This window comes from Chlamydotis macqueenii, chromosome Z (genome assembly GCF_036417535.1).
Source record: "Chlamydotis macqueenii isolate bChlMac1 chromosome Z, bChlMac1.mat, whole genome shotgun sequence".
NCBI lineage: Eukaryota > Metazoa > Chordata > Aves > Otidiformes > Otididae > Chlamydotis > Chlamydotis macqueenii.
In genome coordinates this window covers 1,147,264-1,723,979 of record NC_141593.1, presented here as the reverse complement: position 1 = coordinate 1,723,979, position 576,716 = coordinate 1,147,264, and the positions used below count along the sequence as shown (strand labels likewise).

General features: G+C 45.4%; 6 protein-coding genes, 1 long non-coding RNA gene and 3 other non-coding genes across 21 annotated transcripts; 2 read left to right on the top strand and 8 right to left on the bottom strand.

Annotated features, from left to right (window-relative positions):
* The first annotated feature begins 28,899 nt into the window (after window positions 1-28,899).
* CTIF (cap binding complex dependent translation initiation factor) lies at window positions 28,900-174,635 on the top strand. Of its 4 annotated transcripts, none has more exons than XM_086770332.1 (14): window positions 28,900-29,082; window positions 29,671-29,758; window positions 59,589-59,801; window positions 63,862-63,945; window positions 73,526-73,648; window positions 77,661-77,734; window positions 78,631-78,735; window positions 82,347-82,422; window positions 108,100-108,176; window positions 131,621-132,062; window positions 133,854-134,153; window positions 153,110-153,265; window positions 168,130-168,183; window positions 170,085-174,635. In XM_086770332.1, exons 3-14 carry the CDS (start codon window positions 59,622-59,624, stop codon window positions 170,298-170,300), a joined length of 1,887 nt encoding a protein of 628 aa, XP_086626458.1. In that variant the 5' UTR covers window positions 28,900-29,082; window positions 29,671-29,758; window positions 59,589-59,621; the 3' UTR covers window positions 170,301-174,635. The 4 variants fall into 4 exon arrangements, with proteins under 4 accessions (XP_086626458.1, XP_086626456.1, XP_086626457.1 ...); XM_086770330.1 differs by having other exon boundaries at window positions 133,824-134,153; XM_086770331.1 differs by lacking the exon at window positions 29,671-29,758 and having other exon boundaries at window positions 133,824-134,153.
* LOC147596227 (uncharacterized) lies at window positions 172,730-177,014 on the bottom strand. The gene is made up of 2 exons (XR_015261431.1): window positions 175,693-177,014; window positions 172,730-175,503 (listed from the first exon to the last, which is right to left on the bottom strand). It is a non-coding gene; the product is annotated as an uncharacterized LOC147596227 (long non-coding RNA).
* A 17,971-nt stretch (window positions 177,015-194,985) lies between these two features.
* On the bottom strand, window positions 194,986-222,753 carry SMAD7 (SMAD family member 7). Of its 4 annotated transcripts, none has more exons than XM_086771033.1 (5): window positions 222,258-222,753; window positions 221,733-222,147; window positions 221,124-221,177; window positions 216,006-216,080; window positions 194,986-196,914 (listed from the first exon to the last, which is right to left on the bottom strand). In XM_086771033.1, exons 1-5 carry the CDS (start codon window positions 222,372-222,374, stop codon window positions 196,376-196,378), a joined length of 1,200 nt encoding a protein of 399 aa, XP_086627159.1. In that variant the 5' UTR covers window positions 222,375-222,753; the 3' UTR covers window positions 194,986-196,375. The 4 variants fall into 4 exon arrangements, with proteins under 4 accessions (XP_086627159.1, XP_086627160.1, XP_086627161.1 ...); XM_086771034.1 differs by having other exon boundaries at window positions 216,006-216,077; XM_086771035.1 differs by having other exon boundaries at window positions 221,733-222,394.
* Window positions 222,754-260,183: 37,430 nt separating this feature from the next.
* On the bottom strand, window positions 260,184-471,189 carry DYM (dymeclin). Of its 5 annotated transcripts, XM_086770006.1 has the most exons (20): window positions 470,936-471,189; window positions 468,019-468,085; window positions 458,801-458,976; window positions 449,132-449,184; window positions 448,368-448,461; window positions 446,918-447,051; window positions 439,897-439,969; window positions 430,226-430,318; window positions 428,410-428,535; window positions 426,934-427,076; window positions 388,013-388,195; window positions 383,811-383,989; window positions 378,211-378,336; window positions 367,510-367,623; window positions 366,067-366,161; window positions 348,821-348,985; window positions 324,445-324,547; window positions 301,796-301,978; window positions 293,240-293,353; window positions 260,184-261,282 (listed from the first exon to the last, which is right to left on the bottom strand). In XM_086770006.1, exons 3-20 carry the CDS (start codon window positions 458,935-458,937, stop codon window positions 261,133-261,135), a joined length of 2,265 nt encoding a protein of 754 aa, XP_086626132.1. In that variant the 5' UTR covers window positions 458,938-458,976; window positions 468,019-468,085; window positions 470,936-471,189; the 3' UTR covers window positions 260,184-261,132. The 5 variants fall into 5 exon arrangements, with proteins under 5 accessions (XP_086626132.1, XP_086626131.1, XP_086626133.1 ...); XM_086770005.1 differs by lacking the exon at window positions 468,019-468,085; XM_086770007.1 differs by lacking the exons at window positions 430,226-430,318; window positions 468,019-468,085 and having other exon boundaries at window positions 470,936-471,188.
* A 1,697-nt stretch (window positions 471,190-472,886) lies between these two features.
* CZH18orf32 (chromosome Z C18orf32 homolog) lies at window positions 472,887-478,122 on the bottom strand. 2 transcript variants are annotated; one of them, XM_086770369.1, is made up of 3 exons: window positions 477,999-478,122; window positions 476,089-476,341; window positions 472,887-475,590 (listed from the first exon to the last, which is right to left on the bottom strand). In XM_086770369.1, exons 2-3 carry the CDS (start codon window positions 476,314-476,316, stop codon window positions 475,516-475,518), a joined length of 303 nt encoding a protein of 100 aa, XP_086626495.1. In that variant the 5' UTR covers window positions 476,317-476,341; window positions 477,999-478,122; the 3' UTR covers window positions 472,887-475,515. The 2 variants fall into 2 exon arrangements, with proteins under 2 accessions (XP_086626495.1, XP_086626494.1); XM_086770368.1 differs by lacking the exon at window positions 477,999-478,122 and adding an exon at window positions 477,723-477,796.
* RPL17 (ribosomal protein L17) lies at window positions 478,088-481,000 on the bottom strand. Its single transcript, XM_010119279.2, has 6 exons — window positions 480,872-481,000; window positions 480,725-480,765; window positions 479,535-479,669; window positions 479,126-479,224; window positions 478,515-478,706; window positions 478,088-478,179 (listed from the first exon to the last, which is right to left on the bottom strand). Exons 1-6 carry the CDS (start codon window positions 480,909-480,911, stop codon window positions 478,132-478,134), a joined length of 555 nt encoding a protein of 184 aa, XP_010117581.1. The 5' UTR covers window positions 480,912-481,000; the 3' UTR covers window positions 478,088-478,131.
* LOC147596223 (small nucleolar RNA SNORD58) lies at window positions 478,371-478,442 on the bottom strand. Its single transcript, XR_015261528.1, has one exon. It is a non-coding gene; the product is annotated as a small nucleolar RNA SNORD58 (small nucleolar RNA).
* Window positions 478,816-478,883, bottom strand: LOC147596222 (small nucleolar RNA SNORD58). Its single transcript, XR_015261537.1, has one exon. It is a non-coding gene; the product is annotated as a small nucleolar RNA SNORD58 (small nucleolar RNA).
* Window positions 481,001-481,029: 29 nt separating the features above from the next.
* LOC147596221 (small nucleolar RNA SNORD58) lies at window positions 481,030-481,098 on the bottom strand. Its single transcript, XR_015261527.1, has one exon. It is a non-coding gene; the product is annotated as a small nucleolar RNA SNORD58 (small nucleolar RNA).
* Window positions 481,099-495,893: 14,795 nt separating this feature from the next.
* LIPG (lipase G, endothelial type) lies at window positions 495,894-505,545 on the top strand. Its single transcript, XM_086770247.1, has 10 exons — window positions 495,894-496,023; window positions 496,135-496,331; window positions 497,095-497,274; window positions 497,930-498,041; window positions 499,256-499,480; window positions 499,936-500,178; window positions 500,672-500,792; window positions 501,344-501,562; window positions 502,402-502,494; window positions 504,049-505,545. Exons 1-10 carry the CDS (start codon window positions 495,924-495,926, stop codon window positions 504,068-504,070), a joined length of 1,512 nt encoding a protein of 503 aa, XP_086626373.1. The 5' UTR covers window positions 495,894-495,923; the 3' UTR covers window positions 504,071-505,545.
* Window positions 505,546-576,716: the final 71,171 nt, after the last annotated feature.

Below are 576,716 nucleotides of genomic sequence, written 5' to 3'. Positions count from 1 at the left end.
AAAATGTACAGCCGGAGGGCTGGTGTGGTTAGCAGCAGCATGGAAAGAATACAGAATTGCACTCCCTCTCGTGGCTTTGCTCTGCCCTAGAGAGAGCAGAAGACCCTAAAGACCCTTCATCATGCTTACAGAGCATACCCATGGCCAGCGCAAGTCCCCAGCATATCCAGAGTCATCAGCACAACAGCGCTTAGGGCACCGGTAATTCAACTTATAGTTTCGTCAAACTGTAATTGTTTGGGCAATTTTTTTTTTTTCCATGCCAGATGTCTGCCTTTAGGCTGAAGCTCTCTGGAAACTTTCAGCCAAACTATTTTGACCATTTCCAAGAATGAGGGGAAAGCACAGTGTTTTGCCCAGATTTTGAAAATAAATAATTCCGTGAAACTGCTGTAAGAGAGAAAAGCCTCCATGTATTGAAGAAAGACCGTAAAATTTGGTCCTGCTGTCAAAAAGTGCCCTTTGTCGCTTCCAGGAAAGTTTGTTTAATTTTTGAATTAGTTATAAGCTCTGCAAATCATGGTTTGCGTGTGCTCAACAGATCCGGTCACAGATTAACAGCTCTGTTCTCCGAGGACTCTCAGCAGCAGGGACACTCCAGCCCAGGGCTGCAGAAGGCTTGAGTATGAAACGACTGCTTCCAGCTCTGGAAATAAGGGCTGGAGAAGTGAGGAAAGCTGGGGAGAGCGCAGCTGTTCAGAGATGAGTGTGGTCAGAAATGAGCAGGATAGACCGAGGTGGCCTACAAAGAATAATAAAGAAGCTCCCATGAGAGGTACAGGACCAGGCACCCTCTCCTTGCTCCTCCATAAATGCTTCCCCTTGGTGGCAGGGACAGGAAGGGCTGGTGTCCTCAAGATTGGGTCACCTCCTGAGCTAAGCAACCTTCCCATGCAGGAAGAGTTTCTTCTCATAGCTGCTACGGGGACAGGAGTAAGCGATTCAGAGTTTGGTTGCCGTGCCGTCATCCCAGAGGCAATTTCTGAGGGAAAGCAGGGATGCCTCCAGAGCATGTCTAGAGGACTTCAACTGGCGTGTGATGGAGATGCGCTGACTGATCTGGGATGTCCATGGGAGCGTTTGCCATCCGGAGACGCAATGGAGCTCTGGGCTGCTCCTCCCGGCACCCCGCCTCTGACTTCTAAATCTTGCCCTGGGTGTCTGGACACAGCCCCACAGCGTGCCCCATAGACTGGGGAGCAGATAGCATCTGACTCTCTCTTGTCCTGGCAAGAAGATTGTCTTCCTTTGTAACGCTGCAATCCAGATGCCAAAAAGGGCCCCTTTGCCATCCCATGGAGGCAAGGTTGTTGAGAGCGGAGGCGTTGACACACACTGCCCTGGGGGCAAATGGCACGGAGCGGCAGCCCTAGTTCAAGAGGCTGTCTGAGTTTAGCAATAGTCTCTTGTTCCCAGGCTCCGGGCCAGGGTAAATTGGCTGCAGCGTACTTTGGGAATGAGGATTTTGCCTCTGGGAGAAAAGGAGCTTAGCGCAACTCTGCCGAGAGTCCCTCTTAGAGCTCATCCGGGCAAAGGAACGGGTGCCAGTTCCTCAGATGGGCTTGCTGCTGGCCTTCCCTGGGCGTAGCAAAAGCTGCCGGTAGCAGGCACAACCGAGAAATACAGGTGTGGGGGCAGGACCGCGCAGAGAGGCAGGAGGGGCCTGTGGATTTAAGATTTAATTTGCTTATATGAAGTAGCCTGAGTTGGTTGAGTGGCATCTCCCCGATGGGGAGGAGAGGAAGACAGAGACTAGGATGACTACTCTCTCCGTGCTCCGAGCTTTGCGAACGCAAGCCCGTGTTCCCCACCCTGCCAAGTATTTTAATGCATCACGCGGTGGTGGATGAGGCGGGAGCCTGGTGAGGTCTGCTCTAGCTGAGAGGTCCTGGGGGCTTCTCTGTTGGCTCCATACAGCTGCTTTGCCCAGGAGTCCTTCAGGCTTCAGGATTGCTTTCCCTGCCAGAGGAAGAGTAAACTGGAATAGGCACAACAACCGGAGTCTCATGACCTGCATGGCTCCCATCCTTGCTGGAGAGGATGGTCCATGGGCCTCTGTGTTGCCTAAATAAGGGTCTCCTGTGTTAGCTGAGATGTTTGAGGCCATCTCTGGCTTTGCCTTCAGCCACCACTCCATGACATGACTCCAGTGAGCCTTGTGTCAAGCCCACCAGGCTCCATCTACAGAACCTAGAGCATCTCCCATGGCAATGGAGACCTATGTTCAGGCAACTGAATTGAGCCCTTCACGTTCATGCTGCACACAGGTTGACCTGAGACTTGCCATTTCTGCTGCTCGCCTCGGCAGTGACTCTCGGGCTCTCCATTGTGGTGGGTATGTTCAGCCACTCCTTCCCAGAGAGCTCCAGAGCTCGGGCAGGGCAGATGATGGCCCCAGGATCCAGGTTAGGGAGCAGAACAAGCCTTGTTTTTCTCCCTGGACCTTGACCTCCCTTGCACACAGATCAGACATCCCCAATTCCTACTTGAGATGCAGGAAGCCAGCAGGATAGAGAAAAAAAAAAAATCTCTTAATGGGTTTTACTTAAAGCAGGTTTATGTATTCAAATTACATATACCTTTAAAAATAGAGGATTACAACTTCTTGAAAGTCCTCAGCTTATTACACTCCATTAAATTTCCTTAATTATGAAATTTGCAAATGCTACCAGATCAGTAGAGCACTCACAGTCAAGGCAAAGCCCATGTAGCCCTGGTTTCTTGAGGAACTAATGCACCTTCTGACAGGAGCCACCTTTTCCGCAGATGCAGTGAGACTTTGTACTTCATTTCCATCTTCCGGCCTAACTCACCTCGATGACTTCTTCATCCAGGATTCCAAAGATAATCGGCTGTTGAAATAAGCAACAAAGTGCATTTGACTCCTCCAGGAATAAAAAAAAAAAAAAAAAAAGAGGTGTGAAAATCCACTAGTTCTAAAAACCTTGTTTCTGGTCACTGCGTATCTCTGTCAAGCCAGGTCACTGACAAACGGACTTTCTTTATTTAAGTTAGTTTTAAACAAACTGATGTTTCCCTATGAACCCGAGACATTTAGGCTTCATCCGTGAGGGCTCTGGCTGTGTCCATGCTCTTAGACTCTCTCATCCTTCAACACAGGGTGGTCCTCCACAAACTGCATGCTGGGGTGCGGGTTCCAGGTCCCTGAGAATAAATTTGAATAAACTCATTAATAATACATTTGCCCACTGCATTGTAGTTAAATTCCTGTAAATTCTGTGATTTGGTACAGACAAGTAAATACATGTGCAACATCCATTGTTCTATAATGTAAAACACTGAAGTATTAAAACTCTGAAAAACGGGTATTCATTTCTATGGTGACCTAAATATTTGTTTCTGTCCTAGAGTCGCAGCGAAATAGAGCCGGGAGCGACCTCGGCTGTTCGGCTTATCCATTCCCTATGCCCAGGACAAGGCTGGCTGTGATTTCTGGCCCAGTGTCCATCCTGTGCGTTATTACCAGTCTCCAGTGATGGATATTCCACGACCTCCGCTTCGATCACATACCCACCTACTAACCAAGATCTAGCAAAATCTTATATTTAGTTGGAAATCAGCATATTTTAATAGTTACTAGTAAATGTCCTGGGGAAAAAAAAAATAATTCTCATTGCCAAACTAAAAATAATGTTTTCAGACACGACCGCATTTGAAAATTTAGGTAGTTTGATTGAAAATGTTCTGGCCACCAGACCTCATCCCCAAAACCCCTTACTCTTTATTTTTAACCTAGATTGGTTCGCTGATCTGCCTTAGTGTCCGGACTGAAGAGCACAGAGGGATGTAGTGAGGAGTTGGGGTGAGGAGAGCAGAGATTTTTTAAGCTGGCGTTGCTGCAAGGGTGAAAGTCCTTGTGCATCATCCTGCTGCTGCTTCCCTCGACTCTCCCTTGACACAGCAGATCACCTGGCTTCACCAGACAGCGGAGACAAGCTGCCAGGGACGAGCTCAGGGTCTCCTTTTGTACAATCATAACAAAGCATTTTGCTTTTCAAACGCTTATCTGACCCAACGGGAATAATTTGCGAAGGAATCCTGACTACACTGGCCATTCAGTTCGTTATCTTTACGATCCTGTCCCTAAAAGCACTTAATGGTTAATAAACCTTAAGGAAATACAGTCTTACAGGCAAATGTTTTGGCTGAGCATCTGCTTCAATACTGGAAGGCGCCAGTCTTTTGTCTCTTTAATTGTCTTTTTGACCTTTTCAGAACACAGACGTTCACGTTAGCCGTAGGACAGCTGCACAGAACTGGTGACACTGAACCCCTGGCTACGCGTCCTCTACAGATGCTCTTGCTCCACAGCTATTTTGATGCTAACCTTTCCGCAGGTTCTGTTATTCAGCCCAGAAAGGCTCTTTCAAAACCCCAAGGAATTGTCCTGGCATTTCCAAAATGTCCACCGGGAGGCCCAGTGGCAGTTTGGAAGAAATCCTAGTTTTGTGATGCCAACTCTTCAACCCGTGTCAGGATGTGACTGGGAATTCATTTGCATACATGAAAATGTTGCAGAAGAGAGCTCGGCATTGCTGCACCACGTTTGTAGAAGACCCTCAGTCCCAAGTGAGATGGTGTGTGTGAGCAGAGCTGGGCTACACCTATAGCACAAGGAGAAGAGCTTCAGAGACCAGCCTAATGCCATCTTAGTCCGAGCTTGAGCGTTTGCAGCAAAGACAGTGGGCAAACCTAATCCTGAGACCAGGTCTGGATGTGTGCTTAGCTAACCGTGTCATCATGGCTTGAGCAGCTGCTCGTGTGAGCTGCCTTAGCCGGCTTGGAGGAGATGATGAGACCATGGGGATGATGAGACCAAGTTGAGCAGGTGACTAACAGGCAGCAGGGAGGTGCTGGAGGGGTCTGTGCTGGACCATCTCTTGCAGATTAATGTACAAGCTACTCCTTGTAGCTTGTAGCTTTCAAAATACTGTCACAGGGACGCTGTGCGTTTTTACTTAGTAACCCATGGGTTAGAGCACCCATCTTGAAGTGCTTGAGGAAACCTGGAAGACCCTTTCCCAGCTTTGAGGAGACGAGCCATCTGGCAAGTTATTCTGAACTGGGGCTTGTTCAGCTTCTTTCTCTGTTTTGTATAAAATAATTAACTGGTGGAGGGAGACAGGGAGAACATGTGAGTTTACAGCTCATTGCCTAGGCATTTATCTAGAAGGGGAAGACCTGGTCCCTGCTCTTAAGATCATTTAAGTTAAACAGAAAATGGCGCATGACTCCACAGACTGCCCAAGGACCTTCTTTGTACCCAAAGGAAACCAGGAAGTTAAACCAAGACTAACGAGGAGAGTTGAGCGTGGAGTTTCCAGGTCAACAGTGGCCTCCTTGGTGTCCCTGCCCAGGGATCCTTGAAGCCTAGAGACCACTTATCTCAGCTGTGGACCTCGGGCCCTAAGTCTTCTCATGGATTGAACATCATCAGTGCTGCCAGGTGTTTCAAAAGTACCTGCCACCTTGACATCTAAATAGAAGTGGTAAAACTAATGCCTGTTAATGGCAGATTCCTTCCTCAGGAATGGAGACATGCCCCTATTTTTGCCCACTTTCTATGTTTTTTAATGTGAAAGGCCCTGGAGGAAAGGTTTGCCCTTATTATGGACGTGATTTAGCTGGAGTTGCCTCCTGGCCTTCCACCAGTGATATGTCATGGCAATGCGAGCCCTCAGTGGTGTGTTTAGAGAGCCTTTGTTCTTGTGTTCGGTGAATTGATCTCCATCTGAGAAGGTATCACTCACTGTCAGAACTGAAAAAACAGCCCGTGAAAAAGAAAAAGAGCAGCCTGACTTCAAAGGGCCGTGGTTCTTTTCTTGTGGCCTCTCCTAACCTTCGTGCAGCTGAAAAACTTGTTTGACCCAATTCATCTAAGGCCTCCTTCTTCCCCTCCAACAGACAAAGACGCACAAACAATAAGCGCATTCAGGTGCAGAAGAGGGAGGGAAACCCAGAGACCCAGGCAAGGCTCCCGCCCCGCACGCCCTGTTCCCACAGATAAGCACAAAGGCGGAGGAGTGACAGGTTATCTTGGGCAGAACCAGCTACGTGCGAGGTCTCCTTGAAGTCAGCGGTGTGCGCGGAGAGATGCTATCTTTTATAAACTGGTAGAGTCAGAAAAACTAGGTGAGCTCTCAGGCGTACAAACCCTTCTTCAGACCAGGGAAATAGCTGGGCCACCTGAAGCCAGGAGGTGCATGAGATGTTCTAGGAGGGACAGAGGAGGGTAGAAGGTGGGGAGAGGTAAGCAGCTGGCTAGGACAACTCTGAGCTAAGTGTCTGGTGGGTTGGCTTCGCATAAATAGTCTAAGGTAGACCTTATAGTGACCTTGCAGTGCTTAAAAGGGGCCTACAGGAAAGACGGGCAGGGACCCTCTATCAGGGATTGTAGTGATAGGACAAGGCATAACAGTTTTAAACTGAAAGAGAAGAGATTTAGATTAGACATAAGGAAGAAATTCTTCACTGTGGTAGAGCACTGGCCCAGGTTGCCCAGAAAAGCTGTGGATGCCCCATCCCTGGAAGTGTTCAAGATCAGGTTGGATTGGGCTGTGAGCAAACTCGTCTGGTGGAAGGTGTTGGAACTGGACGGTCTTTAAGGTCCCTTCCACCCCAAACCATTCTATGATCTATGATGTTTAAGTGAGTCTCTTTTTTTGGACCAATCCAGCTCCTGACTCACTACGTGACATCTCATCTCTGACTGGCATGTGGCCAAGGCTGGGACCGCAGCAGCAACCCCTTCCTTCAGCTTCAGCTGCCATGAAAAGGTCCTTCAAGGTCCTTACTGGGCATTGACAGGGTGCCTGGGCTGGCAGCTGTGACCTTGGAGGTTTCCAACGCCTGATAATGTTCTCAGGAGAGTTATGTCCGCAGCAGAGGTACCAAACCACTCCCGAGCAGGACTGACTGCAGCGGGCAGCTCTTTCTCCCAGCAGGAGCATGACCTCATACAGAGAAGATCTCTGAATATTTTTTTTTTCCTATTTCTATTTTTAAATGTGCTCCAAGCTAAAATCCTCAGGAGTTTGTTTTGTTTTTTTTTTCTCCAGTGATGCATGTGCCTTCATACCCTCAAGCTGGTATTAATTCACTGCTTCCTCCCCCTGTTTTCCAAGAGAAATGTCTTAACATTTGCAAAAAGCAACTATTGTTTTTGCACTTCAGAAATGTGAACATGTCACTGTAGCAATTATCTCTTAAACTTAACTAAACAACCCTAATGCTGTTAAGCTTAATAGGAGGCTTGTCACCTCTGAGCGCTTTTTGCCTTATTAATGACTCATTGTGAAGCACGTTATCGCCGGTGTCGCTTTCTCAGTCCTGCTTCACTGCAGTTGGATGTAGCACTACATCAGTGCAACCCGTTCTCAGCCAGGGATGTGCCCGGTGAGGCACAAACGGCTCTGCAAGTTCTTTGTTGGATGTTGACGATAAGATGCAAATAGAAGACCAGATAAAACCGGCCGGTGGATAGCAGCCTGGGTACCACATGCCAGGTGCCTAAGAGGGCTTGGTGGTTGGTTCAACACAGCCAGGAATGGACTGAGAGCGCGGTAAGTGGTTTGAGTTTGAAGATAATGCTGCTGGGAAGAAGGCCAAGAGATAAAACCAGCGTGGAAACTGAACACCTTGAGCTTTGAGGTGGTTCTTTAAAGCTGATTGAAGTGAGTAGAAGTCTGCACTGCCTCTGAACACCATCACTTTGTGACCCACATCGAGGAACTTCTCCCTGCTGTCACACACAGCATGTGTGAACACAACAAATACAACTCCACGTAGCCTGGACCAGGCTGGTACCTCTCATCACCAATAAATCACTGTGTCTGAGGACAGTTACAGCTTCTCAGCTGTGGTAGGACATCATTAAGCTTCTCTAGTTAGCTCTGCTCGCATTCTCACCTGCCTTATTTCAAACATAGCTACCCCACATCTATCAAGATATCCCACCTAGGTGTTCCTGTTTAAACGGTGGTGGTACCAGAAAGGGCTGGAGGACGAGGTGAGGGCAGCTATCCTCTTTTCAAATGGTGTCTACCATGAGTAAGGTTTAGGAAAGCGATGCACGGATTTATCTGTCGTGGTAGGAGGTGGTGACAGTCCTTGCGTCTGTCGCCTGAAGGTTTCCCTTGACTCCTGATAATCTGAAGTGTTATAACTCGTAACTCCTATCAGGCACTTCCAGAATAGCCAGGGTGGGAAGACCTCCCTCAGCAAGCTCCCAGCTCTCAGGCTTCTGAAAGAGAAATAATCTCCCGCTGAGACACTTCGCTCTAGTGGCCAAGAGGTTTGGGAAGTGGCATTCATCTCAGCAGGGCTTCCAAAACCTGAGCATCAGCATGAACGGCACAGAAAGGTGTCTTTGAGCAGTTCCCACCAGCAGAAGGCATTAAACGCCCTCAAAGCCAGCACAGGCATCCCGGGCCAGCCTCTGGGACAGGCAGGATATCATTTGTTTCTTAGTGAGCCTTTACCCAAGGTCCGGATGATGACTCTGAGATCCTCACGCCCAGTCCGATTCCACACCAGGAATATAGCTTATATTCCTAAGCTGTATATCATGGCACATTTCTCCTGACACCCTGCGAGTGCGCAGGTTAGTGCTGCTCTGCCGGGCTGAGCAAAGGGTTCTAAATATATTAGGGAAGGAGAAAGATCTGGGATGGCTTCCAATTTTAACCTAGGTCACGTTGGCGAGTGCTGGTGTGCAGCGCGAGGTTATTGTGCACAGCATCTTTCGTGCCAGCTGTGTTCCAGCTGCGTGTGGTGTTTCTGTAGAATGGGAAAGGGTGACAGAAACAAGAAGCCTGGGAGATACCTAAAATTTTGCCATGGGTGTGTTGTGTAACTCAGGATCTTTGTCCCTCTGGTTATTTTTCTAGCACAAAAACAAAAAACAAAAAACAAAAAAAAACCTCAAACCCAAGCCGTGTTATTTACCTGTCTCAAATGGTAGACTGGGGCATAATGTTTTTCAAAGAGCTCAGAGCTTTGGGCCCTTGGATTCATCCTAGCAGATGATTTTCCCATTAGGAGGCAGCCAAATGCTCCAGGGAAACACAGACTGCTGGAAACGGCACCGGCATTCCGGATTTACCCAAGTCTCTTGATGATGCATCCCTGAGAAGAGCTCTCCTCCTAGCCACAAGAAAGGGCTGGGAAAGTCTAGGCAAGGCCAAGGACTGGAGGTGAGAGACATCACAGATGAAGGCTTGAAATCCCCCCTCTGGCAGGGGTGACTCTGTGCAGCTGTCTCCATGGGAAATGGAAGAGAACCGGGACTTCTAATTGCAGCCCTGGACTGGAGGAGGAGACCTAGGAGGAGAAAAAAAAAAAAAAAGAGGAATAAAGCAGAGATGCATAATCTGAGACACAGGCTGAGGAGAAGGCTCAGCGGGGACAAAAAAAAAAAAGCAGAAGGAGATTTTACTCTTGTTGGGGTTCAGGAGCCTCTTAAGGCTGCGGCAGCTTCCTCATTTCTGCAGTGAGGCGGTGGAGAGCCCCCTGCTCCCCTGAGAGCCGGTGAAGGGTGAAATCTGGGTGAAAAAGCAGCAGGTTGCTATAAATTACCTCTCCATCTTTCCAGGCTCGGTGACCGAGAGCTGTGCTGGGGTCTCGCTTAAACCTGATAAATGGGGTGTTGGAAAGGATGCTGGGAGCATCCTGGTGCTCCGTAGGGATGTGTTTTCCTGGGATTACTCATTTATGGTGAGGCAGAAGGTAGCATAAGGGTTAAACTTGCCTTCCTAAAGAAACTCCATCTTCTGCCTGCCTCCCTCTCTAAAGCTATGAGATATATGTCAGGCTGGCGAAGGGTTAGAAGTCCCAAAGACACACTTAACGCCTTAGGTGGAAATAAGGCACTGGGTAGAAGAGAAAGACCTTTACAGAGTCCCAGCGAAGGGAAAGCCGTCAGGGGAGGTCCCTGAAACATCGGTAAGGCAGAAGGGTGCTGTGGAAGTCCTTGGCCGCAGGACGAGCATCGGGCCGGGTCTGCGCCCGGGCAGGCAGCTGTGCCGCGCTAATCTGGTTCTCTGAGGCCACCCGTAGTTACTGATGTGCTTTGTCAGGAGAGCGGGCAATGTTTTGTCTGCTTGCTTTTATCTGTAGCTGCCTTGGGTCAGCAAAACCACTCAGACAGTAGCGTCATGAGACTTGCATCTCCAGATCTAATCAGCCGTCTCGGAGCCATCCCCTATGCAGAGAGCTCGCGCGCGTACTCAGTGATTTCTCCCTTCTCCCCAGCTCGTCTTGCTGATGCCTCCACCTTCTCCTGATGGTCCCAGCTGGTGGCTCTAGTAGTCTGGAGATCTCCAAACCTGGTGCTCAGGGTCTGCTCTTGGAATCATCTTAGCCTCGGCCCAAGGCTTTGCAAGTGAACTGGGGCCTGAACATTGAGGTGGAGGTGCTCACCCTTGATGGGGCATCTGTACCTCACTCCTGCCCTCTTGCACTGCCTGCATCGGGAGATCCAGGCAGAAGAGCACAGCTCTTCCCATTCTTTGGAAACCCACAGGCTTTCCTTTGCCATGTGAAGAAATTAGAGTTGTAGAATCATGGAATGATTTGGGTGGGAAGGGACTGTTAAAGGCCACCCAGCCCAACCCCCCTGCAAGGAGCAGGGACATCTCCAACCAGATCAGGTTGCTCACAGCCACATCCAGCCTGGCCTGGAATGTTTCCAGGGATGGGGCACCCACCACCTCTCTGGGCAACCTGGGACAGTGTGCCACCAAGTTAGTTGTCATTAATGCACCACAAGTGCTAGGGGGGACAGAAACCTTCTGTGGATTTGTCCCCAAGTCAGACCATGCCTGAAATGACTGCCTGGCCTTTGGAGCAGCTGGCATGCAGGAAAGCTGGTTGTTCATGTTCAGTGCCAAAACCGTGCTCCAGGAGACTGCTCCGGGTCTCCCAAGGCTGGCTGGAGGAGCAGGATAATGGCAGGGATGTCAGACATCAGTTATCCTTTCACTCCGTCCCCAAACAGAGGTTGAAAAATCAATGTCGCAAGCCACAGCTGGAGCAGGGCCGGGTGGGCTCTCCGAACTGAAGCACACGTTTGGTCTAGAAATCATCTGACAGCGTCTTGCAAAACTTCCAGGATTTCATGGGCTGGACTCGAACAGAAATGCCACAGGCAGCACTGCCAACCCCAAGCATTCAAATATCGTGAGTCAGCCTCACCCCCCCCGCCCCTCAGCTCCTCCAAGTCTTCTTTCCTTTCTGGTTTTTTTTTTTTTTAACTGTGAGGTTAAACTTGGTTCATATTTTCCAGGTTCCTCCGCTCCTCTTTTCCCCTGCCTTTTAGGAGAGCTAGAAACATAACTGTTTTTCAGATGAAGTGGGTATTTCTACAAGGAAGAGGAGATGCGATGCTCCAAACCCCTGGAGCAGGGCCCTGAGTGACATTGTTAGGTGACTTCTGATCAATTTGGGCGATTTGGCAGCGCTTCAGTCTGGCTCCTGGTTTAATTGCCTGCAGTTCCTGCCTTGTCATTAACACCAGAGGTCAAGGTACTGGCAGGAGTTCTGTGATTCACGGATTCGTGCTTAGCTTATGAAAACACCCCTGCCTCTGCCTCCGAGCGAGCTCTCCTTGTTCACCCAGCTGTTACAGCTGTTCTCCCCCGTCCTGAGCTCCTTCGGCTCCCTCTGCTCTTCCTCGCCTTATCCAATGCCTCTGCTCAAGCACGCGTTCGGCTGGCGACACACTGGCTGCAGCACCAACCAGGCATCCAAAAGGCTCATTAAAATCAGAATATTTTAATAAATTCAGTGCAGGATATGTTTTTCTTCCTCTGAAGCTTTCAGGAGAAACGAAGCAGAGAGGACAGCAGGTGAGAAGAGTCCAGGGAGCATGCAGACAGTTCTCTGAGCAAAGAAAGTGGACTTGTGCATCAAACACTGCATGCGAGTCCACCGAATCCTGCAGCATCTCTCGGCTGCATGAAACGCGCCACGCCTGCACCTGGGGCATCTGCAGCCTGCGTTTGTACAGCAGACCGTAAAACCAGCTTCATCCCAGGGATGGTTCACTCTTCTTATATGGAACTTGATGGGGGATATTTGTGACTCCTTAAGGAAGACAAAAAAAAAAAAAAAGAAAAAGTTCTGGTCATTGGTCATCCTCAGACTTCCCTGAACATTGGGGTTTGGGGCTGAGGATTTCCTCAAAAGCATGGTTGCTCCTTATGACTTGCTCCAAGCCCTGTTCGAGTCTTTTTACCCGCAAATACTTAACTCCCTGCTGATAACACAACAGGAAAACGTTCCTGCAAAGGGATAGAATTTGGGTAAACAGCATTTAGCATTACTCTTTTGTTATACCTGGATTATTGAAGGGCTGACTTGCAAACACCGCCTGCTCTGCACCAAAAACTGTTGGTGGGACTCGCAGGAAGCCGTAACTCTTGATGTTTTGAGCAGCGTTGCACTCTTGGCTGTCACAGCTCGCAAGAGCTGAAGGGTCCGCAAGGTCCGGGGTGCTGGACCATGTTGCCCAAAGGGTGATGTGTTGGGGTGCAGCGATGGGAGGGTGCTGCCTGCCATGGGTTTGGTGCCTGGCAGAGGGATGGGTGGCTGCAGACAGGCAGTCTCTGGCACCCCTCTGTGGCCACCTGCACAATCACAGGGACCCTGGCAAGCGGAGAAGACAGGGAAATATTTCTGACGGGTCTAGAGATGAGGTTAAATCCTATCTTGTCGAGCCAGCAAGTTCCTGTGAAGCCGCCTTGTCCTCCACACAGTGAGCGGGCTTTTGGGTTTCAGTGTGACACTGGCTGCTGCGGGTCGCAGATGGGCGCTGCGGGGGGAAAGCTCTGCATAGGGCTGAGACCCCCGCTCCCAACCAAGGTCAGGTGGTTGCTGAGGCCTTCCAGTCCCCTTCCAGTCCCCTTCCAGCCTGCTCCCATGGCGCCTGGCTCGCAGGCAGGGTGCTCCCGCACGGTGCCCCGAGAAACAAGGTGCTCCTTCCACCCTCGTCCATCTGGCCTCCATCTTACCCTGGTGTCTAACCCAGCCCTCTCGTTACATTTGCTCCCCAGGCTAACTTAATTTCCATTCCTCAGGAACTGAGGAAAAGTGGATTTTTCCCCAACCCTATTTTCTAATGCTCTTCATGCCTCTTGGGAGAGGTGGGGAAGTGCTCAGAGGGGTTAGACCCACCTTGCAGAGGTGCCAGGGTTGGAAGCAGGAGCCAGATTTCTTGCCTCTGGACAAGTGATGACCATAGCCTGGAGCACAGCTGGACCTCACAAACACCCATCCCTCCTGGTCCATGTGCTTTTGGGTTGCTGGGTGGATGTGCAGGAACCCAGAAGAGGTCTCCTGGGCCAGATCCTCCCTGGTACAGAGCTGCATCGCTGGGATGTGGCCAGCTGCTCTGGCAGGGAGTGTAGATACAGCCCTGGACTTCCTCCTGTGTGTGGAAGAGCTTCCTCGTGTCCCACCAGACCATCATAGCTGAGTCCAGTTTTTAGCTTGCTGGTAGAGTCCTGTACTTTAAAATTACAATGATTTGAAATGAGCTGCAGCCCCAATTATATCTCACAGCACTTTCTCCACTGCTGATGACATTCGGGGAAGTGGAACAGGTCTCAGGCTATGCGCATGAAGCTGTAAGACAGAGAGCAGGGAAGATACAGTCACATATGGGTGTGGAGATTGCCTCTGGAGAACAAAATACATGTTGCTTCCAGTGGAAGAACAAGACAGCATCCAAAGGAGGTCAAGGAGCAAGTTAAACCAAACTTTAAAGTATCACCTTGCAAAGATGCAGCTATGGGACTTGCTGCTGCATGTTGTCTCTGCTTTTTCATCTCCAGCCCTGGGTTCAGGAAGGCCCTGAGCTGTGTTCCTGGAGGAAAGGGTGGTTAGAAGAAACTGAGTTGGGAGCTACATCTGATTCAGACCTTCAGCTCCTTGGCTGCTGGAAGCTGCGTCGCTCCTTACCGTGGTGTTCCCGGTAGCTTTTCCCCAAGCAGTCTCCATCCAAAAAAAATGGTGTACAGGGTTATAATGGTATCATACATGTCCCCGCAGCAGGGACAGGGCTTGCTCCACCACCAGGCTTACCCCAGGTCTGGAGTGGATCTGACCACAGTTGCACTTGGAGGGATCTCCTAAGGATGTCTTCAGCCTCAAGCTGCCTTTGGGCAGGGGGAAACAACCCCCAAACTGCTCTAGGCCCTAAAATCTCAGCACCCTCGGCAGCCGGCACCTCCAGTCCAGCTGCCAAACGGCTTTGCCAGGAAGCCGGTGGCAAACCCAACCTGCCATAGGTGGGACAGGAACAGGCGCTGTGGGCTTTTCTGGTGCCCCCATCGCCATCATCAGCCAGAGCTTTCTACCTGCAGAGTGTTTCCTTCCCCAAAGCAGAGCTGCCTGATAAGGGTCCGAGCAAGAAATCTTAATTCTTTGTACATGAACTCTGCCGGGATGATCTGGCAGCAAGGTGACAGAGGGACCCATTGACCTTCCGAGATGGTCAGCCACATCTCCAACCAGATCAGGTTGCTCAGAGCCCTGCACAGCCTTGCCTAAACCATCCCCCATGGCACTGCAGGAGAAGATGCCCCACGTGGACTGGGGTGGGAAGGGTCACCTCACTGGAAGTGGGTGTGTGGGTGGGGTGGCAGGTAAGGCTGTCCCCCCGCAACCCACAGGCTGTGGGGGAGGCCTGGTGGGAAAGGGAAGATGGTGGGGTGGGCTGGGAGTGGGCTGTGCGGGCAGCCAGTCAAGGGGATGAGGGCAGAGGTTCAGGGGGTGCAAAGAAGCGTTGGGGGGGTACAGGCAGGGGGGTCGAGATTGTGTGGGCAGGGACTCAAGGCATGCAGGCAGGGGTTAGGTGGTGCAGACAGAGGTTTGGGATGTGCAGGCAGGGGTTTGGGGGTGCTGGAAGGGTTTCAGAGGGTGCTGGCAGGGAGTTGAGAGAGTGAGAGCAGGGGTTCAGGGGGTGCAGACAGGGGTGCAGGGGTGCAGGCAGGGGTTCGGGTGGGTGTGGGAAGGGGTTCAGGGGGTGCAGGCAGGGGTTGAGGGGTGTAGGCAGAGGGACAGGTGGTGCACGTAGGGGCTCAGCGGGTGCACGTAGGTGCTCAGGGGGTGCGGTCGAGGGCTGAGGGCAGGGGTTTGGGTGGGTGCGGGCAGGGGCGCAGGGGGTGCAGACAGAGGTTAAAGGGTTGCGGATAGAGGGTTGAGCGGGTGCGAGCAGGGGTTTGGGGGGTGCAGGCAGTGATTCGAGTGGGTGGAGGCAGGAGGGCTGGCAGGGGCTCAGGGGGTGCAGGCAGAGGCTCAAGGGGTGCGGATAGGGGGTCGAGGAGGTGGGGGCAGGGGTTTGGGTGGGTGCGGGCACGGGCTCCGGGGGTGGGGGCAGAGGCGCCGCCCGCAGTCCGCCCCCCGCCGCCACCAGGTGGCGCCGCAGTGCCACCGCCCGTCGCTGCCGGGAGGGGCGGGGCGGGAAGCGGGAGGGGTGGATACTGGGGTGGGGGAGATCGGGGGGGGGCGCACTGGGATGGGGGCACCGGCATGGGGGAGGTCGGGATGGGGGCACCGGGGAGGGAGTGCTGGGATGGAGGTACCGGGGTGGGAGTGGTGGGCTGAGGAGCACTGGAATGTGGGATACCAGGATGTGGGATATCGTGATGGGGGCACTGGGATGGAGGTGCCAGGCTGAGGAGCACCAGGATGTGCGAAGTCGGGATGTGGGATATCAGGATGGGAGCACTGAGATGGGAGCAGTGGAATAGCAGCATCGGGATGGGAGTGTCAGGCTGAGGAGCAGTGAGATGTGGGATATTGGGAGATGGGATACTCGGACAGGGGTACCGGGACGGGAGCACCAGGATGGGAGTGTCAAGCTGAGGAGCACTGGGCTGTGGGATATTGTGATGCTGGATATCACGATAGGGGTACTAAGATGGGGGCACCAGGATGGGAGGACCAAGATGGGAGCACCAGGATGGAGGTTCTGGGATAAGATTGCTGGCATGAGGGCTCCAGGATGGGAGCACCAGGATGGGTGTGCTGGGATGGGAGCACCGGGATGGGAGTGCCAGGCTGAGGAGCACCAGGATGTGGGATAACGAGATGAGAAAGGAGGGTACTGGGATGGGGACGAGCATGTAGCAGGTACTAGGATGCGGGAGGGTACCTGGGTGCAGCCACACCAGAATGCAGGAACACTGAGATGGGATGTACCAGGATGCAAGCACACCAGGATGCAGGAACACTGGCATGGGGAGGATTACAGAGGTGCAGGAGTGCCAGGGTGTGGAGCATCAAAATGGGGAGGGCTGCTGGGATACAAGAACTCAGGGATGGGGAAGCTCCAGTAAGCCCACATGGAATTTGGGGCTGCCCAGCACCTCTAACCTCTGCAGAAGAGTCTCCTGGCTCCAAATAATAACTTATTTTGTTATGCCGGGACCTGAGACACATTGTTGGTTTGGTGCTGCAAACAAGGGGCAAGTGAGTTGGAAACACTGAGATTCCAAATGCATGGGATGAGACGGGATGGGATGAAGAAGGCAGCTGCTACGGCCGGCTCCAGCCTGGGCAGTGGTCCTGCTGCAGCCGAGCCCCCCAAGAGCCTGGGAGCACTGGCTACTGCAGGGTGGGCTGGCAAGGAGCAGAGCAGCCGATCCCACTGAGAGCAGTCCCATATGGCCACCAATGATGGGAAAATGCTCTGGGATGCTCCTGCAGCTTCGCACCAAAGAAAACCCAGTAATAAGCTTTAGACATAGCTCTTCCCTCATCAGGTTGGAAACAGTCATGACTTTTGACGGTCTCAGTAGGTTGGCAAGACACAGACAGGTGCACATCTGTGGATTTAACCATTGCATGACGACAAAGCAAGCAGGAGCACCCTGGCTTCAGGTTAACGTTCTAGACCAGGATGGAAATACGGCCTTAACTCCTAAATATAAAACACAGTTTGACTGAAGTAGCAGGTTAAGATCTTTCCTAAAACCAAGGTATTTCGGATGGGAGCTAAGTATTTAGCTTAATATCCATTTGTCTGGTTTAAACAGTATCTGTTGGGGCAGCAGAGCGTGTTTGCTGCTGACATTGCTGCAGAAGGCTGGACCCGAGCTGGCTCAGCCCTGGGCCAGGGTTTGAAGCTCCCAGGTCTAACGGCTTCCTTAGCAGACAGAGAGAACGTGTTCCTGCCTTCAGTAAGGACACCATTTCAGAGCTGAAAAAGCTGGAAAGCGCACCATCCTTTTTTATTCCAAGACTGAGAGGGTTGAACATGAGATCTGGTTATTAGGAATTCCTGAAGGACACGTCATTCAAGATCATTCAAAGAAGAGATCATTCTATTCAGTGTAGTAGCTAATGACGACCTCTCCTGAAGGCATCACTTTGCTTGGTGATCTTTTTTTCTTATATCTAGCATATGTATTAAATATTATCTCATATATAGATATTTTAATTCTACATTTAATTGCTTTTTTAATCCCATCTTCTGTTCGGGGACAGACTCATGGAGAAGCATGGACTTTTTACTTAAAATAAAATACTCTTCTTCCTACTCTCTTAACTATTCAGGGTTAAGAATCTGAATACTGAAGCTTTTTTTTTCTCTATCTTTCCCTTTCCTGAATTTCTATCCCCCTAACTTGTAGGTAGGATAAACAATAAACCTTGGGCTTTGGGCTTTGGGCTTGATCTGAGTGTAAAGCATTTGGAAATGACCGTGCAATAGTGCTGCTGTTAACATAGTTGGGGGGTCCGGGCATTTGGGATGTGAAAGGATTCAGCTGACTTAGTGCGTGTCAAATCCTACAGCTTGGTGAGGTCAAAGGGGCAGGGAGCTTCGCGGCAGGCAAAGAACAGAGGAGGTTCGTAGGCGTTTAATCCCGGGTCTCCGCAGGGAGAGGCTCATTCCTGCCGAAGGAGGAGCCTACTTCTCTCTACTGACCCCCACCTGATGCCCAAATTAGAGCTTGGGCATCTCCTCAGGAGAGTTTCTCACCCTGCCCAAGGCTGTGAGAAATGCATTTCCAATATGAGATTTATCTCTCTGCCCTCCCAAATCCAAAAGAAAAATGTCCTGATGTCCACTCCTCACTTCACCACTGCTGGCGACTTCAGTTGGACACAGGATGGGTATGGGAGTGATGGCAACAACATCTGCGTGAGGAAAGGGAGCCAGGCAGGGATGCGATACCATGTGTTACTGCAGGCTGGGGATGGTGAGGGTCTCCAAGAGACACGGTCGAATGGTCTAAGAGAAATGGCCTAATAAATTGTCTGCTTCAGTAGCATTCATGGAGAAATGTGGCTCCAGGTTAGTTTCCTGAAAGCCCGGATAAACGCACCAGGAATTGTATTTCTGCCTGGGTGTCCTCAGGCCAGACAGTGAACGGGAATAACCCACGTCAGCAAACACCTCCATCTCATGAGCAGTACACGTCCAGGAACAAGCTGTGCAGTACAGCCGCAGGGGAAGAAGACAACTCCTCTCCTCTCAGCGCCTGTTTCAGGACCTGAGTCGGGTTGCTCTGGGGCTTGGCTGCTGCCGGCAAAGGCTCTGATGTGGGAAAAGAGCTGGGAAGAAGAGGCTACTGGTATGTCAGGGTCACGGTAGTGAGAACCTATTCTCATCGTGGTCACAAGCATTCCTATAATTTGTTCTCCACGTGACCAACTATCGCGTGAAACCTATAGAAAGCCAACAAAATATCAGCTGTTCCTCTTGATAGCTCAGAGGCAGAAACCCAGCTCTGTTTGACTACGCTTTATGTAAACTGTGCTGCCACGTTTCACCTGCCATGAACTGCAACAGGAGCCCAGGGCAGCGGTTTCAAAGGCTGACGCCTGCTTTGTCTGCGCCGGCATTCAAAGCCGTTGGATGTGGTGTGAGACGTGGTGCTGCTGGGGCAGGAGAGGCAGCCAGTTCCCTGCTCTCGTCTCAAATAGGTGGTGATCTTAAGAGGAGGGAAAGGGATGGGGAGAGATGGGGCTCTGGGTCTGCAAGACACATGCTGGACATGGAATTAGTTAATGAGTCCAGTGGGACCAAGGAGGAGCTCCTTAGTTTCATCCTTGGCGGAGGAATTGCTCCCTCGTGACAAAAAAAAAAAAGAGGTTTGCTGCTCTGAGATGTCCTTCTATGATCCCCATATTTTAAGAGGAATTATGTATTCTCATTATTATGGGGAATAACATATCCCCATATATTATGCGGAAGTATATACTCCGGTTATTATGGGGAAGAATTGTATTCCCATATATTATGTGGATGTGGTTTATCAGCACCTCTGCCAAACCCTCTGACCCCATGGGAGTCAAGCAACAGAAAGAAAAGACATGCACGTGTAATAATTCCATGCGAAATAGAAACCTTCCTGTAGATGTTGGAAGTATCTTAGCTACTTGGAGCCATCAGCTACACAATCTGATCTCCAAGCTTGGAGCACTGTGGGGGATGTTGGTACTCCCAGTGCCTGAGATCTGGCTGATGGATAAATCCTTTGCAAAGAGCCCGTTTAATTCATACAAACTCAAAACTATTAAAAACCAAAGCTCTCCTCTCTGCAGATAGAGTTATTTACCTTCACATGGTTTATCTCCAGTGACCTTGGTTGGCTGGTGCGCTCACAGGGTGGGCACAGCCCCGTCGCAATCAGGGATGCCACAAGGTTTGACACTTCCCTTTGCACCCAAATAATTTATCCGGGATTTCTGAGGTGATGTCTGCATGTGGATATTTCCCAAGGCGAGCAGGAGTAGACTTGCTGAGCTCAAGCCCAGAAGGGACACTCTCCTCTGATGCCCTCTCTTACGCAGCCCAAACGACCGCACCCAGTAATCCCCATACAATGTCCACCATTTTCTTCAAGCCCTAGCACACTATTTTAGAAGCCTCTATTAAATACGCACAGAAAAAAAAAAGAAAGAACTCTGATTAAAGACTTCAGCTGATGAGGAATCCACCACAGCCCCAGGTCCCACGCCCTTCATTACCTTTGCTGTTAAACGCTTGCAAATATATTTGTCCATCTTTCATGTCTTGCCATGCATTCCTGTATTTCTTGTAATTTCTCATCAATTATAATTGCTGTGTCCTGCAGAGAATGACTAGAAGGAGACTTATTCAGGGCAATCTTTGCAGCAAAGTTCAGCCCTTTCTGAAGTCAAACTCCTCCTAGGAGAATATGTCACTTGGGAGAGGTGACCAGGCTGTTTTTTTTCTTTAAAACTGAAGAAAATCATTTCTCATCACCTTGCCCTCCCATAATTTATAGCATGACTCTGGCAACATCCAATGCCTTTTTCAACAATTTGCTAGAACCTAGAAATAAATCAAATAGATCATTAAGAAAGGATTTTACCTGGTGGGGTTGCCAAGTGCCTCATAAATGCTCAGACCTGGAGCAGGAGAGAAGTTGGGCAAGATGATCATTGTAGGTCACTTCGAACTGAATTGCCCTATTCTAGAACCCAAAATCTCATGTTTTTCTGGAAGATGCTGAGGATTTGGAGGTACTTGGCTTTGCAATACTCTGCTTCTCCAAATGGCTCACAAACTTCATGGACTTCTAATCAATAAGGTTCTTCTCCACTCTAGGACCTGAAAGATGCTAACCAAGGTTTGAATCTTCTATGGCTACAACTGTCCGCACTTCAGCCCATGTGAATGAAGCCCAGCTAGGAAACACGTGTTTATTACACAGAAATTAAACATTATCTACTGGAAGTCATATTATCTGGAGTCCAAAAGCAGGTCTTTCATGATTACTTTCCTTTCAAGGAAGCAATTTCTCTCTGTGGAGTGCACTTAATTGTGTTGCTAGCCTTTTTTAATTAGGATAATTTAGAAATCAAGTTAAATTAAACATTTTATTTCAGCAGTAGAAGAAAAGAGGACACTGGAATAGCTGCTGACTGTGTCTGTTCATCCCTGGTCTAGCTCTGAAGGCCTGCTGACATTTCTTCATAGGAGTGAAGCTAAGGAGAGATGAACTCCTCATCTTCCCTGATTTTACTGTCAGTTCTGAAACAAAGGGAATTTCCTCACTCAACTTATGGAGGAAACATAGGGAAACGTTTCCTTGAGTCCCATCCCTAGGGAAAACAGTCCAATCCTGGTACACAGGAAAGCCAAGGTGCTGTTGGACCATCTCTAACCCAGCTGGGTTAGAGAACCATCATCACATACTGATGTATTAGAAAACAAAGTTTACTTTACAGCCAAAGCTCTGAAAAAAAAAGCTTGCATGTTTTTAATAGCATTTGGGTTATTTTTTAGGAAAAAAAAAAACATGGACAATTTGAGAACCTGTAGCAAACTGGGATGTGGCCTTCAGTGCTCCCATGAGGGATGTCCCAGAGAAAGACGTCCCTCCCCAGCAAGTAGGGTTGACAGGAGCTGACTTCTCATCTGAGCTGGGAAACCCAATGAAATATTTAGCAACCGTGTGAGTCCAAACACCCTAAGGACAGCTGTGGGTCTGATTTGATTTGCAGCTCTCTTGTGGCACTGGACCTTCAGCTGGCTTTCTTTTTTTTTTTACCAGAAACCTGGGAAATAGGCAAGGTGGTGCTGGTGATGGAGGGAGAGGCAGGAGAGAGGATGGGCATGGGATGAGCATTCCTTGAGCATGAATTTCCAGGGTCAGAAAGCCCTGGGGTTGACGGATTTCCCATTAGCAATCTGGAGCTCATCCATTGTCCTTTGCTGATGGGGGGAAGCTGATGAGGAAGGGGTAGCAGGAGATGAAGGCTCCTGCTGATTGTCAAATTCCAGGCAAATCCCAGCCCAGCACCCTGGAAGCCACCCAACAGGTGGCTGGAGTTCCTCCAGTCAGTGCAAATGGGGTGTTCTGAGGAGATTTGGGTAAACCAATCCAATTTACCTAAACCATGATATGTTTATGAACTGCTGAGGTTCTGGTCGTTCAGTGCCCTGAGTGAAGGACAGGGGTGACAAGTGTTGGTCAGACCCAGGTGAAAAGCTCTTTCGTTATTTCTGTTATTTCAGACTTTGCGTGCTGTGTATTTTGAGGCCAAAATTTTAGAATTTTTGCTCTTAAACAGACGAATCTTTAACCAGTGGCTACCCTGGGGACAATTAACTTCTCTTGAGCAGGTCAGTAGGTACCTTCATGCTGTTGGTTATTCTGCGGCTGTAGATTTCCTTCTCATGTGTACATGCTATCCTGTGTGTATACGAAGATATCAATAGCATGTATACATTTCTATCCCAGTGTGGTTAATCTAAATCTGCCCCCTCTGATTCCTGAAGGTAAACAATAAAACATCTGCCATACGCCCAGCACGCTTCTGGTCTGATACTCTTATCTCTTTTTTTTCCCCCTGTCAAAAACAGAAGCGCCTCAAGCCCCTTTTTTTGTTACAACTTTTGCAGCAAGTAGGGAATTTCTTTCTTTCCCAGCCACCTTACTGGTGTACAGTGGGGTACCAGCCCTTGGCAGCTGCTAGGGAAGGGAGGAGAGGACTTCAGCCGGGAATATTTTTACCAAAGCAATGTGATAAGAAGCAAAAGCCACGTGAAGATAAGCTTGTTTGTTTTATTAGCAGACCAAGGATAAATCGTGGGCGCTTGTCATTGCTCCGCCTGATCTGCTGGCACGCGGAAACCACACGCTGCCTTGTCCGGAATAGGGTTTTATTGTGTGGTTAAGGACTATCGTTTCATAGTGTGGAGGTGCCGAGTGGGAAAAAAAGAGGATGAAAGACTCAGGTGCTCTGAGACATCACACCTTCTTGGTGGAGGTAGGTGTTTAAGTCCTTCCCCTCAAAGGAACGGAGTCTGAGCGACCCTGATGGTTTCTCAATTGCACATAATCCATAAATTATACTTATCTGACAAAAATATACATATTTTCGAACCTCACCCATGGTGAGCTGGAGTGCTGTTCGCTGCCAACCCTCCTTCCTGTTTGTGGTGGCTCTGCTGGTAGCTGGAGATGAGAGAGGATTTTGGAGGAAAAGGAGGATCTCCATGCCAGGAGGTGAGTCAGGGCCAAGAAAGGCACCATTAGAAGATGCGTGGGAGATAACAGAGGGTGCAGGAAGGTGACTGCAGATCATATGGGCTCCCAGGAACCAGAAAAGCAAGAAGCTGGGCTGCTGGTGTGAGCAGGTGTGTCATGAAAGGCTCCTCAGTAGGTTCCATGCTCTTCCCCACCAGATCCCAGAGTAACCCAGGGTCAGGCAAGGAAGATGCCGCCACCCTGAAGGAGATGAGGCACAGGACTGTGACACCCTGAGAGACTTCTGATTTTCCCCAAGAGGAAGACTTCCTCCTAGGACTTTGTCCTGAGTACCAGAGACAGATATTCAAAGAGTCCTTCTCAGTCCTTGCGAATCTTGGGCTGCTGGCAGCTCTACAAACCCTGGTGATGATTTACACCTGGTGAAAGCTCACAAAGTACTTTACCAACAGGGTAAGTAGAGCTGTACCCATTTCAGAGGAGGAAAACTGAAGCCAAGAACTCAAGTCTTTCATCTATCAGCATCATTGGCAGAGCCCAGGACATCCAAACCCAAGTCCACTGAGTCAAGCTGCCTTCCACCCCTCTCCAGCCAAGGGCTGGGCTACCAGCACCATGGCAGTATGTGCCCTGGCTCTAGTAGAGCCCGCTTGTATAGTGCGGTCCTCCCAGCTCGATGCAGTGCTCAGTCTGTTCTCTTCCTCCTTATTTCTAATGAAAAGCACACCCAGGACCAGAGTGCTAGCTCTCCAGCTTGCCTAAAGCATGGCTTTCCTCTAAAGGCTCTTAGTTTTACTCTACTTCTTGCTGCTTCCTCATTCCAGGTAGTCTTTTGGGGCTATAGCTTGCTTAAAAGACAACAGTGTCAATAAAATTGCCTGCACGTGATATAGTACTGAGTGATGAAATGGGCAAGTCATAGAATCATAAAATCATAGAATCATAAAAACATAGAACCATACAATCATGGAATGGTTTGGGTTGGAAGGGACCTTTAAAGGCCATCTGGTCCAACCCCCCTGCAAGAAGCTGCTGCTGTCCTCCATCCATTGGCCTGGATTTTCAACACCTCTCAACCTAATGTCAGTGAAATTCCCCTGGTTTTACTCCCGCATCACCGATTAATGACTCCCTCCTGCTGCACCCCTCTGAGCAGCATCACAATCCTCTGATGCAATTAATATCCACAATAAGGGATTACGGAAAAAAAAAATCCCATTTGCAACCAGAGGAAGAAAGACCTGTTTCTGGGTTACTGGAATATTTCCTAGTTGGCTGTGCATCTGCAAAGTGTGCTTGGCAATGGTTAATTTGAATTTGTTCTCCAGCAAACACAGAGTTAATGATGTCCCTGTCAGAGATGCTTTCTGTCACCCTGAGGAGGCATCTGACAAGATCTGCCTTGCCTGGTGCGGAAGCACATCCTTCATCCCCCATCCCAAAGTTCTTGTGATGCCTCTGTCAGCTTTCGGCTTGGCCTCCTCAGCAACTTGACCTCTGCAAACACCCATATGCTCTCTTGGGGCTAGAATAGTGGCAATCTTTTAAACTGGTTATTTGTTCTTACCTGGGTAATCATACTTCCCATTTCTAAGGCCTGTTTAATCCAGAGATGTAGTTGTGAATTAAATCAGGGGAGGCAAGTAACGAATTATGTCCAGGTAGCCCCATTACACAGCTAAGTTATGTAAAATACGGGAAATTAGGGATATTATTTTAAGCAACATGGGAAGTGAAGGAGAAAATCCAAATGTTCTGAGTTGCATCTTCTCATCTGCAGCACGGAAAGCTGCATCACAGCTGGGTTTCAACCCATCTGCAGCAAAGCAGCCTTCATAAGCCCATCTATTCAGGAGCCAGGACCCATCCTGATCCAGATCTCCGCCGAATACCACTGAATCCAGCCTTGACTTGAAAACAGCCTTGGCACCGATCGCTGCGCTGGATACAAATGCCCTTCTAAAAATAACTGAGAAGTGGGGGAAGGAGCCTGTCCCCGCTCTCAGCATTTCAAAACCAGCTTCTCCTTTTGCCATAGGAAGCATTACTTCACCCGTGGGTACTCAGCTTTGAAATTTTATTTATATACATTTACATGAGTCTCGACAGCTTTGTGCTGTCTCTTTTGCCACCAACGTCCTGGCTGGCCATGTTCATGTCCCATCACCTCCGTTTTTCTCTGCCTTTGCAGCCAGGCTCCCTCACCCCACAAGATTTGGGTGGAGGAGGAACCGCTGGAGCCCCACGTCCAGTGCTGCCGGGCCCCACAGGCACGGACAGACGTCTCCGCGCTCAGGAAGGAGGGTTGAGCCGCTCACTCAGGCTCTGTCGGGACAGGAATAAAGACCGTGTCTGTCTCCAGTCCTTGCTTCTACAGTAGGTCTATTATTTGGGGTTTTAAAGGAGGTCTATTTGCTTTCAACTCAACTGCAGCTCAGACAGAATAATGATCTCTCTGATTCTGGCAAGAAGATCGTTGACCCAACGATTTCAAGGGTTTCTTTTCCTGCAGGAGTCTCTGATGGAGCACCTAAGGACTTGATGGTCACAATGGCATTTGGCGGGTTACTTCTTAGGAACCTGCGGAGGCATCACCGTGTCTCCATCCAGGGAGACATCCCCACCATCCCACCCATGCCAGAAGTACTTGAGGAAGAAGAAAGGAATTCCCTTCCTCTTTAGTTTATTTTTTCAGTACCGATCTGTATGTATAACTGAGCTTTCCGCACAGGGGATGTACAATTTGAGAAGAACACAGTATATCAAATTTTGCCTTCAGCTACACTCTGTGAAGCCAGGATTTGCTCCAAGCTAGCAAGGGAGGGCCAAGCTGCCAGCACACCGCAGCTACGAGCAAGGTACTTAGTAAATATTCTATATTTCCCTTTCGAAGCAGCAGGTTCCCATCATTTCTAAGCCATTTTAAAGGGTATTGCCAGGGCGAGGGCAGAGTTTGGCACAGCACCTCTTCAGCTGCAGTTTGTGCTCTCAAATATCTTCGTGTCCCCGGCTGCCCTTTCCGTCCCTTGCTCTTTTCCTGGGACAGAGCTCTTGATGCTGGAGCGTTTCCCACTGGCAGAGATCCACCAGTTCCCGCTGAATTCAGAGAGAGTTTAGGGAGGCATGTTCAATGCTTTCCCGGATCCTGTTCGAGTCCCAGCATCTTATGGACTCTGTGCTTGGCAGCAAAAGAAGCCAGGCAGCCTGCCTCCATTCCCCCTGCTACAGTGATGGAGGAACTCCCCCGATGCCTCACCACCTCCCTAAATACACGCTTTTAATAAGGAGCCAATTTAATTTCCCAAGCACTGAGTCATCTCTTGTTATTACCTGGTGTACGGTACCCAGAACAGCAGCCACAGCATCTTTTCCTTGAAAGAAGGATGTTTGTCTTCCCTCCTCCAGCCCCAGCTTTTCACAACTCCTCTCTTTTTTTTTTTTTTTTCTTTTAAGCAGAAACCCTCTCCTTTCCCAAATTCCCTGATTTCTAAGCTATGATGGGATTAAGCCAGAAGCAGGGACAAAAGGAAGAGGCCGAGCTGCATCAGAGGGGCTGAAGCACCAGACTGGAGAGGAGCGGGGTTGTACCCGCATGGGGACGGGACCAGCAGCTCCACTTTGCTCTTTGGACCTGGAGAAAAGGCCCCGACTATCGTAAAGCTGCACTTTCTTCCTGCTGGGACAGGTTAATAATGAACACCGCGACCGGCATGGCCGTGGAGCTTCAAACTGACGCGAGGAAGGGAGTGAGATGCATCTTTTTCTGTGTCGCATGCTGATGCTGCCCAGCACCCATCCCACGTGCCACGTTCCCTGGGTTTTCCTTCAGTCATCCCGGTCCAAATTCCCCTCTGCCTACCAGAGGAATGAACCCAGCTCTCTCCCATGCACCTGCAGACACCGTGCTCTGCAGGATTTTCCCCCTGCAAAATCTCAGGCTGGAAGTTGTGAGCCCTGATCCAGTGCTCATCTGTGCTCCTGAACAAGAGCACCCAGTCCCCAGCCACCGGCCTGCTTCCAGCAAGGGTGGAGGTGAGCGCCCAGTGGCATTTTGCGATGTCACCAGGTTAGGTATGCCTTGAGCAGCCTGGGACAAGAGCAGGATGCTTGGAGAGGTCCCACCATGTGAGTCCAGGACCTGACGTGTCCACCCAGAAGAAGGACTTTACACATGCCAACACGGTCATATCGTTAGAACCATAGAATTGCAGAACAGTCTGGGTTGGAAGGGACCTTCAAAGGCCATCCAGTCCAACCCCCCTGCAAGGAGCAGGGACATCTCCAACCAGACCAGGTTGCTCAGAGCCCTGGCCAACCTGGCCTGGAATGTTTCCAGGGATGGGGCATCCACCACCTCCCTGGGCAACCTGGGCCAGTGCCTCGCCATCCTCAGCATAAAAAATTTCTTCCTTAAATCTAATCTAAACTTCCCCTCTTCCAGTTTAAAGCCATTACCCCTTGTCCTATCGTGACATGCCCTTGTGAAAAGTCCCTCCCCAGTCTTCTCATAAGCTGAGATGAATCGTTATCGGGCTAAAGCTGCCAATCCAAATTGCACTGGTGTTTAAAAAAATGCTCATTAATGCAAAAGCGGATCCTACCACTTTTTTCCCCAGCCCTGCTCTCATACTCCAGGACCATTCTGGGGAAATCCTGATCCTGGGGGCTCTCGGGGAGCTGGAGGGGATGCGGGAGCTGAGCTGCGGAAACGGGATGCGGGCAGAGCTGTTGTCTGCGCTGGTGAGCTCTGCGCGGCAGCTCAGCCTTCGCCGGAGCGATGCCCTTGGTGCTCGGCTTAATAATTAAACTGTAGTATGATCATAGATAAAAATACGAAAATCCAGGCGGTTCCCCTTTCTTAAAATATGACAAATTAAAAAAAAAAAAAAAAAAGAAATACCTGGAGCTAAATTAACAATGTGCTCTTCCAATTATAGCCACCTCCAGTGAATATAAGGTTGTCATGGCAACCTGCCCAGCAAACGATACGGCTGAAAATAAAGCACAGCAGGGAGGCAGATCTTTTGAATCCGATTTTTCCGTCCAAGTAGAATTAAGGTTTCTTTGGGGGCCTGCTCTTCCAGTGAATTTATGGCCACGGTTCTTCTGTCGGTGTCCGTTAGCGTGATGCGTTTATCCGGGTGGATGTTAGGGAAGGAGTCGGCGGAGGGGAACAAAGAATCCGTGTCTAGAAATAAAGTTAGCTGTGGAATATCACCCAAACAGGCAGGAAAAGGGGAGGATTTGGCGGGTTGATAGTTTGAAGGCCCTGGTGAAAGCAGAAGGTGGTTTAAACCGCGTGTAGGAGCATTTCCATGTGGATTTGGGCAGGCCTGAAGGGGCTCAGTGGGCCGAGATGGGTGTTTAAAAGCTGCTGAAATTATGGTTTTTACATTTCTGGCCCCAGTTTTGTGTGTTTATATGGAAATGCTTGCTTTACAGGGAAACCCTTGCAGCTTCTTTTGAGCTCAGCTTAGCCCCCCTCCCCGTAAAGCCAGGACGGAGGCCGCTGAACCAGGAGGAGGAGGAGGAATGGGAAGGGATGATTTTTTCAGGCTAAATCCCGAAGGATCCAGCTTGGCTGACCAGGGAGAAATGAGAATTACAGTGTTCAACGTGGAGAAAAGGGGAAAAAAAAAAACAAACAAAAAAAAAACCAAAAACACGCCACAAAAGCTGCTTTGAAAGAGGAGGGGGTTTAGCAGCCGGTCCCACCGGGGTGGGCGGTCCCAGCGGTGTGAGAGGGGGCTGTGTGTTTGGGGGGAGCCGGCCCCGCTCCCCACTTGGCGCGGCCAGGCCGGGCGGCGGGGCCGGGACTACATCTCCCGTCAGGGCCGGCGCTGGCGGAGGAGGCGGCGGCGGGGGCCGGGCGGGGTGAGGCTGCGCCGGGCGCGTCACTCCCCGGCCGGCCCGGCCCGTCCCTCCGCCGGAGCCGGGTGTCCCCGCACGGGCGGGCGGTTCCCCGCGTGTGTGTGTGTGTGTCCCCCCCACCCGCTTCCCGCACCCACCCCTCCCGCACACCCGGCCCTTCCTTCACCTCAGCGCCGAGCCCATGAGGCTCCCGGCGGGGCTCTGACACCGCAGCACGGTAAGGCCGGGGACGGCGCGGGGGGGGGGGCCATGACACAGCAGCCGGTGCGGCGGCGGGTGGCGGGGGGGGGGCGGGGGGTCTGGGGGGGGTCACGTCCCACCTTTTGTCTCCCTCAGAAATAATAATAATAAAAAAAAAACCCCACGCGTGGGTGCGGTCTGGGTTGCAAGCAGCGTGGCCGACTGGGCCGCCGTGGGGTTCGGGGTTTTAATTTTACAGATGAAGCCGGGACGGGGGTTCGGGTTTCATGAGCGGCCTCGTCCCGTGTGATTATTTTATTTTGTTTTATTTTTTTTCCCCTCCCTGACAATTTGTGTCCCTCTCCCCCCCCCGATATTTCCCTCTCTTCGCAGAGGCCGGCGGCGGGAAGGGCGGTAGCGGGGTCCGGGGTACGGTGCTCGGCCTCTGGAAGCTTCCCCGAGCGTTTCGTTAGCCCTGACCCTACCGTCCCCCTCAGCGAGCACCCCACAGCCAAAATAAAATTAAAAAAAAAAAAAAAAAAAAGACAGAGGGAAACCCATGGAATGCGAGCTCTCGGCTGGTTCCTGTCATAATTAGCGTCGTTCATCGTTATCCCCTTTGCAGCAAAGCCGGCGGTGGCGGTGGTTCGTGCCCAGCGAAGCGTCGGGGTGGGAGGATGAGAGCGGCGGCGGTGGCGTGAGCAGGCACGAAGGTACCGCTTGGTTCAACCCTGAGCGTCTTCCCATCCCCGGGTGGGATGTCCGTGGCTGTGTGGTCCGGAGGTAGGAGCATCTCCCCTCTCCTGGGAGATGCTTTCCCCATCCTTGACGCAGGGTTGGGTTGGAGTGTAGCTAGCAAGGGCTCACCAGGGACTAAATTTTGTTGTTTTATGATTACTGTTTTCCTGCAGAGTCTCTCTGGCTGCATGTGGTCTCGGGGACCGTGGGTGACAGTAGGGAACAACAGATGTTAGTGGCAGCGGAGAGCCAGCAGTTGCAGGATATTTTTTGCCACAGCTGCCCCCAAAAATGCCATATGTCTGGAGGCACAGTTGCTGGGTGTCCCTGGTGTCCCAGTGCCCCAAAACTCAATCCTTGGAGTTGTTTTTCCATAAAATGAGACTAAGATTCATCTACTGGGGCTGCTGCGTCTGTCGGGCTCCTCTGGAGGGGGTGAGTCCCCCCACCAGTAAGACCCCATGCTGGATGAGGTAGCAATCCCATTGGATTGGCAAGGTGCAAGTGCTGTTTCCCAGCACGAGGAGATGTAGTGGGTCCCCTGAAATAGGCTGTTTCCACGTGTCTGTCAGTGCCACCTTCGCTCCCACTCTAGTCACCCATGCTACTCTTCCTCCAGCACGCAGGCAGGTACAGGATGAAACTTGAAGTTGCAGCCTTGTTACCAGAAAGAGATGAGAGGAAGCAGCCTTGTTACCAGAAATGAAAGAGGTGGGAGGAGGCAGAAGATACACTGAGCTTCCAAGTTGTTTTTCTCAATGCAAACATACCAAAATAAGAGCAGGTGATTTAGTAGTCCCTCCTTTCCGAAATCTAGGAAGGCTTTTTGATGGTGGACCGTCCTCTGAGCATCCAGACGCTAGCAGGGGAGGTGGCACACGGGATGGAAAGGGAAGCATCCCTTTCCACTTACAGCTTGTGTGACCCTGACAAGCAAATATTCACATTTTGTCTCCAGCAAGTGGGGGAAAAAAAAAAAACCCAATATTTTATTGTGTCGTTCCATCTTATTTTTCCCTGTAAGGACTGTAAAGGCTTTGGTCTGCGCTTGCTGACCATGGGGTCCGAGAGCAAAACCTTGCGCTGGATTTTATTCCCTCGAGCCTTGAGTAAAATCTATAGGCTGTGGTTTCTCTGTGTTAAGTGTGTTACCTTTGGCAGAGACCCGGCCGGTGTCTGTTTTGGGAGGCTCAGGCTGTGCTTGGATGTAAAGCTCTTGCCCTCTGAGCTCTGTCCGAGCCCTCCTTGCGAAGTGGATTCTGCGTCGGAGAGCTCTGGGAATTTAAGGTGTTGTGGTTCAAGTGCCGTGGGACTTGTCCAGCTCTTGGGAAGCATGTTTTTTTTTATCATTTGTAAATCTTATGTTGCTTTTAAAGGAAAGCAGAGGAGCGGCGGTTGTGTGATGAAGGTAATGTAGGGAAGCGACTTGTTGCAAGTGAGCCAGAGGGTAAAGCCCAGCACCTAGGAGCTCCCCAGCCAACGAGAAACCAGAGAAACCGTTTGTGGAGGTGAATTGAACACCAGTTCTGCCTTTGCAGGGGAATTTGGGAGAGGAGTGAGCTACCTGAGGGGCTTGGCTGGCTTTGACACCTTTGTTACCATAGCTGAGTCAGCCTCGCGCGCAAAGGCACTGGGAATGGTCTAGGGAGGGTTTCTGAGCACCGTGAAAAATAACGTGCAAAGCATGAAAACATCCATCATAGTTTTTAGCCCTTGATCCATACTGTGGAAGGGAAGATGATGAGATGCTGAGCTTCATCTCCAGATGTCCCTGCTTCAGCACTTGGTCTTGGAAGAGAAAAATACTCTTTCTTTGCTCTGTGAGCATTCTCACTTTGAGATGAAGTGCTCCATGAGTTCAGTCTACCGTAGCCTCCTGGTGAGGAGAAATTTTGCTATGCTGACTCTCCCCTTCCTTCTCCTTTCGTGTGTCTCCTGTTTCTCCTCGCAACTGTCCTTGCCACTGCTTGGTCTTTTCCCAGCAGGAGTGATGTGAAATTGTGCTAGTTATCACCGGTTGAGTTTTTGCCCGCAGGTCTCCGCAGAGCAGCAAGAAAACCCTCCTGAACCTTATTTAATTTCATGTTCTTGCTGCTCAACGGAGTCTTTGGGGTCCTGTATATTTCTGAGGAGCTATATGTAAAAGTACAGCAAGACCCTATGGTTTCTCTGGAAGCTGGGAACAGCAGATGGGCTGCTTCAGGAGCTGTTTGGGGCACATTTTGCATATTGCTTGACTGTTTCTGCTAAAATATGGAGCAATTAAATGTTGTTAGTGATTTCATCGTTCTTCAGTTTGGCAGAAGTATTGAGATATTTACATTACACATGCCATTGTTAAGTTTCAGAGTTAACAGTCTGCTGCTCTGTTTGTCGTAGGTCGTGGTCTTGATCAGGTTAGGGGAAGGACAGCTGTTCCTGTCTGAAAAATCTGGAGGCATTGAGGCTTCTGGCTGAGTAATCTCCATAAATGCTTTGGGATGTTCTTGTGAAACTCTTCGGCAAAGGTGCCATTCTGCTACCTGAGTATAATTAGCGCATTACTGAGTCATCTGAAATAAAGGGCTGGTGTAGCTAACCGATAATTTTCTGTTTGTTTGAGAGACTGGCTATTTTATTTTTATTTATTTATATATATGTATGTTCATATATGTCATTTACAATGTGGGTACCATGCTGGTCATCCTAAGAGAAATATGTTTCTGGCTCAGTTCAGGCTGAAATAGGGATGACATTCAGTCATCTCAAAACTGTCCTGCTGAAGAGAGAGGTTTTCTTTCTTCCACATCTGCTTTGGGCTGTGCCATGGTGGGTCCTGGCTTGCAGGACTCTGCATTATCATTGTCAGTCTTCTGCAATGTAGAGGTACCCAAACTGGCCAGGAATGGGGGCAGTGTCTCTATAATGGGCCTGAGATCTTTCCTTTTCCAAGTTAGCTTTCAGAGACTACTTTGAGGCAGTCCATGGACCTCTGAGGCTTTAGAGACACAGATTTTCCTTCAGAAAAGCCATTGCTCCCGTCTCCTCTCCTACAGAGACAACCCTCAGCCTCCCCCATCCCCCAGGCATGTAGCAGTCATGATACAGAAGAAGAAAAACCTGGTTTCTTAGGTGGCAGGAGAAGCTGTGGTGACAGAACGAAACTTCTGCCTCTGCTATCTCTGCAGGACCAAATCCTGCCATGCCTGTCAGCTGCAGAGTATTTCATAACATGCAGCAATTTATCGAGGGCGTCTCCTCTGTGGCCACCAGCACTAGCTCAGCTTTACCTTCTTCTCCAGTGTGGTTGTGTCCACCACGATACTGGGTGGGCGTGGAAGTCATCTATGTCTCTCAGGTGGCAGGACGGAAAGGGTTGTTGGTGAGATGAGGTGTCTGTGGTGGGGATGGAGAGCGGAAGTGGATGTTTGTGTGGTGAACCCCATCTTTTGGTGTCACATCATGCGTGGGTGGCCTGAGGATGCCCGCAGGTGCCCACAAGTTTCTTGTTTCTCACCAGCGATTTTAACCGGCCTTAATGCAAAACAACCCCAGCCAACCTTCCCCCTCCCTCTGGAGCTGGCCTGGCTCGCTGGGACTGGTTTGTACAGGCTGTGTCACCCTGGGAAGGCTTCACCGCCGCTGGAGCCTGCCCCACGCTGAAGAGGAAGATACAGGAGACACGCAGCTGCCGCCAGCTTCCCCAGCCACCTGCGACAGGGACCTGTTAACGGGGTTTGTGATTAATTCTGAAAAATGCTTTTGAATTCATGAAATCCCGGAGGAGCTGTGTTGCTTGGCTTGCGTTCACCAGGACCTTGGGAGAAGCTGGTGTTCACAACCAAGCTGTCACTGTCCCTCTGCCGCTGGTTGCGTTGGGTGGTATCTGGCACAGGAGGCAAGCAGCTGGGTTGGTGTGGCAAGGGTGGCTGCGGCGTGGCAGCACGGCACGCTGCAGCAGGCTGGGTCCCTGCAATCAGTTGTACCGTGTCATGCGTCAGGGGTGGCACCTGGTCCATCCTCAGGTTAGCGCTGAGAAGGTCTTCTGCCGATAAGTAGGCATGATCCCAAGTGTTTAGCATCATCTGGTGAAATCTCTCAAGTCTCTCTTTGCAAGCACGATGCTTTCAAGCCAGAACAGCAATGCATTGCAGATGTTTCAGAGGTCTCGGCCATCACAAGCACTGAGCGTTGCATTTGTGAAGCCAGAGCTTTGCCAACAGCGTGGAGCCGGTTGCGGGTGGCACAGCTTTGGGCAAGATCAGAGCTGGGGCAACTGCTTTGCAGAGCTGGGCTTGCCCGTGACCGTGGCTGTGAGCTGCTCCTTCTGCTACATGATTGTTGTGGTTTTGTTTAGTGAGGGGGGGCCTAAGGTGGCAGCTTGTGTAAAAAGCTGCTGGAAGTTGTTTCCCCTTTGCCCAGTGGACTCGGCCGGGCCTAGGGCGGGCCTGCTGCTGGCCTGGGCTGAGCCAATTGGTAGCAGAATGTCCCGTGATAACACCTCTGTGATAACGTATTTAAGAAGGGGAAAACAGAAAAAAAAAGAGAAGAGAAGATGTGAAGAAGCTGAGTGGGGGCAGAGAGGGGGAGGCGCGAGCCTCGTGGGCCTTGCAGGCCTCACCCTCTGGCCTCCCGCCGGGCAGCCGACTGGGCCCGACTCGGCCCGGCCCGGCTGCAAGAAGTGGAGAGGAGATGAGAAGTGAATGAGATGTAAAAAGGATCCTGAGAGGCGTCTGCCAGCCTGTTGTGAAGAACTTTTCTTGTGAGAGGAACGGCTGCAGACGCCAAGGTCAGTGCAGAAGGAGGGGGAGGAGTAACGCGGCTCCTGGCCAAGATTCCCCTGAAGCCTGTGGTGACGACCATGGTGGAGCAGGTTGTCCCCCTGCAGCCCATGGAGGCCCACGGAGGAGCAGAGATCCACCTGCAGCCCGTGGAGGACTCCACGCCGGGGCAGGTGGAGGCCTGAAGGAGGCTGTGGCCTGTGGAGGCCCTGCTGGGGCAGCCGTGGAAGAGATGACCCATGCCAGAGCAGTTTCACGAAGGACTGTGGCCCACGGGAGGGACCCCACGCTGGAGCAGAGGAGGAATGTGAGGAGTTCTTCCCCCGACGATGACGCAGCGGCATAAAACAACGCGTGATGAACTGACTGCAACCCCCATTCCCTTTCCCCCCTTGTGCTACTGAGGGCGGGGGGGGAAGGTGGCAGAGATAATGTTAAGCCCAGGAAGAGGGAGGGGTGGGGGGAGGTTATCTTGTTCCCTCGTTCTCCTGCTTTGGTTTTAGTAATAAATGAATAGTTTTCCCCAAGTCAAGTCTGTTTTGCCCGTAACGGTAACTTTAAGGATTTCTCCCTGTCCTTATCTCAAACCTCGAGTGGTTTTTCTTATATTATCTCTCCCTGTTCCCTCGGAGGGTGGGGGGAGCGAGAGAGAGACTGCGCACTCTGGTCCCGAGTGGGGCTGAACTACGACAATGATTGTTCTGGTTTTATTTATTGAGGGGGGGCTATGATCCGTGGAGACATCATTCTGGGGCCACCAGCTTCTGCAGATGGCTTTGAGGGATGTTCAGGTCTGCAAAAACACATCTTAGTGTTTGCTAATGGGGGATCTTACAGGAATAATTATGGGGTGAATTTTAAATGATTTTTTTTTTGTCCTGCAGAGAAGTGTGCGCTCTGGTCACTAGTGAGACCATGGTGTAGTCTAAGTCCAACCAAGCCCGCCCGAAGCAGTGGTCTGCAAATGCTGTTTTGCTTTTGGGTGCTGGCCAAAAGCTCTCCCTCTATCACCCAGGCAGAAGCAAACCCCTTGGGTCAGGGGACTCCTGGGCACCATGTTCAGCTGCAATGAAGCCAGAGGGAATTTTAATACTATGCCATCAAAAATACCATGTTGGGTGTTTGGGCAAGAGAGGAAAAGAAAGCAGGAAGGGTTGTGGTTGTCAGCTGGAGTTTAATAACAGAAAAATGTTTTACGTTCAAGAGGTTGTTTGTTTTGCATGGTGAGAAGAGACAAAGTGGATGCTTGCGCCCGTGGGAGCCATATTCCTTTAAATCAGGGCATATTGGTGATCCAAGAAATGCTGCTTCCCAGCCAGGCGATGGGCTTGGAGGCATTTTTGGTTACGTTTTTCTCTGGCTTAGGAAGGTGGGCTGGCAGTCTTCAAACTTGCAGCAGTAATTTTTGCAGCTGGATGCTTCACAGCAAGACGTGTTTATTTTTCTTGCCATGTGCTTATTTCGTCATTGCGAGCTAGTAGAGGAGTTAGGTGGTGTTTTAAGGGTCCGCAGGGTCTCACCATGACGGCTACAGATGCCTTTAGAGGAAGAGGAGGCCATGGATGTGGATGAAGAGGCTGAAGAGCTGCAGGAGACCTGCTGTGACGAGGTGATGGATGGCTTTCTCTGATGGCTTTTTCCCCCATCTTTTGGGATCAGCAGTTTCTTACATCCCGACGGCAGCTCTGAAATGAAACACACACTTCTGGAAAGCTCTTCTGGTGAACGATGAGTTTTCCATCCCTGCTCTGTCCGTCCCTGTGCCGGCCTGGCGCAGGCAGAGGAGCGTTTTTTTCCTGCCTGTGAGGATTCTCGTAGCCCTATGGAGCACTTGATTGTCAGCAAAACTGCAGCATCCTTCCCCACTCAGATGCTTTTAATGCAAAGGTTCAGCCCAGGGTGCTGATCCCTCTCCCTCCCTCCCAGATTTCGGAGCATCTGCAGAGCACACATCATCTTTCTCAGAATTGGCTCCGAGAAAGGATATTTGCACAGCTTTTTTTTAAAATATATTTTCATTATATGGGGTGAAAGATTTATTTATTGACTGCAAACAGACACTTTGAAGCTACTTCTCTATATTTCTGTGCTTTTTTTTTTTAATTAACAGAAAGGAGGCTTATGCCTTCAGACTGGCTGTCACTTGCTATTTCTCCAGAAGCTCTTTTAACCCAGGGACTAATTTCGGCCAAATTTGACAGAGGAGTGCAGGTCTTAAAGATAAGAACTTACAGGCTGTCAGGAAGAGGGTGGAAAAGAGAAATCCAAATTTCTTTTTGTCTACAAGGAGAGGCTGCAGCAGTTGTGAGCTGAAATATGATCTGAGTGTAAGAGCGTCGGTTAACGCAGAAGTGGCTTTAGTAACTTACTAAATTTTCTTTAAGGAAATAACCCAAATTGTCTTGAATGTGGGGAAGAAGGCTGTAGGGATGCTGTCTGGCAGAGTGTGATGGGATGATGCTTGGTGACCTTTAAAGGTCCCTTCCAACCCAGACTATTCTATCCTGTGCTGCCGCGCTGTTGTCCCAGGACTTTGTGCTTCTGCATGGCCACCGAGCTTGCAGTGAAAGCTGGTGGCTGATTTCTCTCCAGAGCCTCCTGCCTGGCTGTACAGTTCAAAAGGATTTTCCAGCCTTGAGCTTATCTTTGCCACGTACCTGCTGGGCTGGATAATCAGGTATTATGCTGTTACTGCTCCTCATAGTGGTATTTCACATGCTGCCACCTAGAAGCTCACGTAGAGCGTTTGCACACCGGGGGATGGATAAAATCTGTCCCCAGAAGCTTGGCCAGGCTCTGCCCAAGGCTCGCTGCAGTTTCCCATCGAGACTGAGGTCGTGGCTGGCATCATCGCAGGAGGAGACAAGACAGCAGCGCAGTGGCTTTTTGGCGTCATCGATGGTCCGTGAACTTGCCTTGGAGCTGGAGCTGCTGTTAAAAGTGATTAGTGAACCTCCAGTTCCCAAAGGAGCCGGGGGTGAAGCTCTGCATCTCTCTGCTCCTGACAGCCTTTCTCATTACAGCTGCAGCGCAAGGCTGCCTTTTCTCTCCCTTCCCCTTCTGCCGTCACTATACGCACTTTAATTTTTTTTTTTTTTTTAACTGGGGATTCTCTTCCTTTTTTGTCGGCTTGGAGAATGATTTTTCCTTACGCTTCTCTCTATTTAGGGCTCTGGGGGAGGATGTGACTCAGCCTTTCCCCTACTCTAGTTTGCGCAGTCATCCCTTGCTGGTTTTGCCGACGTTTTCCTTGAGCACCTCTGGTTACGCTCGCTTCATTCAGCGGGAGCCTGCCTGCTTCCTCACTGTGCATTTCGTTGGGGAAGGGCATGGTGGGGGAGGATGAGCCGTCGGCAGGAGCTTTCCCTGTACCAGGAGGATAGTAACGCAGCGAGGAGGACGTGCTGCCAGACCTGCGGCAGCTCCAGGTCTCCTGCTCTGTTCCCCATCTGTGGGTGTGGACATCTGTGGAGAGACAGGCGAGTCCACCTAAATGACATTTTAGGGGCTAGCCTAGTCATACTATGAAAAATTTGATGAAATTTGATGGCACGGATTCACCAGGGAGAGGAGAGTGAAGATGACTCCAGTCACGCTGCCGACACCGCTGAAGGATGCCATGCTTGCCTGAGCACTGATGGGAGCGGTCTGCGTGGATGAGATGGATGGATGGTGATGCTCGCTCTGTACAGGACTGCTGCCAGCTTGCCTTTCACGGCAGAGCTGAACCAATTGCTAAATGCCGGGGAGGAGGCGTCACTTGCTCTCCATAGGGCTTTCAGACGCTGCGGCTGAGCGAGGGAGTCACTAAATCGTCTGCCACTCTAAGTGATACCAGGCATTTGGCGTACCACGTACTGTATTAAAAACAAGTGCATTATTTTCAGGTTAATTGTTCTCTTCTTCTGGAAGCCAGCACAGCTGTCTGCAAACTCTGCTTCTTTCTAAAGGGGAGAAGGGAAAATAAAAAGACGAGGAAACTTCCAAGCCCCCTAGAACTCTTCCTTTCCCCTTCCAAAACCCAAAGACTCAAGCCCTGAAAGCAATTTTGATCTGGTCAGGAAATTCCAACATGCGCCAAATATTCTTTTGTTTTATGAAGTTGTTGGAGTAGGAATTATCTTTATCTCAAAATATTCTTCTCTCAAATGTTATCTTCTCTCGAATTATTACTCTTGGGAGTAATAATTTGTATGGGATGAGATCCTTGCTGGGGAGATCTTGCCTCCATGGTCAAAGTCCTGTGCCTTTGCCAACGGCTGGCTCTCCTGGGTGGTCTCTCAGCTCCTGGGTTGGCTATGGATGGGAGCAATGTCGTGAGTGTGTGTTGTGGAAGGATGGTGTTTCTCCACTAGCTTACGGTGATAGGGTTACCAGTGCTTCATAACAAATCCTCACTCTTGGTCTATGTGGTGTTTGGTAGAACATCTGTAACTCCAGACATTGCATTATCGAAGCTTGTATGCTGTGAGCAAGGACCTCTCTGCTGGTCACAAGTTTCAAGCTTTTTTTTTTGTGTAACACCTCCTTTGGCACCAAGGATTGTAGCTATTAATTACACACCTTCATTGTGCCAGGTGCTTCAGAAGAACTGAAAGGCAAGGCCTTTTGGCACAGTTGGTGGTGGTCTCATGTCATGGAATCAGTGCCGGCAGAGCTTTTAGTAGCTTGGTAATACTGTTTCTGCTCAGCAGAGTTAGACTGAGCTTCTGCAGTGTGGCTGGAGGACCTTTAGGGTACCTCTGAATACATAGGGGCTACCTGGGGGTCCTCATGGTTTCCTGATAGCAAAGGTATCTTGTTGAGTGCCCCAAAACAGGATCTTGACTAGCCCAAGATCTTGGGATAAGGAGCACAGAGCCCAGGACCCAGAAGTGATGTCTGGTCTTTATTGAGATCTCTGTTGAATCAAACCCATCCAGTTCAGCCAGATGTTTCTGGAGGTGTGGTAACCTTGCAGGAGGCTGGTTTCACTTGCCCCTCGTGTTGCTTACCTTCTCGAGGAGTTGTTTGCTGTGCAGAGGGTGTGGAAGAGGGCCCTGCCAACCATATACACACAGGGAAGGGGTCTGGTTGGAAAGATGAAGGAGGCACTTTGTAAGGTCTGGTAGTCAACAAACATGCTGGTACGCTGGTGGGGATGCTGGTAGTTAAGCTGTCTCTAGTAAGTAAATGTAAACTGTGAACATTTCCAGATATTTTAACGAGAAACTCCAGAAAATGAAGCCTATTGCTGCTTGTCATACCAATGTCCTATCACACTTCTCCTTCCTCGAGCTCCCTAGCCCTTGCCCTGGGCCAGCCCATTGCAGCAGGTGGACTGTGGGTGCCCATGGGACACTGCTTTGTCTTTTTGTGGAGTTCTGGCTGCTGTGAGGCACTACAAGCATTAAAGTCAAGTTTTATGGGAAGTGCTTTGAACTTGCTTCACGATGTTGATGGCTGAAGTTGTGAAAAAACTTGTAATTGAGGAGTTAATGGACATTTAGCAGCCAAGGTGAATTATTTGCATGGAAGTGTAGGGTGTGCTGGGAAGTCTGAAGTTGATCATCACCTACAAATGCATCAGTAGCCCAACTTGGGTTTTGCTTGTGTTGAGTCTGTAGGATGCGCTTCTTGTGTGAAGATTGGGTTTCACTGGTATCAGTCAATCAGTGAAGTACTTATGTCCTGAAGGACTTTGTGTATTGGTGGAGTACTCCGCAGTTGGCTGGTGGGAAAGGCTTACTGGTATCAACATGCCTTGCTGAGGGGCAGCTGTATGATTTGAAAGCATGAGGCTTCACAAGAGCATCTCCTGCCGTCCGTTGGTGTGTGGATTACCCTGAGCCATCCAGGGAGCTGATTTTGGCAAGTAAGAATCCTTGTGAGGTGTTTGCAAAGAAGCTGCTTAGAAAAAAATTTGGGGAGACCAGTGAAAGGAGTATCTACCTCCCCTGTTAACAAAACCAAGTGGTTTTTGGAAGGTGGGGGATTCAAGTCACCATCTAAAGCGAGACCCTGAAGCCCAAACAATAGGTGACAGGTTTCTGTCTTCTGGATTGAAGGTGGGGCCTAGTGTTGGACGGCCAAATTTGAGCCAGGTCATGGTTCTCGCATGGTACAGATGGGGCGGAAGAGAGGAGGAGGGGTCAGGGCGGTGAGCACATCCTCCTCTTTGGTTTCCCTTTCCTGTTTGCTTGGTCTGATGTCAAACATCTGGATGTGAGCTTGGTCCAGCTCCCGCTCTGGGGCTCTGGCTGGGGCTTCTTCAGCCCCTTGCGCCTTCAGGCTGCCAGGATGGGCAGAGCCGATGTTAAGCCATCCAGGGAGGAAGAGATGGATGCTGTAAAGCTACCGGTTCCCTTTTTACAGGGAAAAGTGCATACATACCCTGTACAGCACTTGTTGTGTGGGACCTTCCTCTTTGTGTCCCGGAGCAGAAGGCTTTGCTTGCTATGAGTGATGGCCACGTGTCTGAGCTTCACATCAACCTCTGTTACCTCTCCTGAAGATCAGCCTGGACTTCCAGGCCACTTGCTGCTGGGGATAAGTTTATTCTGGTTTTGATTAAGCTGGAGGTCAGACCTAGTGGCTTTGTCCTGGAATTCTGGGCTAAGGGAATGTCTCCCTAGGCAAAATCCTGGAGTTATTCTGGATTGAAGTAAGCTCTGGAGGTCCTCTGGTCCAGCCTTCTGCTCAGCGCAGGGTCAGTTTCTATGTCAAAGCCTCCTGCTGAGGTCCTCACCCAGCTGAATCTTGACGCTGTTCCCAAGAATGAAGACCCCACACCCCTGTTGCTCACAGCGAAGGAATTTTTTCTTCTATCCTATCAGAGTTTCCCACGCTGCAGCTCGCTACCAATCCTCAGACCTTGAGGTGAGCAACTGCTGTGGTTTGCAGCTGGAGAAAACTTTCTGCTACCAGTCTCATCCGTGTCCCTGATGTATTGCTGTTGGGTTTCTCAGCTCCTCAGGGACATCACCACTTTCCAGCAAGGCAGCAGCGTCTGTGTGCCTGTGTGCACTGAGAAGGCTTATCGCCAACTGACCTAATTATTGTAATCTCGCTTTTCCCTAGATAGTGCAGGTTTCCTTGGCTCTCAGGAGGCTTCCTGGGTTTCTCCAAGCTGCTGTTTGATTTCTCGTCTGTCTTTTAATAGTATTGTTCATTCACTCAAGCTAGGAAAAGCCAGAGAATCAGATTTGTAGCCAGATATAGTGCAATACCTCTGAACTGCTTTCCCTCCTCTGATGGCCATCCTTCTGGGTTTGGTGGCCCCAGCCTTTTTTTGTTCCCTATCCCATTTTTTTTATCCCCTGTCCCACTGTTTTGTTCCTTATCCCATTTTTTCTTCCCTCTGCCAGACCCCTCCTGCTGCCCTGTCCTCCCTGGTGTGGATGCTGCCTTCCCTACCTGCCCCCTTTCCTCTCCATGAAGGGTTTATTTGGGTACCAATATAGGCCAGTTACCTCTTAAAGGTGACAAATTCTTTTTTCAGCAAGGCAGGGATTTGCAGCACGTTAACAGGATTTAACAGCTACTCCAGCATAAAAAAAATAAAGCCCAGGCGAGAAAAAAACACAAAACCAACCCAACAACAAAACATTGCATCTTGGGGTGAGTTCCTTCCACTCATAAACTTAATTTTCTTCCTGAAAATTGAAGTTGGGAATTATCTCTGTGCTGTCTGAAAGCCTCTGCAGTCCCTGTCGGGCAGAGAATAACCTGATATAACTTGGTGCCTCCTTGCAGGACAGGGCTTACCGCTAAGCTTCTCGGTTAAACCACCTGATGGGATCAACAGAGGTTAGCAGCACTGCAGAGGGTTTGGAAAACAACAAGTCAGCAGCGTTATCCTAAAAACCTGGGGTTTTTATCTCTTTGTCCTGTACAAAATCCAGTTTGACTTGAAGGGGAGCAGGAGAGGATGCAGCAGGGCATCATCCGAGCATCAGTGAGGCTTTACCTGCCTTGGGGTTTCTGCAGCCCTGGATGTTATCTTGTGCGATGCCTGATAGTCTCCATAGAGTAAATATTTTCTCCTGGGGCAGAGAAGCCCATGCAGGAACTGGGAACAAGCCAAAGGAGAAGCATTTCTGCAAAGATAAAGCCCGAAAGGTCCAGCACTGGGGTTGTGCCCTGCATCGCACTTTGCCTGCAGAATTGGGGCTGCAGTAGTCCCCCCACTCTTTGAGGGGATGTGGGTTCCCATTTTCCTTATTTCCCTCTTCTTGAAAAAGAAAAAAATACATATGTGAACTTTCCTGAGGTTCCTATGACTTTCTAATATAAATGTGAATTACGGTAATATTTTAAATTAAGTTTTCTGTCCTGGAGCTCCATCCTTTGGGTGGGTAGCCCACGTTATCCTCAGGTATTCTGAATGTTCCTCAACATCAGCCCATAGAACCCGTAATTGATGCTAGCTGTATTTTTTTTTTTCCCCGGTTAATTAGCCTGTAGAAAAATCGTGGTAGTAAGGATAGTTGTGGGGGAATAAGAGGACTTTTAGCTGGAGTCAATCAGAGTAGATATTTTTATTTCATTAAAACAGGAGACAAAATAATGTCAAGTCAAAATCACTTTGTTCAATCCAAAGTGAAATTTGATTTTTAGTATTTTACACCATGATGGAGAGCTGTGGAAATTTAGCATACGTAAAAATCCTTTGTTTAAAAATACCAAACCCTAAAAAAAAAAACCCTAAAGAACTTTTTCCAACATTTTCTTCCTAGTGTTTTGGCTGTCTTGACTTGACCAAAACTATTTAAAATTCACCAAGCTGAAGCTGGCCTGCTAGCAAACAAGTGATTTTTAAAAAAAAATTATGATTATTTGATGGATTCAGCCTTTTGCTTCTTCAAAAGCGGATTCAGTTCCTCAGATGAATGCAGACAGGGGAGGTACGTGACCCTTGTCTCACACTGGAGGATTGTCTCCTCCTATTCCTGGTGCTGGAAAGCATTGGGTTTCTCCTGGATGTTGTGGACAGGTGGGGATTTCACCAGCAGCAGGGTGTCCCCATGGACCGGAGGTCCTCGGCAAGCACAGAGGTTCTTCAGGCTCCCTCTGGGAGGGAGAAGCCCTGAAGAAAACCCTAGTGGGAGTGGGAAAGCGTGCCCCCGGCCCTGACGTTTTGTGGTTATATTAGCATTGGTTGCGTCTTCCTCTGGAGTTTCCAAGTGCCTGCAGTAACTCAGGGCTAGGTGCAGAGTTTATTTTCTTGATCATTCGTATTATATAATTTATTCCAGAAGTGCCTTTTCCAGTCCTATGTTAAGCTCAGCTACTTCATTTATGCGTCATAAGGATCCCTCAGATGCCCTCATCTAACCTGCACTGTACAGGCACCCAAGAGCTGGCAACAATGGGCTTCCACCTGGAAGGTCTTTTGATGTGAGATACCATCTGGGTATATAGCATTATAGGGTCTCTTGATTAATCAAATTCTCCCTTACCTCTTTTCTTTTTCTCCCAAAGCTAGATAGTTTGGGCTCTTTATTGTGTTTCTGACATCAAAGGTATGTGAATAGTAGGCACGCTGCTGTGATATTTCTGCTGAAACTGCTGATGCTGCTCTCCTTTGCTGCAATTACAGTCCTCCCCTCAAGTTCTTGTTATGATTAACTTCAGGGCTGTTAATCCCTAGGGTGTAAGCAGAGGTTGGTTGATGCAGTGAGATGTGCAAGGGGACTGTCTCAGATGCTTACAGGGCTTTGCATGAGCTCCTTTGGTCCCTGCTGCCATATTCGGTGGGGTTGCCAGGTGGTGGAGGTCATCATGGGAAGACCTTAATGATGAACGTGAAGGAACTTTCAACAACAAACAAAACCAAAACTCAGTGTAAAACTAGTTTGTGGATGTGTTTCTGGGTTGTCCACGTGCCTGCAGGTCTCCCAGTTGCTGTGAGGGGGTCAGTCCTGAGCGTGGGTGGTGGGTTTTCCACTGCAATTGAGGTCTTGGGGTGGACACAACTGTCCTGAAAGATGGATCTGTTGGTCTTTGATGTCTGCAGGTGATCCTGGGTGCTCCGGTGTTTCCTTTTGGGTCAGGAGGCAAACTTCTCAAAATAAGTATTTCTGGCACTGTCCCTGGCTTGGCTGTGTTTGTGGAGGAAAAACTTCTCAGTGCCTTCTTGACTTGGTTTCATGAGCTGCTGAGTCTGACTCAATGCAGTCACCCTAGATGTGTTCTGAAAACTAAGGCCAAACTTCTAATGTTCATCAAAGACCCTATAGATCTGTAATGCTTTCCAGGCAGTAGCACCTTGAAGCTGCAGGAGCTCTTTCCTCTTCCCCAAGCTAGAAGGGAAAGCCAAGCATTTATGATAAATTCTAACAGGGCTTGTTGTGTTTTACAAGAGGGAGAAGCAAGGTACGGTGACTTGCTCGGAGGACCCAGCAGTACCTCCCAATCACACACGCAGTGTGTGACATGCTTGGGTCCCTGTTGGATGGAACACTTGGACACAAGGAGCAGCTTGAGGACATTTTGGGGTGAACTTGAGGTTCTTATCCACAGTACCCTGGCAGCAACGCTGAGGCTCAGCAGAGCATCCAAGACCTGGCGTTTGCAGAAGGGACTGACGTCAAGGATGCTGTCAGCAGGGCACATAGAGTTGGTGAATCCCAAGGCTGAACATTAGCTGTCTTGATCTGAGCCAGTCGTCTAGACTGTTGTTGCTGCTGATGGAGGTAAATAGACGCTCCCAAAGCTTGCTCGATCTCATGTTCATCTCAAAATAGGTCAGCTATCGTGTCCTGGAAGTACCTGTCTCTCCGTTTGCTTTTATTAATGAAAACCTCCCTGTCCTCTGCGTGCCCGCCGGGGCTCAGCCCAGTTGAGCTGCTTCATTTACCTCTTATTAATCAAACCCAGCAGTCCCCTGTGCCAGAAATGTAGCTGTGCAAATACTTGCAGCATCTTAACCCCCTGGGTTCGCCAGGCTGCTCTTGTTCCCATCCCCATCCCTTCCCATCCCTTATTTGCTGCAATTTAGGTGAAGGATAACCGAATGGGAAGAGGGGCTGCCTGGGAAAGGCTTTTGGGGAGGTGTCCGGCTGTGTTGCTGCTGCGGAGCATCCAGCAAGCAGAGCGATTCCAAAAAAATACACTTCAAGCCTCTAAAAGGAGGCTGGTGGCTGGCCAGTAACTCATCAAAATTCCTGTCTGGGGAGGTGCTTTGCTTGGTATTTGTGGGGCTGGTTGCTTGAGGGAGGCGTTATCCCAGTGAATTGGTTCAGGCTGTCTCATGAGCTGTTGGAAGGAGCTAAAAGCTGGGGATTGATCTGAGAGGAGGGTTCAGCCTGTGGGCTTGGTCCACATTGCTTGGAGCGAACCTTGGGAAGGGCCTGATTGCCACCCATCCAGGACTGAGAGCCACCTGCTGCTGGGGCTTTGGCCAGCGGGGTGGAATGGTATGTCCAGAGGGAACTGGAGCCCATCCCTGCAACGCAGCAGCATCCCTTGGCTTGGCAGGACCCTTCGTGGGTGCTGTGGTGTCTGTGCTGGGTCACATTCCTTCCTGGAGCAGCTGTCAGGAGCCTGGTGCAAAACCTGGGTCCGTCTGGGTATCAGACGTGCGCTCTGAATTGCTATCAAAAACTACGTGGGAGAACATGCAGGAGATCCTTGTGGGCTGAAAAACAGATTTAGGGTCTGCCAGAGCATCTTCCCAAGCTGTGAGAGCTGTTTTAGATGATGCTCTTTGCCCGCAGCAGTCTCAGGGAGCTGTGGGAGGTTTAATTTGAACGGTCCCTCTGGGTGGAGTGAGAATCACTTCTCCAAAATGCAGTCGCTTTGCTGGATGGAAACCCGCTGTCTGGACCATGGCCAGGAGCTAAGGAGGACACTGTGTTTAGCCCCAGGAAGGGAAAGCTTTGGCAACCGATTCAGTCCTGGGTCAAAAACCTGTCCTTAAAGGGTCGGATGCCTTGCTGGGACGTGTGTCAGGCTCTATACTTTCCAAAGCAGAAGGTTCAACAAGTAGGTAGGACATGGGAGATGCTGCTTGTAACTTCTTCCCCTGTCTTTGCAAGACATATTCTTATGTTGGAATATTTAAATCTGGAAGACGCCAGAAGCAGGGTCAGCAATCCTGGAAGTCTCAGCTCTCGCAATACTGATGTCCCCCTTCCTTGGCCAGCTCTGTGTCACGGTGGACTCGCTTGCGTGGTGTTGAACACCAGCCCCACAGAGTTCCCCGTCCCTTTGTGCTTCCCCAGGGCTTTGTTTGATTCCCAGCCTCTTATTTATTATTATTAGACCAGAAGTGTTATGAGGAAGGGACTTCTTTTGTGTGTACAGAATTGCCAGTTTCCCAAAGTATTGTTCTTTTCCACTAGAACATTTGGAAGATCTTGTCAATGGCAGTGCTGTGGCCACTGTTTGTATGGGAACAGAAAAGATCCATGACTGATGTTTTGGGGCGGTCATGGTATAAAAGCCAATCTGCTGCTTATTTTGTAACTTGAACATTTGAATGTGGTGGAGGAGCAGGGGTCCAGGATTCAGAGGCAGGTTTTGGAAATTTTATTTGTTTGTGGGTGTTGCTGAGTGGGGTTTTTTAGGTTTTTTTTTTAGCACTGAATGTAATCAGAGATTCATAAAATCTCTAAATATACTTATCTGTGCATGGAGTTGTTCAGATGAGTTTAACTAGCTCAGAGAGGGGCGTGGTAAGTTGTTTGTTTTTCTTTTCGCCTGCAAAATGGCAGAGTTTACAGAATGATTTTTCTTTCTAGTTCCAATTGAGCAGCTCATATTAGGCAGAAGGTACAGAGATTCCCATGAGTGCACCAGCCTTGGGTCGCAGGGAACTGTCTCTCCTTGAAATCTGCTCCTTGCTTCGCTCATGTAACCCGGGCCCAAGCATCACCGGATCCAAGGCTTCTGAGGATTGTTCCTGTTGGTTGGAGCAGCAGGAACAGAGGGATAATTTGCTTTTCTCTGATAGTGACTGATGTTGCAAAAGGCCTCTTGCTTCCTCAGTCCCATTTCATCTTTCAAAGACCTTGAATATGGGGGGTACCCGAGGCTCTCCTGCCCCCGTCCTTGTCACGCAGAAGAGCTTCATTTTCAAAAAGAGGAAAGCCATGAAGAAGGGAAGCAACTGGTGGCAATAGAGGGAAGATTCCATGAGGATGTGAACCTCGTGACATTCAACAAGTCCAAGTTCTACATCTAGGTCAGGGCAACACCTATATATCAATACAGGCTGGAGGCTGATGGGATTGAGAGCAGCCCTGCCAAGAAGGACTTGAGGGTACTGGTGAATGAAAATCTGTACATGACCCAGCAATGTGCGCTCAGAGTCCAGAAAGCCAACCCCATCCTGGGCTGCATCAGAAGCAGCGTGGGCAGCAGGGCGAGGGAGGGGATTCTGCCCCTCTGCTCCGCTCTGGTGAGACCCCCCTGCAGCACTGCGTCCAGCTCTGGAGCCCCCAACATCAGAAGGACGTGGAGCTGTTGGAGAGGGTCCAGAGGAGGCCACGCAGATGCTGAGAGGGCTGGAGCAGCTCTGCTGTGAGGCCAGGCTGAGAGAGCTGGGGCTGCTCAGCCTGGAGAAGAGGAGGCTCCGGGGAGACCTTCCAGCGCCCTTCCAGTGCCTCAAGGGGGCTGCAGGAAAGGTGGGGAGAAACTTTTTAACAGGGCCTGTTGTGACAGGACGAGGGGTGGTGGTTTTAAACTAAAAGAGGGGAGATTTAGACTGGATATAAGGAGAAATTTTTTATGATGAGGGTGGCTCAGGGTGGTGGGGTACTGTCCCAGGTTGCCCAGAGAGGCGGTGGATGCCCCATCCCTGGAAACATTCCAGGCCAGGTTGGCCGGGGCTGTGAGCAACCTGATGTGGTTGGAGATGTCCCTGCTCCTTGCAGGGGGGTTGGACTGGATGGGCTTTAACAGTCCCTTCCAACCCAAACCATCCTGTGATTCCCAGGAGGAGTGCATCAGCTGCCTCCTCCTAGCATAAAATCTCCACCATCCATTCAGAGTGGCAGCCCCAGCGTTTTGGCTGGCAGCTGAGTGTGTTCCACTGAATGCTGCTGAAAGCCGACGCACAGGTTCAAAAATGCTCTTTGCCAGCAAACTGTGGGCATGGTTTAACAGGGATTAAGCACCCTCTGCAGCTGCCCTGCTGCTGACCGGGGGATGCCGCTCCCACCTCATCCCTCCCAACCCATGGGATGAATTACTTCAGCGGGTTGACATCTCAACTTAGAGTTGGATGTGTCTCTTAGGATTATGGGGCTTTTCACCACCCAAGTGCCCATTATATTGCCTGGGTGCTTGGAAAGAAAAGATTTACTTTCTGATAATGGTTTCCCTTTGGTTATTTACAAAAGATGGTACGTAGCGGCCGGCGCTGGCACGCGAGCCCGTGGTCGAAACGTGCGATTGCAAAGTGTACGGATCAGCTGGTTATTATAATGCTTTTATTTAGGATGTGGGCTGTGCGCTCTGCCTGCAGAGTGCTGCCTGCACAGAGAGTTCTGCAGTCCTGGCTGCTGCTTCCATGGGAGCAGGGCTCATCCACTGGGATTGCGGAGGAGCTGGGCAAAATACAGGTGTTGGTTACCTGAGGATCGCTACCCGCTGCCTGCGTCGTAGCGGGGCACGCGTGTGTGCGTAGTACAAGTGTGCGAGCTCTTCTGGTGGGACAGCATCCTTCGTTCATGTTTTCTAGCGTGATTCCTTCAGCCATCATGTCCTACCCCGCCTGCCGGTGCGATGCTGTGTGCTCTTGGAGGAGAAGCAGCGCAGCTCTGAAGAGAACGTCGTGGAGCATGTGTGAAAGCTGCATTTTTTGCTGTTTCTCCAAATATTTTTATTTGGTGACATTTCCTTTGGAAACATGAAAAATAGCACAGATAAAGTCTAATGTGGGCTCTTGTTGCGTTTGCTTTTAGGAGAAGCAGGGGAGTGTGAAAATGGATTATATCTGACTTAAGTCACAGGCTATAGTATCAGTCGATGCGTAAACAGGTTATAAAACTCAGGCTGTTCTTGATTTAAAGCTTGGTGGTTGAGGGATTTTTATGACCTGTTCCAGGTCGTATTTCTACAAATGCTGATGTATTTCCATGGGTCAAATTTGTATAAAAATCAGGGGATGGGGAGCATGCTGTGCTGTTGTGCTGCAGCCAAACTGATGCTCCAGCAGACTCCTTGCTCTGGCATCAGACATAGTGGAGCACCCCACCGCAAAGTGGGAGCAACATCCGTCAGAGGCAGTGGTTTTATTAGCTGTATGCTGGTTTTTCCTTTCTTTTTCTTGGCAACATCCATCACAAACCAAAGGTAACATCTCCCCCTCCCCGGGCAAGAAAGCCCATCTGGTGGGAAACCGCTCCAACCACATGCACAGATTTGACACGCTAAAAGACTTTGTGTTTCTAAAGGTGACGCGGCTTTGGTTTTGTTTAAAAGAAAAAAAAACAAATCCACCTCCAAACTGCAAAAAAAATTCCTTATTTCAGTGAAGCAAACTGCATGATAAATTATTGTCTGGGTGAGAACGAGGGATTTCTGGCTTTCTGCTCATTCCTTACCCTTCCTTTCTGGATGACTGCATCAAGGCAGCTGTTTTGGGCTGAATTCTGTGGCCTTTTGCACTTGGTTGTCTTCTGACTCTCTTCTTTTTTGTTTTTTTTTTTCCCCTCATTTATTTCTGTGTTTATTTTAATGGCTTTGTTTTGATGTGCTGTGGTGTTCGCCCGCTCTGTGGCACGCCGAGCTCATGGATGGCACTGTGACGTGGCAGCTGTTGGGCTGCTGTCCTGTCGCTTGGGCTTTTCTGCATCACCAGGTACCAGAAAACAGAGCTGAGACTGGCAGGATGATGAAATATATAAACTACTCAGCCAGCCGTGGATGCATCAGTATCTGAAAAGCTGAAGGCTAGCTCCAGCAGCAGTCGCTCAATGTAGTTTTCAAACGTGTTTGCATTTTAATTAGAAAAGGATCAGATCCAGGATATAATAAATTGTATTGCTGTGCTTCTTGTTTTCCAATTTGGAACAATACCGGCTATGGAGCAGCAAATCCGAAAGGTAGATGTGATGCTTCATCCGTGCTCTTGGAGACATGGTAATACCTGGGTGGGAGGGAGTCATGGTTCATCTCCATTGCTTTCTTTTTCCATGGTAACTGTTCCTGCTGTTTACTGGATACAAAAGCTGGCCGCCATCCATAGAGATAAACTGCTCCTTTCATTCACTGAGATGCTCTCGCCACTTTAGGAAGATACATTGCTAATTACTTGTTGTTGGAAGTGGGCTGGATTAGGAGAGAGAAAATACTCGTGCTGAAGGAGGTCATTAAAAGGAGATGCTGGGAAGCAAGCCGGCTGCCTGCTGGCAGTGGCCGTGCTAATAGTCAGGAGTTCAAACCCCAAATGCAGGCGGTCAAAGGTCCTTCTGCCAGATCGTTATCTGGCAGACAGTTATTTGCAGAGTTAAAGCCTGCAGAGGGTTTCACCTGACCTGAAAGTGCTGATAAGAAGCAGGTAAGAAGTAGGAGAGTTGCCCTGCACCAGCTGGTCTGTACGGTCAAAGCTCCTCACCTCCCAGGTCTGGGGCTGAAGGGACCTCCTTCCCTGTGCGTGTTGGCGGTGGCTTCGGGAAGGCTAGTTTGGAGAAGACAGTGGGCAAGCAGCGATAGGGAGGTGATGATGGAGAGTTTGACCATGTCCCATACCTCTCTGTGCAGCCCAAGAGAGGCAGCAAGCAGAAGAGGGTGTCATCTGCATGAGAGGTGATGGCCAACAGGTCTTCACTGTAGGGAGTGAGTTTTGGAGCCTGCATAGAGATGTCAAAGTTGATGTTGATTGGTGAGGGGGCAGGATGTTGTTTCTGCTGGCTAGGGCTGGGCTGGTGCCTCTCCCTGGGTCTTGCTGGGGATCTCTTCAGTTTAGCTTTACCATCATCCCATGCAGGCACGGATGAATAAATCTATGGGCTGCTGGGGTCCTCAGTGCATGTCCCAGATGTCTCAGAGCAGCAGGGACCTCCTGGATCACAGCAGGCTGTGGGTGCAAACAGGCTTCCTTGACCATCTGCAGCTCTCCAGCTTGTGGGTGGCTGCAGGGTGGGGGCACCGCCACATTTCAGTCCTCCCTGTGGCAGCTGGCATCTGGACCAGGCTGCCCTTCTGGGATCGATTTTAAGCGCATTTGCTGTTATGCCTTAATGCTTTATTGCTCCCTACTTAGCTTAAACCTGTCCTGGTGGACTCCGAGGTCCTTCCATAACTTCCACTGTGCTTTCCTAGCTGCATACCCACCACAGGAGAAAGCAAGCATGACACCTCAGTCTTGGGGCAGTAACGCTGATTTTTAGGACTTTTTGTGATGCCTTGGAAGTCCCGGGTTTATTCTTGGAGAAGGAATGGTGCACTGATCGCGTGTCTGGTGCTGCATGCTTCGCTGCTGGCACTGGCAGGCAGAAGGGTCCTCTTGCAGAGGAGATGGTCCTCAGTTAACACTTGCCATGCTACCAAAATAGATGGGTATTTAAAGTTTATTTATTATAAACCCCCCAGGGAGAGCAAACACAAGAAGGACGCTGGAGAACCCGCCCCAAAAAACTCTGGAAGGAGGTGGCCACATCGGTATGTGAAGAATTTTCACCACGGCTGCCTTTTATAGGAAGCATCTCTCGTTCCTAGCAAAACCCAGGATGATAAATCCCGTATGACAAGAAAAAGGCTTTCAGTGCTCTGTCAGGGTAGCTCTGGAGCCTGTCACAGCCTGTCTGTGAGCTGCGTGCTGCCCAGCGGCTGGCCTGCGCTGGCATTTTTGGAGAGTAAAGCTTCAGCAGAGAGAGGCTGCTCTGCATTCCTCCTGCCCTACATTTCATTTGCGAAGGAGCAGAGGATTGGCTTGGGAACTTCAGCGCTTAACTGGAGGATAAGTAAGGAAGAGACACTGATTTTCCAACTAGGATGCCTTAAGTGAGTCATTTAAGCCCATATCTAAACAGCTGAGGCCAGGTGGTTGGAAAGATGGGCTGGGCGCTTGCCGTTTACTGGGATTGGGTGGTCGCTGGACCTTTTGATTACTGAACTTTAATTCAGGTGCCTAAATCTGGAGAAGCCTGCTGACAAGCACTGCATGAAGCAGTTCTCCCTGAACTCTGTGTTTTTGAGATCTTTTCCAATCATCTCGCCTATCTGGTAGCATTGAGTATTAACTCCTGGTGGGGTAGTTGTGTGCTAAATCCGTTTCGGCTTTCTCTGTTTGGGTTCATGTGACAGCGTGGTGCTCCTGGTTCTCTTGTCTTTGAAGGCCACAACTGTAAAAGAAACCTGTTGTGTGACCAAATGCAGTCCCTTCACCCAGACTGCAGTGAGGTGATGGAAATGCATTGCTGTCCATGCATGTCTGTCGTTTCTCATGAGCTCACCTTTTCTTGTATCATTTTGGTTACAAGTTCCGCTGTGCTGTTGCCTCTCACCCGTCTTGCCCAAAATGGGTTCCTTTTCTATTGCTGCTCTTCACCTCTCAGACTTGCCACTTGGTTCCTCAAGTTCAGCAAGCCAAGAGCCTCTTTGGCAGAAGGGGAATGAATGCACAAATGTCATAAAAAATGATTGTTCTTACTGAGTTTATTTGCTGATTAAGCGTAAAACTGTATAATTGCCAGGAACTGTATAATCTTACTAAAGCAAGAACCCCATTTAGATCACTCTTTAAAATAACAGCTATTAATAATAATTATACATTACAGTAATGCTGATGATTACTAAGTTATAATAAGCAGTTTGCACATCTTTTGACTTTTTCTGCTGGTGATTCCTTGTTTTATATTCTTAGTAATAAGCACAGCACGGGCTTCGTTGGAAAGATTTGGAAGGTAGTTTTCAGACCCCCAAAGCTTATACACTGTGTGCCTTGACAGAGTAGGGGAAAGAGGGGGAAACAGGAAAAAAAATGTATACATTTGTGGTTGATCTCTATTAATTGTCATTCAGGACCGTATCTGGGGTGTGGCAGTCCTTGGTGGTAGGTGCTATGCCAACACAGATCCAAGTGCCACTCCCTGAAAAGCCGTCAAGAACATGCTCAGTTTGGGAAGACTTCAACTGCTTTGATGCTCAAATGTGGGTTTGGGTTTTTCTTTGAAAAACTTTTGTTTGTACATGTTTTGAAGGCAAGACGAGATGGGAAACCTGCTCCAGGCACAGAGGTTTCCTGACAGACAGCACCAAGAGCAGGACACCATCCAACCCATGCCGCCTTCCCAGCACAAAGGGTTAATTTTAGAAAAGGAGAGTAGGTTTAACATTATTCAGATACCAGCGTGGAGATTAAACCTTTGTGGATGGACTTGGATCAGTCAGAATCTAGGTGGCTGCTTCCCTTCCCAAGGTGCCTCCTGCCCAGGAGGAAGGGCCACCATTTGTGCTCCGAAATCTGTCGCTCTTGGAGGGCCAGGCTGCTTGAATGAAGAACCATCTTGCAGTAGCCAGCAAATGAGCATCTATAAACCTGTGATTGACTTGGTTTTGTTTTGTCAAGCATGTTTTATATGCATGCATCTCACTCTTGGTAGAATTAGTTAGAGCCAGAAATCAATTGGGTGACAGCTGAAAAAGCTCTGCCTTGAAAAAGCTTCTAGAGGATGGTGACTGGAACCACCCTCAGCTGAGTGTTAGGGCGTCTCTGGGCAGGCTGGTGGAAGTAGGGAAGGCATGATAACTGGGAAAGACTCATCTAAAATGGGAGACACTGCTCAGACTGAAGTATGGAAAGTAAGCTGAGAGAGCAGAGGAGGCTTTCTTAAAGTGATGAAGCGCTTGAACATCATCTTATTAAGTAAAAAAAATCATTCAGGTTGGAGAAGACTTCAAGAGGTCTCTAGTACAACGACTTGCCCCAAGCAGTGTCAGCATAAAGTTTGAATATTACCCCACCGCTGTAGTGGTCAGGCACCTGTGGTCCTAACCATGAACCCCAAAACAGGAAGGGAGTGTGTTCAGAAGGGGAATTCAAAGGACAAAAAATTCAGAAAACCCAGAGCTGGTCGCTACCAGGATGTGCCAGGAGATGCCACAAAGTCAAGATCTTCCTCTGCGTGTTGAGCCTCTTTATTGACACCCTGTGTTGGTGGCACATCGGCAGTGGCCCTGGCACTGCCGCCACATTGGGATGTCCATGTCAGGCTTCCAGTCTCTGTGTCATTACGTGATTTACAGCGACGCAGTGCAGACTAAGCGTATAAAGAAGATTATAGACCACAACTTGTTAGTCTTTTATCTTATTATAAGGGTTAGATGTCAACCAACTTGCTGTCCATGCCTGGATATGTGCTCTAGAGATCTTTGTGTGCAGTGATGATCATCAGGTGTGTAGGTGTGCAGGTGTAACTCATCAGCCTTAAAAGTAGGGGAGTTTTTTTTCCTGCTAAGTCCTGGTTTCCGAGAGAGAGGGGTGAAGGTACTGCAAGATGACTTGGTTTTAGTTTCCTACTGGAGATCCATAAATATCTCAGATATGTTGTTTATGCTCTTTTGCTGGACTTCAGACAAACCCATTTCCTTTCAGTCCACCATCTCTCCTGTTGCTAATCAGCAAAATGCTGTTTGGGCATGAAGTGAGCACCCCAAAAGTGGAATTGTATGTTAGCCCTTGCTCTGCTTTATGCTTTATCATGGGTGTTCAGGGGGAAGCATCCCTGGGGCAGAGCCCTAGCCTTGATTTTCACAGAATTACAGAATCACAGAATTATTATCAAGATTGGAAAAGACCTAAAAGATCATCCAGTCCAACCATCACCAATACTTCTCAGCTAAATCATATCCCTCAACACAACATCCAAACGTTTCTTGAACACCCCCATGGTCGGTGACTCCACCACCTCCCTGGGCAGTGCATTCCAGTGCCTGACCACCCTTTCCGAGAAGTAATATTTCCTAATGTCCAGCCTGAATCTCCCCTGGCGCAGCTTGAAACCATTGCCTCTAGTTGTATCACTGTCTACACGAGAGAAAAGGCCGACCCCTAGCTCACTACAACCTCCCTTCAGGAAGTTCTAGAGAGCTATAAGGTCTCCCCTGAGCCTCCTCTTCTCCAGACTGAACAATCCCAGCTCCCTCAGCCGCTCCTCATAAGGCCTGTGCTCCAGACCCCTCACCAGCTTCGTAGCCCTCCTCTGAACGCGTTCCAGGGCCTCAATGTCTTTCTTGCAGTGAGGGGCCCAAAACTGAACACAGTACTCGAGGTGCGGCCTCACCAGTGCCGAGTACAGGGGGACAATTACCTCCCTGTTCCTGCTAGTAACACTGTTTTTGATGCAAGCCAGGATGCCGTTGGCCCTCTTGGCCACCCGGGCACACTGTCGGCTCATGCTCAGCCGAGCATCAATCAGCACCCCCCGGTCCGTTTCCTCCACAGAGTCCTCCAGCCACTCCGCCCCAAGCCTACAGCGCTGCCTGGGGTTGTTGTGGCCGAAGTGCAGGACTCGGCATTTGGTCTTGTTGGACCTCATCCCATTGGCTTCAGCCCAGCTCTCCAGCCTGTCCAGATCCCTCTGGAGGGCCTCGCTACCCCCAGGCAGATCCACCCTCCCAGCCAATTTGGTGTCATCTGCGAACTTACTGAGGGTGCACTCAATGCCCTCATCCAGATCATCAATAAAGATATTGAAGAGGACAGGCCCCAGCACCGACCCCTGGGGAACACCACTTGTGACCGGTAGCCAGCTGGATTTAACTCCATTCACCACCACTCTCTGAGCCCGGCCCTCCAGCCAGCTCCTTACCCAGCCAAGAGCGTACCCATCCAAGCCATGGGCTGCCAGCTTCTGCAGGAGAATACCCTGGGAGACAGTGTCAAAGGCTTTGCTGAAGTCTGGGTAGATTTCCTCCAATGCCACCTTAAAAATAAAATAAAATAGGCAAAGAACCTTGATTTTGTGTTGCATGGCCCCAGGAGGTGGAGGATAGGCTCTGGCTCTGCTTGCTCCATCCCAAGCAATGCCACCTGTGCCAGCTGTCCCTTGCCTCACATGGTCACCTCCCCACATCATCATGCCCTCCAGGACTCATTGCAGCCACCTATTCTCCCAACTCTTTCTTCAGCGCTTTCTATTTAACAATTGGTGCTTTGCATTTGGTAATTGGCACTAATTAGCTAAAAAGGGAGAAGCATGCCCTTCTTCAGGGCTCCATGGTCTCTGGGGCGCCTCTTTTATTTTGTCTTCTCTACTTTTTTTTTTCTCCTTTTTAGTATGCCACATGAATTTTTTTGTCCAGGAGCTAATGTGTGATATTTATCTACATAATGAGCCTTTTTGACAGTCCGGGCACATTTGGGAATAATTCCTTGAGCAGATGAAATCCTTAGGCCAGAACTGCTCGTTCTCGGTGGTTTCCAAATGAAGCCACAATTGTTAAGAAGTGACAGATGAGAAATCGTTCAGGAGCTGGAAATTACACAAGCTGGGAACAGATTTTTTTTTTTCTTTCCTTCCGGATGGCATGTGACTCACTCTGAATTTGCTTGGTAATTTTATACTTGTCTCAAAACAGAGTGTAAATACCAGTTCCCAGTGAAGAAGAGGGTGATGGATGAAGTCTTGGAATCCTGCAGTAGTAGGAGCTCCTACTAATGACTCATACTCCCTCCCAATCAGAGCGAAGGAGGAGTATGAGTCCTACCACAAGACACTGGTTCAAAGCTTAGCTCGTGGGCAAACAGACCCAGCCCAGGTACAGGAGTTGATGGTTTCTTCTGTTCAAGGTGTGAATGGCCTTCAGCCATGGAGTAATAGGAAGGAGGAGTAGGCTTGGTCCAAGTGCCTGACTCCAGTGCCCAAAGGAGGCATATCAGCCCCTCAGAACAGTCCCATCTGCCACAGCAACAAGTCCTGGAGGTTTTACGTCGCATGGAAAACACTTGGATTTAATGTCTCTTCTTGTCCTTTTTGCTGCTGTGGGTTCAGCCCATATTTGCAAACTGAGCAGCTCCTGCTTGGGCCAGTACCTTGAGGATAGACCTCCCAGTGATGTGTTCAACCTGCAGCGCTTCACTCTGTGGCGATTGCCCATCCCAGCCCTGCTGGTCCTCGGTTTGAAGCGTGTACACGTGAAATCTGGCGTTTCCCCAGAGCATCCAGTTTATTGTGTGGGCACGGGCAGTGATTCAGCATCGTACAGCAGCCTGATGCACACTGACACGTGGGCCTTGCAGAGTGTCATCTGCAGGGACACCCCAGGCATGGGCAAGGGGAAAGGACCACGTGAGGGGGTGGTTTGAGTGGCGGCAGTCCCCTCCTCAGAGCAAACTCTCTACCCGTCCGTGCTTGCTTGGCCGGATGTGTGGTCCTCACGGGCTGGAAGCTCTTGTCTTGACTGTGTAATGTGCAGCCACTGTCAGATGCACAAGCTGTGGTTCCTTGCTCCAATCTGGGCTTTGGGAGTCTTGTAAACCTAAGTTTTGTTTGAAGAAGCAGCCGTGCCTGCTTTCATCAGGGTGAAGGTCTCCTGGTGCCGTTTCCATCTCAGGAGACTGCAGGAGGACCTCTCTGTGCCTTTTGCTTGCCTGTGGAGTGTACCTTTCATTTCTGTCCTTGGTGACGGTGTGGTTTGTTAAGCAGTTGCCCTGTTCTGTGCCAGAGAAGGTGGCGTTTCAGTGGCATGAAGGGGATGTCGTGTCTGTTGCTGTGAAACAAAGTTGGTGAACTTTCAGAGGTGGTGTCTGGGATGGATGCACTGGGTAGGTGCACGTAGCAATCACAGGAGCATCTGCCTGAACATCATTAGAGCTTCCCTTACTAGCAATGCTGCATGTGAGGTTTCGTCAGCTCTTCTTCGTTAGATGCACATCTTCAGATGATCTGGATGTCAGCTGCTGACCTCCTGATGTGTTTGTTCCCTGGTTAAGCAGGATTTGCTGAGGTTTTTAATTCACTGTATGGGTCAGAGGAAATGAAAGTGGTTTGAGTTTGGTCTCTTGCATCAGCTGGAGAGGTGTATGTGAGGTGTTCTATCCATTCTTATGGGGCATTGGAGAAGGGCTGGGGATGTAGAGGGATCCGGCTTTGTTTTGCAGCAGAACTCTTAATTCCTTGATGATCTGCGCCCTAAACGAGACTATCCTAATAGGGTTTGCAGCGTAAGCCCGTGGATAATGGCTTCTTATTCTGCTAGCCATAATCTGTGTATGTACATATTTAGGAAATGGCTGTGCTCCTGGAGCAGAAACTGGAGGGAGGGATAACTCGGGCTGTCAGGATGCTTGAGTGGCTGAATCAAGCTTTAAAACCAATTATTTGATTTGTATATACATCTGTTTGTATTTGCACAGCCTTCTCTTCCTCCTCTGCTCTGTATTTTGACTTTAACTAGTAAAAAGATGTTAAAAGCCTGCATACGGAACAGTCGGTGATTCAGGCTTCCGTCTCTGAAGGTCTGTGTCATGCCTGGGCTATCGGCCGGTTTTCCAGAGTCAGTTTGCATCCTGAGGATGCTGTATCTGAAAAGCATCGTGAAGCCCCTCTGTCTTATGTAGAGCCATTCTCCTGCAGTGAGCGAGAGGTTTTAAAAATAGATTCTGGCGTGATCTCTGTTTCACCTTCACGTGCAAACCTCCTCACTGGACCGTTTACAGTTGTGCTGTTGATTCAGCATTATTTTCTGCTGCCATCCTAGAGAAGCTTTTCAGTCATCCTCTTCCTCATACCCCTGTCCATCACCAGCAGCGTATCACCCTTATCCAGCACAGCTAATGCCCTGGACTTTTTAAATTATGCTTTTTAATTTTGATTTGTGCGTATGTCTGGAGGTTTTCAGTGGTTGGATTTTAAAAAGGAGGATAGGTAAAACGTCTGCAGTTCTCCTTAGGTGCAGGAATATTACAGAAATTGGACTTTTTTTTTGTTTGTTCATGCATGGAAACTCTAAATGTGACCACCTAGGATTATTATAAATGTTATTGGAAATGCAGATGTACAGCAAAAAGTATCCTGCCTGTTGTAACCAATAGCCTTTGGCTACTGTTTTTTTAACCTTTTTATAATTACCAGGACATAATTTCTTGCCTTTTTAAATTTTGCTTTCTCAGGCCCCCTCCATTCTCAGTGTCTGTCCTGAAGGGATGGAGAACTCATCAGTGGCATCAGCCTCCTCAGAGGCGGGGAGCAGCCGCTCTCAGGAGATCGAGGAGCTCGAGCGTTTCATCGACAGCTATGTCCTGGAATACCAAGTCCAGGGGCTGCTGACGGATAAAACGGAGGGGGATGGCGAGAGCGAGAAGACACAATCCCATGTCTCACAGGTAGGTGAAGAGCACACCATGGGGTGGGAGAGGGGCTGGAGGATGCTGGTGGCTTGTAGCCTGGGTCTGGGATGCATGTCCAGCTGAAGCAGCTTTTCAAACACTGGAGTGTAAAGCAGGATGTAATAAAAGACTGGATTTGGGGCAGCTTGCTTTTTCAGCGAGATATGAGGTCTCTAACCAGTTGGTAGAGGTGTCCTGCCAACTGGGTTTTATTTTTCCGTGGTCTCAAGGTGCATGCTTTATGACATCTCCTAGGTTCCCACTTATAAATGAAGAACATTTCATTTGTAAATGAAGGGTGGCTCTGTCCATCTGAAACAGCATGCTGCTTCTTTAGGGTGGAAAAATACTAAAGGGACTGGGAAGAGCTGCAGGGGCTGCAGTTGGGGAGTGATCAGTAGTGAAATATGCTCCCACCTATATGCACAGGGATGTCTGTGAAACAACCAAGACCAGAAGGTCCATCAAAAGCCGCAAATGCTCCTCGAAAGTGTGGGTTTTGTGGGTATTTTAGTACGTGTTTGCTTGTTTCGTGGTTGTTAAGTCAGAGAAGGAATATGCTCTGTTTCGAAGGATGTGAGTACCCAGCAAACAGAGAGGTGGTTTTAGGAGGAATGTGGTTTGGTGTTGTCATTAGGAATGGCATAGTCCCAGTTAGGCTTGTTCCTAAAATGGGCATTTAAGATCCAGCACAAGGAGAAATGAAATCTCCTGAACTGTTGTTCAGAGGAAAGTCATTTGTATTCTGGTGCCACAGTGTGCCAGGTGTGTGCTGAAGATGTGAAGGGGTAAGGAGCCCATGGTGCAGTGACCGGTCAGCTCCAGTCCATGCCCTTGGGCTTGCAAGGCTGCCATGGTTCTCTGTTTGTGATAGAGGTGCTTTCCTACCCTGCAGGAGTCCTGGTAGGATAAAATATTTAGGTTGGAGACCACTTACACACTGATTATGAGGAAGAAATAAGAATAATACGACTGAAGGGTAAGGATATGGCCATTGTTGGATAGCTGAGATGTGTTTGAGCTGCTAGAGGCATCTGCTGGTCTGGTTTGGGTTTTCATCTCTTTATGAGAGGTGCAAGGGAGACCAATCCCAAGCAGAGATCCCTGGGCCACTTCACATTAAGCCTTAACGGTAGCTTAACAGCTAACAACACTGCATGGCAAAGCCAAGCTGGGTATACTGTGATGGGGAGAAGATGAGAGTCCAGGCTGGTTTTATTCAGGACCATGACCTCCTTCAGCATGCAGAGAAGTTTTGTTGCAGGTCATTTTGTCTTTTGTTTCACACTGAAGGAAGAAATTCTTTACTGTGAGGGTGGTGAGGCACTGGCCCAGGTTGCCCAGAGAAGCGGTGGATGCCCCATCCCTGGAAGTGTTCAAGGCCGGGTTGGATGGGGCTCTGAGTGACCTGGTCTGGTGGAAGGTGTCCCTGCCCAAGGCAGGGGGATTGGAACTGCATGATCTTTAAGGTCGCTTCCAACCCAAACCAATCTGTGATTTCATGTATGAAGAATCCCATCCTTATCTGATATCAGCAGTATTTATCTGATTTAGCTGAGCTGTGTAGGTTTGCTGGATGTGAGGATCTGATCTGGAGCTTTGGATACTTCATATATCAGCTCCATGTAAAGAAATTACCGATCAAAGGGACTGTTTTAAGAATAGATTTTGCTGAAGAGGTCTTTTGCAATTTGAAGATCAAAGCTGTTGGAAGTGGGAGAAAATAAATTTAAAAATCGAATGATCCAAAGTACTTTATAGTGCATTTTTATAACCTAGGGCTGGAAAATGACTGTTTGAAGTGCTTTGGAGGGGCTTCGGGTCAAGCAGACAAGTGCCGCTTTGTTTTACATGTCAAGTTTAGAAATACTTTTGAATTAGAAATAAATTAGCAGTCAGAGTTCTACAACCACTTGCAGCCTGTCCACACCTCTGCCCATCTTCAGGACAAAAGCTGCTGATTCTTGTGGTGGCCCATGTACAATTTTTGCATTAAGATCCTCAGTTGCCCCAATCAAATCCATGTTCCAGTTGTGGAAATGGGATTTTAACTTTCTTCTGCCACCTACGTTGAAAAATAGGAGCTACCGGGGTTTTTTATGAGAGTACTAGGGAATCTGCCTTTAGAGATGGTCAGGTTTTATTTTAAAAGAAAAATGAAAAATAATGGAAGATCTGAATGTTGAACCCTTTAATTAGACCCCTTTAGGTGGCATCTCAAATTAAGCATCTAAATGTGGTTGTAGCCCAGACCGTTGATGTCTATGTGGAATTAGGATTTCTGTGTGAAACTCCAGCCGAATGCAGTTTTTCATATTTTTAGGACTGTACGTGGGACAATAAGTGAGGAAGGGCTTTAACATAGGTCACCTACTTTTATCAAGCTGTGTTGTAAGGGATGTGTTAGGAAGGAATTATCTGTTGTCTCCCAAGATACTCATTTTCCCACCCCAAATCTGTATAAGAAATAACTAGGCATTCTTATTTCTGGGTTTCTCTTCCTGATCACTTCTTATCAAAGCAAGCAATGATCTTGCTGCAGTAACCCTGGTGGAAGCCAGCCTGATGGAAGGTGACATGTTCCCTCTTAATGAGAGCTGGAGAAAAAAAGGATGGGTTTATGGTGAAGGCACTGGGCTGAGACCAAGAAAATTGTTTCTAGCTGCAAGGCTCTGCTGGCGACTTAATCTTTAACTTTAGGCAAGTTACTTAATCTCTCTGCGGTTCGCTTCCTTGTGGCTGTAATGTTTTCCCTGCCTGACAGAGGATAAATCTACTCCCTGATGCGTGAGAAGTGCTCAGATGGTACCACATCCCCAGATAAGTGTTCTCTGTGCTGGGGGAAGGAGAAAAAGGCACACTGTATGCTCCTCCATCCTCCGTGCCACTCTCAAAGGAGTTGAATCCATCCCCAGTCCAGAGAATCCCAGAGTGTGGACATTTCCATCATGGGGGTATCTCCAGCTTTGCTCCCACCACAAAAAAAAAAAAAAGAGGAAAGTCAAAGGGAAGAAGCAGTTTTATTTCACCTGTGGACATAGTAATAGGTAAGCTGTACTTTGAGACAACTTTCCAGACATGTGGTTGCACTCAAAATTGTTAAGGGAGATAAGCATAGGTCTAGCAGAAGGCTCTCAGGCGTAATAGCATTGTGAGCTTCTTCAAGTAGGTCAGCAGAGGTGGCAGGAGAGCAATGGGCAGCTCGTTAAAGAGCTCATTAAAGACAAGGCTGAGGTTTCCCATCTGATTGAGCTAGCATGGGCTTTCCAGTGAGGGCAAAAGCTGTGCAGGGATGGTGAGCAGTTCTAGCGGTGACTCTTCCTTGTATTTGTGGCCCCATCCGTACCTATCAAGAAGCTCTTCGGGCAAAAAGCCCCAAACGAGCCCAAATTGAGTAATTTGGTGGAGGCGCCTTGCTGTCAAACCCTGGGGGGAGAAGCAGGTTATATTCCCGAGCTGCTCGCCTCTGCCGTGGGCTGTGCTGTCCTGCTGACCTCCTGCTATGGCCAGGAAGTTCCCCGATGCCCGTGTCCTTCACCGTGGGGCAAAGCTGGTGTGACAGCAGGGCTGCTGTCTACAGCAGTGGGCAAGCCTGCCGCTGAGCTCTGTTTTCTGTTTTGTTTAAAATAAAACCACGAGTTTTTGGCAGCTCAGGACTCGTATCTGTCCCTGAAGCAAACAGAGTTGGGAAAAGCAGAAAATTCCCAGCTTTCCATGGAAGACTCCATGGAAAAGAGTAATTGAGTCAAGCTGTCCTGGTGTGTACCAGCGTAAACACTGTTGAAGTCTCCAGGGAAACACTGAGGATGGCTTTATTGCAAAACATAATTTCAGGTGCCTTCCTGCGATTGTTCCTGCATCGTCCTTCCACTCACCATCAGCGGGTGGAGCATTTCCAGGCCAAAGCCTTTGGGATCATCCTCAAAAGGCGGGGATGGGCTGCACGCGTACCGTGATGCCTGCGGCCAGACATTTGCTGTGCGCTGTGGACTGACGCAGCAGTTTTTCTCAGCCTGGCTATTATTTTACACAATCCCTTTTTTTATCCCTTTTACAGTGGACAGCGGATTGTAGCGAGCAGCTTGATGGCAGCTGTTCCCCATCCCGAGGGAAGGGCTCGTCGTCTCACGAACACAATCAGGTAGGGGTTGTGTTTAGCTCTTCCTCACCAAAGCTTTGCTTTTGTTCTTGTAGTGCCTTATCAGGCAGCACGGAGGCTGCCCATGCTGCCAGCTTTCCCTCTCCTATGGAAGGGGACACATGTCCCTCTGCTCGCTCACTGAAACCCTGGGAGATGGGCAACATCCCAACGTGCGGATGGGTGCTTTGGCCAGGAGCTTGTTGCTTTGCTATAAAGAGGAAGAAATATGAAATGTCCCTTTATTCCTAAGAGATCCTTATTGCAACTCGTACAAGGCACCTATGTTGACCATCGAAGCTGACTTGGAATTACAAGAGAGGGAGCTTTGTGTGGCTGTGCTTCTTGCTGATGTACTTGCTGGGGTAGGAGATGGGTGGTGGTGCAGGGAAGAGGATTGAATAGCTGAGGGGGTGAACTGGGAGGAGCAGCACAATTGCACATGCTGAGAGCCTGTCTTGGGTTTGCAATGCCAGAAGCCAGGTGTGAGTTGGTTTTGGGTGTCGTACGTGGTGTGAACATCAGTGAAGAGTATTTATCAAGCACTGCTGGCACTGCTGGAGGTTACTGTCCCACCTCTGTGCAAGCACTGGCATGGGTTTGACCATTGTCACCTGGTTGAGGAGCCGCTGTGCCACCATGAGACCATCACCCCTGTAAAAGCAGCACTTGCCGAAGGAGACCGAGCTGGCTGCAGGAAAGGGTGAAGTGGCATTTGCACTTGCTGGGGCTGATGGATGTCCCTCCTGGAAGATGGGGCTTCAGGCTGGTGGTTTTGGTGCTCTTACCCTGCTTGGTGTCCTCTCATGCATGGGATCCAGCCTCTGCCACAGGAAGAAGCCTGGGAGCCCTTTGCAGGGTGGTACAAGAGGCTGTGCCAGTCTAAGCAGTGCATATTGCAGCTCCCATTTTGGGCATGGCTTCTTCTTGCGCAGAGCCATACTGGAAGCTGCTGGGCTGCAGGATGGGGGCTCACGCATCCCCTCGCTGCCGTGTGCCTGGATGCAATGGTGCTGGGTGCTTCTATACAAACACCTGCATGGAACAAAGGCAGGATCTTGTTGTGTATGAAGGTGCATGCTGTGCGGAGATGCTGCTTCAGATCAACCTCTGAATGTGGCAGACGGAATTGTGGATTCAATTCGTTTTAGCTTTGATCTGCGCTGAAATATTCAGCAGCTTAACCCTGGCTGGGCTCCCTGCCACCGCCACAGCTGGCTGCTTAAAATTCAGCTGGGAGGCTGGCCGATTCCATCGAGCCTCCTTGGATCACTCGGGGTGTTAGCAGGAGCCGGTGTTTTCCCTGGGGTAGAAGGTCCCCAAGGGCTGAGCTGACGTGCCAGTCTCTGGTGGGTACCACAGGACGATGCAGGAGTCACACACAAGTGATGCTTTCCTGTCTCCAGTCAACGCAGCCCTGACATCTTCCATCTACCTTTGCTGTGCTCTTTTTTGTTTCAGCTTGTGGGGTTTTTATTGGTTGTTTGTTTTTTTTTTTCCTGGACGTTAAACCTGTTTGATCTCCTCCAGCACAGAGCTTATTTTCTATATACAGATAACATTCACTAATGCCCAAGTTATTTTCCCTGTGTTTGGGCTCTCTCCCACCCTGCAGCGGAGCTAATAATTATCTCTCTCCATGTTGGGCTTCCTTTAAAAGCAAATAACAAATTTTCCTTGGCATCAAAGAGGACCTGGAAGCTATTGTTCTTCTGTCCAGGCAAGTGTTTTTCCTGCTATTGCTGATCTATGAGTGAAACACTGCTGGTGAGAACTAGGTTCAGTTTATTACAATTTCTGGCTGTTGTTTTTTTACTAGTAGCTTTAAACATTAAAAAAAAAAATCGATAAGGTGTTTGTCTTGAATGTAAATTATCAGACCCTCTTCAAACCTGCTAAGGAAAAGGCTGGCTAATTATTTCCTAAGGGATGTTAAGGGTTTTTTTTTTTTGCAAATTTTACTGTATTTTGAGGGGTTTGTCCTGTCTTTCCTGTTTTATTTACAGCTGAGATTTCTGCATTGCCAGTTGTGCAGTAGGCGCCAGTCTTAGTTGAAAAATATTGGGATGTGAAATTTCTGCTGGCTTCAGCTGCTGCAAAAATGTGGGTTATGTATCGGTGGCAGTGATATGCCTCACACAGTTCTAACCTGACGATCAGAAAGGGCACTTCTACAGAAATTCAGATTAGTCCTGGAAGTATATTCAGCATCTGGTTCCTTTTCTGCGAAGGCACCGTAGTCCAGGGCCACATTTTTGAAAGCAGTTGGTTTCCTAAAGGTTATAGGGGAGCCTACAGTGAAGCTGACTTTCCCATGCCTGAAAATCCCCCTCTGCATCCCTAAGTACCTGATGCCTTTGAAATTCTTGTATCTAGAATCCAGCAAGATCAAGGCAAATAAAAGAAAGATTTTTGTGCGTGTGTGTATAGATGTATTATGTATTTATATAGATATTTATAATATGTGTGTATATAAGCATCCACAGGATGTTGTGTAAGTGTGGGACTGAGAGCAATTCCTGGATAATGTGCAATTTAAGAGCAATAATAAGGTGTCTTGATACAACCTGCGGTCCAGGATATTCCTGAATTGCTGTTTTTCACAGATTGTTTGGTATCTCTGGGAAAGACCACCCCATACTGGCCCTGCCCTTGCCCTTCTTGGTAAGATACCTGCTTAGCAGCTGTGAAAGCCCACGTGGAGCTCAGTGCCTGTAGACTGGCACTTGTGCATCCTGTATAAAGCAGTTGCTTCAAAATGGAGAAGATTCCCCATGGAAACTCTGGTTTTTCCAGTTCTCTGGGCAGGTGGCTGTGAGAAGATAGTTTGCTTATGGAAGATCCCATAACGTACATTTTGTGAACACCTGGTGTGCTGAGAGAATCCTAGTGTCATAATTATACTCAGCTCGTCTATAATTCTCCTTGTTTCCCACTGAGAACACTTTTCGTTTGCTGCGTGGCATTGCCGTGCTCTGCTGAGCCCTGCTGCCTTTGAGCGATGCTCCACAGAAGGTCTGCTAGCACCGCGTGAGCCTCTGGGGTGAAGGCCACTCCATCAATGTAGGCAAGATACTATCTGAGCACAGTGTTGCCTCTATAAATGAGGAAAGTTTAGATAATGGAATAATTTAAAATCTTATGTTTGGATTTTTTTTTATTTCTAAAAAGACCCAGTGGGAAGATTTTATATAATACTTTATTTGCATTCCCCTTGTGAGGCTGTTGGAAGTAGGAAGCTCTTTGATATATTTCTGAGAGCAATTCATTAAGTAGAAGACCTCTGGTATGGTATGTGTTTAGAGAGCCAGCAGAGCTCTTGGGACATGAAAGGCATGGCAGCAGCTCCATCCCAGGCTCCCCTTATGGAAATGGCATTAACAAAAACCAGAGCAACTCTGCGGGTTTGTCCCATTTCTCCAGGCGATGGGAGAGGAGGAGCTGAAAACCCTCCTTCCTGGCCAAGTCTGTCTCTTCCCCCATGGTGGCCGGCTGTTGCCCGTCATCACCAAACAAAAGCCTGTGTTACTGGCAGTAAATGGGACTGGAATTTATTTTACTGCTTATTTGCATGTCCCACCAGCTGCAGGAGGGACTTGTTGCATGGTTTGGTACCTCAGAGGCTTCTCCAGTTGATGGTCACATTGCCTTCCTACTGAGCAGTGACTGAGCAGGCAGGGTGTATGGATCACATCTGGATTATCCTACACTCTGCCGGTAGCACCCTTCTGCTGTCCTCCCCGAGGAGCCTGTGGTGGAAGAGATGATTGGGTTTGCCTTACCATTAAGCCAGCAGAAACAGCAACATGCCTGTGGCGGGCGGAGGTGGTGAGTTTTCACTCTTGGGCGTTGGTTGGAGAGGACTAGCTGGACGGGGTCAAGAGCATTCCAAGGGCTGCGCTGACAATTTAACAGTGTAAGATGTTGAGTGTCCTACCCTGCTTGGTAGCGTGGAGAGGTAGAGGGCTTTGCAAGGATTGTGTGCCATTGTCACCAAGAAAGTGGATGGGTGCTGCTTGCGAAGAGGCTGGCAGGATCTCCCAACCGAAGATGTAATTAATTTCCCTGTGCTGGTTAGGCAGCCCACATCGGGCTTTAATTACCCTTCCCTGGGTCTGGATCTGAAGCGCAGTGATTTTCTTCCTCAGTAAAACGTGAGGGATGATTCTGGGGGCGGTTTGGGGGTCCCCATCTCACTGATCCATTTGTTTTATAGCCCAGGGCCAGTTTGTACACTGAATTTGGTTGAGGTTGGCCACCACACTGGAGAGCTGTTGGGACAAGTGCGTGCTGATAGACGCTGCACTTACTTTTGTCTCATTTTCAAAAGAAGGAGCGAAAGTGAAAGACAGGGAGTTTCTTTGAGACTTTGCCAATGAGTATGGGTTGGTGTAGCTCTGCCTGTTGGAAGAAGAAATTAAATCTTTTAAGTGGGTTGACCTGCCCCTGATCAAAGAGCAGCTGTGAGAAAACCGGTCACTTAATGGTTTTCTGCCTCTAATTGCTGGGTGACACCTCTTCTGTGTAGTGAACTGAACACTGTTCAGTTACGGTCAGAGAGGACTACTGAGAAAGAAATTGAGTCCTTTAGCTAATACATAGGTTTAACTTTCTCTGGGACTTGTGTTTGAGATACACCTTGTGAAGCAGTACCACCCCTCATGAAGCAGACAGTTGCTTGGGTGTCTGAAGATCTGAGAGTCAAATGCTTCACAGCTTTGCTGCCTGATTTGGGAGAACTATTGCTGCGTATCAAGGATGGAGAAAGGTGTCTCCTAGGCATAGTGTCATTAGTGACTTATGTGGGAGGATGTCTCGTCACTCTCGGTTTCCATTTGTGTAGAGCAGACAGGGTGATGCCGGTCTGCCTGCTGAAAGGAGAGCTTCTCACACTGTGGTTTTGTGAACTTGCAGTAGCCAAGTTACCTTTGAGGTCTCCGTTCTTCTTCTAGAGTTGGTTGAATAGCTCAAGAAGTGCTAAAGCTCTTGGCTGGAAAGGGATGATGTGAGCCATTTCCTTCCAAGGCTTCAACAGGGGCTTGCTGCTGGGTTTCTGTGGCACGTCCTAAGTTCTTGGTGCTGTTCTGGGTGCTGTCAGTGCTCCTTCTTGTCTTCGTCCTTGTGCATAAACCTCACACATTGTTGGCTAATGCATCTCTTCTCATTTTGTCCAGGGGAAGCACAAATAACCAGACAGGTTGGCTCTTTCGTGGAGAGTCCAGACAGATTGTACGCTTAACCACCTACTTAGAAACCCATCAGGTCCTTTCCTGCATTGTGGCACAGGTATAAGTCAAACCTTACTTTTCCTGGTGGGAGAAGAGCTCCAAACGATGTTTGGTATCCCTTCTGCTGTGTCTTTACCAAAGCAGTGAGCAGGTACCGTACCAGAATGGAGAGGGCTGGGGAAGGTGGACATGGACCTGGGGAGGAAAGGAGCAGAGCCAAAGTGGCTGGGTTTTCTGCAAGGTATTTTTATAAGGGTAGGTTTTCTGGTTTTCTTAGAGCTTTATGCAATACACTGAGAAGAAAGAAGCTGGAAATTTGCCACTACTAAGATGTTTAGGGCAATCTTGTATTTTTTGTGAAAGGTGCTTTTAAAATTATTAAAATAATTGTTTTCCTATAAATAATTATTTTTCCATAGAAAAATTGGAATGGTTGTTCTAGATCAGATCTAGAGGAGCAGGGAGATTTTGCATTAAATACTTGGAGTCCTGTGTCAAAATTCTGCATAACTAGAAGATTTAGCTGCAGCATGAAGTGGGCATGTGAAAACCACCTCTGCTGCAGAAAAACCTAAAAAAGAACCTTTTTGTGGTAACTGTCTTCTCTTCTGACCAGGACAAGACTCAAGGTTTGGGAGTCATTTGAAGGACAACTCTACAGCTTAGTCTAGGGAGCTCCTTGTAGGTGCCGTGGTGGAACAGTTGTGAATGCTGGGGGACATCTCAGAGGCTCTTGTGTCATGAGAAGTCCTTTAGCTTTCCGTTGTCTTTCTTTTTCTTCTGGCCCACCTTTGGCTGTGAATGCTGTACATTGAATATCGAGATTTTTACATACAACTGAACATTGATGCCATCAAGAATCCACTGATGTCTTCAGGCCACTTAAACCCTGTGGCATTGCCATGCTCGGTCTGCCAACACAGCCAGCTTCACCCGTACTTATCGTCACTGAGGGGAACCATGTAGGTGGTCACCACATTTCCGTTCATTGCCTGTGCACTGGGGAAAGTGATCTCCTTTTTCGGCAAATGGGATTTTTAAACTTGCACTCTTGAGCTGGCAAAAGGGAGCAAGATTAGTTAGTTAATGCCTCAAAGAGCTAGCTGAGAAGGTGAAAATTGCAGTGTAAGTGAAACGTATGATTATTGCTAGTTAAAATGCAAATGTTAGGTTTGACAGCTAGTTTCCGAAGGATGGTGGCTGGCAGTTTTAATGTGCACAAGCCTTGCTGTTCCGAAGAGGATGCAGAGCTTGGCCAGAAAGATTGGCATGGATGAGAGCAGCTGGTGGGAATCAGTCTCTGGAGGGGGTGACATTTCCCTCCAAGCCCTAAAGTGTGGCTCAGAGGTCCCATCTCCTGCTGGTGAGTGTAGACTATGAATGGTAGGTGGATGAGCTCAGATAAGAGCTGGGAGCAAGAGTTCAAAGATTGTTTGGGGTGTTGGGAGACACTAGGGGAGTCTTGGTCTTTCGAGGGCACAGCAGAGAGTAATGGGGCCAGGTGGTGGGGGCTTAGGTTGGCAGGAGGCAAGGACACGGGGTGAAGAACTTTCTGCCATTACAGCTGTTTCTTCAGTTTCTGTCAGAGCTGTGGACAATTCTGTTGCTGCAACATGCTGAATTCGTTTAACAAGAGAGCTCTGTGGGAGACGTGTAGGTGGCCATGCTGTAGGACAGAGGATGAGCCGTGCCACTTCTCACCGCCGCAGAGCCTCGGCCTTCTGCTGCGGCCCAGCTGCCTGTATGGGTCTGGGATGGGGTTTTATGGTTTTTGCAGTGATGCTGGTGGAGGGGTTTTGTTGCTTGGGTGTTGTTTTTTAAGGAACTTGCCTACGCTCGCACGCTCCTCCAGCCTTGTCCATGAGGTTGGCATGAGCTTCCCTGCTCCTACAGAAAGGGAACCCTGCAGAGAGGGTTCATTTTAGCACAAAAAGGCTTCATTAGAGGACATAAAGCCACCAGACATGTCTGAGAGAATTTCTGCTGGGCGTATTTCTGTTCTGGAGATTTGAACTCCGATCAGTAAGGTGGCAATTAGTGAGAAATTTAGGTGAAATATTGAGCTTGGCTGTGCTGATGAGTTTGAACATCAGTGTGTTTAGGCCAATCTCAGTTGGGCTGTTTAAGTTTTGACAGAAGTTTCAATCATTTTTAGGTAAACAATTTTTATTTTTAAAATAATTTTGTTTTAAATATAAATATTAATAGGGTGTGATAAAGATAAGGAACATGAACAGGGAGAAGACCCCAGGCCATGAGTTAGAGCCAGGAGACAAGCTAATTTAGTGAAGGGGTACCTGTGATTTTTATCTAACTGGTTCGTGCCGTATCTGCTCGCTTGTCTCAGTGAGTTTGGACGTTGATGCATCGTGGTACCAATCTGCCTGTTTCTCACAAGGGTTTTACTGTGGCCGGCTGTGTTTCTGGAATTTGCATAACCTGGGGTTGTCTGCAGGCAACCATGACCAAAAGTTGGGTCAGCTGGGTATAAGTGAATGGTGTGATGGTTATTTTCAGTGTGCCTTTTGAAGCAAAGGGTGCATATGTTGACTTGGTCTCATTTGGCACAGAAGTTTTTCATACACAGATGAACAAGATGTTCATTAATTAATTCTTCAAACATGTAAGTGGTGAAGATTCATTTCTCCCAACTACCTTTTCAGTTGGTGCACATCTTTTCCCCCGTCAAATGAGATATTTCTCACTTCTCAGGATGCCTGCAAGACTGGCTCTTCCCCAAGGCTTCCCAAAGTGGCCACCTGCCTCTGTCTCACAAGTGGCATCGATCAAGTCTTTCTTCTTCCCTCCATGCCAATTTAACAACTCCTTTAACTTTGTGCCACTTGGTATTTCACAGCCATCGGGACATTCAGGTCCTGGTGTGATGAGGAGGGAACAAGGTGCTTTCTACTGTTCTTGTAACATGTAGTGAGAATAACCACAACCTCTCGAATTTCCTCTATATACAGCTTGGAAAACAGTTGACCTCCTCTTTTGAAGTCAGTACTGATTTTAGGCTATAGCAACTACAATATATTTGAGCTTGCTTGGTTTGAGGATGGAGAATGTGCAGCCAAAGCAATGCAGAAACCAGTTCTGATGTGTGTTGCTTCCGGTCCCTCCTGTTGGGTAAATACTTAGGTGTTTCATGTGCACTAAGGTCTGTACTTGACCACTGGGTAGCATCACCTTAGGGTCTGCTGTGCAGCTGTCTCCGTCCCAGGTGGCAGTGGTGGATCTAGGACCTTCTCTGTGCCCCCAGGTTAGTGTCCTGAACTTGGCCATTGTGTGCAAAGAGGAGTTCACACCTTGCTTTGCTGGTGAGTCCTTTTGGCTCTTGAAGTCCAAGGTGGCTCTATGCTTGTCTTAGCTGGTGGTGGTGTCCTCAGGGGATGTCTGAGACGTGAGAAGCCCCCTTTAAGTGTCAGCTCTCACACCAGTCCTGGAACACATGCTCCTCTTTGTATTTCCCAGATTTTCAGAGTACTTGAAAGAATTGAATATTCTATACTCTGTGATTTCATGTTTTTTTAATAGTCTTAGGGCACTTCAAATGTCTTTACCAAGCCTCTGAGCAAAGCTTTTGGAGCAATTACCCTGACAATATCCACCTTTTTCCCCAAGCACCTTACGTGGTGTTTGGGTAGATGGGGCTGGTTGTGTGAGTTATTCTGGTTTTCAGATGACTCATCTTGCCCTGAGGGCTGCCAGCTGAACAAGAAACCTGCCAGTTGCTTGGCAGCAGAACAAGTGTTAGGAGAAGAAAGAACGTTGGGGACAACTCCTTAATAGGCACAAATAGTCATTTGTGTAATTTGTCTCCTGGTGAACTCCCAAGCGTTTTCATGTATGTGAGTAGCTGGACTCTTAACGGTGGACTGGGCAGAGGGAAGAACTCACTGAGGAGTTGGTTTGGGCTTGGGAGGAGAATTGGAGAGAGAGAGATTACTTTATATATAAATTATGCGTATTCAGCAACCCTGCACTCTCTAAAACTGCTTTTATATCTATATAAAGCTAAATATATATATATAATTGCGTAATTAATCCTCATCAAGACAGAGGAGGTAAGTATTGTTCTTCCCCATGCTTAGACTAGTAAACTAGAGCACTACAGCCAAATCTTATCTTCATTGAAGCCTCCCACCGTGTCGTCCCTTTGCAGTGTGTAAATATGAGATGTTAAAGGACTCTGAGAAAACCCCTAAACCAGGGCATTGGGCATGGGCATGGTTTTGTAGGTGCTTGCGCATGTTGTCTGCAAGCTGGAGCTCTCCCGGCTCACCGTGTCGGTGGTTTCTGTGGCTGCGGAATGGCATTGCCCGTGACTAAAGCGAGCTGTTTGTTGTTTCCAGGAAGAGAGGGATCACAGCAGCAGTGAGAGCGCAGGATCCCGGCCGGGATCGGGCTCCACGTGTGGGTCTGGATCCAGGTCTGGCAGTCGCGGGAGAAGCAGCCAGTTCAGGCAACCGACCAAGGTATACCTGGTAGCGACGTGCTGAAGTCGTGTCCTTTGCTTGCTCTTTATCGGAAGCATCCTCCTAACAATGTGTTTTGTGTGTGTGTCTACACGTAGGGTGTGAGCACATGTCAATTATGAAGGACACCTCAGAGACTTATTTAACTCACGCATAATGTGTGACCTGACTGCTGAGGGCTGTAGCTGTTCTTCAGCCTCAGGAAGCCTGTTGAGTCTTGGAATTGCTCTACCTCTGCACACGTGAGCCCTGTGTGTGCCAGAAGTGGAGGACAGGATCTGGGAGATTTGGGGCCAGTGGACAAAGTCCTGGTCCGTTCATTCATCTCATCCAGCCTGGAGAGTTTAAGGAAATGGTCTGTCCTCCTGAGCTGTGCTGTGGTTGGGCGAGGACCCACAGAACCACGCCACTGCTGGAAAGTGATGGTCCTTTCTGGTCAGAACGAGATTCAACATATCCTTCTTTCTTTGAGCAGGGATAATACAGACATTTTGAGGAAGATAGTATTTTTCTTATGAAAAATTGAGGTTTTAGTAAACTGGCTTTTTTTTTTTCAACAAGAAAACCTTTAATGGAGCCTTTTCAGGTAGTTTGGTATCTATATATCTTTTTTTTTTTTTTTTCTACCAAAGTGCAGCCAGAGGTTGTAGGCAGCAGAGAGGAATGAAAAATAAGGGAATCTTCTGGAACATAGAACTAAAAAATGCTTAATAAGTAACATGACACAGAGTAATCCCTGAATTTATACCACGGACTGGAGCAACCACTTGACATTGTTCAATATTAATATTAAGCACAGTAGTGAGCTAACGCTGTTGCAATTGTGTGATGAAGATCATGGTTTTGTGTTTGTAGTGGTTTGCTGGAGGATGGTAATGACGACCGACGAGAGGAACCGGTGGGACGCTGAGCTGAGCTTTGAAAAGCTGTTGTGTGCATGCAAATGCTGACTTTGTGGGGAATTTGCTGAAGCTGCATGCATGGGTAAACAGTCAGAGTCCACGCGGCCAGTGGTGTGGTCCATCCCTGTGTTTGTGTGGGCAGCTGGAGGGGTTGGGCGGCGGTGGATGGAGATGATGTCTGCTTTCAGGGGCTGGAGGACAGAGGTTATGGACGTGCGTTTAAACCATACTGCGTGTAGGATCTGCTTTACCGGATCTCTGATCTCTCTGAGTATTGATGTTGTTCTTGTAAGTGTGTTCTTGTAAGTGTGTTCTCATTCCTAGTGGCTTAATTAATTTTCAGCAGGACTAACCCCTCCGCAGTGAAAATTATTATCTAAAGCAAAGAGTTGGGTCATGGAGAGCTTCAAGTTAAAACTGCTTACAGTTATAATTGCGATCCTGGGGGAACTGACAGCAAGTTACTTCTTTTCTTGAATACTGGCAATTTATTTTTTTTCTTTGTCCTTGAACTTGAGAATTGGCTTTTTAAAAGACTTATTATCAAGTCTTGGTACCGTGCTGTATTTTAGTAAGCACCCTGCAGCAGAGGCTCACTTGGGCAGCAAGCGCTCTCCCTGTGTGAGTCAAGACAGAAACTTATTATAAAGACAGGTTGTTGAAGACTGAAAGGACATCTCAAAATTACCATAGTGACTTATGACTTCATTACAAGGTGCATTATTGTTTGGCCCCAAAGCCATCTTAATGGAGTCTGGCTAAGGCTTCGAATGTCTCCCAGAGGTCATGGAGACATCGTCTAGGAGGACCAGGAGTTGCAGCGCGGTTTGGGTGGGAGCATTCAACCGCTACCTAGATGTTTGCACTTATCTGACCTCCTGCACCACCTGAACCATCACTGTAATTTCCCCTAATTGCCAGGACTGGTGCCAGGGCTGACACGCCCGTGCTCACCTGTGAAGCATCGTTAAGCTGATGTGCCGAGGAGATGTGGGGGAGTTGGATGGGACAGCTTGTGCTGCCTCCGCTTGCGCCGCGGATTAGGAAGTGTCGGTGTCAAGGCTCTCCATTCATTTCCAAACAGATTTCAGGGCAAACATTGGAGGGTAATTGCTAGGCATTTGATTTCAGGGCTCAGAAAAGGACTCTTCAGAAATCCTATACTGAGCTGAATTTGGGCAACAATTTTAGGATGCAACCTGTTGCATTAGGAACCCATGTTATCTTAAATTTTTGCTATTTAGTATCTTAGTAGCTGGTTTATCTCAGCCTCATTGCAATTGCTTGCATGTTCCCAGTCTTCATCCTTGAACCCAAATACTTTATGCTTAGGGAATCCTATTGTAGGTGGCTCATTGGCAGGTTCTTGAAATATCCCATGTCCATAGGAAACGGAAAGAGAAATGGATCTGTCTGCAGGAAGAGGTATCTCTTCTTTGGGTGATAGCTATAAAGACCTGCACATGTGTATTTTCATTATACTGCATGAGAGTTCTTCTAGTCATTTAGAAAACTAATTTACCTCCCTGGTGGAATAAAATTTTGCCTACATTTGCCTAAAATAAAAAGCTCAGCTTCCGTAGTTGAGAATTTTATATATTTCTGGTGCTTCATTCCTATGAAGAGACATGTTGACCTGCAAATCCCCGGAGGTTAAAATCGTAATGCATAGGCCCCTTGGAGGAGACAGAAAAGGAGCAATGTGGCTGTGTTTGGAGAACCTGGTGTCTGAACTGGTCGTTGTGCTGGGAATGGCTGCAAAGAGTGGCCATCTGTAGTGTGCACTGAGGATGCGCGTCACGCTCATTGGGAAAAGATGGCTCACTTTCTGGGCAGATGGAGGTCTGGGAGTTCATTAAGAAATGGTCACATTTTTTATAAGTTTTTAGTGTCTTGGTTATATTACTAGTATTTGAAAATGGCAGAAGTTTATAGGATGGGGAATGTATGAAAGCCATGTTCTCCAGCGTTTGTGTCACCAGAGCGGGATCATTTGGGCTGAAATACTTAAATAATCTGAATATATGTAAGATTATGAATAGTCTGAGTGTGCAAGAAATGTTGGGGGAAAATTGGTGATATGGAATTCCCTGTTTGTAATGCATTTATGTGTCCATCCCATATAAGTCTGAGTAAAGTCTGATTTCTTGAGTAGTCCAGGCAAAATCCAACCTGCTTTACTTCTTCACCTGTAACAGTGGGAGAGGACAGCCCTCTTTCTGTGGGGAGGACACGTGTGGGCTGAAAGTTGTAAAGGGGCGATGAAAGATGAGTGTGAGGTCTTTGCTTTAGCCAAAAAGCAGCTGCACAGCAAAATTCAAGGTGCTCTGCAGTTTGCTGGAGGTTTCTCATAATTCCCACCTGATTATACTGTGGTGCTTTTGCTTCTCAGGGGAAGGAACTGTCGCTTTAGTGTTGGTTGGACATATACCAAAATCACCATGTGAACTAATTTGCTGGTGTGCATGGCAGAAGTAGCGTGGTGCAGAGTTCTGGCATCCTCTGTTGTTAGAGCAGTAAGTCATGCCACCATGATCCTTCAAGAAGCAGAATGGCTTTCCCCATCCTTACTGGTGACAGCAGGCTCTGGTAGCTGCTGGTGGAGTATCTCCATCGTTGGAGATATTCAGAAACCGTTTGGATGTGATCTTGGACATCTGGTCCTACTTGAACAGGAGAGCTGGACCAGATGAGCTTCAGAGGTCCCTTCCCGCCTCAACTAGTCTGTGACTCTGAGGCTCAGTGTCTTCACAGCTGGGATGTCAGCCTGTTCACTGGACTGTGTAGGGTCTTGGAGGTTGTAGACAGTGGGGCAGGAGGACAGGGCTGGAGTCAGAGCTGAGCCTATGTGTTGTCTGCTCCGTGTTGTCCACAGCTTTGTATCCCCAAGGCTGAAACTGTGTCACTTCTTGCCTTCATGGTGCACTTTTGCTGTGGGCAAGGGGACTCTGCGTTGCAGTGAGCGTGGATTCTTACAGGAGAGGAGGAGCCCATGTGCAGAGCCGGGACTCCTCCGTGGCTAGCGGCAGGAGAGGCTGTGCCGGGCTGTGCCGTGGTCTGGATAGCGCCGCATGCCTTCCAGTGAGTAACCGCCTTTCCCTCCCTCCTAGAATGGCAACAAGGAGAGCTCCCTTGATATGCTGGGCACGGACATCTGGGCTGCCAACACCTTTGACTCCTTCAGGTAAGCCGGTTTTAAAATACTTTAAGAGAGAGACAGACTGTGCCCTCTCTTAGCCTTTGCCCATATGTCTGTCCTACTGGCACCCAGGTGCCAGCAAGTACTTTGCCAATACTCACGTTGCTGCTTCTCCTCCTCATCCTCCTTTAGCTCGTGGCACTGAGCACAATCAATCTACTTAAAGCATCCTACGTGCTTAGGAGAGGCCGCTGGATGGGTTTGCAGTCCAAACATCTGAAAGCAGTGCTGATAGGATTACTTGTGGTCATCTGTGAGCTGCACAAGCAAGACTTGAGGCAGCTCTGAGCTGAGGATTTTTCTCTTCCATTAACTGGCAATGCAATAATGCATTGGCTTTGCAGCTGTTGGGAAGAGCTCTTCAGCTGCTGCTTCAGTGCAGGGAAAGTGGTGAAATATGCTTTCTGTCCAGTTTCTGTCTCTGTGCCTGGAGCACTGCAAGAGCCTGCAGGGACTGAGATCCCACCTGGGACTTGCATCAGGCCATTGGAGTGGGCAGATTGTGCAGGACAAGACAGAACATCTCCATTCCATGGACCAGACCACTACCTGTTGCAGTATCCCCTTGGTACGGAGAACAAGTGTAGCTAGTAAGGGATGTGCTGAACTATGCTGCATCATACATCAAGATTATGGGTTTAGAGCAAGCAACAGGAGCTCAGCATCTCCAAAAAAAGTCAGAAGAAATAAAAAAAAAATGTGATGCAGCAGCGTGAAGGTTGGAGGCCCATGACCATGTGCTTTGCGACAGAGAGTGGTGCCTCCAGAAGTACCAGCTTTCCTCATCTGCAGGCTCTGATGTGCCCTCTCCTCTTCAGCTTGTTGGTGTTTAATTGGTAGTGGACTTTCTTTCTTTGTCTTTCCCTGTTTTTCTCTTCTAGTGGAGCAACGTGGGACTTGCAGCCTGAAAAACTAGATTTCACCCAGTTTCACAGGAAGCTGCGAAACACCTCCAAACACCCACTGCCTCATATAGACAGAGAAGGGTGAGTGCCGTGTGTGTGAAACCGTGCTTTCCAGCGACGTCTCTAACTTCTCCCTTGCAGATGGAATGCTAGCTTGGTGGCATGGCTCATGTAGCAGACATGGGAAAGAGCACTGGACCACGTCATGATCAGTCTGTCTGGCTCCTTTGTCATCCATTTCTGGGCTGCAGCAGAGCTGCTTGCTGTATTTTACGTTGCTTGGTAGAGTTCAGTCTTTAAATCATGCTGGATCCAAGCCTCCTGGATCCAAGCCTCCTAGATGTAAACGTCTCTGAATACTGGAGGAAAGATCAGTTTAGTGCTGGTCCTAGTTACAGTTCCCACGAGTGACAAGGCTTCTGCTCTTCTCCCCAGCAAGGGCGAAGAGAGCGTCAACATGCTGCCTGTAGATCTGAGTGTTCCTCCCCTAGATGCTAGCCATGAAACTGTGAAAACATTAAACAACTGCTTTTGGTGGCGACAGCCTCCAGGGACTTCCACAGTACTGCTGCATTCCTCTTTGGTTGTCGGCTGATCAAGCCACATAAATGCATACTGGCACCAAGTGGTTCACCGATGCTGCTTAGGTGGACATCACCATTTCTCTGCAGATTGAGAAACAATCATAGTTTGGTTTTTCACCTCCTTATCATTTCATCCTGGTGCTTAACACACTGGCAGTGCTATTCAAGGCTGCAGGCACTATTACCTGTCCTGTTAGCCCAAATTGTGACAAGGCTTCAACTCATCCCTGATGCAACTCACTGCAAATCTCTGCTGAAGGAAAAAAATGAGTAAGAAGTCCCATAGCCACATTTCATCCAGTCCTTTTTTTTTTGTCATTTTTTCCTAGTCATTAATCATTTCCTGCCAATAGAGGAAGGAAAAAAATCAGAACAGGCGTAAAAGATGGGGTTGAGAAGATTGCAGGTGACTTCTCATTGCCACCTTGCGTGTAGGGATGGAAATCCTCTTTCGAGTAAGTTTTTCTGTTGACAAGTTGGTTTTGACAGACCAATGCCATAGTTTTCACTGGGCGTGTCTTGTTTAGAAACAGCAGGCTAGCAATCCCATCCCAACCCAGGTTCAACATCTGCAGGAGGCTCCCACACTGTATAGTGACAGGCCGAGACTCACACAACTTTCTAAGACTATTTTCTGAGCTGTGTTTACTGCAGGTGTGTAAAGAGCAGTTTTTTGAATATTTGAAACAATGCTAAATTTCTAAGTCACTGAGCGCCTTAGTCATGTTTACTCCTATTTCTACAGATGGTTTTGAAAAAATGAGATGAGGAGCCCCATAAAATAAGTTACAGTATGCTCCCTCGTTGATGGCACTTACCAGATGATCCTACCAGCACCACCTGCTACCTATAGAGAGAATGCAGGAGGGTTTGCTTTACGGTATGCCTCTGGTTCCTGGTGTACTGTGCATGCCCAGGGTGCAAACTGGTAGAGAAGGCAGTATGGAGGTGAGATATTTAATCACTTCCAAATATTACAGCTGTAAAAATGGAATAAGAATTAGCGTATATGCAGAAAAGTTACGCAAATGTTGTCAGCACAATCAGTGCTGCTCCCAAAAGGCAGGTCGTATAAGTAACCTGCACTAGAATAGAGGAAGAATGGACAAAATTGTTTTTTTCTTTTTAACTCTTAAAGTTGTCTGCGTTGTGCATCCATCAGCTGTCCATGCCAAATCTGTGTGGAGCGTGATTCAGCTTGCCGAACCTCCAAGAATCTCCACCTGCTAGCTAGGCATTTTCCCTCTTGCTTGAGTGGAGTTTTTTAACATACTAGCTCTGCAATTAAAATTTTAGTAGGAAAAAAAGGGAAAGATGCTGTTCAGAGTGTGTTTTTACACTTTAAGTACCAAAGAGACCGTTTTGTTCCTGATCACTTGCCCAGGGTTGGCAATGTGGTTGCATTCAGTTGATTGACTTCAAGCATCTTCTGCTTGGCTGAAGTGCTTTCCTCCAGAAATAGATCCGATTTTATTTGAAGACACCAAGTTTGGTGTTACGCTGACTAGTCAAAGTGGAGTGGTTGTGGAAAACCAGGGAACTGTACCTCATTTCTGACCTGAGTGTCTCTGCCTTTAATTTCCAGCGTTAGCTCTTGCTGCGCTTTTGCTCTTCCAGTTCAAACAACTTTGTCTAGCTGATATTTTCTCTTCATTCCAGGTATCTACCAAGCCCATGTATCACTTTACTTTTTTCTGTCCTCTAAGAAATTTCTCAGCCACATCTTTGAAATGTGACTACCTGAGCTGCCTGCGGTCCTGCACTTCAGGCTCCGCCGTCCTGCCTGTAGAGGAGAGCTGCCTTCATCCCCCTAATCCCTACGTCCTCATCCCCTGCCTTTGTGCCACAGTTCAGCATTAGACGTTCACCCTGGGACAGTCCCCATCCCTTCCAGATAACCTTTTCCAACAATACGCTTGCCCGTTCTGTACCTGCAACTGATATTTGTCCCCAGATGTTTGACTTTATTTTCTCATATCTGTAATTTTTTTTTCATATATATGTGTGTTTTATATGTATACACACACACTGTATTTATGGCTTTGTAAGTCAAAGTCACTGTTCCATCTATGGCAGAAAGTAAATTGTTGAACACCTCTGATTTCCCATAAATTAGTTAGGGTGATAATTAAATTAAATATTCTCATTCAGCTTGCTGTTTTCTGAGCCTAGTTCTGAGCCAGGTGCTAAACACCTGCCATTTTTCTGGATCTTTTTTCCCCTGTTTGCTGTAATTCCACCAAGATCTGTTCTTCTCTGACTTCTAGGCACTGATTACCTGGGTCTGCTGCTATCAAGTTTCTGTCTAATATATGTTATTTAACAATATCTTGTCAGTAGTTGACAAAAAAAAATACAGTCATTCTTGCGTAATAAAAATAGGTTACCTCAATTGTTTATAAATGGAGAAGGATGATATTTATTGACCATTTTTAATTCTTCTGTATCATTACAAACTCTCTGCCTCCAGCTAGTAATTATTTTTGATTGGTTTTCTTTCCATTCTCCAAGAAAGTCCTTGAGCTTCCAGCTATGTATTTGCTCTGTCAGTGCTTGGCTTCCCACCCCGATTTTTTTTCTTTTCAAATTGTACGTTTGTGTTCGTATCAATTGCTGTTTGCTATCTGAGATGTATGCTTGTGCTTGTTTGCTGACACCTTTCTCAGCAGGAGAACAGGAGCTCCCATGGAGACCAACAAATGAGCACTGCTTCAAAGGAAACATTTTTCATTACATTTTTGTGTCCTCATTTTTTTTTTCCAGGTGAGCTGTGCTCTCAGGTTTGCTTGGTCTGGGAATTGAATCACCCAACACTACTGCTCGAGACTGCCTTTGGATTACTCACTACTGCTATTACCAAAAGCATTTGAGCTCTGCGGTAGAGAGTGCAGGTGGAGAGGACTGGGAAAAGCATTTAATTTTGTATTAATGGCTTTACACCTGCGTGGGAGTGTTTTGGAGGCACAGTTTACTCGCTTCAGAGAGCCTCTTTGTTTTTGTGAGGGTCCTTTGCAGTAAGAACTAATCTTCCTGATGTACCATAATAGAAAATTAACTTTGTTTCCAGCGAGGTTTCACTTAGTTTTGTTTGTTTTCTTCTTGCCACAGGCTTGGAAAAGGGAAATATGAGGATGGTGACAGCATCAACTTGAACGACATAGAGAAGGTCCTTCCAGTGTGGCAGGTGGGTGATGAGGACATCTGCTGCCCGCAGTACAGTGGAGACTGGCAGCTCCCTGCCTTACCTTTCCCTAGGAAACTCTCCCCAGAAGTGGGAAAGCCTGGGCTGGATGTGCTGAGCTATGGTTGTTAGGGGTTTGTGATGGAAAATTATGCCAGTGGTTTCAGCAAGCCTGGCTGTGAACCTTTGTGCTCGGTGAGGGCAGTTACCACAGAGACTTCCTTGGGAGGTGAAACATCGAGGACAGTATACATGTACATGCATATATATATATATACACACATACGTTGACATAAGGATCATATATTTTAGGAAAGGAGGTTGTGAAAAGCACCAAGCCTCCTGACAGCATCATACAGTTTTCCAGTTTCCAGAGCCCTAGTCCTCAAAGGAGCTGATTATCCTGGGCCAGGCAAGTTTCTGAAGACACTCGGCATGCTTTTGCTGAAGTCTCCTCTTTGCCTGCAGAGTGAAGGACGGAGACATCTCGTGCTGTGGCAGTGTTACCCTTTTCCATGCTGAGCAAAGAGCTTGCTGGGCTTCTTGCTCATGCATCATGTGAGGAAAAGCCTTGCTCATCCTGCAAACCATGTGATGATCTGCCTTACTATTTCTTTTGGGTGAGCTAGCTGACACTAAATACGCGAAACAGTGGAAAGAGTGGAGAAGCGTTGCTGACTTTGGCAGGGAGGAATGCTGCCTGCAGCTGCTTTCTGCTCAATCTCTTCCATGCTTGGTATGTCTGGACTTAGGTCACAGGCAGAAAACATCAGGGTCAGCTGACACAGACCCCAGTACTTCTGCAAAATAACATTATTTTCCCTGGGGAATAATTGGAAATGAGGGCTCGAACTATCTTTGGTACGAGGAGTGGACTTTCTTCTCTGGAGTTTAACTTCTTTTCTAATCAACAGCTATTAAATAAGCCAAGTCCTCCTGGTCTGGTTGACTTCTCATCCTGTTGTAACACCAGCTTCAGTCCCTTGACTCCAGTGAATTAATTCCAATATATACCTTAATATCTAGATTAATTGTTAGTGTGGCACCTCTAAGCTGGAAGACCTAGTGGGAATGCTGGATCTGGTGTTTTGTTTGTGCCTCTGGGCAGACTCGTGCAACGCTGAGTTATTTTGGAGACGCGCTTACCTCGGCATGTACAATCCTATGTGGCTGTGGGAACTAGGAGCCGGGTGGTTCTGGGGGAGGATTTATCTTGTTCGGTGTTGACAAGTGAAATACTTGCAGACAGCTGGTTTAATCCTGATATATCATTGTTAACTGGATTTGAATGTGATCGTGCAACGCCGACAGCGATTTTGCTCGTCTTTATTCCTTGTTTTAAATGACTCCGTGTGTGGGGGCATAAGGGAAAATATTTGTATGAGGCTATCGAAGAAAAATATTTCACCTTCTGTGGGGCTTTCCCACACTGCAGTTATGTTGGTGTCAGATCCTGAAGAAGTGGCTTTTCAGGTTGGAGATGCCTAAACGCTTGTTCTGTCTGTGTTTAAGAGCTCATGGGTTGCATACAGCAGCTGTGCGTGAACGGAGGGCCCGGTCCAAGCATCTTCCAGCGCATCTGGGCCGGTCTGAGCATCTTCCAGCGTGACTGGGCTGGTCTGGGCATCCTCCAGCACAACTCAGGTGCAAATGTTTTCCTGCTGAATGTGCTTCTGCAGCTATAGCAAGGTTAAGAGCACTGAGTTGGAGAGAGGTAGTAAGTCTTACTTGCAGGCTGGTTTGGAAAGTTAATGGTAAGATATGATGGACATAGGACATGAATCTAGAAGTAATTTTCAGTATACTTCTCTACAGAGAGACATAGTGACTTCCTCTAATGGGTTAAGCAGAATATTCTCAGTATCTGGATGTTAATATATATACTTGAGTTTTGCTGCTGGAATCTATCAATAGTATTTTAACAAAATATTGCAAGGAAAACCTATGATTATTTGGCAACTAAAAGGTGAAAAAATAAACTAAAACCAGAAGAAAGTCCTCCGAAGCCCTCTTTCTTCATAGCTGTCTGAGGGAAAAATGCTTGTTGCCAGCCTTTTGTTTTGAAATTGGAGAATATGTGCATCTGACTCCTTGGAGATGCTCTCGGCTGGCTTCCCGGCACGGCGCACTCTGCCATCTCGTGGACACGCACAGTCAGGCAAATGTGACTCTGCTTCCACGCTATGCACAATATCTTTGTGACCACTGGTGTTTTGAAGCTTCCTCCTGCCCCATCTTTTCAAAGCTCGTCTTGGGTGCTTATTTTTACTGGTGAATGGGCTTTGTTTTGAAAACTTCATGGCTAGGAGCTCATGAGGTCATTGCTTTGGCTCAGCTTGTGAGCCGTAACCTCTTCATCTCTCCTTACTCATAAGAGTCTCATCATATTTGGGCACAAATTCACCGAAGTGCTGCCAAAAAGTGACTTGGGAAGCAAATAATCTTTTGAAGATAAGTATTCCCCATTCATAAGATTTGCTTTTTATTGCACGCCGGGGAAGATCGGTTTTCTGCTACGTTAGAGAGGCGCGGCTCAGATGCAGAACCAGTCTTGATCATCCTCTCCGTTTTCACCTCAGCTGGTATGTTGGAGGGGGCCACATAACCATCTTAATGTCATGAAGACGTCATGGGGAAGGCTGGGTCGGTGCATTTTCCTTTTGCTCCCTTTGGCAAATGCTTGGAAAGGCTTTCAGTCTTGGATGTGTCACAGCCAGATGCCCTGGTCCTAGACAGGGTCTTCAGACTGCATGCCCTTTGGCAAACTCTACACTTACCAGAGAAAACAACCCAAGGGGTCATGTGCTTCAAGATGCTGCATGTCACGGGAACTTGCTGTGAGTGGTGGCAGTCTCAAGCGGAGAGTTTCTGGACTAGCATCTTGCAGTTGCTGGCTTTCAGGTTGCTGGACTTGTGCCTCCACGCTGGGCCCACTCTCCTCCGAATGGGGCATTTTAGGAGGTAGAAATTACGTGGCGCTTTTGAAAGAAGTACTGGGCTTTACTGGTGCTTCGAGATAAACTTGGAAGACAGCATTGATATAATTTGGTTTGGTGTCTTAATTGCCTCACAGCTCATCTCTTTCTGTTTCCTTACTGGTTTTTGACCCTTTTTGTCATGTGCTTGGAGTTAAAATAATCTACTTGTTTCTCTTCTGGCTACAGTTATCATCCAGCTTCCTTGTTGGATGAGAAACAAGGGAGCAGCTCCTTAGGAGAAAAGCAGACTCTGTAAGTTGTTCATGTTCCTCTTAGCACTGTTGTATTTCTGACTTTGTCCAAACAGACTTAGAAGTGCCAGGACTCCTGATCAGGCTGGGATCCTGCCAGAATTTAAGCACCTAACAGGCGTCCTTGCCCACTGTCCTTGGGAGCCCACCTCATTGACAAGTATCTTCAAGTCAGATCTTAAAATTCAGCGCAGAGATTGTGTGAATAAAAGTGGGACCTGTGCGTGGGCTGGTCACTTGGGGTTCCTCCCGTAAGAGAGGCATTGACACATTAGGGCATGATTTATTACATGTCAGTGCAGAGGTCTAGAGAAGGCTAGATGATTCCCATCTGAGGATACTCATGTCCTTTCCCTGTTGGCTCTGCAAGGAGCCCAGAGAGACCAGCTCACACGTGGACTTGTTCAGACGTGGTAGGTGCCTAAAGAGAGACAAAGCCAACCGAGGTGTCTAGGGGGAGAAGAGTGAATCATGGGCAAACATCCCCTCTGCTGTCACTCTCCATACGAAGGGAGGAGGTCAGCATCCAGGACTTGTTCCTGGACCCTACAGATGGCTGACCCTTCCAGGGTGATGGTGGCAGGGGGACAGGTCTCTTTGGACAGCTCTTTGGTAGGGTGGAGTTATTTACTGTCATCGTACAGAGTCCTCATCCTTTCCACATCCCATCCGCACTACAAGGTTGGACAGTTCTCGTTTTAGCCAGCCTAGATCCCTCCTCTTTCAGAGCCTCGGCCACAACAACGGGGGCCCTCTCTCAGCAGACTGTTCTGTGTTGATGGAGCTGGGTGGCCTCATGTCTGTGTCTAGCATCCTCTGTCATCTGGAGGGAGCAAACCGGTCCATGTGATGTGCCCCATGTGCTGTTTGTTCCTCATGCCACTCACCAGATCTAACCCTCACGTGCTTAACATGTCCACCAAACACTTAAGAACAAGTTGAGGTGGCTCCCTAGCAGCCCCAAAATAGGGGGATTTCTTCTCTCCCCACACCCCAGATCCCACTGAACTCCATCCAGAGCACGTAGGCATGGCACTGCTTTCAGAGGAGGTTTCTAGTCTAACAAGCTGACTTCCCATATCCCAAGGGTCTTTCCAATAGTGTAACTGCTAAAACCACTGTGGAAAGTCCCTGTCAAAGAGCCAAGGTTTACTTGAATATAGGTCGCAACGTATTGGGAGTCAGATCTCCACTGCTGAGTAAAATGCTTTTGTTTTGCCATGACTTCCAGTAAGATACGGCATTTCTGTGGCCTGGTTTTTGTGGCGTTTAACCCAACTGACAATGACCACCTCCTCAGGAGAGGGAGCCGTAGTCACCTGTAACCCTTTCAGCATCAGAGTTAAGGCCACCATTGACCAAGGATCGTTGCCATCTCCAGAGCACTGGAGAGGCGAGGTTTGGACTGAGGCTGGCTTATCTTCCGCGCAGGTTGTCAGCTCACAGATTCTTGCAAGGTTCAAGCCTGGGCTCTGGCAGTAGAGCGTAGTCGCTGTGAGCCCTGAACCAAGTTGTAAACCCCACTTTTTCTGTCAGATACGCAGCAAAGGGGAGACCTTTCAATGTGTTTTTCAGATTATGGTGATCTTCCATATTGTTTGATAGACTTACACACTGTACAAAGAAAACAGCAGGGAAATGGCCAAGAGCTTTGACATTTTTTGTTGTTGTTGTAGTATTGTTAGGGTTCAGAGCTGTTTTTTTATTGTAACAAGTGAGATGGACTTTTCCTTCTCAGGGGCTGATTTTGTTTTTATGGCTGTCAGCCAGTTCAAACAGACTTAGTGATGTTGGCTCATAATTCGTGGGGGTGTCTTCCCAACCTGGTGGGCACAGAGGTGCCTTTTTTATTGCAGTTCCTGGAGCTGGTAGGTCAGCTAGGCAGAGTTGAGGCTAGGCTGTTGTTTGGAGAATGGTGGAGCTGTAACGAGCTCCGTTGAGGATGGGAGGCATGGGGGGGCTCTTGCACCCCAGATGGGTCAGCTGGATTCAGAGACACGGGTTTGGGGTGTGCAAGGAGGGTCAGTGGAAAGAACAGGGATGGCTCACGTTGCAGCCGTGAAGGTTGGCCTGGTATTTGGTGGCCGAGGGGACAGGGCTGGTGGCAGAGGGGAGCCCTGCAGCACTAGAGGGCACTGCGGCCTCGCTGCACGGCCCTGAAACATGGCTCTGTGGAGAAGGAGCAAGAGACTTTTTCGAAAGGCTTTTTCCAAGCAGAAACCTCACCCTGCGGTGGCTGTGTCTCGCAGCCTCCTGCTGCTCTGCATCCCACTGCGGCCGCCTCGGGCTCAGAGTGCACGTCCAGCATAGATGACCCTGGGACGTGCAGAGGGAGAGGGTGTTTCTCTGCACCGGAGGCTGAATTTGCTTAGCATCGTGCATCATTGTGAGCCTCAAAGCAGACGGAGGCCTTGAGCAGAGCGGGATTAAAACTGGAGGTGTCTGTGAACACCCTCATTGTTGCCTTGACCAAGCACCGCAGCTTTTCGTGGAGGGGAGCTGGTGCCCGGGGGTTAGACATGCCCCACAGCCCAGGTCTCGCTCATTTGCATTGTGACATCTTCCCAACTCCTCTTGGAAATCCCACTTTTGCAAATGCAATCCTCAGTTCTGCGTATTTCCTATGAGATGCTCCAGCAGGGCTCAGTCTGAAGCCGTGCTCCTCACACCAGGGAGCGGCGCCACATGTGATGAGGGGGTCCTGCTTTTCTCCGAAAGATGCTGCTGCCCCCTCAAATGTAGGATGTTCCTCTGAACACTCACATTTGAGTTTGTTCATCTGTCCCTGCCCCCCACCTACCCTGTTGTCCCCACCTTAGGTTGCAAGACATCATCCTCAGCAGGAGGGAGATGAGGACCTTGATCGTGTCCACTGCTGGACTGTCTCTGTTCCTTAGACGTCAGTTTGCCATGGACTGGTTTGTGCTACCAAAAAAAAAGACAAATAATGCGGTTTTAGCTGCTTTGCAACTTTTCCTTGGGCCAGGCTGTGCGGCAGGGCTAGACTAGACTTACAAATAAGAGGTGGTGGGTTTTGGGTTTGTGGCCAGGGACCACGTGGAGATGAGAGAAGAGGATGGGAGAGCTGAATGGGAATGTCTGTTCCTGGCAGAACAATAAAGAAAGATCCTTTATTTTGCTTTTAAGGAGTTCACAAGTAGTGTTAGACCTGAGAACTGCAGTTTTCTGGGGAATTAACTGATTTGGATATGGGGACTGGTAAGGGGGTATAAATAACAACTCGATAGGCATTTGAGGCTCAAAAATGTCACCACATTTAGCTCTGGCTTAAGCACACTAGAGAACAACACAGGCTTTTCTCAGCCTTATAGTTGACTTCCCTTTCAAAAAGGTTTGCTTTTGTGCAGCCAAATAATATCCAAAGCAAGCCTGAAAGGTTTTGTTTAGTTTTTTTCCCAGTCCTTTCTATAGACTATAAGACACACCTCCCAAATCCTGCCAGAATTTTAACTTCTGAGTGGTGTTACATCTTTTTCTCCCTTGTTTTCCCAGAGGATTCATTAGAAATCTGAGAGGGCTTTTGCTACACTCCCTTGAATTCACTTAATATTTTCCTGAAGCTGGCTGGGGAGTAACAATGAAGTGAAAAAAATGTATTAAAAGTAGCAGAGAAAAAAAAAAAAATCCAGGTTTCTCAAGATCCCAGATAAAATCTCAATGTCTCTTTGGTCAAGCAACTATTTCTGCTGGCTTGGCTGTTTCCACATCCTAATCCCCTTCCCTGTTCTCCATGAAAAACCTGAATTTTTAATAAAATAAAGGGAAGGAAAGAATTTCTCTCTAAAAAAAAAAAGTAGACATACCACAAGACCAGAGAAGAGAAAAGTGCATACGTCCCCATTGGTGGAAGGACCTACAGAGCCTAGAAACACATCATGCTGTAAAAATCCTGCTAATGGGGGATGTCCTTGTCCCTCGTCTCACAAAATATGAGGTTAATGTTTCCTGTCACATTTAAAAATGTCTTCTTAACCAGAAGATATTCCCCCCCGCCCTTTCTGCTGCCTTTCCTCTGATGTTATGGAAATAGCAACCGATACAATAAATGAGACCAGAAGTTCTTAAAATGCGAATTTCCTGCCCGGAGGCAGCAGGTAAGTGAATCCCATCCAGCCTGGGGAGATGTATATATAGCTATGGGTGTAAATATAGGTATTTAGTGGCAGGATAAATGTTTATTGCAATCCAAGGTGGTTTGGTCAAAGATTGTCCTTTAAGTGGGAAATTTATTGCTGTACACGACGCCTGGATGTCTCTTCCGCGGGGAAAATTGAGACTGTTTATGAAGGGAATTAAATGATGTCCTCGCCTGCGGTAGCAGACCGAGCTCTGTAACCCAGAGGTCCTTTCTAGTCCCACGTTCATATTGTCCCTCATTTTATGGTTTCATAAATAGCTTTGGGTTTTTTGAAGATACTCCATGAACTTCTCTGCTGGCTCCAAAAATAGCAAGCACTCAGCTGTACACGCACTGGCATGGTCAGTGAAAGAAAACTCTGTGCCATCCCCAAAATGCCTTTGCTGGATGGTGGGGTTGAAGGATTTCATTGAGGCTCCTAGAAATAGTGAGGGGAACGTGGTCTCCATGCCTTCGGCCACATGGTGCTTCCCCGATGTCCATGTCTCCAAGGTTATTCTGCTCTGCCCTTCACCTGCTGGTAGTGCTGTGAAGAAACTTCTCATTGTTGGCTTGCTTTCTTTTTAATTCTTTTTTTTTTTTTAATTCCTGTAATGTATGAGCAGAGAAACCACTGGAGAATGATAAAGCTTCATTTCTTCCTGCTTTTGTGACCCACTTGATTATTTCATTTCTCATTGTATATTCTTTTGAGGTGCCTTGTCAGAACGGAAAGAAAATATGTATGCTTATAGGAACCATTTGTTTCCCTTCGACTGGGCAAAAAGAGGGGCAAAAGAAGACCTCTTGGCTGGGCAAAATAAGCAGGTATTGCACAAGTTAGGGATTGCTTCTGCTTGCTGGTCCTGGGGAGGGAGCCACTGACACTTGCTGCGTCGCACGCCTGTGAGTGACATTATTCCTTAAAGCTGTTGGGCTGCCTGTGCCTTCATTTGGCCATCCTCCCCCTTGGGGCTATGAATATATACATAAAACTGTGTTCCTGACATTTTTGTTGCTGAATATTTACTAGAGAAGAATAAAAAGGCTTGGGGTCAGTAGTTGCGTGGACGTGATTTGAAGCAGCAGCAGGAGAAACAAGATACTTTGTCTTTTGTTTCGTGGTTGCTTTGCAACAATAACTGGGACCAAAGACAGTTTTTGAGATTCAAATGTGAGGCAGAAATTTGCATTTGTAAGAATTCCAAAGAAAACGAGAGTCCAGGATCATCTCCAGGTTTCCAACCTGATGGTACCAGCAGGTCCTATCACTGCAGGTGGACCTCCTGGCGTGCCATGGCATGAAGGCAGTGGCCAGTCAACTCTAGCTGTTGGGCCAATGTTCGATGAAAACTTAGTTTTCAAAAAGTGGAGAGCTAGGGTGGGCTTTTTTAAAGCTTTCTTCTCATTCAAGTTCTTCCTGTCCATGCTGCTGGGTCCATAGAGCTTGTTCAGTGCAGACAATGCTGGGACACATTGAAGATGGAGGAGCTTCTGGGTTGCCTGAGGTTGTACAACCGACTCAACCTAAAGGCTATGGAGAACTAAGTGAGTGACCATGGGTCATGATTGGGCTTGCAGATGCAACCGGTGTGTTAAAAAAATCACGTCCTTGCATGCAAATTTTGATCTGGAAACCCAGCAATGGGTGTTAGTGCCTGGATTTCTAGGGTAAAGCTTCCACTAATAGACTTCTGCTTTATTTTGCTTTTGGTGCAAGTCAGCCCCGCGTGCCTTAAGGCATTGGGAGCCAGCGTGGTCCCCGTGCTTGCCTGCGGCATCACTGCCTGGCGCCGGCAACGTCCCAGCAAAACAGGTCACCGCCCCAGTGAGCAGAAAGGCAAGGAGACTAACTCATACTAAAATGGTATTTCAACCAGAAAAAGCAAAGGGGGTAAAAAAATACCCTGGCCATTAGTGTGTGAGCGGCCACCTTGTCGTGCAATCACAATATCGTTTTTCTATTTTATTTTTTTTTATGGTTGGCTTAACAATTAAAAGGCTACATTGCACTTTGGTTTTTCCAGTCTGCTGCATCGTGTGACCCCGGTGACTCCGAGTTAAGCCTCATTATATAATGGCGGGGTGTTTTTTTGGAAAACCTCCATTTAATCCTTTCAGAGCAGAATTTGCTGTTTTTGTTTTCTTTCATATCGTCGTCTCGCTTCCCCCCCGCCTACCCCTTCCCCGGCGGGCGCACGCTGGAGGCGTCAGTCTGGGAGCAGGGTCCTTTCTTCCTTTCTTTTTTTTTTTTTTTTCAAATCTGCAGAGAAAAGAAAAAAAAAAAGGTTTATTTTCGTTTGCTTGGGTTACAGCGCCTTTCCCCGCCATCAGAGGGAAGGACTACGTGATGTGCAGCAGGTATTTTGTGAATGGAGCACAACCCTGTGACTCCCCGTCGCTTGACCGAAGCGGGAGGCAGGGGAAGGAGAGAAACACAGAAAAAAAATAAAAACCACCACCCAGTGACTCCATCTGACTCGTTTTGGCTGGAAAACTTCTTCAGTGCCGTGGTTCTTAAGCCAGGAGGAAGCTTTCTTCTGGCCCAAGAACAATAAAGGGGTCAGCAGCCTGATCCTCCCTCCTACACCCTCTTCCTTCCATTGTGAGGGGTCTGTGCAAATATCCCAGGCTGCTTCTGCTGGGGCCTGAGGGACCTGAGCCGCACATGTGACATTAAAGAAAGACTGCGAACTCAGTAATCCTGAGCTGCAAGAGGAAAAAAAAAAAAAGGAAAAACAAAATGAAGTCTCTGGAGTGCTCCATTTCTGGTGTAGCGTTGCGCTTGGAGAAGGTACTGATGGGTGTTTCTCATGGTGTGGGGGGGAAATGTATCCCCTTACTATGCATAGGTGCTCCTCCGCAATGCTATGGTAGCATCTTCCCCAGCGTCTTCTCAACAAGTGACAAAATCCCCACAGCTTTTGTGTCTCACCAGCCCTTGAACTCCTCCATTTCTCTGATTGTCCAAGATGGGGGATTTCTGCTGCCCTTGTAGTGCATGTGCAAAACCTGCATGCTGCTGGTGTATGGTCTCCAGCAAGAATGGGGTTGAAGGAGGCACAACTGCTTGCCATGTTGTGCTTGCTTGAGGGATTGACCAGTTTTTGGCAGCGTCTAGGTTTTCAAGATGGCACCTTTCCTGATGTGTCTGCTGCTCCTCAGACACTTATCACAGACCGTGAAGATCTGGGCCAGCAATCCTTGGAGTAAAAATCTTGGGAGAAGTTCTGTGGGGCTTGATCTACAGTGGTGTGCCCACTGATCCTGTCCATCATCAAGGCAGCTTGCATCTGTCCACATGGATCAGAAGGCTCCTGTGGTTTCTGTGATGCTTCTTGTGAATCTAGAGCAGTCACAAAACTTGCAGACCACGCTGGATTCTGCCATTGTGAATGGTGATACTTTGTCCAGGTGTCAGCTAGCTAACCATGGCATTTGGTATCTGCTAGGCTAGATACCACCTACCTTCCCAAAGGAGAAGGTGGGACCTGTGGCCTTCTATGAGAAAGTGAGTTCAATTCCTTAAGCTGTACCGTGCACTGAAGACCCGATTCATTTGCCAGAGGGAGAGTGGATGATGCTCATCAAATTGTAGGAACCCACCTCTTTTTTTTTTTTTTCCTTTTTTTTTAACACAATAACCAGCTAATAACATGTGTGACCTCCTCTCACTCTGTTCCAGCTTGTTGGACCTTGGCACCAAGCAGTCGCATGAATCACAGTGGTGATTTTGCCGTAAGGCAGTTCCTGTCGTTATTATCTCCTTGCTGTGTCGATAACGCTTTGGTGGCGATGGTCAGGATTTCCTCGCACTACAGAGCTTTCCTGAAGATCAGCTCTGCGAGCAGTGGAGGAAATAGTCGTTACGAGATTGCTCTTGGCTGCTGAGAACTGGGTGGCCAACTTCAAATGTACGTGCGACCTGACATGATCTGAAGAGCACAGTGGCGACTCCTCTTTCCCCTCGTCCGTTTTGTCAGTGTAGGTGGGTGGGAACTTCTCTTCTGCAAATGCTCCAAGGGCTGAAGCAAGACCAGACCTGGCTATGGAGAACTATCAGAGACCAGGACCCTGGCAAGGGGGATGGGGAGAAGGGTCCCATGTCTTGCCTGAAATCCCAAGGGTGTGATGGGAACATTCTGTGGCCAGAGAGAAATTCAGGATCTCATGCCCACCCCTTGTACAGTGCCACAGTGTTGACACTGCACACACTACCAGGGTCCTTTAGTTGAAAGAAAAACTATTTTTAGTTCCATTTATAAATGCTTAGGCAAACATATTTGTTATTTAAATTTTTTTTTCTTTTTTTTTTTTTTTAAAAATGCCCATGTTTGAAAGTACAAGCAAGCTGCGAGTTCTTTCAGCTTTGATATTATGCTGCTTTTCTGGTACTGGAGGAGCTTTCTGATCTCTGTGTACAGCACCTAGCTCTGGGATTTCGGTGGTGTTTCCAAGCAGCATAGCTATGCAGGTAATAAAAGGTAATTACATGGGCTCTGTTGACCTTGGTGAAGGGCAGGTGAAGTGTGAGGGACTTCCAAGATACAGCTCCTTTGCTGCTCTTCCTTGTCCAGAAGAGGAAATTTTGCCCAGCTGCCCATGGCCAGCAAGGCCACAAAAAATATATCACAGGTAGCTCCAAAAGTTGCAATTGTATATCATGCTGGGAACCTGCTGTTGTTAGAGGTGGAGTTCCTTCACTGCTTGACCATCCTGCCGTTCCTGTCTGAAGTGAAAGCAGATCACCTTGTTTGGCTTCGTACTTGCCACTTCTTTTCATGGTGCAATTTGCGTACAAGACGGGGCTTGAATTTATTCTGCCAGTCCTCAGCTTCTGAGAGTCATAGGTTTGGGAAGGGCAAGGCTGCTGTGCAGCAGCTGATGCTCCTGCCCTTCTGGGAGGTCTAAGGTAGCTTTCCTGATGTGAGGTTGGATCAAAAGAGAGTGTGTTTTGGCAGCACAGAAGTCTTTCTGTATGTGTTGCAGTGAAAATTAATGATCTAGGTGCAGTTTGGATGGAGTTATCCAGGCATCCTTTACAGGTGCTTTTCCAAAGGTGCTGGATTATTTAGTGCCATTGCTACGCGTAGCACAGGCAGATCGGGTGCTCACGCCCTGATGGGAAGGACTGGCTGTTCAGGAGCAGATGATAATGCAGCAGAGGATGGTTTGAAGGAAGTTAAATGGGGACAGGTAAGGGATGACACTTGGTGACACTCCTGAAGTACACTATCAATCTGGGCAAGGTGCTGCTCCTTCATGAGAACAATCCTTCTTCTGGAGAAATCGACAGCAAATCTTCATTTTCTGTGTCCAGGTTTCCAATCTTCTGTTCTTCTGTTTTGTCTGTATCTTTGGAGTCTTGCCTGTGCCGCCTGCTTGGAGTGGTTGCCTCTCTGTGCCAAGAGGGCTTTTGCTCTGGCAGACCTGCACATGTGCCCACAGCCACCAAGGTCCTAACATGGGTAGATGCAATTGAAATAAACTAAAAAAGCTCATATGAAAGGGCGTGGAAGGCAAAAAAAAAAAAAAAAAAAGTCGTGCAGGGACCTCCAGCCCTTTAGAAGCTGAGTGGCCTCTTGGAAGATTTCCCGTTGGACGCTGCACTTCACTATGAGGGAGAGCGTGGTGGTTTCATGGATTTTGTGTTGCCACATGTCTTTTCTTCCCCTGCATGTCCACCGGAAGGCTTTTCAGATCTTCACACTTGCAGAGAGCCGCATCTAGAGGTTCAAGGAGCCTCCTGCCCCAGGAGATGAGGACTGTGGTAGCTGGGGGTTTCTGCTGGAGCTTTAAGGAGTCTCTCTGGGTTGAGAGCTGTGTACAGTAGGAACAGTCATCAACCTCATCTTACGTGCACCTTGTCTCACTGGTTAGGATCGTTTCCCCCGTGGAAACCATCAAGAATTTCCGTTATTTCCTTTCCTGAGGCTTTGTTTGGGTGGGGATTTCTGGAAGGTATTTCACAGGCAGGTGTAATTAAAGAAAGACATACTTTGCCTGGAGGCAGGACAAGGTTTCTTTAAAGCCAAGCCTTTAGCGTGGTGGCAAAACAGAAACCGTTTGTTGCCTGGTCCGATGGAGGAGAAAGGGGGCAGCTGATCAGCTGGGAATCATCCCAGTTAAATGCAGCACACTGGGGTTAAGGCCCTTATCCAGAAAATCCTTGAAATATGTGCTTAATTTTAAGTCCCCCTGACTTCAATCTGTTTACTCTTGTGCTTAACTTTAAGCATGTGCCTAAGTGCTCGGCTGGCTGGGGGCCAAGGCAAATAGCAGACTTAGGAGCAGATCCACATAAAGTCAGTGCTTTTACTGGACTGAAGTCCCACGGGACAGCGGATGCTATCACAGGTCTGGGGGTGATGGAAGGGGACAATGCTGCAAACCTCTAGCATATCCCAGCTCCTTTAGGTTATTTGGTGTGGGGTACCACGAACTTGGGACTGTGCTCACCTTACAGGGAGCATCCTAACAGTGTCGTCTCTAAACAGGTACTTTAATTTCAGTGTCTGTATTCGCTGTTCTGAAGGCATCAGCTTCACAGGTAATCTTGTGTATATCACAAACACAGTCTTGGAAATAAATATTTTTTTTTTCCTCTTAGTAAAGAGAGAGGAACATTTTAGTGGAGGAAAATAGCCTTGATTTTATCATCTGAAGAGGAAGGAGAGCACATTATATGCCCTGACTAATAAATCTTCAGAGGAATTCGTGTGGCTGCATTAACACTTACAACAAAAAGGACTCCTGTATTAGCACAAGCTTTTATAATGGCTTTATCTTCTTCTTTCCTGTTCCAAGCTAATTCCTAAAAGCCTTCTTTTAATCCCCCTTTTGCTCGTCCAGCCTGGACTTCTTAGGATGGCAACGGTTTGTTGTTTTTTTTTTTAATCTATGAATGACAGCACTCAAAGCTAATAATTGTAGGCGTGGCATGCATGAAAATGAAAAGCCACCATTGGAAAACAAGATCTGTGTTTTTTCGAAAACACCACTAGTAGGGGTTAAGGGAAATCTGCAGCTGGAACAAATACAGCACTCGTCTAACTTCCTCAATAACTCTACTGGGGGAGCGGGCAGTTGCCAGACGAAGGAAACGTGGTTAGCCATCAAGTCTTTGAATGCAGCTCCATTTCCCCCTCAACCCATGGAATTTATATTAACCTCAAGCTTTTCTTAGCTGGTGGGATTTTTTTTTTTTTTTTTCCATGAGGAAGAACCTTGCTTTTGTTGCTTCGGTTTGTTGGAGGAGCAGAAGAGACGGTTCTGCTGCTCACACGGCGTTCTTGCTGGCAAAAGGCCATGGACGTTAAATGAATAATTTTTGACGTTGATAAGGGGAGAAAGGCTGAGGCTGCCAAGCACAGAGACTCAGATGTCTGATGTCTTGATTTCGGGAAGGGCAGGCTTGAGCCCTCCCAGCTCTCCGGGTTGTCTCCAATCCCAGCAGAGAGGTAGGCAGGAGGAAGAACCTCATATGCCTTTAGCATCTTTACACAAGTGTAATGATATACGGTGAGCAAAGAGCAATATGCCAGTGAGGATGTCTGAAACCACTTTCCGTGAGGTAGTTGGCTACCTAGTTTAACCTATAGGTAGACCCATAGGAGAGCTACCCAGGTGAGCAAGGAGTGGAGCGTAGGAGACCTTGTTTTGCATCCCAGAGCTGCCGTAGGGTCCTTGCAGGACTTCAGAGCCACCGTGAAGACGTAACCATTAGCATCTGTAGGATGCTTGTGGCTGCAGTGCTGATGGTGGCAGGCAGGGGTGCTGGACGTAGAATGGACGAGGGGGATGTACTGGTTACCAAAATTGCCATTTCTCTTTAGTAGTGAGCAGTCTGACAGCCACTTCTGAGTTGCTCGTAATGTAGTGCATCTGTGGGTTTCCCATCGTGCCCCTTTCTGCTCGTTGGTTATGCCAGTCTTGGTGACCACTATCTCAGACTCTTCCCAGCTTCTGGAGCTGAGCCCGTCACATGGGCACAGTCCTACCAGCAAGAATGTCACTGAGGAAAGAAGAAAGGAGCTAAAAAGGCCCTAGTGTGGCCAGTAAGCAAGGTCTTTGGTGCTGGTTGCTTGGCACATGAAAATATCCAGCAGTTGAGTTGGTTTGTTGAGTTCTGTTGCTGGTTCTTCTTTGTCACCGCTTAGTTCTGATGAAACACCTGAGAGTGTGTCCTCTTGGCCAACATGAAGTGAATTGAAGGGACTTCATCCAGCTCTTGGCAGTCATCACAAAGGCAGCCGTAACTCATGCTTTCACCAGCAGAAAAGCTGATGTTTGAATGATGCCTGTGTCTCTGGAGTTGTCGTAGTTGAGATTCAACCTTTGCAAGACACGGGAGAGCGGGTACGGCTGTCTAGCTTCCTGTCCTGTAGCAACGTTGGATAAAAAATAGTTTCTAGGGTTGTTTTTTTTTTTTTTTTTGTGGAAATGCCAAATACATTTCCAAATGTCGTATTTGGAGACTACTGTAAAGCAACTACAAACATGCTTTTCTTACTCGTCCTCATTTTACTGTTCAAAGTAGTCCATGGTTCCCAGAGGTCTACGAAGCACCAGTGAAAAACCACCCATGTAATTAATATATGATTGATACTCTGTGGCAAGTGCCTCATGTTTTCTGTGCTTATCCCTGCATTAAAACCCGTTAGAGCAGGAGGGATCTTAGTGCTCGATGCGTAAAAGGAAAATCCTGGGAGGGAGCAGAGAGACATTCAAGAAGCAGTTTCTTCCACCCAGGTGCCAACTGCCAGTAACCTGGCAAGAAGAAAGTCAAGCTGTTGTGTTGCACAGCCCACACTCCTGAAAAGGAATGAGACTTTTCAAAGGGAAGAATGAAGCTTTTATAGGATTAAATTGGCATTTGCACATTAGGGTATTTTCCGAGCTGGGGTGCCTGTGACATGGGATCCTCATTTGCTCTCCCTGGGCGGGGCTAGACTAAGCAGAGACTTCAGAAAGGAGAAAAACTATTTCTTTGTGGGATAGTCCAGGGAAAATGTGTTGGCTGTGTCTTCAACGAATTGCAAATAGAAATATCTGTTGTGTGAAGATGTATATAGTACAATACAAAGACCCTGGAGAAGGAAAGGATGGTGATACTCTGCACAGCTTACTTCAGTCATGGAGGTCTACAAGAAGGTCCAGTGGTGGACCAAGATGGGCTGCAACCACCATGACCCCATTAAAGTTGATGGCGAAATTCCTTTTGTCTTGGTGGCACAAAGTATGGATTACAGTGATACAGATCATGGCAAAAAATGCTCGTTGACTTATTAACTATTGCCTGCGATCTTAGGGTGTTGCAAAACTTCATGCACTTGGAAGGCTTCCAACGGGAAGTGCCAAGCACTGAGCGGTGAGAAAGTTCTCCTAGCGCCTCTGGATTTACCCACATTGAAAGAAAAGAGAAGCCACCCCTTGTTAGTAAGGTTATGAAGTTATCACTCTGCAAATAAGGGGTTTCATCGCTGTTGGACTGTGCCAACTCCTGGGAGTTTGCTGGAGCTCCTATGGGCTGAAACTCCCATCCACGCAAGAGGATATGATTTGTGGGGGCTTGGTTCTGGGGGATTGCACAAATGCACATGACAAACGTGCAATCTTCTACTAATCATAAGGGTGAAATGAAAATACACTTGGATATAGCCCTCAACTTGTGCTGAGAGTGATGCTGAGGTTCGAAGTGAGCACACCCACCCCATCCTGTACTGACGCTGAGGATTGCACAAAGGTTCAACAGATCCTCCAGTTTAGAGAGAGACCTAGGCTCTGGTCCCAAACTCCCTGAACTCTTACGGGGTCTGTTTATAGGTCACCTTAAAAATTCATTGGGGAGATCCCTACTCTGTCTCCAGGTCACTCCCTTGCAACACCGTCCACCACGATGGCATGATGGGGGGATGTTGAAGGTGGACAGTGAATGGAGGGTCCACCTGCCTGCTTCATCTTAGCTGGAGAGGTATGGTCAGATGGCACATGGAGGTTCACAACCGGGGAGCGGTAGGCTTTGAAGGAGGCAATAGATGGGGGAAAAACAGACTGGGGAATGTGAAAAATATGGAGGAAAAGTGTACTTTAAAGAAATGCAGGGTCTCAGAGGGACTGAAGTAACTCAAGTTACAAATATTCCCATAGCAACCTCGTAACGCTGTAAGTCCCAGCTAAAGCAATTCCTCCCTCACCCCCAAACTAGCACAAGCCAAGCAAAGTGTAGGAAAAGCTTTTCAGAGCAGCCAGGGCAGCCCTTTCTCGGGATGAGCTTGGGCTACCTGGACAGACCGCAAACTAAATACCTGCTCGCAAATAATGTGGGTGATATTTATTCCCACTATGAGCTGAAAAAAGGCTCCCTTTTCCAGGGGAAAGCAAACCCAGGTGACCAACGCTATTTATTTAAATTATTCTTTAAATATTCTACATTTAAGGACTCCAAGCAATGGTGTGGTTGTATCTATATTTACTGGATAAATGTATTTATTTATGGGTGAGACGCTTTACTGCTGACAGTAGGGTTTGTTTTTAAGCCTGCCCGGGATAGAGGAAATACATACAAATAAACAATAAACCTAAATAACACTAAAATAACATCAGTTAAAACAATTAGAGTTACTTCCACTCGCACAGTATTGTTCCCATTTTGCTATAACATGGGAAAAAACTCCGTTTCCTAAATCAGCTTGCAAGCGATTTTGGTTTTGTGGATTCTTGTAACAAAAGGGGATTTCTTTTGTCTGTTATTTATACTCTTCCTATGGCACCGTGTGTCTGTGTCGGTGTGTCTGGAGCGCCCTGTTCCGATGCGACAGTGAGGGGAGCCCAGAGCAGCGTTTCCAGCTTGTCCTCATCTCGGTGGCTTAGCCAGGGCACGGTGGCACTAGCTGGGTTTTTCTTCCTGCCCAGCATGGTTGTACTGATGTGCACATATGTGTTTGCAGAGGCCGTTCCTCCTAGGAGACTTTGTCCTGGATTTTAAAGTTTTGTTATCTCTGAATTATGCGTAATTCAGGAGCTGTGGGGCTGAAAGTTAAAAATAGAACCTGGAAAACTCAGTAATCAGCAGAAGACATTGAGGAAGGTTCAGGGTACATTTCGCTTGGGATGCTTTGCCTAATTATTCTAATGCTTTAATTGCATTTGCATACTTCACCTCGCACAGGGAGTTTCATGCTGGGTTGTTCTGCCATTCTGTATGTCTTTTGTTTCATCCCAGAGCTAGCTGCAGAGGGATGAGGTGGAACAGCTTAGCTGCCACCAAGGATTTAATGCCATTTTAAATGCTGTCTTCCCTCTAGCTAAGTGTCTGTTCTCTGCAAGGAGCCGAGAGCAAATGGCAAGCAAAGGTGGTGGGAGGATGAGGGTCACTTCTTTGGGTCTGGGACTGCATGTGTAGAGTCTGTAATTCGTTAAAATGCCCACTGTTTCATGAGAGGAGACATATAAACTAGTGTTTTTAATGATAACTGAAGAGTGATATTTAACTGTGCAGTCATCCCCATCACAGCCATCACTCCTCTGTGCTCCCACCTTTTTTTGGGAAAAAAGTCTTCTCCAAGGTGCTCATCATCAAGGCACTCGTGCTGCAGCTACACGGTTGGCCTTTGCTGACGATGTACAATTTATGGTGTGCTTCCCAAAGATGCAGTTAATCAGGAAATCCTCCAAACTGGGACATCTACCAAGAAACAAATTCCTGTGCTTCCCATGTGAGGCATGTTGCGCCATACTGTGATTCATCGGGCAAGCACATCCTACTGCCAAGGTCCCACGGAGCATCCCTCCTCTGCCATGGGGCTTGTCGGGTGAGCAGTGGCAAAGCTGGGGGCGTTTTGCTCCTTTTCCAGCTTCTGAGTGGCTGGAAACTTAAATTATCTTTACCAATCCTGTAGTTTGATTTAGCCTTGGCTCCAGTGATGGAAGAAAGTGTCCTTGGAGGTGGCCAGGACCCACGTGTGCTCTGTTGTGGGTGAGAAGTGATGGGAAAGGCACAACCGTGGAGTGCTGTAAGGGTTTACCTGCCTTTTATCTCGGGTCAGGAGTATGTTTTAAAACTGTTGCACTTTCTATTCCATTGATGTTGAGCACCAACTGATTCCTTACACAGAAGCAACTATTATTATAAGTACCTTCCAGGAAAAATGAATAGCTTACAATTTGAAGGAACAAATTTATCACTTAAATTTTAACAGAGAGGAAATCATTTCCAAGCGGCTTCCTGACATTGTTTGGTATTCTTCCATGGCTTCCAAAGCAGGTCAAGGTTTTGGTTTGTGCCTCAGCCCTCTCCAGCTTTAAAGAGGTAAAAAATTCCCCTTGTATAAGAGAGGAGAGTGGGTGCCACGCCAGCACCATGGGAGTTCCTGGAAGGGGAAGAGGCAAGGGCAAGAAGCCTCCAAGGAGATGTCTCTGCTGGAAGAGCCTGCCGCACTTCTGTGTGTTGATACATGCTGGCCTTGGGTGGGTAGAGGTGGTGGGGACGATGCTGACGGGGAGGTAGCGGCACCTTCGCCACGTTGTTTGTGTGCGGTTGGGTGGCTGGGATGGTTGTACTGAGCATTGGCACATTCAGCCCCATAGGCATCAGGAATGTGGGACTGGCGTAATAAAGTTAAATGTATCTACAGCTCTGAGCTGTCCCAAACTTCCCTGCCACAGATGATCTGTCCTATAGGCAGATGAAGGCCTTATTGCAGGGTGTTGCAAGTTGCTGGGCTGATTTCTGCAGATCACTTCTGGAACCACAATATATTTATTTTTTTACACTCCCTCCAACCTTGGTATTTCTGTTGTCACCTTTGCGCAGGCAAATGGGGCGTCTCTGGGGCTGCCAAGAACCCAACCCCATCTCTCCCTTCCCACCCCCCAGAAAATAAATCCCACCCTGAACTTTGTGTGCAATAAAAGTCGGCGAAACTCCCAGTGCCTGCTGCAGACCTAATAACCTGTTTGTTCAGTTCAGGCCTTCTGCAACCATTTGTTTAAGATAAGCAAGGGTGGAGATGTTTCTTGAGGGCACAAAAGGCTCTTGAGATAAAGCTCATGCGGACTGATCCTGCGATACGGCCGGATCATTTCTTTTCCTTCTCTTATCACCCCAGCTTTGTTTTTTTCCATCAGTCCAGTTGCTTTTCCTGACCTTTCCTTCACTCTCAGGGTTTCAGTGCTGCTGTTTCCCATTCAGGCATCTTCACCTGCTTGACCATCATGGGCTGGCAGCGTTTCTGCTGCATGGACATCTACAGAACAGGCTGAATGAGTGGATGTGAGTGAAGACAGTCACTGTGTGGGGCAAAGTTCCACATCTGAAAGCCAGGCTGTGTTAACCAGACAGGAACACCATGAGGATGAAGGAATGAACCCCAGCCTCTCACAGCACCTTAGAATTTTACCAGGGCTTTGTGAAACAGCCATTAGTTTGGCCACCCCAGGCAACAGTTGCACTCAAGAAGTGCAGAAGTGGAGGAGAAGGAGGGAGGGTGCAGGCTGGTCTCAAATAAGACCATCCATTTTATAAGGCAGTTGTTTCTGGATGCTGAAGGAGTCTTTAGGGTTTGCTACTGAAGGGCGGTCACAGAAGGACCAGCAGCAGCAAAAACTCCACCTCATTTCTGCTTATCTCCTTGTGATTTGCCATGTGTTTTACCATCACCAGTAAAAGAGGCAAAGCTGGTGCCTCCCTCCAACTTCTTCAGCTGATGCTGCTGCACAGGAGCTGTGAGAAAAGTGATAGCAAAGCTCCTGCTTGTAGCAGGGTAGCTCTAAAACCAACCATTTCCTTCCTCTGGTCCTGCCCCTCTTCCTTGGGTCCCTCCCAGGCCGGTTGCCCGCAGGTTAGGGATGGCTCAGGAGAGGGGTGTTGCTGGGGAGGGATAGGTATCAGTGATGGCAGAGGCTCTTGGGTTGCTGCAGATTGCCAACAGGATCTTGAAAGCTTTTTAGTTGTTCTTTCATTAAACTTTGATGTAAATGGGTTTGGAGCAGCAGAGGGACAGCTGCTGGCTTTCTGGATTCCCGTGGGCAGGTGGACGGGGTTGAGGGTTGGGCAGACAGCTTCATTGGGAAGGTAAGGCACAAAGAGTGCACGTGAGTGTCAAACCTGCTCCCCTCTGCCATCTCTTTGTGGCAATTTCAGTAGATGAAGTATTTCCCTTGGTATATGCTAGCTGGCCATATGACAGTCACTTGGGCTTACCAGACATCACCTTCCCTTCTCCAAGAGCTACTTCCCCCGAAACATCTGAAAATGAATACGCACATCACAACATAGCTGATCTCTAGAGGACTGGCCTGGAGAGCAGGCTGGTCCTGAACGCCCCTTCTCTTCCAGAGCTGTTGGCCTTTCTTGTTACAGCATGCATGTTTGTGATTTAAACTTGACATATGCATACATGCATTAGAAGTCCCGTGGGCTTCTCAGGTTCCACTCCAGGCTTCCCACCATGTAAACCGCAGAGTGTTTTGCTCCAGAACTGAAAATGACCCCTATTAATGGTCCTTCCTGAGACCATGGGCTCCTTGTTCTTTGCTTTTCCCACACCCCTTGCTTCCGGAACCGGCAGCACTGAAATGTTGGTTTGTTATGTTTCTCGACCCACCTGTGAATAAACACTGAAGTAAAACCGATGTGGGAGAAGGACCAAATGCGGTTTTGCTGGCCACTGAAAAGTTGAAAACTGTGGGCACTTGGGCTCCCTGGTGTCTTCTGGTCCAGGCAGAAGTGGCAAACATCCTTCTTGCGTAGCTCTTCTTGTAGACCCATTGCCGACCAGAAGGTGGTCTTCTGTCTTGCAAGGCATTTCCCTTTGGCTCTGTTCAGTGGTTTCAGCTTCGTAAAGAGTGTGTCCACTGACAGATGGAAGAGCTGCATTTCAGATCCACCATGTCCTCAGTGAGCCAGCTCTATTGAAGGCACTTCCGCTGCGATCCTGCATGACCCATGGTGGAGAGCAGCCTGCAGACAAACCCAAGAGCCATGTCGTCAAGGTGCTCACCGTGCCCTTGGGACTCTGGCCCGTCCCCACCCACCCAGAACCCTTGGTCTTCTCTAGCCACTCCGCCCTTCTTGCAAGTTGCTGACGTTTCCTTTTACATCAGCTTGCTGCACAAAGAAAGTCAACTTTTCTCCCTTCCAAATTTAGCTCTGTTTAGGCACCAAAATAGACAAGAGTAGGGATTGGTGAATGTTTTTTTCCAAAACATTGTCTCAGGACTAGGACTAAGGAAGGGAACTACTTGGCTAAAGAAGGGAAATCCTTGATTTTCCTAATGGAGACACGAAGTTCTCTGTTCAGGCATGCGCACGCTCCTTGGATGAGGAGCCTTATTCATAAAAATATATAATGGTTTCGGTGGGAAGGGACCTTTAAAGGGCATCCAGTCCAACCCCTCCGCAAGGAGGAGGGACACCTCCAACCAGATCAGGTCATTCCCGTGTAATTAATCCACCTCTTAACCCGATGCTATCTGCTGCTGGTGGGAGAGGTCTGAGGAAGCACAGGGATGCTCCGCAAGGAGGGCATGCAGCAATACATATGGTTTCTAGTTGGAAAAAGCAGAAAGGCAGCTCCCAAGACTTAATAAGGACTTCGCATTGAGAAAATCGGTGCTTTAAGTCCTCGTGTTCTGCGGAGATGGTTTTATTTTTCCGAGTGATTGTATTTGCACATGTGTCTGCAATGCACCTTAAATTCTTCAAAATGCCCCAAGCTTCAGCCTGCTGTGGCAGTACAACGTTGGAAACAGTCTCACTGTGTGTTGTACTGTCTTTCGCCCAATTTCTTAAACTAGCATGGCTGATGTGATTGGGCTGTGTGTGTCTGTTGCCTCCCTTCCTTTTCTCATTTGCTTTGGTACCCATTGGCCAATTGCAAGGAAATTTTCAGAGAAGCAGAGATCTCTGACATATTAAGCTCCTCCTATGCATTCAGTGAAAATAAGTGATCGGGCAAATAAGAGGTGAGGAAGACACAAACCACAGCCCTCAGTAATGAAGGAAGTTCAGTATGATTCTAAGCTATTAGACATCAAAGATGCCACACAGAATTAACCATGAGGTGTTTGGCTGTAGGAGAAGCCAGTTAGATGGGTGTAACCCAACCCCAGCTTCAGGAGAGCAGGTTACCAGCTTTCCGTCCTCCCAAACTACGTCCTTTTATTCAAAGATGGACTATGTTTGAGCAGTGAGATGAGATCTACAGAGCATGAAGAGAGCTATTCCTGATGCTGGGTGCAGGGACGTGAGTAGAGAACCGTAGAACAATGTGCATCGCTGAGCAGATCCTCACTGGATGAGCAGATCTGCAAGAAGGCTCAGGCAACTTCATGTGATGAGGTACCGCTGCTAGGAGGGATTCTGTAGGATGCTATGGCTGGTGTGGCACCTCTGGGTGTTAAGGGTATTTTAGTGGAAGAGAAGGATAACTTGGTCTCCAAGAGTAGGTGCGACTCTTGAACATACTTTAATTCCTGTGCTAAACTGTATGATCATGGCACATCCAATTTTCTCTGGAAGAGTTAATCATAGAATCATAGAATCGTAGAATGGTTAGGGTTGGAAGGGACCTTCAAAGGTCATCTAGTCCAACCCCCCTGCAAGGAGCAGGGACATCTCCAAACAGATCAGGTTGCTCAGAGCCTCATCCAGCCTGGCCTTGAACATTTCCAGGGATGGGGCCTCCACCACCTTTCTGGGCAACCTGTTCCAGTGTTCTATAACTCGCATCGTAAAAAATTTTTTCCTAATTTCTAATCTAAATCTACCTCCCTCTATTTTAAAACCATTACCTCTCGTCCTAAGCTAATAGTGAAGAAGAAACTTAAAAAGGGAAGCTACCTTTTCAGGGAACACACTTGAAGACTGCAAACAAAGCAAGGTTTAAATGGGGATGTGCTAGCCAGCAGCAGAACTTACCTAGGGGCTTGGTGAGTTCTTTGTGGCTTGAAGTCTCAAAGAGCAAAGGTCGCCAGAGTAGAAGGCTCCAGCTGCCACGGGCGCTGTAGGGTTGCTGTAGTAGATGCCTCCTCTGGTCTGCAAGCCTAAATTCATTACCATTCCCAGCAAGCTTTCTCCTCTGTTGCGTCTTCCACCAGAGGAACTGAAAATACTGTTGTCTCAGTAACTGCTACTAAAATTAACTGTCGTTTTGAAGGCTCTTCAGGCAGAGAGAGAGGGACTTTTTTTTTAAGTTGACGTGTTATGTTGTCATGCCAGTGTGACAAAGCTACTGCTCAATGAGGCGGTTTCCCACGCAGCCCTTGCCCTTGCTCAGGCTGCTCCCTCGTGGCCCCTCGTGCGTGGTGATTCACCCGCAGCGGCTGGAGCTCGGAGGCTAAGATAGATCGCGATGGAAATAAAAGGAGCGACTTTTACAGGGCTTTTATTGCCAGCTGGGGAAGTACAGTACTACATAAATAAAATTCATTATGGTTATGACAGCTCTGTAGTCCCTGGAAAATAAATAATACTTTGCACTTATATAGTGCCTTTCATCCAGGAACCTCAGAGCTCTTTGCTCACATTAATGAAGCCTCACAATGCCCATAGTGGGATGGTAAACACAGCATCCTCCTTATCAGATGAACGTACCAAGTTGGAGAGTCGGCACCTTCAGTGGAGAGAGGATGAAGCAGCAGCTTGAGTTGCGCACAGCTCTTCCACTGATGTGACCAGGGCAAATCGTTTAATGTCCTTGTCATCTCACTTGTTTTCAGGAGGTACGTGCTACCCGTCCCTTCCCCGGGGTGGCCGGGTTGACTAACACGTGCTCATGATGTGGCCGTTGACTTGCTAACGGCGTGGGGGCACAGCCCCAGCAGGCCAGCCAGCCGTGGTTCCTGTTTGCTTACTCCAGTATCCTCAATTGCTGCTGAGCATCGTCCCTTTACAGACATTTTTGCAACTGAGTTTTAGATAAATAAATAAATAAGAAGGAGACAACTCCGTGAAAGTGGATGGTTTAGGTGCAACGGTGTCAGCGGTGTTGTGTGTGACATGGGTGAATGCCCTATAGTCGGTAGATATTGTAATCCACCAATATTTGCCCCGTGTGGTTTCTCCCCTGCAGAAATTGCAGATAACCCCGTTCCCTGCTCCTTGCACTGGCCCTGAGAGTGTACAACAACTCTGTGGTTTTCCAGACCTACTTTGATAGGGTCTGAGATGTTGTAAGGATGTTTGGATGGGAACTTGTTTCTTTTATCAGGCTCACACGTTGGGCATACAGCTCTATCTCACTCTGACCCCATCCGTATCGATCCTTCCTGTATCTTAGAGCTGATCGTTGCTTTTTCCTCTGTTTTCCAGGGCTACCATCCATTGCCTCATGAAGCTGAAATCGCACACACCAAAAAGCTGTTCAGAAGGAGGAGAAACGATCGGAGGTAGGTGACACCTCTCTTTTTAATCTTCTCTTCCTCGCTGCACGTCTTCCCCCTTCGTCTCATGGACTGTCTTGGGACAATATTGCTGTTTAGGAGCTGCCAGTATTGGGTTAATGCATAAACCTTTATTTGAGCACATTTTCCCCTGAAAATGCAGAGTCTGTCCATCCCCCTGGTTTCTCTTTTAAATCTGGAGAATGTCCTCCATAGCTCCAGGAGTATCTTAAGAAGGAATCTCCTCTTGCCCTTGTACTTATCCAAGCACAGCCAGATCCCCCTGCTTGTACTGGAAGAGGCAGCTGGCAAGGTATTATCTGTGAAAGCTTTGAGTCCTTGCAACTTGCTTCCTCTCTTTTGATGGAAATGCAAAATTTGCTGACTTTCAGGGTCATCTGCGAAGTGAGTATGGTTGAGAAGGGTTTGCAGTAAGCTTCAGACGCCTGTCTGCGTGAAGGAGGGAGTGTACTAAATAGGCAGCTGAGTTACTGTGGCATTGGTGATTTCAATCCATTGAGTTAATTTAATTGGGTCAGTTGGATATTTAATTGTGTAAATTGCATATTTAATTATATGAGGACATCTAAAGTCCTTGATAGGAGTCATGACTACGGTTAAATGTGAAAATAAGCAAGGAATTAGGGAGTCAGCAGTAGATACTGCTTTGTTTCTGCCAGTGTGTTCTGCTGTGTCTGAGGCAACGCAACCAGGGCAATAAAGCTTTACTAAAACCAGGCATTTGCAAGGTTGATGTTATTGAACAGGAGAAAAAGTGGCCAATTTTTTCTCCTAGGGTGATTTAAAATCTGTGTCTGAGCTGTGATGCCTCACAGGGGGATTTTCAGGTGAGTCCTAGAGACACCTGTAGTAGTAGTTGGAGTGTGTCCTCAAATCTCCCTGTTACTTCGTGATTCCTGAACAGCCGCGATGCAGTTAAGCCTGTGCTTAGTTTGATTTTCCCAGTTTTTACCAAGCAACCAAAAAACAGCTGAAAAGAGTTTACTTAGGCATCCTAGAAACATTCTTTTGTGGGCAGGGCTTTCGTCAGCAGCAAACTCCATTTTCTCCCCGCTTTGGGGCTCCCTCCTTTTTTCCTGTATGCAGTTTAAAAGACAATTTCATCTTGTGACTTAGGGAAAAAAAAAAAGGGCTTGTTTCAGCTCAGTTGCAGCCCTGTGATCACCAAAACATGGTTAAAACAAAGCTGAAGTCTGCTTGTGTTGCAAGAGCAAGCTGAGCAGGCTTCCTCACAGCGCTGGACTGGGGTCCCTGAGAAGTTGCAGCAGAGGTTGGAGCATCCTGCTCCCATCCTGGCTCACCGAGTGGGTCTTCCTCCACCATCCAAAGAGTGCATGATGCTACTGGAGAAGAGACCTGCAGAGCCAAGGGGTCTCCTGCCTGAAGCCCTATGCCCAAAGCTGCGCTGGACTGGAGCCATGGAACTGCATGTTGGTTCTTCCCTCCCACTCGGAAAACCAGCCAGTCCAAGGAATCTCACCAGCCATGTGTTTCTATTTCTTTTTCTTTCTGATCCCTTTAGATAAACCATCAGCAGATAGAAGCATTCAGCCCTCCAGGGCATCCCTGCCTCCTGCACAAATGGGAAGGAGAGATAGCGAAAGAAACTGCCTTGGGCTGAGGTTGGAAGATCGAAGGGTGAGATGCAGCCCAGACCACGTAGCTCTGGGATAACAGCCCGGGAGGAGAGACAGCAGCCTTAAAACCCAGTTGATAAACCATGTGGGAGGAAACATGGGACCATTTCAGCCCTAAGCACTTACGAATGAAATAAAATGGAAGGAGCAAAGGGTACGCAGTCCTGCCTGAGTCCTCCACGGACATCTGTGCTGGTGTCAAAGCTTAGATAGAAGAATGTACTTATTTTAATTGCAAAAAAAAGCTAAGAAGCCCGGGTTGAGGGAGCTGGAGTGAAAAAAACAGTCTCTTAAATAATTATTTAAGCAGAAAAGGTACGATCCCATCCCCTAGCCTTCAGTTGGGGACCTCAGCAGCCTCCCTCTCCCCATGCAACATGGTTTGATGCTGAGGAGCTTGAACCTAAACCGCATAAGCACTCAGGGTCCCCTCACCTCCACAGTGTGTTTAGAGCTAGGAGGGAAGGTTTAGTCCTTCTAGTGCCACTTGAGATGCCCTGGAGAGCATCTTGTTCTTGAAAAATGATTTAGAGCGGTAATTGAGGTCTCGGAATGGTTATTTAATGAGAAAAACATGGTAGAAATAGGGGAAAAAAGGGTAAAAATAGTGGGGAAAAAAAGAATAGAAAAAAAAAACCAGACTGCATTTGAGCACAAACAGGTTACAAAGCTGTTCACAGTTCATTGCGGTGCTATTACCTAAATGTCCCAGGCATCATTCTGGGGGAGAGAAGCTTCCTTTCAGAGCTGGTGGAGCCATACAGATGGTATAAACATCTCTCAGGATGAGATTTTATGGCCAGCAAAACAGTTGGGAATTACGGGCTTTTTGTTTTAAATCTCATCTGGATACAGAGAGACTCAAAATTGCAAGACTGTAGATGGAACATCAGAGGCAGCGAGGCTTGGGAGAGGCTGAGTGGAGCTGTTTGGTCGTGCATGGGTTGGGAGAGGGATTAGGAAGCTGCTCTGGATGCCCAAACCCAAGGGAAGAAGAGCTGATTTCTTAGAAGGGGATTGGCAGGAGCCAAGAGTGGGAGCAGAGTTGACATGCAGCGCATTTGCAAGAAGAAAAGGTGTTTTCCTGTTCTGTTGGTTAGAAGTAGGTGCGGGTTCGAAGCCCTGATGCAGTTGGGTCTGGTTTTTATCAGGCAGCTTTTCCCCTTCTCCCGATAGTGGTGAGCACTTGGCCTCAAGCATCGCCCTAGATCCCATAAGCAATGCCTGTCCGTGGTGCACCGACTCTCCCTGCTCAGGACCTGCCTCATCTGAGAAGGGTGATGCATCCCAGGTGACCATGGTGAGCATCCTGCTGCCATGTTGGGCATCCTCCTGTCTCTCTGGCTCCAAGGAGACCTTATAGTGGTCTTCCAGTACCTACAGGAAGCTGAGAAGAAAGACAGGGAGAAACCCTTTAGCAGGGCCTGTTGTGATAGGATGAAGGGTAATAGTTTTAAACTAGGGGGAGGTAGATTTAGACTGGATATAAGGAAGAAATTTTTTAAGCTAAGGATGGTGAGGCACTGGCCCAGGTTGCCCAGAGAGGTGGTGGATGCTCCATCCCTGGGAACATTCCAGGCCAGGTTGGCTGGGGCTCTGAGGAACCTGATGTGGTTGGAGATGTCCCTGCTCCTTGCAGGGGGGTTGGACTGGATGGCTCTTAACAGTCCCTTCCAACCCAAACCATTCCATGATTCTATGATGTTCAGGAGCAAACACTCGCAAGTGGACATCCAGCTTGGGTCTGGGAGTCAAGGCTGACCTCTGCGCAATTCTCAAGTCCAGCTGGCCTTGCCTTGTTGTAGCTGGCCTTCAGGTTGGCTGGTATTTTGTGTGATACAGCTGTTACAGAAGAGCTGATAAGGCAGATTGGTACCCAGAAATCTACCTGATTTTCCCGGCTGGTCTTTTAAACGATACTGGTTCCCCCCTGGAGTGTATGCAGGCTCCTCTCCCCTCCTTGATGGTGACATTTAGAAGGGGCTAGCGAAGCACCTTCTGTTTCTCATGCAAAACAATGCTGACGTCCAGCGTGCTATAAATAGCGTCCATCCCCGCTTCCTTCCTGTCACCTTTCCTCGGGAAATGCTGTCACCACGTTGTGGAGGAACGTGGCTCACCTACCCTGATGTCTCTGCTGTGCACCTTTCACTGCCATGGGGAGAAGCAACCCTATGGTCCTACAACCATAGTTCACTCCTTGCGTATACAATACATTTTTACATTCCACGAGTCATTTTGCCATGGGATGCATGCTTCCTTTGTTGCGTACTCTGGGATATGGGGCACAACGGACCCATTTCTCAAGTCCTCTCCTCCGACCCTTCCCAACCTGCTGCCTCTCTGCTAGCACAGCACAAGCTGTGCTGGGACATGGTCTCCTTGGGTAGGTGGGCTCTGAGTTTGGCCCCTTGTTTTTCAAAAAGTTCCCAAAAATGCCACTTCTTCAGTATCTGTTGAAGGATTGCAAGTCACCCTGATGCTGCACAGGGTTTCTCCAGTTCCCATGGCATCTTGGGGTGATGTTTTTTGGATGAAGGGCCCGACCAGCCAAGCCGCATGGCCTGGAGATGCGTGCACAGAGACTTCTACCAGCCTTGTAGGACTGACAAGAAATGTCGGCCAGTTTAGATCAGATTTACAAGGAATATAGGGAGTTATGGGTTGACAGGTGAGTTTGTAGGTACTTCTTGGTTTTCTGGTTAACAGAGTACTGAAATTGTTCTGTGTCACCTAAGGAAGGGGACAGTTTTGGTGAGGAGTAGGGAAATGTTACTGGGGAAGTCTTAAAAAGTTTGCGCTGTTGTAGTAACATGGGTTCAATCACATCTTGTTGGATTCAAAACTCAAATCATGCTGATCACCTTACCAAAAGGAAATCCTCATGTTTGAGTAGATGCTGGTTGGTATCTCATGGGGCTTTTAGTGGTCAGTCTATGGGACCAGAGAGGATGACAGAGGGAAGCACAGTCCCATGTCTTGCTTCTCCTGTTGGATGGGAGTTTAAGGGGGGGAAATTTCTGCACCTGGGGTATCCATCCTCCATAAAGCTCTTGTGTGGAGAGGAGGTGGAGCAGAAGTCTGTTTACACAGAGAGAAGGGAAGAAGGGACAGGAGCAAGGAGACCTGTGTGCTTTCCCCATCTCCCCTCAGCGTGCTCAAAATACCTGTGGCTTTTGACAACAGGATTACAGAAATGTCCCCAAGTTTTCTCTTGCGTTGTCCCAATTTGCTTCCTGCCGTTAACTTGGCTTCACACTTAAATGATCAAGAAAAAAACAGTCTGGATGATTTCTTCTTTTTTTTTGGTGTTGTTTTCTGGTTTTAATTAGATTCAGAGCTGGGGAAGGCAGAAATATCCTCCTTCCCTGGAGAGCCCCGGGTGGCTGTCAGGGACAGTTTCCTCTTCCTGAAGCAGGAGGGTTGTGTAAGTGCCGCTGACCCCTCCTGCTCGCGCCCACGCTGAAAACCAGGTTAGCTGAGGTGAGTGCACGCGGGTGGACACCCCAGTCCTGCCTCCTCACTCAGATCCCATCTCATCCTGATGGGCTGCCGTCTGGCTGAGGGACCTCCCAGGGCTCATCCCAGCTGGTCCGTGTGGTCCCAGCTGGGGTCTTGCACGGAGGCCAGCATGGTCCTGCATAGGGATGGCCCAAAGGACGGTCACAGCGGGCTCAGGGCCAGGCAGGGAATGTCCCAGATCCGCTGGCGCCTCCGCCAAAGAGCATAGGCAAGCTGTGATGTATTTCTTTCCCCATTATATTTGATTTTACAGACCCTCAGGGACACTCAGCCACCTACAGTGATTAGTTCAACTGATTAAGCTGCTTTTCCTCCTGTGGCAAACTCCTTTTGTGAAGGGTTTTCAATAGCCACGCTGCTCGGGACATTGTTCCTGTACAATTTCCTTTCAAAACACCATAAAGGGCACTCTACCACTTTACCCTGTCGTAAAACTTCTTAGGAATCAGCTTTGCCCTGCTTGCTGCTTCAAGGGCAAGATCTCTTTGTTCAGGGAGGAGGTCTGGGGTCGGGTGGGAGTTGCAGGACCACGTGATGCTGGAGTGAGAGGGAGCCATTACCAGGGGGGATTTGAGATGAGAAGTAAAGCAAATGTTTTCTGCTTTGGGTTTGTTTTTTTTTTTGCTGTTTGTTAATATGAGGATTCAGGGTTACCCAGGGAAATGAAGGACAAAATAAACTTGAAAGCCCAGAGAAGGAAATGCTGCTTCACATATGTCTGCTAGTTCAGCCTTGCCTGGCAGAGGCTGGGAGCGGATGTGGATGCTCTCGAGGTACTCGGGGGCAAACGGCACAGGGGGAGAAGGGTTATTTCTGATGAAGAAACAGGCTTCTACAAACAGTAAGCGGATAAAACTGGTCCTTTAGTTAAGACTGGAAATCAGAGGAAGGTCTGCCTTGATTGCCCCCAGGAGTAACAGATGTAGGGAACTGGAGAGGGTTCCAGTGGCATAAGGTCCTTCCTCCCCGTGTTTGTAGTTACTCCCATGCCCTCTCATGGGGCTGTTGGGTGGGTCCTTACAAAGGCCTGGTGTCACTGGGACCTGGTTATTTCATCAGCTGCACTTTGGGCAAGGCAGTGGTGGAGCGGGGCAGAGATGGTATCAGTGGGGGTCAAGCAGGAGCCTCTTCGACCTGCAGAGCCACGCTGGCCAGACACCCTGGCATCGCCTGGCCCTGCTGCCCTTCCTTCCAGGCGTCAAGAAGAAGGCTCTGCCAGGGGTCACAGCGCTGGGACCCGGCTCCCAAGAGGAGACTGTTGAGAACAAAGCCCACACCAGGCTCCCCGTTGAAGGAGTGGTCTTTGAATGATCAAAAAGCCACCTCTTGATGACCCACGGGCATCCGGCTGCGGGTGACTCAGCTGCGGGTGGAGTTGCTGAGTGGCACTACAGCTTCTTGTCAAGAGGGACCTCTTGGAGCTGAGATCTGGAGGTGGCTTGGCTCCATAAAGACACGTCACTGCCTTTGCGCCGTGCTCTGGGCTCAGCATGGCATGGGGCTGTAATAGTCCAACATCATCCCTATGGATGATGTACCTACAGGACACAAATGATCAAATAGCTCTGCAGAAGTTCACCTGAAGTTCAACCAAGTTTATATCTAGCAGCAGTCCTGGACTGGCTCATCTAAGAGCCACTTGCCTGCCCCAGCACCATCCCCAGAGCTGCACATGTAAGGTCTTCCAATTAGCCGAGTGGTCCATGTGAAACACCAGTAGCAGTAAGGTGGAGCAGTTGGTGTTTAGCATCCATCGGGGAGTTTGTTTTGCCTGTCACCCCTGTCTCCATCTGTGGCAGGCTGAGTAGGGGTTTTCCACCCAGCTGCTCTTGTTTCTGCCGTTGTGATCAGCGCTAAGCCCTTACGCGCTGAGGGTGTCAGTGAAAACGTGCCCAGCCATGAGTCACCCCCGAAGGCAGATGGTGCGGCTGCGATCCTGCCGGCAAAACACACCACGAAAGGCGATGCCGTTATTTACAGCTCCTTTCCCGACACTAGCAACGACTGAAAGGATTTTGCATTTCATGTGATGCAGGGAAAACGTACTTCTGTAAATATCGGAGCATTCTGTGGGCTCAACCTTCGATAAATAGATAAAAAGATAAATAATAAACATTTGTGAGTTCAACAGGACATGCTCCACAGGAGCAGGACTTCAGGAGATACGTATCCGTTACCGTTCTCCAGTTCTGCTCCATCCTCCTTGTGTGCCTAGCTAAAGGCACGGTGCGGAAGGGTTAAAAGATACTCATCTAAGCAAATTTAATCCTTTCCTTTCATTGTTCCTTTTTCTTAATGCCAGGAGGCAGTGGCAGCAGAGAGCCGGGTGCATTTCCCAGCTGCAGGGTTGCCACCTCTCTATTGAGAGGAGCTTTGTCATTACATAAAAACGCTACAACACAAGACTTTTTATTGCCTTTTTTTTTTTTTTTATGATCTTGGCGACTGAAGTGACCCCTGTCCTGTAGACTAAATTTAACCTGCCGAGCTGCCAGTAGACTTTATGGCATCAGGAGGCTTTTGCAGGTTGTTTTTCTCCATCTCTGCAGCTGATTGAAAGACTTTGTGTACCACCGGCAAAACATTTTACTGTTATGAAACCTTAATAGAAATCTAATGGCCTGCTGGATAAGCTCAGGGTCTTATGATGTTGCTTCACAGAAAGCAAAATAATTGCTCCAGCAAAAAATACAGGAGAACTCCAGCCTGTGCCTGTGGTGGAGGGACATCTGCTTTCATCAAAACTCAGCATTTATTAGGTGTCTTTCTCCTCTGTGGCAGCAGGGGCTGGGCTGGAGGACAGTGAGTTGTTGACACTGACAGCTCTTCATGCCTTTTCATAGAATCACAGGATGGTTTGGGTGGGAAGGGACCTTCAAAGCCCACCCAGCCCAACCCCCCTGCCAGGAGCAGGGACATCTCCAACCAGATCAGGTTGCTCAGAGCCCTGGCCAACCTGGCCTGGAATGTTTCCAGGGATGGGGCACCAGCCACTGCTCATTCTCGTGAGCATTAGGGAATGGGGAGCAGAAACTGATGGTGGCTGTATAACTAGGGAGAAGGTTAGCAAAAAACCTGCTTTTGTGTCCAAGGCCTTTGGGGTGACACAGGGGGGACCTCATTTTAGTTCTCGCCTTTACCAGAAGGAAGACTGCTGGGATTCACCTTCACGATCACAGGTGCTATTTCAGATGCCCTAGCATATCGTGAAATCCATGCAAGGAGCTAGCAGACACCAGACCTTGTGAAACCTGCACCAAAACGGGGTGGAAGCCAGACAAGATACCATGACGCATTGCCAGTGACACCACCACCTGAGTCCTGCCACGTGTGTCCATAACTAGGCTGACTATATATGAATGCGGTGCCAAAGTTCCCGTTATGTTCTGAGGGAATGCGGTCAGTGGAGTTTGGAAGACGGTTCATCCCAGCATGAAGCAGGTGTTTGGCCAGCGGAGTCTCTCCTCAGTCTCCACCACCTATGCTGGTTGGGCTGCCATGGAGTTTAGATCCCCACATCACATTTGGTCTCTGACATGGCAGACACCTAAAATCAGGCAATTTGAACCCACACTCTGCGTGATGCTGTGGAACCTCCTCCCTGTTCCTATGTTCTCGGTGCATTAGATACATCTTGCTGCTGTAAGCTGTTGAGGGAGCAGTTGTTCTGTACGCTAAGTGTGTATGCACAGGGCCTGAGAGCACCTTCTGCTCTGGTAAAAGCCCTGCACAAGACTGAACTGTGTGACCAACCCTACCACAATCCAATGCTGTGTGGAGAGGAGGGAGGATTCCCCTTCCCCTGGGACAAGGTGAGGATTCCTAAAGGTGGGAATCACAGGAGAGCCCTGAAAAGCTTCTCACTGAGATCTTCTGGCCCCCACATAACAAAAATCAGTCTGGCCATCTTCTGAGAACAGGTTTCCTTGCTTTATTGTGCCTTCTCATGTTGACCAGAACCAAGGAAGTCTGAAAAACAAAGAGCTGTGGGAGGAGCTGAGCCAAAACACCTCACACCAGAGGAAGCACTTAGGATGGGGATTTCTTTCTGGGCTCTCTTCAGCAAGAACAAAGACTTGAGACTGGGGACAAGCCTCAAGAGAATGGGCATGCCATTCTCTCCTGTCTCATGGAGGGGAAGTCTCTTCTCAGCTAAGCAAGGAAGGTTTCCACCAGGACATTCTCGCACATGCAGAGAGTGGCACCTTGGCATTTCTTGAGAAGGTTTGGGGGCAATAGTGTCCGCTTCAGACTATGCATGTATGTATTACTGGACGATGCACATGGCTGATCCCTCACCCACATTTAGTTCAACCCCTTGTTGAGGCTGCCTGACTTCTCTGGCCACAGCAAGCCCTCCTTACCCATCAGTTGGGTAGGTAGACCCTACCTAGATCAACCAGCCAAGCTGGCTTGGTGCTGCTACTTAGCAGGAGTTGACACCAGTCACTGGTGTTTCAGCAGCCTGGGTGAAGTGTGTAGCTGGCTTTTTTTTTTCCCTTGGTTTTTCATAAACAGGTGTAAACAGAACTGTTGTCGTCACAGGTGGAAGGGTTTAGTCTTGAGCCCCTTCAAGGCATTGCAAGCTCCTGCTACAACCCCTAACTTGTTTTCACTTCAGTTGACACTTTTCACTTTCTTCTAGAAGGGAGCTGGTGGGTGGATGCCCAGTTCATTGATCTGGTGTGTTCTAAGGCAGGAGCTGGCTGAACTGGAGGGTCTGAGAAGATGGTGGTATCTCAGAACGTGCATGATGGTGATGCTTTTGCCACTTACATTTCAGACAAAGTGTGAACTGACTCAGACCCTTGGGACCTGGTGGGATTTTGGGAGCTGGTTGAGAAGAGCTGTACGCTCCTGAGCTCTGCCTAAGTTGTTGTGGTGGATGTTTATGTGCTCCCTTAAATTTCATCCTAAATGTGGAGAGAAAAGAAGTATGTATGCCTAGGTGTGTCATGGGCGCATGAAATCATGAAAGGCTCAGGAATGGACCCTAAAGCAGTGTGGCTTGTAGTCCTGCCTGTGAATTGTAAAGCTGTTGTCTAGCTTCTGTTTAAAGGTCAGTATTACTTCATTTTCCATGAACATCTGCTCTTCTGCATTCATTATTGTCTATTTCTGACTTCTCAGGTGTCAACTTATTGTCCACTGTTTCATCTCTTATTAAAAAAAAATTGTTTTTCCTCTTGTTTATCCTCCTTATCTTTCACTCTCTGCTTAATGATACATATGTACATACATATATAACTGAGATACATACATATGTAACCAAGTTGTCCCAGCGTTTTGTTGTGCAAGATGTTTTCTCAGTGGGATTTTACCAGAAGTAAACTCTGCGCTCGTTCCTGCAAGCATCCTATGGGCAAGTCAAGAGGTTGGCATCGCAATGGCATATGTCCTCTTCAGGCCAGGTAGTTTTTGTGCTGGAAAGATTGCAAAGAAAAGCCCAGCCATCACTCGGGAGCGTGCCATGCAAGCTATTTATTTGAAAACTCCTTACAATAAGCTAATAGCCTGTATTCATGCAATTTTCACGCTGCCTTGAAAGGTTGCACTATTTCCAGAGCCGCTCCCATGCTGATCTATTCATGGCCAGTGTTAGGGCTCCTTTCACAAAAAAAAATTGTCGCAGGAATGGCCCTCACCCTGGATTTTAAGATTGTGGGTTATTTTGAGTGAAGGCAAAGGTGAACTTGTTTTGTGGATGACATGAACGTGTCATTTTTAAGGCTGTGAAATTTTCAAAAAGTCTTAGAAATCCGTTCTCAGAGGTCACCGGGACAACCGTCTCCTGCTGGGTGAGTGAATAGAAATGAGTTCATAATTACAGAGTGTAGTAGCGACACGTTTGCTTTTTCACTGGCTTAATTGAGGTTTTTCAGAAAGGAAGAGAACTTAAAACAATACAGAAATGTCTTTTGTTCTTCCAGGGCCATTTACTGAGGGCTTTGGAGTGAGAGAAGAGGATGTTTATTAAAGAGAGCAACAATATCAAGGCGTTATTTTAGTGCCGAAGTGCTGTTCCTAGCTGGAACAAAATGAAATGTTTTGGATGCACTGGGTACATGCTGAGAATGAGCATCGAGCAAAATGATTTGCAGTGCTTTCAGTGAACTCAACAAATGGTGCTGAAACAGAAGGAAGAGAGAGGAGGGGAAGGAATTGAAAACGTTGAAACGTTTTCAGTAGGCTTTCCAAATCAAATTAATTATGTTTAACGTGGGTCTGAACCCACGGAGCAGCATCTAGAAATCAGGTTTTCATCCTCCTCCTTATGGTCCTGTCTCCTCCTTGCCATGTAGACTCTTTGTGGGTGCAGAGGGAACATCCCAAATCCACCCAGGATGTCACGGCCGTTCATGCTGAGCAGGGTACAGAGGAGCTGAGTCAGCGTAATGGTGGCTGTGAAAAGCTGCTGTTTGTGGGAGAGCTCTTCCCCTGAGCAAACTCGGGACCAGTGATTTTTTTCCTTTTTAAGGACAAAAGTTGTGTCTGGTGGTGTACTTGCCTGCAATGATGAATAGCAGTGCTAGCATCTAGTTAAATCATCGTGTTTAGAGTGTAACAATGCAAAAAAACCTCTTCTAGGCAGCATAAAAAAACACCTAAGCAGAGATAATAGTCGCTGTCCTGCATAAGACTGGGAAACTTTGAACAAGTGGAGAAGGACAGGCCATGTTTTCAGGAACAACTGCACTAAAGGTGTGTCGCAGAAAGGAATCAGACTATCTCCAGTTGGAAGGATTCCATAAAGGTTGTGGAGTTCCACTCCCTGCTGCTTGCAGGACCAAAGCCAAAACATAGGACTAAGAAAGCTGTACCAGCTGAAACTGAGCATCCTGGAGAACAACGTGAAGAACTCTCTGTTGGACTACTGGTTCTTCACAATGAGGTTCCTCAAGGATTAGGTGTTCATATGCATGAAAGTCCCGAACAAAGGGTCGATACTTGCCCCTCCTGCCTGAGCAGACCTGGTGGTCACCGATGAACAGGGCATCAGCTGAGGGGTTGGTTACAGGCAATTTAGAGACAGATCATCGTTTCTTTCAGTTTGATTGTCCGCAACATCACTGGGAGTTCTTAGACTAAATTAATTCTCTGAACTGCACGTCCCCAGAGGACAATATTGTCTCGACAGTTTGTTCCTAAAAGGGCTCAGCTGGGTGATTGCGTTACTGCGGCTTAATGAATTATGGCACGTGAGCTGGTGTGGCGGTAATTGCCTGCGCGTGCCGAGTGCAGAGTGCCTCACACTGCAATCCCCCCACCCAGCTGGGAGATAACTCGCCACATCTTATGGTTGCCATGCCGTCCTGCATCAGCAGAGGGGCAGGAGTGTTTCATTTGCAAGTAGATGTGCAAGTGATTTGCTGGAGCTGGTTGGCAGGTCAGTAAGAGCAGGAGGAGAGGCGTGATGGGTCACACCAGACCACCTGGCTTGGTGACCAGCAATGGACACCAGGAGGAACCGGAGAAGAACAGGGTATGCATGTAACGCTGCTTCCCAGCAGTGCTCTTCTCTTCTTAACAGTTGGACTTGATGATTTTAAGGTTCCTTTCCAGCAGAAATGATTCTATGATTCTCCAGGAATTTACACTTTGCAGATCTGCAGGATCACATTTGCTCCCCTTTGTGCCCAGTAGCTCCTGATGTATTTTCCTTTTGTGACTTCGGCAATGTGCTTTTTGAACCCTTGTAAACTCCTGGTACTCACATCTCCCATAGCATAGCTCTGCAGTTTTACTGCGTGTTATATGAAGAAATACCTCCTTTTGCTTATTTTGAGCCATCCGTCTTTTCATGTCATGAGAGTTAAAGTGCTTACATGAGTGTGCCTGCACACTAAGTGCCCGTTGAGCACTACCTTAGCTCTTCAGATGTGTTCAGCAAAGTGGGAGTTGGCATTTAAAACAGGTTTGGCCGTTTTGAAAGCAAGACCATCAACAGAAGCATTCAGCAGTGTCTGCTCTGGGATCATAGAATCACAGACTGGCTTGGGTGGGAAGGGACCTTCAAAGGCCATCTGGTCCCTGCAAGGAGCAGGGACATCTCCAACCACATCAGGTTGCTCAGAGCCCCGGCCAACCTGGCCTGGAATGTTTCCAGGGATTGGGCAGCCACCACCTCTCTGGGAAACCTGGGACAGTGCTCCACCACCCTCAACGTAAAAAATTTCTTCTTTATATCTAGTCTGAATCTACTCTCTTTTCATTTAAAACTCTTGCCCCTTGTCCTGTCACAACAGACCTTGCTAAAAAGGTCTCTCCCCATCTTTCGTCTAAGCCCCCTTTAGGCACTGGAAGGCCGCTCTAAGGTCTCCCTGGAGCCAGGGGAGAAAAGCTGAACAGCCCCAGCTCTCCCAGCCTGGCCTCACAAGAAAGGTGCTCCAGCCCTCTGATCATTTTTGTGACCCTCCACCCAGGGCACCTTGGTCATCTGGGTTGTATTGTTGTTGCTTCAGTAGCTGATAATGTGACTTATTTATTTTTAATCAACCTGACAGGAAAGCCGTCATCGCGTGGGCAGACGTAGGGTGCTGTTGGGTCAATCTACTGTAGGAAATGTCACGGGGCAATGCCAGAGCTGTCTGCAGGGAAGACAGCCTGATATGAAACAACACTGCAGTGTTTTGTTGTCTGTCAGCCTGAAAGTGGTTTTTGGCAGAGTGTTGCTCTCAGCATCCCCCCTTTCCCTGTGAAGAAACTGAGGTAGAAAGGAGGGAAGGGGCTGTGGCTGGACTTTCCCCACCACAAACCTTGCAGTGAACCCGTGGCTACCATATCCTCGTATGTGCGAACCCCCTCACCCATGAGACTGTCCTTCAAGGCGACTCTTTTAGCGTCATGTAGTGCAAAACACAACCGTCTACGTGATGCTATTTCAGCCGGCCAGAATTGAGGGAAGGAAATATAGCGGCAGGTTCCTCCGCACTAGGAAACCGATCTGTTATTGAAATGGCTTTCTCTGTGGTGGAGTGTTTCCGGCATGGCTCCTCAGTTCTGGAAATGAGTTTATCCATTTACACGTTGTTTTCCAGCAGGAGTTCATGGAGGTGTTGTCAGCAGCCGGTTTCTGGAGTAAATACAAAGGGAGTAACTTGTTTCTTTCTCCTGCTTTCAATCCTCAAAATATAAATGTGCCGTTACTGGTGGTCGCTTGGAACCAGCACCAGGGGCTTTCCGCTGCCAGGTTGCTCCCCAAAGTTATCTGGCAACTGAACTGAGAGGTAAGAGCAAGCAGAGGCTGATGCTTTAAACAGGTAAAAAAAGAGATTTTTATAGCATCCCTGATGTCACATGAGGTCTTTCCAAGCAACCTGGCCCGTTTGAAGAAGCCCGGCAGCACTTCAGTGGTGTGGCTGCATGGTTTTAGTGGTGACTTCCAGTTTTTGGCCATGGCAAGTAATCACCCTCTCTGCAGGAGAGCATTTAGCTGGGGATGTTGGCCCCGGAAACCTGGGAGGGAGCAACATACTGAAGCTCTGCGGGGCCTCCTGGCATGGTTAGTGTGTGAAGAAGTTGCCAGCTCAAGTTATTTGGGCTCTTGTTGCAGAAACCATATTTCTGTCTGACCCCAGTTAGCAACTGATGTTTGCAAAATAAAGAAGTCAAGACACTGAAAATACTTTCCATTCCCACTCTTGTCTCAGCCAAAAATATTAGTATTAAAAATATTGCATCTATTATATGTAGCTAATATCTCTGCTGGCACGTAATTCACCCAGGGATTTTTCATCTCCATATTAAAAAAAAAAAATTAACTGCGCTCTATTTTTGGGTATTTGTTAACTGTTTTGTTTCCATTTATTCCGACTAAAGCCGCAGCAGTCTGTCTCCAAGGGAGCATCTGTGGGAAAGAGAGTCCCTAGATCGATTCGGAAGGTGCCAGGGTCACTAACAGGCATGAAGGCGCTGAGTATCTGCTCTTTCTCTGGTAATGTCTTTATTTAGCGTGACAGCCCTCGGGGCATGAGTGGACAACAGGCTTCTTTATTTTATTTAAACTAACATTGCTCCATCCATTCCCAGCGTTGTGCAGATGCTGTGGCTCATCGATTAAAGCCAGGGCTGCTGGTCCCCAAGCAGCAAGAGCAACAGAAGGTGACCCAGCTCTCTGCCTCCACCCCCCCCACCCCCAGGCAGCGTGTTCCCACCCAAACTGATGAGTGGAAACTCATCCAAGAGAAAGTAAGTTGTGGGAGTGGATCAGACCCTGGCACAGCTCAGCGCATCCATGCGAGCGTTAGGAGTAGCATGAGAGAGGAGGCAGGAATGGGGTCGAGAGGAGACAACTTTTCTTTTGACAGTGAGTCAGACCTGGGTGAACATTTGGGATACTGCTTGGGGTTGTCTCTGGGTTGCAGTAAGCTGACACTCAGATCAGTCCTAGCTCTAGGCTAAGTGCTGTAGCACCCTGAATCATTCTTAAAGAAGCTTATTTAACGTGTGTGATAAAGGCTTCTGGCACACTTAAGTCCACAGTATCTCCTATGCTCCTTGAATCGGCGTTTTACCACATCCCCATGTCGGAAGTAATTGCTTGCCATTGACTTTGGGTCAGCTCATGTGTCTGGACAGCTGTTAGGAGATCCTGTCAAATCTTGCCTTAACTCCTACAGGAAAGACATTTATTTCTTCACTAGAAAGCACTGGTATAAATAGGAGATGGAAAAAACCTAGGATGTCTCCTTGCTTGCAGGTCAAAGAGTCACCGAGGTCTAAAGGAAGACAGCTGAACAAAAAAGCAGCAGGTGGGGGCTCGTACGTACTATTTAGGATGTGTCGTGAGGCACAGGATGGTGGAGGGATGGTGGTGGGCTGTGTCTGTGCATCCTGGCGTGGGTTTAAAGTTTATATCTCTTGGAGGATTATCAGATCTCGGGATAACTGCTGAGCCGGGGTGTATTTTTAAAGGAGGCAGTCTGGAGTCTGCGATATAAGCTCTTTTATTGCATAGTAGTAAAAGGTGAATCTATATTCATTCGAGTCACATTCTTACCGGCAGTCCTGGATCTGTGTGTATTTGTACTCAGCAGATTTTTGGGAAACGTCGTGTACCGTCGTTGTGTCTTTTGGGTTTAAACTGTTTCCATGAAACTGGATTCAGTTCCTTGTCACTGTATTTCCCCATGGTTTTCATGTAGTTTTTTTGAGTCATGTTTACAGTACGCTAAGAATCCAAAACCATAATTCCAAGCAATGTAGTTTCTGCAGAAAACCATTTCCAAGCAATTTCTAGATGAAATCACTGCAGTGATTTCTACACCAGTCTGGGCAGTCACCCTTGAAGTCCAGGGGCTGTCTTCCTAACTGGTTGCCCGCTCTGTGCAACAAGGGCCTCCATCTGGCCATCCCTGATGATTTGTGGGAGATCCAGCAAAGCATTTAAAGAGCTGTTTTGAAGATATCTCACATGCCATCTGTACTTGGGATGTCTTTCCCAAGCTGGTGTTGCAAAACAGCTACTTAAATTCCTCCTGAAGATTCATTTCCATGAAGCTTGGAAGAAAATAGCTGACTCAGGCAGCCTCTGTAGCCAAGCGTTGCAGTATGTGAGGACTTTCGCTGGACTTCAGCAGTAGACAAGTTTGCTCTTCAGTGCTCTGCTGAGTCTGCGCCAATGGACTTTGTGCTGTGTCCTTTCAGCCCAGCAGTGTTGTCTCTGCTCCTGCAGCACAGCCTACAGAATGGGTGCTTATCTGGTGGCCCTGTGAGTGGGGTGTCCATCACTGTCGTGGGAGAAGTAGAGGACACTGATGGTGTGAAGTGATGCTGCAAGAAGGCGTAGAGAGGAAATCAGGTCTGGTTTTGTGTTTGGAAAGGCCAAATCAGTCAGCATCACGTAGCAGAAGGTAGTGCGTCCCGTGATGAACCATGCTTTGCGTCAATCCTGCACCCGTTTTTTGGATGTGTCATTGTGTGAGCACCTTGGTTGTCTCTGTGTGAAGCCCTTCAATTGTAGAATCACAGAACAGTTCGGGTGGGAAGGGACTGTTAAAGCCCACCCAGTCCAGCCCCCCTGCCAGGAGCAGGGACATCTCCAACCAGATCAGGTTGCTCACAGCCGCATCCAACCTGGCCTTGAATGTTTCCAGGGATGGGGCATCCACCACCTCTCTGGGCAACCTGGGCCAGTGCTCCACCACCCTCACCGTAAAATTCAGTGCTACTCTGTTGATTTATAGTGAGTCTAGTTATGTTGTAAAGGCCAAACAAAATCATCTCTAGCAAAGACAGACAGACATGATGTCCATACTCAAGGGAGGGTTGTCTGCAGCAGCTGCACCCCAAGACCAAGACAAGAAGAGTTGTTCCCAGGTAGACTGCTCATCTCAAAGTTTCGTAATGCATTTCCCAGCAGCCAGATGCTGTGTGCCTTATCAAAAAAACATCTCTGCCCTTATAGTGTTGTTCTTCTTGGCTGTGCTTGTCTTCTAGAGTTCATTGTATGTTTTCAAGGATGCATATGTATAAGACCTAAAGCACACGTCATGTCTCGGAGATGATTTTAGATCCTGATCACTACCATTTTGACAGGTGGATTTTTTGTGCTTCCGAAATGCCATGTCCATCCAGACGCGTGGGCTGGGTCTAGTGATTGGGATAGAAATTTAACCCTTGTGACAGAAAGGCATGAAAGAAGTGTGAATAATTTCATTTTTGTTTTCAGGAGTGAACATGACATCTTGTTCCCTTCTCATCTGAGAAAAATGCAAACAAAAATAAAAGTGGAGCCAAGCAAAACCAGTTTGAGAGAGAAAGCCAAAGGGAAAACACACAGAAGTCCTGTATTGTTCATCCTTGGAGCGAGTGGTTGTTGCTTTCTGTGGGGTTTTGAGGTTTTTGATTAAATTATGTGGAAGCATCAAGCTTATTTGAATGTTGCCCACTCTCAACGATAGCAAGGACAGAAAATGGCCGTGCCTGGGCTGTGTTGCTCCCCGCACCAAAGCAATGCTGAGTTATCGTTATACATGCATGTAAGACGTCAGAGTGCCTTTGACGGAGGTAGGCTTAGTGAGGAATACTTTTGGGGGAAGTCAGACCTCTTGAATAGAAATTCAGACCTTCCTCCTCACTATATTAATAGCAGTATTCCGGTTGACCTCTGAGGGCAGAATTAGACCTCCCAGTTTTAGATGCCGTAAAGTTTCACCAGCTTCTAACTGGGATCCTTCAAGCCATCAGGTTTGGACCACGATGTCCCTTAAGTGCCCCAAGCCAGCATTTTTGACCGCAGCAGCACTGCCATGGCCAAAGCCCTCCAGCAGCACCTGCTCAGGGGTGCCAGTCCTGTGGAGCCTCATCACCAAGGTGAAGCAGCTGATCTGGCTGGAATATGCTTAGTTCAGAATGAGTGGGCTGGAGAAATGGGTTTGTTCAGGGGATGTTTCAGAGCACTTTGCCTCTTCCTGCCCTTTCCCTTTTCAGGCTGAGTGTCCTGGGCAGCTAACTAGTACAGCAGGAGGCCACCAGTTACTATCCATCTCTGTGAATTTAACTCTTTCAGTGGTGACTCTAAGTGTTTTATTTAGTTTCCCTCCCTCTAAATGGAAAAATTACTGTGGGATTTTGAAGAGGAAGGTGGGAGAATGGTGGCCCTTTATCCCATAGAGCCAGCCCCACCAGTCCTCTCTTTGCAGGTGCAGTCACTGGGTGCCTTGAGGGTGCTCTGCTCCTCCACCTTTGGGGAGGTGCCACAGATAAGTGGGATTTGGGATCCTCATTAGAATGGAAGATCCCACAGAGCCCATTTCTGCAGCAGGTCTGAATCTGTCCCTTGTAACAGCAATTACTGATTAATCATAGGCATGATAGTAGCAAAGCTGATCATGACATGCTCCTGAGACTTAGCATCATATTCCTGAGCCTGCTCCTGGTACAGAGATTAGCTCCTGCCTGGCCAAAAGAAAGGATAGAGAGAAACTTTCTGTCCACAAATGTGATGAGGACTGGTTTTATTCACCAGAGGGATGAAGGGGGAGCAGAAGGTTTGACTTTGGCCACGGCACCACTCTTCTTTCCCAACTTCTTTCCTGAGTGGATACAAGTCCATATTAGTTGTTAATTGCTGGGTGGCCCTGGCCATGCCCACCAGGTATCAGGCTCTGCACAAAAGCAGGACAAAACCAGCATCCCTCCTCTGCGAGGAGCTTAGCGTGCCCAGAATGGTTTGTCCTGTGGGAGAGTCGCCTGGGATTGAGGACAAGCATGCTTTCCAGGCAGGTTCTTCAAAAGCAAGAGCCAAGATGTCCAGAGCACCCAGTCCCTGACCCCATGGACAGAATCTCAGTCTATTTGGCCATGTGGGATGCTTGGCATCACGGGGTAAATGTCTCAAGTGCCATTGGAGATGTAGCTCCTTACGTCTCAGTATTTGCAGGAATTGCCTAACCAGATCTCCGTGCAACCGCTGGGAGAATGTAACCCCACGTTGTCCTCTGGCTCTCTGCATGCCAGACAAGTGGTGGGGGCTCTGGGAAGACTTGTCTCGCTCGGGGGGATATGAGCAGAGCTGATGGGATGGAGCAACTGTGTTTTAGACCACAGCTGTCCACGTGTCTGGAGTTATTTTCCTCAGCCTTGTGCCTTCAAGCCCCTTTCCTTGGGAGCAAACGATGTGATAAAAACTTGCAGGAATCCTGTGTTTCCGAGCACGTAGGCTGGTAATCACTGAGACAGCTGAAGCCTTAGATTTGTTTGTGGAGGCTCCTCTGACAGAACAGACATTTGTCAGATCTAAATTCTGTTGAAAGGTATTTCATTTAGTTAATCAAATAAAAAAAAATCAGAGGAGAAGCAATAGCAGAAGTGATACCGTCCTATTTCCAGCTTGGCCACCCTGGCTGTCTCCCCTCGGATTTTAGTACTTCTGCAATTTCTTTGTGACTCTGAACGCCTCTTTAGTTTCCGCACTGACCGATGGCCAAATCCCCGGTCCCACTGAAGTCGGGGAATTTTGAGTTGAATCAGCATTTGACCTTTGAAGTGAACATAGTTATTTAATGCTAAATGGAGTGGAGAGGTAAGACACTGCTGTGCTGTCTGGATACTTTTTCTGGTAGCTGAAGTAGAGTCCTCTGCAAGGTGCCATGCCCTTACAGGAAAGCCTGAGCAGAGAGGGACAGCAGAAGGATTTCCTAATAGCTGTGACATTTTTCTGGGGTGAATTCTTCCTTTTCTCAGAGATGTTGTTGTGCGATTCAAGCTTCAGCTGTTCCTCCTTTCGGCACTGCAAGCCTAAAAAACCCTGGGCTGGGTGGTGCCTTTGGGTTCCTGCATGGTCTGGTTCCTGAAGCTCAGCAATTCACCCCAAGCTGCCGTCTTGGCACTGATGCTGCTGCCCTTGAGCAACCTCAAAGTTATTTCCATCAACTCAACCCACAGCGGGTGCATGTGGTGGGGAGGTCTGGTCCCCATCTTCCACCTTCCTGGGGGTCTGGATGTCCCCAGCACCTCGGTCACACCTGAGAGCAAGGATGGGACATCCCAACCTCCTTGGCTTTGTGATGCTGTGCAGTCAAAAAAAGTTTTGAGATCTGGGCCCCATTCTCACTGCTTTGGCACTTCTTCACTGCAGACTTCTATTTCTTCTTGGCTTTCCTTCTTCGCTGGGGTGTTCGGAAGATAAAAGCACACAAAGTCTTTGCCTGAATGCTGAATGATCGTCTAGACCCCTGCCTGCTGCCAAGTCACGGACGTTGCTTCGTGTTTGCCATTCTCCTTCCTTTGCCTTGTATTTCTTGCAATTTCTTTTTCCTAACTTATTTAACTCTGGTGTTTTCCATCCTGTGGTCAGTGACTGCAGAGCTTCGGTTGGTGTTTGCTCTGCCCCTTGCCATGGGGATGTTGCCTTTTAGCTGTTCTGTACAGGGACAGAGCTGCCTGCGCTTTCCCTGTCTCATTGCAAAACCCCCAAACTGAACAATCTTGCACATTCCACATCAGCTTAAGTAGTTTTTTTAATCTTAAACCTTTTTTTTTTTCTTTCACAGCCCTTAAACAGAAACAGCGTGGTTTTTAATATCATTATGTCTTTAAGAAAAAAATGTCCCTGTGTGTATTTCTTGCAGGAATTTACAGCAGAGCTTGGTTCCCAGCTAATTTCTAGGTCTTTTGCCTTACCTCTACTTAAATTAAAGCTGTGTCTGTGTGCATCTTTTACCATTTCTGTGCAATATTCGCAAATTAAATACAGTGGCAGCCTGTCTGGCTAATAACCCAGGAATAAAAATGCACCCAAACAGTTAAACTTACATGTTCAAGACGAGAAGAACAAAACCACAGAAAGCAAATGCGGAATTATATCAGCAAAACTCCTGCACGCTTAAGCCTGTGAGGGCTGAGTACTAGATAAAGAGTTTTAACTAACTTTTATTTTGACATTCCCCCCTTTTAATAAGTGTTGCTCTTTACAAAGCAGTTTATGTGATCGCGTTACTGAGAGGAAACAAAGAAATGCCAGGAAAAGTTGATGTGGAGAATCTGTACTCATAAAATGCTTGTAAGCTCCAGCAAACAGGAAAGCTTCCCCCATCTCCTTCGTTTTGTTTTTTATTCCCTGCCATTCAGCTAGCAGAAAAAAAAAAAAAAAAAAAAAAAAAAATACCACGTTGAATATCTCCAAAAACCGGATTTGGTGGTCTGGGACTAAACAAAAATTCCTTCCACTGCCACCACAAACAAGCCTCTTCGTCCTGCCTTGGCCAAACACGAGCCCTCGCTCTTTATGGTTAAGAGCCAGTTGGCCTTGGAAAATAGGTTTTAACTCCTGGGCATGCCAAGGAACACAGATTTGATGGGCAGATAGCTTTGGCAGGCAGGGCTGTAGACTGTTTAGCCGCTGACCATTGAAATATATTTGTGAATGGCCGCTTCCTTCGTCCAAACGTATTTAGCTGAGCGGTGCAGATGATGAAAATAAAATTAATTGCTATGTGACGGATTTAAAATAAATGCTGCTGTTTATCCGAATGGAGATGGGGGTTTGGGATGAGGCTGAGTGGGACGATTGTAACGGTTACAAAACCAGTGTGGATGCAGACCAATGTGGTGCCCACCGTGCTCACGGTTTCCCTGTTTTGGGGGATGATGCTGGGGAGATGTCCCTTGTGAACCTCCAGCGCCTTGTAAGGAGCAGGAGCCGAGCGTTAAAGCATCCCACGTGCTCTCGGAGCCAATACTGGGCGTTAAAAAGGCAGCAAGCAGGCAGGGAGCTGCTGTCATGCTTAGGACTAACCCTGCAGAGACCCAGGTGGAGGCAGCGAACGCCGGGACTATCTCCATCGTAACTGCGTCCTTGATAATGGCATGCCAGCTCAGCCTTCTCCAGTGGGTAGAGCCGGGCTGCAGCCCGTGTGGAAATCCAAAATGTCCGATGCTGCCAAAGCATTTCTTCTGTTTAACCGTTGTTTTTTCTGGGGACCCGCCATCTGAACTACCAGTTGCGGCCAGTACTCAGGGCCTTGCTCACCTCTTCGGAGTGGCTGTAGTCTTCCACACAAACCATTTCCAGGCAATTCCTCCTCTTTGTGCCTGTTGAATTTCCATATTATCCTCTTGAAGCTGTATTCACCTAACCTCCTGTACCGAGGTGATGATCCTGGCTCCCCATGCTGCCGGAGCTATGTGTGGGCCTCAGCTTCTTCATCCATTCAGGCATCCTCTCCCAGTGTAGCAACAACGAAGGACCTGCATAAAGAAAGGCCAAACACAAAACCACTTGGTGATTTGCTTTTTAGCTTTTTTCTCCCCATTTAGAAATACCTGATACACCTAAAATGGTGCACTGCAAGCCAATGCAGCAATATGCCGTGTTGGTACAGCAGAGGTGGCAAGCGAGAGGAGCAAGCGATGCTGCAGGCCAGGTGTATTAGGAGCTCCTTAGGCCTTCAGAAAAAAATATCTGCTGATATTTCTTACCTGCCTGACTTCCCACTGCTGAGCTAGGATTAACCAGGTCTTACCTGGTTTAGTGTAGTAGCATAGAAAACACAGGAACCCGGGAAAGATTTTCCTGGGATCCGAAGACATGTTATCTAACTGTTCATGAAAACTTTCAGATGAAATATGCCTGTTATTAAAAGAGATTTAGAGGCATGAGTTGGTACTAGGTTGTGTTAGATGCCAAGAAATTGGCTCCCCTTTTGTGGTAGGGAGACCTAGAGAGCACACCTGCCAAGGGCCAGTGTGTTTGGTGGGACAGATGTTCTGTTACCAAACAGGACCATGCAGGAAGGGCTATGCTAATGACTTCCTTTGACTTTCCAGGCGACAGCAAAGACTTCCCAGTGGGAACAAGTCTCAGCAGCACGTAGATCATCAGCAAGGTGGCACCAAACACAACAGGGACCACCAGAAACTCTACCAAGGAGGCCAGGCCCCTCACTCCTCAGGCAGGACAGGCCACCATGGCTACAGCCAGAATCGGAGATGGCATCACAACCAGAAGCACTCGCCCAACGACAAAGAAATGCACAGAAATGCCAAAGAGACTGAGAATTTGAAAATTGAGGACACCTCCATCTGCACGGTGCATATTCCTGTGGAGACACACCGGAGCCCAGAGGCCGTGGAGAAGCAGTCTCAACAGTACCTCCAGGAGTCTGAGACCAAGAGGAAAGACAGTATTCACGAGCGCATTGGGGAAAGACCGAAGATCAATCTGCTTCAGTCTTCCAAAGACAGGCTGCGGAGGAGACTAAAAGAAAAGGTACTATTTCCTAGGGGGACATTGAGTTTCCCTTTTTTCAAGAGTCTGGCTGTTGGCCATTCTCCATACAACGGGTGGGTTGGGCTTAAGGGACCTTTCCATGAATGCACCCAACTTATCTTAGTCTCCCAGTGTTAACACTTCTCTTGAAGTGTCTTCTGCCTCTTCAGGAGGCCTTTTGTTGCTATAGTGCTAGGGCTCTTAGCTCCTTTGTTGAGGTTGCTACCAGCCTGTGTTCTCCAAGAAGGACTGAGAACTCTTCTCCTCCCCATGCAAAGACCCTGGGGGAAGACTGGCGTATATGTGAGCTGTGAAAAGGTGCTCCTTTCCCGGGGGCTGATCTCAGTTGACTGGTTCTTGGTCTGCAGAGCTCATTGGCTTTGTAAAGATATCTAAAAAAGGCTAAATCTGCCTCCACAGTTACAGAGCTTTGACTTTTGAGTGCTGAATAGTTGGAGTCAGCTACTTAAAAGCTGATATCCATTTATCTGGGCCATGAATTGAAATGTCCTTATCTTTCCCCCTTCCTTCCACCAACCCAACAATAACAAAACTATTGCATGCAAGTGACAGAGGAAAAGTCCTTTTTGGAAACAATATTCAGCCTCAGGTTTCTGCGGAATTCAGAGATTGTATCTTCATTTGCTCCCTGTGAAACTCAGATTCTTTCTCTTGAGATTCTTTTGTCAGGCTGGAAAATGCATCCATGGGGCTATCTCCAGTGAGATTTCCAAAATGTGTAGCAAAAATAACCTGAACATATATGATTCCATGGGAGTGCATGTTGGAAATGTATACCTTCGAATGCATGTGCATTTACTATTTATGTATGTGACATGAGGGGGAGGAAGAGATTTTGTTAGTTATTTTTATATTCTTGAAAGCAATGGGAGTACCGCAGAGACTTTCAGAGTGTTCATTTTAATGCTCTCTCTGTGAATTTATGGTCTTATAAGAAAAACATCACATAAGCACCCATTCTTAGTGTTGTGGGTGTAGTCAACACAAGTGGTCTCCTGATGGGTGTTTTGGACAACTCCCAACTGCCAGTTGGCGTTGGAGTTGTCCGAAAAGTTGCTACAGGTTTGTATTGTACAGCACATTTTAAGATTGAACTAGAGGAGGAAAAAGGAGCAGACCGTAGCAAGCAGGGTGCACGCCTTACGCTGAGGGAGAGGGACAAATGCATAATTAAATGTTGAAAAGAAGCAATAAATTCTATGGTAGTGACGTGAAGTGAGAAGTGTAACAGTCAAGTGGTGGAAAAGTTGAGTTTTTGTAATGCCAGGATCACGTGATGTCTTTGATCTCAATTTAGATCTTTAAATATACATTAAAAAGTAGATATTTTTGTAGGGTTGTTATCTGAGCATTTTACAAACATCAGTGCACTTTCAAAATAGAAGCAAAAAAAAGTCTTTTATCAGCATGTTACAGACACCTCCAGAAACCTGTCCGAGGTGCCAAAGGCAGTCAGAGTGGTCAGACCTTGGCATCCTGGCTCAGGACCCTCAAGCACATCTTCTCCATGAGCTGAGGGGGAGGACTCTGGGATTGCATGCTGTGGGAAGTGGGGAAATTGAATATTTCTGGGTCGGAACTCATTCACTCCTGGTTTTCAGTGCTGAGATGAGACCATTGTGCCTGTAAAAGATGCTTTCATTTTTCTATGTCTGTTTATATGTTTCCCGAATCCCCTTCCCCCTTTGCTGTTTCTGGAAGGACAAGGGCTGATATATCTGTTTTTTCCTTGTGTAACAGACGCCTTGTCTTTCCCTTTTCACGGACCAGGACGAAGTCACAGTGGAAACCACCAATCCTGAAAAGAACAAAATGGACAAATTAATTGAAATCCTCAACAGCATGAGGAACAACAGCAGCGATGTTGACTCCAAGCTCACCACCTTCATGGAGGAGGCCCAGAACTCTACCAACTCAGAGGAGATGCTAGGGGAGATAGTCAAGACCATTTACCAGAAAGCAGTGACAGACCGCAGTTTTGCTTCCACAGCAGCCAAGCTCTGTGACAAAATGGCCCTCTTCATGGTAGAAGGAACCAAGTTTCGGAGTCTGCTTCTCAACATGTTGCAGGTAATGAGATAAAATTAGTTGGTCAGATGCCTGCAGCTTCGCCCCACCTGATCTTACCGTGCATTCGGACAGGAGCTGAGCTGTTACCAAATTCCTGTTGAACCCCGTTGATGAGAGGAGAAGTGTACCTGTAATTTTGTCTGTGTACATCTTTAATGGTTATCATAGATAACGTGGCACAGAGGGCATTGTCAAGTTGCTCTTTGTTCCCACTTCATGAGCCATACGTGGAATTATGGTATCTCACACCACAGCCCATCTGTGAAATGAATGTGAAGAGAAGTGAGCTCGAAGGGTCTTACAACTGAGGGTCTTTGCTGCTCTTTTCAGCTGAAGTCCATGTCAACACCAGAGATATCAAGTTACGTCACGGTCCTTGAGTAGGCTGTTGGTTGTGTCACCTGGCTGATGGGCTCGCTCCTGGTTTCTCATTGCAGCCCAGACAGAAATAATTTGTGTATTTGATAATTATTCTAAGTGACTTGTTTATTGGTATACGCAGCGCTAGTTGATTGTTCTGCTCCAAAACCATCAGCAACAGCAAAATTGGGGAGAAAAAAGCAGTGGCTCTAATAATTGGTTGGTGATAATGGTGAATGATGGGGAAACAGGACTGGATCACCTGCCCACGATCAGCTGTGGGGAGTGTGTTTTTCTGTACCACCACCATCTGTGGTGGGATTGCTTTCTGGGGAGGGTGCCGCATGGACCTTTGTCTTTCTGCCTCTCTGGAGACAGGACACGTAGAGCTGAAACCATGAATTCCCATCCTTAACTTAATACACGTTTCCATTTGGCTGTTCCCTCAAACACACGTGTCATGTGCGGCATGTGCAAGGCTCTTGTTTCATTTCTGTTCTCTGCACATGTTCGGTGCCCACCATCACTCTGGTTTTTGACACATTTTCTTGCTCTTGTCGGAGATTGTCCCTTAGATGCTGTACCTGGCTGGCTGTGCCTTGAGCAGGCTACGTAGGCTTTTGGGCAACACAGGAAGCAGGGGAAAAAGTTTCGAAAGAAAATAATGGAAATCAATATTTAATGTAACCTAAGATATTTCTGCCAAGTCCCTGGTCTGGTTTGGCCTCTTTCATTGTTCTGGGCACAGCATCTCTCCTTGCGCCTGCCACTGCTTTTCCACTCTCCCCTGGAAAGCCCTTGGGCAGCACACGTCTGCCCGTCGCATCTACCAAGCAGTGATTTTTTTCCTCATTGATTTATTTCCAAAGCTATTATAAAGCAGGAGGAGATGAATTGCAGTCAACATCAGTCCTAGATTTAGCAGCAAGGGGCTGGAGGGAGCTCTGCTTCCTCTGAGCATCCCACTGTTCGCATGCCAGGTCAACTTGCTTTCTTGTCCTGCCCCCACCTTTCCACCCCTACCAACAGACCCTACTAATTTATACTGCAGCACCATCTGCAGTAATAACTGGCTTCATATTCAGCTCTTCACAGAATGTAGGATAAATAATATATCTTATATCTCCAGAGATTCCCAAAGTGCTTCCCAGGAACTTGTAGCCGTCTCGGTGTGATGGCAGTGTGATGTCCGTTGTGGAAAGCTGGGAAGAAATGAAATGCGAAGAGCGAGCAGGGTGTGCGGGTGACTGATTTCATGTGCAAGAGCATAGTGAAATATGGAAAAGGGATTTGCTCAGCCCCAAACCGCATCTCTTTTCAAAATGTCTTGATGGAGCAAAAAGTGACAGATCACTTCAGGTCAAAAGCAAAGTGCTATGTGAAATTAAATAATTTAACATTTCCTTTCTGATAGTGAAGAATTTTTATTTTCTCCAAGCACAGGATGTTTTTCCAACCCAAATAATCGGATGCATTCACATGATTCATGAAATATTTCAGTCAGCCCAAAACTGGGATTTTTTTGTGATGCAGTTAGGCTTGATAGCCCTAGCTGGAGACAGACCCGGGTGTGAAGCACAAAAGACTCGTTGCAGCTGCCTTGATGTGAAAAAAAAGGGTTGATGATATTGATATATGATATATTATCAATATCACTGGAATAATATATGGATATTATGGAATAATATGGATAGCATGCTGATATTATGTGGGTAACTGATATATTAATATATCTATATGATATATTGATATAGGGTTGATGATACAATGTTGATCTATCAATATATGGAGATATATATCAATATCAATATGATATATTGATATATGGCTGATGATATAACATTCTTCAGGTCCAGTCCTGGCTCCTCCGCAATCAGATGTTTGCTAGGTCATCAGCCATTGCTAGATAATTTAGCATTAATTAAAAAAAAAACAAACGAAACTTTTAATACAACGCTTGCCCCAGAGCTGGATTTGTGTCTCTCTAGCACCTTTCAGACTAAGCTGATCCCCGGACGTAAGGAGCTCGGCTCGCCAGGCACCGGCGAGCTGGGGAATTACTCTGCCGGGGTGTGATAAATTGGGATCAACGTGATCAGCCCCCCCCCCAGCACTGCTGGCGCCTGAGGCCGGATCGCTCACCCCTCCATCTGCTCTCGGCAGATGCTCTTGTTTTGTAGGGGCTTGTTTGTCCCTTTCTCTCAGGACTGCGGTGGCAACGGCTCAGCCTCACCGGAGGATCTCATAAATTAATGCATTAACCCGCTGAGACACCCTGCCAGCATCCCGGTACCTATAGGCAGCATCCCTATACCTCACAGGACCTTAAAGGAAGCAGCAAGGGGTTTTCTCACACAAAGGCAATAAATGTGAGAAACTGGCTTTCTAACCTGGCTTCTCATGTATTTTCAGCTGTTGGCAGAGTGCTTGCGCTCAGAGGCTCCGCATGTTCGCGGCTTATCTGAGGGGACTTGTTTTGATCCCAAAACAGATGCCAGCACCGCGGCATGGGAATGCTGTCAGGTCATCCCCTTCTCCGCTCCTCTACAGAGCATCCCCCCGGCTGGCGTTGCACCATTTCAGGCTCTAAGGGGATCTATCAGAAAAACTCTAGTTTGAATTTATCCCTCACTCGGTGTTTTAGTCCCAAATCTTGCCTGAGTCATGAATTTGGGTGCTGCCAACCTTTTGGATGCTGAAGGGAGAGGCGGAAAGGGGAGTGAGCGGCTCTGGGAGATGCTGCTGTTTGGGGACCTGGCGCTGGGGGAGGTCAATTGGATTTGATTTTCTGCTCATGGAGTTCGGTACAAGGAGCAATTTCGGGCTACGGGAGCCCTTGGGCTGGGCCCGGGGAGCTTGGGCAGATGGAAGCGTGCAAGAACATCTAGGTGGACACCTATATAGTTTCTTCACCCCTCTAGAAATACCTTATTAATTAATAAATTGAAAGTAAATCTGTGAGAGGTTTCACTTACTGGCATGTCCAGGCTGCACTACTTTTTTTTTCTTTTGGTGGGGGGGATGTTAAGCAACGTGCCACAAACCCTTCACATGTAACATAAGTTGGAGTATTCTGCTGTTGAAATGGCCGTGCTCTTTATAGCGGAGCTGTGTCTGCATCTGAGCTATGCAGAGGCAAGTGTATTATTAGAGTGAACATCACTGGGGCTGTAACTGTACACTGCTCCCCTTAGCAACCGCGGCCAACAACACATCAAACAGAAGGCTGATACCTTCTTTTAATAAAAAAAAAAAAAAAAAAACGTACCGCACCACGAAATGAACATCTCCAGTGGAGCCCACTGCGGAGGCAGTGCCTGGTACGTCCCTGCCGTTGGAAGTGCCTTGGACCACTTCTGGTGGTCATGTCGACCACAGCCAGGAAGGCGGCCAAAAATCTGTTGTTGTCAGCCCAGGCAGAGGATGGAAGAGGAAAATTTAGGTTGAATCGCTTCTTGGGATGTAGATGTTGTGGCATTAGGTACTGGAGAATTGATTGATTCCCTTTGGTAAATCAGGGCACAAAGGGAAGTGTTTACTGTGCTGAACATGAGGATTTGGGAGGAATGAGCTGAAATCCCTCGTCTCCTGTAGGCTTCCTCTTTATTTGAGCGAGCAGCTTAAGCTTCCAGGGACAGCAGCCTTTCTGTGTGGTGAGAATAAAGACACCAAGGGGATACTGCGGAAAGTGAGACGTGGAAATAATACACACAGTTAATGCTGAAAGGGAGATTTTTTTTCTGCCGTAACGTGATTAATGTCTGAATCTTCAGCAGGAAACAGTTTGTAGTTTGACAGAGGTGGAGACAGGAGGATCTGAGCACTGCTGAAGAGTATCTGACCTGTGCCCCATGTCCAGCATTGACTGCAAAACCCATCGGCCCTCTTTCCATGGCTGTTTTTAATTTAATTTAGTCACAGATGGTCCAGTTCGTGCACAGAAAACACAGTGGTACCACTTGTCTTGGAAAAGGCATGGCCCAGGGGAGGTCAGAGAGGTTACTTCACTGAAAGATAGGGGAAAAGAACATCCCGAGGTCCCTGGAGCAAACCCCAAGGACAGAAATACGTGGGTTTACATGTTCAGCTCCATGGAGCAGCACCACATCCACCTCTTCAGTTTGTTCACGAGCCAAACATTGCTGCCTTTGGCTGCTCTTCCAGAAGAGTTTGATGAGCTCTTCGCAAAGCAAGGTGGTGATTCAACGGGGAAGGCCTCCTCAGCTCGAGCTGCTCCCCACCGCTCTTCTCAGGGGTTGAGGGACATCTAGGGGGTGAACCTCAGAGTTGATGGAGGAGCCCAGCACAGGCAGAGAAATAGCAAATGACACTGCTTTTGTGTAAACACCTTCATTTGGGGGTTTGCAGAAACTTGCAGAGCTTGGAAACCTTCTTCCTTGCATTTCTACGCTGATGTTGACAGCGCTCTCCTGGTTTTGTAAACCATGGTGGGACTCGCCAACGGAAGCCTCCTGCTAAATGCAGCTTTGGATGGGATTTATTTTGTGTGCACCCAGGGGATTCAAAGGCAATTCTAAATCCGTGCACACACATGTATGTGTTGTATATATACAGGCTTGGAGGGGGACGGGTAGCACAGCCCCATGGGTGACTCCGAGGAGCATCCTCAGCTCTCAAGCACGGAGAGGAGGAGGAGCGGGAAGGAGACGCATTCCCTCGTTTGCCCCTAGTTGTGTCTCTGAAGATGCTCTGTAATTCTGTAACAAAATATTTATTATTTTATTTGTATTATTATTTATTACTTTATTATTTTTAAAATTATGTGTTTCTGTTTCATCCTGTATTGCTTTGTTATTTTTAATAATTTTCTATTTTTATTATACTTCTTCAATTATTTTGCAGAGTCATCCAGGGCCAAGCGTAACCCTTGCAAGTGTCAGCAAGCGGGCAGGAGAGCGAGCCAGGGGAGCGGGTTGGCACCCCGCCCGCGCCGGCAGGTGAACGGCAGAGCCAGGCATTGTTACCCATGACTCTGGCCAAGCCATCGCCGTCTCCTCGTAGTAGTAACGCTCGCTCGCCTTTGCTCTTGAGCTTACGGGAGCCGCTGGCAGACCAGGTCCCACGCTGGTCTGTGAGTTATTGGAGAGCCCCGGATTGAATGTCGAGCTGCGTGCTTTGAACTTACCGCTTTTCCCAAGCGAAGGGGTGGCTGTAGGAGCCGTCTGGCTCTTTTGCAGCCTTTCCATGATGCGAGAACGTGGCAGGGGCAAGGCAGCACCGGGCATCACCTCTTTGGAGGCTGTTGGTGGGATGAAGTGGGGTTTAATGGAGGGCAGAAAGAGATTTAACCCAAGATCTGGGGTTTTATTGGAATGCAAAAATTAAAAAAAGGCAACAATTTCCCACTGATAGGAAGGAGGGGACGGGGACAGGAGCTGTGCCCCACAAGCATGGGGAGCCCTTCAAGCTGGAAAGAGCTGAGCCAGACCCCAGATTAAATCGACTGCTGGGTTACACTGCACATCAGTCCTCAGCTTGAGCCCAGGGCTGGGTTTCAGGGCTTGCAGCCCCTCAAGGAGTTGAATCGCAGCTGGAGGTGGCCACAGGGCCACTGTGCACCAGTGGGCATCACAGGGGATGCCAAGGAGGCCAAAGCCTTAATAGTTTCAAGAGTGGCGTATTTGACTTGAATTCAGTGTACTGGTAGGATTTTATATTGCAATGCTCAGGTATGTCATGAAACAATAGCCATCACCTCCTTTACTCCGTAAATAAGTTGTGTGTGGTTTCTTCTGGCTTCTTTTCTCCCTGGAGGGACCGAGGCTGTAAGGCCATGGTGGGGACTGGCCCCAGCTGCGGCGCATGGTGTTTCCTCAGGGGTGGTACTTGGTGTCCCATCATCTCCCTTGGCCAGTGGCTGCCCTATCTGAGCATCTTCCAGTGGTGGTGGGACCCAGCAGAGATTCCTCTTGGTCCTGCAGGCTGGTGGTGAGCGATATCAGGAGCATCCCTGGCTGAGCTGCTGCCTGCAAAAACCACGGCCAAGTTCAGACCAGGGGCGCTTTGGCGGGACACCCTCGCACACCCTGTGCATGGGCTGCAACACGGAGGCAACGGGGAGCAGAGGCTCCGCTGGGCTCTAGGTGGAGACTGCAGACTGCGCAGCCTGCCTGCAGCTCTGGGCCAGATCCAGGCAGCGGGCTGCCGGTAAGGTGGGCTGCTAGCTGCTCCCAGACATTGCTGGTGGGGGAGGATGTTCAGGGCGGCGCAAGGTCCCCCTGGGGCTTTAGTAGAAGAGGCAGGAAAAAAAAACAACTCAAAATCCATTTATCCATTGATTGAGAGGTGAGGAAATGCCTGAGGATACTCACTCCACCCACTGTGCTGGTGGCACTTCAGCATTGAGATCTCCTCAGACCAAGCTGGGTTGGCATCAGCTCCAACTCTCCGTTTCCTCCTCAAAGACTCAAATCCAACCCCAGGATGGGGGAGCACATTCCTACCAGCCCAGGGACTCCGCCAGCCTAAGGCACCCTCCTGCCAGACCATCTGCTCCTGCTTACTCCAGCATAAATCCGGCTCAGGCTGCTGCAGCAGCCCAGAGGTGGGGATTTCGGGGTGCTGTGAGGTTGGGAGATCCCTGCTGCCGAAAATCGCAGCCACCCTGCCATCCCCAGCCCTGACCTTAGCTGGTTCTCTTTGCCCTGCCTGATTTTTTGGAGGCTTCTCGGCACCTCTTGCAATGAAGATAAGCCCCACAGTCCATCACCCTGCCTGCGATCCATCCTACAGACCCCCACATCCCCCAGTCCCTTTGCTAAGGGACTGGCAGAGGAGCCTGCTGGAGAAACCAACGCCAGGGACGTCACCTCCTGAGCCAAGGCCAGGGCAGACACGGGTGTCAGCGTCAGCCCAGTGCTCAGGCTTTGGTGGAAGGGCAGTGGGGAGGGCAGCACCTCTTTTTCTTCCCTGGGAATGGAGGAAAACGGGATAGTTTGTGCTTTACCCATCCCTAGCATCGCTCGGCTGTGGGTGCATGGGATAGAGGGGATGCTCTTGTTCTTGTCAGCCAGGCTTTTGCAGGAAATCTCCTTTTTTTAAAGGATTTCTAGCGGAGCTGCAAGAATTTGTACCAAATTTAGTTTCTAACTGAGTGGGCTTGACTGATGTGCCCAAGCACAAGTGGATTTTGACTGATCTTTACAGCTGGCCTGCCATGGTGGCACCCTGGAGGGACGGTCCCACGGGCCTGCAGCGTGGGTGTCACAGCACGGGCACCCTCAGCATCCCGTGACCAGGCTCAGGCTCAGTTTTTTTTTCACCACTGGATGTGGGTATCATTTTGTACAGCCTCATTTTTTTCCTGCTGCTGACACTTCGATGAGCAAATACAAAATGATGACATGAAATGGCTTCGGTGGGAAGAGGTCCAAGAGCGAGGGAGCTGGAGGATACGTGGCAGGTGAGAAATGAGATGCTTGAGGAGCGTTTCAGGTCCCTGTTTCACACCTGGCTGGCAAACAGGGCTGATACCAATGCAAAACACAGCATCCAGGTCTTGAGGACAGGAGTAAACAAAGCGTGGCTGGATGATGCCGCGTGTCCTCTGGTCTCATCAGTGGTGCTGCCACCCATGAGGTCCCCCTCTCCTCCTTCACCAACCATCCAAAACCAGTGCTTCTTTCTCCCTTCCCAGTGAGAAATTCCTCCACTTTTCTTTCTTTCTTTCTTTTAATTACTATTGCTCTGCAAATTATTATTTTAACAAAGAAAGTGTGGGAGGAGCATCTCTGGCAGCGCTAGGAACCCAAACTCAGCAATATCGCCTCCAGTCCAGGAGCAGCAGGAACTGAAACCGCAGACAGTGAGAGCAGAGTGTGCACCAGCTAAGGAAAACAACGTCAGTCTGGAAAAACAAAACCTTGCCATTTCTGCTTCCTTAATAAGAATAAGGTGTGTTTCCCTGCATGTCTTAATTATTCCAGCTGGTGCCATCCGGTGTTTTTACACGGTGATGCTCACAGTCAGCCGCTATGCCAACATGCTGCAAAATCTGCCGTGGCAATCATGAGCATCCCTTTAGAGACTGAAAACAATTGGAGGGATCAAGGGAGTTTGCAGGTTCATGTTGTTTTCTGCAGCTCTTTTCTGTAAGTTTATTTTTTTCTGGTGCAGACAGGCAGCTTCAGAGGAATTGTAAGGCGTTCCGTACCTGTATGCTTCAGAGGACAAGCGGAAAAGACTAATGCGTCTTTTATATCCATTTATAAAAAGCAGCCAAATACATTTGCTTTAATAGAAGCTCCCTGGCTTCGTAGGATTTGTTAATATTAGCCCCTGAGGAAGATGTTCTGAGCTCTTTTGTGTAAGTAACATTTTTTTAGTGGACTGGTACTTCACCTCAAACTCCTGGCTTTTGGTGGTCACTTGTCCCCCATCACAGAGAGCCTGGAGCTGCATTTCCAACAGGGAATTTGGCACCAGTACCTGATGCCCTTCAGATGCTTGGCCACGGTGATGGGAGAGATGGAGTGAAAAGCAGCCGGAGGAGATAAGAGTGTTGTCAGCCCCTTTGCTTTCCAGCATATTTGCACAGCGGCGTTGAGTGCTGGGCCAGAGCCACCACCTCCCTGCAGACTAAACAGTTGCAATGTTTTCTCCCATGACCGAAAGAATTTAGAAAAGGGTCCCGATATGAAACTTTACACGAACTCTGGGTGCCACGAATATCTCTGGCTGGGAGTCTGTTAACTCCTCCAGTTCCCTCCTAACCCATGTGATTCAATCTCTGGGCAGAAGAAGGGAAAACCCTCAACAAATCTGGCTGTCTGCCTGCAGGACCCCCCTGTGCTCTCCCACCCACCACGTTTTCATGCATCCATCTTTCTTTTCTGTGCTTTCTTTTAAAGGAGAAAGCCAAGATATCTGGCAATAATGGAGCTCTGGAGTCCTCAGTTCAGGAAAGACATGGACCTGTTGGAGCAGGTCCAGAGGAGGCCGTGAAGATGATCAGAGGGCTGGAGCAGCTCTGCTGTGAGAGAGCTGGGGCTGTTCAGCCTGGAGAAGAGGAGGCTCCGGGGAGACCTGAGAGCGGCTCCCAGTGCCCAAAGGGGGCTGCAGGAAAGGTGGGGAGAGACTCTTCAGCAGGGCCTGGTGTGACAGGACAAGGGGTGATGGTTTTGAACTAGAAGAGGGGAGATCCAGACTGGATATAAGGAAGGAAATTTTTACCTTGAGTGTGGTGGAACGCTGTCCCAAGTTGGCCAGAGAGGTGGTTGATGCCCCATCCCTGGAAACATCCAAGGCCAAGTTGGCCGGGGCTCTGAGCAACCTGATCTGGTTGGAGATGTCCCTGCTCCTTGCGGGGCGGGGGGGTTGGACTGGATGGGCTTTGAAGGTCCCTTCCAGCCCAAACCATTCTATGATTCTGTAATGCCCCATGCCTCTTGGGCCTGTTTGTAGGTATCTGTGTGCACTGGGGTCCATTTGGAGGTTGTCTGCTTCCCTGCACCACCCAGCTCAGGGGCTTCCCCTTCAAGGGCAGTTTTTGGGGATGAGGGAAGCCACCGGAGCATTATTGATCCATCGATTCTGGCTCGCAGAGAAGTAGAGGTCAAGCTTCATTGTCTTGCACTCCACAGCCAGCTCAGCAGATTGATGGTCCCACCTCATGGTGAAGCACCACCAAATGCACACTCGCTAGAAAGATCTTAGCATCCCACAGAGAAAGCATCTTAATTCCAGCTCCTGGGCACCTAGGAGCATCCCTCCTAGGACTGAGCTGACGTAAACAAGGAACACCTGTGCAGAAAAGCTCCTGACAACAAACAGCATTAGGTGTCTGCTTTTTTTTCCCTTGCCTGGTTTCATTCATGCATGAGCAGGCTGACATTTCAGTGGCTGCAGCTTCATTTGAAATGCAAGTGGAGTTTCTCCCAGCTGCTGTGCCAGGATGAAGCAGCACCTTCCTCCGTGGCCACTTTTCCTCCTCTTATTTCCCTCTTTGCAAACTCTGCCTGTCCCTGTAGACTCCTCAGCACCTCCACTTTACAGAGAGGACACACTGCATCTGCAAAGCTGAGCATCTCCGGCTGTGGCATTTGCAAGCAGGATCCATCCATCAGCCTCCGTCGAGTCATTGCCCCACGTTGGCACTGGGCATGGGATGGGCATTTTTTCAGGCACAGAAGTGGTCTCTGAGCAGATGCTGGGGATGGTGTTGGAACTCTGACCTTGTCTGGATGTGAGGGAGGGCTTGAAAGCTGCCCGCCAAGCCATCCCCACCTGTATAAAACAGCCCCCATACACTTGTTTGGGGAATTTCTTCTGACCATCATGGTTTTACACTGAGCTCATGCTTTGGGGAACACGGCCCATGGGCTGAGAGATTTATATTGATATCTTTTTCCATGCAGTGCAGGTGCCAGAGCCGCTGCAGATTCTGAGATGGGCAGGGATCCACTGTGCTTGGTCCCCTCTCTTCCTACCACCTCCATGTAAGCAGGGACGGGATCGCTGACCCGGGAACAGGATGCTCTGGGAGACATGGATGCTTTACCTGCATCTCAGGGAACAGCTGCCCAAGAGAGGACTCACGGTGTCTCCCAACATCCAGAAGTAATTCAAGGTTTTCCCATGCATGCTCACAAAGGCAAAAGGCACATCATTACCTCAGTGTTCTGGTAGGATCGGGTTGTAACAAATATAGCGAGGATCTTCTGCAACACCCCAGAGGAGCAAGTCTGGTGTGAAGGCTCAGGAGCTGCCTCCTCCGGGTGTTACAGCCACGGGACATCTGCAGGGCTGGGTCAAACAGACACCCCAGCTGCTCTAACGACAACCCAGTAAGAAAATTAACTTATATTTCTTCATGGTCGCTTGTTTCTTCCCACCAGTCCCTCTCCACGGAAGAGGTACCATTGGTTCCCGATGTCCGTGTGCCTTGCCATCTGTCCGAGTCCCTTCGGTCGCTGTAGGGTCTGGCTGGGGCGAGCAATAACGTTTTGCTGCATGATTGTGTCTGGGTTCATGGAATAACAGAGCTCTGAAGTGTTGATAAACTGCTGTTATCCAGCTGAGCTGACATCCTGGCACCTGTTTGGGAATCCAGGAAGGTGCTGGATAGGAAGAGCAGCAATAAAAATTAAGTAATGAGAAAGACAACTCTGTCACCTAGGTACCGCTGGAGGAGGTGCTGGCAAACATCCTCTGGTGAAGCAACCGGAGCTTCCAGAGCATCCTGCTCTGTTTTTCAGAGTATTTCTCCTCTGTGCATTTTCCCACTTGAAATTAGTTGGAGAAATACTCCTCACAGCGAATGTATTCTGGTGGAAATGAGATTTGCTTCAATTTAGCAGTAAGCTTTGCTGACCTGTGAGACGCAGTATCTTCGCAGAACATGGCCCCATCTCAATTCTGATGTTTATCCTCCACGAGAGAAAAGGAGGAGACAACAGGAGACCAGGGCTTTTCCTTTGGGCTGCTCCTTCTCCCTGCTCTGCTTTCTCTGCTCTCAGAGGGTCATTAAAGAAGATATTTACACCAGGACAAAATGGTGTTTGCTGTTTGTGGTTTGCAGACCACACTTCATCCTCCCAGTCATCTCTGAGCTTCCACTGAGACAGTGCTCCAAGATCTCTAGCATCTGCTAGGTTAACAGCAATGCTGTTAACCAGAATCTTTAAGGCTGGAAAAGACCTCCAAGGTCATCAAGTCCAACCATCAACCCAACACCACCATGCCCGCTAAACCACGTCCTGGAGTGCCACGTTTACACGTTCTTTGAACACTTTCAGAGATGGTGCCTCCACCACTGCCCTGGGCAGCCTGTTCCAGTGCCTGACCACTCTTTCAGTACAGAAGTGTCTCCTGATATCCAACCTAAACCTCCCCTGCTGCAACTTGAGGCTCTTTCCTCTCGTTCTGCCACTTGTTACTTGGGAGAAGAGACCAACACCTGCCTCCCTACAATCTCCTTTAAGGTAGTTGTAGAGAGCAGTGAGGTCTCCCCTCAGCCTCCTCCATCATTATACCCCCAGCTGGGTGCTTTAAACCTCAGCTCGATCAATAATTAGCTGCTTGTACCTCTGCAGCCCCCGAGGAGCTCAGAGACATCGCTGGCTCAAGCCATGAGACACCCACGTTGAGTGGGTAATTGCTGTTGATCCCAGATTTAGAGCCAGACGGAGAGGTCATGGTGAGACTATGAGGCAGGAGGTTCAAATGAGCACCCACTTGGTCACCTTGGAGTGTTTGGAGACATGGGAAGTACCCACAGCTCCTGTTGGCTCTGGTTATCAGCTGCCTCAGTTACCCAGACCTAAGGAATTTAAAATTCATGGGTGTTCCTGATCCTGGGAGTTTGCTCAGCATCTCTTTTAGAAGAACCAGGAGTTTTCTGACCTTACTTTTGCCTTCCTGCCCAAATCCTTTTGAGAGGAATAAGCACTATTTGTGTCTGTCCGATGGCTGCGGGATCTTTGGTGATTTTTTCTTATAGAATTGGTCAGTGGCATTTAATGCAAGTTCTGTATCATCTGGTGGTCAGCTGATGGGTGTTAGGTGCCCACCACATGGTGGTCACAGTCCTGGTAACCTGGGCCTTCACTGTGTGATGCATTTTGGAGACCTCTGTGATTAGAAACGTTCAGAGAGCTTCATGAAACTGGGTCCACGCTGAAGGCCACCAGTAGGTTTTGCCACTCTTACCAAATCGAACAAATCCCCCCAAGAAGAAGCTGGTGCATGTTCATCTGACACAGATCCAGCTCGGAGGAAACTGAGTGATGAAAGACTGTGGGAGTGAAATGCCTCATGACTGGGTGAAGCTGGGACCTTTGCGAGGCTGGGCACAGGGTGTCATCTGTAATTTAAAAGCTTTATCTGCTTTAAATGTCAATTGCTCCTTTGTTAGAGTAATAATAATTGCCGTGATTTGCATGTCTCCGTCGCACACCCCAAAGCACATTGCAGAGGAAGATGAGTAAATCGTTCCCATTTGCCAGCTGGGAAATCAGAGTACAGAGGTGATGGGAGCCCACACAGGACTGGAAATAAATCTCAGTCTCCTGTGCTGTGGTTTCCCAGTCTTGCGTGGAAGCTGTTAGCTCAGAGCAGGTTTTCTATTATTGTCTTAGTCTGCTTTGTCTTACTGTCCCAGTGCTGACAATAGCATGGGCAGGGGTGGGGTGGTGAGATCTCGGTATGGTTCAGTCCTCGGGCAGTGTCAGCAGGGTGGAGGCAGAGAGGCCGGGAGTGTTGCTGCGAGTGGTTGGAGGAAGAGCAGAGCCCATGGAAGAGCTGATGGTCCCATCTCGTGCCCCACCATCTCGGGTGGTTGCTACAGCTAAGGAGCTTGTGTAGTGGTGTCCATGCGCTTCTCCAGGAGAGCGACAAAGGACGGATGCTGTCCCAGCCCCTACGCGCCCGCTCCTCCAGCCTGTTTTATTTCTCTCAGACCATTTCCAAAGAGCCATTTAAGGCACCAGCCTTTTGTAGCACATTGCCAGGGAGATCAAGTATTCAGCACAGCCTCTCTCAGCTTTTTATATAGCGCCCAGCACTGATACCTAAGCGTTATTTATTTCTTTTTACGCAGTATTTCTGACTCAGTATTTCCTGCCTTCTTGACAATGACTGAGTAAAGAGCAGAGCTGCCAGAGGAAGAGCACTGTGTTTACAGAGCAACAAGCCCAAATGTGTCTTTTTTTTTTCCATCAGAAGGTGGCGATGCTTAAATTAACTCTCATTTTTTTATCCTGCACTAAACTTTTGCCCTCTAACTTGTTGCTGACAGTCAACGGTGAGTTGGTAGGCCTAGATCTGGGGAAAAGTTATTAGGGACTTATCTTTAAAAAAAAAAGTGTGGTGAACCCCCAAGGGATGAATTTTCAGCTGCAACTGTCTGGACTGGAGCGAGGGCTTAGATCTGATGGCAAAATGTTAATTCTTGTCCCACTTGGCTCTGCTGCCCATGAAAAATGGCAGAGCATGGATTTCCCCTCTCTGCCATGGAGTGGCTGGTCTTCTAGCATGGTCCTGATCTTGGAGAGGTCTTGCATCTGGGCCAAGAAAGGACAGTGTTGCTTGAGCTGCATCTACACTGAGATGAGGAGTGGGCTTTCTCTTGGGTATGGGAGTGGAGAGCCCCAAGATAAAGGTGTTTTCTATTTCCATTGCTGGCAGGAGCTTCAGCCAAGCTTAGAAAGGGTCCAAGGGGGGATGTCAGAGAGTAGGCTGAGCCGTGACCCATCTCTGTCATGCCTGAACACGGGTCACCCTGACCATCACGTGATGAGGCCCAACATAGAATCATAATCATAGAATCATAGAATGGTTTGGGCTGGAAGGGACCTTCAAAGCCCATCCAGTCCAACTCCCCCCGCAAGGAGCAGGGACATCTCCAACCACATCAGGTTGCTCACAGCCCCATCCAACCTGGCCTGGAATGTTTCCAGGGATGGGGCGTCCACCGCCTCTCTGGGCAACCTGGACCAGTGTTCCACCACCCTCAGCATAAAAAATTTTTTCCTAATATCCAATCTGTATCTACCTCCCTCTATTTTAAAACCATTACCCCTTGTCCTATCACGACAGGCCCTACTGAAGAGTTTCTCCCCAGCTTCCCTGCAGCCCCTTTGGGCACTGGGAGCCGCTCTCAGGTCTCCCCGGAGCCTTCTCTTCTCCAGGCTGAACAGCCCCAGCTCTCTCAGCCTGGCCTCATAGGCTGAATATAATAACATGGTGAACATGCTTAGCCTTCAGGTTAATGCCCCAAACTTGTCCTGTATGAGACCTCTTTAGAGGTCCCCTTGGCATCCCCCCGCGTGGTTTCCCAATGAACTCTTCTCTCAAACCAGGCAGAGAAGGGAGGCCAACCCTGCTACTTGGTATAAATACATTTTATTTTAAACTATAGGTGCTGATGGAAGGTCATCCAGTAAAAGCGCCCAGATTATCTACAGGCTAGGGCACCCCCAAATTAGTAATACAATTTATGTTTAAAAATAAAACCAAACTGATGAAAGATAATTTGCTTACTGCCCTGACATCACCAGCTAGGCACGGGGCAAGCCACTCCACAGGTTATTTTTATATAACTCTGTGAGGCATTTCCAGAGCAAATAAAGTTCACTGGGCAGGGCAGTGACCCAACCGTCTGATTTCAGCACTCTTCAGCCTCCTCAAGGCTTCTCGTCAATGTTGCAGAGGTCTGTGGGTCAGGGCACGGCTCCATCAGATGTGCCCCGGGCAAGCGGGCCATGGGTTTTGTTCTCTGCTGAGCTTCTCTTCACTGATAGCCAGCTCTACCACGCTCTTTGTCTGGCTCATCTGTTTTGGTGGCACGCTCTTTGGAGAAGCGATTGAGTTGCTCTCCACATTCTCCTGGCGTGGTGGGTTGTGGGTCCTACTGGGACCACGGCCAACATGCATCCAGGTGAGTTGCACCTGTAACTCTGTTGACCGAATTACCAAGATGACAGCAGTGATCTCCTCAAACAGACACCCCAAGGGAGCTGGGACACGTCTGCATGGGTGGCGTTTGTGTCGGCCTTGCCCGTCTGTGCATGCCGTGGTGCTGGTCAAACCTGCTATCAGAAGGCCAAATTTAAGGACAGAGCTCCATGGGCCAACTTCCTTGTGTGCACTGTGATACTGGTGTAGCACTGCCCCGCAAGGCCAAAGCAGACGGGTATCTCAGGATGCTTCAGGAGAGCCCTGGTGCAGCACGTCCAGCTACCATAGAGGTTCAGCTCCTGGCAAGCCCAATTCTTGCCTGTGGGCAGGCATGGTCTGAAAAACATAATTCTAACATCTGGCAAGGTGCTTTTCCTGCTTTTTTAAATGAATCTGTATCACTCTCCCTTTTGCAGAGTACATGCAAACAATCTTCTGCTCCCAGGGAATTGCTCTGCTGGTATCTGCGAAATTTGGCCCAACCCAAGGCCACAAATGGAGCAAAATTATTGCCTCTGCGGTATCACGTTCTGGGTCAAAATCGCAGTGACCTCTGCATCCATCCACTGCCTCCATCCTTCATGGGGGTCTATCAAAGTCTACACAAGGTTTTTGTTGACTTGAGGGGGTTGGAAGAGAAACACAGTTTCTTTTATTTTGCAAGAGTCTTCTTCAGCTGCAAAGTTGGGGACAGAGTGTTCATTGATGTTCCTGCTGCGTGGCATCACCCACCGGGTGCCGTTGGATTAAAAAAAGAGGGTGCTGGGTGGTGGCATCCCTTCCTGCCCAGCTCCCATCCCAGGCCTGATGAGTTTGATTTGGTTTGGTGGTTGTTTTATGGAAAGTTTTTGTTTGGTTGGTTGGTTTTGTGGGGTTTTTTATGGAAAATATTTTTTTTAAGGGAAAATGTTGAAGAGTCAGTTTTCTCTCTTGCAAGGTTGCAGAGTGTGGTGATATGTTTGGAGCAGGAACAGGAAGGAGGAGACTTTCCTGCGGTGGTTTTTATTCTTTCTCAGTAACATGGGACTGCAGAACCCATGCGGTTATCTCGAGCTGTTAGGAGTTTCCCAGTGTACTCCAGGGATCCTGAAATACATCCCAGCTCCCAGATGCATCAGTGTAGACCTTCTCAGGCAGGACAGGAGGGTTGGTGGGGGTCATCCGGCCTGCGAGGGGCAGAACAAATCGAGGAGCAAAGTGGCATGCTGCATGAGATGCAGGAGGCAGCTCAGTGCCCGGGGTTGGAGAGGTCTGGGGGCATCAAGTAAGAGCCCCAGATTTCAATGGGTGTTTTTTGTCCCAAGGTGGAGGTGGCTGGTGGGTGACCTTATGAGTGGCCGAGGCTGGAGGTCCCCATCAGTGCAGACGAGAGGCACGGGACGCTCTCGCTTGTTTTTTTAATATCTCAATAGTTAGGAGGTCATTTCTCTTTGGCTTTTTTCTTATTAAAATTCAAGTGAAAACTCCAGAATGAGTAATTTGGTAACCCTGAGGTGATAACTTGAGCGGGCAAATAATTCTCTCCTCCATCACCGCCCAAGGACTGGCTTGATAATGAAAGGACGACCCCTGCAAACTCCCCCGGAGAGTCTGAAAAGACCCAACAGGATCTCCCCCCGGAGAGTCTGAAAAGACCCAACAGGATCTCCCCCCGGAGAGTCTGAAAAGACCCAACGTGGCTGCACGTTGACTTTGGAGTCGCAGACACAGTTGGGCAATTGCCTTATAGAAATGGGTGTAGAGAGGAATTACTCATCACAGTTTGGCTAATAAGTGCCTCGGTTATTTTACAAGTCTTTTTCCTGCATATGCAAATAGATTTTTTTTTTTCCTTTTGTAATAAAACATATAAATAGCTCCTGTCTTGGATCTTCTCTGCATACAATTGTGTCATGAAAATAATCATCCTGCTTTTGCGTGGCTTTCTTTAAGCAGCTGCTTTACTTACCTTTGTTTCAAAAGATCTTCCGTGAGTTGTCCGGGGCATGAGAGCCATCTTTGGTGTGGTGGCTTTTATATCTCCCTGGCTTCACAGAGTGCAGCTGCGGGTTGGAGCATTCGCAGCAGCAAAGCCCTTTGTCTCAGGCGCTAGGAATAAACTGAGATGAAAAAGATATAACATAATTTATTTAGTTGCTGGATTTCAAGTGTTGTGCAACCCACACTGGGAACACATGGTGTTGAGAATGAACTTGTCCTGTTCTTTAATTTTCCTCTACTTAGTGTCTACCAATTTTTAATACTGGGGAAAGATCACTATGGAGACAGACAAGCCAAGTCGCATGGGACATCTTGCAAGAAGCTCTGCAGCGTCGCTGAAGAGCCCAGGGAAACCCTCTTGGCTCTGAATGCGATGCACTCTCTTGTGCCATCCTCTAGAAGGGTTTTTATTTGCTTTCCTGTGTTGCCCCTTGCTCCTTGGCACACACTCCCAACACACACATCCCTTTTCCTATCCTTCCTTTCAGCAAAGCCCTTTTTCTCTCCCCAGCTGGAGGACTGATGGGGAGGCAGCTATCTCCCTGCGTGGGTCCTCCTGATCTTGCTCCATAAATCACGTCATTCAGTTAATCCTTGGTCATGGCAACCATCAGCTCAGGAGCAGGGTGACCTTTTAATGCCACGCTCAGGCTGCCCTGATCTTCTTCTGGTCGGGCAGGGAGCCAGCCTCAGCCGTAATTTCTTGAGACCCCAGGGAGCAACCAGGCCATTAGAACACTGGGTCTGCTGAAGATACTGGGGTGAATGGGCTGGGCAGGTCCATCTGGGCCACAAAGCCCCATGGCCACCAGCATTCATTGCGTTTCCCTTGCATTTTGTTTAACCTCTTTGTTGCTTGATTTGATCTTGGTTGTACAGATGGCAAAGAGTCCTTGTGTCTGTTTGAGGGGGAGGGCAGGGCACAGGGGACGCTGTCTAGTGCAAGCTGTGACAGTTATTGCAGGGGTTGGTGATATTTCTACAGTACCTGCTTTCTGGTGGCTTTGCTGTGTCGAAATTCCAGCCACTCCGCGTATGTTGAGTAATCTCCCTGCTGTTACTAAAGAGTCAGTCTGTCTCTCTTCCTCCCCCCACCCTGAGTTTCAATTTCCTCCTAATTCTCTCTCTAGACAGCCGTTGCCTCTCCCATGGCGATGCGGTTTTGCTGATGCAGCCTGTTGTCTCTGTCCCTCTTGCAGAAGGATTTCACCATGCGGGAGGAGTTGCAGCAGCGGGACGTGGAGCGCTGGCTGGGGTTCATCACCTTTCTCTGCGAAGTCTTCGGCACCATGAGGAGCAGCACCGGAGAACCCTTTCGAGTCCTTGTCTGCCCCATTTATACCTGCCTCAGGGAGGTAAATGCCTTCAGAGTTTGTCCTTCTCCACCCGTGGGGCAAGCCGTTGCGTTACAGTGCTGAGATGCCCATGGTTTGTAGATGTTCACTTTATGATTCCTACAGGTTTGCTTCACCAGCATGAACACTTCTCACCCCAAAAGTACCTACGTTTGCAGGGATGCTTGGCTTTTCCTACGTATTGTATTTCTGCTAACTAAAACTACGTGCTCCAAGCAAGACCCCTTCATCCAAGGGTTTGCAAAGCCCAGCAGTTGGGACTGCAAACCCAACATCTGGGTTTGCAGATCCCAATGTTGCAAAAATCCCCACCGAAGGAGCTTAAAAAGCTTCTTAACAGCATGTGAAGCCACCTAAATAGATGAGACAGAGGGGAAGAAAGAGGGAGAGAGCTGAGGTCCCATATGTCCTTACTCTCCACCTAGTGCAGCAGAAATCCAGCCCTGCCACCAGGGTTGGGGACATTTCAGAACCTGAGCTCCTGATGAGCTCGTTTCAGAGCCTGAGCTCCCCATGGTTCGGAGTGAGAGAGACCTCAGAGAGAGAAAAGGCAACTCAAGTGTTAACATTCAATAAAGCAGGAGAGGGCTTTCCCAAGTCCTGTTTTAAGGATGGTTTTGTCTCCTGCTGCTGTCTGTAGAAGACTTTCTCAGAAGAATCTGCTGCATTGCCCAGGGTTGGAGCTGTGAATCTCAAATTGTCAGTAGCGCTTCTGTCAGGCCTGAAATAACTTACTGTTAAATACGTTCTCCGCTAGACCTTGGGCAAGGAAAAGATAAAGAAACTGCTGGCGGTGACTTTTCCACGCATGGGAAGTTTTCTCTGAATGCAAGCACATAATAAACATTTTGTCTTCACAGTAATGTTGTGGGTAGGGTTCACAGACGGTGACTGCAGCAGTGGGAAAGAGCCCAGGCATCATGACGAGGCACACATATCTAGCACAGGAGGTGGGAGAGGATACTAAGAATAGCCTAACTTCCCCAAAATCTCTGCCCACAGCAGTATGTGTCACCTTATGGGGAAGATCTTGGCGTCTAGCAAAGTTGCCATTCCCCTCCGCTTCCCATCACAGCAGTGACACAACCCAGCCCTGGTTCTGCCAGGATTTTTCGCTGCCCACTCCTGTCTGTCCTCACCGTGCTGTCACAGTCCCTCTTGTCACCCTGCTGATACATGGGGACACAATGGAGATCTAGAGGTGCATGGAAGGACATTAATTTTGTCTATCAGGGATTTTTTTTGCTACAGGGCAGCTCCACAAAAAGCCGCCTTCTAATTATATCAAGACGACATACATAAATTTACTTCTTAAAAATACATCTCTGTTCCTTAACAGAACAGCTCTGTTCTTGTGATGGTGTTTGTCAGAGAAGAAGACCCTTAGCTTAGCTGACATGAGTAAGCCTGAGTCTCTCCTGCCCCAAAGTGGTTGATCTGTGACTGATTGCTCTGCAGGGTGGTGGCCTTGACTGACGCTGTTCCTCTTCGATGGCTCTGGGCTGGGTTTTTGCCTTGCCACCATTTTTTTGCCACCCTCAGGTAATCCTGTCACACAATTCAGGAGAATGAGACAGCCTATTTATCAGCAGTGATAGGTGCCAGGCTCTCAGATGGTTGCCAGAGCCAAAGCAAGGCTGTAGACACAGCTGAGGTGGTGGTGGCTCTTGCATCCACACCTAAGAAAGGACAGGGACATGTGCGCAGGCTGACCCTTCCAGGTGCTCCATGAGATGTTGGAAACTTCCGAGTAGTACAGGGTGCTCACCCCTTGGTGAGCTTCATGAAGCACATGGGCTGGTGTCCCAGGGCAGGAGGGGGCATCTGCATGGCCCAGATGGTTTACGACTAGCCAGCAGGCATGGGAGTTCCTTGCCTCAGGATGGGTTCAGAAGGTGTAGTGATTTTCTCTCCTTCCTGCTGATCAGCCTGTACGTCCCCATGTACAATCTTAGCCCCTCACTCCTTCTTCCGTGGGCATCCTCCAGCAGAGCCCCTCCGTGCTGCCCACAATCATACTTAGCTCCCTCTGCCTCCATCCACCCATCTCTTCACAATAAATCATTACCAGAGGAGAGATAACATCTCTCCCTCTGCCTGTCCTTTCAGCTCCTCCTGCTTTTTAGTTTCTCTGTCTTTTTTTTTTTTTTCTTCTTCCTTTTTCCTTTATAGCTTTGGCAGACTCAGCCAAAGGTCAGCGAGGGAGTGAGCAAGAGGAAGGGGAAAGTAGCCTGATGACCAAGGCAGGAACGTCTCTTCCCTTCCCCCTGCAAAGCTTCCTCTCTCCAGCTCTTTTCCTTTCCCCTCCAGTAACTGCTTATTAACACCATCATTAATTTGTGGAGCTGGGCTGGGTGAGAGGAAGCAAGGATGGCAGCAAGAACATCAGTGCTGGGTGGCCCAGGAGGAGCTGGGGATGTGGCTGGGGCATCACGTGGCAATGCTGCTGTTATTTATTGAGCTGTGTGGATGGGTTGGCTTTGTGGGCTGAAAAAAAAAAAATCCGGAGAGAAGTTCATTTCAGGCGAGGCTGGAGTGATAAATGCTGGGGTTTGCTGGCTAATGGAACCAACATTCATCACCATCCTCAGGGAAGCAGGCAGACCACTGTGTTTCGGCATCAGCCACAGGGATGAGTGTTTAATCATGGCAAAGGAAATTTGGGTCAGAGCTGCCACCTCACCTGGGTAGTGTTTTGGGAGCCAAGGGAGTGGCTGTGCCCCCTGGCATGAACAGGGTCCACGCTGATCCCCTGTCCACATCCTCCTCTGCATTTGTCACCTGAGCTGCCTGCTGAAAACAGGGTGGGGAGAGAAGGAAGTGCCTACCACCATGTCTGACGTGGTGACTGCCTCTCCCAGGAGCTGGATCGCCAAAGAATCAAAAAGTTTAATTCCCAGAACCGTTCTGAGGGTTTGGGGTGAGACTTGTGCAGGCAGAGAGTGTCTTCACGACAAGGTCTGGTTGGGTCAATGTTGGGATTTTAGGCGAAGAGGTGGTTTGCCAAGAGAAGTAAAAGATGAGTCCAACTCTTGTTAAAATGGTTTGGTGGAGCACAGTGAGTTTATGTGATGCGTTAGACTGAAACAGGTTTTTCTGCTTGGAGTAGTGTGCAGTTTAAGTTGGAGAAGGGAAATGGGATGCCCAAGCCCAGCCCAAAGGTCGGCATTGAAGATGGTTGGGGGTAAGGAGGTATTCTTACGGTGAGCAGAGGCGGCCCCTTTTGCGGATGAGAACCATTGCAGCCATCAAATCTGAGAAGTTTGGGAAAAGAATAACAAAGCAGAGAAGTTAAATAGAAATAAAAGAAAGAGCTTTCCTCCTATTCTTCTCTTGAGGCTTCAGGGAATCGAGGGCGAACTGGATGAGGGGATTGTTCTCAGGGAAAAGTTTTCCCCAGGGGTGGTTGTGGTGCAGTTAGGACACCACGGGCTTGGCCCTTGCATGCTTCCAGCCCTGGCTGTTCTCACATGGGACCAGTGGTGGCATCTGCCAGAATCACATTCCTCCACGCGTCTTTTATCTGCCTCCATGAAAACACTGTTAGCAGTTTTAAGATGTCCTGGCTCCCGCGCTTGATGGTCTAAGCAAGAGGGATGTTCCACTGTCTTCTCCCAGCTCTACAGCCCATGTGCGCTCAACTCTGGCCTTACTTTATTTCACAAAATCACATCAAATTTGTCCTTCTGCCTCTCTGGAATGGTGGGGAGTGAACATGCTGACGTCCTTGCTGCCCCAAAGCCTCTGCCCCATGCCCAGACATCGAGGACCTCATTCAGCCCCGCTCCAGCAGTACTTTGGGTTGCATATCCCCCAAAACCAACTAAAACCAGGAGAACAACCAAGGGACTTAGATTCGTGCAGGCTTGCCATCTATCTTTCTGTGGCCTTCAGCAGAGCCAGCAAAATGTAGAAAATGGGTTAAGACCAAGGACCAGAAAATGTCAGTTGAACCACCAGTGGGACAGGAGCACTTCAGAGCCCTGTGCCTGGTGCAGCAAGTGCCCCATGGCTACTGAAGACATAGAGATAATAAAATATATTCTATACCATCTATTATCACCACTTTTGCCTTCCCTAGCTCTTTCCTAAGCGTGGTTGGAGCTGGCTGTTCATCCAGCTCTGTGCTACCCATGGTGTGTCAATGGGGTTGGCATGGGCCAGCCCAGCTCGCTGCCCTCCCAACTTCATCCCCCAGTGCTGCTGGGGAGGAGTGTTAGGACTGGGTCCTGAGGGACCTAGCCCAGCTCTTTGCAATGACTGAGGTCTGCATGGAAGGAAGGGTCATAGCCAGCTTGGAGCCATGATCGTGCTCTGCAGAAGCCAGGGCAGATGAGTGGTGGTAGGAGCCTTGGCTCTTCTTGTGTCTCCATCTCATCCTCAGCAGATATCATTGGGACGCCAACCCAGGAGGTGCCTCTGAACCTGGGAGCTGTCACCTTCCTGCTAGCCTTCTGCCAGGAGGAGCCACTTCCAGCCAAGGTGGTTGGGGTCGGACGCTGCTTTGGATGCATTTATTTGTGTGATGCCATTCAGCAGTCAGACTTGGCTTTACAGCCAGGTAACCGGAGCAGTTGCCTATGGCAACAGAGCAAGGAGATGGAAAAACTGGCTTGCGGACCTAAAGCTGGAGAAGATGTCAGGTGACAATGTCACTGTGGTCCCCTCAAGGCACCTTGCCGATTGGGGTCCCACAAGCGCAAGCAACAAGGTGGGCTCTGCCCGCGCTCACCCCCCTCACAACCCTATCCCACCTCTTTACCGTGCCCCTGCGCTCCTCTTTTGTGCAGGACTTGGCATTGTTTCTTTTTAACTCCTGAGGTCCCTCTGGATGGCAGCTCCTCAAGCACATTCAGTGGTCCTCCTTCACTCAGTTTCAACTACAAACTTTGCAAGAGTGTACTCCTCACCTCCTCCTCGTCATGGATAAGGATGATAACTGGGCAAGTCCTGGGATAGACACCTCCCTACTCATCACTGGCCTCCAGTAACTGCAGCCCTCTGAGCCAAACCATGCAACCATTTTTTTACCTGTCTGATTGTCCACCCATGATGTCTTAGCTTGAGTACAAGGGGATTGGATTCCAAGGGTGACAGGGAGCAGCTTTGCTGCAGCACCGTCCCGCTCTCAACACCCGCGAGTACATTGGGCAGGACTGTTGAGGCAGGTTTGGAACAAAGCCCGGGAAGCAGCTCATCACAGAGAGACTAATTAAACTGCAGAACTCCTTCACGCAGGAGGCTGTGGCTGCAGGACCGATTCACCCCAGCTTGGAGGGGTTATTGCAGCTGGGGCTGGGCGGGTACCCTGGGGGTATCACCCTGAGTATCACCAGCCATTAGCAGTTCGTGGGCATTGACCTGACCCAAGACAGATGCTTTTATGATCTTATTGCCAACCCTGGGGACTGAGGGCAGCGCCCAGGAGCGCTGAATTAGCCCCACAGAGGCATCAGGGAGCAGAACTTGGCAGGCTGGCAGCGGGCAGGATGGTTGCTCCTCTGCAGGAGTTGTCTCCTACCTCCAGTCTGGTTGGTGGAGACGGTCCCATTTCAGCATCGTTTAAAATCTTGGCACACTCCCATCACTTCCCTGCCTTGGTGCGCACTGCTAACTGAAAGCCTCGGGGTGGTGGTGCAGGGAGGGTAAATACTCCTCGTCTAATTGCCTTTCCCCCACGTCTGAGTCTGCGGTGCAGCAAGTAGATGGGTATCCACTCCCATCCCTTCTCTTAGTGCCTGTTATCTCCTGGGGCCATGCTGTATAATTTAGCAAAATATTCTAACACGGTAATTAACGTCTGAACTTCAAGAGGGCACTGCCTTTTCACTGTCTCCTTCAGAGGAAGAGAGAGGAAAACCTTCCCAGCTGCAGGCAGATGAGCGAGGAGGGTGGTGCTGTTTGGAAAAGAAAATTGTATCTTTTAACATTGATTTTTTTTTTTAATCACTCTCACTTTTTAAAAAGCATCAGCCTTTTGAGGCAAAAAAAAAAAGGTCTTTGACAGTATAATGAGCTGCTAGGATTTTTAAGATTATTCTTCTAGTCAGAGATTGAGACAATCAAATGAGCAAAGGCACCAATGGGACAGATCCTGACCCCACACCACGCTTCCACCCAGGTAGTTCCATGAGGCCGGATCTGACCAGAGAACATAAGTCCTCTATGAAGAATGGGACTTACTTCCTCATAAAAGTCCTCTTCTGGTCCTCCCATCTGGTTCTGCAAAAATCAGTGATTTGATGTCCCATTCGGCGGGACTGGGACAAACTGGGAAGTGCTTTGTAGGGAGAAAGGATGGAGAAGGGATGAGGGGTGTGGGCATGCCAGGGAAGGAGGGAGAAAGAGGAGGCTGGAGGTCAAGGACATGGAAAGGAAGGAAAAATGGGGAGAGCAAACAAGCGTGGAAATTTGTGGGAATCCAGAAGAAGAGGATTTAAGACCTGAAAGAGCTGGGAGAAAACTCTGGGATTTGGAGCAAGCAGGGTACACGGATGTGTGAGGTGATGTGGACCTTCAGAGCCGTGGCAGGAGGTAGCGTGTGGGAGCAGGGGTCTGCAAAGAGGAGGGACAGGCGCGTGTCTGTCGGTAGGACCACACTCCCGATGGGGATGGATGTCCCCGTGGCTCTGTGCCTGCCATGCAATAAAAAAATAAAGAGCTGTGAAAAAAGCTGCCGCACACGCAGACCCGTTGTAGCTGCGCTGGCAAAAACCCTCCAGTGAATGCAGCTTGCATGGGGAAAAAAAAAAAAATCCCCTTAATCAGCATCATTTCAGTCAAAGGGCAGAGTTAAGGTGAAGGAGATCAGATGTTCTTTGGGAGCAGATGAGGACAGACCAAAGCGAGGTGGCCAGAGTGACGCCCTTGTGCCCAGCTGCTCTTTTGAGTGTTTTATATGCGGGAACATGTATTCTTGGAAAGCTAGGGGACTCGTTTAGTCCCAGCATTAAAATCTTAGTGGCGCATTTTAAATAGAGAAGGGGAAATGCTACCCTTGTTTCTCTGAGACCCATGGAGAAGGCAGAGGAAGCAATTAGGGCAGATAAAGAAACGAAGCCAGATACCATCGCACAGGATGGTCCCTCCTCGCGTGGCTTTGTTTTTGTCCTTCGCCCTCTGTACCAGGCATTGTTAGTTCCCAAAAATCCTTTCAATGGGATGTAAACACAACTATTTGTGTCTGCCGCCATGCGCTCTCTCCCTCTGCAGAGCCAGGAAAAGCGGAGAACGTCCGGCGAGCCAGGGTGGAGCCCGTCGCAATCAAGCGCGATGGTCTCGCCACTGTTTCTTTCCATGTTTTGTGTTTCCCTGGGACCCTTGGGATGAGATCACATCCTCCTCTCCCAGGGTTATTATGTCTTCGGCTGGGCAGGATGAAGCCGGCCGGCCGGGTGGCTCGGTCTCCCTGTGCGCACAGACTGGGTGGCTCTGTCCGTCTGTCTCACCCACCTTCAGGTCCTGAAGGTCCACCTCCCACCAGAGGATGTGTAACCACGAGGCTACTGTTGAATTGCAGTGTCTGGGTTGATGAGTGACCAGATTTTCTTCATCATTGTCTCCAGTAATTACCTCATAATGGTTTCCATCTTTGCAGGAATCTCTTCTGCTGTTCCAGATCCAGGGAGAGAGAGTCATGTTTCATGCTTTCCCTTGTCTACAGTGGAGAGGAGTAGGAGGAGTTTCCCATGACTGGGTACAAGGTTTTATTCATCTAGCCTTCAATTTGCCGTTCATGTCTCCAAGTTCTTCAGGAGTCTGACAAGGAGGATAACCAACATTTTGGTTTACTCAACGCAATAAACAAACTAATCTCTTCTTACCATCCTCCCAGGGAGTGTTGATTGGGTAATAGAACAGAAGTCTCCTCCTCAGCTGAGAGCAACGCATCACTGTAAAAGGATCAGGTTGTCCAAAATACATTAGGGAAAGTGCTTCCTCTGGACGCAACTCTCAGCGCAGCCATGCCAGCCTGAGCAGCTCCAGCCCCGAGCTCCTTCCCTGCTGTGCCATCTCCTCTGGGCAGCTGCTTCTGGGACCAGCAGTGACACATGCTGGTCGCCACTTCCAAATGGACCAGCAGAGCTACTGTCAGCATGTTCTCATCCAGGCTGAGACCAGGCCACCCTGGTCTTCCCAGGCCAGGGAACTGGGAAGAGGGACCCCTCCGTGGGATGCATGGGTTGGTGGCAACTTGTGCATCTTCAGTGGGCTTGAAGACTTCACCACAGCCTGCCTCTCCCAGCTCAGCTGGGTTTTTGGAGCCCAACAAATGTTTTGGAGCACAGCAGAGCCTATGCCTCGTGCAGAGACCAGCACAGGCAGCTCTATAAGGGAAAGCTTTTCCCCAAAACATTGTGTTTGGGCAACCTCTACATGAAATGGATTAACAGAGGAGATGCCACTGATGCCTGTGGACTTTAAAGGCTTTCTGTTTCCAAGTGCTTGCTTGTTTCTTCTCTAGGGAGAGGTCTCACCTGACTTCCCTAGCTCGATACTGCTTTAGATAGGGTGGCACTGGCACAGCTTGAGGGGGGCGGGATCAGCCCAGCTGACCTTCTGATGCCATGGGTCAAGGAGCTGATACTTCCAATGGAAGTAGATTGTAGAAATCCTGAAACTGGCCTTGCTGGTGGAGTGTTTTGTAATTACTTGTCCCCGACACGCTCATTTGCACTTTGCATTTTCCCCAGTCTTGGCTTTTTTCACCACCCCGTGCCTTGTGACAATAAGAAAAGTGAAGTTGTAGCAATTGTGTGGCTCAGAGAAGCGCGTGACTCTCCCCAGGCAGATCAGCCGGGCAGTCCCATGGATGTTATCTCAGGCATCTTCCTTAAAGACTTGCGACAGCAGGTCGATAAGGGGCTGCTGAAAAAGCAGAAAATTGCTATTGATGTCTTTCTGTGGAGAGCCTGTAAAGTGCAGCAGAACTGGCTTGTGCTCCCAGGAGGACCAATCTAGTAGACTGCAGGGCTTCCAGGAGGTTTTTGGGGCAGGAGCTCCCCAACTGTGGTCCATTAGACCACCAAGAGTGCCTGCAGAGCCATGTCAGGGGAACAGTGCCTTGACAGCACTTCTGGTTGTAGGAAATGATCATAGGACTGTAGAATCACAGGATGGTTTGGGTGGGAAGGGACTTTCAAAGCCCACCCAGTCCAACCCCCCTGCAAGGAGCAGGGACATCTCCAACCACATCAGGTTGCTCACAGCCCTGGCCAACCTGGCCTGGAATGTTTCCAGGGATGGGGCATCCACCGCCTCTCTGGGCAACCTGGGCCAGTACCTCACCACCCTCAGACTAAACAACGTCTTCCTTCTATCCAGTCTAAATCTACCTTCTCTTAGTTTAAATCCATTATCCCTTGTCCTATTGCAACACCCTGATAAAAAGTTTGTCCCCATCTTTCTGAAAAGCTCCCTTATAAGGGGGTCTCTGTGAGAGCTGCAGAGCTGGAACAGATCCACCTTGTTGAGGATAAAGTCCACCATGGCCCTTCCCAAGGGCTCCTCTGGTTAAAAACAGGACTGGGAAGCACCACCTCTCCCGCACCCTTTCAAGTACATTCTCCTTAAGCTCCAAGTGGCACGAGTAGCTGGTTTTTTTTCCTTCTTCCTAATCAAGACTTGTCTCTATTTCACCCGTTGCCTCATTTTATACCAGTGAGTTGGTTGCTACACCTGGATGATGCGTTTGCAACACGTGGGTTCCTCTGTGGTTGTGGTCCACACTCCCCAGGGGCGATACCAGCAGGCACCTCTTCGTGACCTACGTGTTAGATGAAAAGCATACCTGTGGGCAGGGACCGCAGAGCGGTTGCGAGGCTGGAGCTTCACGCCTGAAGCTGTCTGGATGTCCGTGCATGTTGCCATCTGGATGGATGAACTGGAGATGCCCGTCGGGGAACGGGGGCAAGCGGCATGTGGGCTGCGGTTGGTCCAACTTTCTCTAGGCCAACTTCCTCCCGACCTCTCCATGGCTCTGTGTGGATATTTTCAAGCTTTCTGTGTTTTCACGCTAGAGTCTTCACCAAAGCATCAGAAGACACTGCATGCGAAGAGGTAGTTTGTGGCAAGCATTGCTTATATGTCATTTTGCAAGTGATATCACGCACGATAATTAGTACTGTGCCTTGCAGGAGAAATATCGTTGCAACTGGAAAGGGTAATGTGTGTGTTGGGCTGTTCCCACTCTGTCTCCTGGAGAGAATTGCTGAAGAACGCAATTAAATCTCTGTGGTTTGGTGATAAGGGACAGTGGGGCAGGTTCTCCAGTCCTGCTCGTGGCGTGGGCACCCCTGAGAATACCAAGTAAGCACTTTAGCTTCTCAGCAGCCCAGGCGATCTCGGAAAGCAGATAATACACCCAGATATTTGTGGGTATGTGAATCCCATCACCTTAGCTGGTTTGCTTCTGGTGGTCTGCACCCCACATGCATGTGCATCCATTGGTCTTCAGGAGGTGGTTCTCTCTGTGATGAACCACAGCTGCAGTTTTGGGGCTTCTTTGCTCCCTCAAGGGCCATTGCTTGCCCACCCCCTGGGGCTTATGATACTGACCTCAGCAAAGATCATAGAATCATAGAATGGTTAGGGTTGGAAGGGACCTTCAAAGGTCATCTAGTCCAACCCCCCTGCAACCCCCAAGATGTAAAGAGCAGATTTTGGGGCCACAGAGGCCAGAGGATACTGGTCCCAGTAGCATACCACGGAAACCAGTTGCACTCCAGAGCCACTGCAGCTCCCCCACCAAACACCGCACTTCCAGGAATGGACCCTACAATTAATTTTGCCTTGCTTATGAAAATATTCAGCACCTGGAGCCCACTCGGGCATGCTGACCTTGCAGAGGACCTTGCCCAGTGCTCCATCTCTCACCAGGACACAGAAATTTGGAAGAGGAGGAGCCCAATATCTTCTACTACTCCGCAAAGCTGCTAGTCCAGCACTAGAAACAAAAGTTAGGAGTCTTTCGCAACTGAAAGGTTGGGTATTATACGACTGGCTGGGCAGATTCTGGCATGCAGCCTCCTCTCTTAGGAAATCAAGCAGACTCTTTGTCTGCTTTCCAGCAGCAACTGCTGCTTTCATTGCCCAGCTTCGCCCGATACGGGGGAAACCGGCTGGAGAGCAAAGGGAAGTTTTTCTCGCAGATGGCCCCAGCCCCCCGGGGACGATTACACGTTAAACCAAGAAGCGTGTGAGTCTCGGTTCACCTGCCCTGTCATCTGCCTCGTGCTTCTTTTTCATCTCCCTCGTCCACGTTCATAAGCCAGTTTGAGCCGTGTGGGAACCCAGTGGAGAGGGATGGGGTGGTGCTCGTGATGGGATTCGAGCAGATGCACGCAGCAGGGAGGAGCAGTTATGAATTAAATAAATAACAATTCCAATGTGGGAGTGCTGATTTAATAGATATAGCATGTTTAGGTTAAAATATTTTAAGTAAATGTGAATTAGATTGCAAACGATGAATGCAATTGGTTGGGTTCAGGTTTATGGTCCCGCAAGCGCCAGTACTTCAGGGCTGTGATTCCCCTGAAGGTCTCGAAGCGTTTGCACCATTTTTTCTTGCAGAGCTCTGAGGGCTGACACAGGGGTCCAACAGCTTTGGGAAACGCCGTGCTTTGAGGTGCCTGGTGCTTGCATGCGGGGAGCAGCCGTAGGTGAGCAGAGGTGGGGGGGATGGAGCACCCTTTGAGAAATGCATGCAGGATGAGCCCAGCAGTGTGCCCAGGTGGCCAAGAAGGCCAACAGCATCCTGGCTTGTATCAGGAACAGTGAGGCCAGCAGGAGCAGGGAAGTGATTGTCCCCTTGTACTCAGCACTGGTGAGGCTGAACCTCGAATACCGTGTGCAGTTTTGGGCCCCTCAGTACAAGAAGGACGTTGAGGTGCTGGAGTGTGTCCAGAGAAGGGCGATGAAGCTGGTGAGGGGTCTGGAGCACCAGTCTGATGAGGAGCGGCTGAGGGAACTGGGGTTGTTCAGTCTGGAGAAGAGGAGGCTGAGGGGAGACCTTACAGCTCTCTACAACTGCCTGAAAGGAGGGTGTAGGGAGGTGGGTGTTGGTCTCTTCTCTCAAGTAACAAGCGATAGGATGAGAGCTGTGGCAGGGGAGGTTTAGATTGGAGTGGTAAGGAGTGGTCAGGCACTGGACCAGGCTGCCCAGGGCAGCGGTGGAGTCACCATCCCTGGAGGTGTTCAAAGAACGTGTAGACGTGGCACTTCAGGACATGGTTTAGTGGGCATGGTGGTGTTAGGTTGATGATTAGACTTGATGATCTTGGAGGTCTCTTCCAACCTTAAAGATTCTGTGATTCTATGCGGGTAGCTGACAACCATCTCTGGCCATGGACTGGGACTCTGGCTCCCAGTGCACCAGTAGATCTGCCTGCTGGGCCCTGCTCTGCTGTGGAGGACCATGCGTGGGCTTTGTGGGCAGGTTGTGGGCCTCTCCAACCCACATATCGCAGGCAGAGGTTGAACTGTGACCCTTGGGACTGGTATCTCTTGGTGTCTTGATGGAGCAGTGAAGCACATGGTGCCTGGATGAGGTGGAGCACATGATGCCCTCATGGACAAGATGGAGCACATGCACTCTCCTTATTCAGCCAAGTCACATGAGATGAGCTGCAGGAGGGCAACATGAAGGTAGAGGGTGCCTGCCCAAGTCTGGGGGTGGGATCTGTTCTTTGTTTCATCATAGGTAGATAAGACTATTAGCCTCATCAGCCAACTATCTGAGCACTGGACAGTGACATTCATCCTCACAGCTACCTTTTGAGGTAGGGAAGCATGTCCCAACTCTGCGTGGGACTCTGGGTGGGAAGCTGGGACAAGGAAAGCCCAGGTGATGTTGCAGCCTTTCCCTGACCACGTTTTCCTGGCAGAGAGCAGGATCATCAAGGAGACCACGGCACAGGAAGGGCTAGCATTGGGCCACCACAGGTCCTTCCTACTCAATCCTAACTCCACTTTTCTTGCTTTATTTTTCACATTATGTTATTTAATACAGAACAGCAAAAATCGGAAAGGTGAATATATATTTAATTTGCATCCCTGTTTCATGCCCTGCATATCAGGTAAATACCCCAGGAGCAAATTTCTGGACTACTGCCTGTTTGTATTTGTCCCTAATTTTTTTTTCCCCTGTTATTGTTGGGTTTAAAATAATCTCATGGTTTTTTTGCGAAGAATCTTTGAACTGTTTGTGAGAACTTATCTCAGAGCGTGTGGCTTGGGCTTCACTAACATTTTCCAAACAACTCAGCAGAAAGATAAACTGGGAGGGGGGACCGCTGGATGTCTTCAAAACCCTAGCTGAACCTTTGGCTAATGTGAGATAAAAACCGATGGACCACATGCTCGTCGAGATGCTGTAAACATTGTCTTCAGAGCAAACAAACTGCTGTCTGCTGAAAACAGAAGAGGGTGAAGACAAAACTTTGAGAGCCATGATAATTCCTTGAATTACCTCTTTTTTTTCCTAGCTATTTTCCAGCAATTGTCGAGCTGGTAAACAAATAGACTTTTATTTGTAAAGCAAAGGAAATATGAAAAAATGAGAGTGGGAAGGAGAGATGATAAGGCTGAGAATGAAAATTGTTATTTTCGAGCACATTTAGTTGCGCTGAGCAATTTTTATGTGGGCAGTTTTAATTAGTCCAACCACTTCTCCGAAGTTTGCCTTTCCCCGATAAATTTCAGATACTAATTCAGCCAGTTTTCCCAAATTTTCTCCTTTTTCTCAGTGTTTAGTGCATGCAGTCAGCTCCACACTGCATGCAGGGATTAGCTCAGGGCCAACAGCGCTTGTTCCACCCAAGGCGATGGAGTGGAAGTGGCCAGAGCTTCGAGTGCTGCCTCATGGTACAGTGTTTTTCATAATGCTCCAGCCGACTTTGTTGTCTGAGAATCCCGTTGTTTTATCTACTTGAAACTGTACTTTCTCTTGTGGTTTTAGCAAAACACCTGAAACAGCATCTTTGTGCATGTGACAAAGTCGTAAAAGACTTGACAAAGTCGTAAAGACGAAAACAAAGAAAAATTTGTATTCTTGATCCCGTTTTGAGGGTCTTTGCTCGTGGTTTGTGGGGTGAGACATGATGAACTTCTACGCTTTGCCGTTACCAGGTAGAGCCGTTGACCTTCGCTGCACACCCGAAGTCTGAACCAAGCAGGGCAAGCGTCTTCCTTCACCATCCCTTGCCATGCAGAGCAACATTTTGGGTCTCTCTTGAAAGTTGTTCGTACTTACAAGCTCATATCTGTAATGCCACGTCCATGGAGAGCAGACCAAGGTTGGAGTTGGTGCACCTAAGACACTGTTGTTTCGCTGTATAATCAGTCTAGAAGGAGCCATATTAGTTATGGTGTATTGGACGTAACGTTTTCCCATCAGGTAATTTTGTGGCCGTTAGAAGTGTCCCCACGGGGATGGAGAGGTTCAGCGGTGGGTGGCTGCCCCTTGGGCAGAGCCCTTCCCTTCTAAACAGCCACTCCCAGTTCTGTGCCGCTCAAATGTTGTCATCTGATGGTGGTATTTAGCTGCCGTGTATGTGAAAGGAGTGCCTTCTCTCATTGTCTGCTGTGGGATAAAAAAAGTAATGTAATCTAAATAAAATTTATTCTGAAAGCTGTAAATCTAAATTATCTGTGTTCTGTCCTGCTTGCTGACTCTCAGCAGCTGGTGATACCCCATACCTCGTCTTTTGACATTGTTTATAATCTCTTTCCTCCCCTCTTTCTGATTTTCTGTCCTTTCCTCCTGGAAGTGGCAAAAGCCAAGCTGGATGAAGAGATGGAAGAAAGGTCGCAAGGAAGGAGGAGGTCACGCATTTCTCACCACCTCTGTCTTCTCTCTTTTGCAGTTGTTGCAATCTCAGGATGTGAAGGAAGACGCTGTGCTTTGCTGCTCCATGGAGGTAGGGAAGCACCTACACCAACCCACCCTGGTCCTCATTGCTTTGCCCCTTGTGTCCTTGGCTGTGCACATGCCGAGCAGCTATTAGATGATTCCAAACCCACCCAACCACGTTGCCTCTTTGCATTACAGAATCACAGGATGGTTTGGGTTGGAAGGGACCTTTCAAGGGCACTTGGTCCAACCCCCCTGCAAGGAGCAGGGACATCTCCAACCAGATCAGGTTGCTCACAGCCCCGGCCAACCTGGCCTTGAACGTTTCCAGGGATGGGGCATCCACCACCTCTTTGGGCAACCTGGGACAGTGCTCCACCACTCTCAGTATAAAAAAAAAGTCTTATGTCATGGTGAATTTCCCTTCTTTTAGTTTACAACCTTTACCCCTTGTCCTATCACAACAGGCCCTGCTGAACAGTCTCTCCCCATCTTTCTTCTAAGCCCCCTTCAGGCACTGGGGGCCGCTCTCAGGTCTCCCCAGAGCCTCCTCTTCTCCAGGCTGAACAGCCCCAGCTCTCTCAGCCTGGCCTCACAGCAGAGCTGCTCCAGCCCTATGATCATCTTCATGGCCTCCTCTAGACCTTCTCCAACAGGTCCATGTCTCTCCTGGGCTGAGGACCCAAGACCTGGACACAATACCGCAGTGGAGTAGATGGAAGACACCACCATGAGATAAGAGATGTGCCTTGAAACTCTCTCACTAGACTTTTGCTGCATGTAAATGGATGCAAAAAGTCTGGTAGCTGGGGTATCATCACAAAATTTTATCATCCTGGTTCCTTCAAACTTCACCCTACGTTTATTTTTTTAAAACAAAAACACTTGCCTTGGAGCAGAAGCTGCCCTGTGGCTCACAGGGAGAGATTTGCTGTGCTCAGCAACAGCTTAGCAGAGAAAGGCTGGTACAAATACTGCAGAGTTTCCTTAGTTTCACTTTTGGGAAGTGATTGTCCCATGGGTGTGGATGCTTTCCTTGCAGAGAGTGGTTGACATTCAGCAAAGCGCTAGGCAACCGAGGAGGAGAGTTTGAATTTTTAGGACTTTGGGAGCTATGTGTCGCAGCTCCACCACCTTTTGTGATGGTGGATGCATTGCTGTCCACTCCACGCTTGGACCTTCTCCTCTGTGGGACCACCTAGGGCTTATGCTGCTCTGTGGAGGCTCTCCAATGGAGTAATTGTTTTAAAAAACCCTTGGCTGTCCTCAGAGAAGTGGCAGGATGGGTATAAATGCAGATCTCGGCAGGGCGGGATGTGTTACGCATACAGGAGGGCTCAGCTTATTCTGATTAATGACTGGGAGGTGCTGACAGCCATGAATCAGCGAGTAAATGAAGGGCCAGGTAGAAGGCAGGAATACCACATCACAGCCTGCTCTTTGTTTTGACAATAGCATGATTTTTCGGTGGGATTTTTTTTTTTTGTATTTTTTTTCAAAAGCAATTCAGCCTTGCCGCCTTTGAAGTCAGTGGGAGCTGAACCATTCGCTCCTCCAGAAACCGGCGCAGATGCTTTTCAAAACCTCGCCCTTCGTGTTTTGCTCTTGGAGCCTGCTGCCGAGTGGTTTTGGTTTTCAAAAGCCACGATGCCTTTAACCTTGCCTGTTCGCCCCACCGCATCGAACAAGGGAGAACTGGAGGGGTGGAGGGTGTCTACAAAAGCCAGCACAGCATTTTAATGTCATAGAATCATAGAATGGTTTGGGTGGGAAGGGACCTTTAAAGGCCACCCAGTCCAACCCCCCTGCAAGGAGCAGGGACATCTCCAACCAGATCAGGTTGCTCAGAGCCCCGGCCAACCTGGCCTTGAACGTTTGCAGGGATGAGGCAGAATCATAGACTATCTCAATTTGGAAGGGACACATGGGGATCAGTATGCCGTGGTTGACCCCTTCTTCTCCTGACAGCTGCAGAGCACCGGCCGGCTGCTGGAGGAGCAGCTGCCCGAGATGATGACGGAGCTGTTGGCCATAGCACGCGACAAGATGCTGTGTCCTTCTGAGTCCATGCTGACACGATCCCTGCTGCTGGAGGTCATCGAGTTGCACGCCAACAACTGGAACCCCCTGACACCCACCATCACACAGTACTACAACAAGACCATCCAAAAACTGACGGCTTGAGGGGCAGAGCGAGGTGGGGTGGGAAGGGTTGAGAAGAAGACATGCACCTTCATGGGATCCAGCGAGAGGTTTTCCGATTTAAATCCCCCAGCAGACCAAACCCCAGCATGCTCGAGAATACGTTCGTGGGGTGGGGAGGGAGAAGCATGTTTCTTTTTCAGCCACGTCGCCAAGTGCCACCCCTCTTCCCCGCCGTGGTTTTGTTTTAGGGGTTTCTTTTTCTGAACTCATTGCTCAAGCAGCAGCAACGCATCCCGCCGGGTTATTGTTTGGCTTTCGAAAGAAGACAGAGAATTTGGGGGCGGGGGGGGCGAACCTAATCCAAGATGGGGCTAGTATTGTTTTCATGCCGTCCTCCTGCCTTGCCCCAGCCAACTGGCAGGAGACAGCAGGCAGCAGATGTCTCGGGAGGACAAAGCCAGACACACACTGCACCAGACGCTCATAATTGATGGCTTTTGTCGAGCGGGGTTTGCGCTAGGTTTCCCTCCCCCTCCTCTTGTCTGTGACTTTCTGTGTGTCCCCCTCCCCTACTCGCCACCCCTTCGAAAGCGGAGTGGAGAGTGGGATGATTTTCTTATTTGCACTGGGTTTTCTTTTTCTCGAGCATTTGTATTTCCTTCTTATTTTATTGTATTGTCGAACGGACAATTGCGAGCAGCTCGGAGACGGGGAAAGCAATGCCTTCATGTGAGCTGACTAATGGTTTACATGAAGATGCTGAAGCAGAAGGAATATTTTAAAGGAGTTCAAAAGCCACTGCATAAGTAACATAGCCACTGTTGTCTTGCCAGTAACCTCCTCGATGGATTGAGAAACACGTCCTCTGAGCTGGGAGCTCTAAGAAATAGGGGATTCTGCGGCTCTTGCTGTTAAAGCCGCCATCATCCTTCAGCCACTAAACTATAACCCGTTTTTTTTTTTTTTTTTTGTAATGTTATTTTTTTTTGTTTCCATTGAAGGAGTGCTTTATTGTAATTACTGTCATGGTTGTAATTATACATTTAAATCCAGGCCTGTTGTAATTGGGCCTAATAATGTACAGGGCAAGGGAGAAATGAAGGTTTGATATTTTTCTTTGGAGACTGGTAAAGAGAAGACAAGATGCGTATAGCAAAAAGGAGGAGAAAAAGAAGAGGAAAAAAGAGGCAAAGCCAAAAATAGAGGTTTTGAGCCTGGCTTATAACTAGCTGAATTTGCTATTCAGTGTTTCTAGGTGTACGGTGTACAGGAGCAGCTCTGTCCCATGGTCAGTGTAAGTGGCATCGTGTCCTCAAGGGATGGGTGATATGTTTGGAGGGGGAGAGCTTGCTCCCAAGTCCTTGGGTTGCTCTGGTATCACTGGGTTGCTCTGTGCTGGAGCATCCCTAGGGAGAGGGCATCGCGGCGGGGGTGATGGTTGAGATGCCGCCTGGATGAGGAAATGCCCAGAGGATACAAAGGGACACACCACACCGTTGCATCACTCCCTGAATCCTGAACATCGGGACTTGGTGGTATCATTATTTGCTTGCCTAGTGATGCTTTGACTTACTAAATCACTTCTGGTGCTTATTTTGGTGAAGCCTAATGGGGATGCAAGCTACCCTGTCCCATCTACGCAGTGGAAGAAGAGCCAAGGAAGGCACGTTGCCAGCAGCCCATCCTTTTTTCTTCCCATTATTCAGTTTACTTTCCTTTCCCGGTGATAAGAAGATAATTTATGCGAGGGCGCCAGCACACAGACCCTGGACCAGGCAGACTGGGTCTGAACTCATCAGCTCAAATCCATTTTTCCGAGCAAGATGTTGAATTTCTGGCTTGCAGAGAAGAGAGATTTCACCTCGACCTCTTTGGATGTGCAGTATGTTCTCGGGTGCCTTATGAATGTGTTGGTCTGTCCGCGATGGGGAGGAAGCTTTTGCTGCAAAATTGAAAGGGCAGAAGTTTTCAGCAGAAAATGCATTGCAGGAGGTGACAGTCCTGATGCTGCGGTTCAATATTATTTGAGTTTTCATTTGATTTCTGGTCCGCACATGGAGCAAGAGGAGAGAGCTGGAAATGGGAGCTTTAATTTTCCTGTCTACCCAGAAAGTAGAAAAATTATTGCTGGATGCACTGAACTTGTCTGGAAGAACTGGTTTCTGCTTCCTGGATTCGAGCTCCGGAGCTTCGCGTGGTGATGGTGCCTTGTATTGGGTCAGCTTCGTTAGTAGCAGTGGGGTTTGATAGTGTTAATGAGCAGCTGAACTTGATTAAGGCGACAAAGCCCATCAGTATTATGAGGCTCAGGGTTGTGCCTGTTGCTCTTGGCTTTGCCTGCTCCCTAATTTCTCAGGGAGCGGAGGAGAAGGGGATTTAACACCCATCACAGCATGCCCAGGCACAGCATCAGTCTTCTGGGAGAAGACCTGAAAACCAGTTATGTCTTGATTTTCTTTTTTTTAAAAAAAAACCAAGAAAAATCCTGTAACAGGGGCACAGCCTCGTGGGTTGGTGTGCCAGGGATCCTGCCGACAGCAATCCAGACCACCGCTCCAGTCCATGCAGCTTCTCCCTTCCCCTTCCCCCAGAATTTGCTCTCGGGATATAGTGAAAGAAGAAAAAAAAAAAAAATGAAAAGTCCAGAAAATTGGAGATTTTACTTCTAAAAACCTGAATTTTCACCCATCAGTGCATCAGGAGGTGTTCATGGGCAAAGTGTAAGCCACATGGCACTATTTCTGCTTAAGCTTTTCCCTACTCCTACCAGCTATGAGGATTTTTCCAGTTTTCCTGTCGGGGTGCAATCCTGCAACCCCACCAACCAGGCTTGGCCCATGACTTTCCCCTCCAACACCAGGATTTCTCCCACTGAAGAACTTTTATGTGAAATTTGTCAATTCTTAATGTGTTGCCATTTATCACGGTTATTAATGTGCATTCATCCAGCCATTAACTGCTTTCGTACATCAGTCGCTCTGTTGATAACATGAAAATCAAAATGTTGACCAAAAATGGGGTTCTCTCTCTGAAATTACGTACTGCAAGTGATATCTTCGTGAAGTAGGAAGGTGGTGGACACATGGCATCATTATACCGTGTTGGGAAAAGAGGTACCACAAGGTCATTTGATGGGGCAGGATGGGGAGCAGCACTGGGAAGTTTTGGGGATTCTTGGTGAGAGCACCTAGGGATGTCATCGAGTATTTCTTCTCTTTTTTTCTGGCTTTCTTTAGAAACAGTCGCCAAATTTTACACTGCGCATTTTTGAAGGTGCATCGCCGACAGCTGCATCTCCCCAAATTAGCCAGATTGAATCTTTGCTGCTCAATAAAAGTATCTGTGTGGGGTTTTAATACGTTTTCCCCATACGGCTACATCAGCAAAGGGGAAAATAACCTCCTCGGGCCAAATATGTGTGGGGCCAAACCTTGGGCTGGTGTAAAGGCTGAAGCATCCGTAGAGGAGCGATGCTCTGACCAACCGCCATGCCGGTGACCTTCGGACGCAGAGCAGATTTGCCAGCTCCCTGCCAGACTCCCCAGCATAAAACTCACCTCGTTCCCAGTGAAATTGTTTCCAAACTGGAGGTTTTTGTTACCCATCCAGTGATTTGCTCAGTTTCCGCATGAGGGATTTCTCCTCGGTTTGGAGAAGTCACGTGTATATGGAGGTGAAGTAAAAATGGGGAAAAAAAAAGGGAAAAGTAAGTTATTTGCTTAGTTCCCCTCCTCCCCAAAGGAGATTAATTAGTATCTATTCTTGGCATGATTGATGTCTTTGAAGGAAAACTTGTCAGAATAACTTACGATTTATTTTCATGCTTATTTTTATAACATCCCTCACTTGGAAGTCTCTCAGAATCTTAATTTTTTTTTTTTTTAAATTTGCTCGCTGGGTATTTTATGGCTTTACACTAATTTTGCTCTTCTTGTTGTTAGCTATTAGCCAGTCCCAGTGATACGCTCAGTATTTTTTCAGGAGAAACAACACTAAGGGTTGTGAAGTCCGCTGTTGATAGCCAAGAGAGCTGCGATGTCCTGCAGAACACAGAGGTAGTTGAACAATAGCAATTTTTTTTAAATGTATTTATTTGCATTTGAAAAAGCAACATTTTTAATTTAATCATATTTGTTAAAATAAGCGCTTTTAAAAAAAAAAATTAAAAAAAAAGGAAAAAGGTTTTGGGGAGAATAAAGACTAGATATTCGTACTAGAGAAAACACAAACCCATTGTTTTCAGCATTTCAGAGACTGTTAAAACAAGGGAGCTAATAACTCTTTGTGGCAATTCAGTCTTTGTTTATAGAACATCCAGACCCACTGTATGCTATAAAATGCATCATCTGAGTAATAAATGTTTAAAGCTTGACATTTCCCCATCTCTTTGTGGGTACATGCTATCGCTTGTGCTGGTCTGGGAGAGACCTTCCTTTTGTTTAGGATGGAAGAAAAACAAGATACGGGGGGAAAAAATATCCCTAACAGTTTTCCGCTTGGAAATGTAGCAGAGAGGCTGATCCTTCCCTCTGTGGGGATGGCGCAGCCCACGCTTCTGGTGCTGAGTCGGATCCTGCGCAATGCTGCGGCTCCGGTTGAGGTTGATCCCTCTTCCCATCAATCACTTCTCATGGGGGTAAGGGTGAAGTCGATGGGAGCAGTGCAAAGCGCTCCATGGATGATGGATTGAGCCCCTTTCCCAGCTCAACCACCACGGCCACCTGCTCCCTGGCCTCTGTCCCAAGGGAATTTCCCATCTATTTGTCTTGTACCTCTGCTGGTCCTGGATGTCTCTTCAAGGACCCCCCATTTATCACATCCATTTCACCCAACACTACACTATGGAGCAGCACTGAAGGCTTGCAAACCGCTCCATTCAACCTGCTAAAAAAAAAAAAAAAATTAGAAATCAGGTTTTCTAAGAATTCTTCTCTTGAAAACCCTTCTCTATCCCAAACCAATTAATTTTTGAGTAATTGAAATGCATGTGTTGGCCCAGGAAGCCGCACGGGTCACTGGAGCTGAGTGGTTTATGCCCGTGTGTCATCAAGCTCTGGACTGAAAATTGGAGGTGAAACGGTTCCTGCTTTTGAAGAAGTGTTCTTGTGAAATGCCCTACGTGACCATGTGCGTGTGCTTGAAGCTCACTGAAGTGCAGCCAAGCTCCAAAATAAATATAAAAAGAAGGCAGAAGAAGGTGGAGCCGTGGCAGAGGGATCCCCGCTGCTGGTTAGGGGCTCAGCTTAGAATCATAGAATCACAGGATGGTTTGGGTTGGAAGGGACCTTCAAAGGTCATCTAGTCCAACCCCCCTGCAAGGAGCAGGGACATCTCCAACCAGATCAGGTTGCTCAGAGCCTCATCCAGCCTGGCCTGGAATGTTTCCAGAGATGGGGCTTCCACCACCTTTCTGGGCAACCTGTTCCAGTACTTTATTGCTATATGGCCATGAATAAACAGATGAGATGTGAAAATGAGGTGTAGACCACTTGGAACTGGTGTGAGTCATCCAGTGTTCCATGCAAGCCCATATCTGCTTAGGGAAAGAGCCTTGGGTTCGTTAAATGCTTCCTGACAAGCTGCTGGCTTTCAGGATCATGTAGATCTATGGAAGGTAGGTGGCATGACCTACCAGGCAACGTTACGCGTGATGTGGGGCATCACCCGATCCATCCTTCTTCCCCAAGGCAGGACCCTTCCTGGGGGAGTTCCTCCAGCCTGCTCATTAAACCACTGGTGGTGGAGAGCAGTGCCTGTTCCCTCCCCAGAATGTCTTGTGATGGACAATGGGGTCATTCCTGGAAGTCTGCATAGAAATTAGAAATATATAAACCCTCTCTTTAGTCCGGATAATCACCAGACCTTGCCTTGGGTTATTTTGGTGATAAGAAAGGGAAAAAACAGTGAGCTGGCTCGTGCCATCTGCTGATGAATAGCTGACCCAGTAGGAACTGGTTTTGTCCTGTTACTTCTACTTACTCCTGACTCCTTCCTGTAACTTCTGTTGCTGCATCAGTGGGGTGGGAGAAAGTTTTGCAGCAAGGGAGACAAATGACTCTTGGTAAGTGAGGGATAAAGCCATCAAAATCTCTCCTCCAAAGACACCTTTTCCAAGGATCCATCCCTAAACATCCCTATCAACACCCTCAACCTACAGCCAGACTCTACAGCTCCAAGGTCTGCTGGAGCTGGAGTTTGGCTTGTTCCACCAAAACAAGGTTCTGAGTGTCTGGACCAGCTTCGGACAGAGGTGACCAACACCAGAGATGGGCTGGGAGCAGCCAAGTCAAGAGCAAGAAGTATCCCTGAGCCCCTGGGACCACCGAGATGTATTACATGAGAAAGCAGCCTGCAGTAAACACAAGATTTTTGGAGCAGATGGATGGGCATTGCTGCAGATCTGAAGCTTTCAAGATGGAGGAATATTCCTGTGAATCCCTCGTGGCTGCCGAAAACCCAGACAGCAGCAAATGCGACCTCATGAATCAGTAAATTTGCTTGTCTTTCCTAAAACACTGCAAACCTGCAAATAGCCGAGATCTTCTCCTCTTCCAGCAGGTCCGCTTCTAACGCTGAACAGTAAGTGTCTTTAAACGCTTGAGCTGGTGGCAAAAGGGGCAACAAAGATAAATTCTAAGTGGCAAAGCACATTCACACCTCGTGCAACAGTGTTGCTGCTGTGTTTGCAAGCTGAACTGTAGCTTAAGTGATTAATGCTTGGGGTGTGACAAGAACAATGATATTAAAACAATAGTGCACCTTACGGGACTCCATGACCTCTTCCTTTTAGACCCTGCGTTGTGATCGTTAATTATAAAGCTGGAGACTTGTGCGGCTATGTAAACGTGACTACTGAGCCTAGCTTTATGTCTGTCCCGCTCCTCAGGACTTCTCTGGATTAGTTCCTAGAGCCGGATTTCTGCAAAAAAAAAAAAATCCCATCCTTGGGCTAGGATTTAATGATTTAAACATTTTCAGAGATGCAGGCACCGCTTGTAATTCTTGGAGAGTTGCTCTGGTTACCCTCGCTGTTAGAGATGGGCGCAGGGTCTCAAGGATGGATGGTCCCAGGGCAGGCCACCAAAACGGAGCCTCCTTAGGGAGGTTTGGCTTCCTCCGCCCCGTGCAAGGCATCGCTCCCCTCAGAGCTGCAGCCTTCAAGGGGTGTTAGCGGCGTTACAAAGCCTTGGTGGATCTGATGCTAAGCCAATGGCTCATTCCATGCCAGGTCAAAGCCAGCTAACCATGTCCCACCAGTCATAGCCATGCCGGGGAATTAATGGGGAAAAAAATGCCAAGTCCCTCTCAAGAGAAACGCCGAGATTTCAAAATTCCGTTCTGTCCTAAATCGTCCGAGTTTTGTACCAAACAAAGCATTTTGTTTCAATGTATGTTATGTTGCTGTAGCAACATTTAAACAAAATGTTTGGACTTTATTAGCACAGGCACTTTCAATAACTTCCCATAGAGCTTCCCCGTCCAAAATTTCCACTTCGAGAAAGCGGTGCCAGGAGGTGGCGAAGGTCTGATGGGAGCAATCACCTCCACCATGCGCTGCGTGGTCCTGGGCTTGCTTCAGCCTCTGCTCCTCTTCTCCCAGTCCTGCATCAGAATTTAATGTCTGTCCACACACGTCGTTCTTAGACACCCGAATACATGACGTGAACACGTGGCCTCACAGCCAAGATGGAGAGGGAGCTGCGCAAACCTTGCTGGTGCTGCTGGTGACCATCAGCTGCTGCTGATGATGGAGCTGTGAGAAGAAACCAGGTCCTGGAAGAGATCGGTGCCTTTGCAACCGGTAGAGATGTGGTGAATATGGACTGCAGTGAGCGTCTGCATGTGAATCAGGGGTGAAGAAATCGGTCTGTGAGATTCCCTGGCGTCTAGGACCTGTGCAAAGTCCAGATGGGTGGTTATGGAGACCATTTCCACGCTTCTGCAGACAGCACCAAGCCTGTGTTTTACTTGAGGGATGCTCAGAGGTGCTGGTGGGGTCGCCAGGCTTCCTGGTCCGAGAGACAAATCCCATCGGCTTTTGCTTCGTGTGTCACCAGACCTATCGTGGGTGGGGAGAAATCCTCCCGTGTGCTCACCAGCCGTGCCCCAGAGCTGCCGATCTCCCTTACTCAGGTAAGCGTGTCCCAAACAGGTCCCACCACTGGTGCCAAAGGGAAATTTGTGGTTCCCATAGCAATGGGATGGATCCAGTCTCCTGGAGATTCATTCCCTCTGGCAACCTTGCAGGACCATCCTCTTCACCTACCATCTCCTCTCCAAACCCTCCTGGGCCGTCAGGGACGGTAGGTGGGGCTCAGCCCTCCCAAAAACTCCTAACCCAACCCTTGGTCTTACAGAAACCTCCAGGCATTTTTCCTTATCCATCAGTCCCATGAACAGAGAAGCGATATCTCATCTTCCAGTAGGTAATGCCAGCAGGACGCTGGAGCCAGAAGAGCACCCTTCAAGCCCAGAGACCAATTTTGAAATGACATTTTTGGATATTTTTAAATGTTGAGCTCCAAAAGAACTCCAATTCACCTTTCAAAGCAAGTCTGGAAGAGGCCAGATTCAGTAAATCAGCGGCTACACAGAGAAAAACTGCGTTAGGAGATGGGTTACCAAAACCTGTCTGGTGATAATTACACGTGGCGTCTGAGGAAAAACTAGTTTGAGGGCAAACGCTGGAAAATACTGCTCTGGGGAGAGAGGGATGACAAAGGTGGTGAAATCCAGCTCACGGATTGTTTTACAGCTAAGGTAACTTCTGTCCCTGGGGCTGTATTTTACAACTCGTGCACGAAATCAGACCCCAGTTCGCAGGGCTGCTCCGCTCTTCTTCTAAAGCACAAAAATGCGGCGTATTTGTTGGAAAACAAGGTTTTGTTGCTGATTTCCTAAAGATAAATGTAGTCTTATTTTTTCAGGGCCGTGAAGCACCTGGGAGAGGGATTGTGTTGCGTGTGAAGACTGCAAATGGTTTTCGCAGTCACTGCACGGACACATCCTCCTGTACACATTCTTTATATAAAATTGTATTTCTGCTGAGTGCTCAAAAGCGGTGCTGCGGGGGCTCACCGCTCTCCCGGGGGTGCTAAGCCCAAATAACTCAGCTTTGCTGCTTGGGTTCTGGTTTTTGAGCCCAATTTACCTACTTTTGTCCCCGTTTGCTCTCTGTCCTTTGACTTGAATTTCCCTTTGCTCCCTCTGGGTTTGCAGACAGGGCTCCTTCACCTCTCCAGCTCCGTGCTGTCACATTTGGTCACCTCGGCTCCCTTTCCAGGGGCGAGGATGTCTCCTCCTGGGAAACCATGGCTTGTCCTTGAGCCACTCCCCAATCTGCACTCACCTTTTTGGGGACGGGTGACCACCCCCAGTCCTTGCGGTTCCCATTTAGGTCCCCAGCACCTTGCCCAAGGTTTTTCTCCCTTTTTAATGCTTTCTGTTCTGCAGACATCTTGCCTGGGGTGTGCTGGGTTTGCATCCCAAAATCGCACCAGTAGTCGCCACCACCTGCCCCTCCACGCACAATCCCTTGCTTCCCAGTTCCTTAATTATCGTCTCTCCTCCGCTGATTGGCACTGAAGGAAAAGCGTGGCTCCTGAGGGAAGCAATGAAAAAAAAAAAAAACAAGAAAAGAAAAAAAAAAAAACAAACCCAGAGGATCCCTGAGAAAAGGCAAGTCCAACAGCAGTCATCACGTGGAGACCTGGCCCAGCCCAGGGTGGCCCTGGCTGGACACAGCAGGGGACAATCAACCCCATGGGATGGTGATGCACCATGGTAGCCTCCCAGAGATGTTCCCATGGGATGCCTGGGGCAGGTGGCCTTCTGCTGGCTGTCCCACCTGCACGTGGGGACACCCAGGGGGGCTGGTGGAGGGGGTGAGGATCAGGGCTGGCTTACCTCCACGGCACCCCACCAGAGCCCATTTTCTGGTGGGAACCATCGGGATAAAATTAGAAGTAGGTTGAACTTCATCTCTGACTTGAACTGAGGCTGAACTCACTCCTGTTTTGTTTTGGTTTTTCCAAGTTCAAAAGAGTTCATGAGGAGCGAGGCAAGGGGGTTGGCGGGGGGGGGCACTGTCTTCTTTTTTTTAACTTGCTTTTTTTGTGATTTTGCTGGAGTTTAGCTGCCTCATCTGGTTGGAAAGGCTCTTCTCGCAGTATTTCCAGTTCGAGATGGGCATGTGGCAGCTCAGATACTGGGGTAGAGCAGGGCTGACCAAGCTCAGCCCCAGGTCTGGCCCAGCCCAGCCCGAGGTGGGAAGGCAAAGGGGAAAACTGGAGTGGTTTTGGTGGGTGCCGCACTGGGACCACAGTACTCCACTCTGAGGATGCTTCGGTGCAAACTTTTTGGCACAGTTTTGTCCCATGCCAACTTAGCTGGGCCTCCAGGCAACCTTCCAGCACCACCAACGGGCTCATATGGACCTGACACCACTCCCAATCCTCAGTTCTCATGTGGTCACCCCATAACGGAGATTAATTTGCTTGCCTGGACATATCCCTGACCCCGTCCCCAACCCCATCCCAGTGGGTTGCACAAGCTGCTGGCATCCACGCGAAGGTGTGTGGGTGGTGCAGAGAGCACGTACCCTCACTCGGGGGGTGACCATCCCCTCCAGGCCATGGGAGCTGGTGCAAAGACCACAACGACGTGGTCATGAAGGTTGCACCTGGAACCCCTAGCAGAGCCGTAAAGGGACAGCGGCGCCGCGTCGCTCTCCCTATTTCCCAATGAGCCAATCATCTCTTCCTGGAATAGAGGGGAGACTGGTTCCACACGGTTATTTCACCTCCTAAATTACTCAAGAGTTAGTAGAAACATCACCAAAGCGGACCTTCTCATTTTGACAAAGATGCCTCCTAGATCACTGACAAATTTAGGGAATGCACAGGGCAGACTCATTTCCTGGAAAAGGAGCTACTGGAGAAAAAGTCCCTCCAGGCTGGCTCCTAACTATGACACATTTGATAGCCATTCAAGGACTACTGGGAAACATGTGTCATTTGTCTCCGGGAGGCTTCAGACAGAGTTTCATCATCAAGTCTGACTGCTCCGAGAAACAAAGCCGGCTAACATCTACCAGCGGAGATACAACCGCTGGTGTTTACATAGGATGTGTCACGAGGAGCGTATTTTTACTTTTTTTTTATTTCCCAAGGTTTTATATATGGGTACAAATTGGCTTTATCCCTCTTGCACCTTGTTTCCTCTCCTCCTCGCCGGGTGCCCTGCGTTGTCCCACGAAGGGTGGCAGCAGGCTGTGGGTGTGCCCAAGCCCTCAATGAACTTTGGCACCTTAACCCATGGAAAACCCGACGTGCCTGGAGGGAGGGATAGGTGCCCCAGCGTCCAGGAGATCGGATTGCCCCGGGGGGATTTGTTGGGAGTCCCATGACGAGCCTGGAAGGGAGCCCAGACGCCGGGGCACCGCCGCGCTTTCCACCCAGGGCGCTCAGCTGGGGTCTCCGGAGGACAACTGGTAGCCTCTGTCCCTTGCTGTCACTCTTGTGTGTGCAACCTCAACCCCACATCAGCCCAAGATCTCACTGGGGGGCGGGGGGGGATTTGCACCCTACGATGTGGGAGCACCTTGCATGGGATGAGGGCATACAGCGGGGGGTTGCGTTGGTGCAAATCCCTGCCATGTTTGCATCACTGCTCCCATGGGACCACACCCGTGCCTGCCTACAAGGGGTATTTGCCACATCACTCACCCCACGGGCAGTTACCTGACCTTGCTGTCTCAGGGGTTTTTTTTTAGGACGAGTCTTGATGTCCAGCCATCACCCACTTCCCTGCACGGCTTCAGGTGCACCAGCTGCCCCATTTGCTCCCAGTTCACGGGAGCTGCAGCTTTGGCCTCCAGCATCCTCCATCCTCCCCAGCCTCACAGGGTCATCCCAGGTCCTCAGGGTCTCTCGCCGCTTTATTTCCCCTTCAAGGTTTCCGATAGGATCTCAGCACCGGCTGCTTTGCAGGCAGATGAGGAATCCAGCGCTGAGGAGGGTTTGTTTTTTTTTTAATCTCGCTCATCTCAGCTTTGCCATCCCAGCAAGCTGTTTCTAGGAGTCCTTGCACAAGTGCTCCGTCTCCAGGAAACGCCATTATCAGCTGCCCCCATCGGCCGCTCCGTCTCGAGCTCCCTGCCTCACTCCTGGAGCAGCCGTTCCCAATCCAATTTCTCCTGGAAGCAGATAAGGCAGAGGAAGGAGATAAGGGTCAGCCAGCAGCCTGGTCACCTTGCTGCTGTCCCCTCTGACTCTCAAGGGACAAATCTCAGCGTCGAGGGGACATGGGGACATCATCGGAGCCGTACTTGGTGGGTGGGCACGGCGCGGGCAGCCCGAGGTTCTCATCCCTTTGGGACAGCACAGTGGCATCAGGACCAAAGTATTTGAGGGAGACTAGGGTGATGCACTCATCCTGCTTCTTGGGTGTGTGCACACCCGAAAATGGCCATTCTCAATAAAATACAGGGAAAGGGTTCAAGTTCAGGCTGGACAAAGGGGGCTTCTGCATCGCTCAGTCTTTCATCCCTGTGCCCGCCACAGCATAAGGGTTTTCCTCCCTTTCCTCCCAAAAAGCTCCAGCACAACCTCACACCTCTTTTCCTAAGCATCCCCTTTGCACCCATCTCCTCCCCTCCTCTGCAATACCAAAAATGGCCAAATTAGTGGGGGGAAAAAAAAATAAATAGGCGGACATGATGGTTAGGGACCACCCATTTAGTCTCACAGCTGGTCAGTGAGAGCTGACCGGTGAGCGCCTTTAATTAAACTAAATGGTTAATAGGAGGCTGAGCAAAGGTCTCCCGCTTGGCTCCTGCGGCAGGTACCAACGGAAATGGTGCCGAGGGCTGAAGGGTTCAGTGTCATAACAGCCAGCCTCTACTGTGTCCCTTTGCCAGGCCACAAACGTCACCGCAAAACCTCGCTCCCAAATCTTGCAGCCCTGTTGCAGATTAACCCGCCTCTGAGGTGGGACATCCCACGGGCATCCCTCCATCCATGGACCCCTTTCCAAAAAAGTCCCTTGTCTCTGACTTGCAGTTTTGGTAGGAAATGGTTTTTTAAGCTTCGGTCGAGTTATATTTTGACTGTTGTACATTTGTGGGAAAAAAAAAAAAAAAAAAGAATTACCCAATACAGAGAAGGTTCCCAAGGTTGAGAAGCCAGCGGATGGAAGTAATAATTAATCGGCAGCGGCTGGCAGGGGCTTTGCTCACCTAAAATGATCTGGGTCTAAGGGTCACTTACTTCACAAAGGTACCTGCAACTTCTGAAAGAAAAGATCTTGTCCTGGACTGAGGGACAGAGAAAGAGGGGGAAAAAGAGGCGGGAGGAGAAGCAAGGAGTGACAAAGCCACCAGGATCCCACGGGGAAATTCACGCCTCCTTCCCAGCCCTCTGCTCCCCGTGGTCCCGCTCTGCTTCCCTAATGCCAGAGCATCTTCTCCCTCTCAACTAACGGGCTCACCAGACACGGCTAAGCATCTCAGATGCCCAAACCACCCTGGGATCAGCCGCCCCTTCTCAGATCCAATGCTTTTGCTCCGTGGAGCAGGACTTTGGGACCAATTCACTGCTCTGCCCATCATTAGCAGAGGTGCCTCGACTCCTGTGATGCCCACTCCATGGACATCTCGCCTCTCCCACCTCTTTGAGCAATGCTGGTCTCCAAATAAGCCTCAAAAAGTTTCTAGCTGTGTGCATTTGGGTAGGGCTGGACGTTTTTATTCTAGCAGGAGGTCTGACGTCCTCCATCTGAAATGGAAACCTGCTGTGCACTGACGGCTGTTGCTTATCTCACTGGTGATGCTGTTTCTGCAGTTCCAGGGTCCTTATCTTCAGCAGAGTCGAATGTATACTCAGAGCTAATTGCAATGAATAACACAAAATACTTTTTTCTCATCAAAATGCCTTTGTGGAGAAAAACATCATTTGAAAATGGATAAAAAGTGACGTTTTGTCCCCGCTTTCATTTAGCGCCCGGCCGGGCTGCTGTGCTCCTCCCTGCCCAGCACAAATCTGGGGACTTCACTCTGATTTTCCACAGGACCCTACAAGTCTGGGACTGGACCAGTGTGGGGGTCCCCAAAACCCATGCAGACCTCATAGAGGAGAACGGGCTCCTCAAGCACGTCTGCGCGATGGGTCTCATTAAGCCCCCCCCATCCTCCCCATGGTCCCATTGCAATTTGGTGCTGAGAATAACAAACCCGCACCCCTGCAAAGCCGTCAAGAGCTGGCAGATGGCTGGACAACAGCTATTATACTCTGTAATAATGAGAAGAATAAAGATATTATTAAAAAAAATAGCATTTGCCTGGGTAAGTGACACCTAATGAGGGCGAGGTAATGATTTAGGAACAAAGGTGGTCAGAGAGGGAGTGCGCAAAGTGCTTGGGAAACGAAAAGATATCCCAAAAAGGAAGCTTGGAAGACCTGGGGTTGTTTAGTCTAGTGAAGAACAAAACAGCGAGGGGACATAGTAAATCGCAAAATATAGCTCCTGCAAGAAAAGAAATAAACCCTTGGTAATCACAGAGGAAGGGCTGAGGAGTCACGGGCTCACACGGCTGGAAGGACGATGCAGCCTGGGTGACAGAGGGCTGTTTGCCAGCCCAGGGGATAGTTAAGGCCTGGAAAAATTGCCTGAAAAAAAAAAATATAGTAGAGTTGCACTTGAGATTTTGGAGATTGGGTTGGAAAAACAGCTATGGCAGGTGGTTTGAGGACAGCTGGCAGGCCCTTGGGCTGAGGGGTGGGTTAGCTGATTATCCGCGCTCTCCTCCAGTCCCATTCTCTATTATTCCGTTTGTTTTGTTCCCTTGCATTTTGGAATTTGAGGAAATGTCTCACTTCAGCGGTTTTCTCCCTTGTCTGCAGACCACACTTCCTGCAGGGAAGGCGTCTCCTCCTCCAGCGAGGCTAACGGATCTCCGCGGGACACACACCCGGCACACGCAGGGGGCCAAAAATCCTGGAGCAGAGATAACCAACCACAAACCCCAGGGATTCAGTAGACATCATTCCAGATATTTAAGGTCCAGTGCTGAACAGATGGGAGCTCAGCTCCTAAAACATCGTCTTTCGGAGAGACATACGCAGCACCAACCCTGAACGCAGCAGAGAAGTCTTGTTTCCATGAGATGTTTTGAGTCTGTCGATAGCGCGGGCCCTTGCGTTCCCGGCACAGATAAAGACCAGCGTCAGCGGGATAAATCCTTTTGATGTTCCTCAAGCTTAAGCTCCAAGGACAGACAAAATGATAGTGAGATGGCGATGAAGAAAAAGCAGACGGTGCTTTACGGCTCAGAGCTTTTTAGGGAGGAGGGAAGCGGTACGGAGAAGCGCTCCGAACAAAGCTGGGTCTCGAGAGTCTCAGCTTGGGAAGGTCCCAAAAATGAATGAGGTTTTAAGGAGGGGTTACAAGATGAGGGTGAGCAGGGAGCGGTTCGGAGGAATTTTAATTAACATCAGCATTTGCAACGTTACTTAATAAAGTCCAAAAAAACCATCTGAGAGCAATGAAAGCTGAAAACAGTGTTTTTGGAGCAAACAGAGGCAAGTGTGGGGCTGGGGGAGCAGGGTTGGCTTCCCGGGGGATGAGGGGCACCTGAAGAGGTGAAAGCTCCCAGGGAGAGAAAAGCTCAGAGATGTGATTTTGGGTGTGGAGGAAGGACCCAGCATCCCCGGGATGGGAGATGCACCGGATCCTGGGGTGGCATTTAGTGAGGTGGGAGATGAGCAGTATCTGAAACCGAGGGTCTTTGGGGACCTGGGCACCCCCCAGCCGAGGTGTTGGGCGTGTTGAGGGTCTGCTGTCTGGATTCAGCACCCCACAGAAGCACCTGAACCCCGTGTTTGCAGACAGATTGCCAATTTGGCCACAAAACGGAGGAAGCCAACCTTGGTGAAGGCAGGGTGGTGCTAGATGGGCATCCAGATTCGGGGCACACATCACCATGACGCCAGCAGCGGTGATGCACAGGGACAGTGACCACGCACCACACGAGCCCACCACGCCTCTCAGGTGCATTTCGGCCCCACGGGAGAGGACACCATTGCTCCAGCCCGAACAACCCTGACGGTGAGCGCCGGAGAGGAGGCCGGGCTGCGCTGTGCACGGCGCGCAGCGCGCCAGCCTCGACCGCTCAGGCTCTCCCCGTGCCCGAACTTGCCGACGGGGTTGTTCAGAGCGATGACATAATTACAGTTTCAATCGCAGATTAATAAGAAGTGGGGTTTTTTTAGCAAACTCTGAGGCATGCCTGGACTGGAAGGGCATTTCACCTCCCCGCTGCCTGGGAGCCGAGGGTGCTGTACCCTCTTTGATGTGTCCTGGCGCAAAGGTTTTACAAACACCGGCAGCGGCGGCGGCACTGGTGTGCCTGCTGCGATACCTTTCCCGTGGCGCGTTCTCCTTCGGGAAGGCAGACGGTTTTCATCTCCAGCACCAATTGATTAAGGGGAAACTGAGGCAGGAGCAGCTTGCCCGGGTCGTTCAGAGCATTCCTGCGATGTGACAAGCTTAGGGATGCATCCAAAAGGCTGCAGCAGCGGGAGGAACCGGCAGAGCAAGGCTGCCACGGACCATGGACCACTGCGTAACCATGAGATGCAAGGGGGAGACCACGCCCACGGGCCAGACACCAAAAGCCAAGCCTAAAGTCCAGCTTTTAGGGTTCTGGGGCAGACCCTGAGATAGAACTGCCTAAAGCAAAACCACAGAGGGGCCGAAATTTGTTGCTTGAGGAGATGATGGATGTGGAAGGATGTGTCCACATCCAGTGTGACTTCTTGTCTCTGTCTGAGGTCTCCCATTTTTCCTGCTCCGCTGTCACTCAGCCCGGTGCAGCTCGCTTGGACCAGGCCAATCTTTCATGTCAGTCAGGTCAGGAGGTTTCAGTGCCTGACGGAGGAGCTTTTGCGTATCCCTGGGCTTGTCAAGCCTGGGGATGTGCCTCAGCTGCTCCCATCAGGAGTCCAAGAGCCCAGCCAAACCCTGCCAAGCCAAATATTTAAGAAAAAAAACAAAATCACCCAGATCCTCTGGGTGGAGGATAGCTCCTAATAACCGTTTTAATTTTTTTCTCACCCATCCAGCCTCTGAGCCTTCAGCCTGCACTTTTCAAACTTCTCCTGCAGCTGGAGGAACTGGAGACTTGTGTGTGCTTCCAGCTTTTCCGTGCCCACGCCGCTCCTGGATCTCTCAGATGCTTGTGAGCCTCAGGTAGACACCCAGGAGCCACCAAGCAAAGCCCACGGGTGGGAGCCCTGCACGGAACTTTAAAAAGCAGCTGAGACTTTGGGGCAGAAACATATGACCGAGATCTGCTCCTCCCTATGGTTTCCTGCTCTTCACGGCCATCGTCTCCATTTTCGGGCCCGTTTTAGGCATTCCTCACGTTATACCTTATCATGATCAAGTGCCCTTTATTGCTTCAGCTGAGGTTGTTTTACTGGGTTGTCCAGCTCCACTGGAAGGAGGTGAACGTATCTGAAGCTTCTGAGCTCTGAAGACCAAAATCGCCCTGTCTCCGTATTCCTGGTGTTTCCCAAGCTACGAGCGGGTCTGTATCTGGTGATCGGTTTCCTGTAACAAAGCAGGTCCCTATCTGGAGATCTGTCTTCCTGCAACAGAAATATGCCCCAGGTGAGAAATTTGCCTCCTGAACTCAGCATGACCTCCAAGAGCTGAAAGGCTTTGGATTAGGAGCATCGGGGTTGACTGTGCTGAAAATCAATCCAACGCCGGAGCCACGCTGCCAGGAGTGGTGATGCATCCCTGCAGAAGACCTCAGAAGTCCCAAGAAATGTTGTTTTTATGGGATACTCACTAAAATGCCAGTGCCTTCTAGTGGTCCAGCCCAACACCTTCTCGCAGGCCAGAGGTCTCCCGGGGATGCTCCCAATTGTGGGTTGAGGCCCCTTTCTGCATGGGCAACAGATGGAGCCGGCAGACCTTCAACAGGCGATGCTGCCTCATGAGCTTAGTGCTCCACCAACTGCAGCCTCGTGTCCCAAAAAAAAAAAAAAAAGAAAAAAAAAAACCCAAAACCTAAAAAAATGGGCCTGAAGGGTTAAAGCCACAATGAAAGTTTTGTGAGTGCAGGCTCCAGATGTTGCAGGCAGGAAGATGAAAGCAATCTCCTCTGCCTGGTCGTGGAGGCACTAAGCCCTTAATCGCCCATCCTGTGGAGGCAGTTCCCTGCCTCCGGCCTCGCTCGACTCTGTCTCCTGGAAGCGGTTCAGCCCGGGGAGCCCATGGGCAGTGAGTTGCTGCACGAAGCCTTTCTGTCCCAGTGCTCGCTCTTGATCAATTATTAAAAGCAGAAAGTTCTCCAGCCATGAAATTCATCCCAGCTTCTCCATAGCATGCTGGGCTGGAAAAACCAAACCGCGGGGCCGGCACTTCCAGGGGAAGGAGTCAATGCCGCTTCCAGTGGGGCGTTTCGGGGTGCTGAGGGATCTCCAGGAGTTTGGTTTGGATTTGTTGGCACCAACGTCCTCTCTTGGCTCCCGCAGCCGCCTCGGCCGAGCACCCTCCCCACTTGCTGCTCTGCGGGGCCCCACCACCCTCCAGCCGCCCCAGCTCCTGTTGGGCTCAAGAAGGTTTGTTGCCCTTCTTTTATCTCCGTCAGGCTCTAGAAAGTGCCTTGACACCTGGTTTCTGCTTTCTTTCACTGGTCCCCTTTGACAATGGTTTTGTTTTCTGTTTTCTTCCTCTTGCAAGCTCTCAGCCTTGGCTAACCTTGCCGATGGGAGGCAAAAACGTGTTTTCTGACTCATTTTTCAGTGGAGATTGGCTGTAAAATGAGCTAAGCTTCCGTAGGTGTGATACTGGGGGCCAGTTACGTCCCTTCACTGGCTAAATGATGAGACGCTAAGCTGTCCTACTCCTTTATTTGTAGGGTGCCTTGTGCGAAACGGAAAACTTTGGGGTTAGAATGCTATTTTTTTCCTAATTTTAAGAACGTTCAGATCGGTATTCTCATCTGGGCAGCTGTAGGGAATAACAGGAGACCCCCTCAGCTCTCACACAACTTCTCAGAGGTCTCTGGTGGCCCAGCTCCAGCTCTGGGCACGCACAACCCTCAGAATAACTTAGGTATTTTCTACAGGACCGAGGTTATAAATCCATCCACAGTGATGCCAGCTCTAAGTATTGCCACTTCGGCAAAATTAATAGCTAGTTCCTTGCAATATATGAGGTTGGTTTTTTTTTTTCTTTTTTTTTTTCCCCATGCGTGTTGTAACCCTAGTAACCAACAGCACCCATATTGTCATCTGACTTAGGTTGCTTTGTTCCCGTCTGATACGCAAGAAAGACTGCGAACACTTCACCGCCACCGAAAGCTAATGAAACCCACCAGATTTTTACCTTCAGAGGTGCTCTAACACCCAACGGGCCTCAACCTCCCTTCCTTTAGCCCTCACCCTGCGAAGATGTAGGACTGCAAGTGATGGAGCCGAGAGCGTTGAGCTTCTGCTCACAACATGGGGCTCAAAGGGGCTCAAGGCCTCTTGGCTGAAGGAGCTTAGAGTCTCCACTCCCGATGGTGCCTACAGACCAAGTTGTGGGCAGTTGGGTAGGTGGAGGGTGTAAGGAGACCTCCTCTTGTTTCAGCTCAAATAGGTGTACGTTTACAGAAGAGGATGTGTGGGCTTCCCATCCTCTGCAATAAATATCTCACTGTTGCATACGGCGCACATCAAGGCTGGGACGGGGACATCGGTGTCCCTTCACGCAGGGTGTCTCAACCACTGAGGTACAGTCCTGCTCCGGCTCAGTCCTGCTTTTCCTTGCACACTGATCCAACAAGAATCTCAAAAACCTGGCCACCAAAAGACCACTGCCCCAGCCTGGATGGCAAAGCACACCCTTGTTCTCACCACAGGGTCCTTCAAGGAGGACAAGTCACAGCACAGCTCAACCTGCCTCTGCTCCAGGACAGCTGCTAAGTTGGGTCTTCTCCCTCCACCCAACCTTTTTCATTTCTGAAAGTGGGAGCTGAATTCACCCTCCGATTTGCATCGCACTTTCAGACTTGATTGGCATTGTCACAAGGTTCAGGAGTTATTTCGTGTGCAGCTGACAGCTAGATGGACGCATGAGCATTGGAGCCTCTTGGCTTTCAGAAACATGAATGTTTAAAAAAAAACAAAAAACAAAAAAAAAAGGATGGTCAGATTCATCACCAGCAGTAATTTGTCAGTTTATGACGCTGGTCCAGTCAGCATGACGAAGAGGAAATGTCCCGGGCTTTTCCACCAAAGCCGATAACAGTCACCTTGGCTGGTAAATGTGACACAGTGGTGACTTCCACGTTAACCACAAGAGCTACCTGAGCCTCTCAAGTGTTTCAGGTTTTGTTTCATTTCATCTTCAAGCCACCCAAAAAGTTGCACAATGACTCACTGGAGTCCCCAGGGATGTCCCTCTTACCCCCTTGTGCAAACGTGCAAAGACCGGGCAGGGACATCCTCCTGCTGACACAGTGGGGTCACAGGGGACAGACCTCTCCCAACCTGATCTGGTTGGAGATGTCCCTGCTCCTTGGAGGGGGGTTGGACTGGATGGGCTTTAAAGGTCCCGTCCAACCCAAACCATTCCAAGATTCTATGACATCTTGTCTCCAACCCAGTACCCAGTAAAACAGAATGTATTTTTAAACTCATGTAGACAACAAAAAGCAAGTTATGTTTCCATGTACGGGTGGTTTTTATTAATTCATCTTGAGCCAGTTCTCCACCACTTTGTCTCCAGAAGCCCTTGCAGACCAGGACACGCACATACGTGCAGACCCAGCTGACCTACTGGTTGCAGACTGGGTTACGCTCCACTGGGGCAACTTCAGGTCAGTAAACACCAAGAGCAAAGTACAACCAGCAAAAAGCAAATACTTTTCCAAGGGCTCCCTCCTTGAATTGTGTGGAGGTGCCCACCCGTAACCACCACATCATCCTGCATGCCAGAAAGGGTCTATTCACTCAACGGGCTTGCACGCAAACTGCGAGACAAGAGCCCACAGGCGCCCTGGAGTAGATGGGGAACAAGTCAGATGCCGAGCATCGTCTAAATGAGACTGGGATCATGGTTCTGCACCATGATCCCAGCGGAAATCTCTTTGCAAATGATTTTCCCATGTGGAAAACCATGATCTCAACATGGTGGGGTCTTGCCTCCTTCCCTTGCAGTACATCAGCCATTATAGACAGTGTCTTTCACCAGTAGTTGACATTTTGAGCGTATTTCATGTATGATTTAGCAGCAAAAAGTTCCATCGTTTGACCATTCTTTATTGCACTATTCAATTACTGCTCAGTAACACTGGAGAAAAAAGGCCCGACCGCGGGGTGATTTACTGGGTTGTGGTGTATTGTTAGAAGATTGATCACTGCTTACCCTGGAGCCATGTCCAAAGCAAGGGTACAGTCAACTGGAACAGGCTGACTTCAGGCATACCCAAATTTCCAGATAAATCCTTTTGTAAGGAAGAAAGGAGGGAGACATGTCCCACCGTCCACCAGGAAACCAGGACTTCAGACCGTCTCAGCCAGCTAACGTCTGGGCCTCTTGAGTGAACGAGCTTTCTGTAAGGTGGTTTCCACGAGAGAAGAGTGGAAACCACAGCTAAGCTGTACACAGCACGATGACAGAGTCATGGAATGATTAGCTTTGGAAGGGACCTTCAAAGGTCATCTAGTCATGATGGGTGAGGTCCCAGAGCCACCATTGCTCTGTTGGAAGACGTTCATGGAGTTGGGGGTGCTTATACCTGGAGAGGTGCCTGAATTTAGGTGCTGTGGGCATGGAGCAAGAAGGACATCCTGTTGCTGGTCAGGAGTGACCTGGAGGGCATTTTCATTTGGGAAGGAGCCAGCTCTGCCCTTGCCCACAGCTCCTCTGTCCAAGGGCAGGTCAGGCCTGTGGTTCTGCTCCTTAACCCTTGTGTCACTTGTTCCTCCACGTTTGACCAGATCAAGAGCAGCCACGTAACTGCGTTTCTGACAAACCACCTCTAGCACTCGGGGTTTATGAAAGCCCCTATGTTTAAGCCTGGCTTTGTGCCAGCTGCAAAGGGACTCGTGTACGGTGAGAGCAGTAGAACCCGGCGAAGGCGCCGGCCGTGCAGCCCAACGCCAGCAGGACCAGGTTGGACCAGGTTTAGACCAGATCAGCACTTTGCTTTATGTGGCTGCAGCTTTCCTGAGCCCTAAAGATGGGTTTGCAGCATCGTCAACCCCCAGCCAAGGGGAAATTCCTCCTCCTTCGACCTCCAAGCTCCATTTTAACCTTCAGGCGACTTCCCACCCTGCATCCACCAGCCCTAGATCTGAACGAGCTCCGGGTGAATGGGAACACAGATGAGCTGGTGCTTAGCATCCTTCTGTTCTTTGTCTTTCTTTTTTTTTTTTTTTTCCACATTGAATGAGGACTAAAATTAGCTCAGCAGGAGGTGGAGACTGGAACATTTTAGCTAAAGCTGCCGTAGTATTGAAAAGCCACGTTTTTCCTGGTAATTTCCCAGATTTCTTACTGTGAGCAGCGTCGCCTGGTCTCCAGCCATGGCCAGGGGTAATCACACAGGACAAGAGGTAAAATGGGGTGCGAGGATATCCCAGGCCCCGCAGATCCTCGCTGCACCTTGCAAGTGATATGACAGCCCACCCATCATGGGGGCACTGCACCCATCACAGGAACACCTCCACAGCCAGCATCTGAGCTTTGCTGGATCATTTTTCCTCTTGCATTATCATAGAATCACAGAATGGTTTGGGTGGGAAAGGACCTTCAAAGTCCACCCAGTCCAACCCCCCTGCAAGGAGCAGGGACATCCCCAACCAGATCAGGTTGCTCACAGCCCCGGCCAACCTGGCCTGGAATGTTTCCAGGGATGGGGCACCCACCACCTCTCTGGGCGAGCTAGGCCAGTGTTAAAGGATTCTGTCACATCTCATAGGCTGATGAGCAGGGACAAGAACCCAGATCTCCAGGCCTTAGGGCTTTAACCACCAGGATACAGTACGTACCTCACAGAACAAGGTGAAAACATCTGCAAAACATCTCTCAAACACAGAGTCCTCTGGTATGCCCAAGTGGCTTGTTGCTACTTTGGTACCATGCACAAGGACAAAACTATGATTTCATCTCTTCTGGGTGAAGACCTACACGTAGTTGCCAACACAACAGCTTGGAAGTGGAAGAAGTGTGGGTGAGCCTAACATTCCCTATCTTATGGTTACTCCAGAGTGACTTCTGGTGACTTCTCAAGACAGCTGACCATAAGTCTAGTGTGGCCATCGACCTGATGGCTCCTAGACTTGGAGGGATCTTTCTAACCTCAGGTCCCTACCACCTGCCCAGCCCTGCTCCCGCAGATGAACACTACAAAAGCTCAGAGGAGTCAACACTCAGTTTTGCAGTGAAGTCATCTGCTTCCTCCTTCATCTGTAGGAGCCTTTGATGGTGTGTTGCATGGGTGGGTATTGAGGACATGAACGAGAGCACTTTCTTGAGCTTCTGATGCAAGCCATCAATACTAGCTTGGCCACCGGACCACAGGAGAAGGTATGACATGCTTATTGGATATTCCATGTCCTCTGGCACGGAATGGAAAGGAACTGTGCCAACATCTGCCCTTCCAGATGTCTCCTAAGTGCCTATCAAGCAAGACTGGTGGGTGCACCCACCACGTCCTCAGCCTTCAATGCCGACTCCCACCTGAAGGACGAGAGGCGAGAGCCTGGAAACAGAAACTACCACGCAAACCTCACATGTGATCAAAACCCATTTTAAAGCTGGTTCACGGGCTCAGTGACACGAATCCAACTGAGGGCACAGTCCATTCAGAGCACACCAAATACTGCACCTCAATAAATTCTCTGGATTGGGCACATCTCTTATTGAACACAAAGGGCACAGTGTCGAGCAAACCAGTCCAGATGTCTGCAAAGCCTGGTCTACTGCTATGGCCATCGATCGCGTGAGGGACAGCAGAGGCTGGAAGTCACGTTCCTGGGGCCCAGGTGCTTTGGCGGGGTTGGGGGGGGCTCACAAGCCCATCAGGGCTTTGCACCTCTACAAATCCTTCAGCCTCTAGGACTCTGGGGGTGTCCACTCAACGTTCCTCTACCACAAGGTCCCTCTACCACAAAAGGCAGGAACCAGCTGTAGGGACGTGGTCCCCTGCAGAGGACACGTGACACAGCAGAGCAGTGAACACCTCAAGACAGGGTGAGTGGGGCAAAAGGAAAAAAAAAACCCTGATTTTTGGGAGGCGTGGAAGATGGAGGAAGGACAGGAACGCCTGTCTACTCATGCAAGAGCGGTCCCACACGCCGACCTCCGTGCTTCTTTAGGACGAGAGGTAATGGTTTTAAAACAGAGGGGGGTAGATTCAGATTAGAAATTAGGAAAAATTTTTTTACGATGCGAGTTATAGAACACTGGAACAGGTTGCCCAGAAAGGTGGTGGAGGCCCCATCCCTGGGAACGTTCAAGGCCAGGCTGGATGAGGCTCTGAGCAACCTGACCTGGTTGGCGATGTCCCTGCTCCTTGCAGGGGGGTTGGACTAGATGACCTTTGAAGGTCCCTTCCAACCCTAACCATTCTATGATTCTGTGATTCTATGATTCTTCGAGCAGCATCTCCCCTACCTGCCTCATCCCCACCACTGAAAAAGCCACTCGGCACAGGCTGGGATCAAGTGTAGGTTTTTATTTTTTACTGCAACATAAACTCCTTTAGAAAAAAACATTCATCTGGATGATAACACCCATAGAAAAAAACACCAATCATCTCGTGTTCTTTTTTTTTTTTTTTTTAATTTGGCATTTGTTATTTGCATTTATATTAAAGCAAAGTGCATCTTTCTTATTTTTTTCTCGTTTATACACATTGCACAATACATAAATAATGATGCTTATAAAACGTCTTTATATTTACAAGTAATAATATATTTATATATAACATAAAATACATTTTTTTCTTTAATAAATCTCAAGAGTTTTTTTAAGGAGTCCTTTTTTTTTGTGTGTGTTTTTATTCCCAAAGCACTACAACGCTAAAGTTCCAAGGAGAATGCTCTCTTGTTCATTTAAACCTTTATATTTAGAAAAATAGCTTATGTTAAGGTCTAAACATGCTCATTGAGCTAAGAACAGTGTAAAAGTATCATACTTGTGTATGAATTCAAGAAGAAATGAAAGCACAACTGCATTTCCAGATAGGATGGTACCGGGATAACCTGATCGAAGCAGGTTACGACAGACCAACTATCACAAACACTTTTTATTTTGTTTTCCCATCTGGTTTTCATTTGTTGGGTTGTTTTTTTGTTTTTTTTGTTTGTTTTTTTAAGCTTAGGCTTCTGTTGCTTCACGTCTCAGCTCAAATTATAAAGCACGGGCCACGCGTGAGGTTTCTCCGCTGTTGTTTTCTCCCCTTGCACTAATCCATGACCATGGGGTGGGGGGTGGGAAGGGGGGGGGGTGGGAAGCAGTGGAAGGATGAACACAGTGACAAGACATGAACCCAACAACAAGAAAAATAAAATAAAAAATTAAAAGGGTGGGTAAAGACCTGATCGGGAAGGTTCTGCACCATCCTTCGGTGGCAACGCGGGGCTAGCACCGCCGGGGAAGGGGTCTCGGTGTCGGCATCACCGGGGATGGCTGGCAGCAAGGGGAAGGCGGAGCATGAAAAAATGCAGGTATCTCGTTGTTTTATCCAAGAGAAGGAGCTGTGTCATACAGCCAGTGGCTTCTGAGTCCGTTGATCACATAGGACAATCCTTTCAGAGGCGTGAAATAATTATCGTATGCAATCCATCCCCCTTGCACCCTTCTCTTGCCCTTCTGAGTTATTGGTCATTCACACTTTTAAAAAATAGATATATTTATCAAAATACCCAAGGCAAAAAAAAAAAAAAATCTTTCCATAAGCTATTTCTCAAAACGGGGAGGGGGGACACACACACAAACAAACAAACAAAACAAAAACAAAAACAAGAAGTCTGCATGAAAAGCAAGCACTCAGAAGGAAACAATAGCAGCAAAGTAGTATAAATGTCAGGAGTCCACTCCGTCTCGAGTCATCGGTTATTAAAAATAACCTCCAACCAGCACGGGCAACTGCTGATAAACTGTCTCGTGTAGCACTGGCCCCAGCCTTTCACAAAGCTGATCTGAACAGTAAATCCAGTCCACGGCTGCTGCATGAACTCGTGGTCGTTGGGTCTCTGCAAGCTGTAGGCCTTCTCGTAGTCAAAAGCCTTGATGGAAAAACCCGGAAACACTTTGTGAACCAGCAACGTCCTGGAGTCGGGGTTGTCCAGTGTGGCCGACTTGATGAAGATGGGGTAACTGCTGCGGTTGTACACCCACACGCCGTCCACTTCCTTGGTGAGCTGGATGCCGTAGCCGATCTTGCTGCGGACCTTCTGCACCAGTTGGCTTTTGTTGTCAGAGTTGAGCTGTCCGAGGCAGAAACCATTCCCCTGAGGTAGATCATAGAAGATATCCAGGGAGGGCTCTTGGACAGAGTACAGCCGACCCACACGCGTTTTCTCTTCCCAGTATGCCACCACGCACCAGTGTGACCGATCCCCCGGATCCTGAAGAACTTGGGAATCTACAGAACAAGTGAAAAAAAGGAAGAAAAGGTGAAACTGAGCACCAGGGGGGACAATACGACCCAAAAGTGACACAATGCTGGCAGGTCCTTGCTCTCTTCATGATGAAGACACACCGACGCCCATAGCACACCAACCATTTCCAAAAGCCATGTGTTAAGGCTACTGTTAAGATCGTTTAAGTTGATCCAGGTTTAGCGGATTCCCCGGCTGCTTCAGTGTCTAGCTCTGGTTGGAATCATGGGTCCTAAATCCCCAAGTCCACCTTCAGAAGTAGCTTAAGATCTACCAGCAGCACCCGCAACGCAGCCATCCCTCACCCAAACCATCACGAGGACCACCTTCAGTGCCAACACGAGAGACGAGATGCTCCAGCCAGCTGCACCCAGCAAGACCAAACACCTAAAACCTCTTATCTGCACACCCCTCAGACCATGGATTCATTTCCATAAACAACTATACACTGCGCACAGATGCCAAAAAAAAAAAGAGGTGCTGCTAAGAGAAGCACATTGAAGGTCACCCCATGGGACTGGAGGGGACAAGACCGGCCCGTAGGCAGAGCCTGGGTGATGGAGAGGATGGAGACACTGGATGAAGGCCCAACCCATGGGAAGTGCCATCAGATGGTAGAAGGGTAGAGGCCAAAAATCATGCTCATTACCAAAAATGGCCTAAAAAAGCTCCAAGAAACCCCAAAATCCATTTTTGCAGCCTTTCTTTCGAGTCCCTTGCCCGTAGCTACCCCGTGCGAGCAGTGAGGATACGGCACAGGAGGAAACAGCAAGGGGGAGGGCTAAGAATCGTGAAAAAGCCCTTTTTCCTGGCAGAGGAATCCCCGCAGCCCAGCGCTGCTCAGCAGGTAATTCTTTCCAGCCTCGGCAGGCATGTTAAGACCTGGGAACGATTCATCTCGATAATTGTATTTAAAAAAAAAAAAAAAAATGAAGAAAAAATAAAAATCAAGCTGGGAATGCGAGGTAGTGAGCGCTACCAAATTAATCCCCTGCACTATGGGAGCAGAGCTATGGGAGCAGGGATGCCGGGGCACCCAGCACCCCAAATCTCTGCCTGCATCACCTCAGCAGCCCCTCAATCCGCCCCCTGCACGAGCAACGGCAGTGGCACGCCGGCTGCCTGGTTTTCTCTATTTTTTGCTATTAATAAGCCCCATTTCCCCAGCGCAGGCATTTTTCTCCCGTCTCTCAAGTTGTGCTTCAAGCCCTGCACAGTGCTTAAAAAAAAAAAAAAAAAAAGGAAAAAAAAAAAAACCACCAAAAAACCCAGCCATACACTCCTAATTTCCTCATTTCTACGCCAGCGAGGAAAATATTTCTCCAGTTGCTGGAGGTGGCTCCCAAAAATGAGCCTGGCTGTTTACGCCCCAAAACTGGGAGCAGGGGTCCTGGCAGTGGGGGGGGGGGGGGGTGGTGGTCCCCAGGACAGTGTTCATCGAGGTGCACCCCGGTTCCTCCTCCCTCCTCCCACCTCCCCTTCTCGGTGCCTCCCTGGACTTTGTTGCGGATAACCTTACATCCTTGCTGAAACTCGGCACCGCTCGAGAGACCGAGGTGGGACAGGGCTTGGGTTACCTCCTCCCCTAACCCAAACAGGGTGCCCCCCACGCAAGGATGCAGCCAGCGGGACAAGAAACAGCCCCGGAATGGCGTTTCCCAACCGCCTGCCTGGGAGATAAAGGAATTGGAGGAGGAAATGTCCGGGACATAGAGGAATGTGGGGGGGATGCTTCTGGATCCAGGGGGTGATAAAGGAATTGGGAGGAGGAAATGTCCAGGACACAGAGGAATCTGGGGGGATGCTCTTGGATCCAGGGGGTGATGCTCCTGGACCCATCCCCGTCTCAACCACCCATCGCCCCCACCTCCGCCAACTGCCTGCCAGCAATGTTCAGAGCTTCTTGGTTTTTTCTTTTATAGCAGCTGAGGGAATTCTGGAGCAACAGCCATTGAAGCCTGCTGAAATTCCCATAGGATTTTATTTATTTGAACATAAAAGCAACCCCTTTCAGGAAGAGGCAGGAGGGGGGAAAAAAAAAAAAAAGAAGACTTTTTCACCTGATAGTTGTGCTTGCGTTAGTGAAGACCACTTAACAAGCAGCTCAGTGCTGCTTACAGAGAGTTATTTAGTTGCCAGCGCATTTAAAAAAAAACTGAAAAAATAAAAAAGCTAAAAAAAAAAAAAAAAGAAAAAGAAAACTGCCTTGGCTATGAATGAACAGACCTTTATAGAGGGCTGGAAGTTCATGAATGAATCCCACTAGGTTTTTCAATGACATGGGGTGAGCAGACCTCACGGACAAGTCTTAGGTAATCCAGGATTTTTTTTTTATTTTCTTTTTTTAAGGAGCCAATGCCAGCACACAGTATAAATATGCCAGAGCCTCTTCCGTCTGCGGGTTTCGGCTGTTGACTGGGTGTCTCCTCAAAAAAGCCACGAGAATATACGGGCTGAGCTCGGATAAACAGGATCAGGCCCTCCTGCCAGCCGCTACCAAAGCGGCTTTTCAGGGTTGCCGGGACCCCGGCAGAGCCATCCTGCTGCCACCCACCTCCCTGATTCTGGCATCCACTGGGAAAAGGGCTGGGAAAAGCCAGCGGCATCACTCGGGCAGTGGAGGCAGGAGAGGAGGAAAAAATTACGCAGAGATGCTTCCTACTGGGATGCAGATTTTTTTTCCAAAAAGGCATTTTGGTGGCAATGACCACGGATTTGGGAAAATGAAGTAAATAGGTGGATTTTGCCCCAAAACACTGTGCCAAGTTCACCTGGACCCCATCGTCCGACTCCCATCTCCGCCTGCACGCAAAAACCCAGATCCCGGGAAATTCGCAGCCCCATCAACCCTCAACGCGGCCTTGCGCGCGACAGCCCAGCAACGGCTGAGAAACACACTGGGATTCTGGTTTTGCGTTAAAAGCATCATTTTCACGAGCTCCTCGGAGCAAACACATCCTTTTCTAAACGCCTGGAAAACTCCCAGCAAACTGGGAGCATTCCCATCTTCCAGCAAACAATGATGTTTCATGCTGTAAACATCCGCCCTATTATTTCGTTATTAAGCATCCCTCCATTCGCTGCTGTCACGGGTTTATTTTTGTTTTCCGTGGTTTGCCTAGGGTCAGGCTCCCCCCAGCACATTGCGCAAGCTTTTTGTGGGGGTAAAGGGGGGGGGGGGGGGGGGGGGAGGGAGAGAGAAAAAAAAAAAAAAAGAAAAAATAAACCAGAAACCCCTGAAACCCCGAGTCTGCCCTCAGGAATGTAGAGGATTACTCATACGGATCACTTGTAGTTGGGTCTACGAAGAACGGCCACCCGAAGCGGAGCACCTTTCGGAGTGAAGGGGAGTTGGACACTCCAAAGACTTTGGGGGAACATTTTGTTTGGAAGTTTGGTGTGGGTGGTGATGAAGATGCAGACGTTGCAGCACAACCACATTATTCCATATGACATTCCCACTGGAAAACTGATTTTTTTCCGTATTTTTTTACACCCTCCCGAAGGGCGGCCCTGACTTTCACCAGCGCATCCCTTGGAGAGGGAGTGTGCTCCACAAAAGCATCATCCCAACCACTTCCCAACGCACCAACCAGAACAAGAGGCTCTGAGGTTTCCCACCACCTGCCTCGATCACCAAGTCTTGCCCAAAATTACTCAATAAAAAGCCAGAGACAGGATTTTTCTAGCTTCAGGTGTGCACACACTGCCCGTGGGCTTGGAGCATCATCCCATGCCAGGCAGGGATGCTGCAGAAAATGCCACAGTCATGCAGACATCTTGGAGAATGGGCCACCAGAGCAATAACCCCCAAAATTAAAAGCTGCTGAGACCAAGAAGGTCCAGATGAAGATGGGTACGGGAGATCCACACCATGGCAACACTCAAATTTATCAAGAACGGCCCCACACTTGGCTCTCCCCGGAAGGACTCTCATCTCACATCATTTGGAAGCGGCAGAGAACTTCTGGTGTAGCTTTTCTCCTCGGCACATGAAGACCTTTAAGATGATGAAACCACATCATCTGTACTTTTTCTTTCCGAGCTCTGGCAGTTTTATCAGGAGTTTGGGAAGAAAAAGTTCTTCTCGTTCAAAACATTTCAGCAAAACTTGATTTTTTTAAAAAAACCCACAACCAACCAAACAAAAAAACAAACAAACAAACAAAAGCAGCGCAGCTCCTGGCCGGCGTCCGGACCTCAGCCTTGTCCCAGTGCCAAGTTCACGAACATAGAGGGGAGGTGGGCTGGGGATCTTTTGTTTTGCCTTGTTTTGTTTTGACATAACTAAAGGTTTTCCTGTAATCAACCGACCTCTAAAGAAAACAACAAGTTTCGCACACACACCGAGCTATCTCACCCGCCGGGACTACTCCCATCTGATCAAGAGCAATCCAAATTGTCACCGGTATTTGCGATAATGACAACTCTTCCCTGAAAACGGGAACACAACCGCGCTCCTGATTAGGGTTTTGAATGCCTGTAATTGGCTCTTTTCTCGATACTAGGATTAGATGCAAATTAAATTATCCAACTGTAAGTGTTTCAAACTACATATTTATACTTTTAAATATATATATATATATGTATTTTTTAAGAGCAGCTTTGACCCAAAGCACCTTCTGATGTTCTTCCTAAGCTTCTCACCATCACATGCCCTCCTCTCTCTCACTTCTCAGGGATCCCAGAGGCTGGATTCAATCATAGAATCACAGAATCTTCAAGGCTGGAAAAGACCTCCAAGATCATAAAGTCCAACCATTTCCCACCAAACATCAACCCTGACCCAATAGCATGGCATCATCTACCTTGAACTGCTAAAACAAGTCTTCTCATTTCCACAGAATCGTGGAATGGTTTGGGTGGGAAGGGACCTTTCAAGGCCATCTGGTCCAACAACCCTGCAAGGAGCAGGGACATCTCCAACCACATCAGGTTGCGGTACCTTCAGCTGGGCCACCTGCAGAGGCGACACTGCACGCACGATCGATAACCCAAGACGAATGGGTGAAGGCGACAGATAAATTGATGTAGAGGACCACCAAGAAATCATAGCACCAAAAGGAGCCTGGTCTTACGGACCTTTCCTAAAAAGACCACGACTCAAATGTGAGCTCCTGGGGCAGCAAGAAGACCCGGAGGGGTGGTGAGATCCCTGCCTGGTTTCCCAGGAGGCAGCTTTCAGCGGAAAAACAGGAGATACAGGCACTGACGATGAGCAGATGAACCTATGGGCCTTTATCCGTCAGCGCATGCCGAGGGCATCCGTGCTTTAAAAAAAAAAAAAAATTGGCTGGACTGGTGTCAGCACAACGTATCGTCTGGCCGGGGCCAAGGCTGAGACCAAGCTCAGCGTGTCTCGCGCCCGGTAATCTCCCTTGGCTGACCTTAAGCGGTATTTGCGAGCCCAGGACAGAGCTGTGTCCCCCATCTTCTCTCGCCGAGATGGAAGAGATGGAGACACAAAGCCCAGAGGAAGGACGGCCGGTGCCGGCAGGTCTCTGCCCACCCACGCCATTAACTTTTCCTGAAATGATGCAAGGCTCTCAGGGTTCACGTACAAATTCATGGCATCCATCACCGCAAGCACAACGCAAATATATTTTCTGCAATTAATCGATGACCGCTTCCCCTTCTTCCGAGTAAATAACACTCTAGAAAACGCCAGGAGTGGCTCATTTTGGCTTTCTATGGATTGCTCCACGCTCTTCTTGAGGGTCCTCAGGGCCCTCGAGCTGCAGTTTTGCCCTTCGGGTTATGGCAAGTGCTGGTTTTGCAGGATCCCAGGAAAAAAAAAAAAAGCACAGCCCTGAGCTCGTGCTGGAAAAGCGAACAAGCATCAAGGCGAGAAGAACAACGAGCATGACGTGCAACCCACACAGCTCATCAAAGCAAGGAGAAACAGGCATTGAAAAAGGGAAATTTCACCTCCCTTCCAGTCTCTCGGGTAATTTACAGGCTACTTGGGCGGGGGAACAAACAAAACAAAAAAAAAACCCCCAGAGAAATCCTTCAAAGCCAGATTTCCAGGTATGCTTTGCAAAAGGGAAAAAAAAAAAAATCCAAGTTAAAGGATATATCCTGCTGTAGAAAAGGGTCTTTGTGCCTTCAACGGCGTTTGTGGGCAGCCTGGAGACACCACCCACGGCCATGTTTGCCCCAAACCTTTTATATCTCCCTGCACACAAGGGCCAGACAGCGTCAGCTTCCTCACCCCCACCCTGCTCCTGATGGGCTGGGATGGCTTCTGAAAGGCCAATTCAGAGGACGGTCATGCGTCATGCGTCAAGCTCCCGTTGTTTGCAGAGAAAATAAACCCTAACCTACTGCGGGGACGCCACCGCCCAAGGTGGCCCGCGGGGTCCTTCCACCGCGCCAACGCAAGAGCCCCCGAAAAGAGTTGGGACAGTTGGGTCACGTCAACACATGCTTAGGGAGCTCTTAATCTGTGGATTATTGACACGGTAGACCATAACATCTCTTTAGGAGCCATTACAGCCCATCGTGTCAGTAGGTACTTACGGAGGCCTTAATCCGCGGATTGACAGGCTAGACCATAAATTTGTGTCTAGGTCTAATTAGGCAGCTCTTATTACTCAACATATACAGCAGTCATGCAGGCTAAAGAGCCTTAAGATTACTTCTTTAACTTATTAGCAAGTTGTCCACCCAATCACTTAAATGGCTCCTAGAAAAATAAGTCAGCCTTGCTTGAAAATAAATGTCCACCTGAGTTTCACCTCAAGACTTTGGTCCGATGAAGTTTTCTGAGGGCTGGTATCCAGAAGTTGTCAACGGATTTTAAACTTTGTGAGTCCAATGTGGACACAGAGAAAAAAAAATGGGAGAAGCCATCAGGGGAATGGCTGAGTTGGGGACCTCCCAACATTTGTAGCTAGGGCGTTGGTTCAGATTCATGTGAGCAGCGACCTACACACTTGGGAGGGCTCTGCTCGGTCCCCTCCTGACCCAGCCAAGAATTTCCATCACCTTCACCACGGCTCGGAAAACTTCTTGTGAAATGGGGACAAAAACGAGGTCAGGTTGGACCTCATGAGCAGAGGTGACTGATCCCTGAGGACAGCCCCCAAGGTTCCCACCCCAACGTGGAGGCACCTCCAGTCAACCTTCCCCCCACCTGGAACCCAGCCCTGACCTCTGCAGGTTAATTAACCGTGGGTGATCAATACGAAGCTGTAGAGGAAGCCCAGCTCCCCGGTGTCCCCTGCGCCGACGGAGCAGCGGGGCGGAGGGGCGGACAGCACAGAAAGAACCAAAGTGAAACTGCTGAGCTCACAGAGTCCACCAAACCAGAAATTTGATTCATAAACATCCGATTAGTCACTGCTACTGTCTAATTACGGTGATTAATCAATTACCACGGTTAAAAACGACTCCAGAGGAGAAGAACCCCTTTTTTGTGCCCGTTTTCTTTAAAAGCCCGAGCAAGGCCGCAGCTACAAGAGGGGAAAAAAAAAAAATAAAAATATGCAGGCACACACCAAAAATGCCTGTCTGCCTGTCTCCAGCGGTTAGAGAGGAGCCAGCTGACTCCAGTTTCCTCCCCACCAGGCTCTGGGCCTCATCAGCCATGCAAATTACAGAGCGCAGCGCTGTCTGAAGGCCGCGTTTCGGCTCGGCTCGGAGAAAAGCCTTAGAGGAAGGGTGGGGACGAAGAAGCCAGCCAAATCCATTCATAATATTTACAGTAAATGGGCCTCTTTGCTGTTGTTTAGTATACAGGCAGCCTAATTATTTTTGAAGTTTTAATTTAAAGAGCCTTCTTTATCTGCCTCTCCTCCTGCACCCCTGGAAGGTGTGGGAAAACTTCTCCCTCCTTTCCAAAAAAAAAAGATGTAGGATGGGAATCCCTTCCCCAGGCTCCAACCCGGTGGGTGGGGATGCTTCAAGAGGGGAGACCCTTCCAGAGGGGCTTCTGCCGACATCCACGGGGTTTTTAAGACCTCCATGCCACCCGGACAGGCACAAGGAGAGGGAGGTCCATAAGGAAAATCTCCAGAAATCCTGCTTTTGCTGCACCGATGTTCTCCTGCGCTGGTGGGGACGCCCTGGGAGGACTTGCAGGCTCAGGAGGTTGCTGCAGGATGCTCCAACCTCCCCCCCTGCCTTGATGGCAACCTGGAATAATGGTGTTTTAACGACAACCGGCCAAGAGGCTCCTCTGGAGAGCACAGGAAGCCCAAGCCAACGTTCATGAGACACTGCCATGCAACCACCAAACGACTGGGGACTGGTACACCCGCCCCAGCTCCCGGAGATGAGCCAACACCTCCATGCTTCATCCTCAGCAGCTACCAAGACGCACCTCTTCTCCACCCACACCCAACCCAGATCTCAACCAGAAACCTTCTGAGAAGCAGACACCAGCACACAAAGGGCTCCTGACCTACGACGATGCAAATCAGACCAGAGGATGAGCTTGCCAGAACATCTCTCCCGGCTTGGGTTGTGCTGGAGGCTCCCATGACAGCATCCTGCCCTTCCAGCGCCGGATAAACCCCTGACGTGGATGCCAAAGCCACCAGAGGCCACCAGGCCACGCCAGCCCCGGGGTCACAGCCCCCCCACGCCCTCAACGCAGCCACCGAGCTCGCTTTTAGAGAATGACGATCTCAAAACCACTTTCACCGTTAAAAATAAAGCTCCACCGTCACGAGGGTCTGAGGGGTCACCCGGTACCCGGCGACGCCCCGGGGAGGGCAGGGATGCGGCCCCCGGGAAAGCCGCAGCTCTGCGCCGACAACACGCAGCTATGCAGGTTACACGTAAAAACCCTTGTAAAGACCTCAGTGAAAACCGAAGCAGAGCAGTCTAGGATTTCCAAACGGATACCCAATACCCAGATGTGTGTGAGGATTTTTTTTTATCTCCCCCCTCGCCCCCCGCCCCGCATTCCACACGCACACGCAGCATCGAAAAAAAAAAAAGAATGAAAAAGCCTCTCCCGGCAGCACACTGACCTAGAATTCTTCCAAAAGACTGAAAACAGACCTAAATATGTGTTAACTCCCCTTCCTCAAAAAAAAACCCCACCCCCCCAGCTCCCTTTCCCAGAGCAGCATCCCTTCCCGGGATGTAAAACCATTGGAAAAGCAGGGCTGGAACAAAAGTCCTTTTCACGCCTGCCGTGCCCCGCTCCGTAACAATTATGAAAACTGTTTAGCTGGGCTGGCATTTGGAGCATTTACTGCATTCCTGCCAATAAATTCCAGCCCCGGATCTGATGGAAAAGGCCTCTCCCCCCGCCTCCCCACTCCCTCCCTTGCCTTCATTCCTCCTGGCTTTCTTTACAACCTAATACCCTGTCGACGCGAGGCCAGGGCCTGCTTAAGGGGGGGGAAAAAAAACACCCCGCGCCAGACTGGAGACAGCACGCAGACTGAAAAAGTTAATCATTACTTCTGTCTGCCCTCGTAATCTAATCACGCCCGTTCCGAAGAGCAGGCGGCCAAGAGCGCTGGCGTCCGGGCAGGGCCACCGCCGCCCAGGGACGCACGGACGGACGGGATCAGCCCCTGCCCGGGCACGGGACGGAGGGACGGACGGCGCTGCGATGGAGTTCGCAAGCCTGGCCACGCACACAACCCCTCCCCTCCCCGCCTCTCGCTTTGCTCTGGATTAATAACGCTGAGCAATTACAGCGAATATTACGTTCATTAAGTAATTAACCCTCCCGGCGCTCTGGAGGAGCTGGCACCCCCCTTTTCGCAGACGGAGGCCGGCAGAGGTTTGCCCCCGGCTACAAAACGGGGCAGGCCGCCATCACATGGATTGGGAAAAAAAAAAAAAAAAAAAAAAATTAAAAAGCTCCTTGCTCTCATCCTACCCCGCTTTCAGTGGCACGGCGGCGCCGTGTCCCAGGCATGGTGGCATCACTGAGACCCAGCAGCATCTCTCCTTGGGGGAAAAGCCCAGGGGATCTGGGCACCACCAAGACCCAGCAGCATCCTCTCACGGGGGTAAAGCTCAGGGGATTTGGGGTTTGACACCGGTGCTCAGCAAACTCAGCACCACACCATCTCCTCCAGAAAACAACGCCGGCGCAACACCTCAGGTGTGTCAGGGCTTCGTGCTCTTGACACCCAGGAGACATTTTCCATGCTCGGCTGTGACAAAGAACAGGAAAACTACAGGCCTCCGCGTAGGAAGATTTATGGGTTTGTTCCTCATAATGAGCTAAAAAGTCTCAGCCGGGCTTCCAAAGAAAATGAATTCATCAGTTCAAACGCAGTGATGTAACTTCAGGCTCCCGGCTCCTTTTCCAAATAAAACTCCGGCTATTTGATCCCTGCTTGAAGGATGATTTTATGGAGGTATTTACTCCGTTGGCTCTGCCCAAGAAGGTGCCGCCGGAGCCCAGCCACGGGGTCATCGGCAGCCATCCCGCGCGGGCCAGCAGCCCCCCGTCTCACTGTTTCAACTATTTCGCTATTTTCCCTGCTTTTCCACTCAAAACCTCACCTTGAACAGCAACACGCACGCAGACACACGACCCCTCCAGCCCAGCAATTTTTAGCATCTGTTAAACTCAACCCGCCGGCGTCCATCACCCAAAATCACCCGATCCGGAGCCAACTTCACCGGTTGCGAAAGCAGAGGACGCCTGAACTTTCCTCACCTTCCCGACACCTGACTTTGTCCGATGCAAAGCCAGCCCTTACCGATGCAGTGCTGGTGGCTCCACGATAAAATCTATCCAACTTATATAGATGTATCTTTTAACCTATATATATATAGGTTGAATATATTGAACATGTTAAATACTCATTATATTCGATAGTCAATATAATGAACATATAATTAATATATTGACTATATTAAACCCATATGTATGCTATATATAATCCAATAAATATAGAATATATCCAATATATAATCGATATACCGAACATATTCAACCTACATATATATCCACCACATAACCTATACATGTTCGAACTATATATATACAAAAACAATCATCCATAGCCTCACTTATTACACACACGAACGCGTTTGCAACGACGCTCTGAAGGCTTAACAACCAGAGTGGTTCTGAGTTATTCATTTAAGGGAGAAATCTGCCTTTCCACCCGCTCAGGTATTCAGGGAAAGCCCACTGGAGCCAGGACTTCATCCCAAAAATGGCTCACCAAAACCCAGCGCCCCACGAGGCATCCTACTTCATCCCCAAGGACGGATGAGGAAGGACACCAGAGCCGGGTACCTGCCACTGCACATGGAGGAACATCACCAAGAGCATCACTGCGACCTCCTGCAACCACCCTATGAGGCCTCTACACGCCCAACGGAAGATGAAGAAAGGCCACCGAGTCAGGTACCCACCCGCCATCACACATTGGAGGAGCATCACCAAAAGCATCAACGCAACCCCCTGCAACCACCCCAACAGACATCTTAATCCCTGAGGGAGGATGAGGAAGGACCGCAGAGACGGATATTCACCATTGCACATGGAGGATCATCACCAAGAGCATCACCAGAACCTCCCACAACCACCCCATGGTGCTTCGGCATGGCTGGCACAACCCAACCGGGGAGCTGAAGCCGGGAGGTTTTTTATGCAGCGAGGTTAAAAGGGTAGAGAAGGGCTGAGCCAGCTCTTACAGGGTGGTTATTTTTTTTTTTTTCCCCTTGCAAGTTAAAACCAAGATAATGACACTGGGTGGGGACCAATTTGAAGGGCTGAGCAGCCAAACCAAAATTAGTCTCCCGGCCAAGAGCTTCCTAGGCCTCACAGTTTGGGGAAGGAAGCTGAGAAAAGGCATGAAAAAAAAAAAAAGATTCCTTGGGAAGCTGGAGCGTCGCGCTCAAGCAAAGGTGACCCTGCTAGTCAAATATTTTTCAACATAATAAAAATAAAAGTACTGGAGCAACCTCCCTCAGAAAAACGGGGCCCGTGAATGGGTTTTTTTTCTCCTTTTCTCTCCTTTTCTTTCTCCTCCTCCTCTGGCACTTTCTTTCCTTTCACTAATAACTATGTTTTCTTGTATTTTTTTTTTCTTGGCTCTTTCCTCATAAAAGACTGATGTAATTTCCTGTCTTGTCCCAATGTTTCCTGTTAATTAACAGGGTGAAAGTTATCATCATGCATTTAAATGGCTACCCGAAAGAGGGGAGGGGAAAAAAAAAAAACAAGGGTAAAATAAAAAAGAAAATAAAAAAAGAAAGGGGAGAGAAGGGCTGGCTGTTAGCAAACACCACGTCACATCCCCAATAGCACAAAATCCCCCGGAAAAAAAAAGCTTTTTGGACCCAACGGCTTGAGCTCATCAGCAAAGAGAAGCCGGCAAGGGTGGCTCCAACCGCAGGTCCAAGCATGGGGGATGCGAGCCCCGAGTCTTCCTTGGGTGGGGATGGAAAATCCCTGCAAGACTAGCCCAAAAAAAGCTCTTTTCTTGCATTAAAAAGTAAAAAGAGGAGAAGAGAGGAGAAGAGAAGAGAAGAGAAGAGAAGAGAAGAGAAGAGAAGAGAAGAGAAGAGAAGAGAAGAGAAGAGAAGAGAAGAGAAGAGAAGAGAAGAGAAGAGAAGAGAAGAGAAGAGAAGAGAAGAGAAGAGAAGAGAAGAGAAGAGAAGGAGAAGAGAAGGAGAAGAGAAGGAGAAGAGAAGGAGAAGAGAAGGAGAAGAGAAGGAGAAGAGAAGGAGAAGAGAAGGAGAAGAGAAGGAGAAGAGAAGGAGAAGAGAAGGAGAAGAGAAGGAGAAGAGAAGGAGAAGAGAAGGAGAAGAGAAGGGGAGGAGAAGAGAAGAGGAGGAGAGAAGGAGAAGAGGAGGAGAAGAGAAAACGAGAAGAGAAGAGAAATAATTTAAAAATCGAACAAAATAAACCAAAATAAACTGCAGAGAAAGAGGGAGTTGGCAACACCCAAGATGTTGCTTTTCTTAAAAGAAGTAGTTAAAAATTTAAAAAAAAAAAAACCAAAGCAAGGGGCTAATCCAAAGCCAGCGGGCGGAAATCCTGCGAGACGCCAAGCTCCTTCCCTTCCCCGACCTCAGTCCCACGCGGGATCGGGCCACGCGTGCCCTCCCGTTCCTCAAGAGCAGCCGTGACGCAGCCGGTACCCTGGCGGCACCGCAGCCAGGCTGACAGCCTCGGCGTGCCGACAAGGGGGTGAAAACAAAGCGATTTAGGCAAAAAAAAAAAAAAATGGCGAGGGTGGTTAGAACGGAGACCGTGCCGGAGCAGTTAATAATATCTCGGCGCTGAAAATAAACTGGGAAGGAAGCTCCTTTGTGACAGTAGGCAGGCGGCCAGGCTGCGGCGTGGGTCATTCAAGCCGACTGGGGACAGCGATGGGGCCGGCACCCACCCGACGCTGTACCCCAGTCCGCACCCATCGCCCTCCTACAGCACCTCCTTAGGGTCTGGGGGGCTCCCTACACCCCGTTTTTTCCCCCCGCACAGCCTAAAAATGGGGTGTCTCCCATTTTAACCCAGCGTTGAGATTCACGGTCTTGGCCGCTGCGGTTGGAAATAGGCATCCCCCCCCCCCCATGGTGGCGGCGGGGAAACGCGAGTGGTTAATGTTACTGGTTCCTCTCACGTAAGCGATACCCGTTGGCAGACAGTGGGGATGGAAACGATGCCGCCCGCATCCCTGCCAGCCCCCGGGGGCTGCTCCTCTACGAGTGTTTTTGTCCCATCGGGTTTTAAATGTCCCCAACCGATCAAGTTGCCGCCGCTCATCGGGACATCTTTTGGGAGCCGAGCACCGTCTGAATCCCTCCCTGGCACTCCAACTTCCAAAATTCACCTTTTTGTCCTCCTTCCGCCCTAAAAAAATGCCAGGTTGCAGGATCAATCCCGAGAAGTTCCCATCATGACCTCGACCATGACGGACTCGCTGGTGGTGGGGTCTTCTTCCAGCTGCTCTGACGGCACTGTTCAGGTGGGAAAATCCATCCAGGATTGAATGGAGCTGTACAGGGATGGATCAAAACGCTTGGTGTTTAATGGAGGGAGCATCTCTGCCATCTTTTTTTTTTTTTGAACTCATCCTGGAAGAGTGTCTAAAAGGTTCAAAATGTAATTGGTAAATGGGTCCTCTTGGCTTTGGGGGAATTCTGATCAGCCAGGAGGAGGATGCCCCCAGCATCCCAGCAATGTCCTGGGGGGGGGGTCCCCACGGGGCGAGATCCCCCTTAAAAAAAAAAAAAGAGAAAAAAAAAAAAAAACCCAGGGGGCGAAGGAGCCGGAGCAGCCGGAGCGGGCAGCCAAGCCAAGAGTCCCGGGGTCGGTGCCAAGCGCCGCGGTCAGATGATGTGCGAGGCGAGCGGGGAGGCTCCTAGTCTGGCAGGCAGCCTGCTCTGCTCCAGAGGCTCCAGTGCTGTCATCTCTGCGTTAACCCCTGATAACCTTGTCCTTTCCAGGAGGGACGGTGCTTTTTAGGTAAGCAGGGGAGGGTGGGGGCGTTCACATCTCCGACGAGGCTGGGAAGCAAAGGGTGCAACGTCCTGCGACGCTCAAAGCGAATTAAAATAATATCAAAAGGACGTAGGCTCAAAAATAAACGAAGAATAAGGGACTTTGGGAAAAAAAAAAAAAAAAAAAAAAGGAAAAATTCCCAAGCAATTGTTTATCCCTGGGACAAATATACAATCCCAGTTCCACAGGAAGATGTCTCAATTTCAGATTATAATAGGATGCCAATTTGTAAATAAAGGCATTTCGCAGGAGGTTATAAACTGTACGGGGGGGGTGGGGGGAACGGGAAAACTCAGGCAGGGCTCTGCCGTGGAAAACACGCGGGGTTGACGTGGGGTGGGGGGGAAGCCATGGGGAGCGGCTTTGGGGGCGACCATTCCCCAGCGAGCAGATACCAGCGGGGATCAGAGGCATAGTGAAACATTCCCGGCCTCCGTGCGATTTGGGAATGAAATGTCACTCAGCCGAGCACCAGACGAGGTGCCACCGCGAGGAGAGCTGGGGCAGGGAGTGATGTTGATGCTTCTCCAGCCTCCGGAGGTCTTTTCCTATCTTTTTGGGACAGAGGAGTTGGGAGGAAGAAACTGAGGCTGCGCTCGCTCCAGAAGAGCCTTGCGGGTCTCCTGGCCTCAAGCCTTGCAGATCCTTGGTCCAGCATCCACCAAGCATTGTCACTCCATCTCCACTGGCTCCAGGAGACTTCCAGAGTCAGGGCAAGCCAACAGGACTGGGCTGAAATCGGGATAAACTCTTGGGTCTGCTATTTTACGAATAACCTCTATAAATTAAAAAGCAGCAGAGGTGGCGAGGACGCAAGCCAGCTCACCTCACTTTCCTCCTGTGACGGCCAGCTCTGGGCCTCTTGGAGAGCTTCGCTTTGCCCACAGACCCAGCACCATCCATCTGTCCTGCAGGCGAGGCACCTTCTTGCCTGCCACAGGCACCACAACCTTCCATCAGCCAAGAGCCACCAGCCCCATGCCACACACGGGTCAAGAGGGAGATGTCCGTGGGTGAGTGGAGAGCATCCCATGGAGACCCAGCACCAACACCACCATCAGCTCACTCCCACCCTCCAAGCAGAGCTCCTCCATGGGTTGTACAAGCATTCAACTCCAACCCATCAGATGCCACCAGACCATCGGTCAGCCACCTCCAGGCTGTCCAAGCAGGGCTTTGCTTGTTTGAAAGAAGAGTCATCACCAAACACATCTGCTGGGAACAAGTCAGCTCAAAATACAGGAAAAACCACCCTCTGTCTTCTATTTACGGAAATTATTTTTATCTCCAAGGCGTTATTTTTGCTCTCCTCTTTAACCGTGCCAATGATACAAAGGATCTGGCCTGGTAGTACCTGAGAACAACCATCTCAAGTGGGAGACACTGTGCACAAGAAGACCTGACCTACCCACAGCGTGACCACCGATAAAAATAAAGATCTAAGAAAATAACAAAAGGCAAGAAGACGGAAGTGAGAACCAGTGCCTTGGGGGAGTGAGGGGTGCATCAGCCGGAGAAGGGGATGAGACAGCGGAGGCTGACGAGAAGAGGACACCAGCACGGCGCCAAGGACTACCCAATACTGTATTCCTGGTCCAGGAAGGAGAACAGAAAGCGGAGGGAGGGAAAGAGCAGCTGAGATGGGTTATCGCAAGAGGGAAACACTCCCTGTACACCCCCCCGGCCGCACCGCTCCCCGTCCCACATCCTCCTGCGCCTCTGGTAGCCATCAATGAAACAGCCTTCAGCCTCCAGAAGGAGACTGCGACCTCAGTGGTGGCTGGACCTGCGACTCTTCGTCATCAAAGGCTCCTCACAGAGAGCTGCAAGGGCACTTGCTTCGACGCCCAACGCTCCTCTTGCCATCCCCTTCTCAACCCCCGCCACGCAGTTTCTGTGCCAGAGCGGCCGTGAACCTCAGGCTGGCCCCATCCCCAAATTCTCAGTGCGGAGAGCAATCTGCCTCACTAAACCCTGCCCTTCCAGCTTCCAGGCCTTAGGGCAGGTCTACCGACTTTGACCACCACTACTACACCAGCGTCCACCGCCCTGCCGCTGGTGGCCAAAGCCTACAGTGCTATAAGGACCCATCACCTCTTCCTCAACCTCCCACTCCAGCTTCCAAATCTAACAAAAATTAGGGTTTGGTTTCTTTTTTTTTTTTTTTTTGCTTTTCTTACAGCTGTCCTCTCATCAAGGAACCACAAATCCAGCATCTAGAGCCCTGGTCCGGAGGCGATGCCGGATTCTCCACCCAGCATCAACCCATCCCCATCTGCCCAAAGTAGGTGAGACTGAGCCGAAGTGCTCCCCACGTACGCTGCCTGTACCTCATTAAAGCCCTCTTCAAACACACTCTAATACGCAGGGGGAGTAGAAAAAAAAAGGAGGTGAAAGCCAGCTTTGGAGGACTGCTGCAAAGTGCGTTTATTTTCCTTTCTCCACTGGGTCCCTCCAGTTGGGAATTTTCAGCGCTGCACTCCTGCTCCGCGGAAGGGAGATGCCAGTAAATCAGAGCAAATTCAAAACAAATGCTCTTTTCATGTGGAGGCATTCGGCTTTGTCTCAGGGCTTGGGGTAGCTAACCGTATCCCTTCATGAGTCAACTCTCCTATCAGCTCCTCATTAAACTAAATGGCTACAATTACATTTGGGGAGGGAAAAAAAAAAAAAAAGAGAGCGGTTAATGATCATAAAAGGTTCTGTTTCCAGGCTTTGGAGGGGGGAAACCTTTGATAAGGAAGAGAAAAAAAAAATCCAATGAAATAATAATTAAAAAAAAACCAGAATAATTTTTAAAAATGCATTTCGGGAGGGAAGGTGCCATTTTTTTTGGGAGGAGGCTCTACCGAGGAGCTGGGGCTCCCCTTCCCGCGGCCCTTCGGGAGGCAGCGGGGAACGAGCCGTGTGATTTCCTGCAGCCCGAGCCCCCACCGCCAGCCCGCCTTCCCTTCCCTTCGGGAGCAGAGCAGCCAGACGAGATGTTATCTCCGGGCTGAACCTCACAGAAAGCCCCCTTTTTAAAAAGCGAGTACTTCCTCTGCTTATTTCATGTGGTATCCTGTGGAACTGAACTCTCTCCTCCCCTCCACAACGGGCGTATTTCAGGAGGAAAAAGGAAAAAAAAAAAATTAAAAAAAAGATCTAACAACATCCTTATTGTGTTGTTGTGCTTCTTTTTTCTTTATACAGCTTTTTTTTTTCCCTTTTTTCTTCCCTAAAGCTATAGGCTCCCATAGCAAAAAAAAAAAAACAAACCCAAAGACAAACCCAACAATTTTCTGCATTTAAAAAAAAAAAAAAAAAGCAGCTACAAGTTTCTCTGTTCCCTCTCCCCCTCCGTTTGATTAATTCTCATTAGGGCCTTTGAACAAACAATATGCTCTCCTCTCAAAGAGCAGGCAGGGTATATATTACACCCAAAGAAAAACAAACACGGCTCACTTAAAGACATCCACACGGAACGCAATTCCTGGAGAGAGGCAGTGGCACAGGCGTGCGCGCGCACGCGGCCGCCCCGCCAACCTGTTTCTGAAATTCCAGTTTCAGGGAGACGGATAAACCGTCAATCAGGGAGACATCCCAACCAAGGGAAGCACCGTTGAGCAGATACATGGTTTTGGACACTTTAATTCCAGAAGAGACCGAGTCCAGCCACAGAGCTGGCCAGTCCAGGGTGGGAGATGTAGCGCTGGAGACATCACACCTTGGAAAAGGTGTTGGGAGTTGGACTAGATGACCTTGAAAGGTCCCTTCCAACCTAAACCATTCCAGGACTCCACAAAAACCCCAAGAGGGGTGGTGAAACCATCCTCCAACCCCCATCCTGTAATGGCACCCAGAGGCTAAAGGAGATGGAAACGGGAAAACGAGGATGTTTTGAGAACATCTCAAGTTGGAAGGGACCCATGAGGATCACCAAGTCCAACTCCCTCTGCAACGTCTCTGGCAAAAAACGGGGTCACCTTTCCTCCCCGGGCACCACCAGATGAGATGTGGGATGATGGTGACCCTACCATTTCTGGTAGAGTCACCATCAGAGTAGGTGACCTTGGCCATTTCAAGGCCAGTTTCGACGGGGCTCTGAGCAACCTGATCCGGTTGGAGATGTCCCTGCTCCTTGCAGGGGGGTTGGACTGGATGACCCTTGAGGGTCCCTTTCAACCCAATCCATTCTATGATTCTACCAGGAGCAAAGCCCAAGCATGGCTCTTGTCCCAGAGACAGAAGGTACCACCACCAAGTCAAGGAGAACTTGACGCCAAATCCTCCTGTGATGCGCAACCACAGCTGCTCCAATAATCCATATATCCGAACAAACGGGCAGCCAAGATCACTTTGCCTTCCCCAACACGCCTCTTCCTGCCTTACTCCAAAAATTAACGGAACATAACACTGGAATTGAAAGAAAATACGGGCTTTTGGGGATGGAGAACCTCACCTGGGATTTCAACACATCCTCTGCATGAGAGGTCTGCAGCTGCTACTGAAACGAAACCCAATTCCCTCTTCGAGCACATCTTTCTCAACGATTCGCATGCCCAAAACTCCTCGGCATCGCTTCACCTTCCACCGGGACCCTCAGCCAACGCAACCCACAGTCAAAATCAAGGGCAACAAGAGATGGCTTACCTGAAAGCCCCCCAGGGGCTAGACAATTAGTTCCCCCTGTTTCAGTGGAGGAAGGCACAGACTCTGGACAATCTGCTGGAGCAGAGGAAAAGAAGAAGAAAAAGAAAAAAGATCAGTATATATGTGGTTCTTCACAGGCTCCCAGCATTGCCGCGAGCAGAACACGCATTCCAAAGGTTTTAGCAGGAAGCAACCGCTAATTGTCCGCGCAGAGACGGTAGTTCATCAAGAAGCATCCACCCTAACTCACCGCCTCAATCAAGGCTGCGCGCTGCGCTTCATCACCAGCCAACGCTGATTACAGACCTGCGAAAATTACAGACTGGCTACCACCTCTCCGTCCAAGTCACCGGGTAACGAGATCAAGGTTCTGCTCGCTCTGATGTAAGCGAGCTCCCAAAAATGCTTAAATCGTGGCTTTACGCACCCAATTTACTCAACACCTGTAACTCACCGAAACGGGAACCGAAAGGGAAACGTCTCATCGCCGCCCTTTTGCGGCAAACGGTCAATTTTTGTCACCGCCAGCTGCTGGCAGAGCTTGCACCCCGCTGTCACCTCCTGGGACAGGGGGGCAACTGGATCTACTCCTCCACACAACACCGATGGGAAAGGGCAGGGTAAGATCAGCCACCCTGTTACGAGGTTTCTCCTCAAGCATGGAGGTGTTTGAGCTCAAGGTTTGGACTTGGCCACCCAAAGCCTGCTTCTCCAGGTGAGAAGAGCCAACACCAACACCCTGGTCCTACAGGGTCCAGCTTTTTGGTCACTACCATGGGGAAGATGAGCTCAAGGATGCTCCATGCCTGAGAAGACCCGTGAAGTTCATGCAACCTTCTGGTCTTCAGCAGGCTGACGAGGACTTTGGGTGTCATCCGATTTGGGCTCCCTAACGACATCATTTTGCTCTACCTAAAAGCAAAGGCCACCACCAGGAGAGACGAGATCGCTTTCTCCCTACTGGTAAAAGTCATTTTTCCAGATTTCATCCCTGAAATCCTAGTGAAAAATAAAACTCTTGCCTGCGTAACCTCGCTTTATCAGAGCAAAGTAGGAGCCCTAACAGGAATATACAGTTTAACAGGATACACTTAATCAAACAAAAAACAATAGGGGCGACAGGAAATAGACTTACTTGTGAAATACTGTATGCGATACGCTCCCTAAACGCCTTGTCCTGCTCTCTACGCTTTAAAGAAACAGGGTTTGGGTTTTTTGCCCTTTTTTTTTAACCCTTTCTAATCCAGACAGAAGAGTCCCCACACCCATTCCCTGAGATGGCTTCAACTGCTTGGGCTACGGACGCTTTCTGAACGCAGGCTGGGCCACCCTGCCCCGCGCTGGGCTCCGTCTGCCCCAGGTTACAGCTCCCGGATGAGTCCCTGTGGGATAAAGGACATAATTTGTCCTTTCCATGTTGTCCCACTCTAGGGATCACACATGACCAGGTCCTCTACTTGCAGGAGAGCATCCTATCCCAACATAAACTGCATAACCCTAGCAACGGAGCGAGCCTGGTGTTACAGCAATGCTGGTCCAGTTTGACCCCAAATCCACTTGGCATTTCTGCACGGAGGCTGCAAAGGAGGATGGATTCAGAGCCTCCCTCATCACCTGGGCCACTCCCTGAGCCGCAGTATCCACCAAAGGAAAGCCCAAGAGTGGGCTTCTTTACAACTGTCAGCTCTCTTCCCGCGTCCCAGCATCCAACAGCCAGTGCTCTTCACCAGTGAACGACCTTCTGAGGGCTCTTTAGAGGAGACAGAGCTGACACACCTCAACTCTAGACCAAGGGTGATGGCCAGGTGTGGGATAAGCCCAAAAGCGGGACTCTCCTGGGCTCTCTGCCCTATGCATGGCTGGATTCATCCTTGCACTCTTCCCATCACCCACAGGTCCGCCAAGGGCTCTAGCTAGTAGGGGCTACTCAGGCTCCTTTGACTTTCAGCACCAAGAGGTCGCCAGACCAGAAGCAGGATCAAGCCAATGGCATGTGAGTCTCCTCCCAAAACTGCCTCTCCACACTACAAAACCATCACAGAGACATACAATCATTCCTGGTGGCCACCCGCCCAACCTTGCAAGGTTCCGAACAGTTCCTGCAAGCTGCCGAACCTCCAACTCTCCGGAAAGTTGGTACCGCCGGCGGGCATTCGGCTCTGCAGCGACATCGCAGTGGGTTTCCTGCACTCTTGTACTCCAGCACCACCATGACCAGCCACCCCAGAGCATGATGACACAGCCACTTGCAGCTCCTTGTCCCACTTAACGACAGGTCAAAATACATGCTTGAATTTGGGGGCTTCCAACCCACCTCACTTCCAACACAGCTGCAAGGGGCAGCTCCTGCAGGGATATTTGGGATGCTGAGCCCAGCTTTCCTGCAGGTAACCTGGCAGTCAGGGGCAGACCTTTCCACCCTACAGTGAGCACACGAACACCAGATCTATCTTACCAACACACAGACTGACATGGGGTTTCACTGCCTGCAGCAGAGCCCCCCCCGCCCCGCGCCCTGTCCATCCCTGCTTTCCTCCAGCCAGCGGCACAGGCTGTCCCAATCTCCATTACCTCCAAAAAATAAAGAATCAAATTCAGACTGGACATGAGGAAGAAATTATTTACACTGAACATGGTGAAGTACTGGCCCCGGTTGCCCAGAGAGGCGGTGGATGCCCCATCCCTGGAAACATTCCAGGCCAGGCTGGCCGGGGCTCTGAGCAACCTGATCTGGTTGGAGATGTCCCTGCTCCTTGCAGGGGGGTCGGACTGGATGGGCTTTAACGGTCTCTTCCCACCCAAACCATTCCGTGATTCTAATGTCACGGGCACTGGCAACCGCTGCTGGAGCCCATCCTGGTCCACACATTCCTGCCTGTCCATACAAAGCACTTACAAGACACAGCCCTAAATACATAAATATTTTCACTACCACTGACACGCTAGATGGAAAAGCAGAACTTTCCTGCTGGATGCACACTGGCAGATGCAGCTGCCCAAGTGCAAATGGACGGATCGCTCCCACCCAAGATCCCAGAGAAGAAGACAGCTCATGTGCACCAGCCAGGCAAAAGACTTCACGCCTTCCCATCATCATCAAATCCTAGAATCACGAAACGGTTTGGGTTGGAAGGGACCTTTCAAGGCCACCCAGTCCAACCCCCCTGCAAGGAGCAGGGACATCTCCAACCAGATCAGGTTGCTCAGAGCCCCGGCCAACCTGGCCTGGAATGTTTCCAGGGATGGGGCATCCACCACCTCTCTGGGCAACCTGGGACAGTGCCTCACCACCCTGGCCCTCTCCCATCCAACCAGCCCACAGGGAGCAATCCTCAACTTCCAGCCGGGAAACCACCACAGTAGATGGCACTGATGCTGAGACGGAAACCCTCGGTCCCTCCGCAGAGGAAACACCGAGAAACCCTGAACCTGCAAAACCCACCTGCAACAACAGACTCCCAGGCTCCGCTGGTGCCTGTTGCGGCCCCGTTCAGTCAAGGGTTCAGCTGCCAAAGGGATTTTTTCTTTTAAAAAAGGAAAAAAAAAAAAAAGAAAAAAAAAAAGAGGACTTTTTGGTAAGTAACCCAGTTGTTTCTGCGTTTCCGATGGGCAGCGTTAATCACTTCCTATTGGCCGATAGGAATAACTTTTCCTTTCGAAATGGCACATTCATGCTCTGCGGCTTTTCTGTTTACACACATTTTGCTACCTTATGTCAACACTTGCTAATGAATAAATACATCACTCGGCTAGCTGAAAATGAGGGCCGGCGGAGGGAGATCGCACCTTCAAACCCTGCAAATGGATTTATCCCAGCATCCTTGCGGGAAACTGACAGTAAGCTCAAACCCTGCAGCTCCGAACCCCCCTGCGCCCCATGCTGGCATGGCCGTTGGGTAGAGACCAAGGCGATAAAGGCAGAAATATAAACTTCGCCTGTCGCACCCGAAACCCCAAAACTTGGCGACCCAAGCAGACCCTCAGAGCATCTTACGGAACAAGCCTGCATCCCGGCACGTGCTGGGATGCTGAACCTACTCCCCATATCCCGCGTTCATTCATCAGCCTTTATCTCCTGTTTTTTCACACTGAGGCAAAATATTTCATTCTTTGCAACCCAACTGTTTGCTAAACATCTTCGCGCGTTCTCAGGCAGCGTAAGGAGAGTTACTAGCGTTTCCCAAGAGTCTGCAGAGGGGAAAAGCAACAGTCCAGCCTCCGAGGGAGGAGTGGGCAGGATGGGACCCTGCGCATCCGGCGCAACCTCAACTCGACGGTTTCCTTTCGTCCTGAAGAGCAGCAATTCTAAAGAAACCGCTCTTTTGGCCAAAATAAAAAGACCTGATATTTCGCGTTCAGGCCAATCTTTGCTTCCCTGCACCACCACAGGACCACAGAGACCAGCGCGCTCCAGCCAGCGCTCCCCCCCTTCTCCTCCTCCTCCCAGCCCGGTTTATCTGAGACCCGGCGCGCTCGCTGCCAAGCGGGAGTTTACGCAGACAACCGCAAGAGAGCTGGTGCCAGCCTGGAATGGGCTTCTCCCCTGGCACCCTGACATTCAATTACGAGCAACAGGCACACAGAGCGGTGCTAGGGAGGAAAAAAAAAAAAAAAAGGAAAAAAAAAACTTTTCAAGCCCCTTTACCTCGTTTTTTTCAACCTGACAAGGCAGGATTAGGCTCCTTGAAAGCCCAGAGAGATTTCTACCAACACCATTTGTCACGTCTCACCGGGATTCCCAGCCATCAGGGAGATGCTAGCCAGAGCTGTGCAGCATCCCAACCTAAATCCCGACAAATTCACCCCAGCACCGCCGTATCCAACTGGAGCCCACGGCTGGAAGTCACTTTTTTTCCAAGCGGCTTAAGCAGCCAAGGCCTGCAACCCCTCCTCGACTCCCTGCCAGGGATTTAAATCCCTGCTTTGTGCGGGGGGGGGGGTGTCTTGGATAAATTATATGTTAGGTTTTTTTTCCAGGGGGATCAGAAGATGCAGGCAAGCAGTCCAAAGAAATGCATGGTAAAGGCAGGAGAGTGTTAAAAAAATATATATATATAAAAAGGGAATTTAAAAAAATCTGCAGTCTGCATTGAAAAAAAAAAAAAAAAGTCCACTTACCAGTTGGTTTGAGAAAATCCATTGGATATCTGGAGTAGGGTGGAGGGGGAGACTCTGGAATTAGAAAAGTAGAGAGAAAATAAAGGCAGAGCCATGAGAAAGAGGAGGGGAAAAAAAAAAAAAAAAAGGGAAGATAGGAACTTATGATAACAGTGGCATTCTTTTAGCAAAACTGTTTGTCTTAGCTCTGGGGGTTGGAGGCAGGGCAGCGAGGCGGTGATTGCCTTGATATTTAGCTGTCAGATAAACAAAAGGGGCCGTCTGGCGCCAGCCGCCCTCCTATCTGCGGCTCGGGCCGTCTGCGCGGGGCCTCCCCGGCTCGGCGGAGCGGCGGCAGCGCCGGCACCGGCCGCGCCAGCCGGGCCCTGATCCCCCCCCTGCGCCCCCGGGCACCGCGGGGGCGTCCCGTCCCGTCCCGTCCCGTCCCGTCCCCCCAAATCGATGATTCCAAAAAAAAAAAAAAAAAAAAAAAAAAAAAATAAGTATAAAGCACTGCGATGGGGAGAGGGTCGTCGGGTGGGCCGGGGGCCTGCGTGTCGGTGCCCCACGCGCGTCCGTGTCGTGTTCCCCCCCCCCCTCCCCGCCCCGCACCCCACGCCCCGCGCCTACCTAGCTCGCAGAGCCGGCTGAGGTGGTGCGGGTTGCAGCAGACCAGCTCGGGGTGCGCCTTGCCGTAGGACTCGCAGCCGCACAAGCGCTTCACTTCGGAGGAGTGGCGGAGGTCGGGCCAGCGGAACACTTTGCAGAGCAGGACGGGCAGCGGGTAGCGGTGCTGGCCCAGCCGGCTGTCGGCCTTGGCGGGCAGCAGCAGGCAGGGCGTGCGGGCCCCGCCGCGGGACTCCACGGCGTGCAGCAGCCCCTCCAGCTGCCGCTCCTTCAGCCGCTTCAGCACGGCCTGGGTCAGCGCCTTCAGTTCCGCCTCTCCCGCCGCTCGCCCGCCGCTCGTTTTGCCCGGGCAACACCCGCGCCCCCCGCCGCCGAGACGCGCCGGGGCCTGGGCCGCCGCCGCCGCCTCCTCCTCCTCCTCCTCCTCCCCGCCGCCGCCGCCGGGCGCACGGCTCCGCCAAAGCCGCCGGACGAGCACCGAGCGTTTGGTCCTGAACATGCGGGACGTGAGGAGAGGCCCCCGGCTACAAAACGGGCATGTCGTCCGCCGCGCATGAAGGGGCCGGGAACCGAGACGCGGCGGCGGCGGAGGAGGAGGGCGGCGGAGGGCAGCGGCGGCGGCGGGGCCGAGGCGGGCTGTGGCATGCGCCAGTCTCCGCGCTGGGACCGCGGGTCCCGCCGCCTCCCGCGGAGGGGCTGCGCCGGCCCGCGCCTCTGCCCGCTGCCAACACCCCCTCCTCCCCCCGCAAAAAAAAAAAAAAAAAGAAAAATTAAAGAGGGAGGGGAAAATTTAAAAAAAAAAAAAAAAGAGGCGCGGCTCGCTCTGGTTTTGCCCAAAAAAGAAAAAAAAAATAAAAAATTAAAAAAGGCCGTCTACAGTCCGCGGGGCATGGCGCCGGGGGAAGCGGGGGGAGCCGGCCGGCGCCGCGCCGCTGTGCGCGGCTGCGGAGCGCGGCGGGAGCCGCCCGGGATCCTCGGCCTCCGCGGGGCCGCTGCTCCCATCAACCCGGCGCTGCTGGAGGAGCGGGGGGGTGAGGGGGGGGACGGGGGGTAGAGGGAAGGGGGGGAGTGATGGGACGCGGGGGAGAAAGCGAGAGGCAGAAATAAAAAAGCCGAAATGATGTATCTTAAAAAAAAAAAAAAAAATTAAAAAAAAAAAAACAAAACCAAACAACCCTAAGATTCGGACGTCGGCATCGGCTCAGGCATCTGTCACGAAGAAGAAGAAGCGCATCCAGAATGCTGTATCCCTTTTTAAAGTCCAGGTCGTCCTGATGCGGGGTTTGGGGTATTTTTTAGGTTTTTTTCCTTCTCCTTCTTCCTAAAGGTTTTTAATCCAACACACGGAGTCTTGATCCGGCTGCTACGAAAAGAAAGGAAAAAGAAAACATAAGTGGGGCTGCGTCCCCTCCTTCCCCCGCAGCGCTCTCCCCGCTCCGCGCCCCTCCGCGCCCCGCTTACACGGGTGTGCGGGGCCAGCCCGCCGCCGACCCTCTCCCTGCTGCCGGCGCGTCTGGCTCGCTGCTTTTTAATTTTTTTTTTCCCTCCTCCTTCCTGCCTTCCTTCCCTTCCTCCTCCTCCTCCTCCTCCTCCTCCTTTCTTGGGTTGGTTAATTTTTTTTTCTTTCCTCTTCTTTTTTATTTTCCCCTCCGCTGGCTGCACTCCTGCTCCTTCCCCGCACCGCCGCCTCCCTCTTTTTCTCCGCTGGCTGCGCGGGGAGGAGGTGTTTGGGGGGGGGGGGGCGGAGAAAAGGAGGGGGGGGGCGGGAGGAGCCGCGGGAGCGCAGTCGGCAGCACCGCGGTCCCTGCGCCCTCGGCCGCGCCCTCCCCGCTCCCTCCGGTTCTCCCCCCCGCCCCGCACCCCGCCAACCCCCCCGCCCCGGCTCCTCGCAGTGCGCAGCGGCCCGGCCCCGTCACGTGGGCGTCTAGACACGGTGTCGCTCCGGGAAAAAAAAAAAAAAAAAAAAAAAAAAAAATTATATATATATATATTATATTTATCTCCAACCGCCTTGCGCAAGCGGCGGCTCGGGTTGCGGAAAGGTTATGGGTCCTTCTCCCCCCCCACCGGCCCCCATCTCATCCCTCGGGGTGCGGAGGGGCTCCCCCCCCCCCAACACCCCCACCCCAGCAAAATGTGAGGGGAGCCCCCCAACCCTGGGTGCGCCCAAAAGCCTGCAAACCACTGTAAATGTCAAAGTATTAAACCCAATCCAGCCATTAAAAAAATTAATAATAATAAAAGTAAGTATATTTACATGATTCCAGGCACGTCACGCAAAGCAAAAAAACGCTAATAATACTTTGTGCTTTTACAGCACCTGTCGCCAAAGGAAGGGAAAAGCATTTCCCAGAGGGGAAGCGTGCGGCCAATTCCCACTGAATGACGAGCGCGTCACACTGCGATTCTTCTTCTCGTGGGTCCTGCTCGCGGGAAAAATTTGGGGATTACTCCCTAGATCCCCCTCCCCATTTGAATTCTGCCAGCGAGATTCTGCAGAGGATGGGGAAACCGAGACACCAAGAGGCTGCAGGGCTCCGCCAGCCTGGCTGCGGTCCGCTGGGAATATCCGGCTGGACCTCTTAGTGCCAGGCTTTGCGGGACGGAAGCCCCCGAGGGGTCCCCATCCTGCACCCTCTCCCACGGATGGGTCCCTCCTTTTCCATACAACGAGGACGAACACCTCTGGTGCAGGCTGAGATAATTCCAGAGCCCACGTTTGCAAATATTCACATGAGCAGGGCCAGGGAGACTCCTCACAGGCCCCAAAAATCGCTCGTGGTATTTGCAGAATCTAAACTGGCTAGAAAGGGGTCAGATTTTTGGGGGGAGCCTTATTAATGATGCTATGCCCGCCCAGGCCCAAAATCTCCTTTGTGATAAACAGCAGGAAAAAACTGAGGAGGGGGGAAAACACTATTTGCTGGCATCGAAAACAGAAATTTAAGGTTTTCTGTGAATTTGGCGGCAGAGGAACAGGATGGACTTCTCACTCCAAATAACTAACGAGCCCGCGCAGCATCCCGCCTTGAGGTGACGGAGGAGGGTGCCAAAGCCCAGCGGTGTTGACGTCTGCTGCAGGAAAATCCCATCGCTTCTAACGTGGTCACTTCTGCAGCCTGAAAAAAATGGAAATGTGATCATATTGACAGTTTTGCACTTTGTCTGCCCGCCTCGGGAGCACCTCACGTACCCTGAAGCCGATTTCCTCATTTCCTTAGAGAACCTCAATCCCTTTTCCACTGGGGTAAATTGACGGGGGGCGGGGGGGGGGGAACATTTCCTTCTCATTCCCGTATCTGCTGGTGAAAGACACACTGGACATGCCCAGTAATATATACTTTTTAAATTTTTAAAACTTTCCAGGCTGTTATAAATGAGATTGATGCCTTTCAGGTTTTTTGGTTTTTTTTTGTTGTTTTTTTTTTCTGCTTTGTGGTTCTATGACTTGACAACTGTGATTTCTTTATTGTCACAGAGTGACAAAATGCATAACGTGGCGTATGCTGGGAAGGCATGGAGAGTAGGAATGGGGTCCAGGAATTAATAATTATTTTTTTTTTTTGGCCCTGCCATCGGTTCTCTAGGTGAGTAGGGCTCTGAGTAGGGACCAGGGCTTTGGTACCTCTGGCTGTCCATCAGTCCAGCTGGGCCACCAGCGCTTACTGCTGAAAATTACTCCAGAAGTGCGAAATAGTAAATAACTCTTAACGAACTGCTTTCTAATTAACCCTGCAAACTTGTTTGAGCAGACCATATGTATGTGCCCGTATGGGAAAATACAGAAATAAATTGGAGCTGATAAAAACGAGCACGGTACCTGGGTTGAGAGGCGCTTGGGGAGGGGGTGGTGTGGGATGGCGTTGCTCACGGACAGGTAAAATGTCAACCTGAACCAGAAACCTCTCCCAAAATGTGGCAGGGTTGCTGCTAAGCCACGAGAAGGAATAAAATCTGTTTGAATCATTGAATCATAGAATGGTTTGGGTGGGAAGGGACCCTCAAAGCCCATCCAGTCCAACCCCCCTGCAAGGAGCAGGGACATCTCCAACCACATCAGGTTGCTCAGAGCCCCGGCCAACCTGGCCTGGAATGTTTCCAGGGATGGGGCATCCACCGCCTCTCTGGGCAACCTGGGACAGAGTGCCACCACCCTCAGGGTAAAAAATTTGTTCTTAATGTCTAATTTGAATCTACCCTTTTTAGTTTAAATCCATCACCTCTTGTCCTATCACTGCAGTCCCTGCTGAAAAGTTCATCCCAATCTTTCTTCTAAACTTAAATATTGAATATATTTGTATAATATATTGCATTTGCACAATGTATTTGTATAACATCTTACATCCCTCACGCGAAACACCTCAGGTCCTGCGTGTAGCATCCCACCCAGCCCATGCTCCCCGTCTCCGGACCTCGATGCTGAGGGAGATTTTTGGGGACCCTTCCTGAAGCCAGCTCCCTTTGAAGAGCTGAAGCCGAGTTCATTTGCATTGCAATTCAGCCTTTGACAGACAGTTGGAGCCAGGGCACTGTTAACCTAATTGTTTTGCTAACAGCACCAGGGTGTGAGACTCACCAAAGGCACTTCCAACAAAAGGGATAAAACCAGACTTGGGGGAAAAAAAACAAAAAACAAAAAAAAAAAAACAACCAAAAAAACCTTTTCCTGACATCATTACTGGGTACAAACAAACAGAGCTGATCCCTCTTCATACACTTTCGAGACCAGGGTCAGTAACAAACACCCTTTGCTCTTTTGGGGGTATGTCTTTTTTTTTTTTTTTTTTTTTTTTAAACTGCGGTGAAAAAAAAGCCTCTCAGGGGAGGTAGGAGAGGGGTGAAGGCAGGGCTCGCAGGCTTCTGGCACTCTCCCATCCTTTTGTGCTCATTGGGAACAGCGAAGCTTTCAGCCCTGCTGCTATTTTTATGCGTTATTTTCAGAGCAGAGCTCTCCAGCGATGGTCAAAGTCTGGGTCACGAAGCCATTCGGGCTGCATCCGAGGGCTCCTTCACATCAACACTGCAAGTTCAAGTGACGAGACCTCAGGTCCACAATGGAAAAGGTCTTCTCCGAGCAACCTTGCTACGCGCCGGGCAGCGGGTCGCTGGGAGATGTGAACCTCACACCCCGGCTCTTCATGCAGAGCACGGCACACTAAAAATCATCATTTCAGCGCTGTTGCTCACAGGTGCTATCCACTGTTCCAAGGTTTTATCTGTTGGAGACATTCACAGGGAGTAGCAAGAATAAATGAGGAAAAAAAAAAAAACCAAACCCCAGTGCGGTGGATCCTCACCTGTGCTTATCAGGTACAAAGGAAAACACTCCGTTCCCAAGCCTTGGGAATGAGTCCATCCACATTGGGTGGTCTACGGCACGCACCAGGCGTAGACGGGCAAGTGGTCTGCGGCACCACACAAACGTTGTGTTTGCTTGGGTTTTATCTCCAGAGAGCGGCTAAACTCAAGGCAGTCTCCGTACCTGGGCTCCCTTATGCCAATGTAAAGGAAATTATATATAAAAATATATATTAATGCAGTCTAATCCCTCCCTAATTTGCCAGTTTGAAGATAAGATGCTGCTGTAACGAGGCCCATCAAAGAGGACGCTGCAGGGAAGGGCAGAACGAACGTAGGCCAGTGTCGGGGGGCAAGCGCTGCGGCAAAAGAGGATCCGATGTCCCCCGGCCACCACACAAGGCGGGCAGGAGGAGCGGTGACATGTTGGGCTGCCGTCCCCCAAATAACCCGCGTCACCTGGTTCAGCCCAGCTCCTGCCGAACGACGCCAGCGGGATTTATGACCGGGAGGTGAGAGGAAAGGGATTTAGGTCAGGCAGTCTGGGAAAGGGATGACCCAGGAGCCAGGGATTGCAGCGCCGCGGGACGTGACATCGTTCGGAAGCCAGACGCGGGTCTGTGGAAGGGGAGGTATAAAGGGAAGGGCTGGGGGCAAGTGGAATATTTGGTTTTACAGATAGAGAACGGCCTGCCAGTACCTTTTGCTGGGACGTACTATGCTGAGGAAGAGACCGGCTTCTTCCTCCAGAGGAAGGACCCAGAGGTCCCAGTGCCTTTGGGTGTGTGCTCTGTGGAGCTCCTTAGGATCTCGTGGAGTGGGAGGCTCAATATATTAATATAAAATATACAACCTTAATGCATAACCCTTCTGTCATTTGTATCGTACCTGTATTTTGGTGTTTCAGATGTCCAAATTAGTGAATGTATATTTTCAGACTTCTTGTGGCATGTAAGCTCTCAAAAGTTGATTTTTTTTTTTTTTTTTTTTTTTTTCTATAAGGGAATATAGCACAGCAGCTTTGCTGGAGTATTTTAAAGGTGAGCACATGTGGGCACTATGGCTGGTATCCCCTTTCAGCATTGTCGTTTCGGCAGTGTAAATCAAAATCCTCTTTCTTTCAAGTAAGGACATTTGCCAAAGGCATGAGCAGCAGTGTTTTGTTTGTCGCTGTCTGTACCTGTAGTTGCCGAGGGTGAGTTCTGGACCAGATAACGGGGTCTGGTTGGAGATGTCCCTGCTCAGGGCCAGGGGGGTGGAACTGGGTGGTCTTTAAGGTCCCTTCCAACCCAAACCATTCTGTGACTCCATATGTAAAGAGCTGGGGCTGGCAGGGGAATTAGGGAATCGTTACCCTACAGTTCCTTCTCCTGAAGGAATTCCTCTCTGCCCCTCTTCGGCAGGCAGAAATGGTTGTAAAGGGGATGGGAGAGCAGCAGGCAAGGCGAGGGAAGCTGACCAGCTTCTGCATTTCCTATTGCTAGCAGGTAGGGGTGTAATTTTGGAGTTCCTTCCTTTTTAGTGCGATAGGTCATAACCTTACTGTGATTTATGCATCTTTCTGTGTTTATTGCGGTGGCCTGGCCAGATGCACTGTGGAGCTGGTTCCGCTCCCTCGAACATCAGCCACGTCCTCATGGGTGGCAAGACAGACACGTTTTAGCTTTCTTGTCCTCCAACCCAACACAAATTCTCATTTAAAATAACAAATTATTGGATGCTTCTTTATGTCTCATCTCTATATGACAACATTTTGGGCTCTGTATGATAAACCCCTACGATGTGCTGAAGAGGGAGTGGAGAAGAGGCACGCAAATAATTAAAAGATGCTCCAAAATTGGGACAATTGCAGGAAAGTAATGTCTTTTATCTAGAAGTCTACAATGACTTAGTCACAAAGTACCCTCCTGGGGAATAAAAAAAATGGTTTGATAATGGTTTATTGAGTCTCTCAAAGATAAAGGTGAGCCAAAAGTTGGATGTGCTGTTAGGAGACTACAAGTGAGAAATGAAGCATCACTTTTTCACCAGTAACGATCCAGGTAGAGTAATTAACCACTGGTTGTGGCGGATGCGCCATCAATAATAACGTTGAAGTGAGGTTTTGGTGGTATTCAGAAGAGGAGCTCCAGCTGGTTTAAACCTGTAGGGATGCAGGGAGCATTTCTGGTCCGAGTTACTCAGCTGGGTAGTCTAGACAGTTGGAATAACCCTTCCTACCTGGTAATTTATGAATTAGTAGAGCCAGAGTATTAAAACAGATAATTGAAAAGTCCTCATTTGTCTAAATGTAGGGTTGGGATTTTTTTAATAGCTTTTTACAAATATTAAACCCGACAGAAATGCTTTCATGACAGTCTTCCACATGGCTCTGTTCCAGGGAAAACAGCCTGCTCAGAATTGAATTTTTTTTTCTCTAAATTATCTAAATGATGGAAATAGCTTGAGAACTGGAGAGCGGCGCTGGAAAGAAATCAGGACCCCATCTGATAGGCACTGCCTCCAGGACGAGAAATTTCCTTTGAACCTGAAATAAGGGAGTTCCAGGTAAATGAGAAATATGGGATGGGGCAGGAACCGACTACCCTGATTTCACAATCCAAATTGCATAAACTGAAGGAAAAAAAAAAAAAGTATTAATAGTAAAGTGTAATTTGAAGATTGGATTTTCAAAAGCACATTACCCAAACCCGTGCATTCGTTTCAACTGGAGGGAAGAAGGCATGCCATCTGATAGCAGTGATTAATCCAAAGGAGGCCCAGACTTGTTCTCCTTGTTTAAGAGGAAAAATTACATATTCTGTGAGAAGGTAAGAGCAGCCGTTCTGGTTGAGATACCTCTGGGCTGCTGGATGTGGGGACTGCAGAACACAGCCCACCATCTCCCAAATGCGTTAACATCTGTGTGTTCAAAGACATAAAAGTAACTTTGGGTCTGAAATGGCCAGAGGATATTACAGGCACTTTTATTTTTTCTTGTTTTATGATTTTTTTTTGGGGGGGGTTGCTGGCATAATTTGATGCCAGCATCAAATCACCCAACATCATCTACGAAACAGTGAAGAAAACTGATTTGAAGCCAGGAGGCAAAGTGCACTATGCTGGGTCCTATACTACCTGTGCCCCCAAGTTCAAAGAACAACACAACTTTGAGATTAAAGTCTATCAACTACAATGAGCAAAAATAAAAGTGTTTTTTTTTCCTTTGGATAGCCCTAGTGATGGTGTTCCCCAGGCCCTTCCAACACTCACCCCTCCAAATTGCGGAGAGGCAGAAGAGGACTTTACAAAAAACTAAGGGACAAGTTTATAGTCATTGTTTAAAAACATCATTAACACCTTGTTTAAAGCAAAAGTGAGACAATTACCACCTCCTAAAGAAAATCGAGCTGCAGACCTCCTGCCAGACCGAGTGATATCACTGGCACCGGAACCAGGGGTTTGCAGACCCATCCCATTCACAGCCCCACCAGCTATTGTACTTACCTGCTAAGGATTATTATTACTCCTTTTGTTTATGGTGATGTGCTAGGGAGCCTGCAGCTCAGGTTTCTCAAGACCACAAGGAGCAACCTGGTCTCCAAAGGGCATCAATGGGACTTCAGAGCTCCCAGGGCTTCTCCACCAGCCCTCGTTTCATTGATGGGACCAAGTTACGCCAGCCTGATGACGGATTCGAGCCACAGATAACGGCAAGAAAATACACAGCTGGTCGTTCGTGCTGGCAAACCCCAGCTTTTCACATTCCACTCCGATCGCCAAACCCATAAATTCAATGCAAAACTCGAATGCAGAGAGAAAGAAGGGAAAGTGAGGTCTCAACGTCTTGGTTCCAGCTAGAAGCATCACGACACGTTGTCCTGGTACCTCTGGTAAGTCTCAAGGCGAGTCCGAGAGCATCATCTTCCTCCGTCTCGCACCGCCGAGCGTGCCGGTTTGCAGGCCGGGTAAGCTCAGTTGGCATGGATGCGAAGGTTTGCTTAGTTTGGACTAGTTAAACCATTTTTGCAACATATTCATTACAGAAAAATGTAGTAAATTAGATTAAGTGAAGCCAGAAAGCCCTTTTAATTGCTTTGCCTTACCGTGAACACAAAACTACTCAGGGTCGCTGAAGCAAGGATGCGTTTTCTATACATCTGAGCTATTTCAAGCATATGAAATGTTGCCGACAACACCACCTCCAAGGCTCAGCCCCAGCTGGGATGCAGCGTTGGGATAAAAGATAGAACCAGTGCCATAGCTCCAGAGCATCTTTCCATTTCAGACATGTAATACTTAGTAAGATAAGTAATAAAACCTTTGCATCCTGGGAGGTCTGCAGCAGTGCAGGGGCACATGGTGCCGCTGCCCTTCCGGGAGCAGCTGTTTCATACAATCATGGAGTGGTTTGGGTGGGAAGGGACCTTCAAAGCCCACCCAGTCCAACCCCCCTGCAAGGAGCAGGGACATCTCCAACCAGATCAGGTTGCTCAGAGCCCCGGCTAACCTGGCCTGGAATGTTTCCAGGGATGGGGCACCCACCACGTCTCTGGGCAACCTGGGACAGTGCTCAATCACCCTCAGCGTGAAAAAAAATTTTTCCTTATATCCAGTCTGAATCTCCTCTCTTTTAGTTTAAAATAATTACCCCTCATCCTATCACTACATGCCCTTGCCAAAAGTCCCTCTCTAGTCTTCTTGTCAGCCCCCCTTGAGGCACTGGAAGGTCTCCCCGGAGCCTCCTCTTCTCCAGGCTGAACAGCCCCAGCTCTCTCAGCCTGGCCTCACAGCAGAGCTGCTCCAGCCCTCTCAGCGTCTGCGTGGCCTCCTCTGGACCCTCTCCAACAGCCCCACGTCCTTCTGATGTTGGGGGCTCCAGAGCTGGACACAGCGCTGCAGGGGGGTCTCACCAGAGCGGGGCAGAGGGGCAGAATCCCCTCCCTTGACCTGCTGGCCACCATTTGGGCTGTACCTAGCCCGTGTGCCTGGCACTGGCTGAGCAGGTGCAGGCAGTCAGAAAGCAGCAGTTTCCCTAAAAAAGTGATGGCACAGCTGCGTTTGATAGAAAGCAAACAATGATGTGGCATTGCACTGTCCCCTTCCCGATTTTTCCTTCCTTCTTCCCCTTCAGTTAATTGAGTTTTGCCCACTGACAGCTGAACGTCCCAAACCAACCCGTCCTTAATATTTAAAATTACTGCATTACAGGTAGCAAATGGCTCCGCATGGCGTGGAGAAACATCCACCCCTCGACCCGCAGCCCAGCCTGACGTTGCAGGAGCAGAGATGAGGCGGAACACCGCATCCCGGTGACACAGAGGGAGGACTGAGGTGGGCAGAGCAAAATAACTCCCGTTGGCCAGAACGCCCAGTGGTTTGTGCTCAGTGCTGCGGGGTCGTTAATAAAAACACATATATATAGCTGCATTATAACCCTTCATCGCAGTGCACAAACTCATACAAAATAGTCCCCCAGCAGCCTCCTTGAGAAATAGTGTTGCATACTAGACTGAAAACATTCAATGAAAAGGTCGTTTTTATGAATGAAGCTTCGGAACTAGGAAAGTGCTTTTCCATCTTGACCACGGTGCCTTGAAGAAAGTATGCACGTGACTACAAAAGCCAAAATGAATTCCTTTGCTATGTACTCGATAACAGCGTAGGGTCACATTTGCACTAATATGTACACGTATGTAAGTGAGGTGTCCCTTCTTTGTAATTCCCCAGCATCTCTTCTTGAGCCAGCGTTTGTAAAATGATATTTCTATATTTACTTAAGCATCTATTTAAAGAGGAATCCCTCATAATTACTCACCGCGCAGACAGATGACACTGTTTGGCTGTGTTTATTTAGTTTCTATTAGTGATTGGCAAAAAGTCTACTGCGGCTTCAAAGCAGATATAGATGAATGACCCATAAAAAAAAGTATGATGATCTTTTCCAGGCCTCGTGGGAAATGGCATGTAGAGGGGATGCATATCACTGTCTCCTCCTGGCACTTTGTGATGTAATATTAAATCCAGTCATTCTTGGGGGGGGGGTTGGCTCAAGAGAAGATCTCCGTGAAGCAACAGCAGTCTATGGTGTAGAGGAATGCAAGGGGAGCTGTTAGCTTCAGTAACACCAATTATGGTTTTCTTGAGAATTTTCACAGCATCACAGGTGAGAGGAAGACGACACAGGAGCAGAGGATTGAGTTACTTCGTTCTCACGCCATAGCCTCATGCTCTGTGGAATGCTGGACAACCCTAGTACGCACCGTCAAACCAAGTGCCCAATGTGATTATTTCAAATGAGACGCCGAAATAACCTAAAGTACTTTCAATATGCTTGGAAATAAAGCTTGTTCCCATGGGAGGCAGAGCATTCTCGATTACTACTGGTAGCAGGGAGAGCTTGAAAGTATTTACAACTTTTGTTGGGGGAGCAATGCCTTCAAAGATAGAGCTGTTCCTGCCTGGAAGGTTGGGTTTTGGCCAATGGACCTCATTTTTCCAGAAGCTGACCTGACTCTGGCAGATGGGTCAGCTCACAAAGTGAGCAACGAAGGTGGGAGGTCCTAGGAGGAATGGGAGAGACATGTCTACAGCCCAATTCCAGTCCCAACGCTCACCGCATGCGCAGGACTCGTAGGCTTTAATAAAGAGCAGCCCATCAAAAATCTTTTCAGGTCGTATGCGATTGTAGGATACGCGCAAAGAGCAGACCCTTTCTGAGCTCTCTTACACTGGCCCGCGGTGGGCGAGCTTGTCTCCGCTTCCCAACAGAGTGACCGCAGGAGTTTCTTGGCTCCAGACTCCCAGTCTAGACTGTAGGATTTTTTTTTTATTATTATTTTTTTTTTAAGTTGGGAAATAGGCTTCTGTATCGTGCTGGCACCTTTGTTAATTTTACCGCGGATCCGTGGTTTCGTTCCTCTGAAGTATGCTATTTCCAGATTTTTTTTTTATATATACACACACACACACATATATATTTTTGTATATATACTACTGCTGTCAATCATAATATCTGCTGTTCTCTCACTGTGCTCCTTAACACAACACCTTGTAGACCTTGGCTTTGCTGAAGGCAATTCATCTCCAGTTTGAACTTACTGACTTTAAATGGTGATGCTGGATGAATTTCGTCATTTATCCTCTCCTTTTGACAACGCTGCTGTCTGAAGGTTATCAGTTACGGCCATTTCATCATCCTTTTGGGTCCCTTTCCTATCTTCAAAAGGCAGGAAATAGTTTTTTTTTTTTTACCCATTCAAGAGCCAGTGGTCTGCAGGTAAAGACTTTAACAGCTTGTGGGAGTGCTCCTTACTGCCAGAAATAATGTGACGGATCTTTCTTGGCACTGAAAAAGCTCTGCTTAGCAGTCACACTGTCAAAGGCAAAAATTGAGATATTTTCTTTCATGCACCTACTAGGCACACTTAATGCATGAAAATAAAATACCTAGCATTGAAAGGGGGTCTGTTTGCATCGATTTCTGTGGCAGATTTAATTGTTCAAGTTTTCTGGGGTTTTTTTTTGGGTTTTTTTTTTGGTTTGAGATTTGGAACATAATACGAACAGCTTGCTCAAGGATTTTCCAATTTAGATGTTTGTGGTAGGAAAAAAAAACCTGTTTAAAGTTAACTCGATTTTTTTTTTTTTTTTTTTGACAGGAGGAGTTAAGAGCAAAAACCAAATTGCATAGATTGTTGTATGACATATGTATCCAGATGGTTAGGCTGGCTTATCTTTATTCTGGGATTTGTATGTGCTGAGCCCCAGTACATGATTTTGGCACGTATCTCGCTAGTTTTTGCACTCAGATTTACCTGATGAACTCCTGCTTGTGTAAGGACCGACAGATAATTTCTCTTGTGCTTCAGGGGCTGTACTGTTTTATCTCAAGGTCATGGTGCTGCCTCACATGGGCTGTTCCCATCCCAGGCATGCAAAAATAGGTGTAAGGACAGGGTCAAAAGTAGCCGAAGAGAACCGATAGCTACATTTGATCTGATTTGCCTAAAATAACAGGTTGCTGTTGATAGGGTTGGTCCAAAAGAACAAACATAGCAACATATCTGGCTCCACTGTGCCCAAGATGGTTATGTCTTTGGGCATCAACAACAAAGTGTTTATTGGGGCACTTCAATGATGCTTCCAAGGTGTTTTGGATCATCTTTCTTGGACCTAGAATTACGTTAATGGCTAAATTCAGTCCATCCTGGGGGGAAAAAAAAAAAAATATATATATATATTTTAAAAAAAAAATATATATTTTTTATATATATATTTTATATATATATATATTTTTATATATATATATAAAATAACAAGATCAGTGTTGTGAAGGGTAACTTTAGTAACATCATTATTATTTCACATGCACTTGCAGAATATTCAGATGAAACCCTACCCATAGTCTTCAATGAGCAGAAACATTACACATGAATGCTTGAATAAGTTTCTCATCTGGCTTTTGGTCTCCCATTATAGAAGGTTTTGGATTCTGGAGTTGATTTTGTCTGGCTACTTAATGTCCTGTCTTCCCACCCAACAGAAAAACAAATAAATGCCTCCTGTAGGTCAGAAACCTTTTTATGGATAAGGATGTCTACTAACAAGACACGGAGTATGGACTTTCTCCAGAGGAGATAAATGGAGGTGGGAGCACGCTGGGATGGGGGCTTTTATCCCATGTTGGCTTGTGCAGATCTTCCCAGCACACATTCTGTGAAGGAAAAGGGCTCCTGAAGCCCCGTTTGCTGTGGGTAATCCTCTCCTGGAGCTGTGCAATGGATTAATTGACTTCATGAGCTTCTTTCCAAGCCTCCTTTTTCATTTAGTTTCCTAAGAGGAAATGAGACTCCTATTATTTTGGTCTGATGCTCTCGTCGGCATGAAAATGACAATGTGAAAATATTTGCTAATGATTTTCTTCTAATTAAAACCAATTTTAAAAGATAAAAAAAAAAAAATTATTCTTTTTTTTTTTTTCCTTTTCATTTTGGAACACACAATCTGGATTTGCTTCCACTTTGCCAATATGTCCCAGGTCCTGTCGACTGTTTGGACGTGATGCCAGAAGACAGCCTGTAACAGGCAAATTGTGGCAACGTACTTACTGGCACAGCTTTTCCTAGCAGTTACCCACCACCGGCTGATTTATATATTGAAGTTTGGGGCTTATCTGTGCCTATAAATGTTTATTTTAGCAAATATAGCTAGGTGATATTTTCCGTGGTAAGAGCAGTTAGTGGTAGTTTCATGTGAAAGCCTGTAGTTCATCAGCCTTCGCTGCCCATGTATCTTATCTAGGAAATGTAAGCGTCTGCCGGGGAATATTGGGTACAATGCCGCCTTCATTGCACAGCACTTAATCTACACACCATTTTTTTATTTTAGCAAACAGAGGAAGCAAAATAACCTCTGCGCCTCTCCCGTCAAGTAACTGCATTAATGCTGCGCGATAGGGTATCGCTCTGTTTAGGATGCTTTTTATCCTTCTTAAAAAACAAAACAAAATAAAACAAAACACAACACAAAAGCAAAGAGCCACAGGCGATGTGGGAACTGAAGCTATCTGGCCTGGCTCATCCAGAAACATGGTGGAAGGTGGTAGAAAAGCTCTTCAGCGAGCAAAAAAAAAGCCGAAGTCCTTACTAAGACACCTTCTTCCTAACCACTACCACTGCTTGCTTTGTAGAGTGGAGCTGGAGACACGTTCCCCACTTAAGTGTTTATTTTTGCTGGTATAATTAGCTGATATTTTACCAGTAATAATGCTTAGTAATGGTTTCCTTTAAAAAAAAAATTGTTTTAAGCTGTGCAGATCTTGGTTTTGTGTGCGTACAACGCCTTGAATTGGTAGGACCCCAACGCACGGAGGCAGCGCTGCTAATTAATTCTTGACGGCGGAGGTCCTGATAAGGGTAAGAAACAAAGAGTGAAATTAGCTCAGGAGAAGACACAGGAATTTGCAGGCAAACCCACATCCTTCCATGATATCACTGGGAATCCGCCCAGACTCCACCCATACTGAGCCCTGGCTGAAGGCAAGGGAGCTGATTTTTTGGGAGGGCGAGTTGTAGATCCTGGAGACTCAGCGTAATTTACAGCCCGTAAGGATTTTCTTCCCACAGGATTAGCTTGGATCAGCAAGATAATTTTACATTTACTCTCAGGTGGAGAAGACAAAAGCCTAAGCCCCCCACACCCACACCAGCCATCATCACACCACCCAGCAAAGCCCTTGATCACGTGAGATGGACGCAAAGACGGCCCCAAATGTTGGTCCTCTGCTCTATGAAAAGCTCCATGTGCGCTCAAGGGGAGGATTTTAAGAGAAGGCAGGGAGGTGCTGTCAAACACCTCCTGATAGTAATTCTGGGTTGGGCGGAGCGGAGGCGGCTGCCTGGAGGATGCTCGAAGTGGGGCTGGCTGGAGATGCTCCGCCAAACCCAGCAGACCTGGTGGGGTGGGTAACGCTTCCCCAGGACCGCTGCTCCCAGGAAACCTCAGTGCTAAACTGCTGCCAAAAATATGTTTTGGATTTTGTTTTTTTCTTTTCCAAGGGAGGACTGCAGCGAGGAGGTGTTGACATCCTCACAGTGCTGCCATGTGTTGCCATGACATTAAGGTAATTGCCATTACCTTTCTCTCAGTCTTTCAGAATTAAGCGACCCATTTTGCCAACGCTCATCTGCAGGAGGAAGGCAATTTTCTGTAATTCAGTAAATAGACACATTAGACCTACGCTTTCATAACAGCAGCGCAGTCGGTATTTTTGCGGTTCCCACTGTTTGCTAACACCTTGCCGTTTGCATTAGCAGATCGTGGAGCTGAAGGTAGAAAATAACGAAATGCAATCTCAGAATTTTCCCCAAAGGACTATAAGAAGAGAGCACGAGGTGCAAGGTGGTAAAATTATGTCTAGACTGGCTACCTTGAAAAACAAATCCAGTTCCCTCTGGATGGCTGCCTTCATGTTGGGGTTGCAGCTCTTTGACTTGGTGGACACCGTTGGATTTTCAGATTTACCATTTTTCACAACGTTCTTGTCTGCACTCTTGACAGGGCCGCCTAAATACCAAATTGCAGGACCCAAGCTCCGTCTGCTACGTTCGCCATCTCAGCAAGGGCTGTTACATAAAAAGCTTGTTCTAGATAATCCAAGGTAAAAAGAAATTAACTAAAAACCAGGCTAGATCAGAAAAAATGATAAACTAACAAAGAGACTGAGTGAGCCATGGCTTAACGAGCGCAGGGGAACCTGATCTGGTTTAATGAGCCATCCTGATGCCTGGCAATCCCTTGTTCCTGTTGGGTGTGACCCATTGGGTTCAGGGTTTAGTCCCACGTGTCTTCAGTACCTTCCCATTACTCTTCTCTTCCTACGCTACAGATCCAAGGTGCTATAAATGGTTTGAGGCAGTTCCTGCCAGCCACCTTGCTAGGCAGCAAAACTGCTTATCAATCTGCTGATGGAAGACTTCTGCCCAGTTCCTGCAGTTTGGAAGGGGTCCTGTTCAGGATTTGGCAGGTTTTGTCTCTTTCCTTAGGGAGCAGCTGACATATGTCTTCTCTTGGATCCCCTCTGTCTCAAAAACCTCTGTGATAACCAAGGAGAAAAGGTCTCCTCACCCAGGAACTTTGGCTTTTGCTATGTAAGAAGTAGTAACTTTCTAATTTTTTAAATTTTTTTTTTGAGTTCATCATTCATTAAAGGGGTAAGGGGAATACATAGTTTTTCCTCTCCATCTTGCAGATAGAGAAACTGAGGTTAAAGAGATTTGACTCGCAGCAAGACCACCCAGCCAGCCTGTGGGGGAGCTGGCAGATGAACAAAGCGCTCCTGATTTATTAGCAAGCATCCATCCTCGAAAATGTTGCTCTTTCCCCCAGCGAAGTGGATGGCCCTTTAATAGCACAGTTAATTAGTGCTTTGTTTTATTTTTCTTTTAATCAGCTCATATTGCACCCCAAAGACTTATCATAGTTTTCCTTCTAGCACCAGTTAGAGGCTATTGGAAAATCTCATTGGCCTTTGACCGCTCCAGACGCCCGATGGGCTCCGCGCCGTCCACGCGGCGTTGCCTCTGCCTCCGGCACTTTCCACTGCTGACGCACCGCGCGGCCTTCCCGTGTGAAACAGCGAGTCATTTTGCTGAGGCATGGTTTAGGAAAAAAAAAGGTTTGGATGTGACCAAATGAGCATCTTGAATGTTTCCTTGAAATCCTGTCACCTCGGAGGCATCAGAATGACTTTGGAAAGCAACCAGAGCAAACAATCCCCATTCTCTCAGAGAAATGACCGTCCTGGCTGTCTACTGGGCGGCATCAGCCCGGCGTGCCTCCACCCTGTTTCCGGACATAAGCCCTTGTCTGCTTGCCAAATCCTGAACTACACTATTATTTCCACTGCTGCATCTCTAGGGGTCAATAATTTTCCTTGAAACCTGTCCTAGGTGTGCGAGACTCTTGAATGTCTTCTGATGATGGCAGGCGTTGCATCTCACTATGAAAATCCCAACACCCACCGTTATTTGTGACATACGGACCTCCGCACAAGTTCTACCCATGTGCTCAGAGCCCCGTCTTCCCTCGAGAAAAGCTGGGTGTCTTCTCAGCATCCAAGGAAGCTCCAAGGTGAGCAGGGTCACTGCTCTGCTGGACCACAAATAAGGAGAAAATGGGGACTGGTGCCCTGAGGGTAAGGACATCTCTGCCTTTCAGAGTGACTTGATCGGTACACCAGCCTTCTTTACCAGATGATAAATTGTAAAGGCATTTTTCTCAACATGTGTTACAATAGAAGCATCAGTGCACAAGAAAAGCAGATGGAGTACTAAATGGGCCTCATATTTAGACACCAAAATATTATATACAACTTCTCTTCTAAGAATGGCTGACAAATAAGATCAAGTCAACCAAAGCATATTTCTAAAACCTGCACATCCTTTTCCAAGTGTAACTGTTGTGACTCAAGAGCAAGAGTAGGGATCTTGGTATTTGGTTCACACTGGATAACCCAAAAGACGATGGGTTACTGTTGTCAGCATTGCTTTGGACTAAAAACCCTATGAGTTAGCTTCTGGGTCACCTCAGCATGCAGAGAAGCAGAATGAATTTGTATGAGACTATATGTAACTGGAGAAAAAAACTGTGTGTTAAAAACACCGAGTCCTGTTCCTGGGGATAACATTTTGGGTACCCAAAAATACCAATCCAATCTCCCCTAGTCTGCCTTTGCCATTGGACCCTTACCTTGGGGGCAGAGAGGATGCCAGCCCTGGATGATGCTGGAGATCCCTATCTCTCGCTGTTGAAGGACAGGTTTACAAAAACTTTTGCAAATCGAGGCACTTTTGGTGTCCCCAAAGCTAAAGCAGCCAGGAACTCAGGGAGCTGATGCGCGACGATGCATCAGAGGTGTCGGGTGTAGCTCTGCACAAGTTGAGATGCGCACGAGGAAGCCCAGTATCACTCCGACTTGCTCTGAAAATATTTGCCGCGAAACACAGAGGGCTGCTGCAGCCAAGATGCATCAAAATGTGACAAGAAATTTCTCCTTTTCCCAAGACAAAGAGTATTTTAAAGAAGGAGAGCAACCTCTCCCATCAGTACATGATTATATGGAACTATGTGGATAAGATACTCAGGCAGACAGTTAAGGAATACAGTTAGGCTGTGCCAGAAATGAGTCCAGGAAAGGTGAATATACGATTCACTCTTTTCTGTTTCGTACGTCGGCTAATTGGTCCTGCAAACAGTGTTTTTATTGATTTGGCACCAGCCTTTTCTTTAATGGGTTTCTGAAAAGTTCTGAGCTCAGTCGTTTATGTTTCGAGTTAATCACCGATGCTTGCAGAGCCCAAGCCCTCGCTGATGCAAGTGGTCTTTACTCAAACCAGCAGCTCTGTGGACGTTGGGAAGTCCTCATCCGGGCCAGGGTTCACAGCACATGGTTGGGCTTGCTTTTAAGGAGAAGATGACTGGCACAGCCTGTATAGTAATTTTTATTATTATGGCATAACTCCTCCATGTAGCACCCTCTTCCAGCATGTGAGTGGTTTTATTGTGCTTCCAAAGAAGTAAGAACATCCCTGTTGTCTGCTCGTGGCTGGTGGTGGTTAAGCAATGAAGATACAGACCCCTTTACTCATGAAATTCAAACCACTGACCCCAGTCCACATACCACATATGTCACTTGGCTTTCAGAAATGTCAATATGCATCTCTGTCCTTGGCTTGTACCATTACAATGTACAGAAAAATGAATTTTTAAAGAGCCTGCCAACGTATTCTTGTTTTTTTTCTCAACCAGTTGGATTTGCAAAGGTAAGTAATACCAGTACATAAGGAATAATTTAACTCTGGTAACCTGTAACTGGAACAGTAAAGTCTTCCTCTTGGCTGTCTGCAGAAAAATAGTGACCTGAAAGTGCTGTCTGCTAATTGTTTTCATTGATTTTCCTATTGCGTCACTTAAAGCACTTGCCTGTGATAGCCAGCACTTTCTTTTCCCACCACCTATTCTGCCTTGGTTTAGTTGGTAGCAATGAATAGTCATTGTTGTCCTCTGCTTGGCCCAGGCTGTAGAAGAACATTTCTCACTGGCGTCTGGGAAAGCCCAGGGCTCAGCCTTGCTGGTGGGGCTCTTGCAAGGACTGGGGTGCTACCAGTGCTCAACCACAACCACCTGCTCCAGGAGAGTCATCGTGCAAGCCTCCCTTCAGCGGTGGTTTGAATGGTCTTTGGGAAGTTTGATCAGGATGAGGGACACGGCAATAATGCCAGGTGTTGGGGAACTGCCTTGCTGATGGCCAAAGGTGCCAAGGTTGGGGTCAAGCTTGCAAGGAGCTGTACAAAGCCTGACACAGCCATCAAGAGACCAGAGATGGTTTACCATGGGGCTTGGCATGGGAAGGCTGGGCCTGAGCTCCTTGAGATTGCACTGGGATGTGTGCACTGCTCCCCTGCCTCAGGCCACCATCTCCTGGTACGAACTTTTAATGAGACATATTGCTAATTCCACCTGATGGTACACGTTGGGAGTGGCGATCATATTGTAGACCATCTCTGGATGTCCTGGTGAGCCACAGATCAGAAGCTTAGTTACATGGAATTAGCACTAATTGTTCAACATCTCATGTCCCCCATTGGCCTCAAACCCAGCTGTGGGAAGCAGGACCCACAGGACCCCATGAAGAGCCTGGCTGCCCTTAGATCTTTGTACAGTCAAAGGAGGGACTTGGCCAAGGTGACAGGAGCCACAGTAGGCAGCATGCTCCCAGTATTGCTAGGGACCAGCACCTAAGGTGGGCCTACAGGAAAGACAAGGTGACACTGAAGACACTCTTCAGCAGGGCCTGTTGTGATAGGACAAGGGGTAATGGTTTTAAAATAGAAGAAGGTAGATTCAGATTAGACTTCAGGATAAAATTTTTTACGCTGAGGGTGGTGTCACACTGTCCCAGGTTGCCCAGAGAGGTGGTGGGTGCCCCATCCCTGGAAACATCCCAGGCCAGGTTGGCCGGGGCTCTGAGCAACCTGATCTGGTTGGAGATGTCCCTGCTCCTTGCAGGGGGGTTGGACTGGGTGGGCTTTGAAGGTCCCTTCCCACCCCAACCATCCTGTGACTCTATGATTCTATGACCTGGCACTGAAATGCGTGCTCCGACCAGAGGTGAGCAGATCCACCCTACAAGGCGAGCCGCAATGGAAGGATGCTGACAATTTTTTTTGCTCGATTCCCCAGCAAAATATAAACACCTTGTCATCTGCTAACGGCCTCTTGCAGAGGAACATCTCCTCTGACGCTGAAGCACCCTTGTAGGCCCTTCCAGCACAGGATCACTCGCCCCCAGCAGTTATCCTTGTTTGTATAAATGGGACACGGACTGGTGATGGAGGCCGCACAAGTCCCTTCCCCAAGAGGCTTCAGCTTTGAAGGCAACATGAGTGCAACAGCCCTGTTCCCCGACCAGTTCGTTTGAATAAGTTATGGGCTAAAAATCTGGAACATTTGTTCTTGTGCATATTAAGGGCGATCCCTGGGTGCTGATGTTTATCTCACCAGGCCGTTTAAATAATTGAAAGGCACACGCACAAGTTCAAAGCTGTCAGCGGAGCTGCGTTGCCTCCTTCTGCCGTCCCTTGTGTGCGTGTCAAGCGAGGCAGCCTTGGTCAGGTCTCCATCCTGATGATTTGTGTTTGGCAGCTTCAAAGAGCTCTGGAAATGGATGCAAGGTGCTGCGCTCAGAAATGACCCTGCCTCACAGAAATACGCAGGAGAGAATTGCATAAAGCTGGTTTCTTTACCCTATTTTCTTTTTTTGTTTTTTTGTTTTTTTTTTTTCCAGAAAAAAACCCCAGGATTGCCATTTCCTTAACAAGCACTGATGGGCCACATCCAAACCCTGCCTTGCTTTCCTTCTCCCCGCAGTCTCGTGGCTGTTGCATGAGTTAAACACCTCACGATTCAGGCAGGACCCCGATGGCAAGGAAGGGAAAAAAAAAAAAAAAATTAATTAAAGTAGTTCAGAGTCTCCCTTGCTCACTCCTGAGATGCCAGTTTTACAAAGGACATTTGTTTATGAGGCTCAGCTGGATTTTTCTTAAGAAGCTCCCTGAGCATTTCAGTTGCCATCTGTGCACCTTTGTTGTCCGAGTGCCTTAGCAGAACTTCCCCGGTTCCATCCCAACTGATAACTTCACCTCGTCTCCACTTCCTATCGCTGCAGAGCAGCTGCGTGTGGAGCTGTTTAGCCTCCGTTACAGCGCGTTGGTTAAAATCCAAGCTTGCGTCCCTCTGAACGCGTGACGGGAGCAGGATGCTCGGCCTCGGCAGGGCTTTCCAGGCCGAGGGTGCCTGAGGCCGGTCAGATGGATATTCAGTATTTACCTGAAAACTAGACAACGCTGTCTCCCTGGAGACCTTGCGTTGCCCACGGAGACGATCCCCGTTCGTTGGTGCGCCTTTGCAACCCCCCCTTATTTTTTTCCATCTGAAATTCACTTTGTGAGATGCTGTGATGGCTGTGGTGGGGTACTGGGTGCTGAAGCGGGGAAGGCAAGCCGGAGTTTATTCGAGGAAACACGCTCCTGTGAAAGCCTGTCTCTTAATTATCTGAAGTGCTTCTGAAGGGACATTTGTTACACCTTGTTTTGTCTGCAGGCAATGAAATGTGGAGGGTTGGGCCCACTTTAAGTCATGTCTGATAGAGAAAAGGAATCTAGATTATTTTTAAATCTCCTTATTTTTTTTCTGCATCTTCCCACACTTCCATCTTAGCTGACAGCTGGGGTGAAATGCCCGTCAGAGAAGTTCCTCTCCCAGATTTATTACAGGGAATAGAAATTATTTTCTGGGATAACATTTATATGTTAGAGAAAAGAAGAACTACTTTTCCCATTTGTTCCCTGGTAATTTTTCATCAGGCAAATACAGCAGACATGAAGTATCAGGCTTCCCCGCTGTTACTGCCTCAGCCCTCTCTCCGAGCACCGCGCTGTTGGGATCACAGCCAGAAGTCTCTTTTCATGTGACCCGCTCCTTCAGGAGAGCCATTACTCCCCGTAACACAGCTGGGTTTTGCTTTGTGCTCCGGCCCTGCTGAAGACAACAGCAGCTTTATCATCGATCTCAGAGGATCCAGGCTCCCAGCTCCTGTATTTCCATCTACAGGAGGTTTTGGCTGGGCTGTCCCTAGCGGACCTGAAATTCAAAGGATCTTACCAGATTTCAGCCGCCAACTGACTATTGTCCCATCTTGAGAAGGTCTGTCCTTACCGAGCCACGCGTCCCATCAGGAAAGGACAAGAAGGCAGCTCATGGCAGTAGGATGCTGTCATCCAGCTAACACAGTGAGTTACCCCAGTTCCCTGTGTCCATGTCCCCTGTGGCCACCAGGATTGATGGAGGTGGAGCAACCATCATGGACCAGCCTCTCCTCTCAGGACGGCATGGGGGGGGATGCGATATAACGTATAATACAACCCCGTAGGGCCAAAAGCTGCACATTTTAGCTGGAATTAATCTCGTCTAATTTTAGCCATTTAAAAATTAAACGCACAGACTGGAGGGATGGCCCGCACCTTAATTATAGTTGGGACAAGGCCAGCGCAGCCTTGGACATCTGGATCCAGCACCACGACCCCTGCCAGCGAGGGAAGAGCTGAGCAGCATCCCCGGGCAGTGGGAGCCAGACAGTCTCACACGTTGCGGAAGCTGTGAGAGCCGCTCGTGAAAGCATGACAGGAATTCACAGCTTATTTTCTCAGCGTTTCTGAATAACTCAGGGGCAGGAAAGCAAGGGGACATGACTGTTACACAGGGACCTCTTCTCCTCTCGTTAACACACAGGTTGTTACATCCCCCTTCATATCCCTGCACCTATGGTGGATTCAGAGAGCCCTGAGGTGGCCCAGCACGCGCTGTCAGAGGTAGCGCTCGTGGAGATGTGGCTCTGCCTTCCTGCCTCCTCCACCTGAGGCCCTCCTCCACGCCTGAGACGCTCTACCCTGACAGAGGCACTCAGCGTGTGCCACCACAGAGTTCATCTGTTATTCATAGAATCATAGAATCACAGGATGGTTTGGGTTGGAAGGGACCTTCAAAGCCCACCCAGTCCAACCCCCCTGCCAGGAGCAGGGACATCTCCAACCACATCAGGTTGCTCAGAGCCCCATCCAACCTGGCCTTGAACGTTTCCAGGGATGGGGCGTCCACCGCCTCTCTGGGCAACCTGGGACAGTGTTTCACCACACTCAGCATAAAAAAAAATTTCCTAATATCTCATCTGAATCTACCTCCGTCTATTTTGAAACCATCACCCCTCGTCCTGTCCCAGCAGGCCCTGCTGAAGAGTCTCTCCCCACCTTTCCTGCAGCCCCCTTTGGGCACTGGGAGCCGCTCTCAGCTCTCCCCGGAGCCTCCTCTTCTCCAGGCTGAGCAGCCCCAGCTCTCCCAGCCTGGCCTCACAGCAGAGCTGCTCCAGCCCTCTCAGCATCCGCGTGGCCTCCTCTGGACCCTCTCCAACAGGTCCATGCCTCTCCTGTGCTGAGTTATTGTTCATTTCCACTCCACAACTCGCAGTCATTAACCCAGACCCAACGCTGCAATGGCTGTGAGGGTCCATCATCGCTTTAACCCCATGGCGGCTGTGCCAACGAGCGGTGGAAAAGGCCTTTCCCCATCACCTCCTCTCAGGTTTTGTTGATTTTTGTTTTTTTTTTTTTTTTTTTCCACAGCTGACTTCCTGAGTGCATTACCCACATTAAGAGACTTCCCCCCTCAAACAGCACGCATTATGGCGCCCGGCCCTGCGTCACCGCGCGCCTTGAGAAAGAGCAGGAGCCCAGCGCGAGTGGGAAGCCATCCATATGCTCCCACAGGCCAGGCTCCAAGCATTAACGTTATCAAATTACAGCTAACGGGAGCAGATTAATGCCCCGCGCGCCCCGCGCCGCTGGAGGAATTACCGCGTCGATCGATGGCGGTGCGGAGCGTGCGGCCACGGGCAGCCCCAGCTCCCCCAGATGCCGTCAGGTGGGGCTGTTTGGTGAGAAAATCATGGACACAACGATGGGATCTGAGGGATGCAATAAAAGAAAAAACAAAAATCAATGAATATGGAATGGGGGGTCTTCTGGGTGCAGGGAATGGGGTCACCCCTCCCAAATGGGCAAAATACAATGGAAAAAATTTGCTTTAAAAATATTTGCTGTCCCAGCAGTGGCTTTTCGGCAAGGATTTAGCGTAACACTCACCAAGGAAGGGTGAAACACAGGAAAATGAAGCAGCCCAGCTCAGGTCCCCCCACCCTGGGATGAGGAGGGGGGACCCCATCCGTTCTCTCTGCTGGGCCACGGGAGGCTGGACCTGGCACGGCCACAGCTACCGCAGGCAGCAAGCGAGCAACAGGCAGGAGCTTGAGCTTCACGATGAGAAATTCTGGGAAAATTCAGAAATGGGGCTGCCTAGCAAAAATAATGTCCCCACCTCGCCAGGCACCATCGCGGCGGGCCTTCTGTATGTCAGGGCATGAGGTTTCATTGTTCAAACATAATGAGAGGACGTTCGCTTCGCTGGCGGTGAGCATTCGTCAGGCTTAAGGGCATTGCTCAAGGGGAGTGTTGACAACAAAAATAAGATTATTCAGCGTTTCTGTGGCATTTTACGTTTTCAAGATGCCTTTCAGGCCCTCACCAGCCATTAAACATGAGCTAATCTTTTGTTGTAGCTCCTCTGCAGCCATTAGATGGGATTAGGACTCAAACTGGGTGGATATTGAAAGAAAAAATAAATCAATTAAAAATATTCAAGTGCTTTTAATGAATTTAAAAGGGCCCGTGCCACGGTCCATGTGTTACAAACAATAATGAGCACTCACACTTCACTTCGGGCTTGCAAGAATACCCTGGGCAACGTTGAGTCAATGCCGTTCCAAACTACTCAAAGCGGTGGCAAAAATCCAGAACGTGAAAAGCTCAACGACCAAACCCAAATGCTGCATGTCGTCCCACGTAGACTTTGGGACCTCTCTTTGGTGAAGGATGGACTGTGACCACTGCTGTTGCCCAGTGTTGGGTCCCAGCAGAGAGGAGGGTGGTCGAGCCTCTTAGTGGAGATGGGTGAGCCTCCTGGGTGGTCTGGGATAAATCTCTGAAATCTTGGTTCAACAGCTGCAAAGTATAGATGAAAGAGCTTCCACAACACACAGTGATGCTGGAAAACACTCATATTCAATAATGAGGATTACATACAGACCCTAGCTAACGAGTGATGAGGTTAATTGCCACCGCTTTGGTTGAAAATTATTTTTTTTGTGTCCTTAGTGGGTTCTTGTGTAAACAGCATTAAGTATCTGAGGGGTCAGCAGCACCCATGGATGATCCCGGAGGGGACAGCTGCAGGGTGGCCACTCTGCAGAGCAGATTTTCCATGAAACGGGTTTTGTTCATGGGAATTGTCCAGTTTCAGCGTCTCCCTGGACCATGCACCAGCCCAGATTCACCCCAAACATCCCAAATAGGGACGTTGTCCCCTCCTGGCAGCCCTGGGAAGGTTCTCAGCAGCTTCGGGAATCCACCGTTTCCTTCGATGACTAATGGTTCAAGGAACCTTGCTTTTAGGTTCAGTGTTTTCAAAACAGAAGTCAAAGACCATTAGTAACTTCCCCAAGCCGGAGCACGACTCTGCATTGCCACACAACTGACCACAGAAGGGCTTTATAAGGCAGGAGCCGGCGTCGACAAGGGTGAAGCAACTCGCCCGGCGCGACACAAGACGTTGGTGGCAATGCTGGGAGCTGACTCAGGAGATATGGGTATGGAGTCCAGTCCCTTAACCGCAGTCCTCTTCTTCCTCTGATGCTTCCCACGGCGCGGCTGCAAGGGCTGCTCCGGCCGGATGCTCTGGGAAGCAAAACAGCACTGAGCTCCACCCAGTGACCTTGACCACAGAAATCATGGTCAACACCGACCCTAAGGAGAGCATGAGATGGGGCTCCTCAGCACCACGGGGCTGCTCCATGTCCTCAGACCCGCAGCAGACCTTGCTCAGGGGTTAGGGCATCACCTTCAAGCAGGTTACGTTGGCCAGCACAGTCCCCACGTGCAGTTACGTGCGCCCCAGCACACTTCGCTCCACGGCCTCGCTTGGCTGGAAGATGCTGGTCCCGCTGGTGCCGGTGATGAAGTGGATGGAGGGGCGCGGGAGAGCCGCGTACTCGATAATTCCCAGCCAGAAGATTGCCAAGAGGAAATGCACTTCCCGTAAAGTAGGCGCTGTTACTGACTTGTTTGCTGGAATTGCTTGAGTGGTAATTATGCTCCCTTAATATTGACATATTTAAATAGTTTCCAAGCATAATAAGAGTCCTGCTCTGCTCCTCCCCCCTTTTCCAAATTTCTGTGGCCAGCTTTCACTTTGAACAACGGATTATCTGGGGGGGGCATGCCTTGCCCACGTCTTGTTTATCGTACAGCACATCCAGATGTTTCGCTCTTGTGCACGACGCATTGGGATGTGCTGAGTGTTGATGGGGTGCTGCCCTGTAAAGGAGCTAGAAAAAAAAAATTCATAAATCTCCATTGTGCTGCTTCATGTGGAAGCCCGCTGCTCACGACCCCCAGCTCATGCCTTGACCCCGATGGGGTAACGCACGCTGGCGTCAGCATCGGTCCCACCACATTTGTGTTTCATTCGTTATTCATCAGAAGTTCCGAGACACTCTGTTCTGAGCTCGGCGGCCAAAAAAAGACCATTCCCTTCTTACGTTGTTTTGTGTGTGGGCCGCTCTCATGAATGCTGCAAAAGGAGAGTTGTTTTGTTTTTTTTTTTTCCCCAGAAAAAACTTCTCACGCTAAACACGTGGTACAAATCTGGGTTACTTAATGCTCCTCCGTCTGAGGGATGTCCCATGCGTAAATTTATCTTGGTGGACGCAGACCTTCAAATTTGGTAACTTTACCCCCAACAGAATAAATTCCCTTTTCTAGTATTGTTGCAGTTGCTGGTCCCATTGTCCCTCTGAGCATCCATCCGGAGAAACATCCAGGCATGGCTTATATGGGCTCCCACTCCTCCCAGTCCCAGGCACCTTCTGGGTGGACTGGGCTTTGCAAACATCACCTGGGTGTTCCTCACCACCTCAAGATGGGTTTTTTCCCCCATCACAAGTGCTGGCTGACTCCAGAGGTGTCTTCCTTGACTTCTTTTGCTCCATGCCCAGGGTTGTGGTACCCGCTCACTGTAGGCTGGACGTCCCATGAGGCACCTCTCCGAGACACAGTGGTGGTGGTAAGGGATCTGTGACCCTTTCCAACGGGCAGGACAGGGACAAGCACCTGGTAGAGCATCTCCCCTTCTCCAGGAGGCTGCAGTTGCGCAGCCACCAGTCCTTACCTTGATCCAAAGGCACATTTCACTTAAGCTGAGCATCACGTTGGCCAATTTGCTGCGTTGCCTTGGGGCTAAAGGAAAGAAGAGCTTCTCACTCTTGTTCAGTGAAAACCAAAACAGGAAAAAATGTCACTCAGGACACAAACCACCATGGCAAAGCTAGGCTGGAAAACGAGTGATTTCCCTGGGAATCTCTGTAAAGGACAGAGGACAGACTGCTCTTTCTCCCAGGGCTCTGGTTGGGTTGCAGTTGCTTGCGCAGAAGAGCGTGTGTGCGGATTTCCATCAACGTCCAAGGGACGAGAAAGCGAAGAGAAAGCCAGCAAAATGCCAGGGAGGTATCAGAAAGGGAGCTGGGGAGATGCGACGCGAAGCCAGGCAGCGAGGAGGCACACGGGGCGTGCAGGAGTGGCTCCAGGCAGGCTCAGGCTTGGGCTCAAGGCTCTTGCAGCCGACTTAGTCCTGAAGTTAGGGGAAATGGGACTTCACGTACTTTCCCAATTAACACACAGAACTGCCTCAAAGAAATTCCTAGCTGTCATCATTAGCGTATCCTCCCAGTGAAAACGATCTTGGCAAGACCTTGAGCGGGCCCAGCGTCTCAGGCCACGAGCCAACAGTGTGTTTGGTACAAGTTCCTTCACCTCCCCGTCTTTCATCATCTCCCACGCTCACCCCACCAACGTGCCATCCCAAAGGTTACTGTCGAGGTAGGAGTAAGCAGAGATGCTCTTGAAACTTGAAAGGGCAGAGCTGCAGAGGCATCACTAAAAATCCTGACCCCCACCCGCCCATCCTAAGCCTGACCCCTCTGCCTCTGGCCTTCTGGGAGTGCAGGGTGCCAAATCCTCTTCTGAGTCTCATATCAAGAGGATTCACTGGGCAACTTCTGGTCCTTAGGGTCCATGATGGGGGATGAGGACACTGCTAGAGCTCCCTGGCCACATCTCCTGACTTCATCGGTCCCAGATACAGACCATGGAGAGCTGAGGAAAAAGCCCTGGGTCCACCAGCCATTGCCAGCAGATCTCTGCAGGCTGTGCTTTGGGAGGTTTCAGAGATGCTCTCCATCCTGCTCTACATTTTTTTTGGGGTAAGGTAGGATAAGGTTCTGTGGTGGCACAAACAGCTGCTGCCTTTGCTGATAGCTGCTGCTGGTGCACACCACAAAGGTGACAATAACCGCTTCCCAGGCCAGGTCCTACATTGTTTTGACTTGAAGATGGCTGTCAGCTCTCACAGCTCATCAGAGCCGGTCGTGATGCTGAAATACATCAGTGCAAACCGCGGTTTTGCTTTCCATCGGCTGCAGAGCAGCCCAAGGCCACGGGAAAGACATGGGATGTCAGGTCCAGGCTGGAGGCTTTGCGGCTCGATGCTGAGGGCTCGGGGCTACGCTGCCCTGCCAGCCCCCGTGTGAGGAGTGGGGAAGGAGGGGATTTCTTCCTTGCTCCTAATTTCAGCAGGAGCAGAGGGAACAGCAAGGCAGATGGAAATGTCACAACAGCGAGCTTGGCAGCTGCACAAACACGACTAATCTGCCCTCCTTTAGTGCTCGTAGCCACAACATAAACATATGCGCCACACAAGGTAATAGATGAGGTAAATCCATCAGCAGCAGCCTCATTACACGGGGCACGCTGCCTCACCGCCCGCGGCTCCCGCTCCCCGGCACCCTCCTGCCGTCCTCGAGAAGCTGCAGTGTGGCGACCAGCTTGGCCAGGATGGACGGACCAACCTGGGAAAAGCCCGGTGTCCCCGAGATGTCCTGCCCCAAACGCGGCTGAGATGGTCCCTGTAGTCAGTACTCACCCACTGGCTCTTCATACACATAGTGTGCTATGGGGCACCCACCCAAACCCAACCAGCGGTGTGCCTCTGCTCATGGCCCTTCAACAGATAGGGTGGTGCCGTGGAAGGGAGTTGAGTCCTCTTATAGGTAACAACAGAATAATAAAAAACAATCTTGTGCTATTTTGGAGTCCAGAGGAGGCCATGGAGATGATGAGATGTACAGATGCCCACTGTACTCGAAGAGCAGGTTCGGGATCATCTGAGGAACCTAAAGGTGCACAAGTCCATGGGACCTGATGAGATCCATCCGCGGGTCCTGAGGGAACTGGCGGATGAAGTTGCCAAGCCACTGGCTATTGTATTTGAGAAATCGTGGCGGTCTGGTAAGGTCCCCAATGACTGGAAGAGGGGGAACATAACCCTAATTTTTAAAAAGGGGAATAAGGAAGACCTGGGTAACCACAGGCCGGTCAGCCTCACCTCTGTGCCTGGCAAGGTCATGGAGCAGATTCTCCTGGAAACCATGCCAAGGCACATGGAGAGCAAGGAGGTGGTTGGTGACAGCCAACATGGCTTCACCAAGGGCAGATCGTGCTTGACCAATTTGGTGGCCTTCTATGACGGGGTGACGGCATCGGTGGACAAGGGACGAGCAACTGACATCATCTACCTGGACTTGTGCAGGGCATTTGACACTGTCCCGCACGACATCCTTCTCTCTAAACTGGAGAGACATGGGTTTGATGGACGGACCACTCGGTGGGTAAGGAATTGGCTGGATGGCCGCACTAAGAGATTGGTGGTCAACGGCTCAATGTCCATGTGGAGACCGGTCATGAGTGGCGTCCCTCAGGGGTCCGTGCTGGGCCCAGCCCTGTTCAACATCTTTGTCGGCGACATGGACAGTGGGATAGAGTGCACCCTCAGCAAGTTCGCCGATGACACCAAGCTGTGTGGTGCCGTCGACTCGCTGGAAGGGAGGGATGCCATCCAGAGGGACCTTGACAGGCTGGAGAGGTGGGCCTGTGCCAACCTCATGAAGTTCAACCAGGCCAACTGCAAGGTCCTGCACCTGGGTCGTGGCAATCCCAGGCACAAATCCAGGATGGGCGGGGAATGGATGGAGAGCAGCCCTGAGGAGAAGGACTTGGAGGTGCTGGTGGATGAGAAGCTCAACATGAGCCGGCAATGTGCACTTGCAGCCCAGAAGGCCAACCGCATCCTGGGCTGCATCAAGAGAAGTGTGGCCAGCAGGTCGAGGGAGCTGATTCTCCCCCTCTGCTCTGCCCTGGTGAGACCCCACCTGCAGTACTGTGTCCAGTTCTGGAGCCCCCAACACAAGAAGGACGTGGAACTGTTGGAGAGGGTCCAGAGGAGGCCACGCAGATGATCAGAGGGCTGGAGCAGCTCTGCTGTGAGGCCAGGCTGAGAGAGCTGGGGCTGTTCAGCCTGGAGAAGAGGAGGCTCCGGGGAGACCTGAGAGCGGCTCCCAGTGCCCAAAGGGGGCTGCAGGAAAGGTGGGGAGAGACTGCTCAGCAGGGCCTGGTGTGACAGGATGAGGGGTGATGGTTTCAAAATAGAGGGAAGCAGATTCAGACTCAATGTAAGACAAGAAATTTTTACACTGAGGGTGGTAGAACACTGGCCCAAGACAGCGTCACCTCCATCGTCTCAAGGCCACCCTTGGTCCTGGTGGCCATGATGACCTGGATACGGGTCCCTTGGTCTGGCTGCTGATGCATGCTGGTGTGGCTCTGCTGTGGTTGTATGTCCTGTGTAGCACACCTAATCGAACAGAGAAACGCAACGCTGTGATGAGCAAAAGAAATGCTACTGGCAAACATCTTCTTGGTCTATGTTAGGGATGGACCTGCTGCAAATCCACCTCCCAGCCAGCCTAGGTGCTCCATCAGAAACGGTGTCCAGTCCAAAACCAGCCAGACCCAAACAGCTGCATGAAGAGCGGGAACATCTGTTAAACTCTATTTCTTTGGTCCAGCCATGATGGCTCTGTAAGACGTGCAAGTGGCCTCTGAAACTGCTAACGTGTCCTCCAGGAACCTAAAGCCAGATAGAAAGACAATGAAAAAAAGACAACAAAAGAAAGAAAAGAGGTGAATCTGCCTCGTGCGGCACTGGTGATGCTGACGTTCTTCCGAGACCACTGCAGATGTTGGGTTTTATGAGCCCTCTCCCCACCACGTGTGTGGGGAGCTGCCGCTTTCCCAGCCCAAATGTGCTCTGTCAGGAAGGAGGAGAAGCCAAGCCAGGAGATAAAGGCAGCCTGAAGTTTATGGCTATTGTTTAGGTCAATAATGTATTGATTATGTATTTTGTGGGATAAAAGGTTGACCTTTTAAAGGGCAATTGGCGCCTGCGAGATTTGATTTAGGAGAAAGAAAAGAATTTAAATTTAATTTTCACTTCGTATTTCAGTTGGGAGAAACTTGCAAGATTGCAGACGCCAAAGCTGCTTTTTCTTGGAGGAGGTTGAGGGTTTTTTTTCTGGAGCCATCACAAAGAAAGAGCTTCGTTTCAGGGTGAAAATGGCTCTGTTGCTTCTCTCTGCTCCGCTGCTCAGCACTGCAGAGACGTGTACAGGACACAGGGCACTACGCAGAACATTTAATCTGAAGCTCAGCCAAGTGAAAATACTGGATAGTGAATATCCCATATCAGGGAATGAAGGTGGGTTTTTTTCCCTCACCATAGGAACAGCCTGAGCACCAAGCGACAAAACAACACGTGAGGCTGTATTAGGAAAAACTCCAATTTTTTAGGCAATTCCCCGTGACGACTTCTTTGCCCACCATTTACTCACCATTTCCCCAGCGCCTTTGCCATGCTGGCACCCAGGGCCACCATCCCAGGTGAAGTCACTCTGTCCCCACTGACACAGACCCACCTGGGGAGGCCACAGGTGGTCCTCAAGAACCTGCTTTGGAAGAGGATTTGAACGTCCTGATCCAGTTTTGTCCGTGGATGGTTTATTTCCCATTATTCTCTGGTTGACGCAGTCCTTAAAAAGGGACAGCCAGCTCTGATGGGGCTGAGCATCCCGGGTCCACCGTACCCCAAACACCCAAACCGGGCAGGATTCACGGAGTGGGCACTGCGGACTGGGATGCAGGAGCTGCGCTGGGAGAAGGGATGGACCCTGACAACAGGTTCAGGGACAAAAATAGAAGCAGCAGGGCAAGGACAGCTGTTCCTAGTTTAAATTGCTAGTTTTTATAAGTTGTTTTGCTCTTTGAAAAGCCTTTGTTCCATAAATAGGAGCAGGAGCCAGGATAGCATCATCGGGGACGTCACTGAGTTTGTCACCGCTCTGTAGCTCCTGTTCGGACACTGGAAGACCTCCAAATTTTCCGCCAGTGCCATCAGATTGAGGGTTTCCAGCAGCACAAAGTGACTATGTGGAAGACCGCAGCCTGCCAAGACAGCTGGCAAAAACTTTATGCACAGGTGAACATTTCATCACGTCTGCCAAGACATATTCATTCGGGATTAATTTTGAGACAGTTTTTAAAGTGATGATGAAGGATTACGCCATGGACTTCAGCAGCATTAAAAAAAACCCCCACCTCTCTCTTCTTTAAATCTCTCATTCAGGTTGTCCCAGTTTGGCAGCTCAGCGGTGTGTCTGATTTGTGATTTGGAGGGATTCACCGATCGTGACGTTTTCACTTATCTGAGTACACGGAAGTGCGGGCACCATCCGTGGGTGGGAGCAGCGCCTTCAATATTAAACATGGCTACTGGAAGTAATTAATTTCCAAGATGGCAATACAACCCTAACATGTGAAAAGCATCCAGCCAGCAATGACCTGGCATCTACGGTTAAATACTTACAAGTTTTTCGTGCTGTAACCTCAGCTGGAGCCTCGTAGCTCAGGGTTAACTACTCTCGAAGAGCCAAGTATTTACAGTGCTGTTACTCCAGAGCCGTCGGGGTCTTTCCAGTGAAAGGATGTCAAAATCTGTCCTCAGGGACGTGCGAAGCAGGGATATCACTCAAGTGCTGGTGGTTTTGAGAGCCCAGCTCGTGCAATCATGAAGACATTTCCACGATTACCTCCCATCGCTGCCTCCGCAGCCTGTAGCACCTCCCTGCCCTGCTGCTAAGGAGTCGTCGCACCCAAAGTCACAGCAGGAAGCAGAGCTCTGCCCTCCCGGTCAACCGGGGTTGGAAGAGTTGCCCTTTTGTCTTTGAAATCGCATTATCTTCCGATAACAGAACTGTTATCAGCGTAATGAATGACGTAATTTTGATGTCTCACGCAGCAAGAGGATCGCTCCGGAGCTCTTGGCAGCGTCTGGGTGATGCCACATCAGCCTGGGGACGTCTTGTCAACAGGCTCCTTTCCCGAAAGGGAAAAAAAAAAAAAAAAAAAAAAAAAAGGCAAACTCCCTGCTTTCATGATCCTTTCCCTGAGCCCATCCACACGCTGCTGCCCTCAGAGCACTGCTGCTGAATCTGAACGTCATGAATGAACTGTGCAAAGGCACCACGAACGAATAATTCTTAGAATTAAAAGTCAGTCTTCTAACCACGCCCCAAATAATTGCCAACCCCATCCAGAATAACCCAAGACAACCAACCTTGTGACAGCCAGGACATCCTTCCCTGTGGAATTTGGCCTCAAGGGACATTTGCACCATACCGAGGGCTCAGAGCCACCACGGCTTCTGCTAGAAGAGGTCCAGGAGCTGATGCTTCATCATCCAGATGCTCAGGCTGCCCTGAGCAGATTTGCTGCGAAAAGCTCTTCGGCAGTACACCCAACTGCCTGCCCCCAACCAGCTCGTAATGGTCAAAATGGAGCAGTGTGGATGGATCCTGCAGATGGATCACTGGCACAAAGAGGTGGTGGATGGCCAGAACCTGGGCAGGCCAGGTTGGCCGGGGCTGTGAGCAGCCTGATCTGGTTGGAGATGTCCCTGCTCCTGGCAGGGGGGTTGGACTGGATGGCCTTTAAAGGTCCCTTCCAACCCAAACCATTCTGTGATGGATCTAGAGGCCGTCTCCGGTGGAGCCGAGAAGAACATTGCTCCTGTCTAACCAGCTCACTGACTGCAGCTTGCCAAGGGAGCGGAGAGATATCTTCCTCCCCTTTCAATGACAAGCGACATTTGACTGCTAGAAATGTTAAAAATGATTTGGTCTGTGTCATGCTGCTGAAGACAAGTTCACAGATTATCTGTTGTGTAACTAAAGGGAAAAGGGCCCTCCTGGAGCCTTTTGGGTGCGGGTATGTGCCTGACACAGAATTTAACCCAACAACATTGGCTGGAGAAACCTGAAAGGTAAAAACCCTCATGTGACTTGCAGTACAAGCACAAGCAAACTGAGGATTAGTGTCCTGATCCAGATCTTAGCACCCCGCTCTGGGCTGGGCGAGGAGCGGGAGAGACCACTACTATGAACACAACGTACCGAGTAAACACTTCCTTCCTCCGAATCTGGCCACTCTGTCGAGGATGGTTGTGTCTCGCTCTCAGACACGCAGATGTTACATTAACCACTGCGATGGAAATTTAAGTAGAGTTTACTAAAATAATAAATAATAATTATTATAATAATAACCCCCCCCAAATGAAATTAGCAACAAACCAAACACAGAAGCAGCCAGGACCCTGAAATTTGCAGTATTATGCGTGTCAATGGTACAATTTTTTAAAGCTGGCCAACACCCTGCTAATGGGTGAAGAGGGGAAAGGATTTGCAGGGGTCAGGCGATTATAGAAGTGCAATGGTGAAGAAAACCCCTGCTCTTCAGGCAGAGAAGTCAAGGTTTTCACAGCCCAAGCCCAATCAATGAGGACAGAGCCTGGGGTTGACTAACTGTAAGATGGCATTTGACCTTTAGTTGGTTGAATTAGACAACGGATGCAAGAATAGAACTGAGCCGCTCAGTAGAGGAGGTTGTAGAAGAAGCTTTAGAGTTTCCAGAGAAGCGAGGGGGGTTGTTTGCTTCCTCGTTTCCTGTTTAACTGGTAGATCAACAATCTAGCAGGCATGCAGAAAACAGATTGGATTTTTTTTCCTGTAACTTACCTAACACTCTCTGGTTTTAGGCTAGCAGGGTCAAGATATGCCAGGAAATCTGGAAGGTTTTTGGACTGCTTTTGCCGAAGTTGATGATGCCTGACTCGTTTGTAGGGCAGCAGGGAAAAGGAGTTGTAGCTTCCAACTCAACACCTTGTTTTCATGGGGACACCGGAGTTTCTCTCAACTAAGTGAAGAAGGATGACTTCTTCCTCATCAGGCACAAGTGCATCAGGCTTCACGTGCACAACCTCCGCTTCACTAAGAACCTACACCGCAACTCGGTTTCCTGCCTGTTCTCCCAAAAGCTTGGTCTTCTGGAAGAGGTGGTCTTCCAAGTGAGGACAGAGCAGATCTCCCTTCTCTTCCCCAACCCAGAGGCAAAGGATTTCCCTCTCTAATGCTACTCAAGTAGCCTAAGCAGACGGTGTCACTGGTGATCAGAGCAGGAATATAGGCATGTTAAGGCTAAGATCCTGGTGCAACACCCAACCCACTCCCTAAAAACCAGGGAGACACCATCTGCCAACATGGCCTGGTCAGAAAAACAGGAAAAAGCAACTGAGGGTGCAGCAACCACATCACATCTGGGCTGAAGGGGACAGTCCTGTCCCCCTCCGCTCCCACCTAAAACTGCATTTTCCCAGTACCGCCATCACCTGCTCCTGCAACCATACAAGTTGAGTTGGCAAGAGCCCTCTCTTAGGTGGGATTCAGCACGCCACATCCCTTTTCTCACCAAGCCCAGATTTAAACAACCATCTACCTACTACAACAAATAAAATAATGTTATTTTTATTGCACGTCACGGAGAACATTATAAAACCTCATGCACGTTAGGTCTGATGACCCCACCAAAACCCGCTGGCCAAATGTCACCACACAGCAGCCATCATGTAAAACAAAGACAACTACAGCCTGTGTTTACTGTTTTAATTTTTTTTTATTATGCATAATAAATCTTCCACACAAAGTAATGAAAAGGATCCCCAAAGTGATACTTTACAGATCAGAAGGAAAACAGAGTATTTGTGACCATGCCAGACTGCAGACTTCAGGCCGCTGCCAGTCCCACATAACCCTCAAACTCTTGGAAGAGCCAATGGGGCTAACATGGATTTCAGCATAAATCTTGGTCTGGCTCTGCTGTTTCAGCTTTGGATTGTAAATCCAGCTGTCCAAAACCAGCTGGGCCCTGGGAGCATTGCATATTAATTAAACGCACAAGGAAATTACGCGATTGGAACAAACTTGTTCCTTCTGTACTTTAATTCAATGTCAACACAACAAGAGGACAGCGAGAAATAATTTACTGGGCGACTTCTACATTGATGCAGCAACTGGTTTGACCTATTCTATCAGATTGCTGCTGTATGTACCCTTCTCTTTCCAGAAAAGCCCTTTCAGAGGAAAATCAGGTTCTCTCCAGTTTGACACTGGGCTGATCAGCATCTGCTCTGGCTGAGCCCTCTTGCATGAAGTGCTCCACTTCTGCTGCAGGGTGGAGGGTGCTCACCTCAGTGCAGGTTCAAGTACTCAAGGGTGGTTAAGAGAGATGAAAACTCAGCCATCCCAGTAGCTTCAGAATCCCCAATTTAAAAGTGCATCTTCAGACTGACCTTTCCAAAGGCTGGGCAGCTCTGCTGACTCACAAACACTCTGAGTCTTTTAATAAAGACAAAATTACAAATCACTACAATAACCAAGAAGAGTCATTCCCCTTTGTCATCTGCTCAAAGACAAAAAAAAACCCAACAAAACAATGATCCCCAAAACACCATAAGCTTAGGTGCAGCTCAGTCATAGTTTATTAACTTCTCATATTTTCCTAAGAAAAAAAAATGCATCTCTGGTCTCACTATTGCCCTTTCTCAAAAGCTTCTACCATTTTCAGTCCTAAATGCTACTGGTAGCTATATTGAAATAAATTGTGAAAGCTTTTTTTTTTTTTTTTTTTTTAAAGCCAACATTTCCATTTGTGCAGGACTCACATGGAATTCCACCTCTAAACAAGCAGATAAAAGGAAAGTACAAATCTAGAGCATCTTTCCGGGAGGGGGGGGAAGGGTGCAAGCCACTCGAAGGACAAACGCACCCTGTTCTTGAGGTCAAGAGAACATGCTGGAGCAGGCAGTGAATACAGAGGGTTGCCATGTATGTTTAGGAGATAATTCTTTGATATTTACGTTTTGGCATGCAATGCAGTGGTGACAGTCCTCCACACAGCAGCACGTGGGACGAGAGTGTGTGCACGCATGTGCAACAGGCACTGTCAGGAGCCTCTCCAGAGAAGGAATGATCCCCATTTTGAAAAAGGAGATGCTCTTTCACAATCAAGTCAAGCCATTTCTTTCGTTCTTCCAACTGCAGAAACAGGTATATCAGGAAAGAACACTTTAAAACAACAACAAAAAAAGAGAAGTATTCTACATTCAGATAAATTTATACTTCTGCCGTAAAATCTTTAATGACAAACGGGATTTTCAACACAGAACTTTGCCAAGGATCCCCACGACACACTGTCACCATTACACACAGTTTTACAGGACACTGGACTATTTTACAGTCTTATAACTATTTTCTTTGGAGATTTTTTTTCTCCCTCCACACTTTTAATTTCCAGGAGCAACTTTTGCACAGAAGCATGGTAAAACAACCCTTAATGGACCTGACTCTGAAAGCTGGTGTTTCTAGCCCTCTGTAGAGTATTTGCCAGTCAGACAAAGACTTGCTATTGAAAATCCTCCCACAAACGTTCTGGTATCTAAATCAAGTGTTTTGAATCTGGCTGGGAGCTGGTCTGATTAATATGCTGCTTGCTTAGTTCACTCGGATGACAGCGCAGACGCCAATTTAACGACTGCAGGCTTGGCAGTGCCACCGAATTCAAGGGCTGTGAGTGAAAGCAGGGGATTAGGTAACGAGCAACCCACGGCAGAATCCAACAGACCATAGAAAGCTTGACCCAACGAAGCCGCCTCCCTTGAAAGAAACAAAAATATAAATGCTGCTTCCAAATCAAAGTCTGCAATCGCCTTCCTCATTTACCCTGTTAAGCTAAAAGAACAATCAGGTTTGTGGTTGGTAGTAACATCATTCCCCATGTGTAAGGCCTCATTTTCATCAAACAAGCTCTAGGTTATAGGATTATAAATACAAGGTTGCCTACAAGCCATCAGTTCCTCATACCACAGTCTGTTGCCAGCGTGTCGGTAGCAATCTGCTTCCAAAACATCGACGTTGGACTGTACGCTAGTGGCCAGCTTCATTCTCCATAAGCTTTGGGGTCAAGAGGGTGCACGCTGGAAGGGGTCACATATTAACACACGGTGCCAGGTTTCATTTTCTGTAAGAAGATGGAGTTGAGTTGGCTTGGCTGGGGCATCTCCTTCAGCCGGAATCCATAGTGAAGAGCTGGATGTCATGCGGGTTCCAGTACAGAGCCACAGCGGAGTTGTAGACCAAGGACCAAACGTAAGGGATGAAGAACTCCTCAGGCTGCTCCTCCTCCACGTACTTGAACTTCAGCTCGGGGAACTTCTGCAACAAGAAACCAAAGTCTGATGAGGGAAGGTTTGCATGTCTGTTTGCAAACACACAGCCCATGTAAACACTGAAGAAAGAGATCTGATGAAAAAAACAATGGAAGGAACTGAAGGAAAATATTTACGGGATAAAGAGATCATTTGTAATTTCTTCTGTGAACTGAATGCTACCTTGGCAAATTGTAGTCAATCGTTCTATCGTTGGTCACACTCAATTTGCCTGTTAACAAAGACTAAACATGTGAATCCCGTACATAACACAAAGGTCTTAAGGAAAACTGTCATTTTTAGCAGCCCCACAAAAGCCTTCTTACTTGCGTATGTACAGACCTGTTTATTGCTGTTTTCCCTAAAAAGCACTTTGCTATTAATAGTACTTAGCTCCTTAGCAGGAGAATCCTTTGGAAAGGTCATAAGAACAAACAGTTTACGATACATAGGCCAAGTTGGATGGAGTTTTGAGCAACCTGGTCTGGTGGAAGGTGTCCCTGCAAGGGCAGGAGGGTTGGAACCAGATGATCTTTAAGGTCCTGCCCAATCCTGTGATTCTACGTTTTCAGGAATCCAGTGTTACGGCAAATTGATTTTTTTTCTCTCTGATTCTCAAAGAATTTATGTAAGTACAAGTTTTCAGGAGAAAAAGGCTCTTCCTCCAGGAAACGCAGTGGGAAGCCTGGCTCCATGGGTGGGTTGCTGGAAGCTGCTTTCAGTTTTGCTACAGGTTCCTCTGTACTTTTGGGTAGGTCATTACATCCTTGAATGCCTCGGCTTTGCCATTCTTCAGGAGCAGACAGAATGACTCTAAATGGCATCACTGTGGCAATTAGCCCTGCAACCTCCTCAACCACAACGTGTCACGCGTCTATCCCACTTCAGCCCCTGAGGCTGTAACCGCAGGACCTGTGTCCACAGACCTTACTGCCCATCCTCACCCTCCTGGAAATTACAGGCTAGACAATACCATTTCCACAAAAGCCCTGTTTTCAGTAGCAGCTTTAAGCAAAGCACTTCCAGAATTAACACACATCAGACTTGCTAGCCGAGCCCATCCCAGCTGGATAGAGACGCTGCACCCTCAATTTTCCAGTTTTCTCTCTTTTCTTCCCTCCTGAAGCAACGCGTGCACTGCAAAGCCACTGTGTCCGCTCTCAGTAGAAGTGTGTTTTGGGGAAGAGCTGAGCCTACTTTTGTGCTCTTCAATCATTTTATGTGCTTCTCAATGTTGCCTGTGTGAAGAGCTTGGCAGACTCTCAGACAAAAGCCGCATTACAAGGATCACCGGGGTAAGATAAAACATGACCCATTTTATTATTTATAAGGCTGTGGCTAAGTCTAAGAATAAACTCTATGGTGTGACATGATCAGAACAAGCACAGCGATGGCTAAGAAGCGTCTTTGCCCATTAATAATGGAGACCCTATCATCTTTCTGGAGCTCAGAGTGTCCTGTTTCCTTGCGCTAGGGCACAAGACCCTTCTGGCTGGAACAGTCTCCTTTGAAGGGGCACTTCTCGGCCACTTGGCTTTCAGGGTTATGTATTTAACTTTTACAGACCTAGGCTACTTGTATTCCTGGAGTCAGGAAACATGGAAACTGTTCTACTCCTTCCTTGTGCAGCTGCTATTACTAGAGCAGTCTGGTGCAAATAAGCAGCATGCAGTTACACCAGGCCACAAAGGTGTCACCTGCACTAGGCTTTACGAGGAACGTGTCTCCATGGACAGCTTCACTGAAGCACCTGCTGTCTCCTATGGTGGGCTCTGAGCAACCTGATCTGGTTGGAGAGGTCCCTGCTTCTTGCAGCGGCTGGGACCAGGTGGACTTTAAAGGTCCCTTCCAACTCAAAACAATTGATGAGGACATCGGTGTCACCTTCCAGTATGCTCCAACGTTCTGGAGCTGCTGCGGTTTGGCTTATGTTGGGGTCAGGTCCTTCACCACACCTCTGCTTAGCTGGATGCCGACTTTTAGCCTGGGAGGAATAATTTTAGCCGCTGGTGTGGCTGTCATTACTGCACTTGATAAGTTCAGAAGACATGAGGAGCTCATCCTTACAGCAATCAGGGAGGGAAGGAGGACAGTATTGTTTCCAGCACGATTATCTCTGTTTAAGAACTGAGGCAGCTAAAAGATAATGTTCTTAAAGGCACTTCTGCATCGAACTCCTGTTGAGTTCAAAGCCCAGAACCTCAAAGGTACATCAGCAAGTTTCATTTCCTGTGTCAGACATGCAGTTTGTGGCAGAGCAGCTCTCCCATAGCCCTTTTGTGCCCTCAACCGTTTTCTACCGCCTCACTACAACCTCTCTCCCCAAGTCTGTTTTGACCAATCTGTTTAATCTTCCCCACCATTTTGTTTCCCCACCCTTAGATGTCCTGCACCTACACTCACTCTACCTCGAATTCCTTGTTTCCTAGCTTACTCCCATCTCCAACTCACTTCCACTGCATCTTACGGTCTCTCTTTAGCATATTGTTCTATTTTCTACTTGCCCAAGTTTTCCTTTTTCTCATCAACCTTGTCAGCCCCTCCTTTTCATTAACATAGAATCATAGAACGGTTAGGGTTGGAAGGGACCTTTGAAGCCCATCTAGTCCAACCCCCCTGCAAGGAGCAGGGACATCTCCAACCAGATCAGGTTGCTCAGAGCCTCATCCAGCCTGGCCTGGAATGTTTCCAGGGATGGGGCCTCCACCACCTCTCTGGGCAACCTGTTCCAGTGTTCTATAACTCGCATCGTAAAAAATTTTTTCCTAATTTCTAATCTAAGTCTACCCCCCTCTATTTTAAAACCATTACCCCTCGTCCTATTGCAACAGCCTCTATCCTTTCCCATCTTGGCTCCAAGTCCTCAAGCTGTGCCTACCCCCCCCCCCCCGCCACTCCATCTTCTCCTCTCAGGACACCACGGTTCTTTCAGCAGGTTAAGCCTCACCCTAAACAAGCCCTCATGTACATTTAATTTTTTTTTTTTTTTTAAAAAAAACCTGATACTCTACTCCGCTTATCCTCAGTGTAATCTTCCCGACTTCCCTCCCAAACGCTCCCTGACTTGTGGTCAGCGCAGACAGGAACATGTTCAGTTCAGCATTGCATCAGCAGAACGAATGGTTAAACCTCATGATTAAACCACTGCAACATTTCCTAGCAGAGAAAAGCCCTTACACAGCTGTCATTCCTCACCCCAAAGGCGGCTGCATGCCAGTACTGGAGCCTGTACCAGTCCTGGGGGAAAAAAAGTGGCTAAAGATGCTAATTTGAGTTAAAAGCGGGTAACTTTTTTCACCATCAGGGTCACAGATTACAAATACTGGTTTTGCAAACATTCATGTCAGGAGGCTGGGACCATTCTGGACCCTCCTGCAGCTTAACAAACATCTTTAGCTTTAAATCGGTAGGTAAAATTTTATCAGAAATTCCAATATCTACATCCAAGATGCTCAGCCCTTACTATCTCATTATCTCTCAGCTGGAAGGGCAGTGTAAAATAAATCAGAGAGCATTCATATTTTCAGGTAATAACAGTCATGCATTGATTTTATTATTAAGCCTTTCTTCAGACTGGTCAATGTTGCCATCTATTGTGATCGTACTGTAGCAATTTAATAATCAATTTCAGATTAAAGACTGTAACTCCCTGCAATCAGCCTGGAGTCTCTGACACTCAGCATATGCCTTGAACAGTCTGCAGGTTTATCTTGGAAACGCTGACAACAATAAGGAGATTTTTAAGGAGAGACATAACAGACGTTGCCGTTACATACAAGCAATTTCAAATGTATCTTTGTAAAAAGAAGGTACGTAATGGCAGAAGTGATGGAGTTTTGATGGTCCACCAGAACAGTGGACCCAGGGTAGCTCAATGCATTGCTAATGAGACACAGAGAATTTGACTGCCGGGTCAGTAACTCAAACCCAAGTTCTCCAGATGACTGCAATGACCCATGGCTGCGTGGTGGCCATGTTTTCTCATTCATTAAAAACAAAAATCCTAAAGGCCCAGCCTGGGGAGAACTGCACCAGCGTCTATCTTGCAAGATTTACCAGCATGGCAGTCGTCTACTCTTAAGACAAAAAAACTACCCAGGCTGTTTCACTGCTAGGGTGTTCACTGAAAACAAAATTTGTTAACACTTAAAATCATCAAATTTAAGTCACCTCAAAAGTTTCTGACTTATCAGACTGACTTTAAAGCTATTTATAACAACAAGGCTTAAACATAACGTAAAAAGCTTATAGAATCATAGAATCATAGAATGGTTAGGGTTGGAAGGGACCTTCAAAGCCCACCCAGTCCAACCCCCCTGCAAGGAGCAGGGACATCTCCAACCAGATCAGGTTGCTCAGAGCCTCATCCAGCCTGGCCTTGAACGCTTCCAGAGATGGGGCCTCCACCACCTTTCTGGGCAACCTGTTCCAGTGTTCTGTAACTCGCATCGTAAAAAATTTTTTCCTAATTTCTAATCTAAATCTACCCCCCTCTATTTTAAAATCATTACCTCTCGTCCTATTGCAACAGGCCCTACTTGACCAATGCCATAAAGCTTTAAGATTTTTGATGGCTGACAGTTCAAGGAATGTTTAAACTCAGCTCTGTGCCATTTATCTCCTGCATGTATGGCTTCCAAATGAGTTATCAGGAACCTTCATCACACGCTGCAGTCAGGCAGGAGACGACACCAAACGAATGTTCCAGGAGAGCTGTAAAACAACCGGGTGAGAGGAGTCTCGGGGCACTCCCAGGAAACACCCCAGCTAGCACCGACGAGGGTTTTAGCACAGTTAACAGAATTCCTGAAGTGGCACATCAAAGCAGCAACGTAGAAAGCCATTTTCTTCTGCTTTGCTGCTGTTGTGTCCAACTTAATCCCGGAAAGACATTTGCTCCCCAGCTGGTGACACCCAAATGAACCTGATTTTTACCACTTTCTGAAAAGACTCGAAGGCATCTTAAATAGCAGTCTTAATAACAGAGGAAAAATCTTGGCATGGGATACATCATCCCCTTTTTTCCTTCACAGCCCTATCTGTTCAGCTGGATGGCGCTGAAAGATGTCCGAGTTCTTTGCTACCCGTGCGCGTCGGTATTTAAGGTTTTGAACTCACTGCCCTGACACAAACGGGTCCAGCGGAGCAGTTATTTGCATTTCTCTCCAGTCATTACCAGAGCAGAGAGAACCCCAGCTAGTTTAAAACAAACCAACCTGAGACAGTACCTGAAAACCTGAGATCCAGAGGTAACGCTGGGATTTGAACTGCACAATATAAATACAGACACCACTTATCAGCTCTGGTGAATCAACCTGCCACAAGACCCTATCTTGTTTTCTTATGCCAGACAAAGCAGAAGTCAGATTTAGTGGTTGGGACGCGGGTACAAACGAGACAGACCAAGAACTTTGCAGACTGTCTGTGCTGTCAATCATATGATTCGATGAAAAACCACAGGAAGTCCGATGAACAGATGCAGAACTGAACTGCAATAACTCCCCTACCACAAAAGTTCAACAACATCGAGGTGGTTGGGTTGTGTTTTTTTTTTTTTCTTTTTTTTTTTCTTTTTTTTTTTTCTTTCAGTTAACGATTAGGAAGATAGCATCACCGCCAGCCAACAGCACCTGGCATGGCTCCAGGCAACTCAGTGGCATTTGAGCTCCAAGGCTTGAGCCATACATTAAATTAAAAAAAAAAAAAATTAAAAAAAAAAATCCCCTTCCTTTCCCAAACAAACTGTCAGAGCTGCTGTTAGGCTGCAGTGTCATGTCAGTGGATGATCTCCACTCTGATAACATAAGCAAGGGCAGATGAAGCTGCTTTAAGAGCAATGGAGCAAAGCTATGTATTTGCTTCTTCACTGATCTAAATGCTTTACTGGATGAAAAGCCACCCCCAGGGGCAGCTGCTGTCAAAAAGAAAAAAAATAAATCAAAGAATTAGATGAACATAAAGCTGAAGAAGCCTCTTTTCCTCAAGTCCTCTGTTAGAAACACTGCTTTCTGAAACAGCAATCCAACGCAAGTCAGTATTTTCAAAAGCATGTCTTCGGTTTAGAAGAAACGTACCATTTCCAAAGGAGTCTGAACACATTTGAGCGCCAAATTCACATTAACTGTCCACCAATCTGAAGTTTCAAAGTCTTACTGAAAATGGGATTTGTGTGCATTTGAAATGCTTAGCTTGAGTCTTGTTTGGTAACCTAACGACATGCTGGCAAATTAAGTGTTTCATATTGCTTCAGCTACAGATAGCAGTACTGCCTCGGGAGCACCTGCAGGATTGGACCGTATTATCAGTATCCGTAACCTGTCAAATTATTGTTATTTAAAAAAAAAAAAATCACAGATTCAGGACGATACTAACTCTTCATTATTGGTGCCGTAACTAATATTTACCCCAGCAAGGTTCAGTCCCACAACATGCCTGGCACCAAACACGCCAACCTGTAAGGAGTTTGCGTGGGGGAAGAACATTTGTATTGTTCTGCAAAATACCACAACGTTGCTTTGAAATCTGGTCCCCAAAATCTCAGTCTGAGTCAAATTAATGGCTAATGATCTTGAAAAAACTCAATGACCGTGCCTGGTACACTGTTCATGGCACAGATAAGCATATGCAAACATTAATCTATTTAATTTTTATATAAATATAAGCACTTAGGGGCTTTGACAGAGCACAATTTAAGGCAGAAAATTTCTCACTACTTGTTCTAAGATACTGGTAGATTTAATTTTTGCAATTACGTAAGTCTTTCAGGGAGATAATGCCATTTCATCTTTCTCTGGTTCTCTCCGCAGCTACAGTGCTTCTCTTTGACTTCAGACAAAGTCTGTGTGGCTTTGGTGAAATATCTGTACAGGCTACAACACACCTGCCCGATACCATCTTTGTCACCTTCCCAGGCTTGAAGCACAGACAGTGCAGCAGATGATGATGGTGGGGAGATGAAGGAACCAAACAGGAAATCTGCTAGACGAAGCACGAGCTACGCATCTTGTTCAAAGATCTCTCTGAGGAATTGGTGCAAATTCAAAGATGGCAACAAAAATAGTGGCTTGGAGTGCGTCAAGAGGTTTTGAAAAAGAAATAGAAAACCCAAGATGACAAGAAGAGGTTCAAAACAATCTATGCATGGGTTAAATATGCCCAGTTTAAGCAATCTTATGAGCTGTAGTAGAAAACAATGTTTTTCCTAAGGAGTGAAATTTAATAAGTAACGCATACTCATCTAATGAGATACAATCTTCCTGACCCAGAAGGGCATGGAAGTTTATCTATAGAGACACAACTGATTTAGCAAGTTAGGATCACTGATATGCGATTTCCACTTTCAGATCACTCAAAGTAAAGGTTTGTACAACCACAGCAGCGGGAAAGCAAATGCTCAGGGAGCAGTGAATGTGGACTGTAAGATGTGAACTACCACCAGAGAAGCAGACGTGTCTCTAGTGAGAGCTCAGCAATTCCAACTTTTTTAATCAAGTACTGAGAAGCCAGGTCAGTTTCAGAAAAATCAACCAAATAGCTGTGCCTGGATGTTTATTGGTAAAGACACAGTGATTTAAAGAAGTGAAATATTTGCAGTAGCCTTGCCAGAGCGCAAAGCTTTGTGGAGTACCACATTGCTGAAAAGAAAAAGGTTGCATTTCTTTCTAGGATAGGCTGGCAAACACTGACAGCTTTAATGTCCTTCTGGAGAGTCTGGGGTGTGCATACGTACACACTTGTTTCTTTTCCTTACAGCCAGGAAATAGTGATGATAAATGCCAATAGCTCCAAATCATGCCACAGATATGAGTTTTGTCTTTATATTGAGTCTTTAATCCATACAAACTCCAAAGCACTGCACAAAAGTATAAATTAGAGGTTAGGATGAGGCCAGGTACCCGCTTCAGGCTGTCCTGGGTCCACCTCAGAAACATCTGACTCGGGGCTATGCCTGGACGGGACAGCACTTGTACTGCTGGTCAGCAGTTTCTTCAGCAAACCTGGCTGAAAACGTACCAGAGAGAAAATCCCTTAAGTGCTTAGTTTGAGAAAACAATGGGATCCCTGCTCAGCTTCGTGCATATTGTGCCTACCTGGAGAAATCTAAGAATGAGGAAAAAAAAAAAGATTAAGAAGATGAAAGCCTAAAGCAGGAATCACATATTATGTGCTGCTAAGCATCACTATCCTCTTCATAACATTGTGTATATTATATGTATATAGTCACAATACAAGGATTGACAGTTACAATTAAAAATTTCTCTTGTATACCATGTAGTCTAGATGGATACACACCTTCTCAGAACATTTCCAAGATGACAGCTCAACAGCAAGGAACCAGACCGAGCTGTGACCTGCTGCCAGAACAGAGAGACAGGGACCTGCAACAGGAACGTTACAGGGCTGTTTGCAACACTGCAGGAAACACAATGTATGCTGGCTTTGCCAAATAAGAAAAAAAAGGACTAGAAATTATATATGGAATTATACTTTGAGCTTGAGTATGAAGGCATGATGTGCAGACAAGGTACTATCAACAAAAAGCAGAACATTATCAGGACTTAACCTGAAACAACAATAATTCTTTGAAAATACTGAGGCCTGTTACGAGAAAGAATATAGGTGTGGGATCTGAGCAAAAAATGAACAATCTCAAAACAATGACAAGTAAAAATGAGGACCCTTATCAACACTTAAATTAAAAATAACCAAGAAAAGATTTAAACAGATAGAATGAAGAAAGCTACTGACCCAGCTCACAAAAACGGTTCTAGTGCCTGCCCTCGCTTGAGCGTTCACGATCCTGTTACGTACACACACTGATTACTCAGATAAAGGAGTAAAATCCTTTGTGTGCTTTTGAATTTAGGGAATTAAAATCCGAAAAACAGAATAATCCCTCGACCCACTTCTCTCTAGCATTCAAGGGTACTGCTGCATAAATGGGGATGAACCAATCAACTCCGAAAACTTTTAGCAATATGAAGTGGATGTGTAAGTCTTCCTACCACAGGATTTGCACAAAATGCACATTTCATAACAGCAGACCTGATTTTTACCAGCGCTAAGGAAGATGCAAATGAGTTTAAGCGCTGGCTTCCTGCTTTTCAGCTCGCAACCCATCCCTCTGTACAATAACGTGCAAAGCTTTACGCAGCAGTGAAAACAAGTATGTTTGCAGTTAGTACTTTTGTTAAAACCGGAATGCATTTAGAAATCACTCATTGACTGCCAACTTCACACAGAAGATCTGTATAGTCGCTAAGAAAAGTTTGTAAGATTAGGAGTAGATTTCGGACACTTTACTCTGCTACAACTCACAATTAAGTCAACGAGGCTTCAGCAGCACCCTCAATGAAGGGCTTGGACACCTTGGGAAAACCCTGCAACCCCACAAAGGCTTCCCCAACCCCAAAAACCCATTCCCCGGCCCCCCTTTTCCTAAAAAAAGCAAATTGGAGGCTAAGTTTTTTCTTTCTGGAATTTTATGAATGAGACAGTTGAAAATCTGCCACTTTTCAAGTACGCAAGATGTAAACTTTAAACAAAGAAATTGGCTTTAATAATTCAGCTGGGAACCTCTCACTCACTTTTGCATACTGTATAAATCAAGAGCAGGGGGAAAAAAAAATCAACTCTTTGAAGGTCTCAAATTGGGCAAAAACTTAAGTTCTCCTAAATCCGTATGTGCACAGAAAAAAAATACATATGAAGTTTAGCAAGCAAGTGAAGGCAGAGGAAGATCAGTTACGCAGTCAACCGGGAGATCTGTGAGAAGCTGAGACGCCTGGTCCCTCCAGACAAAGCTCAAAAGTCTCCCCTTGGACATATCGTAGCTGAGAAGAGAAGCCTGCTAGGTGAAGACAAGGTAGAATGAATTCATGCATCAGGGTTTGCTCCAACTTCTGAATAAAAATTACACATCTATATTCCCTTCAATCTTTTTTTTTTTCTTAAAAGCAAAAACAATACCATAAATGTCAGCCAATATTCCAGCTGTCACGTCAGAAACAACACTCTGCTAATTATCTTCTGAAAAGTGAGTTGCATGCTTTTAGTCATAGAATTATGGAACGGTTTGGGTTGGAAGGGACCTTTAAAGGCCATCCAGTCCAACCCCCCTGCAAAAAGTATAAGCGATATAATTTATTAAACTTTAACAGTGAAGGAAAACTCATCTGAAAATTTTTAAAAGGGCCTATGAAGTGTATGAACAATGGAGGGTTTGGAGAAAATAATCTCACTGAATAATGAATATACACTAATATGTGTAGCTACGTACTCAAAGAGATGTGAATCTATTTTACACAAACCTTAAAGTCAACTATGTCTTTTAAATTTCTAGCAGCGAGTGCTACTGTTCAAGTCACAGCAGCTGTTTTGATTTTGATAGCAGACTAGTCTAAAATACAAGGAATGTTGTTCAACGTGGAAATGCTTTGCACTCCAGATAACATCACGGACGACTGCTCCACCTAGGCTAACGCACCATCCCATCGTCCTAAACCAAACCCCAGATAAACCTCTCGCTGCTGCCCAACCTCTTCTACTCCCACCAAAACCCGAGCAATTGTGCAAGTAAAACTCTTGCCACGGTGTGTGCCGCGCAATCAGCAATGCCAAACGAGCCCAGGGTGTTTGCTACAAGTGTGGCAATGAAGGAAATGGTTAAACTTCAAGAACATGACCTACGTTTCTGTGTTTTGGTAAGGCACCAAAGCAAGAACTCTGCCTTGCTGCCAGAGTGATTCGTCTCAGGAACCCTGTCTGGACAATGTACAAATTCCGACCCAGTAAATATTACCATTTTCTCACTTTTTCATAGGAAGTGTCATGCCCAGGGTTAGATTTTTCTTCCCCTACCCTGGGAAAGGAGCTGGAGACTTCACTGTCCATCTTCACAGACTCAGTCCCACCTCGCGCTGGCTGGTGGAGAGCTGGTGACCACCCATGAATTCTCCACCACTGATTTTCATCTCCTTGCTCTTCAGGCTCTGAGATGGGAAGGAAGGGACTGAAGTATGCCGACAGCATAAATGACACTGATTTCACAGTTAAAGGATTTTTCCTTTTGGAAACCACTTACATGAGTCCTCTCTGCTGCCCTAATACAGCCTTGGCATTATCCAGCTGAAGCACCGGGGTAGAGGATTGAGAGGTCAAAATTCTTGTTTTCACTCGCCTTTTTCTTTTGACCAAAATTCAGAGTTACTACAATGTCACAGTTGTTTGTTTTCTCATTTAGTTGCGTAGAACATATTCCCCCAACACAAAAGGTGGCAGGAGAAGAGCGGAGTGATTCAGTTTGCATATTTTTCCAGTGACGAGGTCCCAGACATGCTTTCACTGGAAACTGGTGCAATGCTGCAGCAGCATCCAAAACATCCCACCAAGCCAAAAAGAACATTACTTTGGACAACTGGGATCAAGCTCCTCTCCGTTATCACTGTACACGGGTCCAAAACAGCATGTAGGCTTTGGCTTTGTGCATCACCCAGGGAAACGAGACCCCTCTCCCTGCTGAGTTTAACACCTCCAATTTGCCTCACGGAGGCTTGACATTTACAACACATTTCCTCGCACGGAGGGCTCCTCGCGGCTCGTTTTACGAGGTTTGACTTTTACATAACAGCAGCCACAAAGACGACGCTCTGAGCCGACATCCTCCCCCGGTCCCTCCCACCCAGCACGGCGGCAGGGCAGCACGCCAAGCCCAAACATCCTTCTCCCCCCTCCCCAAACACCCGTAGAGGAAGACCTCCTTTTGATTTTGTACTTTTTAATCTGAGAGAGCCAGGCCTGTAAATATTACAAAAAAAATGATAACAATGACTTAAGAACAGAGACAGACTCACTGTCACCAACCGTTAACTCTCAGATCAGGGCAGCCTAGGAAGTGGACCCTTATCTGCCCGAGGTTCAGGACATGCTGACTAACACCCCTATTGAGTCTGCAGACCTTTGGCTCCCTAATCTCCCTGAACTGGAAAACGTACACCCCGACGGACATACTCCCTTCTTAAGTATTTCAAGCCTCCACAAACGGACAAATTGTGCCGTGAGATGAGCAGCGCTGCCCTGCTACATGCAGGAAATCCAATTTATTTGTCTTGAGGAGCGAAACGTGGAATGACAGTAAAACCTCTCCAGCCGTAGCACGCGGTGCCAGACTGCAGCCTTATCTCTGCTGGGACCGCGAATTGAGGAATCGGTGCCAAATGTAGACGTATACGCTCTTTATTTTGTGGATGTGGACCTCACAGTTTTGGGGCTCCCTAATGCTGAGAGCCCTGTGAAGACGAGACCCAAGCCAGGGGGGTTTAAGTTGACCTCAACACCTCAGAGTGCCTTTTCTTCAATTAATTTTTAGATTGTTCATTCTATTCTACATTTTCCTCTGCTCTTGTAGGACATGAAGGTTGTGACAGCATGTTCAAATTAGTTTCTGGAAACAAGTCTTTATCAATGACAGAGGCAAGTAGTGAGTAGGAGGGAGAAAGAGATGACAACTACTGAGCGAGGACACGGATTCCTTCAAGGTGGAGGACATCTTTATGGGTCCTGCATCTGGGCAATGGCAAATCCCTTGAATAAGTACGAGGAGTCAGGAGCCAACTGCATCCAAAAAGTCATCTGTATGCTTGGTGTCCTTCTGCAGCCATCAGTTTAAAAAGTAGTAGCCTCCTATAGTGAATCTTTTTTTTTTTTTTTTTTAATGCAAACAATCACCTTAATCTGAAAAAGGGCCTCAAGTAAGTTACTCTTCCAGTAATGAAAATTACTTGCATTTTCTATTTTACTGTGCTTTAGATATACTATTTCCAGATCTGTTTGCCTTCACTGACCTTAACTGTGTTAAGACGTCCCATTCTGCTAAAGACTGTCTTTAGCACACGAATCCAACAGTCTACAAAACTCCCCACCTCAGGCTGGGGAATTTAAAAAGTTGTTTATTCATAAATGTTATTATGTCCTTTTGTTATCAAACATATCTGTCCCCTTCCTCTCTGTGCATTCAGGTCAAGATTGTTCACCCTGCTGACAACAATCAGTCTTTACTGGTCTTACGACAGGAGGATGGAGCTTGGCAAAACCTGATAAGCCAAACATGAGGCTTGGACAGATAAGCATGGGGAATTCAAATAAAGTTTTGCTGCCTGATTCTGAGCTCAGAGTTACCTGAATCTCACGGATCTCACATTAAGGATAACATGTAAGTTTAAGGGCTGTGCTCTTCTCCCATTCTACTCCATAGATACAAAATTTCCCATTCTACTTTGGAGCTGCCAGTTGCTCACACCATCTAGCAGACCTTCCTTCAGTGAGCCATCTGATACAAGCCTCTGGTTTCCTATCTGTAAAAAAAACAATCCTTGCTGGAGTTTTTGATACCTAACATGCTGATGGCAAAGGAAGGAAAATCATCCTGGAGCTTCTGGATGTTCTTGCAGCATTATCAAGCTGGGAAATTCTTACTCCACCACTATAATGTCTGTCCTCACGCCAAACACAGCTCACGAGTGACATGTTGATTGCTCTCCCCATAGCTCAAACATCTTTTGTGATACAGAACTAGTATAAATTACCTAGCTGGCATGCAAAGAGTAAATGAAATGTATGTCCTGCAGGACTCCCCATTCTTCCTCATCTCCTGTGCTCCTGTACCCATGGTGGCTGGAAACACTTAGCACCTACCTGGCATGCTCCTGTGGTCATGAAGTGCAAGGACAAAGCTCGGTAGAAGAGATCGGAGTAGGGTTTGTTAGGGTAAGGAGTCAATATGGTCAAGAAAAAAAAATCAACATGGTCAAGAAGAGTCAACGTGGTCAAGAAAAATTACTCCTTGTTTGCAAGCACAAGAAATTGTGGGTTGAGTGTTACAACCTTAGGAACCACAAAACCAGCCTAAATCCACATAGATTCAAGATTCAGTGCAATCATTTGATACAACACAACACATACAGCTACAGGAAAGGCATGGTGACCTGCACCGGCTGCCCTCTAAAGCCTAACAGCAGATTCCTCAGTAGCAATGCTGATATATGTGAGAAATCCCCTGCTCAGCCAGGAAAAAGCCATCTCCATCACTAATCATCCAAAGCAGGAACAAACAGCCTGTAAATCAACTGGAGAGAAGCAGTGCAACTTGTACCAAAGGTGGTGACAAAATTAAACTCAGCACGGGAAAGCAGTTGAGGCAGCCATCAGTGACGAAGTACATTTCTTCCTCATTGTCACTTCTTGGTGTAGCTGCTGTAAATATTCAAGACATTTCTCTAATTTATGCATTTAATTAAAAGATATCTATAACATTCACACTCTTTACATTTAACCCAACACAGCAATGAAAGCTGTAATTTTGTCTGGCATTTCGATTCTGTGCTCAAATTTATTTTGATTCCTTGATTTAAACTTACAAACAGCAGTGAAAATGTGTCAGATCATGAAAATGGAAGAGATTATACTCCATTATCTAGTTTCATCTGTCAACCAGGGCAGAAACCTTCAGAGGACTGTTTTTCTCCATCTGCCACATGTTATGGAAATGTAATTTAAAAGACTAATTCAGAAAAAACAGATAAACTTTAAAAGTGGAAGAGCAATTGGATTGGTATAATTGAAAGTTAGTTACAAGATTTTTTCTCCCTCTACCTTGTATTCAGTTGTTCACAACTCGCCAAATCTTGAGCTTCTGCCTCTCCCACATTATTTTATTTATTTTTTTTTAAAAGAAGTTAATATTTTTTTTAAAAAAAATGGAATGAGAAAAAAAAAAGTGTGTTTTTTTTTTAATCGAAGTAATTAAATAATTTCAAATTGAACTTTTTTTCCTTGTCAGCCACCCCACCTATAGCGAAGGTTTGCAGTAGAAAACAAATGCATGGGTTGGAAACAGCTCTTGACTGAGGAGGAAAAAAAAAAAGTCAGAGCATTTCAGCGTAATTTTACTTTGCTTTGACCAAAGTTGCAAGATATTTGGAAACAACACGTCATGCATATGCAGTGCATTTGGCAGTGGACTTTTCATTAGACTCACAACATATGCAGCTAAGTAAGGGAAGGCTGCACAACACATGCGAAGCAGATTTAGTCACAGCGAAAAACATAATAAAAGTATAGGGTGGCTTTCTAGGGTATGGAGGAGGGGAATTTGGGAAATGTTATTTTGCTCGAGTAAATGTATAGCTCCGAAGTTAACAGGGGACGGGCTCTGGCTCGGAGGCCTGCCCTAAGACGTACTGGATGGGCAGTTATGGGCTGCTCATGAGCGCTGGGCTCCTGCCAAGCTCTGGGCAGGGAAGCTCCTCTGTGCTCCCTTTCAAAAAATGGGATCATCCTTGAAGGTTAAGAGAGTTCAAATTATGTGGCAGGCAAGCAGTTAGCAGAATGGAAGTAGCTTGGGGAAACGCACTCACGCAAAGCGTTGTTTACCGGTGTCAGAGATCTGTTACTACAGGGAGTGACTTGGAAAGCCTCACCCTGCTTTCCCATCCTCTCATTTCCTCAGTGCTTTCTTTATGCCTTGACATTTTATATTTCTTTCTTGTAGTAGCTTCCTTGAACCAATGAAATCGACCAAGATACACAAAGATAGATCGTTTCATGTACAATCTTTGGAAATTTTAAATTCTTCTACTCAAAGTCTCTACATGTGCCCTTCCTTCCTATAATGTAAGAGAACAGCCCGATCTCTATACATGCTACTGAAAAATTAAATTTAGGGGATATTTCTTTAGTTTTAAATTGCACAGCTAAATCTAAGTAGATGCATTGACAGGCCATGCAGTGTCTCAAGAGCTCACATGGAAAAATCAGATTCCACAGCTACACTCACTTCCAGTCTCGTTGGGTACTTCATCGTGCAATGAAAGGCCAAGATCAGACTTCAGTTGTACATAAAGAAATATTTGATCCATCTCTTTTGGCAATCCATGCTCCTTTCAGTGGCTGGAATTCGTATGTCATCTCTTGACCCTTCCTCTCCAGAAAGTTTGTGGAGCACCTAGCATCAGGCCCCACATTTTTCACCACTGGCAATGCCTTGCGCAAGGATGCTCTGCCATCTGGAAAACATTCTTCATCTTGGGTGACAGTAGGAAAATGCCAGCACTTACCACTTTTTTTCTCCTCCAGAACAATATTCCTACCAGCACTGGTTCCTGCTCATCACTGCAAAACAGCCTCCCTCCTGGGTAAGAACTGGTTGGGGCATCTTTCACCAGACACGAAATGAAGATGCTGGAGGGACCCTCTCATGCTGACTATGCCACCAGTAGAGCATAACCTGACTCTTCTGACTCAAGGAAGAAGATCGTTCTGATGGACTTCCTTTTGACCATTATAGAAACATGTTTCTGCTCCCTACAGGATGCATAAAGAATTACATATTTATTTCTTAAGATTCATATTTAGATACCTGCATATTTTGATGTAACACCAATTTTGTATTTGTTGCTCTATTTCAGGAGAAAAGACAAATCTTAACAGTTAGTTAAGAGGCAACCAGCCTCCATGAGAGGCTCCACTGCTGCTTCTTCCTTATCGTTTGTTATAATTTCCTTCATACTCCCTTCCTAGCTTTTATCACCACTGGCAAAAGAATGCTAACTAAACCCCTAGCAAATGCTGAACAGCAAATTCTGTGCTGCTATCAGTGCTGCTCTTTCCCAGGCTACTTGTCAAACAGCTCTTTCACCTAATTTTTTTTTTTTTTGTTATGAACTTTAATCACAAACATGAATAAACAACTTTATTATTACCTGGCCACATGATGCATTCAAAAATCCTGATAACCAGCCCTCCACCTTCCCCTGTTCTGCCCAGATCCCAGCTCTGCTCCTGTTCAGGTTCAAAGGAATTCTCAACTTTACAACATCGACCGTTTCCTGGTGGCCTAATGCTGGGTCAGAAAGAAAAAGAAAAAAACCAACCAACCACCACCTTTAATAACTGTTGTTATAGACACTATTCCATCTTTTAAAGCTTCTGCATGTAACTGCATGAATTCTCATCTGTTGTCTTAATGGGAAGCAGTTAATTACAATCCACAAGCTGCCACAGGCAAGGCTGAGATGTTAACCAGCTCGGCTGGGTACGGGGCTGTAACTGCACGTTACAGCTCTGCTGAGCAGCGAAGGGACTAAACCCAGGTGACGGCAAAGTGAAGACAACCACGGGAGAAACACACTGGGGAACAGCAAAACTCTGACCACCTTGCTCCTAGAAAGGTTTATTTTCCCTTTTACATTTTTCTTGGTTTGAAGAATTAGTCTCAGAATCACTGACAATACATATTATTATATTAATATATTATTATTATATTTGCATTTATACAATTAAATTGTTATTATTACCTAGTACTTTTCTCCTGGCTGGCTAGAGAGGACTTTGTCATCTGAACATTTCAGTTGATTTTCAAAACTGGTTCTGGATAACCAAAACACTGTCTGGACTTCTGTGGAAGGCTGACCTGCATTATTGAACAGCTCTTCTAAAGCAGCTAGGGTAACTCCAGAATAAGGTGATTTCATTCCAGTATAATTGTTCAGCTTTGTAAAGAAAGCAATTACTCTGGAATGAAGTGACTGAATACAGAGTGCAGCTTCCAAAAGGTAACTGGAAGAGCTTTCAGGGGTGGAGGGAACAGACATTAAGCCTCCATGTAAATATTAAGTCTCCATGTAGACAACAGCTTGGGAATAGGAGTGTCCCGTGGTAGCCCACCCTTCATCTTCATCTTGGCCAATGCAGCTCATTCCTGAACTGCGGAATCACTGTTACTCAAGTCACTCACTGAAGGCACCACCCTCCCAAACTACCTTGCCTTGTGCAACACCCACCTCTTGCTGCATTCCTTCATCTCTGGATAAAATTTGCTGCTCTGGATTCCAGCAACACAAACAAAGCCTGACATATGAACAGGATTCATCTTTCCTAGAGAACTGTGATCAAATTACTAGTTGGACATAAAGGAGACAATCAAAATACATAAAATATTGGATTTAAAAAGAAAATAACTGCCACCATAATGCTGAAGCCTCACCAGTGCTTCTGAAAACCCTACATGTATGGTTTTCCTACATTATATTTGCATTTATACAATTCAATTGTTATTATTACCTATCACTTCAAATTAGTCTATTTTCAGATGGTCATTTATCTTGTAGGTATTACAGAAAATGAAGATCCTATGTGAGGGCTGAAGAACAAAGCCGGACTAAACTGATTGGAGCGTCCCCTGATGACAGTGATGGTCTTTTTGGTACCAGGACCAGTTCAAGTATATTTCAACATATAAAGTAAATTTGGCTTTGAGTGTTAGTGCTACTTTGGCCTTGACCATCAACAGCCTCTCATTGACTGACATGAGGGATCTCCAAGTGTGCACAGCCCTCAGCAATCTTCTAGCTTACCTGGTTCAGAATGGAGAGAACCAATGTTCTGAGATTCTCAGTAGTGTACATGGCATGCTATTTTAAAATGTCTGGTTTTCCAAAGGAAAATTGTATTTCTACTACCAAACAACAATTTTTTTTTCTAAAAGCAAGGAATGCTATATTTGTAATATTTTAAAGTTAACTTCAGCTGTAGACACAGCTCTGAAAGCATCTGATTTTCATGAGTCTCAGTTATGTCAGCAATCAGGCCAAGTCATCTACTTATCTTGCTGCGAACGTGGTCCCTCACTGGCATCAGCCACACGCCGATCCTGTGATACCAGCTGAGTCTCAGGGATAAGGGAACTTACACATAGGTTGCAGACAAGCTGTTTTCAGCAACTTTTTGTTTATGGACCAAGGATCCAAAATTTTAAGCTACACGAGCTAAGGGAACTCTAAATATTTTCACAGTGATGCATTCTTAATAGAAAGGAGAAACAGCTCTGATATAACAGAGTGCAAAAATTCTGTTTACAGGATCTTCATCTAAGAAGCAAAGAAATTATGTAAGGCTGTATTACTTGCTACTGCTATCAATTAATGCAGCAACCACTTCCAGACATAATAATTACCATATGTGCACTGCGCTTTACCTCTGGGCTTATTAATTTAATCCACAGGAGGTTACAACTATCGACTGCATTAAAACATATAGAGACGTTACAACAGAAATGCTCCCACCAGAACCCATCGTTGCACAAACCAAAACGATCCAAGTGATACAGAAACAGCCAACTGCACCCATCAACAGACAACTTGCTCACGGTCATTTCTCCATCCCCTCCCAAACACATAAAGATAGAATTGCAACAGGAGAACGACAGCAGTTAGCTCAGCTGCCTGGGGACAAAAACTACAGGGTCTTAAACGACAGATGTTGACCACTGCATAAATACAAAATCACTAGGCGTACTTATCAATATAAATAAATTAACATGAATAAAACGGCTCTTATTTCTCACTGCAATCTGCCCCATGGAGAATGTGCTCATGGAGAAGCGACTGCCAACCAGCGCTACCCCACGAACTTCAGAGCAGCCTGAAGTCTGGCCAGTCTCAGATTTTTTAAAAGTGCATTTGATTTTTGATGTTTGCTGAAAGCTTGATATATAATGAAAGACAATGACATCCAAATAGCATCTAAAAAAGTGGTGGCTGTGTTGCTGTAAGACAACTAGGTTTCCATGCTCCTAACACAGCAATACATTCAGAAACAACTGCACTCTGTTGTCACTTGGATTTTTTTTGTTGTCATCCTATCTGCATTAATTAAAAATATGTTTCTACACAATTCTATTTAAGCTTCTATTAAGTATATAGTCTACTTTAAAACCTCCCCACAAACAACAAAGCATTGCTTGTATTTTTAATAAATCTTAATATTCACTCTTCTACGTTAGACAAAATATTTCAAGCAGGAATACACTGAATTCAGCAGGTAAATCTCACATTAAAGTCATTCCAACTGTCCTAAAATAATATTTGTATTTAAATATGCAGAGGAACAAATGTAACAGGCAAAATTATCAAGTTCACTGCACTGGTAGTGCATTCATCCAGGGTGAAAGTGTCTCAGCAATTTCCAGCAAACTTTAAAAGTTAGAAGGAACCTGGCTTTTTTTTTTTTTTTTTTTTTCCAGAAAAAGCAATAAAAGCAAGTACCAAGCACAAAGAGTTAACGCATTCTTCCTCCTCCTGAAAGTAGGAACGAACCCGATTTCGTCAGTGAGGTTTGGCAACGTGCGAAATCCTGTAACCAATTTCATTTCCTGATAAATGAACGGTCCACAGGGGAAAGTCAGCCAGAGGCTTTGGGAACTGTCGAGTGCTCAGACATGACCGAGAGGCTCCTGGAAGGAGCCAGACTGTCTCTTTGCTTATCGCTGCCCAGCCAAACGGCACCATCTGAACGCCGGCGCTGCCAGACTCCATTTTGAGCCGGAGCAGCGGCGCAACGTGATAGCGCTTCATCGACACGCGGGATCCCCTGAAAAAATAAACCAGCTCCAGCGCACGTCTTGTATTAGACTTTAAGTAACCGAGCCGAAAACACATGGTTGTATAAAACAGGCGTTGGGATGTAACTTGTAATGGTCTGTGCTGTTTATGTGTTTTAAAGCCAAGTGCTAGGAGTGACTTGGTATTCTGGAGTTCAGAATCTTCCCCCCGCCCTTCCAACAGGAAAAAGCCAAATACAGAAGGATAAATCATTCATCATTGGAGATATCTTGGCATCAGCAAGACTGTGGAGGATGCATTTTCAATAGGAGATACAGGCTGGACTGCGTGGAAAGCTGAACATCACTCTTAGAATTGGCAGATACTCACTTTTAAACTATAAATTTCTTTTTTGAAAAGTTATCCTCATAAATGTGCTTGATAGCCTTACTGAATGTTAACAGTAAATATCACATCTAATTGCAAAATGTGCCTCAGCACAAGCTCGGCTGTCAGTTTCTGATCCACGTAAATGCCATCTTTTCCTGCAGAGCTCACCTGAATGTTTGTTCGCTTCTGTATTATCACAAATTGATTCACAACTCCAACATTTTTACAGGAAATTCAAGTAGCTTGACACACATAGATTTGAACTTTTAAAAGTCTAAAGTCTGAGCTTGTAAAAAAAAAAAAAAACCTGCCATTCTGATGACCCCTGAAGGGAAGATGAAAGAAAAAAAAAAAAAAAAAAAGCTCAAATAATAACTTCAGGCCCTTCATTACCAAAATCCTGGGTAACTTTTCAAGTGGCTTGCAGGCTTATAATAGCAACAAGGTCTGCAATTGATTAGCTACGCCAGCACAGCCAGATGTCACAGGGACAGGGAGAAAGTACTGCTGGTTCTAGAGTTCACTGGGAAGTGGAACATCGTTTCACTGAAAACCAAAATATCCAAAAAGGAAGTCGGGGAAGCTAAAGAAATATTATGCTTGTTCTCAACCGAAGTGTGTGAATTCAGTTTTACTGCACCTCCTAGTTCTCTGGAAAGCCTGGGATAAATTCTTCCTTGCTTCCAAGGAAAATGCTGCTCATTTGACTCAGTCTGCCCTTTGCCACACCACCGCTACTCAGTGCTTTGCTGGGATCTTCGATGCATTTTGCTCAAGGCTGCAACAAACATAAGCTAATAATAAATAAATAAATAAATAAATAAAGGTAGTTCTCTGTGTTATCTATCTACCCAGGTGTGTAGACAAGGTACATAGCCTTGGAGGAACACCAGAGCACAACTGCAGACACACCAAGGTCTACGCTTAGAGCAAACAAACTCCAGGAGCCCCATTCCTGCTGCTCCTTCCATGACTTTACTCCTCTTATTTAATGCATACTTTAGATCCCAAACGAGAGAAGCAATGAGAATATCTGAAAGGGACATGAAGAAGATCGGTTCTTCTTTCACAACATTTTCATGTTAACAATATTGCTGCCCTTGAAAGTATCCTTGATACTTTTTGGGCTACTGCTATGGTTTTACCAAATATCACGATGACTCCATGCACATCGTTGCAGACTGAGTAAGAAACGGTACGGCGGGAAAGCTGAATTTCTCCTCTCTTCAGGCTGTGGCATTAAAATGGAGGGAATACTGCAGGGTATGATATATCACAGACTGGTTGACATTAGCAAAAACCGGCACTGTAATATTAGTATTCATATCCTACTTCTAAGACAAGCAGTCAAAGCACATTGAAGTGATTTAGCCATCAGTGTCTGATTTCAATTATAACCTGTATAAGAGAAATTACTCGTTAAATAGCGTATGTTTTACCATCCATTTCGACACAAGAGCTCGTATGGATTTGGGGTGGGTAACCAAGACTCACTCCCAGCTCCTTCGAGCTGATTGTTCACCAATTAACAGGGCTCTACCTCCATCTCTTCTGCTCCTTCCGCTGCTTCTCTCAATCCACTTCAACCAAGCTGGCTGAAGCTCACAGACTCATTTTTGCTGCTCTGTTCGCACACAGCACAGGAAGAAACACGAAGATCTCATGCCATGAGATCTTTACCAGCCTGCTGAGCACCATGGCCATGACTGCCCTGCAGAGGCATGAACAGCTTTGGCTGGTAGCCCTTTGTACTACTGAAGATTTAGGCAATGAGGCTGGTCTCCTTACATCCACAATGATGCAACACACAAAAAAAAAAACAACGGTCCTATGTTGTACTTTAAAGCAACACAGAAAAGAGAAACCCAGGACACATCACCTCGATTTTCTCATCTACTGCTCAATCAATGTGACTCCTACAAGAAGAGAGGGAGGAAGGGGACAGAGAAAAGTGAAGCAAAGTCCCTCTTCCCTCCTAATTAACACCAGCTGGCATGAGCCACATACCCCCCACCACGGGATACGCAAAGCCTGAGGCACCTGCCCCATGTCCTGCTCACACAGTGCCTGGTAGGATCTCATAAGTGCGAAGATATGGCTTGAGAACCTGAAGACTGTTGAAGCCAACAGCAAGCTCTCTGGTGAGAGCAGGATTTTTCCCATGGATCTCCGAAGCACTAGGTTACAGGAGTGACTAGGAAGAAAACAAGGTTGAAGTTCTCCGTTTATTCTTTATCTGTGAAGAAAAGCTTTATACGGTGCTCTAAGTTGAAAGCATGATTATTATTTTCTGTTCAGAGAGATTTTGGCTCCTTTACAGTAAGAAACTGATATTACATGAGGAACAGTTTAAAGAGCAGAGATTCAAGAGTTTGCTAATGCATATTTTCCTACGCTGATGCTGCAATGATGTTTATATTACTCTTCAATAGGGAGGTGTCAGAAAAGAATTAATGTGTTTTTAACCGTGTGCCAGGCAGACAAGCAAAATAATTTTTTTTCCTCTTGTTCTAGTCAACAATGTCAAAAGTTACTGTTTATTTTTCTCCACCACTATGGAAGAATTTATAACCACTGAAGTAAACTAAAGTTAAAAAACTTTTTAATTCCAAAATTGACTCACAGCTGCTATGTAAAAGCAAACCTAAATTGCTTGGGTTCTCAGGAGCATTCACATTTGAAAAATTAAGTTTCCTGGAGCCATTTGAGGAGTGGGGGTTTTTTTGGTCCCTTCCTCATAATGCTAAAAAAATAATTTAAAAAATGTGATAGCATATAATTTTCACATTCAGAAGACACCTGGGGAGAGGTGGAGAGCACATCCCCTTTTCAAGTAGCCTCAAGAGTAACACGAAAATATGGTATTGGTTACCGCGTTAGCTAACTCTCTTTGGGAGTGCCAAGCAGAGGCTGTGAATGCCACGGTACGCACCACCGCTGTTAGACCCGGCAACACTCACACAGATAATGTACTCAGCTGTAACGAAGACCTTATGTGCAAAAGGACTTGTCTTACACCAAAATAAAGAAAACCAAATCTTGACATGTATGACATTCAAAATCCATGCAAACACTTACTGGCATGGTAACTGTATGCAGAGCTCTGGTTGTTTTTTTTTACGTAAAAATATTAAAGCAAACTTTAAAAAGTAAATAAATAGGCTTTACAAGTGACTCACCAACACTACCAGACTACACCAACATTTCAAACGTCTTGAGTTCAGCAACATGAAGCTCCATAGCTTTCACAACTTTCAAGTCAAACTACGTCTCAAAGGACTGCAGTGTAATTTATTTGACTTTCCCTACAGCTTCTAACTTAACAGATTTCTTCTACCTTACTGGAGGATGCTTCTGAAAACGAAGTGGTGTTCGTATTCAATCCAACTCTTCAACTGCATTTGCGTTATACACAGCTACAAACAAGTGTCCCTAAAGACTGCTGAAATGCATTTTTAATCATGGAACAAAAGGAGTCACCAAATTTCAAAGACTTTGAATTCACATATGGTGAAGTTAATTTACTTTGGTCCTTGGCTTCTTCAGCGTTTAAAAAAAGTAACCAAGCATATAAGCAAAAGTTTTTCTGTTATCATGCTATATATTTTAACTATCTACTTAAGACTACCTCCTACTAAGGATGCATTTCTGTGGATTATCACATCAATGTTTAAAAGTGATGGTGGCACTCATTTCTGAACTACAGCCCCAAAGTTTTGGTTCCCTTCTGGGATGACGGAGTTGAGAGCCTGACTGCTGCATTATTTTTCTCTCTCTAAGTTTTTGCAACGCACAGTCAAAGGTTCCCATATGATGCAGGATGTCAGCAAGGACCTAACTCGAAGCACTATAATAGTCACAGTTTTTCCATAATATTTTTCACATTCCTTAGATCTTCCCTACACGCAAGTTCACACCATTTAATGAAATAGATTTAAACAATATAAACTCCTGCTTGGAAATACTTATTATAAAGTGGTGTCATTCAGTTCAGTTTCAACTCATTCTCAACAATTTAAGTAGCTGGGCTTATATTAATAGAAGAGCACCTGCGTAAGGGTTTGCCCTGGCTGAGACAGACAGGTTTATAATCCCACTTTCAGATTAGCCAGAGTCAGCTCAGTGCAGACACGTCTTTGACTGGCCTGCTCACAGCTTCACGATGCTAAGCTATTTTCTGACCACAAAGCCCATCAAAACTTTCAAGATAATTTTTCCTGGAATTTTGATTACCCCATTCTCAAGGGATGAGAAGTATACTCTTCTCTACCTAAGGTCTCTGAGAATCTGACCTCTAAAACAAACGCCTTCAAAAGAAACGTGAATTATTGTTCATCACTTACACGTCAGCTCACGGAAGCAGGGAAGTTTGACATCTTAATTGAGGGTATAAATTGTCAGAAGGAAATATACAATCCATAAATATTATTATTCTTAGCATATGTTTGGTGTTTTGGAGAGGTCCAAAAAGCACTTTGTTTAAAAGTTTCTTACACTTCTCTTATTAATCTGATCTTCTTCAGGTCAAGGGTTAACAGCAGCTGAGGGTCAGCAAAGGGAAGTCTGCATCACAGATGCCTGCCTAGTGTCAGAGCTAAGGATGTATTAGACACAATCGGCTTCCACTATAATAAGATCTTTGACCCTTCAGCCAGAAAAACATAAATATCAGGAAGAATTTGAGGAATGGATTTTTTAAGGAAGTTTTCTGTCTCTCTTGCTTAGTACTATGGCCTAGAGTTCTGCGAAGGAGCTGCTGGTCTCCGTAACTCCTCTGCCCCGACCTCTGTCTCACACAGAGTAAATTTGTGCAGCGTTCTACCTAAAACCCCTGGGTAAGGAGGTACTGTAACAGCAGGACAACAAATGCAAGAAAGCTGCCGGTAGCTTAAGAATTACAGATCTGCCCCAAGGATTGATTTAGATCATTAAAGACCACTGGTCTGGACTCTGAAGCTAGCATCTTGCCCTGCCCAAATAACAACCACTGAAGACTAAGGACATCGGGACTATGGAAAGAAAACAAACCAAACCACCATAATCAGGAGCAACTGTAAGGTAAGATGGGGCAATGGATGGTCTCTCAGGATCAACAGCATGTTAGGCAGGATGCATACATACAAAATGCTACAAATTTCCTTCATAATATGGGGCACTGTGCGAGTGCTACCCATGTCTTGCCCCTGTGCATGGTGCGATGGTATAAATGCCCGTCGAAGAGATGATGTCTTCTCCCTCAGAGGAGCATCCACGGAAACACGGCACCCTTTCCAGAGAGAGCTCAGTAGCCAAACCACGATACTGTTTAGACTCCCTCAGCTCTGGGGACTTCACATGCACTTTCTTTTATGCTTACACCTTCTTTCCAGAGTTGAAAGCTTGACATACAGTCACGTAACAGTCTGGGTTTGAAGGGACTTTCAAAGCCCACCCAGTCCAACCCCCCTGCCAGGAGCAGGGACATCTCCAACCAGATCAGGTTGCTCACAGCCCCGGCCAACCTGGCCTGGAATGTTTCCAGGGATGGGGCATCCACCACCTCTCTGGGCAACCTGCGCCAGTGTGACACCACCCTCAGCGTAAACAATTTTTTCCTAATTTCTAATCTAAATCTACCTCCCTCTATTTTAAAACCATTACCCCTCGTTTTATTACAACACCCCCCATCAAATTCACTGCCACATCAGTCAACAACCATGTTATTTTAATGACATTTTTGAGAGCTGAGCTTTTGGTGTCAGCACTGCTTCCCCAGGAGCAGGGTGAGGTACCATGGACACAAAGCTCTTCTGGCCCAGCTACCATCACTCCGATGACAACTCACTCTTTTCCCCTGTGCTCCGGTGCCTTGATGATTAGGGGCTTTCTCCAATTAAACAAATGGAAGCTGAAGGAGCTGGAAGTACATCGTTAATAGAAGGAGAAACATATGAGAAGTGCTTTTAGCACCTAAAGGAAAGCTTGTTCTGTCAAGAGCCTGAAGGCTTTTACCTCTCTGCTTTTACATATTCTGTGAAATTTTAATGCCCGAACTGGAATGCACTTCAATAAATATTAAATTTTGTACCCTACCAAAAAGGTGTGAGTTGATGGCACAATGGCATGTCTGCATAGCACATGAAGAACACAGGACAGAATGCACACTGATGACAAAATACTCACTGACACAGGGAGAAAAGGAATAGGAGAAAAATAAAAGCAGCTCAGAATATGTTCATGGAAATGAAATCTCTGCCTTAAGTGGCTTAGCTAATGGGAATTTTTCTTTTATAAAGCACTAAATGTGGCCTCCCAAGTGTGATCACTCCATGAATCCAAACGTCAGATTCCAGTCACCAGCTGGCATTCGAAACAGATCTCACTTATTGCAGAAGAGCGGTTATCTGCTGGCTAACTCCCCTTGAAATCCTGAGATAACTCGCAGACTCCAGACATGGTCCCACTTCTCTCACGCTCCTCATCCTGAACGTACAGATAGTTCACCAAAGGGAAGAAATGCAGCATGAGAACTTTAAAAAAAATAAAAATAAAGAAAGAATGAGACCAATTTTCACCTATCACTATGATCTCTAAATTGCCTTTAATAAGCTTCTGCAATAAAACAGGGAGCCTGGATTGTGGGCTGCTCGTCTGTGAAGGAGACAGCTCTATCTCCGTGTCGTGGCTTCTGCCTCCATCCCAGTCATATTAACTTCATTTATCTCCTCCCACAGACTGAAGGAGAAATAACCAGCTCTTGATTTCAGCACCTGCCCTTTATCTCTCTGTTTATACAGAAGCCTTCTAAAAGGCTAATTACTCAGCTTGGACTTTCCCTGCCTTCCACAGTACATGGCTAAAAGCATACACTTCAAATAATGTTAATTACGTTGTTTGTCTCCCGTCGGGTTGCTCCAGCATTGGAAGGAAAACATGAGTTAGATCTCCTGTTTCCCAACAATTATTTGCTAAGAAAACGCAGGATATCTTTCCTCACACATATACGTGTATATATATATATATGACCTACTGCTAACATACACGCTCAATTTGCATCCCGTGCTGCTTCCCACGGTGAAAGGCAGCAGGAGCACCACTGTGTGCTACGAAACTGATAAGCACCCTTATGCAGATCAGGATCATGGCTCTAAGTGCTGTTATTTTTAGTTGACGTTTGTTCATGTTTGAACCACGGTCTAAGCAACAGACTCAAGATCTGAGTACACCCAACGCCTCTTGAATGCTCACTTCCTCGACGAAGGCAAAGATAAGCAACTTGAAAACATTCACTGTATTTATCTGTGCATACATTAGGTTCTTATACATAAGGAAAAAAGCCACCATTGTCTGAGCTGCAGGGAAAAAAAGTGCGCAAAAGCTTCAGTCCTCATTTTTCCAAATCACAACCTCTTTGTATTCCAACCGCCTCGGTTGGCCTTCGGCCATTTTGCCGAATTGACTGTGCCCAAGCCAGCCTGTGTTAGAAAAACTTCCTTTCGGCAGGCAATATTAGTTGGTTTACACAGCTAGACAGCTTCCAGCTCGCAGACGAGAGCTTAGCAATGCGAACAGCCTACTGTACGAGCAAAGGGACTGTGGGTAGGGCCGCTCCCGCCCATCCAGACAAGCCCAGAGAGTGTCATTACAGACATGTGGATTAAAGCTTTCTCCTTTATTTAGCTGCTGAAATTCCTCAGAGTTGCCAGAGTTGTTGTGTAACGATATCTTTAGTCTGATCTTAATATGATTTTGTTGAGCTTCAGAATAGCTTCCCCTGAAAACCTCAGAGGTCGAAGTGGGAAGGCCTGAGGAATGGTGAGGCCCCTGGGAGAGAGGTACAGGGACAGAGGGCACCACGACTCAAGGTCATTTTAATAGGAGAAAATTGCGCACTGCTAATCACTACTGTTACATAACAACACTATGTGCATTTACAAATTAATGCCTGACATTATGGATAACAAGGCCAGGGTCACCAACTCTTCCCCATGCAGCACTAACCTGCCCAATTGCTGCTCAGTAAAAGGACTCTGAAAAAAACATTATCAAAGCCAGTAGGTGAAAGTGGACAGTGTAGAAGAACCTATGCGGGTGGTGAGGCACTGTCCCAGGTTGCCCAGACAGGTGGTGGGCGCCCCATCCCTGGAAACATTCCAGGCCAGGTTGGCCGGGGCTCTGAGCAACCTGATGTGGTTGGAGATGTCCCTGCTCCGTGCAGGGGGGTTGGACTGGGTGGCCTTTGAAGGTCCCTTCCAACCCAAACCATCCTGTGATTCTATAAATCATGTGCCAGATTGACTGTGCTCAGTTGGTAACCCTGCTCTCAAACTCAAGTCCTCCAGAGGGAAGGGAAGTGCTCCAAGTTACACTATAAGCATCCTTAAAACTGGAAGTACTCAGCTGCTTGGTGAGGACTTACAGAGCTTGGCACTGGTCAAAAATTTTTATCTGTTGATACAAGTGGCAAGATAAACATGTAATTTTGAATGCTGTATGTCATTAATACACAAAACGTAAACTTGATGGGATTTCACTCCAGAAACAACATTTCTTTAAATTGTGGCCCAAATGTAGGTCATCTGGCACAATAAGTAACTGATAAAACCTTTATTTTTTTTTGTAAGCAGGAAGTCTATTTAGTGATGGCTCTATGTCAAGAAGGAATCACTGCAGCCTCTTAACATAAGAGCTTTTAATTATAGAATCATAGAAGCATAGAATGGTTAGAGTTGGAAGGGACCTTTCAAGGCCACCCAGTCCAACCCCCCTGCAAGGAGCAGGGACATCTCCAACCAGATCAGGTTGCTCAGAGCCTCATCCAACCTGGCCTGGAATGTTTCCAAGGATGGGGCATCCACCGCCTCTCTGGGCAACCTGGGACAGTGCTCTACAACTTGCACTGTAAAAAATTTTTTCCTAATATCCAATCTAAATCCGCCTCGCTCTATTTTAAAACCATCACCCCTCGTCCTGTCACAGCAGGCCCTGCTGAAGAGTCTCTCCCCACCTTTCCTGCAGCCCCCTTTGGGCACTGGGAGCCGCTCTCAGCTCTCCCCGGAGCCTCCTCTTCTCCAGGCTGAACAGCCCCAGCTCTCCCAGCCTGGCCTCACAGCAGAGCTGCTCCAGCCCTCTCAGCATCTTCGTGGCCTCCTCTGGACCTTCTCCAACAGCTCCACATCCTTCTTGTGTTGGGGGCTCCAGAACTGGACACAGTACTCCAGGTGGGGTCTCACCAGGGCAGAGTAGAGGGGGAGAATCCCCTTCCTCGACCTGCTGGCCACACTTCTCTTGATGCAGCCCAGGATGCGGTTGGCCTTCTGGGCCGCAAGGGCGCATTGCCTGCTCATGTTGAGCTTCTCATCCACCAGCACCCCCAAGTCCTTCTCCTCAGGGCTGCTCTCCATCCATTCCCCGCCCAGCCTGGATTTGTGCCTGGGATTGCCTCGACCCAGGTGCAGGACGTTGCACTTGGCCTGGTTGAACTTCATGAGGTTGGCACGGGCCCACCTCTCCAGCCTGTCCAGGTCCCTCCCTTCCAGCGTGTCGATGGCACCACACAGCTTGGTGTCATCGGCGAACTTGCTGAGGGTGCACTCTATCCCACTGTCCATGTCGCCGACAAAGATGTTGAACAGGGCCGGGCCCAGCACGGACCCCTGAGGGACGCCACTCGTGACCGGTCTCCACATGGACATTGAGCCGTTGAACACCACTCTCTGAGTGCGGCCATCCAGCCAACTCCTTATCCACCGAGTGGTCCGTCCATCAAACCCATGTCTCTCCAGTTTAGAGACAAGGATGTTGTGCGGGACAGTGTCAAAAGCTTTGCACAAGTCCAGGTAGATGATATCTGTTGCTCGTCCCTTGTCCACCGATGCCGTCACCCCGTCATAGAAGGCCACCAAATTGGTCAGGCACGATCTGCCCTTGGTGAAGCCATGTTGGCTGTCACCAACCACCTCCTTGCTCTCCATGTGCCTTGGCATGGTTTCCAGGAGAATCTGCTCCATGACCTTGCCAGGCACACTTATCTGCATGTAAGAATAAGCTGCCACAGAAAAAGCAAAAGGTCCAGTGTTTCGCTGTATTCAGAGCATCACAGTGTAGCAAGGACACAACCTGAAGGGCTGCATTTGGACGCAACAACAATTCTGGTGTTACTTAAGCTATTCCTGTACCGCGGCTCAGGACTTGGACTCTAGACCTAACTCTCCCGAAGTAATTCGGCCTGAGTGACTAAATACGTGCCATTTCAGGGACACAGGGACCTGTAGGAAAGACTCTAGTATATGCAGCCAACTAGGCAATTCCCATTGGGTGTTTTAAAATTACCAGGGTATAAATAAATTACCAGCCGTCGTCAATGGCCCTGTGTACTCAGTATGCCTTATCAGATGATATTTTCCTGAAGATGCTACAAAAGAAACAGGTCTTGAGAAGAGGCTCTCACTCTCTTATCATGCAGTAGGAACAAAAATGGTTCTACAGAAAGCAGACAGTGTTTAAAATACACTTGGCATAACAGAGAAGCAAAATTCATTGTGTTTAAAAAACACACAAAACTCCCATTTACTTACTTACCTATTTATACAGATTTCATTACTGCAGTATTTAAAGATCACACAGCCATTAATGGATTTTACTCTCACAAAACCTGTCAAGTTGCTAAATCCCTCACAAGATTTGAGAGATTCTCAAAAGATATGGAGGGGTCTGCTCAGGATTATACAGAAAGCTCATGATCATGCTGACCAGACTTCTATGTCTTAAACTGATTTTCAGAAGGTTGGTTAATTATTAACTAAAGCCCCAGAAATTTATATTTGTAGCATTTTATATGGACCGAGAGGGAGGTGCAGAACACTAGAGAGGGAAGAACAAGTTAACAAAATAAGTAGTATAAAAGTCTGGTTACAGCTTAGCTAAACAACAGATGGAGAGGTGTGACTGTATCTTCAAGATATGATGAAGAAAATCTTAGGTTCAGCAAATGTTAACTCCTCACACGCTTCAATTTACAACTAATTAAGAAAACTCACCCAAACGTTTAGCGCAAATGAGTAATTTAAGTTACAACATACACATATGGCAATCCACAACGTAATCCCTTATCAGCCGCTATCGATAGGAGAAATGATGTTTTGACATTACGGGTATAAAGGGTATGTACGTAATTGATTGGAACAGCACACTTTAATTGACGAGGTCTTGAGCACTTACTCTTAGCCTGTCTTTGGGCAAAGCAACAGCTCCTTGCTTGATGACTTCCAGAACTCGCTCCACTGACAGCTCAGCTCCAGCTTGCTCTAATCGGGAGCTGAAAAAGCTGATCACCTGGAATGAAAAATCAGAGCACGTAAATAAATGGGAGAGATCTGTGTATCAATTTACACACAAAGCTGTCCTCTTCTCTCCCTGGATCAATGTACCTGTAATTTTTAAAGAATAACCATGTTACTGCTTGCGTTGCAGCCAGGGAGACTTTGTTAATGTCAAATTAGCACAATCATTAGTATCCTCCTGCAGTCATTTTTAAACAGACAGATGATTTTACAATTTGACGCACACAGCTGAATTAAGAAATTTACATTTTCAAGTACTGTGCACTGACATATGCTTGGATTTCTACTGAGCACTTCTGCGCACCAGGATTTTTGAGGCCTTCCAGTTTACTTTTTATAATTTGGGCTAGAAATCTACCTTAATTTTCAAGCATTAAAGTAAAATCCTCATAGTTTCAACAACTCCTGTACAGAAGGCTTTCAGACAAGTAGTAAATATCTCAATACAACTACAAGAGCCTACACAACTTCCTGGGGGTTTTGTAGCATTCAAAGCCACAGCAATCGGAATAGAAGGGGATAAAAGAGCCCACAAAGCTCCTCTTCTTCCCAAATTAACCAAAGTGCCCCATGTACCTTTCCCATCAGAGATTCCAGGCCCAAGGACTTGTACGTTCCTTCTCAACGCTCTCATTCTCCATACATCTCCCTGGTGAGGCCAAGCTGATTTTCACCTTATTTCCCTCCCCACCCCCTTTTCTGTGACCCAGATGGTCCTTGTTAGCTAGAACACAGTTAGGTCTGGGTTTAACTTTTATCCCTCTCCAAGCTCAGTAGGTCACACCAGAAGCAGACATCTCACTGGCAGTTCTCCATGTGGGACATCAGAAAACCTCCGTTTCTATAGCTCCTTTCATCCAAAAAGAGCACCCTTTGCAAACCCCATCCCTTATCTCAGAGGAACTCATCAGTCACGCAGGGGATCTGAAATTCAAAATAATGCAAAAAGGATATGGGGCAAAGTTTCAAGATGTACTTAAGAGTCCTTCGAGGTTACCACAAGATGGTCAGAGTCACTTTGTACGCCTTGGCTGGAGAGACGCAGAGCTTTCACTCACTGTGCATGCTGCTGGTCGGTTCCCCGACATCTCATAGCCTTCAGACACCTCTCCTCTGAAAGGTACCAACATCCACTTCTATCTGAATCCCAGCCTCCAGCACATCAAGTAATTTTTGTTAATTCTCCCAAGTAGAAGGGAGGAAAAGTGTATTATACTACAAAATCTCTGCTGTAGTGTTCTGTAGGGAGACACAGCTGGAGCCAGAAACCATTACCACCCTAATTATGCCTCCCAGCTCAGCTGCTGTTAATAAAACAAAGACAGCTGATGGCTTGATATACCTTGAGATTCAAATTTATTATTCCTCTCTTGTGATCCCCAAACCCCTTATTTTGAGCAGGTAGATTTGTTGGATCGCAGAAGAATTTTCTCTACAAACTGAAGCACCAAGCGAGACAGATGACACTTGCTGGTGGGGTTGCTGTGGTTGTTTGTTTTTTTCTTTTTTTTTTTTTCTGTTTTGTTTTAAACAACGGAAGTGTTTCTTTGTCAAGAGAAAATTCAGGTTTAACCTTCTGTACTATCCTTACGATTATCTCCATACTTGAATAGAAGGGAGAATTTCACTGCCTCTGGCAGATGTTGCGAGTAGGTTTTACATTCTTACAGATAAGGGCCCACTGTAGCGCTGTGATCTCTGATCCTTGGAAAAAACCACAAGTAGGAAGATGTGCCGAATTCATCAGCAAAGGAGCTGGAGGGAGGAACCAGAAATTACAGAGGAAAATGGCAAGAAACAGCTTGCACAGCGTGTGAGGACCTCGGAGTGAGGCTGACATGGTTTTGGCATAGAGTCTGGGACAAATTGCTGGTAGAGGATACACAGCTTGTAGAGGAATGAGAAAGTTACCCACAAACTTCGAAAGAAAAAAAAAAAACCACCCTCCTGCATTTCAGCACTCCTCTGTTGTCAGTAATCGCTGGTGAAACCTATCCTCGCCCAGGGCAGGCTCACGCAGAGAATCCTTCCCACTAGTGCTGCCTTGTTAGCTCAAGTTCTGCTAAACCACAACAAAAGCAAAATTTAATGTTTGGCTTTTAATCAAAAGGATAAAACACTATCATAATGCATACGCATAAAAAACTGAATGAAGCTCACAGATACTACCTGAATTCTGGCATTTCCTATTTCGGAAAGTCAAAGCCTCCAATCTTAACATTTTATGTTTTTGTGGTAAAGGTACTAATCTTGGTTGAGTTATACTTCACAAAAGAACAAAAGTGTGATAGGCTTCCAATATTCTCAGGCTATGTCAGCATTTCACAGAACTTTGAATGGCTATTTTTGGTAAGCAGTTGAAGACGGAAATGAAAAATATCTACTTAAATAATGCTGCTTATCTCTAACCATGATTTGCCTTACTACTTCAGACAATATAGAATTGGAGTGATTCTTGATAGTAATCCTGTTAGGACAGCAGCCCAACAAGATACTCAGGTACCCAATGAGTATCCCAAAGAAATAAAAAAATAAAAAAATAAAAAAATAAAAAAATAAAAAAATAAAAAAATAAAAGGGGAGAGGGAAAGGACAAAATAAAGGAAAAAAAAAAGGAAAAAAAAAAGGAAAAAAAAGAGATGAGTTACACAGACGAGATCCTAAAAGAGGCATTTGCTGACTACCATTAGATCAGTAATAAAACCAAAAAGCATCCAGCACTACAACCCTACTTCCGAAGCTCCCATCTCTTCTGAGCAGAAGGTCTAACACTTTACCTAGTTTTATATAAAAATATAAAACCTTAACATAAGACTAAGGAAGAGTAGCCTTTTCCTTTGAAAGAGCTTTAATAATCTTCCACACATAAGTAACAGAGCTGTGTTTAAAATAACAATGAAAATTAACAGATTTCAACTCCCTGTCCACTTAAAAAGAAAACGAACTAGAAAAAGCGAACTGTCTGGCTAATATTAAACGAGTTTCAAGTTTTAGCACATGCTTTAAAACCTAATGCTAAGCACATTACTGTAATGTACAGGAAAGAGCAGATCTCTGGGCAAACTAGATTGAGAGATGGACTTTTTCTTCTCATGGTGTCCACTTTTGATATTCTGAAAATTGTTTTTCTCATTAATTCTTTGGGCAACAGGTCTAAGAAAACAGAAAATAACTACAAAGACTACTTATGAAGAAGAATGACAAGACACTTAACGACTTGCTGCGAATTACTCCTATCCAAGTCATGCTGTGTGCTGAAAGGCCCTCTCCATGCAAGGAACGTAACCTGTTTTAAAAAAGCTTTCTCTCCAGTCTGCCTTCCATATTAACAGAGATTAAAAGGCACGTCTAATCCCGGATTAGACAACCACTCATCAGAAATATCATAGCAGGGTCCAGATAAAATGATGTTTCTACAGTGCTTTGCCCCGTGCAGTCTCTGACCCTGGATCTGCAAGCTACCCAACCGTGCACCACGATGGGCACGGAGTGCCATGGCTTGGTCACCATCAGCTCAGGGATTTCCAGGCTTCGTATTAACACACCGGTGATAAAATCAAGACCTCTAAACAAATACTGTTTTCTATAGTGATTTCCACAATCGGTTTTCATAAAGCTTTTCCATTTAAGAGGTCAATTTTCCCAGGGAGACTCATCTTTAGTCCTTTTGTTTTCTAAACAATGAATTTACAAAATACTTCCAGAGAATAAAAGTGCTACAAGAAAGCTAGAATGATTTAAAAGAGACATTTCAGTTTTTGGAGATGTTTTTTAAGACTATGATGGAATAACCACAATGTCTATTATTTCACCCATCTATTGTTTTCAATAGGGCTGAAGTAAAGAAATATTTCTATTTACTACAGCATGCACCAAGCAGCAGAGCTATCAAGGACAAGATGTTTTCTCCACTCCGATTCTTTCAGTGGATGCTGAAGTGCTGTGAAGCCCCAGCCCACTCCCAGGCAGCATCGCTGCCTAACTAACACTACAGCTCCTCGCTTTCTCCTCCAGCTAAAAATAACAGCGCGGTTCGCTGCTGCCTCCATTGCCTGCAACTGTCAAGGTTAACTCTGCAAAAGAGAAAAAAATACAACTTGGCACCAAATGAAAAAGTTCTGATCCCTTTTTCATCTTTTTTTTTTCCCTTCGTAAAGTAATGAAAAGCGAAAGAGGTACATTTTGACACTGGCTATTTTACATTTCCAGCTGCATTTACCCCTGGTAGAGTAACACGCTGTATTGACGGCACACTGAAAGGAGAAGAAAAGGAGAAAACAAACCTCTTGTCATAAAGTACCGCAGGATTAGCACTTTAGCTAAGTAGCTTCCTTAGGAAAACATAAATCACAGCTATGTTCAGGGGCTGACAGTCGTACCCTCTGTCCTGGAGCACAAGTGAGGCAAAGCTAACCCTCACTGATTTAAGAAGGGACGCAACAGCTTCAAGCGATTCAATAGTAGGAGAAACACAAAAGGTTTATCAGCAAACTTGAAGTACTGCAGTTTTTCAGATTCACCTTGAAACTAGGAGCATGTTCAAAGACACATGAACTTTTCAAGGTACTCAGCTCTTCTCATCTCCCCACATCTAGCAAAGAAAGTGGGTAGGAGTGGAGAGAAAAAAAAAAAAAAATCACTTGAAGTATTTAGCCAGACTCTAGTAATTAGCAGGATCAAAGTTTTTCTATGGGCATTTTAAGGAAAACCATGAAAGATCAGTTCTCACATTCACTGCAAGTTCTGCAGGTCTTGAAACAGAAGTTGCTGTGCCAGAACCCAGCCATCTCAACAGATTTTAAAATCTAGCAGGCAAATGTCTTCAGAGAATAACATTCCTAGTAGGGAATCACATCAATCGGATCTTTTGCATCCCTAAATCATTGCTCCCGACCTCCTGATTTTTATCAGACTACTTTGTAAACAAAATTCTATCAGCTCCTAGTTAAGCCTGTTCAACCACACGGTATCTATCACTGGCTTATAGGAAATACGAAAGTAATGAAAGCCAATGAGCTCTCACGATGGCCAAGAACCAAACTCCTCTTTAGGAATTACTAATGAAGAGTCTCCACCAAATTCTTGACACATCTGAGGTTGCTGCCCAAATTACAGACCACCTCTGAAACAGAGGCAGATAGATAGTTCACAGCTGAAACATTTCTGCAGGAGGCCAGAACAGGAACCACAGCGTTCCTCTTTGTTCACCATCCAGAGGAAGACTATCCCACTTAGCTAAACAACATGCACAATCTCCTATTAAGACGACTTTCTAAAATGAAAAGTAAATTAATAGGAAACAGAAGGTATTTTGATTTCAGTTTCTTCTGTACAGCATTAACTGTTCCCATATGTTCCCAATCAGCTGGCAATGGTGATTTTTAGCTTAGTTATAAAAACCCAGAGGCAGATAAATAATGTTCAATAAAAAAGTGTTCTATACACTGATGACCCTTAAACATGTACCCATCTTTCTGCCTCAGTGACGAAGCACACTGAGATCACATGTTATCGCCAAAGTAACCTGAGTGGTTCAAAACCTGAGACAAAGTCCTTAGTTACTGTGAAGTCTGTCCCACAGCTAACCTGGGGAATTGCCGCTCTGGTCTGAGTAGCTGGTGGAGCTGCAGAGCCATTCCCATATTCACGTGTGCCTACAGACATGTTCTGCTCTGTCTCCTGCCCCAGTGTCATCCTGCCAAATGTCTGCTATCCAGAGATCCACAATGTTGAAGTCCCTGGAAACCTACCACAGCGCTTAGTTATTATTAACATAAGAAAGCCTTTCCTTACGACCTGCAAATCCACAAGTATGTGAAACGGGTTATTCCCTTCCCCTTCACAGCAGTGTTCTATTTGAAAAAATATCACACCACCTTTAGCCTTCCTGTGGCTAATCAGGAACCACTCTATTTGACCTCAGAGGTCCTGTTTTCTACAGCTCTTCCTTCTCTCTAGAATTTCTTCCATGGTGTCAGCTGAATACAGAATCATAGAATGATTTGGGTTAGAAGGGACCTTCAAAGGCCACCCAGTCCAAGCCCCCTGCAAGAAGCAGGGACATCTCCAACCACATCAGGTTGCTCAGAGCCCCGTTCAACCTGGCCTTGAGCCAACAGTGTGCCCAGGTGGCCAAGAAGGCCAACAGCATCCTGGCTTGTATCAGGAACAGTGTGGCCAGCAAGACTATGGAACTGATTGTCCCCTTGTACTCAGCACTGGTGAGGCTGCCCCTCGAATACTGCGTGCAGTTTTGGGCCCCTCAGTACAAGAAGGACGTTGAGGTGCTGGAGTGTGTCCAGAGAAGGGCGATGAAGCTGGTGAGGGGTCTGGAGCGCCAGTCTGATGAGGAGCGGCTGAGGGAACTGGGGTTGTTCAGTCTGGAGAAGAGGGGGCTGAGGGGTGACCTTACAGCTCTCTACAACTGCCTGAAAGGAGGGTGTGGGGAGGTGGGTGCTGGTCTCTCTTCCCAAGTAACAAGCGATAGGAGGAGATGAAACAACCTCAGGTTGTGGCAGGGGAGGTTTAGACTGGATATTAGGAACAATTTCTTTACTGAAAGAGTGGTCAGGCACTGGAACAGGCTGCCCAGGCAGCCTGTGGAGTCCCCATCCCTGGAGGTATTTAAAAGATGTGTAGAGGTGGTGCTTAGGGACATGGTTTAGTGGTGGACTTGGCAGTGCTGCGTTAAGAGTTGTACTTAAGTTAGGTCTTTTCCAACCTAAATGATTCTATGATTCTGGCTGCAGCACACAAGACAGACTGGTTCTGTACAAGACGGTAGCGCTGTCAATACTATGCATGAGCTGGAGGACGTGACAGGGTAGAAGAGGAGTCAGCTGAATCCAATCTTTTATTCAGATCTGCAAGCCTGACAGTTCTTACCACTTCGCAGTTGGTGACAGGTACATTAAAAAAAAAAAAAAAATCTTCTTTTGACATCCTCGCTTCTCTAACAAAGGAGCTATTTAAAAATTCAACATGCTACCTTGGAAAGCTTTTAATAGTTTCTGAATGTAAGTGGCATTATGCTGTAACCTAATATTAAATAGTTTTGGGGAGGAATTGTTTAAATTGTTGAGAAAAAACTACATTTAAGTGTTACAAAGGAAAGGACATGCTGCTATCTGTGGGAGGCACAGGGCTGTCATACAGAAGGATCTGATCACCACTGATCTTCCTGGATCTGGACAAGTAGCCAGAAAAGGTCCCCATCTCGCTCAGGAATGAAGAATACACTTATCTCTACTGCACCATATCCTCTCTGTACACAACTTGAAGACATCTTGTCCTAATCATCCAAGGCACCATCGTGCTGGCTGTAGTCTGCAGCTGCCAAAAGTTTGGAGAGTTTGAGCTCTGAAGCCTCTGCTCTCCAAGCTCTTGCATGATCAGAAAATATAAAATGAGACCAGAAGAGGAAGGGATAGGTAGGGAGCAGGATTTCAGTTCGACATTTAAAATTACTTTCCTTTGTGGATCATCAGGAACCGGTCAACCTTCTGTAATACTTTAAAATAAAAGCAGATCAAAACAGAACCTCAGCAGATTTCTATTCACACTGAATAAATGTGTTATTCACTGCAGCAAGAAATTCAGCACCCTGTTCAGTCTCCCCTTCCAGTATTTTGCATCCAGTGGTCACAGTGTGACTTCAAGCATTGCTCAGCTCAGCAAATATTGACTGGAGGACAGAGAAATATTTCTTGCACTTAAAATTTGTTCTTTTCGAGCAGGAATCATCACTCAGCTTCTCAATATGAACATGAAAGCCACTATCAGATGCGGCAGTAATTAACTAACAACAAACTGTTTTCCAAAGCCATACTTCATGGGGACCCACACTGGTAACAGCTGTGTTGATCCACTGCTATTTTATTTTGATTTTTTGGGTGTTTTTTTTTTTTGTTTTTCTTTTCTTTGTTTTTTTTTTTCCTAAAATGCTTACTTACCCAAAGGGATTGCTGTGGAGACACACTTTGCAGGTGAAAGCAACACACACTCAGATACAGCCCAGGAAATAAGGCAGCTGAACGCGTGCTCTTAGCTATTTAAAAAAAATTCCCTGTAATCACTACTAGGCTGGCGATGGCAGTAAGAGAAAAGAAAAAGATTGGATGGCGATGAAAATCTGCTTTTTCTTTCCTAAAAGCCAAGTTCCTAACAAGGGGCAGTTAAGAGAAGCCGATGCTGTTCTTCCTTAGGGGAGTGAAAGACATGTAACAGGTTGGGAATTCCTTACCACAGACATCCCAAATCTCCCTGTTGCCCAGAAGCAGCCACAGTGGAGGCCCAGAAAATAAGGGAGAGAAACTCAACATTTTAATCCTTTCTAAAAGAAACTGATAGAGATGATGAAGATTTTCCACCTTTCAAAAGGATAAAGAGATCAAATAACAACGTGTAAGCATCCTTTAAATAATGTAGCACTCACCAGATCTATATTTTGCATTATGTCCTGGAAGGAAGGGTGAGTTTGAAACTGTTCAAACAGATCCCGCTTGTAAAGCAGTGCGTACACCAAATTTGGGTTGTGATGAAGAGAATTTGTCAGGCAGGAGTTGATGATCTCCAACATCATTCGGATCACTTCCTCGATCACATTCAGGTCTTGCGCCTTTAAGAGAGGAATAAAAGGTTAGTGTGCCCTTCTCCACTGCAAAATATATTACATCAAAAAGACAGAGCACAGGTAATTATTATTAATGGGGCTATTAGCCGGTGAACATCTCAATGGTGAGCAAAGCTGGCATGCCTGTAACTGGAAAGAGATCTGTTTTTCCCTGTAATAACTGAAATTTTAACCAAAATGCATTGCACTATTATTCATCCTCACAGCTTAATTCTCTCAACAGGAGCCGTTTTCTCATGCCAAAAAGCATCAACATATTGTAAGCAGGCAAATTGACTATGGGTTAAGTGAACTTAGCATTGGAAGGGCTGAAAAGACTAAGTCAAAGCACTTCAGCATCCATTTAATTTATTACATTTTCTGTTAAGCCTCTGGTTGCAGGGGAGGGATAGGGAGAACGAAAGAGAAAAAAAACAGAAAAACAAAAAGTGGCTAGTGAAAGAGAAAAGCATAGATAGGAGAGGGAAAACTGACTGGGTCAAAACCCACTGCACCTTGAACATCTGCCACCGTTCTCCAGATTTGTCCTTGGCGTTATTTTTGCAATTTTTTTGGCATTGAAGAATAAGCATCATAAATGAAAAAAAAAAAAAAAAAATCCTTCTCATCTTGTCAATGCCTTTGAGAAGCCATTCCTGATCATTTTGGAACTCAAACTTTCTAGGCTGAACAAGCTGGCATGTGAACACCTGCTAGCCCTCTGGACTTCTCTCCTTGGCTTGCATATCAGGGGTCAGACTGGAGAGCTCTCTGTCCTCCCTTGGGACGGGGGGGGGGGGGGGGCGGGGAAGGCAAATCTACTTTTTTTCATATCGTTAGGTCTCTCCACCACATCAAGCACTGGACTGTGAGACTTCACAGGTCTGGCAAGAGCATAAATCATACTAAACCAGCTTGAGGAGTTCTGCTTAGTCCAAACACTGAAACCGCTGGCATTTTCTTTTGCCGACTGCCTGCAGAGCAGTCATTTTCTGAGTTATCATAAGGCACCTAAATACCTCATAACGAGACTGTACTTGCAACAGCCTTTGGCTGGACTGCCAGTCTATCTGTACCTAGCTGAGTTATTTTCTGTTCTAAGGCAGCGTTGTAGGAATCGTCACTTCTCAAATACAAGCTCTTACCATGGCAGAAGAGCTTGTTGTTGCCCCGGTTAGACTCATACAGCCCTGCTCCTCCATCGCTTCCACGGCGCTGAGGACCACGGAGAAGGGAGTGCCCATCCTCACACTGCTGCCGAAATGCAGCAGCACTCTGATCTGGTTATCCACACCCCTCGTCGTCTGCATGTACCCAGGAGATTTAAGCGATTAAAGCCTTCTGAAATTCTTGTTCAAAGAACAATATCTGGTGCACACACCACAATTAAATTTCCTTCTGCAGCAATGGTGTCTGACTGACTGTGGAGGTTACAGAATTTTTTTTTTTTCCCCCAAACATGAGGATATCCTGTTTTTCAATGACTTTGCCTCAGTCACCTGAATTACCACTGTAATGTAGCTAACAAAGTTGGCAGAAACCCTTACAAAACTGACCACCGCAGCTACTTAGTCTGTCCATGGGATCACGTTCTTCTATCACAGAAATAATCTTTACATTCAAAACCCAAGTGGCTCCTCTGTGTGTAGTTTCCTAGTTAGCCTGCTGGGAAATAGCATCCCAGTTACGTAATAATGCAAAATATTAGACAAAACTGGAAATAATTGCTTCAGCTGGGATCTGAAGAAAAATCCAGACCTGGCTAACTCATCTGGGGCGTGGTACTGGCCTACCAACTCGGATTTAATTCAGAATACATTATGGTGGCTTTTAAAAAGCTCTGAGAATCAGCGTAATTCTCTCCCCAGTGCAGCAGGATGACCTTGTGGCTGAGACGCTATCCTAAAATACAAAATACACTACTTTTGTGGAAACATGATTCAGGATTGAACCAGAAAGGTAAGAAGCCACACAACTGCTTTTCAAAAATGTAATACTTTTAAATAACATATATTCACCTTAAAAACCAGGCATACAGCTGGTTTTAACAGAAAGTGTTGCTAACCATCTCCAAACACGTTATTTCAAGAAAAGGCAGACTCTGTCATTGGGCAGCTTCAAACAATTAAAAGTTACCAGAGCTTATTGTTCAGTAATTACATATCAAGTTTTTAGAAGCTGATGGACAGAACCAACCATCTATTTTTCAGCCATGGTGTTGCACGTGAAGAATCTGGGACTCAAATGAAGAAATCCAGGAGCTACAGTGAAAATTTTTACCCAAAACTGACTATACAAAAAAAAAAAAAAATTATAAGAAGAACAAGTTTCGTAAAAGACAGAAGTGGGACTAAATCCCAGTATTGCCTATATGTTATTTGGAGAGCTGCACGCTCCTATAATTAGCGATTAAAGCATTTGTAAAGGCTTAAAAGTTTTCAAAACAGGAAAAAACAAGCAGAATGCCAAGGACAGCATTTGGAAGAGACAATGGAGAAATGCTGCAAGAGCTGATAAAATGCTGTGTGCTTTTGTTGCTCTGTATCACCAGTATCGAGCTCCGGCCCCTCTGCATCTAGACACGGCGTCGCAACAGATATAAATAAGATTACAAAAACATTTTGCAGTTGAAGAGAAGTTTATCACCCTGTGTATTCCTTTTCAGACCAGCTGAACCCAGCTGAAATGCAGAATGTGTATGGCCAAGACAAGGACTACCGCATCATCCACAGCAATCTTGTGAGAAGATTTTTTTGATCGAATTGGCTGTTATACAAAAAAAAAGCCAAATATTGACTTTGGGGGAGGATAGGTAGAGAGGTTTCAATCTATTAAACAGTACATATAAAGAAGTTAAAAGTAACGGCATTTTCCTATTGCTGATAATTGACAAACTCAAGAATTTAAAGCTATTATAGTATTTCTTTATGAAACAGGGCTCAGCTGCCTCTGCTGATACCGATATCAGTCCTTCCTCTCCTTTTTTTTTTTGTTTATGCCCACAGAAATAATTATATCCATCGCACTAACATTTCTGCAGGTGATCCTAGGTAAACACCTCATGGTTCCTTCTCAGGATAGGAATTAAATATGGTAGTTTTTTGGCAAAGATTTTCATTTTCAAGGCAAAAAGCCAGATGCTTGGTCATGTTCTAGTTGCACAAGGAACAAACCAGGTAGTGCCAGCTACAAGAGATCCAGGTACAGTTCGGAGTAGTCTGGGTCTCTTTTGGTAAAAGAAAAAGGAACAAACGAGTGATAATGCCAGAGAAAAGGGAATGGAAACAAGCCGAGAGGACGCACAGGAAAACACGATGAGCACAGGAATGAGAACGTTATCTGGAGGAAAAGTAATTTGAGTTTGATAAACACTAGCAAGGGACACACAAACGCGCAGAGCCAAGGCAAACTACGGGCAGAGCTGGATGTTCTCATCTCCCACCATCCTGGAAGACTGTTCCTTTCCTTACTGCCACATAATTAATAATTAGCGTGACATCTTCCTGGGCAAAGACTTCCAGAGTATTCAATACTTACAGCTGGAAAGACACTGATGTGTAAAAACAGTTGAAAAGTATATGGCTTATAAAATACCAGAGAAGTCAAGCAGCCTAAACAACAAACCCCAGGCAGGTGCTCAGTTTGGTTCCTGACAGGCATGGTTTCCCACCAAAAACCAGAGCAGTTGAATCAATGTCAGTGGAGGATGCGAGAACTCAGCATCACCAAAAACGTGCTTAATTTATGGTACCTACCTTCTGGTTCTTACATCAGAACATTCTGAGTGCTCTTTTAATTTAATTCCACATTAAATTAATTTTAATTTTATAATAGAGAACTAGTTTTAAAAGTTCTGTTACGAACGAATGCAGATCTCCAGCCTCTAAATGTTAATAACTCTTAGGAGAAAAAGGGGTGTCATTCAGGTTAATTCTCCTTAACCACCCCTCATGACTTGTACTGTCTAATAAAAAAGAGACAAAATTATTCTGCTCTCTATTTTCTTTCCTCCTACGCTAGTTTACATGGAAAGTAATAATAATTTGAAAACCAGAATTGCAGTCACTTGTGACGTTATGAAGAGACACTTCTACGCAAGGGTGGACATCAGGCTGTCTTTCACGATGTAGTCTGGCAGTCTCGCTGAAGCCATTTGCTCTGCAACTGCAGCCTGCCATCTCAGCAACCCGGTGTTCACTTCATCCAGCCTTTGGCTACCACACAAGATGGATCCCCACCCGATTTGCGTGCTCCTGTTCCTGTTTCGGCTCCTAGCTGCATAGAAGACCCTCACTTGAGCCCAGCTCATCTTTTGACCCTCAGTCCTGGGTACAGGCTGTAAGTTGAGCTCTGCCTCGGTTCTGGGTGGTACCCAGGGTATTTCATAGCAGGGGTACGAGCTGGATGGTGAGAGATTTCTTAACGACACTCTGCATTTTTGACCATCTACCCAGAAAAATGGCAAGGCTCTGCTAGACACTCAGCTGCAGCATGCCATCACAGTCATGCACTTGAGCTGGGTTCACCATTCAATTGCCAGCTACCAGCAGTGATGGCACAGCTGAATTCAAGGAAATACTGAAGTTTTGATTTCAGGGTGGAATGAAATAGTTACAGTCTTCCTTAGGATAAAAATTTAGCCTTTCAATCCTTAAAGGGGGCTTCTAAGAAAGATGGGGACAGACTCTTCAGTAGGACCTGTAGCAACAGGACAAGGGGTAACAGTTTTAAACTAAAAGAGGGGAGATTCAGACTAGATATAAGGAATATTTATTTTACATTGAGGGTGGTGGAGCACTGGCCCAGGTTGCCCAGAGAGGTGGTGGACGCCCCATCCCTGGAAACATTCCAGGCCAGGTTGGCTGGGGCTGTGAGCAACCTGATCTGGTTGGAGATGTCCCTGCTCCTGGCAGGGGGGTTGGACTGGGTGGGCCTTAATGGTCCCTTCCAACCCAAACCATTCTGTGATTCTGTTCTATGATTCTAAACAACATTAGTGCCCAAACGTAACTGTCAAACCGTGTCCACATGATGTATTATAATATAGCATCACAGAATAATAATAATATAGAATAATATGATTATACATTTATTTAAAAGCCAGAATTGACTTAAATGCAATTGTTTTTTCCTTTTTACCTTGATGTATAGCTCACCATCCAAAACAACAAATAATTGTGAGCCTAACCAGGACTAATTTGCAACATTTTAAAAATCAGAGACCTAACACGGCAAGTTTTCCTTTATGGCAAGATCCATACAAATGGTGCCATGCAGTATACGACAACACGTGTATATATCTAAGACACTACTGCCTACTGGAAAAGCCCCATTTCTCACCGTGCTAAATAACTGCTAGAGGTTTCTGCCTGTTGAAACGGCATGACGACAAATGCTATCAAAAAGGTAGTTATACAGTTACCACAATCTGAGCAGGAAGAAGCTTATCTGCCTAAAAACACAGAACCCCAGTAGGGATGGGTGATGCAATATGCTACAACCGTACAATGTAAACAGGGTAAAAACCAAAAAAAAACCAAAAAAAAAAACCAAAAAAAAAAAAAACAACAAAAAAAAGAAAGGCACGCTGTAGTGAAGTCTTAATCTAAATAAACCTGATGAAATTAAGTGGAAGTGTCACCTGTGATAGCAAAATAAATACATGATGGAAATGCAGGCTGACAAAAAACATGTCCAAACACAATTGTGAACTTACTGCTTATGACAATGAATGTTTTTTAGCAAGTGGTATCTTGCTGCTGTGTTAACAGGATGCCTTGACATCTGAACTTGCAAAAAGCACAAATTCCTTTCCGTTGAAGCTCGGTGGCTTTAGTCCACAGTTACTGACGCTGCAGGCCCCTCTCCGGTGGAGTGGGGAGTGCAAACGGTATGCAAAAGCTGTAAAGAAGCGAGCTTCAGTTCCTTTATTTCCTTCCTAGCAACTCCACAATTCAAGCAGCAAAAACCACCTCTGACTTTCCACTTTCCCGGTTCGCTCTGACTGCCCCCTCAAGGTCATTCGCTGCCTTTGCCTCCCTTTGCGAGCCCAGTCCTCCTCTCCCAGCCAGGCAGCATGGAGGAAGAGTCAGAGGAAGGTGCAGCAAGCAGCGGGTACGGCACTGGGCGTGCCAGGCAGGGCTTTAGTGCCTGCCCGCCAACACCTTTGTGCTGCTGCATCCATGCGGTGGGGATCACCCACCCTCAGGTCTGAGGCCGAAGGCTACCATTTGGATGAAGGAATGGGCAGAGGAAAGGTGAGGGTGAAGGTTGCACATGCAACCTTAATTACGGCGTTTCTTCATTCTGAGCCCTTATCCGTGATGCCTCACTGTAATTCTTGAAGTGTAATATTTTCAGTGAGATTACCTCTCCCCAAAATATAATTGACAAACATAAAAACTTGTGGTTGTAAACAACTACTTCCTTCATGACGCAGATACAACTTTAAAGGCAATTTTATCAACAATGGAAAACAAAAGGATACACGTACCACATACTTAAGACTAAGAATGCCAAAATAACCCCAGACAGCTCCTGCCACTCTCCTTTTTACCAGGGAGAAACAAGGAGGAAAAATTAGGTGAACTGTTCCAGATCCATCAGCCGCATCCAGAAGTCTAGATGAACGGGCAGCTTCAGTTCATTTTCCACTAAATTTTTTTACAGCTACCTTTATAGATGCTAAGGAATATCTCAAGTGATTATGGTTTTGGACATTCAGTAGTTAGCTCTTCCACTCCTGCCTGTAACGCAGCTATTATAAACTCCAGAGTGATGTATTCTTTTGTATGGAAGAGAGAAGTTGACACTCCAGGGAATTTCACCTTGATAACATAATTTAACAGCATTCACAATTATAATGATGTAAACTTCCCTTTCCTCTTTACAAGGGAATTTCTACAGTTAAATAGTTTCAAATCATTTACTTTATTTTTAGTTACTTTAAGAGAAGCATATGTATCTTGTTTGTATTAGCTCTGGGGAGCTTCCAAGAGAGCTGTCTGAATTTCCTGCATTTTTAGCAGAAAATAAAACCTTCAACAAAACAAACTCTTTCTGCCAAAGGAGTGGAAGAGCAGGGGGAAAGAAGGAAGCCCACACGAAGGCTGCTCTTGCACTCAATGCACAAATGAACTTCAAATCCAAGCCTTTGATGACAGAAATCTTATCTTTATCTTTTTTTACTGGCATATACTCTCCGGTTGTTGTATGTCAAACTCAGATAACTTCTGGCCATAAAGTTGAATTGTGGGAAGGTAGGTATTAAGTGGAAAATTGCAGGACGTAAACCTCCAGGACAGCCTGCGACAAGGCTACGCTAGAGGAAGCGCCGTGGCGGTGTGTCTTGCTCCAGAGAAAAGCCTGGGAGCAGTCTGTTCCAAGGGAAAACACGCCAAACATTACCTGCCAAGGTACCAAACCCACCTGCTTCGATCCTCCAAAGACTGGTTTGCCACAGGGTTTGACTTCAGTAGCCACCGACCAAGAAAATATAAATCTGTTTCTTCTTCCATCCACACACTTGCTATCTTTCAAAGCTTCAGAGGCCAGTCCAAGCCCACCAAGAAGCTCCAGCATAAGGGGACCACAGTGCCCAAAATACCTGACAGTCACCAGCTAGGGAATCCAACACTGTTCATGCAAGAACACGCTATTTCCAAACTACATGCAATCGTGACAACAAAGTGCAAATACTATTTAGGGGAACTAAACTCGATCATTTTCTAAGGCCCCACAAAACCGGCAAGGCAACTGTCGCTAAGAAAATGACAAGGTTCATACTAAGAAAACCGAAGCTGAAACTGTGAATCTGTATTTTTCTCAAATCATGCTTGAAACAATAATGAAGTTTTCCTGCTGCTGAAAGGAAATGGAGAATTCTCTATTTCTCCTTGAAACCATGCAATATTCCCTGGAAGTACGGGAAGATTTTGTTTAGCTTGACCAGTAGAACAGGAAAGGACAAGTTCCATATGCAACCCAAACTCCACTATACAAAGGTAAATAGATCACCATGACACAAGCTTTAATTAATGGAACCCATCTACCTAGCGCAGAATTCAAGGACTTTAAAGATGTTACCTGACTGAAAAAATTCCTGATTCCAGCACCACACATGCGGCTGAGCTGTAAAATGTCACCAGCAAAACTGTTCGGAGGTGTTATGCAGTAATTACTGCTACAGGAACCGAAACTTTGACACTTCCTATTTTTTTTTTTTTTTTAACGTGCATGACAGGTCTTACATAACACTCACAAAGTTTCACATTTTTGCATTTAATATGTAAGTGCTACTTGACGAAATCTTTAGACCTAAACGTGTATTCCTTAAAGACGACTTTTTATGAACCTCTTTGAAGCAAGTGGTCCTCCAAACAGGAAACAGCTTTGTAGTTTTGTGGGAGGGTACGGTTGCTAACACACACACTGATGTTTGTATTTTAGTATGTACTTAAGTCCACACTTAAGAATCCTCAACATATCTTTAATGCTTGTTTGGAATGCGTTCTTATCCTTTTTATCCTATGTGATGTTCAACTGAAGTACAGAAGGCCTTCGTTCTATTATGAAGACGAATAAGATGGAGAAACACTTCATCTTGCAAAAAGACAGGAAGAGGACCAATTAGCAATTTAAACCAAACAGTTTTCTACACACCTCCCAAACTTTTCTTCATACAGCACACCACAGTTATAGGAATGTAATTTATCCATCGGTAGCTTATAGTCCCAGCATCATCTCTGACTACATTATCAAGTATTTTCTTCATCCTTGGTGCAGCAGTAACAACTATGACACTCACTGCAAAATATATATACATCAAAGAGTGTATTTCCAATGAACCAACTGCCGTCATTCAAGAAAATCACTCAGTGCTACAGATTTTGCAGACCTATCTTCAATGTCTAAGCAATTTTAATTGAGAAAGTATCAACACTAACTGAATAAATATCAATCCCTCACTAAAGCTGTCAGCTGCACAGAAGCTGAAGTCAGAAGTTCTCCACTGGTTCCTCACTCATTAGATACTGCAGTTCAGCATCTTTCCCGTGACACTTGAAAGCCATCATTGCCTTGGAACTATGACAGTCTTCTTTCACTGAAAGTACAACTCTGAATAATTTTGACCCCACTTAATAGAGGAAATACCACAAGCGAGACTGCAGAATCCAAGTCCTCAATAATCAACACGGATTGCATCAAGTTTCCATCATTTCCACACTATACAAGCAGAAGATCTTGTGTCCTGATGACACACAGGATATCAGTGGGAAAAGTCAGTGCTACTCTCCACACACTCAGCAGCCAAGAAGTTCTGTATTCTTGCCCTGAGGGTGAAAACTGCTATTGATGTTTCTGTGGGAGGCATAAGAAAGTCAAAAAGATTTCACAGAGCAGCCATTTCCGTCATTACAATTTGGGGAACGTCAAGGAGGTGAGGCAAGCGGTGTTACTGCTGAGGCCACCTAGCACTCCTCCTGTGCCTCAGCAGTGTAACACTCCTCCTCAAATGAGAAAATTCACTGCAAAGGTAAATTGAGTTCAGACATTAATAAAAAATCACCCCAAAATAGGAAAAAAACCCCCCCTGTAAACTGCCTCCTGACAATATTTGCCATGTTTGAAAATAGTAATATAAAAAATGTTGATTTAACCCATTGTTGTTCACACAGAATGTGACAACGTGCACACAGAAATTATTTTTATGAGGGTGCAGTATCCTTTGCATGTTGTAGCTACTTAAATACTAGCAGTGCACGATAAAAAATGTCAGGTTACAGATAAAAGACCCTTGATAGGAGGTCACGGTTCATGATTCCCAAACTTTTGCGAGCAGGAATATGTTGCTTTACAGTCATCATTTTACCGCAGAGCTGAAGGTAAATCATGAGGAGTGCTTTTATTTCTTCTGATCAATTAAGATATAGTAGCATGATTAGAAAAGTAATTCAGAAATACAACTCTTTCTGAGACCACTTGGCAGACGTACTATAATCATCCTAATTCTTTCAGTGTTGTTAAGTATGTTGAAAATTAAAGGGGATAGATAAACAAAGAAGTGAGAAACTGAGTATATTAAAAGAAAAACTGCATTATTGGTATTTGAAGTGGTTTGCAGTCTAAAGGACTACATAAGCCCTTAAAAATATAATAAAGTATAATAAAGTGTTTTTATTTGTTTTCCTCTTACCCTACCAGCTCTTCAAAACTAGTCACTCCGGTAGTAGTATCATTTATTCTACTAAGACTGGCCTGAAAAATCTTTATAACCAAATTTGAAGAACTGCTCTCTCCAGCTGAACAAAATGCAAATAGGAAGGACACGAGAAACAGTCTTTTGAGAGCTGATAGCAGGCAAACCAAATAAATGGAGTAACTTTTAGATTAAATGTTGTTTTTACTACATTCCATCTTATTTTTCAAGTGCATTCCCCTGGACACTGCATCAATTCTGATAAACAGAGCAGATGATGACCACTGCTCCACTTCCTGCCAAATGGTCTGCAAGGACACAGCAGCTGTAGCGTGAACACCAAAAAATGAACATTTAACTGAGACTTGGAAAACCCAAAACTCATAGAAAATAGCCTATGTGCACAGGTACCCGTTCCAAAATGAACTATAAGCAACAGACGACATTTTTTCAAATGCTGAAGAAAAACACTTGTGATAGAAATATGGGCAAAAAACCTACATTATCCAAACAAATAAATTTTGCCAAAATATTTATGAAGTCTCATCTATTTTGGGATAAAACATAATTTTAAGTAGTCTGGTTCATAAAGCACAGCAGTGACAGACATGAGCAAGACGATAGATCACTGCATTTGAAAGACAGAGAAACTCTTGTGTATATTGTATATTGTACATCCATCAACTGTTCCTCACCAAAGTCCTGATTGCTTACCTATAAATTAAGCTGAGTTTTCTAATTAATTCTAATTAACAGAGTACACCACAAGGTAAAACGACAAGTTTATTGTGGAAAAATAATTTTATATTTCAGAAAAGTTCAATGAAGCTTTTTCCCACGGGAATGTGAAACAGCTCTTCCTATCGTCTTGATTTATCAAAATCTAAAAGATTTGTGTGGGAATGGGAAAACTTGTCATCACTTGTTCAGATAATATTTTTTTTGCCCTGGATTGAGTACGCAACTGATTTCTAAGCAAGCAGGATAAGCTGGTGAGCAGCTTAAAGACCTGCACTTAGGAAATACAACATCCATGCTCCATCCAGTTGCATCTGGACGGAAGACACATACTTAAGATTTCGATTCCTATTGCAATTAAAACATTAAATCTAACCTGCACTGTTACAATCCATCTCCTCTTCTCTCAAATAGGATGATTGGTTTTTGTTATTAGTAAATAGCTTCTTTAATGTCAAGAGTGTGGGTTAGTACGCACACAAATGCTGGAGTGGAACAGTCTCTGTACATGCCGTACCAGCTTGATATCAAGAAAAATGCAGCAGAGCAGAGTGTATTGAGAAAGATGTCATGTATTTCAGTGGCAGGTCACAGCTCACCCGGCTTGGGCTCAAGCCTAAATACGTAGAAGAGCAGTTCTGGAAAACCTCCACCACATTCCAGGAACATATCTGAAGGGCGATAAAAAACCCTGTATCTTACTTGCCTCAACTTTTTTTTTCAGAGTACTGAAGGCAATCACAGACATCTCCCAACAGCGCTGGGGAGGAGGATTAAATAACAGTTCTATATTAGAGTCTTTTCTCTTTATGAATGTTTTAAAAGATACTTCCCTGAAACGGCTTTATGTTTGGTGTTTCACTGGCAGAAAACAGAGGTAGAATATGACCAGGAGCTTTTTGGTTTTTTTTTTGTTGTTGTTGTTGTTGTTATTGTTGGTTTTACTTGTTTATTTGATTATTTTCCCCTTGAAAAATATCAGAAGATGTTGGTATTAAAAAAAAAAAGTATTTAGTTATGCGTTAATCCAAAACTTCTCTTGCTGTTGCTTTACAATTAAAACTGCAGGGTGAAAGCATCAAAAGCCAGGCAGACTGAAAGCATGGACTCCCCTTATCCCAATGTATATGTGTTGAAATTCAATTTAATTACAAGTTCACGTAACTATTATCACACAGAGTTCTTTAAACATCATGTTTGTATCTAACTCATAGTATGTAAAGAATCGATACTATCTGTCCGATTTCTGGGTCATCACTTCTGTAATTAATCAATTCTGTGGAAGAACTCCTACTTATAAAAACTGATCTAGCATACGGAATGTGCAATGTATTCCTCTATCTCGCTTAGTCCCTGAACTACAAAGAAACAAGAAGCTTAAGAGAATTGCTAGTTACATGAAAAGGAAATAAAAGTTTATCTTTCCAATTATGTCTGTGAAAAATATTAGGGTGACTTTATAGCATTCAATAAACATGAAAAATGGAGTCTTCTAGATTTCTGTTTCTTCTAAATACACTCTTTATGTGTTTTGACAGCTTTCTTACAAAGTTATTTCAGAAAGAACAAGAATCCACCACTGTCAAAAGGGATAAACAAAACTAAAATTATTCTACATTTCTTTAATGCCGCTTTTCAGGCCAGGTGATGAGGAAATTGATTTTCAGTAAGTAACTTATTTTTCTCCATGTGATGTTTCTTACGCACAGCAGGAGAGGAACCAGCCCTACCAGGGTATTTTTGGCTTTTAATTTCTACCTATATCAATTATTTTTCTTCTCCAAGACTTTTACTTTTTCACTTCATACCAAGACTGTTTTTCAATCTTATCTGACTCTTTAAAAATATTCTCCTGTCCTTCACCCCATCATTCCATTCCCTGGCCACCCACATGGCCAATGAACAGCAGTTACATGACTTTACAGGCAATATTAACACCAGTCATTAGTGGGAGAATTGCCCTCAGCGAGACAGTTCGATCTGTTGTTCACGGTGATAATATCTCTCCAAGAAGGTAAATTTTAAGTTGACGAGACCATGCTTCTGTAACTCGGACACAAGTGAAATAACTGTGGCTCTGTAGAGGTCAAAAATGGTCCTGTTTTAACTTCATGTTTCTGTTCAGATCAATTTGAGCAGCGATTTGAGAGGTGAACAATTTAATGCACGATTTTATCCACAGTCTGAAGCACACAATCTTCCTCTTACCTTGTTCAAAATCACTACACCTTGATTTAGCTTTATTTCTCTTATTTTCTCCGGCTGTCTTTCCAATTCCAAATCATAAATATCCACAATGGAGGAATCTACAGATCTCTTATGCTTCCCCCCATAAAGATTTACTACCCTTCAATATAAATGGAGAGGCTTTTTATTTTTTTTAAACAACTAGAAGAGTTATAAAACCTCACTAGTTAGTCTGTAAGTGTCCCTGTAAAATATGAAGAGAAGAATTTGGAAATAGAAGGTGAAACATCAAAAAGTTCTCATGTTTCACTAATATCTTATATAGAAAAACTAGCGTAAAAAGATTCCAATTCCAATTAAGTATTTAGTACCAAACAGTCTAAAAGGGTCTGAACAGACTTCCTTCTGCATCCATTTCCTTTACTTTATATGGCTGCAAGTTTAAAAAAAGAATTACTGAGATGTTTATAACATATGGTAACATACTTCTGCTTTTTAAGCACTACATTTTTCAATCAAAACCTTGCTTTAGGAACACTAAAAGTTTGTTTTACTACATTGTTGAAATGCATAGCAGCTACAAAAATAAATCCCACTCTTTGGAGAGCTACTGCCCTGGGTTTTTCTGTTTGTCTATGGAGGTCTGACAAAGCCAAACCATGCAGAGCAATCAGCTTCTCCTCAAAAGCTCTGAACAACTCACTCGTGTGAAGGAGGCAGCAGGAAAAACGTCTAAAGACCAAATCACAAAGAAGGATGCTTCGGAAGATCAGTACTGTTACTTTTTTCATCCAAGCACTTAAAAATTTGTCATTAGTTTGAACTGAGCAAATGTTGGCTTACAAGGTGGTAGTAAACAGTATTCACAGAGAGGTTTCTGAAGGTTTAATCTTAGTTTATCACATATTTTATCTACAGCTTATGTTGTATCACACCTCAAGCTCTTCTAAAATCCTGGTATGGCACCAGCTTGTTGGCTCTTCAAAGGGAACATAAGTAGATGCACAGTAAAAAAATCAGCACATAAAAGTCTACTGTTTAATCTGGGGAGGTGTGAAGGGACCCTGAGATAGTGCTCATCCATTTCTAAAACAAGCTCTCACAACTTCTTTAGCTTAAGCATCTTCTCTTTTAAGGACAGCTGTTTAAGTGTTCTTACCAATGACATGTCTTTTGAGCACAAAAATGCAAACTAATGTTGTAATTTATACCCTTTATTGCAAAATAATTACAATGCCCTAAACCTATGTAACTACAAAAAGGAGGAAAACAAGTAAAGAAATCTGATGTTCATGTTTGGCTGTCTTAAAATGCGTGCAATGACCAAAATAACCGGCTTTTTAAAAGACTTTACTAGGTCTTTGTATTGCTCATGTCAGAAGTTCTTCCTACTTCTTCAAATTTGTTCTCATGTCTCATAAACCTGAAGAATAAAACATTCCCAAGTGGGTGATCCTAAGACGCTGCTGCCACACTAAACATTCTCTAAAAAAAAAAAAAATCCATTAATTTTCACCCTTATTTTCACAAATATTGAGAATTTCTAAGTGAAAAAAGGCTTAATGCAGTCTATGTAACACAAATACCAGACACCAACGAGACTTTTGTGAGCTCCTGAGGGATGGAAGAGGAATATCTTTTTGAAGAACATCAACTTGATGTTCTTCAATACGTTTGCCCAAAAATTCATCAACCACAAGCAATATTAATAAAAACAATTATGTAAAGACCAATTGCAAATAACTCTAACACATGGAAGTTTAAAGAGAGTGAACTTAGAATCATAGAATCATAGAATGGTTAGGGTTGGAAGGGACCTTCAAAGGTCATCTAGTCCAACCCCCCTGCAAGGAGCAGGGACCTTCATCTTTATTACAGGATTTTAGGATAGTTCTTTCTGTTCAAGGACAATTTGTGCAGCATTTTCTCAGGAAAGTTTCCAATTCCTCTCAAGGTTAGAACAAACAAAGAATTCAGACAGAACTGCAGAATTTGGCTATTACTCAACATAAAAGCTTGCTTTACACTTGGGTTAGGTTGGTTATTTCAGTCTATTCTGAAATTGCTATTTTTTGATGACACAAAAATAGAGGGAATAGGTAGGAGTAATATTCTTTAAACTAAAATATAATTCATCTGAAAGAAGGTATGACTAATATTTAGAAAATGTATTTATAGGCCTCTGGCTCAATACTGGAGACAGGCACACCCAAGAATAACCTGATATTGAAAATGTCACTTCTGCTCATGAGCCATCAACTCTGAGTAATCAAAAAGAAGGTAATTTAGTGCAAAACAAGGCGATTCTCCTATTAAATGCAACTTAAATTGCTAGAATTCACACACCATACAAAAACCTTGAAATACGGTATTGGTTTACCATATATTACCTTCAGTAAACAACATTCTAAAAAAAAATTATTGTATAATCATTTAAAGTTTATTAAACTAGACAACAAAAGGATCTAAGAATTGACACAAAAAATGAAGTTTTTTAGACTATTAACAATGCGTGGCTAATGCAATTAAAAAAAACCCCATCTTACTGAGTTAGTGACGTATAAAAAGGGAAGGAAATATAGACAAAAAGAGTAAGAAAGAGACCTAGGCAGTGCTTCTGGTGAAAAGTCGGTGGCTTCTGAGCTCTGAACAAGCATTTTGACAAAATAAACTAACTTAGCATCCCCCCTTCCATTTTTCTCAAGTATGGACATATCTCAATCAGGAGGCTTGATTCAATTTGCTAAAAATTTCCCGTTCTGCAAACGGCATGTTCAGTTCTGCAGCTAAACAACTCATACACATTTCGTACATTCACAGCAGTTACTGCTAAGCAGTATTTTTACAGACTACCAGCTAAACAACGTTAATCGCATCACGCTAACTCCATTACGACTGACCAGTTTATTTGGAAGTGGATTTAATTTCATTTTTGCATTGTTACTAGAGTCATCAGATGATCGCAGGGAAGACTTCCTATTTCTTCATGATGGCACACACTAACAGGAAAACACTTATGTCTGGTGGTAGAGTTCTGCATTAAACCAGCTCTTTAGATCATTTTAAAAATCAGATATGTATGCAGAGAATGTATTATATGACTCTAAAACATCACAACATTTATTTACATTTCAAATATTGCTCCTGTTGACAGTAAGTGAGATATTTGTTTGCTACATGCTGGATAGGCTAAAAATATTAACTTTTTTGCATGTCATCCTTTGTAAAAATATGTCTGTATCACAAGATCCCATAACCTTATGTGAAATACTAAATTATTACATGAAAAAACTGTACAGTGCCCTGAAAAGGACAGAACAGGGTTTATATAACAATGCAATGGTAGATGAATACCACAGACAAAATATTTTAGTTTACAGCTGTTAATTTTATGGATTTCTAGAACATTAATTTTGCTTTAGTTGTTTAGCAAGGCCATGACTGAACTGCATATACCGAAAATATGGCTGACTTCCAACTGGTACTATCATCTTTCATCCACCATAATGTAACAGAATCCAGAAAGTTTATAGATTTCAGATTTGTTTCCCTATGTTTAAGAGAAAGTTAATACTGCAGTTCACAGACCTTATCTTACTTACCCTTTAGCAATCCCAAATTTTTAAGACAACTATGGAGACCTTATTTATAAAAGACAACTTCATCCCAGGGACTAAATGAAATAGGGGAACCTTTTAACATCTACCCTCGTAGAGGAGGGAGATTAGGTTGGTTCTCTGTTGCAGAAACTAAAATGAAGGACTATTTATGAAGTACTTGCAGCTTTGAATATAATCAACTGTAATAACAAGATACAAGTTACAAAAAAATTCTTTTTGCTGAAACCACTTTTGTAATACTGCTTTTTAATAGCCCTCATAATGGCCGAATTAGAAGGACCCCAACCAAAGTCATTGATCCCACATAAAACAAACATTGCTTTTTCTTCTTAGCTTTGTTTTACAAGCTACATTATTTCCAGATGACGCTTGAGGGGCCTAGGAGTTTCAAGAATTAGATGCTTAAACAAACAGCTGCTTTCTATTTACCCTATAAACCAAGGGTAAATCAAAGAAGAATCTAAATACTGGACTTCATTTAGCCCATTATGGAGCACAAACTGACAAGGAAAAGAAACATATAGAAATCTCATCACTTAAATGCAAATTTTCATTCTCATTAGTAAGATGAGAGAAAAACCTCACCAGCATTCACAGAATTCCAAGGCTCCGTGTAACAACAGCTCCGCACAGCAGGTAGATTTAACTGGATTTGTAAGGAGCCAGGAAAAGAGTCAGCTCTGATCGGGGACTCTCCCAGTACCACCAGGCTTTGCTACTGCAGACTTTATATATATATATATATACACACACACACACATACACACACACATATAGCTCACTGCATTCATATTATTCAAATTTTTCCCTTTGGATTGTCCACATTAATTTATTTCTATACCTTATCTAACACTGAAATGGCAGATTTGGAACGGGGAGTTAAGGATGGCTCTTCATATCTTCACAGGACTACATTTGTAAACATGAAAACTCTAACACTACCCTACATTGCTTCTATCACTGACAAAATTTCTCCGCCATCAAAGTGCTGGTTAAGTGACACTCCTATACGTGACATAATCAAAGATATTTGCACTAAGTGGGATTATTTTTAGAATTTTTCCTAACACATTTAAGCTTCACCTGGATGGAAAAATGCATTTTTTAATAGCCAAAATTTATACAGTATAAGAAAAAGTTAAGCTAAAGTGAATTTTAGAATCTTTCCTACATGGCCAGCGATCACCTTACCTATGCTATTTTCTGTTAACACTATTCCCTTAAAGCAACTGAAAGCTGTGGGTAAAACCGTCATGGATGGTAGCAAGAACTCCCAGCAGACAGCAGCATGAGGTGCTCAGAACAGTGACCCCTACCCTGGTGCTGAGTGATTCTCAAAATGTGCTCCAAGGAGTTTTCATTTAACTACCAAGCCTTCATGCACACCACCAGTAAACAAGAGTTCGGGCTCCCACTGCCATAAAATCCCTTGTCCCTCTGTTGCATTAGATGATGCTGAAATAAATTGAGAAAACAAACCAAAACCTATGTATCCAAATACAGACCCAAGCAATGATGCATGCCAAACTATTTCAATCCAAAACTATCCGAATCTAGAACTATTCCGACATTCAATTTTTTCCCTGAATTTTTGCACCAAGAAATTTTTTTTTCTTACATCATCAAGAAAATTCTGAACCTCTGATATAAGCTTGCCAAAATTCAAAATTTACTCTCCTTTTCTCCATTCCCTCCCTTCCTAGAAATAGCTAAGGAGAATCTCTCGTTAGCAGCTGTAGAACAACAAGCATTGAAGTGCTCAAAAATCATACACAACACTGGAATCCTTAAAAAGCAACCATTTGTGAAGATAGTAGCTCCAACGGCAGGTCTGATGCGCTGCTTTTCAAGTGAAGTTAGCATGCCTCCAGTTATGCTGTTAAGAGTCTATGATTTAAAAAATTACATCAGGCTGTAATAAAATTACAAAGAAAATAATTGATAAGTTTACTTCAGATATTTGTCTTGATTTGAACTGGAACAAGCAAATATCTTAATTATTTTCTTATTAGTTTTCCTGTGTGTTGAAAATTTTGGAAAATGTACTTTCATTGAACACAAGAAAGCATTAAAAAAACCGGATTTTTTTTCTGTTTTGTCAAGGACAACTTGACCAAAGTGTAGTATTTAAAAACAAGTCATTGCTACTATGAAAAAAACACTTAATAATAAAGCTTATTAAACAACTAGTAAAAGAAGTAGCATGAGAACTGCTCTAACCAAGAATCCTGTGCCTGAGGTGATGGTTTGATGACAGGGGGTTCTTTTCTCCTCTTCACTGGCTTCTCCATCCTGCTCCTGAATCCCATCACATTGACAGCAGTTTATCAGGAAAGAACCAGGAAATTGGTCCAGTCTTAACAAACAAAACAACTTGCCCTTTTCTTTTTTGAAGTCCAGAAAACCTCAGCAAGAACAATATAAAAGACAACTGGGTCAGTTCCTTACTCTAGTTGACAGCAAAGTACGCACAGCTTTGTTGGCAGATCAGAGAGTTGACTGTAGTCTGCAGTAGATATTCACAAAAAGACCACAAGAAACATAGTAAATCATAAAATCATGGAATGGTTTAAGTGGGAAAGAACCTTTAAAGCCCATCCAGTCCAACCCCCCTGCAAGGAGCAGGGACATCCCCAACCAGATCAGGTTGCTCACAGCCCCGGCCAACCTGGCCTGGAATGTTTCCAGGGACGGGGCATCCACCGCCTCTCTGGGCAACCCGGGACAGTGCCTCACCACCCTCAGCATAAAACATTTCTTCCTTATGTTCAGTCTGAATCTACCTCCTTCTAGTTTAAAACCATTACTCCTCGTCCTACCGCAAAAGGCCCTGCTGAAGAGCTTCTCCTCGTCTTTCTGAATCCCAGTATATTATTAGTGTCATCAAAACCAGCAGCCTAAGGATTGTACGTTAGGTCAAAAATGCAGGTTTTTACAGCAATGGAAGCAAATACTGTAGAAACACTACTACTGCTCAAGCCCTCAGAAATTCAGAGACGCCCATCTCCTCTAATCTCTACTTTCCTCCCTTTGTGCATATGTGTTACAGCACGGGCATACTATGCCACAGCACCTCTTCATCGTATGATGTTCACAACAGACAGGGCTCAATCCAAAACCACTGAAGCTGCCTTTTTCCTTTGATGCCTTTTTCCTTCGATACCATTCCTGGCCCTAAGAAGGAACAACAACATCTACCATAACCTGATATCAAGGTCTTGTACCCAAAACATGAGCTGAAAGGCATGTAAAGGAAGACAAGACCAGAAGCAACACCTAGAAAAATGTTATGTACAATTTAACCCTTGTGACCCAGGTATCACGAAAATTCACTGTTCTTACAGACAACACAAACATGGGCTTTCAGAAGCAGAATATGCTGAAGTAAATGAAATCTGGCCTCAACTTTTTTTTACTTAACTGTCCATGCCTCAGATTGAGCTGGAACATGAGCAATTTTGGCGAGGGGAAAAAAAAAAAAAAAAAAGTAGTCATGTATAGAAGTATGCATTTTCCTTTCAAAACACAGGCAGTGAACTTCACTGATTTTACTCTCCTCTACAGCAATCTTTCCAATTGCTGTCCTCCTCTCCCTCCCTACGTCATGCCAACAATAAAAGCAAAGAAACTCAGGGAAGTATCTGAGCCCCTGGGCTGCACTCCGGAGTGCTTCCCCAGCACTGCTCCATAAACTGCAGCTCTCTGTTGTCTCCATCTGCAAGGGGATAACGTTACACAGAGAGCACCTTGGGTCTTTCCTTCACTGCAGTACAGTCCGCACTCAGTAAGTTAAAAACAAATCCAAAACTTATAAAATATTTTCAAGCACCAAATTCTTACACACCCCAAAATATATACACATATATATCTTCACATATATGTAAATACATGCCTACGTGTGCGTGCACATACATATATATCTATGTGCCCTTTTACAAACATATGTTTGTATCATGCTGCTTTCCTCCCTCTGACAAGAGGAGATGGTAATCTGTTTGTCTATGGAAGAAAATGTCAGGGTCTCTCTTCAATATCCTCCTTCTGACAACAGGCCACATACAACTGCTGTCCTTCCATTAGGGATATAAGTTATGTCCCTGCTCCTTGCAGGGAGGGTTGGACCAGATGGCCTTTAACGGTCCCTTTCAACCCAAACCGTTCTGTGACAAGGTGTGATACGATATGATGTATTTCAGGCATAAAAAGCCATCACCTTCACCAAAGCAGCCTCCCCTTTGCCCTGAAAGTCAGCTGAAGCACTGGAGCTCTCCAGGACAGCTCAACAGAGAGCCCCAAGACCACAGGAGGAATTTGAACACAAAGCAGGGTAATTCTTCCACAGCGGGAACCAGGCATGACACTGGGGTTAACCATCTCCAAGAAATACAGCCCCAAGAGCATTACCAATGATAAGACTCAGAAATGCTCAGTGCATCCAAAATACTGCAGCCCTCACATCCATGGAAGCCCCTACATCATGAGCTCCTATTGCTTAAGAAGTGAACCCATGGGAAAGGGCCACCAAATCCTCTCCAAGGTGTCTGAAGTCTTGGGGGCTTTCAGTTGTTCATGTCCATGTAGCCGAAAGAACTTTGTCCAGCTTGTGCATCACCTTACCAGGCAAACAGAAGTGGGATGTCCTGCTCTTTAACCACAAACTTGAAGGGGGTTCTTGCTGAAATGCCTCAAGGTTCAAAAATGAAAGGTCTGATACCAACTTCTGGGAGAGAAATCAAAAGCCCTAGAACTGCAAGTGTCGTAAGATGCTCCACGTGAATTAGGGCACGGTAAGGCAGCAGAAAATCCTGCAAGTGGTTCATTTGCTCTATAAACCCGCTTGTCTCTGAATAACAAACCGCCTCCTAGTCTGTATGGTATGTACTAGGAACAATAACTAAAAGATGCAGGTTAAAAAACCTGACTAGTTGAATTAAATTTAAGACAAACTATTATATCAAATTATCTTTTTAGGTATTTTTATACTTAATACTAGAGTCATATGATACGTAACTCTCAGGCAGACATATCTTGGAATATGTATTAACACTGAACATAAAATAGTTGTTACATTTTCATCCTCAAAAATCCAGAGTAACTGATAAATCAATTTGTTTTACACAGTATTGCAGTGAGAGTTCAAACGAGTACAAACCAAAGATATTCCAGTAGTACAAAGATATTACTGTAGTCCTTGGAAGACATCTCCTCCTTGTACCGAAACTAGAAATTTTCCAACAAGGCATGCAATTAAATTACACAATTGTTGCCTATTTGTGGGGACCAGCTCAGTAAGCTGAAGAGGACTGCATGTATCCCTGTGCTCAGAACATACCAGTTTGCCCCATGACTGCAGTACTCCCCCAAAGGCTCACTGTGAATTGTTTTCAACCACTTTAACATACTGTGGATGCCAAAGCCCCATTCTTAAAAATAATGTTTTAAACTGTATGATTTAAATATCTTGAATACAAATGGCTTGAGAATTGCAAGTTGACAGGGTACAGTAAGTCTCAGCTATGAATAGTTGCGGTTTTGTTTTGCCATTTGGAAGTGTAATTTTTTTTTTTTTTTTTAAAAGACATTTCAGACATGACATCATTCATACAGGTTCCTGTATTTTGGTGTTGGTGGTTGCTTAGCTGTCACACATTTTAATAAACCTCTGCAGATTCAGGGATGTACCACTTCTATCCTGAAGCACATACAGAAAGATTAAGTTCAATACTCACATAATCAGGAAGTGGAGAGTCATTCGAACCAAGGGAACCTCTTAAGGACTGTGTGGCTTGCTCCAGCACTTTGTTGTGTTTTTTAGACAACAAAGAAAACAAACTGGAAGGAAAAAAAAAGAAAAAAAATAAAATAAATTCAGAATAATATTCTGAAATAGCTAGACTATACAGTCAGTAGAAATGTTTTATTATATACACTGACTTGATTAAGGAATTTTTAAAAATGCAATGCACAATAGTTACAGGATTTTTTTAACATCTGGGCTAAGCAGCAGCAGAATTTGAATTAGAAATATTTTATACAATACATGATGTGAAGAACATCATATGTTCACGATTACGCTCTTAAAAGTCAAACCGTAACAGAAGGAGTGGTATACATGCAGTTTTAGTTCATAACCAGTACGTGTTCACTACAATGCAGTTTTTAAGTTCTCTCGAAACATATTGCAATTTCTCGTGACATATATTGCAATATGTCCTTAATCACCTTGTATATTATTCATTTCAATAACTTAATTGCTTAGTACAGGAAGAACCCAAGTATATGACAGAAGCTTAAGGTATTTGGAGGCTGGGTTTTTGCATTTTACTAGTATATTCTTTTAAACTTTATTTTAGCTTAGGTCAAGGAATAAAGCATTACCCTAGCTTTATAAATAACCTGTGAAATCAGACGTCCATTCACATACAGAGAAATAAACACTTTTTTCATGCATTTTAGAAAAAAGCATGGCAGAGGATGGTGTATTCTGGCAGAAAAGGAGAATGTAACTTGACCACAAAGGTGCAGGGAGAGATGATGAGTACACAGAAGCAGTGGACAAAGGCCACCAGCTAGTGCTCAGCAGCTTCAAGGAGTCATACTTCTGTAAAGCCGCTGGATACCTCAAACATGGCTTTCAATTCACAAATAGCCCACTTGCCCCACTCCCCATCTTGGTATAGGTCGTATGTTTTAAGGATTTCTGTACTTCAAACATTCTTCTGGCATCTTTTTGGAGCATTACAGGACTCCTATCAGGCGTTCCTAGGATGACCGTGTTAGTCCTTAGAGGGTAAAAAGGCTGCCTTGACAAACAAGCATCAACAAAATTCACTAAAGCCTGAGCATGTTGCTCTTGGAGCTGGTGACACTTGGGACAAGGAGCAGTGGTAGGCTCCTTCTTCACCAGATTGAGTTACAAAATATTAAAGCCAGTTTAGTAATTAAAAAATTAAGTGGCAAAATACTACCTCAGTGCTACATTCTAGATAGTCTCTATTTCTTGGAACTGGAGGACAGCTTCAGCACTCAGAGGCATGTGCTTGGAAAGCTTTTCTGCCTCAAGAAATGATGCTCAGCATGTGAAGAAGTAATCTTAATTTTACTTAAAATATACCATTGATATTGTATCCTTCACAGATGGTAGGAGTAGATTTCTCCAAGTATCAGTGCTTGTCCCCTCGTTGCTAGCCAAGAGCCTCAGGAAAAGGCTTTTCCAAAACTTCTCACCACCATAAGGAATTAGTTATGCTTCTCAACACCAAGTCCTACCTCTCAAGAGTCAACCCAACGTATTCCACCATTTCCCAACACCTCTCCAGTTAGATATTTCTTAGAATAGATTAACAGCTTCCCTTTAAGGACAACCTTTGCCGCACTTAAGACAACTAATTGACCTGCGTGAGAGTAGGTTGAACCATCCTCAAGGTTCAGTCAGAGTCTGTCAGCATGAGGGACAGGCTTGAGATGGCACAGCTGAAACCAAGGCTGGTACCATGACTGCCCTGCTCCTGGTCCCACCAGGACACTATCGCTGAGGAGGTCATAACCGCAACTGGACTGATATGGTAAGAATGTTGGATGAGATTACAACACATCTGTGGTGGTTACGAAGGTCAAGAACATTTAGTGTTTTCAGGATAACATGATATCTTTGACATCATGAAAAGTGGGATTTTATTTTTTCCTTTGTGCTGTCCAACTGAACTTCAACAAGACGTGTCATTCCTCAGACAAAATGGCAATCTCCCACTAATTCCCAGCTAATAGTCAAACCACTAGGACATTCCATATTAAAAAAAGAAAGAAGCAACACAGAGTAAGACATATTAGTAGGCTTTCCACCTTTTCCCCCTCCCATAATCTGCGATTGTATTCACAGACTGAAATCCTTGCTCAAACCAAAATTCGGACTTGCAAACTGGTCCTCGGCCTGAAACAGCAGCACTACTTTTCAAGTCACTGGTATTTTTGAAGGCTCACATTTCAGAGATACTGTCATCAGCACCATCTAGTGCTGTGGAGACAGAATAATCGCTTAAAACCAACCTGGTGATGCTTATGGTGGGGGTTCAGCAAGAACAGGTTAAATCTGGTGTCTGTCTGCTTCAGAAGATACAGATAATTTCACAGACAGGAAGGATTTGGAAGAAAAAGGGTTTCCAGCTAGCAGAAGATTCTCCAAAATACATAAATTTTGGCTGAAAAGGACATTCAAATACAAACAAAGAATTGGGATCAGGATTTTGAAAAGTGCATTTATTCAATACTTGTGAAGAGGAAAATGCACGTACAATGGTATCCCGTGTGGAACTGGAATAGTGACAAGCAAATTTATTCTCTCTAACAGAAATTTAGACAACTGGGACAAAGAAGGTGAAAGGAAAAGGATGGAAGACGGATATATTTATTTATATCCTATTCTTGCTTCCTTGAATATTTTCCTTTTTTTTTTTTTTAATTAAATGTAATGTAACTAAACTAGAGTGCTTGTTTATGGCATAAGCAATCCCTTGGTGCCTGATTTCTATTTCCAGTGCAGCAGCGAGGAGGTACGCTCTATTATACGTCGTCTTTGGCACCAGGGCATTCCCTTGCTTTCCTGCCACATCTCATCACCTTCACACCTGTGCTGAGACACTTCTTTGTGGGACCGCAGCCCAGAACACCAATGTTCAGGTTAAAAAAAACCTCAGCACAATTCTCTCCTTTGTCAATTGGTTGTCCTTCTCAAAGAAGCATCCTTTAGAGGAGCACGAGGGCAAGGACACATAGGCAGGAATTTTTTATACTAGGAATGAAAACATACAGCAGAATAAAAACATAGGGCAAACTCAAATTGCTCCACAGAATCGTTACAACTAAACAGAAAAAAATAAGGCCAAATACTGTGATTAACTACTGAATTTGGAAGTCCAAAGAAAGTGGTGTTGCCTTCCAAAATGGTGTAAAACTTCACCACCAAGTAATTCACTTACTATGCCTCAACCTCTACTTCTGAAAATCACCTTGATAAATATCAAATTAATTTTTAGAGTATCAGAAAAGATTTAATTACAATCCTCAAAGGCATTTACATGAAATTTAGCTCATAGAAGTCTTTTTGTAAATCAACAAATGTTGGCTTCCAAAGGGTATGTGTGACTTTGCAGCAGTCATCTTCAGTGTCTGTAAGGGTCTAGGTTTTATTTTTATTTTTAAGGCATAAATTATGCAATTAAAAAAAGGCAACAATGCGTTAGAAGAAGATTGTTCCCCTCTCCACAAGTGACAAGTGCCAATTCATGGAGAGATGGAAATTAAGACCGTCTCCCAGATTTCCCACATGTATTTTACTCCCGCTTTTATTTTTGCCCCACTAAAAATCAAGTTGAGGTCCAACTGAAAAATATGTATACTATGTGGTCACAGAGAGCAGCCTGCACAGGTTGACAAGAATACAGAGTTTTCTACCAGAACACTTTTCCTCTTTTTTCTGCGCATCTCCATCGACTGTCAGACAGGCTATAGAGCTCAACAGCCCTTTGATCTCACCCTTTATGGATGCTTTACAATAATAACAACAAATCACTTTCAGAACAAGGGAAATGTCTTGGTACCTCAATCCATTTCTCACTCACCGAAGTACTTGCGGATCACTGTTCAGCAAGCAGAATAATAGGCTGGAACAGCAGCAAGATGAAATAACAGCTAGTATCTATTATGGATCATCAAACCATGGATGAGCTCAAGCAATGAGAAAGACTCAAGTCTCAAGGTCTAGTATTTCTGATTTTACAGGAATTATGAAAGCACTGGTTTCTTAACTTCCTCTACGTGCATGAAGCATTTCTTTTTAATTTAACACAAGCCTGAGCCTGGATCAATAAATAAATTATTACAGACTAATCAGTAACACTTACTTAAACACAAGTGATCTGATTATGTGTTGTTTGCACACACAATAAAATTCAAACTAGTAATTTATGAATTTTGACGTTTTCAAAAAGACAATTCCACAAAGCCTGCGGATCAAAAAAATAAAAAACAAACCTAAACCAACTATAATAATGGGAACTCATTTAACAACTTTGTTCTTGGCCCACCGAAAATCACAAGCCAACAATCACGAAGAAACAAAAAGCTTCTGCAAGCTCTGCAGAAAGTGTGATTTATAGCAGATAGAAATAACTTATAAAAGTATACTTCTCATATACAATAAACAAACGTATAAAATGGAACTTTTGTAACTAAAAAAGTTAGAAAAAAAAATAAAAGGGAATTAAAATCAGAAGTTGAAAGTAAATCCAAAGTCAGAATTTGCTCAAAACTTGAGCTTTCTGAAAACCTTGCACAACAAGGAGGAAAGGTACCGGTGTACTTTATTTTAGTAAAGTAAATAGGATGGCCCAAGCTAATGACATACCAGTTACTCCTGAGCATAATAACAGAACAGCTACAGTGAGACTCGCTCTGAGGAGGATATCATCAGCATAGAAACACAGACCTTGACAAGCATGCTCAATTTTTTTTTCAATGAGACTGGAAATAAAATAAAGCATGACAGTACACCGGTTGTAACAGCCTCCTACATGTCATTTATATGACTTTGTTCCACATGGGATTTTTTTATTAAGAAATGCAAATGCTAAAACGTAACATGTCACACGTTCTACAGATCTGAACAGTTTGAAAAATCTTCAAGCTTCAATCTGGAAATAAGATTTCATAATAGGACCAAGCAGGAATATATTCTCAGCCATTCTAAATGCCAATAGCTATTTAACATTCGCTATAGATACCAAAATACTGTCCATGATATAAAGATGATATAGAAGATGATGCTTATCATCGTACACCAACCACAATGAAATACTAGGATTAAACTTTGCAAATGACATATTCATTACAGAAACATCAAATAAAGAGATAATGACTTTGTTATTTAAGTTTTCTTTATCCTTCAAGAAGCTGGACACAAAATAGACTTGTGATTTAATGCAGCCAAACTCAAAGATGTAAATTTAGCAGCAAAGGACTCAAGCTGCTCCCAAAATGTGAAGAATTTCACCTTGGGAGCAGAAACTAAAGACCACCAGACAAACAAGCAGCCGCCCACAACGCAGCACAGCTGCTGAAAGAGGAACTGTGGTGTTAACAAAAATATCCAGCAAAGTCTGGCTCTGTGGCACCTGCCACTGGCATCCTGTGCGCAGACTTCACAACGATGGTTTGAAAACACAAAGGTTCAGAGAAGAATCAAGGTACTAATCATTAAAGCAGAAAACACATCTCTCTATGAAACACTCAAGAAACTCAATTATTTAATGGATTTGAGAGAAGATGCAAGGGTGAGCTGACCAAAATACAAAAATATGCACACAGAGAAAAGCTGGTTTATGTTCAAGCTTTCATAAGGAGAAGAAAAAAAAAAAAAGTTACTGAAACAGAAACTGAAGTACCAGTTGCATGGGTACAGTTCTGTCTTACAGAGGTGGCTAAAACCAGGCTTGAGGTGCAATAAATTCTTAATTACACTGTCAGAGCAATGGCAGAGAGGAGAGAAAAATCTGGGAGGAAAGAAGAGAATCTTAACACCAAGCGTATGAGCCGAGCTTAGACTGATGCTGTGACACAAAGGAAGAGACAGAAGCCACTACTAGAGAGCGGGAGAGAAACCAAGCACATTAGCAGAGGAAGGTCAGATTGAGTTATATGACGGAAAAAAAGAGTAAGATTTGGTCTTCTCCCAATCTAACTGGTGAGCTTCTCAAGCAGAAAAAAAATTCATTTATCTGAATATTCAGAAATACAGAATTACTTGAGGACTAAAGCACGGCCCAACATAATTTATCTGAAGCTTGGAAATTCAAACGCTCTTCTCACTCTCCTAGTTCAGAAGTATACTGCAAATAAACCGAACAGCACACCAACACAAAATACTAGCTGATCATGGAAAAAAACAACTGTTCCATAGATAAAAAAAATTGATGATGAATGTTCTCAAACAATTCAGCAACACTCTGTGCTGTTCCTTCTCTCTGCTGTCATGTACATGCCAAATGTACTATTGTTCTCAATTTTAAAGAATTAAATATAAGCCCTAACACCGAAACCACATTATGCAAATCCTCCTTAAACAACAGGATTTTACAATGCCTGTGTGAACACAACAAACATAACAGAAAAAAAACCCCTCCTTTATACAGTAAGCTCTAAAACCATCTTTGTTTTGAAATCTGATGTCTGAAAGTTAAAACTATACCTTAACTCCTGTATATGCACAGAACACTTCTTGGTTTTGATTTTTTTTTTTTTTTAAATGGATTAGAGCAAAAGAAAGTGTGCTACGGCATGAGGACTACTTGTGTACTGGGTAAGACGCCTATTTCCAAGCACAGGATTCGAATCGCTCATCTGCTTGAAGAATGGTTCATGTATGGTCACATGAGAGGGCACATCAAAGCAAACACTCCACTCTGTTTCATATGAAATACAATAAACGTATTGCTAGTCCTACACGGGGGACCGGTTGCAAGCAAGTGGGGCAGTTGAGTAGCCTTTCTGTGGGTGATGGAGAATGATCTGTATGCACTTAAGGAACCAGACCCAGGGAGAAATCCATTTAGCATGAGTAAATGCTGAAGAACGACCAAGTCCTCAAATGCCCGTGTCTACTGAAGACTCCTTGAGGCATTTTTGCATTTAAATTACCCAGGCTGTAATGGCACATAAGTAGAAATGAGAGAGAATAGCCGCGGAGAACTCCAAGGGCTATCCAGGGCAGCTGACTCCACAGAGGGACACTGCTCTTATTTACTTGAGCCCAACTTTAATGCCTGGAAGACATCTAAGATCCCAGGAGAGAGAAGCTAACCAATTAAGATATCAGATTGCTAAGGAGAAAATAAGAATGTACCTTGTATCTTTCTTTCTAATCTCATAAAGTTGAAGCGTGACTAACTTCTGCTGAATAAAGCTTGGCTGTATTTACTATTGGGTCCATCTGGCTTGCGGACATGATCTGAAACCAAGAGAGTTAGGGTGCGCAGTCTCCCCAAAGGTCATGTATGCAAATAAAATAGCTCCCCAAAGAGTGTTTAAAGGGTCAGGGAATGAAAAGGGCTTATCACAGGTAGCAGAAGGTCCACGTCAGGCTGACATTGCCACGTTCTGACTTTGCTGGTCAGTGATCAAACCCTTTTTTTTTTTTTTTTTTAATTTACTTTTCTTGTCTAGTGCTTTCTCAAAAATGTACGCTTGTGTCCCCTTGGAAACCGGCTGTGCGCCTGAGCTGTCTGCTATTTCAGGGCAAATCACAAAGCATCACAAATGATTTAATGCAACCTAGGTAAACAAATTACTTCTATCCCATCTTCCTGTTAAATAGTAAGCATTAAAGACTGTCCTTTTAAATCTACAGTCCTGACCTTGATCACAATAAAGTACTTCAAGATACCTTTAGTTAATGACAAATGCTTCTCATTAATTTAAATGAGTATTCTTTTATCTGCCACTGCTTACATATGAGGAGAGAGCTATAATTCATGTGCTACAAAGACACATTCTGCCTCCTAAATAATTTTTTTTTATTATTAAGTAGAAAAACACGCAGCCACCATACACTTGCGGCAAAAGTATATAAGCAAATTCAGAAGCATCTTAGGACAATTAATGGAGGCTTTGCATTAACAAACAGGATTTCCTGTTAAAATGGAATCAAAAAGACAAAGAGACTAGAAAAAACATGGAAGCAAGGAATCTGATGTGGTGAAACAAAAGTAAATATTTAGAAAAGTAACCCCAGAGTTTCATTTGCAGAGAGCGGGAAATGTGTTTTTCAACTGAAGGAGCAAATTGTTAGGCAGCTCATGGCCGCTTTCCAACCAATGTTGGGAAACTGATGCTCTTATCGCTAGAGACGTAAAAGGCACAGAAAGCAGTAAAATCCTTCCTCTCTATCTGGGTACTGATAATTTCATTCTCCTTTTGTCTGGCATGCCAAATAACATCCTCTTAATTCCACTTAAAGGACAGAGTTGGGGAAGGATGAGGAGCGCTACCTAGAAACAACATCTTCCTAACTCCGTGTTGTATTAAAGTATGAACCCAATAACCAGACTGCGATCTACTACAGGTCTAACCTGTCATGCAAACCTGCTGTATTTTTGTCCAACCAAGAGAGTGGCAAGTGGCAAACTAAATTCAGGAAGGCTGAAAACTATGGGGGAAAAGGTATGCAGTCCAGGATAAACAGAACGCATGTTTGCAAAGCTCAGGCTAATTAGAAGGTTTATTCTGAGATAAATATCCCTGAATCTGCCGTAGGTGTCTCAAGGCATGGATGTAATTCCTTTGAATGCTCCCTGTGTTTGTCCTGTTAATGTTTTATTGGAATACTGAAGGGGCAATAGGGTCGATAATATTTTCATTTCATCCACTTGCTCTTAATTCAATAGGATGTTTCATAGCTGCTGAGAGAAGACATTTGTCTTGAATTAGGACAAAACTATGTGGGTGAGAATCGGAGGAAATTGCTGGAGAAAGCAGCCTGAGCAAAACTCCCACCCAAAAACCCAAAGACAGACTCTGAACAATGAAACAACAACAAGAAAATTAAAAAGACATCATTGCCATGAAATCTAAGGTCCAACTCTTTATCCTTTGAGCAGCCTTTATTTGGCATGGCTTTGCTCAAACACACTGGGTGTGCGTGTACATACGTACTTATACGTATTTGGGTCACTGCCACACTTACAAAGCAAGCTGCTGTGCCTCTCTGTACTGGATTTGGATCCATGTTAGCAGTTAACAGACTCACTCCATAAGCAAGTCACAGGGTACGTGTGTTGCTGACAGTCCTCTTTAGGCTAAGACTTAAGCAAAACATGAACCTTGAACCATGCTTCCGTCACCAAGAGTCCTCACTGCTGGCATTGCACATCACCCACACTCCGCCCTTCCAGCAACCCGGCTCAGTAGGGGTTTAGCTTTTCAGTGCCCTGACATGGTTAAAATGAATCATTCATTGCATTCTCCTTTGAACCTTGGAAATAACATCACGGCTTTGACCTAACTTCACAAAAACGAGCTTCAATATTGAAGCAGTAGAACAAGGGAACAAGGTGCTAGGAGGACACGTTATTGTGCTGTAGACAGATGATACTGATTGTGTCTTACGTCTTCGTTTCCTTTGCCCCCACTTTCTTCTTCTTTAAGCTCTGTCCAAAGGGTCTCTGCCATTCTTGATCTACATGAATGAGTTTCATTGTTTTCCTCGTGCACTGACCACCTCTTCAGTCAAGTGTCCATCGTGATCCTAGCAGTGTCCCACTAAAGGTCATGGAAAGCCTCCACATGCCTCTCCTTAATCACTACAGTTACTTTAATTACCCTATTGACACAAGCTAGAAACATTTTTTGAGGAAATTTAAAAAAATCAGTTGGGCCTATCAGGACTTTACAGTAAAGCTCTTACAAAGGACCAAAAATCCAAACCAAATACAGGTCTCATCGCTAGGACGTGCTCCCAAACATGATCTTGGACACAAGGACTGCCTGTTGCATAACAATGAGGTCATTTCTAGACTACTAAAACCGCCCAAGGAAAGAAAATTTGAAAGATAACATATTTGTCTCCGTAGATAACTTCTATAACTGTTCACAATGGGTACTAACTTTTCTTCAAATACAAATCCATAAATACTTTATATTTTCTTTGTGTTTGTGAACCACTGAGAAACTGTTATGACTATCACTGCACGTAAAAATATATCAGTAATTAAGGAAATCAATATTTTTTTTTGTCTTCCAGACAGAGTTTAGATGGCATGTGTTCAGTGTGCCCTGAGGCCACACAGAGAATAAAGATGATGTAAAAAAAAAAAAAAAAGCAGTGAATTACTACATTCAGAACAAAAAAACAACGCATAATCACTTAATTAAAGATTGTGGGTTTGCTTTTGAAACACAGATGCTGAATTAAAACTTCAGAGAACCTTAATCTATTATTTCCTAAACTTTGAGTGAAATTTCAATGTTGAATAAGTAATTTATTTTAATACAAGAAGTGCGTAAAACAAAATATTGACCGGAGTGTATTACAACCTTCTTCAGCAGAGTACCTCCACCCATGCTGTGTCAGTGATTTTGGCAAAAAAAAAAAAATCAAATCTTAACAGTATTTCTAGGCACAAAAAAAAAGCATATTTTGAGTTGCACTATTAAAACACTAAAGTCAGAGAAGCAGTTTGTCCCCTACAGTTTCACCAGGCAGTTATTCAGAAGTATGTTCCTTCTTGGTACACTGAACTGTCTCATCCTTCATTGTATTGTCAACATCAATCTCCTTTGTTGAATTTCTGTGGATTTATGTACTTAGACATAAACCTGCAAAACGTAGCCAATCATAAATAAACCTCTTTGCAAAGGAAAACTCATGTCAAAATAGATAGGAAATAAAAAATAGGTCTTTTCATCCTGAAAAATATCCACATCATTGAAAGAAAACATTTATCAAGAACATTTTTTTTTTTTTAAAGGGATGTTATTATTGAGTTAGAATCCAAAAGCAGCGGATGCTGAACAAAACAAGGGATAATGAAGCTTTTTGGAAGAGTTCAATTCACTACGGAAAAAGCTCCAGTTAATGATCCACATGGAGGTCAATTTGGCTTTAGGAAGCCCCAGCCTACCCTTGCCCAGTTCAGCACAAGTGCTGCGCCAACATCCTGGGAAGCCAGCCCACGGCATCTTCTTAATTCCTGTTATTCAACATTTTTATTTATTTCCTTAATTTCTTTATTTCTTTCCTCTTACTAGCTAGAGCCTCTCAACAGCACCCATGTCCATTCCTATACATGTGTTAGCAACAACTCCAAGGCTTTTCAGCTGCTTCATTTTCCATGCATCGTTACTGTGAACAGTAAGGCTGCCCTCCCTAACATCTCATCCTAACTTTTGAGAGTTCAGTGATTTTTTCTCCCGTTGTTCTATAGCTCTCAAAAAAAAAAAAAGTAAAAAGGAAAAGTAACCTGTGCAAATATACAGCAAGGACCCGTAACTGTTACAAATGAAACTCCCGACTATGGCGCATATATATATATAAAAAAATATATAAATATATATATATAAAGAACATACAATGGTCTTCAGCATCTACAGAACATTTTTCGAAATATATTACAGACAGTTTAAACTACTTGTCATTGCAGGAAGATGGCAGTTCCAGACCAGACAGTCTGGAAGCCTTCAGGGAAGAAAAAGTGTTTGGAGTACTGAGTTGTCCCACCTTCTGTCTCCATCATGAGTGCTGGTCTCAGAAAGCACAAAAGCGCATGATCAAAATCACGACGGCTCACAGCAGGAAAAGGTTTGTCGGCACTACTGAAGGAGCTCAGTCTTTGACCGTCTTCTCATTTTTCACAAAAATATTTTTCATATTTAGCAAAAAGCGCGTCTCACCCGTGTTTCATAATCCAACTTTGACAGAGCTAAAATGTAGTCAACGTTTCTCTGTAGTCTGCCTGTCAGGGTTTTAAAATTTTGTTCTTTGGTTAAAAAAGATTTAGAAACATTAAATGGGCATGAGGATCCCTCATGCAAGAGAAGGCAGATTTTATTTTAGGTGACGCTCCAAAGTTACTGTTCATTACTTTTTCAGTAGTAAAAATGTCATTATTTCCCACATGCACCGTCATCCTAAATTACCTTTTTCACTACTGAACTTGTTGTTCTAAAGAAAGTTTATTTTATTGCCTTCAGACAAACACACTCAGGTCTTGGGATTGGTGGGAAAACTGATAGAGATTTCATTTAATGATTCATTTCTGCATACTTGCAGTTGTGCAATATTTTTCCATCTTCAAAACCAACATGATACGTATTTTTGTTAAGTCCCAGCCCCTCAAGCTGCACAGTAATTAAATTTACATTGTCTTCAATTTATTTGGAAATTAACCTCATTCCCACAGAGAAAGGAGGTTCTGCTTTTGCACTTTACCTCCCACTTGGTTTTGTACATCTTATTCCCTTCTGTAATTCTCTCTGCCTTTATCAATTCAAAAATCCACTCAAACGCCTAAATAAATGCCCTCCCCATAATGTACTTTTAAAAAGACAAAATTACGTGATGTTCCAGGTCATTCTGTGCTTTCCCCAAAGCAAAGCAAACACTTCCAAGAACAGACTTTGCATGATGATAAAGCAAACACCAACAGTTCTCTGTTCTATAGAAAATTAAGTACAACCCTCGTGGGACGGGTTGTTAATTGCCCTCCACCTTGGGTTGGAGTTGGAGCATGGGATCAAAAATAAATGTATTGCAGTGGGATATAAAGACAGGTATTCAGAAGAGACACAACATGGTTTTCTAGGCAAATACAAAAATATTGCAAATTTAAATTCATCCAGGTGACAACCCAAGGTGTGCAAAAAATGAGTTTTCACAACCTTGCTGGCGTAATCTGGATTCATTTGTGGCCAAAACTATTCTGGATGCTACAGCAATTTGCAAATGTGATCAACCATACACACAGTAATGGCTCTCAGAAGAAGAATCAAGATAATCAAATTGAGCCAAGTTGTGACAAACTGATGAAGCAGAGGCTTGATAAGTGGACAGGGAGGTGGAGAGAAAACTGGCTGAACAGATGCACTCGGAGAGCTGAGGTCAGCAGCACGAAGTCCAGCTGGAGGCCAATCATGGGTGGTGTACCCCCTCTGTGGATTCTGGGGCCAATGCTCTAACATCTTCATTAATGATCTGGCTGGAGGGGCAGAATGCATCCTTGGCAAATTAGCAAGTGATAAAAAAACTGGGAGGAGAGGTTGACACACAAGATGGTTGTGCTGCTATTCAGGAGGACCTGGCCAGACTGGAGAAACAGGCCAACCAAAACCTCAGGAAGCTCAACTAAGGGAAATACTAGACCCTGCACTTTGAGGGCCAACTAACAGGACCTAAGGGTCCTGGTGGACACCAAGTTGAACGTATGCCAGCAGTGAATTCTCATGGCAAAGAAAGCCAATGGCACCATGGCCTGCATTAGGCAGAGCGTTGCCAGCCCATTCAAGGAGGTGGTCCCTCCTCTCTGCTCAGCACTGGGGAACCCTTATCTGGAGTGCTGGGCTCCCCAGTGGTAGAGATAATGCACATACCAGAGCGTGTCCAGCAAAGAGTCACAAAGATGACAAAGTGACTGCAGTGTCTGACATGTAAAAAGAGGCTGAGAGACCTAGGATTAAGTAGTCTGGAGAAGGAAAGGCTCGAGGGGCTCTCAGTGTGTACAATTACCTGATGGGAGAGTTTAAAGAACACAAAATCAGACTTAGTGGTGTTCAGAAAAAAGACATGAGGAAATGGACACAAATTGAAATAAAGGAAATTGCATTTAAACATAAGAATAAAACCCAAGTTACTCAGATGGTTTATAGAGTCACTGTTCTTAGAGATATTAAAAATCACAGACCTGGGCAATGAGCTCCACAATCTCCAGAGCTCCCTTCCAATCTCAGCCATTTGGCAACTCCCTGAAATCTCCAAGTTTAGCTAATAGCTAAACATTTATCACAGCTGCCACAAAAAAAAAAACAAAACCAAAAACAAAACGCAAGGACAACTGCCTGCTGGAAACTAACACCCCGTCTATGCAGAAACTTTGTCAAAGCCACAATTGCACTATAAAGTCCTTTGGGAAACACAGGAAATATATTTTAGGGTAAAATCCTGCAGTAGCAAGAGGACGGCTTGGTGATTAACTAGAACAATGCAGCATCAGAAAGATCTGATTTTATTTATTTATTTTTAGGAGTTTTTATAATCACCAATTTTTAATTTCTGCTGGGTGAACAACAGATTGAAAGCAAGGACTTGCATTCTTCTTGCACTATGGAGAAAAGTGAACTATCTACGTTGAATTCCCTTAAAACTATTCTGCAAAACTGAGGAGCAACTACACCAGAGTGCACAGCAAAACTCTAATTTAAGAAAGCACAGCTCTTTGTAGGACTGTGCACTACCAAACACATGCCAAGAGCTTTAGTGATGTCTAACAGTCGGTGGGGTAGAGGTTCACCTTCATTATGGCAGAGGTTCCTCCAAGGCTCACTTCTCAGAGGAAGACCACTAAACTGGACTGCACTTCAATCTACGACAGCTTACAAAACAAAAGGTCTGAATTTTCACCAACTGGAAGTAAAAAAACCTATCCTGACACAAAACCCCACCTGATGGGTCACTTATTTTAAGGCACCTTATCTTATCCTACTAACAAAACTAGATTTTCTTCTTTCATAAAATGTTCTGATAACTACTAAGGAACACAGACGAGCTGTGATACTGCACACTATCCACCTAGAAGTATCCAAAGTAACCAAGTACGTGAGACAGCAACATTAAATGGAAACTTTAAAATATTCTTTCATTAGTGTACACGTATTGAACGAGTTTTCAGCTAGGCTGACGCCCCAGAAGACTTTTCCAGCATTTAGAAGAAAATCCAAACACTAATCACTGTCCTGGAGGTTACACTGGGGCTGCAGGATTAGTCATCTTTGGAAACCAGTTGTGGTGGTTCTTATTTTCCTCTCCCACTGCTTTTTCTGAACTGTGGCTGGTGCAGTGGGAGCATTCTCATCAATGTTTTCTCACAAATTCAGCTTAAAAACAGAAAAGAACAAAAACATTTAAGAATAGCTCAAAGCTCTCAACCCCTACATCCTGCCATAGAGTGGGGATCCAAAACCTCCTCACACAACTTAAATCAATCTTTTGGAGGATTAGAGTAAAAAGCTGACTAATTTTCCCTCCCTTTTTACTTTTTCCACCTCTGCATTTTTTGGTCAAATAGGCTGTGGTGAGGAATGGCAATATCAAAATGTGAGAAGAAATGACAATTCTTGTAGTTGGATGTTCTCATTGGAAGCTGGAAATGAAAAGAACAGAAGAAATAGTTCTTACAGTGTTACTAATCCTGCAAAATTGGAATGTTTTGGGTCATTTAGATCAGTATGAACAGATCTGGATGCCAGTGTCCAAGTCTTTAGCAGTTACATCTCCGTTAAGCAGGTCAGCAATGTTCCCTCTGTTTCCTCCAGCCATCTCCTTTCCTCCTTGTCCTGCTCGGGGGCTGCGCGGCCCCTGTGTCATCCTGGGGAGCCAGGCCAGGTCTGAGGGACTCAGCAATCTGGGGGCTCTGCCTTCATTGCAATGTGCTTACAGCACCGCACCGGCGGCAGTTGCCTCTTTGCTGGAGATTCACTAATTTAAATTGAATCGTCGGACAGCTGAGAGACTACGCAGAACTGCCCTGGAAGGAGAACCGTGAGGATGATGTTTCTAATCACTTGTTTTGTTAATCAAATATTAAAGATGATTTTTTTTTTTTAATATAACCCTTTTCCACACAGGCTAGTTGGAGCAGCAATTACTTAGGAAAATGAAAACTCTCAGGTATTTACACTAAGCAGTTCTACCCTGTGGCTCCTGTGCAGAACACCTCTGCAGCACACATGCCAACACCTGCTTTGAGACAGTCTGGGCTTCCTGAAAAAAAAATAAATCTGGATTCTACTATACAAGATTTATCCCTTGGACTCATCACTTTGAAACTAACACGCCATAAAGTAGCCAGTTCACGCAGACCAACTAGGTGTGCTTGCACAACCAGCCCCAAATGAGCAGGCTCCTCAGCCACGCACTGCACACACAATAGCCCACTAACCAAACCACATTCCAAGTGAGAGCCGCTTATGATGTTAAGAGTACATTGTGAGGTTCTCTTTTTTTTTTTTCCTTAACTGCACTATCGATTGTTGGGTTTATTGATTAAAAATCAGTGCTGAACTAAATTTTTCTGTGTTTTATGGAGCGGGATACTTTGCATCCAACCTTAAAAGGCAATGTCTTGTCTCCTACACTAACAACATAAATCTCCTTGCTTCTGTTCTTCAGTCCTTTGTCAAAATTTCATTCATCGCTACTGTTCAGCAGTGATTTGAATCCCTTAATCACCGCTATCTCTCTCTCTCTCCAAGACACACTGCAAAGATATTTGCTCCGCCATTCTGCCAAGGTACTCGTGAATAATTTGTTACCCAAGGTTTGCAAAGTTCTTTGAAATATTTCAGTACTTAAGGCACTACCCAGTTCCAGGTAGACACCCACATCTCCCTCTAAACATCCATGTGTAGGGATTAAACATTCAGTTCTCAATTCATTGCAAGATGTAGATACTCCTTACTGTTTAAAATAATTTTGAAAAGGATATATTTCAATGCCTAACTTCAGGCACGCTGGCTGGAACATCTTATCAATTGTGCTAATCCTAGCTGCAGGCAGTACTTTCCACCAGTCTCACCCAAACATAATGACTGCTGCAATCACAGCTACAGTCTGTTGATTTCCAACGAGAGCTCATGATGAAGAGGACTTCTGCATAAGCCAAAATGTAGCTTTGGTGAGAATCTGTGCCTTAATTTGACAAACTGGAAGATGTTTTGAATCAGTAACACATGCTTGTTATTTTCCAAGTGAATAATTGTTTATATTTAGACAACAATTATACATTTTACTAAGTTGCCTTCACTAGCCAGAAGTTCATGCAATGCTGTCTGGGAAACCAAAACAGGTAACAGCGGATGACCTTCTTGGACAAAACAACACCCACACTGCGCTCCATGCTGCCAGTGACAATGACTTAGTGAAGCTGCTGGAAAGATGACGCTCTGTGCCCAAGGAGGTGACACTCTGCACCCAAGGAGAGTCAGTAGATACCACAGAGGAGCTGAACCTCAGAAAGGCTTTTTGGTCTAAGCAGAAGATGGCCTTACATGAGCGTAAATCCTTTCTGCTCTCAGCTATGAATTATTAAACTACGTTCAGTCTGACACTGATTTTACTAGCATTCTCCTGAACTCTTCAGGCACGCTATAGAATATTTCTCTTTTTAGTCTCCAAACAATAGCTTATTTAGAATCACAGAATCATAGAATGGTTAGAATTGGAAGGGACCTTCAAAGGTTATCTAGTCCAACCCCCCTCAAGGAGGTATGAACACAAAACCCCGGGGAATCTGACCATACTGCTACAACGGAACATGTGAAAGTAATTTTGTTCCAATTTCATCTCATGGGAACATGGGCTTATAAGCATTCAATTAAAAATAATTCCGTCTGATCGAGATGTGTTTTAGTTTCACATGCTAATGTGGTAGAATGCGTCTAGATCGTGTCTGTGAAATTTTTACCAGGGTGGGAGGAATAATGACTATTATATAGAAAGAACATAGCTCTAGCAATTTTTCCCTTCCAATTTTTTTTTTTTTTTTTGTGCATGAGAATGAAGGGTTTTGGCAACCTGTGCTGTTTTGTACTATTTGGGTCAGATCACTCCGGGGATAGTACCTGGGAAAACAACATTTGTAACAGGAAAATTTTGAATTAAAATGCAATCTTTTAAAGAAATCTGTAAGACAAACAGAACAACAAAATCCTGCATGGCAATATGCCTGTAACTCTGATTTTTAATGCCACAAGAAGCCACTTTAATCAGCTTGTCTGACACAAGCCATCGGAATTCCCTCAGCTACTTCCTCCTTCAAGGCCAATAGCTGTGGCTGGACTTGGACGTATCTCTTAGGAAAAAATCCAATCTCATTTAAAAATTCCAATCTTGGGAAATCCAGAGCCCTTGTTAAACTATTCCAATGAATCATCCACCATGTGAAAAAAAAAAAAAAATGAACCAGTCTCAGTCAGTTTTGCTTCGATTTCCAGCTACTGGAGTGCATTATACTTCTGCATACTAAAGGGCCCCTTATTAAAGAATTTTATTTACCTTTAATCTCCCAGGTTATTTCAGAGGAAACTCTCAAAACTGCCCTAGAGTACCTCCAAGTCCTTTCAAAGTCAATGCTACCTGGACCTCTTATCCCAAAAGCATCACCCACATGCATGAAATTCTACTGGCTCTGTGAAAATACATCTTGCTTTTATCAGGCTTACACCGTCACTTTTTGATATCAGCAATCTCTTCCCTTCATTGATCACTGCTTCCCTAAAAACTGTTCTTAATACATTATTTTAAATACGGTAGGAGGTAATGAAGCAACACATGAGGGTTTCCCCTAGTCCTGCACCCGCACTTGACGAGCATCCAGTTGAACTGCATTTTGAAACCTACAAGCTAGGCAATTTTGCACCTGTAAAAAACCCACAGCATTGATTTCATATCTCACTGGTTTCTTGATCAATATGCCGTGTAGTACGAAGACAAGTAATTTGTAATAGAATTATTTATAAACACCTCCCCTCTGCCAAGTCACTCAATGTTGAGTGTAAAGTGGTCCCTCCATAATTAAAAAAATCCAACTCTTCAATACAATTATCAGCGGTTGACTAAAAATCACAATCAAAAAGCAATAAAACATTACATTATATTCAGTCAACAGACCTCCTCCACCACACCATCTCAGCAGCCAAAGAAAAAGACTCATCTCCCAACCTGTGATCCCAGATCGGGAACCGAGTCCACAAAAAACATCTTGTGTGGAAGCTCAGAGAATAGTTTCCATAAAAACTTACAGGCTGCTCTATAGAAATCTCAGCATATTGGTAAAAAAACCCAACAGTCTGCATCTGCAATGAAATACTAATGTAGCTTGATTATATCTTTTTCCCTTTGCCCACATTCACTTATTTTTATTTACTACTTAAGTGAGTTAATTAAATTTTGTCAGTTGTTCCATGGTTTACCTAGGACTGAAATTCAAAATGCACATACCATAACCACTGAAATCAATGATCATTACAGAAATCCACAGCATTGGGTTTGCACTGAAAATAAAAAATAATTAAAAAAAAATTAAATCTATTAGGAAAAAGACCATTTTTGAGTCTTTAGGGTAAAACACCGGTAATTGCAGTAGTTTGAATTTGTCAGTGTACAGGTGATCACATTAAAAGAAAAATATTGTTAATTGTTACAAAAATGCGCAATCTCCAACTTCTACATTAGAGGTAACCCCTGAACGGGTACCAATTCTGTTCTCATCGACCTTCTGGCTTGGCAGGGCACTGAGCAGAGCATAGAGAACATTGCTTGTGGAAGCAGAAAGGAAAGGAAAAGGACTGGCAGATTGTCAGTCAGATGCCAGTTTTGGTGGCAAGGTGCAGAATCTTACTGAAATATCCCGCAGAATCAGTATTGTCAAAGAAGAGTATCACGTTAGTTTACTCTTAAAAAGTACTTAAATATATTTTTAGACCTTCTCATTAGAAAAATATAATTTTTAAAAAATTCAAATAAGTTATCTACCATTCAAAAAAAAAGTTTTCTTTACTGATAATCAGCTGAAGCTATTTCTCACCTGTGACGGGTCCAGATCCCACCACTTTCATTATTCTACTTCTAATCCCATGACGTAAGTGGGTTTATTCATAAAACACGAAGAAAACAAGTTGTTGTTCAAAGCTCATAAAGACATAAAAAGCCTTTTCAATAAGGTCCAATTACTACATCAAAAATTATTTGCCTTCTCTCTGAAATTTTTATCAGGTTATTTACCAAAAAGCTTTTCAACAGCTCCTGTGACTGGGACCCCTTGTGAGGCAAGACTCACGCATAATTTTCCTGCAGAAGTAAGATTTTTATTACCTTCGGAAATTGTCTCATTCTCAACCAATATCATCCGCCTACACCAACTTAGAACAACATTTCTGTTTTCACGCACCACTTGGGATGGAAGCCTACCTGCGCTGACTTCACCCTGGGAGACTTGTTTGCACAGACAGTCGTGTTTACCCCGAGGTGTGCTACCAAACAGAGACCTTCCCACTGGAATGATCATTCAAGTCAAAATAATACTGCTCGTCTTATTGATTTCTGTGTTTATATATTGTCCCACCTACCCAATGTTTACAACAGAGCTGTTATTATTTCACAATAATGCTTTGATTTCAGAAATGTTCTCACCAAGAGCCCCTTCAGCCTTCTGAAAGCCGGCCCTTTTCTATTTTCCTCCTATTTCCAGTTAAAGCACTCAGTTAGTCAGAACTTCTGAAAATAATATCTATTACTTCTGATACTTGTTCTGTACGCTGTTTTAAATACAAAGTACCAAATATTGATCCTTACTTCACTGGGAGCTTAACCCACCAGATTTCAGAAGTTCTGACTAACTGAGTGCTTTAACTGGAAATAGGAGGAAAATAGAAAAGGGCCGGCTTTCAGAAGGCTGAAGGGGCTCTTGGTGAGAACATTCAGATCTCCCATTATCCAGCTAGCACTCACGCAAGGTTGACGCACTATTTTATTTGCACTAACTTAAGGTGAGCTTTCTATAATAACTCTTTAAAAACTGAATGTAAACAAATGCTCAAGATGATCTATAGAATCAGAGAAAAAGGACTTCATACCAGTCTAAACCCACTTTAAAGAATATTAACTGATATACTTCTCCGTATTGCGTTAATCCACGCAAAAACCATTCAAGGTTCAGGAATAAATCTATCTGCTTCATGTTGCTCCCCGTCTTGTATTCATAGACTAAAGCCAAAGAAAACACGTCACACTTGAAATCTTCCAGCTGTTTGCAAGGACGATACTCTGACATCTTTTCTGCATGTACTGAAGGACGGGTCAGTAACCCGTCCTTCAAAAGAACACAGGACTGTCTATGCATTCCTGGGATCAAGCCCTGATGGACGACCCAGCTCACACTCCAAGGAAAAATGGAGCTGGCAACTGGATAAGGAATACAAGTATGACTTCACCCTCACGTTGCAGCAATAGAAACATTTCTGGTAATCAGCAGGGTTTTTCAAAGCTAACCTCCAAGGCCCTGACCCTGCAAAGTCTGCACATTCTTAAATTAAAGGAATTGCATAATTCCATCAACTCCTATGGCATGGGAGGAGTATGGTTGCAAAGTGTATCCTCTACAGGCTTCAGATAATGGGCCAGAACACTTCTGAAAGTGAGAAATAAAATCTTATTAGATACGTTTCGCTGTTTAAACAAACCTATCACTAAATAATAAAATATATGCAAAATGGCTAAACTGTAAATTTGACTTATATTTCTTTTTTTTTTCCTCTGTGCAAAAAACTTAGTTCAAATGAATTCAAATAATTTCTCCTTTTGCTGTGCTGTCTCACAAACATGTTTACTCAATTTACAAGGCTCAGCAAAACCATATTTCCTGCTTTCACACAATGTCAAGCTAGCTATGAAAATAAAACTGTCCTTAATTTGTTCAGCATCTCAAAACAAATCATTGCTTGTCAGCTGCCTCTCACTAGTACACGCACTAAACCAGCTTCATTTTCAAAAACAATTTTCCTGAGATCAACTGCAACCCAAAGAGGTTTAAAACAAAAAGGGAACACACACGAGCATTAAAACATCAATACGATGAACATGCAATTCGAAAGGAAACCATAATGGTAAGAGTGGAAGAACATATTTCATATCACAAAGCACAGTTATGGCAATAATCAATAAATAGCACAGCCACAACAGAATTATTAGACAGCAGGAATGACAGATTACAATCCCAGGCTCACCATTCATGCTACACTAATGTATAGCATAATAAAATAGGGATTGTGTCTCCTCTGTTTTAAACTTTAGAAAGTAACACTGGCAATAAATGCCAGTTAAAGCTGCCTGGAGATTGGGTACTGCAGGCTTATTCCCCACAGGCTGGGGGAACAGATACCATTTTCCCTTCCCTCCTCCCCACTTTAACCAGCGGTAGCAGTTCAGTAAGAGTGGGACATGTGCCTATAGACCTGACAGGTCGCCACCCAGTATCTTACGCAAACCATGGTAGCTTGAAAATGTGAACAACGTTGATCAGCCACCAGCATAAACACATTTTCCCAAGTGTTTTAATGGAGAAAAGTGGTTATTAACCACTACTAATTAGGCAGTGCCATCATTCCAAAGCCTCCTTCATCTTTTCTCCTTTGTTTTACTTTTATTAATTCCCTCTCCCCACTTCCAAATTAAAGGTACAACTGTTCACATCCATATTTATGCTTGCACACAAAATGTAGCAAAATAGTCATAAAAACTGTGATTCTACAGGATGTCTAAAGAGAGGTAACATCATCTGGTGTATCAGAACAGTGTTAGAGACCAGTCTTTACTCAGGGCTGAGTCTTACATTCTTCACTAGGAGTCCTGTAAAGAGGCTTGGGATGGGAGGGTCGTGATTTATAAATCACTACAATTAACTATCCTCTGCCTTTAGTAATTTATGCACTCCACCTCTTCCCTAAGCAGGCTGTTCACAGGATAAAACACTGCACTATTTAACAGGTTGGATGCATGGATTCACACAAACTCCACTTTTTTTTTTTTGACACCTCCATTTATGCCACCGTATTTGATGCTATTTACAGACTTCTGCAGGCAGGTTTCCTGAGCACACAGTTTTCTAATCATATATTACCAGAACACAAACAGAGAAGTAGCCACTAAAAACTGCTACCTATATATTTTTCTATTTCAGATACTCTGCCCTCTTTCCATCTCAGAAAAGGACAGCCTGTAATGAAAACCTGAGATTTTACAACCTGCCAGGTTGATATATTCTAATATATCCCAAATGATGTCTAACTTGCATTTCACAAAGCAACACCAGTAAACTATTTCTCCAACCGTTTTAGTACAAGGACCAACTACATGAACTATTTACTCTACAAACTTCACAAGCTTGTTGTAGGAAAATGTGTACGGTACTTATTTCCATAAAGCCACCTGAAGGATGTAATATCCATGGACTAGGACTTAATCCCCCAAGGATGATTTCGTCAATTTAATGTTGTAGCACTGTAATTGTACAGAATTTTGACAATTCAATTGAAACACGCCGGAATAATTAAGCCATTTCTTTCGTGTTTTTGGGATATAATTCGTGTATGTAAAGCATTCCATCTTAAACAAGATTTTTGTGTGGACTTCCCTCATTATTGTTCATTTTTAAACAAAGTCTTTGAAATCCTAGGGTTTGGCCTACTTTAATACTGCACTCCTGTTCCAAATTAGTCTGGAGAATGCCGCTGGGACAGCTAGATTTTCTCCTGTTGAGATCCTCCAGTGTAACTCTTCATCATTATGTATTACTATAAAATTCCTTTTGTACAAAAAGAGCTTATTTCAGCTTGCATGCCGTATTTTCTTCCCTTGACAATCAAGCTGGTTTTACTTATGTTTACTGTGTGGTCTATTGCTATTGTATGCCTGCTTAGCTGGGAAGCTGCATTTCCACCCTGGATCCTTTCCATGTTCTGATCATTTCTGTCATGCAATTTTTTCCCCTTGTTCTCCCAAAGCCTCTAGCATCTTGCTAATATATTTAATTATCCACAGCATCAACAGTGAAATAGTAAAACTTAAATTTTCACTTGGAGTAAACATCTTAGAGAAAACATTTGGGTACTGCAAGTAGAATTTCTTTTTAAATTCCCCGCTATTTTACACTTTCTGTAGAACATCTATAATTCTGCATCACAAACAAGGATTTAATGTCGTCATTTTGGGCTGACAGATTCTCGTAATTCTTATTCTGTATAATCAAAACTAATCAAGCATATCAAAAAAGGTAGCTCTTTCTTAATTTATCATTAAATGCTATGACAATTTACTGAACTTGAAGGAAAAGTTCTATTGTTCCCATTCTTGACAAGCAGTTTATATAGAAAAAGTTTTGGAAATAACAAGCATCAGGGAAGTATTAGAGACATTAAGACAATTTCTGTCTCTGCAGTAATTCCAAACAAACTACATAACTGTATGGAAGCTTTGTGAATCACAGCTTACATTCTTATGTCATAGCTTTGGAAAAGGATTAAAATACTTTTATTCTAACATAAAAAGCATTTAAAACTTCCAAAGGCCACACATTAATTTCAGAAGTTGTATTCCAAATTTAAAAAAGCTCCAAACCAAATCATTATTAGACTCCCATTTCTACCATACATTTTAGGACACACATCAAGGATGCCACAAAGACACAAACCACCCCCTTAGAAATTAATGTTATTCATCAGTTCACCGAAAACATGCACAGATCAGTCACAGAGCATGCAGCATGCAGTAAACAGAGAGCAGAGGTTAATAACCTGGAAGCATAGGATCTGAGAATGTGAGAACAAGTTAAAGACAAGAGTTCCTCTCCATTGTCACTGAGGGTCGAGAAGCAATGCTGCAGCGTAGAGCAGTGAGAGTGGGGGAAATACAGTTTGTCCAAGACATATACATATCTCCGCAAGTGGCGGCAGGTATAACTGAAAGACAAGGGTAAAGGGAGAAAAAACAGAAAAAAAGAGGTATTTTCCTTTAAGAAAGCTAAGTCATGGTTTAACGTCCTTGGCTTTTGTGCCAAGAGTCAATGGAAGACGCCAAGTAAGCAAGGGAGCAGTTTGACATAAAACAACAGTTTCAGAAGGCACATGGGTCTGTTGGCCTGTGCCCATATGCTGATTCTATCACTACCACAACGGCAACTCGTCAAGTCTCAGGTGTTACAGACGCAAGAATTTGGGGGGCTTTTTTTTCCCTCCTCCCCTCCTGTTTTTTTTTGTTGCTATCATGTTAATAAAAAGTTTTTGCCCCCCTCTCAATTTGCCTTGAAAATACAAATGCTGAGTCTGAACCTGGTTTACAAAGTTCACCATTAAAAAAAAACCCCTGAGAGTACTCACAACATTTAACTATTTTCATAGAAATGGACATGTCACTTTAAGGGAAAAAAAATTCACACAGAATTACTGATCAGCGTGAAATGCTCTCACGGCCTGTGATTCCAGTGGTAGAGTGTTCCTGTGGTTAATTCCAGTTCCTCAGACATGGTGCTTTATCATAACTGAGTTACACATTTAAGACCTGGTCAGCTTTTTCATTAAAAATTACAATCACTTCCATGAAATAACCATAAAGTAATCAATAAAATATTCAGTTATTCATACTAACCAACTCTGAATGCCCTTGGTAAGAGATATATCCCCTACTCCTATTCACTGGATATCGTCCCACTCCTAATGGAAGGGAGAATTAACTCAATAGAGTAGTTCACCTGCAACAAACTCCATCACTGGTAAACTACGAAGCACATACACCATGTAACCTCAAACGTCTATTACTATAGGTTTTGCATGGAAACTACTTCATTGCATCACATTGTACAATACGCAGGTGTGATGCCCGGCGTGGGGAATTCTGCCCAGGGTATAGAGTGTGGCAAGTCTGCCAGAAAGAACCTTAAGCAGCCTGTGAGATAAGACAGCTCTTCGTAAGCATCAAGATACTTCTACCAGACAGTTTGGTACCCCTACTGCAGCCCGAATCAACAAACACCTGAACTCTGGGCTGCAATCTCTTTCTCAAATAATAAAAAAAAAACAACCAAAAAACAACAAACAAACTATAGTTTCATAGCGTCATAGGTTGAAGCTTGGCCAATGGGTTATCTGCCCCAACTGTCTGCATTTCACAGGCTAGTATCTAGCCTCTATTATTATACTATATTATATTATATCTGTAATTCCCTTATTGGACACATGTGGATAAAACATTCTTTCAGGAGACCAAATTATTCAAGTACCTTGGGCAAAGGATAGAGCAGAACCGAGTGCCACCAAGAGCTGACCCCTGGTGCAACCACTGGGGCTGTGAGTCTAAGACTTTATCAAAACCAGTATCTCCACCTGCTTTAGTTTAAACAGCATTCACTGCTGGGTTGAAGTCAGTCACCCACCTTTGCTCTGGAAGCTGAGGAACACACAATCCCTTTTGACACTTCCTCAGGAGAGGAAGCAGCTGCAAGTAGGCAATTTCTTAACCCATCATGCCTTTTTTTTTTAATCACAGCATATTTTGAGCAGCACAGTCTATTCTCTTCACTCCCCAGGCTGGGGATGGAGAAGATAAAGAACGGTATTCACAGGATCCCATATCGAGGGCAACCCTCAACACACAAATCTGCCCTTCCAGCTACCCACACATGCCACAGAATGTTGTCCAAAACCAGATTAAAGAGCATATTTTAGAATCACAGAATCATAGAATGGTTAGAGTTGGAAGGGACCTTCAAAGGTCATCTAGTCCAGCCCCCCCCGCAAGGAGCAGGGACATCCCTGACTAGGTCAGGTTGCTCAGAGCCTCAGCCTTTAGAATGATGCTGTTTAGAATATTTAAATAGTCATGAAATGTTCAAGGAAACATTCCAGGCCAGGTTGGACGGGACTTTGAGCAACCTGAGCTGGTTGAGGATGTCCCTGTTCCTTGCAGGGGGGTTGGACTAGATGACCTTTGAAGGTCCCTTCCCCCCCAACCATTCTGTGATTGCATGAGTCCACTATTCCCATTTAGTATATTTTACTTTGAACGATTCCCACATGTCCTGTCACTGGATGCTGGGGAGAAGAGCTCAGCACCTCCCTTTCCACTTCTCCTCCTCGTGAAGCTGTAGAGAGCAGTGAGGTCACCCCTCAGCCTCCTTTTCTCCAAACCAGACAAAGCCAAAGTCCTCAGCTGCTCCTCATAGGACATGCCTTCCAGCCCTGTCCCCAGCTTTGCTGCCCTCTTCTGGATGCATTCAAGGACCTTCATACCCTCAAGTTCTGGAGCCCAGCACAGCACACAGTACTTGAGGTGAGGCCACACCAGCACTAATTACAGCGGGATAATCACCTCTTTTGACCGGCTGGTTATGCTGTGTTTAATGCACTCCAGGACGTGGTTTGCCTTCTCGGCTCCCAGGGCATGAATGCACGCCATGGCTTCCTGCAGCTTTACTGAGTGTCCCTGGTGGTCTGGAAGCCTCCTGAGGACCTTGCACGAAACATGTAGATAACCAACAAACAAATGAGATTTTGCTGAAGATTCTTCCAAATCTTCCATTTCTCATGTTTGTCTAAAGAAAATTCAGTGTCCTAAATGGTCACTGCAATTGTTTTGGTACAGGGGATGACATCACTCCAATTTTAAACTGGAACTCCACGTAATTCAAGAGGAGTACATGAGACTACAGTCACGGACTAAACACTTGGCAAAAATAAGAGCTAAAAAATAAGAAGTGCTGAAATTCATGATATGCTCACATCAATTTTTCATCCAAAATTTTAAGGACAGACTTGAACAAGCAAAACACGCAGAGTCACTTACAATATTTATTTAAACTAGAAAGTTGGTATTTTCTCTATTAAAGTCAACTGCAACTGTAAAGTAAATACATCAATGACAAAAACATAAACAGCACCAGGCCAACATCTTTTTTAACAACGCAAAAAGGAAGCCAATTGGGCAGGGTATAGAAAAGAGATGTAAAACCGGTATATAACTCCTCTATAAATACAGTGTACTCTGAAATAAGATTCAAAACAAAAATTCCCAGTGCTAATGTTTAAGTAATACTAATTCCTAATCTTTCTCTTGGTGCATGCCAGATTTTACAAAGGCTATAAATCTTTAATGTTATTGAGAAAAAGTAAGGTCTTGAAGACATACACGCCACATGTATTAACTCAGAGAAACTAGATTAATCTGCAGCAATGAAAAAAAAAAAGCCAATTCTGCTAAGCCTGATTAAATATTTAGGTCATATTGTTTCTGTGGCAGAATTTGAAAAATGCACGGCAAATAACATCTTTCGCTGAGTTTGAATCACTATACTTTCAAAAGAGAGTTATGCTACAACACGACTCTATGGGAAAGCCAATATCTAAGCCTTTTTATATAAAAACAAACAAACAAAAAAAAACAATGAAAAGTATAAGCTAATTAAACTAGCACACGCTAGCATCCCAAACTATCTATAGAGATGTGGGGAGAATGTCGTGACATGCTATGAAGATTGTACTGTGGTTCACATTAGATAACTTGCATTCTAGGAAGTCCTACTAGTCATTGCTCTGACGTTCCCAACAACAAAACACAATGAAAATACATTCTATACTCAAATATCACATAGATGATAAACTAGATCATCCAGTCTATGATAATGGTTTATTTATTCTCTGCCTAAAATATCACCTATTGTTATTTCATACAGTATAAACAAGAGAAACGCAAACCACCAAAAGCCTACCTGCCATCCTGCCAACAGCAAAATACATCGTAGACATCATAAAATACTAGAGTTTTGGACAAAAGTTTTTGTTTCTGTTTAGTACTCTGCTGTTGATGACATGATGAACCACGGTACTGAGGAAGCACAGAAGAAAGAATACTATGTAAGTATTTGGGGTTTAGTACTAAGGCTGTTAGGAAAAGACTGACACGCATACATCATTTGAAAGCTGGTTTGAGTTCTTTGGGGTGGGTTTCTGCCATCATATGTTAGAACAGTTAAGCTGCTTAAGACACAGTAAAAGTTGGTACTGGGGATGCAGGAGAAGACATTGGCCTTCACCATACCAGAACACCTAAAACAATTCATACTTTTTCAGTCAGTTTCAATATTTTTTAATTATTATTCTTATCTTAGAGTTGTAATTAAGGTTGAAAGGGAGACTAGGAGGTCTCTAACCCAACCTCCTGCTGAAAGCACGGTTAACGTTGAATCCACACCAGACCAGGGTTTTGTCCAGTTGGGTCTTGAAAGCCTCCAGGGACAGAGACTCCACAACTTCTCTGGGCTGCTATGCCATTGTTTCCTTGATCACGAAAAATTGTCTTCTTCCATCAGGCTGGAATTTCTGACTTCAGTTTATGACCACTCCCACTCATCTTCCTGTCACACACTTCTACGAGGAGCCTGCCTCCAGCTTTGCGGTAACCTCCTCCTATGTGTGGGAAAGCTGCTACCAGGCCCTATAACCGAAACTCCTGCCACAGCCTTGTCCTGACGCCTTCTCTTCTCCAGGATAAACAACCCCAGTTCCCTCAGCCCCTTCTCCTCCACCAAGTCCTCCAGCTCCCAACCATTGCCCCAACCATCGTAGCAGCCCTCCACTGAACGTGCTCCAGTTTACCACCACCTTTCTTACATCTGGGGACCCAAATCCTGGATGCAGTTCTCCAGATGTGATCTGACAGACAGTGGTCCTGCAACGGCATGAGTCAGCTCTCAAAGCACACCCGGATATGTTTCACCAGGTCCCATGGACATGTGTGTGTCAGTTCTCAAATAACTCCTGATTTGATCCTGTTTCAACTCCTTGATCCCTGCCTAACTTCCTAATTTAAGTAACTGAGTGACTTCTCTTAGCTTTCTAAAAATACTTCATTCTTGCAGGCCTACTTTTCAGATACACTAAATTTCTGTCTTAAAGCACAGAGTGATGACAGTATTTTAAATTACATCATTGCAAAACAGCAGTTTGGAGGGGAGGGGTCATTATAGAGTTAAAAATGCCATAACAACACAGAACAGAGAAGCATGAGAATTATTTAAATACTTAAGCAGCAATTATTTGTGATAATGTGTCACAGACGTAAGTTTCCATGCCCTGAAGAAGCAGCACTCTGTCACAGTACTGGCCAAATGTACACAAGAAGCTTACGAGAGGAGTATTATCTTTATGCACAGAAGTATTTTAGTAAAGGAGGGCAAGGAAATTAAACCCAAATAAGTTCTGGAGATGTCTGATAGGCTGAAAAATCAAATGATAAATACACAGGATTCTTCCACAGAAAGGTCAAACTACCTCTGTACGGATGAAGTTGTACCAAAAAGAACAAAAGGATTTGTATATTAGAAGCAGACACAAGGAGCTGATGACCGTAAGAACAAAAAAGAAATGAAAGAGCTGGGAGGAAGTGTCTAGTCGGTACGGATGTTTCAGAGAAAGAGTGAAGGCTTTAATCACCCAGATACACTGGTTACTTGCAAGGGACATATCCCTGGCAGCTTAAGGGATGCTACTGGGGGAATGTTACTTTTGAAATCTCCTGTGCTTTTATCCTTTGGCTAGACAGTTGTGATAATTCACAGGCTCTGCACAGGATTACAGAAGATGCCTATGACACTTGCATTAACGCAGACATTTGCATCTCAGTCTGCGTGAATCTGAAAATCCTCCATCAATGGCTGCAGCAGCATGAGAGGAAGCACGGTGACGAGTCAGCAGCACTTGTCTGAGCCCTCGCCCTGTTCCGCAGCAGGATTCGTCCCATGTGAGCCCACGTAAATAGTGGTATTTGGAGAAAGACTTACTTGTGGACCCAAGAGCACAATTAACAAGTTACAGAAGCATGTCTCTACACAACTTCACAGCAAATTTATTTATTCATTGCAGAACTAAGTGCATTTACTTCACCTAAAAGCCTGTTCTTTCCTAAACTTGCTGAAGGCCATTAGCATTAAAAAGGTTGAGTCATTCAACAGTTATAAAGACCTGATGCACATTAAAGTTGTTAAATCCTGATTCTTTCTTCTGTACCTACACTTTCATCCTCCGTTTAAAAGTGTAAGATGTTTCAAAGTGCAATATTCTCTTTGTGAGCCATGCAAACTATGGTTACAGTATATGGTGGTGGGAAATAGCATGGCTTGAGTACTTAAGAGACTCAGAAATGTCATAAATGGTTATCTTGTATTCCTAAAATCAGAAAGCCTGTTTGAAAATCCTCACTTAAGTGTGGGATCTGAATGAACTCATGTGGTGGAAAGGAAGGTTTTCAGGAGCAATTTGGAGAGCACTGACACAGTTAGTTTGGTGTTATCAGTGACTGCTCTGCTTCCCCCCTTGCAGTCACTCATACCTCTCCTGGCTTCACATACCTGGAGAGAGAAATTAGCTCCATGAACTGCAAAGCTGGAAAAACATTAAACAAATACAATAAGACCAGTTAAACTGAAATAAGCAGCACTCTGACAAGAGAGAGAGAAAAAAAAGATTTATCATCAATGCTATATTTTTGTTTCGTACTAATGCTTACTTACAGTCATAATACTATTTTAGTCTGTCAGATAAATCCTCGTTAAGTCCATTACTCATTCATTTCTTTAGATCATAGTGCACAGTTTTTTCCAAAGAGAAAACTTCTAAAAAGGAAAGAGTACATACTGTATCTGAATAAAGCATTTAATGAGCCAAATACTCTGCAACTGAAGATAGAAGACAGGTTCAAGCAAGTCACTACCTTGAGTCACTTCTATTTCTGTATATGTATATATATATTTCTGAGTATAGGAACACTGTCCTATAAATACGTTCCACCCAAAACAAACCAAGAAGACAAGACTGCAGTTCCTACAATTCTACTAGAATAGAAAATAATAGTTTCTAAAAGACTATTAGAATTCTCTTGGTTTTTTTAAATCTCAAAAGATCTTATGTAGGACAATTTATTGCTATAAATCAGACTTCTAAAAATGCAAGATTCACATCTTCAGTGTATTGCACATTAGACACCCAAATCCCGAAGAATACAGTGGGATACAACCCAGTAAACATTTTAGTGGCCTTAACCTTTTTTTCCACACCAGCTAAAATAAATCAAAATTGCATTAGCAGGACTGGAATAATTCTCATTTTTTGCTTCCTTTCACAATGAAACATGCGGAAAACTTAAGTGATACAACTGAGAAAATCAGTTTGCTCTCCAAATTCATCTGTAAAACAACACTATCACAAAAATAATTATTTCTGTACAGGTTTCATCAAATATTTCTTCCCCTCCATCACTACAGATGTGCAAGTTCAACAGTTTTAAAAGCTGTAAGGTTCCACCAAAAAAGAAAAGTTTAATTCCCCAAGTTGAAGACTATTATCAAACTGTACTGTTTCCAAAAAAGCTTATGTGGCACAGTAACTATGAATTCAAGATGGGACAACGGGACCTGCTACCCCCAAACTACAGCTCTCTGTTGCACGCAAGTATCTGTGCGATACTCTGGACTCCCTGAAACAGGTATCAAGACTCTGTGCTAATCTGCATCATGTTCACTTAATCACACATTCTGCCAAGTGATGACCTGGAGCTTGTTAAGACACTGAAGTCCCGTACGATTCCCTGGATGGCAGGAGACTAAGGAGCTGTAGCAAGCAATTCCTCATGGAAAATGACAGGGTTATCACACTGGCTATGTCTTAAATGTTAGTAGAGACACAAAAAGTGGTCAAGGGAAGAACAAACCATCTTCTCCAAAGTTGAGCTTTTAGAGTGGTAGATACTCAGATACTAAAAACCTTTTAAAGCCAGGTAACGGCATTTTTAAGGAATCCTGTGCCATGATACGCAGAGCAGAGGATAACATAATTCAACCACTGCTTCGTGTGAGAAGATCCTGAGACAGAAAGAAGCAAGTTTGTCCGAGACCCCTCCATGGTTCACGCTGATCCAACCTATCTTAAAATAAAGCTGTGAGTTTGTCCATCTAGGAAATTTCCATAACTTGTGAGCTCGCGGGTCCTGGGCTCCAAACACTTCTAATGGCACACAGGGCACTCAACTGCTCACACCAGATGGGGGACGGGGGTATTAGTGTCCCATCAGGTGCCCACTCAGAAGCCCCAGCAGGTTCAACCAGGCTTAAACCAAGTACAAGGATATTTCCATGTTGGAAACAGCTGATATCAGCCTAAAACCTCACCTCCATATGTTACACACAGGCAAAAACAGGCGAGCCCACACAGAGCACTCCTCTTTCTGTTGATACAGCTAAAGTAGCATTTTAATACGTTTGACCATAGCTACACTAATGCATAGTTACAAAGGATGCTTCATTCCTTTTAAAAATTAACTTAATTACATTGACTTCAGTAAGTCATACCAGCAAGAGGACATTTGCTACTAATATTCTCTTCTCCCTTATCTGAACAATTGTTGTCTCCCCTTTTGTCACAGCCTTTCCTACTAATTGCAATGACACCTCCCAATTTTGGAATGGCTGATCAGCTTATAAGCTTCCCCACAGCTAATCTAGGTCAACAAGCTACTAACAAGGCTGGCATATGTTTCTTTTATTTAATGCTATCGAGATCTTTCAAATTGCTTCTGTCTTCCAACAAAAGCCAACTCCATAGATTCGGGAGCTTCTATATGCGTAAGATGTAACAGTGACAGCGCAGAGGATGAAGAGCGTGAAAGAGCAAGGCAAAGCTACCCAAGGTTGCCCAGGTGACACAAAAATCTCTCCAGATATCCTGCTGTGCACACAATTTCTACTCCTGAGAGTTCAAAGACTAAAACCGAAGTTCAAACTCAGTGGCTTGGAGATGTTTGATCTTCCATTCCCACAATGTCCTCTTTCAAACATGGCCTGAACCAAATATTGTTAAGGTCCTTTTCTGAGAAATCATTATTTTTCACTCTACTTGGAACATCTAATAAAAATGAGATTATCACTTCTGTAACATACTGTACTGCATGGGGGCTAAAAAAACAAACCAAAACAAAACTCATTATAAAGCAGTTTCTCAGAAATAGAATATATGATTTTATACCCAGGTTAGATAACAAGTGTTTTATCCTCTACACTAAAATGCTACAAAACTATTTCAAAGTTAAGAAGCATTAAAAGTAAAATGTTTTTGAGGTTTCTAATTCTTGTTTTTGAGCCAATGTCAACCAGTCAATCCTGTGGCCTTCCATACCGAAGATAATTTATTGCTAAAATCTAAGCATACGGTAAACAGCACCAAAGCGAAGGTCAGAAGAAAAAAGAAATCAACACAAATATTTTAAAGTAATGAATTCATCAACGTACTATATGGCAATGAAAGCTTGCTGGGATGAACAAGTAATTTGCTGCTGCTTTAAAGCAAACACAGTAAATTAAACAAGCTGGTTGAGTTGCAGACCAGCCATCTAAAGTTGAATCCACAGAAAGATGCTTTTTCCTTGTTAGTTTCAGTGACATGATGTCTGACTGAAAACATCAGGGACAGGAATTACCGAAAGTCATTCTTTGTATCAACAGGTCCCCCCAGCGTACCAAACTACAGTCCAGGGCTGCTGGGCATCCTGCACACTCACGGTCTGCACCACGAGCACTGCCAATGAAACCCAACATAAGCCTGATGTTAAAAAAACTCCCTTGTTCAGAGAACTTAGAAAACAGTCAATACTGTTGCAATAGCTTTCATTAAGGTTTTTTTTCCTCCAGCACAATGACAATCCATGTGACGCAAAAGATGAGAAAAAAATTACCTACCATTCTTGAACAGCTCAGACCAGAGATATTTACATTTCACTATCAGAAACAAGGGATTTGTGACTATGCCCCTCCCAATATCTGCAGAGTTTACCTATCACTATATATTTTTAAGTTAAACTCTTCATTTTCCTCAAATCCTTTTTTGTTTTCTTTCAGTTATTAAAAAAAAAGAAGAGGCAAGCTGATGCTCAGAAAATTCAGTATTTAACAGCTCTGGCCACAGGACATCAATTCCAAGACCCCCTTTCAGAGCTTGATCTTTTATTATTGTGTAATTTGACTTGTGAAGTCTCTTCATGTACACTGGTGTAAGAGCAGAAGCAGCCTCTTTTCTCCAGGGCTTGCTACTATGAACACTCCTGTGTTACGATTAAAAGAGCAGTAAACTGAGAGTTAATTTAATGGTCCAATTAAGATTTGAACACAGAATATAAAAGCCTTGTCTACTAATCGTTCTTACGGTGGCATTAAAAAGCTGCTACCGAAGGCCAGGCTCCCAGCGCACACAGGATGATGCAAACCTGCGTGTTTCAAAGCATCCTCGGAGCCACGCAGCTCTAGGCAACAGAAATCCCTTGTTACACCACCACCAAGAGAGGAGTAATAAAGGAAGCAGGAACTAGAGATCATACTATGTGTTAATAAAGGCACAGGCTGGCTATTACGTTATAACTGCCACTGACATCTCGCTTGTATTACATTGCTCTTTGACTAGCAAAAAACGGAAAGCTGCCATTTCTGAAATTAGACTTTTCCAGAATAATGTTTCATAGGGTCAAAGGCTTCCACCTTCAAAATTCAGAACAATTTTAGGAAATCTATCTGAAAAGTGGCTTTAATTTAACACCACCCATTCCTCTGTTGTAAGAAAGAAGCCAGAAAAATTAGTTTAATACAAGTATTGCACACCCTATTCTCTTAATGTCTTTTTCCCAATTTATAAATCTCAAAGTTTGAAATGCCTACTAAGCTAAAATTTTACCCTTTAAAAATCAGATTCCTGGATGAGAAGCAACTCTTCTGTTCCTGTATTCAAGTTTTCAAATGAGAATTAAATTAGAAACCAAACAGCTTTGAAGCATGCATGCAGCAACTCGGCCTTTTTTTTTTTTCTCCCAGTTTTTCTTCTTAAGAAGTGTCTTTGATTTGGGTAACTCAATTTCACTAGTTTTCTGCACCAACTATCCCATTGCTATTCGCCAGCAAAAGAGGAAGCTATACGTCAAAGAGCTTCCCGAAAGCACTGTGGACATCAAAGAAAAAAAAAGGCAGGAAAACCAGAATGCTCACAGAGTGTAAAGCCATGTGGGAGAGAAATTTGTTTACCTTCCTATGTGAGCAGACTAACAAGTTTCGAGCCAGTAATTACATCTCATTCTTGCCACTGGTAAAAAATTTCTTAAAGCAATTGTTGAATTGTAATTTCACCACATTCACACACTATCAATTTCAGAGTTTTCAGTTCAATGTGGCCCCCATTGAAACATGCTGATCAAAGCTACTTGCAGCTGCTAAGTAATTATAAACAAATACATTGCAGGAACAATACCGTGTTTCTACAGAAACTCACATATTCTAACTTAGAGATGATTTGTTAATCCAGCATACTCTTAAACTGAGCTTTAAAAGTGCATTTTAAAGCAACATTAAGTACTTTTACTCTTGAAGGATTGTCAAATATTTTCACTCAAGACAATCCTGCCAGACTATAAGGGGAAACAGTATTAGAAAAACTAGATTACTAACATAGGAAACTATAAAACAAATGGTTTCGCTGAGGAGGTGAAACTTCTGAAACACAGCAGCATGTATCAGAATAGACAGGAATTTTTCTTGATAGCTTACAAAACATAATTGACTCTACAAAACGATGGAGACAAAGAAGAGCGCAAAGTGAAAGAAGGGTTTCAGACTCCTCTCTGACAAGGGAAGGCAGACTTGAGGAACCACAGCAATGCAGTCATCCTTTACAAACAAGGATATTTAAGGAAGCTCTATTTAAACTCTATTTAAAAAAAAGGAAAAACCCAGCATTGAGCTACTCCAGTGGCCAGCATCATCCTCCAGGATATCCTACAGCACTCATCACATCAGCTTCAAGGTGGGCTGACCAGTGAGAAGTAGGGTTACCATCTCTGCTTCTTCCAGACAGCAACAGAACCAGTACAGCCGGCCGTACGTCTCCTCGTTTGCTTTTGCAACACGTATAGCAGGGCTACGATGGCACTCAGGTACAATACACTGCATCCTACAGCGTGCGCAAGTTAAAGTCTCTGTTCCGTATCCCTTTTAAACACACCTTTTTTCCTAATTCCACCTGACTCCTGAGCATCAGAAGGATGATGGAAACATCTTTCTTTGTATCATTGCCTGAACCCCACTGAACTGCCTATGATAACCAAAGAAATCAACAGAATATGACATTGATGCAACTATGTGCCATCTTTTGATACATAAGTCATCTAATAGGGAGAAGTGCAATCGACAAAGTGTTCTTTGCAGCTCACACAGCCCTGCATGTGAATAGCTGTGGTGACAGTGTAGAAAAAAGGAAAACTGGATAATGTTTATAGCCCCACAAAGTCACTTAATGTTAAACGTGCATTTCTAATTACTGAGGTGTATGGCAACCTCTAGTGGTACATGCCTGCTTACAAAACAGCAATCCCAACAGACGAAGCTAGAGGAAAAGCATCAAGTAATCAGTCGTCTTCTTGTCACTAATTTTATTAGAACGACATGGGGATGAGATGTCAGAACACAGCCGTTCACAGAAAGGCTCTCCTCTTCACTTCCAAGCGTCACACATATCTAGAGCAGGCTGTCTAGCTGTAGAAAAGCTGAATATCATGAAAGTTGTTTACAAATAGGTTAAAGGAATTAACGCCAACTGACTTCCAGTTTTAAGTGACAAATCGAACACCTGCACCAATATGCCACTTAGGTATGTGGCTTTACTTTTCAGTAATTGTACTTGTGAAACAGAAGCCAAGCAAAGGAAAAACCTACCCTCACTGTAGGCATGTAACACTCCACCTCCACTATACAGCCACCTCTGGTAGTCATTTGTGACAATAATGACATCAACACACTTTTTTTTTTTAAGTAATAGTCTACTAATATAACTTAAAGATACTACAAATGTCAGCACTCCACAAATATGAGAGAGATAGGGTAGCACACTATCACCTTCAGCACTATGCTGATAAAATAGGTCTGTGTATTTAAAACCAAATCAGAGGTAACAGCCGATAGAGAAGGGAAGGATCTCAAAGTCAGGGGAATTTACAACAGAGGACATCCAACATTAAATGAACACTGCCCTGGATCTTAGTATAAAATACCTATCACATCTACTTTCACTTCCAGTAGCTGCTTGTGATAATTTATACAAATCTGCCCATTTTCATGTTTGCTGGAACATGACACATATTACCAACATTATGAAGTTGTATTATATTGAGCTCTTAAGTACACTATATTGAATATTCCCAGATAATTCTTTCATATAAAATAGCCTTCAGAATTTAAAACAATTGGCAGTCTCTGCTCAGAATAGGATTAGGAAAAAGCCTGCATGGAAATGGAATTACTTCTCACATTAAGGAAGGAATCATTAGAGCATCTGGTGAGGCTTAAATTATGACTGTTGTATTGCTAAGCAGATTTTAAGCTAAGTGTTTCACAGCTAATTATTTTAAAAACTTATACCCTAAAATACTTTATATTACATAAAGTACCATCATCTCTTCAGGCTGTTCCTTCACATAAAACACTTTCATTATGGATACTGTGGTTTATTCTCTCAGAGATGCTTGCACTCTGACAGTAGAACCAGAATAGGAATTTAAATATAAATATTCTGCTTTGGCATCACGGAGCAAGCTGGGTCCATGAGTGCTGGCTAAATTTAACAATAGTGGCTAATAAACTTCATAAGGTAGGAAGAGGAAAGACAACGTATATCTCAAAATACCAATCTCTTACAAAATGTGTATTCCAGCTGCTTTTCTTGATAACTGAAACTTTATATTTTGAGAAGAAATGAGGTTAAAATCCTTTATGGCGCTTAAGCCTGCCAGGGAACTCAAGGCCGTAAAGCTCCTGAGAAGAAAATGTTACCATACTAGCAGTAAAGTCTATCAGGAGACAGGAAGGAACTCTCTTCCTTCAGCCTGCCCATATCCTAGCCCCACAGCACATTTTACAACAGATTTTAACACATTTTTATAGCAAGAGCTTTTGATTTATAAGCAATCATTAAGACAGTGACAAATTAGATCCCAGTCTTGGTGGCCATTTTTCCCTATGTGCCAGATGTAGTTTTCTTCCTGCAGAATAAGATCTTTTCTCAATATTGCATGTAAAAATTGTGAGAGGGAGGGATCAAATATGTTCCCTAACCCTCTTTTTTTTTTTTTCTGGTTCTGTTTCAAATTCAGATTCACCTCTCATTACTATGTCTACACTATAGAAGTGTCTGGCTACAACAAGGTAGAAGCTTAAAAATAACAGCATGGGATATCTTTGGATTATGTAAGAATATTGCATTATGTATGACATATGTATCGCATTGCCTTTTTGTTTTGCTTCTTCAGTTGATGAGCATGTCCATTTTCTGTACCTATCCTTACGTTATTTCCAGCCATAAAAATATAACTCCAGCCCTGCTGGCACCCAACGGTTAGGATAAACAACATCCTTCTCAGACTGCTATCCTACCGCACCCCAGTTGGCTGGATATTGTTTGGTTATTATTTGTAACACTGCCCAGCTCAGATCCCCTGTGAAATCTCTCTGCTAAAAGCCGCACAGAAACTAACTGAAAGTAGCTACCAAGAGCTTACATCTTTGGAAGAACGAGAGTTTCAAATATGCCAGTGCCACACATTTGCTCTAAGGTCTCTTTTTCTATTTGGCACATTTCAAGTGTGGCTTTGTTAGTCCTTCACACAATAAAAGATAAATAATTTGACAATATTTCAATGTGATGATTTTTTCCCCTGTTTTCTACCATTCAGCCTTATTGTCTCCTTTCTGCATGCATCAGTGTTAAGAAACAACAGAAGTCCGTCTGACTTCAATAAGAATATTCGCACAATTATGAGGGATAACGGTTTTAAAATAGAGGGAGGTAGATTTACATTAGGTATTAGGAAAAAATTGTTTACACTGAGGGTGGTGTCACACTGTCCCAGGTTGCCCAGAGAGGCAGTTGGTGCCCCATCCCTGGAAACATTCCAGGCCAGGTTGGCTGGTGCTGTGAGCAACCTGATCTGGTTGGAGATGTCCCTGCTCCTGGCAGGGGGTTGGACTGGATGGCCTTGAAAGGTCCCTTCCAACCCAAACCATCCTGTGATTCTACGATTATTTTATGCCTCAAATCAAGCAGCAATGTTGAAGTCACATTGTAACTATGTATGTCTACAGAGATGACAAATAAGGCATCCAAATGCCACAGTAGATCATTGAGATGTTACACACAAGGAGTGCAAGAAAATTTCTGGGTGTTGCATGTCCTTCCTTGGGTCTTGAGATGGGTCTTAACCAGTAGGAAGTCAACCTGCCTCAAAGACGCCATTACAGATGGTGAAAACCACATGTGAGAAGGCTGGAAGAGGCTGGTGCATGGAGGAGACTCACAGCACGTAAAAGCTCCTTTCACTTTTCCAAGTTGAAAGGTTGTGGTGACACGTGTGCAAAGGTAGTGAGGTTGCTGCTGCCACCTCTTCTGATAAGCCAGCAGACCACATGCTTAGCCATTTCAGAACCTAATTAAACCAAAATAATCCAGCTGAACTCCCTTTGAACCACGAGTTTAAATTTTGAAGAGCAGACATCTATAAATTCAGAGCATTTTGACAAAAGCCAAGCCACACAGAAATACACATGCAGTTAGGCTGGATGACTACAAGATTACTGAGTGGTGATAACAGCCAGCTGTAACGGGACTAGCAAGATAACCTCTTCCTGGCCCAAATATAACCAGGGGACCATACCTCACTTTGGTCTGTGGAAACAGCAGTAAAATAAAACAGAACACAATCAAAAACCGGAAATACAGGAAAAAGATCTGAAGCGGAAAACAAAGTATCACACTAAAACCAGACCAAGTTTCTGAATATCAAGTTACTGTATCTCACACCACGCTAGGATCTATGATTTCAGAGGCCAACATTGGCAAATGCTTGGAAAACTCAGACTCTATGTCTATGATTTGAGAAATAAAGAGAGCAGGTATTTAAGACAAAGTCTGTGATATGTAACGGGAAAATAACCCCAATTCAAATTCTGAACGCGCGTTATCACTGCTGAAGGTATGAAAAGAGGGTATCAATCAGGGAAAAGGGAATGGCACAATGCATTCATCCTGGTCACTTGTCCATACTTTTACAACCAACTATTTCCTAAAGAGCAGTGGTTTAAGAACAAGATGTATCTCTTGTTAACCCAGTCCTTTACAAAGTGTACAGGCACGCAATCATGATTTACTTATTTTTGGCACGCTGTCTGTACTTGACAAGCACTACAACGGTGTATTCCAGATCACATTAACAAGGACCTTCCCGGTTTCCCTCCTCCCGAGTGCGGAGGAGGGCTGGCTGCCAAGATGAGAAGGATGCCTGATGCATGATTACCTGCCTTTACAAAGTGGTCTGCAGCACAGACACAAAATGGGAAGGACCAAATTCAGTATCTACTTCTTTAAAGTTAGGACTCTGTTTTAGAACCAGAGCAGATATTGACTATTTATTACTACACAGGCTAATAAACTTTACCAGCTGAAAAGCATGGGTGTAGGTTTTATTGCCCGTATTTGCAGGGTCTTGGCACAAAATTATCATTGCATTATGCCTGGCTTAACAAATAGATCTTTTGCCAAATACGCAGGAAGAAGTAAAGCAAGTTGAAAATCCATTCTGAATAGAACTCGGTACATGTTTATGATAACGTGATACATGACTAAAGAGAGCATAATTCACAGAAATCCCTGAAAACCTTCCAGTTTGAAAGACGCTACTAAGCTGTTTTGTTAAGAGAATCAAAAGTCAGAAGTTTCTCAGACAGAAAAACTAATAATTTTCATGCATTCAGAACACATTCAAATATAAAGCAGATCAAGATTTACTCTGGGATTATTTAGTTATTCGTTATAATTTCAGCTACTTAGTTCACCAGTATCTATAAAGGCATATAAAATTAAAGTTTCTCTATTCCTGAGCTTCAGCAAAGATGAATTTCAAGAGAAGTCTTCATATTTACCTGATGATCCTCTGAGCAGCATACTGGTGAAGTGAGCGGAACTGTGCTGACATATTTGCTAAGGCTGCCAGACAATTTGTATGAAGGTATTTGTCCTGTCAGAAAGAGGAAACAAAAAAAACCCCACATCAAACTGTCCTTTTGATGTACACTGACACCTATTGCAGGAATCATTCAAAAGACTGAGTACTGTATGTTGCTTTAAAGGACACGGTCAAAACCATATATCAGAAATGCAAAGTGTATATACTTTGTGGTGTTTTAAATATGTTTTCTTAAAATACAAGGCTTATAAAAGAGTGATTGTTTCATACAGATTTCAGAGTGTCTATGTGTACATGTATATGCATATATGTATATGTGTATGCCTTCCTATTGTTAGCAATGTTGATTTACAGTGCCATCACAGATTTAACCAATAGTGAAACACGTTCTCCTCCTCTCCCTTCCTCTCTCTCCTTTTTGTAGTCTTATCCTAAAATTTTCTGCTTCATAACTCATCTCCCTATAAACTCTTTCAAAGCATTTTATATATGACACAAATACAACCATATGATACTTCAGCGATCTGGTCCCCTTGTTAGTATCCCTGAAACCATCTGACTAGGTAAGTATTTAAATGTCAATGGCCTTAAAGTCAAGGGTTTTCACAGAACCAAACTTGTCCACTTACCCAGTCCAACATGGATTTATTTTTCCTACTGAAGTCTAAAATATGCATTTACAGAACATAACAGATTCCAAATCCTACAAATACAGGCCAAGATTGTCCTCATTTCTTCCAATTCTTGTGATCATAAAAGTGAGATCTTTAAGTTTCCCAATTTAAAATATATATTTTTTTTGCTACTTTTTCATGTAAAAACTTCTATGGCTTCAATTGTTGAAAATATTCAAAAGTGTATTGTACCATGCTTATACGTTTGAGATAAGGTACAGAATCAAAATCTTGAAAAATGTACGAAAACAATCTGAGATGAGGCTATAAAGTTGAAGTAGTTTTGCTTTGCTTGAGTTCAAAAAGATTTTATGGCACAGTGACCATCGTACTTCATAAAAACACTAACAATAAACAGTTAAAATTCCCACTTCTGAGCAATTTAAGAGAGGCAAACAACCTAGAAGGAATCATTTCTTCTCATCCAACTAAGGAATTTTTTCTTCTCATTCAAAGATGAGGAGTTTTGTGCCTGAACTACGGTCTTTAGAGAATCCTACACAATGAACTGGATGATCATACAGAAATTGTCTTAAAAGTTCAGCACAACTTAACATTGTGCTTAGTTAATACGGCTGATCTTCCCATTTCCCTCCCTCCTGTAAATTCAGATGCCAACTGCTGCAACAGAATGAAGAAAATCCCACACCCTGTTTGAAATTGAATTCGTACTGTTGAAGTTAGAAATTCACACTACGTGTGTAAGTGCTACACGTAACTCTTACCCTTGTCCGTGTCATGTTGTACTGGATGGTTCTTATCACGACTAGTATCAGGAGACTCCCAAGTGAGATCTCTGTTAAGACACGCTCAGCATACCACGTGATATTTTTCAATATCTGAAAAAAAAAACAAAGAGAATAAAGTTCTTCAGCACCTAGATCTGAATAAAAATCCAGAAAGATGTCTGGACTCTCACATCCCTTAAGACAGGTAAATTAGCTTCCAGCCTCAAATGTGACCAAGATCTATTGTATTCTAAAGCAAGACTTAAAAAAAACCTTAAAAATTTAAAAAAAAAAAAAAAAAGGAAAATAAAAAGGACAGACTTCTGCAGTATTATCACCTAGTAGATCTCATCAACTTCATTATAAGTCATGTGGAAAGACACTAAGTGTAGAAAGATGATTAAATTTGGCAATTCCCTAATTTCTATGCCCTGTGCCATCACACTCCTACGTTCTTTTTGATCTTACCCTTTACACTTTATAAAGCCTCCAGTTCCACCCTAGACATCTGAATAACGTTGCCAATTCCGTCCCACTTTCCCTCATTACACGTTGGGCAAGAGGCAGCATGTACGAGCTCTGACTGATCGGCAAGAGTGCACACGCTGAAGGACGCTGGGCTGATCGACAGGTTAAGTGTTGATTTCACACTCAAGCCCTTCTCTTGCCAGAGGGGAGGTCTCTTCCCTTAATAGGTTAGAGAAAGTCATCAGCTAGGTTAAGAGCTTCACATCCTTCAGTGCCCTCCACCATCAGGGAAGTTTACCGCTATTTGAGTTTATTGTAGAAGGAGAACCGATCCACTCTTTCCCCTTAGCCTAATCAGCTGGCCAACCTGGAGTGACATAGCAAACATCAGCACAAAAAAAATCTCTGCTTTAAAGGACTGGTAAAAACTAGTCAACTGCCCTAAAAAACATGAAGATCCTCCATCAATTCAGGTTTATTCTGCATAAAAATAAAAGTGTGCTTAACAAGGACTACTCCAAACAGAGCTATCACTCCGTATAACTTCATCTTTGATACATTAAGTACATTTTATTGAAAATTCACGCTCAATGAAACCATACAGATGTCTTAAAAAAAATCCAAATTTCATCATTAACCTCAATCAACTTTAATCACTTCTCTCAAAAAGTTAAATAAAACCACTTCTGACTATATTCCCTCTTTCCACTTCTCCTTTGGATGACTGAAAGGAATTGTCGCCCTTCATCTTACATCATTGCTGCTCTTCCAGTGCCCTCTTCCTCCCAACTAACGAGCTTGCTCAACAAAACCTCTTCTTTCTGTAAGAAAGAAGATGGAGAAGTAGCAAGCAACCAATTTTCTATAAGGAGGTAAGAGTTGGCCACTGAATGACTTGCAGAAGACAAAGGGAAAGGCAACGCTGGAAATTACTCCAAGCTGCTGCTGCTTTTATACCATTCACTCCTTCTGTCTGAGACACAGATATTCATATAACTCTACTGGAAAGAACCACAATTCTACTTGTGAAAAAGAAGAGGTACCTGGAAAGCAAAATTAAAAACATTTGTATATATTAATTTAGTGAAATTTTAAAATACTACAAAAACCCAGCACTTGGAGATAGTGCTTGCAGAACCTAAACCCTCATACAACAAACGATGCAGCCACCTGGTTGCTAGTCACTAAAAGAAGATTGGAACCGGAATCCAAAAAGTTCACTTGGAATTTTTCGTTTCCACAATTGTAAATTTGTCATTTGAAATTCTGCATGTTACATATTTAAGGGGATCAGTAGTTACGGTCATGTGCACTGTTCAGCTTACAAGCAGTATGTTAGGCAATCTTTTTCTCTTCACCCAGATTTGAGAAAGAAACAGGAAACCAGGAGCTACTACACAAACACAGCTTCTTCCATTCAGCCCAGAGCCTGCATCTGTGAAAAACTTTCTGAATTACTCTTATATTCAGTTTGCATATTGGCAGGTTACTATATTTTTGAGAAGGAACAAAAACAAAGGCAAAGGTGTGTTGCAGCTGAGGTGAAGAGAGGATATACTTGGGTTTATAAATAGAAAACATTGTATTAACTTTAAGACCCATAGCATCAGTCATTAAAGCCGGTTTTGGTTTCCCTACAGCATTACGCACACTTAACACATTTAAATAACAATTTGCTTTGTTTTATAATTATTATGAAAATTATATATCATAGAATTGTATTGGAACTGGAAAGAAACTAGTTATCCAATCCTATTGCGAAAAGAGCATTGGTCTTTAGAGGTTACACTGAAAAAATATATATATTTAAAACCTTTAAAACCTTAGAATCTTTTCGTTCTGTTTTACATCAGTCAATGTTCTGGTTTCGTTGGGTGAGGGGTGGCCTAAGGTGGCAGCTTCTGTAGGAAACTGCTAGAAGTTGCTCCCTTTTGTTCAGTGGGCTCGGCCGGGCGTAGAGCGGACCTGCTGCTGGCCAAGGCTGAACCAATTGGTAGCAGAATGTCCCGTGATAACACCTCTGCGATAACATATTTAAGAAGGGGAAAACAGAAAAAAAAAGAGAAGAGAAGATGTGAAGAAGCTGAGTGGGGGCAGAGAGGGGGAAGCGCGAGCCTCGTGGGCCTTGCAGGCCTCACCCTCTGGCCTCCTGCCGGGCAACCAACTGGGCCCGACTCGGCCCGGCCCGGCTGCAAGAAGTGGAGAGGAGATGAGAAGTGAATAAGATGTAAAAAGGATCCCGAGAGGCGTCTGCCTGAGCCGGTTTTGAAGAATTTCTGGTGAGAGGAACGGCTGCAGACGCCAAGGTCAGTGCAGAAGGAGGGGGAGGAGTAATGCTGCTCCCGGCAGAGATCCCCCTGCAGCCCGTGGTGCAGCCCATGGTGAGGCCGGCTGTGCCCCTGCAGCCCATGGAGGCCCACAGAGGAGCAGAGATCCACCTGCAGCCCATGGAGGACCCTACGCCAGAGCAGGTGGAGGCCTGAAGGAGGCTGTGGCCCGTGGAGGGCCCGCTGGGGCAGCCGTTCTGGAGGGGCTGCACCCCGTGGAAGAGATGACCCACGCCGGAGCAGTTTCACGAAGGACTGTGGCCCATGGGAGGGACCCCACTATGGAGCAGGGGAGGAATGCGAGGAGTTCTTCCCCCGACGATGAAGTAGCGCGTGAAACAACGCGTGATGAACTGACCGCGACCCTCATTCCCTCTTCCCCCCTGTGCCGCTCGGGGGGGGAAGGAGGCAGAGATAATGTTAAGCCTGGGAAGAGGGAGGGGTGGGGGGAGGTTATCTTGTTCTCTGTCTCATTCTCCTGCTAGTTTTAGAAATAAATGAATAGTTTTCCCCAAGTCGAGTCTGTTTTGCCAATAACTTTAAGGATCTCTCCCCATCCTTATCTCAAACCTCGAGCCGTTTTTCTTGTATTATCTCTCCGTGTTCCCTGGAAGGGTGGGGGGAGCGAGAGAGAGACTGCGCAGTCTGGTCCTGAGCGGGGCTGAACTACAACAGCCAAGCAACCAACCTTCCGCGAGGTAGGTTATTCCAGAGCTCACATATCTCAATACTACAAATCTTCTTCCAGCTGTTTTTTAGTTTACCATATTTATCAGTTTAAATCCGCTACTATTTGTGATACCCTACTCGACCATCATAAGCACTTCCACTCCCTTAAAGTTTACATTTTTTAGCTGAATCACATTCTCCCATTTATTATCATTTCAGCTTACCATGCAACAAAACCCTGCATTTTTGTTTCTTATAAATTTTGCAGGTGGCAAATCAAAGGCTTTACAATACAAATGCTGCAGCCGTAGTCAAAGTAAGAACCTGCCATGAATATCCTAACGTCTCTATCTATAGAGATGAAAATTCCTGAATCACCACCAAAAATCGATAGGCAGACCCTAAATCTACAAGTCTCTCTATATCAATGAGCAAGCTCTTCAACAAGCCACAGAAACTTAGCTGAAGCTTAATGAGTCGCACTTAACCTTCCCTACGTATACCTTATTATTTTTTATTCTATTGTAATAAAAACTCAGAGTTGCTGGAAGACCTTATTTAACAGGGACTTTCCCTACGTTAAAACCTCCTTGTTTCTAAAGCAGCCGCATTTACAATCCATGTCTTTATTTTCTGATAAGGGACTGACTTAGCACATCAAAATATTTAATATAACTGTGTCCAAAATTTTACTAAAGATCCTAACCTCACAATTATAACAATTATAACTTCTACTTTAAAAAATAATCAAATCAAACTCTAATGCCAGTGAACATGGTTATTAATCATCTTCAACCATTCAAAAATAAGGAACCCAAGGTGCACTGATAGGATTTATGCACACTTCAAAGTTGTTAATTTTTGAAATATTTAATGCATGATAGTTTTCCTCCACTGGAGTACGAGGAGGCTATCTAGACGTCCTACAAGAACATTAACAGCACTGCTGTGTTTGCAGATGACTTGTTTTTAAATAGAACATAATTCTTTGGAGAGAATATTAAAAGTTGTATTAAAAAAGAACACTTCAATTAGGAAGTTCTTATTCTCCCTTTCTAATTATCTTCCCTATCTTTATTTCTTTTCCATCAATCCACTTTTTTGTATTGCATTTTCCCCCTGCTCCCTCTAGCTGGATTTGGAATATCACCAATATAATCAGCCAACGGACCACTGTTGACCAATCCTTCTGAATGAGTCACTGCAAGGCAGCATGACGCACGTTACAGCATGCCTATTGCTGAATTTCTTGAATTTTTGTCAGCACCTTCCTATTTCCCACAGGGGAGCTAAAGTGAAGCCAATGACTATAACTTGCAGACAGGAAAACCACTGTTTAATAGCAGTGCAGTGCTGGCTAAGGTGGCAAACAGTCCCAGCAACTGGCTCAAGCGTGACAAATTCCAGTAAACACCTTTTGCTAAAAGGACAGAAAAATCCGAATAGGGGGAAAAGACTCAAGATGTATTTAAGGGAATAATCGTTAAGGCTGAGGAACAAATAGGAAACATTAAATCGTTACAAGAAAGGTTTTCAGATGCAGCAGGCTGTGAGTGGAAACTGGTATAACTTCTGGTTAAAACAAGTCACTAATATTATTTTAAGACAAAATTATTATGGTTGAAAACGAAAGTAAGCCATCCAAGCAGTTTCTGTAAACAAGGACAACTAGTCAGGTTGGACAACATGGATTAACAGGAATAGCCTGAAAGACAAAGCTACATGTATTTTCAACCAAACAGGCAACCAGAAATTTAAAAAGCTGTTAGTTGTGTATGGATTGTTGCATATGTTAGCTGTTAGTTGTGTATGGGTTACGCATACGAACTTCACTGCAAGAAGATATCCTGCTAGAGGAGAGCTTGATCATCCCAAGGCTGCTAAGCAGAAATGTATGGTCAGATACAGCAAGTTAGTGGGTTACTCCAGAACTGCAAAACACCAAAGTGTTGCCGGTGACTTTGGTTGCAATTAATCGCTTGCGATTTCTTAAAAACAGCTTAGTCATGACTACATGAATATATCTGTTCTCAATAAAAGATTTCATATAAAGAAGCACTTTGACAACAAAAAATATCTCAAGCCAAGCACTTGAACCTTCCAGAAGAAAAATACAATGTTATTTGAAGAACCATATATGATCATTCTGTAACATATAACAGGGAAAAGTTGTGGTTGCACATTTCATTTCCTGACTTCTGTGTGCTTAGAATACTGAAAATTAAACATACTTTTAAAAACAAAACGTAACTATTAAAGTGGGTAGTATAAAACACTTATTTGTTTTGACATCACACACCATGGAAATACAAAGCAATAGTACATCAAGGGACATATTTCCAGATGCTTATTGAAAAGAAATAATTTAACTCAATTTGCTTTAAAATGACACGCAAGGGTTGGCTTTTTCCCCTCTCTCCGAGATAAAATACACCTACCACAACATAAAAGATCAACTTTCTGATTAAATCGCTAATAAGCTATTTCTTGTAGTCTCTCATTTATGAGTGAAATAGGTTCCTCCCATAAACAAAATGAGGCCCATGTTTCTTCCCATACCCTTTGGTGTTATTTCGTGGGGCATATCCCTACAGAATCCTTTACCAACGAAAGCGGAAGTTCCTTGATTCACATCATGATGGAAGCCTGGAGTCTCAGGTCCCATCGTGTGCTCTCTCACAGTGTCCCATCCCACATTCCTTGTGCTGCCAGCCACAGCCTCTCTCTAATTTCTCCTAACTGTTGTCACATCAGGCTCCTGTTCCTATGCGTTTCTTCAGACGTGTAGACTTGGTGCTTAGGGACATAATTTAGAGATGGACTTACCAGTGTTAGGTTTACGTTTGGACTTAATAATCCTAAAGGTCTTTTCCAGCCTAAGCGATACTATGATTCTATGTGGCTTCAACCATTGCCAAGCAGCAAAAGAACACGGGGTAATGGTTTTAAAACACAAAGAGGCAGATTCAGACTGGATAGAAGGAAGGAAGGTTTTATGATGGGGATGGTGAGGCACTGTCCCAGGTTGCCCAGAGAAGCGGTGGGTGCCCCACCCCTGGAAACATTCCAGGCCAGGTTGGCCGGGGCTCTGAGCAACCTGATCTGGTTGGAGATGTCCCTGCTCCTGGCAGGGGGGCTGGACTGAGTAGGCTTTAAAGGACCCTTCCCACCCAAACCATTCTGGGATTCCATGATCACTGGGAGCACAGTCCCATCCCCCAGGAGCTGGAAGCAGCACTTACACAAACTCCAGCTTGTCCTTACGTATCCTGACACATGCTCCCTGGGCAGGGGAGGATGCACACAGCCCAGCTGGCTCTGGGAGCAGCAGAACAAGAATGTTCCATTGCCACGGACATCAGGCCACCTCCAGCTATGTATCTGCTGTGCAGATGAAGAAAGACTGCTCCCCTTCCCCTAGAGACTTACAATTTGGTCAAATTTAGACTATCAGCAGCAGAGCCCTAGCACAAAGACCACCAGCCAAATTTCAAGTTCCTGATGCAAAACATGAAGTTATCAGAGCTTGTTAAAGAACACATTGACCGTTGTAAACACGGACGAGACATGTTCAAGCCCTAGTCTCATTCCAGAATGGCCAATGCTTCTCACTGAAACTTTAAAGACACCAGTCCTGGAAAATGACATTCACTTAGACAACTATGGCTTGGAGTAGTCCACTACTTAAAAAACCAAACCATCAAAATTCAAAGGTAAAAAGTTACATACCAGTCCTTGTCACCTCTACTTTCCTCTCCCTCATACTGAAGAAAAGCAACCATAGTATGTATGTAATGAAATGTCTATTTAAAAAACAACACAGCAACCACCCACCACCCCTCACCTGTTCTGGAGTTTCAGAAGCACAAAACATGAGAGTACCTTACATTTCAAAACCATCTGCCTGAAATCAGTGCCACAATTTGAAAAATCTCATTCATTTGCAGATAATATTAAAGATGGAAAGAAGAAAAGCAAAAAGCTCAGAAGTGTGAGGGTCTTGCAAGAGTAATTTTTAAAAGGAATAAAAAATTAAGAGGTTTTGATTAATTACTCTTTTTAACATGAGGCTCCTGGACACCTACAACTCAGGGTGCAAGAACTGCAGATGCAAAGAACAGGAACTCAGTTCTACAGATACTGAGCACTGAGACTCTCAGTTTCCCATAACTTTGCTTGTGAGATATTTCTTAACGCAATAAAAATAAACTCCGTTAAATTGTGATTTACAGTCTATCGCTATTTACTACGGCATAAAGTGCAATAGTAGTATTAGAGGTTACTGCTACATAAAGTATTATATGATGTTATTTTGACATCTGATGTAATTTTATTTACATTTAAATAAATCAGAGAAGAAAAATCACCAATACTTGTGCTCTTTAGGGAATTCTTGCATTTACTTGTTTACTCTGTTATTATTATTAGTGAAAGAAATTGAGCTCTATGTGGTTAGAGTCTAGGGACCTAACAGCATTAAGCCAACTGCAGGAACAGGACCTATGGTTTTGATCATATTTTCCAGGCAGTTAAGATCACATTCATTTTAAACAGAAAATGCTTCAGCAGTCAAAAACAGTTTCTGTGGTTTCCTGAGCTCTTTAACAGTCCGTATAATAACGAGATTTATAAAACCGTGCTTACTAAAATTAATCTTAACAATCAATAAATAAATGTGGGTTACATACCACAAAGGAAAAGAGCCCATAAATGGACACTGCAGTCATGATTCTTATAAGAACAGTACACAGGATGTACAGCAGCAGAGAGAAAAACAGCTTGATCTAAAATACATCAAATCCTTTTTTTCTTCATACTTCACCCAAGTGATAGGGGAAAAAAAAAATCCTGCTGTAATTGCTAAAATTTGATAAATATTTCAGTGAATCAGAGTTTCATTCCAGTTGTGTAACTGATGTTAGATGTTCCCATTTTACAGAAATACCTATACAGTTTTTCTGACTCCATTCATTTTGCTACCCTGTAACACCCTCTCAGCATTTAGAAGACATGAAGTTAGTATTTAAGAAAGTATGAGACTGATTTCATACTTTATACTGCAGTTTTTGAACAGTAACTTAGTCATTCATATCCAGAAACATCCATTTAAATAATTCAAAAAGATAGGTGAGGGGAAGGGATTTATCACTACGATTTTGAATCCCTTTCCCACAAAGCGGGGAGCTAACTACACTCATTTCCCATCATGGGATCTGTAGGAAGCCACTACCCACAGATCCATATCCCAACAGTTCACAAGATGCGATGCTCGCATTTGTATTTGGATAACCACATCCCTCTGTAAAGTTCAGGAATGCCATTGATCAAGTAGATGAAGACAGTAATTTTATTTTATTTTTTTAAGTATAACAGATTGTGATTTTTCTGTAAGATAAGGAATCCTGTCTATAAGGAATACTTAAGAGTTGGTATCACAGTCATCAACTCTTGTCTATATCACAGTTTATTTAGGTGACTTTCCAAGTGCACAGTTCAAGTTCTGAAGATGAGAATATGACCTCTTTCTCCCTTCTCCAGCCCATCCACATGATGTCAAGATTAAGAGTACGGAGTAGGAAAAAGCCTTCAAGTTCAATAAGAAATGCACCACAGGAGTGGAAAAGCATTCTCCTTTGCCATGAAACATGCTCCATCCCTCAAAGAGTGGAGGAAAGAGTAAAAGGAAACACAACCACAGAGTAAAGCAAAGAAGCAGATAGTGAAAACCTGAATTAAAATCAAAGATTAGATTGAGAAGAAGACGGAAGAAGCAAAGGCAGGGCTGAAAAAAAAAAAAATCAGTGCAGGGTAAAAGGAATAGGGTGGTGTTTGGTTTTGTTTTTATTAAAATGGAAGTAGTAAACAAATATTCATTGAACAGAAAATACTACAACTATATTGGCAGGATTAGCTGTAAAGGCAAGAATAAACTGAACAAGAAAATTTGATTTATGTTTTCATTCCACAGCTGGATCCTCATAACAATTTTAACGAAGTCTTCCACTTTTACTTACCCAGTAAGGAATTTATCGAAAGACCATGTGCAAAGCCTTTAAATTGAACGAAGAATGATGGGGGAAGAGACTGAGGCAGGAGTGAAATTTTGCCTGCTGCACTCTAACCCTTAACAACCTCAATTTATGAGAGAAGTTAAACGACTTAGTGACATGGAACCTAAAAATGCACATCACACACATACAGTGCATATATGTAGGTTCAAGACACACAAAGGTGAGGCAGAAGCAAGCTTCGGGAAAATGTTGTTTTAGTCATCTATAGGTTACTATAGGCACTCCTCCTAAAAGGTACTCCCAGGAAATTACACATAAACATCACCTCTTCTTGCTTTCTACATACAGAGCAATAGGAAATAACCTGAAATTTCAAAGGGTAAATACTGTAAGCATCTACTGCTTGGCACCAAGAAAAAAATGCCAGCTCCCTCCAAAATAGGCTGGGAATCTACCTGGAAGCAGAGTTCTGTTTAGATACCTTGAAACTTGCTTCCAGCTCTTTGCATTTCATTAATTTCATGTAACCCCAAAAGAGAGTTCCCATGTCCCAGTGAAAAAAAGTAAATAAAATCAGTGCAGATCATCTGCATTATCATAGCTTTAGAAGCTAGGAAACTAGAACATAATTATCTAAGGTATTCTCCAGTGCAAATGCTCAAGGCCCAAAGCTAGTCAAAATTTGGATCATACTGTACAAACAATATAAAGTAGATATTAATCTAGCAGAAAGACAGAAAAAGAAATGCCAAATAAGGAAGCAGTGTTCACTCTGGAAAATAAAACTCCAACTAAAAACTCCTCTCAGCTGCATCAAACTGGTTAAGCAAAGTTTTTCAAGAGAAATAAAAAAGTTTTTCTGTTTTTCTCTCTTCTGGCCCCTTCATTTCCCCAGCAAACAGTCAGCATCTTTGCAGCAGCCTGCCTGGCTCCTACTACGTTAATTCATAACAGGAAGCACCAAAAAAAAAAGACAGAAAAAGAGGTATACGCAGCATCTCCTCAACAAGAGGGAGCACGTTTGTTCACATCACTTGGGAAAGTTCTGAATTTACTCTTCTAACTTTGGGTTACTAGTCCTTATGGAAGAAATAAGTATATGCCATCAAATTTGTACAACACATACTCTGCTGAGGAAACAGATGTACAGATGCATCTTTATAAAAATAAATATTTAAATGATTTTTAGAGCTGAGGAATTATTTATTAAAACAACAACTCACCACTTCATGAATGGATCGGTTGAAGCCATCATCCTCTGTAAGGATCAGCAAAATGATAAGAGCCATGTAAACGTGGTGTGAATTCCTTTCTTCAACATGATACAGAATTTCAAGAATTGGCAGAACCTTTAGGGAAGGAAAAACATTTGTATTAGTTTAGTCTTTCAGACACCTCAGACAATAAACAGAGGAGATTCTAAACCTCCCGTGTATCACCCTGCCCTTAACAATATCACAGCGTTTTCCCAGTCTTGAAATAACCACCCCTAAATAGTGACGTACAGTGTTCAAACACCTTCCATCTGTTTCATTCTGTCTCCACAAGAGAACTTAAACACATTCTTTCTTGTGGCCAGACATGGAATTTCAATTCCTAATAAATGAGATTTCCAGTCATACCAGCTACCATAGGCTCTGAAAGCTTTAGTTACCCTCCAGTCTATGGGAAAATAAAATGGTCAAACAAGATTTTCACACATTCAGGCAGGAAAACAATAGTTTCTAACCATTTGTGCTACCACAAGCCTGGTCTGAAAGGACTTTTCTCATCAAATAAAACCAGGTATATTGGAGCTGAGGTGCACAGAGGCATTCTGAGACCTGAAACTCAAACCTCATTTCGGTGTGTGGATATAATCCCAGAAAAGAACCAGTTTGGGTTGGGTTGAGACTAGAAAAGGCCTGTTTTTCCAACTCTAGATCATATGCAGCCAAAGAGAACTGACATTAGGATGAGAGTTCAGCCCAAGGTCTTGCAACATTTCCACCAGGACGGACAGTTTAAGCCAATGTCTTGCAATAATAATGAAAATGAGATTTCATTGCAACAGCAAGCATACCTGAATGCTACTCTAAAGTTAATCCAGATGCAAACGTTGTCTCTCTACCAACTGAAAATTAGCTTTTCACTGGCTCTGTACGTGGCTTCCCCAGGCTGCAGAAACAGGCCTAAATCACAAAATACCCTGGAAAAAGGAACCGGAGCGAATTCTCTCTTCCCAGATAGTGGATGAGATGTAGAATTTGTTCCAAGAAGCTTCTAGACACCTAAAGACTTGCTGTTTTTCAAAACAGGCCAACTGCACCAGGATGAATCATGTGAAACCTATTCTGGTGAGCAGCCAGGACACAGAGTGCTTCACAGGCCTCTGAAGTTACCAGAATGTTCTCTTACAATCAAGCAGTCCCAAAATAGTTGGAACATACCAAAACACACAAGAGTTTCTATTAAAACCAGTGAGATTGATCTAAATATTGCATGGCACAAAGCTTTTGACAGATGCTTTGAGCAGGGTCAAGACAACACCATAACAAAAGCAGAGGGAAAAAAAAAAGTATGTTCACACTGTGAACATCCTTCCTTTACCATTTCAAAGGATCCTTCACAAATATCTCTCTCCAGCTGAAACTGGAGTCCATGTCTTTGTGTTTTGTGAATATAGGTCCTGAGAGTAAAGACCAGGTTTTCCTTAGAGTATCTACTTAGCATATCGCAAAAACATATTACTTGGATGTGGGGAAAGGGAGATAAACATCACCACATTCGTCCACTCTTCAGGCTATTTCCATCTCAAGTATTTATACTGTACACAGCTTTGCACTGCATAAGCTCAAAGCCATTTCCAAGTCCATGTGTTATGATAAGCTGCATATAGTGGGAAGTAACACAAAACTACCCAAGAATGGCATTTACAACTTGACTTTGCAGAGAGAACAGGAGCCTTTCAGAAGGCATCCAGGGGAACAACTTCCGAGTTTTTAAGACAGCTCCCAAACACCCGTGTATTCCTTCAGAATGGCCCAACATACCTCCTCTATCTACGCACATTAATACGAGGTCAAATTGTAGCTGAAAAAGTGCATTCATGCTCTTTAAGCATTCCGAGTACTAAAAGTGTGTTACTACAAACTACATTAAAAAAGGGTTCCTTGATTCTGACATTGAGACATTACAGACATTTCCTTGTGAGCCAACACATGAAAGCACTCTCACTGAAATTTCACACTACCTACTGAAATCACACTCACTCTGAAGAGGGATTTGGCTCTCCTGATCACTACATTCAGTCTCCCTGCCCTAGAAACACCTTCAAAACTTTTGAAACCTCTTCTTCCCACCTCCACTGCCCTAGCCACACATCCCACTCATCTTTCAGACTTCTCTCCATCTACATACCAGCACAAACTCAAGGAGACAAGTGGCAATTTAACTCTCTCTACTTGCCATTTCCAGATGAAAACTGAATCAATCAATACAGTTTCTATAACCCTTCTTCCTCCAAACACTTCTTCCTTTGTGTTACTGACTGCTGAGGTACGCACCCCTTTAGGACAAGTATTACTGTGCTCAGAATAAAAACTATTTGACAAGCCAGTACCTAGGTAAAAAGTTTGGAAACAAGATTAAATTAAAATTTTAAATATATTAAAATTTATCTAGAATTGTAAACACTGCTTCCTATGCACTGGCATTGTCCAGCCACATACCGAAAAGACGATAACAGCTTCTTTGTGTATTGTTGCCCTTTTATTCACAGTCATTAAGCTATCACTGCTAGACTATTACTAACACTCCTCCATCAGCAGCAGCTTTTAACTGGCGAGACACAGACACCATTAAAAAGCTACTTTTAATCCCCAAAACAAGAGGCAGACAAAAACAGACACTGAAATTTTCAGGTGCTATATTCAGTCCAAGGTCAGGACCAGTTTCCTCAAAGAGTTTTAAAATAGTTTGTCTCTAATATACAAAAATACAAGACCACACAGCCACACGAGTAACTTGCTTAAGCTAAATTTATACCTGAGGAGAAAAAATATTGCTGTACCATCAGTTAATATAAATACATCATCACATACATTATTTCGGTACAGATACGTTGAGCAGCAACAAAATGTACAGCACACAGCAGCGCTGCACAGCTCAGCAGCCAAAGCAAATGCATTCAACAGGAACAGCTTATTTCTTACAAGCAGGTACCTCACTGGCATTTTGATGGGCGTTAACTGCTCTTACAAACAGAAAAAGGTTCAATCCTCTCCCATCACAGACCACAACATTATGCTTATGAAAAAAATTTAATAACTGACCCCTGTTTCACTAGTCCCACCACCTCCTGGAGAATCCTTGCAAATACCTTCAACAAGACAGCCAAATTCCCTAACAGCATCAGATATTTAAGCCAATTAATTTATAAAACGATACAAAGTGACATGCTGTGAGTTGCAGAAAACATACAAACATCCTATTCATTCTACCAAGCAGACTGTTACTGTAAGAGCAAGAAAGATGCATCGCCTGACAGAGGTAGACTCATACACAAATCAGGAAGCAAGCTGAGACATTATCTATTGTAACAGTTAAGAAGAACACACTGAATCAATTTACAAATTAAGCTGAAGTTACAAAAGAGCAAAGACATTTCAAAAACCCCTAGGAAATGTCACAGAACATCTGCTAGTGATCCTTCCCGGGCATCAAACCCAGGAAGTATTAAAAAGAGGGGAAAACACAACTAATGTGATGCACCAAGTGAGGTAAAACAGGAATAACCTGCAGAACCCCTAAAAGTTTAAGATGGGCACTCAGCTGACTGCTGACCTGATTTCTCATATAGCACAAACTCTTATATTTCACCCAACTGGCCCTGCATGAAGAGGCCACTAATTTATGCCATATTCCCCCAAAAAGCCATCCACCCCCATTCAAAAATACCCATGGAGAGCACTGTTTTGCCAGCATTTTCTCCTCTGAATTAATTACCTTAACTGCTTTGCTCCCATATCTCTAAGTTGTGGGGTTCAACCTCCAGGCTTTAGTTCTCATCACACCTCTCTCTGCAAGCGGACAGCTTTCTGTTCAAGGCTGTTCCCTTGCGAAGGCACGTACACATCCTGACGCTTCTCAAGCTCTTCTCTGACCAACCGAGCTAAGTTAGCTTTCTAAGCCTCTCACAGTTCTGTTGTTAATTTTCAATTTTATTTTTTTTTTTTAAAAAAGTTTCTCTAGGCTCTGTTTTTCAACAGCCTGTAAATATTTTATGAAGTATGGTAGTACACCACCAGAATAGCATGCAACTTGTTAGCGCTACTCTTGCAGTTGCCATATAGGGAAGGGAATAACCAGCTCCGTTACTCCTGCCCCTTCCTCTCTGTTATAAACTCAAGACCGAATAAGCCCTTTTCACCACAGGGTTGTAAATGGAAGATCATGATTTCTTTGTCCAGTAACGCTCCTGTGTCTGGCTCAGCCAGAGGACTGGACAAAGATGTCAGTCATGTGTCAGCAGTGATCACAAAAAGCAACAGTAAGCATGAAGAGCAAAGTAAAAGCAGACAGTTTCAAATTTTGGTGTTAAAAAAATAAATCAGACATGCTGTTGACTTTGCAGTGGTGCTTGGCTCAGTTTTCTCAGCTTTTCCCACAAAGTATGTAATGTTGCTGATTACGTATGATTATTTTTTTTTTGAGAGTAAGAAGATAGGTGATAATATATTAAAATATCCCACATGGCAGAACATCTGAGTACCAGCATCTGGAGTTATTTTGACACACGCACATGCTTTTTCTGGAACTTTTACAATACATGAGACGTCATAATTATAAACCAATGCACACACCTAGCCTTTATTTCTCTAAAGTAAATTGATACGATTAGCAGCTGTGAAACTTGTCATATCACATACCAACAACCCAGAAAATTAAATACGACCATTTGTTTACAGAATTCATGCAAATTTACTCAGCCCTCACCTAGATAATCCACAGCAGACAACACAGGAGTTCAGTCTTGAATCAATTCAACAGCAACCATCTCACCCAAGTTTGCCAACTGTGGCGTCTATCAACTCTGATTTTAGCAATACATCTGCTAGATCTTGGACTGAGACCAAACTCATTCCATATCTGCCATCACACAGGCAAGGGATCTAATCATCTGGCAAGACTTCAAATATTAAAATGGAAAGGGTTCTCTATTCCGTTACCAATCCCCCTAGACAGCCATTATCTTATTAAAGAAATGCTTTTTAATGAGTAAGATTTGTTAAAGTGGTTTGTGACATTGCTAAAAGTCGTGGGGAGCATAAGCTAATTTATAACCTACAAAAACTGTACCAGGTGTCTGTTGTATTGGCTATTAACCACAAACCTATTTAAAGCAGCTAAAAAGTCACTACAGTTGCAGCTCTGTAAAATCTGTCAGCTGCTCCTTGAGGAGTTTCAGCCTCAGGTCAACCCTGAAAGACATTTGGAATATTTGTCAAGTTACAGCTCATTTTGTTAACTATTATCCTGATAGGCACACAGTAAGCTTGTGTAACTTTTTGGCCTGAATGAATAGTATGATATCTGCTACCAGTTTCCTTACAGCACAGCCAGAAGTCAGCAAGTTTGACCTGGCTCAGACAGTGGCACTGAGAAAGAGGGAATAAAAGACAGCCTGGTGGCCTTATCAGTACTATTTACATAATAAAAAAGAGTAAGTGAGCCAAAATCTACTGTCCCCATTGCAGAAGAGGGAACGCCAGCAGCTGGTGACACCCAAGCTTTCAGGACCAAGCCCTCATGATGAGCACAAGGCAAGCAGAGCCATACTTACAAGATTTTCTATGTCTGTTCGTGCCAACACATACGTCCGTACATTGCTGTTTTGATGCAGAAGCATGTATAAAAGAAGAGTCGCTTGATCAGATTTCTGCTGCTCACACAAAGCTGTGTACAAACTGTTAAAATTAATCTGGAAAGCGTGTGGATTTGATGATGAAAAAGCAGTGCTGTCTGAAATAAAGAAATCAAAAAAACAACCTTTAATAAATACATTTACCATCCAGCTATTTGCTAACTTTATAAAAACCTCTGGGGGGAAATATTTCATAAGGACATCACAGTAAGGAGGAAACACAAATAACCCATGACTTATCACCGATGGTCATAAACCTTAACAGGGCCTCATGAAGCTTGAGTCGTGTCAAAAAGCTGAGGCTGTCCTCCCACATGAGCTCTGGTGAGACCCCTATATCTGCACAAGACACTGATTTTTTTTTTCATAAAGCTATTCTGCTCATCCCAATGGCTTGCACTGTGAGAAAGGAAGGCAATCCCCGGAGCTATGTCAAGGAGGGCAGCTAGAGTGCCTTCTCTGGAACCAGTGTACTGACAACTCAGGCGTTCCCAAACCCTGCACCCCAAAGGTGGAGTAGCTCCTATCCATTCCCCAGCATGAAGGGCAGATGTGCATAGGTCAAGACTACCAGCGTATTTTCAGCGTAGCATAACTGTTGTCAGGACTTTAAAAGATGCATGCGTGGTGGGGAGTTTAGTGATTCCAAACACCACGTCATTCAGTCTAACATCACTCACAGTAACGGCAGTCTGTTCCTGTTCACATCAAGCTTTTCACAAGAAGCTTCACCAGTTTCAACAAAAATGTCTGTCAGCACAGATCTCTAACATCTAGGAATTTCCAGTGGAAACAGAAAAAGCAAGTGTGACAGTGGAAGTGCTCATACTCATGTTAGAAAGCCAGCTTCATGTCCTTATTCAGCCTCCCAATCTCCTCAAGTCAGAGATTTTTGCCTTTGCTTTCTGCACAAAGAAAACCCTTTGAGAGTACAAGGTTTTCTTCCAGTGCAGAGCAGGTACATTTTTCAACTCTCAAAAAGCTTCACGGAAATTTGTATAAAGTATTTTCCCGTCCAGTTCTGTTCAAAAACATCCAACCAAAACATGCATTTTCTGTGATGATACATGAAGTAGGATGAGTCTGCCTTCTTGGGCTGATTTATTTCAGCATCCTGGCAACTGAATACAAAGGCTATCTTTTCTCAGCACACAAACAAGCTATACATATGGAAAAATTACAGCAAATTCATGGCAAGATGATATTCTGGGAACAATAGCAGTTTGGATACTGAAATATACTAAAGGTTTGGGCTTAAAAATTTCTGTATTACTATCAACAAGATGTCCAAAGTCAAAGAATTTAACTAAAATTCCTCAGTTCCCACAATAACAGACTACAGCTTTCTGAATTGTTTATTGTTTATTAAAAATGCATTAAGTCAGGAAAGCACGACAACACTACTACTACTCCTGCACAGTGATCTGCAGACAGAAGTGATTTTTAAGGGAGAGGAAGAAAAGATTCAGAAGAAGAAAGGGGAAAAAAAAAAAGCAAATTTCAAACCCTGCATTTTTACAAGCCATTTTACAGCCAACTGTATTATGATAGCCAGCATAACAGGCAGCCACTGTTGCATTTCACCCAAAATTTCCTTCTTCCTCAAATCCTGAAAGATTTCTCAGATATTATAGACTGCCTCATCATGGAAAATGGTGAGAACAGTGTCACCATGTCTGTCCATGGGCAGCAACCGTGAGCCAACACAAATTTGGCTTTTAAATGAATACTCCTATGGTTTCTTAGCAAGCTTCTCCACTTTTACGGAGAAATCTCTACATTGATAGGGACTGATCATACAAACTCTCCCCACACTCATTCAGACGTGGATATCTCCCTTTCCTCTTTCTTTTTAGCCTGTACTGTTAGCGAAGTTTCTAAATAGCTTTCAGCGTGGAAGAATTTGGTAGCTGTCACTTATTCTGAACAACATCTCCACCCTCTTTGGACGGAAAAAGTGCTTGGAAGACCTGCAGGAACCCCACAGGAGCCCTGGCTCCCACTGGGTTTCTGGGGGCCCTGCGGAGACTGCGTGCAGGGGAGCCGCTGCTTCTCTTGGCGTGGGTGAGTGCCGACGGCTCCAGCCATTCAGCTGAACTCTGCAGGAGGTACTGGAGCAAACACTTCTCCTTCCTCCAGGAGCGGGGAGGCACGCGGAGGAGAGATGCAGCCCAGCGGTGACGGAAAACCTGTCTCTCCTCAAACCTACGTACCAACAGGCGTAGTGAGGAGACGCCAAAATCTGGCTTTTCTGAATCACCATTTCTGCCCCCATGCCCCCTTCAAACATCGATTGTGATATCATGGACCAGCTGGGTTAAAATGGTCCTGCTTCAGGTGAGTATTTCTCTTCACTAGAAAAAATGTGGACGTAGAGAGCAAAATCAGATCAATTCAATGTGCTCTATTAAGCAGCAACTTGATGCTACGGTGCGTTAGCTGAGGAATATCCATTGATTTTCAAGCTTCACTTCTGTGGATGTTTAAACCATAGCACTTACATGTATAGCGCTTCACTACCTGTTTTATTAAGGGCTCAAAAAAATTGTAAAAAAACCCAACCCAAAACAGTATTGAAGAAACTTATCAGCAACAGCAGCACATCTGTATTCTACAGAACGTTAAACTGACCAACAGAAAAATTAAGCTATTCTAGACCATGTCGAACAAAGAAAACTATCCTGAATTTGATTGGCTTTGCCTCAATTAAATTAAATAAATTACTTCAACAAAAAAAGACAGTTTTCATAATACAGTCAAAGACTATAGATCACTGTGACCATATCCAGCCTTTCTTTTTCATATAATTTTCCTTTTACCAGCCCCTCACAATGTTCACAGAAATCAAATTTAAGTTCAGTTATATAAATATTGCTAGTGAAAACAAGTTTATAGGAAACAATAAACAATAAGCCATTCCATGAACATACGCATCTAGAAAAAACATGGCTTTTCATGCTACTTTTAAAATTTTCTAATGATACGTGTATAACAGTTTTCAACTAAACATGTTACTAGTTATTGGTGACATTAAACAAAGTCAACAAAAATAAAGAATTTGTAGAAGTTCTCCATTTATATAACAACAAAAAAAAATAGCCTATAAAGAATTTGATCTCAGTTACCAGTAAATAGTATTCAATAAATCAATGGGGCATGTTAGAAATCTAAGAATTCTTCTTATGAGAACAACTCTACACCCTAATAACCCAAAAATTTTCCTAGGTAAAGGTGAATGAAGTTAAGAGCTCAATCTGCTAAAAACTTAATGGTTTAAGGAATACAAAAACTCACCACAAATAAAATTAATAACTCAAGGGTACTGACATGGCTTCACACGTTATACAGCAGCTGAGCTGGGCCGAGCAGCTCTGTGCATGCTGTCAACCTGCGCAGAGCCAACAAAAAGTAAAGCTCTTTGACTAAAACTTGAAGAGATTGAAGTGTATGGATAAGGTATCTATGAGAACAAAAAAAAAAAAAAAAAAAAACCGCCACCAAGCGCAGCTATGGAGGTCCAAGCTGTGTTAGGGCATCACTGCATCCCAAGCAAGACCCTCTGCAGCGGGGCACTAAGCCAGTACAGCATCACACCTATAGTTAGCCGATACATGGACTGGAACCAGGCTCCTCAGAAACCAGGCAAGCACTGAAAAAACTCTGAAGCTCTCCATATATACAAGTCTCATGAAAGTGTTGACATGAACCTATTTCTCCTCACATTCGCAATACAAGAATATAGCTAGCAAAACAGTTTGCAATTTAACTGTGTCTCTTAACTTTTAAGGAACATGACTCTGGCTAAACAGAATTTCCCCAAGTGCCATAAAGTTTTAGGGGACTCCTGCAAACTCTTGGACCAATTATACTTAAATTTTATGAAATTATGAAGCTTTCTAAAATTTCTCAAGTCTGAAAGAGTCTCCTTCTCCCTCTGCCCCTGACATTAAGTTCCAGCAGCAGAGGAACTCCACCTCAAAACTCCCAGAAGAAAATGTACTATTATTGCTCTTCCAAGGGCTGGCTGGAGGGAAAACAAATTTTGGAAAGAGAATCTCTAAGTAGTCGCAGCAACTTCACACTTCATCAGTTCACGCTTAGAAATAAGAACAGATACAAACCTTGTGTGTTCTTGAAGGACATAATAGCTTGCCTGTAGGGATTCGGCGTATCTGGAGCATCAGTCAGATTAGCCAAGACCAGCAGAAGCAGTAGACTCTGGTTAGCTAGAGGGGAGCACTGCTCCAGCTGCGGCGTTGTTTTACTCCCCACTCCACCTAGTGTGAAGACTGTCCACAGGCCAGCTAGAGAGAAAAGGGAAAAATATTAAGTGTGTTCACATTTCCTCCTTTAGAGGAAAAGATAACAATCTGACAGATAAGTAGAGAGAAGAGGGAAAAGTAATTTAGTCCTGTACAATGAGACGATGGGTCTGGCTACTTGATTTCTCAAAATGACAATTTCGGGAGTAACACAGCAGTAAGCCCAGAGAGGTGGGAATCGAAAGATTACTGGAAATTCAAGAAAATTAAGTCATAGGAGTACATGGTAAGGGAATTAGGAGAGGTTAAACAAAAGCCTGCATTTGAAAGGGAAAACCTTAATCACAGAGCAGATACCAGCTGAAGGACTCATGCAGCTGGTAATGCTAACATATTATGAGACGAAAAGGAGCTTCTATGTTGCCTTTCTAACAAAACCTACTTGGTCCATCACGCAGCATTTTCCTCAGGTATTATAATTTTAATAAACTAAGCATATTTTAGGCAAAACACAGCAACAAAAACTAATACCACTCGAACTAGAACTTCCAGATCGAGAGTCCAGTAGAGATCATCATCATTGCTCATTGTGCGTAGACAACATAACAGCAAATAGTAAACTTCTTAGAAAAAAAATTCAACAAAACCAGAATCATCAGCAATTTAAATTTAAAAGTTACAGTACTATTAAACTCAGACGTATATTTCTGCATTCCTTCAGAAGATGAAGCAACTTGAAAAAGCACTCCGGTTGGAAGTCATTAGACTGTTCTGAAACTTCATTTTAAGAGACTGCATATATGATGTAAAGGTATGAAAGTACAAACTGTTTACAGTAACTTGAAGTTAAAATCTTGTTAAAAAGTAAAGTTTGAAGTGACAAGTCACTACTGGTACTATCAAAAAAACCCAGACTGATTCCTCTTGGGTAAGCAGCTTTTTGTTGTCTCACAACTACCTCCAAAATACCGATGTAACAAAGCACCAAAACTTCATCCATTTTAGACCTGTGAAGATTTATTAGATACAAAAATGTAAAGAGCTCACCGTTGCACACCGAGTCTCAGTTCTTTGCTCATGAACTGCAGTAAGAACACTTGTTGGCATTATCTAGATGTATATACGTGGTGCATATCCAGCTCAGGTACTAAAGCATAAAGTATAAAGCCAGTATAAAGCACTGAAGACTGCTCATTAAAACTCAGTATCATACTGTTTAAACTTTGATATTTGAGCTTAAAATGCAAGCAGAGTAATTTTCATACTTAATTCTTTACAGCACTAAAAAAAAAAAAATTAACTCCAATACTAAAACTACCATTTTAAAAATTCCTAATTACAGCAGCATTGGTGAACCAAGTCAACCAGCTATGTGCCCAAATATCGATCAACAGCAACTGGAAGGGAGAAAGCGCAGCAGGGGAGGATTCGAGGACTCCCCTGAGCCATCTCCAGCAAGTCCATAAATCCTTACTTCCTTGCCAGCACCCATGAGACTGTATTACACCAGGGCAAAAAACAAGAAAAGCCCCAAAGCTGAAGCAGAGATGCTGCAGACTCAGCACTATTGAGGAAAGAGTCAGGGGAAAGGCTAAAGCTTGTGTCCCCTACCCACTATGGTGACACATGACAACTTCAGTGTCACTGGATCTCTGCCTTTATCACATGTGGGCTCCTGATAAATTCCTAGGTGATAAGAAGTAGGCTCTTCCAATCACATTGGATTATATTTGTCCCCAAACACCTGCTTAGCAGTTAATATTTTTTTAGTGTCTCTTGAAATTTCACGTCAGAGATTGAGCATTTCATAAAATTATTCATTTAATAGGTCAAAGTCTTGAATTACACAGCACAAACTTTATAAAACTTTAAAAAGACCTCAAAATTCTTATTTCCTTTTTAAATCAAAAATTAATTAGGACACACTTTCTTGAAGACAACAGAAAAATTAGGAAAGTTTAGATGTCAATCTTCTAGTCAGAGATTCAAGGCGCAAAAGATAAAGATCTGTAAGCTGCTTCAATGGAAAACATAACTATAGGATAACGAATTAAAAGAATTAAAAACACTCTTAGCTCTACAAAATTTCAAACCAGTCAAAGAGTATTTTTCTTCAAATGTAATTATATACTGAGATTTTGTCCTAAACCAATGCTCCCTTCATCAACTGCAAGGCAACTGCCGCCATGTCAAGGGCAAGGAAACTAATGCCACTCAGTGTTAGGCAGCTTGAAGGCGTTATTGTAATAAAAAGCACTATAATTACAGCCATCTTAGCAAAAAAATTATGTTATATTAATGTTTCATCACCATGGTTTTGATCCACTGTCCTTAAATCAGAACAAAGCTGAATAAAAATGCTGACCAGAAAGTTAGCTTTTAAACTCACATGAGCTGTCCAGATATGCAACATGGAAATAAAATATTAAAAGTAAGAAAACCTGAAATAATTGTATATTTATAATTTGTTAAATGAATTCAAATTTCAAACATTTCCTCTCAAACTTTAGTGTAGTTCTCTTTTTTAATTTTCCACCACCCCACCCTTCTGTGGCTGGCATCTGCCATTACCACACCTTTCCTTAATAGTAAGGAAAAGAGGGATATTGCCAAAATGTTGCCAACGAAGTTGAATCTTCCACCAGGGAGAATGAGGTAATTACATCCGAGAGAAATCTGCACATTGATATATGACCCAAGCAACCTCCTGAAGTCCCATCTCTTGTTGGCAAGTGTGTTCCTCCAGAAAAGCAATCCCATGCTAATGGGTTCATAATATTCCTTTCAGTTCCACAATGCAATGTGAAATTAGGTGCTAAGTATTGGTTGGTGCTCCCAACATACTCAAGAGATATTTCTAGGGAAAATATTGTTTCTGATCATTAACAGCAGATTAAAGTACTAAAAAGATAAAGAGGGAGGATAGAGGTAAGTAGTTAAGTGTTTCTAGCTGTAGACTGTATGTCCACAATATCTAAAATACCCCTGTGCTACACCAGGTTTTACATTTACGTAAATCTCGACATTATTAATCTATATTTAAGTTTTTCAGCAAATTAAAAAAACTAAAGTAAGGCTGCAATCCCTTAGAAGCTCTCCTTATCATTTTCTTTTCAAACCTAAGAGTTAGTTAACAGAAAACTAAATTAATATAAAGTCACAAAGTGCCCAGAATCACATCTCAGATTCTGCTTCTTCAGAGCACCACAGAGAAAAAACAGAATAATAGGAAGAAAATCCCATGTTTAAAATTTCTGTTCAAGCCAATAGCATAGCCATAGGTAGCTGTAACTGCACCAACTGTACCAACGCTGCCCAGCATTGTTAAAAGCATGGAATGAAATTTGTCTAGACACTTTACCATGAAGTGCTTGGATTTCTTTCACATTTAAATTAACTCTTGCTATTTACCAAGGGAGATGCAAATTGCAGAAGTCTTCTTAAAGCCTTCCGTCTCTCTGGGCAGTGGAAAGATGAGCTATGACGCTCAAAACGCAACAACTGAACTGTGAGAAGGATGAAGTGGCACATCACCTGCAACAGCATCCTGACCCAAAGTGCTTCTGAAATTCTAGAAACTCTTGAAAAAGCTCTACATTACCAAATACTACCTTTCTGGCACTAGTTCTAAGCCTAGTGCAGTTAATAATCGATAACCTTAAAACAAGCCACCCAGACATATGAGCATTGATGACACTATTTCAGCTACACAATTGCTGCTTTCTGCAAAATACTTGTAATCTATTTTTAATTGGAGTTCTCTAATATCACTTTATTTCTTGACTCAGTTCCGCATGTAACCATGTTACTGGATTTTTTTTGTCAATGAGAGAAACATTAAAATTTTGCCAATTATTTCTGGCAAATATATATACGCTTTGAGAGGGAAGAGACTGCTTTTACCTTTAAAACAGAATGAGCGGATCCATTTTTTCCTTATCTTCCACAAAACTACCCATCACAGCTTCTTTCGTCCCTGCTTATACGATTCTATGCAAGGCACAGCAAGGAAAGCAGGTCTCACTTAAGAGCAAGGTATGATTTTTGCATCAGAGAACCCGAGGTCTTCCGTAAGGTGGCCAGAAACACTGTTCACAGCCAGGAAAACAAACCCAGGATTTTGATCTAGTTTGACAGTCTGTGGAGCAACACTTAACCGCAAAATGAAGTTACGACACATTCATCAAAAAAGAACTTTCTTTCACCGGACTGTTGTTTAACGTAAACACAACTCTGCAGAAATCTCAGCCCAATGCTCTGCTCTCTTACACAACAAGATACCAACAAGGTTCATGTTTGTAGCTACTTGGAGAAAAGTTTAAGTGCATTTATCTACACTTTCATGTGATGAAGCAAAATCCTAAGAGCTCGATTTTAAAGACATTTTAAAATCAAAACACAGGTAGGAGCGCAGAGGGTACTTTAAAAATGTTCTCATTGTAAAACATTGAGATTTATAGCCAACCGAATTTGTAGCACTGCATATCATTATTTCAAGTTAACATATCAACGACCTGTGAGCTACAATTGATTTGTAAGCTTTCTTGGGATATTTACTGAACTAGTTGTAATTCTTCCACAAAACAGGCTTATTGATCTTTCAGCCCTCAGTGTAAAGGCTTGGAAGATAAACCCTCCAAGCTCTCTCCCTGGAAAGAGCGTTAGTTTAAAGCAGAGGAAATCAGTGTTACTTATTTCCAAGTATCTTTCTTCGAAAATGAGAAAGTTTTTAAATATTTCATTTAACACCAGCTGCAAAATGCAATCATATTAATAACCGAACTTCATCAAGTTTTCCTTTGAATGGCCTATCCTTCATTAAGTTTAAATATAGGCATTAAACTTCAGTTAATGCTGGCGCAGTCTTTTTGACTATGCTCATTTCTCCCATCACCGCAGCCTGGTAACAGAGCACATCCCTTCCTCGTTCTCCCACACACCCAACTCAAGTCCTGTCATAGATCATTAGCATCCTGCCAATGAAGTTTTATTGCTTTTGAAACTACTTTGCAGAGTGCACCAGACTGAGCTGCAGCCCTGGGCTGCTTCTGAAACTGAAAAGAAGTAAGAGAAGTACTAAGAGTTTTCATAAACATTAAGAACTTCTTGGTCTCTTCCTGTAATTTTAACATTTCCAAAATGACAATTCTGCTGACTTGTTGCAAAAAAAATGTAAAGAATACAAGTAGGCAAGACTAGAGAAGTCAGTAAAAAAGCGTTAAACATCAGAAGGAGAATCCAACCACAAAAACCGCACCAAGCAGAAAAGATCTAACCCATGTTTCAGTAACGTTTGAATCAAGTCTTAGCTCCACACCCTGCCTTCCTATTTATGAAACTTTCAGCGTCCACAAGGCTGTTCAATGCTGCAAACATCGGAGGCAGCAGTAAACACACATTATGAACCAAAGCAAAAGTGATTTTCATTGCATCTAATTGATACCATCATGTAGCCCCTTCACCAAAACCAGCGAATACCATACTACTCGAAAACATTACAATTAGTATTTCATTCTGATTACATTCAAGCAGCAGCTTTGGGAACTCGAGGATGGGTTGTTTTTTTTTTTTTATTTAATACTCATTATGTGTGACACATTTCTTGAGTCAATTCAACGGTTCTCACATTGTGGTCTGATGAACACTTTCTGGTGGCCCATGCAGAGCTGGCAGCTCACGTTGTGCTGGCTCTTGTCCTTGTTTCCAGCTGCTACATTGTGTTAGAAGAAAGCTAAAAATACATAAATACTTTCCTACGATTACTTTTCCATGTAAGCAATTCCTCAAGTTGCCACGGGGATGTTATGTGATAATGAATGGGAGAGGAAAAAGCAGTCCATGGAATCATAAATGGGAGAGCCTGGATCACTGAGGCAACTGCTATACCAAGACGTAGTTTACACCGTGTCTCAAGTCAAAGCCATTTTATACTTTATAAGCATGTCCTTAACATCTCAGGTCTTTATTTAGAGCAACTTAAAACTGCTAAGTGTGAGGAGCACCAGGTATACTTGCTTAAAAGACAACAAAAACAGCAGCTACATGAAATTTAGGAAAGACTCATTTTAAGTTTTTGGAAGATTCACTACAGTAAGAAGTTAGCAAAGCTGAAGTACAGGAAACAGGACATAATTTTCATGCAGTTAATGAAATTGCATGTGAAGTATTCCATCCTTTAGCAACATTAAACTCGTAAGGAGCATAAACACACTGACGTACACACAAACTACCAGCTCTAACTGAAAAAGTCGATCTGATTACACCACAGATTTTTTAGGTAAGGAGATTATAAAACTCCGAAGCGTAAAAGTGGCTGTCCTAAACATTGTAGTAACTTTTCGTTTGCAGTAACTTTTTTATTGCAGCAACTTCTTCAGCTGACACAAGTCCTTATTAACTATAGATACTACTGATTGTAATAAATAATGCACTGTTAATGATAACATTTTTGCAATATTATACCTGACATGGTAAGACAAGTGAAAAAAGTAACAATTTTTAATTTTCAGCAATATCCTTCGTGCTCTCCACCGTCTGGCATTAGACCAACAGAATTAACCCAAGCTAGCTTGCAACAGAAAGACAGGCATTTCAAGAACAACTACAAATGAATAACTTCTGGGCAACACACAGTCTAGCAAAACAAATTCATGTTTTACATACTGGTAAGCTAGCTGTTTTCTAAGTCATCAGCAGGCTGCAGCAGGAATTCACACGTGGGAGATACTAAATTTAAAAGCTTGCGTGCAGTGCTGTAAGCATTCTGAGACAACAGCTATGCACCAGTCCATCTTGACTCCATTTACTGTTTGGAATATATATCAGAATTTGGAATTTATATCAGAGTAAACTCGCGATCAGTTGAAAGGGCACATCTGGGCTTAAAATCCTATCAAGCTACTACTTAGTCCTAGATCCAAATTGCTGTGCAAGGCTAAAAACACACGTCTCAACAACACACACAGTGGACTACCATGGGTTTTATTTCTCGTGCTTTATCATTATTATACTTTATTTTCAGTATTTAATTCCTAAATACTACAGGAAAGCGATCGTATTTCTACAGAAAGATTAAAAGCAAGTTTTAGATGATATTTTAAAAATGTATTTAAAAACCATTCCAGAGGAGATGTTTTAAAACCAAGTTATTTTCTCCTCATCAAATCAGTGTAAGAGAACCGCTAAGACTGGCTCATTAAAACATATGACTGAGTACAGCTTATTTGTTTGAGGTTTTTTCACACCTAATAATACTATTCTAAAGGAGACCAGTATTTCACCCTGCTTGCCAAGAACAGCAGAAGGTAGTCATTTCTGTGAAGCCAAACTCTGCAACACTTTCCTCTGCTTGGCCCCTCCTGATCACAACTTTTACAGGAATAGCCTAGGTTTGTGTGTGTGTGTGTGTGTGTGTTATCTGTATTCTTAAAATGCAACCCAGGCACCTGGTTTTTGTCAGTCTCCATTGCTCCTGGCAATGCTGCAGCAGCACGAGAAATCTGTAGGGAATGGCTGAGCTCTGGCAGTCAGTGGGAAAAAAAAAAAAAAAACAAACCAAAACCAGCCCAGCAAATCTCCAAATAAACTCTCTGAAAGCCGTAGCACCGAGAAGCACCAATGTGTCCGAGGAGGCCAGCGCCATGATGTCATTAACACATTCTGGAAGCAGTTTTTCAGGACATGAATCATGGAAGCAAGTGAAATGTAAGACCTACTAGCTAATTGTGTGCATCCCCTACCCATGCAACAGTGTTCCCTCCAGTACGTTTTGTTATTCTACCCAGTCTAGTTTTAAGGGACTAGTAATGGAGCTTGAACCACACCCTTTGGGAAGAGAGTTCCATAATCTAATAAACCTCAATGTTAAGATTTTTTTTTTTTCCTAATATTCAGCCTAAGCATTACTTTGTTCAATTTCATCTACTTATTCCTCTAAGTGATTCTCTGTAATACCATAAAGCATTTTGTCCCCAGTTGAGTGTTTACAGTCTTTAAATAAAAAGCACAGTCGTGTCTTCTTTGTTGCCTAGCCAAATTATATACACAGATTTTTCTTTCCTTTCTTTGAAAGTCTTTCCCACTCGCTTCCTGTGATTAATCCCCGCTCAAATACTTTGTGCGACCTCTCAAACATCACTGCACTGAAAAAACTACAAATACTAAATTGCATAGATTCAATACAGCATATTCCTCAATTCACTGCAGAAAAAAAAAAAAGGTGCTTATTTCATATAAAATTATTTATCCTCTTTTTTAGCACTAGATCTCAGGAGTTCTTACTGTGACATCTAAAAAGACATAAGCTTTTTTCAGGGCAGGAGTCTCATCTATGCCATTCGATTGCCTTTTTTTTTTTTTTTAAACTACAAAATAAAGAGAAGACCACGTTTTCCCAAGAGTTTGAAGCTCAGTCGTGGATCTGCACTCCCAACAAAGTTTGACTACATGGCTGTATGAGAAATGTATAAAGGCATCACAAAAAATTATTTTGTTTGAAAAACTACAGAAACATTTACAAACAAAGTCAACACCTTTACACTGTCTCACTGAAGCTATATGTTTAACATTTCCAGATGGGCTCTATTTCTCTTACTTGCAGACAGATGCTGAAAAACGGGATAGCTTTGTTAGCTGGAAACCTCCAAAGACATTTTTAGGATCTGTAACACAAATCTGAGTCATAGACACACCTGGTGACAGCTACCTTGAAGAATTAAGTAAAGCAAATGAAATATCACACTCCTGATTCAAAAGGCTATTGAGTTGCCAAACAAAGCTGGCAATAACTGTAATAAAGCATTAATTCACTTCAAGAAATATATCCAAAAAGACTATAGAAAGGTAATATCTTAAACAAGGAAGGAAATCTTCACATTTTTATTAGCTCCACTCCTGGCCTGTTGTTGGAAACTCCTATTTCAACTACTTTGGACACAAGTGATAAAATTTCTGAGATGGAACAGTATTTCTGCTGTGCATTTGAAGACTGTCCAGTATAACTGAAACTGCAAATGTGACCACAATATTAAAGAAAAAAAATAAAGCTTTTACTGCATTGTATAAGAATACAACACCATAGTATTATGACTATTTGAAACCCAGGAAACCAAGTGCAAGCTAGAAAACAAGAGGGTGAGAGAGAAGAAAATGTATGAGAATGTGGGGAAAACTGCAAATCTTAATTTTAAAAAAAAAAATTTTACAACAACTGTCTGATTCCATCAGCTATCAGCCCTGGAACAGCAAACCTCAAGTCAACAACAAACTCACATAGTGAGACATCAAAAAGGAGTTGAGTGTTGGGATTTTGGGGTTGGTTTTTTTTTCGGGTGTGGGGGGGTTGGTTGGTGTTTTGGGTTTTTTTTTGAGGGTGCAGTGTTTTTCCTTTTTTTTTTTGTTTTGGGGGATTTTTTTTTTGTTTGGTTTGGGGTTTTTTTTTGTTTTGGTTTTGTTTTTTTTTTAATAGAAAACTCCTCTGGCTTCTGCCCAGGGTATGTCCTAATATTTTATTGTTGTGGTCAGAATGGGAGGGAGCACAGTGAATGTCTGTAATCCCACTGACAGCAGGATTTTCAGTAACATTTTCTGTCAACACCATCAGACAAAATTGGGAACAGAAACAAACTTGGAAATACATTCAAAAAACACCTTGGCAAAGTGAGAGCAATGTTTATTTGCAGCACTGATTTTGACAACAAAATGATCAGGCTAGCCCAGGACCAAGCCAATGGCTCAAAGAAACCAGATGAAGAGGGTGGAAAAGACAGAGCAGTTTTAAAATTTGAGAAGAAAGCAAGAAGTCATTCAGAGCGTAAGATCACAGGATGGTTCAGGCTGAAGGGACCTCAGGAGGTCTTTGGCCCAACCTCCTGCTCCAAGCAGGGGGAGCTATGGACTCACATCAGGTTTCTTGGGGCTTTGTCCAGCTGAGTCTTGGAAACTTCCAAGGATGGAGATGGCACAACCTTCCTGGGCAGCCTGCTCCACTGCTTGACTGTCCTCACACAGAAATATTTCCTAGCATTCTAGAATCTCTTATTTTCTTTTCTAACTCATTCTTCATTTATGAAATGGAAGGGGAAAAAAAAAAATCTGTTTCCAATCCTACACATTTAGAACAGGATTAGGGGAGAAGAAAGACAAGCAACAAAAGTTTTCAGAGGTATAAAAATTTTTTTCAAGAAAAATGAGACTGCTATCTGATCTTATAATTTCACATTAATTTCACCCTCTGCTCTCAACAGATTTAAAGTCAGGTGCACAGGACTGTTGGGGAAATGATTTTAAGATGTACACATGCTCAAAGAGGAGGTATTTTGAATTAAAGAACACCTTTAAACCTAGTGCTGGCACATGCAAACACTTAAAACAAATGAAAGACTACCTTTACTTGCCAAAGTTATTTCCACAAATACAAAATCAGCAAGTCAAACCCTTGTCAGCTGTACTTGCCAGCCATTATTTCTTTCGCAACCAAGTCACTAGGTACTTATCAGCAATCTGAGCTACACCTACCTCTGTGCAAGGCATTGTAATATCCATACAGGGAAAATATGCATCTCTTAAGAGTTTATAATAGACAAGAAAAATATAAACCCTGAAAGAAAGGTATAGAGAACAAAGCAGATGATATGTGCTAATTACATGTAGTACACTACATAATAGTTAAGAATGATTAAGCAATGTACAGTGTGATCCATCAAGGTGAATTTTGATACTGGTCTAGCTATAAACAGCTTGAATACTTTAAACACAGACATCAGAGTAATGTGTGATTCTTCCTAGAAAAAAAATCCAAAACTATCACACTCAGGCTACCCTAGACAATCATGCCTATGCAGCCACGTCAGCAGTGGGCAGAGAAAAAATTTACAAGAAGTGATCAGTGCTGTAAGTCTGGAGATGGAGTAATGGTAAGACAGTATTCTGAATTTTACAAAATGCTGGAAAACTAAAAGTGAGAAGTCTTTCAAGGGTCAGGTGTCCAAAAGTGCTCCATACACTACATACAAACATTTCCAGGAGAAACTATCTCCCGTCTACACACTGCAGAAGAGTTTCTGGATCTTCAAGTAATGATCTTGGTAGAACATAAAGTATGAACCATAAGAACAACTGGAGCTGCTGACTGCCAGACATTTCTGGAAGTTTGATTGCTATTTACTAGAGTTGCAGTCGAAAGTTTTTAAATAGCTCCTAGCATACTGCTGAATACTCTCTGGATTTATCCTGACAACCCTGTCCTCAAATTATTTTTGGTTTACTCAGCACTCAGAGAATTGCAAGTATTTGTTATCTCAAATTTATGCACACCTTGATTAATCTCCTTTTCAGAGAGAGGGAAGAGAACCTTTTTAAAGCCCATTTAACACAGATGCCAGCATTAATTTCTCTCCGTAGTAAAAAGGTCAAATATTACTTAAATGTAGACAGATATATTCTGAAGTTTATACATGTGTATATATATGATATTTTATATAATAACAACATTTATTTATATAAATTTTAAGATATAATAGATAAATTATCAAATATATTCTAAATCAGCTATAAATACACAAATAGGGCAGAATCATGAAGTAGTAATCATTTATAAACACACATTTGTAGCACATGCATTAAGTGCTATTTTCCTCCAAGTACAAGAGCTTCTCCCATGGATAACGTGCTGGTATTCCATGCAAACAGGCTCTGCTGCCCTTGAAATGCAACATAAGACCTAACTTAAAAATGTGGTGTTCGGCTACTGAAACAAGCGGTAATAAAAGTTTGTAACACTTTCTCATTCTTCTCCTGCTGCAATGTCAATCTGTTCCAATCATGAACCACAAGACACACAAGCAACACAGATGTTCACAATTTTAGGCAATTCTGAAAATCATGGTTGTCCACACTGTGCCCCAGCTCCCTTCTCTTGTTTACACACATGATACCAAATACTTACTCACGAGGATCCATATTTTCTATGCCATAGATGATCCTATCACAAATGAAAGCACTCAAATTTTCCTTTTTACCATCAATCTTCATTTCTTAGATTCCAGGATTACTTTTAAACAGTGCTAATCAGGGTAATTATATTAACTAACACTTCTGAAGCAGTACCCTCAGAACAACTTCATCCCTACATAGGGAAGGGTAAGAAATTCGGACTGCCATTGACAGAAGTGACCTGTAATGTCGCCAGACAGAGCAAGACATCCAACAACTGACTTCTCCAGAGCAGTTAGAATTTTCTATCACTTAGTAAGTTTAACAAACTGCTCCCGTTCACTTGTGTGACTGCAGGCACTCAATTCAAAACGAACTCGTTTCCCAAGTGAGATATGAGAACATGAGGAACGTGAGTGACTTGCTCCTTTGAAAGTCTCTCCCTAAAATGATCTGCCTAACATCCGAAAAAGAAAAACCCAAAAAACAAACCAAACAAAAAAACCCACAGAGGCAAGGGAGAACTATTTTTTTTTCTGGACTCAGTTGCCTAAAACACAAGATAACTTTCATCTTTCTGTGCCCTTCCTTGTTGAAGGTATGCAGGTCAGTTTCCATGGCAAGTCTCACGACATGACAAAGCCCAGTTCCATGACAAGACACATCCCTTGTTGAAAGACTTCAAAGCTCATTCTTGCCACCGCTCAAGGGGTCAAATCCAGACTTATCTTCAAGTCCAGCATTTAGGAAACAACAAGGGCCAGCTTTACCATGGCCAAACTCAGCATCTGTGTTTAACCAGCCAAGAAATAAGCAATTGTGATGAAGCAGGATGAGGTAAAGGGAGAATTCACTGCCTAAATCACAAATGGACTGATTAGCAGACGCGCTGGACCTGGCTCTGCGAAGATGCACCTCTCCTCCTGGTCCCAGTTTTCATCATTTGCTCCATCCCATCACTGAATTAGATGTCAACAGCTAAACCTCAGCATCTTCCCCAGCCTCTTGATGCCCTTCCTTCTACTGAAGTAAGTGCTGCTTGCTCCTTTCCACAGCTGGCCACACACGTGCCAGATAAAGATCCCAATCTCCTTTTTTCTTGCCCCAAACAAAACCAAGAAGGAATAGCTAGCACAGCAAAAGCATTCACAGATCTGCTGCTTCCCTCCCAGGCCCAAGTTTTACTCCTCCAAACTTGTGAAGCACCTGAGTGCTGCTACCTGCACAAGTTCCAATCAGCTTCTCTACCAGAGCCTTCAGCAGAGCATTTAAAAGCAACTAAATAAAACTCCACATATAAGTACAGTTTGAAAACTCAGCACTACACTTTAGAAGTGCTCTGACTGCTGCACTAATTTCTAAGAAGACTTGCTCACTGTGCCAAGACTTGGACCCCACCACCTCTCCTCAACGCACACAAGTAACGGGCACGCTGGTTTTTAATCCACCGCAGCCTGTCCCTATTTCTGCTCTAAGCCGTAACATTGTGTAAAGCAGTGAGATAACTTCCCCCTCTATACTACCTGCTGTACCAAGGAAGAGAAAGTCCCCAAATATTAATTCTCTTGCTGGAAACCTGGTCCAACAGCAACTGGATGAAGCCACTTCAGGGAAAGTCCCTGCCACACCCTGGAACAGGCTCAGAGACTTGAAGAGGGGTGCCGCATCCCAAGCCTCACTGGCACGATGGTCTGTGGAACACACTTCATGAAAACTCAACGTTCAGACAATTTTGCTGCCAGTTTTTCAACAAGTTTCTGCTCAATGTATGCAAAGAGCAAGTTTCAGGACCTTGTAACTTGGCTAGAGTTAGTAAAATTTAAGAGGGATTGCATACGGCACATCTTTGTCCACGGTTTCACTCCCCTAAGCCCCCCTTCCCAAATCTCAGGAGTCTGTTTCCAAGGCATGAATGCTCTAAAACTCCTCAATAAAACAGATGTAAGAATTCAGGATCGGTTAAGTAACATTTTTCCCTAACCTCATTCTCAGAAACAGAAGAACTGTTTTCAATTAAAGCAGTGCCAAAAAAAAAAACCAACCCAAAAAAACCCCAGCGTAAGGAAGATACTCAGCATGAAAAGTTTCGTCACAAACAACTGAAGTTTGAAAAAAATTATGGGTAATTGAAAACTGGATTTCACTACTGAAAGTGCTATATAAGCTTATCTCAAGGCAACAATACCAGCTCCACATGAACATTATTAAAATGGTACTTTTAATGAAAAAGCATTAAGAAAAACGGCAGTCCCGAAGAATGAAGTCCCGTTCCTAGAACGGGCATACCACAGGCAAACCAGGGCAAAATTTTTCATCATCTTGACGAGCAGAAAACTCTACCTCAGCTGAAAGAATCCAGTCTCCCTGCTCACTCTCCAGAGCAGGACATAAATCATCACCAACACTGACGAGCTGGTTTGTGTTAGCACCTGCCCTTTGGTCTCTGAACTGAAGTCAACTCCAGAGGCATTGGTTAGTTACAAGGTTTTGTCACCAGACACCACAGTTGGATTCAAACCAACAAAACGGAGCGGCAATACACGATCTCCTATTTGAAGTCCTCTTAAGCATCTAATACTTAAGTTGCTTATCTTTTTGGGTAATGGCCAGCGTGGAGGCAACGCTGTTGGGAATGGTTTGAGTGTATCGAATTTGCTGACTACAAAAACATGACACCATGGGGGGAAAAAAAGGCTGACTAAGTATAACTAACTCTGCCTGTATATAGGCTTTTACAGAGATTTTTTTTTTCTAACAAAAATTGATAGTTAACATTGAAATTATATAGAAACATGTCTTAACACTCATCAACTTCAATAGTAAAGACTAAAATTACATATAACATATTAAGAAAGTTTTGATTCCAAATATTGACTCACCAGTTGATATTAGCCTACTTTATGGCATGAATTACACAAAGATTTGCATTTATCCCAATATGAGAAGTTACATTTAGAGGTGCTTTATTTTGTCTCTAGCATGCATGTTCAGTTCCTAAATGTTTCATCCTTGGTATCCAAAAATGTTTTACCACAGGGCAAGGGACTGCTTTAGGCTTTTCCTGTTCGTAAGGATTTTGCAATAGTGCCAAGCCATAAACAGTGAAGCGTTCGCTCCCTGGAAGCGCAATTAGGAAATACGGAGAACTACCATGACTGCCTTCTCTGCTACCATCTACAATAGGTCTAAGTCCATGCTTCCGAGAAAGAGAAGTTAATATAACTTCTTAATACAACCTATAATAGAGTTCTCACTCTGCACAAGACTAATCCAAGCATTAAAAATGCTGATCTGAGCAGCAGGACTGGCCTCGAGGGTGACAGCCAGCACCACTTCCTCCAGGGCTACTACACTCACTTTTCAGAAGTCCCTCAGATTTTAATGAAGCTCTCTCTTAGAATCACAGGATGGTTTGGGTGGGAAGGGACCTTCAAAGCCCACCCAGCCCAACCCCCCTGCAAGGAGCAGGGACATCTCCAACCAGATCAGGTTGCTCAGAGCCCCGGCCAACCTGGCCTGGAATGTTTCCAGGGATGGGGCATCCACCCCCTCGCTGGGCAACCTGGGACAGTGTTCCAACCACCCTCAGCGTAAAAAGATTTCTTCCTTAGATGTAGTTTGAATCTCCCCTCTTTTAGATTAAATCATTACCCCTGTCCTATCACACCAGGCCCTGCTGAAGAGTCTCTCCCCACCTTTCCTGCAGCCCCCTTTGGGCACTGGGAGGCCGCTCTCAGCTCTCCCCGGAGCCTCCTCTTCTCCAGGCTGAACAGCCCCAGCTCTCTCAGCCTGGCCTCACAGCAGAGCTGCTCCAGCCCTCTCAGCATCTGCGTGGCCTCCTCTGGACCCTCTCCAACAGCTCCATGTCCTTCTGATGTTGGGGGCTCCAAACTGGACATGGTGCTGCAGGGGGGGGTCTCATGAGAGCGGAGTTTTCTGCCAAGACTATTTTGCAAGCCCTACCTCGTATACAAGCTTTGTAGGTCTTCAGCATCAGCAGCTGCCACTCATGCAAAGCAGTCCTTTTTAGGCTACCTACTTTTGAGTAGATAATTGGAATACTGCAATTTTCATTAAAACATTTCCGCTATCCCCAGCATTCACTCCAGATTTGCACAGCCATTACTCAGCTAACTTTAAGCAAAAATCACGAATGCTGCCAGGCTGTTTGGTACACAGGCTGTGTCGCAACTCACAGCATGGAGAGCTGACAGCAGGACCCTGTGACCAACCCCTGCCCAGGGCTGGCACCAGCAAGGCTGGCCTGTGGCTCTGGGCCACCTTGGAGCCTGGACACCTGGCCAAGCTCCCTTCCTGCTCAGCCACTCTCTTACCTCCCATAATCACCCTTCTTGAGGTTGGTTATGATACTGTCGCTTTTAACACACCATTTCCACAAACTTAAATACTCATATACTAAAATATTCAATGGTATTTGCATCTACCAAAATTATAGTTGATCTGACAGTTTTTCACACTAATTACCTGATTACAGGGGTTCTTCAGAAATACAACAGGCTTCCTCAGAAGGGAAAAATGGTTATGTATTGCCTACATCCTAAACCCAGCCACACAAAGAATTATGATTAGCAAGACCAGACAGAGAGATACGTATATGCTGCATATACATCTTAATTAACAATTTCAGATTATTTTATAAGTGGGAATCTTGCACACATTATCACATGCAAACAGCATGTTTTATTAACCTTGAAGCAAGGCCTAGCAGTTAAATCATGAGGATAAAGATCAGGACACTGGAATTTTATTCCTAGTTGTAATGTCAACTCATTGTATAATTTTAGTCAAGCTGCAAGCATGTTATTTCCTCTGTTTCCCCTATCTTTAAAAAATGAGAATTTTTTACTTAATAAGGATATTTACCTCTCAATGCCCTTGGCCTGAACATGCGCTGTTTGGTCTTGTTAAGGCACTGGACAAGATCCATTTATCATCTCCCCCGAGATCCCAGCTCAGTAAGGTACTTGAGCACAAGAATAATTTCACCGGCTTTACCAAAACTGCTCTCATAATTACAGTTTCCTATGGAGGCAGCAAGTGAAATAATATTTGTGAAAACAATCCTTAGCTTTAGAAGAGATTCCTGAATCTGGACCAAAGAACAATTATTAACAAGTAGTAAACGATCGAGTTTCCTGGTTACTCCTTCAGGAAATAAAAACAGCGTTGGGCTGGTACAAGTCAGGTAGGGGACCGACAGCCGCCGCTGCAGTGAGAAATCCCAAGCTAACATCCCAGTTGCCCAAGAGATCTTTGACTCACTCAAGAGAGTCAGAATATAAATACATTGGAACAGATTATATATTAATTGTGTGTATATATGTGTAGACGCATAAATATAAATACATAAATATATAGATATAACATATAAATATGTAGAAGATGGATTATTTGTTGACAGATGTTCTCTGCACACCAACTGCTGAGAAGCAGTTCCATAAATACAGACTACTGAGGCTCAATTCAGAAGTCAGCAGTGAGTCACATGGATAAACCAGACGCCAAAATTGAAATTCTGCAAGCCAAAATGTTTTTTTCTAGCAATATTTTTATATTATTATCTACAGTTTACATATATACATGTAATATATTTACATATTTAATCTTTACATAACAAGATCTTTATTTAATATTCCATACAAATTATTCTGATATAAAAAGCATACCTATTTTTATTTCTAGTAGGTATTCTGATACCTACCAGGTATATACATTTGTGTATATACACACTAAATATAAATCTATATATAGTATACTAGGTTATGTACAGTTTTAGATTACAAAAACATATTTATGTTCATATATTTTATATATAGTTACCACATTTTGTTTCTATTATATAGTTTTCCTATTACACACATACACACAAAACTAGTGGGTACCAAATACCCGTCAATTGCTGTGGTGCTCACAAATACCTCCCATTCTTGGTGGAACTAATTTGACCCAGATTTTCCTCCCAGCTGAGAGTAAACTGTGCTGAAACCTCCTAGAGTTCTACTTTCCTTTCAGACAAGGAAAATCTTTGCTCAAAGTCATGATCTGATTCTCTTCCTAAAACCCAAAAGCCCCACAACCTCCCTTGTATGTATTTCCACAAGCATTCTTAATTGAAGTCCATTAACTATACAACATTCAGAGGATTCTTCCAGCTTCCAAGTATCTTATCAAAGTGGAGTGAATTGTCCTAGTTAGCAAGTTTAGAGTCGACACAGCATTTACACAAAAGATTAAGAAACAGGTAAGAAAACTGGCTCAGCTTGTGCACTGCTTGTAGATGGCAGTAAGACAACTTAAAGCCACCGCAATAAGGGCTCAGAGAGGATGTATATCAGGTATTAGAGGCCCCGAACAGAACAAAAAAGCACCGTGACTCAACTGCAGAGGAAGGAGACTGTTAAATGTAAAACGATTAAGTCTTTTTCAAATCAGGAAAGAAAAAGGTACATAAGCTTTGGTAAGTTCAATGCTAAGCCATATCGAGTCAAGCCAAAAATAACTTGGGAACAGCTTGCTGAAGGTATAAAAATTAACAGCAAAAGCTTTTCTGAACAATTTGAAGTAGATAGCTCCTCAGAGAGGCCAACAAATGATGGAGGCGTTAAGGGAGCACTCTGAGAAAGTCAGGGTCTAGCAGATGAGCTAAGTGAAGTATGGTGGGTGCATTTTCCAACACACTCTGGATACTCCATCAGCAGATCTGATGCAACAGCAGTGGAAAGAGCAGTTGCTGTGATGTCTCTGCTCAGCTTCTCTCGGCAACACGTCATCTTCAACCAGATTAAGGCTCAACAGGAAGGTGCCTTTGGAGAAACAGTCTTCAGATGAAGGGTCAGGAGAAGACATAGCAAGAAATTCAGAATAGCCATGAATTATCAAGACCTGAGTGCTCACCTGGTAGTGCTAAACTCTACAATAACATACTCAAACAGAATGAGTCTGTTAACAGAGAAGCACAAGCAACATCAATCTGTGAAGAGCAGGACCCGACATCTTTGGATGTACGACATGACATCTCTGTACCTTCACTGTAGGCAATGCATAAGCAGAGCAGTGACTACAACCAGGAGACAGATAAATTACGATTTTTGGAGAAGATTCAAATCAGGCTCCTACATAGGTAAGTCATACCTATTACAGAAGTTGCACTGACCCTTCCTGTTTGCTTAAGATTTATGCCTATGTTAATCTCTCAGATCTTTCAAAACTTCTTGAAGGAGTCAAACAGGAATAAGAGCAATCTAGTTCATACAGAGCAAATGTCAATGCGCCAATGCTTCCACCCAAACCAGCAGCCTCTTCCCTTTCTTTTGCACATTTCTTCACAACGCTCACTTCTTAAAAAAAAAAAAAAAACAAACAAAAGAAAAATAAAAACACAAAAAAAACCCCAAACCAACATTTGTGTAGCCATGCTGGAAAATTAGTTTCTTTAGCCAAGTTGAGGGGAAGGACAATTTTCGGCTAGCTCAGTTCTCTGTGATAGCTCACCAGTGGCCACACAAATGTACGTACAAGCAAGAAAACAGAGAGGCAGAAACAGGCAGGCAAGGGCAGTTTGAGCTTCTTTCAACAGCAGCTCACACTTCTGTTGGATTGAAAGTGAATGTGGAATTGCACCCACTACAACTGGATATAATTTCTGAGATTTAACAAGGAATAAAGGAATAAATGGTCAGTTTGCATGAAGAAGGAAGATTACCTGTAGATTACTATATGGCTAAACTGGGGTACTAACACCTCTGGATTTGCCATATCTTAGAAACCAACAAAGTACTCAGGGGTTAAAATCTAAAGATACAAAAATCTGATGCAGACCATCAAATCTAAAGCGACTAAGTCACAGAATAGTCTCCTGATGGAATGCCAGTTAATTACTACGGCAATGAAGGCAAGGTAGGAGATATACACACTCGGTGGGGTAAGAAATCTAAGCTACACGTCATAGCAAAGTCTAAATTAACTATTTCCATTCAAGAAGGAAATCTCAGAATCATTACCTATAGTCCCCTGAAAGTGTCAGCTCAAACCTTACAGTCATCCAAAAGGCAAAGTGCTTGATGCTCAGACCTCTTGCATATAACCATCCTTTCCCCCGTGCCTTGGATTAGAGGCTGGTCAAAGTGAACACACTGGAAGATGTTTAGATGTTCTGATGGTGGAAGATGGAAACGTGACAGAGTGGTGGAACGGGGACAAACCACCAGACTCTTTAAGCCAGTGTCTCACCCACACAGTAGTCCACCCATCGAGAGCGTAGTTTCTGGGAGACTGTTAAAAGCCTTAATAAAGCCAGGTAGACAGCTTCACTCACTCTTCCCTGGTCCGCAAGCTTTACAATTTTACCATTGCAAAGGCAATGCAGTTGGCCAAGCACAATTTACTTTTGCTCCAGCCATCTGACTGACATAGCTACACCAGCACCATTTCAACAGCAGGCTAGCACTGCTGCCTTGTCATGCCAGACAGATTCAGAACTGTATAATTTCATCTTTAAGACATGCGGCATTTTTAGGTTGTCCCACAAGAGTCAATATCCAATTGTTGAATTGTTGTTCTCAGAATTTATCCGGACTACAGAGCTTCAGCTGTATAACTAAAGCGATGCACATCTTTACTTTTTACTGTTCGTATTAATTTCACATATAGGAATCCACACCGTAGATAGAATCACAGCTAAGCCAAGCTTCTCTTGCCTGAGTTTATGCATGTAATAAAAGCAGAAGCAGCTATAGAAACACCTGTCCTGACAGAGTTACTGCAGTAAAAGCATCAGTTCTAACTCAAATACCTAAAACCAACATGAAGTTGCATAAACATGCCTTACATACTCCAGCAGAGCCTATGGACCTCATTAACTAATTTTTAATCACCATTTGGTACGAGCCTAAAAGAGAAAAACAAAACACAATACTGCTTAATTAATATCCCAAATGCAGCATTAATTTCTTTGAGGAAGTTGTGAACTGAAAGACTCCAAAAGACGTCCAGAGCAAGTTTTGAAAACAAAATGTACAATATATCAACTAGTACATCCCAAACTTTTATTACCTCCCACACTTCTCACACAGACGTAAGAGTTTAATGATAAGACACCCACACACATGCATGATTATAATTTATGGGTAGTGGACCACATTCAATTCTAGTTAAAAGCAGTTGGCATTCTAGTAGATAATAAAATCCCTTCCTACGCCTGAGAAAGGATACAATGACAATTTCCATAACGGACACCACACTTCATAAGGAATTATGTCTAGCACGACACCCACACTAGCCAGACAGAACCATAAATTTTCATTTATACAGTCATTATTTCTTCTCAAAGTCTGCCTCCTAAGGAGGAAAAAGTGACAAGGAAAATGTCAGTTCTACACAACAAAGGGATTAATTTGTACATAAGGTGCAATAATTACAAGTATTATAGGTTTCCATCTTTAGCAGTTGCTGGTGCTCATTTCAAGCATGTGCCAAACCACAGTGAAAATGTAATTTAAAATTAATTAACTGGAGAGCTCTAAATATATGTTAAAACAAACTTTCGCACAGTTTATGTGCTTTATGAATTGACTACTGCAATTTGCAAATATTCCCGTTCTTGACATACCGATAAGATGCTGAAATGACTTAAATTACTTCAATATCAGACCACGTCGTGAGTTTTAAGAGATTGGTGGTGGTTGTGGTGGGGAGAGAGTGCAAAACACAGAGGGGGAAGAAAATACGCTATTTAAAAGCCAGGAAGAGAAATACTGTAACAGTGATTCAGAACACATTATTTTCCAATACACAAACTGCAAAAGCGCACCAGTTTACTTTTTCTTCTTCCAGTGAAAATACTAAGAAGCCAAATGGCAAAGATAAAGGTTTTCTATTTAGCAAGAACAAAAATTCCCCCAGTAGCTACAGATTACGTGACAAATCACTAACCTGACTAGACAAGCTACGTGGAACTATGTTTAAAATACTTTAGTTGACTGATCTAGAAATCAATTATTAAATGTTATTCTCTATTGCTCAAAATAAGTTTACCTAAACCTTAATTTCTGAAGACTTCTACAAGCAGACAGAGTGCACCAAGGGAACAGAAAAACAGGAGGAAGAGGCAAGACTCTTGCAGTCTATTTGTTTTCTTCCTATCACTCGATGCTGTTATTCAGTAAACTTCCACAGTCCCCAGAGAGCCCATATTAAACATAATGCGTTTTCAATTCATGAAGCAGCACTAGCGTAAATGGCAAATGCACTCAGACCAGCCACACTCAATATTTTTCCCTGCATTTGTTCATTTTAATGCTGCAATTAAATCACTCGGTTGTACCAAGTGCTGTCACCAGGGCTTTGTTTTGTGACTGCTGCAGCAGCTAAAAATGGTTTGTTTGGGTGATAGGACTACTTTAGCAAAGCTTGAGAGTGTTTCAAAGCACAGGATAGGGAAAATAAATAGATCTCAAAAAGGGGAAAACTTATATAAATCTTCACTAATAAGCAATTCGAACCAATCCAGCAATTATAACAAAAAAAAAAAAATGTAGTGACAGCAGCCATCGCAAGTTAAAAGTTCACAGAAAAATTAAAGAGAACATTGGGCAAGAATAGGAACATGGCTAATGAGCACATTTTCCATCTACGCTAGGACTATTTCAGGACAACTTTCTTAATTGCAGAAGTGTAAAATGCTGCACTTCCAATTGCATAAAGCCTTTTACATAATAAGCAGTTCTCTAACCCAGATTACATATAATTCCTGTCCAAGAACAACTGTTACAAAAAATCAGAGGCTCTGCAGCTTATGTCCATCGCCCAGGCTGCTCTGACCTAGAAGCAACAAACAACACCTTGAAGTGTTGTGCAAATCCTTAATTCAACTTTTAATAGAAATGGCAGTACGAACAATCTCCAAAGTGAAAAACACAAGAGGAAGTCAAGGAGGAAAAAAATGCCCGATATCAGCAAAGATCTCTCCGTAATGAAGCAAAATTGTGTTTTAAGTGTGTTGGCAAACCCCATTCAAGGATCACCAAACTATTACTGAGATGAGTCAAAACAGCAAGCCTACCTCTAGAAGTTGCGTGTGCAGATCTTAAGATTTTATTTTGGGAGCAGCTTGTGAGGACAGAGCTTATTTCCAATATCCACAATTTCAACTAATTAAGATTCCTCAGTGCACGTATGACTTTGTGATAAGTCTGGACTAGTGCCCTGAGAAGTTCTGAGGTCAGCCATGCACGTGTTTGGATGAGATGCAGTCTCCCTGTGTCTTGTCTCTCCACACTGTGAAATGGGAAAGCAGCACTCGCTTTAGCAGGATAAGGAGTGGTTTTGCTTTCATTCCCACTGCCAGAAGAACGTCTTGGTCTAACAAGCCTACACAACCTCAACCAAATATTAATTTCAAGAACTCCAACATCATTGCTCAAAACACTTTATATCTCAAATTATCTGACTCTGTTAGTACAGGCCAACTAGCTAGTTGTCTTCATTGTAGTACTAGAAAGAGAAATTTTTATTTTTACTTTTTCCTCCAGGAGATTGCAGGTTATGGAGCTGCAAGTTTCACATGCACGTACTTGCATGCAGAGCTTCACTTCCTCTGATCACTTATTTAGAAAGCATGTTTGGGATCAATCCCTCCTGTCAGAATTTAGTATGTGTTCCATATCAGGACAGCTTCCTAGTAAATCCTCTGGATAAAGAGAATACACGTATTTTTAGCAGTATATTTTTAGATTTACAACTACTTTTTCTCCAAGGAGACACCTTCCATCCCAAAGCAATCTTTATTCCATCACCTAGTACAGGTGTTGTTTCTGGTGAGAGACATGCAGTCGTACAAATAATTTTGGGGGTAGTCACCAGGTCCCAGAAGCACGATGCCAAATTCTATTGATCAGAGCTGCCACAGGCATTCCAGTTGCTGTGCCTGATTGCCACCCCCTGCAAGACCATAAACAGCTTTCTAATACATTCTAGCAAGTACCCTTTAAGCAATTTGTTGTTAACTCATTACATTTCGAAAATTACCTATTACTAGTCTATCTTCCAGACATGTTTCTATAGCAGTTATTCTAAGTTGTCATGCATGTCACCATATCTTGCTTGACCTTGCACTGCAGAAACCCAATGGAGTTCCAAACATTGTACTTGGAAAACAAAATAATTATGTCCTCTGTTTAGTAAAACAGTTTATTTAGATTGATTTTGTTCCATTTGTCACACCTCTGTAAGGAACAGCACTTAACACAAAAGCCCTAAGTGTCTGCAGTTGACTACAGAAATACAAGTTCTTCACAGTATTATTTAAATATCTAGGTACCAACAAATTCTGAAACTGCATTTTAAGCTTTAAGCTCTTTCATCTGAAAGATGTCATGTACAGCCGCAAGACGCAAAGTGGCTGGAGACATTTTATCACCATGTTTCCACCAGACATCAAGGTGCTCTGCATCTATTGTACCGCAATGACGTACCTGGTTTATAAATGGTAGGGTAAACCATATTCCTTCTTCAAATGCTTAAATACTGTAACTTTACATTTGTTCTAATTGTGGATTTCTGACAATCTTCAAAATAATTCTTTAAAAAACCCCAAACATACTCTACCTGGTGTACTAGGAAAAATGAAACGCTGCCGTACTCCCTCCACCACTGTAAATTACAGAGCATCATGAAGATGTGTGCCTTCTTCCCTACAAGCATCCAGTAGCTTTGCTAAAGCTAAAGAGTTGAAAGTTTAGGGTCTGATCTCAAAAGACTTCCACTGAAGCTGTTGGGATGTTGCATGAGCACACAATGTCCCTGTGCACAACCACACCCCAGGAATCAGCACCGTGCCCAGTTTCAAGCCACGAATACCTGTCCTTTGCCATGGAGAGCAATCGGAAGGCTTTTTTACCACATATCCTAGAATCTGCCAGTCATCTACGTTCAATGGCAATCCTCAGGGTCTGCTCTCTTTCGAGAAAGAACCGCATACTCTGATATGTTTACACAAAAACTTCAAAAGTGAAGTATTCAGAGAGTAATGTAAGATCGGCTTAAGTAGCTGGAAAAAAGACAAGCCTTCAGGCATGCAGCCTCTTTTTAAATTTCTGTTTAAAGAAATTACATGTTCCTTTGCCAGTCCAAAATAAAAGTTTGTAAGCCTGATAGCTATAATACAGGATTTTCCTTGAGAATACAGAGGAAAAAGTAGCTAAGACGGTTCTCAGCAAATGATTCACTTCTCACATATTCTACAGGCTAATCCTTCTCCCAAGTTTTTCTGAATTTCACTTCACAAAGCAATGTATTTAGGCAGACATTACATGACTGGTACAGTAAGAACCAGTTGTGAAAGAGCTATTTCTTGCCTGCAAAGTCCTCGCTCAGGTAAGCCTTAACTAGCCTTAACTTAAGCCTTAAACTAGTTTTTTCTAAAGGCTCCACAGAACTTACAGACCCACCTTTTCCCAAAGGTTCAAATCTAGCTATGTGACAAACATTACAGAGTTTCTAACAGTTAAATTTCTCTAATGTACAGCTAAGGCTTACATACTGACAACACACTGAGTGGCGGAGTAGAGCAAATGTGGTTACTTCAGACGGAGCAGCCAAGGGTCCTGGCAGTGCCCCGAACAGCTTCTCCTGAGGAAGAATGCAGGACGAGAAGCTGTAACAGGATTCTAAGAGAGGAACTTTTCTTTTTCACTCAACAAAAGGAAATGCAAGACTTCAGTTTCCCACTCCCCAATTCCCTAAAATAGAAAGGAGGAAAACAAAACAAAAATCCCAAAGAAAATGAAAAGCAAACCCCTGTGTAAGGTGTGCCTGCTGCCTGTTCCTAAAACCCTTCAGCCACAGCACTAGCTGTGAGCACCCACCATGAGACCTCACTTGGGTAGACGCTGCCTGCAATAGACAGAAATGACAGAGGATGCTGATAACAGGTCTCATGGTAGAAAGAAAGATCTGATGCAGAACATCCTCGTGACAATTCTGTGCATCCTCTTATAATCACTGTGTGATGGACGGACCACTCGGTGGATAAGGAGTTGGCTGGATGGCCGCACTCAGAGAGTGGTGGTCAACGGCTCAATGTCCATGTGGAGACCGGTCACCAGTGGCGTCCCTCAGGGGTCCGTGCTGGGCCCAGCCCTGTTCAACATCTTTGTCGGCGACACGGACAGTGGGATAGAGTGCACCTTCAGCAAGTTCGCCGATGACACCAAGCTGTGTGGTGCCATCGACACACTGGAAGGGAGGGATGCCATCCAGAGGGACCTGGACAGGCTGGAGAGGTGGGCCTGTGCCAACCTCATGAAGTTCAACCAGGCCAAGGGCAAGGTCCTGCACCTGGGTCATGGCAATCCCAGGCACAAATACAGGCTGGGCGGGGAATGGATGGAGAGCAGCCCTGAGGAGAAGGACTTGGGTGTGCTGGTGGATGAGAAGCTCAACATGAGCCGGCAATGCGCCCTTGCAGCCCAGAAGGCCAACCGCATCCTGGGCTGCATCAAGAGGAGCGTGGCCAGCAGGTCGAGGGAGGTGATTCTCTCCCTCTACTCTGCCCCGGTGAGACCCCACCTGGAGTACTGTGTCCAGTTTTGGAGCCCCCAACACAAGAAGGACATGGACCAGTTGGAGAAGGTCAAGAGGAGGGCCACAAAGATGATAAAAGGGCTGGAGCACCTCTCCTATGAGGACAGGCTGAGAGAGCTGGGGCTGTTCAGCCTGGAGAAGAGGAGGCTCCGGGGAGAGCTGAGAGCGGCTCCCAGTGCCCAAAGGGGGCTGCAGGAAAGGTGGGGAGAGACTCTTCAGCAGGGCCTTTTGTGATGGGATGAGGGGTCATGTTTTTAAAATAGAGGGAGGCTGATTTAGATTGGATATTAGGAAAAAATTTTTTACAATGCGGGTTGTAGAACACTGTCCCAGGTAGCCCAGAGAGGTGGTGGATGCCCCATCCCTGGAAACATTCCAGGCCAGGCTGGACGGGGCTCTGAGCAACCTGATGTGGTTGGAGATGTCCCTGCTCCTTGCAGGGGGGTTGGGCTGGGTGGGCTTTGAAGGTCCCTTCCAACTCTAACTATTCTATGATTCTGTCATTCTAGGAACGGAGTTTCTGATTAATGTATTCACATTTTAGGTATACTATTCACAAGATGTGAAGTGCAAAATAAATCAGGAAAGCAAACCTTAAATACCTGATTGAAGTCTTAGTAATAAATGCCAGCTGAAGCTGACCAGAGAAAGCCAACTGATGTGTCTTCACCCTCAAGTACCCTAAAGGCTTGTACACTGCCCCAGACATATGCTAATAATTGAAGTCCTACAACAACCATCTAATACAGAAGTAAGACTCGTATGTGCACAGCTGAAATAAATGGACTTAAACTGATTCTGCATGTCAGCGGCAGCACAAAAATAATCTCACTTAACGTGAGGGTTTTCTGCGAACTCAGACCAATTGGAAAGTAAAAATTTTCAGTTCAGTCAGACTGAGACTACAGGTCTGTGTATTTATCAGCTACAGACTCTCATGATCCCCAGTAAAAATCCAAAATCTTACCAGGAATACTAGGAAATTTAGTCTTTTAAGAATTATTAGGAATTATTCCAGAGTTAGACTCATTCTAAATTTTTTCAACAGAAAACCTTGTCCTGTTCCTGACCACAATTCTCTTAACAAATCCAGTTTCCTAATTTATTACCTACACTATTCAGAAGAGTGACAAGGTCTCAACTCTGTCATTATTAATATCCACAACAGGAAAACAAGGTTTGGATCTCAGCCAGGGAAAGTCTGACCATTGAATTGCAGCAGTTCCCCGATAACAGTCCACTTCAAACCTCACAAAATGCTCCACAGAGAGTGGGAAAGGGGGCGATGCTTAACACAAAGGACGCAATACCATCCAGAGACCTTATCTAGAAGGGCCAAACATGAAAGCATTTGCTTAACATGCTAAATGAAAGTAACATGCAAGAACTTGTCAGACCAACATGCTCTCCATTTTGCAAGAACAAACCCCTAACGATACTCCAAACAAAATGTTTGTTTACCATTAACTACTTTGTATACACATTCACATCAGGAATGTTTTAACGTCCACAACAGTCATTTACAAAACGGCAAGAGCTTTCATGTCAGACAGACAAATCATAGCTGAGTTAGAGATATCAGAGAGTCATCCTCCTCCCTACATCTACCCTGCTATCCCCACTCCACAGCACCTCCGTTCCTTCTATCTTACAGGACAGAAACAGAAGATGGAAAGGACCAAGATAACATGGAAAACTCAGGCAACAAGGGATTTGCTTCTGTGTCTTCCTCTCCAGCCTCTCATCTATCTAGTCCTTCTCTTACATTCCACAGTGAAAGACAGAACTCTAAGTTTAAAATGCCTAGTCTTAATAAACTCAAATATTTGTTGATGAAAGATTAAATTAACAAAGCTGTATTCCAGCTACAATGCTGATAACAGAAGTTGTATTTCAGGACTCCAACAGTGTTCCTAGTAAAATGGTTAGAGAAATCTTCCTTTTGTGTGCCAACATCCAAGTCTTTAAGCCTTCTCCTAAGGTTAAATTGTTTTGCCATCGGAAGACGGTTTGGGTAGCAGACGTTACACTTCTCACAAACGCCTGTGTTATTCCAACTACAGTAACTGTCTAATGAAAAATATTGCCTCTTTCTACAAACCTCCCCTTTGTAGATCATCATGGCAACACCACCACTATGACAACTTTACAGCTGCTCTTGTAAGACTCAAAGAGCTTCTCCTGTGGACAGCTTCAGGAATGCCACCGTATTACACCGTCATCAGCAAAGCATCCTTAGCACAGCAGACACCAGCAAAATGCCATTTCTTCCCACCTGCTCCAGCCCTCCGCCCACAGTAAAGGAGGAGGTAGAAGGATCAGGGTGAAGCTTTGTTATTAAGCCTGTCCTAATGTGGCTGTGGCCTCCCAGCCAGCAGCCCAGCATGCACAACAGCAGCATGTCACTTATGTCTGAGCCGTGTCCCCGTACTTGTGACAGTCACAGCCATCAACCAGACATTGACTGACACAGACTGGCAGCAGCTCAGCTCTGGACTCAGTGCAAACTCAAAATCCAAATAAAAATCAAATTACTGAGAAGCAGGCAAAAATTCACACTTTCCTATAAGGATAATAACTGAGTTTCCATGTAATACAGAAATTTATTTTTCAATAATGGAAATCCATTCTTTTCACCAGGATGTCTATTCCTAGGTGCCACATTCTTTTCTTGTTAATAGTATTTTTCTTTCCCCAAAGTGAGTCACTCTGGAAAATGCCACTCGCTTGAAAGAGAAAAAATTGACAAACAAACCAACTGTCATGAAAATTAATGTTCACTGCTCTATACTACAACTACCACATACCGGTAACTTAAACTTCAATCAGAAAAGTTCCAAATTACTCAACAATAGTAACTGGCTTCAGGACAAGGAAATAAAACTTAAATCTGCAACTGTTAAAATAGTTTCTACTAATACTCTGCTAAGCACATGATCTGTTTGGCTTTGCTTTAATTTGGCTGGGAAGTCTTTCGCAGAAAGAAGGAAAATGTTTTTGATGGCTTGTTCAAAAGGAAAAATAGCCATTTATCAGCTTATGTAAAAATCTCATACTTGTGTTGGAAACTACAGTTTGGCAGAACACATTTAATTACCATTGGCTCTTCTAGAACATTAAGTAAAAAACAACTATGTTATAATCGTATTAAGGGTTTGTCTTTGTTGGTTTAAGACAAAGAATTTAGTCAAAGGCGTCATTAAATCTTAGATCATTCTTTGCAGAGCTTAGCTCCTCCATGCATCTACAAAAACACAGAAGTACAGCTATAATCCATAGAAACAAAGAAGGAAAAACCTGCAACATTCCTTATGCTTAAATGTAAAAAGGAACATTTTCCCTCTCAATAAAAAAGCATTAATTAGAAACTATTGCTGTTGAAATGAAATTATTTGCTAAATCAACCCTAAAAAAAAAAATAAAAATCAAACACTTCAGTCCATATAGGCAATATTGTAAATACGAGCTCTTGAGTTCATACCCAGCATACTATGAGCCACATCCAGATGCAGTGTGGCTCCAGCAAGGTTACACTACCTCAAAGTTAGAAAATTCATTACAGCAAATACATCACAGTAATTACATAGTACGGCCACTTACCCTTCAAAGTATTTTTGTTTCACACGATCCCAATTCAATGTACTCTTCATATACTGACGACAGTTAGAAAAAGGCCCTACACAACTGAACTAAAACCAATGTAGCATAACAAAACGACAATTATACATTTAAGATTTTAGTCAAGGCTGACATTTTCTGTACAAATCTGCAAGACTGTACAATTTTGAACTACAGATGGATGCAAATATTTTCATTACAGACCAATCAGATTCAAGCGTTCATCTGATTTTGAGTTTCAGCACCAGTGAAAGTTTTGCTTCATAATATACCTAAATTTTGATCCATTTCTCTCAGAGCCCCTGTAAAACCTACCACAGTTGTCATATCCTAAAAGCACAGTATTCCTTGCATTAATGGCTTCGTTAACAAGGCAGTTAATTATCCACCTCCTTCTGGACAGGTTCTAAGCACCAGCAAGACAGCTACCACTTTCTGCAAGGAACATTCTTGCCTCATAAGTACCAGTATTAAGTAAGAGAAGCTCCTTATGTAAACTGTCCTTTGTATTTAACCACTGCAGTTGAGTACACTGACATCACAGATTAAGGCTAAATTCACATCAAATTCAGATACCAGATTTAATCTGTCATGTAAATCAAAATGCCTGCTGCTGACTGGAAAACCATAAGCTTTGCTGTACCTGCAAGATGTATACTTAGTAAGTTCTGTTGCATTAATTTAAGGATTTAATTAAAGGATTTAATTCAACTAACAGGTAAGCAAACTCACTGCTCCTCTTGTCCCGTTAAGTGATAGATGCTGCCTCCCTCATCTCTCAGCCATGTATGATACATCTCTAACAGTGAAAACGTACTCTTTAGTTTTGTACTTTTAAATTCCACTCCCTTTCCAAGGCAAAAGCTGTTTTAACTTATTTGAAGCTTTGAAGTAGTTTCTCCTCTCCCCTGACAAAGTTATTGCTACAGCAACTAAAACTTCAACTAATTTGATCATGACAATCACAACACAATACTTCCACAACAGCCTTCTGCTGCTCCAATCAGTAGCTCATTCAATGACCAACATAATAGATAACACAAATAAACTTCTCTTCTTTCACCTTGTACACGTGAAAAAACCTACCACAGTTCAGGGAATAAAATACAGATTTTCATTGCAGACGCAGTAAAAAAACCCAAACATCCTCACTTCTTTGGGGGGAAGCAGCAGGAAGCTAAAAGGTGAAAGGAAACAGGAAACAAAACAGAAAACACAGACCCACTTTTCAACTTCCCCAGATCACCTACAATGCATAAATGATAAAATAAATGAAATAAAAATAAAATCATAAAGAAAAAATGCAAAATAACGTGGCAACTTCATAGAACTGGTACTCTAGTAGACTACTGGAGGAAAAAAAAATATCAGAAAAATAGGGCTGGTTAATCAGTACTTCCAGACAGGCAGTCCACAGCATAGCCTTTGTATTTCTTTAGTCTTTACAGACATGATCAATAACTAAAAAACAAAATTTAACAATGAAAAGGTGTTGAAGTAGAAGCACATGCACCAGCCAAGAGGCAAAGCAACTCCCCTGCCACACTGAAGTTGGGCAATGATTTATCTGAGTGATCTGATGTCCAAAGACTCCCACCCCAGACAACGGTACAGACATCTGGCACGAGAATGAAGGGAAAACAGTTAATGTGCAATTCAATAACAAATGCATCTTTGGATGAAATCAATTCATCAGCAGACTTGAAAACCAAATTCTGACACAGAGCAATAAGAAAACAACAAGCATTTGTTGTGTTTTAGCAATGTTCCTCACCCTGACCTGAAATGCAGCTCAGTTTCTCCTTTCGATACATTTTTGAACCCCTCCAAGGGACCTGCCAGCAGATATCAGGGGTAAAACCATTTGTAATAAGGCATCAGTGCATCTGAAACCAGACTACACTTTTTCCTGAGCTACTGAGCCATTTCCATCAGAAAATGTGCAGCAGAACAACACAATTTGGACGATATACTCCAGATATTTTCAAAATTACGAAGAACTGCCTTGTGGAATAACTGCCTCATGGAGTTATAAGTCACGGTGTTACTTGAATATCCCGTATTGGTGCACAAAAACCTCACCCTCTCAGTCATATTAATCCTACATACTCTGTATCAACGATCCAGAAGGATGACCAGCAAAAAGTTTAAGATCTATTAATACTTTATAAGAAGTACTGTGGCCTACTGGAAGACAATGCTGAATCTGAAGACTTTAATTCCGAGATTTTGGTTCATTTCTTAGATGGCACGGTCCACCCTCATCATTTGCAGTATGTTCAAAAATTAAGTGGAAATAATGGTGTTTACAATCTTTTAAAAACATTTTAACATTTATTGCTAAACTAAATGCTGCATAGGAGATGAACACGCTTGTTGACACTGGATCGTAAAGTGAAGAGGTATGGATTTCTTACCATTCTCTAGTTGACATTTGTAGGACTAAAAAACTCAAGTACAGTACTTTTTTTTTTTAAAAAAAAAATTCTTACTGGAGTTTTCTAATTACAAATATCATATTTATCTCAATTTCCATTTCTGTAACTCTGTAGAGCTAAGAAGATTTTGGAAAGCATGAAATGCCTCCTTTTCACCAACATAAAATTCCTTCTTCCTAGACCTAGTGGTTGCAAGATATCAAATTTTAAAACTTTTGTTGTTACAATACATCAGGTTGATTCTTGGTTTCCTTTAACAAGCAATTTCCCCTGAAGAATTAAAGAAGAAAAATCATTTTTGAGCCAATAGTTTTTTGGTTTTTTATTTTTTTTTTTTTTTAAATAATGAGCAATTTGAAGCTGCTCAGGTTTTGGAATATCAGGATAAATGTCAGGGAGATAAATCACCAACACACCTCGTGAAACTTGCTGCAGCACTCTCAGTAAACAAGCTGGAACATATGGTTATAATTATGATTTGTATGACCACAGAAATCAGAAGCTCTAGTCACAGCCTCACCATGCTACGTACGGTACACACTCAGCGCTGGTCCCTACTCTAAACAGCTTACAATCTATGTACAGGACAAGAGAGAAGATGGATTAGCACAGAGAAGGGCCGATAAAACAGAAGAGGCAATATTAGTCAGCACAGTAGCAGAGGTCCCAGCACACCACAAGCCTAGACAGCATCAGGTAGATACCACAGAAAAGAGGCTTTACAGATCACTTAAAAACACGTAAGCCTTGAGAATGTTTAGTATAAAATATTTTGTCACTGTCATAAGGGCAGAGTGGTAGCAGCCAAGGGTCCCCAGGAGTGCCCACCTCTCTGGAGGAAGGAAAAAAACCCTACCATTTGCTCCCTGCAAGTGTGTAAGTCTTAGAGTCAATGGAAGATTTCCAGAACTATCAAGACCAGAACCTCATAGCATAAACTGCTCTTCTGTGAAAGGATGCTTTGCTATCATTGCCATCAGCATCTATGACAAGAGCAAGGGTCCCAGAGCAAAAAAGTTTATGTTAGCTGTCTGGCTAGTTCTGAATCACGGGTCATTTGCTATCAAAAATACATTGGTGAAGCCTACAAGAAAGATCAAGAATTTCTTAAATAATTACACTATGATTCTTCTTGTTTCAAGATCTTAGTGACCGAAAGCCCCAAGAGTTTAGTGGACCTGGCGGCAAGGCATGCTACCTATTGCTGTTTAACTCTTCGCTACTCTTGTATCATTCAAAACCACAAAGATAAATTTGACTGAAAGAAAAACAAAGCCCAACACAACACAGTGTATGCCAAAAGAAGCGTGCAAGAGCTTGACAGTGAATAAATCCCTTCTTCTGTGCTACTGTGATTAAGACAGAAGACGAGTCTTATCTCCTAAAAAAAAGGCAATGAAGACTCTCAAAGGGGATATTCAGGCACCACTCTGATAGTAGTTCAACTGAACTTCAAACCAGCTCCTATGGTCCTCAAAGCACCACAGCATAGATCTTGGTCAGGATGAAGCTGCTCTAGAACCCAACTTGCTGAGCAGCTTTTGCAGCCTAAGCCTGCCACAGCTTTCCTGCTATTAATACTCAACTAAACCTCTTAGTCTCAAAGAAGGTGTGCTTGAGCTGCAGCCACGCATTTTGCTCCAGTTCAGACACATCTTCAGAGAAACTAAGGGAAAGGTTAAAGATCTGGACACTATCTAAATCTTCACAATCAGGCAGGTCAAAATGCCACCATTACAGCGCCAGGACGACAATGCTTGCTTACAGACCATAAGCAAGAAGGAAGATGAACAGGCAGAAATGAGGAAAAGTTTTCAGATCTGCATTTTCATTACGGTATGCAATGAAGAGGCAATTAAACATTGACTAAGCAGCAGGGAAACAGACAAGGTTGCAGTCCTGTAGCAGATCATACACCAGATCTCTGACACATCATGAAAAGGTTCTGGACGGCAGAAACAACCAGCCTGAAATATTTCTAGTGGAAAAAAAGTTTGGTGGAATTGTAAGGAATAACTGAGAAACACAAAAATATTCTTTAATGATGTGTCTACTTAGACAAGTTTTAATCTAGATATTACAAATCACACTATATAATAACCTTTTTCATCTTCAATTTTAACATAAACTGCTAAATATGAATAACAGTTTTCTTGAAAAGTCAAAGATAATTGTCCAAGTGCTCCTATTAACCAGAACGTAGCCCCCCCTCAACAAAAAGAAGAAGCTATAGTATAAATAAGCCACATACATACAACACAAGGCAACAGTTGCTTTCAAGTACAGGGATGCTGAATGACACACGGCAGAGTAAAGTACATACTTACATGACAGAAAGTCATTAACGGTCAGGAATGTTTGTCTAGTTCCAACCAAAGAGTACAGACATGAGAAAACAAGTCATTATTGACCACTACGCACTGAATTCTGCTATTTATATTGATGCTACCATGGTACATTTGTGGGCCACATCAGTTACCATGACTGCTGAGGTGATTAATGAAGATAATGCGGCTACTGCCTTTTCATTAATTTCTTACAGGTACAACATTGTCCCCATTACATCTCTAATCATCTAAATAGCACAGACTAAGTCAATTAGATCTCACTGTTGCAGTAGCTCCTAAGTACTGCAAGAAGTGTTAAAGTGGGGGGGAGGGGGGTTTAATAGGAAAGTATAAATTGGATTAACTATTTCAAATGAAACCATTTAAATTGCCTTATTTTGCAATTGTCTTAGGTAGAACATTTTCATGTCTTAGCATATCATGTTTGGTAGTTCCTCAATGTAACATGAATTTTATGTTGCAATAAATAAAATGACTAATTAAAAAGTTTTGCTTGCCCACAAATGTTCTCTCAACCTGGCTACCTATAGACCATGAATTGGCGAATGCTAATAGCACTCAAAAAAAGAGGAGATTTAAAATCAACAAAGAAAAAAAAAATCTTGAAAGTAAGTTGATTCAATGTACCTTGTGAACCAAGAAAAAATAACTTCTAATTTCTAATATATGAGGTCTAATCTCTACTGCCATGCATACTGATGTCATTTGTGCCTTCATAACACACAGACATCATCACCTCTAGAAGCACTTTACAATTATTTTGCACATCTACGAAAAGACTGCAAGGACAAACTAAAGTTGACTCAGTATGAGAATAACATCCTTTATGAAGTTACAAAACTAAAATACCATTATTGCCATCCTCATTCCAAACCCACTATTGTTTATTTAACTACTGGAAGACAACATACTTGGCAATACAATTCTCATGAAGGTATTTTATATACAGGATGGAGAAAGGTTCTTGCACGCTGATAACATGCACGCAGTGAGAGGCCAAACCAAGGAGAAGTAATTGGTGTGAGAATGTTGGCTGTATGGTTGCAGGGTTAAGGAGGCTCATGAAAGGAAAAAAACAGGCTATGAAGGAGAAGGTTAACTGTGGGAAAGGGTAAACTTCTGCTCATATTGTGTATAATCATCACTCCTGCTGAATCACAAGGAAGGAAAGGGGGGGTGGATTTAAAATACAGTGCTTCTAAGACTTTGTTGATCTACTGCTGCTGTGCAGGGGACTACAAAATATGCATAATGTAATACATGGCAATGTAGACGACTGTCATACTAAGTAAAATAATTTCAAATTAACAAGTAAAATAATTATCTTAGGCCCCAAAATTTCATATGAAAAATAAATTATTTTTAAAACCAGGATCCTATCTCCTTTTATCCTAAATAGATTATATTTAGGCTATTTCAGTAACCTTATTTTAAGCATCATGTAGTACTTGTAAGACACTGAGCAACATAAAAGTGAATTTTCAATTCTTCCATTCTTCTTTCAATTCTTATCTTGTAAAATTAAACTACAAAATACACAAAAATAACACAATACAGAAATCACGTCTAAGTTTTCCACATCTGCTCATTGCTCAGAAATTTTCTGTTCCATAACACAGACTATCAATTTGTGCCGCTGTCTTCTAATCTGTATCACACCCTGCCCGTGTACTTGATGCTACATAAAACAAAGGATTGCAAGGGGTTAATTCATAGATATTATGGATAGGCAAATATGTCATTTACTCTACCAATTCTATCGTGTCCAAGTTCCACCTGTAGTCCAACATCATATACAGATAAGTAATCAGACACAAAAAAAACCCCAACATTAATCAACTGTTTGGGCACAAACAGAAAGAAATATTTCTATTTTCCAACAGGACGTGGTACTTGTTTCTTCCCCTTTCCCAGGCAGGTCATTGCAAAGCTCTTCAGAAAGGCTCTTTTATTCCAGGCTTTAAAAGAAGATACTTAATTCACTGGCAAAAGAGATGGCACTTCAGGTACACATCAAAGAAGCAACAAAATAAGCGTAGGAGTACGTCAAGGGAGTTGTTAAAGAACGGTTCAAGAGGAGTGAAGGCGTGGAAGTGTAGGAACGGAAAAGAACAGACGTAGGCTGAAACATTAGGAGTTTGCATTAAGAAATGCAAACTTCATACACAAGAAGCAAGAAGTCATGGGGGGATAAGATATCAGAGGAGCTACAGAGGAAGGCAGGAGTGGTGGCAATTTGGATGGATTTTACAAATCAATCAAGTAACCAGCAGAGGAAAAAAACTATTTTGCCTGTGGCAGCATTAAGGCAGAAAGATAATCAAGTGTGACTAGAGAGATTAGAACCAAGAATAATAAAGCCATTAGGTAACCAGAGGTATCAAAATACACAGTGAAAACTGCTCTCAAGTCAGAAGCAAAGTACAAATCACACACTGAAAATTGCTTTGGAAAAAAAAATTTAAGAGTAAATTTCTCTAGCAACTGAAAATAAGGTAATGTACCTGTTGGGACTCCTGAATAAAAACATTGTAGGGAACAATTTAATTAACTTTTCTTCTCTGTTTAAATAAACTGCAAGCAAAGCAACTGTTTTCTGATATGTTTACATTACAGGCATAAAACCCAAACATGGCAGTGGTCTACCCAGGAGCATGTAAACCAGAAACCAGAAAGGAGGGGATGTGTGTTCCAGGAGCACACCAAGTTGTGTGTAACCTCCCCTTACGCAGAAGCAGCGATGTGTTTAGGCTACGCTGCACCAAGTTAGAGACATGCTCTTTTACTGCCTCCATGAGGAGATCCACAAACACTGCCTCAGACTGTAAAATATTTCTGGCAGATCATTTGTGGCCTGAACTTTAATATCCCCTAGGGATGCTGCCAGTGAACGGATTTCACAAAAGAACAAAATAAATAGTATCAGCTTTAACAGCAACTGACTTGCAAAGTGTTATGTAGTTTATCGGGGAAAAAAAAATAATAAAATATACCTTTACTGTTAGCAATATATTATATTTTCTTTTTATTTTACAGAAAAGAAAAACCTTTAGGAAGAATTTTTATATGTAATACACACACCCATAAAACACAGATGGTGTGGGGAAGAGAGCAACCACCGACCAAAACACAGTACATAGTAGAACAAACACAAGAACTCTTTTTCTTAACAAAAAATGGCATGAAGTCTTTCATATTCGTCAGGCGATATCTCTCTAAACCAAACAGTCCACCCCCAAAAGGTCAGAATCTAGTCATACTACTCAGGAAAAAACATTAGTCAACCTGCAGGGAAAGGCATACACTACAATACGTTGCAAAAATTCCTATCTGGGTCACTCCCTTACATCACAGAAGTCCTTGAGACTGGAACAGACCTCTTGAGACCACCTAGCCCAACCTTCTGCTCCAGCAGAGCCACAAAGCAGGTGACCATATCCACTGAGTAATTATGAAGAATAAAATATGCAGATAAAAGTATTTCTTACAACGTTTGAAGTAACTCAAAGCATGTGATTTATCAAACGAAGCACTACTTGTCTGTTTGGTTGGGTTTTTTTTAATGTCTCAATAAAAGAAAAATAGGGACTAAGTGCTAATTTTATGATGTGCTATTGTCCAGGGTATCTGCAGATACAAGTGCCTCGGATTCTAACGCATCTCGAGACAGACTGGCCATGATTACAATCCAAGCAGGCCTGTGGACAGCTTTTTGATACTGAGCATGCACACCAGTATCACTCACTGAAAAAGAAATGGGCTACAGGTGTGTTTGTAAGAGAGGTCACACAGACGGCAATACTTCATGGGGTTTGAAGTATAGTTCATAGAAAACAGGACTCACTTGCCACTCCAGATGCAATTCCATACAGCAGTCCTCCTCCATCTGTTTGCTGCTGAAAGAGATGGGTCCCTGGAGGAGGGCTTCTTTCTTGTCTAATGAAATTATATAGTAAGGTTTTCACAAGTCTGCTGGTATATGGGAGGCTGAAAAGAAAAAGAAAACAGCTTTAGTTGACTCACAGGTTGCAAAATTTGGCACAATAAAGCCCAGGCAGGGTGCAAAGGCTGGTGTTTGGCTCTAAACACAGACAGTAACTCTCCCAGTCTCCAGCAGACTGGAAAGGGAAAGAACGCCAAGGTCTTGCCCACACAAAGCTCCACTGACTTCAGCAAGGCTCTGCAGGAGTACCTTCAACAGCAGGATCATGGAAGCAATTTTTTGTTTTCTTTTCTCAATACTACTTTAAAATCAATCATTTCTTTTGTGGAATGATTGTATTCCTTTACCTCAAGACATAACTGTAAAAGTATTTATGCAAGGGAAAGAAACATTACATTTGTTTAGTTTTCGCTCCAACTCTTCACATTGCTCTGCATTCCCAGCCACCAAATTCCCAATCCTCTCCAGACACCAGGCACTTGCTATTCCCAAGTCAGATCTCTTAGACTACATCCTGCATTTTCTCCCAAATATTCCCCATTTTGCCCCAAGCACTCACTTCCTTTGGTCCAGAGACTTAAGTACCACCAAACTCCTCAAATACTGAGGCTCTGTCTCCATCCTGCTGCAGTTTCAGGCTGAAGTCTGCCCTATCCTCCCTCTGCCTGCAGCCAAGCTGAGCCTTCCTCCCTTCCCTGCGTGCCACCCCAGAGCAGTACCTGTCTCTTATGCCTAGTAGAAATTTCAGAAAGCTAGACAATAGATACCCTTCCCAAAAATCTGCCTGCGTGTAATTTAAAGTTGAAAGAGGACGAATGGTAGCCTGACTAAAATGCACACAAAGCATTCATGACAAAGCATTTAAACCAACCAACTTGCCAGAACAAGTGGTATTACTTATACAACTAAGTTTACCAGCTGCTCAGGATTTCCACTATTGCAGCTTAAAACTCAGCGTAGCACATATGTGCACTCTTTCAAGGGGCTGCTATTCATTTGTATTGCCAGAAGCCTCATTATCCTTTCTGAGGTACACGGGTTCTCTAGACTGCAGTGTTACAGGAAAAGACTCATAGCTGAATCAAAAAAAAAAAAAATCCTGAAAAATAAAAGCTGGTTTAAGTTAATGTAATTACCCTAAAAAAATGAAAATGGCTTCCAAAATAGTTTTACTGAAGTCTGGGCTGTGAGATTTAAACTTGAAACTTTCCGGCAGCCTTTACAAGTGTTTGCTTTTGTGTTCTGCTTTCTTTTGAGCCAAATAAGATTTCTAACAAAACATGTTTTGCTGTCTTTTGTTTTCAAGTACAAACAATCTAAACAAGCAATCAGAAGCATTTGCTTTGCCATAAGGTACCACCCCAGAACAGGACATACCATTGACCATGCATCAGGTATTTGTGAATGATGCTCTCTCGTAGAATTTCTTTGTGGAATAATTGGCAGGAGAGGAAGACGATGAGAGTTGTCACAGCTTCCAAAGAAATGCTGTATGTAATATCTCTGCAGGAAAAAAAAGGGAGATTTATAAAGATTAATTTACTGGGTTTGTTTACAAACGGACTTGCAAGAGCACTAAGTAGCTTCACCTGAGTTTACACTGTTCAGCACAGCGAGTTTCAACTGGGAACATGTAAACAACAAATTAAAAAAACTCAAAATCATTTTGTACCAACAATGGGTTGTTTTTCTCAGACATAAGCATTTTTATCTAGATGCCAAACGACAAGCCAATGTAAAATCACTGCAGTATTGCCCAAAACATTCCAGGTGCAGTTTTCAGACTACGCTTCACCCTATAAACAACAAATATATCTCAAAAGAGTGCCCTTTGTCCTGTTAAATAAAATTGTCACAAAACCATCATTCTAAGTCAGGGAGATACCCACAGCTCATTAGCCAAACACAGCTCCATCTGTCAGGAAAAGTGGATCACTAAGAAAGGAATATAACAAACAAATGCTAGTTTAAGTGTAAGAAATGCTCAAGATATCAACATAGTACATACCGCTGTGCAGTTTTAGATGGTATTTTTGAGGTAAGTCTAAAGCTTCCAGATATTACAGCCAATCCCAACAGATGTGCCATGATATCTAAATACTGACGGCAGATAGTTTAGCAAAGCTCACTATGTTAAGGTTAATTAGGAAAGGCTGTGCAGCAAAATGAATGAGAGAGAGATCCACTATCTGCGGTATCTCATGCTTTCTGTTGCTACCTCTGCCTGTAATGACCTTTTAACACATTTATAAGAGGGGGAGAAAAATGGAATTTGCTTCCTTCATCCGTGACAAACTGCAGACTACATGAAACCTTTCAAAACACAATGAAACAACTTGGACATGAACCAATATTATTCTTGCTTTCAACTAAAGACCATTTTTACTCCCTCTAAAAGCAAGAAAATACTTCATTTGGTGCAACAGGACCATCCTGCAATCCATTAGAAAGGTTGTTATTAAGTACTTTTAATGTTTCCCCCACTGCTACTATTTAATTTCCACGTGATGCTGCACAATCTGGTATCATTAAGTTACAACAGGTGTCTGGCATCAATTATCAAGGTTTTTTGACCCAGGATCTACTGGAAATTAAAAATCTATTCATATTATGAAATTCAAAGATTTTACAGTATCTTTATTTAAAATTAAAAAAAAAATCAGCATCAATGTGTGTTTCAGCAGTGATGCTAAGTTTTTCTTTATATTTTATTCTTGGCAGTTGAAACAAGTACAAACATAAAACTAAGTGTTCTTGCAAACAATGACAACCTGAAAACTACAGCACAATCTCTCCTGAAATAAAATAAATTAACCACAGAAAACAATGACTGGAGAAAAACTCTTCATTAGTCTCAGGATCAGAACTGGTGTGGCCCTTACCAAAATAAACAGAATTTCATTTAGAAGAAGTAATTTTGATTTTTAGCACCCTCAAATACTTTAATATTCTCAAGCGGGGTGCTAGAAATCCTGTAAATAACATGCATTACTGTAAAGCATAAGAAGAGTTTTGTGCCTCGTAAGTTAAGCTCTTCCGCAGTAGCTCTAGGCCAGAGTTTGGGCAGAGCATGCTAGTTATTTGCTCAAAATCAAGAGCAAACTGGAATCACAATTTCCTGGATCACAATACACACAACCACACTACCACACATACAAAAATGTTTTTGAAACTGCAGGTTATGCAAACTCACCGTTTTTGTTTTCTCTCACGACTGAAGTATTTGAATCCACAACGTTTTAAGTTATACGTCAGGAAGAGACATACTGCTTCATTATCATTCTTCCTTAAAATCATGAAGCACATTTTAATTACTTTTAGGTTTTGTGAGTTACCTGACTTTTTGCCCACTACTGAGGAAGTTAGCCAGTGAAAATGCCAATAATTAGATCAGGCCAGAGGTTACACTGTGATCTGGTTCCCCTGTAAATTCACATCAGCCAGAAGCAAGGCTGAGCTAGGAATGGCTCCCACTCCCTCTCCAAAACCCTGATGCTTTGCAATCCACCGCCCTCGTCCACCCCAAGCAAAGCAGGGAAGACCTACATGTACTGATTATTGGAAGACCTATATGTACTGATTATTGGAAGTTTAGCCGCCAATAAAAAAAGAAATGCTTTTCTATCAAAATTAAAACAACAGCTTGGAAAAATACTTTTTAGCTATAGAAAAAAAAAATTCGGAAACATATCATTACTAAGGCTGAGAATACAAGAACAGTGTCTCCAACCCTGAGTTGATGAATGACATCACAACATCCACTGGGTCACTTTTGCTGAGAGGAAACAAATTTTAGAGTCTAGTGTTCTGTTTCTCCATTTCAGTCATTCATTTACTTATTTTTTCTAACAAGCCATACAACTGGAAATACAAGTCTGAGGAAAAACTATTCTGTATTTTTTTACAAGATTCAATGTAGAGAAATAAAGAGGTTACTGTAATGTATTAATTTTTTTTTTGTGAGGAGAAAAAAAAAATCTGCTTTCAATACCCTTATATAAGTCTGTGAGAAGAAAAAAAAAAAAAAACAAACCAGAAAGTAAGCTAATTCATGCAGTTCCAGTTGGTTATTCTCATTTTCTTTCTATTCAAAACCCAGTTAGGGCATGTTTAACTGCAGAAACATTCCACTCAACCTGTAGAATCTGTTCAAATTAAATCTGCTCTGACATAAACACAACCAGAGTCCTGCTATCTGGTGTAACCGCTCAGCTACAGTCACGCTTAATTTATCAGCACAAGGATAAAGCTTCAGAGCAAAATTATTTTCTCCACAAAGGGTTAAATGTACAGTTTTCTGAAACTCAAGCATTTCTAAAGGGTCACAAGAATTACCAGGAACCTCTTTTAACTTCAAAGAAAATACTGTTTATTTACATTGAGAGACTACAGAATAGAGGGGTTTGGTTTTGAATTTTTTTTTAATTATTCAAAGCTATCGGTCATACAGACTGATTTCACATGGAATTTATGCTGATCTCCAGCTTCCTCTGAAAATGGTTTGCTTGCAGATAAGAAGGAAACCAGAAATAATGAACTCGTGTATCAATTACACGTCAAAATTATTTAGCTATTTATTTCAGAAAACCAGCAGAACTGCATGATGTTTTGAGTTTCTGTGGGGTCTATTTTCCTTCCCAAGTGTCTCATAAGACAAAGAAATCCACAGAACTCAGATACAGCTCATGTCCCAAGTACACAGGCTTCACATAGCAACATACCAAAGCACACACAGGTCTTTTTTTTCCCTTCCCTCTGGATATTCTGATGTGGAGATTTCAGTAATTATTGTCACTGAATTTTTTCCTCTTTCTCTCTCTCTCCTCTTCCCACTGGAGGATATATTCCTATGTCAGGTAGACAAGCTAACAAATATCCTTCTATTGCCTCTCAAGACGTACTTGTTTCACAAGGGAACAATCTGGCATAACTCTAGAAGTCAGGGCAATAATTTTTCTCTTGCATTTGGGTTATTTCCTTACTAAAGCCTGTTTTGCAAGTGGCTGGCCTCCTTGGTATCGCATTTCTTAAACAGTGACACAAAGCAAGCGCCCATTTCTTTAATTAGATGGAATGGGTCCAGGTTCTTGCATTTGGCACCAAAGTTAAAACTGACTTCTGGCAACAAGACCTTATATATACACTTTTAGTTGCTAAAGCAAAAGATATATCATAAGGATCTGTGATTACCCTAAATGGGGATTTCTTCAGAAAATGATGACTTGAGCTCCAAAATGCAAGACTCTTAGATGCTAGCAGAACATAAATGTGTGTATGTATTTAACATACATTTTAGTATCTACATTTCAATGAGAAACAGTTGATATGTCAATGGATTCTTTCCAAAAGCAATGATACCAGATCATTTCAATTTTAACAAACACTTCTAAACATCCATGTACAATTTGTATTATAGTACAATTAAAATTAACACACTAAAATCAAATGACAAAAATTCTAGTAAGTCAACATTATTTTCCAGTTTAATTGCTTTTGTCTGGGAGGCAGCAGAGATCCTGGGTTCCTCTTCAAGAGACATATGGCCCTGGGCGTACTGCTTTTAAAGCAGCACTGCACTTAGACTTAAAAGTATCAAGGAACCACAGGATGGTTCAGGTTGGAAGGGACCTTTAAAGCTTGTCTAGTCCAACCTCCCTGCACAGAGCAGGGAAGTATTGCTTTTAGAAGAAATCTCATTCTTCTAGGATACAAACTGGAAAGGATATCACTTCTCTTCTGGTCTTTTGCCAAGAACATACATTTGTACTGACTTATTTTACTTATGAATTGTGGTGGCAGACTTGTAAATTCTATCAGAGCTATCAAATGTCAGGCATTTGGGGCTGGAGAACTGCACCAGATCGTCTATCTGTTTATCACACCCTCACAAGGTTTTGTCTGCTTCAACTGGACCAAAATTTCACCTTGCCCTTTTACAGACAGTTATTTCAAGTATTTCACAATGCTGATACTGCACTTTAAAAGTTCCAAATGTCTGAAAAACAGGACAATGGTCAAAACAGTAATCTTTAACAAAAATAACAGATCTTATTTGTGGTACAAGCAGGAATAGAGTACACAAGCAGCCAGTTAAGGCAACCTGCCTGAGTAATAACTCTTCCAATTGTAATAGCTTCAACACTTGCCATTGCTTGCTTGCATCCACAGACAAGTGCTCACCCTAAATGGAACCACACAGCAAACAGATACCACACTGTGACACACCACTGGGTTGCAAAGTAGATTTCTTCTGAGCGACAAAGAAAACGCTGGAGTCTGAAGCAGATCAAAATGTGAAGATAATAACAGGAAGGTCATCTGTCAATCATAGCCTGTGGGAAAATGCAAAAAACCCCAATACTCTTGTCTACTCCTACAGAACCAAGTAAAAGCAACAGGAGCAGTTCTCAGGAGTCTGATGCTACCAGCAGCTTTTGTACCTAAGCTGGTAAGGGGAGTGGTGTCAGTGTAACTGCTGTTTCCAAAAGATGCCTTCGCCCCCACAGAACCAGAACTAGGGGTCTGCTAAAACCCCGGCTCCCCCGTATCCTGGGATCTGCTTTTACTACTCAAAACCATGTGGATGACCTTCTGTCAGTGTCATCGACCGAGAACTTCAACAATTTACCGATGTGTCACCATCCTGGCTTCTCTCCAATGCCAAGCACCGCTCATAACTCACAGCATCTTTGTTCCCTGCCTGCAAGAGAGGAGTCTACGAAAGAGGAATCAAGATGAAGAACAGAGGCAATATCTCAGAAAATCTCAGCTAGGAACTCCAGTTATTAGTATGAAGGCATATGCTGTTGTAAATACTTTAAGTAGTCAATGAAATGCAGCTATTTCTATAACTTAGCATACAGAGGCTGAGAGCTCATAAATTATTTCACACCTACAGAGCAAACAGCCTGAACAGTCAGAAAGAAAACTCTAAATTTCAACTCACACCACTAGACCAAGCCCCCTCCCTGTTTAAATATTTTCCTGAACTTTCACTCAGCCAGAGCTGTCTACTCCGAGCATTGAAAGGTTAAAAGGTAACTCATTTTCTAATTTAGGAGAGTTGCCAAAAGGGCTGATTCATACAAAAAACTCTCAAATCATACAGGAACCAGGTTTCATTTCCCTGCTTCCTGAGGGCCCACCAGAAAGGTGAAAGAGAAGTCACCACAGAGAACAAGATCAGTTTTGAAAACTGAACAGCGAGTATCTGATTATCAGTCTCAGGATACAAGTACAACAACTCAAAGCGAACGTAATCTTTCCTCTTGGAATCACTCCTGATTTTACACCCACTGATGGCATATACGCACTGTGGCAGCCGATAGTGCACTATGCTAATTACAGTTGACTCCAAATATTTGGGAATTGTCCCCAAGGGGCATTCAAGAAACACCAACTGGAAGCAGAGAGCATCTCCAACATTTCCTTCTGCATCTCCTCTGCACTGGGAATTCTTGACTAGGATACAGAATGAGAGTGAGAAAACAAAACAGGAAGAAATACTCTAAGGAGAGTATCTAAAGGATTAAAATGACAGTTGGATTCAAGACCCTTTATTCCTAGATCTATTCCTAAATTATTTCAGATTATGTGGCGGTGTACATTTTTATCTCAGTGGCATCCAGTTCTTCCCTCTACAGATTAAAAATATTAGAAAAAGTCTAGGGCTTTTAAATGTTCCACAGAGAATCTATATTCCTCTGTATTTACCTTGCACGTCAACAAGTAATGTAAGTAATATCCACTAAATCTAAGTGAAAGACCTTACCCTTCGAAGAATGGAACACAAGGGAGCAGTCCCAATACCCATAAAAGTGGACAGCTCGAATGGCTGGGCTTGTGCAGCTTTCTACCTGCAGGGAAGAAAGCAGCCACAGAGATGACAACCCAGGTGCTCAAAAAGCTACCTCAGAGCATCGCAGAGACCTGCTCTGCAGTCTCTCTGAACTACCACTTCCCAAGTGTGAGCTGCTGGTTTCAAGGTAGAGCCATCTTGACGTAGTGGCAGCAACCACAGAATCACAGAGTTATAAAACGGTTTGGATTGGAAGGGAGCTTCAAAGGCCATCCAGTCCAACCCCCTGCCAGGAGCAGGGACATCTCCAACCAGATCAGGTTGCTCAGAGCCCCAGCCAACCTGGCCTTGAACGTTTCCAGGGATGGGGCATCCACCACCTCTCTGGGCAACCTGGGCCACCCACATTGTAAAAAATTTCTTCCTAATATCTAATCTAAATCCATCTCCCTCTATTTTGAAACCATTACCCCTACTCCTGTCACAACAGGCCCTGCTAAAGAGTCTCTTCCCGTCTTTCCTGTAGGCCACCTTGAAGTACTGGAAGGCCGTTCTAAGGTCTTCCAAAAAATACTTCCAAATAAGTATTTTTTTTATTTGCTGCACTACTATAAGGTGCAGCAGCAAATAAAACTCCCTTCATGTTCATCAGATGCCTCTTACACAGAGTACAAGTTTTAAACTTTGCATATCTTCAAAGTGAAGCAACACAAATCTCTTTCAGTCTGGATATTTTTGCTAGGTTCAACCTAAGTTTCAACAGATGGAAGTTTCCCTTTGATGATTAGGTAAAGTTGCCAAAAATGCCAAAGTCAAATAGCTCTTCAAATACTGCACCTACTACAATTTTGATAAAAGTTCTTTGAATAGTCCTTTTAAAAAAACACTATTATAGCTATCGTTTTGAAAGTAACAAAAAAATAAAATACAAAATAGGAGAGAAAATAGTTCTTAACCTTTCTGCTGCTCACAATTAGCAAGGAAAACAAAGTCTAAACATTTATCAGCTGTATATGGTATCGTTCTTATACTGCAATGCTTCTGCAGAGCTTTGTAATCAATTATATTGCCCTTCTTCCTCCTACAATCGACTTCCAAGCTCCCAGGAAATGTAGCGAGCATCGTTAAATGAGTCAAAACACTGTTAACACTTACATTTGGAAGTAACTAAGATTGCAACCTAAAACAACTGTAAGTAGAGAAAATAATGCAATGTAATAGAAATATGAACTAACTTCTACTGGTACCACAGGGTGTTACTTAATAGTGATGTAACTAGATCACAGTATTTCATTTTTCCTCCATATGCATTTATAGTTTTTAATGAAGTGAAAACGTACTGATAACAACCAGATGTTCAGTTACACATACCAGCTCTTAACAAGCTGCTGAAAGAAGCCTTCATAATTCAAAGCTTTGGGAGCTCTATCTTGCAACAAAACGTTAGCAACAGTTTCTACATAAGAGTCACACAATTAAATACTGAAGTTGCACCTTTTTGCTGACTACGCAGTTTTAATCATTACCGTATACTCCCGAGTGCTAACATTAACAAAACCAAAGAAAAAGTAGAGTATCCATAACATACCCAAGGGAGCCATAAATCAAACATCAACATACCATAACACAAGTGTTATAAGGGACTGCACAAGTCTAATTCTTGAAAAGTAATAATCTTGTAGTTTCTATAAAATGTCTTACAATTAAACATGAAATCTTTTTTCCTTGGTATTTTGTACAGGGCAGCAGAGCCTGTTTTTCAAAAGGGCAATTCAGGAGCTTTTTAATAACTCTCAGATACAGAGCCACAATGCTACAGAGTCCCATGGTCCCTACTACTACCTCTTTTAACCGTGCTGACTGTAACTGCCTTAAAGTACATTTGTCTTTCCCAATACAAACTAACTTTGAGAAAAACTTCCTTAAATTCATCATAGACAATTCTGAGACACTCCTAGATATGGTTTGTTGTACATCTCTGCAGCCCTTGCCAACAAATATCAACATATTTTGGTCCTTCAGTTATATTTCATAGTAAGGGATATGGAGAGGTGGCTTACAGACTTAGCATTCGTCGTCTTCCCCATCTGACACCTTCCTTATTAAATTCAAGCTAGACTGCTCACCTGCATTTTTCCAAGTATGTCTGTAGGTTATTTTGTAGGCAGACATGAGCTCATTCTGCCAAGGCTTCCAGCAGAGCAAGCTCAGAGGTGAGCAAGCTCTGTCCACGCTCAGGGAAGACTCGAGCCTTCACGAGCTCAGTGCCCGTGCCAAGTCCAAAGTCTTATGCTTGTTTTTGGCCAGTCTGGAATATGGGTTAAGATTATGTACCTGCCTGCAAAATACCACACGCATGTATCCTAAGCTCTCCTCCCAACAGTATCTGTCATCTTACATATACGTCTTCACAATGAGACACTCAACTGTGAAGAATAATACGATCTAAGTTATAATCATAAATTTCTCACTGTTCCATTAAAGAACCTACACAGCATCATCCAGCAATGTTGTCCACTCTTCAGTAACACATTTGCAAAAAAAACTTTAAGACAGTACATCTTGAATTATATAGACAGAGGGGAAAAAAATTATAGTACTTCTGAAACATTCTGCTTTCACCAAAAAGCACCTGACAGCATTTAGAACAACTTCAAAAGAAAAGAGTGCAGGACTGCTGCACAGGTACCTCTGCTCCTGCATTTTGGACACAGGGATGGCCTTCCATGCTTTAAAAATCATCTTAGTATTTCAGCGAAAGAGAAAAAATAAGCTTAAACTGAGGTATAGAGAAACCATATATTCAGACAGCAGCTGCCAGCTTATCCACTCCTTCATGAAACTGCACCTACAGAACCCAAGGGGCACAGCACACTAGCTGTGACAATCCTCTGTTAAGGCTATTTGATGCCCCCAAGAAAAACTTCGCTATTCTGGACACTTCAAAGACAGGCTAAGCACAGGGATTTTAATGGTCTGTCACACCAAAACTTCATCTTTAATAGCAGCTTTAGAGACAGACGTTCTCTCAGCAGTGCCACTGTAAGCTGCCAAAGCTGCCTATCCTCTACCAAGTGATTTTAAGTCCTGCTACAGAAATCATTACAAGTTTGAATATTTCATGTATTCCATTGAATCTATTCCTTCCCAAAATTCACACACTAGGCTTGCAATTTTCTTGATTTATTCCAGCTAAAGAGAAAAAATCAACTACTCCCTTGATACAAAGTAGGGAAAGAATTTATAGTGTAAATCTGATCAGGGAAATAAAAAATAAACTCACGACTAAAATAATTCTGATCATTCTCCTGAAAAAAATTAATACTATATTAAGTAAAAAAGTTTCAGCCTTATAACATCTTTATGAAGAACAGAGCTCGATTCTGTATTAGAGGAAGCAAGTTGTTCTGTATCTCCTTTCCCCTACCCTACTTCTCCTTCAATGATATTGCAATAAAATTGTTAGTCAAGGCACTATCACATTGTTAAACATATTATATGGTAAACAAGAAAATAACATAGACTTTTGTAAGTGTTAGTATCTTACTAACAATTCAATAGCATGATATTTCAGGAAGAATTTAGCTAAGAAAAGTTATTTCACAAAAATACTCCAAAAACTTCCACATCTAACTCTTAGGAAAAGTTAATACTTTTTCGATATTGCTGAACATTAAAGCTTTATAACTTCTTTTTTAATAAGTGATTATTATCACTATATTATATAGTAGATGAAGTGCTTTCAACAGCTACTTCCATTCCCAGCAACCACATTCACACAGAAATAGAGATGCTGATAGCTTCAGTTGTTGAAAAGGGTTAAGACAAATCATGCCTGTAAATTCTTTTCTGCCAGAAAGACAGAATAAACGATACTGGACTCCACACACATTGGGACTTCCGAGAAAGAAAAATAAAAGTGTGCAGGATTTATGAACTTGCCCATATATCGCGGGCCTTTCATCCCTCTGTACTTCCTCTAATCTGCTCCAAACAAAAAGTGTATCCATTCCGGGAAGTCCTGACAAGCTCTGCAGAATGACACTAAATCATATCACTAATTCATTACACACTACCTACCCCAAACCCTCAATGTAACATTGACAGAGTTGTATCTAATGACAGCAATGTTTCAGAAACTATTTGTCAGCTTTCCAATCAAGAAAACAATCTGAAGTACAAAAACCTAATCATCAGCAGAGCTGCATACTACACTGTAATAGATAATCAGAAACACTTTCATAGCTGTGATGCTTTAATTGGGGCACTACATTTTAGGCAAGACTACAAGACAATTTAACACAAAAGATACTGCTAACACTATTTGGTAAAGTTTATCCTGGGAAAAAATAAGCTAATCTTATTAGGCCAGGTGCAGAAAAACATTTTTATTTCCAAAGAACAAAGTTCTCCTTAATATAATACTGAAGTATGTTTCATGACATGCATCCCAGTGGGATGTGGAATCAACCTATCACAGATACAGCAGACGCACAAGAAAAGCCACGTAAACAAATCTGGAGATCTATAGAAACATTCCACTTAGTCATTTCTCTTCTCTTCCCTCTTCTTCAGACATCAATTCACTGCTGTTTCAGAAATTAGTATTAAATAGTGACTTATTTAACACACATGCAGTTGAAAAACCCAGACAACTGCAGAACAGGAACTTCTGTTTGCACCTTGCCGCATCCCCCAGAGATGAAGTGACATCTCCAATGTACCTTCCCCTGTACGATTAGCATAACCATGTCTAGTCAAAAGTTAGCAGTAACTGCTTGTGTGCCAAGAGAAGTACCTGAAGCAAATGTCAAAGCTCCTACAAAATAAAATGAGTTAACTTCTGCAGATGGCTTGAACTGGGTATGAGATGCTGATCATGTAGTTCTTCCAAAGAATATGCAGGGCTGGTACTGGCAGCAAGTTATCATTATCAGTACCACACCATCACATAGAGCATTCAAATACCAGTATTTAAATATTAGAATTCCATCACCCTACACTTTATATTCTTTAAAATGATCAGTTTATAAAAGGAGGCTGAAAAAACAAAAAAGCCAACTTACAAAAGGGGAATTTCAACAATGAGCTGGATGAGACAACACAGCAACTCTTCTATGAGGTCTTCACACTCTGTTCCTGAAAAGAAGCATACCAAAGGTTTTCTAGATTTTCAAATACCAAAAGAAAGCAAAGATTTAAATATACAGATGATCAATATTTTAATTAAGGAACAAACACCAGAATAGAAACTCTACCTGTTTAAGTAGTAGATGGCATTCTATTCTGAAATGCAAAGCACTTGAGATTATCACCAGAGAAAATGTTGATATTAAGCCTTTTATATATAAAACAAATAAGAATTGTATAAATTAAATGAGATGCTGGTATCGTAGGGAGCCTGCTAATTTTAAGCACATCAAGCCTTACTTTACAACTTAACTAAATTCGAGTTAAATTGGGTTGTTACTAATAACTGAACGGATCACTAGTGACTTCTCACTGGTTCACAGTTCAAGTCTCCTCTCAAAATTTCACGCACTTCCCGCATTTTCCCATCCCTTTTTTAATCCCAAGTGAAGAATAAGCAAAGACAGACAGCAGAGACAGTTTCACTTGTCTAACATACACTGAACAATATTTTAAATTAATGCAGCCTACAGTACACATCATTGCTGCTCTTAAGCAATTAAATCTACACACTATTTTTTCATGAGTGCACATTTATTTATTGAAGAGGTTTTACATGTTTCAATGACAAGTAAGGATTCATGAATTTCCAAAGTGCATTTTAAGTGAGCAGAAATTATTCTCTACTCATACACAATGTGACAAAATGCACAAGAAGATTAAATTATTTAAAAAACGCAACTATTCTAAGCAATAGAAGTGGTGATATTTTACATTAGCACTGCAATTTTCGCAAGCAACTGTAACAAAAGACTTGCAGCATTTACTCAGGAAAAAAGGTTATTAAACCAAAGTTGTCACAGAATACTAAAAAAAAAAAAAAAAAAGGAGATAAATCTCTTGGCTTATTAGGATTTTTTTTTTTCTGCTTTCAAAATGAAATTATAAAGAGAAATCTACAACACAAAGAAGTGCAGGGGTTTATAGTGCTGAATGGCCTAAGAGCAGGTGGAGCTTTTCCCTCTGCATTACCCAACAGGCATTACAGCACTGCAGCACAAGGATTACACAAACGCTTGTTTATTTTCTATTTTCCAGTAAATACATCCTGCAATAAACACAGCATTACAGCCAGGTTATGGCAGGGTTACTCTATTTAACCCAAGTTTGTTCTTAAATCCAGAACTCAATTTAAGAAGCACACCAGAGGGAATATTCACAATAAAGCAAAATTATTTCTCCCCACAATTGCTTTATTAAAAACACATTAAAAATTGTCACCTAGTGAACTGCACGTTCTAAAGGAAATCAGTTTTTTATCGCGGAAACAAGTTTCCTTTATATAGAATCCCCCATGAGTAACACAATGTAGCTCCTGTTAGTAAAAATCAAGAACCGCTAGCAGTATTTAACCTTAGGCAGAAACCACTGCCAATAATAAAGCCCAGACAATATATTTTAAAGTAATGTGAACGTGACAGTTTCCTAGGGTTTTCTGAATCTAAAAAAACGCATACAGAGCAAGACTGCTGCTAGTTCCCAAAAGGGACCTAATTGTTTCTCTTGACAACTGAGGAAAGGGACCAGGGGAGAGGAAAAAGGACTAAAAAAGTAAAGTGAGCGCATTTTAAGAATATTGTTTCTTCCATCATGCTATACACACAAGTAATTTGAAGAGAGAATAATCTTATTTGAATACAACAGAGGGTTTTTCCCTTCACACTATATTCAAAATAAAGCAAGAAAATACTGGGTTAGCACAATCACATAGAATGGAAGAGGTTAGTCTTTCCTGCTCTGTTCTCTGTTTTTCTTTTTTTAAAAAAAGAAAAAAAAAAGCTTAATTGCTGTAATCAATGCCATTCAGCTACAATAATTAATGTATCCTTTTCCTCATTGGGGCTCATGCACTCTTGCTTAATTCTTGTCTTGCCAAGACAATGAGGCGGATGCATGCCAAATCTATAACGTGAGAGGTGGCTGTAAACATGGAACACTACGTGTTTTCATAAACAATGCCTTTTTCAGTAGCAGGATAAAGACAATACACACAATCCTCATGCACATTAATGGGTCACATACTTGGATCGAAGACATGTGTGAAACCTTGGGGAAATAAGTAATGGGTGAATCTGTGCCGGTAAGATTAGATCAGCCTTGCAGAGCGAGGAATCGTAGGTGCATCTTCTACAACTCTACTGCAGTGCAGAACTAACTGCACATACACAGTTTTAAAGATGTCCAGTTATGCTGAAGCACCATTTTTTATCTGCTATATTTAAGTCCTCAAACACATGGATCACTTGCATTATGAGTTTTTCAGCTTTTTGGTGGAGTTTGTTTGGTTTTGGTTGGTTGTTTGGTTTTTTTTGTGTGTGGTTTTTTTTTTGTTTGTTTGGTTTTTTTTTTTTTTTAGAATTTTGGGTTTTGTTTTTTTTTTTTACAGAACTTATTTTTTTCCTTTTTCAAAGCTACATACATTACAGACACTGGAGTAGCAGACACTACATGGGAAAAATGGCTTTCGCAGAGGAGAAGACACATGCCAGAAGACTCCACTTCTAGTAAAACTGATGCAGCTCCACCCTTGGCCATGATACAAGGTCTAACATAGAGAGTAAAACAGTCTTCTCAAGAACCTAACTACTAAGTTATCACAACCTGGTCTGAGCTGCTGCGGCAGCTGGATGCACCTAATGTTAGTAAGATATTCAGGTATCGCAAAGTATAGCCTCCCCTTAGATGCTGCTTGGTTTTCTGTCTTATTGCTTCTACAGATAGGACAGAACTTGGACACCAGTAATGAAATAACTCACTGCTTGTAAAACAGTACCTAAAGCCTCATCCATCCAGTTCATTACACAACCAGCAGACAAAGTCTCTTCGGGTTTTGTGGTTTGATCTTCAGCTCTAAGGACTCTTCAAAGCTCCCAACTTTCACTTAAGAGTGTTAATAATGAGTACATAAACTAATTGCCATCCTTCATTTCCTTCATGAGCTGAACACTCATTAACTCATTTAAGAGTTGCAGCAAATGTACTGTTTATTCCCTCCTCTATACTCTCTTATTTGCTGTAATACACCAAATAAAGTCCTTAGTAGCCTTGGGATAAAAACTTCTCTATAGAAAATTAATAAAGTTTCCTACTACAGGTCAAGCAACAGGTTAAATTAATTTCAAATCGGTTTGATTCAGAATACAATACACAACATACTCTCTTACACCTCTGAATCACAATACAGTTAAAGACCCGCGCAGAAATTACGGGATACAGACAGTGGAATTGTCACTAAGAGATGAATAATTTGTGTTAGCAAGACTAACTCAGATAAGCATATGCTGAGTCCACTTCAGGATTTATTAATACCAGGGTTTTTTTTAGCTGAATCTTAAAAGACATGGTTTACTTCTCTATATGGATTTTCCTACAATCAAAATTGTGCAGTATCTTCCAAAGCTATATGCAAATTCCCAGTTACGGATGAAGAGGCAAAGGTTGCGCTTCCTTGGCTAAAGAAACATCTGAAAACTATCAAAAGGCATAAACTTCTACTAATGGTCTATTATTGAAGGAAATCGATAAACAGCGCTGTTAGCAGGGACTCAATCCTGCACAATTTATCCATTAAAACTTTATAATGGTAGGCTACAACACCCTTGCACTCAAACTTTTTGAAAAAGGAAAAACCTGAATAATCAGATTTTATGACACAAAACACAACTGCACAGCTTTATTCTGAGCTTAAAACACAGTTTAGCAGGGAGAACCACGAACTGGACACTGAAAGCATATGAATTGCAAAATCTGGGAGAATTCTTCCAGATACGACAGTTATAAAAAAATGCTAACTAAACAAGAGTGGCTGTATCACATATAACCTGTCAAAATACAAGACATACTGCTCAGTAGCCAGTGACAAGGATATTTTCCATATATCATCACTATCACACACTGTACAGCTCTGCTCAACATACCAAATATTGCAGTGTGTGCTGATGCTCCGACTGCAGCGTGAGCAGCAGACGTGCTGACACTGCAGTTATGTACTGAGTTCCCAGGCACTACATTAAAACTCTGAGAACATGGACTAGGATATATCCTCTGACTTGAAGAGGGAAAAAAAAAAAGTGATGCTTATAGTTAAAACAAGGAAACAAACACCATCATGCTGTGATTTCCATGTAAGTCTCAAGGCGATTCTGAAAAGAACTGTCACCCTTCAGACTGAACAAGGCATACATAAATGGATCATAGCAGAGAAGGTGTTCGTGCTGTTGGCTGTACTGCTCTTCACAGTAACTACTTACCAGCTATTTATGATGAAAAAAAAATCAGCCACCATATTAAGGCCTTTATCCATACACATATATTATATAATGTAAATAAAATAATAAAGTATTTTATAAGGTTTATCATGCTCACAATTGAAGAAAAGTAAAATAAGATTAAGCTTTGATAAGTTAAAATACAGCAAAGATGGCTAAGAACTTAAATTTCTCACCAAAGATAGTCTTAAGTATGTACAACTCTATTAAAAGTAGTAATAAATTTGTGTAAACTTCACAATACCAAGGTATACTCTACTTTCCAAAGAATAAAACAGAATTCAGAACAGCTACGCTTAATTATGAAAATACAAACAACAAACATTTCATCTTTTTCTGCTCACTTTAAATAGGCCCTGACACCACAGCAGTTTATTAGACTGTTAATGATGCGTCACTTTTCCTGTAGCTAAATTTAAAAGCTATAGGAAGGTATCTACATTATTACCATACTCAATGTATATTTTTAAAAACTATGTGAAGATCTGTTCAGAAATCATACATGGCTATGTAAACACAGCATATCATGAACCTCAATACCTTGAGGAAGGTCACAAGAACCATCCCCAAGTCAGAATCAGCAGCAGACTCAAGCTGTGGCTGAGCCGAGGAGGAGCTCATTTCCTGCCTCCATTCCCTGCTCTCACCAGCAGACCACACACAATTACCTTCCTAATCAAGAACATCCAGCGAACAATCTGCTCAAAGATAATTGCTAAGTACATTTGCCATCAATATGCACAAAATTCACTGTGAATTACAGTCAAGTGCTACTAGGACATGGCATAAACATGGATCTACCACACTGACAGGAATCTTTTCTCATACCATGCTGCGAGGAACCCCCAGCGTAAGAAATAAAGATCACAGGAGTTCAAGCTAACAAAATATCTCAGCTTTTCCATCCGTTTCACCCTGCTGCACTACACTACTGAAGCAAAAGGTGGACAGTTTTTTAAACCAAGTATAAACCCAGATGGATTTTGCAATGATAGTTCATTATACACAGGTGTTACTTTCTAATTCACGAGTCAAGCTGAGTTCATTCTTGGAGATTACTCATCACAGTTTAAATACACTAAACCATTTCAATAAGTAGCACTTTATCTTTTGGCAGCAGAAGTCTGATTTCCCCAGAGGACGGCAGGCACCAAGGAGTTAAACAGATTTTAATGAACAGTTTTCACTGTTCAGTGAGCAAGTAGCTATTAGGCATTCTCAACATGTGTTCTTGCTGGACTGACTGTTGAGGGAAATCCTGTCAGATACTTTTGGGTTTTTTTCCCACAATCCACTCGCACCAGACCAGCATTCTGATACCAGTCCTTTTCACCACATCATTTTTGGCTGTATGCAATAAACAACATGCAATTACAAACTCAACTGTATCTTTACAACAAAGAAAAGGAAATCAAGGCTCCTGTGCCAGCATTATCCACTATGTGTTCTGTAAGAGTGTCTTGATATGGTTCTACACAAAGACTTGTGGCAGACAATGTTACGGCTTTCTTTTTGCGGTAATGAAACTGATTTTGAATGCACTCACACTATCCATCTTCAAAAAGAAGGTCCAAGAGAGCAGAAAGAACAGCTAGGTTATCTGAGCATACTCCCTGCCATCTTTCGTCTTGTGTAACCCATGCTCCATTTCCTGGAGGTGCACTTATTTTGGAATATTCTGCATAAATTCTTTGACTTTTCCTGTATTCTTATATAAACTACTGCTCACTAATTAAATTTTAGCAGTTGCCCTTTCCATGGATCAGTTCTAACCATAGTACTGTTATCTTCCTTCGCTGAATTCCTAAAAATTGTGTTAATTCCACCCCCTGACTGCTGCTGATTTATGAAACACATGTGACAAGAAACACATATGTGTTTAATTGCAACATCACTGGTTCTACGGTGGTATGTGGTCAGTTTCACGCCAATTCTATTCTGTTCTTCTGAACAGGACCATCACTACCTTTCAAACTGTATGAAAATGACTAAAGGTAAGGTAGGTCTACAGCATCGCTTCTGAACAACTGTCGAATTAAGTCTGTAAATAAATGACCACCTTAAATTTAATACAAATCTTCAAAGAAAAAATAAACAAAACAACTTAAACCCTGCTCTAGAAGAGGTCTATTTTGCTATAAGAACCTGTAACATGCCAACAGCTTTTCCACAAACATTTAATTCCAGCAGATGATGAGAATCAGTATGTTGTTAAAAACTCTCATCACATGTTGAGGGTGTTCTCTTTCATATGCACGACACAAAGGAAGATGATGTACATCGAATTAACACCGAATTACTTCCCATCCCAAAGGAAGTAAGTCAGTTTTACTACTGACTACACACTTTCAACCTCACAGGTTGTCTTGAACAGTAAATATGTTGCATGTACCCTCACTGATACTTCATTTCTAGTTTTAAAGCAGTTTCGGATTCTTAGTCTACACAAAACATAGAATCACAGAACTTTTTGGTTTGGAAAAGACCCTTAAGATTATCAAGTCCAACCACTAACCTAACACTACCAAGTCCACCACTAAACCATGCCCCTAAGCACCACATTTACAAGCATCAGAACTTTTTAGCTTCTTGTGGGATATTTGTGTCATTAGCACTAGTGTATACCTACCATATGAGCCTGGTGTTTTCTCTTCATAAGTGAAATGAAGTTGCAGCTCCTCTTCTGACATTCGACTGATGAATACTTTCAGCAAACAGCAAATAATAAACAGTGCATTGTGAGCCTGCCAAATAAAAAGGTGACTAGAAGAGAAGCAGAAACAAACGAGAATCAGTAATGCTTAACTTGCAAACATGCATCAAAAAACCACAAGAAAATACATGCCAGAGTAGACAAAAGGGTTCCTACAGCCGAAGCAAGGAAAAGAAAAAGTGCTCAAGCAGGGAATCTTTAGTTGATGCCACAGCAAACAAACTGGAGATGTATTTCAAAGAAGTATGATTTTCTTCCCCCAAGAGAACACAATCTTATTCCTAGCTACATTTGTATTATTAAACACCACCACCACAATTGCCAGAAGTACCACTCTCTGAATAGCTTACCAAATGGCTCACCACGCTTCTGGAAGTTTCTAGATGCTACAGGCTCAAGCCACCTAAAAATTCGAAAATTTCCTACAGCTTCCATATGACAGGTACTTTGGCTTTCTGAACCCTAGCACTTCTGTCAGTCAAACAGCCTCCAGATGACTGCAGGCATTCATAGACTTCAGCAGCACAACATAGCAAGACCTTTCTATGCAACATTCACTGATACTTTTCCAAGCTCTCTGAATGCAATATAGCTTCATTACATTTTCTTGAGTCGGAACAAGCAGCTGCTGAGAAGTCCATACAACAGGATACAGTCAAGCTCTCACTTGAAGCTGTATTTGCAAGGTATTTTTGGATGAAAGCAGCAGGAGCTATCTAGGTTGAAATAACTTCTTTCTCCACATACAAGCAAAAATGCTGAAAGCAGTTCTGGGAGTAAGGGGGCATTAAAAAGAAGCGCCAGATCTGATGAGATTTGGACATCTGTCTGTGAGTGAAGGGGGGGACAATTACAGAAAGCTTTCCTGCAAAAACTATACAGTGCTGCACATGTAACCTCTGAGTTTTTTCCTACTGCTGAAACTGGCAAGCAAAATCAACAGCAGCTGCATGATGTGATTTGAAAGTAATGTCTTTATAGAAGTTTACATTCAAATCCAATCAAATTTAAAACATTTCAAAGATAAAATATTGCTTTGTACATTAAGATTGAGCTTAAAAGGTCAAGTGATTTGTAAATAGCTCTAAACTCACAGTAACCAGAAATTACACCATTTGTACACAAATGTAATACACAGGAAGAACAAAAGCACCTTTTTCACCAGCAATCTATTTACCTATTACACGTCATCTTCTGTGTTTGTAAAAGTACTAGATACTTGTTCTGTTTCAAACAACCATATAAGAGAAATCCAAGTTTTGGTCTGTGAGTATGTTAACTAGCAAAGTAAAAAACTCAAGAGCTAGCCGCAAAAGGAACACTTAAAAAGTGAAATGGCACACAGAGCCTTTTTCCAAGTACTTACTTCTGACATTCTGCTGAAATTTTCAACTCTTTGGTTCTAGAAAGAAAGACTTTAACCAATGACCCAAGGTTTCCTGTTCGAGGATTCTTCTCAACTAGATGAGGAAAAATAAGATATGGCTATATAGCACGTGTAAGTTGACACCATTTAGTTCAAACAATATCTAGAATGAAACCAAATTCCAATGTCTTAAATATCTCTACATAAAGCACAGTATGTCTGTTTTTCTGTACAGCTGTTGCTCCTCTTCTAAGATTCTCCAGTACACGCTTTACTACTCTGTAATTGTTCTCTAAGCATACTTTTCATCCTAGATTTGAAATATCACAAATGTGGAGCTCATACTGCTTCCTTTCCAAGACTGGTCTAGAGTAAAACAGTGTCCTGTCGGAAAACTGGCAGGTTTTCACAACTAGCTTTTACCTTTTTGAAATATTGTTGACAACATTTATATTACCCCTTTCTTTCATCTTCTGATTAATTCTCTTCCCGTACTGATCAGCTTAGATGGTAGACGGAAAAAGAGGTAGTAGGGGTGGAGTTACTTGTTTTAAACCTTCCAGTCATTTCAAGTTCTATAAAACAGTAACGATGGAAGTTTCTAAAAGCTTGAGAGCTATATAAACACATTCTTTACACTGCTTTAATCTTATAGTGGAACACGTACAAGTAGAGGTACACATACTAAAGACATAGATGTGCATGTGAATGCCATTTCTAATCTTTCTGACAAAACACACAGAAAAGATGTTACAATTTCTCACCTAAAGACTTGCAGACTGAGATTGTGGCTTCTTCCAAGAGCTTTAAGTCAGCACTAGAGAAGGGGGAAAAGAAAATAAAAATGGTTACAAATCAGCTGGGTTCCTGTACTTCAAGAGAAAACTCACTATAAAACAGTAGAAATATTTTACTATGAAGCACTTAATTTTACCAATCCGTTAGCTGGTTTACACAGATATCAGAGAAACAGAGTGGTTGAGGTGAGAAGGGACCTCTGGAGGTCATCTTGTCCAATCTTCCTCCCCAAGCAGGGCCACCTAGAGCCAGTCATCCAGGACCATGTCCAGGTGGCTTCTGAGGATCTCCACAACCTCTCTGGGCAACCCATTCCAGTGCTCGGTCAGCCTAGTATCAGGCAGGACAAAGCGCATTTGAAGTACAGTGACTATTAAATAGGAAACTAATATTCAAAAGAGAATTGTTTGTCAAAGTGAAATGATGTCACTACATCACTTGTGTTACCACTACCTTTGTGGCTTCAATGCTGCCATGCTTAGCTTGATGCCATTGAAAATACACGTGGAACGGCAGCCTACAGAAATAATTTGATGTTTTGTTTTTTTTTTTTTTTACACAAACTATCATATGAAATAACATCTTTTTTAAAAGTATAAATTAAAGAGCCCTCAATCTGACATTTAACCTCAAGATAAGCATCACTTTCCTTTAACTAATGTTGTTATATTAATGCAACAATCACACCAGACACATCAAATTTTTCGTAACTTTTTAAACTGCCTTTTGGTATGCCTCAATGAAAACCATCAGCTGAAAAGAACAATAAAGCACCAAACTAGAACTTGCCAACAACCACTGAAAGTAAATAGCAGCCATGTCAAAAACACAAAAAGACATTTATATACTTCTAGCACTACAAACATACTAGTACAGAGTAACTGATCCTTGAAAACAAAAGAGTGCATGTGAAGTCTATTTTTCCTTAACAGATGGGGAAAAAAAAAAAGACAAATAACAATCAGATATTGTGTCCAATGCCACATCAAGCAATATGAAGTTGTCCCAACGTTAACACCTAAAGGGCAACCTGTTCCAGTGCTTCAACACCGTCACTGTAAAACATTTTTTCCTTAGTCTGAATCCACCCTCTTATTGTTTAAAACCATTACCCCTTGTCCTATCACTATATGCCCTACTGCTCAGGACATCTGAAAGGATTGTGTAGACTCAATTAACACGCAGTCTAACCTACAGGAATGGCAGTCCTTCTGAAGTTCCCCAAATTAAAACACAGCCAAAAAAGCCCAGTTCAATGCTTGCAGACATAACACAGCATGTAATACAGCTTCAGAGCTCATGCAGCATATCCTTGTAATTAAAGGTATGAAAATCAGCATCCTCAGAATAAACAGGAAAGTAGCAATGTAATAAAACCTAAATAGTAACTGAGCCTATAAAAGTCAGCGGTATGATCTCCATTCAAGCACTCCTCTCACACAAAATTACTGCAACACTTAATACTGCCATAATTAGATTGCCAAAGTTGCTGTTTCTTCCTAAGCACTAAGTTTTCTGATGAGTAATCTGATTTCTATAAAAATATCAGAGACTGAAGACAAAAAGGCGTGGTACCACATGCACTCCCTCTGTCCCACCTCAACCCCATCTTGGCAACTACCTGCAGCTCTGACAGTGAACTTCTAGAAGACAGTGGTGAGGGAAACAGTTCCCCTCCTTTCTGTTTTTAAATTTAGAACTGTAATCCAGTTTACAGCACAGACCTAAGAACCGTTACGTCAAGCTGAGATTAACTATGGTGCTGTGCGGGGGGAAGCCCCTAAACCAGCTCCACTGCTGAAAAACCATGTGGAGCCATGCTCTTGGAAGCCATTGAGTTTGTCTGGGCTGTGCCTAAACTCCCGAAGACTAGCAGAGGAGGTAAGGATATTGGTAGAAACAGCAGCCAGAAGAATTATTTCAAAACTTTTCAATAAGAAATGCTTCAAGATAGAGACATCAAACAAATTAAGTTTTAAAATATCTGCAAATGTTTCTGTATATCAGCCCAATTAACGGTGTAGTGAGCTGACAGCAGAGACAGCTCTTCACCTACAGCTGAATATCCTAAGACAACTTCTGATTATCCAGATTGGCTTTTTGTTATATCTAATATCAGCATTTGTTCCCCTCTTATAAATTGCTTTGAAACATAAGTTCCAGAAAGAACAAACTTACACTTTCATGTATACTTCAGAAACATTTAACTTAGTTTCAAAGGTGGTCTCTCATTTCAGTGCTAAAAACACGCAGAGTAATCAAAAACAAATGGTATAAAGCTAGAACACCCTGCCAGTAACGACAGACAACAGTTTTCTAGGTCTATGTGAAACAAGGACTTTTTGCACTTAAAAAAAAAAAAACAACCCCACAAAAAAAAAAAACCCACACTTCAAATTTGTCCAGCTGGCTCCTTGTCATTAGGATGTATTCCTTCCTGTGAGCTGACAGGCCGGGTGAATATTATATTGGACACCAACCAACTAGAGAATTGAGAGTAAGAACACCATTTCGCTCTGTGTGTGTGGTGGGGCAATGTTCTGCTGTACTTCCTTCTCCCTAGGTATTTCTGTTGCATGAACTGAAATTCTGCAGATGTTGTTGCCTAGTCTTGAGGAGGGAAAAACTCAACTCTGTGTTCCTGTTATACAAATGAGGGGGAGTGGGTTGCAGTTAATCTTTAAACATTAAACTTCATTTTGGTAGGAAAAAGAAGGACTCAAGTGTTAAAAGATGTACTGAAGATCTGAAGGTCTTGCTTGGTTGCCACCGGTTTTGCTCCTGGCAACTTGTAGAAATTAGGCAACTCGAATTTGTTTGGGGACTTTGTGTGGTTTTTAACAACTGAAAGGGAACCAAAAAAAAAAAAAAACCAAAAACAAACTGTAAGAATTCTATACTTTAAAACTTGACTGCTTAGAAATTTGGGGAAAAGTGAACCATAATTAAAAGCTTTATGTCTACATTTATGGTTTAAATCCTGCAGCAATTACAATAATAACTCTGTATTACAGAAGTCCCCAGCATCTTTGGAAATTGTGTTCTTACACTGAAGAGAAGTAATACTACTGCTACATCCCCAAGGATAGATTCATAGATAGAGTACACTGCAGGGTACAAAAATAGCAGCTAATTTCCAGGTACCTGGGGGCAAAGCTTAGCAGTGGCTTCTTTCCTTAACTTGGACAGGAAAGAAAAGCAAGACACACTGAAAAAGCTGTCTGTACTATTTTGTGTGTGTGTGTGTGTGTGCTGTGAAGACAGGAGATACATTATATTAAGACTTAGGCAGAAAATGCCAGAGCCAAGATTCATAAGGTGGCACAAAAGAAATGCGACAACGAGCTATGGTATTGACTTTGCTCTACAATCCCTGTGGAGATGGCATTTGGTTAATGAACAAAGAATAAGGTGGAAATAAAGAATAAGAATGGAAACCTAACACTAAAACATCTGTCCTTTAATTAATCCACAGAGCAGCACTGGTAGTATTCAAACTATTTTTCGGCACTAACAAGAGCAAGCACAGACAGAGTGACACGGACAGCACAACCACTACCTCTATGTCACCGAGTAAGAACTCCATACCAGGAAGGTGAGAGAAGACATCAAACTTAAGTTTCAACTTGCGGGCTCAAATACTGCCCCTCTGATACCAGAGGTCACTTCTTTTTCCCGATACAAAAGTTCTATCCCTTCAACCTGTACTATCATATAAATCCCATTTGGAAATCCGATGCACGTGCGCACATACACACTCAAACATACAGGAACACTAACAGAAGCCAACTTCATATTTCATATTTCAAAAGGAAGAGTGAAAATTATGAGTTATCATATATACAGGCAATGATTATTGACCAAGTAAATAATAATATTGAAACAGTATTTAGATAATACAAATTCTGTTTTGTCTTGCTGAATTCGCTCTCCTGTCATTTCATAACTGATCTTATGTCAAGTTTTTTTTTTATTTTATTAGGATTTAATCATTTTGTATTTGTAGTTACTAATCACAGTACAAGGAGTTTCTCCATCAGCAAGTTAGTTTTCTGTAAGAAGGTATCTTTTCAGCAGAGATGAGAAAGAACAGTAAATTAAGCCATCTGTTGCTCAAATAACAACAACAACAAAAAAAAGAGTTTTCATTGACTGCAGATTTTTATTTCTGGCTTCATACTACCAGAAAGTCGGATTTTGTGGTCGGCTATTCTGGCAGATATTGTAAAAAACAAACAAAAAAAAAAAACTTCCAAAAAGAAGGGGAGGAGAGGGATCAGTGGAGTTACTTTAGACTGGTTTAATTCATTTCAATTGCCTTACTTTAAATTTACTGACAATTAGCCCCATAGACTTCAGCAAAACCATAATTAATAAACGACAGTGAAAGCTGCTTCCCGACAGCAGTCATCTTTGAAGAATATGGTTTTATCTGCTTTTATTTTAAAGGCATCACAATATAAGAGGTTTCAAAGTGTCAGTGACTACTGTTAAAATATCTCAACATGCCAACAGAAAGTATTCTGCATAAAAACTGTAATTATAAACATACCCATACCACGGCCTCTACCCTTATTATGATTAGGGTAAGACATTAAGACCCCAACCATAGCAGACAACTAACTCTCTAAGGCGGGGGAGGAAGCAGCTTTCCTGACAGTCTTTTCCTCTCAGTAAAGCTTTTTCCCTTGCCATCAAACGTAACACAAGAATCAGACTATTCAGTAAATTCACAGTGTGGGAACGCTGACTTTAATGGACTAGTTGGAGAAAAGACATCAAAGAATAAAAAGCTGCATATAATTTATTGTACCAATTTAAAAATGTAACATATTAAGGCAACATAAAAGTTGCTCATTTTTATGTCTTTCCATTAAAGGCTCATGCACACTATTCTTGAACCAGCCACTCATTAAAAACTCCAGGGAAGGAACAGAGCAGAACAGTAAATACTAAGCACATGATTTTCAGCAAGTTCTGTGTTAGTTAACTCCAGTTTAAGTTTTCCATCAGGAAAGAACTGTAACTCATACCATCACTAAGGAGGAGGCTGCATTCTTGCTAGCAGGTTGTAGGAGAACCAGACAAAGGTCTGCCTAAACCAAGAGCTAAGACTCCAAAGGAAACCTCACAGCTCTTGTTCATAACAATAACTAAAAAAATGGCACCCAGAAAAGCTGTATTTTATTTTTCCAATATCCAAACATTATTCAGATTGATAAGTCAGACACTTGAAATGTAGGAAGTGGCAAATTTAAGAGGTTTTATACAATTTGGCTCCCATGAGTCCATTCTGTGTAACAAACAAGGAACCCTGAAGAAAAAAAAAAATAAAAGAACAAGCAGGAGCATTAATTTAGACCACCAAGAACTTCCTAATGGCTAACAAATCAGAAATTTCTCAGCAGACATTTCTGCAGCCCCAGGGGATTCTACCTGCTTAGCATCCATGCGCCCCTTTACAGAAGAACTGTAAATTGCTGGTAGCTTTTCCTTTTACTATCACTCTCCTACCACTTCTAAATTGTTTAAGGCCCCAGTGGCTTTACCTGCTAAATACCTGAAAGTTGCTCTGGCTGTTACTATTGCTCACTCACGATTCACCATCAGCCATTTCTGATTACTGATGGCCAATTCATAATCAGTGTTTGTGAACGTACAGACCAGAATTACTCCCACTTAATATTTCCTCTTTATACTTGCTTAACTATTAAGAAAATCAACATTAAGAGAGGAAGAACAAACAGCTCAGAAAAGCAGAATTTTACACTCCCTGAAGCCAGCTCTGCTTTGACCACATGCTTTCACGTGCATTTTTGGGTGACACAGCAGGTTTAAACAATTACACCTTTCAGCTCAAGTCCGCTATGCCCCAAAAATCAATCCCTCATTGTGCCAGAATTGTTCGGTGGTGCCATGCTACAAATCACTCTAGGGAATTAACCTGGCTGAAAAAATAAACACTTTTATGCTGTGTTGATTTTCAGAAGATTAGTTCCTGATTAAATCCACAGTAGACCCAAGTAAACACTGGAAGGGACACTGAAAGGGCAAGAGTATCTTGCATCAGTAATTGCTGAGAGACACACAGCAGCTTCAGAGTCCGTAGCACCGGTATTTGGCAAACTTTATTCCCCCCTGAAAACTATCTTGTGTTCTTCACAGAAACAACTGAAAAAGTTAACTGGACTGAAAAAAAAAAAAAAAACCTCCAGTAAAGAAGACATGGCTGAGTAAATGAGCAGTGCTAAAAAACTACACATGGAACCACATAAAAAGAGATTAACACATACAGTCGGGTAGGGGTGGAGAGAGAAAGCAAAAGAGAGAATCAGGAAGATGAGAAACGGATGAATAGAGAAGGAGATCAACCAATCCAAAAGGGGAACATGAGAAAAGCAAAACAATGACAAAGAAGGAAAAGAGTACAAAGTGCCAAGAAAAGTAAAGCATAAGAAAATGAAGACAGACAGCAGAGCAAAGAGAGTAGTGCCATTAAAAGATCAGATACAGTATCATGTCTGCATCTTTCTCAGAGTAGAAAGCCAGTAATTCAGCAACACTTAAGCCAAGGCCCTGGGCTTCTGATTTCGGGGATTAAAAGACTATTGTTCCTCAGAAGATCCAGTTCTGTTTTGCAACCCAAAAGATCTTGCTTTGGCAGCTGTGATCAGTAGTACCCGGACTAATTCAGAATGCCATCTGTAAAGCAAAACACTATTTCCATATTCCTCATTAGAGGAAAAAAAAGTTTAAAAACCCAGAAACTTTACTTATACACACTGATTCAGGTTTCCCTTAAATGTACTCTCTCCCTTCCTTGCAGAGACAGGTTCCTTCCTTCGGATAACGTTTCATGGCAACAAGGTGAATTTGTCAGGCAGCTGTCACTGAAGAGAGGCAATCTACCCCAGCCCCACCACCTCCCGCACGTTGCTGGGTTTTGGTTGGGTTTCTCATAGTTTGTTTGCTTTTCTTACCACCATGCATTCTCCTCCTACCTTCTCTTTTCATGTTTTTCTCCTCTTTCCCTACAGAAGCATTGTATACGGAACAGCAGTACGTCTAAGGCAGCATCCAGAGAATATGACCCTTTTCTCCCTGGGGATCATATCAGTCTCATTTTCACACAAATTTCAGTAAGTATGATAGATCTTTTACTCCAGAGTTATCATCAATTACCTACATAAAAACACCATGTAGCATTTATATGGCTACCAGTAACACTTGCAAACAAGCACCTACAAGAAACACACCAATTTTGTAACATAAAATCGGAAAAAGTATAACTTGAAAAGAGAAGAAAACTTCAAATTCTATTCTGTTTGACAGGTGAAAACTGGCTCCTTTCCAGAGCAGTCACAAGCCAGCATCTTGCTGCTGTGAAAAGTATGACCTACACTCAAGTCTCATTAAAACAAAACTGTTAACTTGGAATTTCACAAGCTTTCAATCTCAGAAATGAACACTGACCTCTTTTGTTCTGTTCCTGCAGGCAAGGTTATCTGATTTAGACAATGGCTGAGGGTCTTGTGCAGCCATCATCCCACATCATTTGTCAAATGGTTCTCTCAGGTAGATGCAACTTAATGGGAAATTTCTGTTTCCTTCCAATTACAAAGCTGCACAAAAGATGCCTCTAAAAATACTTCTGTTCTGGCTGCCAGGCAAGAGCACCATCTGGTGTTCAGCTAATTAAACTGTCAACCTGCTTCTGCATCAGGTTTTTTTTGTTTGCTTGGCTTTTTAATTACGTTTCTCATTTGGGGTTTTTTGTTTAGTTGTTTTTTTTTTCTTTTGCTTGGTTGGTTTTGGTTTTTTGGGGTTTTTTTAAGCAAACTTACTCTCCACTGGATCTGACTCCATGAAATAGGCAGAAAAAAGCTGTAGAGTAACCTACGAAAAACTCCTTTACTTTGGAGGGTGAGAAAGGAGCAGTAGAACAACTGAAAGACATTGCTAGGTTTTATATATAACTAGTTCCACTTAAAAAAAAACCTCAAACAATGCAGTATTATACGACTTCTTCAAACATTGTCCATCTTGTTAGTCATGGGTAGGCTGTAAATAATTCTTGCATCTTCAGGGATCTTAGAGAAAAAATTACTGCTCACTCACCCACTACCAATTACACACCATGCTTTACAACCCTTCACAACACTGCATCTTCTTGCTAACCTCTACCTAGTCTCTCCATGCAGCAGGCAAAATCCTTCCTCCTCCTCACTCTTTGAAAAAATAAAGAGTAGTAAATGCCTCCCAGTTGTTTACCTTCACCATTTTCCCTCCCAGTTGTCTGAACTTTCACTCACTCACAGGCACACCTGTGATCTGCTCCTAACTGTTACGAAACTAAATGTGGTTCTTTGCCTTTCAGAAGCTACTGTGAACAAGAGCAGCACAGACCTGAGTCATCCAACATGTAAACTATATCTCACTAGAAATTGTATTATATTCCTCATTCTATCACTAACGTATATTCAAAGTTTGAGAGCTCAGGGTAGTCAAAACTGCACTAGTTTTTTACTTTATGAGAAAAAAGAAAAAACAATCCACCACCTGTGACCACCATTCATTCTGACAGGAGCTCTGTTTTAACCAAAAAAAAAATAATTAAAAAATTTTAAGATTACAAGAAAATTGGCCAGAACAGCTCTCAAACACATTTCCAGTTAATTAAAGACTAGAAGTGTTCCCAGTTTTAGCAATAACACCTTGTAGCCTATGTAAACCTGTTACACAAATGTTTAGATGTAGTCTGTCATGACCTTTCATGAAAAAGCAAGGAAATACTGCTAATTATGAAGGAGGTAAATAAGACATTCACTGATAGAAAATTACCAGGTCACACTGTAAACTGTAAAAACAGTTTAAGTAATACTTAAAAGTATTAAATAATACCAGATTGATCTTGTAAGACTGATAATCATCATACAGGCAAATGAATTTAGCAATGGACTTGAGTTAACAGAAGTCACAAGGACTCATGTTTTGTATTTATGGAGATGTGCGACAAATCGTCTCCAAAATATTAATTCTGTTTACATATACATTGCTCGCTAGAGTGAAAAGACATGCAAAACGTGAATTTTTAAGATATTTAGAAAATATTTTTATGGAAAAAACATGACAAGCTGCTTTCTCTAATGTAAAAGAGGAGGGAAAAAAGCCATAGAGACTATGAAACTCAAGAAGTAATCTACAACTAAGTCATGGAAGACATACAATTCACTGTAAGCTGAGGGGAAACATCACGTACTGGAGTCTTCAGCAACTCCAGAGACACCAGAGGCTTTCTCAAAGAAAAAAAAAAGCACCCCAAAACAACAACCAAAAAAACCCAACTGAATGAAAAAAAAGAAAAGCTCCCCCTGACACTACAGATCCCACTTTTGATTCTTCCTGGCTACCAGGACAATTAATAGCAATTACAGCTATGATGAAAAAGAAAGGAACCCACAGGAAGAGAAGAGGTGGTGGAAAGAGCTTACAAAATCAGAAACAGCAGTCCATTTTACATAGGCATTTATTCTTCTGCTAACTAAAACATGAATAATTAACAAAACCACTGATTTGCTTTCAGCCTTCTCTAAATATACTATCAAAGTTTAGTTCTTCAACAAGCACCCTCTTACCTGTTTGTTGGAGTGGTGAAGCTAAAAGACAGCAGCTGATTCCAGAATGGGTCATTCTCAGAGATGGGCTCTGCTCCTGATAATTTTTTTAAGTACTCATTTTCCGGAAGCTCGCTGATGCTGCTATTTGCTCCCATCTTCTTTATTTGGCAAACCCCCTTTCTAAATTTTCGTGTCTTCAAAGAAAAAAAAAAAAAAGAAGCATTTAAAGTCTTTTGTACAAATAAGGAATATATGGATCCTAAACTAGCTATCAGTAAAGCTTTGGTTCACTACCTTGAACAATAATTGAAATGTAGAAAACAGGCGCATAGGAAGACGATAAAAAGATTTCCTTTCAACAAACTTGAGATAACGTCTTCATTCAAGGCAGTTAAAAGTTACTGTGCTATATACTGCATTCATCTTCTCACTTGGATTTTCATAAGTTACACTCGGCAAGAACACAGTGTCACAGCTGTATCAACATCAAAGCTGGGAAAACTCCAAGGAATACACAGACTAAACAGGAGTGTTAAGTTGACAAGCTACCCAAAAACATGTTTTACAATTTCATTCACAAAGACAGCTAGACAAATGACTCGCTGTCAAGAAAGGGAGCCCACCATACAGCTAATTCTTGCGTGCTGTCAGTAATTCAAGTTGTTATCACTGCTGCACAGATAACATGCATCAAGTGAGGGAAAGTACTACTGACCACATATGAGCCTCCTGATCTTTGTAAAATAATCTGCTTTTTGAAGCAACACTACAGAAGGTAGCAGAGACACACTCAAAAACCTCTTTTCATTACTAGCTGTGTTGTACTTGATCTGCGCAACGAACGAGAAGATTTCAGTTCTCCATGCTGCTTACCAGTGCTTCTCATCTTTATAAACAATTTAACTAAATGAAAACCCATCATGATGCCATAAATTATGTGCCAGGGATGCTCCTAAGCATCTTACATCTTCCAGGACTTCAGCTTCAACAATCTTCCATCTTTTGAAAAGAAATAACCATGACTAATAGCTTTAAAAGCTCATATTTAAAAAAGCACCCCCATCAAGATAAGTGCTGTGCAATGTATTACTGTGTAACCTAAATACTGGCGTAAGGCATAAGAACAGGGACAGCTATACTAGAAGATGTAAGCTACTACTGAGCAGCAACTCTTCCCTTGGTTTCGACAGAGATACAGGATGTGTTTCAAGAGCCACTCCAGTACTGACTCTCTTAGACTCACCATCTTTGCAGAGGCAGTTACTTCCAAAAACGACCATTCTAGTAGCACTTTACATTCATAAGGAACAGTATAAAAACCAAGGGACACTTACTAAAAAGTAATGAAGAGGTGCAACTAAAAGGTACAGTGTTTGCAGCCATCATGGGGGCTATCTGAACAACTTACATTAGAGATTCAGCACTAATGCGTAGTGCCCAAATATTTCAGAAACAATAAAATGCCAGCACAGTCAGACAGCAGAATATAGGATACTATGAAGTAATAAAGAGGTCTTTAAAAGATGATAACCTACAAAGATGAGGAAAATGGTTTTTATTTCCTAAAACTTTATTTCTACCACCTCCCTTTATATCAGACCAAAGGGGAAAGACGTACAATAACCTTAAAACCCCTGTATGTCTCATTTAGCAAAAAGCTCTGAAGACACTGTCTACAGCATTTGCAGAAAGCCATTTTTGTCATGGGGACTACCGGCAGGAAGCGAAATTTAAAAGCGGCCTACAAGTGAAAACAGAAGTTTGTGCCAGGGAATTCTGCGGAGAAGCATTAAAGGATTATAAAATGTAATTAGTTTAAGAGGATTTCCAGAACTTTGGCTGAATGTTTACTCACTCACAGAACAGACCAAATGCATCTTACCTGAATACAGATTTTGCCGCTCCAAAGAAAAAAGCCCAAGACTCAGCATAGGCTACCTTTGAAATAAAGCCAACAAATACTAAACCTAAAGAATACAGTAAAAGAGAACGTAGTTTGCATAATATACTGGAGAATACTGGATCATCACTTAGAAGGAGAAGAACCAAGGTTCACCTTGTACGTGGACATCTCAGCTCTGCAGCCTCTGGTTTGCACATGCCCAATTACTGCAAAAACCAACAACAACACTCTTGGCTCAAGTCCCTTCCCTACAGCTTCAAATGACTCAAAGGTCATACATTTAAACCTTTATTTCTTGGACTACAGACAGTTCAAGTCCATGTCTGCCTCAAGTTCCCATCCTCTGCTCGTGCTTTCCAGCTCATGCAAGGAGCAGCTCAGTTGCTCCAAGACGAACACCCAAGGGAGAAGATAAACAAGAGGTAGCTGGAGCCCTGCCTTTAAATTCCTCCACCTTAACCTGTAACTCCTGAGTTGCCTGTGCCAGCGATCTGACCATGCCCTAAATCCTTAGCCCAGCCTAACTAAGGGAACTCCACTTTATTCTCTATTTCACAATCTATTCTCACAGCTTGCTATAACTCCCAGACCTCCCCATGTAACCCATTTCTCCAACAACATGAGTGCACTGGGAACAGGCTGCAAGTTAGTTTTTCAAGGGTCTGCATGCTTTCCAGATTTCCTGCAGTATCCCAGTAGCTTAAATTCCATTAACACATATCCTCCAAAATAAACAGCACTTTAAAAGCAAGTTTTAGCAGAATCTTTATTGTCCATTTTCAGAGCCAGTGTCAAATTCACACTTCCCAAGAACATGCCCACTTCTGTGGCCAAAGCCATACTCCCGAGCAACATGGCAAGTTGCTGGCCAGAATCCCTTGTGAGCCCTGCCTGTGCCCTAGCACCCAGCTGTCTCCTTACAAATCTCAAAGAACATTTTTGTATTCCACAGTGCTTCCTCAAAGTAACAGAAAAAGTCAGGTACTAGCCTGTTCCCCCCCCCAAATGAAATAAACATCAAGCCATTGAGACCTGTCAAAAGAATCCAGCTGCTAGCTTGAGCTCTAAATACTGGTAGAGCTAGTTAGTAGATAGGTGGACTTTGCGAGCTTTGCCTTCTACTCATTTGCAAGGCAACAAATCTTAGAGCAATCAAATAAACATGCATATTTTTCTCTGTGTCATATCCCAGGAAGGTTTTTTTTCCTCTCCTAATAACATTATATACACTATACTCCTCTAAAGTAAAAACCTCATCAGGTTCTACTGATACTTGCTGTAGATGACCACACTTAGAAACCACATACAATGGGTGTAACAAAGCTAACTCCTTCCATCAGGAATTTATGTCATCTCAAAACTTGCTGAAGTGCTCTGCGATGATTTTATGATGCAGCCTGAGCACCTTCAGCTCCTACAACTTAAAGAGTAATAGGCCCAGCTTTAAATAAGTTAAGATATTTCTGAGGAACTCTAGCCATCATGTGACAGAGGAAACAAGTCTTTCCTTCAGAGTTCAGGAACATCCTACAGGAAGAATGTCTAAAAAAAAGTAAAAATAAAAAAAATAAAGATTTAATTTTCTGGCACTTTAAGAAAGGTAACATATTAACCTCAATGCTTTAACTTCAATAGTTACATGCTATCCATGATCTCCAAGACAAATGCTATTCTCCAGTCATCACTTTAAATCATTTTCAAACATGCTACTAAATCACAGATACTTTTATTTTAGAAACAGCTGCCATTAGCTGAAAAGAACACTCAAATAAAACATGTAACCCCTTAAATTTGCAAATTGCTCTTGATTAAGAAGCACTACTACTGTGCCTGTAACTGTATGCTAGTTAGGGCAGTAGAGGTTCAAGTCTTTAGACAACACAAAAGGTTGGTCAGTATTTGGAATATAACACAGTATTTTTTAAATTCTTATTTTTTAAATTTTACATCACTCACCCATGATGCTCCCTAAACTTGACTTTCAGAACAGCCCCCACTGCACAGACTGGCTGCGTCAAGGGACCTCAAAGTCATTCCTCAACACAAGGTTAAACAGATTCTGCTTCCTCACATGCTGAAGTGGGATACCCACAAGAAACACCAAATAATAGGAAATCCCCTTTCACTCCAGAAAAGTCAGTCCCAATTCCAGAGGCGAATTACCAATGAAATCTAATTTTTTTTTTCTTGAAATACACTAAATAAATGCATGGTTCATTAAAAAATGAAGTCAAGTCTTCTCTTGAAAAGAAATTACTCTAGTTATTTGCTAAAAAAAAAAAATACAGACACAATTTATTAGCAAATTATTTCATTTAAAACAGTAAAATTACCTCTACCAACAACTCTTTCTAAATAAGCAGGGAACAGCCTCAAAGGATCATACGCTGGTCTGTAAGTGTCATGCTCTGTTAAACCCAACATCTGTTTAGTCCCAGAACACGGCTCCACCATGCAGAAGCTGACACTTCAGAGCAAACACAAGGGAGTTCATTTTGCACATCAAGACTCATTCCAATTTCAAACAGCTAGGAGTAGATACAAATCCTGAGTTTACTGTCCCTTCTGAAAGATTTTAATATCAATTATTAACAATGTTTACAAAAATATCATTTTTCCTCTTCAAGTTAAAGCAATTCAGCAGTACACACATGCTGTGGTGGAGCTCGTAACTCAAGGTATGGTATGTGTACTGCTAAACTTGGGAAAAAAGGCTTATCACACTCTCTAAGCCTTCTATTTAAGTAATTTTAGACAAGTAACTATAGTCCCATCAAGTACTATACCTCCTATTGGTCTCAACTTAATTGCCAATGCTGACATTTTGCTAATCCGTCCAGTATAGCCAGCTCATCCTTCCAAAACTATCCTCACATGCCTGTCCAAGTCTGCAGACAGCCTGAATGATATAGATTATAGAGACTTCTTTTTTTTTAATGAATACTTTAAAGTGTAAGAATTTGAGACAATCGTGCAGATGATTTACCATGCCATCTGAGATCTGGTCTCCAGGTTTGGTCTTTAACACAACCATATGAAAATAAATTAAGAAGCGGTGCTATTATAGATTTGAAAACCTAACAATTTTATTTCCATGTATAACAGCACTTTGGCTATCTTTACAGTTTGCTGCTTTATGAACTAAAAAAAAAAAAAAAAGGACATTGTTTTCCTTCCAAGTAAAGCAGTCAATATCACTGTAAAGATGAGAACATAGAAGATGTAATGCTGCTTATTCCAGTATTAGCAAAGCTGCTGCACTGGGGTTTTTGGCTAATTCCTATTTGCATCCAAGAGCTGTAGGTGTTTCAGACCATCTTTCACCTGTGAGACATTAAAACATCCCACAAAATCCTAACATAAAACTTCCCACGTTGTTATGACACTACTGCAATACATGTATAATCCTCCACATAACAGAGGACACCTATTAACAATAGGCACTGTTCAGCTCCAATATTTGGATTTTCCTGTCTACACAATGTATTTGAGTTGTCTACTTACCAATATTACAATAACATTTATACCTAAGGATCAAATGCTTGGTGGGCTAACTATCACACACAATACATACCTACACAACTTACAAACAGATAATCACATCCGCAGACGAAGAACAGTACGAAAAAAAAAAATAAGTTACACCTTGTAGAGGTACATTCATGTGCAGGATCAGAGTTAGTGGTCTAAAACAGCTGCACAGCCCTCAAGTTTGTTGTGGGAAATATTTCCTTAATGTGTTTCATGCTGCTTTACTACAGCAGGGAAAGCTGCAGTAAACCAGAAGCCTTGCTTCTTTTGCTGTCTTTATTAAGATCCTCAACTTTCTGCTCACAGCAAATCAGCTTTTGCAACTCACTAGCCTATTTCTGTCACAGCCTCAATGCTCTGACCTAGCTTATTCCCAAATATGAGATGTTCCAATTTTCCACGCAACACACAAAATACCTCAAAACATCTCCAGGTCCACTGAAAGGGAGACTGTCAAACCAAAATCAGGAGACCAAACAGGTCCCAGCTGATCTGAACAAGCGTTTGCATGTACTGCTTTAATCCTGACCCTTCTACACCCCGGCTTCGCTAAGCCTGTACCATGTACCATCACATCCCAAAGACTGCAAAATCTTCATGACGTAAGAGATGTTATTTCTGTCCGTCAGCAAACAACCACATAGCACATTGGGACATGAAAGAAATGTGCCGAATAAAAGCATATGCCTAAAGACACAATGTTACCTGGTTCCTCAAGATATCTAAAAATCAGAGTATTTATACGGATTACCTTTAATTGCTGCTAGAAATGCCTTTGGTGTCTATACAGAACAATTTTCCAAGAGGAAAGTGAATCAGCTACCACTGAAAACAACCAAGAAATGTGATCTTACATTTCTTTAAAGATAAAAAGCAGTTATACAAACATTTCACTAATACCAAGAGATCATTCATTAGATTTCACATATAGTCCAATGTTATCAACAAAAGCGTATTGGTTTTACCAAAATTGGTTTTACCAATTAAATCGGTAAACTTTTGCTAAGCAAAAATAATGATGCAGAAATATATGGCAATGAATTCATGCCCATAAAAGGGATCTTTAGGGCAAAAAAATTACTTTACAATCCTCAAAATTTAGGAAATTTTTTTCCATTTTTAATCCCAGAGAAAAGCCCTAAAATAATATTTGTTTTTAAAAGCATGTTAACGAGTCAAAATATTTCAGCTTTAACTTAATGTCTCGCAATCACCAAACGCAATCGAACCACTTCGAAGAATTCACTTTCTCTTATACACCAGTCACAACCGAGCAGCAGGGGAGACTTCAGAATGGAGTAAATGCATCCTTCACAACTACAAATTAAAAATGTTTCCTACTGTTTTTAAGTTAATGAGTTACACAGGGAAGACTGTTTCTGCTCATTTTACTTTTCACTGTATCGACCTGTAATCCCCCTGCCCTGCTTTCTACTGCTTATTTGGCGACCACTCCTTTCTCCAGTTCCCTTTACCCACACCTTTTACTTTTCTACGCTGAAAGTGTTCAGACACATACAAGTACCAAAAAAAAAGAATAAAAAAAATCAAAAACCCAACAAGAAAAACAGCAAAAAAAGGTTTTGTGCAAAATATGGGGAGACAGGCAAGCTGCTTTTGAGAAAGATACAACATATGAGCTCTTTTAGAGAACCCAGGTGACCATACAGAGATTTATTTTTGCAACCTGGGGGCAAATACCATCTTTCATAGCTGCCTAGATACTGGTCAAATTCTCTATTTCTCCTCTGCCCACTATTTTTTAGACTCTACCAAGTTTGATGGCTACGATCCTTTAATATGTATTTTTGCTGCAGCACAGCACACTGACCATTTACCAGGTACCAAACTACTTTTCATTAAAGCTCAATACCTTAGGTCAGATGTACTTTCGGACAGCAGTAAGAAATGCAACAGAATTATGAAGTGGTCCATGCAACACTTAAGTACCAGAAAAATAAACAAAATCACATCTTCAAGTCTTTAGGTAGCTCTCAAGATCGTTTAATCTGACTTGTCCACTGTTTACTCTGCTGGATAACCAAACGCAGCATCTTTGTTGGTCCTCCTGGCCAGCAATTTGTTCTGGTGCCTTCCTCTTCTGTAGCAGAAGCCTGAACAAAGCAGCACTGCAGTGACATCAGTATGCTGCTTAGGAGTTCCACTGAAGCCTAAAGAGTCTTGCATGTAGCAGAAGTTACTAATCATGATAGATTTACTGCAGGCAAAGAAGGCTCTTCACAGGGAAGGCACACAGCAGCTGAAGAAACTAGTGACAATACTGTGCTTTCTGCTCCAATTCCTTTTTCATACGCATTTTATGTGGGAGTCAGTTGTCAATAAAAGTCTAATTCTGAAGAGCACAATCTGCTTACTTTATGTCCCACCTACAGGACAGTTCTGCTCACAACCTAAGAAGGGATTTTTCAAGACCTTCTTGGCTAGGTAGCATATTTCAAGCAGAAGTCAGATGTGAGCAAGCCTAGACACTGTGGTCATTGACCAAACTGCTCAACAACAGATTCTATAAATCACCTTTGTCTTCGCCAGTTCACTCTATGGTAATCCCACCGTTTGCCAATTGTTGATAAAGTGTTCTGAAAAGCAGGTGACAGAAAAATGAAAACCTAAGTTCTACAAATGAGACAGAGGCATGGCTTATGTATTTTATCAGTGCCATCTCAGGAACCAAACACATTTTCTTTCATTCTTTCTAATAACATATGATGATTAAGGAACAGGTTACTGTTGTGGTGATCACACCTACTAATTTGGATCACTAAGGAGATGCCTGCCTACTGATCTCAAAATAGCTTATTTCAGATGAACTGCTAGTCACCTTCAGTAGTCACATTCACAGCCTTATCCTGAACTGGAACTACTGACTCACAGGGGAGAAGGAAAGGGGGAAAAAAAAAGCCTCTCTCTAAAGTTATACTAGATCCAGAAAAGCTTGACATAAAAATGTCACTCCTCCTTATCTTCCAACCTTTTGCCTGAGAACAAAAACATCTGATACATAGTGCACTAAAAAAATACGGAAATGTTACATTATGGCACTGGACATCCATAAGCAAATACATGCTTGTGGTAAATTGTAATCTTGTTTCGAAGACTCAAACTCCAAAACTATGGTATTTCCACCCACCATGTATCAGCCCCTACATTACCACATACTCACCAAGTGTAGTAAGAAACCCATTAATTGACATGACTGATTTATATTACGCTTATTTGTCCTCTCTCCCCTCAGTCACAATGTTTTGTCAGAGGCAAGACAGCAGGTATGTATTAAAACTCTCGAAGGAGCTTTTGCTGACAGGATGTGAATCCCACAAACGCCTTTCTGTTAAGAAGCTGATGTCACTTCAGAGACCTTCCATTCAACTTTCACAGGTAAATAAGCATTTACAGCACTTAAGTACTCCTTAGTCTAATTTACACACATGCAACAAAACATGCCTCATTAATACAAAATTCCACAAGAGCTGTTAGGGGCCGCTTAATTTTGTCGATTTTTAATGCTGCTAGTTACACTCCCACACTAAAACACAATACTCATGGCCAAATCTTCCTGATTCAAAAGCCTCTAAAATTTGTCAGGAATGAACAAAAGTTAAAGCCACAAAAACTATAATTTTTCTGACCTCCTACATATTTCCAGTAATAGCATTTTATTAAATAATTAGTGCACCAAGCCTACCAATTTGAGGGTAGAATGACAGTATCAGTTTTCAAAATACAACCTATCATAGAGGGAAGAAGAAGTGGTGTGGGGGCAATTAAAAAAAAAAAAAATTACCTCTATCCTTACTCTTACATCCCTACATCCCAAGTAAAAGCCAGAACTCAAGCACCGCGAGTGTTTTCTGGAATATAAGCAGAAATAACTTATTTAATCTGATTAGCAAAAGACCATTAGAAGGGAGGAAGGCTGTGTTAAGCACACCTTATATTTCTGTGTACAAGGCACAACTTTTCTCCACCTGTCAAATAACTACTACAGGTAAGTAACACACTTTTCAAAAGATTCAAGAAGTGAAAAATCAAATGCTAATTCTGCTCTTTACAGTGGGCAGATATTTCTTTAAAGGTTTTGTTTGCCCTCACCAGTACCTGCAGGACAGCTGTACTGGAACTATAAAATGAGAAGAACAAACTGAACTTTAAACAAGAGTATCAATGGAATAAGGAGCTTAAAAAAAAAAAAAAAAAAAAAAAAGACAAATCAAGAATATGCACAACCCATACTGAGACTTGACTTTACAGCTCAAGAATATACTGCGTATCAGTACCAGTATCACTGATTTGACCATATCTTCTTCCAGTGGCCAAAACACAAACACAGCAATGCTTTTCGAAAGCACAATTTTACAGAAACTACCTGATAATCTATGACGGATTACAGTGTTGGAAACTTTGTTCGACATGAACGTCTTTTATCATTATTGATGAGTTTACCATTTTTTTCATATACTCACTATATCTACGTTAAAAATCAATTTATAGTAATTTGTTCAGTTACTACCATAATTAAAACAGGCAGCTGGGTTGGATATGACACAAGCCATGCCAAACCTAGAACGATTTAATAATCTAAGTAGCTACTGGCTTGGTAGACTTATTTCTTCATGGAAGGGATGTTAAGATCGCTGTTACACTTATGTAAGATTTTACCACTATTTCACTCTCAGGCCTAAATAAAACTTGTCTAATGGCCAAAGTGATGTTCTAAAAAGACAAATTTAACCACCTCATAAGCTTCAGAAACACGCTTACGTGTCCATTAAAAGGTCGGCTTTTTAATATTGGTATATTTTGCTGTATTTCAAAGGTTATACAATTATTTTGGCATCTGTACTCTTCCCACAATTGGGCATTATGCATATTTTTACAACAGAGCTATTTTGTCTGCTTTAAATGTTTTCCACAGCTAGAAATCTATCTAAAGCACAAAAAGTGCACGTTGTACAAAAGGCCACCTCTGGTTTTTATGTACACCTATTTTTATATTATACTACACATGATTTATATCGCCTGTCTCCAGGGTCTATGGCAAACGAAATTGTACTCAAAGTGCGCAATGTCTGTAAGGTGCAACAGGCTTTCCATTCTAGGGAATACACTTTGAAAAAATATCATTATCTCCTTTAAGCACCCACTTTGACAACAGTTCATCAGCCACCAAATAGGATTTCTTACTTTTAATATCTTCTGTCGGTCATCAAGATGTTAAAAACATCCTCGGATCTTCCTATTCATCTGATAAAATCACTGGAAGCACCAGAGCCATCTAAGTCTAGTACTAATTTGCTATAAATACTTTCCTACTGAATTTGTCATACAATACTAAGCAGTACATGCCGTGCTAGTAAAACATCAGCACAGGACCGGAAGAGAAGGAGCTGATGGCTGCTTCAGCCAGGTGAGAGGGCTGAGCAGGATCCATCATCCCCCCAGGGCCATCCACGGGCTTCTCCTGATGTAGCAGCAACATGAAAAGAGAAAACAGCCCAGGGAGAGAGCATAACGAGGCCCGTCTGAGCTCCTGGCAATCTAAGGAGCAACGATGATTTTTAAGTCACTACAACTGTAGCAACCTGAACGGTTTTAATTGGGTATTGACAAAACAGGAGATTACACAACCCAGCAGCCTGCATTAGGAAACTGGACCCAACCACTTAGGAGCTTCTTTCCACTCGTCTGCACCCAAGAAGTGCTCAACGCAGGAAAATTTAATAGTCTACCGACTTCTACAAATACCTCAAATATCATACATAAACTGCAGCCCAGCATGTTCTTCCTCGGTACATGCAACGAAAGAAATCAGATCACAGCTTAACAAACTCACTACACTCAACACAAAAGATTTTAAAAAAGAAACCAAAACAAACACAGTGTTTGGCACGAAAGGACATAAGACAAAATCTGATGTTACAGAATCACAGGATGGTTTGGGTTGGAAGGGACCCTCAAAGCCCACCCAGTCCAACCCCCCTGCAAGGAGCAGGGACATCTCCAACCAGATCAGGTTGCTCACAGCCCCGGCCAACCTGGCCTGGAATGTTTCCAGGGATGGGGCATCCACCGCCTCTCTGGGCAACCTGGGACAGTGTTTCACGACCTTAACACTAAAAAATTTCTTCCTTCTATCCAGTCTAAATCTACCTCCTTCTAATTTAAACCCACTACCCCTCATCCTATTATAATAGGCCCTGCTAAAAAGTTTCTCCCTGTCTTTTTTAAAAGCTCCTTTAAACTAAAATATTTCCCACTCTCGCTAAACGTTATCCCTCAGAAGTAAGAAAACAAACTGGCAGAGTGACCAGGAAGCAGAGTGAGACTGAGCAGACCCGTTATCTTGCAAAAGTAATCACCGAGCGCTACAAAAAGCACCTGCTTCACAAAAGCAGAAAACAAAACACGCTATTTTACAGTCTTTTCCCTAGCAAGAAGTGCCATTAAGGGTACAAAAGGAGAAATACGGGTACGAAGCTCTTTCATTCCGGATCTCAGTGCGGACGAAGGGAGGGCAGGCGCAGCTCCGTGCCGCTCAGGGATCCACGCAGACCCGGACAGACCCCGCGCTCCCTCCCCGTTCGGAGGCAGCACCCACGGGGGACAGGGGCACAGCCTCCAGGGTCCACCCGCCACCGGCCGTTGCCCTCCAACCCCCTGAGCCGCGGCGGGCCCGGAGGTACCGCCGAGGCCCCGCTTACCCCCTCGGCTCGCACCGCCGCGCCGCCACAACGCCGTACGACCAGGAGGCGGCCGGCACCGGCAACCCCGGCACCCCTCTGCTCGCCGCCGAGACGGCTCCTGCGGGCCCGGGCAGGCGCGTCCCCGCCGCGGGGCCCGCTCCTCTCAACGCCGCCGCCTCACCGGCTACCCGCCCTCACCCGCGCGCCGCGGGGGCACTGCCCAACGGCCCCCGCCCGGCGCAGGCGCAAACGCGCCGCTGCCGCCCGCCTCCAGCCTTCCACGTCGCCGACACCTCCCCAGCGCGCATGCGCGCAGCCAGCGGGCGGGAGGTCAGGGCGGCCCCGCCGCGGGGCACGCCGGGAAATGTAGTCCTTGGGCGGGAAGGCCCTCCCGCCGCCGTTCCGCCGCAATGGGCTTTCAGGGGGAGATCGTCACCCGCCGGGAGAGCCCGTCCTACGGCAAGAGGCTTCTCTCGGTAACCCGCGGGGTGGGCGGGGGCACGGGCTGACGGCCACGGCGTCCCATCCTCTGCGGCCCGCCTGTTCCGTCAGGAGGACCTGGGGTAACTCGAGAAAGCAGGGGGAATTTACCAGGCGCGGTCCTGCCCTCACGGTGCGTTTAAACATTGCTTCTGCCTCCGGTAGCCTCCCGTCCCAAGTGCTTTTTGTGCCCTCGGTAGCTGGTTCTGCACTCTGGTAACCTCTGAGGTGGGTTTTTTGTGCCCTCGGTAGCTGGTTCTGTGAGTTCCCGGTGGCTCCTTGAAAAGGGAAACTTCCCGATATAATTAAGCCAGCGCGTAATCTCATTATCGGGCTGCATGACACTAAATGTGCAAGCCCAGGTCTGAAAGCCTACCTGTAACCAGGCTGCACAAGCAAAAGGCATGCATGCGAACAGCACGAGTGCAAAGGTGGGGTGTAACCGCTTCATATGCGTTGCCACATAAAAGCAGAATCGTGGCGTAGTTCATACGGTGTTTGATCGCACCGCTACGGCAATAAAAATGGGGAATGGTCAACAGCTGGAGTGGCTGTAAAAGAGGTAAGACTGTGCAATAAAAGGAATTGAAAAACAATGCTCATGCCAAATACAAGTATCACTGCATCTATCTATGTATAAATACATCTGTGCACAACATTTCAAATAATTAATCTTTCAAATGTCCATCCCTGGAAACGTTCAAGGCCAGGTTGGCCGGGGCTCTGAGCAACCTGATCTGGTTGGAGATGTCCCTGCTCCTGGTAGGCGGGTTGGACTGGGTGGGCTTTAACTGTCCCTGCCAACCCAAACCACGCTGTGATTCTATGAAATACAACAATGAAAGAAAGTTAAGCACTACAATTTAAAAACATTTCTGAAGCAAGAGAATCACTGTGGCAAACATGGCTTCTAGACCATTTTAATTAAACTACTGCAGCCAGGTTCACTGAAAAGCAAAAGTGATGACAGTCTGCGAAATCCCAAATATGATTTGGTTCATCAAGCATGTTCTAACAATCAGAGAACTGCACAAGGAAGATAATCCCTTCTTTCGTATTTTAGGCAGTTTAATGAAACAGAATTAGTTTACATTGAAGGCAGATTTAGTTAATCTAAGTGTAAATTAAATTTCTCATTTCCTCTACCTGCACCCTCCGAAAAGACCATTCTTTCAGCAATAATGTTCTGCATTGTACAGAAATCAAGAAGGAATGGCTCCAAGGACTGAACCTTAGCAGCCTGCCCAACAACTCCCAGAAGGCTACGTGTGATTGCTACGTTTGGGTAATAACAGTATATTGCATTACTGTAATTAGATCAGCTCTGTGGATAAAATTTAACTGTCTTCTATGAACACATCTGAATAAAGATCATTTTGCACAGAACTCGTGGCTAGTTTAGACATCCTTAGAGGCTGATCATGTTCAATTTAACCTGACAATTTCCTTTGCTTGCAGAATCGGGCCCATCAAAATAAAAGGCAACGTGAAACCTTCTGAACTTTTATTTAAGAATTTTTTGCACATACTTGCAGTATTTTACAGGTTTATTTCAACTAAGTTTGTTTAAGTGCTTGGCACCCAGTTACCTGTGCAAACCAACACATGGAACATACCGTGTCACACTTAGACCTTCTCATAAAGAAAAAACATTATACATCATTTGAGTACTCTTTCAAATATTTTCAAATATTGGGTTAATTTCTTGATTCTTCCTCAATAGTATTTAAATAGACCCAGGCAGCATTAATGCTGAAGATCTTAGGACTAGATTTGCAGAAGTTCTTTGGTCCCTGAAGATGCCTACTCTGCAATTTTCTAAAAGTCTTCAGCGCGAATCAGGCCGCTACTTGCTTTAGTAAATTCTGGTAGATGTCCACCTGCCATCATAAGGTGCCTAAGCCCTTTTGTAGATTTTGCTCTTAGTGAGTGACAAACATAGGAAAATTTTCTCAGTTACATTAAATTTACTTGATATAGATATTCTTTTCTCATGTGAGGATCTCCTCAATTTCTGTCTACATACTTTTCTTAAGCAAGGCTTTGTGCACTTCTTTGCGTCCCAGCAGATGGAGTTTGTTTCCTTCATCTGGTTTTTAAATTATTTTTTAGTTTAACTATTCCCAACACAATAGGATTACTGACCTATTCTTGGAAAATTGTGCAACACAAATCCGCCAGGACTTACAGTGACGTGCCTCATTCAGGAAAGTTCTGTGATGAAGATTAGTCACGTTAGTGTTTAATGCAGCTAATAAAAGTACTGAAACACCATTCCAGAAAGCACAAACGGGTTAATTTTACAACCAAGGACAGATACTTGCACTATCTGCCCATTCTGCTTTTTGCAGTCTTTCCAGTAGGCCTGTTGTTTAAATATGGTGCTGGCACACAGCTAGAAGCCCAGTTCAGCCTGCAGTCTTATTTACCATACAGTTTATTTTCCATGTTCCTGCCTGATGCACTTCCTTGTACAATCATATCCTAAATAACTGAAAATAATTAATTATGTACACTTCACAGGAGTCCCAGCGCAGCTCTTGCTCTACTTTTTATCATGTTCACAGCTTTGAGGGGAATGTATTACTGCAAAACTTTGTCCTGTTTATGAGATGCCCGACATTTTAACACAGCAGCTAAGGCTGCTTGCCCTGGGACAGAAAGCACAGTGGAAGGGACGATCTTTTCAGCTCTGTTTACAAAGCAAGAACACATACTCATGTTCAGCTGCACACCACAACAGATCTTCATTTCTACAGCCATCTGAAAGACACTGCGCGTGACCTCAGTTGCGGAGTGACAACCCCGTCCTTCTCTACTACACAATCCACACAGCAGTATCTGTGAGAGGTTACAGGAGTGCAGTTAGTATTGTTAACTTTTACTGTATGAATTATACCACGCGTGCATGCTCAGAATAATAAAACCAGGTTTTTAATAGCACAAAGGGTAGGTACTTCACCGATCTAGGGAAAAGCTGTATCTGTGATACACTGATCGGTTGGGGGATTATGTGCCAAGGATGATGCAAAAGCTGATTAAACAGTAATACCAAATTCACTTCCTAACAGACCAGCTTATTAAGGGAAAGACAGTATCAGGCAAGGTTCTTACAAGGAGCTTTCTGGGATTCAACTCGTTACAGAGGTGATGAGCCCGATGTCCAGCTGTGAATGCTGCAGATTGATTCACGCAAGACCTGACAAAACCAGGTAAGGGTAGGAACAGTACACCTCACCAGAGGCATCTGACAGGCACCAAGCACAGCTTTGCAATAATGAATTATCAGGTAGCGGAAAACGCAGTCACAAGAACAAGACTGGACCTCAGCAACAGTTGTCATGAACAACTGTATGAAGCAGCTTATTTTTAAATAAAATCCTGGTTTATTATAATTCAAAATCCACAAGCATGTTAAAGAGATTTTAGTTGGTTTTTTTTTTTTTTTTTAAGACAGAACTGCACCATTTTAGACCACTGCAACGGAATATAAAGCAATAATTCTCTTACATCATGCCCCTGCTGCTCCTCTTCAGGAAAGAAAGGCACAATGTTTCAAGCAAAAAATTATTAACTGAAGTATCAAATCAAGACTTTGCTTTTAGTAAGCTAAGAAAATTCTGCATGTAGCATAACTCCTTTAGCTCTTCTGCAGATTTGACATGAAAAAAAATCTAAACTCTTCGTAATTTAACCATGATGCTTATGTTGCCACAATGCAAATCATAGTTCTTTAGCAAGGTCAAGAACAGCTATGGTTTTTTTAAGGTGAAAGCCTGAAGTATTGCACTAGCAGTTAGAGAAACTAAGCTGCTAAGATACATTTACCTTCCAAAGCTAGATTTATTCTTAAGTTAGTTGGCCTAACCTCTAATCACACCAAATAGATTATAGATTAAAAGTAGTTCCAGTGAGGAAAATAAAGAACATCAGTTTTCAAACATTTTAAATTAAGAAACGTGCTAGCTGCCATTTTAGTGGCAAGAGAGACCCTCTCCTGTAACTCATAAGGGTTTTTATTCAACTAAAATATGCAAAGAAAAAAAGTCTCAAAGTGAGAGAAATATCACCAGTTCATATTGGACACAAGGGAATAAAATCCTTATGAATTAATTCCTTTAATCCGTTTTCTTGTCAGAACCCGCTGTGGATCTCTTTGCGGGAATCCCATTTGCTACGCCATTGCTTTCAAACTGCAAAGAAAAGACAGCATCGTTAATGGGATGTCAAAAAAGGACTCCACATGCAGAACAGTAACAGCTGGTGACAAAAATGGCTTTCAGAAGACAGTGAAGATCTAGGTAAAGAAATCTGCAGCAAGAACCAAAGCGATTGTGTCTCTTGAGAGTTACGCATAATTTTTTTTTTTAAATTCGCTTCATGCATCTGGTGTGATGTACTAACTGCTTGACCTCTTCCTTCTCTGAAAGAATAGCCAATCATTAAAGAAAAAAAAATAAAATTAAATAAATACTCTGCTTCAGAAAACAGGTACAATTCCTGTCCTTCCAAAACCTGGAATAACTGCTATTTCCAGCTGGCTCAGAACCGTTCACTCCCTTTCACAACAAAATAGCCACAAAAAACTTCTATAGACACCCAACTTTTTACTCTTTTGTAGTGCCCACCCCGAACTATTGCTGGGTGCTTTATCTGGAGTCTCCTTGGCTAGCTAAATGCATTAATCTTACTTTATAAATTCCAAACTCATCCTCCTGATCTCTTGTCGTGGCTGAAGGTGCCCGTGGGTTCCCAGCGCTGCCTCCTTGACCTTGTTTCGTGGCTGTTGTTTCTTCCACAGCTCTCTTGGGCCAGACGCGCTTAATGAAAGGTGCAATCACGGGATAGATATACGGTTCGAGGAATTTCTTGTAGACCCAGAGGAGAACCGGAATGACAATACAAGGAATGCACACCATGGCTTCCGCTTGTTCTGTGTCAAAGCTGGAGAGGGGAAGAAAAACAGCTTAGGATGACAGTGTTCGTATGCCATGAGCTAAGGAAACAGTCTTAATAATGAATAAGGATTGTAGTTTATATTCAAACAGAAAAGAGCCTTTAACAATAGACTGATAGTTTCAAAAATGCTGTGTGATCCAATGTTATAAAGTCCTCAACAACAAGGGAAACATTGACATTTTATCAAAAAAGGAGAAGAGTCTGCGTTAATTCATCTTTCCTACAGCTAGAACTTGGTACAGCACCTTCAGAAAATAATTTTTTTTTGCTTACAGCACACAAAGCCAGTTTAAGCAGTAAGCTGCAGCTGACAGCCCGCTTCTTACTGTTTTACAACAAAAGGTCCAAAAGGTTTGTTGTTCTCATTCCCTTTTTACATAGAGTGAAATTAAACGGCAAGACTCCAATCCTTCAGTGGCTTGCTACCACTGAAGGGCAGGTCGGTGAGAGGAGGGAAGAAAATCCTTGTCAGGATTTGAGAAAAGGAGAATGTGGCTTCCTTCTTTCCTCCCTCCTGCACAGGAGGGATCACTTCATCCCGCATCAGTCCCATACAATTGGCCAAATTATCCGAAAATTAATCCTTCCCTCTCTCCTAGTCAGTGGAAGCATAACACCGGTCCTAACACATTGAAATATTATTGTTCATCGGTTTCTTCCGTGATTTGGTGACGCTCTGTTGGATGGTCAGCAGGCACATTTTAAGGGGGGGAAAAAAAAAAAAAAAAAAAAAAAAGGAAGAGTAAAAGGCCCAGTAGTGCAATCTCAATAGCAAGCTGATTGTTTTGTGACACGAGCTTTTGTTTCTGTCAGCCACCGCAGATAAAGTCAGCAGAGAGAACGTGCATGATGTTGCAAATTTAAGTACGTTTGTTTCCCCTCTGTAACTCGGTCAACTGTTATTATGGAAACGGGGGGGAAAAAAAAAAAAAAAAAAAAAGGCTACGCAGACAAAAGGTTTATTTTATCTTTTCATAAAGGACGACCCAGCGTAGAAGGGCGGATTTATGTGACAGATCCCCGTTCAGTGCCTCTGCAGGAGGACGTTCTGGCTGGAGTATTCCCCAGGAGCCAGGTCAGCCTTCCCGGTCTACGGCAAGCGACGGGCAGCGCCGGCGTTTCCCCTCCCTTTCGCTCCGACGGCAAGGCCGCAGCGCAAAGACTTCCCGAATGGGCACAGCTGCCCTCAGACCCGCGCGGAGACCGAAGAGCTCCACAGCCCGGCCCCGCCCGCTCCCGCTGACCGGAGCCGTTCCGGCGGCAGAGAAGGGAGCGAACGGCGAGGCGAGGCCAGGCCGGGATGGGGGCCTGGCATCCCGCGAAGGGACCCCAGGGGGGCACGCAGCCCGTCCCGCCCCGCACTCACCCCGCTCGCAACCGCCACCGGTCGCCGCCGCCGCCGCCGCCGCCTTCCCCGCCGTACCGGATGCACCGCCCCCGCTTCCGCCCGACGCGGACCGCGGCCCGGCCACCAATGGGAGAAGGCGCTGCGCGCGGCACGTGGCCCACGCCCCGCCCCCGAGAGCGGGGCTACGACCCTGCGGTCCTAGCTCCCCCCCCCACCCCCCCGCTGACAAAATAAACACCCGGTTTTGTTCTAAATTCTCTCGTTTTGCACGTGAATAACACTCCCAAGTACCACGTGGCGTCCCAAAGCAACGGTCCGCGGCTCAGCCAGCCCCGCAGACCCCCCCGGGTACGACTGCAGAGCCAAGCAGCGCACACAGCAACTCTGAGCTTTTAGATTTTATTTATGTACATCTCTCGTGTCAGATTTACTCCCGAGCCATCAGCTTCTGCTTCTTCAGCTTCTTTTGGGAGATCTGAAAAGCAAAGCGCAGGAATGAGGAAACAGCGAGAGTCTACGCCCTCCCCAAACACCTTACAGATAAGCGTAAACGGGGAACGCCGCGACCGCTCCGTGCGAGGGAAGAACAAACCCTCCGTGCGCTGTGAACCACTGAGAAGTGTTTTCCCTAAGCTCTCAGCGTTTGTATTTACAGGAAATATCGAGGTTGCTCAGAAATAACTGCTTGCTTTTTTTCACGGGTACTCCAAAGGTGTCCTAAGATGGTCATCACAGCAACCCCTTTGAAAACCGCAGCGCATCAACACTCCGATTTCCCAACCGCGGACCCAAGCGCACCGCGCTCGGTACCTTTTTCTTCTGAGCCACTTCTTCCTCCGGCTTGGGAACGATCTGCTCCTTCTCGGTGAGGATCATCTCGATGTGGCAGGGGGAGCTCATGTAGGGGTTGATCCGGCCGTGCGCTCTGTAGGTGCGCCGGCGCATTTTGGGAGCCTTGTTCACCTGGATGTGCTCGATGACCAGAGAATCCACATCAAGACCCTGGCAGGGAGGGGAAGATAAAACTTGTGACTTTTTTTTTTTTTTTTTCCCTCTTCAAATAAACAATCGCTGCAGCAAAAACGTGGCATGTCACAATTAATTTGAAGTGATGGCTCAGAGGAATATAAATTATTTCACGGTTATTCCAAAGGTGTCCTAAGATAGTCATCACTGCCACCAAAGCTACCCAAATAAGCGCTCAGGATATTACAAAGCCACAAACTGATCAAGAGCCCACAGGTTTTGCTTTGTTTTGTAGATTTTAATAGATCTAAACACCACTTATCCTCTATACAATTCAGTTTTATCTACAAAGCAAGCCTTATCCCGCCTTCCCCGCGAAAGCCGCCCAGCTCAGGAGCGCTGACACGCAGCACGAGAGGGAGGCTTGGTGTTGAAGTGCGTCTTACGCAGCCCACCTTGAGCTCAGCATTGCTCTCCGCGTTTTTGAGCATGTGAAGCAAGAACTCCGCGCTTTTTTTGGGCCACCGTCCCTGCGTCCAGCCCCACTGCTTGGCCTGGAAGAAAGAGATAGTTCAGTTTTTATCCCGGTACACCACCACTGAGGCCTAACACGCCATTAACTTGCTGTTACAACCCCTTTTAGTAAGGCTGTACACCAAAATAATTAAATTTGACCGATTCCTTGGCACTGCAAGGAGATGCAATGCTTGCTGCACCAGAATTAAGAGCAACTCTTTTCCCCCCTCCTCAGTTTATATAAAAATCATCATCGACAGAAGGTTCTCCGCATCATCTCGCCACCGCTCTCCTCTTCGACCAGGCACAGGCACAGCCTCCTTCCCCCACTCCCATCTCGGCCCTCACCTGAGCACATCTACCGACTCCTCCGTTGTAGCGACGGAAGGGCACGCACTGCTTCTTCAGGGTGACGTCCTTCAGGTACTTGGTGGCCTTGCGGATGTGCATGCCCTTGATGGCCTGGGCGGTCTCACGGGTGTTCTAGCAACACAGAGCACAGCTAAGTCCCTCTTAGCAGATCTTTCCGAGCTACAACGCGAACAAAAGCACTCCTCTCCCTTTCCTGGGTCTTACTCTTTTCGCTACAAACTCAGTTTAAAAGAAGCCCTCGCATAAAAAAAAATAAAATTAAAGAATGAAAAATAAGTAGCAACACTTCTTTTTTTTTTTTTTTTTTTTTGCTTCTCTGGCACTCCTTTAAGGTTTTTTACCTAACTGCTAGATCTTTACAACCAGTAAAATTAATATTTGAGGACTTATGCTTTTCATAGCTCCTGCTTGGCCGCTAATCCAAAAAGCAGGAGCCTGAAGGATAAATTTCTACTAGAACTTCCAACATGGCATCTCAGAGGAAGCGATGAGAAAACAAGCCACACAAACAAGCTACAAAATAATGTTATTTTCTCTGCAAAGGAATTATAAAGGGGAGAGAGGAAAAGGCTCAGAAAGAAAAATCCGGAATAGAGTATCAGAGCTTAAGACAGAATGCGAAAGTTGGAGCCTAACTATAATCCTACCTGATCACAATAAAAGAACAAAAATAACTGAAATCTCCTTCCACCCACACTTTATAATACCAAGCAAAAAAAAGCAGCTGCTCAGCTCTGGATTTGTGGTGAAGTTTCCAGAGGAACCCATCTCCTCACGCCATCCCCTGCCGAACCTCTCGACTGCCGGCGGCGCGATCAGACAAACCCCATGTTCTTCCCAAACAACCAAAAAAGCGAAGACCAACGAAACGAATCTCTCATCCAACATTAGCCCAGTTCGTCCTGCTAAATTCACTGCAATCGTTTTCCTAATTTATTTCAATATCTGTTTCAGACAGGAAGCTCTTTAGGACGCATCGTCTTATTTTTATTCCTGTGGGCGAAAACCACCACAAGCAGCTAAAGCAAACACAGGCCACAACCTACAGTACCACCCTTAAGTAACCAAACAGAAGAATAAAAGATACTTATTTCAAAAACAAGCCAATAAAAATAACAAAAAACAAAAAATTAGTTTGCGTTTCCTACTGCGCACACACCACGCACCTTGAAATGCACCCGCAGGTTGGATCCCCGGGACTTGCATGCTGCCGAGAAAGAAAAAAAAAAAAAAAGAAAAAATTAAAATCTCAATAGCTTCGGTGAAGTCCCTGGCGAACGCTGACCAGAAAAAAAAAAAAAACCCAAACTCACATTTCGTGGGGTTCTCCGGATCCAGAGAGTAGCGCACCATTTTTGGAGCTCAAACTGCAAAAAAAAAAAAAAGCAAATGAAAAAAAAACCACAACGCATATTACGCTTCTAACACAGACACGCGGAACGCGGATTGTTTGCCCCACAGCCCACAGCGAACTGCTCAGAAATTACGCTTTCTTTTCACAATTAAATCCAAAGGTGTCCTAAGAAAGTCATCACCGCAGCCATGGCCTGCCCCGGGCCCTCTCATCCCCTCTCACCCGCCGCCCACCCATCGCCGTCCCCTGCCCGTCCTCCCGCGCCAGCCCCGCCAATACCGAGGGCGTCCGGCCAGCCGGACCGAACCCTCGCCCCGTCATCGCCGCCCCGATTCGCCCCGGGGAGGATGGAACCGGATTAACGATCGCGTCCCCCACCGCCATGACCGCCTCACCTCCGGGCGGCGGCGGGAAGAGGAAGAGCCGCGCACGGCGAGGGGCGGGGCAACCTTCGGATCTCGCGAGAGCCCGGGCGGGATTTGGGGCGGGGAGCGTCGCGAAAGCGCCGCGCCGAGGACGGGGCGAAGGGCTCTGGAGGGGCCGTCGATGAGGAGGCGGCGGGACGTCCCCGCCTGTCAGCCCGCGACGTGAAAATAACACGCGCGGGTCCACCAGCCACGCTCCCGTGTGTCTGTCTCGTCTGTCTCTCTGTCTGCGGGAGCGTGGGCGCAGGCACGCGCCTGTGCAGGGTCCCCCGCAGCCCCGAGGCCTACCCCCGCAAAATGGCGGCGAGTCCTCCCCTGAGGCCTTAGGCCTTGCTACCCGGGGAAGAGACCTGGTTTGGTCAGGAAGGACTGACACTGGAGCCAAAACGGGATTTTATCAACCCTCAGCTCAAGGCCAGTGGTGGTTGCAGACCAGGAATCAACCGGTTGAGACTAAACCAAGGCGCAAACCCAAGGGCTGCAGCTAGATGGCAGCTCAGGCTGAGACTAGAGAGGAGAGCATCGCTTCTCGGAGGTGTCCCAATTGCCACTGGTACTCATTTCACCATTAAAAAAAAAAACCAACAGCAACTAAAGACTTACTCCTTAAATATCTTTTTTTTTTTCCATTTTAGGCTGTGTTTGCAACTAGAACTGCTTGGGAAATCTGACAAAACAATGCTTCAGTAAAACCAAAACATTTCCTGAAAGTGCTACCCAGCTCCAGCAAAAAGCTCCTCGCAAAGTTTGACAGAGTGGGGAAAAAAAAGCAAAAAAAAACCAAACATCTTCCTGAGCGGCCAGCAGCCCGTTGTGCAGGCACCTCCCTGGCACGGGAGAGTCTGGATTCAGCTCTGCGTTTAGAAATAAGAGCAAGAACCTACTGCCTGTGTAAATGCTCTGACCATCAGCCTGTTTTTTGATCTCTTCTTTAGCGCTAAAAAGCCCCAAAGCTTTGAAGCTAGGATTTCATGCAGATGGGACGACGAAAATATTCGAACTATCACAAATATTTACATGGCTGGAAACTGTAGAGCTCTAATTCTGACTGCAATTCTCCATTTACCTGTTTTAAAAGGTGCCTTTTACTTGGCTTCAAAGGAGAAGCTTTCTGCAAAGTCTCCAAGCAACTTTTTTTCTGGGATGCGGGCAAATATTATTTCTTCTTTTTATATACAAGGTTCCCCTGACAAAAACAGTTGGCAGCCCATACTCACAAGAACACACACTAGCTTTGACAGTTTTTTGGATGCTTTTTTTGAGATACTCAAGATCCGTTTTCACCAATTAGCACTTCCGTCATAGTCCATGGGATTAGAAGCCACTCGGCACCTCAGTACACACAACCATCTCAGAATAGTGGTAATGTGAAGGATCAGCACTGCCAAAATAGATGCACGACAGCCTTTCCAAGCCAAGCATTACTAGAGAAAAATAAATAGACAAGAAGAAGTGTCCCCTCTGGGGTCTCATGACTTTGAGGAAACAATAAATACATAAAAAGAGATCTCAGCGATGACTTCCAACACTTTCTTAGTGTTTCAGTTCTCCTTCCTGAGGAACAAGAGCTAATATTCCCAAAAGCGGTAAGTTTCCAGTTGCAATAAATTAAAACTAGCAAAAGCTTAGGTCCTCAAACACTTCCATGGCCTTCCCCATCATATCGGGGGAATCTCCTCTCACAGCCCACGTGAATGCAACTTTACTCCTTCATCGCTTCTGCCCTCCTGTCCGTGCCGGCTTCCATGTAGGAAAGCGGTGTTGGTGGAGGAAACCAGCATTTCCCTGGGAAGCATCTTTACGTGCAGCGTCTTCTTAGCAGCAGAGCACAGAAGCAACAAGACATTCGGAGAAAGCTGGAAGAGAGATGTGAAACATAAATAGATGGCACATGGTGGGAATTATCACATGGTCATTGTGTTCATCAATCAAATCCCAAGCAAACAGGGCATGTTTTCTGTTACTTACATTTGCTGTTACGTGAGTTTTCTGTTTCCGCCACACGTGGAACTGTTTATGATCAGCTGCTGAGGGCTGGCAGTGGTGGAAGTGTTGAGGTAGGAGCTTCTACGAATGGTGTCAGGAAATGAGATGCGGTTTTCCTCTTTGTTGGGAGGTTAACAACTGCTCTTGGAGGCAGTCTTGCACATATCTGGTGCTGAGATCAGGGCTGAGGCAGCTGAGCATGTGCCCTTGTTGAGATTTACCCGATCATTCCCCCCAGTGCACCAGCTGCCTTGGATATTTAGCTTTCATGAGCGGGCTCGAAAAAAGCGCTTGGATCCTAAGCAGAAAATTTAGGCACCTAAGTCCAAAATCATGAAAACTCCTGCACAGGAGGCAGCTGCCTCCTAATCCTACTGGAATCTTACTCCATAGGATTTTACCTTAAGCTCCCCTGGTGCCACCCCTCCTAGCTCCCCTGTCCGTACCAGCCCTGGTGATCGTGCTGTGCATGCCCAGGAAGACCTCACTTTCTTCCAGTTTCTACCTTCTCCTGTGATGCAGCTGCAGAAAGCAATAGTGCCGCTATTGCAGCCGGCAATGTGTTGGCTTCACATCTCTCCTCTGGACGTGCTCCGCACCCGTTAAGGTGCCCTGGAAGAGCTCAGCAGGCAGCGGGGAGCGTGTGGGTACTGGAATGTTGTATCACGTAAATCCTTTTGTGGCTTTAGCTGTGAATAAACAAACAGCCTTATCAGGAATTGCCAAGTCAAATATCATTCTAAGTGACAATCAGTCAATGCCCTTGATAGCCACCATCCCTGCTGGCCAGAGGGAGAGGTGAGCTCTGAGAGTGGCCAGGGGTATGGTTTCACGGGAGGTCTGGAACCAAAAAGAGAGCTCACTTCCAGCCGTAGGACCCCCCCCTGCTCACCTTCCAGCAGCTCTGCTCTGTTCAACCACGGCCACAGCAGATGTGACAGAAGCAAACCTGTGCCTGTCCTCAGCCAGCCGGTTCAGAAGCCAAGGCATTACTTTTAGCTCCTGCTCTGCGGCAGCTCGAGTGCCTGACTGTCGGCTGAGGCACACATCTGCCTCTGACACCTTCCTTGGGGGCACTAATTTCTAACAGAGGGGCAGGTGCACCCACAGGAGGGTCCGTGCTAAAATCCCCGTGACAGATAGCTCCGCTGCGGCTGATAGACCAGGCTTAACTCTGGCTCACTAAAACACACCACGTCTGCCGCGCTGCAGGAGGGGGTCTTGACCTGCTCTTTGCACAGGAATGGAAGCCAATTCCACAAACTTTTTTTTTTTTTTTTTTTTTTCTTTTAGATTTCTTGGCATTTATCTTACAGGCCCAGCTTTTGGAGTTCAAGGGTTATGTGGGGATATTAACTGTCATTCACAAAATTGCATACAAATGGGTTGCTTGTCCTAATAGTTAAGCAGAAAATCTTGAAGACAAAGGCACTCCATACTCATTTTAAATTGCAACCAGCTTGAATGCTGGAAACGCTGAAGCTTTCCAGCCTTCAGAGAGCTGCCTGCACCTTCTTTCCCTGAACTCCTTTCTCCTGGCCAGGCTACAGACTCCTGCACTCCTCCTCCCAGATGCTTGGCTCCTCCAGAGGCACAGCTCACTCCCATCGTTTGCCTTTTCCTCCCACAGGCAGCAAAACAGCAGCATTTGGACACACGGTAGGTGTGTCCTAAAATCTACTGACCAGGCAGTGAGTCCCAGGAGCCAGATCTGTGGGCCTGGAAAAGGAGGAAGTGCATCTCCAGAAGATGGACTGACCATTGTCAGCAGGACAACACACTGCAGGAGTTCTGCTCTGCAGCGGTAACTCTGTCTTGGTGTCGTAGTTTAGCCCCGATAGGTCATTTGAAGAGTTCAATTATGGGTATTTGGTCATTTTAAGAGCTCAGTTATGTTATCTATTTCTCCTTCTGATTTTTAAGAAGAGATCGAGGGCTAAAAGTTCCTCACTTAAGGAGATATAGAATAAATATTTGGGGTTTTTTTTTTTTTATGTGTACGTATATAAATCATCCTAAGTGTATCATATAAAACATGAACACGTGGAATGCTTTTAATTCCCCAAGAGTCCTCCTAAAACACAGGCAAGAAGCTCTTCTTTACAAGAAGAGCTTAGCTACACAGTCTATTTATTTCTCTTGTGTGTATACTGTACCCAGTCCAGGGGTGAAAAAACAGCCCGGGGAGCTCGGCATCATGACAGCTGTGTATCTGTCCTTACCGTCACCACTGCTGAAGTGTGACACAGCAGGCACAGCACCTTCCTCATGCTGCTGGTGATCAGCCAGCCAGGAGCGTGGCCAAAACAAAACAAAACAAAAACCACAGCAATTGGTGTGATTGTCTTAATACTCAACATTTTTGGCATGTTGTCCTAGAGCTACGCATCCATCCACCCCCCTGCACGCCCAGCTAGGAGGGAATCACAGGTAAAATAAACCTCCTATGCGATTAAATAACCTTGTAGCTGAAGCTTGTGTTTATTCAGTGTATTTCTTGCCAGCAAACCGTTTACGCAAGTTGTGAAGGTCTATTCCAGGCTTTGCCAGACACGGACCAGCCAGTTGCCTTGATGAGTACAGTGGTAAATAAAGACGTCATGTAAGTGCCTGATCATAAACACTATTTGGGATACATTAAGGTTTGCTCTAACCTCCCTGGCTTATAACCGAGAAGTACTGCTTTAAATGTGCTTTTGGTTAATGAAACCAAAAATATACCTGGAATCAGGGATATTGCCCACAATTTGCATCCACAATTTAGGCACAAATTAAAAAGTGGGAAATTCTGTCTAAACATAAGAGAAACCCTTTTTTTTTTTTTTTTTTTTTTTCAGTGAGGATGGTTGAACCTTGGAACAAGTGGTCCAAGCAGGCTGTGGAGTCTCCGTGCTTTGAGATATTAAAAAAAACATCTGGACAATATCCTGGGCAACCAGCTCTGGCTGACCCTGCTGTGAGTTGCAGGGGGGTTGCTCTAGACGATCTCCACTGGCTCCTTCCAACCTTGGTTTTTCTTGATCTGTGAATCCTCAGCATTTTTAAAGCTGAGTATGAAATATGGCCTCAAACTCCATCCATTTGTTGCATTGCGTCTTCTGACCAAATGGGATCAAAGAAGCCTCCTCCTCTCCTCTGTTATTATCTGCTCTTTTTGCAGCTGCCCTGGTCAAAAGCTCCTCTGGATCAGCTGATAAACCACAGTCAAACCTGTTCTTCTTTTCCAGGGTCTTCTGCACCTCCAGCTCCCTGCTGACAGACACCACACAGAAGGACCTGGGGCAGGAATGGTCTGGGGCTGGACTCATCTTCGTCACCCCTTCAGCCCTCTCTGTTCTGAACCAAGGCAGAGATCAGCTCAGAAGCTGGAAAACGAGGTTGGATGATGCCTGTTAACACATCCTGTGCAAATTTTCAGCCAGCAGACAGGGTTCTGTTCACGGCACGGTGAGAAGCTACAGCCTTGAACTTCCATTCCCTTCTCCCAAACCTAATGTCTGTAGCAACCCTTCCAGTATCTTATCACCTGGAGTGCGTGGTTTCCGTGTTCATTCCTTCCTGTTCTTATTGTCAGAGATTTTCCCCAAGTTTCTGCTCTCTCCTGCTTAGACAATTGCAGCATCTTCCTCTCCATGAGATGCAGACTTCCCCACTTAGATCCCAGATGTCGCCTCTGAGGTCATCCCTCCCTCCTGGCTCACTGCTTCCTTCCCTCTTCCAGCCATCCAGCTACCTCCCCCTTCGCTATTGCAGCAGCTCTGATCCAGGCCCCCTCTTTCAAAGCTTTCCTATCTGTCCACGCTTACTAATCTGCTCTGGCTGAGCCGCCCTCCCCCTCTCCAGCCTCTCCTCTCTGCATGGTCTTTTCCAGCCTGCATGGCCCAGTCACATGCCGGTGCTCGGGAAGGTCATATGATGGGTAGGGACCGCCGGGCAAGGCTGCGGCAGGCATCCGCCGAACGCGGGGCCCCGTGAGGTAGCACAACTCCAATCACACCATCCTGCGGCCATCAGCCACCCCATGACTCCATCCAGTCAAGTGCTGGACCTGCAGCGTGTGGGGACGCCACGCCATATGCATGGGCACAGTGCGGGAAGCAGAGGCCATGGAGTTGAATTGGAAATGCAAGGAAGGAGCGTTACGCTCGCGGACACGGGTCCTGCACTCATACCCCGGACTGGGCAGGTCTGCAGCCACTGCTCCCCTGACCTGTCCCTGCTCACAGCTCCTACATCATGCTGTGCTTCGAAAATATCACCCTTGCTCTGCAAGCCATATCATAGAATCATAGAATCACAGAATGGTTTGGGTTGGAAGGGACCTTCAAAGCCCACCCAGTCCAACCCCCTGCCAGGAGCAGGGACATCTCCAACCACATCAGGTTGCTCACAGCCCCGGCCGACCTGGCCTGGAATGTTTCCAGGGATGGGGCATCCACCGCCTCTCTGGGCAACCTGGGACAGTGTTTCACCACACTCAGCAGAAAGAATTTCTTCTTTATATCTATTCTAAATCCACTCTCTTTTAGTTTAAAACCATTACCTCCTTGTCTTGTCACTACAGACCCTGTTAAAAAGCCTCTCCCCACCTTTCCTGCAGCCCCCTTGAGGCACTGGGAGCCGCTCTCAGGTCTCCCCGGAGCCTCCTCTGCTCCAGGCTGAACAGCCCCAGCTCTCTCAGCCTGGCCTCACAGCAGAGCTGCTCCAGCCCTCTCAGCATCTGCGTGGCCTCCTCTGGACCCTCTCCAACAGCTCCACGGCCTTCTGCTGTTGGGGGCTCCAGAGCTGGACGCAGCGCTGCAGGGGGGTCTCACCAGAGCGGGGCAGAGGGGCAGAATCCCCTCCCTCGCCCTGCTGCCCACGCTGCTGGGGGTGCAGCCCAGGAGGTAACTGACCTGCACAGAAAAGCCCTCTTGTTTTTCCTGTGCTCTGACTTTAGTCTGTCTGCCTGTTTGTCCTTGGACTGGGAGTTCCTGGGATAAACATCAGCAATGTCTGTAGATCATAGGCAGGAACATGAGCACAAAGAATTAAGAAATCCTCCAAGCTTTTCTTAATTAATTGCAGAGACGCTGACTTGTCCTAATAAGATCCACGCACTTGACAAACAAAATAAATGGGAGAAGTTAGGCAATTAGGAATAAATGGCCAGAGGGTGAAGTAGAGCCCAGTGGGGGACCAGCATCCTCAGGGACATCTCATTCTTTCCCATCTTCATCCTGCATGTGCTGTACCACATGTTGCGGATGTCCTTTTCATTGAGACACCGAGGAATGAGACTGGATTTGGAGATGGGATAACTGACAGTTTCTCAAAGCAAAATGCACAAGTTGGTGAAAAAATGAAATCAATAATATTGTTGGTATAAGCAAAGCTAACATCTGAGGAGAGTAGGAGGCTCCGTGTATCTCCAAGGATGGCTTGAACCTTTCCCCTGTCTCAGGTAGAACCCTGTGCTACGCCCTGCTGAGATCTGAGAAGGCAGAAGGTTCAAAGGAGAGGGCGAATGAGAAAACAGGTGCTGGAGAACAAACTATGCCAACCTTTACCATACACAGCACCATCTGCTGCTTGTTTCTGTGCCCCAAACCCTTCGTCACACTTTTTCTGAAAAACAGAAGATAGCGCGTGAAGTCTATGTTTGTGGTTTAAAATACCATTCCCCTTTAATGTGAACCATGGTAAAATACTGCCAAAGGATCTCCTAAACAGCAGCCAAATCAGCGATCAGGGCCACAAGGACAACGTACATGAGCTTCCCAGGAAGAAAGAATTATCAGAGATTTGCAACCATAAAGCTTGGGTACAAATTAGCGATAATGGAGAGAACTAACATCATACGTTTTTATAGGGCTTTGCTAAAGCAAGCAATAAATTAATTGGTTTTCATAAATAATTCCTTTTCTTTCCTGTGGGCACTGGGAAGTTGAGTGGCACGCTCAGAGTTTCCTCGTTTAAAGGATTTCCAGGTTTAAAGGATCAGTTTTGAAAGCCTGAGTGCCACTGAGATAAATTTAAAGTGGATTTAGGAGTGCTGAAAAGGAAGCCCTAGATGGCTGGTTTGGGGTTTAGTTTGGGGAGTTTTCAGAGAAGGAGGAGATGTCGGCTTCCTAATTATTTTGCCAAAATGCCAACTCACCAGATCTTTTAGCTGCTAAGTACCAGAAACGAGCCCAAAGACGGAGCTGTGCGTGGGTCTGACAGACCCATCCGAGCAGGCAGGAGAGCCGCTGCCTGCTCTGCCCGTTCTTATGGTCTCCCCTCCAGCTGCAATCCAGCTGAGCGTTGAGTACGTCTCACCGATGGTGCTTGCACATCCACTCCAGACTTGGGCCAAATATTCCTGTGGATTTGAAGAAAAAGCCCGTGGATAAGGATATGCACTCTAAAGCAATCCCTAAAGCAAGCAACTATCCCCCAAACTCCTCTCTGGGCTCTCTAGCAGCTCCAGACTCCAGTTACAAAAAAGGCAGGGGAGTAGTGTTAGTAATTTATTATTTTTTTAATCTTTTCCCTTTGCTGGGTGCAGGACAGTCAAAGCAGAAGCACCACTGGCGGCACATCATCGGCTGTCTGAAGGGTCAAGAGCTTCATGAACTTCTGAGACACTTCTCCAATCCCCCACCAAAATAGGACCTCAGAATGGAGCAGAAGCAAACATCCACCCCCTGGCCACCCACGACACCTCTGCACTGCCAATGGGCTTGGCTCCAAGTCCACATTCAAGCCCAAACATGCTCAGCATTCATACAGCTCGGATGGAAAAGCGTAGGCTTTGGGTAAAGGTGTAAGAAGAGAGAAAACAGACGTCATTTCTCGGCACTCATTCCTAAAGACATCCTTCTCTGCGGAGTGGATGGAGCAGGCCCACCACCCACCGCTGAGTCTTCTGTCCGACACAAAGCAGCCAAGCGGTCTGGAACCATCTCACGTACCACGGGATGTGCCAGGAATGACGAGCTGCTGAATTACACTTGTCCTCTTGGACACGGGGAATAGGCGTCAGGACTCACTGAGCTCTCACCGGCTTTCAGCCTGGGCTCCTGCCCAGCTCTGCCGTGGCTGGAGATGGGGTAAGATCACTTGAGGGTCTCTACAGGGACAACACACTCAATCAGAGCAACTGGGGGACTAATGCAAGGCATGGGCAGGGGTGAAAAGAGATTTAAAAAACCGTAAAAATTACTTCATGTCGCTCAAGCACGTCTGGGAAAATGGCACGACAAAGAGTGGCCAAGAAGGAGTTTCTCGTTGGTGAAGGGTGGTCCAACAGCAGGACCGGGGACCTGCCATGAGGAGGGGGTGGCCGGCGGGGATCAAAGCTTTTTGGATACCTCCCTGTGGATGGCGATGCCTGGTGGCAGGTACGAACTGTAATGTTCCTCCCTGTGTGACAACGTTCACAAGAATTAGCGTTTCACAGGAATGCGGGGATTTGCTCTTCAAGGCCCGCCGTATCCACGAGCGCTACGGCCCAAACACTGCACCAACAGAGCATGTGCTTGATAAGAACCCAGGAACAGATGCCAGCGGATTTAATGTGGGACAGGAGGCCCATTGCAGGTTTGCGGGCTGCTGGCAGGGTCAGCTGTAAATATTCCCTCACAATCAAAGGCATTCATCTAAGGATTACATGCTGGGGGCTTTGTGGCAAAGTAAATTTGCAACTAACAGGACCATTAATAGTCAGACAGTTTAGCTGGCTCGCTGGCTGCCATTTATTTTCCCCCCAGTCATTTTTACTACATCTAAATACCATGGGGACGTGGGGCTTGAATGATGTGGCCTAAGAAATCAGCTTAGAAGAAGCAGGAGAAGGGGGTTACCTCCAACAAAGAGAGCTCAACGGGGATCGAACGCGGATATCAATGGTGGGTAATGCCACTGAAGCATGTGAGCCGATTTCATAACCTGACGGAGATTAGCCTCTTCTGTAAGCCAGCAAACCTATGGAGGGCTACGAAGTATTGGTCGTATGAAGTGTGTTCATAGCGGGCCTGTATTTGAAAGGCTGGGGAGGGGAGGAGAGACTACGTAGGGTAAGGAATGACTGGAAAACAAAGACATTGAGGCCTGTTTTCACCCCAGTTTGATGCTCGCAGAACAAAAATATCCAGCGCAGAAGCTGCACTGCATAAAGTAGTATCTCCCCCTACTCTGCAGTAAGTGAAAAGTATAAAATAATTGGCGACGTGATGGGATGACGACAAACCAAGAGACTCTGGGCTGAGCAGGCGCAGGGGGACGCAAGGATTAACCTGGGATGTTATTTCACCGCAGAGCTGCCTCTCCAGGATCGCAGACCCTTTGGGGTGCTGTCAGCTCTGCACACCCGTCTGATGCGTCGGTCTGCCCACGGCCTTCATCCCAGCTCCGTGCACCCTGAGGTTGCTGCCGTCCGAGCAGCCCTCTTCTCTCTCGGTTTGTTCTCCAGGCCCGTTTCTACCCCTCCTCCCCCATCATCTCAGAAACGAATTAGGCAGAAGGAGCCAAGAGGGAAACTAACACCAATCCCATTAAATTCTACTGCCTGGGCTGCGTTTTATAATTGAAAAGAAAAACTGTTTTATAACTTAAAAAAAAAAAAAAAAATCCTGCAAATCCTGCTCCCTCTTTCATTGCAGAAAAGGAATGAAAATAGAGAAAAAAACAGGTGGGAAGAATGGAGGGTGTGTAAAACTCTCAAGTTTCTATCTGTGGAATTAAAAATTTGCAGAAGCGCGATAATCATTCCCTGATGCTGAATACCTGGCCTAAAGCAATTAAATCAGTCTCTGGCTTGTGCAAATGAGCTCCTTAACCGGAGAATCTCTGACTCCTCCTGTGCCACTGCTTTCAGTACCAAGCACCCCATGAACCCAAGAGCCACAATTTTTCCCCGTAGGGAGGGCTCACTTGAGCACTTATGCCTTCCTAGTGAGGTGAAATGCGATGGGACAGGATCTTGGCCAGGGGAGCACTGCGCCAGTCCCTCCTGCAGCCGCTCCCCAGGGCAGTGGTACCCTGCCCTGGGCAGCAAAACCCGCTCTCTGCTGCTGTTTCCATGCCGGGTCATCCCTGAGAGGATGTGGGATGCGATGTTTGTGCACTGTGATGCTTTTTATTTTCTTTGTGATCTCCAGAGCCGCTCACACCAGAATAACTCTACCTCTCCAGGTCTTTAAAGAAGTCGTGCGATGCTGAAGGGTTTTCCCTTAATGCTCAGCTCTTCGATGGTACGGTTTGCTCGTACGTCTTGGTGCGATTTCTGCAAGGATAGGAATGTCAGCATGCTAATTTTAAAGCCAGGGAAATAGAAGCATCAGAGACTATTATTTCGTAAAAAGCTCCTGATTTCAGTTTCCTTGCGCAGAACGATGACAGCCTGTTTCTGTCAGAGACACCGAGCTCCTGCAGATGACACTGACTGTAAGCGGGGTCTGAGATGTTCTGCTCATAGGGAAATGGCATTGAAAAGATCTCATTGCTGGATGCACGGACATGGAAATGTCTTAAATTAAATGCTACTGCTGAAAAACCTGTCTAATCCTTCCTTGAGATCACCAGCAGATTCCAGACCTTTAAATGTTTTGGCATATTAATTCACATATCATACTGATTTTAGCTTTTTGCTGCTAAGAAAGAAGTTTAACTACTTCTCACATCCCTTCTGCCTCCACATCTCATGGCTCCGCTTGGCCTCACCGCGTTTGGTGCTGGAGAAGAAACCAGCCTCAGCTTCAGCCACCTGCCACCCACCTGCGCAGAGATTGGGACTACGGCTGAGTGGGCCATTTTTCTATTTCCTAGGAGAAATACTCCTGATTTCCTGTTCTGCGTTTGGACTGAACTGAGATTTTCAGGAAATCCCAGCAGGGAGATACAAGAGCCAGAAAGACGCGTGCAAGAGCCACCGTCGCCCCAGGCATTGCCCCACTCACACCAGCTGCTGGGATAAAGCCTCTGACATCCCAACAAGGGCTGTAGGAACTGAGCTGCCAGCCGTTCTAAGGTGGATTATTTACCCTGGTTTATTATTTGTTACTTAGTACAATATCCATCTACAATCCTCAGTATCCATCAGGGAGCCGTGACATCTTCCCCAGTGAAAAACTAATCAAAACTAGGAATTTCTCCTTAAAATTTTTTGGCTTAACAAACCGTTATTTTCCAAGCAGCTCTGGGTGGGAGCTTTCCCCACCTCCAGGCCATTAGGGTTACGGAGAGGTCAGCGCAGAGCCGCGCTCCCTGCATTGAGACGATGCCCATCACAACAGTTCCTGAGCATCTCCCTGGATGACCCGTCACCTTTTGGCCGAAGCAGCCAGGAATTGTTTTGAGGTGCTTCTTCCTTGCTGTTGCTTAAGCTGTTCTCACTGCTACTGTCATTCTTGGAAACCAGCGGCGAAGAGCACGACCCCTCCTCACCCCGGAGCCTGGCATCGCACAGACAAAAGGAGGACACGTCCCCAACCCCTCGCAGCTTTACAAAGGCAAGAGGCAAGAGCTGAATGCAAAGGGATGGGAGGAAGAATGAGAAGACATCGCCAGTGGCTGGCGGTCTGGCCGGGGTTTTGTTAGCACCAGGAATTTTTTTAAATGATGAAGCATTTGGTGATAAGGCTTAGCTGATTCATGTCCAGGAGTAAGTCCGGTTGTGGGCCAGAAGCTGAGAAGCCTCTGTCTGTCCTTTTTTAGGTCGCTGATGTCAGGATGCTGCTCCTCAAGCAGCTGCGAGAGAGCCTGTGTTCCCAGGACGCTCCGCTCAAACCCACGCTCCCTGGGGTGAAGTGGTTAGCGTCACAAAAGAGGAGGGTGCTTGAACAGCGCCCAGAACATGTGGACATTCTGCAGAGTCAGAAATGAAGAGGTTCTGGGAGTGATCCCAGAGAGAAGAGCAGCAGTCTCCAGGCACAACCCACTGCATGTACGAGAGTTATGAGAAAATCTTTTGGAATAGAAGAGAAATAGAATACAACAGAATAGAAATAAAAATTAATAGAAATGAATAGAAATCAATATAAGAGGAAGAGGAAGGGGAAGAGGAAAGGGGAAGGGACCTACCATGATCATCCAGTCCAACTGGATGTGGAGTCAGGCGGCATCTGGGTTGAACAAGGCTTGCAGGGGCACAGGGTAGGAGCTCAGCCCTCTGGGAATCACAGGATGGTTTGGGTGGGAAGGGACCTTCAAAGCCCACCCAGCCCAACCCCCTGCCAGGAGCAGGGACATCTCCAACCACATCAGGTTGCTCACAGCCCCGGCCAACCTGGCCTGGAATGTTTCCAGGGATGGGGCATCCACCACCTCTCTGGGCAACCTGGGACAGTGTGACACCACCCTCAGTGTAAAAAATATCTTCCTTATATCCAATCTGAATCTACCTCCCTCTATTTTGAAACCATCACCCCTCGTCCTGTCACACCAGGCCCTGCTGAAGAGTCTCTCCCCACCTTTCCTGCAGCCCCCTTTGGGCACTGGGAGCCGCTCTCAGGTCTCCCCGGAGCCTCCTCTTCTCCAGGCTGAACAGCCCCAGCTCTCTCAGCCTGGCCTCACAGCAGAGCTGCTCCAGCCCTCTCAGCATCTGCGTGGCCTCCTCTGGACCCTCTCCAACAGCTCCACGTCCTTCTGATGTTGGGGGCTCCAGAGCTGGACGCAGCGCTGCAGGGGGGTCTCACCAGAGCGGGGCAGAGGGGCAGAATCCCCTCCCTCGCCCCGCTGCCCACGCTGCTGGGGTGCAGCCCAGGGTGGGGTTGGTTTCTGGGCCGCAAGGGCGCATTGCCGGCTCAGGTTGAGCTCTTTCCTGCCTTCCCCCCGTTATTTGTACACATCGCAGCCCCCGGTGCCTCCTCCTCGCTTTCTGCTGCGAGTTTGGAGGGAAAGGGACGGCGTGGAAGGGGAAGAAAACGAGAGGAGGAAACCCACGCGTCCCGGAGCATCGCCTCTTCTCCTCACATCGCATGCACCGAGAGCAGCAGGGTAAAATGAAAAATCTTATGGACCAGTAACCGGTAAAAATATAGAAAGTAGGAGTACACGGTTAGTTTTTCACAGCCAAGGGTTCAAAATTCGTCCCGGTATCGCTAGCGTGGCTGCCGAAGCCGGCGCGGGGTGATGCCCTTCGGGAAGCCTCTCGTGCCCGGTAGGTCCCGCGTGGGAAAGCGTTGGGGGACCGAGGGGGTCCCGCGGGCGGGGCTGAAAACCGCAGCCCCCACGCCAGCAGCGGGGTCGGTGGGCGCAGCCGGCGAGCGCTGCCGCCCCCCACCCCGCCACCCCCCAACCGTGCCCCGCGTCCCACGCGAGACAAAAAAAAAAAAACCCGCTGCCTCTGGGGGTCACACGGCGCTGGGTACCCGCTCCACCCGCGGGCTCCCCCTCCCCACGGGAGGTTCTCCCCCACCACCCCCCCCGGGGTTCCCCCACGCAGCGCGTTCCCGCCCCCACGCGTGAGCCATCCATTCAACCCCCCCCCCGCCGACGTCACGGAGGGCGTGACCAATAGGAGCGGCGCTACGAGCCGGCCCGGCCCGATCGGGCCACGAGCACCGCCCCACGCGGCCCCCTTAAAGGGCCCCGCCGCCGGCGGAGCGCGGCCCGTCCGCCCGTGCGCGCTCCCGAGCGATGAAGGGTCTCGTCCTGCTGCTCTGCACCGCCCTGGCCTGTGGCACCCCCACGGGAGGGCCCCCCCCGCGGGTGGCGGAGGCCGCGCTGCTGGAAGGAGGTGGGTGAAGCACGGCCCCGCGCGGGACGCGGTCGCGCGTGGGGAGGGCGGGGGAAGAGCAGGTTGGCCCGCCGAACCCTGTGCTGACCTGTCCTCCTCCACCCTTTGCAGGTGCCACCATGGCCGAGCTGCTGGAGGAGAGGCGGGAGCCGGCGCCGGCCGCGAAGCCGCAGGTCAGGTTCAACCTCCGCTCCTCGCCGGCCACCGAAGAGGACGGTTGCCCGCTCGCCATCGGCCGCCACGAGTGGCTGGAGGACTGCAAGTTCAACCTGTCCGCTAAAACCTTCTTCATCATTCACGGCTGGACGGTAAGCGCGGAGGATGCCGGCGCGGCTCGCGGCGACGCTTCGCGTTGGGTCTGAGAGCAAACTGTCCTGAAAACGTTCTCTGTCTGTAGCACAGGGGGGATTTGGGGCGATTTTTCATGATGTGAGCGCTGTAGTAGTTGTCCCAGGAGCAAAGTGACGTGGGTCGTACTTCAGAACTCCATAAAAATCACCCAACCCATCACAAGTGCCCCAGCTCACATCTGTATAACAGGAACGTGGCAAAGGGACTTTGAGATTTTTTTTTTTTCCCTAAAATCCAACTAACCAAATGCTAGGAAGGTGGCACTTGGCTTGGCACGCACGCACAGAGACTTTCTGTCGTCGTAGCTGTGTCCCCGCAGTGCTCCATAAAGCAAACGGCGGGCGGACGTTATCACACTCTCCTCTCCTGCGTTCGATGTGGCCGAGCCTGCGGCACCGGGGGACTTGTCAGCTCCGCCGGCGTTCAGGCGAACGGAGGCGCCAGGGCTGGCAAATAATTTAGCAATCCGTCAATTTCCGAGACGGCGGAGAAAAAGAGTGATAAGGTAGCAGGTAATGAACGCCTCTCCCTCCTGCCTTAAGAGGCGAGGTGGCTAATTACATCCAGAGTCTCTCAAAACCTGTTTTTCTCAGAGTGCTGAGAAGTAGTGGGGCTTGCGGAGGAGCAGCGTGCAGCTGGGGCCGAAAACGTAAATGATATACAAATAACTGTGATCTGCATCCTGCCAGCTGGAAACTGACACCTGAGCGTCTCTTCTAGATGAGCGGCATGTTCGAAACCTGGCTGGGCAGCCTGGTGTCTGCTCTTCAGGAGAGGGAGAAGGATGCCAACGTGGTCGTGGTGGACTGGCTCGCGCTTGCCCACCAGCTCTATACCGACGCCGTCAACAACACGCGGATTGTCGGGAAAAGCATCGCCAGGCTGCTGGACTGGTTGCAGGTGAGGCGAGTCAAGAACGGGCCCTGTTGTAACGCTCCGCGAGGGACTGTTGCACCAGGGAGCGGAGCGCTCACCAGCTCCAACGCTCACCGCGAGCGGGGAAGGCGCTGGTGTAATCCAAACCCCTCGGCTCGACGGAGTGACGGCTCACAGCCCCTGCGTGAGCAAGCGCTGTGGCACTTTCCTGGGAGGCGCTCTGTCCCTGTCAGATCCATGCCGTTGAAGTGGACTTCACATTTAGGAGTCCTTCCTCCTGTCTGAGCGGTGGGAACTCAGGAGCTGGGCGTTCAAAGTCAGCATTGGCTTGGCAAGAGGGTGGAAAAGGAGAAGGAGAAGGCCCATGGTGCTACGCTTGGCACTTGAGTCCACGGCCAGGACTGGGATCTGCTGGCAGCTCCTTGGAGAAGGTTGCTCCAGATGCTGCTTCAACAAATAACAGTGTAATTGGGGTTGAAACTGGGTACTGTGGTTGGGGGCAAACAAACCTCAAGTGCCATCCAACCCATTCAACTTGTACCCCTCTTGGTGAAATAAAGAACAGAGCCTGCCTCCTCCCTCCAGTCTCTTCTTAGAATTGGACTTTAGAGTCCTGCAGGTGCCTTGAAAGACAGAGGGGACAAATTATCATCTCCTTTTATTTTTTTCTCTCTTGCAGGAGAACCCACTCTTCCAGCTCGAGAACGTCCACCTGATTGGGTACAGCCTGGGCGCCCACGTTGCCGGCTTTGCTGGTAACCACGTCCATGGGACAATAGGCAGAATTACAGGCAAGTGGGTTTTTAAGCAGTCTCTTACCTTTCCTTAGCGGCAGCGAGTTTCCCCGAAGAGGCTCGTTTCCTGTGTTGCTGCGATGTTGTTTTGGGCTCGCTCGTTCAGAAATGACAAGTTTCCTACCTGTGGTGGCAGTGGGGAGCGTGGGTCTCCTCACGTGAGAAAGCGTCTTCGTTTTGAACCTCAAAGGTAGAGGTTCGAAATGAAGTTTTTCAAATGAAAAAACCTTTCAGAGGACAAACAGATCTTGAGCATGTTTGAAGTTAAATGTGGGTTCAAAACAAGTCCAGCTCAAACCCCTACTATCCAAATCCTAAGCCTCTGAGTGATGCTGGTTTTGTAATCACGGCTCATGAACTAACGGAAGTGAGAGCTTCTGGGTGCAGTTTATCCCATGGTGGGGTTCAGTCAACTCCTCATTCTGCAAGTATCTTGAACAGAGTGCTTCTGACTCCAGAGGAAAGCTGATTTCACCATGAGAGCACTTAGGGCGTGGTGGAAGGGCTTGCACTGAGCCTTCAAATGTGACACTGGCCTTAAGTATCTGTATTTGGTTTAGCAGGAAAAAAAAATCCCCATTCCCCAAGTTGGGAACATCAGGTTGAGGGTTAGGCTCAGAGGTTAACAGAAGGTCCCAAACCCATCACGGGATTGCAGATTGCAGATGCAGGGATTACCTGGCTGCTGCTTAAACTTGTATTAGTCCCTCCATATGTCCAGTCTGAAAATAGACTAAACGTCGCCAAGGCAGCTTTGGCTACCAGCAGTATCTGTGCGGTGCTGGACCTCTTCTGGTCTTTGGTTGTCTGCTGCCTCTTGAAGTGACCTAGCAAAGACCCATTGCTTCCAGCAGGCAATCTGAAGCCATCGCTGTTGAGCAAACTGGTGCTGCTACTGGGTTGTGTTGTGCCAAAACTGGCACTTCAGGACATGGCTTAGTAGGCACGGTGGTGTTAGGTTGATGGTTGGACTTGATGGTCTTTGAGGTCTCTTACAACCTTAAGATTTTATGACTCTGAAAAGTGGTATGGACATCTTCATTTGTTGCCTCAGTGAGCCCATGGTGAAGAGATCTTGGGGGTAGTATCGGCAGGGACTGTCACTATAGCACCTGCTTAGAAGGGCTGCTAGCAGCAGGTTCTCAGCTGTATTCTGTATGAAATAACCCAATTTCTTATCCGGCATCTTGGATACTGTCCTCTAACACCAGGCCTGGATCCGGCTGGCCCTATGTTCGAAGGAGTGGACCCTAGCAAGCGCCTCTCCCCCGATGATGCGAAATTTGTGGATGTCCTTCACACCTACACGAGGGAAACACTAGGCGTCAGCATTGGGATCCAGATGCCTGTAGGCCATGTTGATATCTACCCCAATGGGGGAGACTTCCAGCCTGGCTGCGGATTAAGTGACGTCTTGGGAGCAATTGCCTACGGGAGTGAGTTCTCATTACTTATTTTGCCTCTGGTCAGTATAGACTCTGCACAAATAGACTCAAGTTAATGCTGGGGGATGATCTGATTTACAAGAGAAAAAAACACGATTTTTTCCTTTGAAACTGCCTGTACTACTAGAGATAGCTGCTAGAAACTAGACTGGCTTTTAATTTTGGAGTAGCATGTTCTCACTCTAACACCTGATCATAAACTATGGTCTTCTTATGCTAGGTCTAGAATTCTCTTTGAATCTCTTTTTCTGGTAGACACTAAATGGCAAGTTCTCTTCAAGCGTCTTGCACTAACCTCTTGAATTGCTAGTGTTGGAAAAATGTTCAAGTTTGGCCACACTCAACTCATGTTGGGCTACAAAACGGCGTAGCTCGCTGTATCTTACCGGCTGCCAGGGTGACGAGTGCTTAAACAAAATGTCTCCCTTGCAACTCTGCCTCTCTAGCAATTGGCGAAGTTGTTAAATGTGAACACGAGCGGTCTGTGCACCTCTTCGTGGACTCCCTCGTGAACCAGGATAAACAAAGCTTCGCGTTTCAATGTACCGATTCCAGTCGCTTCAAGAAGGGCATCTGCCTGAGCTGCCGGAAGAACCGCTGCAGCGGCATTGGCTACAACGCCAGGAAAACACGGAACAAAAGAAACAGCAAGATGTACTTAAAAACAAGAGCTGACATGCCGTTCAAAGGTACGCTTTCATTCTTAAAAATAGCATAATCTCCTCTCCAGGAGCGGATTCCCAAAGTCAATGTTGGGAAGGACATAGAGGTGGAAGAGTAGCATCACCTCGAAGCAGCGCAGCACCAGGCATTGGGCTTTCGCTGGTACCTGGCTGCATTGCTGTCCCGTGGCATTACTGTGCTCCTTCCTCCACATAAAATTCACAGGGCTCTGGCCGTAAGGACACTGCCTTTTGAGCAGGTCTGCAGTTTAAACGTGTCATACTTGCAACCTTAGAGCAGTGTAAGGCATGGGGAGCCCTCCCAGAGTGGACCTGCTGTAGTTATTCCTGTGTAAGTGTCAATTTTCTAATCAGTAAGCGCAGGAGAAAAGCGATCGATGATCTCTCAGTGAAAGGGTCTAGCCTTTGCCAGCCAACGCTCGTTCACAAAGAGCGCTGCTAAGCAATGTTGTCTCTCCACCAAGTTGCTTCCACCTGTGCTCTCCTTGTTTCTCTCCAGTCTACCACTATCAGATGAAAATGCACGTCTTCAGCTACAAGGACGTGGGAGGGGCTGACCCCACTTTCTCCGTCACCCTTCACGGCACCAGTGGAGACTCTGAACCTCTCTCTTTAGAAATGTGAGTGAGCCGGCCTGTTGTGCTTACCTGTGTGAGAAGGCCACTGGGACTAGACAAGGTGGCATCGTTCTTTTTCCTCTGGTATTTCACCGGAGCCTAGCAGCCTCACTTCATCACCATTCAAAAAACCTTCCATCCAGTCGCTTCGTTGTAATTTATTGCTGAGGAAGCGATTTGATGTCCCCAAGTCCACTACATACTAGCCTTCATGGCTCATTGTTGAAGTGCTTTGTTTTGCTCTTCCCCTCTACCAAGTAGTCAGAAGGCACCTGTATCTCTGGAGGCATCGTTGACCTCCTTTAGCCTCTCCCAGAAGAAACATGAGGCATGAAATTCACCTTTCAGCTGTGGGAGGATGGCTGAGCCGAATACGTGATGCCCTGTACTGAACCAGCTATCCAAGCTCACTTTCTGTAGTGTAATCAGTAATTAACTGGTGACAGTTGAATGTGGATAAACTGCAAAGGGCTCTGTTTAACTTCTTGCGTGGTATGAATGAGCATCTGGCTTGCTTCCATGAGGAAGAAATGTCGTCTCTGCTTGTCTTTCAGGCTCGATGAAATTGGCCTAAATGCTACTAACACCTTCCTGGTCTATACCGAAGAAGACATGGGTGAGCTTTTAAAAATAAAGCTCACCTGGGAGGGAGCATCTCAGTCATGGTACGACCTGTGGAAAGAGCTGAAGAGCTACTGGTATCGGCCTGTGAAGTCTTCCCAGGAACTGCATATCAGGCGTATCCGTGTGAAATCCGGGGAAACGCAACAGAGGTAATGATCGTGTTAGACTGCGCGTGAGCTGACTCGAAACTTCAGTCAAAAGGAGCAATATTCAGAATCTAGCAAGAAAAGTGGGGGTTTTGGACTTAGCTGGTACCGTGAACTGTCTTTCCTCTTTGGTTCCCAGCTAGCGCTCCCTCATGGTGTAGGAGAGTGGGTTACTCACCAGCTTGAGGTTACCAACTCAATTAGCCAACTTCAAGATGGTTTAGATGGTACCTGAAGGGTTAAAGTACTGACAGTGCTAAAAATACTGAAATGTAGGTGGGCATAGCTAATTTTTGCATGCATAATGCGCTAATTTGGCACAACAAGCTAGACCTAGAACTGCAACTGGTAACACGGTGACACCCACTCCTTAAGCACTATATTGCTCCTTCTGAGATCTCTGAAATTGGAAAGCTACCTGAGCAACCCTCAAGAAGTAAAGCTGCCAAGCATGTAGCCCTGCACTCCCAAACCTTGTGTTAACGCTGTCCTGAAGGTAACCCATATCTGTCAAAGGACAGCAGTTGATATTGACAATTTCCTGCATTCCTCAGAGTTTTATAGAAGCAGCATCTGCGTATTTATCTATCCTCTGTAAGGCATTCTGCAGCCTAGTTTCTACAATTTATGAAACTAGGGTAATAGAAGCAAAGATCCCCAAATAAAATACTAAAGTGGGAAATAAAACAGCCACTCAAGAGGCTAATGGCGTATCAAGATGCTCCACAGGAAGGATCAAATCAAACAGCTTGTCCTAGAATTAGCTGCAATCCATATTACATGTTATTTTTTATCACGGAGACAAGAGGCGCCTTCTCTTGACTTCTGGTTCCTCGTCCTAGATTTGCTTTCTGTGTGGAGGATTCCCAGCTAACCAGTATATCTCCTGGTAAAGAGCTCTGGTTTGTGAAGTGCCCGGCGGAGTGGCAGAAAAGGTAGGGAAATTCAGCTAAGAGAAATCCTGTCTGATGTATGTGGCTGTGCTGGGATGAGTGGAGCCTTTTTTTTTTTTGTTGTTGTTCTTTTGTGTAGACTCCTAGAACCTCTTTTTCTTAAAAAAAAAAAAGTTAATAAATTCTAGCCCAAGATTCCCAGCTACTAGACTTAATTTTCACGTATGCCTTAACTATCACTAACTACGTGATATCATCATCACTTCTCTTCTTGGTTTGTGATCTTGTACCTTTGCATTCTTACTACCACACTGGTATAAAACAATCCTTCAGCCTAAAGAACGTAGACAGGTTCTTGCTGTCATGGTAGATGCTAAAAATGAGGTGCTACCAATACCCCAAATCTGTGCAGTAGCGAAGAGCTAATTAGAGGCATCTGTTAACTACTCTGTGAAACAGAGGAAAGCAGGGTGTGCAGGGGATTGCCTCAAAGATGGTTTCAGCCTGGCAGAAGATCGTGAGCTGGCAAGGAATTTTCTTGATTAAAGATGCAGCTGAGGACTTGCCATGGTGTTCCAGTAGTGACTCCTACGGCTTCATCTCCTGCTGCACTAATCTCTTCGGATTCAGGAGAGTGCAAAACTCAGCCGTTGCCAGAGCATCTCAGCCCTGCTTGACCTCTGGGGGACTTCCCAGACACCTAGGATCAGTCCTCAGAGCAATGACTTCCCGTAAGTCTGGTCCTAACAGTGACAGCTTGATTGCTTCAGGTTGCCTCTAGTCATGTTCTGAATCAATCCCTGCTCGTTTGACCGAATGATAGCTTCCTTCAGGTGAAGCCCAGCCTTTTGGCCTCTCTTAAACTTCCACGTGTAACCCTAGAGCTTTGTCACTTTCTAATCCGGAAACGAAGCGCTTATTAGGGCTAGCAGAGCCCTCCTGGGCGGCCGAGCTCAGCTTGGCAACGCGAGCTGGGACCGTTCCAGGTTGGGCAGAAACCATCAAAGCTGTGCTACTGCCATAGCAAACAACGCTGTGAATGAAACCTGTGCCTCTGCCACAGGTTGTGAAAGATCAGGTAAATATTCCTGATAGGTTCAATAAAAGGCCGTTTTGATGTGCTACTCAGTAACCCCCATAAAACAGAATTGCTGGCAGATGTGCCCTTCCTGCTCGCTCATGGAGAACAGCGTTTGCACGAGGCAGAGGAGCAGCCCTGAGCTCCGAAACGTTATGGTGTCCCCGCGATCACAGGCTGTTCAGCCCTCCATTCCTGCCAAGTCCCTGGGAGGTTGTAGTTCCCTACCTGCAGACCGAGCCTGCAAACATCTGCCCACCCTGAGTGGCTCTGAGCAGGCAGAGTCAAGCGTCCAGACCTGTAATTTCAGTTTGCAGCCTACTCGCCCGCCTCGTGTCTGCTTCAGGCTCTCCTTGAGTACCCGCTGGGAAAAGTGTGGCTTTGACAGAATAAAACACCAACCTGCACTGTCTAAACCTGTTCTTGGTGTTCCAGAGCTTCTGAGGAATTACTTATTACTCCTCTTAACTTCTGCATTTAACCAGGTTGGGGGTTTTGTTTTTTTTTTTCTTTCCCAGATCTGTCTCAAATTTGCTCTGAAGACTTCTCTAAAGACACACAACTGAACAACCCAGATGCGTGAAGACCACACAGGTAGCAAGATGCTCTGGCAAAAATCTGGCTTGGTAGCACTTAAAGCTCCTCAGGACAAACATCTTGGATCAGATGCAAGAAACTGAGGAGCAATCGATGGACTTAAAGTAACTCAAACTACATTTTCCCTTCCACAAGGAGCCTGGTTTGTGCATTTAACCTTACCTTGACCTGTTACGTGCTGCATTTCCTGCCCTGCTCCCATTAACCAAGATGGTGGATGAGATCTTCACAGATCTAGACCTCAGCAATGATCTTCTGGTCTGCCTGCCAGTGGAGTTGAGAAGATAACCATGCTAACTTGCCCAACCAGACTACCAGTGGCAGTGCTGCCAAGAACAAATTTGCATCTCGTGTAGGAGTTACCGTAGGTCCACTAGCGCTGTGGGAAGACGAGACCAGCACAGGTCAAGCGCATAGGGTTGTTCAGGGGAGGGATGGGGATAAGCACAATGCCACTTAACTTCAAGTTGTCCTTTGCTTGCCTTAAAAATTAAGCTGTTCTGTGTCAGGCTGATACTGAAATCTCTCTATATTACCTTAGAAGAAGGTAGTGCTCCGTCCTTGCTGTCCCTGGGGTAGAACAGGGTCCAGACAGCAGGCAATGGGGGTTGGCAGCTCCTCCTTGCTCCCCAGTCAGTGTGTGCAGCGGGACTGCCCGGCCCCGGGTGTTCTTCTCTTTGCAAGAGGCAAAGCTGCCCTTCTACTGACCGTAGGGGAGGAGGAGCTTGGCACCGGTCCTATCAGCTACTGAGGACATGTTCGCCTCTGCTCAGATGCTGTTGTAGTACTGGTGCGTACCTAAAACCTTATTTTTGTGCAAAATATTTAACTGAGCCAAACGGATGACATCCTACCCTCATTGCCACGACGCCTCGGTTGGATTCCCAGGTGAACTTGGCCTTTCTCTGAGTTTGACTCAGAGTGGACCTTGTCAGAGGTGAATTAGATTTTTTTTTTCTTTCTTCTTTTTGGAAGGAGACTCTGTGTAACAGCTCTTGAACTTTTGGCATGCAGAAAGGCAATCGCAACAAATGGTGTTGCCGCGTGGTGCACCGAGTTCCGAAGGCTTAGCAAGTCCTTCTGCAGCCTGCAATTCTCTGAATTGCTATAGAGCTTCAATCCAACCAAAGCAAGCGCATTTGGAGAGTTGTTTTTTTTTTTTTTTTTTTTTTTTTCCCCCCAAAGGTTTTAATGCAAAGGCTTCAATAACTGAAGCCTTTGGTAAGTATCTGTGACTTGTCACCATGCCATGCTTACAGTGGTTTCAAAGCCCTGTTTGTATATTGTGGTTTTTGTACTACTTAAAACATAATTTATTTCTCATATTGTACATATGTAAAGTTTTAAACACTTTGGTTTTGAGTAACAGTTTTTATAAGCCTTAAGACAAAAAAAAATAAAGGGCTTTGTAAAAATCAGTGAAGCCTTGTTACTGATGTTCCAGAAGCTTTGCCGTGCCTTGCCAAAACTGCAGCATATGGCCATCTTGTCCCTCTCCTGCTGGTCACCGAGACCAGCAGAAAGAGGACATGAAGGCGGAGTGGCGGCCAGGTCGGTGCTGGCGCGTAGGTGACTTCACCCTGCGCCCTCCTTCCGCGTCCTCTCCGGGCTGCGTTGACAAGGTTGGTGCGTTCCCTGCACCCTCACACCACCCCGTGCCGTCGGCAATGGAGCAGAGTCCCCTTCCATCTCCTCCTGTGTTGCAGCTCCTGAGATGCCCATCGTGCAACATCACCATTTTATTTCTAGCCCGAGCCAAGCCGTGAGACCACGATTTCAACAGTGCCCAAGGGATCGTGTGTGTGTGTGTGTGTATATATATATATAATTTTTTTTGGCAGAGTGACTATCACTAAATAAAAATCCCTGTCTGGGTAGCGGTAGCAGGGTTTTCTGTCTGCCCCTTCCCCACAATGGCTATAAGGCACGTTCAGCATGGGATACTGCCCAAAACATTAATTTTTCTATCCCACTCTGTTTTCTTTCAGCCATAGTGATGCCACTTTTGGCTGGGGGAAAACACATTTTTGTTACTTGCTCTGTACAGGTATTGCAGTGAATTTGGAAAGACCAGTGCTGCTGTGCCAGGCTAGCCAGGACAAGTTTGGACAAACTCCCTCTTCTCTATTAACTTCCTGCATTAATGCTTTTTTCCTCCATTGAACGTCATTTTTTTTTTTTCCTCCTGAAATGTTTCACCTCTGCCTGACTTCAATAGTTAGCCCATTAGTGAATACTTTTCAGAAATTTGATTGCTAGCGGAGGTTTTCCCAACTGTTGTGCCATCCGATTTAAGGAAACCTTTCTGTGCTTCGCCTGTCTGTGACACGCGTTGGCGGCACAAATCCAGCGGCCGCAGAGGGACTTTTGCAATTATGTGAGTACCGCCAAGCTGTGGAAGGTTTACATGAAATCACTTTGTTAACCTTTTCCTGTGAAAAGCCCAGCAATGGGCTGGACCACGTGGAAAACTACTTCTGTAGATTTGGTGGAGCGATGGGGAAGGCTGTTGGATGCTCCTAGCCCACCCCAGTTATTCTGCAGCCTTGGCCTTGAGGTTTTTTTTCTGTTGTGTTCCTGTGGGGCTACCTTCCACCTCGTGCAAAGAGGAGGGGGACACTGACACCAGAAGTCATTCCAGATAGCTGGGACTTATGTTTTTTGGCGTGCTACCCCCTTGGATGCAGCTGCAGCGCAAGGGCTGGTGCCTCTCACAGGGTGATTCTCCCGCAGGGACAAGCAGGGGCTGGCCCCTTTCACATCCAGCTGCTCCCTACAAGGGAAAGGATGAGGAATACAAGCGAATGAATTTAGGATCGGCACAGCAGGCACTCCCTCCCTACCCAAATTTGTGCCAGGCAGAGCTAAGGCTGTAGGCTGGACCTGCCGTGGGGCTGACCCTGTGCTCTCAGCCGCCTGGCATCCCTCTCCCCTCCCCCAGATTTATCCAGGATGGGCTTTTTCACTCCATTCAGGTCCCACCAAAGGTCAGGCTGTGTCTCCGGAGGAACAATATGCCCCGCACGGGGAATGCTTTACAACCCAGCTGGGCCTGCCCCAGCGCCCGCCAGCCGCGGCGATCAGGCCACTTCACCAAGCACATCCCGGCATCCCTGCTTTTGAAGGGAAGTTGAATGTAAAGCGCTTGGAGTTTGTTTCTCCTCCATTTCCCTTGGCCGGTGCTGTAAGACCCCGAGTGGGTCGGCAAAAGTCCCTGACACGGGAGATGCTGGCTGTCTCACCTAGACAGTTTCCAAGCTACAAAAAGTCCAGGCAGAATAAATTCAATGCAATTGTGTTTGGGAAGAGAAAGACCACCCACTTCATTCAGGAACAAGGACAACACATTCCTTGCCAGCTTCCCATGCTGAAATAACGAGGCAGCCCTGCTCCACCAGGTAAAGCTGTTCAGTGGTCGCCCAAACCAGCCTCACTGAAGATGACCGCCACTATCCAAGAAACCCAAGATGTTGCTCCTCAGCCCGCGATAACGAGTTGTAATTTTACGCCCGTTCAGACGCTGACATTCCAACATAAATTATACAGCTCATTGCCTTCCCGGTGATCCTGTCCAGCCCAGCAGCAAACACAAAGAGTCTGGCAACTCCTGCAAATCCGTGCAAAAGTATTGGGAGACCTCATGCTGCCCAGAGGGATGGGTAAAGCTGCTTGACCCAGAGCTGACCCAGCTTTAAAACAAAAAATCAGGTCACTTTGTATTGCTCAATTATTTTTTTTTTCCTATCTATCTCTGTCCTTTCTATTCTAGGTTGTTTTGCAGCTGTTTCACAAAGCTTTAGGATGTTGATGGCAAACCGTATAAAGAAGACACGAAGTGCAAACATTCAGAATCCTTTTCTTCTGACATGACTTGCAATAAGATTGAAAAACGAGAAAGGGGACCAATAAAATAAGGCTTTCCAGGCTATGCTGCTCCAACTCCCCTAGCTAGCCATCCTAATTATTGCAAACAGGCAAACCGGCTCAGACAAAGTCAGAAATGACACAAGACTTGGACCAAACCTTAAGGCAAATCTGGCTGATTTTTTTTTTTTTTTCCTCCTCTCCATATGGCTTTCCATATCCTGTTTTTGGCTGAAAACAGACATATCCTACCAAATTATGAAGAGAAAGGCCACATGCAGCTTAGCTGGAGCTAAGCAAGTTTGCAGAAACAATCTTACTCCCATGCCATAAAATCTGCAGACGTTAATGAGAAGATGATCCTTGCTCTGCAGATCTCTGTGAAACAGCCAGATCTGTCGGTTCTTTGAATAACCCATTAAAGAAACACCCACGGAAAAGCTGGATTATAGGTTATTCCTGCATTGCAGTGGAAGGAACTTCCAATGACAAACCTCAAAATATCAGTTGGGTAATAAAGCTTGAAATCTCTCTCTCTAAATTTCAGAATGGTGGAGCTGGCTGGTTTACTGATGACGAAGGTTACTCAGAAAGCTTTCTGCTCGCTCTACAAAGAGTTTATTAATGTGGACTTTACTGTTGAGGAAGATGAATTCATGTGATAGTCATCACTAACCTGCACCGCCGCGAATAACGTTGGAGCACAGACCAGGGAAGGCAGGGAGCGAGATCAGCACGGCTCCGCTTTCCGTGCTGATCCCCGGTGCGTTAACATGCAAGCAACCAAAACACAAACACAACCGAATCAACCGATAGCACAAGAAGAATAACAGCTTCGCCTCTGGTGTGCTCCACAAGTCAGCGACAGAGACAAACCCCAGATGCGTTGACCTTGGATAACCGCTCAGCACGCACACCAGAAGGGTGCACGGTCTTCTCTTCCAAGTGGTTTTCATGCACAGAAAAATAATTTAAGAGTTTCTTTTGCTTACTGAAGCTTTCTTCTACTTCCTCAACCTGGTCTAGTATCTTCTACAGTCCCCATATAATATGCCAGAAGGTGAAGGAAACTGAAAATTAAAAGGGAGAGGAGGACACTCCTAATGACTGTCATGGTAGAACATCTACTCTCAGGAAAGACACAGCACACTTACATACTGTACATATTTGCCTTAACGATTTCCGTAAGCAAAGCTGCAAAAACAGGGACACGTTAGCTTTTCTGCAAGTTGTGTGTGCAAAGTGTCCTCCTGGCTGAGAAGGTGGTCACTCCAGAGCCCTCGTCTCAAGAGCTCTGACCAGCTGCTTTCATGAAAGGTCATGTTCACCCGCCAGGACACTGCTTGGTAGGACACGCACACCGAACACACCCAAGCACGCGCACAAGTCTTTCAGCTCGCTTCCCTTTGAAATCTGCAGGAGCTTTTCCTTGGACTTAAGCAGAGGTTTGGGTGGGTTTTAACCCACGGAGGGATGCTGGTCCAGGAAGGTGGCAGAAGATGACCTGTTGCTGAAGTGCCCTGGTGAGGAGCACGCTCTGCACTTCGCAAGATTGGCTGCAAGAGCTGTAAATTTAGAAAAAATAAACTTCGTAGACATTTTGTTTTTCCTGTTTCTTCTTCCCATCAACCTCAGTTACTGGCCTACATTCCTGTCTGAAGTCCAAGACACATGCTGCCTCCAAGCCAGCTCCAGTAACGACATCAAAGCCCTGACCGAGACTGATGCTGCGTTCTGGCCAACAGCTACTTAGCCGGACACAATGAACTTGATATCTAGTGCATCTTTATAAAGCTGAGCCAAAAGAAGCTCTGGTGTTTCAGTTTGATCCAAAGATCCTCAGTTAACTTCTGCTGATCTGTAACATGATTTTAATGTTCCTTGAAGTTGTTTCCCCGTCCTCACTGGAAGACCATGAGAAATAAATGGAAAAACCTGCCAACTATGTGGGAGAAGCAATGAAGCTGATCGTATAAATGAAATGCTGTCAAATGATTAAGGAAAAAAACAGGAAAAAACAAACAAAAAAAACCCCAACCTCATCAGTGTTTCCTTTTCTTCTAGTCCCATTACAAGTTATTAAGTAGTGGGGGGAGGTGAGGACAAAATCAAATAGGCTTATGATATTTACATAGATATTATCTCCTTAAGATAATAATCACTTATACTGGAAATAACTGGGACAGGATAAAGTACCCAGAGAAATTTTCCACTCTTCCACTTATGCCAAAACTGTACGTTTAAAAAAAAAAAACACCTCATTTTGATGAACACCATGTTAATTCAAATCACATCCTGTACAGGCCACTGGAACCAAAGCCAAGCTCTGCTGTTCATCATCAGTTTCCAGAAACCATATAGAAGCCACTTTTTAAGTTAATTCTGCATAATCACAACTCCTCTCACCTTGCACCTTGTGCAAGTCAACCTGCACCCATGTTTCTCCAGCTGCACCCAGGGGTTGGCTCCCACCCGCAAGCTGCTGCCTCTCCCCAGTAGATCCATATTAATGTTCCTCACAGCTTTTTCTGCCAAGCTTTAAAAGAATCGCCCTCTTCCACCCCTGCCTATGTTTGGAGAAACAGTGATCCCACACTTGTCCTCCAAAGGCTCAATATCTATGCCCAATTATTAGTTGAAGAAGTAAAAAATCCAATGGCTGCCGGTGCAATCCCACCAGCAGTGCCATGGCTAGGGTCACCCGTAGGGACAACTCCCCCTCCAATCCCAAGTCCAAGTCCAAGCCCAAACCCACTTTTCCTTCCACCTTCTCTGTTTCCCGTTACTTACTGGCTTTTAACCCATCTCCACCATGAAGTTATGCACCATCTCTGTGGCTCAACCTCACCACTCCCAACCCAGCCACCGACAACGCCACTACCCAGAAGGTTCTTCCCACCACTGTTGCTGAGAAGCAACCTCACAGCACCAAGCTCAGCCAAGGACAAACTACATTTCAGCTCTTTCCAAAGCTCAGACAATATCCTGAGCTCCTCCTCATCTTCTTCCCATGTGCTCCGGCTGGATCTCCTGAAAGACTTGGAGCCCTCTCCCGTTCGTTACCTGAGGAATGGCCAGGTGTAGAAGACTATCCAGGGCAAGCTTTGAAGTACCTGAGGATGAGTTACTCTCACCCTGGAGCAGAAATGCCCCTCATGGCCCCAGTAACACCTGGGGTAAGATGAGCAATGCCATTGCCTTAGTGAGGGGAGAGTGTGTAGGTGAGTTCCTGTGTCTGTGCACCTCCAGAGCCATGCATCAAAGCAGCTGAGATCCGGGAAGTGACTTTAGAAGGTTTGTCCTTAAACAGTGATGGAGGACAGCTCACTCCAGCCAGGCCACCACCTGCTCCCTGCCATAACCCTTGGGCACTGGCAAGGCTGGAGGAGATGCAGCCCTTAGTTCTGCTTGTGCAGAGGCACCTGGAGCTTGATCTTCTCAATCTGCATCCTCTCCTTGGACTTTTCAGGAGATGCACAGCTAGGAACCCCTCCTCACTTGCATCCTTGTCATGGTTTTGTTGGTGAGGGGGGGCCTAAGGTGGCAGCTTCTGTACGAAACTGCTAGAAGTCGCTCCCCTTTGTTCAGGGGACTCGGCCGGGCCTAGGGCGGACCCACTGCTGGCCAAGGCCAAGCCAATTGGTAGCAGAATGTCCCGTGATAACGCCTCTGCGATAACGTATTTACGAAGGGGAAAACAGAAAAAAAAAAGAGAGGAGAGAAGATGTGAAGAAGCTGAGCGGGGGCAGAGGCGCAGAGGGGGAGGAGCAGGCCTCATGGGCCTTGCAGGCCTCACCCTCTGGCCTCCCGCTGGGCAGCCGGCTGGGCCCGACTCGGCCCGGCCTGGCTGCAAGAAGTGCAGAGGAGATGAGAAGTGAATAAGATGTAAAAAAAAAAGATCCTGAGAGACATCTACCAGCCTGTTGTGAGGAACGGCTGCAGACGCCAAGGTCAGTTCAGAAGGAGGGGGAGGAGTAATGTGGCTCCTGGCCAAGATTCCCCTGCAGCCTGTGGTGACGACCATGGTGGAGCAGGTTGTCCCCCTGCAGCCCATGGAGGTCCACGGAGGAGCAGAGATCCACCTGCAGCCCGGGGAGGACCCCGTACTAGGGGAGGTGGATGCCTGAAGGAGGCTGTGGCCCGTGGAGGGCCCGCTGGGACAGCTGTTCTGGAGGGACTGCACCCCGTGGAAGAGATGACCCACGCCGGAGCAGTTCCACAAAGGACTGTGGCGTAGGGGTGGGACCCCACAACGCAGCAGGGGAGGAATGTGAGGAGTTCTTTCCCCAACCATGAAGCAGCGGCGTGAAACAACACGTGATGAACTGACCACAACCCCCATTCCCTCTTCCCCCCTGTGCCGCTCGGGAGGGGAAGGTAGGAGAGATAATGTTAAGCTCGGGAAGACGGAGGGGTGGGGGAAGGTTATCTTGTTCTCTGTCTCATTCTCCTGCTTTGGTTTTAGTAATAAATGAATAGTTTTCCCCAAGTCGAGTCTGTTTTGCCCGTGACGGTAACTTTAAGGATTTCTCCCTGTCCTTATCTCAAACCTCGAGCCGTTTTTCCTTATATTTTCTCTCCCTGTTTTCTCGGAAGGTGGGGGGAGCGAGAGAGAGACTGCGTAGTCTGGTCCGATCGGGGCTGAACTACGACAATCCTACAAAGGCAAACCTCTCTGCTATACTTCCACGGAGTCTGGAGATGGGGCTTGCTGGGCCCCATCCCTCTTGGCTGGTCATGCTGCTGCTGGCCATGTTGGCCACCTTCTAAAGCCAACACAATAGGCACCTTCCAGGCCATGTGGAAGTACCCACCATGAGCTGCAATAACAGCAGCAAGCATGGTGCACCCAGCCACAGGGGAGGCCACCAAAGGTCAAGCCTGTTTGCCAAGTATCAGCCCCCCATCGCTGGAAGATGCCACAGGAGCCAAACAGCACATCCCGAACCTCAAAGGGATTTACAGGACTCCCTCCTCGGTATCTTTATGGATTCCAGCTTGAGCATCCAGAAGAAAGAGCTACTACTCACGCCAAGAGCAACCTTTCCTGGGAAGCCCCCGAGATAAGCTGGGGCTGCAGTGCTGGTTCCTGTGCTCTGCCGTCGTATCAGCAACTTGGGAAAGATATGCAGGATGAAAGCTCTCCTCCTGTGTGCATCTAAGCTATCATCAGCGGATGATAGTATGATCATATCGAGCCCTTACCCTAAATTTGCGGCCTGCTTGGGAATACAAGTTGAAGGACTGTGTCCTTCCCGAGCCGGGCTCCTTGCCATGCTCAGGGGGGATCCACAGTAGCTGCACAACAGCAGAGCTTTGCTCTGTGCTCACTCCATCAATTTTATTTTTCTTTTTATTTATCTTTTTTTTTTTTTTTTTTTTTAATCAGGATGAAGCCACTTGCACCACCTGCTTTACACCAGCTCCAGCCCTGGCCCGGAGAATCGGAACATCTGCTCGCTGTCCAGGGCAAGCAGGGGTTGATTTACACCTTGGGTGACGGGCACACGAGCAAGTGTTTGTTTGTAAACCAAGGATGATTTATTCCTCTTATTAATTCAGAATCCTTCAGAAGGCACACGCTGTCAGTCCCATTCAGCAGCCCTTTTATTTATTATTTTATTCCTGCAGAAGCCGTGCTTTGAACAAAGATGCACATTGTTCCACTCCGCAGCTGACAAACAGAAACATTTTTTTTTAAAATTCCTGCTGCGTTGTTTTCTCCCAGTTTTGCCGAATCAGCTTTTAACTTGCTTTTTTTAAAAAAAAAAAAAAAAAAGCTTTTTATTTAGGAAGGAAGCAAAATCTGTTTTTCTAATCCCGCTGAGTTACCTCCTCACGCAGCTTCAGCAGCGTTTTGTTGCTCCACCGAGGCGGGAGGCTGCTTGTGCCAGCTCACCCAGGCTGCCCTGCCTACAGCATCTCATCCCATAGCTTTAATGTGACTGAACTCAAGAAACAAAGCAGAGGACCGAGGCTGGGCTTGGGCATATACTGATGGAGCTTTTTCATCCTGCTTTTTGGAAAAAAAAAAGTAAATAAAATAAAATAAAATTGTTAACACGGAGCAGTTGGGGTGCAGCAGGTTGCAGATTTTTGGAGCTGTTAAGTTGAATTTTGATGTGAACAGATCCACGGCCCCACAGCAGAAAGGTCCAGAGAAGGTCACAGGAGCCAACCAAAAACCTCCCAGTGCCCCTCAGGCTGCAGAAGGTCTCTGTACCCATTGCAACTAGAGCTGATCTATTGCAAAACACACACCAAACATCTCCCTCCTGGCTACGGGACCCCTGTTGACCATCCAGCGTCTCTGGAGACGGCGCTGAAGCAATCACAGATAGAATATTTTGACTTTCTGGCTGACCACAAGAAGGGTCTCTGGTTATAGCACAGAACAGCAAAGTAGATCCAAGGTTGGTCGTCAACACTGAGACTTAAGGACAGCTTTAAGGTCACAGACTAGCCCAGACATACCAAATAAGCTCGAAACCCCTCGGCAGACTGCCGAAACTGGACTCTGAGGCTGCCGGTCTCTGTTCCTGCAGGATGCTTGAAGCTGACCCAAGTATTCTTGAGCCCAGTAATCCCTCAACGGCGTGCCCATAGCTCCCTGCACCTACTGTCCACAGTTACAGGTGAAACTGCTTTATGCCTGGACGTGAGCTGCTTGGGAGGTGGGAAGGGATGTTACTGGCAACCCAGACCGGCTGAAGGTGATTTTCAAGGGTGAAATCCATTTAAAAAGACAAACATTTATGCTGGCCCCATCTCGAGCTTGTCGTTTCTTTCTTCGAGCCAAAAGTCTGATGGCTTAAGATGACTGTATTGCAGATCCACAGCAAACGCAAGGCGATGTTGCGGAGCGTATGAAGGCTATCCAGTGACGTCTTGTGACGTGCCAAGTGCGGCCCCAGCTATCCACGCGGCAATCCTGGACAGACCGGCATGTAAGCACAGGTTAGGATAAGCAGAAAGGCACAGTCCTTTCTCAACCCCATGAGTGACGTAAAGGACCAGCGTCAGCCAAGGGTGAAGAAAGGACACGCTTACTTTGGCAACTACAGCCTCTTTCAACAGCAGGAGAATGTTATCGGAGCTCCTACCTCATTGAGGCCTGCAGAAGAAATAGTCCCTGATGTTGGGTCATCAAGCGGTAGCTTTGAATTCCCAGCATCTGGGTACAATCTGGTCCCCAGCATGTTATTTGCAAGCTCAAGGGAACTCACCAGAACGACAACATTGCTGCTGAGGTCCCTCACTAATCCTGGAAAGCTGCAGGGCAACCTCCCACCGGTTACTGGAGGAAAACCCACTTGCTCCACTCATCCATGACCAGACCTCTTGGGTAACAGCTGAGGAATGCGTTCCCCAAGCACCTCCAGTTTGGGGGTGTTCATCAAATCAGAGGGGCCATTTGCTGTCAGACTGCAAGTCAAAGCCAAAGAGGTGACAGACGGTGACAAGGAAGGGAGTAAATGTCTAGAGGCCATTGGCATTCCTGGACCGCCCTCCGCGTATAGCTGGCATTGCAAAATAAGTGAGGAAGAGTTAGAAAAATTATTTTCATCCTTTAACTTGCTCAACCACTTTCTAATCCCACAGAAAGACCAGAGAGGACAAAGAAAAGAGTCTGAAAGAAGAGTTTGCACAGTAAGACCACAGATAAAGCACTTTTCTCTGCCCACGACAATACGTCTGGTCTTAATCATGTTGGTCTTTATGGTCCAGTTCAGGGTCCCAAAATAACCCAGCTGAATTTTCAAAGGGTTGTACCTTCCAAGGTGTTCAGGGGCAAAAGGAAGCAGGCGGGAGCAGAATGGGTTCTCCTAAAGGGTTGTCTACCCAGCCATGTGGAGAATGTGGCCTCCCTGCCTGTCCCTTGATGACCTCCCCTTCATATGCATCATCTGCGCTTATCGTGTCCCTTATTCTTCAGAACACCCAGAAAACAAGTCCAAGACAATAATATTCCCTGAAAAAAACCCCACCCTTTCCTACAGCAGGGGAGACCATACCTAAATCTGAGGCCCCAGACCAGTTCTCCAGCACGTTTCCAAGTGCTCCTGCCAGATCTTGGTGGTTTATGGACTTTGTGGTTGATGCTTTCACTTGTCAAGAGACAAGAAACACAGATTTTGCACAGAGGTTTCTACATACACAGGAATTTTAGTCTTGGGGCACCCCAGATTGCTAGATCTGTAGATAAATCCTCTTCCTAAGTCCACCCTCACCTGTTGTACAGGGCTAGAACTTTATCTCAACCCTCCCATGACCTCTTTCTCCTACCTCCTGGAAAAACTGGCCCAAGAAAAGTGAGAGGACACTGGACCAGCTTCTCAAACTGCTGTAAGTCCTATCTTTGGTGTGAAAGTCAGCAAGTTTGGGTTATTAAAAACATGCTTTGAGTTCCAAGAGCCTCACGAGGTGGACAGTGCCTCCTACCATGGGCTTGTCATCCTTCCACCATGAAGGGGTCCTGCCCTTGGCTGGGGCTCTCTGCGTATGGGACAGAGCATAAAAACCCAAGGGATCTCTCCAAACAACCAACAACTACTTCAAGAAGCACATTGTCTCGCTTTTTTTTTGCCTTTAAACCTCACTGACAGGTGTGGAAACTCAGACTGGAAGAATAAAAAAAAAAAAAGAAAGAAAGAAAGAAAGAAGCACACTTTGGGATGAGTTTTGGACCATTTGGCTGCATGGATGACGTGCTCAGCCCCCAGCACGACAGAAGGGGAAGGTGCCTGCATGCACCTTGTCTAAACTATCAGCATCCTGTGGAGCTGAAATATCCATGTAGTTATTGCTATACTTGATGATTAAAAAAGCAATTATCCCTGATAACTGCTCTGCAGTTTCTGTACTGAGGTCTTTATCCCTTTTTCCTTAAAAAAAGAGAAAAAAAGAAAAAAAATCACAGTCAACTCTTCGACTCTTATGACAGCAAAACTTTGGATCCAACTTCAGTGCCTAAAGTGAAACTTTAGATCCAACTTAAACATCTAAGGTGAGGATGCAATATCTGACTTTTTAAATTTAATCAAGGCTTCCCCATCCCACCCAAATTACAGCCCACTTAAAATCTTCTTTATGTGTACCAGGAACAGCACCGAAAGCTTTATCAATTTCCACTCAGTGCAAAGAGACCTTTCCAAAGTCAATGTCTCCCTTACATATATTGCCTTTATCTACAAAACCCATAATTTCCTTAAAGGAATTAATAGGGTTGTTTTGACAAAAATCTGCCATACGGCAGCAGGGAGCCCAGCATTAATAGCGACAAATCCTCGCTCTGCATTTTTAACACAAGAAGCTTTCCAAACAGCTCGGTTGAGATCAAGCTTGCTTTAGCATTACAAGAAAACAACAATTTTCTCTTAAAAAAAAAAAAAAAAAAAGAGAAGAAATCTTGAAGAAATTGTATCAAACAGTTTAGCATCTGAACCCCATTTGCTACCAAGGAGAACAAGATAACATATATTTTTCTTTGTCTCTCATTTTGTTTTGTTTCGAACCAGGTTTCCAGAGTCTTATTTCTTGCCTGAGTTGAAGGACAATCCATTCTTCTCTCATCTGGAAACACCTGACAACAACATACTTGGCATTTATGGACTACCTTTAATCTTGGCTGAAGTGTTTATGGACCATGGGCCTCATTTCACTTTTGGCTGCATCTGTGCAAGCCCATGCTGGTTGGGAGAGAGACGAATCAAAGGAGGGCAAAAATCACCACAGAGTGTGCGGCAGCAAAACAAGAATTAACTCCATATGAAGCCCATTTGGCTCTGGCAGGGCCTATTTGTTTTCTCTCTGGTTTTCTTTATTCCTGGCTGCTCCTGCTGCTCGGTGTAAAGAGAAAATGAAGAGAAGGCTGTAGATCACCTTACATAATGGAGCAGAATTTCCTCCAGGGGACTTAACTGGCACAGGTTACATTATCTCCCTGGGGAAGCACGACCTCCCTCCCACACCCTCCAGGCCATCTCAAGAGCTTGAGGTTTGTCCATGTGCCGTGCCCCAAGAGAGTGACGATCCCATGTAACGCCAACACAACGCGCAACGTTCCTGAAACACTGAAGTCTTTTAGAAATTAGGAAACCTTCTAATTGGAAGCATCGGGTCAATGGAAGGCTTGGCACCCAGATGGCGTGTAGGCCTCAGTGCGTAACTGGAGTGGTAAACCCTGGACAAGAAGCACATGCTTCTTCACCCTGCTCTGCCGACAGCTGGGTTTCTGGTGGCTCTGATCCGTTGGGGTCAGCAGAGGCTGAACATCTGCTAAGGCTTTCACTTTAGGGCAGAGATGCTGCCATTTCTTCTTCAGAGATCTCCCCAGCTTGTTCACTGATGGATAACACGAGGAACTCCTTTGCCAGGAGCGTTCCCCAGATCTCCATGAGTTTTTGGCAAAACGCAGAAGTTGCTTGCTTTCAGGGATTCTTGCCTTGAAAAACCCCTCAACTCCCTAGCACCCTCTCTAATCCAACTTCTTTCTCTGCCTAGATGAATCAAGAATTTCTTCTCCAAAACATCCCCCGCAAGATTCACTACAGCTTCAAATGCCTTTTGCTCATGGCAAGGACTGCGTTGCGGGCAGAGGACTGGAACGAGACAAAACCATGGTCGTGGCACACGGTGGGCCGATGGTGCAAATCTCTCCTGCTGTCGTAGCACTGTGATCATGAGGCCCTCTCCAGCTGCTCCCAGCCCGCCAGAAAGTAAGAAAGACCCTAGAGAAGAATTATTTTGTTCAAAGGGCTTAGCCGAAAGGCTGCCAGGTGGAACTTGGCCAAGAGGCAGCAGACCGTGACGGATGGACCCACACCATTTAGACAGCAATGGCTACCCATGGGAAGAATCCAGCCAAGGAGGGCAAAACACACACACGCGCACACGTACATATCCGCGCTCATACTTGGGCCCATTGCAGCCGGAGGTCAAAGTCCATTTGGGTACTTTATTACTCGTTTAAGTCCTGTCTGGCTTTCGGAGCTGGAAGAATGGTGGTGTGTGCACGTGAACCCGGGCCTCCGCCAGGGACAAAGGTGATTTGCATTTGAAGCAAGCCACTGATCCCATTCCCAGGAGGTTTACTTGATGCACGGCTTAGCAGAGGGGCAGTTCGGTTCTATTTACCGCCGGACTTGGCACACGCTGGCGGCCGCGCATTCACCAGCGGCTCCAAGGACATCAGCCCTGTGAGCTGCCTGTCGTTTTCAGAGACTGCGTAGAACGACAGTGGCTGCACAGGACTGTCAGCTCCCTAGGACTTCCCACGCCCAGAGCCTGGTCACCTCCTCTATAACCGATACTCTGAAGAGCTGAAGACTTTCCTGAACGGTTTTAGCACTCTGGGTAGAAGTGATGTGGTGGTTCTGCCTAATAATTTTTTAAGATAACCACTCTGTCAAAAGCAAATATGCTATTTGTACAAAAACTTGCTCATCTTTAAGTATGGGCAGCCGGGTTTGAACCGCTCTGGCTGTTGCGCTCCCGGAAGAAGGTTGTGCTATGTATCATTGGAGGATCCGTCAGTTCTCAGTCAGTGCTAAGTTCTCAGGTCTGACCTTGATCTTTTAGCATCAGCTAAGGTTGTGTTGTCCAAAACACAGAGTCACAGCTTCTCAATTTCTGTGTGGCTGCCCCAAGCACAATTAAGACAAAAAGCATGTGACATGCCCGCAAAAGTAAGGAATTTCTTGTACTTCCTTGACAAAAAGTTCCTATTGACCAACTAACAACCTAGGTGGGACTTGTACTAACTTACTCTTCACCTATTAAGTGCTTTCACAAAGTTAAAAAGTGCCTGCACACAGAGCTCCTACTCCAGGAACAACTGTAAAATCCTTTTTAAGTTAGCCAGTTTTGAAAGCTGGAACAGGTGTTGGGAAGATCACCGTCCTTAGGCTTGCAGTCTTAGATGCAAATCTACGTAATAGGTGGCTGCTTCGATACTCTTCTTCTGCTAGTAGAGCACACATGCAGTACAAGATGTCCTCTCTAAAGACATTTTAACTATACTCAACACGGCATAGTTTTCCTGGGCAGAGGAATATGAACTTCAGTATCCCAGCAACTTGCATGCCCAAATTCCTAGTCACCATAATGGTCTACACAAGGCACCAAAAGCTCACGAAGATACCACAAAAAGTGAATGGGTGTCTGTGTGAGGGGTTGTCACAAAACCAGTTTCAGATTTCCAGGGTATTGTCCAGGTCACCAGTTATCTTCCTTAAAGGTTTTACAAAATTCCCTATCTTCAAAAAAAAAAAAACAAAAAACCAAACAAACCACACACCAAAACCAAAACTACCACCAGCAGTGGTAGAGGAACCAGCCACTAAGAATTCCGTTTCAGAGATCTGAGGAAGCAATTGTTGGGGTTCGGTGGAAAAATGAGGACAGCAACTGAAAAACAGCTGAGAATGGGAGATTACTCCAATCTTGTATTTTTAGGCTTCTAATTTCTGCATTTACAAACTGTGGGTTTCCTACTGAAAATAAACATTTTGCACTTACAGAGAAGATGATTAAATATCTTCCCCTCCCAAACGTGGCAGTTTAATTTTTGAACAATACCTCCATCGCCTAGGTAAGGATGGAGATTTTGATTCCTCATCCAAAAGGCGCCTGCAAAAATGGTCCAACCTCCTTTAATCATAGAATCATTGAGGTTGGAAAAGACCCTTAAGATCATAGAGTCCAACTGTTGACCTTAACCCTACTAAGTCCACCACTAAACCATGTCCCTAAGCATCACGACTACGTGTCTTTTAAATGCCTCCAGGGATGTTTAGTTAATTTTAGAAGGTCATACTGTTTGTGGCAAAAAGATGCTAGACATCAGCCAAAAAGGAGGAAAAAAACAACTTAATTTGAAACTAAGCAACTTATTGAGCTGGGACTGGTGGTCTCATTCACTTGATGAAGATAAAGAACAAAGCCTGGAGAAGCCAAGAAGAAGCAGAAGAGACAGACTTTTAAAAAGTGGGTTAAACTCCCTGCCAAAAAGATAATCAAGAAAGGCTAGGACAGATGTAAATGTCAAAAAAAAAAAAAAAAAAAAAAGTAGAAGAAGGTAGGCATGTGGTAGGAACCAGGGTGTTTAGAGTCTTGGTGCAGAAATACCACCAGCCTCAGCCGGCAGCAGCTGAGCAGAGAAAAAATGATGAAATAGGGCAACCAAACAGTCCCAGGGAGACACGGCCCAGCGGTTACCAGAAACGAGAGGTTGATCCAGGGCAAGGGCGGAAGCTGGATGCGGTCGACATGCATGAAAAGCCTCAACAATAACAGGGAATGTAACAAGGAAGCAAGTGAGAGGGCTTCAAAATAAATCTTTATTGACTTCCTAAATATATTTATGCTGACTCAGACCTGTCCTTGCAAAAGTCTCCGGCGTGACGGAAACAAGTCAAGCGTGGTCAAACAGCTGAGAAGGGGGGGTCAACAGGGTGAATATTCAATACGTGGAAATATAAAGCCGTTCTATGATTCTATCATAAAGCAGTTGTTCTGGATGACAAATGACTGAAATAAGAGATAGATACTGGGGAAGAAGAGTTATTGATTCATCAGATGCCCAGGCACATGGAAAGTGACCACTGATACCAAATCCAGCTGCAAAAAAAAAGTTGTTTAGACACCAAAGTAAGGCCCTAGATCTTGAAAGGAATAAAAAAAAAAAAAATACCACGGGGTGCATAAAAACTGGCTGCAAGGATCCAAACTGAAGTTGCCTTTCCTTAGCAGTCCAAATGGGACCTACACTTTTTAAAATCTGTTCCAACTTGCAGTAGTTGGGCAGCTGAAAATCCAGCACGGGCTGGGGCTGTGTCACAGGAGTAAGGGCTTTTCCTCCCAAATTTAAAACCATGTCCAGAAACCCGATATGTCCAGGTCTACCCTCTTTTGGTTTTTATTTGACTGCCTAAATGCCATGAGCTTTTTCCAAGTCTGGCCCTCATCGTATCTCCTCAGCATCCAAAAAAACGTTGCCTGAGCGCATCCCAGAGCGACTCTGTTGTAAGGGTTGGATGGGCATCCGAGAGCCCGAGCCCCATACTGCAAAACACAGTCTCTGTACAGTTTCAGGCGTTTACTAAACACTAACTGGGATATTCACGTCTCCATCTATTAATGCAGCTATTATCCAGTGCGTGTGCTGCCATTACTTACAGGTCAGCTAAAGGGCTCGCTGTGCTGACCTGGGCTCCGCACGAGTCCGACAGCATCACCCCAAAGAGTTTCTTATCCCAAATCTGCACTGGGGACTCAGGTTAGACCAGACTCCGGGGAATCAGTGGTGGGAGCTGGCCTTTTCATCTGGCCACTTCTGTAGTTTAAGAACCTGTAATATGGGTGTGCAGGAAGCCCTGGAAAAAATAATATAATAATAGGGGCTGGGGAGATAAGGGGGAAAAAAATCAATATACTAAACATTGAGACAGCAGGAGACAAAATACAGCAAATTGAGGGGCAAAAAGAAGATAACATCGTGATGACTGCATGAGAGGGAGAAGAATAATTCAGTTTGATAAAAACATTTCAGATACAGCTGCAGAAAACCTTTTTCTAAGGGGAATTCAGCAGCTGGCAGACATGGATTGCTCGCTACTGCTGTGCCTAGAAGTGTATCTTCATTTTTCAGCACTCTCAATCCTTCTGTTTTCTTTTTCTTGTATTCTGACTGCAAGTTGTGTGAACCAGAGACTCTTTTTGGTGTATGGAGGACTTGGCCCCACAGGACTCTAAGCATCACATCTTCTTAGGCAATAATCACAAAAAAAAAGACAGCTCAACCCCGAGGAACTGAGTTTTGACAATCACAGGATGGTTTGGGTGGGAAGGGACCTTTGAAGCCCATCTAGTCCAACCCCCTGCCAGGAGCAGGGACATCTCCAACCGGATCAGGTTGCTCAGAGCCCCGGCCAACCTGGCCTGGAACGTTTCCAGGGATGGGGCATCCACCGCCTCTCTGGGCAACCTCTTCTGGTGTTCCACCACCCTCATTGGGTGATGGAACCCTCAATCTAGAAACAGTCAATACACTCATTCTTTCCTGCCAAAAATTCAACTTGTGATGAGTTATGGATTTAAAGCATAGACATGAAGTACATACATAAACTGGAACACTAACTTCTGTTTATGTGAAACGTGTAGAAATGCACTGCATCAGAACAGTAGCAACAGATCTTTCTCCATCCAGCCTCCATCACACGGTCCTCCCCAAAGCCTCTTTCCAACAAGCACTTGCCAACTTCTCGTTGGCTTTCTGGGATTGCTGCAGGTAACTTTGAGCCAGGTTAACCAGGCATCTCTGCTTCACCCTTCTTCACAGCCTGTGCCTTTTCTGAGCGTTTCAGGGCTCACACAAACGATCAGACGTAAATAGCCTCAAGTGAATTTGTGTTTATGCCACAATGGACCTTCCCTGCTAGGATCCTATTTATCTGGCCACAAAGCTCATGTGTATATTCTACCCCTCTACTTCAACCCCCAACTGAGAATCTCCACCAAATCCTCTGAACACTCCTGGAAGGTTTAAAATTAGCTCCGTGGGTGGCTCTTACTTCTACAGTGGATGACATCCAAACACCAGGCTGAGCTGCACACAGTTTGGGGGCTGCTCTGGAAGGCTCCATCCATCGAGTCACCTTTATACCGGGGCCAAAACCTTACACTTGCCCAAAGCATAACCCCCAGAAATGCACGAAGGCTGGGATCAAAGAACAGAAGAAAAGGAGACTCACTGCTGGACTGCTAATCCTCCTCATCCCCAACACAGTACCAGTTTCATGTCAACAGAAACATAGTGATTATTTGTTGGTTTTTAATCACTTTTAGGTCAAACTTTTTCTTAAAAATACTTCTTTAAGCTTCAGCCTTTAAATCAGCCAGAACAGGTATACGTGGATTTGCCAGGTGTTCTGCAGGAGGACATGATGGCCCACATGAAGATGGAGGGTTGCGTTTCCATTGCAGCAGATGGTCATTTGACCAAGAGGAACACCAAGTCAATACGTGTCTGATGGATGTTTCTGTCCATTCACTGTACGTAGGCTTTTCCCCCAGTCAGTTCTTCAGAGAGACTGACTACACTTCCTTTTGTTGCTTGCACAACACTGAGTGCAATAAATGTCCAATTCTGAAAGGGCCTCCAGACAAACAATATGAAAAATAAGTATTCATAATAGAATCATAGAATCATAGAATCATAGAATCATAGAATGGTTAGGGTTGGAAGGGACCTTCAAAGGTCATCCAGTCCAACCCCCCTGCAAGGAGCAGGGACATCCCTGACTAGGTCAGGTTGCTCAGAGCCTCATCCAGCCTGGCCTTGAACGTTTCCAGAGATGGGGCCTCCACCACCTTTCTGGGCAACCTGTTGAAGGACAGTATTTTTCTTACGCAATACAAGAGAAAAATTAATCAAAAAGTCCAGAAATATTTTAGAGCAGACGTGCCAAGACAAGAAACAAGTCAGTACTTTACTTATTTCAGTTTCAAAATTCAGACCTAATATGGAGATTTGCTTCCCATTTACGCAGGATCAAAGGCTCACTGTAGGGGGTGAGCTCAGCTGAAGAAGGAATTTGGTGAAATACTTCTCCAAGTTCATTGGAATGACTCATTGAGCAGATGCAACAGCACCTCAGTCAAACCTGCCTGATCACCCCCAAAACGTTACCTGGAAAATCTTGCACATTCCTCTTGGCACCACAGAGATTCATTACCAGACTGCACACACCTACGTTTGGCAGGACTCCACCATCCATCGTGCTCTGGCTATGAGTAACAATGGATTTCCCATGTATTTTGTGAATTAATGATACCGATACTTGCAGGTAAAAGGATTGGGTAAGGAATAGCTCCAAGCTCCTCTCAGTTCCTAAGGAATTACCAGCCTTCACATTAAGTGAGCTTCCCCTAAAGCACGGCTGCTGTGATGAAGCAACCATGAGCCTTGATCTCTTGCTTCAGTGAGAGCACCTAGATTCTGTGAGGACCAGGGAAGTGAGGAGACCACCAAGATCTTTGCCCTTCCTACGTCTCCATTACATCTTTGCAGCTACCAATGGAGGTAAAAAAGGGCAATTTTGGCTCTAAGGTGTCAATGTTTCAATGCATTGAATGTCTCCTGCCTATCAGCTGCCAGACAGACTAGAAAGGACCTTACCAAGCCAGTAACTTTCTCCTCCATGGGCTACAGGTATGTTCTGCACCTTGCCATGGTCAATAGCCAAGCCATACCTCCCTCAATCCCTACGGATAGCTTTGCCAGGGAGGCTACAGAAGAGCCCTTTTTGGAGGAGACCTGAGGAACAATCTCTCCTCTGGGGGCTGTTGCACCTCAAGGCGACCCAGAAGACCCAGTTCATTATTTGCAGAGAGCAATCCCCAACATCTGAACAACGGGTCCAGCTTCCCCTTCCAGTATCACACAACATCTCTGCAAACCTGGGGACGCCACCTCCTTCGTGGGACAGAGGATCCACCCACACTGTCGGGTTATACTCCGGTCATGTTTTCCGAGACGTTTTCCACCCGCCTCCACCCTTCTCCTTACAGTCAAGATGACCAGGAGATTTGTTTATTTGTTTAATGAAAGCTGAGTGTCTTACAAATACAAGAAAGCAGGCTTTAGAAAAGCATCACAGCAAATTGCAGGAGTTATGAAAGAAACCCATGACCTGGCAACACTACGATTATATACAGGAATTTTTGGATTTGAGAAATCAGGGCTTCAGAAAAGGCATGTTCTAAGAAATACTGTGCTGGAGAACCAACTTCAAATCCAAAACAAAGCCAACTAGTTGTGCAGCAGAACTCCTAAATGCCATTGTTTTTTGGCTTTCAACCTCACTCCATAAAAATCCAGAGGAGTTAAATGCAGTAGCTTGGCACTGAATTAGCAACTGAGTTCTTCATGGCCCAGCAATTCCCAAAGTTGGGTGTTTTCCCTGCATTTAACTGGTGTACAGGCTCAAATTGTAAATATAAATGGGTGATCTGAAAATATAAATGGGTTGAGATTTACTGGCAATATGATTGGTTATCTTCTAGGAACACAACATTTCCTTTTGCAGAGACGAGGATTGTGTGGCACATTCAGGGCCTTAAGGAGCTTCATTGTGTGACACCCAAGTAGTTCTGGGAGACTGAAGCTCCACATCATTCAGATTAGATAAAGTAAAATTCAGGCTAGCCTAAACATTTTTTTTTTAATTCAAAGACAAAAGTCTCCATATCCATTTGGCCTTATAATTATATTGGTTTATTTTTTAAAAAACCCATTCATAGAAACCTCTGGGCTTCTTGACCACTTTTTTGTTGTTGTGTGCAACCCTACAGAAAACAGAATAATTTCTTTTTTACTATGTTTTTAAGAAACCAAGTATCTTTATTTTTAGTTGTTTCTGGTATAAATGTCTGCAAAACAAAAGGCCTATGGCAAAAATAAAGATTTAAAAAGAAATATTTTTTTTGGGAAAAAAAACCCAAAAGACCAAACAAACACCAAATAACAAAAAAGCACCCAACAAGCCACTAGAATTTGCATTTCCCACTGGTTTGGCCATTACTGTGGGCTCAGACCTCTCCACGAGCAGGAATAAACTTGGAAAACTGTCCAACTCCTCCCCACTCCTGCTGATGAGCATCCCATAACCTCAGCGTTGAGCGATCTTCTGCTCCCTCATCCTTCCTCCATTTTTACCCTTTCTTGTCAAGTCTTCAATAGCCTTTACTGGGCATATAAAGGGAATATAAAGAAATTACAAAAAGCACACAGAGTAACCCAAAATCCTGACTGCTTATCCAAAGCAATGTGAGTCAGCAAGCAGTAATATACCTTTGAAAAGGTTCCTGTTGGTACTTGTGACTTCAATTCCCATTAAGCTTCACGCAAATCAGCTAAACTAAACCCATTCTGCCTCTTAACATTGCACAGCTTTTGCCAGCGCACACCACTGGTATCAACAGCTACAGACCTTCTGAAGTGGGTGGTCACATAGCACCTGCTCATGCTGGGGTTGAGTTTTCCCCACCGTGATCCCTACGGTCCTACCTCAAAGCTGCAGTTTTAACTTTCCATGGCTGCTGTGTGTCTTGGGGTGTAAGAAAGCTTTGCACCTGCTTTGGACTATGTGACTCCCTTGGGACACTCAAAATGAAGACGGCAAATCTTGGCATGGAAAGATGTGCCTCCAACGTGGACACCAGCTTTGGAGGAACATTGCAAATATCTGGCTACGTGCAGGGTTTTGTAGATGCTAACAGCCTAGGAGAAACCAGGAAAATGCCTTAAAAGAAAGAAAGGTGCTGCAACAATGCCCAGGAGTAAAAGTTCACAGGTAGTTAGGTATCTACATGTACTTAGTGGGTGCATCTGCAAAAACTCAGATGCAACTGCAAATTTTTATGCCATATTAAAAAAAAACAAACAACATTATTGTAGATCCCATTTTGATGCCCAAGCTGTTTAGTTTGCATCCACACTCTTGCAACCCAAGTGCAGGAGGGGAACAAATTAAATTTCCAGGTAGAAGCTTCAGGAAAGGCATCAGGAAGGTCCTGTTTCATTCACTGCCGCATGAAACTGGGAAAAACCATGGACATAATGACACCAGTCTCAGTGGCAATGGGTTGGAAGCAGGATTAGACACTTCTAAGGCAGCAAAGTCCATCCAAGCTGCAGATGCCATCTCTGGCTGAAGAAGTCCCAACGATTCAACCTGCAGAAGGGCGTAGTTGCAGAAATACTGCTGTGGCCTTGCCCCTTTTTTCATACGTTCCTGGAGCATCTGCTACGTCCGAACACATTTGCAGCGATAACACAGCCGCTCAGCGTATTAAATGCAGCGGTTGCAAACTGGCGGGAGACAACAGGAATTCCAGCCATTTGCGGCGTTTCCAGCCGCCTTCCCCACTGTAACAGCTGCTGCCACGCTGTTTATAGGGTTGGAAACCCTACGTAAAAGTGCCAAAGCGGAGACTTTAAGAGGCTTTTTCAGGGGGAACACGTCTCCTCTTCTAAAGCTGGGAAAACCAATGTAAAGCAGGGAAATAGGAACAATAAAATATGTTAAATTGCTCTTTTTCCTGCTGGAAAAAGGGGCTGGGCCCCAAGGGGTAAGCAACACGTCGGTGAGTTTTATGGCAGCAGCACTGCTCCCTTCAGCTCCGAAAAAGAACCAGTGCTAGTAATCACTTTTTCGTTACGACTGTCTAAACATTCAGCATGTAATTTAAACTGGCCTCGGATCTGTTCCCATTGCCGCCAAGAAGCCCAGCGAGTCTAAACTGCCGGGCTGATATCTTGCATCGGGTTGTTTTGTCTAAGTCCAGACTCTCTTTGCTTTGGGAAATGAAAACAGCTCTGCCTGCTTCGAGTTATTTTCACTGGGATTTCATGCACAAGGACAATTCTGCAGTGCTCTTGTTGTACATGATGACCAAGACAGCAAGTAGCTTAACCGTGAGAAAAACCTTCCTTTCTCCAGAATTTGGGAGAACAGACTTTTCATCTGTTTTGATGCCGAATGCTGCATCGCAAGTGGAGATATCTTGGCATTTGCAGTCTGGAAGGGATTTTAATGGAACTAAATATTAATTTTAAAGAGAAGAGCCTTTGCAGGAAAATAAACTTGCTGGGCTTAAAGAACTCAAGGAAGGGTGAAGAAAAGGCCTTTGAGATCTGCAGGGTACCTGTGCCCCCCTTCCCTACCCCCAAAAGTGACACTTTGCCTGCCTGTACCTACTAGAGAAGTGACAGAGTGCACGTGGGCTCTACGTTCAGGACCCCCTGCTCCACGGTCCCCTTTGTCTTGGTAAAGACATGGCACCCTCTTACCCAGGCACTGCGAAACGAGAGCCACATGAGCGGCATCCACTCTTAAATAAAACAGAGAGGGAGGAAGTTCAAGCACTGAACCAACTGTATCTGCACTTCTGAATTTTTTGCTATCACTATTTTTTTTTTGCTATCACGGATTTTTTTTTTTTTTTTTTGAGATAACATGGCCCCAAACATGTTTTGAACATCATAAGAAGGATAGTTCACATCATGTTCCCAAAGGCAGGATAAGTAGCACTGAGCCCGGCTGGGCTACCGCCACCCAAGGCCAGGCAACCACCACCTCAGGACACTGTCGTGGAAACTCCCAAAGCATGCAGAATATGCCTCCAAGCTCCCAAAGCACATCCCGATCCAGCCGGGGAAGGGATATCCCCCTTTGACTCAAACATCAGAATATTTTAAGTGGGGTGACGGAGCATCAGGTTCAAGTCCTCCTTGCCTAGGTTTAAGCTTGAGTCCTCTGCCCTCAGCCAGTACCTTCAACAAGCAGCTCTCTGTTTATGTAAGTAATTGTGTATAGCTTGAAGAAGGGATTGCAGCTCAATGCTCTACAATATCTCAGGTGAGTGGTCTCTCCATTGGACTACTAAACCTGAGATAGGCCCTGCTTTGCTCCATTTTCATTTAAAAATTAAAAAAAAAAAAAATCCTCCTTGCCACCCTGCCTTGGTTTTGCCTCTCAAAATTAAGAGAAATGCTTATCTCCCCCAGCAGCCTTTTATCATCATTTTTTGGATCGTTGCACAAAGTACAGTACAACTGACATCAGCTTGAAGAAGCGTTTCAGTTTTCTAGAAAAGTAACATGGCTGGGAGAAAGGAAAATCTTGGCAGCTGAGAGAGGAAGAGAGAGTTCCCTGCTTCCACTTTCTGTGCGTGTGCCCGGTTCCTGTAGTATCTGGGGATCTTTCAAGGACCACGATCACAAAATGTGCAAAGGTGTGTTTGCGAAACCACGGCACCAGACGAAAGTACCTCAAAACGCCTTCAGACTTCCATAAGAGTTTACTACCTTCCCAGTTAATTAAATCCTTTGAACACGCTGGTGTGATATGCAGGAGATGAAGGATTCGTTGCCGTTGTTGCGTGATGTCAAGAGGGACACGCCACGAGCTCACGTAACGCTGGGGGCAACGCGTTCCCCTCATTGTGCATTCACCCAACGCACTCCTCCGGGCTTCAAGGGACGCCGCCACGGCCGAGCCGACGCAGAGGAAGGAAAATAATAAGGGCTAAATGAAGGAATTGAGTGTCTCATCATTTAAGATTCTTTTTCCTGGCACCACGGGAAACAGTCATGCTGTAAGAAACAATCTTTATCATGAATTGGCTTTTACATTTCCCCGTTTTTCACAAAAAAAAAAAAAAAGCAGGAGAGAGAGAAAGAAGGAGGGCAAGCATGCCACATCTGCTTTTTTTGGGAGCTGTGATCCTATTTCACTGTGTTAGAACAAAGCTGGGGTGAAAAAAAAAAAAAAGTTAGTTTGGGAATATTTTGCAGGTGGAGTCATAAATCAACTGAAAAACAAAACAAAAAATCTCATGGCATTCCCTTTTCACGCACACAGCCAAGATTCCTGCTTTGACTTGATCAGCTCATTCCCTCAACTCACCGAGAAGCAGAGGGTGTTTGTTCTCTGTTATCAGCAAAGAGCGGTTATGAGCTTACCCGCCTGCTCCATACGTGAGATAATGTATTTTTTATTACTGAAGGTTAGGCCAAATGCACTACAGCTTGGAACAATAACAAAAAGACTTTAAAAAAACCCCAAAACCTAAAAGAACCCCGCCCTTCTCTGCTGCGTTTGTGATAAAGTGGTACTTTTCTGTCAGAGCGCCCACCCTGAAATGTGCTTTAATAATATTAGTGCTTATTACATGTACAGTCGGCTTTTCACGTCACATGAGCCCAGCTTGAAAGCGATTCTCCGCCTGGCCATGAAATCCACTTGATCCCCGTGCTGAAACACAGCTATTTCCAGATGATACACAGCACCTGTTTAACAGGGGGCTGGGACAGGAAAATCCCGTCTTCCAGCCAAAACAGCAGGAGGAAGTTCTGGAGTATTTAACCTAATGACTCAGTCAGCCACGTACGCTAGATTACGGGTTAGCATCATGCTTTGACAAAAATCGTTCCACCATGGAAGTGTCCCGATGAGTTCCTGACCAGGGCTGAGTCAAAGAATCATCCTCAGCTCCCACATGGCCAGCACGACCATCTTTTGCCACCACCACCACAGGGGACCAGCGTTCAGCTGGCATGGCTGCAGGCCAACCAATTATTAACGTAACTATGACGTTTAGAAGGAAAAAAAAAAAAAAAAAAAAGATGATCCAAAGATTGGCCGCGTGACTATATAAGTCAAGGTTCCTGCTTGTAGAGGAGATCTTTGGGCACAGGAGGTGCTGCTCAGATAAAACACCAAAGAAACGTCTTCAGAGAGAAGAGACTACTCAGGATAAATGAAATTATTTGCTCAGGATAAATGGCTGGAAGGCATTCTGGGACCTGTTCTTCCCACGCTTGCAAAAATCTGAATTAATAGGCTTTGTCCAGATTCATTTCCTAGCTGTGTCAGGAGGATTACAAAATAACTCATATTCGCAGAGTAAAATTAAACTGACCTCTCCCCTTCCTGTCCTCCCAACACGATATCGTAATTCATGGCCTCTGATTACTCTTAACCTATACGTCTGACACCATGCATCACTTGCAGCGTCATCCGTAGAGCACGCGGAGCCCACGCCACTCCGCTCCAACCGGCCACACGCTTCCAGCCTCTCTGCCGCTGGACTTCCACGCCAAAAACACCGAGGGATTCGCAGCGCCCACGGGATGTGCTGCCAAAACCCCACGAGGACGTCTCTGATGAGCAAGAGCGCATGAATAAGAGAACAATGTGATTCGGAGCAGACAAATCTGCTGAAATCTGAGCCACCACAGCATCCAGGCAGCAAACGTTGCCTGGGCAGAGGCTGTTGCAGGAGGAGGATCTGCCTTTGCCTGGCTTTCTCAGGTGCAACCAAAGTGAGAAGAACGGAGACATCTCCCTGGACCTAGAGGAGCACGGAGCTGGAGCGGCCAGCCCGGGCACACCAAGCTGCTGCGAAGGACAGAAATTGAGCAGCGCCTCTGAACATCCTTGACCGTCTAGATGTTGTTTCTGTGCCGTTACATACGCAGTGCCAACATTCAAAGATGAATAAGTAAAGGGGAAAAAACCAAAAACAAAACAAACAACCAAAAACCCCCAAACTGAACAGAGAAGGGACTTGCTAATCCCAAGCATTCAGAAAGGATGAGTCACAAGCCCTGTAAAACATCATAAACTCTGAAAACAGAAATGCTTCTGTTGTGAAGCACATATAAACACCCAGGGCACGGATGCTTCATGCAGAATTCCCCTGCCATAGCGAGGAGCAGACATAATTTTTAACTAAAACCAGGAATCTTGACACCCTTCCTGAAATCCAGCATGTGGGACCCCCAGGAGAGAAATTCCTGGGATGTCACAAAAGCCGTCACATCACCGGGCTGGGTGACACTGCTGTGCCAGGGGTCCGAGCCTCCCCGGCAGGACGAGGGCTGACACACCAGGATGGAGACACCGCTGTGGTCCACCACAAAAGAGCTGACAGAAATATTTCTCAGGTCGCCAAGTCGGAGTCACCTCACTTAATCTTAGGCTGCTAGAAGTTTGACATTTAGGTCTCAGCAGGAGGTTTCTTACAGTCAGTGGAGATAATGGGCGCTTTAGCAGATGATTTATCTCATGTTTATCGCTTTTCTTAGGGAGGGACGCACACTCCTGATGACTCCCCTCTGGCTCTGCTGCCTGCAGCGAGCTTCTCCTTGACCACGTGAGGACAGGCCACCATGAAACCACTCTACGTCCAGATGCGTCTTCTCCAAGGAGTCACTTTTATCTGCGTTAAATGTTCACATTTTTCATAGCCTCCTTTGTTTACCCGCTCAGTATCAGCGGTGTTGGAAGAATTTAGTCTTTTCAGAGCATTTCATTTCCAGCATGTTCCTGAAAATTCTCGGTGCGGTTCTACACTCAAATCACTGGTATGTCTCTGAGCATCACACAACTACGTGTTAAACGGCAAGTGAAGCATCATCAGCAAAGGGAAGAGTTTTGTCATTTGGGTTTTTTTTTTTTTTTGGTGGTGGTTTGGGGTTTTTGTTTTTTTGGGTTTTTTTTTGCTTTGTTTTTTAAAAGCAAAGGTGGCCAGGAACTTGGGGTTCTCCCTGCATTTTCCAGCAGAGCATATCTGCAGTACTACAGCTCCGAAGCGGCACACAAGGGACGCTTCCAGTTTTCACCAGTGTGAGTCCCAACATCAACTGTCCGCAGACAGCTGTCCCTGTAACTGGCATCCTGCAGCTCGTGCTGATGAGAAGCCAAAATAATGCACATTTCAGGAAAGCTGGAGGGCAGAACTGGCTGGGAATATTCCCCCTGCCAGTAGTGGAGATGTGTAGTTTTTTTTATTTAAAGCCACATTTTGGAGGGAGAGGGAGAATCTTAAAGGACCCTGTTCTGGGGAGTTAGTTGGAGTTTTAAATTTGCAGTAATTTTTTTTTTTGTTGTTGTTCTTCCTTTCCCCTGAATTGGTCTTTCTGTGAAAGAAAAACCACATTTTCTTTCTCCTTCCTCCTCAGGTGTTCCTGTTGTCATTTGCTGACAGTGACAAAGAGCTTTTTACATTTCAGTTTCTTGTAAAAGCTCAAAACACCTATAAGAGCTTCTGCCTAGAGACATGCAGCCACATGCAGTGGCCTGTGGACCGCCAAAAAATGCCACCAACTGATAATTAAACAAGATGGCCAGGTGGACATTTAAATCCTGTTAATCCATCTGATGATGTACATAGAAAGAGGGGAAGAAGAAACCAAAGAACAAGAAAAATCTCTTGTTTAGTGATAGAATCATAGAATCACAGAACGGTTTGGGTGGGAAGGGACCTTTAAAGGCCACCCAGTCCAACCCCCCTGCCAGGAGCAGGGACATCTCCAACCAGATCAGGTTGCTCAGAGCCCCGGCCAACCTGGCCTTGAACGTTTCCAGGGATGATCTCCTATAGGAAAAGATAAGCTGTTCCTATCAGGGTATTTTTCTAATTTTTTTTTTTTTTTTTCTTTTTGCAGGGTGGCATCAAACTTGGAGGCCACCGGCAAAATTACAAGGGTAACCCCAACAAATGGGATGCTTGCAGCTCCCACGACATAGGCCCACGGCCACTCCTCGTTGTCTCACCCGGGGAGGTCCGATGTTTTGAAGGAAGGACGGCTCAACCTTCAGATGGGTCCCCAAATCCTTTTCATCCTGTTGTGGCAGCTCAAGCGGATGAGATTTCCGACAAACATTTGTGCCAGAAATGGATATGTTATTACGGATATAAACACGGATGAGCCATTTTTAGTGAAGAGGAGGCAGTGTTTACTGTTTCTGAGCAGTAGATAGATAAATAAAAGTATTCTCAAATGCCTTCAGCTGCATACTCCTACAGGGAACTGCAGTTGTCCATAAAACCTTTACAGACCAAACATCAGTGTTTTTTCCTCACCCGGTGCTGCTTGCACCCCTCTGCTTCCACAGGAGCAGCATTTTCTTAGGAGGAAAATAATTAAGGCCCTTAATTACTGAAGTCCATCATGTTTTGGTGAAGTGTTTCTGTGCTACCGGTCCTTTGCTCAGCAGGAACTGGGAGGGAGCCACCCTGACTCCCCAGCATCTTCACCTCATCCACAGCCTGGGGAACGTTTCTGCTCACCGCAGACGTGACTTTGTACCGGTTGCGTACAGGTAGGGCATTCAACACTCTCACTTTGGAGATATCTCCAAACTAAATTATTTCTTGCAGGATACACGTAACAGCTACTCAGCTTCAGGCTTGCTCAGGAAATTACCTTGCATCTAAAAAAGGGGGGAAAAAAAAACCCCTCACCATAAATCAGCCATCTGCAGAATGTAAACTGGTGTAACGCAGCTCTATCAGCACTTACAGCGACAAGCCCTTCCTGAAGGTTTATACAACATTAACTTTTTTTTTTGTCTTTCCTAAAAGAAATCTTGTGCTATAAATCAAGAAGCTTTCCCGGAAACATGACAAAAATCCCCTCGTTGGTGCTGACCTCCAGTGTTCAGTCATAGAGCCCATAAAAAAGGAGTTTTCGTCGTTAATGAAAGGAACTAAAAAGCTGAATTTATCTGGGAATGTTTAGGGAAGAGGGTCACTTACAGCACATCGTCACTGCAATGCGAGGAGGTGTTTTGGGAAGAGTCTGACAGACGATGGGGGGGGAAGCAAGCGGGAGACCAACACACTCCCGGCCTTTACAGGCTCTGAGGATCCAGCATCGCGGTGAAACTCCTACTGAACCCAGCGGAGCAGCGAAAAGTATCACTCCATTTGTAAGACTTCTTTAACCACCTGTGTTTTCAGGTGTGCAGCACTGGTTGCCGGAGCAGAGGCTCTTCTCCAAGTGCGGCAACGCTTTTTGCCGACATTATTCCGCAATCCCGTTTCTACCAAATCCTGGACACAGATAACGCCGCTGCTGAGCCAACCCTGGAGCCAAGAAAGCACCACGACATCAGGCTTCTCCTCTTGGCTCCTTCAAAGTTGGTACAGATGTTCTGTTAAGAGCAGCACCCTCTCCCTCATGCACTCAGAGTAGCAGATAACTGCTAATTCTGTGAAATTTCAGCAACACAAGCGAGGGGAGATGCAGATATCCCTCTCATTTTGCATGGTTATATCAACAGTGGATATAAGGTAGGACTGGGGGAGAAAAACACAGGACTGGTTTCTCCCTGCAGAGTAACCTTTGCGAAAAGCAGCCAAAGAGGTGCCCCAGTGGGTGCTCCTATTTTTATTATTATTATTATTATTATTTCCCCACACACACTCATGGGGAAGGTACTCTGCAAGGCTCACTAGCAATTTGCAGTTTCTCAATACGTGGTGGATGTGTAAAGCTCTTTTCCTTCCTGTTTTGTCTGCCCCGGCTCTCAGGGCTTTCTGCAGCGTTATAAACCAGCGACGGTCTCCAGCTACGGTGCTTGGGGTGTCAACAACAGAAGCAGACAGGCAGCCAGACTTTTACTTGACTCTGTGACAAGATGAGCTTCGGTCTGGTTTTCTTTGCCCTCTCTTTTGCCATGCAGAGCTGCTCTCTTTTTAACCTGCTAAAGTGGGCCTGGAGACTTGACTCTGCTTCTAAAAAAACATCCTTGCCATGCCATAAAAAAAAGCCAGATAATGAAAACAGGAAGCCACAAGTGCTTTCACGCACAGTAGTTAGGCTTTAAAAAAAACAAAACAAAACAAAACAAAAAACCAAACCAAAACCCCCAAACATGCTGAGCTGCGTGTTCTGGCACAGGCTGTTTTCTGCTTCCCACCATGCACCAAGACATCATCCTGCTTTTCAGAGCATCACCATATCAGTACCCAGGTGGTAATTTTGCTCATAGCAAAGAACTCTTCTCATTTTGCTGTTACTGGGAAGCCTACCTGCAGCCAAACCTTCCTCCAAGAAGTCTTGCTAACAGACAGGAGAGGAGGAACTTCTCAGGGACCTTCGTCCCAAGGGGATTTGGACTAATCAACCCAGGAGGAGGCCTAGGACCCTGAAGTCTCCTTGGCGCCCCTCAGAAGTCAATGCCTATCTGCTAGTGAAGAGACCGCATTGCTCCCGTGCCCTGCTCCCAACCCGCCCCTGGTGCTCCATGCCCATCCTTCCCTCCTCTCCTTGGCCCTTGGTCTACCAGCCATGTGCTCGTGAAGGAACAGGGCAAGGGAAAAAACATTCTTGTGTAAGGAAGTTTGATTTCACTTTTGGGGATTTAAAACCAACAAACAAGTTATCCTCCCCTCCCAGCCCAGAAAGTCCCCAAAGAGGGACTTTCCAAATGCCAAAAGAAGGAGACAGAAGTAGCTTCTGCCCCAACATGGAGGCAGGAGCTGTGGCAGAATATGCCTCTCCATACATAACCCAACAGAGAAAATCACGGGGCTTTGGGAAGTGACTTGCTTTCTCCCATCTCACTCGTATCGCAGGTCCCACAGCCCTCTCCCTCCCCGTGGAAATACTTGCACCATCAGGCAAACGCACCGGAGGGTGCATTGACACTGCCCGGCCTCAACTCAGGTTGGTGTATAAAAGGCACAACTGGATTAAAATACGACAACAAGAAAGCACCAGTCCAAGGCCCGAGAAGGCAGGATGAAGAGATCATCCCTCGACAGCCCCTCCTGGTTCTCTGCCCGGTTTCATCACCACACTCCCCTCCTCTTCAGGCACGTTGCCCTCTCCATCACCATCTCCTCTCGCCCTGCCTTCCTCCACGAAAACACAGGACAGGGACATCCAGTCAAAGAAACCACATCAGCTCTAGGTGTGGGGCTTCTGGTGTAAACACTGTGGTCTGGAGAGGACGCCGATGAAAGCAGTGTTTTATCTCTCTCCAGCCATCTCCATAGGAATCATCTCACCTACAGCCAGCAGAAAGAGAGGAGAACTTCCAGAAGAGGGATCATCCCAACACAAAAAGCAGTACATAAGAAGACACATGGGCAAATGACTTGGAGAAAGTTTGTCCTGGCATAAAAAAAACACCAAAGAAACAACAAAAAACCCAGCACGGTTGTGCCGATTTCTTCCTGACGTTGCTCCTCTCCAGCAACATGGTGGAGAGGCGGGATGACGAACTTTTCTCCTCCGGCAGCGAGGTGAGATGGTGAGACACCGCTCACCTTCACAACACAGAATGGATTGAGGATTATGTTATTGTAAATAGAATTTTGAGCTAGTAACACAACGCTGTGAACAGGAAAAACACGCAAAGGCTTTCAGGCAAGGGTGTGCCTTATCTCCCCAAATACCCAGGGATGGATTATTTCTACGCAGAGCACTGCACACCGAGAGATTCGGTAACGTGCAGCGCTTCTCAGACCCTGAATGAGAAAATGACCTCATCTTTTTATCTTCAAAAAACCTCAGCCCTTCAGCTTCATAAAACTTCTGGAATTTGTTGTCTTACTTCCCCATCCCAGTGAGAAGGTAATTCTGCCTTTGTAAATATATTTAGAAGGAGAAACCCATCAAATTATAATTCTATTAAAACTGAGCTTCAAAGAGATATTAAAATTAACTGTACATGTACCTAATTCCAAGAACTGATTGCAAAATTGAAGGTGTATATTCATTATATATTCTGAATATATTTAAACTGACAATAAGTCTTATTTTAAATTATAAAGGCAAACTTTGACAAATGAACCACATGCTTGAAGATTAAAAGTGTTCACGCTGTATTAACAAAAAATATTTTTGCCCCCAAATTTATTTAAAATTAAGAACTGTCCCTTACTTTTCCAAGCAGTTCTTCCATATTCCGTATAAAATGTACTCTCATACTGTATTCTTTGACCATAACAACATGTAGATACACAAATTTTTAAAAGCTGTTATAATAGGTAAGCAAATAGTCAAAAAAAGCCAGGATATGAATAATTCATTATAACTTTTTTTCCCCAAACATTATTCTTTCCAACTCCATTACAGTTATATTGGACCTTTAGGCAGAAAACATTTCTCAAATGAATGTGTAACTGAGCAGAGTAACGTCTCCAAGGAGAAAAATCCCCTAGTTCATTTGTCAGTGTAAAACACTCAAAATCCCTAAAAACTGGGAAAAATACAGCAATATCTCTATTCTGTAGTTTGCAGTCACAGCCTGTCAGAAACAGATGAAACGCAAAAGACCCCGATTAGCAGAGCTAGGGATAGCGTATCCTTAGCTGCATGAAGCCAATATTCAACAGCATGCTCGCACGAAGGGAACAGGAGAACATTCCGCCGCAGCTGAACGAGCAAATGCACACCAGCATTTCTTCCTCCACCTCCTCTTCCTCCTCCTCCTCTTCCTCCTCCTCCTCCTCCTCCTCCTCCCTGCCCCTCCAAAATAACAACCCCACCAGCCACAGCAAACACTCAGGAAGAAAATTATAGAAATAAAATACTTATCTTTTTTTTTTTTTTAAGTGAATTTTCAGCTGGAAATCAAGGCGATGGACCATCCTGTAATTCATGGTGTGGTTTGAAGACACCACCACTCATCCTTCTCCTGCCATCCCAGTGCTGCTCCAACCTCGCTGCCCAGCCCCTTGCAAGATTAGCAGGGGGAGGCCCACCTCACCAATTACCCCTCCCTGCTGATGGGGTAATTAGCAGGAGAGGTGATTGCCCTCTCTGCCAGCAGCAAGGACCACATGGCCAAAGCCTCCTGAGGAAACCATCTGTGCAGAAGCCAACGCAAATCTGTTGAATTTGGGCAGTGGTTATCTTCAGCTGTGTACCTGAACTCCAGATGAAGACATCGCTCCGAGCTCGGTGAGCTCAGTCACGTTCCTGTCTGCAGGGGTGGGTGACAGGGTGAGCTTGGCACATCTTCAGCACGGCTTTTTTTTTTTTTTTCCCCAAGCTTTTTGATTGTGTTTGGGTTTCTGACACAAAGCCACACTGATAGAGATGCACGCTCCACGCTTGTCAGGGTTTTTGGTAATTAACTGCAGATGTACTCAGAAACAACCCACCAGTACTTCCCCTTACAGGTGAGCTGCATCTTCTGGTGCTAAGCCTGAAGATGTTCTCCATGACAAAGGACACCTGCACTGAAGGGAGCGATTTCATGGCGAGATGAGGCTGAATTTTGTGGCTGTGTGGGTCTGGTGTGGGAACCTGCAGTGATTTATGAGCTGCTGAGACTGTCCAGATTTGTGTTCGTTAAGAAGGTTCCAGCAGTTCATGTTCCTCCTGCCACAGGAGGAGATACGCAGGAGATTAATTGCTCCGAGTTCTCCCAGGCACCCGCAGCAGCTTCGTCATTGCGTAATTCGGGTGATAAGGAGATTTAGCTTCTAGGTAAACGCGAAAACTCTGACTAACTCCTCCAAGTTAATTGATAACTGAAGTAACCTGCCTGGAACTAACGGTTAGCTGGCTTCCTGTGGTTATTACGTGATTTTCATTAAAAATAAAATAAGGAATCTCCATAAAAAAAAATTGAAAACTGGATAGGATGGATTTTTGAGTCCCTCTCTCCGGCCAAAACCAGACCAGGTAGTACATAGAGCCGTGCTTCAGTTCTGCCCCAGATAAAGTCTCAGGATGACTGAAATTCATGAAAAGGTTACCCTGCGTCCTGCATATTTAACTTTCTCCTTTATGCAACACGGTATGATGTTCGCTGCTTTTGCAACAGAAAAATCAAAGAGTGTTTTGATCCCCAGTGCATCTTTGAGGAACCCTTGGAAGTTCAGAACATCTCCTAATATCGAAGTATGCTCTTCTTCCCACTTGATTTTTAAACACAAATCAGTCACACTTATGGGGACTTTAAATTTATTCATTTTAATTCAAATGTGGATGATTTCTGTTCTGGAGAAGCACAAAGGTTCGATCTCTTTGGTTACACAGAGTCACTGGGAAGAAGGGGAAACAGGATGACACTCATTTTAGAAGTATGTTGCATTTTTGCAAAGTCAGAGCATCGTTCACATTTGACAGTAATGATCTAAAACCACCTTTGTTTCAGACTTTAAAAAAAAAAGCTGGAGTAAGTGGAGTCAGTGGTAATCCCAGGGGAAGAAAATGCTTCTCTGTTTCCAAATTCTTTAGGTTTAAAGGTATAAATCATTCATCCTGCGAGGGGTGAGCTGACACACAGCTCTGAATCTGACGACGTTTCCCCTGTCCTTATTAATTAATGTCAGATGAACATGTCAGTATGAGCACGCGTTCTCCAAAATCTCCAATGTACCTTTATTTTGAAAAATAGCATCCTTTGACCTACCAGTAACACATCCCTGCCCGGCAGGAAAACTTGTCAGGACAGCCACTATATTAGTGTCGCATGTCTCGTAATTATTCCTGGGATGAGCAGATCAAGTGTTCTGCATACTTTTGGTGAAGAACGGTTATTGGACATTGACAAGCTGGACCTGAATCCCACCCTCTGTGTCCTGCTCAGTAACTTCCCCAGACAGAAATCCTCACCAGGATGCTGGATCAGGCTCACCACTGGAAATCCTGCCTCCCTCAAACTAATCTCATCCTCAGCTATTTTCTGCTTTCTGTTGGTACCTCTCCTGATCCAGTTTGGCAGACTTGAAAGTGAAGAGCAGTTTTCAGGTAGGACCCTCTGAAAATCCAATTTTTTTTTTTTCCTCCTGCAAACCCACAGCTGCTATCCCTTCCCTCTTGCTCTCACACATCATCTATGGGTCTCAGTACCAACAGCCTGGGAGGTCTGGACCAAAAGACATCCTTCGCGAGAAGAGCCAAGACGACAGAAAGATGACTTTCTCCAAGGTGCCATTCCTGCCTTCCCTTTGCTGGAACGAGCCCAGGAACACGTCACGCATATCAGCACTTGCCCATTCCTAGGAATTTCTTAGCGCTGCAGGAAAAGGTACCTGGGAACCGTCCTCCGCTTCCAGCGTATGCAGTATCGTTCTCCAAAGCGTGTGCTGAGGTCCTTGGCAAGCCTGTGTTCACCCAAAGGACAGCTGAGGTTCATCAGCTCTCTCCTCGAGTGCCAGGAACGGAGGTGAGAGGTACCAGATACATTTGGGGCACGTTAGCTAGGGCCACCCGAGATGCACAGTGCAATTCTAGGTTGTTTTCCCTCTCTCTTGTCTGTGCACAGTCCTCCTCGTGTGGATCATGGCCTGGAACTGTGATGGCCACATTTCAGACAAGAGGTGTGTCCACACTGTGCACTTTTCCCCTTTGAGCTGGGAAGCTTGCAATTAAAAGAGGAAATAAGCCACCACAATCAATATTTTGAGGCTCCAAAGTTGGCTCTGCGGCTCTTATTTCTGCAGTGTTTCCTTTCAGCGGTGAGGAATGAGACCAGAGGCAGAGATGGGTCACCATGTCCCAGAACTGCCTATAACACTCAGCCCTGCCTACCCTCCACCTCGGAAAGATTTATGAGTTCCTCCTTCATCTCATAATCCTTCATTTTTGCTCCGTAACCTCTGCTGAACCCACTGTGAGTCAGCAGGACTTGTCTGTTAAGGCAAGATGGATGCATGGCTTTGGAGCAGATAAAGCATGTTCCTAGGTCAGCCAAAAGGCGTTTCGGTGATATTAACCATCTCTTCTCCCAGCCCCGTACCCCAGAAGTGGGAAGGAGTGAGTTGAGGACCTGCATGAAGACGCTCTGGATGCCGTTGCCTCGCTGACCCTTCCCCAGACCGACTGAGGTCGCGATGCGACTGTGCTGCACAAAACCAAAGGGCATCTTCCAGCCCCTTTGCACAGATCCTGCGTCCCACAGCCGTGTCTTTGCCTGCTGGAGAAGTTTTCTTCCAAATGGGAGAAAAACATGAACATTGTCAATTGGTGTGTGTTAGGGATCGCATGGCTGGCTAGAATATTTACCCTGGGGTTCTGGCCAAACCCTTCCCACGTGGTCACATTCTGCCTCCCAAAGCTCTCCCAGAAGAAAAAAAAACATACCTAAAGTCAGTGCTGTAGTTTGCTTTAGAGGTGGGTACGTGTCAGGAATGAGAGATGGCTGAGAGCACTCCCATTTGCTCAAAAAGAGCCCCAGAGCTTGATGTGGGAAGTCAAATCTGCCAGCTTAAATCACTTTATTTCTTCAAAGTGGCCACTCTCGGCAAATATATCACGGTTTTAATTTAAAAGCCACGTTGCCCGCAAATGCCATTGCGTCAGACGTGGACCGCGGCTTCTTTCATCCCCGGCAGCGGAGGGCTGTGGGCCGCAGGTTTGAAAAGATGCTTTTCTTTGGAGATGCCCAGAGTTTCTTCAGCAGATTTCTCCCCCTCACCCCCCTCTCACCCCAACTTACTTTCACAAAAGCAAAAAAAAAAAAAAACCAAAAAAAAACAACAAAAAAAACCCCACACAACAAAAAAACCCACAACCATAAATGGATCCTGTAGTGTCTGCAATGTAAAGAATTAGCTGAATGGGAAGAAATGAACCATGGTCTTTATGTCCTAGTTACAGTCAGTGCAAACATTGCCGCTAATCCCTGTTGTTGGGGGGGACTGGGGAAGAGACACGGATAGATCCCACTGGGAACATTTTGTCTCTCTCAATCTACACTTGAGATCACTTTTTTTTTTTTTTTTTTGTGTAATAAGATTGAGTTGTATTAAGAGGCCTGCGGATAACGGAAAGCTGGGGGGGATATTGTTTGCCGCCCCTTCCACTGAGCGTAGCACCTACGATCTTCATATGCAGGGAGGTCTTAGCAACCCATTCATCTCAGGGGAGAAAAAGAAAGCTATTCATTCCCAGCAAATCCCATTTTGCCATGGCAACCCTCCCCTTCCCACCCCTCGCGCACAACAGTTGCTCACAGGGGCTGTTTAAACCAAGGAGACAAAACCAAACCATCGCCCATCCAGCCCTGGCATTTTCTGCTTTGAGTTAGCTGGCGGCCTCCAGCCTCCGCCCCAGGGCAGGGATAACCCAGGGACGGGGAAGGGAAGGGGTAAACATGCCGCGCTCTCACCTCGCTTTGTCCCCTGCCATCCTTGGTGGCATCACACCCCGTGTCCCCAAACAGGACCCACCTCAGAGATGGGGCGTCCTGTCCCCCTGAAGCTCCCTGGTGAGTCAGCAAAGGTGGGTTCTCCATCTCTCTCCCTCCCGGATGTCCCATCCCTGCGGAGCCATCAGACACATGGAGAGTGTTGGGGTTGGGGAACAGCACCCTGCACGGCCGAGTTTTTCTGGGACACAGAGACCCACATGCATTTTGATCTTGCACTCACACTGCATCTCTAGTTGCAAGTCCAACCAAAGCAACCAATTTAGGCTGGATATCAGGAAAAAATTCTTTAGTGAAGAGTGGTCAGGCACTGGAACAGGCTGCCCAGGGCAGTGGTGCAGTCACCATCCCTGGAGGTGTTCAAAGAACGTGTAGATGTGGCACTTCAGGACGTGGTTTAGTGGGCATGGTGGTGTTGGGTTGATGGTTGGCCTTGATGATTTTGGAGGTCTCTTCCAACCTTAAAGATTCTACGATTCTAACCATGAGCAAGAGGGAAATGACCTGTCCGCTGTTTCCCTGCAGAAGACTCTCTTCCAGCAATACATAATTCCTTGGTGTCGGTATTATCTGAACAGAGGCTGACTTTACGTTGCAGGAGACTCATCCAGCAAGCAAGGAAACACCATTGAAAATACAGCCGAGCCGTGTTGGGAAGACATGACCTCCTCAGCATGTGCTACACGGGCTTTAATTCTGCAGCATCACCTCTGCCGACAGCGGTACTTCCCACAGCTAAAAATCACCTCACTTTGTGGTTAACCTGAACTCATGTTTAAGAGAAAATAATGGATTCCTGGCATAAATACAATTTCAGTTAAAAAAAAATAGAATTAAGGACTGGTTTTGATTAAGGTTTAATGGGTTGTATTATTTTTATAAATGCAAAACGTCGGGAAATAAAAATAAGTGTTTGTAGCAGGTGTTTTTAGAATAAATCCCAGCCATACCACAGATTTTATCCCACACTTTATTGTTGACTGAGGTAAAGTAAGCCCTTCTGATGACCCAGACTTTTCCCTGCTACGTCCTGGGCATAAAACCCTCCCTCTCCACAAGCAAACAGGGTTAGTCAGTTGGTCACACCACAGCCTATTGGTATGTAGATATTTTAAACAGTCTCCAGCTCCTTTGGAAAATTGCTCTGCCTGGTTTTTTCAGAGTACACAACTGATTTCTTGATTTTCAGTGGCAGTCCTCCTTCAAAAGTTTCTCATCTCTCCAGAAAACCTTCCGCTTCCCAGAAGATCCAGCACGTACTGGAATCTACCCCCAGTTTTGCAGCCAAAAAAAAAAGTAACTTTAGAGTCAGATAAGATGCCTGGCTTCAGAAAAAAAAATGTCTGTCTCTGAAAGGAATATCTAATTCAGCGGAACTGACCATTCCTGGATGCTACTTGTCACCACTCACAAGAATAAGAAATAAATCCCTTAATGACAGAGCTTGGCGCGCACTGGACTCACTGCAATCGTGGGGTAGAGGGTGAGAAAAGGGAGGAAAAGAAATCCAAAAGCTTCTCCCTTCTCAATTTTTCGTTCAAAAGGCTACGACGTGAGCAAAAGCAGATTAAAACTAAGCGGCTGGTGTTACTGCTCCCAGCTGTCTATCCTGCCGCTTTCCTCTCCAGCGTCCCCGTATCCGTGACACAGACAGCCCGGCTCAAGCAACAGCTGTTAAACCACTGGAAATTTCACACAGATTTGGGGTTTCTTTCATATGTGAAGTGTAACCTGCAGCTGTTGAGCAGCTGCTCCGCCAGAGCTTAACCACCCGCGCAGCAGCGATGGGGAACCCGGGCGAGGGGGAGGACGAGAATTGGGGGGCAACCAAAGCACCAACGTTTGATCTGCGTCCATAAATCAGAGTTTCGCCCTTGGTCCACAGCACAGCTTCGTTCTGGCTCGGCAGCATGCTTTTGGGGTGAATCTCTGAAAGGCCCCCGCTCCCTTGCTTTGGTTTCTAAAAAGGGATTGGGCTTTGGATGTGCAAACCTGATGCTGCCCAAGCTCAAACCCAACTGGAAGATGTGTTGAAGAAGGGCTCTGACCTCGCAAACATGGACCCAGCCTCTGCATCCTGGGAGCCCTCAAAGTACTCAACCATGTGATATTCAGATTGAAAGATCTGCATGGCAGTGATACAGCAGGATATATCTGGGAGAGGTTAGGAGCCAAACTCTGTGCTAGTTGACTTTCTTGGTGAGAACCAGCATAGTTCTCATCCCTTGGCTATGCCAAAGCCTTAAGCGTTGACGGGCGCTTGGCTTTTGCTAGACTCCTCAGGACTGAAGTGAAGCCCTGGGTTCAGCACAGCTGCGTGGGAGCTGCAAGGACACCGTTTGCTCCTTCAAGCTTCCTTAGAAGCAAATGTAGCTTTAGCATCTGGGGAACGTGGCCTTTAGACTTCAAAAGCCAGGCTGAAACAAAAGGCTGCACTGTTAACAGCCACGCCGAGACTGAAATGATTCAGGTGCCCCTCAGCCAAACCAGAACATCCACCGCTGTGGCAGGGTTTGTTGGGATTTGTAGCTCCCAAACCACCCGAGCTGCCGGCAAAGACCAAGAGCTACCCTGGGGGCTGCTGTTTCCACAGGCTGAGCCACACTCGTGTCCTGGAGCCAGCCTTCTCCTACCCTGCTCTCCATACCTTTCTCCAAGGCAGTGAGAAGATGCTCCAGTGAGACTGTCCTAGGATCTGATGATAATTTTAACAGATTAAGCGTGACCATTGATTTAGAGTATCAGCCTCTTGATCAAGAACTGTCCCACCATGGGACAATTCCCATCAAGAATTGCCCACCGTGGCCAGAAAAAACTCTTAATTTTGCCGCAGTTCTCTCATCCACTCTAGACAAGCAAAGAAAACTAAGCAGAACAGCAGCAAAAATCTCTCCTTAGAAAAAACAACCAAGTAATTTTTACATCCTACCCTTCATATAAAGAGAGTTCGGGCTCATCCCATCCCATCCCCTATGGAGTTATCTTGCCCTCTCGCCAGTCGCAAAAAGGAGCTGCACAAAAGCTTAAGACAGAACCAGACTGCTCAGTCCTCCCGCTGTGTAAGGTCTTTGATGGACAACCACAAATGAATTTATTTAAGTCCATTTAAGAAATACTTATGAGAAAAGCTCCAGATCAATTCCAGTGGTGTTTTACCAGTAGTTCCTGACGAGAGAGACAAAACTCTGTACTGTCCACTGTCTAAAGTGAAGGGAAAAAAAATCCCAAGCAGAATACTACTCTGTATCCACTCTGCTGTGCACCGTGTTTTTGCCGCACACATTGTACTGCAAATGCTTTTTAAAATTTATTTGCATAGAATTAATTAAGAGTGAAATTCAGGCTGTACGTTTCAAGCAGTCGCATACACCACAGTTTCACTGAGGGCATACATTAAATACAAATAAAACATTTGCTCTGGTTTGTTACTTCATATCAGCCTCGGCCAAAAAAATATCACACTGTCAACACCGAACTGCCGGGGTGGAAAACACGGCTGCTGACTGCACAGCCCCTCACACGCACGCCTTGGGGTGGCGGAGCAGAAGACTTTCCAAAGAGAAGCGGTGGCAGCGCCGTTGGATGCACTGTTTCAGTTTAGGAATGGACCCAGAGCAGAACCTCGGATCCCCCCGCCCTTGAGTTTCCCAGAATTTTTGTATTTGCGTTACAGCATGACTTTTTTCTATTCCTGCCCTTTGACACGCTCTCAAAACCAACGAGGCCATTGAACTCCCACTGAGGAGCACTTAGAGAGGCTGGCACGTTTTTCCCAGAAGAAAAAAAAAATTTCCTACACAAAAGAAACACCACAACTGAAACATCCTCATGCCCAGCTATGTCTACCCCACAGGTACTGTGATGGGAGAGACTACACCTGTAGATATCAGGGTGGGCAGAAACGAGAAAATTTTCCAACTCAAGAGACAATTTCCTTCACGCAGCATCATCTCCCCAATTCTTTTATGGAAAGACTCTCACAGCTTTGGAATCAACTCTGAATTTATTTTTTTTTTTTTAATGTGGGAAATACTGCAACACTAATTGACATTTTTAATCAATGATACTGAAATACGCCTACGCGACAATGCTGATAAAATCTGCCAGTAATATTAGCATTGGCAGGACGGCAGCTATCGTTGAGGGCAGGGCAGCTGCAGAGGATGACAGGGATCCCTCAGCCAGCCAGACGTATTCAGACAAATCCCATTTTCACTTAGCTGCACGGAAACTCGCAGTGGCAGTTGTTACCTGCGTGGTGGGAAAATGTGTTCGGGAAGGTTTCAGCTGGAAAAGATGCACACACAACGATATTGCATTGATGACGGACCTGCAATAATTTTGAAAAAGGTGGTAGCAATGCCAAAAAAAAAAAAAAGAAAAAAGGATTAGACAAATTATTTAAGGGTAGTAGAATTATTCTCAGGTCTCTGCACCAAAAGGAAGGACAAAAAGCAAAGGCAGTTGCATATTCATCCACCTTGGTGTGGGGTTCGCAGCTCTGGTTGGGGCTGCGTTGTCCCCCAAGCAGAGGTGCTGGGACACAAAATCAAAGGATGGTTTGGGTTGGAAGGGACCTTCAACACCATCAGTTCCAACCCCCCTGCAAGGAGCAGGGACACCTTCCACCAGACCAGGTCACTCAGAGCCCCGTCCAACCTGGCCTGGAATGTTTCCAGGGATGGGGCATCCACCGCCTCTCTGGGCAACCTGGGACAGTGCTCCACCACCCTCACAGTGAAGAATTTCTTCCTTTCAGCCACACACCTAGCTCCTGAGCACGGCAGGGTGAGCTGTAGGCACCAAAGCGTGGGGGACTCCTTGCCAAAATGGCCTGCCTACGCATGCACGGGCACAGACAAACCCAAAGTGCCCCTACAGCCATCACCCAAGACCTGCCATTTGGGGAGAGCGGGATGAAGTCCCCAGGACTGCTTGGAGTTGAAGCAGGGGGGAAAACAAGAAGGAATGGGATAATTTTCCTTTGCTGAAGAAGCCTTTGGCACCGTGAATCAGCCTTTCAGTGGGACACACCACTTAGTAAGCAATACAAGAAGGATTCTCTGAAGCATGTTCTCTCCTTCTCAGAGAGAGAAAAACCTCCAGAATCACATCTTGTTCTTCCTGCTGTGCTAGCCAACCCTGATCTTACTCAGGGGACGGCTTTGTCTTTCTCTGGTTGCGTCAGGATATTTGTTGTCACAGCACCAGACAGTTTTCAGTACTTGCCTAATGTTTTAATCCTTCTGCAGAAGCCGGTGTCCCTCCAAGTTGATTTCTCCTCCTCTTGCTGAGGGCTGAGCAAGCGTCAGAGCAGCCTGCGACCTGGGACATGCCAACAAAGGCCTAGAGGAGCAGAAAAGCCACCAAGCAACACATTTAGCCCTCCAACCACCTCCTCAAAAGAAGGGGTGCAATCCATGGACATGAGGGCTCCCAGCCTACAACCCTCCCTCTGTAAAGACTCCACATGCTCCAAAGAAAAAAGGGAAGCAGCCACCTGAGAAGTTAAATCCATTTGGGTAGCAGAGCTCAAATTAGAGTCGTATCTCTCAGGGCTTAGAAAAACATTTGTCCCGGTCCTCACAGCCTCACCGCCGTGGCCAACTGCTAACGGCCACCACGCCGGAGAGGGATGCTCCATGCTTGAAGGTCTTTGCTTCTTAGTAAGCCCTTGGAGAAATTCAGCATAATCTATTCACTCTATGTACAACACGATGTTTTCTCTCCAGCTCCTGGAGCAAAACGAAGGGAAGCGCCAACTTCGACTTGTTTATTTTTATTTTTATTTTTTCCATTCTTAGAGTTGTACAGTGTAAAGCTCATTTGCTTAACAGCCTGCATCGTAGGGCTTCCCTTCCGTCTGAAGGCTCCTCATAGACACCTTGCAATAATTCCATGCTTATGAAATTGTTCCAACCTCTGCAGCTCGGCTCTCCTTTGAACAATGCATTCTCTGTGAGCCCCTGAATAGAAAACATCAGCCCATAGTGATAGAGCTCCAGTTAGCGCCCAGCCCTAGACATGGGATAAAAGTGCTTTTCAGTGTGTACTTGGGGAAAAAAAAAATGTCTTTTAATGCTCACACAGTACTCCTTTTAAAATGCTAACGCCACTTACAGCTATTGATAGGAAGAAGTTGGACTAATCTTAGCAAGAGGTTCCCATGACCTTTCCGTATCTGCAACACTGCAACTTTTCTTAAAATTATCTTTGCAGGGAAAACAATGTAAAATATACCAAAGGGTTTACAGCAGACAAACGAGTGCTTGTTAAGAAGCCAAAATATTATAAGTAGAGGTTTTTGGTGTCTTTATGGTACTGAAGCAAGCAAAAATTCACGGCGATCAAGTGAGAATATTGAAGAGCAAAATAAAAGTGAGCCGAAAGGCTGAGCAGTGGTTTCATACAACGTGAAGGATACCTGGGGAACTCCCTGCCCTGTGATACCGTCTCAAATTAGCCGTTAAAAATGAAGCAGCAGGGATGAAAGACCGTGACCCCCTTCACTTTCTTTGCAACAATTAAAAAAACTCAGGGGCAAAAAAAAAAGAAGTTTCAAAACGCCTTTTGTTAGGAAGCAAGCCCATGAAAGGTTGGGACAATCAGCGGATTAGAGATGGTAAAATGACTCTTTAAGGAAATTCACATCAAGCAGCAGCACTGGGATACCAGATCTAAAGGAAGAAGAGGCTGAATTAGAGAAAAAAAGAGAAAGACAGAAGGAGATGTCTCCTCCTTGATGTCTTTGTGTACAGTAAACTGTGCTCGCCGAGAAACTATTCAGCACCTCTGCCAAACAAAGCTTTTCTTCTGGCCTCTACATGTTGTAGCCGTCCAGGCAGACCGAAATCCCGAAGAAATATGACAGCTGGAATAAAATCCTGGCAGAGCAAGTACATCGATGTGATACCAAATGGTAACAGGGAAAAAACCAAACAACCAACTTTGAGGGACTAGGAGATTGTCAGAGGCCAGAATCGAAAGGAAATGGAATGCAAATAGGTCTTGTGGTGCAGGGGGGGGAAATCACGCTCTTGAAATATGTCATCTCCTGACACATTTTGGGGGAGTAATACCGAAAACCACGAGCTGTAAAACAGTCGTCTCTTTCCAAGTGGGAAGTGCACAATTTCAGAACCAGACCTTTTCCATACAGAAATGATGGGAGAAGCACTTCATTCTTTTTACAGGGTGGAACAAAAAAAAAAAAAAAAAATCAAAAAACCACCGAGGTTTGCCACGGTGCAGGTAGGGCTACTGCCAGGGGGTTTGTGGTGGTACCCTTTGGAAAACTGTCCATAAACCTACTGTTTTCTACATATATTTTAATATTTTTAAACAAAAGCAAGCTGCTTTTGATGCAACCAAGTGCGCAAATATATGCAAAATTGAAATAGACTCCTTTAAGATTTTCATCAGGCCTGGGACACGCCACCAATAGCTCTTTACAAGCTGTCCTTTTAAGATTTTTTTTTTTACATATATATGGCGCTGAGGAGACAGGCCCTGCAGTTTCTACTCAAGTAAAACTCTTTTTCTGCTGTCAGTGATTATTTTTTTTCCTAGTAAAAGCAGTCATTATTTTTACTAGCAACAGCTGTTGTCCTGAAGGCGGCTCCGCAGCGCCCGTTCTCCTCATTAGATGTGGCTGGTAAGCCCTTCGGTCTGGAATGCACCAACCCAAACTTGGATAGTTTTTTTTTTTTTTTTTCTTCTTTTAAATCAGGTGCAGCCTTGCTTGCCTAGCCCTTGACCAGGGATGAGAGGGGCCCGCGTCCGACCCCTTGCTCTCAGAAACAGCTCGGTGATGTTCGGCACCGCGGCATCTCGTCAGCAGCAGAATAACCTGAGGGGATGCAGTCGGGTAGCACTGCTCATGGCTGGGCACTGCACATGGCCAACCGATGGAGAAGAGGTCAACAAAGCCGGACCAGACCAAAGACCACGGCTTGGGCACCTTGAACATTCACAAGCTGAGTATCCCCCGCACCAGCCTCCCGCTGAGCATCATCAATGGAATTTGGGCTCCTAAACCCCTTGGTATTGCTGGGAAACTCCGAAAGAGAGAAAAAGGGTCCTTTCCCTGCCGTTCGGTGCATTAAAGATTTGTGATGCCAGACATTTCGGTTTCTTACATTCAGCCTAAAGGCCTCTTTGTCTAATGCGACTTGTTTGTAATTATTCAAGCTGCTAATTTTACTCTTATGTAAATGATGTCGGGAGGCAAAGCATGAAGGCAGCGAGGCACGTATGGGATAATGGATGGCAGGAGGGAAGAATGAAGCTAGCACAACATGAGAACGGCTCTGGGTGCCGAGCAGATTCCAGATTCCCAGATTCCTGCTTGTGGGATTCCCTAGAAATTCAAGTGGTACAAGCAAGTTCATCTTCAGATTAACAACCGAAAAGTTGGAAGGGTGAAACAGGTGAAACAGTCCCTCTCATCTGGGGAAATAAAATAAATAAATAAATAAATTGGTTCTAGTGCCACAGTCCTCCCCAAATCAGCCCCATCACTGTCTATTTTAGCACTGGGGTCTTCGGTTCAGCCATTCCAGAGGCACAGCCCTTGGAGATGGGTGAGTCAAGACTTCTGAGGACATCCTGTCTTCACTTACTCTGCTGGCAAAACTTCAAATGAGGCCTTATAAAGAAGCTCGTATTTTTTCCACAGCATCTCCACCTGACGGCTGAGCGGCCATTCCTAGGGAAAACGCCGTGTTTCGCACGCAGCCACCAAGCGCTGGCTTGCTTTTGGATGCAAAGTAAACACAAGCAGATGCACACAGTAATTAACGGGCGGCTACCCTAGGCTCTCCTCTTTTGGTGCTGGTATTTACCCACATAACCAGCACTCGTTTTCCATCTTAAACCTCATTAATAAGAGGGGTTTGCACTCACACTGCACGCCTCAGCTATCTGGCTGGCTGCACCGTCTGTTTTGCAAGCCATGAAGATCTCAAGAGAGGACAAGACTGAATTTCCACAAAACATTGATGTTGTTACTTATCTCACACAACACAGAAAAGTGCTGAAAAGCAAAACGCAGCCTTTAACAGACCTACCAGGAGTTCAGAAATTCAACAAGTCAATAGACTTCAGCTCTAATTTGTTCAACTGTAAACCTTCACTTACGAGCCACAGATGTGGGCTGAGGTTTTCACATGTCCCTGTTAATTTTCAGCATAATGGGTCTGAACCCTACGGCCAGCTTTTTCAACTCTTATTATTTCCTGCGCCTCTGACATTTTCCCACGGAAGGCTTGGCCTCGTGTAGGGGAACACCTATTGCCGGCGCGTTTCCTTTTCTTGGCTACCTCGCACAGACCCTCCCAACAAAGCAGCCATGGGCTTCGTCACATAGTGTTTCTAGGAAAAAAAAAAAGTTATAAACTCAGCTAGCGAAGTAAGGATAGAGTTTTACTGATATGTCTTTAGACAGCTAGGCAGGGAGAAAGCAGCCAGAGGCCACTGAAGTGCTAGCTAAGATGTGGACATTCACAGGAGGCTTCAGCAGGACACAACTTCAGCTCTCTCCAGCCCATGCACCATCCCACCACCCAGCCACAGAGAACAAGCCACGGAGCTTTCTTGAACAGACACACACAACTAGGGGGACTGCAGCTTGGACTGGAAGGGTCACAGATTTTGCTCCGGACCTCTTCCTCTTCCAGATTCCACCTTCTTTCCAGGAGAAAGAGCAGCACGTGCCAAACTGCTGAGCCAACTAAGCACCATGTCTGTAATTAAGCATAATCTCAAGAAGGTATTTTCTTCTTGTATCTTCTTTTATCTTTGTTCCTTTATTCCAAATCTATGTTTTCAGCCGCATGTGCTCTTTCATCTGTCTGTCTTGTCTGGTGTTACAGCTGGGTGAGTGTGAGCTGAGACACAACAAAGTGTTCTCCTCCTCTGGGGTTGGTGACTCTTCAAACTGGGATACAGGGATGTGATTCCCCAGCTCTACCTCCCCAAAGCACTGGTTCGATGGACACTGAGTTTTCTTCAGGTCAGACACTAGAGTCATGAGCTGTTGGTGGTCAGGAGTAGGAGGGAAAAAAGTGTCTCCAGTGACCAAAAAAACTCTAGAAAGGTCTCTAACGTGCAGCAAGACAGTTGAAAGTGTGCGTGAACCCATGGTCCCTAAGAAATGTGCAGTGCTTTCCACCTAATACCTGCTTATTATTCAGCAGGAACATCATCATCCTCACCTATGCCTTGACATGCTCCTTGGCCCAAGTGCCTCATGAAAAGGTTGTCTCTAAGTCAAAAAACAGTCTACGTTGTGTGGCACCAGCTGATGCTGTTCAGAAGCGTTCTTCAGCCTTTAAATGCTATTTTTGTTTCAGCTCCCCCGCTGCCATCTGTCTCGACATGAGCCATCTCCCACACATAAAGCCTTTCAGCTCCACCAAGCCACAATGGGCAACTCTGTGCATAAACCCCTCCATTTACCACACAATAAAAACCCACTGCATCTTGAAACGCAACTTCTTAGGAAGTCACCTGACGGGCCTATTCCTTATTTCCTGCCCAGAGACACCCTCTAGTCCTCAATGACTACAGCTCAGGGCAGCAACCCGCCCCTCACAATTCCCATTTACCGACTGGGCTCAAGAGCACAAAATGGGGCTGAGAGCACAGAGGTGTCAGCAGCCCAGTTTCAAATTGCTCCAAGGTTCTGCTGAGCTTCACAAGCAATAAGTCACCTCCTGTCACATATCCTCACCCCTGGCCATCCCCTTTTTCAATGGTTGAGTTGAGGCTGCGTGACTGAGTGAGTTGTAAGAGAATAAAGTTATTCCCCAATTGTGATTTTACACAGTCACCTTTCCAGTACTTTCTGGAACTCAAATTATAGCGAAATGACACTTTGGAAATGAATGAAATGTACTGAAAACCGAAATGCTTCCGTACTTGTTCGACAAAGCTGGTACAAAGCTACTGAACAGCTGCTCTGCATGGGGCCGAAGTTTTCCCCTCCCGGGCAGGATGCTAGCACAAGCTTTCGCTTCCACATGGAAACCACACGTTACCGCCTCGTGTTCCACAACTCATCAGCACCATCGCATCCCTTCGCAGAGCTGGAAGCATGCCCAAAGAGCCTTCACAATCACTTCGCAGGCATCAAACAGCAGCGAAGACATCTCTGTTTCCGTCGCGCGTCTTCTGTATAAACTAAAAGCTCGGCCAAGCGGTGGAATTACACAAAACCTGAGCCTTGCGTGCCCAAAGCAGACCGATACTTTTCATGACAGGATAATAAATGAAATCAGAGCTGCCTCACTCTTCTCCACGCTTACCACTCCCTGAGGTTCACGGTGTTTAGTAGCTTCTTTAAAATCTTAGCTCATGGGTTCCCGTGCTTGCAGGAAAAATCTAGCTGTCGCCAGCATAAAATCAAAACCTGTTTCTTGTAGATGCCGGAAAAACAATGATGGAAAAGCTCAAAAATTAAATGGTAAACAAACCTCAGCGAACACTTCATTTCAAACAAGCCACTGTGATTTCAAGCAATTTTCTGTGCTGGGAAGAAGAGATAGGGAAGTGATTAACTCTTAATTAATGTAAGTGAGAGAGTCAGCGCTAAAGCCAACAATGAATTCAAATGCTTCTATAAGACAGAGGTGAGGAGGGACTGTTTCAGAAGACACTTTCGTTTCTGGAAATGGGCTCCTGGTCGAGTTCAAGATCTCTAGGCACTACTTCTACTGTGCTGTCCTGTAATATAATCACAGAAAATCAGAAGGAATTATTGGGAAGCAAAATTTTCTACCATGCAACTTCCCCAGGAAATAACTGGCCAACAAATGAGCATCAACAGAACTTCTTTTTTTCCAGGATGGTTTTTTTTTTAATGTCTAAATCCTGATAACTACAAAAATGAGAAACTAACAGCACCAGCATCCAGGATGGTTCTGCCTCTATAAAGTGTTAAAATAATCAATTTTCCAAATTTGGTTTGGGGGAGGGAAAAAAGTTGCAAAGTGTCTATTTCAGAAAAAACATTAGCTCTGGATACTGTGTTATTTGAGGATTAGGCTACAGAGATGCTAATCAGACACCATAATAATTTCAAGGTAGGCAAGTACAGAAGGGACTATTTTGTTACTGTCAGATTATAGCATTTACCACAAGAACATTCAGCTACAGGTGAAAAGCAAAATGCATCTACCTAGGGACGTAGTCCATCTTTAGAGATTGGTTTGAGGGGAAAGAAAAAAGGGGGAAAATAATGATTGAGGATGTGGGTTTCTTCAGAATGGCAAAACTTAAGCCGGGTATTAATAAGCTTCAACCAGCAAAACTAACTGTCATTCATTAATAGTTTTTTTAAAATGGTTTTTATGAATGCTTACGTGCAGGACTGCTATATTTGATTGTCCCCGAAGTCCTAGCTCCCAGGCCTACAGCAAATGATCCAGGCATGGGACTAGGGCTCAGCAGAGATTTTGTAATGTTTTACCAACATGAGATTGCACTGGAGGGATTTCTTTGAAGAGCAGCAGCTGATGGCAGCAAACCAAATTCCCCAGCTAACATTTCAAGGAAGTGAGAAGTGTCTCAGCCCATGTTGAAAGTTTCTTCTGTCGCTGCGTGGCGTGAGCATATCCGTTGAACTAATTCTGCAAAAATTCCCCTCGAGTAAGTGCTCTGAAACTTTCTCAGAAGATGAAACCCTGCAAATTTCTCTTTAACGAGAAATTTCTGTCTGTGAGAAGTGTACATTTGCTGAAAAAAAAACCCCCAATATTGCTTTGCAGAATTTACTTTGTAGTTGAGTTTTTGTTTAAATACTTGTGCGATGATAGGCTATCCTTTCTCCAGTCAATGACCTGGAGAGCGAGCAGAGATCCCACCAACCCTTCCCGGCTTGCAGGACGGGATGCTTTAACGGCACCCAGTGCTTTTACAGGCCGGTGCAGCCCTGTAACACTCATCTTATGCAACAACACATTGGGTAACACGCAGAATTACAGAAGAATTTGGGTTGGAAGGGACCTGCAAAGGCCACCCAGTCCAACCCCCCTGCAAGGAGCAGGGACATCTCCAACCGGATCAGGTTGCTCAGAGCCCCGGCCAACCTGGCCTGGAATGTTTCCAGGGATGGGGCGTCCACCACCTCTCTGGGCAGCCTGTTTCTCCTCTTAAAGAGGGGCAGCACACGTACATGGTGGTTTTTGGCCACAGGGTGTTATTTGTCCATGGACTGTAGGATGAGTCTTTCATCAGAGAGATCCTGATGGTGACGCGCCTGGTTGTCAGTCACAATGAAGGCTCTTTCCAGCTACCCCTGCCAGAAGCCAGGTACTTTGAAACCCCCGCCCCAAGCCTCTCCCAGCTAATGTGAAACACATGCAACGGCTAGAGAGTGATAAATAACGGGAAGAGATAACGACGGCAAGATTAGCTAAGTCTGCTGGCTGAACCACATTCAGATAAGCACTCTCAGCTCCCCTGGCCATCCAGGGAAGCTGTCACAAGTTGAATCCCATTTCATCTCTCCTCGGCATCTTTTACACCACATGGGCTGAAGCCACCCCGGCCGCAGCACTACCTTCCGAGTGGAACACACTCAGCCCAAATCTCGCTCTTATTATTCACAAACAGTAATTAGAGAGGTCTTTCTCTACCCGTGTGGTATGCAGCAAAGCTGGCTGCATCGTTCACGTTGCTAAGTGGCATCAACCAGTTTGGCCCCATCCAAGGAGCTCTTTGTCCAGGAGATCCCCCACCCAAGAAGGAGATCATGTACCTTGAGGGCTACCAGCTCAGAGCTCCTGTTGGATGTGGGATGAGCAAGATTGTACCATTCTTTGGAGCGGAGCCCTCAGCAACCATTGCTATCAGCTCTCCCTTCAAGGCACATCTCAGAAAATTATTTTCCAGCTCCTTTCCATATGAAAAGCCATAAAAATGTGAATGAACCAGTCGGTATGGCTGAGACCAGCTACACTTTGTTCCTTCACCAGGATGAGAACAGCCTTCCCAACACATATATTTGATGAGAAATGACTTGGTTTAGTGTTGGTAAAGCTCAGGATAACATTCATCCTGGCACAGAAGCAGAAGAGAGGTGGATGGGGTCTTTTAGGTCTGACGAACAGCAAGTTTTTTTTTTTGAAGTTTCATTCCAAAAATACTAGAACAGTATTTACTTGTAGAAATATTTAGTTCAGCCTGGGAGTGCCCTTCCGGAAGCCGATGTGGGATTATTTACCTAGGCAGAAAATCGCAGGGTACTGTGTCCAGTTCTGGAGCCCCCAGCACAAGAAGGACATGGACCAGTTGGAGAAGGTCCAGAGGAGGGCCACGAAGATGATAAAAGGGCTGGAGCACCTCTCTTATGAGGCCAGGCTGAGAGAGTTGGGGCTGTTCAGCCGGAGAAGAGGAGGCTCCGGGGAGACCTGAGAGCGGTCTTCCAGTACCTCAAGGGGGCCTACGAGAAAGATGGGGAAAGGCTGTTTAGTAGGGCCTGTTGCACTAGGACGAGGGGAAATGGTTTTAAAATAGAGGGGGGTAGATTTAGATTAGATATTAGAAAAAAATTTTTTTACAATGAGGGTGGTGTCACACTGGCCCAGGTTGCCCAGAGACGTGGTGGATGCCCCATCCCTGGAAACGTTCAAGGCCAGGTTGGCCGGGGCTGTGAGCAACCTGACCTAGTCAGGGATGTCCCTGCTCCTTGCAGGGGGGTTGGACTAGATGACCTTTGAAGGTCCCTTCCAACCCTAACCATTCTATGATTCTGTGATTCTATGATTCTATAATCAGGCAGGAATAGCATCCCCTCAGCCAGGATCTGATCCGGTCACCAGTCAAACAACCGGCCTGGGTAGAGCAGCCCGTAGAGCCAGGTAATAAAAAAGCCCTTTTCCCTCCTGCCCCGGAGGAGGATGCAAGGTGAAAGCTATTGCATCTCCTTGCAGAGCTTCCAAGCAGGGTGAGATGATGATGAAGGTAGCTCTGCTCACACGTCCTCCACTGTCCTACCCACTTCTCTTTGGCAGGAGCATATTAGGACCACAGGCATCTCCTGTCTTTTGGGTATCTGTATTCGGTGGAGAAAAGTCCATCTGAAGACCTAACAAACAGCTTCTGATCACATCTGTGCTGCTGTCAACGCACCAGGCCGAGCCTTGCTGAATGCTTTCACTCCCTGACAAATTTTTGATCAAATTCTGCTGGGATATTGTCTCAAGCACTTTTCCCAAGATATGGAAGGAAGCTCCCAACCCCAGCAGTCGCCTGCTTCAGCCAAACACCATCTGGGTCCTTCTCTCTTTTTTTCTCTTTTTCCTCCTCTCCATTAAGCCAGCTCTGATCTGATGTCAGGAGGTTGCTACTGCATAATTTGCCCCTCTTCCCATCCTCCCCATCACTACTCTTGCACTTTCCCTGGCAGCTGCGGTAGCAAAGGTGTGTCAGACTTGTACCCTTTCCTTCCTGCAACGAGGGTTGTAGGTCAGGAGGGTGGCAGAACACAGGCTGCCCGAGATGTCCTCAGGCATCCCCATGCTTGCTGTCCAAAGGGGATGAAGGTCTGTTGGCACAGCCAGGACCATGGCATTTTGGTGGGGGTATCACGGATGGGGCTGCAGCCCCCTGTACCCTGCGACATATTTTTCCTAAGGGTGAAAAAAGAATTTCATCCTCTTTGGTTCCAGAGTGTCTCATGCAGACTAGGAGGAACATAGAGAGTAACAGAAAACAGAAATATTTCCCAGACCTGGCAACCCCGTAGCCGATAATGAGAAACACTTTCTCCAACAGAAGACTTCCAGGGATAGAAACATTAAGAAATCGCCTTAATGTTAAAAATCAAGACAAATTATTCCAACTGAATACAAGGATTACATAAATCTGTGAATTAGTCCCGGCGGTGGAAGGGGAGAGACAACAGGCATCTTGTTGGGAGGCCATGCAGAAGTGGGTACCGCTCCAGTAAAACCTTGGCTAAGCTGTTGGGGGCCGACCAGTCCCTGTTTTACCCCAGTGCCGAATAGCTATGGGATCCTGGGGTCACCATCCCGGCCAGGCAGCACTGCTGGAATGCAGGCAGGACACGGGAGGGACTCACGCACGGAGCAGGAGGTGGAAACCAGGAGGAGATGGAAACCTGCTTCAAAGCAGCCTCAGATAAACGCCACAGCTAAAAAATCCCCTGAGCCAACTGCTCCGCAGCTCCCAAAGTTTCCATCTTTGTCCCAGATAGGAATTCTGCGATAAGAGTGCCAGCAGGTATGCGGAACCCGCAGAGCATTTACAGGATTGCATTTCGCCCAGGACAGCAGCGATTTGTGCTTCTAGCGCGGTTAAGAAATTCCACCCCCCTCCCAGCCGGCGCCTCCCTACTTCTTCCCCTGCCCTATTTGCATAAACTAACGCGGGTGCAGAATGATAGAAACTGTATTAATAATGGTCTTTTATGTGGGTTTAATCATCTCTCAGGATCTGTCAGACCACAAACTTGAAACTCTTTATGAATGTGACTCACTCCCGGAGCTCACGTTCATTGGCTGACAGACTCTCCTGATTTCGCCCCGTAAAAATCCTTTTCCTATTGGAAGAGAGGGCCTGAGGTGCTACCTATGCTGCAATTGAAGTTCACTGACTCGAAGTAACCCCAGATACCGGTATCACATGATTTTATACTCCTTCATTCATCCCTGAGCAGCCCGACAAGAAACACTGACCTCTTTAGCAGAAACCCTTGCAGAAATTCCCCTTTGTATGGATACACTTCCTACTTTTGCAGCCTGTTTTACAGAGTAAGACTATCTGCAAGACTGAAAAAAAAAAAAAGGTTATTATTTTTTCTCTTCAAATGTATTAAACATCTGTATTTGCCATGGTGCACTTAAAGAACAGGATTTTGATGAAAAGCCTCAATCTGTTCTGAGTCAGTACTGGACCCCACTTAGGAGCTGGTGTCCGACCTGGGGATGAGTGCAGTGCAGCTAGAGATAAATGGATTTTAGAAACATTTCTCATGTCAAATGCGGGCTTTGCAAGTGATTCATAAAGAAGAAAACTGATACCTATGGATGCTGTATGGCTCAGCACTAGCAATTTAAGGTGAACTGAGTTTTTTTAAATATTAAAACTTATTGGATTGCTGCACTGTACAAAGAGCTCTCAAGTTCCTGCTCTTCTGCCTCTCCCAGAGCTGCAGAGGGATAGAGGATCCCAGATCACGGTCACAGTGTTCTGCACACATAAGCCACGGAGCAGATTAGAGGCTCACGAACATCATCACATATCGCAGCCCGGAAAAGCAGAAAGGAGACGTTTCCTGGTTACAAAAAGCCAGGAAATATCAAACCCGGCAGAGGCGTCAAAGTCGAACCCTGAACGCAGGTGACAGCTCAGCTGCTAAAGAGGAAACTATTCCCAGGGGGACATATACGGATGTACAGATTTGACCTCTTCACCCAGCATCTGCTTCTCAAGTTCACCATGAGCCTGGAGAGGGGTGTCTCCGTTGTCCATGTTTATTTACGCACCTCCGTTCCTAGCACTACATGGAGCATCTTCCACCAGCACCGCAGCAAGCTCTTCAGGTAACCTCCCAGGTTACCATTCCAGAAATCCACCCCGAAATCTGAACAAGCTCACTTCAGTGACACATTTACACCAGCTAAACTGCCTTATTAGAAAATTCACAGCAAAGCAGACGTGCGAGAAGTAAGTGCATCCATAAATTGCTTCTCCAAGGCGCGGCACTTCTCTGCGGAACAGGAGGTAATAAAAAGCTAACATCACCACGGCTTGTCCTCCCCAAACTGAGCATTGCTGGGTATTTTTCCTTCCTTCTCTGCAAGGAAGCTGGTATGAGGGGTCAAAGAGGAGCGGAAAGTCCCAAAGATGGATGGATGGATGGAGAATTAAAGGATGTCTCTTCTCTAGCTATCCACTTTGGACGCAATAGCCCGCTTGCAATACCACAGACTTCCTATCTCATAGGAAAGGTTGCTCACATCACCACTTTTTCCATTCTGTATTTGCACATATTTGTCTTCCCAGCGAGCTGTTACCACGTCAATGTTGGCAAACTCCAATCCAATGTTGACATCTTTTGCAAACACCCGCTTCATTCAACAAACAACATTAAAAACCACATCAAACTATCTGAGATGTCAGCAGAATTAAATGATATGCACATAGATATTTTCCCAGCATGCTCACGAACTGGAGAAAATGCTTAATTACCACAGATTAGCAGACCTCATATGTTAAAAAACTAAAAAAACCTCAGCCTTAAATAGAAACAAACATACTTATTTGGTCATCGTGACACTAAGGTCAGCCCTATCCCCCTGCCAAGCTCTTTGTCAGCCAACCTTACTGGAGTCAAACGTGCCTACAAATGGTTGTGCAGTCATCCGCACGTGGTTAGCAGTTGGGCAACGCTGGGAGACACCGCTGTGCCACATCCACCACGTGTTTCAGAGCCTTGAACCCCCCCCAGCTGCCGTCATACCGTGCTGAGCGGGAGATGCAGCGGGGCAGCTCCTGAAACGCGCTGTCTGCATGCGTTCTGAGGAGCTGATACAAGAGGAATGGAGATGCAAAGCCAACCTGGCAATAAAAAAAGTGCCCAGCCACTGTACAAGCTATAAAAACCCGAAGCCTAATCAGTGACTGCCAGCGCTCACATCTGGGTTCACTGAATCCATGTCATGGCTTTGATTTGCTGTAATTTACCTGTGAGACAAATTGCTCAATGAGCTGCCTCAGCTATAAAGTAGATAAAAACACCACCATTTCATGCTTTTTAGAAAACCTGAAGCACATGGATATCTCGATGGAGGTCAGGCTTTCCAGTGCTCGAAGATGCCTGCCCCGGAGGCTGTGGGGCTCCCCACGGCTACGTGCACGGCAGACTTTCCTAGAAGCCTGCTCCAGCCATTTTGTTGTCAGACCATCTCTATTTCACGGTGTTCGTAAGGGATAATCATCGCTGGATGAAATACAGAGCGAGTCCTTCTGCGTTACCCGAAGGTACAGCCGCTTGCGTGCCCCGGCCCCCGGCTCCAGTTAACTGCAGGGAGATGGTTATGGAGTGATGTGCTGCAACAGAGGCATTGAGGTCGGGTTTTTTGGTTTGGGTTTGTTTTTTTTTTTTTTTCATAAGAGCTAATATCTTGGGAAACCTTTCACGACAGCTAGAAACAGAGATGGACATGCCAAAACATGATGCATGCTGGACACTGCTCCCCGCTGCAGCCTGCCAACTAGTTTCTCCAGCCGGCTGCTTCATTAGATGACAAGTTTTTCCATGCGCCAGGATGAAATTTAGAAGCAACGACCAAGCGAGCAGCGAGATGTACAGATGGTTTCTTTGTCAGGACAGCAGCAGAGGCTCGGGATTCATGCTGTCTAGCCTCGGGTCTCCCTGTTGACTCAGACGTAGGAAAAACCTTAGCAAACTTTGATGGGATTCAGGCTGGAAGAGCCAAACCCACCCCAAGAAGGAGATGCCAGTTGGGCCTTCTTATCTCCTCCCGTTACCTACACCCTTGTTCTGTGTCCCACAGGTTTATTTGCTCTGCAGGCGTGGCTGGTTCCTGGCCTCTTTGGAGAGCCACCACCTGCTCCAAAAGACTTTGGTGACTGCCGTTTTCCAGTCATTATGTTCGCAATAAAATTTGAGCTAGCCCATAAAAATCAGGGGAAAAATCCAGCTCAAGCGCGAGTTCAGCCCAGGAAGAAGTAAGAGTTGAGCTCGGAGGCAGCTCAGATCTTAGCTTAGGCTTGCTGCCAGGCACTAAAAGCTTCCTGCAAGCCCAGTCTAGAGACAGAGCTTTGTCATGGCCTGGATGTGAAACACCTCTGAAGGGAACCCCGGAATCCCCACGCACTTGAGCAGGGACCTTGCCTGGAGCAAGGTGGGATGGATGGCAAGGACCCAGAAGCCAGCACTAGGCAGCATGTTGAGGGTTTTAAAATTTTAAAGTTCAGGTCTAAACTCCACCTAAATCTCAGGTACCCACGCTTTGCGGTGGGTCACACTTTGGCTCTCAGTGCCTGGGCAGCTCTCAAGGGGTGACCAGCATGACAGCAGCAGAATCTGTCTCCACCTCTAGCACAGAGTCATTTCCTCGCCTTGAGTGAGGACCAAAGCTGTGTGCCTCAGTTTCCCTATTTGCTACAGGACCCCAGCAACACTTATCTACCAGGGCTTTGAAGTCTCTCAGTGAAACCAATGCCACATGTGAGGCCCAGGTATCATTGCAATGTAATTATAACAATTTCCCTTATTAAACATGGCTTTTTCTCCTCCGCTGAGAGCTTTCTCTGCTGGTTTGCACAATCACAGGAGTCCTGCTCACACCACCACCATTTCAGGCCATGTTGTCCAACACCCACCACCCTCCCGCACCATATTTCCTTTGGGAACGCAACACAAAGAGCGTGGGAAGCACGGAGGGACCAACCCATTGATCTACAGCACTCAGAAAAATCCTGTCGTGCTTGCTCCTTCTCCCTTGCCTCTGCTTCTTTGTAGTCGTGACCTCTCTCCGGCGAGGCCAGTCTTCTCCTTGATGGCATTTCAGAGCTGACCAGGGCACTGAATGGAGAATTAGCCAGAACACAGTGCTCTTTGTTAAAATACTTATTTTAATACATGTAAATGGGGCAGATTACTGTTCAAACTCTCGTACCCATCAGCAGGTATGGACCTTCCTTAAGCAGCAGAAGCCAGAGTGTAAGCAAGCCCACGTTTCTGTGTGAAACACAAGCTGCATTCCTCCTTCCCAGCAGAGAAACCTGTCCCACTTAGGGATCTTGAATATGGCAAAACACCCCACAGTGCAAGCCAGAAGTACCTCCAGACCCTAAAAAACTCTTCTTGGTCCTTGTCCTTGTTTTCCCGATGTTCCTATGCCCTTTGCCTTTTACACAGTGTGGTGACAGTAGTTGTCAATGGAGTGGAAACCTTCAGAAGATGGCAGCAGAACTTCCTTACCTCATCGTGCTTTGGGGCACTGAGCTGATGTTTGGATACCTCCTGGTGCCTGAGATGGGAGAAAAGGGTCAGAGAAGCCTCATTCACCTCATCTTTCCTGTCAATGGAAAAATACTTTTTTTTTTCAGACACTGACTGCTACTATCCGGTTCACGCTGGGGATTCACGGACCCAGGAGCAGCGCACGCAGCCCCTGGTTCACAGAACCATGAAACTTCTCCCATGTTTTGGTCAACCTAGTCAATAAACACAAAAATCAAGGTTTGACTGAGGGACGTGGAAATCTTTCGTACGTGCACGAAGGATGCTTCAAGATAGACCACGGGCTGTGATGTTTTAGCAACTAAGAATCTTGCAACACTATCCCACAGCAGAAAGCAGTTGAGTGGAGCCACCAAAAAGAAAAGCAGGGCAGGATTTCATCCTACATGGCCCTTCTTGCACTGCACATCGCTATTTTTTCCTTGTACTAGCAAATACTAGGGCTAAAATATGACCAAGACCAAAGCCAAGGAAAGAAAAAAGGAAGAGGAGGAGACAGAGAGGGAGGAGGATCAGAGGCTAAAGGGCACCCGGAGCCTCGTACAAAGCACTTTGCTGTCTTTTTGATCTTGTTCTTGATGAAGAAGGTCCATCCCACTTTTGTACAGTCACAAGCCACGCTACGACTTGTACCGCGAGAAATCCAACACCAGATATTTGTGGATACCAGCTCTCACACACAAACCTGAACGAGGGTCACATTTTCAAAAAGGTCAGTGTCTATCACATCCTAAACCGAGGACATAAGGGGCCCCAAAAGATCTGGGGTTTGTCTGCAGCTCTGCTTTCTGTGTGAACATAGACAAGCAGTTTAGGGTCCCTCTCCCTCCACCGTGCCTCATGCTAGCAAGTTTTAAGCAGACTGGAGAAAGGAAAAGTGATCTCAAGGAATCAGTTTTTCTAGAAGGTTTTGGAAAGTTTGTATGGGGAGAACAAAGAAAGAGAGACCCTGTCAGTGCATCCACTCAGAGTAAGAATCAATCTATGGGTGCACACCCTACTAAACATTGGAGAAACAGACACCAGAAAGTTCTGTCCACCAGAAAGCTTTCAATCAGAGCTCATCCCTTCTTAAACACCGAAGCCAATCAACCTCAAGACACAAATCCACAGGAAATCAGGCTTCCCAGTCACAAAGCTCACAGGAACGCAGGTTTTTCCTCTCTTTTGGACAACATACAAGAAACAGAAAGCTCGTTTCCAAACTGTACAGATTTGAAATAAGTAGCTGTTCACCCGGGAAGGACCCAGAGCTAATTACCAAGCTTATCTAGCAACCTCAACATTAGGCTCAAAGGATGATTCAGGTTGGAATGGGCCTCAGGAGGTCTCCAGCCCTGCTCAAAGCAAGGTCAGCTGTGAACTCACACCAGGTTCCTCAGGGTTTTATCCAGCTGAGTCACAAAAGCCTCCAAGGATGGAGGCTGTACAGCCTCTCTGGGCAGAGGTTCTCCTTCAGATCCGTAAGCTGTAACACTCATGAATGGAAAGGTATTGACTGATGGCAAGTGAATCATAGAAAGAGTCAAAGTGTGCTGACTGATCTCTCTTGGGGCTCCTCATCTTATCAACATTTATTAACATCAGAAGGACTGATGGTTTTGGTGGAGTCCAGAATAAAACCCACATTATTTAAAAACAGCTCTGCAAAGTAAAATTCTCTAGGGAAAGTGCAGATCACAGCCTTTTTCCCTGCAGTTGCATTAAAAAAAGAATCCACCCATTGCCCACAGTGATCTCAATCCCTAAATTTAAACTAGGAAATCAGCTGTCATCGAGAAAATATCATCGGTATTTTCAGCCACCGAAGAGGAGGGTTCCTGACATAGCCTGGAGCTCCTCCATCGCAACAACAAGGCTCCAGCGATCCCCGTTGCCTTATGTGGGAATATGCCTGCGCCGGTCCCCGACTGGCCCTGGGGAGGAGGGGTGCAGAAGCAGGTTCAACTGGTGTAAGGTATGACGGGTGCAAGTCGCAGCCCATGCCGAGGCTTACTTCACATGCCCTGCCATCCCGCGATACCATCAAGCCCTTTGGCAAGACGGAGCGTATCGCAGGAGTGGTTCGTAGAGCCAAAAAGAGTTAGCCCCTAACTGCTGCTAGGGAGCAGGTCCACAAATGCAGCAATATGAGATTACAGCCCCTCACAGATGAGGTCTGGTCTCAGTTCGCCATGAGGTTCTCCCAGCTCAGGTATTTTTATGTAATATTTCCTACACGGCATACATATTCACACACTTATCCCCTGCTTTCCTGCAGGATATGATTAGAAAAAAAGAAAGTGCCTTGATACAAGCAGCAGCTCCTTACTTCAAAGATACGACTGCGATGCATAACTGTTCCGGAGGGGAGGAATCGGTGCTCATTCTCATTCCTGTATTATTCACAGGGCTGTTTCCTTCTGTGGCTCATACCTCGCCAGAGGCAGCAACGAAGACCCGTCTGTGGGATTGTTCTTGTTAAAGAGCAAACAGGAAAAAGCCCAGAATTGTTCTCGGTTTCTTGACTGAGTTTCAGGGATTTGCAGTCACAATAACTACCTATTTATCTTCGATTTGAATTTGGTTTAGTCGGGAAGTCTTGCTCAGGGCCAGCTTTTATCTCAGCTGACAGCCCCTTAGTCATCACTGCTGCAGCAGAGTAACAAACACAACAGTGCCATGGGTCTTTCTATCATTTCCCTCTGGCTGTAACTCTCTAATCCTTTCCTCCACACAAAAACACAGCTCTGGTGACACATACCCCAGCGCAAGGCATCTGGGATCAGCTCGGAATCCTTGTACTTATTCTGGACTCCACTGCAAGACTCTTCTCCGTAGCAGCGTTATGAAAGTATCTGTGATAAAGTTGCTGGCTCAAGCTTTTCTCACGTACCACACCTCTGCAATACACAAATGAAAGCTTACCCACCCCATTTTTGCATTCAGCATCTCCCAGCTCCTCTCCCCCTTGCTCACTGGGCCGCTGGAGATTTTTCCTAACGGTTGTGGTACTCCTAGCAAGGGGACTCAACATGGAAACGGAGAAACTGCTTCTTCACTTTGCTTCTATTTGAGACATTTTCCTTCCCCCCTCTTTATCCATCACTGCCTCTTTCATCTCCAAGAGCCTGTACTCAAGAATGCCACAAGCCCAGTCACTTGACTTCTTGCTCTTAGGTGCAACTCAGCCGTCCTTGTGTGTCAGTAACCAGAGCTCAATTTTCCTCTACCCTCTCTCCCAATTTAAAATCTGATTTCTTAGTATTATCTCAGACTTTAGCACTCTTCCCCTGCCAGCACCATTCAAAGCCACACAAGGTTCTTCCTTTCCCATCAGCCTTACACTCCACGTCTCCTGGCAGCGGAGACATCAGAGGAAGCCAAACCACGGGGACAAGCGCTGGATGGCAACGATGCTGAGAAACTTGCAAGACTGCCTATTGGAGCACCTATGGAAAAGGAATGACTTATTTTTCCTCTGCACATTCCCATTTATTCACTCTGAGCACTCCCCAGTGTTTCCTGTCTCGACAGAAGCTAGGTTTGCTGTATGCAAAACCCTCGTTGAAAAGACAGAAGACATATGGCAGTAGTTGCCCCTGGATGTTTCCTGGGATCCAATTGGTTGTATTTGTATTATTTCAATAAAAAAGAATTGTCTCCATCCTCCAAGAAGTGAGTTCAAGAATAGTATTTTAATTTTTTTTTTAAATATTACATTTCAGAATTTCTTGGAAACCACTTATTATCAGAAATAATCAATTCCAGAAACTCTTTAAAAAACCTTGCCTTGAGTAAACGAATCCAAATACACTCAAGAAGTCCCAGCTACCGGTTACCAGAGGCCACCCACCTTTGTAAGTCCCTGTGTATTACTTCAAAAAACACCTTGCAGTAATAAATGCTGTATTTATTAGAGCTACTGAGCGCTTAAAAAAAAGTTTAGTTACTTGTTGAACAAGTTTAAAGCTTTTTGGAGGCAGGAGTACTCCATTTTGGAAAGCTTGGTCCACATTTCTGACCCTGCTGATAGGGTTTGTGCCAACAGATCTGTCACTTCCACGAAGAGATGAGGAAGATATTTCTATACTAAAAAAGCTGTGAAGGCAACATCACGTACACACTTAATATATAGGAAATGGCTAAAGCTGTGGAGGCAACTTCATGTACACACTCAATATATAGGAAATGGGTGATTTTTAAAAGATGCTAGAGCTGGATATCTTTTGCAGCCTCTTTCTATCACATCTTAATTATTTTTTTCTTCCAGTAAACAAGAAATATTTTGATTTTCTCTTAATTTATTGAAACAAGACTTCATGCATCATTTGGCAGCTCTGTGCAAGCAGTTTGTACTTGAATTTCCAGAAACACAGCGTGCTATTTACATTGCCAATTGCAACACTTTTTCTGTGTAAAAGCTCCCTTTAGGTTTCACCAATCGCTGCCTTTTTTTTTTTTCTTTTTTTAATAAACAATCTCTGAAGGCAAGAGGAACACTGCAGGACAGAAAAACACCCCAGCTGCTCTTGGAGCTGGAGGCTAAAATACAGATACTACGGTCACTGCTGGCTTAAGCTGATAAAATTGTTTTGGTTTTGTGACGCAGCTCCAGGATTTCAGATTCCCAGGGACAGGGCTGATGCATTAAATATCTGTTTTTTATGATGATATTTTCCAAGGGAATGGGTTGATTAGCCCTCAGTTTTTTTCAGAAAATGCACTGCTCGCTGATGTTCTGCCCTGTGGAAGTCTTTGAGGATTCTCCAAGGAGACAGTTGGGTAGGAGAACTTGCCGAACATTCAGGAATAGTAGGGAAGGTAAATTGTAATAATTGAACGACACCGATGCACAGATCATATATTGCCAGTTGCAGGGAGACATGATCACTGGAAATGCTTACTGGAGTCCGCAGACATCCAGGCTAATTTTTTTTTACGCAAGCCAGACATGATTAAATCGGAGATGCCATGTGATCGCAGAATTAAACGTCAATATTCCACATTTACACAGTTTTAGAAAAAAACCAAGAGCTCACAGTTAATGAAACCCATTGGGATAACATACAGAAAAAGAAAATCATCCTGGAACACACATCTCTACAGAAATAAGACATGATACCAGAAAAACTTCCAGAAAGCTCATTTTTCATTCTAGAATTTCACATTTCCAAAATGCAGACCTTCCCACCCCTGCTAGGAGCTGAAGGTATTGTGCAGACATTAGCATCTATATCGTGCAAGTGGCAGATGCAAAGGAAGGGATTACTTTCACCTGACATAAGCTGCCTAAAAATTAAATGGCTGATAGTCATCTCGGCTTCTATTTTAACACAGATTAAAGTAGCTGCTATGTGTAGGTCTCCCTTGCTCTCTCCCCAGAGGCTGTAGAAAGCCCTCAAGTGCCAAACTTAAATAGGGGGCTGAAATTAAACCAGAGGTATCCCACCCTCAGCACAACTCCTGAACGCGTGGCCCAAATCCAAAGCGTGCTGGAGTCCCTGGGAAAAAAAAAAAAAAAAAAAAATTAAAAAACCACAGCTGTAGTTCTGGAAAGGCGTTTTAGTTTTCTGCTGCCTGGAAGTTTGCGTTCTGGGGCTTCTACACTGTAATAATCATGCATGCAACCACGCAAAATGTCTGCGTGCACGTGTGCATGCACAAACCCAAAAGAGAACAAGGCAGGACCGAACCAGCTTCTCCTCCTGACAGCAGCAGCCTGCACAACCCCCCGAATTTTAGCTGGGTGCCCGAGGCAGAGGGTGTCCCACTAACATCACCCTAAAGGTACGGCGTGGCAGCGCAGGTGGGTGCAGGGTGCTCCGGGGAGCCTGCGAGCAGCAATACAAGCTCCCAGCTGCCAAAAAAAAAAATCCTTCCTGGATGTGTGAGCAACCAGGAGACACTCAGAGATCCAAGGGGGCTGCAGGGTTAACGTCTGCGAAGGAGAAGTCCTGGAAAGGACTCGCGGCAAAGCCCAACCTAACACTTGCCAGCGAGGGCTTTGCCCTTTGCCGGTCGCATATTTAGCATACAGCCGGTCAGGGGAAGGTGTGCGGGGAGCAGAGCAGCAGCAGGGAGGGGAAGAAGCTCATCCACGTTTTATTTATTTATTAATTTTTTTTTTACGCAGCAGATGCTGGTTTTCCACGCGCGCTGCCAGCTCCACACAAACTTTCTTTTTTATTTTTCTCCCCCCCCCACGTTACACTGAGAAACAAAGCTCAGATGCAAAACGTTGCCCCTGACGAGATGTGGAAACGTGTCTGGCTGCTGGTGACTGCTGCTATCCATCTGACTAAGCAGCATTTGACATTTGGGCTTGGCGGGTCTCAAGTTTCCCTCTAGTAAGATCATGGGCTGACTTCGCCGCAGCCAATCTGGGTCGGAGGCTGCGGATGATGCCGCAGGGAGGCGAGGCGAGGTGAGGTATGCACACATCCCAAATGTGCTACACGCCAACGGGCTGTGTAAGCGCAGGTCCAGCGAGCCTGACCTCAGCTGCACCAGATGCGTGGCACCACTGCCCCGTCCTCCCGCACCTTCTGGGGACGGCGTTCAGCTGCAAATTCCTCTTTTAATTTTTTTTTTTTTTGACATTTCTTAGTGTCTTGTACTTGTTTTGGCTTTTCTTCACCCACTTATGGGAGTTTTGTGTTTCCTGTTGCCAAATGGTTTATCTTCTGTTGTAATCAGAGGCAAGTGGAAGCTGTTTTAAGACCAGTATTAGATTTCCCAACCCATGTTGAGCTTGGTGCAATATAACCAGCAGCATAAAGGAAAACCCTTTCTGTAAGCCAAAGTTTCAGAAGAAACCTGGTTAAATTGAAATCGCACCAAAAACGACAGGCTGGCTGAGAGCTGGCTGCGTGTTGAACCCACAGCTCAGACACGTTCTCCCTGGACAGAGAAAATCTGAGCCACATGCCAATACCACAGTCGAGTCTTCTGAGAGGTGTAATCCACAAAAAAATCCCACTCCGGGTGGGTGTGTCACTGCCCCAGCACAGCCAGCTGGAGGGAGCTGGCTGTGGCATGCTCTCCTTTGATGTTTGAAGTACGATTTAGTAGAGAAACTTTGTGGTACTGAGAAGATCTATAAAATCCTTTAAGATTTACATTTCTCTGTCTTTGCTGCATCCACATGTTTCCTCCTCCTTCTCCCCACCTCAAGATCTTGCATAAACTGCAAGCAAGGACTAACACAGGGGAATTGCGGCATCAATCACATGAATACTAAAATAAATGCCATTATAAAAGCTGTTAAAAGTATTACCTGTTCCCAATTCAAGTATTAAAATCCTCCTCGATAAAATTTAAAACAGATTCGTGCAACACAGTTTTTCAATGCGTAAAAATCCTTTATCGCCTTATTTTGCTTCCAGCATTGCCATGCAGTCTCCCAGCTCCTAACAGTGCTTCCCTCAAGACCTGCTTGCCACCCTCACTTCCACTTCTTGAGACCCCTGATGAGTGGAAATGAAATTTGCAGAATCGGTTGCGTAAGTGGTGCAGCAGGAGATGCTGGAGCCCCGCTAAGCAGGGTCTCAGGCCATCGTATCTGCCTGTGGCCATGTGATGTGACTGCAGGGACACACAGGCTTCATGGGTGCTGCGCATTATCATGGCACAATTACACAAGACATGGCACGTTCCTGAGCACAAAGTACAGCTGAGATACTCATCTCCTCTGCAAACACCAGCTGGGCCTTTTCAGAGGCAGCTTTGAGAGTGCTAAGGTGGACAAGTAACGGCTATGAACAGTCTGGCCTCAGTGGTCCACATGAACAGTCCTGTAAGAGCAGCTACAGCAGCAATTCACAACATCTTGAGGGATAAAACCGAGGTCTTGCCTCTTCTAGATCACCCCAAAGAACCTCTGCCTGTTGCGAAAATACTATAGCGCGTACTGACCTCCCCCGGATGCTCTGCTTGGCTGGAGGCCACAGCCCCAGAGCACTCAGTCTGCGACGAACATCCTCCAGCCATCCAGCCTGCAGAAGACCTCACACCGACAAGTAAAGGAGCTGCAGGTGGTGACGGAGCAGGTACAACCAGTGAGCACCAGAGAGCTCGCTGCTGAGTAAGACCAAAGACCGAGCCCAAACACCATCCAAAATAAACAGGAGACTCCACTTCTCTGAGGCACAGTTTGTCCAGGTCATAGAATCATAGAATGGTTTGGGTGGGAAGGGAGCTTCAAAGCCCACCCAGTCCAACCCCCCTGCAAGGAGCAGGGACATCTCCAACCACATCAGGTTGCTCAGAGCCTCATCCAGCCTGGCCTTGAACGTTTCCAGGGATGGGGCCTCCACCACCTTTCTGGGCAACCTGTTCCAGTGTTCTATAACTTGCATTGCAAAAAATTTTTTCCTAATTTCCAATCTAAATCTACCCCCCTCTATTTTAAAACCATTACTCCTTGTCCTATCACAACAGGCCCTACTAAACAGCCTTGCCCCACCTTTCCTGCAGCCCCCTTGAGGTACTGGAAGACCGCTATCAGCTCTCCCCGGAGCCTCCTCTTCTCCAGGCTGAACAGCCCCAGCTCTCTCAGCCTGGCCTCACAGCAGAGCTGCTCCAGCCCTTTTATCATCTTTGTGACCCTCCTCTGGACCTTCTCCAACTGGTCCATGTCCTTCTTGTGTTGGGGGCTCCAGAACTGGACACAGTACTCCAGGTGGGGTCCCACCAGAGTGGAGCAGAGGGGCAGAATCACCTCCCTCGCCCTGCTGCCCACGCTGCTGGAGATGCAGCCCAGGATGCGGTTGGCCTTCTGGGCGGCAAGGGCGCATTGCCGGCTCATGTTGAGCTTCTCATCCACCAGCACTCCCAAGTCCCTCTCCTCAGGGCTGCTCTCAATCCATTCTCCACTCAGCCTGCATTTGTGCCTGGGATTGCCACGACCCAGGTGCAGGACCTTGCACTTGGCCTGGTTGAACTTCATGAGGTTGGCACGGGCCCACCTCTCCAGCCTGTCAAGGTCCCTCTGGATGGATCCCTCCCCTCCAGCGTGTCGACGGCACCTCACAACTTGGTGTCATCGGTGAACTTGCTGAGGGTGCGCTCTATCTCACTGTCCATGTCGCCGACAAAGATGTTGAACAGGGCCGGGCCCAACACAGACCCCTGAGGGACGCTGTCATGCTGTTGAAACCTCAAGTGCATTGAAGCAGAGAAACACCTGACAGGTTCCTCTGCCATTTTGAGGGATGCATACTCAGGAGTTTTAAGCACATCGGCAAAATGGAATAAAGAGGTCAAACCCAGGAGAATGGCCCTGCTTTATACCACAGACTGATCCCAAGTTCTGCGTATTTGCTCTGATGATCTTCAGTATTCACACACAAGTGAGAGGGGACTACCACAAATCCAGCTCTGTGTACCAACAGTACGTAATTCTGTGTCTCACCAGGAAGAGAGAAGTAAGCCTTTCCCCATTCCTCAGGAAGGGTACGGGCTCTAAGTACTCGTGGGTTTTTGGCTGTCCCACAGGAAGATGAGCAAGTTTTTTTCTAGCCCATGGGGAGACAGTGGGCTGGAAAGGTTTGCATCCTAAGGCACACTGCAAGCAACACAACCACCACCTCTGAGATCTCCCTGCAAGGCAAGGAAGAAGACAGGTTGCTCAGTTGGCCAACTGTCCTTTAAAATCATACAGTTTCCCTTCTTCTAGCACTAAATTGCACCCCTACCACATAATCTCAGGGCTGAGACCGGATGAATCCCACCACATTTAGCAACTACGTTCACATACGTGCATAACCGTGCTTCTACTATCCAGGCGTCAAGACCTGAAGTGGAAGGACAAGGACCTCTCGTACTCCTCCTCAGGACAAGGAAAGTTTGGAGAACGCTACCAAAAAGCCTGCAATGGCCAGCAATGCCTCAGCTCACGGGCCGCGTGGCCATCAAACTATCAGCAACATATGCACACGTGCAACAAGCATCTCGGTAAACCACATAATACACTTTTAGAAATACAGTCACCATCACTAGAACATTGTTTTCCCTCGGAAAGATCCTCCTTGTGTTTTCCAATCACAAACTCTCTCATGGCTAGAAAGGGGCAAGGGGAAGCTCCAGTTGCAAGTTTTCTAGCAGTTTAGCAAATACCTTGATAAACTTCAGCATATTTATGGTGTTTGTTGACCTACAGGATTTTATTTACACCAAATAAATGCTTTAAACAGCTGACTGTCACTTCAAAATACACCAAACTGACCCCTGTACTGGCCTCAACTGGGCTCAGGAATCACAAATTTACGTAAGAAATAAAACTTCCCCTAGGACATAACAACAGGCTGTACAAATGGCTTTGTTCAGCAGCTGCTGAGAACACTCATTTCTTAATTAGAGGCTGTGAATGCGGCACACACCAACACAGCCTTATCTTGCCTCACCTGGGATTCAAACTATGCGCTCACACAGTGGTTGCGCGACGCAAAGAATTACAAGTAGGGCTCAAGCGCCAGGTCAGTATGAATCAAGCAGTTGCACGAAATGGTAAGGACCTACACACGCTCTGAAATCTACATTGCAATAGCCTCATCCCCATTTTGGGGAGCTGAGGATCCTGGGCATCAAATAGCTCCTTTGGTGGCCTGGAACCCTTTATCAGAAGCAGATCAGGAAGTGCTTCAGCTGGCGATGCTGCAAGTGGCTGATTTGAATCTCAGGTGTTGAATCACCCCAAGGAGCTCCCCACCTGCTACCTGTTATTGGCCGATGTCAACAGCAGCCCTCAGCTGCTCAGGTGCAGACTGGGAAACGGCCATCCAGCAAGCCTGGAGCCAGAATAAGCTTAAGAGTTGGAATGGAAAGTGAGTTCGGAGCCATGACTTTAAAGCTCAAGTTTTGACTAATTATTTAAAATACTCTGGATTCTGACATCCATTTTATGCAACGTGCTACAGTGTTGTACCAGACACCTTTCCTGGCACTAGTAGAGGTATGAAATAGTTTAACGAGCACCTCACACGGGGATTAATTTCAGCATTTTAATATACTTTGTTTCACAGAAAAATATTTTTCTACTCTTCAGCTTTTAGCCAAGAGTTGACCTAATAGCTCTGCTCCTGAACTCTGACCCAAAAACTGCAACCTACTGACTTGAGCTCAAGCTTTGCAGAAGGGAAAACGTTGAGGAAAGCAGTGGGTAAAGGAGGGTGAGAGCTTGGGAATCCAGCCTGTGGGTGCCTGTGCTGTACTCTACAGTTCTGCATCTCGCTTCCAAATGTCCCTTGTACTTATTTTTCTTAGTTAGTACGTTCTTGAGATCCACGGATGGGAGATAGCACGGAATGCTAGGGGCCCACTTGCAACAGCAAACTGAACTGGAGAATCTCCTGACGCACCAAAAAATCTTGCTTCTGCCGGCAGCCCTTGAGAAGCAGGCTGAGGTATGAGAGTAAGCTCACCGCTCCTGTAGCTGTCTCATGGAGAGGCCTGTCCCAGCAGTGGGACGTCTAGCTTTGCTCGAGCTACCTCCAGAAGCTGGACCACCTAATTGCACAAACCTCTAAACGCCAGGTACTGTGAACAAGGGGAGAACAGAGAAGTAAAGGAAGAAAGAAAAAGAGAACATCCCTATATGGTAAGAGCCCCAAGCTACTTCTTCTTCATCACACGTGCACTGATGGGAGTTGCTGACACTCCCCCTTCCTTCCCAGCAGAGTCACAGTGAAATCCTTCCCATCTCAGAAGCCAGTGATTTAGACTGGAATTACACGGGTGGTAGCAACATACCGCAAATTCTTTGGGTTCGATTGGCTTTAAAATGATTATCAGGGCATCTATTTTTAGGCCTGCAACTGCATTCTTACACAGCACTCAATCACCCTGTGTCTCACCCCAGTACTGGGCAGAGCAAGAAGAGGCAGCCACTGTCAGCTAAAGACAGAGACCAACCCGCCAGCACGGGAAACACAGACTTGAGCAAGGAACAGACCTGCTTTGAAGTACAAGAGTCATAGGTCCACCACTGAATCACCTGAAAGCCATTTTAAGAAAGCATCAGCTCATGCAACACAAAGTGTTAAGCAACATGAAGTTCTTGAGAACCTGACAGCAGTAGTGCATGGTCACCATGTTACCGCAACCTGAGGAAGAAATTCCTAGAGGGACTCAAGCTCTGTGTGCTGGGAAGGGAGAAGGCACCTGGGAGAGGCTGAAACACACACTGCAGTGAAGGGCCAGGATGCATGTTCACTCTGCAGTCACATCAACCTGCATTCAAAGATCTTCTAAAGTC

Coding starts and splice junctions, on each gene's coding strand:
- SMAD7 (XM_086771033.1), bottom strand. CDS start 222,374: ATGCCACAGCCCGCCTCGGCCCCGCCGCCGCCGCTGCCCTCCGCCGCC. Junction 221,178..221,732: donor CAGCCGGCTCTGCGAGCTAG/GTAGGCGCGGGG, acceptor TTCTAATTCCAG/AGTCTCCCCCTCCACCCTAC. Junction 216,081..221,123: donor GGATTTTCTCAAACCAACTG/GTAAGTGGACTT, acceptor CCTCTGCTCCAG/CAGATTGTCCAGAGTCTGTG.
- CTIF (XM_086770331.1), top strand. CDS start 59,622: ATGGAGAACTCATCAGTGGCATCAGCCTCCTCAGAGGCGGGGAGCAGC. Junction 63,946..73,525: donor CGTCTCACGAACACAATCAG/GTAGGGGTTGTG, acceptor TGTTGTTTCCAG/GAAGAGAGGGATCACAGCAG. Junction 168,184..170,084: donor TGCTTTGCTGCTCCATGGAG/GTAGGGAAGCAC, acceptor TTCTCCTGACAG/CTGCAGAGCACCGGCCGGCT.
- DYM (XM_086770006.1), bottom strand. CDS start 458,937: ATGGGAGCAAATAGCAGCATCAGCGAGCTTCCGGAAAATGAGTACTTA. Junction 383,990..388,012: donor GTCCTTCAAGAACACACAAG/GTTTGTATCTGT, acceptor TCTTTATTTCAG/ACAGCACTGCTTTTTCATCA. Junction 348,986..366,066: donor GCTGCTCAGAGGATCATCAG/GTAAATATGAAG, acceptor CTTGTCTTTCAG/TTATACCTGCCGCCACTTGC.
- CZH18orf32 (XM_086770369.1), bottom strand. CDS start 476,316: ATGGTGTGCATTCCTTGTATTGTCATTCCGGTTCTCCTCTGGGTCTAC. Junction 475,591..476,088: donor ATGAGTTTGGAATTTATAAA/GTAAGATTAATG, acceptor TTTTCTTTGCAG/TTTGAAAGCAATGGCGTAGC.
- RPL17 (XM_010119279.2), bottom strand. CDS start 480,911: ATGGTGCGCTACTCTCTGGATCCGGAGAACCCCACGAAAT. Junction 480,766..480,871: donor TCCGGAGAACCCCACGAAAT/GTGAGTTTGGGT, acceptor CTTTCTCGGCAG/CATGCAAGTCCCGGGGATCC. Junction 479,225..479,534: donor GAGTCGGTAGATGTGCTCAG/GTGAGGGCCGAG, acceptor TCTTTCTTCCAG/GCCAAGCAGTGGGGCTGGAC.
- LIPG (XM_086770247.1), top strand. CDS start 495,924: ATGAAGGGTCTCGTCCTGCTGCTCTGCACCGCCCTGGCCTGTGGCACC. Junction 496,024..496,134: donor GGCCGCGCTGCTGGAAGGAG/GTGGGTGAAGCA, acceptor CACCCTTTGCAG/GTGCCACCATGGCCGAGCTG. Junction 497,275..497,929: donor GGCTGCTGGACTGGTTGCAG/GTGAGGCGAGTC, acceptor TCTCTCTTGCAG/GAGAACCCACTCTTCCAGCT.